The sequence below is a fragment of the Chrysemys picta genome, chromosome 11 (genome assembly GCF_011386835.1).
Source record: "Chrysemys picta bellii isolate R12L10 chromosome 11, ASM1138683v2, whole genome shotgun sequence".
Taxonomy (NCBI): domain Eukaryota; kingdom Metazoa; phylum Chordata; order Testudines; family Emydidae; genus Chrysemys; species Chrysemys picta.
The window spans coordinates 70,595,372-71,172,087 of record NC_088801.1 but is presented as its reverse complement, the minus strand read 5'-3'; the positions used below and the strand labels follow the sequence as shown (position 1 = coordinate 71,172,087).

General features: G+C 42.9%; 1 protein-coding gene, 1 non-coding gene and 1 pseudogene across 13 annotated transcripts; 2 read left to right on the top strand and 1 right to left on the bottom strand.

The window, feature by feature from the left end:
* Positions 1–14,548: 14,548 nt before the first annotated feature.
* Positions 14,549–14,653, bottom strand: LOC135974431 (U6 spliceosomal RNA). The gene has a single exon (XR_010591683.1). It is a non-coding gene; the product is annotated as a U6 spliceosomal RNA (small nuclear RNA).
* A 104,765-nt stretch (positions 14,654–119,418) lies between these two features.
* On the top strand, positions 119,419–558,189 carry HDAC4 (histone deacetylase 4). 12 transcript variants are annotated; one of them, XM_065562157.1, is made up of 28 exons: positions 119,441–119,577; positions 150,275–150,321; positions 169,914–170,164; positions 283,945–284,016; positions 350,674–350,918; positions 381,454–381,604; positions 390,166–390,286; positions 402,693–402,814; positions 439,336–439,476; positions 446,392–446,504; positions 452,428–452,544; positions 452,631–452,829; positions 458,273–458,511; positions 464,834–465,091; positions 472,547–472,733; positions 480,814–480,947; positions 485,717–485,837; positions 497,070–497,116; positions 518,476–518,583; positions 519,148–519,203; positions 520,380–520,467; positions 522,815–522,934; positions 525,904–526,001; positions 535,941–536,059; positions 537,808–537,941; positions 548,462–548,546; positions 552,285–552,426; positions 553,064–558,189. In XM_065562157.1, exons 3-28 carry the CDS (start codon positions 170,143–170,145, stop codon positions 553,101–553,103), a joined length of 3,279 nt encoding a protein of 1,092 aa, XP_065418229.1. In that variant the 5' UTR covers positions 119,441–119,577; positions 150,275–150,321; positions 169,914–170,142; the 3' UTR covers positions 553,104–558,189. The 12 variants fall into 12 exon arrangements, with proteins under 12 accessions (XP_005299962.1, XP_005299960.1, XP_008161630.1 ...); XM_005299905.3 differs by lacking the exon at positions 150,275–150,321 and having other exon boundaries at positions 119,419–119,577; positions 439,336–439,467; positions 458,288–458,511; XM_005299903.3 differs by lacking the exon at positions 150,275–150,321 and having other exon boundaries at positions 119,419–119,577; positions 439,336–439,467.
* LOC101952598 (uncharacterized) lies at positions 556,832–558,189 on the top strand (annotated as a pseudogene).
* Positions 558,190–576,716: the final 18,527 nt, after the last annotated feature.

Genomic DNA, 576,716 nt, shown 5'->3' with positions numbered 1-576,716 from the left:
TCATGCCTTATGTGGAGAAAGTAAATAAGGAAGTATTATTTACTGCTTTTCATAACACAAGATCTAGGGGTCACCAAATGAAATTAATAGGCAGCAAGTTTAAAACAAACAAAAGGAAGTATTTTTCCACACAACTCACAGTCAGCCTGTGGAACTCCTTGCCAGAGGATGTTGTGAAGGCCAAGAATATAACAAGGTTCAAAAAAGAGCTAGATAAATTCATGGAGGATAGGTCCATTGATGGCTGTTAGCCAGGATGGGGTCCCTAGCCTCTGTTTGCCAGAAGCTGGGAATGGGCAACAGGATCACTTAGAATATCAGGGTTGAAAGGGACCTCAGGAGGTCATCTAGTCCAACCTCCTGCTCAAATCAGGACCAATCCCCAGACAGATTTTTGCCCCTGATTCCTAAATGCCCCCCCAAGGATTGAACTCACAACCCTGGGTTTAGCAGGCCAATGCTCAAACCACTGAGCTATCCCTCTTCCCCCTTGCTGATGACCTGTTCTGTTCATTCCCTCTGGGACACCTGGCATTGCCCACTGTTGGAAGACAGGATACTGGGCTAGATGGACCTTTGGTCAGACCCGGTATGGCTGTTCTTATGTTCTTATGTCCATGTCTTCTCTTCTCATAAAACAGCTAACCCTTCCCCATTTGCTGGATTAGAAGGAGAATCTTAACAAGTCACTGGCCATTTCGACAAGTCCAGACAGTTTCACAATAGGAGTTCAAAGTAGCTCCAAGAGCAGCATCTGCTCTCCATTCCCAGTGACAATTTTCATCATTTTACAATTCCATTTTCCCATTTTTTTAAAAAGTTTTTTCTCTCCTCTATGGCTGAGAGAGACCTACCTACACACACAAACTGCACAGGGGAAATAGTGAACCTGACAAAAATACTGTCACAGGTGAACACAGTAAAGAGCAATAACGTTATCTCTAGTCCCAGTTATGGTCATGCTGCAAATTACCCGAAACAACAATAAATAAACCAATTTCAGTCAAATGTGGGTGGAGCTATAGCTGATGTAAGTCAGCAGAGCTCTGTTTACTTCATTGAAGCTACACTGATTTACACCAGCTGAGGATCTGAACCTCTGTTTTTCCTGGTAATGGAACCTTGTTGTGGTAAATGCTGTATTTGGCACCCGTTCTGCTAACACTGATGAACGTGCTTCTCATTATGCACTGAAGTAATTCCACTGACTTCAGTAGGCTACACCAGCTGGGGATCTGGCTCACCGTTTGTATGTATTTGCTAGAGCTGTATTTGTAACTCACACACCTTCTGGGTGTGGTGTTCTGTCCCAAGTAGTGGCCCCAAGACCACTTAGAGAGAGAGCTAAAATGAGTCTGCTCTACAGCCTGAGCTAACAGCCAGTTGTCTTTTAGTTTATGCTATGCTTTAAGCTCCAGAGGTCCCAGGTTCGATCCCGCCTGCTGACGACCGGGGTCTGTTGGTGTTATATTTTCATTTACCAAGATAGCCAACGATGGCCAGTGGGGTTTGTAGACCTTGCTTATTTACTTTTTTTGTTATTACCTTGTAACTTAAAACCCCAGCTTTAAATAACTTGAACCTCTGTGTATTTCAAAAGGTGAGGGAGATGTGTAGAGTTTGCATGTGTACCATCCCCAAAAGTCTACAGTATCAGAGCTGCTCTATGGGATTTAAAGATACTTGTCCAAAGAAACATGGGCCTTTCTTGAATTAAGACTTTCCACTGAGCCATGATTCAGAGCTTTCTAGTGGTTCCTCTGGTGAATTGATCCCTAGATTACAAAATAGGATTTTGTGATCTAATGTAGCGCCATGTCTCTTGCAGTGGCCAGAGTCTGATGCTTCCAAAGAAGGTGAAAATGTCCATAATGCAACCAATTAACTGTCTTACCATGGGGGAGGCATTTTTTCCTGAATAGGCCTCAAAAATGAGATGGAATTATCCATGGTATTATCTGAGCATCCATACCTAGGAGTGCTATAAATGGTCTTGAAGTCATTTCACTCTTTTTAAAACTCAGCAATAGTATTTGATTCTCTTTCCTGTGATTCCCACGGGTTGACTCTCTGCTGCATAAATAATTGTTGCCCTGTGCAGGCTTGACATTATTTCTCTTGAATTTCATCTAATGTTCTCCTGGAGGGGGCAGGCCAAACAAGAAGAAGTAGTCGGTGTTTACTACACCTTTCATTCAGAATTGTGAATATCAGTCAAATCTGAGCCAAGTCGTTCTGATTTGTGCGACTGTAACTTACAATAGGAGAGTGTGTAGCTTTGTCCCTCTTTAGTGGCCAGCAGGGGAATTTGGTTCATTAGCTGAAGGGGTAGAGGCTGTGCTTTTAACTCAGTAGACTCCACCCTCACCCATCTGGGGTTGTTTATTCAGCTTCATATCACAGTGTGTGTAAACTCTGCCAAGGCCCAAACTGTTCTTTAGCTCTTCTTTCAAGATCTACAAATGGCACCTTAAGTCCCTGCCATAAGTAGACTATCTAATATTCTCTTCCTCTGATGGCCATTTCCATGATCATTAGAACAAAATGCAACCTGATCTAGCCAACATGATGTGACATAAGCAAAGGCACCTTCCTGCAGTGTAAGGAGGTAGAAAGATTTTTAACTTATCTGTCGTTTCATTGGGTTAATCAATTGGGAAGAACAAGGCATCCGTGGATCTCCTGAGTCTGTGACATATTTCTGGACAGCCCAAAAGAGCTCTGAGAAAACTAAAATGGGAGGGCTTTAATTGGGCTTATGTTGGCCCTGGTAAAATCTCTTTTGCCTGCACTATGATGAAGCAAATAAAACAGCAGACAGAAATAGACAAGGCTTCCAGGAAGTAATATCTTCAGTGCTATCGTGTGTTCTCTCTCCCCTCTCCTGATGATGATCGCTGCTTTCATATCCTAGTGGGTTTTTATTTTGGCATGGAATGTGTGGGTTTTGGCAGGAAAAAGAGACAGTACATCAATGAAGAGGGGAAACCATTTCTTAAATGCTAAAAGCTATCAGTCGAGGGTTTACAAAAAGCTATGGAGTGGAGACCTCTTGGATGCTAAAAGGATAGGAATTGGCTCGTGTCCTGAATGGCTTCCGTTATTTCTTGAAGAAGCAACTGGTTTTTGTATTTGTATAGGACATTGTGTTGGAGGCAGGATTATTTTAGCCAGATACTGTACATAATATCAAGAAACACTGACATGAATACACCTCATTAGAGAAGAGGCAAGCACACTGAGGCTAGAAATTTACAAGGGATTGTCTGAACCCTATACTGAGGGCAAGGCGCTTTTATGGGATTAATAGCCTAAATGAGTTAGTATAATTGTTGCAGCTGTCTGTTGATCCTGGCCCGTATCTTTCCCCCAAGCCCTGCATCATGGCATATCGGCAAAAGTGTATGGGAGCCTCCTGGATAGCAGAGATGACAAAGGGTGATGTGCTCCTCCTCCACATACCGCCTTCAGTCCTTTCTGCAAAATAGCCACATGCCAATGAGCTATGCAAAAAAGGGTGGCAGGGTAGGGAGGGAGAGGGAAGGGCAGCACTAAGCAGCAGTGTTCCCCAACAAAACTGCATAAGCTGCTTAATAAAAATGTGGACAGTGGCAGCTCTGAGACACACTGTCCTTTTTCGGATGGGTCCCAGCACATGGCCAGAACTCAGCAGCCACTAGCAACACAGTTAGCAGCCACACTGGGCTACCATGGCTAGTAGAGGTTATGGGGAGGAAAATAGAAGCTCCATCTGCCTATCTGGCTAGGATCCACACTGATGGTGTGGGGCTGGACCCCAGCTGTCTGTCAGGTTCTGTAGCCCAGTCCCTTGGACACATTGTATCCTTGCTAGGTCCTGTATCAGCAGCAGAGTTTCATGCCTAATTTGTTCCTCTCCCTGCATATTTTGTGCAGGAGAGGAATATCTGGCCATGTCTAAACCAGCAAAATTAGCATCTGCCTGTTAGTGACTGCCAGTAGCGATGCAGCAACATTGGTTCAAATGGCTTGTAGACATGGCCACTGTGTCACAAAACCTGCTCAGTGTGTCAATGTGATAAAAAACAGCTGCTGAGGCTAGCGCTTCTGCTGCCACTGTGAGCAGCACAGCAGCTGACATCAGACTCAGTAATATGGGGATCACGGGGCCTGTCTGTACTGTCCAGCAGATGAAGTTCACTGAGGAATATTGCCTCCAACAAAGGGAGCATGTGGAGGCCAGATGTGTGATGGAGAGAGAAACACGTTTAGGAGCAGTCAACTCCTACTTCACTCCACTGGCTCCAGGAAGAGGTCTAGCTCTCCGCTCCAAAGGAGGCAGGTTCGGTTGGAAGTGGATCTGTGAGAAAAAGCCGATAAATTGCAGTTCAGTGAGTAAGGGATAATACGGAGGAGGCAACTGGCCTCCCTAAACTATTATACCTTTTGGCTCACTTCCAGTATCTATTCCTGTGTCAGGTCACAGGAGCTAGAGGTAAATAGATCCCCGTGTGGATACAAAATTTGTATCTGCATCCGATCTGCAAAAATGGTCTGCAGATATAAAGTGAATATCTATGTATTTGCAGAGCTCTATAGGTAAATATAAGACCAAGAACCCAGGATGATGTAATCTGTCTTCAGGTTTTCCAGAGCCTCGTGAATACTAGCAAATAAATAAGCATTCTCCTAGCCAGGACTGTCCCTAAATGAAAAACAGAAGAGTTGGCTTTGTGTAGCCAAATGAGAGTATTGGAAGCAGAGCCGGCTTTAGGAAGTGCGGGGCCCAATTCGAACATTTTCGGCGGGGCCCCGGCAGGGATGACTAACAAAAAAAAAAAAACCTGTAAAAAAAACCCTTTCATTTCTTCCATGTATTATTTACTTTCCATAGTTAAATAAATAATAAAATTATATATTATGTACATTGTGTCATATATGCTGTTGATCGGTTATTAATGAGCTCCGTTTCACATGTGTGGGTCCCCGCCACTCCCTGGGGGGTGTGCACATGTGTGGGTCCCAGCTGCTCCCTGTCCCCCTTATTGAAGCAGGTGTGCAGGGTTACTGCCCTGGGAACTGCAGGGCACCAGTGGACATGGGGCTGGCTGGAGGCAGGGCAGGGGCTGACTGGAGGTAGGGTCTGGATACAGGCAGGGCAAGGGGTGTGGGGCTGGCTGGAGACAGGGGTGTGTGGGGCGGGCTTCAGGCAGGGCTTCAGGGGAGTGCGGCAGGGGTTGGCAGGGCTGGAGACAGAGGAGTGCAGGACTGGCTGGCTTCAGGCAGGGGAGTGTGGCAGGGGTTGGCTGGAGACAGGGCAGGGGGTGCGGGACTGGCTGCAGGCAGGGCAGGGGGTGCAGGGCTGGTGCGGGCAGGGCAGGGGGTGTGGGGCTGGCTGCGGGCAGGGGGTGCAGGGCTGGTTGGAGACAGGGGCTGGCTGCGGGCAGGGCAGGGCAGGGGGTGCAGCAGAGGCAGCTGGAGCCCCAGCCTTTAAATAGCCCCCAAGCCCCCCGCTATCCCAGGGCTCTCAGGGGTTATTTAAAGGGCCTGGGGCTCCCCTGCTTCTACCGCCCTGTCCCTTTAAATAGCTGCAGGAGCCCTGGGGAAGCGGCAGGGCTCCGGCGGCTATTTAAAGGGCTGGGGCAGTAGAGGCAGCGGGAGCCCCGGACTTTTTAAATAGCCCCCAGAGCCCCGCAGCCCTGCCCCAGGGCTCCAGCAGTGGGGCTCTGGTGGCAAATTAAAGGGCCTGGGAATTGCCCCCTGGGGAAGCCGGGCCACCCTGGTATGGCGCACCAGCTCTTGCCGGTATGCTGTACCAGAGCTTGGGCACGGGACCCTCTTAGGCGGGGGGCCCAATTCAGGAGAATTGGTTGAATTGGCCTAAAGCCGTCCCTGATTGGAAGGAGGACTTTTTCTATCATTGGCTAGCTAGCCTGGGCTTCCTAGAACATCTGCCCAATTCACTACAGTTGACCTAGGCATTCTTCCCTGACAGTCTCTCCCCTTAGGCCATGTGGCAGAGGTGTTTCCCTGACAGAGAGATATTACACCCTTTGTGACCTGTAAAAGAGGTCAAAACACCCCCATCGCAATCCCTCACTGTCCCCATAAAGGTTAGGGGTCTATTACAGCAGTGAGTGGGTGAGGTTCTGTGGCCTCAGATGTGCAGGAGATCAGACTAGATGATCACAATGGTCCCTTCTGGCCTTAAAGTCTATGAATCTTATTAGTACTCTGAGTCTTCAACATCGAGCCACGTTAGCAAAAATAAATATTCAGGTGACTGAGACTTGCAAAGTATGATAGGATGCTGATATGGTCTCTCAGCAAATCATTGCAGCTAATCTACCCTTGCAGCACAAGTATTATCAGTAATACTTACTTAAAGTAAGAAGACACCAAGAAGACACTAGCCACCTTGGGGCCACCACTAGCAGCTACTGGAGAATAGAAACATCAGGACTCAGAATTCCTCCTCCGTCGCAGGCAGACTTCAGGAAAAGGAGAGAAATCTCTCTGGAGTAGAGACTCTAGCCTGCTCTGTTGAAGCTGATGGGGTTTGTCATTGATGTAAGTAGGTGGGCTTGATCCTGCCCCCAAGTCACATACTGATATTGAAACATCTCACTTTTAGACACTTCAGAAAGAATAGCCAGGCCATCATCAGTGGTAGGGTCTAAGGAATCTCTCCATTAGTTGAGTGGACATTTTTTCGATGATTTCCATTTGGCTGGGATACTATCACTATCCAAAAGAAGAGCAAATTTGCAATACAAACTATAGATCTAAGTGATTGCTCGGGGGGAAAAAACTATCTCAAATGGCAAAAAGTCTACCTATGTCACTGATATCAACATCCATATGAAAAAACTACCCCTCACCTTGAGAGAGCACCTGGCCCAGTTACCTCTGCTGATGGTAGAATAACGGGATGTCAGGAGTAAGAGGGCTTGTGAGTAGCTCCTAACAAGAGAGTCATGTAGCAAAGTGTCAGCTGTAGAAACAGTGGAGACCCAGTTGGAAGCCTACAGAAAGTTGCATTGGAGGATCAGTGGGTCTAAACCGCAGTGCAGCCATAGCAGTGACGAGAAGGATCAGCTTGTGGCATTACTGCTACTTGAGATATGTCAGGGAAGCCCTGGCACGATCTGAAAGGAGGAACCCTTGTGAAAGCCGACTGTACTTGCCTGTACAGGTAGAAATGGGAAGTTAATCATGTTACTTGTATTCTGGCAATGCCTAGAGAGGCCCCAACCAAAATTAGGGCCCCATTGGACTGGGCACTGTTCCGGCACCTAGTAAGAGCCAGTCCCTGCCTGAAAGAGCTTACAGTCTAAATAGCCAGGATGGACAAAGGAAGGATTGTCAAGAGATGGGGGACTAAGGCACAGAAATATGAAGTGACTTACCAACAGGGCGCTTGTAGTAAAGCCTAATATTAACCCAGACATCCTGTGTTCTCAGTCCAGGGAATGAACCTAACCCCAACTTTTTTCTCAACACCTATAAAACCTTCCACTGTCAACCTGTCAGACATCTTGAGCTGAGTGGTAAATCCTATGGATACATGTAAACAACACTTCAATTACCAAAGATACTGAAATGCAAATCTCTTTAACTGAGAACCTGAACTCCATGCACCCAGAAACCATTGTTATTTGAGCTAGACACAGATTTTTGGGAGGGTTTAATGCCTTTTTTGATAATGAGCATTTTCAGCAAAGATTTTCATTTTTCCCACCAAAAAGGTCTATTTTTCAATGAAACTCGCAAATATCCAATTTTCAGTTTTCCTTTTATTCATTTCTCCAGTTTTCAGTATTTCCCATTTTTCCCTTTCCCTGCACTTTTTTCTTCCCCATCCCCCTTTTCAGTAGCAAAATGGAAAAAGGAAAAAAAACCTGCAAATTTTCTAAACTATTAATTTTAATTTTTTTGAAAAAAAAATTTTTTTGAACACATAAATTGTTCTTTTTCCAGCCCTTATGATTTTGATTTTTTCCCCACAAAAGATCTTTACCATTTCTGACCATTTCTAGTTTGGTATAATTATCTGCATGAAAAAGAGAGCAACTATCCCTGATCAAATATTCAGAGGCCCTTTATTAGCAGTGGGATAATAATACTTCTTCTTGGTAAGTGAGTTTTGAGAGCTTTCTATCAAAAGTAATATGTGAGTGAAAAGGATTATTATTCCAAACTCTTATTTTTTTTATTTTTTTTTGCCACAAAACCTGGAAATTATCCAGCTGAAAAAATGTCCTCTTGTTTTTTTCCCCAAAGAGATCTGGAGATTGAGGTCCAGATACCACAATGATGAATGTAACTGCCTGGCCAGACAGATAAGACAAAGACAGGATACACAGACAGTGTAGAGTTTAAATTTTTAAAGAACATGGATGACATGCCAGTCTTTGTAACACAATACAGCATTTATGAGCACTGATTCTGTGCACTGCTTGGGTAAGGTACTGTTAAAATCGTTAGAAAAGAAAAAAGCCAAATTTCTCAAACCCCAGCAGGTTGAATGTGTCACTGTAGGGGGTAGATACAGACACACTCAGAGCCCCAGCTGTCTTCTTTTAGTATGTGCCAACCAGCATTTTTAATCTTTAGCTAGTTCAGTTCATCTTTAATAAATAAGCCACTGGAGGGGGATTAGATATGCTGGTATTCCCCACCTCCCTATTCCCATTTAGCTAGCACTAGGGTTGCCAACTTTCTAATCACACAAAACCGAACACCCTTGCCTCTTCTCCAAGGCCCCGCCCCTTCCCTGAGGCCCCGCCCCTGCTCACTCCATCCCCCCTCCCTCTGATGCTCACTTTCCTTCACCCTCCCTTGCTCATTTTCACCAGGCTGGGGCAGGGGGTTGGGGTATGGGAGGGGGGTGAGGGCTCCGGCTGGGGGTGCAGGATCCAGGGTGCGGCCAGAAATGAGAGTGTGGGAGGGGGCACCAGGCTGGGACAGGTGGTTGAGGTGCAGGGGAGTGAGGGCTCTGGCTGGGGGAGCGAGCTCTGGAGTGGGGCCAAGGATGAGAAGTTTGGGGTACAGGAGGGGGCTCCAGGCTGGGGCCAAGAGGTTTAGAGTGCAGGAGAGGGTTCTGAGCTGGGGCAGTGGGTTGGGGTGCGGGGAGGGGTTCGGAGTGTGGACTCTTGGCGGCACTTATCTCAGGCAGCTCCCCAGATGCAGCAGCGTCCCTCGTCTCTGGCTCCTAGGCAAAGACGTGGCCAAAGGGAGCTGCTAAGCCAGTACTCAGGGTGGGGGCAGCGCGCAGAACCCCCCTGGCCTCTCCTGTGCCTAGTGGCCACAGGGACATGCCAGCCGCTTCCAGGGAGCCACACGGAGCCAGGTAGGGAGCCTGCCGCCCCACCAAATGGACTTTTAGCGGCCCGGTCAGTGGTGCTGACCAGAGCCGCCTGGGTCCCTTTTCGACTGGATGTTTCAATTAAAAACTGGACACCTGCCAACCCTAGCTAGCACTTGCACCCATTCTTTTTGGATAGGAATGAATCTTGGTGATGACCCAAATTTCAAAGGCCAGACAAGCCACCTCGATATCAGCTCACTTAACAGACTATCTTGGAATATTTTGTCTGTGTATCAAGTCGTGCTGTATGGGCTGAACTCAGTACCTTTGAAGTCAATGGTAAATCTCCTGTTGACATTAAAGGGAACTGGGTTGCACTATAATTCGTTACCATTTTACCTGTTTCATGTCAATTTACATTAAATAAATTGACAACTGGTATTTAGCAAATTAGGGGCCTGCCTTATTCGCATTGAAATCAATAGCAAAACTCCCAAGGAGCAGGCTTGATGTGATTTTTTGGTGTACAGCATTTGAAAATCAGTGATGCCCTTCAATGCATGTCAGTTAGTTTACACACTACTCAGGGCCAGGTGGTGCAAATGTTGTTTTAATTTTTAATCACTAACATTCTATAATTACATTTTTAGTCTAATTGCATGGTTGGCTGGTGAAACAATGCGATTTGGAGGCTGGAAGGAATATTTCACATTATATGATTAAAGAACTGGGAGGAGGCACTCCTCCTCTTTGATGGATTCACTGTCAGCTGCCCGAGCAGCTGAAGCTCACCTGTCTGTCTTGGAACAGCTCTGCCGAACTGTCCACCTGACTTTCTGAAATGCCAGGTATAAAGGATCTTCCAAAACCTTTAAACATTGCTCTAGATGTTGTCAGCCAATCGCTGGTCATCTCTCTACATCCAGGAATAATATCCTTCTGATGGGAGGAGTCTAACAAGCATATTAAAAAGACAAGTATTTTGCCAATGCACACAGATATTCTGTTGCTCCCTCATTCAGTGGACTAGGCTGTAGATATTGGGCCCAGTGTAGAGGTGATGTAAATTAAACTCCGTTAGACCAGCTTAACTACATGTAAGGGAGTCCAAGTTAGGGCAAGGAGCTCAGATTTATGCCTATTTATGCAGCATATTGAATGTAGCTCATTGTGTTTGACCGTAGTAGCAAACAGCAGGAAGGGGTATTATGTGTGAGGTAGTGAGGCAAATTTAGATTTGGGTCTAAGGGGGGGGGGGTCTAAGATGGTGTAACTTACACCTTTTCCGAGACCCCTCTGCATGTGAGTGTCGTCAATGAACGTATACACTCATAGTCTCACTTAGACTCCCCTTGATTCACACCCACTTCCTAAGATGGAACTTCCATCCCCACCCCCCATGTGACCTCTGCATTTTCCCAGTTGTCAGGTCTGCCATGAATCCTTTGCACCATTTTATCAGCTACCTAGACATTCCCCCAACAGAAGGAGATCCTCGTGTGGCACAGAGCCAGGGTTGTGGTTCTATGCCACCCACCCACTCCCTGATGCAGGAGGCACAATCGGAGATATTGCCTCCTTGGAGCCATGGGCAACTGGGCATAAGTCAGAAAAGCCTTTGGGTGGCTCTAATTTATTCCAGTGGCCAAACTTGCCCTGTGCTGGGTCCAAGCTCATGGAGACACAAACCAGTAGGTGCCATAATACTACCTTTGCCTCACCCCTCAGCTGCTGCACCTAGTACTGCTTGACCAGAGGCGGGAATGAGGCCAGTGAGTCTAAACTGGGAGAGGGGCTTGTGCCAAATAACAGCTGGTTGAAAAGAGACCTTTCTACACAGAAGTCCTTGGTGTAAGAGGAAAGGAGCTAGTGAGGAGAGGTGAGGCAATGCACCGCCGGGCATTCACATTTTTGGATCAAACCCAGGATCGTGGTCACTGTGCAGTGCAAAGATACTTTGGGAGATACCTGGCCTTAGTAATATCTACAGTACCTCTGCTTCTTTCTCTTCTCTTTTCTTTACATCCACATGAAGAATCCCTTCACAAGAAGAAGAATTTGGTATTTTTCAGGAACAATATGCAGCTCTCTATCCAGATTTTCTGTCATTTGGAGAGAATTTGAGAGTCCATTGTGACAGCAGCTGTACTGATGCACTCCATGAAACCAACAACGGCATGTCAGAGGGAAAGAAAGAGAGGGAGACTGTCAAGTGTGCATCCTCATTTTTCAGCTATGGGGATTATGCTTTGGATCTTCAAAATCCCATCATTCACAATGAAGCAGCAAGGCATCTGTGCAGGGCACGAAGATTCATATTTGTATCTATGGATGAAGTTGTGTGACCATGTAATACTTATGAGCATTCGCTTCCTGAAGCTATGGACAGTAATTGCCATTAAGTGCCAGGAGCGCTGTTCAATTGCCATTAAACAGGAAAACTTTCAATGCCAATTTGTATCCAAGAGACACAACTTTACTGAATTCCATTTATTTGCCTTTCCAAAGCATCTACTATTGTAGAATCTAAGCACTGGTAATATTCAATGGGCAAGAATTGGTGCATGGAAAAAGACTCCACTCTGTATGCTTTTGAAATGGGGGGCAAAGGATCGAAACACAGAACTGGGATTCAGCAATTCTTGAATTCTAATCTCAGTGCTGATGTTAACTCCCTTAGTGGCCTTGGCTTTATTTGACTTTACCTTGCTGTCTTGTTTCAGAGTAGCAGCCGTGTTAGTCTGTATCCGCAAAAAGAAGAACAGGAGTACTTGTTGCAACTTAGAGACTAACAAATTTATTAGAGCATAAGCTTTCGTGGACTACAGCCCACTTCTTCGGATGCATATAGAATGGAACATATATTGAACATATATTGCTGAACACAACGCCATCTACAGCCTCAGAAACAACCCTGACATCATAATCAAAAAGGCTGACAAAGGAGGTGCTGTCGTCATCATGAATAAATTGGAATATGACCAAGAGGCTGCTAGACAGCTCTCTAACACCACATTCTACAGGCCATTATCCTCTGATCCCACTGAGAATTACCTAAAGAAACTACACCATCTGCTAAAAAAACTCCCTGACAAAGCACAGGAACAAATCTGTACAGACACATGCCTAGAACCCCGACCAGGGGTATTCTATTTGCTACCCAAGATCCATAAACCTGGATATCCTGGACTCTCCATCATCTCAGGCATTGGCACCCTAACATCAGGCTTGTCTGGTTATGTAGACTCTCTCCTCAGACCCTACGCTACCAGCACTCCCAGCTATCTTCGAGACACCACTGACTTCCTGAGGAAACTACAATCCATCGGTGATCTTCCAGAAAACACCATCCTGGCCACTATGGACGTAGAAGCCCTCGACACCAATATTCCACACAAAGATGGACTACAAGCTATCAGGAACAGTATCCCTGATAATGTCACAGCTAACCTGGTGGCTGAACTTTGTGATTTTGTCCTCACCCACAACTATTTCACATTTGGGGACAATATATACCTTCAAGTCAGCGGCACTGCTATGGGTACCCGCATGGCCCCACAATATGCCAACATTTTTATGGCTGACTTAGAACAACACTTCCTTAGCTCTCGTCCCCTAATGCCCCTACTCTACTTGCGCTACATTGATGACATCTTCATCATCTGGACCCATGGAAAAGAAGCCCTTGAGGAATTTCACCATGATTTCAATAATTTCCATCCCACCATCAACCTCAGCCTAGATCAATCCACACAAGCGGTCCATTTCCTGGACACTACTGTGCTAATAAGCGATGGTCACATAAATACCACCCTATACCGGAAACCTACTGACCGCTACACTTACCTACATGCCTCCAGCTTCAATCTTGGACACACCACACGATCCATTGTCTACAGCCAAGATCTAAGATATAACCGCATTTGCTCCAATCCCTCGGATAGAGACAAGCACCTACAAGATCTCTATCAAGCATTCTTAAAACTACAATACCCACCTGCTGAAGTGAAAAAACAGATTGACAGAGCCAGACGAGTACCCAGAAGTCACCTCCTACAAGACAGGCCCAACAAAGAAAATAACAGAACACCACTAGCTGTCACCTTCAGCCCCCAACTAAAACCTCTCCAGCGCATCATCAGAGATCTACAACCTATCCTCAAAGATGATCCTTTACTCTCACAGATCTTGGGAGACAGACCTGTCCTTGCTTACAGACAACCCCTCAACCTAAAGCAAATACTCACCAGCAACCACACATCACTGAACAAAAACACTGACCCAGGAACCTATCCTTGTAACAAAGCCCGATGCCAACTCTGTCCACATATCTATTCAAGTGACATCATCATAGGACCTAATCACATCAGCCATACCATCAAGGGCTCGTTCACCTGCACATCTACCAATGTGATATATGCCATCATGTGCCTGCAATGCCCCTCTGCCATGTACATTGGCCAAACCGGACAGTCTCTACGCAAAAGAATTAATGGACACAAATCTGACATCAGGAATCAAAATACTCAAAAACCAGTGGGAGAACACTTTAACCTGTCTGGTCATTCAGTGACAGACCTGCGGGTGGCTATATTACAACAGAAAAACTTCAAAAACAGACTCCAACGAGAGACTGCTGAGCTAGAATTGATATGCAAACTAGACACAATCAACTCCAGTTTGAATAAGGACTGGGAATGGCTGAGCCATTACAAACATTGATTCTATCTCCCCTTGTAAGTATGCTCACACTTCTTATCAAACTGTCTGTACTGGGCTATCTTGATTATCACTTCAAAAGTTTTTTTTCTCTTACTTAATTGGCCTCTCAGAGTTGGTAAGACAACTCCCACCTGTTTATGCTCTCTGTATGTGTGTATATATATCTCCTCAATATATGTTCCATCCTATATGCATCCGAAGAATTGGGCTGTAGTCCACGAAAGCTTATGCTCTAATAAATTTGTTAGTCTCTAAGGTGCCACAAGTACTCCTGTTCTTCTTCTTGCTGTCTTGGTTCCCCCAGGTATAGAATGGAAATAATTCCACTCCTCCTATCTCATAAGGGTGTTATGAGGAATAATTAAATGATTCATAGATTATAAAGCCAGAAGGCACCGCTGGGATCATCTAGTCTGACCTCGTGAATAACACAGACGGTAGCGTTTCCCTGAAATAATTCCTGGTTGAGATACTTCATATCTTTTAGAAAAAAGCCAATCTTGATTTTAAAATGCCCAGTGGTGGAGAATCCACACACAAAATATGGAATGCTTCACAAATTTGCATGTCATCTTTGCATAGGGGGCACATTAATCATTTCTGTGTCTTTCCAGATTTAGCACATTATGTTGGCCTAAGATTTCCACATTTATGTCCAACCTAAGCCCTTGAAATAGGGCTTCAGTAGTGTACAAGTCTGGCCAGGGGTACATTTTATCTGCTCTTTCTATGAGACTGCCAGTTGTGCTACATGGTGTGGCGGCTTCACTCTTCATTAAATAGGAAACTATCACATTTATTTGCATTATGACAGGATTTGAACCTACTGTAGATTCCCTTTGTAGAAGTTAAAACTAGTGAAGTAACCTACTGCATTACTACGCCTCTTGCAATGAATATTTTTATTCTCAAGCTTGTTTTATTTTTATGAGTCCTCCTAATTACAGCAAATTAAAAGAAAAAACAGCACGCAGCAATTAGTAGGAACATAAGTTAGTAATATTCGTGACGTAAGCTATAGTGACAGCATGTGAGGAGCTGTTCCAAAAATTGAGACTAAAATTTTAATAGAGATAAACTTACAGCAAGGCAGGGGAAGGTCATTCCGTTTCACAGAGGCTTTAGATATTTTGAAATTTGATTCCATTCTGATTAAGAATGAAACCCAACTATTTCAAAATTCTCCACCGAAAGTTATGCCGTGCCAGCTCCCAGACAGTCCGCCTGTCAGGCTGCCCCAGAGCCACAGATACTGGAAGATTTGGGGTCCCTGGCCCTGGAGCAGTCCACATGGCCGGCTGATCCAGAGCTGCAAACCCTGGAACCTGGGCTCTCCAACAGCTCTCCAGGCAGGCTGCCAAGGAGCCGGGCAGGTGAGCTGGCAGGAAACCAAGCAGGTTTCAGATGGAGACCTGCCTGGATCCTGTTAGAACGCCAGCAAAATCAAGCCCTCTCCACGATGTTGCAATTTTGCCAAATAGGCAAATTCCAACAAAATGTTTCATCAGAAGTTTCTCATCAGCTCTAGACTCACACAAGGGCTGAAAAACCAAGTAAGAGCATGTGATTTGGAAGATAGGGCTTGTTCTGTGCTGCAGCGCTGGCAACTTCATGTGTTGGCTTAATATTCAGGGTGCATATTCTGAAAATGTCAGCGCACAGCTTTCCTCTGTACATGTTTAAAGCCCTGCTCTGGTATAAACTGACCATGTGCAAACACGTAGCTGGGATTTTGCATTTGATAAACCAGAAGCAGTTTACCCATAACATATTTGGTTCTCACAGTCCTTCACTTTGCATTGAAGGTAAGCTTGTATGCTACAAAACCGAGGCTAAATTGTGCCTTTGGGACACAGCTCAAAGGAGAGGCAGGTGTGGAGGCACGCCGTCCCAAGTAGGAACTTGTGGAAGCATTCATCTACAGACAGTCCCAGCTCCCTCTGGAGAGCAATGGGGGCACAGTTATTGCACCTCCCTTTGGCAAAGGTCAGGGTGCCCTTTCCAGTCTTATTTGGGACCAGCCCAGCTATCAAGTGCAAAGGAAGGACTAGGACATGGCACTTCCCCTCTTGACCTCTCTCCATGTGGTGGCACTAGACTCAGAGTCCTGGCATTCATGACCATGCCTGACCCTCTCTCTGTCTCCCACGTTTGCAAAGGTACCCTTCATCTTCACTCCCACACATCAGTAGAGAGATACTGTATCATTCTTTTCCAGAGAGAAGATTGCATTTTCTAGACTGACAGTATCTAATGGTGACAAGAGTCATTCTCCCCATGTTTCATCAGTGATAGCAGAAATGTTACCTTGGAGCTGCCACACAGCTGGCTGGAAATACCGCGTAGTGTAACTCAGTAAATCACCTACGTCACACGATCTTTGTCAGTTGGAGAAGGTCTCTACAGCATCCACCCGCCAGAACAACTGGGCTATTGCTCTCTGGAGGCTTGGAAGGTTTAGATTTTTATCAGTAAATATCGATAAACATTGATTTCACCGAGCGCGCACAAACCAATGAAAAAATAGTTCCATAGATAATTATTGATATTTACAGCCTGGCAAAGTAAGAAAAATGCTGCTTGAGAACTTACTCAAGTTTGATTTAAGGCTAAAATTTTGACATATGATGTTAATAGTTTGTGTTTCAATGGTTATAAAGCTTTTTTAATCTCAACATCTACTGTAATTAAATAATTGTTGCCTGTCCCCCCTCCACACACACGCATATTGTCTGTCCCTCCTGCAACTGTGAACATTTAAATCAATAAAAGTAAAAAAAAAAAAAAAGTTTAAACCCCCTAATTTTGCACAACTGTGAAAATTTAAATTGATGAAAATTGAAAAACAGGCTTAAACCTAAAAATCAATATTATCCATCAAAATGATAAAAAAAAACGATCAAATTCTGCCCAGTCTAGCTGTATGCAATTCTGCCCAATTCCTGGCATAAGCAATTGAACCTGGTGCAGTGACTGCTCTGTCACTGAGCTTTCCTTTGAGATACTGTAACTGGTCTGTGGAAACCAGACCCTATCCCAAATATATCGGTTTGTTGTTGTTGTACTATGATTAATAATCGTATTACATGCCTGGCTCCTTCCAGTGCTTTACAGTAGAGAGAGGCTATGTAATTATTCCCATCTGGCACATGGGAAAAGTGAGATAGGGAGGCTCATGTCAATGACAGTGTCGAAGGCAGGAAGAGAACCTAGGGGTACTGATTTCTAGTCCCCTGCTGTAATCTCACTAGACTTTAAGAATCCAAGAAAGGAGACACCTCCATCCTGATGACTGGAGAGGAAAGAAAGAGAAGCAGGAATCAGAAAGGAAAGAAAAACCCTAGCAAGGAGCAAGAGATGGGCCTGTAAGTGGAGGAGAAACCTGCCTTGCGAAGTAGAAACTCTGGAGAGGCCGCTGTCAGACTCTTTGGACCACAGAGACAGAGGTGCTATTTCACAGGCACAACTCACAGTATGCCAACAGTATTTCTGTGGTGCTGCCAGGCATCCTTTGATACTTTAGCTCAGAGTGCTCCCTGGAGTCTAATTGGGGCCTTTCAAGTACCGTACTTCCCCTTCCTCCTCAGCTGTAAATACATGTAGCGGTTCACTACCGATGGGAGGCTGTCTAGATAAACAAGACAGAGCACAGGGCTTGGGTGCTTTTAGGAGACAAATATATGTTCTGACTGACCACAATTACAGTAAGCTCCAGTTTTAGGAAGAGGATTTGAATCTATCTACATCTTCCCTTCCCCTCCCTGAATATATTATATACCAGATATTGTTCTACGGTCAAAGGGGCCTTTATCATGAAAACAATGAACTGCTTACTCCAGATCAAGAATTATTAACGGAAATGATTAAGTCAGCAAGAACTACATAGGAGAAAATTGTAAAGTGTTCTTGGACAATTTGCAAACAGAAAGAGGCACAACCTGCAAGAGGGAGCACAAAATCCCATGCCAGGGCAAGCAGGGAAATGGGTGATACTTTCTCCCTCAAAAGGGCCACTGCACAGACACTCAGGAGGGGATAGAAATATCTGGGGAGAAGGCCCTCCTTCTTCTCTCTCTCATACTTCATGCAAGAAGCCAGAAACGAACATCTGAGGAGCACCATGTACAGAGGAAGGTTTACAAACAAGTTTCATTGGTCCTTCATCAAATGTGCCTGGGGTGAGGGGTCACCCTGATGGAGACTGCAGGGTTCTGTTGAGTTCTTTTGGTACTGCCCTTGTAGTGATAAGAATATTGTTAAGCGTCCTGTATACCACCAATTCTTCTTTAAACAGTTGAGCTGAGACAGCTACAAAACAGTGGGTGGTGCAGAGTTGAGATGTCTTTGAGATGGCAGACGGTGCACGGGCAGCACTGGTGCGGGTGATGGCTCTGAGGTAGCTTGGGCTGAAGCTACAGAGAACAGCAGCCTACTTGGGGGACTCTGGTGTGGGCCTCTCTATCTAGCAATCAAAGCTGAAATCACCTGAGCTGGGTCTTGTGGTAGAGGCCCCAGAGCAGCCCAGACACCACTGACCTGCCAGAATCCTTGGCCTCCACCAACCAAAGACAACAGACTGCGGGCAGGGAGCTGGAGTGCAGGGAAGTGGCTAGAACGCATTCAGCGAGTCACAAGTGCCAGAGGAGGACTGAGGTTGAGATGACTGCTAAGACGCCCTGGAAGTGTGTGTCTTACCTCATAGGATTTGTTTATTTATTGATTGCTGGCTTTCCCTGGTTTAGTCTCTTCCCCCTCCCTGCTCCTCCAAAGCTCTCTTTGTTTTAAACTCCTGTACTCAGTGCTTGTGAGTGGGGAAGTATTGCCTATCGAGGCACACGAGGTAGTATATACACTTTCCCAGGTTTCTGGGTGGGGCTTGAGCCAGTGTTGTTTAAATTGTCAGAAGGAACCTCTAGAAAATTGAACCTAGCCCTTTCTGTTGCCAGTCACACCTGGCAGAAGGATTACATTTGTATAGTGTGACCTGCTTACAATAAAACCAACTGTCCTTCTCAAGGTGTATTGACTGCCATTTGCTATTGCCACATGGACCCACGGGCCACCCACCCCTTAATGGATGCAGAAAAGTTTCATCTCTGTAGCTAGTCAACTCAGTTAGCTGGCGCGGCTAGAGTGGCTAACCCAGAGCAGTTGCACTCAGAGAAACACAAGGCCTACATCTGTGACCAGCCCATGCACAGGACACAATGTGGCTGTTAGGTTGGGACACCATTGATCTAGGCCATCTGTGAAGGTTCTTTCCCTATTCTAAACTCTAGGGTACAGTTGTGGGGACCTGCATGAGAACCTCTACGCTTAGACCAGCTTAGATCTGCTTTTGCTGCCACCACGCAAATTAATTATGAGTTATTTGGGAAACTCTGTCTACCTCCCCCCCAGAATATCTCCCTCCCAAGTACTATAGCCCTTCCCTGGGTAGCCTTGAGAGACTTCTCCACCAATTCCCTGATGAACACCGATCCAAACCTTTGGATCTTAAAACAAGGAGAAATTAACCATTCCCCCTCCTTTCCCCCCATCAATTCCTGGTGAGTCCAGATCCAACTCCCTTGGATCTTAAATCAAGGAAAAATCAATCAGGTTCTTACAAAGAAGGCTTTTAATTAAAGAAAGAAAGGTAAAAATCATCTTTGTAAAATCAGGATGGAAAATAACTTTACAGGGTAATCAGATTCAAAGAGCCAGAGGAACCCCCTCTAGCCTTAGGTTCAAAGTTACAGCAAACAGAGGTAAACCCTCTAGCAAAAGGAACATTTACAAGTTAAGGAAACAAAGATAAAATTAGCATGCCTTGCCTGGCTGTTACTTACAAGTTTGAAATATGAGAGACTTGTTCAGAAAGATTTGGAGAACATGGATTGATGTCTGGTCCCTCTTAGTCCCAAGAGCAAACAACCCCCAAAACAAAGAGCACAAACAAAAGCCTACCCCCCACCAAGATTTGAAAGTATCTTGTCCCCTTATTGGTCCTTTGGGTCAAGTGTCAGCCAGGTTACCTGAGCTTCTTAACCCTTTACAGGTAAAAGGATTTTGGTGTCTCTGGCCAGGAGGGATTTTATAGTATTGTACACAGGAGGGCTTTTACCCTTCCCTTTATAGTTATGACACCATCCTTTGCTAAGATATTTGTAATTCATGCTTATGCAGTCTGGTTCTTTGTCTCCTTCTAGTTTTTAGTCCATGTAGAGAGGTTTAGAATCCACTACTGCCCCTTAAGCTAAGAAAGCTGCGTTCTTTAGCTGGGGCCATAGAAGCTTGTTTTGTTAGGCCCAGAGACTATGGGTTCAGTCCCTGCTAGTGGCAGCCCATCTATGTGTGTCATGTTATGTGTTAATTAGATATACTTTGCTGTCAATGCCACTGACTTCACTATAGAAAATCCCACTTATAGGGTATTAAGAGTAATCATTAGGGCTGGCTGCAAGTTTTCCCTCTAAACTGGGTTCCAGCAGAAAATTGGGGTTCTGATTAAACCCAATTGTTTGTGAACCCTGTCCTCTTTCTGCAGAAAAATTCAAGTTTTTATCAAAAAAAAATTTTTTTTAATTGCTTTTTCTTGTTGAAATGTAGAAATTTTCCATGGGGAGAAAAACCTCTTAACTCTGAGGACTGCCTGTTACTGGACCTTTCTGCATGCATCTTCACACTGTATGACAGACTGTGTTTCTATACTGCCTCCTGCTTTCTGGCCCATTATTAGTGTTCACTTTACAGCAACTCGTGTGTGTGTGTGTGTGTGTGCGCGTGAAATTTAAAAGTACCAATTTTTGTCTAAGTTGCATTTAATGATATCCTCTCCTTTCACATCTCTTCTCTGTCTTCAGAGGACTGTTCAGTAACCATGTCCTTACAGGCCTTCAGGTGTAGGATAAATCAATCCATATTGGAGAGCCCATTGTTTTAGTAAAGCTGACACATGCTAAATTGCTTTTCTGAGGAATTAAGCTGCAAGGCAGAGCACAGTGTTTTCTAGCTAGAGGCTGCCTCCTTCCACAAGCAGCTCTTCGGTGGTAAAACATTGTCAAATTTAATATTAGGATGTTGATACTTTTCCAGCATCAGTCCCTTTTCTCTTTAACATCCTGGACAGATTTATCGCCCACTTCTTACAAAGTATCCATTTGTGCCACACCAGAATAGTAATATTTTACAGTCACTTGGCACAGATGTAAAGGTCTACATGAAGTATAACCCATTCTTCCCATGCAGCTTATTCCCTAGGATTTCAGGCCTGCTATTCATTTGCTTGTCCATTAGGCCATAGGTCTAATTCTATGAGCAGCTTCTCTCAAGAATATTGTTCTTTCATATTTGTTTCTTCCCATTTGGTAAGTTCCAGCATCTGTTCTTTAATACCCATGTTGCCTGCACAGATTGCTATAGGGCAATGTACACGTCTTATTCAGGATCATATGCTTTGGCATTATTCATTTTTATTACTGTAGCAGCTCGAGGCCTCAGCCAAGGTCAGAGCCCTGTTGTGCTAGGTGCTGTACGTAGTAAGAGAGAGTCCCTGCCCCAAGGAGCTCACAGTATAATCAAACAAGACAGGCAAAAGGTGGGGAGAAAGGAAGACTTATTGTCTCCCTTTCACCAATGGTAACTGAGCCACAAAGAAACTAAGAGAAGATCTACACTTTTGGCATTGTGTACTGTGCAGATGCTGCATGCCCAACTACCACAGGTGTAAACAGTGAGGCACTGCTTAGGTGAGTAGAGTGTCCTACATGACTGAACCCCCAGAGTATATACCCCTCATGGGCCCTCTACACACCCAAGCTTGGCTTCCCACACCTACGCTGCAGTTTAGTGTCCGGCTGCCTCCCTGGTGCTGGAGCCTGACCCCACCATAGTGAAAGGCTCCCGCAGCTCCCCACTGCCAGAGTCCTTCCCCGCTGCCTCCACCCTGCCAAAGCCTCTCCTCACGGCATGTGGCACCTGTTCTCTACATGCCGCCATAAGTATAGACATAGCTTGGGTGACTTGCCCAAGGTCACACATGGAGTCTGTGGCAGAGCTGGGAACTGATCACAGATTTACTGAGCCCTAGTACAATGTGTTAGCCACAAGACCATCCTTTCTCGCTCTGCCTCACTTCCTGATGAGAATCCCAGTTATAGATGCAGATCCTCTTTTATGGATGATGAATTTTACCTTTGATTTGGTCACTGGAATGTGTTGACGGGTGCCCCAGTTCCATAAACTTTCCTATGCCACAGCCCCCAGTTTTTGCGGGGGGTCAGGGTTTCTCCATTGCTGGGATTAAATGAGACTGTTTGGCAAAAGCAAGGCAACACATGTCTGCTCCTTAGATCCATTACCTGTGCCACATCCCTTAAATAAATAGATAGCAAAACAGGGGACAGGCTGTAGACGAGATTGAGACAGACATATGCCCTCACTCAGGCTGTTTCCACTTCTGCCCCTTTCCCCCCAAGAACATGTTAGCTACAAGGAGGAGAGGTGCTCACTCTCTTCTCCCTCATAAGAACAGCCATCCTGGGTCAGACCAAAGGACCATCTAGCCCAGTATCCTGTCTTCCGATAGTGGCCAGTGCCAGGTGCTCCAGAGGGAATAAACAGAACAGGGAATCATCAAGTGATCCATCCCGTCGCCCATTCCCAGCTTCTGGCAAACAGCACCTCTAGATCATTTCAAATGGTCTGTAAAAAAGAGCCAGTGGCTCTGATAGCTTTGTGGGGACAAGATGTTTCCAAATCAATATCAGAAACAATGCCAATGTGACAGCTCCCACCACCTATTTAAACACTCAGGCTAGCCCTTTGCAGGCACTGATATCATTCCTATGGGAGTTCATAAGTGTGTTTAAAACCTTGGCACTAAAATTAGGGATGAGTTGGTTATGTGCAAGAAGCAGCAGTTGCCTCTCAGCATAGGTGTCCCAATTGGCCCACTGTTGCCCAATCTTTAGATTGTGTATTAATTATATTGATTACTGGAGAATCCCCAAATATTACTTTGAGGGCTGCCAGGTTTTTGCCTCAAGAGCAGGCCCAGTATTATTCTAATTATTATATAGTTGGGAACCCTGATGTGCACAGTTGCAACACTCACACTATAGGAACTCTTTTATATTTACAAATATAATTTACATTTACAATTTACAAATACATTTAGCACAGTCACAAATACCCCAACTTAGTAAGATAGATAGATATACTACAGAATGTACATCTGCAGATCCATATACTCACACCATCTCCTGTAAAACAACCTGAAATGTTAGCCGTCATCTTCCCCGTCATCTTCCCCATCATCACCAGTGGCCATGATTCTGGCATCTCCAAGGCCTCTCTCTCTCCTACCGCCCCTAGGCTGGGATGCCACTTTTATAATACATTACGCTATGTTTGATGCATATTCAGAAGGGGATTTCCCCCCTTTTTCTTATTTATATTTCCTCACCTTACTAATGTTGGAGTGTCTTTTTCCTATAGGTTAGTATATCAGTGATATTAACTTACTATCATATATGGGCATTCGTTACCAGGGCCCTTTTATGGTTAGGTATCACGTTTGTTATTTCTGTCCTAACCAGTTATTTCAGTTCTTTCAAAGTTGTGGTGTACCTGATAAGTTTAAAAGGGTATGAACTTAGGGAAGCCCCTATGCCAACTTGCTTTAATGCATCCTCCATGTTAAAGGTCACAGCCATATATGGACCTTATGCTTTAGCTCATCACCATCTATCTAGGTGAAAGGTCCCAAACATATGTATGCGAACTTTGCCTTAGCTCAACATACAGGATGTGACCTGTAGGTCCCTTGTGTTACACCCAAAATATACTCTAATATAAACCTATAAACCTATTGGATCATGTAGATAACCTGTTGACAGTGTGGCTCTCTGTCTCCCTCTAGTGGCATAAAAGATTATGTGTCAAGTGACTTCTAGCTAACAAGTAGGTCTTTCAATAGTAGCTCATGCTTTTAGATCCAGAAGTCCCAGGTTTGATTCCTACTCTTGATAATCAGTATGGATGTCACATTACATATACATTAGTAGCTGAAACCCCATGCTGTAAGAACAATGGCAGATGGGCCAAATAAACCACAATCTGTGCAGTCTCATGCAACCAATGAAATTGTTGCATGCAAATTAGCCGTAGAGTAAGAGTGGTGATTGATTGCATTACCTCTGATATCACAAAGGTCTAGGACTCTTGGCATGGCATAGATGCATGCCACTGTAGCTGAAAGCCTGTGCACTACATTGGTGTCATTCATAAATGGCTGAGAACTTAAAAATTGGATGGGAGCAGAATGTGAATCCCACTGATGACTGATGAATTGAGCAGCACATATTTTCTCTCACACAATACCTCCTCATTGTACTTCAGCCCTGAGCTGGGAGGGAAGATAGGAAATTACCTTTAGTTGGGCATTAATAATATCCTGCAGTTCTGTAAAAACAACAAGGAGTCTGGTGGCACCTTAAAGACTAACAGATTTATTTGGGCATAAGCTTTCGTGAGTAAAAACCTCACTTCTTCGGATGCATAGAGTGAAAGTTACAGATGCAGGCATTATATACTGACACATGGAGAGAAGGGAGTTACTTCGCAAGTGGAGAACCAGTGTTGACAGGGCCAATTCAATCAGGGTGGATGTAGTCCACTCCCAATAATAGATGAGGAGGTGTCAATTCCAGGAGAGGAAAAGCTGCTTCTGTAATGATTCAGCCACTCCCAGTCCCTATTCAAGCCCAGATTAATGGTGTTGAATTTGCAAATGAATTTTAGTTCTGCTGTTTCTCTTTGAAGTCTGTTTCTGAAGTTTTTTTGTTCAATGATAGTGACTTTTAAATCTGTAATAGAATGACCAGGGAGATTGAAGTGTTCACTTACTGGCTTATGTATGTTACCATTCCTGATGTCCGATTTGTGTCCATTTATTCTTTTGCGGAGGGACTGTCCGGTTTGGCCAATGTACATGGCAGAGGGGCATTGCTGGCACATGATGGCATATATGACATTATTGGATGTGCAGGTGAATGAGCCCTTGATGGTGTGGCTGATGTGGTTGGGTCCTCTGATGCTGTTGCCAGAGTAGATATGGGGACAGAGTAGGCAACGAGATTTGCTACAGGGATAGGTTCCTGGGTTGGTGTTTCTGTGGTGTGGTATGTAGTTGCTGGTGAGTATTTGCTTCAGGTTGGGGGGTTGGCTGGCTCATTACAGAAGCAGCTTTTCCTCTCCTGGAATTGACACCTCCTCATCTATTATTGGGAGTGGACTACATCCACCCTGATTGAATTGGCCCTGTCAACACTGGTTCTCCACTTGTGAAGTAACTCCCTGCTCTCCATGTGTCAGTATATAATGCCTGCATCTGTAACTTTCACTCTATGCATCCGAAGAAGTGAGGTTTTTACTCACGAAAGCTTATGCCCAAATAAATCTGTTAGTCTTTAAGGTGCCACCAGACTCCTTGTTGTTTTTGTAGATACAGACTAACACGGCTACCCCCTGATACTTGACTGCAGTTCTGTAGTGCTGTTAAAATATGTTACAAACCTATCTATGCAAAGCATCATTTATCCCCACTTTACAGAAACTCAGGTGCAGAGAGATTAGATAAATTCAGCTGACCTGGGCTCTGAGACTCAGGGCTGTAGATCTTTTTATTCCACTGTGGACATACACTTGGCGGTTGTGGTGTGAACATGGATATAGTAGGATGGCAGGAAGGATGGCGTGTTATATCTGTGCTAGCCTGAGGCTCAGAAGACCTATGTTTGAACCTGGCCAGGAATGTTCCCTCAGAATGATTTTCCAGTGGAAAATGCAGCAAGATCAACATTTTCTGTGGGGAAAGTTCAATTTTGCCAAAAAACTAAAACAAAATATTTCAATTCAGGTCAGTTCAACCTAAATCAAAATATTTTGGATTGCTGATCTGGTATGAAATGTTTCATTCTGAGTCAGTTCAACATTATACTGCATTTCCCAATTATGGCGCATTGCCTTATGGAAGTATTGGTTCAGATTGCCAGGGGCCCTCATTCTCCTCTATGTTCCAGGTAGCTGGCCAATAGGGGAGAATGTGGGCAACACACACTCTGAACTACAACTCCCATAAGGCAATGCACTATCATTGAAAAACACCATTTAATGTTGATCTGACCTGAAAGAAAGTGGAACTTTCAAAGGAGAGTCAGTGCTCAAATGAGGTGGAAAATGGATGTCTAGCTCCCTTAGGCTCTTTTGAAAATCCTAGTGCTGACCATTGTTGTTGCTGAGGTCACAACAATTAGTGTAGAAATGTGTGAAAGAATATTGTAAGTAAACAAACAACTTAATGAAATGCACTAAGGAAGATATAGTGAACAATTGCTTTTAGAAAGGCTGTATGTGTATCTATCTCTCAGTTTCACTAACAAATGCACACACATTGGCTCTCAGCAGCATAATTTCAGGAAAATGAATGACAGCTATTAGCATTCACATATGGGGGACTGGCTGTAGTTCCCCTGTGATCATCACACAGAATTAGAGAGCATATTGTGCCCCCCCCAAAAAAAAAGTATATTCAATTTGACTTTCAAACGAGCACAGTGAAATGCAGGGTAAATAAATGGGAAGAATGGAGCAATTGCCAATTAAATGCTGTTTAAAATTTAATCTAAACAGTAAATGCAACAGAGAATGGTGCTTATTAAATCTGCATGTTCATGCTAGAGAAGCATGCTCCTTGTTCACTACCAGTCTGTAAGGGACGGGTTTGATTTGGGGTTTTAATCATATCATGTAACATTTTCAACAGCTCCCAAGTGATTTAACCATGTAGCAGTCTATGTCCATTGAGCCATAGTGTGCTAAGTGCCTAAGTCCCTTTTAAAAATGGGACTAAGGCTCCTAAGACACTCAGGCACTTTAGAAAATTGTATCCATGATCTCTGAGGGCATGTCCACGCTGCATTTGAGAATCCATGGCAGCAAGTCTCAGAGCCTGGGGCTATAGACTTGGGCTTGCGGGGCTCACACCAAGGCACTAACAACAGCTGGGCTGAATCTGACGCTCCGGTTCTGGAGCAAGGAAAAGTGGTGGGTTTCAGAGCCTGAGCTCCATTCCAAGCTGCAACATCTACATGGTTGTTTTTAGTGCCGTAGCGTGAGCCGGACTCTGAGGCGCAGTGCTGCACATTTTAAAACACAATATGAACATACCCAAAGAGACTCCAGCTTGGTTCTTGTCTTCGGAGTCCCCAGGCTAGCAGGCAGTGGGAGTGCTGTGAAGGCAGGGCACTTAGCCATCAGGAGAGGGAGTGCTGTAGATCACTCAATAACAATGCAGCCAGCAGATAAGACTGATAAGCTGAGCAACATTTTGGGGCCAAAATTATTTTTGATGAAAAAATGCAGATTCAGGCCAACCAAAACATTTCTCAAATTTTGTGTCGATTTTGCTGAATTATTTCAGTTGGGAAAAAAAATCCCCCCAAAATTGAAATATTTTGACATTTTTTAAATGAAATGTTTCTATTTTTCAATTTGAAATGACTTTTCAATTTGAAATTTCCTTCAGTTTTATTTAAAAGAAATAAAAAATGTTAGAAATGCTTAAAAATCAAACTGAATGAAAAAAAACATTTTTTTTTTTACTTTTCAGTTGCCAGAAATTTTAAAAAGTTTTCATTTTGGGTCAACCCAAAACAATTTTTTTCACATTTTTTTTTTAACTGCCACTGAACTGAAACATCAGTTATTCACACAGCTCTAGAAGGCATGGCCTTGCGAGGGAGATCTGGGCAGTCCTTAAATGGAGGATGCCTGCAACAAGGAACCATGGAATGAGGTGGCTTTTTAAAGTGCAAGAAAACAGATTGTTCCCAGGGCTTGCTAACATGGTAATGTTAACGTCTATCTTCTACCTGGCCTATTGAGTGCCCACTAAGCTACACCCATAGTATTCCATGATGATGCAGTTAGGTTACAGGGGCACCGAAGAGTGTGTACTGTAATACAGAGATAAGAGCCAATGGAAACAAAAACAACAGAGGGGTCAGAACTCCTGGCTCTTACTTTCTACTTAGTCTTGTGCATCATCGTTATGCATATTTTTAATTAAAACTGATTTGTAATATATGTAATGTGCTGGAACAGCAGTTTGAAGACTGAAGACTGTGGGAAGCAGCTGTGGGTGTGTAAGAATGTGAGGTGCGGCTGCAGAGACCAAAGGTCATCCTCCATTTTGGAAGATGGGGCTCTGGCCTGAAGAGGTTGAACTGCAGGCCATAGTGAACAGAAGACTCTGGCTTCTCTTGTGGTTGTGTGACTCTTAAATAAGAATAATTTAGCTGTTAAATACAAGCTCTTATTGCTGTGATATAAAAAACACAAAGTCCACTGTGTATCCATCGACCAAGTATAGCATGAACAACTGCACCACCCCTGAGCATGGGCCTGAGAGGGATTTAGCTAAGGGAGGAAGGATGGCCTGGTGATTAGTATGAACTTGGAAGAACCTACATTCAATTAGCTTGACCTCGGGCAAATAGTGTCCTTGAGCCTCATGGCAATAATGGCACTTCCATCCCTCATGGAGTGCTTTGAGAGTAAATACACTGAAGGTTGTAAAGCCAGGATTTCTTAGAACTTATTTATTTAACAGGAGCGGGGAGGGGCAGAAGAGAGGTTGGAATATCTTACTCTATGTATTTGTAACTCATATGCTTTATACTGCAGCATCTGACTTTGGCCCAGAGAAAAGGAGAGAAGCGGTGAGGAGGGGACATGGATTTCAGCTGGAATACTCTGTGTCTCTGCACACATGGAGGGCAGGGCAACTCAGCTTGAAGGGCCCAGAAACATCTAGAACCAGGGTGCAGCAGTTACTAGGCACGCTGAGTAGCTGTTTCTGAAGCTGTGTGGAAAGTTTACATGGTGGGCAATCCTCCTGCCAGATCACGCCTGGGTCACTCTCTAGGAGTGGAGCCAATCAGAGTGTTGTGGGGAGGTTATAAATGTGGGTGTTGAAGACAGGTTGTAGATACACAGGACTAAGAGATATATTTGCAAGGAGGCCTGGGTCCCAATCCCTGTGCTACCATGGATACAGGTGAGTGTTATTCCAACTTTACTTACAAAGGAAAACTTCCATTAGGACAATGTTTGGTCTACTGAAGTGTGCCCTATGGACCTATAGGGAGACAGGCATTTGTTACCCCTAGAGACTACAGAGCCTTTAAAATTTACAGACGCCTGTTTTAAACTGGGATTCTATCTCTCTTAGAGAGAGCAGGGCAGTTCTCAGCAAGGTCAGGGTTTGTACATTCTTGCCTGACTTACCCAGGCTTATAGGGAGAAGGTATTGCCCTAGCATGGGACCTTTACTGAGATCCATTACGTGGACAGTTATGCTGATCCCAAAGCCTGTACCACTTGGGATGCAGGCTGCAGATTTCTGTTTCACCAGCCACTAAGAGGACGAATCAGCTATTAACCTAAAGGCTGGGGTGCTGCTTGCTGATGAGACCCCCAGATCGTTTGCTGACAGGTTTCTGAAGTGATTGAAAAGAGAGATGGGGGACATTTTTCAGACTAATAGTGTATTTTCAGAAAACTGCAGCTTTGGATGATCTGATGCTATTTGTGAATTTTGATCCAATTAGTTTCAGCTGGGAAAAACTTTCAGGTTAGCAAACCAGGTGTGTCTATCTGTCCCCCTTTATAACCCACTAGCTATGGCCCTTACCTGGGGTGTGGAAATCTATGTTTGAATCCCCACTCTAAAGCAGGGCAGTGAACTCAGCTCTTCCCTCTCCTATGTGAGCAGCCTAACCACCAGCTGTTCTGGAGCAGTATCAGCTGTTCTGGAGCAGTGTGGGTAGCTCTCAATCTCTCCTACTGAAGCTGTTCCACTTTGTATAGCTACTTAAATATTCCTTGGGCCAAAAAGAAAGAGAAGGACTCTGTGGCCTGGTGATTACTTGCCTGGGTGGGAGGGGATGGGGTTTAAATTTCTCCTTTGAATCGGGTAGAGAGAAGATTTGAATCCAAATCTCCTACCTCCCAGGTGAATGGTGTAATCGCTGGGCTACAGAGTCATTCTCTCTTGCTCTCTCTGGCCCAGTGAATATTTAAGTATTTATGCAAAGTGGAACAGTTTCAGTGGGAGAGATTGGGAGCCTGGCAATTAGGCTGCTCAGCTTGCGGGGACTGAATTCAAATCTCTATTCCATTGAAATTTACCCCTCCCACATTGCTGGCAGGTGCCCTAACATCTGAGCTAAAGGCTATAAAGTGGGACAGACAGATGGAAGGGGACGCACTGTTTGCTGGCATTTAGGAACCAAAGTGAATATTTTTTCTAACTTTTTCAGTTTGCTGGCTGACCTGAAAAATCAACTATTCTCCCAGCTCTGTTGGAAAGGACTCAAATGCTACCATTCTTCTCAAACTCTGAACATCCACGTGACACACACCACATATTGTGGCCACACTGTAAAGACTGGGAAATCCTCTCTGAGAAACTACCCACGTGGAATGTATTTATGTGTGTGCTAAAGTATAGAAGTCTAAATGTTATATGTGAATAGCTGTAACAGCAACAAACTCAGGAGAAGCCTGTATAGGGAACACTACTAGATTTTCTGTCTGACAGCTTTTGTTCAAAAGATATTCATAACTTTCTAATTACTATTTATAATGTTTTCTGTCTCCATTATATCTTTATTTTACTAAGAAAGCATAGGCTTTGAATGGTTTCAGAGTAGCAGCCGTGTTAGTCTATATCCGCAAAAAGAACAGGAGTACTTGTGGCACCTTAGGCTTGGTCTACACTACCCCCCTAATTCGAACTAAGGTAGGCAACTTCAGCTATGTGAATAACGTAGCTGAAGTTCGAAGTACCTTAGTTCGAATTAGTTCGAACTTACCTTGGTCCACACTGGGCAGGCAGGCTCCCCCGTCGACTCCGCGGTACTCCTCTCGCCGAGCTGGAGTACCGCAGTCGACGGCAAGCACTTCCGGGTTCGACTTATCGCGTCCAGACTAGACGCGATAAGTCGAACCCAGAAGTTCGATTTCCAGCCGTCGAACTAGCGGGTAAGTGTAGCCAAGGCCTTAGAGACTAACAAATTTATTAGAGCATAAGCTTTCGTGGACTACAGCCCACTTCTTCGGATGCATATAGAGTGGAATAAATATTGAGGAGATATATATACACACATACAGAGAGCATAAACAGGTGGGAGTTGTCTTACCAACTCTGAGAGGCCAATTAAGTAAGAGAAAAAAAACTTTTGAAGTGATAATCAAGATAGCCCAGTACAGACAGTTTGATAAGAAGTGTGAGAATACTTACAAGGGGAGATAGATTCAATGTTTGTAATGGCTCAGCCATTCCCAGTCCTTATTCAATCCTAAGTTGATTGTGTCTAGTTTGCATATCAATTCCAGCTCAGCAGTCTCTCGTTGGAGTCTGCTTTTGAAGTTTTTCTGTTGTAATATAGCCACCCGCAGGTCTGTCATTGAATGACCAGACAGGTTAAAGTGTTCTCCCATTGGTTTTTGAGTATTATGATTCCTGATGTCAGATTTGTGTCCATTAATTCTTTTGCGTAGAGACTGTCCGGTTTGGCCAATGTACATGGCAGAGGGGCATTGCTGGCACATGATGGCATATATCACATTGGTAGATGTGCAGGTGAACGAGACCCTGATGGTATGGCTGATGTGATTAGGTCCTATGATGATGTCACTTGAATAGATATGTGGACAGAGTAGGCATCGGGCTTTGTTACAAGGATAGGTTCCTGGGTCAGTGGTTTTGTTCAGTGATGTGTGGTTATTGGTGAGTATTTGCTTTAGGTTGGGGGGTTGTCTGTAAGCGAGGACAGGGCTGTCTCCCAAGATCTGTGAGAGTAAAGGATCATCTTTCAGGATAGGTTGTAGATCTCTGATGATGCGCTGGAGAGGTTTTAGTTGGGGGCTGAAGGTGACAGCTAGTGGTGTTCTGTTATTTTCTTTGTTGGGCCTGTCTTGTAGGAGGTGACTTCTGGGTACTCGTCTGGCTCTGTCAATCTGTTTTTTCACTTCAGCAGGTGGGTATTGTAGTTTTAAGAATGCTTGATAGAGATCTTTTAGGTGCTTGTCTCTATCTGAGGGATTGGAGCAAATGCGGTTATATCTTAGAGCTTGGCTGTAGACAATGGATCGTGTGGTGTGTCCTGGATGGAAGCTGGAGGCATGTAGGTAAGTGTAGCGGTCAGTAGGTTTCCGGTATTGGGTGGTATTTATGTGACCATCGCTTATTAGCACAGTAGTGTCCAGGAAATGGACCGCTTGTGTGGATTGATAGGCTTTGAAGTTGACTGGGAACTATTAACATCTATGGATTTTTACATACAACAGCCCTGAGGTTTAACTCTGTTTAATGCTTTCTGAAAAGTCCTGAACAGACAGACCTCTGGCCTCTGCTTCAGTGAAATCTAGCCCCCTCAAATGTTCACAGAAACTGAATGCAAACAGGGCACAAGCAAGACCAAAACAAATACATTTAATAATTCAGAGGAATATTTCTGTGAAACTGTTAACAAAAGTCTCTAATGGTATGTTGATTGCAGTGTGTTGTTCAACCACTAGGTGTCTCCATGTGTTGTATAGAGTTCTAGACAGGATGTGGTCCGTAGTAAACAAAGATGACCAAGCTGGAACTGGAGCTGCAGGGAAGCTTGTTTGTGTCTATAGCTTCTAGCTGATTTCTTTAATCAATATAGCCAGTGTGTATATATAGTGCCTGTGACTCTATATTTTATGACTGGCTGGTACACTAATGAAAAAAGGTGCTAACTGTTGTGTAAGAGTGTGGTTGTAGATCAAAAGGTCACCCTTTATATTGAAAGGTGGGACAGTAGGGTAGAACAGGCAGCTAAAGGCTGCAGCTATCAGAAGGCTCTCATATTTGTGGTGTTATGTAAAGTGTGAATAAAGAATTTAATAGCTAAAGCCCTCCTTGCTTTAATGTGAAAAGCCACACATCCATTTCCATCTTATTTCTAGTACGTTCTGCTTCATATCCTAGCTAGAATCAAGCCCTCAGATCTTTAACCCTTTGGTCACAAACTAAACTGTATTCATTCCAAACATACTCTGATCCATAGCAGCAAGTCTGATGCATATTATTAACTACACATACTGCCAAGGCTCAGAAAAAAGGCTGTACTTTTACAGCTCTCCAGGGGATGCTGGAAACAGCATACGCCTGTCTAGCTGTGGCATGATTTTTTCCACATTTGTAATTGCAGCTTTTTTCCCCTTTTGGTGGTTATTAATGTTGTTCGTTTCCTCAAAAATTACAGCTGTTTAGATGTTAATTGAGTTAATTGTTACCATTCAGCAGCTGGAGCAGCAATTTAGCACCTGCTAATAAAGATGCTCAGTTTGAAGTTGTGAGAAAATGACCATATTATGCTGGTGCTGTTATATCACTTTGTTGAAAGTGAAAATTACAAAGTTAGAGCAAGCATTGTTTTGAACATAGAGATGTGCTGGAGGGTACTTTCTTTGTGCACTATGACAACTTCAAGATCAGTAAATAAGCTGAGAAATCAAGATATGGAGTCATACCCAGAAAAAAGACATAGAAAACACAGATGACAAGAACGATGTCAACAAGAAATAGTATATGCTTTATCAGAGTAAATGTAAATATGGTTAAAATCATAAAGAGGAATGAAATGTGAGCAGAAGGCATTAATAGCAGATGCAAAAAAGGCCTTTTACTTTTCATGCCCAATTGCATTAAGAATTTTCTGTAAATAAAATGCAAGTGACTCACAGGGAACAAAGAGGAGAACGTTGGAGCACAGTAGCTCTGTGACTAGTTTAATGACAAGCATGGTGAATAGGGTTGCTGTTTCACTTTTTATTATGCTTTGGCATTTTCCATATGCTTGTATTATTTTCCTTTTTATGAATTTGCTTCCTGACTTCACATACAAACCTAACTTTTTTTTTTCAATTTATACCTTTGCAATCACTGTCCACATAGAAATTAAGGCTATGGCAAAACTGACTTTAGCAAATGTGTTTGCCATGCATATGTTGAAATACATCTCTGTTTCACACTGAAGAATGTCGTCCATTGCTTTATGAATTATTGTCATGCCCCTTAAAATGCTCCACGCTCATAATTCTCTTGGTCTGGACTAATGGTTACTATTGAAAACATACCTGAAATCTTCCCCCATAATCTACCTGGCTACAATGCTGGAAAACAAGTTATTTATTAGTTAATCTTTGAAATACAGAGTACAGCTTCACAGGAATGAAATGAAAATAATGAAGTTTTGTGTGCGGAGGGAGGAGCAGGGGCAGGAAGGGGTGGAGTGAGGGCAGGGTGCGCTCGGGGGAGGGAGGAGCAGGGGCAGGAAGAGGTGGAGTGAGGGCGGGATGCGCTCGGGGGAGGGAGGAGCAGGGGCAGGAAGGGGTGGAGTGAGGGCGGGGTGAGCTCGGGGAGGGGAGCGGAGCAGGGTTGGGAAGAGGTGGAGTGAGGGCGGGGTGCGATTGGGGGAGGGAGGAGCAGGGGCAGGAAGGGGTGGAGTGAGGGCGGGGTGAGCTCGGGGAGGGGAGCGGAGCAGGGGCAGGAAGAGGTGGAGTGAGGGTGGGGCGCGCTCGGGGAAGGGAGGAGCAGGGGCAGGAAGAGGTGGAGTGAGGGCGGGGTGCGCTCGGGGGAGGGGAGCGGAGCGGAGCAGGGTTGGGAAGAGGTGGAGTGAGGGCGGGGTGCGATTGGGGGAGGGGAGCGGAGCAGGGTTGGGAAGAGGTGGAGTGAGGGCGGGGTGCGATCGGGGGAGGGGAGCAGAGTAGGGTTGGGAAGAGGTGGAGTGAGGGCGGGGTGCGCTCGGGGGAGGGGAGCGGAGCAGGGTTGGGAAGAGGTGGAGTGAGGGTGGGGTGCGCTCGGGGGAGGAGAGCGGAGCAGGGTTGGGAAGAGGTGGAGTGAGGGCGGGGTGCGCTCGGGGGAGGGGAGCGGAGCAGGGTTGGGAAGGGGCGGAGTTGAGGTGGGGCCTTGGGGGAATGGGTGGAACACCCCTGGGGAAAACAGAAAGTCAGTGCCTCTGGCTGTGGGGATATACATGTTAAAGACTGTCTAGGTGCTCAGATGTTGTGGTGGTGGGACCATATAAATACCTTAGATTTCAAAGTCACCTATAAGATTGGCCAGTGCCCATTATTTTCTAATGAAAATTAGGCATCCAGCTCTCTTAGGTGGGTTTGAAAGCTCACTCTCTGAATCCTTCTCTTTCACCTCTCAGATATTGAGGCAGATATAGCAGTATATCCTGGAAAAATCAGATATTACACTTTCACATGGCTTCACACAAGTAGCTGTCTTTTCAACCTGGCAATATTCTATAAATCCCTTATTCTGCAACCGATTCCTGGATCCAAGTGGAACATGCTTCTGCCCCCCACATCCAAGGGAATTCAGGTTTGATGCTTGTACACTAGTCTGTAGTCAGTGTGTCCATGTTACAAAACCACCATGTGGTTTGGCAGTCCTCGCTTGGCAGAGACCTGGAATAGCAGAGAATGTTGAGTGCGGAGAAGAAGCTTACACAACCACTGACTGCAGCACTATACTTATCCCAAAGCAATGGTGCTGGTCCTTCACTTTCATAAACACTCAGTTCACTCAAAAATATTAAGTAATCCCTCCATATAAATTTCACTGCTGGCTGTTTGCTCCATTTCACTCCAGCCACGTTGATGAGAACAGAGTGGAATTCCCATATCATTATTCATCAACATCTACCTAAAAAAGAATAAGCCCACCATAACCTAATTGTTTTGGACCCTAAAGACATTTCCAAATAATCGAGAGGGTCTCTGGCAGTGAGGAAATGAGCTTATCCTGACTCTCAAGGCAATAAGTCTGGAAATAATTTAGCTTGTCAGGGTGATACCTAGAGGGGACGTGTTTTAACTTATAAATAGCACATACCCCTCCCCTCTTTCTGTAAAGTTGTGTCACATCACATTAGGTGGTGACTCTGGACTATTACCCACATGTGATACAACCAACAAGAATGTGGGTTTGTTTTTTTTAAAAGCCATCTTTAAGACCGGGAATAGAAAAATAAGTATATTCCTCATAAGAAAATGGTATTTGAGAGCAGCGGGTGACTCACAAACACAGGCGTGCGCCACCCACACATCTTTAATGTGCGCGCACCCAAAATAAATGGTTTATGCCTAGAAAACAAGAGGTGCAGGTGAACTGTGCATTTCAAGAAGCTGTAAACAGCCTGCTGTCCTGCTGCCTTACACCCTGTGGCATTTTGGAGGCTGTCAGTTACTTTGCAGCATGAAGTGCAGTTTCTGGCTGTGATCGCTGGAAAGTAGGACTCTCTCGGCAGCCTGAGACAAGATGGGGGTCTTTCATTTTTGTGGGGCAGAGAGATCGCTATTGTTCACTTTTTCCAGTTAAACGGTAGAGTTTATTTTATTCTGTTCAGTTTCTCGTACTGTCCTCATCACCAGAGTATCTGAGCCCCTTCCAATCGTGCATTAAGCGATATGATTAACATTTGTCCTGTGTGGTTCGTTCTCTCTCTCTCTCTCCTTCTTGACAGGTGGAGAAATATGTGGGAATTTTTTTATTTTTACTTAATATTAGAGGAAGAGCTGGTGGCAACCCCTATATTTAGGTTGCCTAACACTTGCCTTCATAAACAAAGGATTATTAAGAATGTATTTTAAGTTAGTGTCCAAGGGCTAACCAAGAATGTGGCCCCATTGTGCCAGGCACTGTATAAACATACAGTAGCAGAGATTCCCTGGTCCCAAAAGCTGATAATCTAAATAGACCAGACAGACCCAGGGTGGGGGAAGGGACAAAACACCCCAGCGGAGTGAACAGTGGGATGGTGGGCTTACTTAGGAGGGAACCAGTTCAGTGGAAGGAAAAGGGACAGAAGAGGGGGCACTGAAGGGCAGTGGGTGAAGGAGACAGGGCAAGGGAAGAAGAGGGGTGAAGGGTCAGGTGTGGAGTGAAGCTGAGGTGAAGAGACGGTGAGGTAGAAGGAGGGTTGGTGCCAACAGCAAGTCAGCACAGGGCAGAGAAAGTCCAGTCAAACTGTAGAAAGGTGTGAATGTCCAAAGGTCCCTGCTTTGTCTGCTTCTGCAGCTGCTTCTACCCACTGAAGTCTGGGGCTGGCTCCTCCCTGCCGTACTTCCCCAAGGCCGTGTGCCAGGGGTCAGCGGGGAAGGCATCACCTGGGTCTTTGTGTCCCCAGAGCTGGGGGGAATCTCCCCTGCACAGTTCTGGGTGTGTGGAGTTCTGTGGGCGGAGTGGTCCTGATTTGGCCCCATTTCCCCCCAGCTCCCATTCTTGTGCCCTTTTTTTGAGAAGCATCATCATCTCCATTGTTTGCAGCAAACCTTTGGTATTCAGCAGGGAGAAACCCCTCAGGCTACAGAAGTGCCTTTTCTTGGTCTTGTGAAATTCTGTTCAATTTCAGCTGAGCTGCAAAGTGTTAAAAATCACCATTTCTTTCTCCTCGTGGGTGTATTGGCAGCCTGCCAGAATCACCAAACATTCTAAAGAGCCAGTGGGAAAAAAATAGCATGTGATCACATAATTAAAGACTGTATCATAATGCATGCGCACAAAGGATTCCAATTAAGGTTGCACAGGCAACCTTAATTCTGGCATTTCTGAACTCTTGGGTGCTTGACATTGCAACCTTTGAATAATGTTCTTTTAACAGAGGCAATTACATACACAAATACTAAGTCTCTTTTCAAAAGCAAACTGGAAAAATCTAAATTTCATCATGTGGCATCACAGTGACACCCACGTGGGTCAGCAGCAGAGCTGAAACCTTTAGGTCCACCACACTGCCACCTGAGCTAATGAAGTAAATGATCTCAGAGGTAGGTTGTCGTCTTCGGTGGACCTGTACTAAAGGGAGATGAGATGCTTCGCCAGCAGGTTTCACAGATATTTGCTGACACCAGAGGAATGGTGAGACTCGGGAATCTTGGGTTCCATTCCAGGCTCTAGAGGGGAGTGTGCTCTAGTGCGCACAGACTTTTCAGCCAGTTCCTTCCAAGCTTGACCCCATCTACCCCATTCCCCCTCCCAGTCCCAGTCTTCTTGCCCAGCCAATCCCAGCTCCCACCCCCACCCCCAGCTCTGCTGTTCCTCTCCCCACCCCACCCTCTATTTGCTTCCCCCCCCCACACCTACATTCCCTGCTGTCAGGGGGATCAGTCTCCCTTCCTAAGTGCCTTGTCCAATCCCTACCCTCTAGCTCTTTTTCCCCAGTCTCTTTGTCCAGACAGTCCCAGTTCTCTCCCTGTACCCCGGCTTCTTATCAGAGCTATCTCCCCTCCCCCACACCACTGCTTCCCAGTCCCAGTCTCCTCTCCCCACCCTAACTCAGTCCAAGTTTCCCTCTTCTTCCCATGAGCCTCCTGTCCCATTTGTATGTCCCCATACCCACACAGTCCTTGTCCCAATCTACTATCCCCCACCCCTCCCCACCCTCAATTCAACTTTTGTCCCTTCTGCGTTTAAATCAGACAGTTTCCTACTCCACACTGCCTGGGCACCAGTAGGGGAGTCAGTGAGAGCACAGAAAAAACAAGCTCCCTGCTTTCCTTTCCAGTGCCCCACTCCCAGCTTGGTCCACAGCAAGCAACCGAGAACTGAAACTGCAGGGAAAGTCCTGCTCAGCCCCAGGCTGGAATCTTTGGCATGCTTCACTGCAAAGCTCTAGCAAGTCTCCACTGAGCACATGCAAAATGCATTTTTCAAAGGTTTATAGCTTAGCCAAATTTCAACAGATTTTCACAGTGACAGCCTAGACTCAAAGGCCCCTGCCTAATTTCAAGTCCCTGATCCAAAGCATAGGGACATTAGAGCTTCTCAAAGGAAAGGTCACCAGGATTTTTAACATGGGCAAAGCAATGTATTTTCCTTAACCTTATTTTCAGAAACAGCCAAACCGTTTTGGCTGAAATTTTCCAAAAATATTCAACCAGTGGCGGACACCCAACATGAAAATTTTCAGCCATAATGATGAAAGTTTGACAACATTATAAGCAGCTTAAAACAAGACTTATAGTAGGAACTTTTGGACAACCTTAATAACAGACTGTGCTATCAGTCCCAAAATATTCCTAACTTTAAGTTTGTGCTTAAGTCCATCCCATTGGGCAAAACACCTGAAATCCCAATGGAGTTTGAAGTTAAGCACTGCTTAAGTACTTTGCTGAATTGGAGGAGGAGTTAGGAGTTCTGCGCTCTATTCCTGTTTCTTCAGGATAATAATATTTATCTATCGCAGAGAGGTGTTGTGAGGCTTAATACGTTCAGTCATGAGAGACGTTGGTTGGAGATCCTCAAAAGGATGGTACAATAGAAATATCTAGTATTACTAGTAGCTGAAAGACCATGCTATTGCATGCGTGTGGCAGTCGGACCACCATTGATGCTGTGTCCCTCGTATAACCAATGAAATTGTTGCATGCAAATTAGCTTAGAGTAAGGGTCATGATAGGTTGAATTACCCTGATATCATAATAGTTGAGGACTCTTAGCATGGCATAGATAAACACCTTACTATAGCTGTATGCTACACGGATGTTAGTTTTAAAATCTAAATGGCTGAGAACTTAAAAATTGGACTGTAACAGACCATGAATCCCATTGATGATTGAACCTGGTGATGTTCTGAACAAAAAGCTATGCTTATAGCTGTTTCCTTCACTTCATACTGACTCAACAGACTTTCTAGACTTCAGAGTGACACTCCATGTCTAGTTGGCAGCCGGTTTCAAGCGGAGTGCCCTAAGGTCGGTCTTGGGGCCGGTTTTGTTTAATATCTTTATTAATTATCTCAAAGATGGTGTGGACTGCACTCTCAGCAAGTTTGCAGATGACACTAAACTAGGAGGCGTGGTAGATACACTAGAGGGTAGGGATCGGATACAGAGGGACCTAGACAAATTAGAGGATTGGGCCAAAAAAAACCTGATGAGGTTCAACAAGGACAAGTGCAGAGTCCTGCACTTAGGACGGAAGAATCCCATGCACTGCTACAGACTAGGGACCGAATGGCTAGGTAGCAGTTCTGCAGAAAAGGACCTAGGGGTCACAGTGGACAAAAAGCTGGATATGAGTCAACAGTGAGCTCTTGTTACCAAGAAGGCTAACGGCATTTTGGGCTATATAAGTAGGGGCATTGCCAGTAGATCGAGGAACATGATCGTTCCCCTTTATTCGACATTGGTGAGGCCTCATCTGGAGTACTGTGTCCAGTTTTGGGCCCCACACTACAAGAAGGATGTGGAAAAATTGGAAAGAGTCCAGCGGAGGGCAACAAAAATGATTAGGGGTCTGGAGCACATGACTTATGAGGAGAGGCTGAGGGAACTGGGATTGTTTAGTCTCCAGAAGAGAAGAATGAGGGGGGATTTGATAGCAGCCTTCAACTACCTGAAGGGGGGGGTTCCAAAGAGGATGGAGTTCGGCTGTTCAGTGGTGGCAGATGACAGAACAAGGAGCAATGGTCTCAAGTTGCAGTGCGGGAGGTCTAGGTTGGATATTAGGAAACACTATTTCACTAGGAGGGTGGTGAAGCACTGGAATGGGTTACCTAGGGAGGTGGTGGAGTCTCCTTCCTTGGAGGTTTTTAAGGCCCGGCTTGACAAAGCCCTGGCTGGGATGATTTAGTTGGGAATTGGTCCTGCTTTGAGCAGGGGGTTGGACTAGATGACCTCCTTAGGTCCCTTCCAACCCTGATATTCTATGATTCTATGACAGGTTGCATGTACAGTTGGAGCTGGGGGTGTGATTCCCAAGGCAGACATACTCACACTAGCACTCATAAAGCTAGTGCTCTAAAAATAATAGTGTGGTTGCCGGTACAAGAACAGTGGCGAACAGTGGCACAGGCTTGCCACCCTGAGTGTGTACCCAGATGTAACCACTGTGACAATCCTAGAATCCTAGAGCTCGACTCTGCTCTGAAAACTGACTGTATAAGAAATACATCATCTTACTTATTGATCCCTGTTGTAGCTGCTTCATCAAAGGTGTATCTGGCTACTATAGTGGCAAAAATAAGCATTTTGTTGCAGACAGACTGACGGGGGAGCACAAGGAAAGACAGCATTGGTCAGTGTGACAGGCTGTGTGTGGGGTCAGTACAACAGCAGCCTAACCATTGTAAAGTTTTCTGTAAGCCTCACAGCAAAGGAGAATTTTAAGGGTTTTGAAGGAGGACAATGAGGTGGCTTTACAGATGCTTACAGGGAGCTCCTCCCAAGTGTGAGAGGTGGCATAAGAGAAAGCAGAGGTGGTGGTTTGAAAATTTAACAAGTGGGCAATGGGTGCTGACATCATGAGCCAACTGGAGGTAGGAGTCTACCTTTCAGTAGTGAATGAGAGATGATAGGCAGGCATTGGTTGTGAAGACCCTTGAACGTGAAGACAAGTGACTTACATGATAGAAGAGGTAGCCAGTGGAGGGATGCAAAGAGAGGAGTGACATGGTCAAAGCAACAGGCTAGAAAAAAATAATCTTTGCCGCACCATTCTGAATGGATATGACTGTGGCAAAATCTCTTTGCTAATGCCAGAAAGAAGGATGTTGAAGTAATCAAGACACAAGATGATGAGAGGCTGGATGTCATTTTTCTGTATGGATGGATAGGAAAGGCCGTATCTTAGAAATGTTTTGCAGAAAGAATCTGCAAAATTCAAACATAGCCTGGATTTGAGGAATTAGAAACAGGTCCAAGTCAAAGATGGTGCTCTAGTTATGAGCCTGAGAGACAGGAGAGATTAAAAAGACTGGGACTGTTCAGCCTGGAAAAGAGACTACTAAGGGAGTGATATGATAGAGGTCTATAAAATCATGAATGGTGTGGAAAAGGAAGTGTTATTTATCCCTTCATGGCAAGATGGTTGGGGATGCAACCCCATGCTCTGGGTGTCCCTGAATCTTTGACTGCCAGATGCTGGGACTGGATGACAGGGGATGGATCACATGATAATTGCCCTGTTGTGTTCATTCCCTCTGAAGCAGCTGGCATTGGTCACTGTCGGAAGACAGGATACTGAGCTAGGTAGACCATTGGTCTGACCCAGTAGGACTGTTCTTATGTGGAATGGTGGTGTTGTCCACTGACTGAGAAAGGAAGTAGCCTGGAGAGCTGGGGGGGTAAGAACTCTGTTTTAGCTATGGCGAGCTTGATCTGAAGGCTAAACATCCACAAGGAGATGTCCGAGGAAGAGACTGAGACTAGTCTTGGCAGAAGGAGACAGGTGTGGAGTAGATGAAGGTCTGTGGATCATGTGCATAGCAGATACAGTGGAGCTAAAGCAGTATATAGGAGATATGCTGGCATCCCCTCCAGATGGTGTAAATCAGCTGGTGTAAATCAGCATAGCTTTGTTGTTTTCAACAGAGTAAAATTACTGTGCAAAAACACCCAGTCACAATTTTCCACTGGTATTCTCCCCAGCAGGAGAAACTTGTACAGGTCATCTTTTTACTTGAACTGAGTGGATTTGAACTGGAAATCACTGACAGAAATAGCATGGAAACGCTGTGTTTCCATTGTTTCCAATTACTCTTTAGAACAGAATGCATTTTATATTAGCAATGAGTCAATTCCTTTAGTCTTTACCCAGACAAAATTCCCATTGATGTGAATGTGTGTTTGGCTTATGTGAGCACTGCAAGATTTGGCTTAGTATACTCATGTGGACTGTAAATATACAGTTGAGTTTTAAAATTCAGCAGTGAAATGAAACTTTGAGACACTGAATAATATAGTTAGGAAAGGTTAACATTCTTGTAAAAGCTGTCACTAACAGTGTCATAAATGGGAGACGAGAAAGGGAAATGCATACAATAAATTGAATCCCACCAGGAGTAAAGTGGTGCTAGATTAGATTTTATATGAGATATTACATTTTGCTGGAGATGCTGTGTGTGAACCTGGGGAAAAGCTACCTTTGGAATAGGCTTAAGTTTGTGATTCAAAGGAAATCTTTTCCAATTTTGCCAAGCTAACAAATCTAAGGTAGTTTTAACTAAAGCCAACAGAGGAGGGGGAAGCTCATAAGATGTGCTATTTGGAATTTCATGAAGTTTGATCAAGGCAAACTAAGGACAGTTAGGTTAGTAAATGGTTTAATGCACTAAACATGAACCTCTGGTATTCAAATCCTTCTTGGAGAAGGATACAAGTCTGATGTGTAAAATTTTCAAAAGCATCTAAGTCCCATTTTCAAAAGTGACTTAGGAGCTTAAGGATAAAGTTTTTAGAAAGTGGCTAAGTGACTTGGGTGCTAAGTCACTTTTGAAAATGAAACTTGGGCTTTTAAATCACTTCGGAGGTTTTGAACATTTTGCCCAGAATCAGCAAACTCATTTTCACATGGGATCTACCTCCAAGAAAAACAAGCATGTCTCCCACCACCATATCTCCTTCCCCACCCTCTCCCATAAAAAATTGGACCATGAATTTACTTTCATAATTTGACATTTTAGTAAATCTAATGCTCATGAATTTGAGACATAAATAACAGTAGCTAAGCAGAGCCAGGCAAGAGGCAAGATTTTAGTGTGGCTCTGCCTGTGCACCTCTGTCTAGAACTATTTACCCCTCTTCTCCTAATCAAGGACTTGTCTAGAGTGACAATTGCCAGCCAATTGCAAAACCCTGGGGCCCTCACAGACAAAGCCCAGCCACCAGGGCCCTCTCATTCATACTAACAGGGCATATCAGCTTATTATACAATCCCAAATAGAGGAACTCACAGATTTGTGGTGCCCTATTCAGGTAACCATTAAACCAAATCCACCTCTCTGTGTTCATTAATGAAAATACCTTTTGAATGCCTGTTATTGGAGGATTTCATAGGACTTCACAGCATTAAATAATTCAGCCTCCTAACATCTTGTGTTAACTCTCCTAGATGAGTGGCTCTCAATCTTTCCAGACTACTGTACCCCTTTCAGGAGTCTGATTTGTCTTGTGTACCCCAAATTTCACCTCATTTAAACTACTTGCTTACCAAATCGGACATAAAAATACAAAAGTGTCATAGCACACTATTACTGACAAATTGCTTTTTTTTATTTTTACCATATTTATAAAATCAATTGGAATATAAGTATTGTACTTATTTCAGTGTATATAAACAAGTAATTGTCTGCATGAAATTTTAGTTTGTACTGACTTCACTAGTGCTTTTATGTAGCCTGTTGTAAAACTAAGCAAATATCTAGATGAACTGACCTACCCTGGGGAAGACCTCTGCGTACCCTGGTTGAGAACCACTGTCCTAGATGAAGAAACAGAGGCAAAGAAAGCTGGAGTGATTTGTCTGGGCAATTCCTAGTTCCAAACTCTAACCTCTCAATCTCATACTCTCTCCTCTAGACCGTGCATACTGACCACCTACATATATTTTATGTATCTTTACTAAACATGTATATTAGATAGCACATGTGCATGAATGTAGACTTTTTCCATTTTTGACTTTTACTAAATAGTTTCATTTGGAAATGCTGCTGCAGTTCCTCGTGGGAGTTATAGTTAGGGTGTCTCGTGCTCCTATTCTCCTCTGTAGGCCAGGTTCCTTGATAAGATGATGTCAAGGCTGATTCCCCACTCTGGCACTTTGAGCGCAGAAGGTGGGGGCCTGCAAGGACTCTAAAAATTAATACTGGCCACTCCAGGCTTGTATTAAACTCCCAAGGCTACAGCTTTTCTCTGACCTTGGATTGGTAGATGCTGCCACCACCCAAGTGCAGAACCCCTTTGAGAGCCCAGGAAGGCGCACTTGGGAATTCCTTCCTGTGGAGTACCCTCAGGCACTTTCCCCCTGCGGGGAAGAGCTGAGGGGGGAAAAAGGAAATAGGCTGTTTTCACCAGCTAACTAAAAAACATGTGCACAACCTCTTAAGACACAGAACTCCAATCCTGTCCTTAAAAAAGGTAAATTTTAAAAGAGTAACTACAAGGATTAAGTATCAAGAATAGCTTTCTTGAGGTCCAGCTTAAAGGTTATAAGCAAAACAAAAGCACCTGGGGTTAGCACAGAGGAGTCCACAAGCCATAAAGAAATAAAAAGAGATACACCTAATTGCATCTTCCTAGACATTTCCTGATCTACTTACACATCTCGGGTTTCAAATGAGTAGTTTCTAGGTATGATACCAAGGATTTTTCATAACTGGCCCCAAACTTCTTACAGCATAGCTGTTGCCCTGTTCCCTCTCTGATCGAATCACAAAGACAGACAAAAGGAGAGTCTTTGTTTCAATTTTAAAAACTTCTAGCCTTCCCATTGGCTCTTTTGGCCAGGTGCCCACTCACTTCCTTTTACCTATGCATAGCAGTGAGACTTTTTAACCCTTTACAGGTAGAGCAATTAGAGAAGAGCTACTAAGAGGGATTTCATAGCTACTGGCTGGCTGGGTGTCCATAAAAGGGAGCTCTCCCCCCCCCCCCTTCATTTATCACAGATGACATTTCCCGTGATGCACCACAGTCTCTCCTCTTGGTGTTGCCTCAATGTTTTGTTTCCTGACCATGGTGTACCATGGGATATGTAGTCTGACTGGGGATCCCAGCCCATAGATGGGAATGAGGACATGAGGGAACCAAACAACCACTCCCTAGGGTTGCCAATTTTCTAATTGCACAAAACCGAACACTCCTACCCCACCCCTTCACCAAGGCCCCACCCCCACTCACTCCTTCCCCCCTCTCTCTGTCGCTCGTTCTCCCCCCCCACACACACACACTCTCACTCACTTTCACCAGGCTGGGACAGGGGGTTGGGATGCGGGGGGAAGGGGGAAGTGGGCTCCAGGAGGGAGTTTGGGTGCAGGAGGGAGCTCAGGGCTGGGGCAGGGGGTTGGGATGCGGGCTCTGGGAGGGAGTTAGGTTGTGGGCTAGGGTTGTGACCTGGGGCAGGGGATTGGGGTGCGGAAGGGGGTGCAGGCTGGGGAGGGGGCTCTGGGCTGGGGCAGGAGGTTGGAGTGTGGGAGAGGGTGTTGGGTGCGGGCTCAGGGCTGGGTCAGAGGATTGGGGCATGGGAGGGGTGAGGGGTACGGGCTCCAGGAGGGGGCTCCGGGCTGGGGCAGGGGGTTGGAGTGCAGACTCTGGGAGGGAGTTAGCTTGTGGGACAGGGTTCTGACCTGGGACAGGGGGTCAGGGTGTGGGAGGGGTGTGGGCTTGGGGAGGGGGCTCAGGGCTGGGGTAGGGGGTTGGGATGTGGAAGGAGGCACAGGCCAGGGAGGGGGCTCAGGGCTGGGGCAGGAGGTTGGGGTGTGGGAGATGGTGTTAGGTGCAGGCTCTGGGAGGTGGCACAGGGCTGGGTCAAGGGATTGGGGCGTGGGAGGGAGTGAGGGGTGCGGGCTCCAGGAGGGGGCTCCGGGCTGGGGCAGGGGGTTGAAGTGCGGACTCTGGGAGGGAGTTAGTTTGTGGGACAGGGTTCTGACCTGGGGCAGGGGGGCAGGGTGTGGGAGGGGTGTGGGCTTGGGGAGGGGGCTCAGGGCTGGGGTAGGGGGTTGGGGTGTGGGAGGAGGTACGGGGTATGGGCTCCAGGCGGTGCATACCTCAGGCAGCTCCCAGAAGCGGCCAGCAGGAGGCAGAGAGGCAAGGGGGCTCTGTGTGCTGCCTGTGCCTGCAGGCGCTGCCCTCACAGCTCCCATTGGCTGCAGTTCCCGACCAATGGGAGCTGCAGAGCCAGCACTCGGGGCAGGAGCAGTGCATGGAGCCCCCCGGCTGCTTCTGCACCTAGGAGCCAGACATGCCGGCCACTTCCGGGAGCCACATGGAGCCAGGGCAGGCTGCACTGCCGACCAGACTTTTAGCGGTCTGGTCAGCAGTGCTGACTGGAGCCACTAGGGTCCCTTTTCAACCGAGTGTTCTGGTCAAAACTGGATGCCTGGCAACCCTCCCCCACCTATGAGGCATCATGGTGGCATTTCCCAGTAGAAATAATTTGGTTTTTAGGCATTTTGATTTTTGATGACAAATGGAAATTTTCTGTGGAAAGCAGACACTTTTTCTGAGGGGAAAAATGTTGTGTTAAAAACCCAATTTTCCATTGAAAAATAGTTTCAACCGAAAAATTTTGACCAGCCCTAATTACCAGCTCACTTATGCCTCAAAGCCCTTTTAGTCAGCTTCAGAGCCAATCCTCCAGACATGTGAACCATGCAGTTACCCTATGCCCTCGGGTTGGGAGCAATGAAAATAAAGTGAGGATTGGCCCTGTTTTAAAAGGTCCTAAAAGTGAGGGTGGTGGGAAGTGAAGGGGGCAAAAGTCTCGTGGGTAGGCCAGAGCGATAGAGTGTCAAGGGGACTGAAGCCATCCCCAGATAATCCCAAATCATTCTCTCTCTCCCTTCCTCTAAAAATATATGCCTGACACTTTCAACCATCTTTTGTGGTGTTAGTACACTCCAGTATGGATTTGTTTCCTATGTCAGAGAGATCCAGCAAGGAACAGCAGCCTCAGACAGTGTTAGAGAGGAAATGCTGAGATCTTCAGACATCTGTGGGCTTTTGGATAGCCAGTGGCCCACTGAGGTGAATGAGAAATGAATATCCAAATCCCTTAGGAAGCCTTGAAAATCTCATCCAAAAAACTTTCAGAACTTCCTCTCTGGGGCTCAGTGGAGAAAAATGCCATGGCTGTCAAACAGAGACGATGCCCTCAGATCTTTTGAGGCTCCACAGTTTGTTGCAACCTTTACGTGTTTTAAAATGTTTCTTCGTCTGAACTCAAAAGTTGTTCTGGCCTCTGTCCAATGCTTACAGTTCTAAAAGTAAAAAAAAAAAAAAAATCAGTGGATGTCCTCCAATGTCAAGGTTTAAGGTTTCACCCAACTCCCACTAAAGTCCTGGTCCTGCTTTGAGCAGGGGGCTGGACTAGATGACCTCCTGAGGTCTCTTCCAACCCTAATCTTCTATGATGCTATGTCAATGGCAAAATTCATATGGACTTTAATAGGCGCAGAATCAAGCCTTTGCATAACATATGTGCTCCAAAACGTATCAACAGGATTCCTTCAGATGGTGAGAAAGTGAAGATTAAAGACAGAACGCTCAGATGGGTCTGTGTCATGTGCTGAATAAATGACTCACCACAAATGGAGAACCTTCACTTCAGACAGATGGGGAAATGGTCTGAAATATGCTTCTCTGCTTAATTTAGATAATCGTGATTGCCCAGATGGGTCACTTGGTTTTCAGCATGAGTGGAGCCTTTCAAGGAGAAGGGCAGTGGTGGTGGTGGTGGTGGTGGTGTTTTTGGCAAAATAAATGAGTCAGAAAGGTCACTCCTTTGGATGACTTTCAGAATCTTTTCTGCTGCTTCCCATCTGGTAATGCCTGCCTGCAGACACCAACACGAAGCTGCTCACAAGGTAGATTCAAACAGATGTGGTGCTAAATTGACACAACCACACTGGGGAGACCCAGAGTACAATGAAGAATTGGCCAGAGGAGGAAGAGGGACAATATAGCCAACAACATTATTAGGTTTTGGACTATCTTAGCTGTTCTTTGGAGCCCAAAAAACCTCTAGCCATCTTCCCACCAAGTCTGGGGTCCTCTAAACATCAAGGCTCAAGTCACCTTTAATTTGGTTTGAGTGGGACTATTTGTTTAACAAGGTATTATTCAACAGGAGTAGAGGTATCAATCTGGCCCTTTAAAAATAAGTCTTTAACTTTTCTTATTGCACCAAGCACCTTGAAAATGTAAATTGATTGCAAGGGTTAAAACTTTGTCCTTCTGATTCTTTCTGAAGCTCTCATATTCTTCATGGCTCCCTAGCAAAGCTGATCTGATCTTTCTGCCCATGTAAACTTAGAGTTGTGCTTCCTTGATTTTGGAAGAAAACAGTTTGCATTTGTAGTGGGAGACCTCCAGACTGCCATTAACAGTGTCACAATGGCCACAAGCTTCCTCCCAGCTGCTAGCTAACTGCCTGTAGCTGGGTTGGTACCTCCACTGTCAGAACAGACTCTGGATAAAAAGGTCTCAATAACTGTGCTCTACTTAGTGAGACAGAATACCTGACAGCGGGAAAGTGATGATAAACTTTCTCTTCCCCTGGGCTGGGGATTCACAGCCAGGCTCACCCATGGCAGAGGGACCTGTGTCCATTTCCATATATTACAGCAATGATTTCTTCCATGAAAGAAGTGTGCTGGGCTGAAAGGCAGCACTGCTACCATTCTATGATATTGGGGAGGGTTTCCCAGAGTTCTGAGAATGCCTCCCCCTCTTCCCTCACTGTCTCTGAAATCACAGCCACTAATCTTCTGATAGGAGAGGTCAGGAGTCCTCCTTTGCTTTGATCAGCCAGAACAGATGCTGTTTTGGAATGCACACCCCAAACTGGAGGGAGAGTGGGCTGCTCTGGCAGCAAAAGATCAGGAATTAACCCAGACTTCCATCTAGCAGCATAAAGCACTAGCCATCAGGCAAACAAACTGTTTTAGCTTTTTTTATGTTGGTAGAATCAGTCTTGTTAGTACCGTTTGCAGAACAATATGACAGGCTGCTGGTTGTCACCAGTATAGTATAAACATGCACAATGCTGTTTTTGTGTAACACATAAAGTCAATGAGTGTGTTTTTTTACATTACTAAGGCTGATCACACTGTCCATGTAACATGGAATGGTGTTTCTTGGCTCTCTACATGTCACTAGTTCTGTTGAGGGCTTGTGTTTACCCTGCCTATTCAAAAATCATGTGGGCTGGTACTGTTTCCTTAAAATACCCAATTCTGTTAAGGTGAGAAAGGGTTAAGTGGGTTCTGCTGACTCCCTGAGGCAGATGATGTATTACCCAACTGGGATATAAGGGGAAAGGGCACGATTCTCTAGAAAGAGAGGACCTAGTGTGTGGGCTGAGTAATCCTGAGGTAGGAGCATTGCAACAGCCAAACCTGAGCATTAAGTTCTCATTTTTGTCCTCTTTATGAATTAAACCAAACCCCAGGAAGGGGGCGAGTTTGGGCTTTGCAAATCACATGGACTGTGTTTGTAGAGCAGGATGGGAAATGGATCTACTCAAATGCCTTTTAGGAGCTGAAACGTCAATGTACTGAGCCCAACAGTGGGGTTGCAGTTACACCTACGTTGAACAAGGGAGGTGTCACTTGACCTGTGTGAGTGGTGCAGTTCACCAGTGTGACGATCCAACTCACCCTTTACACAGATCCAGCAGCCCATGTAATGCCATACAGTGAACTATGATGCCCAAGGCCTACTCAAGCTCAGGCTGCAGCGGTGCACCTCTGCAGCACCCCTTTACAGCAGGACAGGACCTATATTATGGGGAAACCAAGACAAAGGATCTGATTCTGATTTCACTTACCCAGGCATACATCCAAAGCCATTTCATTTAAGACAGTGGAGTTACACCAGGGTAGAAGTGATGTAAGAGCAGAATCAGGCCCAGAGAGTGGTTAAGTGACGAGCCAGAGACTGGTGGAGCCACATTAGACCTAAGGCCTTTGAGTCTTGAAGCTGCACTCATGTCTGCAGGCCACACTGCTCACTACTCAGGCTGCTTTTGAGCTGCTGAACGTGACAAGTATGAGATGCAAGTGGCCCAGATACACGGGGTATGGAAGGGTGGGTTTTATTGTGAAATTGTACACACATTTTTACCTTTTGTAACAATGTTTATTAAAAATAAGTGGGAGAAAAACTGCCCTAAAGTACTGACCTGGATGATGGAAAAGACTGAGAGACTTAAGGCAAACCTTGTCCAGACAGGAATCAGGCCATATCCAGTAAAAGGATGTTGGATGGAAGCATGTATGGAGAACCACATCTGAGAAAATAGCAGAAGGCAGAGAAAATCTACCCGTTAGTTCTTGGCAGGTGAAAATGTAAATGAGATAGAGTGTGAGAATGTGTGAATTCCTTTGGACAAAGCTGTAGGGTTACATGTGGGATGGAGGGAGACACATCTAGGCCTCCCCACAGGGCTGCCCAGAGGATTCAGGGGGCCCGGGGCAAAGCAATTTCGGGGGCCCCTTCCATAAAAAAAGTTGCAATACTATAGAATACTATATTCTCGTGGGGGTCTCTGTGAGGCCCAGGACCTGGGGCAAATTGCCCCACTTGCCCCCCCCCTGGATGGCCCTGCCTCCCCATCCTAATCCAGGGACCACTCTGCTTACTCCCAGGCAACCTGGGGTCCCCACTGTCCTTCTGTACTCCCTCGCCCCTGCTCCTGGCCAACCTGGAGCCACCTGCTGTCCTGCACTCTCACCCCATCACAACACTGCTGGTCCCTTTAAGGAGAGGTGCAGACTCAGGTTACCCATGACAAGCTAATTTAAAGAGCCCATCAAGCTGGTTAATTGGATAACAAGCACCTGGGCCTGATAAAAAGTCTTCAGGAGGCAGTTACAGGATGGTAGAGACTCTGCCAAGAGAGAGGAGCTCCCAGGCTTGAGAAGCCAGGCACCAAGGAGGAAGGCTGGGCAACCCCTGGGCCAAGCAGAGAGACAACATCAGCTTTATTTGTGTTTAATAAAGTAAAGCCCCAGCATGGGAATTTTGTCTTGCTCGTCACAGTCCAAATGGATGTTCTTAAAGGACTTGAGAGAAGGGAAACTGAGGCAGGGACTGCCCCTTCATGTCCTCACTGCAGCTATTCACATCTCCTGTAGCAGAATTGCCTTGGTATGGCTGATTTGGGGTCATTCTACAGTCCCTCTGCCATGGGAGGATTACACCTGTCGAGAAGGTGTGAGGAAATGTCTTTATTGCCCTCAAACAAACAATTGAGTACTTAAAAAAAAAATCAAAGGGGCTATGTTTTAATGAGCCAAGGAATAAATTCAAATTTTTCACACTTGGCAAGGAATGCCTTCTAGTATTTGGCAGCTGGAATTCTTGACTTTTGCTTGTCTACAAATATGTTGGAAGGTTTCCAGCAATGTATGATGGTCTGTCTCCTGATCACTGGGCTGCAGACAGGGTTGTGGCCATGTCACATCCATTGCTAGCTGGCTGCAGCGACTGTTTGTTCAAACCTCACATCAGACTTGTAGGTGTAGACGTTTCTCAGTACAGCATGGTACCTACTCTGTCAGACAGTGACCTGACCATAGTATATCTCAATAGTTTGTTGGGAACAGCAGATATAAAGGATATCTATAGCCATCCTGGTAGTTCTAGATCTTCCGATATATTCCTAGGACATCAGGGGACACACCCACCCGAGTCTTGGTCATCTGAGGTAGCAGGAGTGTGCTGGCTTGCTTTCATGTACAGCTGGCACCCAGCGCCTTCGCTGAAGAGGGACCTCCCCTGCAAAGGAGTAGCCCAGCCATTCTAGACATATGGTGGATGAGTTTGCACAAGTGTCAGGGAGCTTTGTAGTGTAGGCCATGCCTCTGTTGGGGAATAGTGCTATCCACTGGTCCCTGAGACACTGAATGTCTGGGATTTGCTGTTGACAGGTTCAGCTGAGACTGCCTGAACCCTTCAAGATAGACCTTGCCTTTATCTTCTGGCTCAGATACCCAGTTTCTGACTCAGCCTTGCTTCCTGCTTCTGACTCCTGGTTCCTGATCCAGGACTCCAATTCCTGATGTCTGCCCCTGGCTCTAGCCAATAGGCTGGCAGCCCACAACCCAGCCCTGACACTGTTGAAGTTCCTCAAGAGCAGAGGATTTCATACCAAGCCAGAAAGTCCTCCTGTAAACAAAGCTTGATAATGTGTCGGCCTCTGCCCCAGGCAAGTTAACCTCCTACCACATTCCTGAGTTGGATCCGGCAGCCATGAGTCAGATTGAGCAGAGAGATGGCTGAATGAGGGGAATAGTTCAGCTTCCAAAGCTGCTGTCACATCTTCTGTTCGCCGACTTAACATCAGAGAAACAGCTCAGGGCAGGTTCTGGGTCAACCCTGAGCAGCCCACCAGTGTCAAACTCTGCCAGTCCTCCTGAAGGAGCAGGCACAACAGGTGGAACCAGCAGAGTACAGGAGGCTGGAGGCTGTTTCAGAAGAAGAGCCAAACCATTCATGCAACTCTTGAAATGTTCCTCTGGGAAAAACAACCCTAATTACAGTGCAATTGTCACAAGGCTTTTTGTATGAGGGTATGAGATACCTGCCACCTTAACATTAAAGGGGAAAGGACTATACAAAAGGGGACAATAACAAGACTTCATTCCCTGATGTATCAAGATGGTGAGTCAACTGGACCCACATGTGAAAAACAGTGTCTGAAGGCAAAACCTGCTCTCAAATGGAAACCTGCATTTAATTTAAAGAAAGCGAAATATTGACCACACACTTAATAAAGTTCAGTGACGTGAGATGTCATCTTTAAAAGATATTCAGTCAAATATAAGAATCTAACTGGAAGAACTCTGACAAAAGCTTAATTTTTGATGATATAGTTAAATCATACGCTAAGTATAGACAGGGATCTTTTTGTGCTTGCATCTCTTGAGTTAAACATCGTATTAAAAACAATGTATTGGGTATTTAAAATTAGACTGAGGACAAAGGACAGATTTGTGCTAAGATGTTTATTGTACTGAGATATTCTGATCGGGGCTGGGATAAAACTTCGTTATCTGGTGGGACAGAAAGCGGTAAATTGCAATCGGATGTGGTGCTCAAACTAAAAGGCAAACTGATTTAGCAGAGATATCTGTCCATCTGAGCCATTACAGTGTGAACAGTGATAGAGTGTTTGCAATGTATGGTCTATCTGGAAATTCTCCACACTACCAAAGTCTGTCTTTGAAAGTTAATTCAGTAAAGATTTTGCATGAAAACCCATTGACCAAAGTACTTCAAAGCAGACTTGAATCATACCTGGAGCTGAGTGAATAATTGATTTTTTTGGTTCAGTGGTCAAAGAAAAAAGGAGAAAAATTTCATTTCATGTCTACCCAAAATAGTTTTTTTTTCATATTTTCTCACTGAAATGAAAAACTGGGGGGAAAAAATTGTTTCGGGTCAAATGAAATATTTTGTTTGACCCAAACCAAATTTTTATTCATTTTTTTTTCATTTAGTTTGTGGGTACTTTTTACCCTTTTTTTTTAAAGTAAATCTAGTTATATTTCTAAATGAAACATCATTTCAAAATGAAAAGTCAAAATGTTTTATTTCAAAAATGTCAAAGCGAAAGAGTTCAACTTAGAGGTTTTTGTCCAAAACTATTAGCCAAATTTCACCCATGTTCTCAAACAGTTTTTGGTTGCCCCAAAATGGCATTTTTGGTGAATAAACTATTTGCCTGAAAACTTCCACTCAACTCTCATCATGCCTTACTTGAGAACACGTATTTAACATGGTAGCAATTTTTTTGGAGATATACAGGCTCTTCTGCATCTGAGACTGATCTTGGCTGCGAGTTAGGAACACGAATATGCCATAAACACAAAATAAATCTGCTTGCAGTGCATTCCAAGAACTGTCTGGTTCATAACACGTGCCTGGGACCAAACCAGCCTTTGCTCCCGCATAGGTTAAGGAAATGCCAAGCCACTTAGTGATGGCAACAGGAGGCAAACAGAATTTTGCTTAAGACGTTACTTATTCTTGCTGTTTGCCCATGTGAAGAGACAGCCCTCTGTTTGTCACAGTTAGTTGCTGTAGTGATGATTACAATATCACAAAGAAAGGGTGAGGATTTCAAATGTGGATAAGACGTATAAGCCAATGAAGCAAAGGAAAATTTGTATAGCAGGGTGGCTAAACCACAGCTCTTTTACAATTAAAGCGCAGTTCGTGGAGTCAGCCCACACCCGCATTCTCTGCCTACCAGACTGGGAGTGGGGAGCTTGGCAGTGGTGCTGGAACACTTTTACTAGTGGGGGTGCTGAAAGCCAGCCCCTTACCCCTGTCTGCGCACCGCCCCCCCCACCCCTCCCCCCGAGCTTGGGCCAGGAGCAGTGCCGTGTCTATAAGGGGGAGACCTGGACAGGGGTAAGGGGGCTGGGGTGGGCGTGGGGCCAGCAGCTGGGACCCCACAAGTGGGGCCGGGAATGGAGCCCTGGGAGCAGAGCCCTGGGCACACGGCCGGGACCCCACGTGCAGGGCCAAGAGCAGAACCCCAGGTGTGGGGCGGAAGCCGGGAGCTTGCGTGTGGGGCCAGGAGGGTAGACAGGGGTGCAGGGCTGGCAGCTGTGATCCTGTGTGCAGGGCCGGGAGCAGAGGCGTAGCGAGCGCCCTCCGTACCCTCCGACCGGAGGGGGCTCCACAAGGAAGGGGACCCCTAAAAGTGGCAAAAAAAATGTAAGGTATAACTAGGTAAGTGACATTTATTGACGCTATTGCACAATCCATGTCGGTTTTACTGACAAAACCGTGAAGTCATTATGATACATCATAATGCTATTGGCTACATCAGTTGTCTGTCGGTCAGTTTCGAATTTTAGTTGGACCCATTCAAAGAATGTATATTTGCGTTCATAATGGCGGTCGGCGAATAAATGTTATTAATTTAGTTGTTTAATTTTTTATCGTTTGAAACTATTTGTTTCCAACGCAGAAGTGTGCTTTGTGATGTCTAAGAAAACGTATAAGAGCGGAGCTAGTAAACGAAAGGCAGAAAAAGATGCCGAAAAGTAACTTGAGAAAATTCCAAAGTTGTCAACGTATTTTGCACTGCAATCCAACGTACAGGTATAGGCACATGAAACAGACAGCGCTAGCAGCGACGAATCGTATCCAGAAGTGCTTCAAGTGAGGTCGAAGGTGAAGCCAGTTGTTATACCAAACAAACTGTGACAGATATTCCAGCTGCTGCCGGGAAAGAAGTATCTGAATCTGAACCACTGACTGATGATCCAGGAGATTGGCCGTCTATAATATCGGACAGGCAAGTGTGTGACATTGTTGCACGTGGCGCACTGCAGCAGAATGAAAGTTACGAATTTCCATTTAACGAGGAAAGACGGAGGTTCACAAGTACTCATTTCTATCGAACCATGGCAAATGGTGAGAAAATAAGACGTTCATGGTTAATGTACTCAGTTCAGAAAGATGCCATTTTTTGTTTTTGTTGTAAATTATTTGGCACTGGCGACATACCGCTACGTCGTGGAACATCTGCTTGGAAAGCACTGTCAAAAAGACTTCAGCAGCATGAAACAGGCAAAGGTCATCAAGACTGTATGGTGAAATGGTTTGACCTTCGGTCAGGCATAGTAAACCGTACATCTATTGACCAACTCGAATTGCAGGCTTTTCTGAAAGAAAGAGATTTCTGGAGAAATGTTGTCAAACGCATGGTTGATGTCGTTATTTTCTTGTCCGAAAGAAACTTGGCATTTCGAGGAAGTAATGAAAAGCTCAGCGATCCTTCGAATGGCAACTTTTTGGGACTGTTTGAATTGCTGGCAAAGTATGATACTGTCCTCAGTGAACTTTTACAGAGGATTAAGAAGGCAGAGACACGTGTTCAGTACCTCAGACCACAGATCCAAAACGAGCTGATTCAACTTGTTGCCAGTAACATTCAAGAGGCCAACATAGCGCAGCTTAAAAAAGCAAAATATTATTCAGTTATTTTGGACTGTACTCGTGTCACATGAAGAACAGATGTCTGTGGTGTTACGCTTTGTTGAATGCAACGGTGAAGATGGTGTCAATATTCGTGAAGCGTTTGTTGGTTTTCTTAATGTTCATGATACAACTGGCAAGGGCTTATTGGAAGCGTTTCTTGAAAAGGCAAACAACTTAGGAATAGACATTGCTGACATGAGAGGCCACGCTTATGATAACGGCGCAAATATGAGAGGAAAGAATAAAGGAGTTCAAGCCCACCTGCTAGAAATAAATGACCGTGCCTTGTATGTACCATGTGGAGCTCACACTTGGAATCTTGTGATCTCAGATGCGGCAAAGTCATCGAAATATGCCATTGACTTTTTCGGTCTGATTAACAGAATATACGTTATCTTTTCTTCTTCACCTTCACGTTGGGATATACTTCAAGAACATATGCCGATATCTGTTAAAGGGTTATCGGACACTCATTGGGAGTCGAGAATTGATGCTGTGAAGCCATTGCATTAACACCTTGAAGAATTGTGCAATGCTTTGTCATCTTTGCGAGAATATGCGCTCGAAAAGAAAGATGGCAATACAGCAACAGAAGCCGGTGCGCTTTTAGACCATGTTACTACGTGGCCTTTTGTTCTGACTGTGTACATGTGGTATGATATAGTATTTCACATCAATAAAACCAGCAAATTAATTCAGTCACCAGATGTGTCAATTGACGTACTGCAGGCAGAAGTCGGTGCTACAAAAAAGTTTTTGGAAGACTATCGAAATACAGGATATATCTCTGTGGTCACAAATGCACGTGAAATAGCAGAGCATATGAGTATTGAGCAGGTGTTTCCAGAAACCAGGGTGCGACGTAAGAAGAGAATGTTTGATTATGAATGTGCTGATGATTTGAGTCGTCTTTCTGCCGAAGAAAAATTCAAATCGCAGTTCTTTCTTGTTCTCACTGATCAGGCCGTATCTTCTGTTTCGTCGTGATTTGACCAACTAGTGGAGTGGTATAAGTTGTTTGGATTTCTGTACAACGCTAACAGCCTGAAGCAGTGTCACAGAGAAAATGAACTGGAGAATCACAGCAAAAATTTTGAAAGAAAAATGGGAGACATTGATGCCAACGAACTCATAATGGAATTGAATCATTTTATTTATGTCATCGAGAAAGAGAGAGGACTTGTCACGGCAAACAATTTTTTAACGTACATATACAAGAACAGCCTTCAGGAGATATATCCAAATCTTTGCATTTGCATCAGAATTCTTCTGACCACACCAGTTACTGTCGCTGGTGCTGAAAGGAGCTTCAGCAGAATGAAACTGATCAAGAATATCCTGCGCTCAACCATGACAGATGACAGGCTTTCTGCGCTTGCAGTTATCTCAATCAAAAAAAGATTGCCAGATCTCTGGACTATGACGCATTGATTAACCAATTTGTGGAGAACAAGGCTCGAAAAAAGTGCTTTGCGTAAATACAGAATACATGTACACTGTAGGCCTATGTATATATAATATGAACAGGGCCGGCTCTAGGCACCAGGCACCCAAGCACATGCTTGGGGTGGCACCTGGTAAGGAGCGGCGGGGGGGGAGCGCGGCGCGGCATTCCACGGGGGGGAGGGTGCCCCGGAGGCACAGCACTAGGGGGGCGGGCTCCGGTTGCGTGGGGCTCGGCGAGGGGGCGGCGCGGGCACGGCGCTGGAAGGGGGTTCCGGCAGCGCTCGGCGGGGGGCGGGGGCGGGTTCCGGCAGCGCGGGGCTCGGTGCTGGGGGGCAGCGCGGGGCTCAGCACTCGGGGGGGGTGGCGCGGGCGCAGCGCTGGAGGGGGTTTCTGGCGGCGCTTGGCAGGGGGCGGGGGCGGGCTCCGGCGGCGGGGGGCGTTGCGGGGCTCGGCGCTCGGAGGGGGGGCGGCTCGGGGAGGCGGCGCTCTGGGGGGGGTTCCGGTGGTGGTCGGCGGGGGGGCGGCGCGGCGCTTGGCTGGGGGGGGGGGGCGGCGCGGCGCTTGGCGGGGGGCCTGGGGGGCGGCGCTTTTTTTGCTGCTTGGGGCAGCAAAAAAGCTAGAGCCGGCCCTGAATATGAACCCTGTATATTGTATAAAATAAATACCGCATTCCAGTTTCTGCATTGTAAGGGGCCCCGCCCGGATATATGTTCGGAGGGGGCCACGTTCTTTGTTGCTACGGCCCTGGCTGGGAGCAGAGCCCCGGGTGCGGGGCAGCAGGCAGGCCCCCGCATGGGGGGCCAGAAGCAGATCCCCAGGTGTGGGGCTGGGACCCCACATGTGGGGCCAGGAGCAGAGCCCCATGTAAAATCTGTGGGTACTGCAGCACCCCCCGCACCCCTAGTTCCTACGCCTATGGAGCTTGGAGCTTCTGCCCAGTGGTGAGGCTAGGGGCTTCTGCCAGAGATGATTAAAGCCTGCTGAAAGCGGGGGGACACAATTTAAAGGTCACCCCCCCAACATCTTGTGTCACACCCCCAACAGTTTAAGTCACACACACCCCTCTGATCCTCAGCAGCCCTTCTCTGCAGCTCTCAGGTGTTTGCTCTACGTGGAGAGGCAGCAGCAAACAGCTGGGAGCCGCAGGGAGGGGCCAGCAGCTTGGAGGGTCAGTAAGTTCGGCCACCCCTGCTGTATAGCGTCCCTCACACCTCCTGGTGCAAGATGCAGTCTGTACTCTCCCAAGTGCTGTGGTGCGAGCGGCAGAGAGTACTGTTCTGCCATACCCCAACATGGTTGACCAACCTCCCCTGGAAAACTGGATCACACAACCCTCAGTGTTTGACCCCAGTACTTGGAAAGCACTGGCTATCGGCATTTTGTCTTGATGCATTGGGGTCCCAATAAGAAGAGGCTACCTCTGCCAGTGCACCTATTCAAAACAAGCCAGAATTTAGTACTATTCATAATATAGTCAACATAATCCTGTGCATTTAGGTGTAGTTCCACTGCTGCAATTCAACAGATTCTCCTTTTAGAGATTATTGTTCTTACTGATAGAGGACCCAGTACAGCCCACCTGTCTTTCCATTGACTTCGATGTAAGCAGAATCAGACTCGTAGCTAGAGATCCTCTTGTGTATGAGCTGTTACTGAGCCTATAATGAACCAAACTGTCTTCTCAGTTATATCAGTGAAATTTAAACCTGCTGAGGATCAGGCTCAAATACCTGAACCATGGTATTTGTAGGGAAACCTGAAGACATTTTAAGTGTATTTATACCGGTCCTGGGGCCAGTTTTGTTCAATATCTTTATTGATGATCTGAATGATGGGTTTAATTGCACCCTCAGCAAGTTCGCAGATGATACTAAACTGGGGGGAGAGGTAGATACGATGGAGGGTAGGGATAGGGTCCAGAGTGACCTAGACAAATTGAACAAGGAACAATGATTTACGAGACGAGGCTGAGGGAACTGGGGTTATTTAGTCGGCAGAAGAGAAGAATGAGGGGGGACTTGATAGCAGCCTTCAATTACCTGAAGGGGGGTTCCAAAGAGGATGGAGCTCGGCTGTTCTCAGTGGTGGCAGATGACAGAACAAGAAGCAATGGTCTCAAGTTGCAGTGTGGGAGGTCTAGGTTAGATATTAGGAAACACTATTTCACTAGGAGGGTGGTGAAGCACTGGAATGGGTTACCTAGGGAGGTGGTGGAATCTCCATCCTTAGAGGTTTTTAAGACCGGCTTGACAAAGCCTTGGCTGGGATGATTTAGTTGGTGTTGGTCCTGCTTTGAGCGAGGGACTGGACTAGATGACCTCCTGAGGTCTCTTCCAACCCTAATATTCTATAATGGCTTTTACAGGCCTCCTTTGTAAAACACTTTGAGAGCTACTGATGAAAAGAACTATATAAGAGTTTGGTATTATTTATGAAAGGTAGAATCTGCATGGCTGGTGAAAGTTTAACCTGTGTGACTGTCTAGTATAATCACAAGGTTGAGGGGACTCAGCTAACTGACAATAACTAAGAAAACTTTGTATGGAAATAATAACATACTTCATGCCGGGCATGCATAAACACAAGGGGCCAAATTCCACTCCCAGTTACAACAGTGTAAATCCACAGTAAGTCCATTCACTTCAGCCAAATCTATTGATTTATACCAGTGTGACCAGGAGCAGTTTTTAAGTCTATATATGTTACCTGTATTTACATAATATAACCTCACTGGTGTATGCTTACCGAAGCAGGAGTCTCACTGAATTTTGGGGATTGGGTATTAAATTTCAGCTTACTGATAGGGTTGTCAGGTGTCCAGTTTTCTACCGGAACGCCCAGTCAAAAAGGGACTCTGGTGGCTTTTAACGGCGGTGCTGACCAGGCCGTTAAAAGTCTGGTCAGTGGTGTTGCAGGGCTAAGGCAGGCTAGTCCCTGCCTGTCCTGGCACTGTGCTGTGCCCTGGAAGCAGCCAGCAGGTCCAGCTCCTAAGCGTGGGTGGGCCACAGGGCTCCGCGTGCTGCCCCCGCCCCGAGCACCAGCTCCATACTCCCACTGACCAGGAGCTGTGGTCAATGGGAGCTGGGGAGCGGCGCCTGTGGGCGAGAGCAGTGCACGGAGCCTCCTGCCCCCCCCCCCCCCCCCCCCCGCCTTGGACCCGGACCTGCTGGCTGCATCTGGGGCACACCACGGTGCCAGGACAGGCAGGGAGCCTGCCTTAGCCCCACTGTGCCACTGACCGGGAGCAACCCAAGGTAAACCTGTGCCCCAAACCCCAACCCCTGGCCCCAGCCCTGAGTCTCCCCAAACCCGGATCCTTCTCCTACATCCCAAACCCCTCGTCCCCAGCCCCATCCCAGAGCCTGCACCCCCAGCCCAGAGCCTGTACTCCCTTCCACACCCCAACCTCCTGCATCAACCCACAGCCCCCTTCCATATTCCAAATCCCTTGGCCCCACCCCCTAGCCTCATACCCCAAACTCCTCATCCCCAGCCCCACCCCAGAGCCCACACCCCCAATTAGAGCCCTCACCCCTTCCCACATCCCAATCCCCTGCCCCAGCCCAGTGAAAGTGAGTGAGAGAGAGCAAGCCACCGAGGGAGGGGGAATGTAGTGGGGGGCAGGATGACCAGACAGCAAATGTGAAAAATCGGGACAGGGGGTAGGGGGTAATAGAAGCCTATATGAGAAAAAGACCCAAAAATCGGGACTGTCCCTATAAAATGGGGACATCTGGTCACCCGGGGTGGGGGGTTTGTGGAAGGGGTGGGGCAGGTGGCGGGTCTCGGGTGAAGGGCGGGACTAAGGAGTTCGGTTTTGTGCGATTAGAAAGTTGGCAACCCTACTTACTGAATTAATGCTAGTTCAAAGGAACATACAGATCAGTTGCTACCTTTTTCTATCCTCCACTTTAGCACTACCCTACTGCTTCAGGGGTTGGTGCCATTTTCTCATAGTTAGTGGGACAATAGCAACTAGACTGACAAAGAACAAACTCTGATAAGTCAGCCTAGTTAGTAAGGTTTGTGGCTAACAGGCACTTGCTTGTTCTTCACATTTGATCTTGACAAGCATGGTGAAGTTCCAGTCAAATGCTTCATTGTGAGTGCAGGAAAAGAGCAGCAAAAGCTTTTGCTTTTAGTGAGATGAGATGGCTGGCAGGAAATCTTCCCCATGAAACGCCAGTAAGTGGCTATTGCTGTGGAATAACATCAAATGCGCATATTTTCTCTGCATAGATCATTTGATTGCATCCTTGATTTCCCTCCTCTACAAAGCTTTCTTCTATAGCAGCTCAAAAGAAAAAGCTGCTGACACCTGAGAAGAAATCTTTTGTCTTTTCAGGCTGTTTGGTTGATCCTACTGGAAGACACGAGAAGTGCTGTACACTTCACAGTTACACTGATGGAGTTCAAAGTGTGTACAGTTTGGATACAAAATGACTACCGCATGCTCACCCTATATTGATTTCATGCATGAGAAATGCCTTGAGGTCTGTGTGGATAAGAGCCTAAAGGACACGGAAATGTTGAGCCTTCCATTTCAAGTTAAGCTTCATAAAGTTAAGGCCAGCAGGAAACATCAGGCTACATAGTCTGACCTCCTGTATACCACAGGCCATTACATTTCACCCAGTAACCCGGTACTGAGACCAATAACTTAAGGACTATTTTCAAAAGACACAACTCGAAGTTAGCCTAACTGCCTTTGAAAGTTAATAGGAGTTAGGCACCCAACTGCCTTTTGTGCCTATGAAAATCTCTTCCTAGAGTAGGTCAAAAAATGGGCATAATTTTCATGAAAATTACCATAAGAATTCTTCCCATCTTTTGTCAAAATTCCTTTGAAAACTGTTCATTTCTCAATCAGCTCTGTTAGCTTAGTGACACTTCTGCTCAGGAAACACAGGGGGTTGGACTAAATGACCTCTTGAGGTCCCTTCCAACCCTGATATTCTATGAACCCCAAAGGTACCACTAGTACTGAACTAGTCCATTCTGAGTAACAATCCTTCCCATTTGGATTCTTATCTTCATGCTACCAGAAGGCAGTCTAAATACACCATATACTCCCATCTCCTGTTGTTTTCTTTTAAGAAGATAAAGGAGTAGCAGATACTAATGAATCACTATCAGGTCACCTGCCTAGCCATTCTCACTAGGCAGTTTTTCCATGAATATCATAGAAAAGATTGGTCTTAAGAGATAGTTACAGGACTTCCGCTGGAGATGCTCTACTGCATAGGAAAACAGGATGGTGAGGCAATCTAGGGTTGCTGGTTGGCAGGGTGGACCACCACAGTGGGGCAGAGGTGGGGAAAGAGGCAATGGAACTGAGAAAAATTGAGATCATGGAATGGAGGGAGTCACCAATTGAGTCAGTGGAGGAGGGGGAAGGACAGAGGAGGCTGTGTGTGGACGAGAAGTGGTTGACATTGATGGGCTGGAAGTCATGGAAAGGGCAGATAATGGGAAGAGGGGGTGGATGGGAACTATTGAAGAACACAAGGCAGTGACTGGAGAAGAGGAAAATCAGAGAGGTGAAGACCAGACCAGGTAAGCAGCCATTTGAATGAGTCATGCTTTTCACTGCTCTAGTGAGTCTTGTGTCACTTCACTGTTCTCTACCGGCTGCTCATTTCCTTTCCCAGCCATGCTCTCAGCTACCTTTAGCAAACGTATACTATTTAAGATTTTTATTACCTTGTTTATTTCATTGATGTTGTTGGCATTCTCTAGCAAGCCTTTTAATTTGAGATCAAGTTGACATTTTGGAAGATGGATAAAGAAATTCAGCGTTATAATTATGATCTTCGCCTGGGGCTGTGATGTAGAAATTTTTGTACCATTCATAGAAGGTGTCAACAATATCTTTCTATATAATGACAACAGAACCTTAAGGTAGTCTGCAGTGAGGTGACCTGATTTGCTGCTTTCTAAATGATATTTTGCAATGCACAGAGAAAAAAGCAAACATACTCTCTGCATCTGAGGATTGTGCTGAAATCTGTTTTTGAGTGGGAAGAGTTTTAGGAACAGCTCTTAGTTTCTAATTTGAACGTGCAATTGTTCAAAAGCTTTAATTGATTTTTCCAAACCAATTATTTCTTTGCGGGGCCATGGTGTCAGAGATACTGAATGACTTCTCATGATTCCTAGCAGTGCTGTTGTTAAGGCTTCCTCGTTACAGCCAAATGAGAGCTCTCCTGCATTCCTTTCCTTGAGCGGCTACATTTGTGGCATTAACCCTGCAACAGCCTTCTACGAATGTCCCTACCTCTATTCCTACAGAATAACAGCATCAGCTTTGCAACGTCCAGACTTTCCCACATAACACAAGGTTCCAAGTTTCCAGAGCTGGCACACTGCCACATTCATATGTTGCTCCACTAGTCAAACTAAGCTGCTCTTTCTCTGCTCTATTTCTGTACGACAGTGTTAGGACTTAGCATTCTGAAGATAAAGTAGAGGAATTTGATGTCATGGAGTTGCTTTTGCATTCCAAAACCCAGTATGATTGCTGAAATCCCTCTTATGTTTGAATAATCTGCATGCTCAAGTGAAGGATTTTGAACAGGCAAAGGAGACAATAAATTTCTCATTTTCTAGAAAGAAGAAACCGAAGAGTCCTTGCTAAAGTCGATTAGCTGAATATCAAAATGGGCAACATGGCAATGGATGTACATTGGCACTTGAATCAAAATGAATATAAGAAATATAAAAATATATATAAGAAATACAAGAAAAATGGATACATGGGTATCAATAAATAAAATTAGTAGAGCTAATATTCAAAGGAATTACCTCTTATTAGTCTGTATGGGGAAATAAACTCAGACATTAGCAGATTGCTATTCTGTGTGTACAATGCCTAGCACAATGGAGCCCCAATTTTGGTTGAGGCCTTTAAGCTGTGCTGGAATATTAAGTAATAGGTTTGTTGCCCACCTGAGCCAATAGTTTGTCACACCTCTGCAGTGATGGCTGGTACACTGCTGCTGCTGCTAATATACATAGAGGACAAGAGAGCACAAGGAAGGAACTTAAAAGACAAAAGAATCAAGGAACAGAAGAAGCCCTGTAAATTCATCCCTCTCCTTATCCACACTGGTGAACTATTGCACTGGGCCATCCAAACTTCGGCCAGTGGAGTACCATACTGGCACATTTCTGGGACTCTGGCAGTCTCTTCTGTATCTGACTGGTGTTCTACAACATGGAAGTTTGCACACCAGCCATCAAGTGCTAACCTGTGTTAAGCAGAACCAGCTTCATATGTCACGTTGATCTGCATTATAGGTACTGCAGCCACTGAAGGAGGCTGCTGTGATAAAGATGGAGCCATATATGTTGGGACACATGATCTCCATTGGCTATACCACTATATTAAAGAAGAAAGACAGCCATGGGCCATATTTAGGATTCCGTGGATGGCATTTTGGGCACCCTGGCTACACTATTATGTTGTGTCCAGCTCTGCTCACTGCTGCAACATCCAGGTTCTCCATAAGCTTGCATCACCTTCAGATTGGCTCCAAGCCTACTTCACTGCTCATGGGAAGCAGCTGCATGAGATACAATAAAGCTGATGACTTTGGCTGTTAGTCATTAGAAACACCAAAGGCTAATAGAAGCTTTTAAAAATTATTTGCTTTAATCAAACATCACATGACCGTAACTGCACTGAGTCAATCCCAGCAGTGGCCCACAAACTCTTATGGATCCTGGTGTTTTCACTGCTAGTTAACGTTACATGTTAAATAAAAAAAAAAAAATAGGGGGGAGGGATAGCTCAGTGGTTTGAGCATTGGTCTGCTAAACCCAGCATTGTGAGTTCAATCCTTGAGCAGGCTACTTAGAGGGAACTGGGGCAAAATCAGTACTTGGTCCTGCTAGTGAAGGCAGGGGGCTGGACTCAATGACCTTTCAGGGTCCCTTCCAGTTCTATGAGATAGGTATATCTCCATATTATTATATTATATTATGCATTTTAAGTCTAATATGGTCCTTGCTATTTTTCCCCAGGGGCATCTGGCTCCGAGGGAGACCAGTGTGGCTATTAGATGCTGGCCTGTGTGGCTCTGGCCCTATGATTGCATGGCTTGAAACCATCAGCCATTTTAGTGGCTTCCTCTGTCTTGTCTTTGTATGAATGGTAATTTCTAGGGTGTACTTGGTAAATACCATACAACTATTCAATAATTGCAGGCTGCTGTAAATTATTGTGCACTTACACTTAGTAGATTCAAAAGTAATTACACCATCCAACCTGCACCTCGGTTAGAAAGAGTGAAGTACTTGTGTGTAATGATATGATCCTTACCATGTAATTACCCTGTCACTACCTGGTAATGGCTATGTAATTAAATGGTCAACCAACACCATCTAAACAAAGAGGACTTATTTGATATTTATGCCCTGAAGCTTAATATATAACAGGAAAAAATTGTAATTATAAAGTGTTGACTAAAATCTGATGAACGGTATGAGCAGAGCATGTTATATGTAAGGAAAAACCAACAGCCAACAGGATAGAAGAAGGAGGAAGTTCCCTACTCAGTTGATGCCAACAGGGGAGTTTGTGAGGCTATGTGGCCTAGTGAATAGAACACTGGACTGTAAAGAGACCTGGGTTCTATTCCCAGCTCTGCCACTGACTTGCTGGGTGACCATTTCCTTTTCTCTGTGCCTCAGTTTTCCAATCTGTAATATGGGGATAATAATATTGACCTTTTTGGTGAAGTGCTTTGAAATGTACTGAAAAAAAAAGTGCCAGATAAGAGCTAGGTCAGTCAAGCACAACCAAGACATGCAAAGATTTACACACATGCTTGACTTCATGGATGTGGCATTCCCATTGACGTCCATGGGGCTAAGTATGCATAAATTTAAGCACATACGTACATCATTACAGAATCATGGCCCAAAAGGCCAAATTCTGGAAACTCAGTCCTTGCACAGCCTGAGTTAGATAGGCTTTATCACACAGCTCCTTTCAGAGGGCTAGGGGAAGGAATCCTTCCTCCATCAAGGCAGCTTGTCACAGAGTCTCTGCTGTGTTGGGGACCATGCACAGAGTTCAGGCTTGTGCTTTTACCTCATGGCAGATCCACTAGCCACAACCACGCTGGGCTGCTTCAGAGAGACACAGTGGAGCAGAGCTCTATTATTCTCCAAGGGCATGGAGAACTGCCTCACCGCCTCCAACCCCATACAGCAAAACCACACTAGCTATGGGGTGTCAAGGGCCTGTAATGGAGGAATATCCAGTATTTAGCCCTAAGGTATAATAAGCCCTATCTCTATGCTTGAAATCTTGTTATCAGCATGACATATACAAAAGATCTAAGATATTGCTATAACTAATACCCCTTCACTCAGAAACTGTGAGCAGACTATTTAAAGGACACCCAGTGCTCTTTGTGCAACGCTGTATTTCTACTGAATTTAATCTTCTCTCTTAAGTGCCTTGATATGTCCTCAGCTGACTCCTGTTTCAACTAATTAGCACCTTGACATTTACAGAATACCGGAGGCAGCTTTGATGTTTGCAAAAGAACAGGAGGCACGTCTGTCTATATGATCCGCTTTAAGAGGAGGGATAACATTTGTGGAGAGTTTATAGACATCAGTTGGGGGGAAAAAACCCTTTTTCATTTTGAATGAAAATACAATCTAAGTAGAATTTCCAAATCACAAACTTCTGTCCAAAAGCCCCCCTCCAGCTGCTTACAAACTATTAGGAATTGCAAGGGTTAAATCTGTCACTGCATGCAGACAATTGGGTTCTATGAATACACCAGGAACAGAGAAATTGAACAGGATCATGAAAAATTAATTTAAAAAAGACTACACAGTTCAAACAAATTGTATTCCATTATCTTATACCAACCTTTACGTACTTATAAAAATTTCATTAAAGCCAGACTTAATTTACTCTGTTTGGCTTTATTTAACAAGGATAAAAAGAACACGATTGTTCCCCAGTGTTAGCTGGGTATTTCTCCACACTCAGCACACCCATTGAAGTGTTTTTTTTATGAGAGTGACTAGGGCTGCACAGCCACACAGGAAGAATAAAGTTGGAACAATTAGAATTGCCATGGCAATATACCCTGGATTTCTCTCCGTTCCCCAGTGTGCTCAGCCCTGTTAGACCAGGGCCCTGTTAAGCAATCATGCTCATTTCCTAACAGGGCTGTCCCTCGCAATGTGTCACACTTAGAAGACTTTAGGCAGCTTTGAAAGTGCTTATCCTGTTCAGTCCAGCAGGGAAAAAACCCTGAAGCCCACGATTCTGCAATTTTCACTTCCTTTATTGAACACCCATCAGCAAAGTCTGATGCATCATAGATGGATAATTTATAGCATTTGCATTACTATGGGAATAGCTCCATTTAAAGAATAAATAAAACACAAAAAAGAAAGCAATAGAACTTGGCAGGTGAATAAAGTGTCTTTTTTGTTGCAGATAACAGCTATGTGGTCAGGCTTTTAAATATAGAGTCTACCATAAAAGAGCAATTTTTTCAGGCTTGCTTTTTTTGCTTAGTTTCCAGTGATGTATTTTGAGTTCCCAGTTGTAAAAGCGGGTGCTAACTGAAGAGAAAGGGGTGCAATTCCAACTTATTCCTGTGATGTTTAACATTTTAAGAAACCTTAGTTAATTTGCAGGTTACACAATGCTATCGCAAAAGACACTTCTTGGAACACATTAGAAATGAAGCAAATTCTCCATTTGGGTTTGTAGCGCTCTGTTGTAACCCAATGAGATGGGTAGATGGTGAAGCCATTGACTCTCACCTTTTTTTAATGAGGTGAGAAGCAAAGTATTATCGTGGATCAAAAACTGGCCAAAAGACGGAAAGCAAAGAGTAGGGTTGCCACAGTTTCAAGGGTAATTGTACCTGTATTCCTCCTCTAGAGTCCCTCAAGGGCACCCATTTAAGGGCTCCCAGATGTCACATCTTGGGCGCAGACCCATGGTCTCTCCCTCCTGACCAGGGCTGCACAGCTCCCTGCTTTACACTGTGATATCCCCAGCAAGCCAGTCCGCCTAGAGACCAGCATCTATGGGTTGCTTCTCTCAAAGGGCAATGAGCAATGTATTGCCAGCAGTTGCAAGTTACCATACAGCTCCTTCTAAGCAAGCACATTTTTGTTAAGGTAAAAGCATTACAGAGAAAACATAAAAACAGTACAAGTTCCTATTCGTGTGCTAAAAGCTCATCCGAGGTCACCCATCGGTCTTACAGGGCCCTAGTAGGCCAAAGTCCTTCAGTGCTTCTGCAAGGGCGCCCCCCCCTCCTTTGGACAGAAGGTCCTGTCTCTTCGCTGGGTCAGAAGGAAGTCCTGGACTCAGTTGTCAAAGGCCCTTTCTTTGTCTGTTGGTCTCTGAAAAGGGGGAGATGTGATGTGAACACCGGGGTGTGTGATGAACTTCAAAGGACTGTCTTGAACAATGTGCCAGACTATGATGCACTTTGGGGACAAACAGTATCAAGTGATTTGCCTGGGGAGTCTCTAGGGGGAGGTGAATGACTGACTCCTAACAGAGCCTTTGTTGGAGTGTGGGGGGGGGTTACCTGTGGTAAGCTTCTTAGCATGCCTCTGGGTTCTTTTATTGTTTTTAATATATGTTTTCTGTAATGCTTTTACCTTAAGAATAAATTTGCTTGCTTAGAAAGAGCTATGTGGTAGCTTGTGCCTGCTGGCAATTACAGCTGTTCATAACTTCTGGAGAGAAAGCAAAGTGCAGTTGCTGGCCTGTTTAGACAGTCTGGCTTGCTGTGGATATCACAGTGTAGGCAGAGAACTGTGCAGCCTGGAAAAACTTATCAGGAGGGAGAGACAAATGTCTCCACCCAAGAGAGGTGACAGCTGAGGAGCTGGGAGCCTAGAGTGGGTGCCCATCGAGGAACCATTAAGGGGAATGCATGTGCAATTGCCCTGAACTGTGACACTGGAAAGGGGAAGTAATAAAATGTGCAGATGAAACAAATTATTTAGGTTAGTCAGGCCCAGAGAAGACTTTGAATAACTTCATAGAGACCTAACTAAGCCAGGTGAATGGGCAACACAATGGCAAATGAAATTCGGTGTAGATGAATGCAAACAAATGCACATTGCAGGGATAAATGTCAAATTACAGGATTGTTAACTGTATCAACTTCAGAAGGGACAGGTGTGCCCTACATGCAGCTACAGACAAGCAAACAAGATGTTAGGATGCATACGGTATGGAATGGAGAGAACATTTTAATGCCTTTATATAAATGGCTTCAACTGGAATACTGTGTGCAGCACTGGGTACCCATCTCAGAAAGGATATTGCAGAACCAGAGTGGGTTCAAGGATGATCAAGAGCATGAAAAAAAACCTCTCAAATGAAAAGAGATGGAAAAGATTGGGATTGTTACGTTTGAAAGGAGATGAATACGTGGGGACATAATAGACGTATATAAAACAAGACTGGTCTAGATAAAGTAGATTGGGAGCTTTTGTTCTCCATGTCTCATAGCTAAGGCTACGATTTAGTCACGGGTATTTTTAATAAAAGTCATAGACAGGTCACAGGTAATAAACATTCATGGCCCGTGACCTGTCCATGACTTGAACTATAAATACTCCCTGACTAAATTTTAGGTGCTCTGGGGGGCTCCAGACAGGGGCGGCTCCAGGCACCAACACAGCAAGCGCGTGCCTGGGGCGGCAAGCCACGTGGGGCAGCCTGCCAGTCCCTGTGAGGGCGGCAGTCAGGCTTCGGTCCTGCGGCTTCGGTGGCAATTTGGCGGCGGGTACACCAAAGCTGTGGGACCGCAGATCACCTGCAGAAACGCTGCCAAATCCCGCGGACCGCCCACAGGCATGCCACCGAAGGCCGCCTGACTGCCGTGCTTGGGGCGGCAAAAAACATAGAGCAATGTATTGCCAGCAGTTGGGGCGGCAAAAAACATAGAGCCGCCCCTGGCTCCAGGACACCACTGCTGCTGCTCTCGGGGGTGGGGGCGGCCCAGGGTCCTGTCGCTGCTGCTCGGGGGTGGCCTGGGGCTCGGCCGCTACTGCTCTGGGACCACTGCTTGGGCAGCCCTGGGGTCAGCCACTGCAGAAGTCATGGAGGTCCCAGAAAATCACAGAATCTGTGACTTCCATGACCTCTGTGAAAGACTCACAGCCTTACTCAGAGACAACAACGGGGATATTCAATTAAATTGAAAAGTGGGAAATTCAATACCAATTAAAGGAAATACTTTGTCACGCAACATGTAATTAGACACTGCAACTGTCTGCCACATGAAGTCATTGAGGCCAAGAACTTAGTAAGATTTAAAAAGCATTGAACATTTACGTGGATAACAAGAATTGCAGAGTTAGAATTAATTAATGTTAACAAATTCTGGAAGGGATATTAGCCCTCATGCTGCAGGGCATAAGCCACTCTCTAATTATTAGTGAGCAGGTTGACACCTAATGTGAGGATCAGGTTCTCCCACATTTGCCTATTGCAGGGTTCTTACACCTTCCTCTGAAGCATCTGGATTGGTTACTGTCAGACACAGGATACTGGAGTAGATTGACCTCAGGTCTGTCTCCAGTCTGGGAATTCCCATGTCCCTGTGTATCATCTACAGCAGGCTGGGTCCTGATTGTTCCAGGGACCATGTCTCTGTGATCTACTGCCATTACCTGTGTTCATCAGGCAGGTTGGAGTTGACTGAGCCAACGATAAAACTCCCAGGAAAAGGAGCAGGGCTTTCTCAGTGGCAGGACAATGGCTGCAGAATAGCCTTCCACCCCAGAATTAGAGTGACCACAGGGCATACCAATTTCAGAGCAAAACACAAGGCCCATGTGTTATGGCTGAGACACTGGACTGGAACTCAGAACAGCTAGGCTCTGTTTTCTCATTGCCCTGCACCTTCACTTGTTCAGTCATGTACACCCGTGCAAAGTGGGTGTAAGCAACACCATTCTGAGCTGGTAACGTTTTCTGCCTACTTTCCACTGATGTGTGGTATTGCACAGGGCGCAAAGCAGCTTAGAATAAGGCCCCTTTGAGCTATTCTTGGCCCTGCCACAGGCTCTCGTTGTGACCTCGTGCAAGTTACTTAGGTCCTGATCCAAACCCCACTAAAGTCAATGGAAAGACTCTTAATTAACATCAGTGGGCTTTAGCTTAAGCCTTTAATGTCAGTGTACCTGAGCTGTAAAATGCAGATAGCAATCTTAGAGAATGGCCTGACTAGGGTGACCAGATGTCCCGATTTTATAGGGACAGTTCCGATTTTGGGGGCTTTTTCTTATATAGGCACCTATTACCCCCCACCCACCCCCGTCCCGATTTTTCACACTTGCCCTCTCGTCACCCTAGGCCTGACATCACTTCTCTGAAAATAGCCACTCATGGAATAATGCAAAACCCATGCACTTGTATCACATGGCATGTGGGAAGGGTGAAGAATAGTAGCGGGGGTTCTGGGTGAAAGTGTAAAGTTACCTCCTTTGCTATAGTCAATTCTTCACATTTCCCAGACTGAGAGCAGAGCATAACCTTGTTAAAGTAGAGGACATGTTCTAGTGGTCCCAGTAGAGTCTGGGGAGGCCCAGTTAGTTTCCTGCATTCTCTCCGGTATTGTGTGGCTTATTCCTGAGAGCACTCTAAAGCAACTTACTTTTATTCTTGCACATTTTGCTTTATTATTTCAGGATTTGTATATCCTAAGTTACCCCTGGGAAACCCAAAAACAACAAAAAGCAAAGAAACATGCCCCAAATGCTGCATTAAGAACCAAATCTTGGTCCCATTGCAATAATGATAATAATAAATCAGGGTGTTATCATTGACTTGGCTGGGATCAGGATTTGGCCTGAAGTCAGTGGAGCTAAGCTGATTGAGCAGTTCCTCAGCTGGTGTAAATTAAATCTCCACTCCTATCCTGAAGAGACATTGAGCAGAACTGGAGAATGATCCGCTAACAAGGACATTAGCAGCCATCAGAGATTCTAATTGTAACTGAAATTTGAGTTTTAAATCTCTCTCTCTCAAATTCCCTGTAAAATTTTATTTTTGATGATAACACTGAGGTGACCCTCCTCAGGTCCCTGCGGGTGTTTTAAAGCACTTCACTTTTACCTTTGCACCACTTTGTTCCCTTATTTCAGAATTTTTGTATCTTATCCTCTTTGAGAAAGATAAAAAGCAGCCTAGTCACTCAGAGATTCCTGGAAACCAATTAAATCCATCAAATTCCTATCTGCTGAACCTTGACCAATTGTAATGGCTATTCTAACACCCCTGCGTGGTAAGCCCACCATTTGATTGTAAGCCCAGCCAGGCTTTCTATGCAAAGCCAAGGGCAGCTGGTGTAAATACAGCCCTGTTTGTAACAGTGACACTAGGACAGAAGGTGCCCCCAAACCCGTGGCAGTGAGCTAAGTGATCAGATCCAAATATGCCTCTCCCTCAGCATCTGCAGACTCATCTATGGGAGCTGCTGAGCATGGTGGGCAGCCGGATGAATCCGGCAGCCTGATGAATCCAGCTTCCTTTCACACAGTCCAGGTTTGCCGTGCTGCAAGGAGTCTCCCACTTGCTTTGCTGATGAGATAGGTAGGATTCAGGGCTACCTGGCCAGCACAAGGGAATGGAGCAAGGCTACACCAGAAGATTAACAACCCCCCACCTTCTCTCACTGAGCTTCCCCTATTATGCTAAGTGAGGTCCTGGACACATTGCAGCATTTGTGTCCTGCCACTACCATGAGCCTTGGGTTCTCACAGCCAGGGAGGGCCAATGCGGGAGGCTTAGAGACCATTATAGATGAGGGCTAGTGAGCAGCCAGTCACTCTTAAACAGGAAGGAGTTAGGTCCCACCGAGGAAACCTTGGCTGGTCTTTAACATCATAACATGTGTTCTGCATATGGGCAGGCTACCTGTTTGCTTTCAGGTGCAGTTCAGGGTGTTGGTCGTGAGCTACAAAGCCATAAGACCTTGTTCCACAAGAGGCTGCCTCTCTCCCTTCATCTTATTGCAAAGGCTGAGATCTGATGGCTTGCTCTTGCTGTCAGCTCCTGGGGTCATTGTGAGGTGGCTGGGGCCGGAAGGCCTACAGGGGTTAGACTCTCCAGGCCGGGCACTGGGACATTTATAGTGGAGGAACCTGCTTACTGTGGTGACCACTGAGGCCCTGAGCTTAGCAGGATTCAGAAAAGGATTGGACATTTAAATGGACAACACAAATATCCACCATTGTAACAGTTTCTACTGAACAATATCCGATAACTTCAGAGGGGATATAAACCCTCGTGCTTCAGGGGATAGACTGACCTCTAACTATTGGGGGATAGGAAGAAAATTCTCTGGTAACAAATTATCCCACACCCACCTATTGCATTGATTCTTGTGCTGCCTTGTGAAGCATCAAGTACTGGCCATGGTTGCTGAAAGGACATTGGTCTGGATGGACCATTGCTCTGCCATGGCAATTTCTGTTGGTGTGCATCCATCAGATTCTTCCCCTGTGCTTCTCTGTAGTTGTTAGTACAATGCCATCACAGAAATATCCCAAGGGAGAAGATGGAGCAGATGCAGAAGATGTATCCTTTTGGATGTGGCAAAGTCTCAGAGTGATGGAAAGAGATAAAGGTTGGGTCCTTCTTACTCTTTCATCCCCATCACAGTCTCCTGTGGCCACAGCAGGTTCAGATGCTGCAATGAAGTTTGAGGGCCTGCAGGAAAAGTGAGATCCTAAAGGGATGAGAGAAAGCAAAAGAACCATGCCTGTCTGCGCAGGACATTATGGAGACTCTGTGATCCCCAAGATCTAAAACCAGCTTTCTCTAAATCTGCTTCCCTTCCTAAAGTGTTTGTTGAACTCATATCCAGTAGGAGCTCCAGATGTAAGAAGACCCTACACTGCAGAGCTGCATAACAAATGAGGAACATGCTCCTTGACTCAGGAGTTCCAATATCAGTCTTGCTTCCCCATCCTACCCACATTAGTCTGCTTTGGGCTGAGCTACAACCAGGTAATCCTTATCCACCCTCCAATCTCATATGGACATTGGGCTGCTCGTTCCAAGGCACCAGCTGGATTGAAAACACAGTTTGGGTGGAACACTTTTGGCTGCAAAAATCTCATCCCAATTGATGAGAGGAGAGAGCTGCTTTCTTCCAGCTACTTCCTGACTTACTCATCCAACTTGACCATTTGTTGCCTGTGATTTGGTCAATCAGCACAGCCGCCCTGTGGTCCTGGAATACATCCTGGGGATCTGATTCATACAAGGAGTGGAAACAGAGGCAGTTCTCCAGGAAGCTAATGTACTCCTACCACAAATAAATTTGTTCAGCTCAAACTAGGGAGCAGAGGACAAGAAGGAATCCTTGGGTCATGTGTGTAAATCCTTCAGTTTGATTAGTTGTTCTCCAGCCTTTTGCTGCCAGCAAGCGCGGGTGGCGGGGGGCGGGGAGAAAATCTGTGGCACGCATGACCGACTCACAGGAAAATGAAAAGTTAAATGTGTAACACACATGGGTACACACACACATGCACCTCAGTAAGATGCTCAGGTTGGAAGCCTTTACAAAACCACTCTGGCTAATCCAAATTGATAATAGGTGTAGAAAATGACATTTTAATAAAGCATAAGAATGAGTCTGATGTTAAATAGCCTGTTTAGAATAATGATTTATATTTAGATGCTGCTTCTGCGTGGTTATTAAACATCTATTTAAATACACGAATTAACACATCTGTCAACAATGCTTAGAATAAGAATAAAACTGTATTCTGTGGTGAAAGGTAATTTGAAACAAAAAACATGCAGCATAATAAGTAGCTTAGTTTTGAAGGTTCTGGGACAGCCTCTCTTATTCCCTGTCTTATTCTCTGCTCCTAGGCAGCAGTGCCCATAGCAACACTGACTGGTACTAGTAAGATTGCAACAATACTGCAGATATCCCTACCATGAGAGAGAGAGGGAACTGAATCAACAGTATAAGCTGGCTCAGCAGTGCAGTCTGTTGTCACTTCTCACCAAACAAGGCTAAACAGTGCCACTGCCAAGCATCCAATCAGGATGAGGTGAGAGATCCTGTATCCATCAGGGTAACTGAATGAAAACTACACCTTGCCTGGCTGAATACAGAGCTACAAGCCTTTCACTTTATTAGCAACTTTTCTGTGCAGTCTAATTCCCGTGGGCTGGGGTTGAATGAAGAGAGGCTCATGTTTTAATTTTTACTGTCAGGAGTAATGGTAAGTGTAGGAGGAGGAATATTAATTACACCCAGCAGGCATTCTTCAAACTTAGAAACAACATAAGGAAGGAGCCCAAGCGGTTTAAATATTGCAGGGACTATTTGCAAGGGAGTCTCATGCTAGAAAACGTGTGGAAGGTTTTAAATTTTAAAGGGGACCAATGCACCCGACTGTACTCCCTCCCACCGCAGTGACCAGTGGCACCTTCCAGGATGTGCAGACAGCTGGCCAAGCCCTATACGCCTGGTGCTCGAGATTTTCCAAGGCCATTTTTTAAAAAGCACTCATTTGTTTCAACTATTAATTGTTTTGGTGCAAAACACTAAGGGCCTGCCATTGCTACCCCTGTAGGCATCTACGCCAGTGCACAGTGAGTGTGAAATTATATGAGTCTCTTTTCACATCCACTTCTGGCACTGCTGCAAATGACTATGCAAGGTACAGAGTAAGAGAGGATCAGGCCTGAAATGGCTGACATTACTGAGGGAAGGATTCTTTTAAATCTATCATTCCTTATTTCAGAACAAAGAGGTGGGGCTTCCAAACCCTTCAGAACCCCTCTCTCACCTAGTTGCAGCACTAAAACTCTCTGCAGACAAGTTGCTTTCAGTACTACGTCCTGAGCTTTGCATTTGCCCCTTTCTTGCTGTTATCATCATCTTCCTGCGCCTCTCTGATGGGTCACAATTTACATTTTCCACTCCTGAGAAAAGTATCAATGAAATGCATCTGCAAGTCATATCTCCTCTCCATGCCTCCTTTTGTCTGTCTTGTCTACGCGGATACTAAGCTGTTTGGGCCAATGAGTGCCTCTTATTCTGTGTTTTTACAGCACCTAGCACAAGGTCCTGATCTTAGTTGGGGCCTCTAGGTACCAATGTACTACTCATCATCAAACAACATCTCACGTTATTGATATAGCCTTCAAGGTTCTATTTCAAATACTAGCTGGTAACCTGAATAGCTCTATCCTCGTCTCAAATGCTCAGGAACTAGATAGACCTTTGAGTGGATTTTTCACAGATCATGTTCTAGAGAGTCTCTGCATTTTCAGCTTGCGTCTATTCCCACCAGAGGCTGAGCTAGCCTACTTTTTCAGTCTAATAATTGACTCCTGTATTCAGCTTTGATTTTTCCCAAGTATCAACCCAACAGCTTTATTCTGTGTTAACCAGGCTACACAGCAGTTTTCCCTCTGCCAAAGTACCGGACAAAGATTCCCCCTTCCACATTTTAGATTGACTTTAGTAATGGAATGCCCTGGCACTGCTCTGAGAGTAGACTGATACATGTCTCACTGTCACTGTACAAACTTGCCTTCTACCCATCCCCCCCCCGACCTTCCCCCCCAGCCCACTCCCCATCTCTTACCCATTTTCAGTAGTAGTAAGCTGTTTAAAACGTTACATTGGAGGAAGGCTGCAGTAGAGCTGGTCAGGAATTTTTTGCCAAAAAAAATTTTGTTGGAAAATACCAATTTGTCAAAACTGAAACATTCATCAAAATTGTTTTTCTTGGGCAGAATGGATTTTCTGGTCAAAGAGCGCCCCACCCCAGAATAGCCAATAGCCCCATAGTTAGCACCTTCACCTGAGATGTAGGAAATCCAGGTCCAAGTCCATATTCTGAATCAGAACTGCATCTGTCTCCCACATCCTATCTGGGGCGGGGCTGTGTCTCATTTTTCCACCCGAAAATAAATAAACAATAATCTGTTTTGTCCTCGTGTGAAATGAGAAAAATTCTTGAAATCCTGACAATTTTCATGGGACAAAAAAACTTTTTCCACCCCAGGTGCAGCATGTCTTGGGCACCAAAAGTTCTTAGGCCCAAGTCTCTGTGTGTGAAATAAAATCAATCTTTAAACCAATATATTTTTGATTTCGCAGCAATGCTGGATTTTTGTGTTCAGGAAATAATGCAGGTCAAATGTTATTGAACAATGACAGCAGAGTCTGAGAGAGGGGAGACAATCACTTTTCAGTCAAGAAGACCCATCTCTTTTGAGCCATGAGAAAGGGTGCAAGATTTGGGGTCGTGTTAATAAAAGCACCAGTTAGGAACCTCCCTCCTCACGTGAAAACCTCTATAGACAAAACAGCTTTTTACAAGTGCCACTCTGTCATTTTCCAAATAAATCTTAGACTGAGTCATCTCAGACGTCATGTCAATCTGCAAAAACAACTTTACAGCTGGAAATGGATCAGTTGTGTGATGGTACCCTACAGCTGACAGCCCAAAACTCCTAAGAAGGAAGAGCCTTTGAAAGTAAGGTCAGAAAGAGAAAAAGTCTTCCATCAAAACAAAAGTGGTTGTAGTATTCTTTGGATTTCACAAAATGCTGGAAAAAATCCATGGTTGGCTTTAAATCTATCCCTAAGTGGCTATTGATTCTGTGCACTTGAAGTTTCAAACACCTCCATAACAAAAGCATTCAACATATCAGTACAAAGAGTGGCAGGTTATAATTTGCAAAGAGGACTAAGTCCCTCAATGAAAACTTCCTACGTGTCTATTGGAAGATTATCCTATCAAATCCAATGCTGTTTTGAAAGGTAAGCATTTGAAATATGACTAATATCAATAGAATATATTACTCACAAGCTGAAGCATAAAATAGATTAACGTCTCTATTGTAAATGAAGCACTGACTGCAGCACATTCAGAAAAACATCACTTGGAACGTGGGCTTTCCAAATTTAAAGCTAACAGAAGGAAACAGTCACACCGCAGTGGGATGTGATTTTAGGTTATATCAACTTCCAAAGGGCTGTCTCAGAAAGGGTAGACTGCAGAGTCCCCATTGTTCTCAAGTGATTTTGCAATGACTTGACTGGAACTCTGCTGTTTCCATGTAGATTTTATTCTATCTGTCTGAGTACTCACATTGCCCTGGTCACCAGAGTACCTGAGTCTATCACAGACCTGAATGGATTTTATCCTTGCAACACCCCAGAAAGGCAGGGGAATATCATCTCCATTTTACAGTTGGGGATTGGAGACAGAAGGTAGATTAACTGATTTACCCAGGGTCACACAGGCCTTCCGGGGCAGAGCTAAACCAAGTGCCCTAAAACATCCTTCCTCCTGACTCACTGTATAACATAGCCAGAGCAAACCCTATAGATTGCATTCTCCATCTCATAAAGCAACCGTATTTCTCAGAGCTGAAGACGGACCCTATGAGAGACACTCACCCTTTGAGCTTTAGAGTGACATGGAAACCCGATGGAGCAAAAGGCTCCATTCCAGTAATCCCTTTCCTTCCGCTTTCCTACCTCCACACCTGGGATTTGGCCTGTAAATTAGCTCTAAGGCTGTGCACAGCAACCACCCATGACAGGTTTTGGACAGAGAACTGCAGAGGAGCACCTTTTCAAAGCAATGTGCATGGATTTAACGATGTCATTCCAATGAATGCCAATGGGAGTTGCAAAGCTACCCCCCCACACACACCAAACATCTGGAAATATACTCCATAACATCCAAGGAAGAGACATAAAATGCCTTCTTTCAGCTGAGAAAGGGTCTGATGCACAAGGGTGCTGAGTACCTGCATCTCCCAGGACTTCAGTGGATGATGAAAGTGCTCAGACGACCTAGAAAAGGCAAAAGGATGGGTTTCTCCATTTCCAAGGTAATGGACCCCCTATTGGCCTCAGTAACAGTGACTCCTAACAACCATGACAGTCTGCCAGGCCTATGGCCTATGAATAGGGCCCCACTTGAATCATGAGATGATTGTCAAATAATTGCAGACAAGACATGGAGACTCATGGAAAATTATAATGGACCTTTATTAATTGTAGCTGACAGCAGGTGCCCCACACATGGATGCGGCAGAGAGCCGGAGCTCATTAAAATCAAAATGGTGGTGGAAGCCTAGTAGTGCAGGATCTGCAATTTCTACAATATCATCAATTAAGCAGGGCCTTAGCTATGAGGGATTTACACATTGGCCTGTAACAGATCTGCAAGGGCCATTTTGATTTACCGAGTAAATAAAATGCCTTTTTCTTAAATAAAAGCTTAAATATGTTTTCATTGCCAGATCAGCAGCCACAGTCTATTGTGCCAGCTCCTTGGGGGACAAAAATACCATTAATGAAAATGCACAAGGCAGCTTACACACCCGCTAGCAGAAGGCCTGTCTTTCAGAACAGGAGTTTGAATGAAGTGCCTGGCAACTAGAGAAGATGCCTATATGTAATCATATTTAGCCTCCCCCGGCTAATCAGAAGAAAGGGAGAGTTTGGTAATGGAGCTGCTCGAAAACTGCGAAATAAAAAATAAATGGCAAATTTGGTCATTTTCCCCCCTCGCTGAAAAATTAAATTTTGGACCATTTGTATTAGCTCTGTGAACTAACCTGTGAAATGCTCCCTTTTGCCATAATACTCATAACCCAGTGCTCCATGGCAGTCTCTATGTACATCCAACCTTATGAAGGAATTGAGAGAAACTCACAGCCAGATTCGTCCCTGAATCAGTGTAGACCCAAACAGAGAAACCAAGCAACAGTGGCCAGCGCTGGCTCCTCCTTTGGTGCTGTCCCTAAGGGCTGCCATAGCTTGAAGCTAGGGCTTTGTGGTCGCTTGGGGACAGCCAGGGTGTGGATGACCTGGCCACACCTCCTCCCCACTTCATCATGCACCCTCCCTCCCCAGCACATATCCCTGCAGCAGGGGCTCCTGCAGGAGGGCGTTGAAAACCATGATCATAGAATATCAGGGTTGGAAGGGACCTCAGGAGGTCATCTAGTCCAACCCCCTGCTCCAAGCAGGACCAATCCCCAACTAAATCATCCCAGCCAGGGCTTTGTCAAGCATGACCTTAAAAACCTCTAAGAAAGGAGATTTCACCACCTACCTAGGTAAGGCATTCCAGTGCTTCACCACCCTCCTAGTGAAAAAGTTTTTCCTAATATCCAACCTAAACCTCCCCCACTGCAACTTGAGACCATTACTCCTTGTTCTGTCATCTGCTACCACTGAGAACAGTCTAGATTCATCCTCTTTGGAACCCCCTTTCACGTAGTTGAAAGTAGCTATCAAATCCTCCCTCATTCTTCTCTTCTGCAGACTAAACAATCCCAGTTCCCTCAGCCTCTCCTCATAAGTCATGTGCCCCATCCCCCTAATCATTTTTGTTGCCCTCCGCTGGACTCTTTCCAATTTTTCCACATCCTTCTTGTAATGTGGGGCCCAAAACTGGACACAGTACTCCAGATGAGGTAAGTGGGGAAATGGGATCCTGGGAGGAAGCACGAACAGGAGAGCGTAAGAGGGGAGGACTCCTGTCTCATACTGAGAAAGCGGGACGATTGATGAGTTATCTTAAGTGCCTATACACAAATGCAAGAAGCCTGGGAAACAAGCCGGGAGAACTGGACGTCCTTGCACAGTCAGAGAACTATGATGCGATTGGAATAACAGAGACTTGGTGGGATAACTCACATGACTGGAGTACTGTCATGGACAGATATAAACTGTTCAGGAAGGACAGGCAGGGCAGAAAAGGTGGGGGAGTTGCGTTGTATATGTAAGAGAGGAGTATGACTGCTCAGAGCTCCAGTATGAAACTGCAGAAAAACCTGAGAGTCTCTGGATAAAGTTGAGAAGTGTGAGCAACAAGGGTGATGTCGTGGCCGGAGTCTGCTATAGACCACCAGACCAGGGGGATGAGGTGGACGAGGCTTTCTTCTGGCAACTAGCAGAAGTTGCTAGATCGCAGGCCCTGGTTCTCATGGGAGACTTTAATCACCCTGATATCTGCTGGGAGAGCAATACAGTGGTGCACAGACAATCTAGGAAGTTTTTGGAAAGTGTAGGGGACAATTTCCTGGTGCAAGTGCTGGAGGAACCAACTAGGGGCAGAGCTTTTCTTGACCTGCTGCTCACAAACAGGGAAGAATTAGTACGGGAAGCAAAACTGATGGGAACCTGGGAGGCAGTGACCATGAGATGGTCGAGTTCAGGATCCTGACACAAGGAAGAAAGGAGAGCAGCAGAATATGGACCCTGGACTTCAGAAAAGCAGACTTTGACTCTCTCAGGGAACAGATGGGCAGGATCCCCTGAGAGAATAACATGAAGGGCAAAGGGGTCCAGGAGAGCTGGCTGTATTTTAAAGAATCCTTATTGCGGTTGCAGGAACAAACCATCCCGACGTGTAGAAAGAATAGTAAATATAGCAGGCGACCAGCTTGAAATCCGTGCTGACCTTAAACGCAAAAAAGAAGCTTACAAGAAGTGGAAGATTGGACAAACGACCAGGGAGGAGTATAAAAATATCGCTCAGGCATGCAAGAGTGAAATCAGGAAGGCCAAATTGCTCTTGGAGTTGCAGCTAGCAAGAGATGTTAAGAGTAACAAGAAGGGTTTCTTCAGGTAAGTTAGCAACAAGAAGAAAGTCAAGGAAAGTGTGGGCCCCTTACTGAATGAGGGAGGCAACCTAGTGACAGAGGATGTGGAAAAAGCTAATGTACTCAATGCTTTTTTTGCCTCTGTCTTCACAAACAAGGTCAGCTCCCAGACTGCTGGACTGGGCAGCACAGTATGGGGAGGAGGTGACCAGCCCTCCGTGGAGAAAGAAGTGGTTCGGGACTATTTAGAAAAACTGGATGAGCACAAATCCATGGGGCCGGATGCGCTGCATCCGAGGGTGCTAAAGGAGTTGGCGGATGTGATTGCGGAGCCATTGGCCATCATCTTTGAAAACTCATGACGATCAGGGGAGGTCCCGGATGACTGGAAAAAGGCTAATGTAGTGCCCATCTTTAAAAAAGGAAAGAAGGAGGATCCGGGGAACTACAGGCCAGTCAGCCTCACCTCAGTCCCTGGAAAAATCATGGAGCAGGTCCTCAAGGAATCAATTATGAAACACTTAGAGGAGAGGAAAGTGATCAGGAACAGTCAGCATGGATTCACCAAGGGGAAGTCATGCCTGACTAACCTAATTGCCTTCTATGACGAGACAACTGGCTCTGTGGATGAGGGGAAAGCAGTGGATGTGTTATTCCTTGACCTTAGCAAAGCTTTTGATACGGTCTCCCACAGTATTCTTGCCGCCAAGTTAAAGAAGTATGGGCTGGATGAATGGACTGTAAGGTGGATAGAAAGCTGGCTAGATCGTTGGGCTCAACGGGTAGTGATCAATGGCTCCATGTCTAGTTGGCAGCCGGTTTCAAACGGAGTGTCCCAAGGGTCAGTCCTGGGGCCAGTTTTGTTTAATATCTTTATTAATGATCTGGAGGATGGTGTGGACCGCACTCTCAGCAAGTTTGCAGATGACACTAAACTGGGAGGTGTGGTAGATACGCTGGAGCGTAGGGATCAGATACAGAGGGACCTAGACAAATTAGAGGATTGGGCCAAAAAAAACCTGATGAGGTTCAACAAGGACAAGTGCAGAGTCCTGCACTTAGGACGGAAGAATCCCATGCACTGCTACAGACTAGGGACCGAATGGCTAGGTAGCAGTTCTGCAGAAAAGGACCTAGGGGTCACAGTGGACGAGAAGCTGGATATGAGTCAACAGTGTGCTCTTGTTGCCAAGAAGGCTAACGGCATTTTGGGCTGTATAAGTAAGGGCATTGCCAGCAGATTGAGGAACGTGATCATTCCCCTTTATTCGACATTGGTGAGGCCTCATCTGGAGTACTGTGTCCAGTTTTGGGCCCCACACTACAAGAAGGATGTGGAAAAATTGGAAAGAGTCCAGCAGAGGGCAACAAAAATGATTAGGGATCTGGAGCACATGACTTATGAGGAGAGGCTGAGGGAACTGGGATTGTTTAGTCTGCAGAAGAGAAGAGTGAGGGGGGATTTGATAGCTGCTACTGAAATACCTGAAGGGGGGTTCCAAAGAGGATGGAGCTCGGCTGTTCTCAGTGGTGGCAGACGACAGAACAAGGAGCAATGGTCTCAAGTTGCAGTGGGGGAGGTCTAGGTTGGATATTAGGAAACACTATTTCACGAGGAGGGTTGTGAAGCACTGGAATGCATTACCTAGGGAGGTGGTGGAGTCTCCTTCCTTGGAGGTTTTTAAGGCCCGGCTTGACAAAGCCCTGGCTGGGATGATTTAGTTGGGAATTGGTCCTGCTTTGAGCAGGGGGTTGGACTAGATGACCTCCTGAGGTCCCTTCCAACCCACATATTCTATGATTCTATGAATGATCACGTTCCTCAATCTGCTGGTAATGCTCCTACTTATACAGCCCAAAATGCCATTAGCATTCTTGGCAACAAGAGCACACTGTTGACTCATATCCAGCTTCTCGTCCACTGTGACCCCTAGAACTGCTGCCTAGCTACTTGGTCTCCAGTCTGTAGCAGTGCATGGGATTCTTCCGTCCTAAGTGCAGGACTCTGCACTTGTCCTTGTTGAACCGCATCAGATTTCTTTTGGCCCAATCCTCTAATTTGTCTAGGTCCCTCTGTATCCTATCCCTACCCTCCAGTGTATCTACCACTCCTCCCAGTTTAGTGTCATCTGCAAACTTGCTGAGGGTGCAGTCCATGCTATCCTCCAGATCGTTAATGAAGATATTGAAGAAAACCGGCCCCAGGACTTATCCTTGGGGCACTCCACTTGATACCAGTTGCCAACTAGACATGATTCTATGATCTCTAAAAAGAACTTGGCATCCACTCAAATGGCAGCCTAGACAATGGTCTATGCACAGGAGGGTCTTCATTTCCTTACATTTTATACATCATGGGCTTTATCCTACATGTCTTAATGTCAGTGGCAACATGTCCATTAAGTTCAATGGTGCAAGGGCAGGCCTCATGTGAAGGGGAAAGTCAGAGGGGCTGATGAAAACGGGGAGATGACAATACAAGGCAATACTTTGGGAATATTGTACTGAGGGGCCAGCAGGAAAAGTGAAAGCTGGGTATTATGAATAGTTGGGAGCCCTCTAGTGAATCTCCCTGTCTTCTCTCCAAATGGGTCTAGTTTTTGGAAGAAAAGGTCAGGTTTTTGGTTTGAGTCTCTGTCGGGAAGTCACTGGGGAGTCCACCCTGGACCTCAGAATCCTTCCTGTTAAAATTTTTGTGAGAATCAATATGTCTCAGGAACGTTTTGGCTTTGATGAAACAACATATTTGGATGGAAAAACATTTACTGGAAACGTGTTCAGACCAGCTCTAGTGGTTACATTGGGCCTGATGCAACTATGACTGTGAGAGTTTCTGGGGCCTGTGCAAAGAAGAAGATCCGACTAAATGCTCACAGTGGTCCCATCTAGCCATGAAATCTATGAATTTCCTCTCTACTGTCACTTCCAGGCCTCTAGAGGGCCCCATTACCTTTAACTACCACTAAACCAAATCATTTTTTTAAAGGTGTTATGCAAAAAAAAAAAAAAAAAAAAAATGTTTTTCCTCCCCCCAGGTTGTTTTGAGTTGTATTGTTGGGAGCATTTGTTTTCTTTCCTGGTTTGTATTTTTTAATTTTATTTTGAAAAGGAAAAGAAAGAAAGCATCCCCCAGGAGGTGTTGTTAGAATCCTGAAAGGCTGGTGATTTGATTGATTGTAAGGCGCGCTTGCACCTCCCACACTTCTGCACTCAGTGACGCACACTGCAATCAATAGAGAAGGGATGATTACACCTGCGTGTTTGCTTTTCTCCTGCCAGCACCACAAAGCAATTAAAACACACACACACACACACACACACACACACACTCCTTAAGAGCAGGGTTTTAAGAATTGTTTTCCAGGTATCCTAAATTACTCACTCAAATTTCAGATTGATCCTTTCAGTCGTCCAGCCTCTCTGTCCCATTGGATTCAAGTTCATCGGTGCCCCAGAAGCCTGTGGAAAGTCACAGATCTGGCTTTCATGCCCTCCTGATCCATTTGGTTCTAGGGAAGACGGTGCAATTTAAGGGGTAGGGAACGGGAGTGGGAGCTCTAAGATCTGAGTTCTATTCCCTGCTCTGCCACTGACCTGCTCAGTGAGCATGGGCAAGTCACACCCCACCTGTGTCTGCTTTGTCTGTTTAAATTGTAAGTACTTTGTCGCATGTTCTGTCTCACTGTGCTTACAGCTCTTGGCACAATGCTGCCTTGTCCGCCTCTAGGGGCTACTGTAATATCCATCATCAATATTAAATTCTAAGGGTAAAATTCACCTTTCAACCTCAATATTCTACATGGACAGATCCATCTACAGTATGTGGCTCTTTCGTGTTTCTCTATAGCACCTAACCCCTGTGCACCTACCTGCTGAACAGGGCGTTTAGACCTACCAAGCAGCACTCCTAGCTCCTTCCCCCTCCTCAATTTCAGGAGCTCTTCTAGGTTTCTTTTTCTGTTGTAGTTTCTACAAGTCAGAGCTCTACTATGGGAATCTGAGAGGAAAATATGGTCCTAAAATATGACAGGCTCTTAAAACATACGTTCTCTTTCCCTCCCCTCACATGATGGTGCAGTTTGGATGTAGGGAGCCAAGCAGTAGCTAAAACTTTGGTCAAATTAGTGCATCTTTCCATGCCCGGTTCCATGGAGGCATTTCTGTAGCCAGCACAACCCCTGTTATGATTGTCGCTCAGGCTTGTAAGCCCCTACATGTAGTCTGGCCATCAGGGTGACAAACAGCCACACTGACCTAGCATGGATTACATTACCAGAGAGAATGGGGAGTTGGAGGAGATAGAGAAAGGGGTGGGTGTCTCTCTCTCTCTCATTTAATTTGCTCAATCAGTATTTTGCTATATTAATGCATTTTTAAAGGACAGTGTGAGTTAAGGTCCTTCTCAGCTGGAAAGCTCTACTGCTAGAGTGGGTATCAGCGGGCGCTGCCTGGGCGTTATCAGGATTAAACCATAGCTGTTGATGGTGGAGGAAGTGGGGAGGGTAAGGCTGCAGCATCCACAGTCATGAGGGAGGGAAAGCTAAGGTAGAAGAGCAAAGTGATAACTCTTCAGGATCTGTGCTGCAGAATTTGGGTGCTGTGCTGGGATCTTCAGGGAGGCACTGGGGACATTGAACTGTGCACATAATCCCACCCACCCGAGCTTGAATTGCTCACAGATAGAGCTCCTTCCTGTGGGCTAACGCCTATGTACTCGCCATGGAAAGAAAATTAAGTTCTAGGGGTTAGATTAGCGTGCACCTATGACTAGCACCAGCAGCCTTTCTAGCTGCTCCCATTAGAGTGGGGGTTCTCAAACTGGGGGGGTTGCAACCCCTTAGGGAGTCATAGAGTAATTACCTGGGGGGTGTATGAGCTGTCAGCCCCTGCACATGGTGGTGCTGACAGCCCAAGCCCCACCAGCCCAGCTCCACCCCCAACCCTGCTCCACTTCCAACATTTAAAATAGTGTTAAATATAAAAAAAGTGTTTTTAATTTATAAGGGGGGGGGTCGCACTCAGAGGCTTGCTGTGTGAAAGGAGTCACCAGTAAAAAAGAGTCTGAGAACCACTGCATTAGACTGGAGGATACATTTTGAATGTAGCGCACATCCACCTATTACAGATGCATGCACGGAAGAGGAATGAATACACCACAGCCAGTCAAGCGTTTTCGGCCCTAGATTTGACCTCTCTTAAAACTATTCTGTTTTAAATAATTAATATTAACATTTTACAATAAAGTAAATGGACAGCAGGCAGTCATTTATACCATTCATCCATAATATATGAACCATGTGCCATGACACATTAATAACAAACCGATATTGGTTCTCTTTTCATATTTACACCAATCCAAGGGCCGGAGACACAAAAGTCACTTGGTCATAAACAAAGCAGTCATTAAAAAGGGGAGGAACAAAAATGAGGGACAGGGCTGCTCATCCGCAGGATAAATGAAAAGCTGCCATCAAGGATGCGGATCTCTGCTCACAAAAGTTCCGATCGGGCCAAGTGCTTCAACACATGCACGGCCATAAGCATGCAAGTAGTCCCATTGTGCTCAAGTGGCCTTTGCACTTGCTTACAGTTATGCACGTCCTTTAGCGCTGGCTGATTCGGGGCCTTCATTCAGAAATGGTAACTGCCCAGTTTGTCATTGCCCAGCAAGGGAGCCTTTTCATACTTGGCCATAAAAAAAAAAAAAAATTGGAAAGAGTCCAGCGGAGGGCAACAAAAATGATTAGGGGTCTGGAGCACATGACTTATGAGGAGAGGCTGAGAGAACTGGGATTGTTTAGTCTCCAGAAGAGAAGAATGAGGGGGGATTTGATAGCAGTCTTCAACTACCTGAAGGGGGGTTCCAAAGAGGATGGAGCTCGGCTGTTCTCAGTGGTGGCAGATGACAGAACAAGGAGCAATGGTCTCAAGTTGCAGTGGGGGAGGTCCAGGTTGGATATCAGGAAAAACTATTTCACTAGGAGGGTGGTGAAACACTGGAATGCGTTACCTAGGGAGGTGGTGGAGTCTCCTTCCTTGGAGGTTTTTAAGGCCCGGCTTGACAAAGCCCTGGCTGGGATGATTTAGCTGGGAATTGGTCCTGCTTTGAGCAGGGGGTTGGACTAGATGACCTCTTGAGGTCCCTTCCAACTCTGATATTCTATGATTCTATGATTCTATGATAACTGCTAAAAGATCGTTGTTCTTTTTCTCATACCAGTGTCCTTTTCTGATATGTGTTGTCCCTCTGCCAAGCAGTAGGAGATGTTAAGGGTCTTGTAGGTTGGCTTCCCAGGAGAGGAGAAATCAGTGACATAAAGTATGATATATATTTAAGTATAACTGGTTTATTTATACATACATACCAGTCCTGGAAAAGAGGTGGTCAAACAGCATGCAGAACAATCCCCTCTTTCAGCAATCTCAGCCCAACACAAATGGCTGCTTCCCAGAGAGCAACTGTGCCCCAGAAATGACTCTAGTTACACATCAAGGCAGAGGGAAATCTCTCCTGCTGCTAGCACAGCTCCTTCTCACTATAAGCTGCCTGTACCCAAAACTAACAACACAAAACTAAAAACAACATAGCATGTCTTTCCAAGAGTCAAAACTTGCTTATGTGTTAAGAACTTGAAAGACTGTGTGTAACTGCGCCACTTGATGGTGCCTGCCATAATGCTAATACTCTACGAACCTCCACATTATTTTATTCAGCTTTTCTGATTCATAGCAATGCTGCTATATTAAAACTATTCTACTTTGAAGTCTTGTTGAATCCCTTCAGATTTTAATATGCAGCTAGTTGCATATTTTCAGAATCTACCAGGAGTGTTTTTTAAATAGTCATTATTTTTGTAGGACATATGAAAAGTCAAGGGTTTTGTTTTGTTGCCATTGCTGGCTGTGCAAATCCTATTCCTAAAGCAGTGCTGACATAGTTGATGGTGTTGGTGTACAGACAAAGGTATTTTGGCATGACTAGAAGGTAGAATTGTTTGAGTTGTTACTAACGCAGCTGTTTATTTCATCTCTGCTCCCAACAGGGGGGCTAGATGGAAAGAATTAATGTTTGTGAAATAGGAGAGAACAAAAGAAGGGGAAAAATTATACTCAAGCTTTTTGGAAAGTAGTATTATAAACTAAGAGTGAAAAAACCCTCTGGGAGAAATAACTGATTGACATTGTCCTTTAAATATATGGTTTAGTTTGCACTTCACTCTTTCTAAGAAGAACTTGAACCTGCCTACACTTTGAACCAATGCAAGCAGATTGCTATTCAAACCTCCGTCCCTTCCTTGCTGCTGAATACTGAGAAAATTCAAGTACATTATTAGGTTTGAAATTACATTGCAAGAGGCCCAGATATCAGGCAAAGACAGTTTAAAAACCTCAAGGCTAGATTCTGCCAGTCTGTAACACTGTAACAAACTTGGATTCTCAAGACAGCAGTAGATATCTTTTGCCATGTATAGGCAAAATACCAGGTTCTGTTACCTGTACTCATACTGAATACCTTTTTCAGCTAAAAAAAAGTCCCACTGACTCAAGGAGTCAGGAACTAGTCAGAAAGGAGTATCCAAACCTGAGCCATGATTATTTATCTTTGAGTTTGACACTTACAAGGGGTGGACATGCAGGAAGAGTATATATAGTTTAGAATTAGTTAATAAATGGTTAATGGATGCTATAAGCATGTTCTAGACCAGAGCAGTATGTAGTCTTGATGGTTGTAAGGGGGCAGATTATTCTAGCTGTTTATAGGCTTTGGTTTTAAGCAACCTTTTGACCTGTTGGACTCTATTATATTTATAATCTATAACAATTGATTAATCATGTATTAAACCATCACAATAGTAGTGTGGCCATGAAAGGAACTAATTCAAGTTTATACCCCCCAAAAGATCAGCATCGTGTTCATGACATTTCTTCCCCCCTCCCTTTTCTGGGTGTATTATTTTTCTTTGAATTGTTATGAAGTGGTACAAATTGCTATAAGAAAATAATTGGTCTGTAAAGTATTATGCTGCTATAGGTTATCAATCTAGTGGTTTCTGAGCAAGAATTGAATCCTGATAAAGGTTAGATACAAATATCAATAATCTAATATTATATGAATTAGGATTTGGTTTATCTAGACCAGCGTTTTTCAAAGTTTGAGTCGCGACTCAGTACTGGGTCGCAGCATGTCAGGCACTGGGTCGCTCTGGTCAGCACCGCCAACCGGGAAGTTGAGTGGGAGGGGGTCAGGGCTCGGGGTGCAGGCTCTGGGGTGAGGCATGGGATGAGGGGTTTGGAGTGCAGGAAGGGTTCCAGGTTGGGGGGGCTCAGGGCTGGGGCAGGGGATTGGGGTGCAGGGTTGGGGTGCAGACTTAGCTCTGGCGGCTGCTGGTCAGTGGTGCAGCTGGGGTGCAGAGGCAGGCTTCCCACCTGTCCTGGCACCACGGATCGCGCTGCACCCCAGAAGCAGCCAGCAGCATGTCCGGCTCCTAGGAGGAGGCACACAAGCGGCTTTGCACGCCTCTTGCCCACAGGCACCGCGCCCTCCCCCTAGTTCCCATTGGCCAATTCTGGGCCAATGGGAGTGCGGCACTGGTGCTCGGGGCGGGGACAGCGCGCGGAGCCTCATGCCCCCCCGACTAGAAGCCAGACCCGCTGTTGGCCACTTCTGGGGCGCAGCACAGTGTCGGAACAGGTAGGCACTAGCCTGCCTTAGCTGGGCAGCACCACCAATGGGACTTTTAATGTCCCCGTCGGTGATTCTGAGCAGAGCAACCCAGTGCCTGACATGTTGTGACCCAGGACTAGGTCGCGACCCAAACTTTGAAAAACACTGGCCTAAGTAACCCCAGATTGATGGAGGAGCCCAGCCAAGAAGGAACAGGTGGGGCTAGTATAAAGCCAGGAAGTTGGCAGCTGACAAGGGCTGCAGTGAGGGAGCCTCCACCACTCTCTGGATGTTAGGGAAGGAAGGAAACCCAGGAGGAGAGTAAAAACCCCAGGGGATCCAGGCCCTGAAGGAAGGATTTATCCAGAAGGGTGATGGAGCAAAAGCCTGGGAGAGGTGGAGTAGGAAAAGGCTCAGGGAAATGTCAGCAAGATGGGACATTGCAGACCTTGGCTGCTGATTAGAGGGTCCCTGGTCTGGAACCTGGAGTAGAGGGTGGGCCCAGATTCCCCTATCAGCCACTGGGAAAGTGGCACAGATTGGGCAGTAGAACAGAAGATTGCCTGGGAGTCATCCAATAGGACTTTGCAACCCTGGAAGGTAAGGACTATAGTGACCTGGCCAGAGGATCAAGCCAGAAAGAGAGAGCACCCTGAGTTGTGGAGAGAGGGGCTGCGGGGCACATAAATGAATAAGCATTGGACCTGGAAGGAGCTAATCCCCAGAGTAGCCAAGAGGAGGTGCCCCATCAGTGAGTGTACTAAGTGGCAGATGCCTATAGTAAATTGCCAGCTGATAATGTCTAGACCAGCTGGGAGCCCTGGTATTTATTTTATACCTTTTAAAAAATTAAATAACTCAAAACCATCTAGGTGCACGGATCAAGTGACAGGATCAGGTCATGTGTGTTAGTACAACACATCTGCTGCAATGGGGCCCCAATCTTGGTTGGGTCCCTGCACACAGCTGTAATACAAATATTGAGTGTGACTCAACAATTTTTAAACGAGATTTTAGCTGATAACGCTATTCTTCTGCTTTTGAATAAAGCCGGATTTTTTTCTAAGGAAAATTGGAAACAAACAAAAAAAAGGATTTATGACCCCAATTCTGCAAAGACCTCGCACCTGCTTAACTTAAAATATGTGAGTAGCCCCCATGATTCCAGAGGTATCACGTTCAATCCCAGCAGATGGCCTAGTCAGGATGTCAGGATAGGTGGTGGCCTGTATGAGGGTAAGGATAGAAATAACTGACAAACACAACTATAGTACAATGTCTCTCCAGCCTAAGAGGAAAAGGTGTAGAGACAGATCTTTAAGGAAGTATACACCTCCTGAGAGAATTAGAAAGTAGTATTAATGATCATGTAAGTGATCAGTTTACTAACCCAATTAAATTGGGAGGATAATATCATCACATGAACCCTTTGCATTTACTCTGTTTTTATTATGTACATTTTTAAAATGTGGTTTGGTTGCTTATGGCAGCTTGGTGAGGCTGCATGTCACTATTACAGGGGCTGAGGAGAAAGATGAGTCAAGAAAGATGTGTTCCTCATAGCAATAACAGTGAGAAAGCCTTGCAAAGAAGGGGCAGTTTTTAAATGCTGTGTAACTGAAAGTAGAGTGGACTCTATCAAGAAAGAATATGTGATCGGTCATTTTACGGAAGAAAAGGCTGATAGGTACTAACACAAGACACCCACCTGAAAGATCTGGAAATTAAATAGTTGGGGATTGATTGGAGCAGGTGCCCTGCAACTCTTACTGCTCCCACAACAGGGGTAGTTTTCTTTGCCAGTTTATAAAAACCCACCCTTTATGGCGAGCACAATCACTGCAGCTGAAGATGGCAGGTGGGTCATTTCCAGTGTGTTAGAAAGGAATAGAATTTGGCTCAATTCTGCAATGAGGGATCCCCCACACAGAGCTCAATGCAGGACCAAGCAATATGTCTAGGACATATAGATTACCAGACAGGCCCCTACATTCCTTATGTTTTTACTAGCACAGCTAGACACATGTTAAACATTTCAGAAATGCTTTAGGTCCTCAGGTTCACTGCCTCACATCTCCAAAATATGTATCTTCTCCTACAATCACAGTTCTCTTCCTTTACATCTGAATCACAGCTTCCAGACCCTGGGTGCTATTTAACCTCAGGGAATAAAGACTACATTCTATTCTTCTGGCCATGAATCTTATTCTAGGCTAGATTGACAGATGTGTAGCATTTCCTTCTGAAATGCTTTCCCAGTTTTAGATCATGTGCCTGTTTTGTCTCTTATCCATAATGTCAAAATCCATTCCCTAAAATTCAGATTCTTTACTTTTTAGATGATTTACTTATGATCCTCTAAAACAGACCTTTACCATGATGACTACAAATTATCCACTCTGGCACTGATTACCAGTGACTATAGAGGGTTCTCACAACAAATTTTTTAGTGGCCTCAGAGTGTGGCTACCAACTCTTGCTGGTGGCCACTCACACAATTTTTCCTAAAATACTTAATTAACTTTAGGAAAAACAAATAAATATGCACATGAAAATCACTGTAATTTATTTATTGCTAGCTAGTAAGTCTGCTGCTGTGAAAAGTGATATTTGTATGTTTAATATTTTTCACAGCCTCCCAGCTAGCTACTAAGTCAGCTGTGAAAAGTGATATTAACAAACATACAAGTAGCACTTTTCACAGCAGAGTTACTCAGCCCCGGCAAGCCTGGGGACAAATTAAGCCCTGGATGGGGAGGTGGATGGATAGGCAGCAGGGGCTAGGGGCAATGAGGGAGGCACCGGGGAGCCAGAGTCCGAGCTGGAAGCTCCTGGGCTGTAGCCCAAAGCCAGGGGATGGGGACGGGGCCAGAGCCGGGGCCCAGGGACAGAGCATGAAGCCTGAAGCCCCGTAGCCAGAGCCTGCCACCTCAGGGCTGAAGCCCGAACCCCACCACCCCCGGGAAGGTGGGGAACTCACTGTCTGCCTGCTCCTCCAGCATTGTAATGCCCCAAGTGTCTCCAGAGGGGGGCAGGGGCATGGCCCAACTCCTGCTGGCAGCCCCAGAAACCAACACCAAGGTGGCACATCCAGGAGCAACAGGGAGGGAGAGGGGCGGCTGCTTTGCCCCCCAATCACTGCCCAGGAGGCTGTGGCCGCAAGAAAAGCCCCTGGTGGCAGCATTTGAGAAACACTGCTATAGAGAATACTCTCAAAAATACCCCCGGCACATACTCCAGGCGGTGAAGGCAGCCTTACTGCCCGCCTCTTGGGCCTTCCTTGAGCAGGTCCTGCGGGAGGGTGCTTCCCACCCACCCCTCGCCCCTGCCCCTCCAGGCCTTGTAATTGAGCCCCCCCAGCTGATCCCCCCACATACCCAAGCTGGCTGCGTGACCTGCAACCAGTCTGTTTCTGAACCATGCCTAGGAAACAGCTGTACGCGCTCGTGCCCCACACTTTTCATTTCCTCACCCTTGCATCCTGTCCCAACCCCAAGTAGAGGGACCTTCTACCACCTGTGAAGAGTGAGGAGCCCTGGTGGGCCAGCCCTGTATTCCACCCTAGTCCCAGAGCCCGCTGGGGATATTATCCCCTTCATAGCTCCTTCATAGAGCCGTTAGCACAGGTGTGTACCTGGTGTGGTTCACCCCCTCTCCCCAACACTTGCCCCTTCTGTGGTGTGAGGAAGACCCTGACACACATCTACCTTGAGTGCGCCAGGTTGCAGCCCCTTTTCTGGCTCCTCCGAACCTTCTCCTTATATTCTGGCTGCATTTTCCCCCAACCCTCGTGATCTACACTTCCCATCCACGGCCCCATGATTTCGTGAGACCTCCTGGTCAACCTCCTCCTGGCGCTAGCGAAGGTGGCCGTCCACCCTACCAGGAGGAGGCTGCCGGACAGCGAGGTGCTCTGCGACTGTGGGGCCTATTTCCCCTCCTCCCTTGGCTCACATGGTCAGAGTTCCTTTGGGCCACGTCCGCTAGCTCCCTGAATGCCTTCGAGGAGCAGTGGGCACTGTCCAGGGTTCTCGGCTCTGTGTCCCCCGCTGACTCCCTGCTTTTGAACCAGTGACATTCGCCCCCATCCCTGTTTTTCATTGGTTGTCTCCTGATTCCAGTTGAGACCGGGGTTCAGTGGCTCCTCCCCTTAGACTGGGGTTGGGGCCTTTAGATGAGATGGGCCTTCCACACCTCCTCAATAGGTACCTCAGGTGCTGGAGACTCCTAGGTCTCACTTGGCTGGGGAGACACTGCTTACTCCCAGATAGCTGCCTTGGTTGGCATGTTCGTGATCCTTCCCCTCAGGTAGGGAGGCAGCTAGCTCCTGGCTCTTCGCCAGTTAGCCCCAAACTGAGCCAGCTCCCCACCTGTTCTCCCCTCTCCAGACCTGGCATTGGCTGCATGTATAATAGGACAGGACTAGCTGGGCCCAAGGTTCTCTTTAATCCCTTTTGTGCAACCCATGGTGGCTGTCATGCAAAATAGGTGCTTAGGATACACTAAAAACTGTGTCAGGTTATTTCCAGTAGTATACAACCTCTGGAAGGAAAGATTAAGGAACAACCTCACAGCCAATTGATGCTTTTGATACTGCAAAATCATTCTTGATTGTGGTGCGGTCACCAGAACTGCTCGCAGCATTTAAAGAGGGACCTTTAATATTAGTCTCCCTCCTTATTAGTAATGTAATTGATCTCTCTCCTCTGACCATTACTGCACCCAGGGCTGGCCTGAGAATTCTGGGGAAAGTTAGTGAGATGAGTCTTTGGGATCCCCCTCAAAGCTTTTTATGTAAAAGTGGGTGAGGTGGAAAGGGAGATGTTATCTCTGGGCTTGTCTATACTTACCGCGCTGGTTCGGCGGCAGGCAATCGAACTTCTGGGTTCGATTTATCGCGTCTTGTCTGGACGCGATAAATCGAACTCAGAAGTGCTCCCCGTCGACTCCGGTAATCCTGCTCACCGCGAGGAGTACGCGGAGTCGACGGGGGAGCCTGCCTGCTGGGTGTGGACCGCGGTAAGTTCGAAGTAAGGTACGTCGACTTCAGCTACGTTATTCACGTAGCTGAAGTTGCATACCTTACTTCGATTTGGGGGTTTAGTGTAGACCAAGCCTAAAACTCCTCTCTACGCCTGTTCTTTTTGTTGATTCGCTCACATCCATTTTTGTTTTCTAAGCTATCTTCACAAGGAAAGAGGCTAGAAACACACTGTTTTTTTGATCTGAAGAAACCAAAGATGGGAATACTGTTGAAATCAGCAAGTTCAGCCACCTCCAATTTCAGAGAACTTGAGTTCTCTTTGCATCTGTGGCCAAAAGGCAGGCAGGCACATTTTTAACAGTAGTTACATTATCCCTTTGAAGCCACATGTTTTGGGTTTACTTCTGATTTTTCCCCCTCCATTCATCTGTTATCCTCCCATGAAGTATGTCTCATGGTTTCGGGAGGGATACCACCCAGAGCTGGCCCAGCCTGGAATTCCTACAATCATGATCCACTCCGCTAGCATTCCCAGGATGGATTCAATTGATGAGAGGCTCTGTAGCCAACCCCCTTGGACTGCACATATGTTTCTTTAAATGTCACCGGCCCACACAAGCTGCATACCTATTAGTTAGAGCATGCATCAAATCCAAAGCACGGCTACAGCCCATATCTATTGTTCAAAGAGCAGCTCCTTTTACTGCCTTCATTTCAATACCCTCATATTTACTAAATTGTTCATTAAGAGTCAAGAAGTTAGATTAGTTTGAGGTTGTGCTTCCCAGTGTTTCTTTCCTGTGAGCTTATAATATCCATCTGTAATAAATGTGTGGCTAAGGTATAAAAACCCTAGTGCGTTGAAGTTTATTGAACAGTCAAGTATCAGGGGGTAGGCATGTTAGTCTGCATCCTAAAGTCAACTGATGAACCATCGACCACCTTACTGGCATTGATTAACTTTATTTCTCTGTCTATCCATATTCTCCATGACCAGGTTTTCAAAAGAGCTCAGTTCCCATTTAGGCATGAAAATAAACAGCAAGATTTACGAAAGAGCATGTGCTGAAAATCTGGCCTTAGGGGAGCTGCAGGGGCTGAGTGCATTTGAAACCCTAGCCCCAATGCGTTGAGCTCTTGAAAATCTGTCTTTATATGCCCAAATTAAACTATGCTCCAGAAAGAGGCCTTGGCTGCATGCGAAAAGGTTTGTCAGTGTGGCTGGCATACCTATACTGGCAAACTGGATACGCAGCTTATACATGTGGACGGGTCTTTTCCCAGTGTGGCTTATACTAGTTAACCAAATGAATAAGCTATATTGGCACCTTGACTTTTTCTGGTTTAACCGCATCCATACTGGGGGTTTTGCTGACATAGCGATGTCATTTAGGGTGTGGTTTTTTCACATTCCTAACCAATATAGCTATGCCAGCAAAACTTTTAAGCGTAGCTCAGGCCTGAGACAAATGCAGGAGTTGCATATCCTCTAAAGGGAGGATGAAGGTAACAGAAAGATCTCATGTGCAACTAATAGCATAAAAATCCACTGCCTTATTTCATTTCGAATGGTTGGTTTAGGGGAATAACGTTTATTGAAACAAGCTGCAGCAGTGCCTGTGGTGTTAAATTTCTGGGTGGGTTATCCTTTCTAACCTAAGTAAAATTATTTCAAAGGACTTTTTTATTCCACTGGCAGCATTCACTCATGCTTTGAAACTTGACATCCCAAATCTTAGTCTGGGGTGATGATGATGGTTTAATCTGAATTTATTTAAAAAAAAATTTAGCTACAAGTTGGTTGTGATGAGAGGGAGGAATTAAGGACCATGTGTTCTTCTGGTATAACTCCACTGACATACATGCAGTTACTCAACAGGGAATCTGGCCCTAAATATGTTCTACTTTCACATTCACTTAGACTGCTAGTCCAGAATATAGACTAGTGCTGCTGGCTCAATAAAAAAAGGGGATAGGTGATGGGATGTATCAAAAGATAGGTCTTGGGATAGGGATAATTTTTCCTTGAGGCTGCTGGCTTAAATCCAGCCTATGTGAGTAGTGACTGAAAGAAGTAAACATTTGGTGGTGGTTCATTGACCTCTGTGAAATGAGTTGTGGTCCCATTCCAGTTCCTAGCGGTTAGGTATGCATATCACAAAACCCACCACTTCACTTGGCATCTTTGCAGGATGTCTCAACAGACAGGCCAGTGACTGAATCAGCAAAGAAGGAAACTGAACTAGCCTGCATCTCTAGAATTAGTGCCTCCAGGACTGGGTTGTGGTACATTGCCAAGACAGTTTGAGGAAGTTTGTATTGCCCCTGTTCATGCTGGTTAGAAGATAAGAATGGCTATACTGGGACAGACTAAAGGTCCATCTAGCCTAGTATCCTGTCTTCCAACAATGGCCAATGCCAGGAGCTCCAGAGGGAATGAATAGAACAGGTAATCATCAAGTGATCCATCCCCTGTCACCCATGAGCTCCAGTTCATTTGCAAATTTGACACCATCAGATCAGGATTAAACAAAGACTGTGAATGGCTATCCAACTACAGAAGCAGTTTCTCCTCCCTTGGTGTTCACATCTCAACTGCTAGCAGAGCACCTCACCCTCCCTGATTGAACTAACCTCGTTATCTCCATTCTGATTTATACCTGCCTCTGGAGATTTCCATGACTTGCATCTGAAGAAGTGAGGTTCTTACCCACGAAAGCTTATGCTCCCAATACTTCTGTTAGTCTCAAAGGTGCCACAGGACCCTCTGTTGCTTTTTACAGATTCAGACTAACACGGCTACCACTCTGATAGTTGGGATTATGTTTTCCAATGTGCATTACTTTGCATTTATCAACATTGAATTTCATCTGCCATTTTGTTGCTCAGTCACCCAGTTTTGAGAGATCCCTTTGTAGCTCTTCGCAGTCTGCCTGGGACTTAACTATCTTGAGTAATTTTGTATCATCTGCAAATTTTGCCACCTCACTTTTTACCCTTTTTTCCAGATCATTTATGAATATGTTGAATAGGAACTGGTGCCAGTACAAACCCCTGGGGGACACCACGATTTATCTCTCTCCATTCTGAAAATGGACCATTTATTCCTACCCCGTGTTTCCTATCTTTTAACCAGTGACCGATCCATGAGAGGACCTTCCCTCTTATCCCATTCTCCATGCATACATAACAGAATTCAGAATCAAGTCTGATTGTTTGCACCTGTTATGATTCTTTGAAAAATTATTTTAAAATAAAAGTGGGTGCAGTGTTGACTAGTGGATGGAGCACTAGATGAGGACTCAGGAGATCTGGGTTCTATTCCTGCCTCTGCCATTGGGCTGCTGGGGTTCCTTGGGCAAGTCACTTCACCTCGTTCTATGCCTCAGTTTCCCCATGTGTGAAATGGGTCTAATGGTACTGACCTCCTTTGTAAAGTGCTGTGAGATCAACTGATGAAAGCTGCTAGACAAGAGTGAGGTATTAATTATTTATTTTAATGGATAAATTACCTTGGAATAATTACTGCACATAAGCTTTAAATACTTATTCTTCCCAAGGTTTGCAGTTGCTTATTGTCTGTACACTTACAAATCAAAGAGCTCATCGGACTGCATTGAGACCCAATTTTCAGACATGTCCTCTTGTTCTGATTGCCTCTGTTTTTGAGTGCTCAGCTCAAGAAATCTTGGGCCACGTTTTCCGAGGCAGTGACTTCAGGGGGAGTTGTGGGTGATCAGCACCCCTGAAAAATCAGACCCTAAGAGTATGTCTATACTGCAGTTAGATACCCGCAGCGGGTCTGTGCCAGCGCCGCGGGCTTGTGGGGCTGTTTAATTGTGGTGCAGACGTTCAGGCTTGGGCTGCAGCCTGAGTTCTGGGACCCTGTGAGGAGCTCAGCTCCAAATCTCTGCCCTACAATTAAACAGCACCTTAGAGCAAGCCTGAGTCAGCTGGCACGGGCCAGCCACAGGTTTTTAATTGCAGTATAGACATACCCTTAGTGCCTCAAGTTGACTACCCGACAGCTGAGGCATCCAGCACTCTTGAAAATTCAGCCATGAATGTGTAAGCAAGTTTCCATACTGTTAGCAAGAGGATGGTTCACCTTCCAAAATTCCCAGCCTTGCAACAAGATCCACACAGGCCATCCCTTATGCCCGCATGGGTGGATCCCATTTGAGGATCTGGGTTTGCAGTGGCTCAGTTAGTCCTGGAATTTATATTGATATTCACACAATGTTTAAGATCAGCATTGAGATTCATTGGCAGAGCTGTGGGGGCAGAACTGGACTAGCAGGCCTCAGAAAGAGCATTGAAGTGCATTGGCAGAGCAAGCCTCAATAACGCCACCTTACACTCTGTCTGACAGAGCTGTTAGTGCTTGACTTTTGCTTAAAATTCATCCCCCTACACCCTTTTTTTTTTTTTTTAAGAGAAAGGGATTGTTAAAAATATCATTCCTCTCTGTGCTTGTCATGTTGAAGGAAACAAGTTCATGTTCGGCACCAATAGTGAATCCAAAGTTTATTTTCGAGGGAAATTCATCATTAAATCTGTAACAATATGATATCAGGAAGAGGGAGATGACTATGCCCGTGAGCTTTATCAGCCACAGCTGTTACTCTGTTTGTTTACTTTACTGGGAAAATGGTCCCTTTAAATATATGACCGAAATAAACACACAAACAGCTGTAGCTATTATGAATAAGCAAACAAGTGACCTGTGCTAAAGCAGTGAAACCTTAGTTCAGATCCCCCTAAGTCAGGGCAACAAGAAGCTTTCCTTGTGCTTTGGTGTACAATAATTGCCCAGGGCTAGCAGAATTCAGAGGGGAATTTAAACAAAATCAAGCATAAAGGAGCCCAGAAAATGTATACCACCTTTCATAGACTTTCCATTCCTGTTATTGACCCAGCTCATACCCTCCTGAGGGAAAACCCCTGGGAAGGGACTCAGAGGGAGGAAATCTCCTCACAGAGATCCCCCATGGAATTCCCTCCCTCCTTGGAAAAGGCTGCAGGGCCCATCCCTAAACTTGGGAAACCCATAAGAGATCCTGAGAAAGTTGTGCGAGGCGGTGTTGCCATCGCTCATGATTTTGTCATGAGTCTCATGATAATTATTGTTGCCCTTAAAGCCCCAGCTTCTGGAGTCAAGCAGAGATGTGATGATTTCAGGTGTCATTCTTAAAGAAAAAGTAAGTTTCTAGCCCTCATGGCTGTGGAGAAAGCTTTAAAATGTGACCCCAGTGCACCCTAAAGGCTCAAAAAGCAGAAGGCAAATAAAAAGAACACCACATCTATTATTTTTACATAATCTCATGATTTTTGGTGAGCCTGACTCATGCTTTTTGAGCATTTGGGGTTGGCAATACTGCAGAAGGCCTGGGTTCCCATACTGCCTGTGGCCCTGGTGCCTCCCTACCCCCCAGCTCCATTGGAGTCTTGTTAGATGGCTGCCCCTGGCCACGGCTATCTGCCATGGTGGGGGATCAACAGAAAAGGTAATTATCTGTTTTGACTAATTTCTATGCAGTCCCCCCAACCCAGTCTCCACCCCCATCTTCAGGATCCCATGGAGAGGCTTCTGTAGGGTCTGGGAGTTGAAAGAACAGCACCTTATTGGCAAGCGAGCCGCTTCCATGCAGAAATGGGGGATGTATAGAGGGGATTCTCCATGCCTGGATCTAGGAGTCTTGCCCTTTTAACAGATTTTTAGATTAAAAGTTCACCCTCCTGAAATCTAATAGTACAGCCGCCTGCAATTTGCAAAGGAATTTGGAGCAAACTAGATGCTGGGTTCCTCTCTCAAATAAGCACAGAATACTGAACATCCTGCAATAGCTGTCTAATTGCTCCAGCATGCAAACTAGCCACTAAGGAGATGTATTTTAGCTGCCATAAAGAAATAAATGGGTTTAATTCACTGGAACAGGAATCTACAGAAAACAAGAGAATAATTTTACTCTGTAAAATTAATTTCCCCATTCTTCTTGGGGGGGGGGGGGGGAGGGAATGCCTAAGGTGAGATGTGTTGCAGCTTCCTTTGAAGCACCTGAACTAGGACACTGGATTGGATGTACTGCAGGTCTGGTCCAGTCTGGCAATTCCTGTGTTCTTAATGCTTTGTCAGGCAGCATAGCCTAGTTGATAGGGGCACTGAACCAGGAGTCTGGAGACTATTCACAGCTCTGCATCCTGCTAGTGTCCTTGGGTAAGTTTCTGTGTCTCTCTTCCCCATTTCTACCCTTTGTCTGTCTTGTCTACTTAAAATGTAAGCTCTTTGGGGCAGGGACTGTCTGTACAGCCCTTCGCACCATGGGGCCCAATCTGAGGCCTGCTCTATGCCTAAAACTTAAATTAACCTAGCAACGTCACTCAGGGCTGTGAAAAATGTCATGTCCTGTCCAGCGTAGTTAGGTCAACCTAACCCCCACTGTAGACACAGCTAGGTTGACAGAAGAATTCTTCCATCGACCCAGCTTCTTGAGGGGTGGATTTACAAAAGCAATAGAAAAACGCCTTCCATCGCTGTAGTAAGCGTCTGCGTACCTGAGCCACAGCAGCACTTGTAGTGTAGACATACCCTGAGTTGGGACCTCTAAATCCCACTGTAATATAAATAATTAAAGATGGAAACTGTGTGCAATGCAATATCATTAGAACGGCTGGGCCATTGCGGTCATTTAATGGCTTAGAAATTTTGGAAAGATTTCAGATTTGATTAAAGCCACACCCATCCTATATTCATAAGATAAAGAACAAAATATGAATATTCAGAGTTTATTATTTAAAAAGCCTAGCTTAGCCCATCTTGGATCCCCTCCTTCTTCTCATTCTGCACTTCACGCATTTCTGATTGATCACCTGGCACAGAAAAGAGCTCCAGAATCTTTTGAGAACAGCTTGAAGGTTTTCAGATTCATCAGAGGCCACTTCACCGGGCAGTCAGCACCTTTTGTAGGCAGCAGTGTGGCCCCAGGGGAAGAATGAGAGGACAAGAGGCCTGTGCACAGCACTGCTAAGAACAACACTCTGCAGGCCCTAGGAGAGAAGAGAGAATTTTGGGGGTTGGGGAGAGAGAATTGGAGGGCAGGGTCTCGAGAGACACAGGGAGAGAAGACAAAAGGGAGGCGAGTTCTTCCCCTGTGCTCCTGCACTGAGACCCAAACAGTCGGACAGAGCAAGAGTAGGATTTCTTGACCCCCTGCTCTGCTGAGCAGAACTCTTCATCTGGTGCTCTGATTTAACATACTGTTGGGGACTTCTGGGCAAGAGTCTGTGTAGGGAAGGGGAGACAGAGGATCAGAAGGAAGTGCCCACTGAAATCTTTGTGCAGGGGATTCAACAGCCCTCTGCTCTACACAAATGAGTATCTTCAAACTGCAACAGGGGGGCCTCTCCAGCACCAAGAGCCATAAATATCCAGCAGGGTGAGCACCAATCCACACAGCACTCAGATCTAGAAAAGCAACCAGTGGGTTCTTCAGACAGCACCTAGTATCGAATAGCAAACAGACCTTTTCTACGTAACACAAACTTTGTTACTTATCGCAGATGGGGCTCTTCTAGAGGAGACACATGGGGGGGACATGTGGGATCACATGCCCCCTACCCCCAATTTCTGCCAGGGTTTATACACATGTTTTGTGGGGAGATGATCCACCCCTCTCTGAGGACGTCAGGATGTGACCAGTGCCCACTACCTGCATGACTGATACAAACATTTATTTGTATTTGCATGCATGGGCTGTAACTGGCTGTAAAACATTGAGATTCTGTTTTAAGAAAAAGCCTATGCAACAATAAATGGCATCATATTATATTACATCCTCTGTCCCTAATTTTAGCAGTGAGCCCTCTTTCTCAAGCACTTTCTGGGGAGTTGTCTGACAGTTAGTTTGGTACAATCTAAATATTATCAAGAGGGCATGAGGGAGCATACACTGGGTGGCAGTTTCAAGGGCAGCAGATAAAAACCATATTGTCTTTCATTACAGAGCTAAGGGTCTATAAGCAAAATACAGCATTTCGGAGACGATTCAATGAAAGACATACAACCTGAACAAAAAGTAAGTATTTCATTCAGTCTATGAATGCTTGTGAAATTTATTTTGCTAGCTTTTACAGTCCACAGCCTTCTCATTCAATCTTGAATAATAGCTCTGAATTGAGCTGTAAAAGCTTCCGAAGTTCGAAGTCTTTTGACAAGTTAATTTAGCTGCACAGTAAAAAGTTTTTCCCCAAGATAGAATAAAGCCATTATATCATGAATGTAGTAGTCATCCCCAGGAAAGAAAACACCATTAGGATTAGAAATGATGGGCTTTATGGAGATAGTTTGTGGTTTAGTGTAATCTACTATCAATATTTCAGTGGAAAGATGTTCTACTCGTCATTCAGCTAGAAGTCAATATCTTCACTTAAAACCAACACTCAGGGACCAGCCTGCATATATTTTTTATTGAAAAAGAGAACCTGTTCTTTTATGTGGGTTTTTTTTCTCTCTACATTCATTTCAGTTCTAATTGGCTTTTTACCCTCCACACTACAGGATCTCTTTATTTTCTGGCCACAGGAAATATAATGGAAAAATGAATCAATATTTTCTTTGAGGCTACCACTGCGCACACACCCACTGCATACCCACAATTCTTCCCCAGTGCCTGATCACAATCCTGTATTTAGCTGATGGTTGAAAATGGAATGAGTTTCCAGACTCATTGTCTCACTCTCACGTTCTCTCTCTTTTCTTTTTTTTTTAAATGTTGGGGTATTTTTTTGTCTGCAAGTTAATAATCAGTAACCATATTGTCACTGATAAAATAGTAAAGTTGGAAGAATAAGCTGTTAGTAATTATTGTGGCGTTGACTCAGCAAACCTTCCCTATTCAATTTAAGCACATGCTTAAGACCTGCTGACTTTCATGGGACTTAAACATCTGCTTAAAGTTAAGCATGTGCTTTAGTGCTTTGCTGAATTTGGGACTTATTGTAGGAAAAGGAGGAGTAAAAAAGAAAAGACATCTCTGGGTCCTTCTTTGAGAAGTGTCCCGATGGGTTCTCCACTTCAAGTGTGCATGAGCCTTTGATGGGAGATTTTCAGTAGCAATGCCTGTTTGGCCCGCACATGCTTTCAAGAGCTCCTTGTGCCCCATACCAAGGTTCTATAGAGCTGTGTGGGTGAACTGCCTTCAGTTCCTTCTCAACTGCGCTTTGCCCTGAAACAGAGGGTATGCCTACCCTACAGTGAAACACTCGTGGCTGGCCCATGTCAGGGGCTTGGGCTAAGGAGCTGCTTAATGGCATTGTAGACATTCGGGCTCGTGCTGGAGGCCTTCAAGAGCAGATCTAGAAAAAACAGGGAGATTAGACAGAGGCTCCTCATGATGTAGCACACCCTTTGACCAACCTTGGATCCAGCCCAAATACTCCTGATATATCTGCCTCCATGTGAGCATGGTGCCCTTTCCATATCTATACCTGCTCACCTGGAACTTTGCAGGATAAGAACACAGAGGGTACTAGCAAGCCTTCCATGAACAGGAATTCCAGATCTCCACAGAAAGAACCTGCTTCAAAAAAGCCTCAGTCATTGCAGAAATCAACTATTTTGGAGATCTCATGTCCCAGAATGGGTACCACTAAGGCTTCAGGCTTTCCCAGTAGTGGGAGCTCTTCGTCAAAAATGACAACCTTTTAGAAGAATCACAGTAACAAGCATACATTGGTGCCAAAGCCATCTTCGGTACCGCCTAAGCATGATCACGCTAGCAGAAACTCTAAGCACTCTGTGTCAAGGAAGTCCACACCATCTACAGAGCTCTCCATGCTACCCCAAATACCTAAGCTGGTGTTTCAGACTATTCCACTGGTACCTCCAAAGCAGTCAATAATTCAGTACTGACACTATCTACTAGACCAGAACCACCAAAGCCAATGGCATCCTTGGTATCGCCCCTGACTATTGCAGAGCCTGGCTCAGTTTTGATGCAGATTCACCCAATACCTCAAGAATTTAGAGTCTCTAGAGACTTGTTTGTCTCAGATGAGCCAAAGTTTCCTTTGTTAATGGGTTCCTGAACAATTATCAGTACTAGAATCTGGTGGGTCAGTAAGACCTTACCTTTCCCTGGTACCTCCTAGTTCTCCAATATCTTCAAGACCAGACAGACAGGAATCATCGCCTCTGCTGTCTGCTCCTCCCTTGGACTATGCTGAAGTCACCTCCTCAGATTCCCAGATTTCTATGCATGGATCTCCTACTGACCAGCACAGAAACATCTCTCCTGACATCTTCACTGAGAGAGAGGCTCCTAAGGCGAGACAATCTTATGCCCTTTCTCATTGGTCTGAACAGCACTGGATGCCCTCTCCTCTACCTCATGGTCCCCCTCGGTGTCTCTACTGTGGCCCATGGGCTGCCTACTACCAACATTTTTCAAGAACTCTTAGCTATTCCTGTGGGACAATCATGGAAGACAGTCTCCTGCCCCATCCCTCTCTCTTCAGCAATCTAAAGAGAAGTCTTTTGAGGAGCAAGAGGCTAGAGCTGACAAGGAGGTGACATCACAAACCAATATCTCCTCATATTCATCAGAGGAGGCTGTGATGCCTCCCCCACTTTCCTCTGCAGATGACTTTAAATATTTTCAAGAGTTTATGAAACAGATTGCTGACTCATTCCATGTCCCCTTGGAGGAGATCCAAGAGTCTCGGCACAAGATTTTAGGCATTCTTCACATGACAACTTCTGGTTGAGTGGCTTTGCCAGTGAATGAGGCTCTCCTTGAACCCATCAAGACCATCTGGCAGACTCTGTCTACTGTACCGCCTACATGCAAATGTGTCAACAAAAAGTATGAAATCCCAGTAAAAAACCTGTAAGGATTTTTATTCTCATACCCTCCACCTAATTCTTTAGTTGTGGAGGGCATCAACCAGCACAGCAGGCACCAGTCATAGGCTACCCCTTAAAATAAAGACCAAAAAGACCTGGAGCTACTCCTTTTTGCCACTACAGTTTAGAACTGGGAATTGCCAAGCTCTAATGGCAAAGGATAATCACACCGATTACAGCACATTCAATTCTTTTATTGAAGCTCTCCCTCTGGAAAATCAGGAACCATTTCGGGCCATCATAGTGGAAGCTCAGCTCCTAGCAAGGACTCGTTGCAAACCATCCTATATGCAGCCAACACTGCAGCTTGCTCCATTTCCACTGCTGTCGTCATACCTCAAGTATCTTGGCAGCAGCTGTTGTGACTTCCTAAGAAGGTCCAAAATATCATAGAACACCTCCTTTTCGATGGGCTTAAACTCTTCAGTGCATCCATGGATGAATCCTTGCACACTCAAAGGACTCAAGGGATACTCTTAGTTTCCTTGGTGTATATATACACCTGCGAACAAAAGAAAATTTAGTAGATCACAAATGGCTCAGAGATTCTGCCTGGTCCAGTTTCCTGGCTTTCATAGTGTGATGGTGGCAGAGCAGGTGCAGCTCATGACATCGTCCTCAGGCCTCATCGCCAAATATATAGCTGGAATCATTCTGGTTCACATGTGTTACCCAGTTTAACAATATTATTAGAATTATAAAAATGTGCTTAGTGTTTAGACTTTATTGAATGCTTATAAGTTGCTGCATGCACTTATAACATGTGTCTCCCATATTGTAAGGTCATTTTTAAGCATTTGTATTACAAGCCTCTGTGACTTCGTAAATAACCAGACAGGAGAGAGACATCAACTAGCATAAAGTGCTGATCTCCAACAGAAGGTGTTATGTCCTGCCTGACAAGGAAGGCTTCTCGACACCAGATGGACTACAGTGGAACATTAAAGAGGACACAAAACTTTGTTGTTTACTCCCCCAACCCCAATGAAAATGAGCCTTGCAAGTGAATTCCTCCCATCAGCTGAGTTTGGAGTTCAAAGCAGAAGGTGGGGAGGGAATAAAAAAACCCTACCAAGGAGGAACTGTATATTTTTTGCCACTTGGACTTCTGCGCTGGGGGGCAAGGATTACTAGGTATAAGCAACAGAGGCTACCTGGGTTACCCCATGAAGGACATATACAGCTTGCTTATTATAGAAGTTTCTATTACTTTTTGAAACTTAAGACTGGAAATCACTTGTGTGTGTGTATATGTTGACCTGCTTTAGCCTTGTAAATAACTCTGGTTTCCTTTTCCTGTATAATAAATCTTTAGATGGTTTATTATAGGATTGGCTACAAAAACTGTCTTTGGTGTGAGATCTAAAGTGCAATTGACCTGGCGTAAATGACTGGTCCTTTGGGACTGAAGTAACATGAATATTGCTGTGATCGCTGGTGTAAGAGACTGTCTATTGCAAAGGTATGCTCATCTGGGTGGCAAGACAGATCGGAATGCCCAAAAGGGCTGTCTGTCACTCCATGTTAAAGCTGTTACAGTGCCTGAGAAGTTTACACTTGATAATTGGTCAATGAAGTCTAAGTATAGAACTCATAAGCAATTTGGGGGTTGTGCCCTAGTTCTTAACAGTCTACCCTGAGGTTGGTACTCACATTCATGAACCACTGCAGGACAGCTTGGCACATAGATTTGCTGAACCACCTAAAAAGAAACTGAAATTTCAAAAGAAGAAGCCTCCTAATACATCTACTACCATCCAGCCCTCCTCCTCATTGTAACAACAATTCTGATGTGTTGGCTGAGGGTCCAGAACAACCATGCTACCCACCTCTCAGCCTCCACTTTTGACTTGCATGGAAGCAGATTATAGCTGACAAATGGGTTTTGGAGGTTATAACATTGCATTACTCCATCCATTTTACTTCCACCCCTCTGTCCCACCCCCATCCCTCCTGGGGGATCCATCTCATGAACACTTGCTGAGAGTGGAAATCATCTCCCTCCTATGCATAGTAGCCATAGAACCAGTTCCAGTCCAGGACAGGGGGGATTCTATTCCTAGGATCTTCCTGTTCCCAAAAGGAAAGGGGGATGCAGACCAGTATTAGAACTGAGGTGCCTAAACATCTTTGTGACGTTGCAGAAATTTAACTCTTGCAGTCTTGATTCCATCTTTACATTCCAAGGATTGGTTTGTAGTTCATGACCATCAGGCTGTTTACTTTCATGTCAGAATTCACTGCTCTCAGAAGTTTCCAGATGTGTTCTTTCTTGTTATGAGGCTGCTAACATTCAGATCTTGTCTAAAATGATAGCTCATTCTACAAGATCCCAATCTACATCCATGGCCCTGTTGAAAAACCTACCAGTTCTTGACATTTGCAAAGCTGCAATTTGGGGGCATCAGATCATACTGTACTTTTTCCAGACACTATGCCCTGGTATGCTTCCAGCTCAGATGCTGCTGTTGGGACGGCAGTACTATCATCAGTATGAGACACATCTTGAAAGCTTCCTCCACCGTCTGGGAGTACTGTTTGGGAGTCACCTGAAGTGGAGCACCCACAGGGACACTACTTGAAGAAGGAGAGGTTGCTTATCTTGAACTCCATACTTGCCCCCCCCTTTCCCTCTGCTTCAGAGTCTCTGTGACGTTGCACTCCATATGTTTTATGGAAATATGCTTATGAATATGACATAACTGGAATATGCTTTACGCTAAATACCCCTTGTATGGAGTCATTAGAAAGCTTGTAATCTACTAAGTGTGTTCATCCTATTTGTTTGCATGTATTATTTCTATATCTGGAGTTAGGAGAAGAAGATATAAATTTGTATCACTGATGTAAACATATTAAGTGGAGGCCATTAAGGGTGCTCCAATCACAATCAGTTGTAAATGGCATTAGTTACTTGAAAGCCTTCCTGTGTACATGTGGGCCAGCCCATGGGGAATGGAGACTAGGGGTCTTACAGTGACATGTGACCATGTCACCTGATAATGAAATCCATCTGAAATCTGATACTTTTCCATTTAGAAGGAGGGGTGGGGACCCAGAGAGACAAAAGATTCCTGCCTTGTGCCACATCTATAAAAGGGGGCGGAGCAGGACAAAGGGGCGGCCATTCATGAGAAAACCCTGCTTACCACCTGAGATGTCTGCTGGATCTAACAAAGACTGTATCAGGGGAAAGGATTGGGCCTTTTGTTTATTGATAAAAAAATCACTTTTGTTTATTGATAAACCCAGAGTAAGTGATTAATACCTGGGGGAGCAAACAGCTGTGCATATCTCTCTATCAGTGTTATAGAGAGCGGACAATTTATGAATTTACCCCGTATACGCTTTATACAAAGTAAAACGGATTTATTTGGGGTTTAGATCCCATTGGGAGCTGGGTGTCTGGGTGCTGGAGACAGGTAACCTGCTGAGCTGTTTTCAGTTTAGTCTGCAGCTTTGGGGGCATGGACCAGACCTGGGTCTGTGTTTCAGCAGACTAACATGTCTGGCTCATCAAGACAGGGTTCTGGAGTCCCAAGCTGGCAGAGAAAACGGGCTCAGAGGTAATTTCAGCACATCAGGTGACAGTCCCAAGGGGCCCTCTGTCACCGAACCCATCACAGTCTCATCTCATGGGATTATGGGGTAGAGAAGAAACTGAGAGCGGTTCACCTGTATAGTTCTATATATCCTTGGTACGAGGCACAAGGAGGTCTGGAGTTAATGCGCAGGCCAAACAAGCACTACTACCACATGTGCACCTGATGCGGAGCACCCCTAGGGATCCATATCTTGAAGAACTCCACTTACTGTACAAGGTAAGCAACCTCTTCTTATTTAAGAAAACCACAGAAGTATAGTTCAGAAGGATGATAATAAATTATGGTCTCTGCCCCAAAGACATTACAGTGTTATGTTTGTAAAGCACTCCTGTCTAGTCTGAGTCTAAATGCTACCACTGTTTAAATGTTAAATGAATAAAATAATAATCATAACGTGTGGTGAGACCCAGTTACAAGAAAAATATTTTTTGAAAATGTATTCTTCTTAGGACCAGTGAAATTGTCATAATGATCCAATGCATCGTCATTGGCACTCTTTCTATAAGCGTTCTTTTCTCTAAGATATCTTATTAATAATTTTTTCAGTCCCCATGTACAGTACTAGACATTTTTCAAACAGCAGCATAACTTTACTTCATTGCAATTGAAAGGATAAGGCAGCTGATTATGAATCTAACTAAGCTGTGCAGGCATGCACAATACAACCATTTTTAGGTGCAAGTCAGGGATGGAGACATCTAACTGTGAAACTAACTTAGATGAGAGCTTAGGTGGCATACATGTGACCAGGCCCACTGACACCAATTCCGGGCCCCAGGGCAGAATAGTCAACGGGCCCCCCTACATGCATAAGCCATGCCCGCGGCCACCTGACATTTGGGTGGTGTTGCACCTGTGCTGGCTAGTGCCCAGCGAGTTGCCGGCTGCGCTGCTGGGCATGCTCTTCTGGAACGGCCACATGCCTGCCTGGTAGGGTTGCCAACTATCTAATTGCACAAACACAAAGACCCTCGCCCTGCTCCCTGCCCCATCCCAGGTCACACCCATGTCCCGCCCCTTCTCTGAGACCCTGCCCCCTGCTCACTCCATCCCTCCTCCGTCTGTGGCTCACTCTCCCACACCCTAACTTACTTTCACCAGGCTGGGGCAGGGTTGGGGTGTGGGAGGGGGTATGGGTTGCAGACTCTGAAAGGGAGTTTTGGTGCAGGAGGGGGTGAGGGGCCGGGCTCTGGGAGGGAGTTTGGGTGCGGGAGGGGGTGAGTTCATAAAGCCGGCCCTGGCTGCAGCTGATCCTGGAGACAGCCAAGATGCCTTACTCTACTTTCACCCAGTCCATGTGACTGGGGAGGGAGACTTGCTGGGGTCTGGTGATGTCTGTTTCCTTATTAAGAACATCAAAAATGTACCATTTTGTCAAACAAGAAGTAGCAATCAGCTAAAGATAAGGTGGAGGTGGGTGGGAAGTACTTTAATTGTATCTTATTTAAGCCTTTATGAATTAGCCATGCTGAATTTTTCTGGATTTCAATAGCTTTTAAGCAAAATTTTCAGAATAATTACAGTGTGAAAACAGACTACCCTGAATACACTTGAATTTAACATATAGTAGAAATGTTTTTTCATATTAGCTTTTGGTTTTTAATTTAAAGGGACAGTAACAAGGTTGAATTTTCAATCGCACATAAGCACTGGTTAGCTTAGACTGGATATTAATGGATGTACACGCTCCCCCCCCCCGCCCATAATACATCAATCAAATCTTGAAGATAATAGCTACACTATAAAGCAACTTCTAGGGTACAATTCTCTTTTCTGCTATCACCATTGTGTGCTCCTCCAGCAGTGCAAAAAGATTGTGAAGCCAGCAAATCTGGCCCTAGGAATTCCTCCAGTGGCAGAGCTAAAGGAATGGGTCCATGTCACAGCCTTCAGTTCCAAGCATAAGGGGAAATGATCAGGAAAAATGGGATGTGGGCAGAGTGTCTCAAAGCTCCAGTTATGTTCAGATGCTGGAATGACCCCTTAGGGCAGTGGGCCTGCTCTAATTTATGCTAGTGACCAAACCAGCTCCCAGCTGTACCCCAAAATGGAAAGCCACCAAAGTGGACATAAAGCCACCTTGTTTCCCCCCTCTTAGATCAGCATTGATCACAGTTCAGTCAGATCCATATAGGAACCTTTAGAGCCTCCAAATATTACTCTGTCAATTGTACTACCCACGATTAATAAACTTTAAGACCCAAAGGTAGTTAGGCACCTACATATCTTTGAGGATCTGGGCCTTGTACCCATGTCTCTTAGCACTTAAAAAAAAATGAAAGCGCACACACACACACAAAATTTGGCCCAAAAAGTAGATTGCAGAACCACCTCAGAAGCAAACCCAAAACCTCACCAACTAAAGAATAATGGGCAAACAAGCCCCCAAACCAATATAAACTAAAAAGGAAACAAAAAGGTGCTTCAGCCTTATGCAGAAGGATGCCAATGATGTACTTAGGCATATATTAAAGGGGAGAGCATTCCAAAGTTTCAAGTCTTCTTCTACATAGAAGGGTCTGTTTCCTATTTTCTCATGCTTAAGATGACCAGAAGTCCCATGTTCGGTGATCTTAAGTGTGGATTTGTGGGGGGGTGTAAGGTTACAGACCATGCTTTGGATAAACTGACCCTACTGTAGAAATATTTGAATAATAAAAGTAAGACTAGAAACCTGATCAAGAATCCTTTGAAGTCAATGGGAGTCATTCCATTGACTTCAAAAGGAGCAGTATTAAGCCATCGCTGAACTATGGAAGCCACAGCAGTTCCCAGAGCACAGGCATCACTGAAGCTTTCAGATGAAGGCTTTTGAGTAGTTGAATTGCCACATTCTGCAATAGTTCCAATCTGCAAGTGGTGTCCACAAATAGCCGCAAGTAAAATTCTAGGGATCTATCCTAAAGAAGTGGAGTGTTAGGGAGAAGCCTGAGCCTCAGGGAAAAAATGTTACATCTGGATGCTTTGGAGATGAAAAAAACAATTCTTACGATTGCCAAAATGTGAGAGTACATTGTTTGGAGCTTGGTAGAAAAAAAACAAAAAACAACAACAAGGGTGACAAGCCAATTCTGCAAGTATTTTATACCGGAAGCTCTTCCTGGCAGATAAGGAGCTACCCACCACCACAAAGACAGAGATTTAACATTACCAGTATGGAAATCTGTCTCATATCCTACAATGAGATATACATACATATTGTGATTTTTTAAAAATACAGTTGCTATTAGTTTCCTTCAGGTCTTAACCCCAGACAAGTGAATTGTGGGAACTACAGGGCAACAGAATTATTTTTCTTTGTGGAAGATCTGGAAGCTTAAAAAAGATTTAGCAAAAGGCAATTGATCAGTCCAAACAACTATCACAAGCACTATGCCGGGATGATCACACATAAATAGGAAATTATGTATCTATTTTATATCTTGTAGATGAGAATGGCAGGAGGTCATGCTCAGGAAGGCTAAGTGAACAGTACAAACGTATTCTATGGGCAATGAAGGAGGTATGTCTTTATACAAAACACAGTCAACCTATGGAATTTGTTGCCTGGGGATGTCATGAAAGCCAAAAGTATAACTGGCTTCAAAAAAGAATTGGATGAATTCATGGAAGATAGGTCCACCAATGGCCATAGCCAAGATGGTCAGTGATGCAACCAAAGCCCCGATTGTCCCTAAACCTCTGACTGCTAGAAGTTAGGCCTGGATGACAGGGGACGGATCACTTGATAAATTGCCCTGTTGTTTATTCCCTCTGAAGCACATGGCACGGCTGCTGTAGGAAGATGGAATATTGGTCTACATCAGGGGTTCCCAAACTTTAACAACCGGTGAACCCCTTTCACTAAAATGTCAAGTGTCGCAAACCCCCTCCTAAAAATTAATATTTCCAGGGATTTTCTCCTTTACCTGAATATAAATTATAAAAGCAGTGATCTTGGACATTTGTTTTTATGACATGCTTATTTACACACTATTTATTATTATAATTATTTATCATTACAGTATTTTTATTACATTATGAAAACAGCAATACTCTTCCAAGATCTCACTTTCGTAGCTTGTATCGCTTTGAATAAGCCTGTTATAAGGCTCCTATGTTTCATCAAGGAGCATCAGATGTGAAACAGCTTGAAGGTATTTAAGAAGCCAACTCAGAGTTCCTCCTACACAAGCATTCAGGTCTTGAGCAATCTAGGCAAACAATGCACATTACAACAAAGCTTAAACTTGTTCTTCATAATAATTTTAAAAACAATACTATTTAATTTTAAAAAATCCACCTCCCTTTCCATTTCTTATAAGAAGTCTTGAAGTTTAAATCTCCTCAATGTGATAGATAGGCTTGCTTTGATGTGCTTAGCTCTCGGAAGTCCAGGGGCTCCGGGCTGCTGTCCTCGTGCTGCCCGCGGTCTCTAGGGACAGCTCTGTCTGCCATTAGGGAATTTTTTTCCGAGAACCCCCTGTAACATTTCGTGAACCCCCAGGGGTTCACGAACCCCAGTTTGGGAACCACTGGTTTACATGGACCATTGGTCTGACCCCAGTATGGATATTCTTATGAATATTGCAGGATAAAATGTTTGAAGCATGTTTTATTAGTTTCAGATATGGTGCTGAATGACTCCAAGCAAAATGAGAGTGCTGCCAACCAAATCCTCAGGCCAAGCAAAAAACTACAGATGGTGAAGATCCTACAATATATTAGAATAACTGTTTAAAGTAAAAAATCTAATTAAACACTAAATGATTGCCAAGAAAGTATGGAGGTAAACAAAAGGGGCACCGAGGACTCCTGATTGCTACTTATGGCAATTCACATAAGGATTTCTCTTATACCCTCTAGTGGATGTTTGATACCATGAGGAGGTGTGCATGACAGCCCTTTTACAGACAATAGTAGCTGCAAAACAGAAGGGTGAGTGCATCTCAAGAGCAGGATCTTATATAGACAATTCCTCAGAACGAATTAACAGTCTGATTGTCTGCTAATAATTGAACAGGTAGTATATGTCCAACATATTTTGCATTTCCCCCCATTATTCCAACAACCAAAAATCAGTAATTTGCTGAAATTTACATTACCTGCACTGGCTAAATATACTATGACAATCTTCTATATCTTCTCTTATTCCTAACTGTTGTTAAAATTGGAACAGAAACAAGAAGTTCTATTTTTTAAAAGAAATTCAGGGTATAAAACACTTTAAAAATTAGCTATGGTAGTCTCTCCATTGGTGCTTGGTTCTTTTTTGGGGTTTGTATTTTAATATTCAAATTTGATCCAAATTTAAACTTTTCCACGCCTTATTTCCACTTCCTTGTAGGAAATGGGCTGGAGGTGGTACTTTGATGTTTGTATCAGAACAGAACCTGCAATGTTCCATGTCATTTCCCCAAATGGCTTGCCTGGGAGGATAAGAAAGAAACTTTCCCATAAAAACTCGGGAGTTTGAAGCAGGTGGAAACACTGGGAGAAAGTGCGTGGTGCATGCTGTGAGGAAGCCCAGATGAGAGCAGCAGGGTACCAAGCAGTTTCTACTAAAAGGACTACTATAGAACATGGACAATGCTTTGCCCTGGAATCTTATTTTCTCCTGGCTGCTGCAGCTCCTCTCCTTGGCTTCTCGCTCTTATTGTCATCTAGTGAGAGCAGTTTCAGCCAGTGCAAAAAAGGGGAAGTGAACAGACATGAGCTCCTGGTGCTGAGGAAGGATGCAACGTGTGGCAATGGATCAGAAGACATTCAAAGGGAAAGCACAATCACCACTCCCACACTCAGTCAGAATCAGCATGTGAATGTGTGGAGAGGAGGACAGACTGCTCCCTGTGCTTTGCAGGCCAAGGGCTAGTCTACACTGGCAACGGCGCTTTAACGTGGCTTGTGTAGTCATGGCAGAGCGCTGGGAGGGAGCTCTCCCAGCACTCTAAGGGTACGTCTATACTTATCTCTGGGTCCGGCGGTAAGCAATCTATCTTCTGGGATCGATTTATCGCATCTTGTCTAGACCGTCGATGCCGGTACTCCTGCTCGGTGAAAGGAGTACCGGAGTCGACGGGGGAGCCTGCCTGCCGCGTGTGGACCTGCGGTAAGTTCAAACTAAGATAGTTCAACTTCAGCTACGTGAATTCACATAGCTGAAGTTGCGTATCTTAGTTCAAAGTGGGGGGTTAGTGTGGACCAGCCCTAAATACACCCACCTCCATGAGAGGCGCGGCTCCCAGCGCTGGAGCACTGTTTACACTGGCGCTTTACAGCGCTGAAACTTGCTTCGCTCAGGGGGGTGTTTTTTCACTCCCCTGAGCGAGAAAGTTGCAGCGCTGTAAAGTGCCAGTGTAGAAAAGCCCAAAGGGTCTTCTGGCTCCCTTTACTGTCATTTACACCCCACTCCACACCCACTTACATTCCACATGTGCCTACTCTGCACTCCTTCATGTTCCATCATGCCCCAGTCTTCCCTCATCCCTGCCCCCTCTGCAACCTATGTGAAGTCATCCAAAGCCCTTGCTATGTTTATTCCACACACATGCATTTCCTCCCATCCACCAGTGAATGGAGGTGGAGGAGGGAAAGAGTCTGCCAGAAGATCTCCTGGATAAGCTTAGGACTCAGCCCGTTTTGAAGAGAGAGAACAAGTGTGGCCAAACTTACTGACCTCCGAGCTTCATACAATAATTTTCAGAAGTTCAAGAGCCACAAGACACGCCTAACCTGCCCCACCGGATGGTGCCTGCTGGGCCATGGGGTTAAAGCCCTTAGATTCCCCCCTCCCCAATGCAGGGCAGAAGCCCCTAGTCCCACCACCCCACCATAGGACAGAAGCCCTGAGCTCCCCCACCCAGTCTGGTAAGTGGAGAATGGGGGGAGGGAGTACAGGGGGGCTCTGTGAGCTGCACTTTAACTGTAAAAGAGCTGCAAGCGGCTCACAAGCCAGTTTGGCCATTCCTGAGGTTGAACATGGGGAAGCTCTATTCCAGATAGATACCTTTTCATTCCTATGGGGATACACAATCCTTAGTGGACAAGATTTCCCTATGCTTCAGGGGGAATCCCTAATACCATTAGGTGGTGTTTCCCTTGCCTAGAGAAAACCCCATTCCTAGTGGACAAAGTTTCTTTGGCCCTGATCCATAATGGTATTTAGGTTCCTAACTTTCATTGATTTCTGCCTAAATACATTTGTGGATCTGGCTCTGGCTCCTTGTGGAAGTCAAACCAAATTAGGCAGGTCTTCCTTTGCAGAGGGGAAATCCCACCCAAGTGGGTGGAGTTTATCTGTTTTTAGGGATTCCCTGCTTTTATGAGGAGAATCTTGTCAAAAAAGCCTTCCAAGATCTGCCTGAGCTTCAGCAGGGTGGGACAAAAGCAATGACTTTTCCACAGCATTGCCAATTCTTACAGTGTCATCAAGAGTCATGATATTTGGTGTTTTTCTTACAGCCTCAGCTCCTGGAGTCATGTGATGTGACAGTCTCAGCTTTCATTTAAAGAAAGAGTATGTTTCAAGCCCTTGTGGTTGTAGAGACAACCTTGAAAGTGTAAAATCTGAAGACATGAAATCAGAAGGTACATAAAATGACCAAACATTTTTTTAAAAAGTTGATTTTGGGGGGCTTGGCTCATGATCTATGAACCCTTAGAGTCAGCAATACTGGTACACATTCCTTGGAGGATTGAGGAGGAGCCGTGCCCACCTTTGAAAGCCTCCTGCAGATGGGAGAGGTTGTCTAGCTAGTCACATCCAGGAGACATGTGAGGGAAAGGGCCACTCTTGTTGACTCCTAAGATAATTTGGGTCCTGATAGTCTGGAACAGCCTGTATGGGGTTTGGGTCAGCAACTAGTTAAAGGGGCCATGGGTTTGAGAAAGGGCTGGGGGGGCCTATGACAAACAGTACTTCAGCTGGGGCCCTTGTGTTTGGGGTCAGGGGTGTAGTGCAGATCATGGGGTTTAGTCAGTTTAGCGCCCCCCCCATCGCCACCCAAACAAATGCATCACCCCTCCAGCCCCCGGCTCCCTACTTCCCCTTACCCCTTCGCCCCAAATTCCCTTCACAGTTCCCTGCCCCTGCTTACACTTTCCTGTTTATAGCACCCTCCACAGCTCCCTGCTTCTCCTCACCCCCACCCTCCACATTGACCCCCAGGGCTCCCTGCTTCCACTGCCCCATCCCTCCCTCACCCCCCACAGCTCCCTGCTCCCACCGCCCCATCCCTCCTGCACCCCCTTCCCCACAGCTCCCTGGCCCACACTGCACCCCATACCTACCACCCCCTCCCTACAGCTCCCTGCCCCACATTGCGCCCCATCCCTTCTGCACCCCCGTCCTCACAGCTCCCTGCCCCACATTGTGCCCCATTCCCCCACAGCTCCCTACCCTACATTGTGCCCCATCCCTCCTGCCCCCCCCCATGGCTCCCTGCTCCCGCCGCCCCATCCCACGGCTCGCAGGCCCACCCGCCGCATCACTCCCCCCCCACGCAACCAGCTCCCTGCCCACACTCCCCCCCATCGCGCCTCTTCGGGGGTGGGGGTTGGGGTTGTGCTAAAAATAGCTGCCGCTTCCTGATTGGCGGAGGGAAAAAATGGTCGCACCACGTGACTTTCCATCTAAAAATTCCAAAATGGCGGATCCCATCACGGGCTGATTCCGTTGGTGGCGCGCGCGCCGCTGTGTCCGCCCAGCGCCGGGCCCTCCCCGTGGCTTGCCACCACCCCGAGCGCCTGCTGCCGCCGCACAGGTCAGTACCTAGCTCCCCCGACCCGCGCGGGCCGTGCAACGTGTGCCCGCATCTATACGGAGGCAGCCGCTGCGCGGCCCCTTTAAAGCTGCGGATATTTTTGTCTTCCGGCTTTTAATTCTGCTGAGGCTGCTCCCGTCCGCTGGGTCCTTAAAGGGATGGGTCGCGCACGGCTATTTTTCTCTCTGGTCTGAGTGGCGAACGCGGAGGGTTCCGGGCAGGAGGTTGATGGGCAGGTCGGAGCACCAATGTGGGGCGTCTTCACTGCAGTGGCGGGTGCGTTTGAGCCCCCTTAAAGGTTCACGCTGCACTGTGATTAGGTAGCAGCGATGAGAGGGCGGGGCTCCGTCAGCTCACCAATAGGGGAGGACGAAGTGGAGTCGGGGGCGGGTCGTGAGGTGACTGACCCTTGGTGGGGCCATTCAACGCGGGGCATGCGGGCTCCGCTCTCTGGCGGTTCGGCGTGGCTTGGGTTTTTGTGAATGAGCCGGGTGGGGCCGGGGCTGTGGTACGTCCCGCCCCCTCCGGGTCTCTGCGACTCCACCCTCCCCCCACCCCCGCTCAGTGAGCAGCGCTGCCGCCGCCTCGCTGCTGAGCGGGGCTCGGTGGGGAGCGATGCAGCTGGGGTGAGTGGAGCGGGGAGCGGCTACGACGCCGCCGCCTCCTGCCACTAAGGGGTTGGGGACCGCGGCCCGAGAGTCTCCCGCAGAGCAGGGGGCGGGGCTGGGTGTCTCTGTCCGACAGCCTCCTCCCGTGTGTGTCCGTGTCCGGCCGTCACTTGTGTGTGTGTCTGTCCGGCCGTCACGTGTGTGTGTGTGTGTGTGTGTGGCGGGGGGGGGGGGGGTTGTGTCTGTCTGGCAGTCGCTGTATGTGTGTGGACTATGACAGTAACTCGGGATGTGTGCTTGTGTGTGTATATATATGTCTATGTCTGTCCGGCAGTCACTGTGTGTCGGGGGGAGGGAGGGGAAGGTTGTCTGTCCGGCAGTCACTGTGTGTGTGTGTGTGGGGGGGGGCGATTGTGTCTGTCCGGCAGTCACTCTGTGTATGGGTGTGGGTGTCCCTTTCCGACAGTCACTGTGTGTGCGCGGTGGGGAGGGGGGGGGAGGTTGTGTTTGTCTGGCAGTCACTTGGGTGGGTGTCCAGCAGTCACTGTGTGCACGTGTGTGTAAGTGGGGAGTTGTCTATCTGTGTGTCCAGCAGCCCCAGTGTGTGTGTGTGGTAGCGTGTGTGTATGTCTGTCTGTCTGGCAGTGGCTCTGTTGTGTATTGGGTGGGGGGGGGGGCTGTGTGTGTCTGTCTGGCAGTCGCTGTGTGTGTGTTGCCCAACAACTGTGCTGTGTGCCGGGGGAGGGGTGGGGGTATGTGTCTGGCTGTCTCTGTCCAGCAGTCAGCATGTCTGTGTATAGGGTTGCTGTGTGTGTCTGTGTCTCTGGCTGTCCGTCCAGCACTGTGTGTTGGGGGGCTGGCAGGCTGTCACAGGCACTGGTGTGTGTGTGTGTGTGTGTGAATCTGTCCCTGCAGCAGGGTGACCCTTGCAGATGGAGGCAGGGAGGATTTGTGTGTACTCACATCCTCCATCCATCCTACTGCCCAAATATCTCTCTCAATTCCCTGTGCAGAGCTGTGTGTCTATCTCACCCAGTTAATAGTGAAGACATGTTCTGTGAAGGGGTAGGGGTATGGGTGCGGGGTTCTGGCATTAAAAGGGCTGAGCTCACTTGCAAATTGATTAAGCTGTTTACAATTCTGCTTTTTAAACCAATTAAAACAAAAATCAAAATTTCCCTTTAAATTATGAGTGACAATTAATTTAAAAAAATCCTGACAGGATAGTACTATGTCTGTATTACATTTAGGAAATAAACTCTTAGATAAAATGGCAATTTTGGTAGTTGAATTATTCATAGCTGAGAAATAAAACCTAAAGGAGACTGCTGGGGTAAAGAGGTGCAGATGGCTCTTTAAACTGTAATCGATTACTGCTTTGAATGCTTAGTTATAATTCCAGTATTTGGGAGATGGCACAAAACAAAGCTATGCAGTGGCCTGTGTTCTTGTAAAAGTTTTTTAAAATATGATTATTGTCCCCTATTACACCTTCTGCATATGTGCCTGTGCTAATATGACGATAGTCCAGGCTATACATGTATGTATTGTATTATTCAAAAGTGACTTTATCTGATGCTGATACCCATTCAGAGTAGCTGTTTTGATCTTTATGGTAATTTAAATGTATTTTATGTAAAGACTTATGTGGGAGTCTTATGCATTTCATGCTTATGGTAGTTTTTGTATTTCATTACCTTGTTTGAGATACCAGTAAATCAGCATTACAAAATTCTGCTTGTCCACTTATGAGCCAAATAGATACTTATTAATTGGCAAACAAAAAAATAATTCTGTCTTATTATGGTAAGAGTGGACAGTAGATTGTTTTGTATGACAAATATTCATGAGTACTTTTAGGCTGTTAAACTGTTAATATACAACACAAAATGACAGTATCAAATCAAACTTATGGGTAACATTCTGGCCTACCCCTGCACTGTGCCTTGTTCCCTTCCCCCCTGAATTGCTGTGTGTTTAAAAGGGAGTTTTACTGTATGAAATGTTGGTTTGTGCAACAATTTTCATGTCATAGTTTAAAAAAAATAATTATAATGTATTTGGAGCAGTGGGAAGGGAGGTGATACTGAGCTGCTGTTTGGATTTATGCTGCAGGAATTCATCAGGAAAGATGCTGTATGCAATACTAGTTTCTTTAATCTTTTGATTTTGTGTGTGTGTGTGGCATTGTAAGCACAGCATGACCTCGTAAGCAAACTCACTTTTATTACATGATGATTATTTGACATTATACCAAGATACCTCATACCATTTGCAGGGAGGTAAAGCTGATGCATTCTGTTTCTTCAAAATACATGTAATGATATTAAGTGGCTTATGTACATATTTGCATGACACTGAAGGTTTTTTCAGTTTGTCATTAGATATGCTGTGACAGCTTTCGTATAAAGCTTTGCATAAATTAGACTTGTCACTTTTAAAATGTTGACGTTCTGGATTTAACAGAATGTCCATTACTGTAGATTTGCCTAATATTTTAGGGGGGAGTTTATGGAAGTTTATTTCACAAGTAACTGAGCTGTCTGTGAGAGAAGTGTGGGTGGATTGGGCAGGCAAAAGTCACCCACCAACCTGGAATCAAGACACTGAGAATGTAGTAGTTGTGTATTGGGGTCACTCAGTCACAGTATGGATCCTCTGGTCTCACCTCATCCACATCTGTCTATATGGGCTAGTGTAGAGATGCCTGTATTTTACTTTCTGCATAGCCTCAATGCGAGATTTAAGTCATGTAGAGAGCCTTGTATTTGCACTCTGTACCTAAGGTGAGTTTCACTCTTATTGAAGAAAGGCATCAGAGTACATCTGGATTTACTGCTGTTACATAGCATCAATAAAAGTGACTTGTGCGGTGTTCACTACTGTCAGTGCCTTCGATTGTGGCCAAAAGTTACCGGAAGTTATCTATCTAAATGAGAGCTCTTAAAAAGGGCAATATTTAAAAAAAGCTAAGGAACACAAAAGTTTATGTAGCCTGATTCTTGACAGGATTTCTTTTTTGTAATGTGGCCTGTCATTGCTTTGAATTCTAATAGTGGTTGAAAGATCAGAAGTTGTTTTAGAGTTTTCACATTAAAAGATGCTGTTGTAGCTCCAGAGTCTGCCTGAAAGATTTGAGGGGGCATTGAATTAAGAAAGCTCAGCTGCTTGTATACAAATATCCAGCAATTACAAGGCAACAAAATTATTGCACTGTTCCATTGTTACCATGGCAACATGTTCACTCAATTACCGTTGGAAATGTAAAATGCCACCCAGTTAGAAGAGGCCACATTTTTTTTATAAACGAAAATATGTAAGAGAGAAACTTCATGAATGTTGTGCTGTTTTTATATTTGCATGTCTTAGGCATGTGCATCTTATCAGATATCCTTCATTATTAATATCAATTGTGTTCACTTATTTTTGGACCTTTAGAATGCCATGTTTGAACTTCAGTATTTAATTTTGCTTCAGGGTTTAGATTTTAGAAAGGTAAAATGGATTAAACCAACACAAACATATTCTGGAAATAAAATGAGAATAGAGGGGAAGCTTGTCAATTATTTAATAAAGGTAATGTAAAAACAAATTTGAGTAAAAGCGGTTGTCTCATCTGATGGAACACACTTGGAGAATTGAGTGTTCATGGGCCAAGATTTTCAACATACTGGTAAGTTAATGTACAACAGATGTAATCAGACAAGTCTGAACAGGAGATAACTTTATAGGGTCAGTGGTAAGAAAGCAGTGAAAGTAAAATCCCAGAATGCCTTGTTATAAGTAGTAGCCAGGAACCAAAAATTAGGAAACAGCAGGATCTGTGCATAGAATTCCTGATATGGGATTGACAACATAAATTAGATCTCTTGTCTACTGAAGTTAATCAGCAATTTAAAAAAAGCTTTTAAACAAGGTGGTGATGGATATTACAAATTTTCAGTAATCTAGTTACTTGTTTAGATTATGGCTTATGTTTAAATTTATAAGAACAAAATACAAAATTATACAGTCAACATGCAAATTTTAAAGCGTCACACTCAAGCTGAAGTTTCAATAACGACTTCAGATTCAAATCTGAGGGTGGTACAAAAGGAAAAATGGAGGTCTCTTCCATACCAGTTTCTGAACCAGAAATTACTATTGGTATTCCAAAATTAATAGATACACTTGGAAAACCAGGTGACTGTGCGCCAGAGATAGATATGAAAGATGAGGGTGGGGACTTTACAAGTGATGTCCAGGAGCAATGAATGGTCACACACAGCTTTTGAGACTTGAGTCTGGTTGCTGTCCCTGAGCCTTGCTATCACAGCAGCTTTTGATAAAAGGTGGCTGAAACTTACTGCTCCCCTCTAGCTGCTGAAAGGGAAGAAGAGACTGTTTCTTCTTTCCACTTTTCCTTAGAGCTTCTTCAGTGTATGCGGGGGGAGGGTTTCTACTACTTTACCCATCCCTTGGAACCTTTTTTCTACTGTAGGGATTTGGGTCGGGAGCAAGTTCTCCATGCAATCTGCAAAATTCTTCACTACCATGAATTACTCTTTCATGTCTGCAGTTGCCACTGCTGGTAGCTTTCTGATGCAGCAGCTTGAATTGACCTGATTTGAGTTTCATTTCTGCTCACATGGTACACAGTGAAACTTCCAGTTTCTTCTTTATATACTCTGATGCTACTGTGAACATTAGCAGAGGTACAGGAGTTGCCTGTCTGCAGGCTCATGAAAACATGTAATCAGTTCTCATTCTCTTAGAATCTGGGCTATCTTTGCAATCATAAGAGTGAGAAATAAGAACTTATTAAAAAAACAAAAACTTAGTTTTTACAGAAATTGAGGACTTTAAGCTCACTACCCCCCACCAGACAGCTAGAGACAGCTTTCCACTTACCTCTGTGGGGTAGATTTTTAAAGCTGTGTCCAATTATGTCCTTGATTTGAAGATGTAGAATGTATGAAATCACCACTTTAGGGCCCTGATTGTGCAATTTGTAGTGCAAAGGTGGTACATTGTTCTACCTGGGCTCAGCAGTCTGCTTGTAGGCTTGGGGCCTAGGATTGTAGTTTAAGGAAGTTACAGGCAGTTTTTTTTGTTTCAAAATGCATAAAGCATGTATCAAAGAAACTAGTGGGTACAAATGTTGGACTTGATAGGTGTAACTCTTCTTCCTTAAGCATTTAGTTATATTGCTAGTGCCCTTCAGAACTTTGAGAAGTGGGGAGTAGTCAAGGATTTTTTTTTAAGGTAACTTCAAAGATAGGCAACAAGATTTGAGATACAGACTAAGAGAAAACTAATTTTTCAAAAAAAAAATATTTTTTTTCTTTAAGTTGAATATTTTCTTTATTGTAAGATGTAAACAATAATATGACCACTCTTCCCTCAAAGACAAGTGGCTGATTTGATGTTATATGCACTTAAATCCTGGGTGTGTTGAATGCTTGGGTACATGCAACCTAAGGCCAAAGATGAAAACTTGCCTTTCTTAGAGTCCTTGAAAATGCTACTGAAATTGCAGTTAGAGCCCATACTATGCTTTTGAAAGGTCTCGACTGTAACTAGTCCCCAGCACTCTTTCTGAAGTACAGTATGGTGTCCTGTTGGCTAAGTGGAGGAAATAATTATCAAGGTATTGGTCTGTGTAGAAGAAAAATCAGGGCTTCAAAAATTTGATAGTTTAGGCCTTGGGCTATAAGTAATACGCCTGGATGAAAATATTTGCTACCATGCCCCCTGCAATTTAAAAAAAGAAAAATAGCTCTAGGCCACTTGACAGTATATTTCAAATACTGTTAAATATGGTATTTAACAACTTTTAGTTTAATAGATATTTTTAAATGTGACTTACTACTACAGCTGAATGAATAGTAGAAGAAATATTCATTGAATATATTTGATAATACCCCCAGAAGTAGTGTATGTGCAGAGTAGTATTTGCCTAGCTACTGTGCTGGTTGAAAACCACAAACAAGTATTAGTGGAGTACAGTATTTGATGAACAATGATAACATTCATTAAATATTTGCCAAGTATTCTTCAGTCAATACTACTTACTAGATCCTCTGGTATTTTCTTTTCCTTCCTGTCTTCACTCAACATTTCTTTTTTCCTGAGCTACCTTTGGTTAATTCCCTCTTCTCTCTTGTTCCTTTCCTTGCCTTATGTTCTCTGCCGCCTCCTTTATAATGTCTCCGTTCTGCTTCACCCCAACCCCATAAAGCCAGGTATTGGAGTTAAAATTGTAACTAGACTTCTTGTGGCTGAAGCACTAAATCTATCATCTGAGGGCTTGTCTACACTGCCCACTGAATCGGCGTGTACTAATCGATCCGGCAGAAGTCAATTTATCATGTCTAGTATAGATGTGATAAATCGACCGCTGAGCACTCTCCCGTCGACTCCGGGACTCCACCAGAACGAGAAGCGCAAGCAGAGTTGACGGGAGAGCGTCAGCTGTCGACTTACTGCAGTGAAGACGCCAGGGTAAGTAGATCTAAGTATGTCGACTTTAGCTACGCTATTCTTGTAGCTGAAGTTCCGCATCTTAAATCGACCCCACGCAGTAGTGTAGACAAGCCCTCAGAGTGATATGAAAATGGTGGCAGGCACTAAACAGGGGTAGCTTTCCTGAATTCATCCCTCTGCTTTGTTGCTGCTGAGAGTCAGTTTCTAATACTTGACCCTTCTCCTAGTTGTCATTTTTTTAGACCATTTCCCCAAATAATAGCTTTGATGTCTGCCTTTGCTGTTGCTCTCAACTTTCTGAAGTCTTGGCATAATGAAATTGACCTGATTCTTTTCAGTTTCATTGCTGCCTAGAGGTCTGAAAAAAGCAGTGAAAACTGGTGAGACTTTGGGTCAGTTTTCACTTTGCTGCAGATTGTTGGTGCTGAGAAGCAGCAGGGGTATTGGAGCTGTCTGTAGAACCAGGAAGACAGCAGTAAATGATCACTTTATTCCATTCACATTTTGCAGGCCTTCTCAACCATAAGAGCTAGATAATTAAAAAAAAAAATGAAAACTTACCTTCTGCAGAAAGTGGTCGGAAAACTTCCTGCTTGCCATCCTCTGTTCAAGTTTTTGTATGCTTCCCGCTACTATGGTATTTGAGTGCCTTGGATGAGCAATTTCTCTTGCTATTTGGAAATTACTATAATCCTTTAACAGTATGTCTCCAGAAGAGAGACCGAAAGGAGGTAATGCCCTCTGGGGTCAGGGAGCCGTGTGTGTGTGCGTGTGTGTGTGATGCAGGCAGGTGATGAGATGGAGAATATGTATAGTGGGGTACTTGTCCTCTTCTCTCCGTATAGCCGAAACTGAATAACCAAGACAATGCCTCAGGTGAAATCTGGTTGTCATGTCTGTGGTTGCTGGTGTGTTGAACCTCTCATTTTGTAAAGTCTGACCTCCTATAGACCTGCCAGTATATATATATATCTGCTTAAGAGGGCTAGGATTTTATAACAAACCTATAAATTAGTGGGCTGGGACAGTAATGAAGCAGAATACTTCTTTAAAAATAAATTCCAGGATTAGAACATCAGTAATTTGGGGACCTGTACAGTGAACAGAACGATAGCAGCACCATATGGTGTTTTAGGTGACCTCTTAAAGACACACTTTCATTCTGAGGAAAGCACTTACATCTGATTTCATTTGTAATTCATACTCCTTACTTTTTGGAAAGATTTAATAGTGCTGTAGTGAGATCTCCTATTAAGATTTAATTACTTTTATAAAGTGTGTTAACATTTATTAGTATACTCTGATTTATTATAAATAAAACTAAATTACACTTGTCAAATGAGCAAAATAGCTTTGGTTTCCTTATTCAGTTTGCATTAACTGAATCTTGAGAAACAGCAAGTAATTCATTATAGGCCTATCATTAGTACAAGTTAGATTCCCCTGTATTCATTCATTTTCCTAACTTGCAAAGCTCTGTATTCCATCTTCTCTGCAATCCTGCAGGGAAAAATGCAGAATTTGTAGCACTGGGATTACATCCCTACTAATAACTTCCAATATCAAACTACCTCAAGAAGGAGTATCGAGGATACTAGAGAGAGCCCCTTTTAAACCATGAGCTTCTAATAGCAAAAGGGAAAAAACAGGAACACTAGCCAGGGAAACTTTTTCTAATGTTCTGTTTTTTCTGTTTTCTTCAGGGGGATAGTCATCGTGAATGGTGATATTTTACTTCATTTTAACATAGGATTAATCTTGTAGCTTTTACAAAACTCTGTACTCTGTTAACATAGTTTCAGTGTGATACATTTTCTAAATAGACTAATATGGTTTATAGAAACACTTTAAATCTACTCTGTATAAAAATGTGCATGTTGGGGGTTTCTGGTTTAGTGTTGTTTATAAAGCATTTAGTTTTATGCAGTTCAGATGCTTTTGTTGGATTGATGTTTAAGCCTGAAACAATAAATTAGTTCTATTGTATGACAGCCTAAACCAGCATTCAAAGTGGGAGTGTTGTTCAAACCATTATGGAATTACATTTTCCCTAGGGAACTGCGCAGTCATCTGGTTGTGTGTTGGTATTTGTTCTAGATTGTGTTGAACTTCGGATTATAGGTTCTTCTTATCAGTCAAGAAACTGGACTGACTCTTTTTGGCATAGTTTCCTATAAAATATGTAATTACCAGTCTGGTATTATGTCTAAATAGTACAGCATAGCCAAGTAAAAAGCAGATAATTATGTAGTATTGGCTTATTTAACAGTGTACATTTTTATTTAAACATTATTGAGCCTGTAACTTTAAAAAACAGTGAACTGTAAGATTGAGACAACTTAATTTAGGAGGGAAGGTGTGTGCAAAGGAGAGAGAGGGTGGGATTAATGCTAGAAATGAAGGCTGGTTCTGATCTGCTCATAGTGAATATTTGATAATTTGAAAGAGGAAGGGTTAGACATACTCCATCTTTCACTCACACCAATATCATCAGCCTTAACTTTGAGCTTCCTTACTTGGGTTTTCAGTTTAACAGTCTAAAGGTTATCTAACTCCCAAGAATGAGGGAGAAGGCTACACTTCACAGTTCAGATTCAGACATGGAAGGTCCCAGAAAGCTTCTTGACTGTAAATTCTCTAACTTTCCCATATGGTGTATTATGTTTAACTCTTGAGGTTTATTTAAAAAAAAAATTCTCATCTGTTATGTAGTGAACTAAGTATCTCTCATCCTCAAGACTGCAGGGAACTCTGTCGTCTTACATCGCATCTGACAGATAAATTGTAGCAGTGTTGGTCCCAGGATATTAGAGAGACAAGGTGGGTGAGGGGATATCTTTTATTGAGTCAGTTGTCAAATAGAAGAACAGCTCTGTGTGGCTCGAAAGTTTCTCTCGCTCACCAACAGAAGTTGTTCCAATAAAAGGTATTACCACACCCACCTTATCTGTCAGATATAGTTTTGTAAATATTCTACATCAAATGGGTTCTTAAAGCATTAGATGGTATAAAGACCAGGACTTGAAAAATGTTCCAGAATCCTACAAGCAGGCAACTCATATAAAAAATACAGGTGGGCCCCCAGCAGGTTTCAGAGATGAGCACCTAATTGGGAAGCCCAGCATGTGTACCTGTTAAGCTGCTGGGAAAGGAGAGGAACTGGACTCCCATCAGGGATCTGTCTCAGGACTGTTGGTTGGGTCATGTCTTTCATAGTGGCCTTGTTGGAAAAGGGTGTAGAATAGCACCCTCCTACTCTCTCATCTTGTGGGGATAGGGAGGGGCATTGAGCAGCACACAATCATTGTCCTTTTGTGTTACTCTGCTTACCTAGGCAGAGGATGTAATTTCTAAGAATGAAGTCAGTTGCTCAGTATTCTGAGGAACAGTGAAACCATTTCTTCTTTGAGTAGCATCCCTATGGGTGCTCCACTTTAGGTGCACGTGTGCCTTTGGCAATTTTTGGTAGCGGTGCCTGTCTGCCCACTCCTGCACCCTACCTTGTATCCAGCAGCAAGACTATATAGGGCTGTATGGGTGATTCACTTCGGCCTGAGATGGAGTATCCAGCATGCCTGCTTCAATCAGTCAAACTTGCCTTGGCTAGTTGTTAGTAGTTTGGTATGATTTAATTGGATGTGTCAGTTTTTTGTAAGAGGATTGCTCCTTGTCCTCTTTATTTCCACCCTCCTCTTCCTGGGAGGTTCTCTCTCCGTTGAAGGGGTATGCCAGCATTACCAGGGTTCAGACATTGCCTCACTTGTCAGGAAGTGATCCTGGTCCACGACAGGCCTTTCTGGTGTTTGTTGCCTTGGAGAAAGACTTTCCCTGCTCTTAAAGAAGTTGGACTTCTATGGAAAGGAAGAACTAGGGGATCAAGTTGAGACAGCTTATGATGGAGCACTCTTTGTCCCACTTTGGACCAAGGTTACTAGATCCTCCCTGTACACCACTTTTCAAGCACACACAATGCCTTGTTGACTTCAGCTCACTGTTCACTTAGATCTTCTAATGGAAAGACTTTAGAGACCTCTGAGAAGGTCTCTAAGAAAAGGAGTTCTGATTCTCCCAACAAAGAGCCCATATTGAAAAGACCTCAGTCTCCTCATAAGTTGACTGGGCAGGTTCCTGTCCTCATACTGTTGGGGCTCCAGGCTCCTCCAGTACCGATGGTGCTCCCAAGTCCCTGTGCTCTTCTGAAGGCCAAGGCTCCAACTATGTTTCAGTACCTAAACCACCTTTGGTACTAGTAGGATTCATCCAACTCAAAAGTGGGAGAGACTGGTTCTAGCAAGTCAGTACTGATGGATATTCCTTGGTAGCCTCCAATTTCCAAGAGCCCTGGTACCGCAGATGCCTAAGTGGCTGCATCAGTCTATACCTGCATCCAGGCAATCAACATTGTTGGTACCATCAACTTCCTCTGCAAGGGATCTACTTGAACAGACTGAATAGTTCATTGGTCCTGCTAGAGAAGGCAGGGGGCTGGACTCGATGACCTTTCAAGGTCCCTTCCGGCTCTAGGAGATAGGATATCTCCATTAATTTATTTATTTTATTTTATTTTATTTATTCATCTGGCATTGCAGGAATTTAAATATGCTGAAGACCCAGAGTCTCCCTTTTTGAGGGGTACTGAGCGCATTTTGGTACCGAGATCCATGTGGTCACAGGAACTACATCTTTCCCTGGAGTTACCTGATTTTCCCTGTTCTCTGGTTGAACTCCCCCACTAGATGGTGACATTTCTTCAGTCTCTCAAATCTCAGTGTGTGGCTCTCCTACTCCACTTACCATTACTGGAGTCCTCTTACTGATACCTACAGGAAGAGGGGTGATTCTTGGAGGATACACTTTGAAGCGCCTCCTCATTGGTATGAATAATAATGTTCTGTATGGTTCCCTTCAGTGGCCATATTGGGACTCTTGGGCAGCCTGCCATCAGCAATTTTCTAGAGCCTCTAGCCTTGCTTGCTGGAATCATCTAGACAGTCCTCCTCCATCTGTTTCCGCTTGGCTATCTGAGCAGCAGGAGAAAGAGGCTACGGTGGAAAAGGACACCACCTCACAGCTAATATCTCTTCCAGACGAGGCCATGATGTCTCCCTCACTCTCCCTGGTTGACAGTTTCAGGGCCTTGTGAAAGAAGGTGGCAGATTCTTTGCAGGCACCCCTTGAAGTCACAGCACAAACTGTTGGACATTTTACAAACATCATCGTCTGCTTGACTGGCCTTGCCCATTTATGAGACACTTCTGGATCCTGCCAAGACTATTTGGTAGACGCTGGCAACAGTACCACCTATTTGCAAGTGTGCTGATAAAGTATTCTCTCCCGCCAAGGGTTCTGAATTTTTATTTACCATCCTTCTCCTAATTCCTTGATCGCTGAGGCTGTAAACAAATGTGGAAGATGGCACCACACTAAATTGATGCCATACAACAAGATTCAAACATCTTAATCTTTTTGAACGTAAGAGCTATTGATTGGCAACCCTGCAGTTTAGGATTGCCAATTACCACGCTTTTATGGCAAAGCATAATCACACCAACTATTCCAAGCTTCACTCCTTTATTGAACACCTTCCAAGAGAACATTGAGAGCAGGTCCAAGCCATCATAGCTGTGGGTTGGCTGCTTGACAACACTTGTACAGGCCTCCCTGGATGTCACTGATACTGCTGCTCCTTCCATTTCCACAACAATTGTTACATGGCCGGCATCTTGGCTCCAGCTCTCTGGATTCCATATGAAGGTCCAAAATACAGTTGAGGATCTTCCCTTTGATGGTTTTAAACTTTTTACTGAGAAAACGGAGTAATTTCCAGGTGTTGACTCCAGAGCCACCTTGAGATCTCTTGGAATCTACACACCTGCAAGTAAATGGAGATCCCACCCCATTCAGTTGTCTGGATTCCAACCTGAGCTTCTGAGGAGGAAATCAAGATTTCAGAAGAATAGTCAATTCACTACACCTGGTTCAACTACAGAACCCTTCTCATTATTAAAACATCAGTTTTGACAGGCTGGTTGAGGGTCTGAATCATCCCTGTTTTTTTGCATCTCCAGTTGCAACAGTTTGCCCATCTCCCTCCCTTCGGGGGGACACTCTCCCATTTTCAACTGTCATGAGAATAGATTACATCCGACAAATGGATCTTAGAAGTCATAACATTGAGGTGCTCCATCCATTTTTACCTCCCTTCCCCGTCCCTCTTCTGGGACCCCTCTCATGAGTATTTATTGAGGCAGGAAATCGACTCTGACATGGCCAAGAGAGGCATGATCTTACCTGGATGTCTGCCAAACAATCAGCCTTCTGGCTACTCCTCATCTACTTCCTTAAGATGCTGGTTGGGTTCTTCAACTTAAGAGTACGTAACCTTCAAGGTATGATTCCTCAGTGGTTCCTGGGAGCACTGCTTGCTCTGTGGAAGTACAACAGGTATTGTTGAACAGCAGGACATAATCCACCCAAAATACTTACCTTCCAAAGTGGAGATGATTCAACAATTGGTGTGAACAGCAGCATCTTCCACTTACTCATTCTTCGCTCTCCACTGTTCAAGGCTTCCTCCTGAAATCAAAAGACAGGATTATCTTTCTGTCCGAATCCACTTGGTGGCTATAACGGCCTTTCATTCCTCAGTTGACGGATTCTCCGTGTGGTTAGCCCTGCAACAATTAAATTTATCAAAGGATTGGGGAACCTTTTTTCCCTCGGGTAAAAGAGCCACTCCTGTTTGGGATCTGAACTTCATATTCAGGTGTCTTTTATGAGACCTCCCTTTGAATCAATGGCTCTTAACCTATCCATGAAGACTGTTGAAAAGTCCGGGAAATAGGAGCTTTAATGGCAGATTCATTCTTTATAGTATTTTTCAAGGATGTTTTATTACGTCTGTGTGATCTAAATTCCTACCTAAGGTATTGCCCAAGTTTCAGATTAACCAGGTCATCCATCTGTTCTCTCTCTCTCTTCCCCCCCCCCCCCTAAAACCACACCAGACCAGGAAGGATGCTGTTGTACACAAACTGGATGTCAGGAGGGCATTACCCTTCTATCTGGACTCAACCAAGTCCTGTAGGAAGTCTCCTGGACCGTTCATGTCAATTGCTGACAGATCTAAAGGGACTACAGCAAGGGTAGGCAACCTATGGCACGCGTGCTGAAGGCGGCACATGAGCTGATTTTCAGTGGCACTCACACTGCCCGGGTCCTAGCCACCTGTCCGGGGGGCTCTGCATTTTAATTTAATTTTAAATGAAGCTTCTTAAACATTTTAAAAACCTTATTTACTTTACATACAATAATAGTTTAGTTTATATATTATAGACTTATAGAAAGAGACCTTCTAAAAATGTTAAAATGTATTACTGGCACGCGAAACCTTAAATTAGAGTGAATAAATGAAGACTCGGCACACCACTTCTGAAAGGTTGCCCAACCCTGGTCTGCAGTCTCCATACAGAAGCTCTCTAGGTGGATTTCTGGATGTCATTTCCTGTTCTGAATCTATTGATATACAGCCTCCTTCTAGGGTACTGGCCGAATCCACAAGGGCGCTCTCTAACTCAGTGTCACTGCTCAAGAAAGTTTTCATCGCTGAGGTCTGCAAGGCTGCAGCTTAGACTTCAATACACACCTTTCTCAAACAATGTGTGGTGGTCTATTTTTCCAGATAGGATACTGCCCTTGGGAATGCAGTCTTGGCTATAGTCCTGGATTCTAATCTGAAACTCCCCCTCCAGCTGGGGGTACTTCTTGGTAGTCACCTGAGGTACCAGTAGGGACATTTCAAAGAAGAAAACGTTACTCATCCTGTGCAGTAGCTGGAATTCTTTGAGATAGATGCCCTGTGAGTACTCCACTACCTGTCCTCTGTCCCCTCTGCTTTGGAGTTTCCTCTGAGACTGTGCAATGGGGAAGGTTTGCCCGCATACCCGGTCTAGCCTCTGCGTGGGGCACGAGGATGCATAGGGCACATGCATGAGCCAACCAGTAGTGCTACTGAAGAACTCCAGTCAAAGTGCATAGTGTGCGTGCACACCTGAAGTGGAGCAGCCATAGGGAGGCACATCTTGGAGAACTCCAGTTACTGTAAAGGCTGAATAACCTCTCCATTCTTGTTAATTTCACAGTTCAGCTTCTGAAGATTGTGGCTGTGATAAGAGAATGCAGGTCTTCCCTTCCCTGCATATGCACTGAGAGGAGCAAATGGTTTGAGTTCCTGTCTTAGCTGCTTATATTTCCTGAACAGCAACAGTGACTGGATTTTTGTGAACTTCAATTTCACTGCTGCTGTCAGCCTGTCAGCAGCAGCAGTAAAATGGACCTGACATCTTGCAAACTTCAATTTGTTGCTACTGGCACTGACCAGCAAGCCTCAGCCACTCAGGAATTTGCTTAGGATCTGTAGAAATGCATCCTGCAGAGTAGGCCCAATACTCAAACTTCTATTTAACTGTCTTTTAGTGCTTTGATCAGTGGTCTGTGGTGACTGTGAAAAGGGAAAGATTGGGTCTCTGCTTTTCAACTATAGTCAAGTGTTTGGAAGTCCTTTCTCCAGTATAGGATTTAGTACTCTGCCAGAAAAAAACCCATGAGTTAGACTTCTTTCCAAATCCAGTGGATTGGAAGCAGAGTTTTTTGATAATGAAAGTTCTTCCTGCAAGTTGTTTACTGAACAGACATTGTCTCAGGGCCTCTGCCTCTGTGTTTTCCTCTTTTTTGTTTGGAATAAGAGCTTTTTGAAATGGATTCCTTCCTCTAGGAATTTAGCTTCTGTTTTCCTCACCCGCCTTCCCTCAGAATCTTGTATTTGAAATGGAAAGCAAAGATTGGGGCAGATTCCTTTGGCACCAAAAGATTTGCTCCAACTCTTACCCACAGTCAGAGGTTCTCAGCAGCTTCTTATCTCTTCAGGATCGCTTAGACAATGACAGAGCAGTTTTGAACTAAGGGTACGTCTATACCCAGCAGCTAGTTTGGCGGCTGGCAATCGAACTTCTGGGTTCGACTTATCGCGTCTTGTCTGGACGCGATAAGTCGAACCCGGAAGTGCTCGCCGTCGACTGCGGTACTCCAACTAGACGAGAGGAGTACCGCGGAGTCGACGGGGGAGCCTGCCTGCCGCGTGTGGACCGAGGTAAGATCGAACTAAGGTACTTCGAACTTCAGCTACGTTATTCACGTAGCTGAAGTTGCATACCTTAGTTCGATTTGGGGGGTTAGTGTAGACCAAGCCTAATACTGCATCTCACCGGAGCCTGCATAATGTGTCTCAGCCTTCAAGCAAGTTCAGGAGAAGGGAGACAAGTTTTTAGATGCTGAAAATGGACAGTATAAGCTGAGATGGGCTGATGGCCTTGCTGAAGAAACTGCATGGCAGATTCAGTGGTAGAGATGTGATTTGGATCATTAAGTACTACCAAGGAGATGTGGATGAACTCATCAACGTTATTGAGAATTGGGCTGGCCTGTGCCAGGAGGAGCAAGACCCAGTCCAAGGCTTCACTGATCAATAAACTGATACTAAACCCCATTTTGAACTGATCATTGAGATACATTGCAAGAGTGAACAAATGGTGGCACTGGTTAAGAAAACCACAGCACTTCGGGGGTCCCCATCAAATCTTTCTGGCAGCAGAACCATCGGGCCAAGTTCTAAAGGTACCATGGCTGGCTATACTTCTGTACCAGATGACTAGAGGATAGCTAATATGATGCCAATTTTTAAAAAAGGCTCCAGAGGTGATCCTGGCCATTACAGGCTGGTAAGCCTAACTTTAGTACCAGTCAAATTTGTTGAAATTATAGTAAAGAACAGACTTATCAGACACATAGATGAACATGATTTGTTGGGGAAGAGTTAACACGCCTTTTGCAAAGGGAAATCATGCCTCACCAATCTCTTAGAATTCTTTGAGGGGGCCAACAAATGTAGGCAAGGGTGACCCAGTGGATACAGTGTACTCGGACTTTCAGAAGCTTTTGACAAGGTCCCTCACCAAAGGTTCTTAAACAAAGTAAGCATTCATGGGGTAAGTAGTGGAGAGTCTGAGACATAAGTCCTTGTATCAGAGGCCTGAGGCCTGAACTAAAGTAGTGGTCAAGCCTTGCTAATATAAAGCAAAGTTAACAAGAGACAGGCTGTGAGCAGGCTCACCGAATCAGGCAAGAATAGGGCTGATATTGCAAAAACACATACATTTCTGAGAAATGCTAGGTACAGGACACACGCATAAATATATTTGAGAAAGGTGGTACCAGAACACCCTGATACCAAATGAGTACAAACACATTCCCCAGAGATAACAGGAACACGTTGACCTCTCTTAAAGATAAGGTCAGGACCACAGTGTGATCGAACCAACATGTACAAGGTATATGATGGTAGCTAACCACAGGGCAGGGCAATATGTAACTTGTTTGTATTGGTGTATAAAATGGAGTCTCAAAGAGAGCATCTTTAGCTAGCCTATGACTGAGCTGGTCTACTGTGAAAGGCATACATGTGTTAGTGGTCCTGTAGAGTCTATGGGATACTAGGACCATGCTTCTTTAACAATAAACCTGACCGAGTTTCTTTGCTATTAACGAGCTTGTGGTTATTGGGCAGTTCGATCAAGGTCTGCTGTGCCAACTATCTGCACAGAGCTGGGACAGCAAACAGAGAGAACACACACTCAACCAACATCTGACAAGATGGAAGTTCCCCTCATGGATTAGTAATTGGTTAAAAGCCAGGAAACAAAGGGTAGGAATAAATAGTCATTTTTCACAATGGAGAGAGGTAAATAGTGGTGTCCCCCAGGGATCTGTACTGGATCCTGTGCTGTTCAACATATTCATAAATAATCTGGAAAAGGGGGTAAAGAGTGAGGTGGCAAAGTTTGCAGATGATACAAAATTACTCAAAATAGTTAAGTCCAAAGCAGATTGAAGAGTTGCCAAGGGGTCTCACAAAACTGAGTGACTGGGAAACCAAATGTCATATGAACTGCAATGTTGATCAGTGCAAAGTAATGCACATTGGAAAACATAATCCCAACTATCCATACAAAATTAGGAGATCTAAATTAGCTGTTACCACTCAAGAAAGAGAAATTGGAATCATTGTGGATTGTTCTCTGAAAACATCTGCTCCGCATCACATTGAGCACTCAAAGTGAACAAAATGTTAGGAACCATTAGGAAAGGGATAGATAAGAGAAAATGTCAATGCCACTATATAAATCTGTGGTACGCCCATGCCTTGAATACTGCATGCAGTTCTGGTCACTGTATCTCAAAAATAGATATATTAGGATTGGAAAAGGTACAGAGAAGAGCAATAAAAATGATTAAGGGTCCAGAACAACTTCCATCTGAGAGAGATTAAAAAGACTGGGACTTTTCAGTTTAGAAAAGAGATTAAAGGGGGATATGATAGAAGTCTTTAACATTGTGACTGGTATGGAAAAAGTGAATAAGGAAGTGAGGTTTACTCCTTCACATAGCACAAAAACTAGGGGAAACCCAGTGAAATTAATAGGCAACGGGTTTAAAACAAACAAAAAAAAGTGTGCGTTCTGTGAAGAAGTCAACCTGTGGAACTTGTTGCCAGGGGGCGTTGTGAATGCCAAAAGTGTAACTGGTTTAAAAAAAGAACTAGATAAGTGCATGGAGGCTAGGTCCATTGATGACTACTAGCATAAGATGGTCATGGATGCAACCCCATGCCCTGGGTGTCCCTAGTCTCTGATTGCCAGAAGCTGGGAGTGGACAACTGGGGATGGATCACTCAATAAATTGCCTTGTTCTGTTCATTCCCTCTGAAGCACCTGGTATGAGCCACTGTCGGATACTGGGCTAGATGGACCTTTGGGCTGACCCAGTATGGCCGTTCCTATGCTCTTATGGTTACAGTGGCTGACGGGATCTGAGAGTGGAGGGAAGGATTATCCAGATTCATCTGAGCAACTTGACCCCAAAGGCTCTGGATCAACTCTGTCATCCTCAATGATGGTCCTTCCAGGGGTCTCCATCTCAGTTGCTGGAGCCAGCCACATAAGTAGGCAGTCTGCTCAAGTAGTCAGAAAGTGAGAAGTGGATGTTGTTGAAGCAACAGTGGTCAGGCTGGGGACTGGAGCCAGGGATCAGAGAAGGAATCAAGAACCAAGAGCAGGAATGGGGCAGGCACTGGCTGGGGCTGGAGCAGGAGCAGCCTTTCAGAACCACTAAGCGGTAGGGGATACTTCTGGCGAGGTAGTAACATTGAACAACCTAGAATGGCTGTTCTCATGGGGATCCTATATCCCTGGCCTTGGAGACATCGGGTTAAATCTTCACCCGGAGATTGGCCTGGTTGATTATCTGAGGGCTCCATGTCAGTCAGGCTCAGGTATGGCTCAGTAGCACTTATCAGGCTCAGAGATGACGACTCATTACGTATGGCCTGGTGGTTGAAAGCTTTCTTAAACAAGCATGAGCAGTGTTGCTTGAGATGGGACAAGGTTTTTCTTTTTACGTATCGTTTTAGGGCAACACTTCGATGGTAGGGACGTTTTCCTCCACACTTAATACCTGTGTAAAGTCATTTATCAGTTTGTGTGTTTACCATAATGGCCAATCTCTTTTCATCATCAAACAGCTGTGTAGAGTCACAACCTTTAAATATGTAAATGGGGCTTGCTGTAGCTGGTGAATCTGCTGTTCAGTGGCAGATTCAAATATATGGATTTGGTTTTGTTTCACAAAACTTGAGGAAAACAAGCCCATACACTTCTGAAACCAAGCCAACTCCAACACTTGATGCAAATGTCAGTGAATGTCCCAAGTAGAGATGTTTCTAGCCACATCAGGCTATTCTGTATGGGCTTGAAGGTGGACTGGGGGGAAAAAAATCGGGGACAATAACAGTGACTATTCAAGAGCAGGCAGTAATAGTAGAGCACTAGGTTGGTGCTTTTCTGCATGACTGGATCTAGACTTCATCCTACATGGCCATTGTCCATAATATTATTGTAGTATTAAAAATGTTATTTAATTTGAAATTACTACATAGTCTCATTTCTGACTAAATCTCAGACTGGTGGGGGCAGTGGCATATTAGTTTATAATAAGGACAGAACTAAACACACAAGATAAGGCACATTGAGAACAAAGTGGAAAAACCCTGGCACAATAGACCAAAATGGAAAACTTAGAAGTTGCCTAAGAAATCATTATAGTTGAATTGCAGTAATACACCTCTACCTTGATATAACGTTGTCCTCGGGAGCCAAAAAATCTTACCGTGTTATAGGTGAAACCACATTATATCGAACTTGCTTTGATCCGCCGGAGTGCGCAGCCCCGCCCCCCTGGAGCACTGCTTTACCATGTTATATCCAAATTCGTATTATATCGGGTCGTGTTGTATCGGGGTGGAGGTGTAGTTGAATTCATAGGTTGGAAAAGTGCAAAAAATATGCAGGAGGATTATTTTTTAGGAGAAAATAAGTCAAAGGTAAGGAAACTAAAATCCTTACTTTAGTGATAGACTTTTTTTTTAAGTATGCCATTAAAAAACACAAGGCATACACACCCCTACATGAACAAGGAAGCAGGAAGGCAAGAAATTGAGTTGGTGGCAGTCAGATATAGAATACACGACTCCTGACACCAAATCCTCTGGTACAACCACTAGATCAGTGGTTCTCAATCAGGAGTACGTGTGCCCTTGGGGGTACACAGGGGTCTTCCAGGGGGTACATCAACTCATCTAGATATTTTCCTAGTTTTACAACAGGCTATGTAAAAAGCACTAGTGAAGTCAGTACAAACTAAAATTTCATACAGACAATGATCTGTTTATAGGGCTCTATATATTATACACTGAAATGTAAGTACAGTATTTCTATTCCAATTTTATTTTATAATTCTATGGTAAAATGATAAAATAAGCAATTTTTCAGTAATAGTGTGCTGTGACACTTTTGTATTTGTCTGATTTTTTGTAAGCAAGTAGTTTTTAAGTGAGGTGAAACTTGGGGTTACGCAACACAAATCAGACTCCTGAAAGGGGTATAGTAGTTGGAAAAGTTGAGAGCCACGGCACTAGATCATGCTCACTCCATGTATTCAGTATTTGAAATCAAGTTCCAGTCCACTCCATACATAGGTAAGCACAAAGACAATGCTATGTGTACATTAATGATGTATTTATCTAATTATAAAATGGCGGTAGAAGCAAAATTTGAGATTTATCTGCTGTACCGTATATACTCGTTCATTAGCCCATTTGTTTATAAGCCAACCCCCCAAAATAGATAGGTTAAAAATAGCAAAAACTGTATGACCCTTTCATAAGCCAACCCTATATTTCAGGGGTTGGAAAACTTTGGCTCCCGGCCCGTCAGGGTAAGCAGCTGGTGGGTCGAGACGTTTTGTTTACTTGGAGCGTCTGCAGGCATGGAGCCCCTTAGCTCCCTGTGGCTGCGGTTTGCCGTTCCCAGCCAATGGGAGCTGCAGCAAATGCAGACGCTCCAGGTAAACAAAATGACAATGTGTTAAATATTCAAGTCAATGATTCCCTAGAGAAGAGGTCGGCAACCTTTCAGAAGTGGTGTGCCAAGTCTTCGTTTATTTGCGGTAATTTAAGGTTTCGCGTGCCAGTAATACATTTTACGTTTACAAGGGCCGGCGGACTGGCAGTCGGCTGAGCGGACCGGTGGCTGGGACCCCAGATCGGCAGTGGGCTGAGCGGCTCAGCCCGCTGCTGGTCTGGGGTTCCGTCCATCCAGGCCGGCAGTGGGCTGAGCGGGGCCGGCGGTGGGGACACCAGGCTGGCAGCAGCGTGCCACAGTAAATCAGCTCGCGTGCCGCCTTTGGCATGCGTGCCATAGATTGCCGACCCCTGCCATAGAGTTTAAAATCATCAAATTTTGGTGTAGACCTGTTTATAAGCTGACCCCCGCTCTTTGATGCGTCACTTTTTTACCAAAAATATTCGGCTTATGAACGAGTATATACGGTGTGTGCCATAGAATCATAGGTTCCCAGGCCAGAAAGGACCACGTTAATCATTTAGTCTGACCTTCTGTATACAACAGGCCATAGGACCTTTTAGAAAAACATTCAATCTCTATTTTAAAATTCAGAGATGAAGAATCCACCACAACCCTTGGTAAATTGTTCCAATGGTTAATTATTCTCACCATTAAAAATGTACACCTTATTTCCATCTGGATTTGTCTAGCTTCTACTTCCTGGCATTGGATCAAGGATACTTTTTTGCTGCTAGATTGAAGAACCCACTATTAAATGTTTGTTCCCCATGTAGGTACTAACAGACTGGGATCAAGTCACCCCTTAACCTTTCTTTGTTAAGCTAGATAGATAGACTCAAGGAGCTCAATCACTATAAAACAAGTTCTATAATCCTTTAATCGTTCTTGTGGCTCTTTTCTGAACTGTTTCCAATTTATTCAACATCCTTCTTGAATTCTGGACCCAGGATTCCAGTAGTGGTTACACCAATGTCAAATACAGAGTTAATTTTAACTTCTAATCCTATTCAAGATTCCCCTGTTAATGCAACCAAAGATCACACTAACACTTTTGGCCACAACATTGCCCTGAGAGCTCATGTACAGCCAATTGTCCACAATGACCCCCAAATCTTTTTTATAGTCTCTGCTTCCCAGGATAGCCCCGCATCCTGCAACTATTGCTTTTTTCCTAGATGTATACATCTAGCCATATGAAAATGCATATTTTTTGCTTGCGCTTAGCTTACCAATAGATCCAGATTTCTCAGTATCACTGACCTGTCCTCATCATTATTTACCACTCCAATTTTTGTCCTCTGCAAACTTTATCAGTGACTTTTTGTTTTCTTCCAGGTAACTGATAAAAATGTTAAATAGCATAGGGCCAAGAAACAATCATTGCCAAGACCCCACTAGAAACACACCCATTGGAGGATGATTAGTTACATTTTGAGACCTATTAGTTAGCAAGCTTTTAATCCATTTAATGTGTGCCATCTTAATTTTATATATTTCTAGTTTTTTAATCAAAATGTTGTTGGGTACCAAGTTAGATGCCTTACAGAAGGCTTGATCTGTTTTCCATAAACTCATGTAGGTTGATTTATTAATAAAGAATGTAAGGAGGGTAATATAGATTATGAATGCAGAAAAGGAAGAAGTGTTAGAATTTATAGCATTTCCATCTAGCAATGGATCAGTACCATTAGTAGGATTCTTTTTGTTCCTAATATATATCTTATTGTCCTTAACTCTGCTGGCCATATGTCCCTCTGCTTCCCTTAATTTTCTACAGTTCCTAGCTTCTAGTTTATATTCACTACTATCAACTTTCCTTTTCTTCCATTTGTTATAAATATATTTTTATAGCTGCCTTCACTTTCCATCTAAAGCAGGATGTTTTTTTAAACTAATATGGCCTTCTTCCTCAACTGTGGGATTGTGGATTTTGGGGCATTTAGTATAGTGTTCTTGTATATCTCCAACAATCTGACATTTTTCTGATTTTAAATTCTTCCTCCCAGCTGATTTGGCTCATAATTGTTTTCAGCTTTGTGAAATTGGCCCTTTTATTCCACTAAGTAATATATATCACTGGTTTGGACTTCATTCTGTTTGCACGTAAATGTGATCAAGTCACAATCACTTTTTAGTTCTGGGATCAGTTCCTCTTTATCTGTGAAGACAAGATCTGATATATAATTCCCCCATGTTGGATGTAGTACTTTCTGAGAGCTTTTGTATAAGAGTTTGACTGCATGGGGACTGTCATACCATCTTAATGAGAGATAGTGTAGTACAGTTGGACGCTACTTTCAATTCTTGGATCATGTATAATGCTCTCCACATCCCTTTCTTCATTCTAGGGAAATGAACTGGCTTCGAGAGGCTGCTAAAAGGAACCCCAGGGAGCAGTGGGTGTGAGGAACCATAAATTGAGTTGCCAAAAAGGATGCAAAATCAAATGTGTTTGAAAGGGCTATTGGATTTGGGTGCACTGACTCTGGTCAGGAAGGACAACCTCAGAAGGGCTAATTCAGCATAGCTCTGGAACAGAAAAATCTAATGCCTGCACTCTTCAGAGCAGTGAGTGATTTTAAAATTCAGGGGGAATTCTAAAGAGGAATGAGTTGAGGCTATACACACACTTTTTCAAAAGTGATTTTTTTACATTCTTTGAGTGATGAGGTCTCCCCTCATGAAGATCAGTTCTAAGTTTTTAGTGCATATTAGATAAACTCCCTACATAGCTGTACTGTTTTTTTTCTTTTTGGTACTATAAGTACCAAAGTTGCTGAGTAATGGGTAATTTTTAATGTGTGCACTTCCAAGTACTCAAACTCTTTAAAGAGCCTGGGATTTTAAAATATATTAAAGACTGATGGGGCTTGCATTCCTAGTATTGCAACATAAGGTGTTATTTCTCTGTTCCAGACTGTAAATATTTATCTCTGCTCAAAGTAGAGCAGCTACTAGTGAGAACTCATCTGGCATACTTAGAGGTTTTCCTTAAGGAATTTGTTTCCTTTTATTTACAGTGTTATCGTATATTTAAATTCCAGTGCCCTCATGTACAGCACGGAGGCTTGTTCTTAATACTGGCAAAGAAAACCCAGATTCTGAAACACTCTCTAAATACAGATAACTGTAATTTTCTGAGCATATGCTGTGACCAGTGTGTGGGTGTGAAATTCCAGCAAATCAAGGAAATGATGCCAATGTTTTAATATGGATGCAAGAGAACCATTGATGGAGAAGCAGTGATTGCAGGCCATGTCAGCTGGGGAGCTCTCCAGCAGTTATTGCAGGGCAAACCCAAAGTGGGGGAGATTGTAAGAGATATACAGGAACAACTTAAATCCTCCTGAGTCAAGTATCACGTACCTATTTGCCTTTCCTCTTTTCTTTTTTTTGCCTGAGGTCAGGGCCGGCTTTAGGCCGATTCGGCTGAATTGGGCCCCGCGCCAAGAGGGCCCTGCGCCGCAGCTCTCCACCCCGCCCCCAGCTCACTTCTCCCTCCTCTCCTCCCCTCCCCTGCACGCTCTGTCCCCTGCTCCTCCCCCTCCCCTGCTTCCCACGAATCAGAGGTTCGCGGGAAGTCTGAAAAGAAGCAGGGGCGGGCAGGCAGGCTGGCAGCACCAGGTAAGCTGGGGTGGCGGGGGGTGCGAGAAGGGCTCCGGGGAGGCGCGGTGCGGCCCAGTCCAGCCCCGGCCAAGCAGCTCACTCTGGCCCCGGTTCTGGCCGAGTGAGCCGGCCCGGCCCCGGCCGAGCACCCCCCGGCCTCAGTGGCTCTGGCTCGGCTCGGGCCTGGCCCCCGCGGCTCGCCTCAGCTCGGGCCCAGCCCCCTTAGCTCAGCTCCGGGCCGGCCCGCCCCCGCAGCTCGGCTCCGGGCCGGACCCAAGCCCCGCGACCCTGGCCAGAGCTCTGGCCGGAACGCGGCCCGATTCCTGGGGGTGGGGCTTGCCGCAAGTCCCGCCCCCAGGAATCGGGCCCCGCTCTTTCTAAAGCTGGCCCTGCCTGAGGTCTCTCCTTCTTGCAGGGTGTGGGGCAGCATTTCAGAATAGCCCATTGTTATAGCAACCCTCTTTTCAGAGCTTATCAGTGCTGTTTAACTGAACCAATAATTGAAAAATCAATTATTAAAATTAGTTTTTGTCATGTTAGTTGAGTCTCTGTGGCGAGATCTGGAAACATATTTTTCTCTACACAGCACTTTTGGAATCCTCACTTCCACGTAAGGCTTATTTCTAAAGAAACACAAATTACCTTAAGAAGAACAGGAGTACTTGTGGCACCTTAGAGACTAACATATTTATTTGAGCATAAGCTTTCGTGGGCTACAGCCCACTTCATCGGAGGCATGTAATGGGAAATACAGTAGGAAGGGGTGTGAACATGAAACAAGGGGTGTTACCATACACACTATAAGGAGAGTGATCAGTTAAGGTGAGCTTTTATCAGCAGGAGAGAAAAAGAACGGTTTGTAGTGGTAATGAAAATGGCCCATTTCCAGCAATTGACAAGGAGATATGAGGAACTGTACAGGGAGAAATAAGCATGGGGAAATAATGGCCCATCCACTCCCAGTCTTTATTCAAGCCTAATTTAATGGTGTCCAATTTGCAAATTAATTCCAATTCAGCAGTCTCTCATTGGAGTCTGTTTTTCTGAACTTTTTTTGTTGTAATATTGTGACTTTTAGGTCTGTAATCGAGTGGCCAGGGAGATTGAAGGGTTCTCCAACTGGTTTTTGAATGTTATAATTCTTGACGTCTGATTTGTGTCCATTTGTTCTTTTGCGTAGAGACTGTCCGGTTTGGCCAATGTACATTGCTGGCACATGATGACATATATCACATTTATAGATGTGCAGGTGAATGAGCCTCTGATTGTGTGGCTGATGTGATTAGGTCCTATGATGGTATCCCCTTAATAGCTATGTGGACAGAGCTGGCAACGGGCTTTATTGCAAGGATAGGTTCCTGGGTTAGTGTTTTTGTTGTGTGGTTGCTGGTGAGTAATTGCTTCAGGTTTGGGGGCTGTCTGTAAGCAAGGACTGGCCTGTCTCCCAAGATCTGTGAGAGTGATGGATTGTCCTTCACGACAGGTTGTAGATCCTTGATGATGCCCTGGAGAGGTTTTAGTTGGGGGCTGAAGGTGATGGCTAGTGGAGTTCTGTTACTTTCTTTGTTGGGCCTGTCCTGTAGTAGGCACTCTTCTGGCTCTGTCAACCTGTTTTTTCACTTCAGCAGGTGGATATTGTAGTTGTAAGAACACTTGATAGAGATCTTGTAGGTGTTTGTGTCTGTCTGAGGGGTTAGAGCAAATGCATTGTATCGTAGAGCTTGGCTATAGACAGTGGTGTGGTCTGGATGAAAGCTGGAGGCATGTAGGTAAATATAGTGGTCAGTAGGTTTCCGGTATAGGGTGGTGTTTATGTGGCCATCGTTAATTAGTACTGTAGTGTCCAGGAAGTGGATCTCTTGTATGGACTGGTCCAGGCTGAGGTTGATGGTGGGATGGAAATTGCCTTAAATCTTTGTAGCAGTTTACCTTTTGCAGTAACATGAAGGGCATTTAAAAAAAAAAAACTTGTCTGGGAAATGGGAGACTTCAGCCTAGCTACAGTTCTTTTGTCTTCACAATTTTTATATGAATTTTATTGTTTATGAAGCATGCCAGGCTGAAGTCCCCTAGATGCAAAACAAGCGCGTAATAGTCAGCAGTGTTGCAAGCTTCGACACTTTCCACTGCTTAGGGCCTCAGCTCTTCTCTATTGAGATTACTCTTGGAGTGAGAGGATAGTTAATTTTCCATGCACATTCAATACTTGGCCTCTCTGCCCATCAAGTGTGCCAGTTGTGCTGGTGGTTTTCGTGATGTGCGTGCATGCATGCTTGTCCACTAGGCAGGGAATGGACTAATCCAGTTAGTTGAGTGAATAGAAATCAGGTAGCAAGTACTTCATGTCATATCTGATCTAGTTTCCATTCAAGCCATTATTTTCAGAGCCATCCTGTATGTGCCAGGACAAGATGGCTCAAATCTTGTATCCAAAAGGAATTCTAGAACTTGTCCTTCTGTTAAACCTATCAAGCCCTTTGGTTCAAAGGTGCTATATAGGTAAAATGAAGTACAATATCTTCAATTTCCTTGGGTCTTTAGTATCCTTATATACTATTTCTGTATTCTTCATTAGGTGTTTACACCCGCCCCCCTCCCCCCCCAAAAAAACAAAGAAAAACCCAAGGACAGAGATCCTTTTGAATGTGGTTTTTGTGTATATATTGCCTTCTCTGAAAGACTAACTTTAAGTAAATAATAAAATGAGCTATTTAAATTGTAATTCTAATCTTACAAACTTCTTCTATTTGTGGGACACAGAATTTGTTGCCATGGTATCAGTGTTCTTTAGCAAAAAAGCATTTTCCTCAGTCATTGTGGAAACATCTTTTTTTTTTTTTTTTTTAACACTGTATAGTTCATCTTTTGGCACTGTCATTGATGCCTTCAAGTCTGTATAGATCGCTTTATAATTTTTAATATCCGCAGAGCAATTAAGTTATTGCTCTTGCTATTCCTCTGTTTTGAAACCAGAGGATGGTCTCTGGGGAAAAACCTCTGTCTGACCTCGTCACTTCTTAATGGCTGAATAGTTGTTAAGGAAGAATAAGAAATTACCAGTACTGAACTTTCATTGGTCGCCACTCCTCTGCTTTATTTGTACATGACTGCAAGGAATTATTCAGCAGACTTTTTTCTGATCAACATTTCTTGGGAGCATTTGTGGTGGTGGTGAGCACACCGTAGCAGTGAAGTCCCCTTTAACTATAGAAAGGAAGGAAAAGTCTGTGACCACTTTTTAAAAATGCTTCAAACTCAAAAATGAGTGAATTTTCCTATTTCCCACCCCCCATCTTCTGCCCCCCTGCCCCTCCAAGTGGAATTTCCATTTGTTATGGTGGGAGTCACCAGATGGTGCTGTTACATATAATTTTACAATGCAAGCAGTGGACAGACTTGGGGGGGGGGAAAAGTGTCATATTGTTAGTTTTGTGGTATGGCAAACAGCTTCCCCCAAATAACCTATAACTTTTCTAACCAGGCATTGGTGTTTTGGACTGAGATTTTTGCAAAAGGGATTTGCCTGTGTGCTGTCTGACTGCATTTATTCAGGAACTGGTGTACATAGTGAAAATAAAGTTTCACTAAGAAAATACCCAGAGTCCAGATTGCTGACTTCTCATCCAGGGGGGAACCAACCTTAAGGCCCAAACATCTGCTACTGCTTTGCAGAGGGGTGATACTACTTCTCTGTATATATGGTTCTAGTGATACACTAATTTAAGCTCTTACTTGGACTTCTGGACTACTACGAAGTATTGCCATATTAAAAATATGTCACTGCTAATGTTACGGGAGATGCACTAATAAGATGGTGAAAAATGGAGAGGGTGCGAATATCTGCTAGTTCTTCCTCTGTAGCATCCTAGTAGTTCTGTTTTGGACATTGCTTACATCAAAATTGAAAACGTGTGCATGCACATTCCCTGTGCAGTTGAAAGTGCATTTTCATTTTAATGTTGAAAGCCTAATATTTAAGGGGATGTAATCTTAATAATTACCTGGGTGCATATTGTACCTTCTTGTGAACTCAAATACTGTTTATGCACTTGGGGACAATAGCCAATACTGAGATAGGTTAGCTCATGAGATATAAGAACTGAGCACTTAATAGTGCTTCAGTTCTGGCAGTTGTATTTTCATACTATCACATTGTGCTCTTATAATATTTGAATACAGATGGTTTTGTTACACTGTGCTCATCTGTTTTACTGATGTGGAATATTATGTAGTACTGGTAAATGGTAAATTTGGAGCAATAAAAACTTCATACCATTTTAAAGTGTGATTCATAAATACTTGACTGTACTTTGAATTGAGGCAATCTTTTGAGAGTAGAGAACTATTTGCTCAGGAGTGAGAAGTAAATATGATGCTTCACTTTGACCAAGATGGATTTAGTTCCACACTGCAGTTTGATAACTTGCTTACGTGCCATAATAATTTTTAAACCGCTAAAATATACTAGCTTCTTGTAGGGTTGAGAGAGATGACCTACGTTTTCACTCACTGTTATGCACACAAATACTAATTATACTACCTCTGCCCCTTTTCATTTCTGTCCCTCACCTCCATTTCATAACAGAGAAGTCTTCATTTTTTTTAGAATCTACATCTTTTTAGCCTGAGCATGCTTTGAATGCAGATGTGTATAGAGAGAAGGAAGCATATTTGTGTTGTGGTTACTGCATAATAAGGATATTGCTAAAATGTAAATTTCATTTTAAGAAAATACTGAGATGAAGTCCCAAGGAGTCATTTGTCTTCTGTGCTGTAGCATATCTAGCAATACGTTTTCATTGTGTCGTTATAGAAAGCCATCCTAGTGTAAGCAATGGTTGTTAATCTCAATTTCTAGGTTATGTTCCCTTCATCATAATGTTACATATTAATCATATTGTGTTCATGGTGACAGCAATAAGTCTCCAGATTATCATAAAAAACAAGATTTTTGAAAGTACTTTGTATCCCTATCCACCCCCTTTCTTCAGAGTAAAACAGAAATTGTTTCATAAAGCAAAGGGTTTTCTGTTTTGCAGCTTCCTGGAAACTCTAACATTAGATTTAGTAGCTAATGGCTGTGGAACATGAAATCCAAGCTGTTCCTTCTGGCTTATCACCCGAAAAGATTACCTCCTTTGGGTCTTCATGCTAATCTGGAACATACAAAGGTGTCTGCAAATAATGCACCAAAAGAATATACGAAGAGAACATGAATGTATGACTTTATAGATATTTTGGTATACTGCAACAGGCAGGAATGAAAAGGAACACAAGGCTTAAACTGCTGTGACACTCTACTTCTAGCCTCCAGGAAGGAAAGTTCAGTTTAAGAAGTGTCTGTATGTACACAGTTAACTAGTATGAAAAGCTATAAATGTAGCTGTGTACAACTTAATGTACAACCCCTTGATGGGGGCGGGGTGGATCAGGGAAATTTATTTAACTAGCCTGTCTAAGCTAGAGCTTTAATCCTCCTTGTAGGTGGTGATTGAAGTCTGTCAGATGTTGGGTGATAAGTGTATTAAAAGGTAAGCAATGTCTTAAAATCTAGTCAATTAAGAAAAGGTAAAAATAGCTTCAGGTAATATACCTTTCCTTGAATTTCGCTCCCAGTTTTTATGGTTTTACAATCCAATTTTCTATTTATTTGTTTATTTTTTTAAATTTCCTATCCCAGTTCCTGAGTGAAAGACCCTCACAAACAGGGTAAACTGACTATACAAAGTGCAGTCAAAAGCACAGAGTAAACAGAAATATTTTTCTATACTTCAAGTTAAATAGTAATCTTGGTGTTACTTGTAATACCTCCAATGTAAAACTGTTCAGAGTTTGATGGTATCCTTTTTAAAAGTGACCTGCAAAGGCCTCTTCAAAAAACAAAAGAAAACTTGTACACTTTTTTGTTTGATAGGTAAACAGGCAGATCCTAAATGGGTGTTTTGAGGTGTGCTGTTTTGTTAACAATTAGAAATACCAGCAGTGTGAATGCTGCTCTTCCCAGACTTTTTTGCTAGGCTATTTGGTGTGTACTGTGAGCTCTTGCACCTTAACTGAAGGAGTGACGGTGTGAATCTTTAAGTCATCCTTTTTCCAAAATGTTAATTAGGCATCGAAGTAAAATAAGTGGTGGTAACAGTTTAATATTCAGATCAAAATCCCTGGCCTTCCTATTGCTTGGCTTTAGCTCTCTATTGCTGAGATGTCATGAATAGGGTCCTTACCAAATTCATGGTCCATTTTGGTCAATTTCACGGTCATAGGATTTAAAAAAAAAAAGTAAATTTCATTATTTTAGATATTTAAATCTGAAATTTTACCATGTTGTAACTGTAGGGGTCCTGATCCAAAAGGGGATGGGAGTGGGGGAGGGTTGCAGTATTGCCACCCTTGCTTCTGTGCTGCCTTCAGAGCTGCGTGGCCGGAGAGAAGCAGCTGCTGGCCGGCCGACCAGCTCTTACGGCAGCGCTGCCACCAGCAGCAGTGCAGAAGTAAGAATGACATGGTATGGTATTGCCACCCTTACTTCTGCACTGCTGCTGGCGGGGTGCTGCCATCAGAGCTGGATGCTTGGCCAGCAGCTGCCACTCTCCAGCTACCTAGCTCTGAAGGCAGTGCAGGAGTAAGGGTGGCAATACCACAACCTCCCTACAAAAACATTACGACCCCCCCCCCATTACCCTCTTTTGGGTCAGGGCTCTCAATTTGAAAAACTCTAGTCTCCCTCATGAAATCTGTATAGTATAGGGTAAAAGTACACAAAAGACCAGATTTCATGGTCCGTGATGCATTTTTCACGGCCGTGAATTTGGTAGTCATGAATTCACTAATTCTTAGCCTGGAAGACTCTCTCATAGCTAGGTAGAATTTGAATTTTTTAAGTTGTTTTACATTAGAAATTCAAGCTTTCCCTCTTAAGGAAGCAAAGGACACAAGCCAACTTCCCTCACCCCTCCCCTTAGCAGGTTACCTTTTAATATTCTTGGTTCAGTTTCTAGTGGACACATGGATCTGTCCACTTGTCTACTTAATTTTTTTCTGTGATGATGGCTATGGTATATTACAATTAGCGGCCTCAGCAAGTAGGCCAGGAATTGAATTGTATAGGGACAGAACTGTCCTTCATCCCTAGAATTGGTCTCTGTAGGTCCTGCTTGAGGCACATTATTACTATGGTATGGGAATCTTACACTGTCTTGGTTCAGGTTCAGTAAAGCCATGGATTTGCAAAGACGATGATCCAGATAATCCCCATGAAAAATCAGCTAGAAAGGGAGTAGGGTTATGTAAGAATAAAGCTGAAATAACACTATACATATTGTAGAAAATCCCAGTCTAACCACTATTGAAACTTCAGGCTTAATCAGTGTGAACTGGCTTTTTAAATTCCCATTTCATTAGCTTTAACTTTGCCCATGTGACTTACAAACTTCAGCTTTCCCATTTTGATGTTGACATGCAACTGCATCAGACATTTTTCATGCACTGATGTTGAGCGGAGTTGTAGTACTATATTGATTTTTGCTGTGAAAGGAAAGCTGTAGTTTTGTTCAGTGCTGCATTCTGTAAATGGATGACATACTTCCTATTGACAATTTAAACAGACTTTAATCAAGATTTTTTTTTTGAGTTTTGTTAGTGACTCCCATATAGAAAAACCTGTCTTTACAAAAGGAAGTCCAAACATACCATAATTATAATTGTGTGTCAGCATTTCTCTGTTCTAGAGGCAGTCAGAGAATAAAAACAACATAAGCAAAATGGGGATAACTGTTATGGTGATACCCAAAAGCTACAATCATAACTGGAACTCCATTGCACTAGGCCCTGTGTAGACACTGTCCCTACCCCAAAGACCCTTGTCTAATTATCATTTATCATTGGTGTTTGTGTTAGCAAAGGTAAGAGGCAGTGCGAGAGTTACAAATGATAGCTAGGAGGGAGGATGAGTGTCCCATTAAGAAGATTATATGGGGAAGTGTGTACAACTTAACGTTTGCAATAGTTCCAACTTTTTTAAAATCGGAAAGATTCTCTACCAAACCAGTATCCCTTTATGCACCTTTAACATTTATCCTCTGCCCCTGCAGAGGGTGATCCTGGGCATGGTACCTGCTCTTAGATAGATATAGGTTTTCCACTTTCTATATAGATTGTCAATTACTCTTCTATTTAGCATTAAATTATATTTTGTAAAAATACACATTAGCCCCCAGCTCCTTCAAGGCAGTGGTGCCCCCGGGGGGATGCCTGCACATTGAGTGATTGGGCCATGGGGTACCAAGTGTGCTCTACGCCTCTCTGCTTCTGTCCATGGCAACAGGTGTGGGTGCCTGGAGATGCAAGAGGGCCAAAAAGGAATCAATCTATGGAGCATATTTTCCTTTGTTACACTGGTAAAGTGCTCTGAAGGTGTCAGAGGCCTTTCCCACACCCAAGTCAATTTTCCAATCCATGGAACAGCTTGCAGTCCAGGACTGTTGACAAGAGAGCATCTGGGGCTGTCATGGGTCTGCTCTCAGCTGCTGGAAGAATGGGAGTTTACAAGGGCTGTGTCCCAAAGTCCAGGCTCCTCTGAACAGTTGAGGTATGGCTAGTCCCAGACCTTGATGTTGCAGACAGCCGAACTACTTATGAGACATTCATTGTCAGGGAAACTTCATGTTGGGGGGAGGGATAGCTCAGTGGTTTGAGCATTGGCTTGCTAAACCCAGGGCTGTGAGTTCAATACTTGAGGGGGCCATTTAGGGATCTGGGGCAAAAATCTGTCTGGGGCTTGGTCCTGCTTTGAGCGGGGGTTGGACTAGATGACCTCCTGAGGTCTCTTCCAACCCAAATAGTCGGATTCTATGCTGGGGTCTTCTTAAAGGGCCATTCTGCTCCCTTGGGATTTTTTGTGGGGAGACTAGTCTGTGTAGTGCTCAGAGCTCTACTTGTAAGGAGATAAAAACCCAAACAGGCTAATATAAATGTGGGTGTTTTCTAACTCTTCCCAGATATTGGGAAATGTATTTGCAGTGCCTCCTGATTTGTTGCTTGGTGAAATCTATGATGTTTCTAAACTTGAGGCCTGATGCCTAGCTATCTTTGGTCTGGTCTACACTAGGAATTTACTATATAGCTACGTCTCTCAAGGGTGCGAAAAATCCTACCCCTTGTGAGATGCAGCTATACCACCAACCTAACCCCTGGTGTAGACCAGCTCTAGGTTGATGGAAGAAGTCTTCTGTTGACCTAGATACCTTCTTGGGGCGATGGATTATGTACTCTGATGAGAGAAGTCATCCCATTGGCATAGGTAGTGTCTACGCTGAAGCACTACAGCAGTGCAGCTGCAGTGGTCAGCTGCACCCCTTTAGTGTTTTAAGTGTAGACAAGCCCTCAGCCTGCCTTTTTAGCTCTGCACTTTTTCTGTGTTGGGCCTCTTTTCCTTCCCTTCCTCTGTCCCCTTCTGTCTCACCCCCTCCCCTGATTTCTGAGGCCAGTTCCAGGACATTCACAATAGAATTTGGAATTTGTTCTGTGAGGTCTGCCAGAGATCAGTGGCATCTAGGATATGTTTTAATTTGGTTTTTGATTCAGAGTCGCTAGCTGGGATTTCAGCTATTGTCAGGGTGTGGGGTAATAGGGAGTGGTCGGATTTGGCCACATGTTATCATTTTAGAGCTCTGTAATCACCCAGATATTATCACTGGGGTGGTGTAGTGGCCTAGAATGCTTGGGATTTCACAAAATTAGTTTTAGCTTTTCCTTCAGGCACCAGTCAGATTTTTAGTAACTGAGGCAGCTTCTGACACTTCCATGGCCATCAACAGGATAAAGGAGATTACCCCCTTCGTACCTTCTTATGGCTCTATTAGACTTCTGGATTCTGATCTATAGTTGTGGTTGTTGCCTTCATTTTGGTCAAAGGCTTCTGGATCATCACTTTACTGCAGGCAGTGTTTACGTTCTGGAAATCAACACATTAACTTTACAAAGCCAATTAAATACGCTTTTCTCATATATAGAAATAATAATAAAAAACTTTTGACCTTGGTGTCTTGGCTTCCTTGAATGAGAATGACTTTTGCTGTACTCTGACTTGATTCTCTTCATCCATATAAACATATATGCTGATCTTTCTATAAGGCTTTAGCAAGAATCTTGTAACGCTTGTACTGTAACAAAATATACAACTTTTGAATTGTTGAGAAATTGACTGAACTTTAACCCCGCAGTTAATGTTGCCCCACCATTTAACACATGGAATCAATGAATGCTGCCTGCTTCCCAAATATAAAAAATGATGTATGGGATGGATTCTCTGTCCCCCCAGCTCAGTGCACACTGGGGTTTACAGGAATCCTGCCTATTATGGGAAAGGAAAAGAGAGGGCAATGTGTTGAAGGGTATTTCTCATCAGGTAAGAGGAGCCTTGTCTGAGTTGAGGGGGAAATCTTGCACATTACCTAACAAATGTTGCCTGGTTTTAGCCACTGCTGTTAGTCTGTCACTTTCAGGAATAATAATTACCTAAATTGTAGTTTAGAACCTCAGAAAATGTACTCCCATGCTGCCTGTGTGACAGATGTAACTTCTCAGCACTATTTGACCACCAGCAGGTGGCTGAAATAGGCATTTAATTAAAATGGGCCACTTCTAAATGATTCCATAAAGCAAATGCAGCTGCTTTTGAGCCCCATAGTTTTTCTCTCTCTCTCTCTCTTTCAAGGTGAATGACAGAGGCCAAGAATGTAAAAACATAAGAAGGGTCATACTTGTTCAGACCAAAGGTCCATCTAGCCCAGTATCCTGTCTTCCAACAGTAGCCAATGCCAGGTGCCCCAGAGGGAATGAACAGGTAATCATCCCTGCTCATCCTGCCTAATAGCCATTGATGGGCCTATCCTCCAGGAACTTATCTAGTTTTTTTGAACCCTGTTATAGTCTTGGCCTTCACAACATCCTCTGGCAAAGCGTTCCACAGGTTGACTGTACATTGTGTAATGAAATATTTCCTTTTGTTTGTTTTAAACCTGCTGCCTATTAATTTCATTTGGTGCCCCCTAGTTCTTGTGGTATGAGTAGGAGTAAATAACACTTCCTTATTTACTTTCTTCACACAAAAGTACATGGATTGGAATAGATGTGCAATGAAAATTATTATATGCACAGAGTGCTTAGCAATATGCATATTGATGTTCCTGTGCTGCCTGAAGCCAGCAGTGCAACATAGTGACCTTAAAAAGAAAACTAGATCCTGCTGGATACCAGGATTATATCTACAGTAGAACCTCAAAGATATCAACACCAGAATTAGGGACTTACCGGTCAACCGGACACCATGTGGAACCGGAAGTAAGCAATCAGGCAGCAGGGAGATGACAAAAAACACAACTTCCCTCCCCCCCACCCCCCAGCAATTACTGTATTGTCTCAGGAATTTGCCTGGGGCTAAGGGCTTCAGCCAAGGGGGGAAGTTGGGGCTGCAGCCGCAGGATGGGGGTGGGTCAGGGCTCCGGGGTGGGGTGTGTATGGCTCAGGGTTTCTGACCCACTGGTCTCGGCGCGCCTCCCCCTTCATCCCCTACCTCTTGCCCACGGCAATCAGCTGGCTTGCAGCGTTCAGAAGAGGGGGGAGGAGCAAGGACACAGCGTGTGAAGTAAAGGGGGAGGAGAAGAGGTGGGTCAAGGGTGGGGGCTTGAGGGAAGGGGTGGAGTAGATGGGCCAAAGGTTGAGCCTCCTGCCCCCAGCAAAGTGCCTGTGCTTGCAAGAACAGTAAGAGGAGCAGCCGGACAATCCATCCACTTCCACTCTCTGACTCCACCACCTCAACCGACCTTCATACTCAGCAGTGATGACTGTAGTATTAAATTGTTTCTTTAAAATTGTTTAAAACTTATACCTGTATTAAACTGCTTGTTTAAAGTTGTTTAAAATGTATATAATGCCTTTTGTCTGGCAAAAAATTTTTCCCCTGGAACCTAACCACTCCCCTCCCCCCATTTACATTAATTTTTATGGGGAAATTGGATTCGCTTAACATTGTTTCACTTAGTCGCATTTTTCAGGAACATAACTACAACGTTGAATGAGGAGTTAGTGTAGTCAAAAGTGAAAAGCTGCCTGGAGACTTGAGTTCTAATGTGACTCATTTCTGGAAAGCATGTGAAATATGTTTCAACATAGTACCTAGTGAATATTCTCCATGATATGGACATGAGCAGCTGAGTAATGCTTTATGCAGATTGGAGGGTATGTGCACATATGCAAAAAAAACTTTTATGCTCCTGTGATCATGGGCCTTCTGGGTTCTGAACCAGGCCTATGGGGTGCTCCAAATTATGCTATCTTCCAAGGTCTGTTTTGTAACTGGTAATTGTTGTGGTGCTAGTATGCTTCAGCTACATCAAGCTTCCCCAGTTGCCTCTCCTGTGCTGGAAGAGGTGTAGGGAAAAGTGAAGTGGCAGGAGACTATCAACGACTATTTTACAGCCTTTCCCCCAAATGCCTAGTTTTTATCCCAACTGACAATCTTGTCAAATAGAGACCTGTCTCCTCAGCAGGTGCAGTTAACTTTCAGCACAGTTTCAGCCTAGTCTGAACTGACTGACTCTTGGGGATCCTGTTTTTTTCCCCCCACAACACAGCCATTGCAGCTTCCCTGAAGAGTGGATTGAGCACAGGTCTCCTCCTCCAGTCTGTTCCTCTCTGCTTGCAGGAGTTTTGCTGTAGTGTCCCCTCTCTCTGCTTTTTGACTAATCTGTAAGTAGTACTGATGCTGCTCAGCAGTCATCATCTCTCAGGGCTTGCTGCGGTAATTACCTTCAGCTCTTCAGGCCTGTGTCCATTCTTTCCCCAAGTTGTAAGTGAGCCTCTCCCAATCTTTCTCCTCTTGTCAAACAGGGAGTACAACCCCCCCACCCCCACTTTTTTTTTTTTTAGTTCAGTAGAGATGTCTATTAGTCTCTCCTCAGATTTGGGTTTTTCCTGTTTTGATTGCCTCATTTTTCACGCCATTCAGCAGAGAGCACTGTGCCCTCCGACTTGGCTACTGTCTGTAGTTCTCACTTCTGACCGCACTGTGGACTCCAGGGAGACCTGTCAAGGCTCCTTAATTTCTGGTGCCCTTTCAGTATCTCTGAGGCTGCCGTAGCAGGAAAGCAGGCTGCCCAGTCAGTCTTGCATACTTGCTCCCTCCCGCATAGTTTCTTCTGTGAGACTGCTTGTTTCTGCTCGTCTTGGTTCTGAATTTAATTCAGTTTCTTTAGTCCCCCTGCCTAGGTCTTGCTTGTAGGAGAATCCTCTGATCCTGTAGAAAGACAATTGCAGGCAGGGTGTGGACATTTTCCTAAACTGGAGTTTATCAATGAGTCACATGTATAGCATACCTGACTTCTCAAATTTCCACGCTGCTGGCCACCCTCAATTTGAAGGTGATGAACCGGTAGTCTGATTCCAAGGTGGGTATTTCTGAGAGAGACCTTAAATGCAGCAATGTGGCCTTTAGCATCTTGGGTTATGTATTGTAGGAATGACCTGTGATTGTCAGATGCTGTTTCCAAAACCCTTACCTGTGGCCTGTACGTGTTTGAGATTTCTAATGTTGTGGTTCATACTGATTCTATGGCCACACCTGTATTGTTACTAGGAAAGTGAACATTCCCTCATTTTGGGTTTTTGACCTCTCGTGGTCCTCTTATTGGTGTTTGCTATAGGGCTTGACCATTGGGGATCCCCCCTGGATTCTGTGCTTGTAGAACTAAGATCTATCTACTGTTTACCTCCACTGTTAAGTACATGTAAAAGAGCCACTAAGCTTTACATGCAACACATTCTGCACATCAGAAGGTGTAAGACTGTTTCTAAGGCTCAGAGAAAGGGTCTTCCGTTTTCAAAGCTGATGTAGTCATTGGTTTAAAGGCATGTGCTAATCTAACTTGCAAACAGATGAGCAAGTCTTTACCTTACTGTGTGCCTACTGAATGGAACTTGTGGTCCTCACTTCTACTTTGATCATCTAACACCAGATGGGTGTCCGTTTCTCTGAAGCGGCTGACTTTGGTTAGCTTTCCAAGCTATTCTTGGGTAAGCCCACCCCTTGTATTTTAAGGGTAGTGCTGCCACATCCACGAGGCCCTTTGTATTCTCTCTCAGGATGGTATAGAAAGAGGAGCTTACTGGTTTACCGATTATTGATTACTTACTGGTACTTGATTTTTTTCTTGAGAGATGTTTTGAATTATTTCGAATAAATCCCAAGGTACTATTTGTTATGTGATTACAAGGTCACTTGTCATGAATAGTGTAGGATTATGATTCAGACGTAAAGTAGCAAACTATTAGTTCATAATCTTTAGTCGCTCTTGGCACTTAGCACAATTGTTTAGGTTTCTTCAATCAAACTTCAGATGGTGGCTTCAGTGCATGTATAATATTGGTATTAGTATTCTGGTTTTGTTATTTGGCTAAGCACATTATTTCGTGATACACAAACTGCAGCAAAAGCACATACTGGGTAAGTGGTTTTTTTTTTTTTTTTTTTTTTCAATTATAATTATCCCTGGATCAATTGCAGTAATATATGGTAAATAGAAAGTAGATATTATTCATATCCTTACGGTGCACACGGCCTTGTTAAGATTGACAGACATCTATAGTTTTAACAGTTGGGACACCTTTGATATTGTAAAAAAGGTTTAAAGGGAAAAATTCAAAGTTAACATCATTTTGAGTGAGCAAATAGGAGCAAAGCTCTTCACAGCATATGTTTTGAAACAAAGGTTTCAGGATGGTGAGAAAATGGCATGTTTGCCCTTCTCTAGGCTGACATGAGGATAGTTCTAAAATGGTTGGCATTGGTTAGTAAAGTGTAGAAATGGCCTCGTTAGAGCAGATAGTATTCATATGGTGTGATACCTTAACCATTGTATCCTCAAACAAGTCTTAAGAGATTACTGATAACATTTGTCATGACATAGAACGTCATATTGTATTCTGCTGTTGTTGCAAATAGTATCTGCTTTGCTATTACTGGTCTTTCACTATCTCACTACAATTATTTAATAGATCCAGCTGTACCGTACTGGTATTTTGAAAACTCTCCAATTGCTTTTGCTTTGCTGCATTCTTTATGTAGATATTTAAGTTATATGATAAATTATTTCCTTTGTTTTATCTGACTAGTACCTCTGTAATTGCTATTAGTGGGTGCTGCAGTGTAACACTGAAGATTCTAATTACAAAGGAGAAAAGTCTAATTTGAATCATTTCAATACAGAAGATACAAGCTAAGAAGCTACCATGTTACAGTCTGAGGCAGAGTACGACTGAGCACGTGAAATGTGTTTGTGTGGGAAAGCATTGTATATGAAAAGGATTGTGTAGGATTAACACTTTACCTCAACTTTTGTTCCAGAGGGATTGCCTCTGGGAATGAAGTTTTTTCTTGTTTGCTTAGGGCCTTTTCCAAGGACTAGAGAAATCAAAGAACTACCATTGGCTTCTGTGAGCTTTGGATCAAGCCCTTAATCCTTGATACCTTTACTAAAAATTCCAGAAAGGCTGTTGCTTATGATGACATCTGTCATGGGAACACCTCTGTATTTAGAATTGGAGTAAAATAGTGGTGCCCAAACTTTTCCTTTCCCAACCCCCTCCCCCCCAACCAGTAATGGAATCTGTCTGTGGTGCGCCTCTCCCTCGCCCCCCCCATTACTGCATAGCCAAGGCTTCCCCTTCAGAGGAGGATGGACTGAAGGTGGAGCTGGGGATGGGGGAGGAGCTGGGGGTGGGGGAGGAGCTGGGGCTGGGGGCAGAAAGGGCATGAGGACAGAGCGGGGTTGGCGCTGTAGCTGGGGCTGAGGCTGGAGCTGTAACCAGGTGGTGCTCCCTCTCCGCCCACTGTGGGGACTGGCCCCAGCCTCTCCATGCACCCCATAACGTTTCTCCTCTGAAGTGCACACCCCATAGTTTGGGGACCACTTGAGTAAAAGTGTTACACCTTTTCACAAAGGCCACTGTACAGTGTCAGATGGAAATAACTTAGCCAAAAGTGGCCTAGCAGTGAAAGGTTCTATATCCTGTTATCAGTTGCTGGAGATGTCTAGTCTTTCTTTCTTCTTTAGTGACTGTCTTCCACAAAGCTTGGTGGTTATACAAGGCTGTGATACAAGTTTTCTTTAACTCTTATATGGTTTAAGGCTTGTGTAACAAAGGCCATACGTTGAGCACAGAAGTAAATTTGAAACCATTGCAGTCTGTAGCAGACAGGTGTAATATGCACCATGCATGCTACACTGAGTAGTCAGACTGTGCATTCTGTACTAACTGAAGTTTGTAAAATGATATTTTGTTTAACCCTGAGTGTAGAGCATATTGTAATCATCCCATCTTTTAGCGTCCAAGGCATGGACATCAGACAAGGTCCCAATCTGAAATGAAGTCACTACTGCTCTATGGGCATCCTGAAGCAACCCCCGTTTTCTTTGTTTTGGCACTTCACCCATAAAGTCATCTTGGCACTTCACCCATAAATTAGATTTTTTGTCTTGAGTGAAATTCTATTGCTATTTAAACTCCTAAAAAAAAAAGAGGTTTGTAAAGAGATGTGCTGTCATAACCTTAACTACTGGTTAGTTCAAATATGTAGCTATAACTAAGGCAGTGACACAGCTGTGGTGTGGGCAGAGGGAAGGAAGAGAGACTCCGATTGTCAAAACATACTCACATGTTAAAACAGCATAGGATTCTTGGATTCTAATGAATTAACTCAGTTCAGTATAGAAAGCTTTGTCTGCTTTCCTGGCCACAAAATATGTGTACAAATATATCTGGAAAACTGTCTTACTGCATACAACCATCTCCTGTCCATATATGAACCTGTACCCATTGTTGGCTAGTTGGCTGACCAGGGAGAAGAATGGTCTGGGGAAAGTGTGGGGGGGGGGGGAATTACTCTAGAACTGTAAAAAGTGCTCTGAAAATCTAGTTGTAGCAGGAGAACAGTGATGAGGAAAAACACTAGGCTTCTGAAATGAAATTTAGTTATTGGAGAACATCTGTTAAACAGTCCTATCATCATGCTCCTGGAAACAAGAACTTCCTTCCTTTTTCCCTTCGGGACCATAGGTCATGTGGTGATAGTCTGAGCGCAGTGAACTTGAGCCATTCTCCCTCCCTGCCTTTGGTACACCTTCAGAACCAGGGGCTATGGAAGCAGAGTAGATCATCTCTGTGCACTTCAGAGGTTCCCCATGTTGGAGCTGTTCACTTGTGGATTGCTTTCTGCTCTTTGTGGCACACAGTTGTTCAAAAGATCAGATACCACTGCCTTAGAATCTTTGGATACTACAACTTACTTTTTGACTAAAGAAGCCTTTCTTGCCAGCAGATCGAGGAACGTGATTATTCCCCTCTATTCGGCATTGGTGAGGCCTCATCTGGAGTACTGTGTCCAGTTTTGGGCCCCACACTACAAGAAGGATGTGGAAAAATTGGAAAGAGTCCAGCGGAGGGCAACAAAAATGATTAGGGGGCTGGGGCACATGACTTATGAGGAGAGGCTGAGGGCACTGGGATTATTTAGTCTGCAGAAGAGAAGAATGAGGGGGGATTTGATAGCTGCTTTCAACTACCTGAAAAGTGTTCCAAAGAGGATGGATCTAGACTGTTCAGTGGTACCTGATGACAGAACAAGGAGTAATGGTCTCAAGTTGCAGTGGGGGAGTTTTAGGTTGGATATTACAAAAACTTTTTCACTAGGAGGGTGGTGAAGCACTGGAATGGGTTACCTAGGGAGGTGGTGGAATCTCCTTCCTTAGAGGTTTTTAAGGTCATGCTTGACAAAGCCCTGGCTGGGATGATTTAGTTGGGAATTGGTCCTGCTTTGAGCAGGGGGTTGGACTAGATGACTTCCTGAGGTCCCTTCCAACCCTGATATTCTATGATTCTATGATTCTTGTGGCAGTTACTTTTTTTCTGATCAATCAGAGATCTCAATACTCTAAATCAATCAAAAAACCCTTCTTAAAATTCCACCCTGACAAATTGGCACTATGGAGAACTCTAGAGTTTCTTTTCAAAGGTGTTTCTCCTTATCATTGGAATCAGGATATGATTCATAGGATCGTTCTCTACTCATCCTGTGGAAATAAGATTGCATCACTTAGGGCAAGTCTACAAGGCAAACTATTGCATGGCATGTCAAGGTATGATTTTACAGCACTCTAGCTTGCCATGCACTAACTTATACTGTAGACCCTAGTACAGTGCACTAAAAATTCCCTAGTGTACTTTGACGTATTGCTCTTTGAAATGGTAGTATGCCACAGTGCACTACGGAATTTTTAAAGCACTGTAGCAGGGTCCACCAGTGAGTTAGTAAACTTGATTGCTGTATATTCGCACCCTGGCTTGCCGTGAGTTAATTCGACGTGTAGGCAAGTGCTTATGTCTATGGAACTATCAAATCTTACCCATACGTTACTGTTTTCTTCAAGAAGTCGGATGTCTTATTCATGTCTTAAGCTGTCAGGAGTAAAGGTTTAGAGACTTTAGATGCAACAATTGTTGGATTCTGTTGTTGAGTCCTATGGGAAGGCTGAGGATATTCTCCTCTCGAGTTTGAGAGCACATTCCATAAGATCTGTTTTTAGTGCTTGGACAAAAAGGAATATTGTACTACTATCTTGTACTACTGTTTGGACTGCTTTTTAATGCTTAAATTGCTCATTCTAGGCTAAAGGATTAACTATGGCCTGGTCTACACTGGGGGGTTCGACCTCAGATGCACAATTTCAGCTGCGAGAATAGCGTAGCTGAAGTCGATGTATCTTAGGTCAACTTACCTCGCGTCCTCACAGCGCAGGGTCGACTGTCACCTCTCCCCCGTCGACTCTGCTTCCGCTTCTCGCCGCGGTGGAGTACAGGAGTCGACAGCAGAGCGATTGGGAATCGATTTATCGCATCTACATTAGACACGATAGATCGATCACTACCCATCGATCCGGCAGGTAGTGTAGACGTACCCTATGAATGAGAGTAGTTAATACTTCCTTACCTATAAATGTCTTCCTATGGCAGGAAATCCGTTGTTTCTTGCCCTTGTAAATGTTAGAAAAATGTCAGCATTTAGTTTTTTATAAGGCAAAGTCTGTTGGAGCTTTGATGCATTTACCAGTTTTTAGATAGGGGGAGTTGTTTGGTGCCAAGACTTCCCATCAGTGAGCTGCCTCAGTGTAGATGACCATGGTCCACACAACAGTCCATACCAGCCTAAAGGATTTCCTCTTATATGAGAGAGTGTTGCATACTGTGCTATTATAAGGGCCTGCTTTCTAACCCACAAATGCTTCTCATAGACAACCCCCTAATAACACACTTTTTAATTTATGGCAAATAATGTTTCTGTACTTTAGTGGCTTGCTTTTTGGTTTCATATTGTGTTTTGAGAAAGTTGTGTTTCTTAAAGCAAATTGATCCTTTTTAAAAGGCAAATGATACTGAAGAGTGAAATAATTCAGTAAGAATCTTTTTCATGGACAAAATACCACTTGATAGGTCTGCCATCCCGGGCTAAGGCAAAGCCCAACCCAAGTTCCTGCTGTCTAAGGTGAAATTGGAAGAGTCATTGTAGCACAGCCTCCCTCCTTAATCTACACAGACACAGGAGAACTCCTCTACTCTTTAGCTCTGTTTGCTCTGCTACTGAAACGAGTCTCTGCTATGCTTCCTATTGCTTTAACAATGCTGGAAAACAAGAAACTGACCACATCATTAGGCAGGAGTGATTGTTTCCTTTTAAAACAAAAAAATTAACATTTAATAAGAATCTTAATTTAAACTTCTAGTGCCCTCCAAAAAACCCTACATTGTGTGTGTGTGTGTGTGTATACAACCTTGGAGAGAGAGAGAATATATATGTTTAAACTACTTTGTCAAATCTGGAACTAACACAGCTAAATACAAGGTGGAACAGATTGTTAACTACTTATCCTAAACAATCTGTTCCACCTTGTATTTTGCTGTGACACTCTGCGTATATTTCCCAGACCTGAAGAAGAGCTCTGTGTAAGCTAAAAATCTTCTCTCGCCAACAGAGATTGGTCCAATAAAAGAGAGTACCTCACCTACTTTTTCTCTATAATCCTGGGACCAACATGGCTACAGGAACACTGCATATTGGAAGTAACATGGCCTGTGTCTACCATCACCCTGCTCGCTCTGGTTGTAGCTTGTACTACTATTGTCTACACTCAACCTACAGGTTCACTCCTGGGGGGGAATGGAATTCTGATTGGGATCTTGAGTCGCTATCGCACTTCCAATAAATAGCCAGTCTGGCATAAATCGAACTATCTGAACTATCCAAAACACCCAAAGCAACTGTGTAGTATCTGGTTGGGAAAAATGAAAAAAGTAATGTTGTATGAGCTGCCTGTGTGTGACTGGTGCTCCACTCAATGATAGGATGGTACTTCCTCCTGGCCGTTCTGGGGAATAACTGTCCAGGTCAATGCCTCCTCCCACAGTTGCATGCTGTCTCTTTACCTTTCTGCATCTGCGACCCTTCTCTTGCTCCATGACCTGTTGCTGCCTTTTCATGACTGGGCCCTCCAGGCAGGTCACCAAAGATTTCCCTTTTGGGGGTTGGAAAGTCTCTTCCCATAAATAGACTCAGGTAGTCTTCCTATTTACTTCCTCATAGTGGCACTCCCTCAGTGGCTGGCAGAGAACCCGGACCTGCCCTCTACTCTGGGTTCTGGCTCAGGGACCCTCTAGCTAGCAGTCAAGGTCAGTTCCCTTCTAGATCTTACTGCCTTTCCTTAAGCCAGGGGTGGCTAACCTGAGCCTGAGAAGGAGCCAGAATTTACCAGTGTACATTGCTAAAGAGCCACAGTAATATGTCAGCAGCCCCCCATCAGCTCTCCCCCACCCCCTGCTCCCAGTGCCTCCTGCCCACGGGCAGCCCCACTGATCAGCGCCTCCCACTCCCTCCCGATCAGCTGTTTCGTGGCATGCAGGAGGCTCTGGGGGTGAGCAGGGAGAACGAGGGCACTGCAGGCTCAGGGGAGGTGGTGAGAAGGGGTGTAGGGGGGGCAGGGCCTGTAGCAGAGCCAGGGGTTGAACAGTGAGCCCCGCCCCCAGCACATTGGAAAGTTGGCGCCTGTAGCTCTAGCCCTGTACAAGGAGCCGCATGTTAACTTCTGAAGAGCCAAATGTGGCTCCGGAGCCAAAGGTTGGCCACCCCTGTCCTCCCTTCCTGGCTCCCCCCAGGTATGTCAGTCCAAATGCACCTCCCTTCTCCCAGGGACTGATGGCAGACTTTCCCAGCAGTTCCCGCTGTGCTCCCAATTTCCTGACTCTCTAGCCCTAACCCAGCTCCTTCCTTCTCAGCTGGGCCCCCTCACTCAGTCAGGGGCTTGGCCACCTGATTCCCCTCAACAGTGACCTGTTGGGTTAATTAGCCCCTTCTCAATCTGCATGAACCCTTTGAGTAAGTGTGGGGTGAATATCCCATTACAGTGTCCCAAGAGAAGTTTTTTTTTTTTTTTTTTTAAATCAGTAAAACTTCTGCTGAATGTGAAAATTTCCACAAGAATGTGTAACACTGTAGGGGCACTTATGAAGAAAACAAAACTATAATGGACCCAAAGCAAGATAAAGCTGGTCTTCGCCTGAGGTGAAAAAGTAACATCTCAAGATCACAACTAGATTTCATAAGGAGATGGTCACAGTAATGATGTAAAACAATTGTGACTGGGATGGTAATGTTCTATAATTGTATGGAAAACTAGGTGACTATATTTTGGTAGATGGAGCTATCAACGTCAGTGACTGCATGAGTTATTGATAATTTTCTTACCTAGAGCTTGTAATCTCAATTGACTGACTTCTCAATTTGCAAACCTGAAGTGACCATGTCACAGAAAAAATAAATATAGATAAAAAATGAATGAATTGATGAATATATCTTAAAGGTCAAATCTTATTTTTCCTGTACTCAGTTCCCCATAATTAGTGCACTAAACTTCAAGGTTCTAATTAGCAGGAACATGGAAATTGTCACCAGCATTTCTTGTGTTCAATGGATCCCATTCAGCTAATATCTTCAAAATAAAAGATACAAAGACTAGATTGGCAGGTAAAGATGTAATTTATCAAGTAAGGACGTTTGTTAGTGTGACCTGCTGTAGAACTGTGTTGGACTTACCCTCTTAGCCTGAAGCAGGTGTTCATCTAGTCCTCTGATATCTTCCTGTTTCAAAGATGTTTGAAAACAAGGGAGGTACCAGAGGAATGGGGGGCAGGGCAGGTGTGTGTGTTCTGACTCAAGTGTGTGATCCTAGAAATTGTGGGTCCACTAAATCAGACTGGGGGCGGGAGGGGGTATTCCGTTAGCACTTGAGCATGTGCTTGAGCAAAATTTGGTCTAGTCTTTTCTATATCTTTGTTACTCTGGAAGAGTGAGTGAACATCATTTTAAAAGAATCCTTACTAAGGTAAACCTTAGCTCATTTAAGATGAAGTAAAATAAATTTTTTACTCTTTATCGTTGTTTCTATTCTGCATTTCATTGTTATTTAGACAGTGGAAATAGACAAAACCTGCTAATTCCATTTTCTGGCTCTTCTGTATCATTAGGCTAGCCCAGTGTATAGGCTTCAAAACATACGGCATGTACAACTGTCGTCATTTGAGTTAAAACATTATGCAAATTTTTTTATTCTTTTTGTAAAATCTTGTGCTTATGAAACCTAAATGTTGGGTCTAAATTGACCTGACAGTGTTCTTTTAATTTGCAGATTTTGCTGAGCTGGAAGGTATTTTGAAATCTAACAATCACAGAAACCTGGAGAGATTAGAGCAGTGGTTCTCAAGCTATCCAGACTATGCCTTTGAGGAGACTGATTTGTCTTGCGTACCCCAAGTTTCACCTCACTTAAAAACTACTTGCTTACTAAATTAGACATAAAAATACTAAAGTGTCACAGCACACGATTACTGACAAATTGCTTACTTTCTCATTTTTACCATATAATTTATAAAATAAAATGATTGGAATATAAATATTGTACTTACATTTCAGTGCATCTGAAGCTCGTGCCACTCCGCCCAGGGTTGAAACATGTAACTTAGCTTTGCGTGAGCCCCTGTGGTATGGGGCCCTAGGCAGTTGCCCTGTTTGCCACACCCAAATGCTGACTCTGGACTTGTGACCCCCCCCCCCCACCACCTATCCTGTGACACCCTCTGGGGGTCGCAACCCCCAGGTTGAGAAACACTGAACTAGGCAAATGTCCAGATTTAAATAAAATAAATAAATAAATAGAGAGAGAGAGAGATACCTATACCTATCGCATAGAACTGGAAGGGACCCTGAAAGGTCATCGAGTCCAGCCCCTTGCCTTCACTAGCAGGACCAAGTACTGATTTTTGCCCCAGATCCCTAAGTGGCCCCCTCAAGGATTGCACTCACAACCCTGGGTTTAGCGGCCAATGCTCAAACCCACTGAGCTATCCCTCCCCTCCCCTAGATGAGTTGATGTACCTCCAGAAGACCTCTGTGTACCCTCAGTGGTATGTGTACCACTGGATTAGAGTGTGGGCCAGAAATTGCATTTTTCAAGGTATTTCATGTCCTCTAATTCATAAAAAGAAAAATAATCCAAAACACATTCAAAATAGGCATAGAAACTTTGCAAGAGCTGACATTGAGACATCTCCGGTGCAGATGAATAGCAAATTAGAGACTTTTAATGCAATGTAACAGTAAAGGTCAGCCTTTTAGGGCACACGTGTTGAGGCATTATATTGCAAAGCAGGAACGTTCATTAATAGAGCAGGAACTATTTGCAATAGCGTCTTCAGTTTTGGCCACCTCGTTATCAGAAAGAAGTAACAAAATGACAATGATTGCAGGGATTAAAGAGATTGATACATGTGCATAAAAATTAAAATAATGAAGGTTTAGTTGTCTTAAGGGTTTGTCTAAACATAATCTAAACCACTTTAACTATACAGGTATAGGTAAGGTGAGACAACCTCCTTAATGTAGATAGTTTTACCTATATAAAGATGTTTATATCTGAACATCTTATTCCTATATGGGAAGAGGAATAAGCTATACCAATATAAGGCACCTTTATACCAGTATAACTGCATCCATATTAGGTCTTGTACTTGTACAAAATAGGCCTGCTCTTTACATAGGTATGAGTATCTAATGACAGCTATCTAAAAATGCTTGAAGGGTATAATACGAAAGAGAATGTCTTTGGGTGATACAATGGGTTGTAACTAGGATAAATAGATACATAGGATAAACAGAAATAAAATATGAAAAGGAAAAACTCAGGCTAAATATGAGGACTCAATTCCTCGCAGCAAGATCTCCCTGTGGAAATCTTTCAAGCTGTATGATAGAAGCACCATCTGTGGAGCATTTTAAGATTATACTGGACATACTTGCTACACCATATATTCAGGGGGCAAAGTTGCATTTTGAGAGGGTATACCAGATCAGATACTAGGTCTTCATCAAATGTATGACTTGGCAGAAGATTGAAAACAGCTGATTATTTTTTCGCCAATTTTACTTTCCCCTTTATAGAAAACATTAGCTGTTATTGTGTTGTTCCTATTTTTCATGCCTGAAGATTTTTCCCCATAACTTGGCATAGGGAAATATGATGACCTGCCATTTAGAAATCTTTCTTTGGATTTCTGTTGAGGCAAATGAGAACAGATGGATGAAGAGCAGTTACTACTCATACATATGGCTGAGTGTGGCTGTTGAAATATGGAAACTATTGGAAATGAAGTGGTTTCCTGCAGTACTGTTGAAATATCAGAATAATTAAAAAATAAACAAACTTTTGTTTAAGATATGTGTATTGAGAGGCTTTCTAACTATGGTTCATATTTATTTGCATTTTTCCTGTACTGTAATTACAAAACTTCTAAATAAAGACCACCTCTACACATTTTGAAGTCTCTCTTTTCAGGAACATATGTATGTTTACCTTTAAATGGTACCTCAATTTAAAAATTATACCAAAGAAACAATGTGTTTATTGTTTAACTTCTGCAGTTGTAAGAAACCTACTTTTCTAATATAATCTTTTTCTTATAATTACAGGTTCACATTCTGAAAACCATTTGAAGATATTCTGCCATCCTACTGGATTACTTTTGTTTACAGAACAGAATGTTATTCTGCCCTGGATTTAATTTGGTGTTTATGATTTAATCCCCCTTCTCTGTATGTCTATGTATTGGTGAAGCATTGGAGCTCTGCAGGGCTGCTGTTGCTTGTGTGGAAACTGATCCATTTTAAATCCCTTCCAAAGGACTAGACATTGCTAGCAATGAGCTCCCAAAGCCATCCAGGTAAGGAGAAAATTTCCTTCAGTATAAGAACAAAATAATCAGAAGAGCTGGCAAAAGAAAAACAATATGAGTGTTATCTTGCTGATTTCAAGTGGATTTTTTTTATTGTTGTGTTGGAAGAACTTTCACTTTTTGTGCTGAATGAACAATTTTTTGGGGTTACAATAGGTTTTTATTTTCTAACTTCTCTGTGTGAGCATATTTAATCTGAAAATGAAATTTGCAATAAAACTGGAGATTTTGATTGCATCCATATTAAATCTCACTCAAGAAATGTGGGGAATTATTTTTCCCTCTTACGTTTCTATCTGTTAAATTATGTATCATTAAACCTTTTAGCTGTTTCTCTGAGGAACTCACTTTTGCTCACCTATTTAATTCCTTTTAGAATTAAATACATTATACTGTACTATATGTATGTAAATGGTTTGTAGTTTCCATGGGATTGTGGTTCTGTTGGTGCTTCTCTTATCAATGATTTAACAAGTAAACTAGGTGACTTAACACCCTGTTTCCCCTTTAATGAGCAAAAATGCTTCTGTTAGAAGTTGACTGCCAAAATATCTTTGACCTTTGTAACACTGGTGTATTTTTGTCAAGAGCACCATGGTTAAATAATATTTTTCATATAAAACTACATATTACCATTTTCTCCTGGAAAAACTTGTAGGTATCCTGAGCCTATCCAACAATTTATAGCTTAAATTTTACTGTTGACTTTCTGTATTCGGCAAATCCCAGTTAACTGTTGTGTTAGGGAGACAGGTGTTTTTAATACAGTTGTTTTTAATACAGTTTAAACTGGCTAGTGGCTCAAATAGCTCTCTGAAACTTTGTCCTCAGAAAGACATAGATGAAACATACCTACAGTTTTCCAACTCCATGCGTAGTCTGTAATAGGTTTAAAATCAATAGGGGAATCTTGACATTCTGAAGAGATATTGTTTAGCTAAGGAAAAAGGATGACTCTTTGCAGTCTATTGAATTTGGGTAGGGAAACTAGTCTGGTCAGTTCTGCTTTCAGCTTGTCCTGCACTAACACAATGTTTTGTTAATCTTCCATTCTCAAAAAAATGGAAAGAACCCCCAAAATATGGCATTTCAATTTACGTTGGATTTTATAACTTTCCTTTTTTTGTTTTTGTTTATTGAAAAACCTTTATTTTAGGCCTAAATTACTTGGCATAGTATTATTTTAAATGTTTCTGATGCTGGGCGTAGAGCCAAGGAAGTCAGGTGGGAGATACTATATGGTGGTTTCCTCAGTAATACTGAGAATTGCCTCCACTGATTTAGGAGCCTAAATCAGGATGGAAGGGCCTAAAATTAGGTTCCTGTTTTTGAAAATCTTGGCCAAGAACTGAATAAGAGGTTAGCAGGTAACTAGAAGAAGCAGTTTCTTTATTTTAGCTCTTGAAGTTTACACTTGGCATTATGCAGTGTGGAGACTAGATATAGGTCTTGCTTTTTTAAAAACAAAATTTGTGTTGGAATATTTGCATGGCAAAACGGAAATTGCACAAATGACTCCAGTTTGAGTAGTTGCTGTGTGATGAACTGTATTCCAAACTAATGGATAGTTACTCTCTCTCTTGAAGCAGGAATGAGTTCTGTGGCTATTGGGCTTTCCCACATCAGTGGGATGCTGTGAAACATTTCTCAGAGAACTTCAGGGAAAAAGAAGACCTTCTTAGTAAATGCCTTTCTTGTTCCCCAGGAGCAACTTCCCGGTGATGTAACGGGAGGGGATGAATCTCCTTTAGTCATGCTGCTACCAGAAGTCTTGGTGAGGGTGGGGTAGCAGCCCAAGTGCTTCTTCTCACTTCTCCATCCCTTGCCATAGCTCATCTGCATTCTGCTGCTGTTAGAGATATTAGCATCCAGGGCCTTGCCTTCATCAATTTTTATAGGTAGTTGCTACTCCTGGCTCCGCCCCTTACTGATGACACAGAAAAGAATTCTTTCCTAAGAGGAGGGACATTTGGAAACCTCTAAAAGCGAAGTAGTTAAGGCCAGTTTTGATTTGTATTTGTTTTATTATGACTTTCACTCTTTCACAGTCACCAAACAAATAATTCTAGCACAGTTTATCCTGAAATGCTTTTCTTGTATGCCTAATTGAGTCCCACTCACTGCTTGTATGTTACTTTAAACTGTTTTGGCACTTGCCATCTGAACGCTTTAGAGTTAAAAGATCTCTTAAAGACTGATTTATGTTTAAAAATCAGCACTTGAAAATTCTATGAATGTTTGGAGTAATGACCAAACTTGGTCATTCCAAACATGGACTATGTATTGCAAATTAAGTATTTGGTACATAAGTGGAGTTGTATATAGAGTGTCATTACTGATGTGAATGAGAGTGCCTTAGGAAACATGGGGCACACTGATACAATTGAAACACTCATCTCTGCTGGCATGATTCTAGTTTCATCTGGCTCCTTTTTCTTTTGGTGTAGGGTATTTAGGGAAATAAAGAAAATCTGCGGTGTGAGGGAGAATGACCTTGCCATTGTGTGTGTAGGGTGATGTTCAGTACATGCTTTATACAGCTCTTAGAAGGGACCATTTAATCTTGAGCCTTGATTCCTATCATGTTACCTTAATACCTGGCAAGATAATTGCATCTCTAGTCAAAATAAAAGGTCAGGATTAAAAATGAGGCAAACATGAAGTGACAGAAGGTTTTTCTCTTCTTCCTCCCTCTCCAAACTTACCACAACTGGGATGTGTAGAAACAGGGCTATAAGATTGTGGTATAGATGAATCAAAAACTTTGTTTGAAAAGGCGGTATATATTGGAGAATGGGAATACGTTGAAGAGCATTCATCAAACATGCATGGTCTACTAAGGACTGTAGCACCATCCAGAGTGACCACAGTGAATGGTGTCACACCAGGCATTTGTGTAGTGAAGTACCCAAATCTGGCTCAGTCCTGCAAATCCATGAATCTGTGGGGCAGTCCTGTGGGTGGTACCAGGTAGGGCCAGGGCTTGCTCCTCTTCACGTGTTGGAGAGTTTGGGAGCACAGTGTGCTGTGATTGTCCATCCTGGAGACATGACTGAAGAGTACGCAATGTCGCTTTTCAATATAATGGGCAGCTAAAAGAATGCCAGATCTGAGATTGACATTCACACAAAGTCAAACCACTACATTCTTAGGATTTGGCACTGGCAGCACATATGGAATGCCTCTTGCCACTCCAAGTAAGAGGGTCCAGGTTTCTGACCCATATAGCAGCACATGTAGTACACTAGTTTGATATATCCTGAACTTTGTCTGAGCGCAAAGATGTTTTTGCATCCATATGCAAGACCAGGACTTTATGCAGGAGGTTGCAAGGCCTCTTCATCAAAAAAATGTCTGGTTTGTGACCATTTGAACTCTACAGCCTAGGTAGAAGAACTACTCCATGTTCTCCACAGTACTTGGCTCCCCCTGCATTTGGAGTTCTAGTGGCCTAGCCCCCACGTTCTAGATCTTGGTCTTCTGCCATGAGATGTTCAACCCCATAGTGTGGGTGGTGTCTTGGAGACCTTGGAAAGTGGGACTGAAATTCTGACTTCTCTAAAGCAAGGTAGCGTCGTTGGCATAGTCTTGGCTAAGTCTTGGCTATAAACTTGCCTTGACCAACCTTGATTCTGATATTTGGAGTGGCAAGTCCTGAAATCCACACAGTAGCTTGACAGAGTAGTGCCAGGGTAAGACTGCATCCCTGATATACGCCTGAGGTTGTGTATAAATGTGGTGAAAACCATGAACCAACTCTCGCTCTTGTGCCGGTACTGATGTGAAGATAGAGCATCAAATTTAGTGCATTGGCTGGATGCAAAATAATTGGAATAACTACTCCTTCAATTGCTGGATTATACAACTTCCTTGCTAGAGTACAGTAATTAGCTTGTTTTTTGAGCGCTCATAGATATTGTGACCAATTCCTATACTATTCAGTTTTGTTGGAGGAAAATATGGTGCTGCTTATTCTCATGTTCTGGAAAAAAAATAGTTGGAGTAGGAAGAATTATATAATACTGGAATAGATCATATTGAGATTATTGCAAAATTTAACTAAGAAAATTAGGCTAATCAAGGTAGTATTTAGGGTCATAAAGATTAAAGTGAGCAAAGGCATATCTAATTTCACATCTAGTGACATGCCTTGTAGTTTAAGCTTGTCTTCATGTAATAAACAGCTTCTTTTAGAATCCAACATATTTAGTGATTATTTTGTAACATGTTGCTATGTTAGTGGAAAAGACTATATTTAAATCTTTCTTTCTTCCCTTTCTTTCTTTCCTGTGGGTATTTGACCAGCTGTTTAAGCAAACAGGTTAGACTGGACCTCATTATCGTGTATTTACCCCTCAGTGTTACTTCTAGTGTTATGAATTGGCTTGTAGCACTGTTGTCAATATGCTTCCCAAGACACTGAAACATAATTTCTAAGCTATGGCTAGTGAGTCTGAATTCCACTCTTGTAGCCAACTGGGCTTTATAACCTATGCTTGCTTAACTTTGATTTTTTTTTTTTATAATTTTTTTTCTTAATGGAAGTGGAATAGTGAGTATTTAGTCATCTTGTATCAAATGAAAAGTCTTAGAAAGGTGCTTTGACTTTATCCTTCCTTGGGGCTCCTTAGTTCCAGTAAGACTTGTTGTAGCATGTTGTTGAGAATAGGTTACAACAGGTTTGGTTGCAAATACTTGGTTGCAGGAGAATGTGTTGTTAGTGACAACTTTAGTGAACTTTGGTCCTGTGACAAAAAGATGACTTGCAGCTGCTTCTTTAAAAAATAAATAAATAAATCAATAAAGTTTAGATCCATATTAGTTGCTCATTATGTGCAAACTTAAATTAGAACTGAAAGAATATTTGGAAATTCCTTTCTTCTTTGCTCTCCAACAAATCCCTTTACTTGGGATGGTGACATTTCTTCCACACTTTTAGATGGCCATGAAATGCAGAATCTTCAAGTCTGGGCTTGGAAAGGAAAGTAAGTGAAAGAAACTGTTGTTCAGATATTTTACTTGAAAATAATACATCCATAATTCTACATATCTATCCTGCTACGAATCTATTGACTATTTATTTTACTAAAGGCTGTTAGCTGGCATAAGAATGATTGATTGGAACTCTACTTTTTAGGTAAACAAGAATATATAATGTAAGACTTTTCAGATTGCTTTTTTCCTTATGTGGGGGCTGTTTATCTTACTGTCCTCTGTAGTTTTCATCACTGTAGTGCAGTGGTTCTCAAACTTCATTGCACCACGACCCCCTTCTTACAACAAAATTACTACATGACCCCGGGTGGGAGGAGTGTCTTATCCTGAGGCCTGTCTTCCCGGGTAGAGTAGAGGGGGCCAGAGCCCGAGCCCCACCACTCTGGGTAGGGGTGGAGCTTGGGCTTCAGCCCTGGGTCCCAGCAAATCTAATGCTGGTCGTGGTGACCCCATTAAAATGGGGGTCATGACCTACTTTTGGGTCCCAACCGACCATTTGCGAGCTGCTGCTGTAGTGTCTAAGTACCACCTAGATAAATTAAATCTGCATGGCAGTATTCTCAGTGGACTTCAAGGAGACTTCTTGTATTTTTGGGTATGTTGGTCAAGGAACCAACTAGGGGAAGAGCTTTTCTTGACCTGCTGCTCACAAACAGGGAAGAATTAGTAGGGGAAGCAAAAGTGGATGGGAACCTGGGAGGCAGTGACCATGAGATGGTCGAGTTCAGGATCCTGACACAAGGAAGAAAGGAGAGCAGCAGAATACGGACCTTGGACTTCAGAAAAGCAGACTTTGACTCCCTCAGGGAACAGATGGGCAGGATCCCCTGGGAGAATAACATGAAGGGCAAAGGGATCCAGGAGAGCTGGCTGTATTTTAAAGAATCCTTATTGCGGTTGCAAGAACAAACCATCCCGACGTGTAGAAAGAATAGTAAATCTGGCAGGCGACCAGCTTGGCTAAACAGTGAAATCCTTGCTGATCTTAAACGCAAAAAAGAAGCTTACAAGAAGTGGAAGATTGGACAAATGACCAGGGAGGAGTATAAAAATATTGCTCAGGCATGCAGGAGTGAAATCAGGAAGGCCAAATAACACTTGGAGTTGCAGCTAGCAAGAGATGTTAAGAGTAACAAGAAGGGTTTCTTCAGGTAAGTTAGCAACAAGAAGAAAGTCAAGGAAAGCGTGGGCCCCTTAATGAATGAGGGAGGCAACCTAGTGACCGAGGATGTGGAAAAAGCTAATGTACTCAATACTTTTTTTGCCTCTGTCTTCACGAACAAGGTCAGCTCCCAGACTGCTGCATTGGGCAGTATGGGGAGAAGGTGACCAGCCCTCTGTGGAGAAAGAAGTGGTTCAGGACTATTTAGAAAAACTGGACGTGCACAAGTCCATGGGGCCGGATGTGCTGCATCCGAGGGTGCTAAAGGAGTTGGTGGATGAGATTGCAGAGCCATTAGCCATTATTTTTGAAAACTCATGGCGATCGGGGGAGGTCCCGGATGACTGGAAAAAGGCTAATGTAGTGCCCATCTTCAAAAAAGGGAAGGAGGAGGGTCCGGGGAACTACAGGTCAGTCAGCCTCACCTCAGTCCCTGGAAAAATCATGAAGCAGGTCCTCAAGGAATCAATTTTGAAGCACTTAGAGGAGAGGAAAGTGATCAGGAACAGTCAGCATGGATTCACCAAGGGCAAGTCATGCCTGACTAACCTAATTGCCTTCTATGAGGAGACAACTGGCTCTGTGGATGAGGGGAAAGCAGTGGATGTGTTATTCCTTGACTTTAGCAAAGCTTTTGATACGGTCTCCCACAGTATTCTTGCCGCCAAGTTAAAGAAGTATGGGCTGGATGAATGGACTGTAAGGTGGATAGAAAGCTGGCTAGATCGTCGGGCTCAACGGGTAGTGATCAATGGCTCCATGTCTAGTTGGCAGCCGGTTTCAAGCGGAGTGCCCCAAGGGTCGGTCCTGGGGCCGGTTTTGTTTAATATCTTTATTAATGATCTGGAGGATGGTGTGGACTGCACTCTCAGCAAGTTTGCAGATGACACTAAACTAGGAGGCGTGGTAGATACACTAGAGGGTAGGGATCGGATACAGAGGGACCTAGACAAATTAGAGGATTGGTCCAAAAAACCCTGATGAGGTTCAACAAGGACAAGTGCAGTGTCCTGCACTTAGGACGGAAGAATCCCATGCACTGCTACAGACTAGGGACCAAATGGCTAGGTAGCAGTTCTGCAGAAAAGGACCTAGGGGTCACAGTGGACGAGAAGCTGGATATGAGTCAACAGTGTGCTCTTGTTGCCAAGAAGGCTAACGGCATTTTGGGCTGCATAAGTAGGGGCATTGCCAGCAGATAGAGGAACGTGATTGTTCCCCTTTATTCGACATTGGTGAGGCCTCATCTAGAATACTGTGTCCACTTTTGGGCCCCACACTGCACGGAGGATGTGGAAAAATTGGAAAGAGTCCAGCGGAGGGCAACAAAAATGATTAGGGGTCTGGAGCACATGATTTATGAGGAGAGGCTGAGGGAACTGGGATTGTTTAGTCTCCAGAAGAGAAGAATGAGGGGGGGATTTGATAGCAGCCTTCAACTACCTGAAGGGGAGTTCCAAAGAGGATGGAGCTAGGCTGTTCTCAGTGGTGGCAGATGACAGAACAAGGAGCAATGGTCTCAAGTTGCAGTGGGGGAGGTCTAGGTTGGATATTAGGAAACACTATTTCACTAAGAGGGTGGTGAAGCACTGGAGTGCGTTACCTAGGGAGGTGGTGGAATCTCCTTCCTTGGCGGTTTGTAAGGCCCGGCTTGACAAAGCCCTGGCTGGGATGATTTAGCTGGGAATTGGTCCTGCTTTGAGCAGGGGGTTGGACTAGATGACCTCTTGAGGTCCCTTCCAACCCTGATATTCTATGATTCTATGTCTCCCCTATCATTCCTTAATCCCACTTCTGAAACATGTTTTAAAATACACATGTTTAGTATATCAGAGCCCATTGTTTAACTATCTGGCCCTCCAGTTGATTTCCCTTTCTCCCCTCTCCCTCCCCACCAAGAAAAAATCCTGGAACCTTAATTTTTAATGTTGTTTGGTACCTTAATCAGCATAGATTGTTCTAGGGGACATACTATCCATAAAGATTCTTTTAAAAAGAAACACTTCAAGTTAATCACTCAACTGATTTGTATGTGTCTTAAATTCACTTTATTGTAAAAGAAATGAATATTTTCATGTTCAATGAAGGGTTTTGTTTATGAAATGTTCTCTTGCTAATTTTTGAGAGTGTAACATTTGCATTCATGTTGCTTCTTAAAAGCTACTTTTGCAGAGATGCAAATTTTAAGTTCTGAAATACTAAATGCTTGATTAAGAATATTGAATTTTAAGAATGAGTTGCATATACGAAAGTTCTGCAGAAAGATCATTTAAAAACAAGTGAGAGCAGTTTCATATGCAAAGCTTCATAATTGCAGAGCACTGGCAAAACAAGTTAGTCACACGTTGTGATCCGCTAGATTAATAAAGTACTTTCTTATGACATGTTATCTGAGCAGGTGGAAGAAGCCACACTACTTTTTTATTCCATAGTTCAATCAGACATGGAACATTGTTTCATGCAGTATACATACGAACCTCTTTCCTATTTAATCAGTTATTCTCTCTAAAGCATTTTACGCCATAAATTAAATATTTTACATGCTGTTTTCTAAAGGCTAAGAAGTTTGTGTTAAAGATGCATCTCAAGATGGGTTTTAAATGAGTGACCTATTTTCTGGCAATAAAGAACTTTTGAAAAAGTTGTATTGAGGCAAAAATGTTCTTTTAATAAACAGAAAAAAAGTCTTTTAAACTCTAAGCACAGCATGTCCAAGTATCATCGTCCTTTTTGAACTGTACTTCAGAAGAGTATGTTTCTTTTCCTTCCTGGGCAACTGATATTCCATGATCCATTACAACTGGATTATTCTTTCTCGTTTTCCAACTATGGAAGCTCCTCCGTTTTTAAATTCTCTCTCAGTTTACAATGTAGTGCTAGCAAGTAGAGCTGTTCAGAGAATTTACTGCCTCTAACTCAGGTCTTGTCTTCACTACCGGGGTAAATTGACCTAAATTATTCTACTCCAGCTACGGGAATGACATATGCATTCCACTCTAGGTGTGTGCACGCGCTGAGCACAGTCGGCAGAAATTTTTCCCTCAGTGGTATCCATTGGCACGGCTCAAACGCTCTCTGCTGACGCACACTTATAGCACTGGTGTAAAGTGACCGGCTGTCCTCGCGGCCCCTCAATTCCTATTTACTGCCCATGATGGTCACTGGAACTGCTATCCTTGCTTTGCAAGCTCTTTAAGTGGTGGTGGTCTTAGTTGTAGTCAGTTTTAGCTAGGTTTAATGAAATTCTATAATTTTGTGTTGTAGTGGAGTTTTTTGTCTGTTCCCTGGTGCCAAGGCATGCATCTTTTGGCAGGCTTCAAGCCCTGTGCCTCATGCAACAAGACAGACTTGTCATCTTCCAAGCTGGAGGTTGGGTCTTACTCCTTCTGTCCGAGGAGTCGTTCTTGTTACTCCTCCAAGCATTTTTATCGTTCATGGACCCAGGAACAGGAGTACCATCAAGTTCATGCTGAGGAGGTCACAGTGGCCCTTTTGGAACCCAGAGTGGTTCCTCTCCAGTTTTCAGGGCTCTTAGATGTCCTGGGAAAGGTAGATGGCATTGTCCCGTCAGGCAGCACCCAGTCCAGACTCCTAATACCTTGCCCAGTACTGAACTTTGCCAGCTCAATGGGATCCTGCTGAGGTGGAAAGGGAGGAACAGCATTCGCCACTGGTGCTGGTCTCTGCCTTCCCAGACGAGGCAGTTTCAGAAGGGGGCATGTTGCCTCTCCTGGATGACTATACGGCCCACCAAGAGTTGTTGAAGAGGGTGGTCTTAAATCTGGACGTACACAGAGAGGTAGGGAAAGTGGCCTCCCATTGTCTAGTTGATATTTTAGCTGCTGTGGACCTGTCAAAAGAAGCCTTGTCTCTAAGTGAGGCTATTATGTACCCTGTTACTACCTTGTGGTAGACCCCTGCGTCCTCCCCCCCCCCCCCCCCGCGTCAAAAAGGACTGAACAAAAGTACTTTGTTCAGGACCAGGGTTATGAGTTCCTGTACATCCATCCCCCATTCTCTACCCCTGTCCTCGGGGATCCTTTGTGATATCTGCTGCCATTGAGAGAGAAAGGCAGGGTCATCAGGGTGCAACCCCAAAGTCAAAAGACTCCAAGAAATTAGACCTGTTCAGTAGGAAAGTTTATTCCACCGGGGGTGCATGGATGGGATTTACAACCTCATGCAGTAGGTGCTGCTGGGCAGGTATGATTTTAATATGTGGGACTCCATGCAGAAATGCAAGGACTTGCTGTCATAAGAAGCTAGGCAAGAGTTCTCTTTGCTGGTGGACAAGGGAAAATATGTGACTAGGGCCATGTTGCAAGCTGCTTTGGATGTGGCTGACTTGGCAGCCATGTGTATGGCTTCTGCAGTGGCTATGTGCAGAAGTTGGTTGCTATAGTCCTCTGGGCTCCCACTGGAGGTCCACTAAATCCTTCAGGACTACCTTTCAAAGGAGCTTTGCTCTTTTCAGAACAGACTGATGCAAAGCTTTATGGTTTAAAAGACTCCAGGGTGACCCTTAAGTCCTTTGGATTGTACATACCAGCTCCTTCAAGGAAGCACTGCAGGCTCAACAGCCCATCCGCTACTTGGCCCCGGCTGCCAATCAAGATCCGCAGCGAAAGAGAAGCAGGGGTTTTAGGTGTAGGCCACCACCTGCTTGTACTTCGATGTCGATGTCTGCCCCACCCTGACATCCATGGGTTTCTAAGCAGGCGTTTTGATGGGATGCTCAAGGATGCTGTATCAGTTCCTTTGATGCCAGACCCTGTTTCTCCTTCATTTTGCAAACTGCCTTTCCCATTTCCTCAGTGTGTGATCCCATGTCACCACAGACGATTGCCTGTTGAGCACAGGGGAAGTGGGATACACCCTCCAGTTTTTCTACCCCTCCATTCCACCCTCCCTCCCCTCTCCCTCATGAGAGACCCTGCTCACAAAGAACTTCTGGTCCAGGAAATTCAATCTTTCCTTTGGGTGGGAGCCATGAAAGAGGTTCTGCAAAATTTAAGATGGAAGTGGTTCTATGCCAGTTATTTCCTAATCTTGAAAGCCAACAGAGGTCTCAGACCAATTTTAGATATGTCAACTCAACAACTGTCTCAAAAAGATAAAGTTCCGCATGGTCACTCTGGCATCCATTATCTCTCTCCCTGGATCCCAGGGATTGGTATGCCACCCTTGATTTAAAAGACTCCTATTTTCATATACTGATATACCAAGGACACAGAAGATTTCTCAGTCACTCTCTTTCAATTCACAGTCCTCCCATTCGGCCTGTCTGCAGCTCTGCGGGTATTCATGAAATTTATGGTGGTATTGGCCGCTTTCTTGAAGAGGTTGGGGTGCATGTCTTCCCTTATCGAGACAACTGGCTTGTCAAGGGCCGGTCCAGGGCCCAGGTAGTGTCCAATGTTCAACTCATCCAGCCGATGTTCAAGGCCATAGGCCTCTTGATAAATGCAGAAAAGTCTGCCCTCACTCTTGTGCAGAAGATAGAGTTCAGTGGGGCAGTGTTACTTGACTCAGGCCTGGGCCTACCTTCCAGATTTACATTTCCAGTCAATCGTACCACTGATAATGCATCTTAAATATCATCCAATCACAACAGCTCGAAATTGTATGAGGCTTTTAGGGCACATGGCCTCATGTTCCTCTGCAACACGCAGTGCTGCTCCTCAGACCCCTCCAGATGTGGCTGGCCTCAGTATATTTGCTAAACCACAACCATTTGGACAGTGTACTCATGGTACCTCTTTGGTTCTCATCTCCCTTAATTGGAGGTTGAATCTGCTCACACTGTGGTTGTTCCCTTTATGTGCCCTCTTCTCAGGCACTTCAATACTAGGAGTGGGGAGCTCACCTGGGGCCCCTCCGAACTCAAGGCCTTTGATCTCTGATGGAACTTCCTTGACACTGATGTGGAATGAAACTGAGTGGTTTGCCTGGCCTGTCCAGCCTTCCCGTCCCACATTATGGACAAAAACTTGTCCATGAGAACAACATTGCTGCCATGTTTCATCTCAACAGGGAAGGAGGAGCTCGCTCTTTCCGTCTTTGTCAAGAAGTGATGCAGCTATGGGAGTTTTTGCATAGCCCACTTAATCTCAAGGCCTCTTACCTTCCAGGAACACAAAACAAGCTGGCAAATCACCTCAGCAGGTCTTTCTCCAGTCGCCATGAGTGGTCCCTTTGCCTGGATGTGGCAAGAGACATTTTCCAGCAGTGGGGGACTCCTTGGATAGACCTATTTCCAAACAAGTATAACAAAGTGTCACCAATTCTGCTTTGTGAGGCCACAGTCTGGGTTCTGTCAGGGAATCCTTTCTGCTACCTTGGACGGGATGTCTTTACTATGCTTTTTCCTCACATCCTGCTCATGCACAGGGTGCCACTAAAGATCTAGCGGGACCAGGCCTGGGTTATTCTGATAGCTGCAGCATAGCCCCATCAACACTGGTTCTCCACTCTGCTCCAATCCCACTTCCGTTGTACCCAGACGTGATCTCTCAGGACTATGGTCAGCTGCTCCACCCAAACCTGAGCTTAGTTCACCTAATGCCTAGAAGCTCCAGGGCTTAATCCCAGAGAGCAGGCTTGCTCGAAGCAAGTTTGTCAGGTCCTACTAGGTAGTAGAAAGCCCTCCACCAGGGCCACTTATCTCTTAAAGTGGAAATGATTCTCTGTTTGGCCATCCCAATGTGGAATCTCACCCACACGTTTATCCATACATGACATACTTGAATATCTGTTGGACCTGAAACAGCAAGGCACAGCGATCTCTTCTGTCAAGTTTCATCTTGCAGCAATATCAGCTTTCTATCCGTGGGTGGATAAGTGGTCCTTTTTTTTTTCTTCAAATGACATGTCTGTCTGATTCCTCAAAGACTTAGAAAGGCTATGTCCTCAAATAAGAGAGCCAGTTCCCACGGGACCTGAGCTTGGTATTATCAAAACTTATGGGACCACTGTTTGAACCTTTGGCAATTTGCTCCTTCTTATACCTCTCTTGGAAAGTGGTTTTCTTGGTGGCCATTACTTTGGCCAGAATGTGCCTTCACATCAGAGTCTCTGCGCACAGTTGTTTTTAAAGATAAGGTGTATTTACATTCTCACTCCAGTTTCCCTCCAAAATTGGTTTCACAGTTTCATAGCAACCAGGCAATCTAATTACCTGTCTTTTACCTGAAGTCGCATGCAACTAGGACTGAATGTTTCCACTCACTGGATGATAGATGAGCCCCAGCTTTCTACATAGAAAGAACTAGACCATTCTGAAAGTCCATTCATCTGTTTATAGCTGAAATGATGATGAAGGGTCTTCCAATCTCTTCAGACAACTTCCTCCTGGATCACTTAATCTATTCGTACTTGTTATGGTCAGGCAGGTGTTTTGCCACCCGCTAACCTTACTGCTCATTTCACAAGGTCACAAGCATCCTCAGCAGCATTTGTAGTGTTGATCCCTATTCAGGACACTCGTAAAGCAGCAACCTGGTTATCAGTGCATATGTTCTCTTCCCATTATGCCATCACTTAGCATTCCAGAGATGATGCCAAATTTGGTAAAGATATTCTGCAATCAGTGTATCTATGAACTCTGATCCCTCCACCTATTCAACTGCTTGGGGAGTCTGTGACATTCTGTATCCCAAAGCAACACCCTGGCAACCCCATATTTACCATGGTGATATGCTGGATATGTTTCATATGAAGTATGTCATGTAAGGTATCAATGGAAAAATTATGATGTGCTGAATAGGATTACCCTATTTGTATGCATGTATCATTTTATATCTAAAGTTATGAATATTGACTGTCTACTAGTAACACCCACAAGGTAGTTTACATCCGATCTAGCCAGCACATTGTGGGTGAACCATTCAAGGTAGTGGCCCATTAAGAAACACAATAAGCCTTAGAAGAAGCTGATTCCCATTTGATGGACTTTCCTATGAACATTCTAGCCAGAATATGGGTAATGGCCCCTGCTATGACTCATCAAAGTATGCAAGGGCATTTGACGCTGGACTCCATCTTGTGCTTGTGCTTTTCCACTAACTGTGCTGGGGGTTTTGTTTGGGACAGTGAAGTTCCCTCCACATGGAATAAGCTATAAAAGGGGGAAGTTACATCATCAGTTGGCCTCAGTCCCCCCACAACTCAACACCTGGAAAGACGTCTGGAAAACAGAGGACTTGGACTGGGGAGGTGGTCCCAGGCAGGAAAGAGGGAATCCTGGCCTGTGTATGGAACATTGATGAACTGTTTGTACCATCAGGGTGAGACGCTGCTTGATTCAAATCCTGTCTAGTCAATAGAACTCAGATTGTGATTTTGTTTTATTTCTTAGGTAATCTACTTGATCTGCACACTTATTACTTATAATCACTTAATCTATCTTTCTGTAGTTAATAAATCTGTTATATATATATTTTTTACCTAAAACAGCATGCTGCTTGGTGCAGGTCCTCTCCAAGCTGAGAGGGGGTAGACTGGGTAATAAACTTACACTGGTCAGGCTTCTGACCAGGCAAGAGGGTACAGCTCTGGGGTCTTGGGATGGGGAGCTGGGGGGAACTGGCTGGAGCCTCTCTACTGTTGGCTCATGGGTGGCTGTTGAAAGCAGTCATGTAACACAGCTGTGTGTGTCCTTGTCTGTGAATGTTTGTGTGGGTGCAGGATCTAGAGGGATCTGCAGCTTGTCACAGCATTATAGTGTGAGAGGGGGCGCAGGGTTGGCTGGGCACTTATAGCGGTGCTATAAGTGCACAGCAGTAGAGAGTGCCTGAGCTGCCCTGTCAGGGCAGCCACTGAGGGGGAAAAAATTCCAGCAACTGTGGTCATGGTGTGCACATACTTAGAGTGGAATGGACATGTGCAACAGATTTTGAAGAACAACAGTTACAGAAGGTCTGTAACTTTTTTTGGTGGAGAAAACACAGCAGCATAGCAGGCACAGATAAGGTGAGAGAGGCTCTTGCACATGGCCCAGCTTTGCAGTAGCACACCTTCTCCCTGTTGTTCGGCAGAGTGGCAGACATCCTTAAGCTGTTTGGCATAGAGATTTAGTAGTTGGAGCTTATATTCTGGAAGTAACAAGCCAATGATCCTTGGCTGTTTTTTCTCTTCTGAATGGGTTGAAATATGGTGTCCAGGAGTCTCTCCAAGAGGCTGCTATGTCGGGGGGCAGGAAAAACCCATTGCACAGGACCCCTCCCTCCAACCACCATTACCAACTCTGACTGCCACTGTAACCAAGTGGTGGTGTCTCCGTTCTTTCTGGAAGGGCCTTAGCTAGTCCTAGTTATGGTCAGTTTCTTGAACTGTCCTCTTCTCATTGATTCTGTGGGACCTCTTCTTAGTCACCGAGTTTAAGGCCAGAAGTGACAACCAGATCTAGCCTATGCTCCTGTATAGGACAGGCCACCAACACCACCCAGCACCTGCACACCCCTCCGCAGCATGTCATGAGAATGATACATTTGCCTGTTTTTGCACCCTGGGGGTGCAGTTGAATCGATGCTAAAGCTGTCCCTAGCGTCTGGCCCATCTGTCAGACTCCACCAGTTGCCCAGGGAAAAATTTCGAAATGTTCTTCTAGGAATGCCAAGTATTTGCCCTCCATAGACTCTAATTACATTGTGAGACAGAACTGGAAGTGATAGCTGTTCCAAGGTATTGATGTACTTCTGAAACTTAAAAACTGTTTGTCTATCAGTGGAATTTCCAGAGTACGGAACCAGATTATCTTCTGCACCATTGAGGGAGCTCAGATAGATGCCATTCAATTCAAGGTAGTTTTATCAGAACAACCAACAACCTAGAGTTGCAAGCAGTTATAAAGGTGGTTCGCATCTTATGCTTCCCTCTGATTTTGGTTGCCATTCATATGAAAAGCCACAACAGGACTTCTTTGACATACCGCACATCTAGTCTGGAATAAGAAAGTACAAGTTAAAAATCCTGAATGAAACTTGGGAAATTCTCCTGTTCTAGGAGCAAGGGCAATTTTGTTGATTACTTTTTTTTTTTATTATTTTTACAGTAGGTTCCACTGTGTGCTGAATGCTTACCAAGCCCTCATTAAGAACAGTCTCTGCTTTCAGAAACTCACAACATAAGCATCTAAAGATTAAAAGAGCCTACAGAACTAAAGCGCCGCCTGTAGGTTAGTTGATTAAGCAGATGCCAATTGGACACTTGATTCAATTTAGTTCTCATTCTCCTAAAGCAGAAACTAGTGATCCGGCATCCACAGTCTCTCAGGTACATGCGGTAAGTTCAGCATTCTTGAACTTCCTGTACTGGGGGAACTTCTACTTCAGGAGCCTCAGACCTACAGTACCTGAGGCTGTTCCCCTGCAACCTGAGTGGTTTTACTTTCTACAGCATGAATATTCAGGGGAGTTCATGGACTTCCCACCCAAATCTAGAAACTGTCCACAAATCTGAGCTCTTCAAGGGGTTCAAATAACTTGATCTTCACAGTGCTCTTGAAGGTAAAAGTATCCCCAACAATTGTTTTGAAGGAAAATAGGTTCCTTCTGTGCCAAGCTCTTCCACAACTAGGAGAATGAGTTGCACAATGTGTCCTCCCTCCCCCCCACAAGTAATTTTGTTGTATGACTACCAAGTCTTCAGTGTGTTTTCTTAACCCTCACTTTAAAATAGATATCCGAGGAGTAGCCGTGTTAGTCTGACGAAAGCTTATGCTCCAATACGTCTGTTAGTCTATAAGGTGCCACAGGACTCTTTGTCACTTTTTAAAATAGATGTTTCTTTATCTGATGAAGCTTTTGGACAAAAAGATTCAGTCTTTCTCTTGGCTTTCCTTCACTAAAACCCTTCGTATAGTGGGTATAACCGCTCTCAGTCACTGGTGCCACGCAAAAGAAACACAGGAAGACTGATGGCGTACTCCCCCGCTCGAGTGCGAGTTTGCCAAAGGGCCGTGACTTGTGCCAGGCCACTCCTCCTCACCCATACCACAGCCAGTACAGTCGACTCCAGGCCCACAGAGGGGTCTGAGTCCAGTGCCAGTGGAGCAGGGTCAAGTGGAGGATTTAGACCTTCCCTCCATGTCAGAGACCTTCGAGGAAGCCAGGGACCTCATAGCCTGCACTTTCCCAACCAGCATGAGAGATCTGCTCGAAGCCTCTAGCACTGAATCTTTTGTTCAAAGGCCTTTCTTGCTTAACAGCCTGAATAGATACGAAGTACATTTGCAAGACCATTGTTATTTGTCAAGTGGAATCTTCAAAAGTTCAAAGTGCAGAACATTCTTCTTGCCCAACTGTATAAATGTATTATAAATAATGAAAAGTATTTTTATTGGTGTGAGTATAGTGTGCATTTACATATTTAGATTAAACAGATATCCATTGGTAATGATGGAATGAGTTTTGGATAGCTTCACTCCACATGACATCTCTTCTGTAATCTTTTCTGGGAAGTTGAATGATTAATTGGCTGAATACGTGTTGCGGTGTTTTAAAATGGAGTTGATCAGTATTTTTTACCGGTTACAGGGATGATGATGATGAACAGAGAACATGTTAATATCTTCGAAATTTTACCTTTCTGTGCTGTCCTTATTGATTTGGCTCTTGCAGGCTTTAGCTGCTAAATTGTTGTCTGCAGCTATTTTTTGTTGCTGTTGCCTTGTTATGGATTGGCAGAATGGGTGCCCTGTTGTCCATTCATACTGCATTGGCACAGTTGCTGCTGTTTATCTTTCTACTACTCTTCCCCAACATCTTTTATTTTTTATGAGCTGTCTTCTGCTCACACTTTTTCTTTCCCTCTCTGCCCCCTGGCCCATTTCTCCATTTGACAGAAGGCTAGATGCCTCTGGGAGTGGCAGTAGCCACTGGTGCCACCTGCAGCTGAGCTGGTTGCCTTTTGAGCAGAGTAGAAAACTTTTAACTGGTGGGTTTACAGGGCTGCAGGCTCAGGATGTGAGCTGCTCTTGCAGTCAGCTACATTAAGGGCAACAAGCAGTAAGGATGGAAGGTAGTTGACTTAATTTGCAATGGCTCTCTAATCTTGACAGAGAAGTAGGGAAAGAGTAACTATCAGGCTTGACACTGTTCCTACTGCTCTATCTTGGATGTCCTTGTGTCACTTTGGCTACATCTACAGTAAGGAGCCTCTGCCAGCATAGCCCCCTTGTGTAGACGCAGCCGGCACTGACAGGAGTTTTTCTGTTGATGTAGGCACATGCCCTCCCCAAACAATATTAGCTAAGCTGACAAGCACTTTTTTCTTGGCATAGCTATGTCTACGTTGGGGCTTTTGTCAGCATAGCTAAGTTGGTCAAAGTGTGGGTTACTTCACACCCTGACATGCTGTTAAAAGTTTTAAATATAGCTCAGGCCTTTGTATTGAAATATAATTCTGATCTGAAAGTTTTGAAATTACAAGGAATCTACTGTGAATGAACTGCTCAGTTTATTAAACCCCACTTTGCCATCTTGTTGCGATGCTTGATTAAAAGGCAAATGTAGCTTTTCTAAAGAACTAAGTCAATCTTTAAATATGACGTGACTGTGTTTTGAAATAACTAACTTTAAATCCATACAGTACTGATTCTGTTTGAAATGAACCACTAGGAAATGGTATCAAATATCAGAGGGGTAGCAGTGTTAGTCTGAATCTGTAAAAAGCAACAGCGGATCCTGTGGCACCTTTTAAGACTAACAGAAATATTGGAGCATAAGCTTTTGTGGGTGAATGCCAGTCTTGCGTCTGAAGTGGGCATTCACCCACGAAAGCTTATGCTCCAATACTTCTGTTAGTCTTAAAGGTGCCACAGGACCCCCTGTTGTTTTTTAGGAAATGGTAATCTCTCAAGTTGACTGAACTAGTTCAAAGTTGCTTTATATAATTCTTAATTTAGTTTGAGAGAGGAAAGTGTGTGCTGTTCTCTTTGAGCATAAAATTAACAACCTGGGGCATCATCTTCAAAAAGATGTTCAGAATTAAACTGGGACTGATTCTCAACCTTTTCCATACATACAACACAGCCTCACAGCCCTCTTCCATCAAGCCATAAAAATGATGGTTCATGTGTAAGATGCAATTTGATTAGAATTTTACCATTTTCCTTTGTGCTTAATCACACTCTTAAAAAAAAACAAAACCCAAACCCTTCCACAGCTGTATGTGTCTCTTTCTGCTATCACCAGTTGCATTCTTTGTATCATTAATTGGTTTATTACTGAACTATAAGAAAAATCTTAATTTTAAAAAAGTGAAAAACCAATCAATTTTGGCAATTACTTTTAATTTCATTAATAGGTGATGGGAAGCTGATGCTTCAAGGGCCCCATTGAAGTCCCATCCTCTTCCTGCCTGTCACTTCACTTCCATCTATGCATCTTCAGTAGTGCTGCTGTAGCAGGGTGTGTTTGGCTCTGTCCCTCATCTCAGCAGCACCAGAATTTGGAGAAGGCAGCATCTCTAGCAGCAATGTTCTAGAGTGCTGTCAGGAGTGCATCACCACCCAACTAACGCAGCACAACCTTGTAACCCAGAAACCAGACCCATAGGATCTTGTCTACAGCTGGTGTCTTTGGCCACTGATGTAGCTGCAGCACTGTAATCTCCTAGGGCAGATGAGTATGAAGCCAGAGTAAACTGCACCAGAGCACTACAATCTGTATTAAGGGTTTGCACCAGTGATATCACATTAGTGGCAATCTCAATATAGATAAGACCTTAGTGTGCATTTTTATTCCTGCTATTCAGTAGACTGTGAACTAATAAGATTTTTTAATGCTATCACAAATAACTCCTGTTTAGTAGATACTCTTAAACATGGGTGGAATTCTCTTGTTTGAAGAGGAGAGGACTTGTGGAAGGCTGTCATCTGTATTTCTGCTGTACCTGTAACTCTGGTCATGAGGCTGGGGTTAGAGTGAGAGATGGGGAGGCGAGGAGGCAATGAAATCCAAAGTAATCACAAAACTAATAATCAGTCCAGAACCCCTTTCTCTATACAAGAATCTGCCTACTCATTTTGTTTTCAGCTATTACACTGCCAAACCACACAAGCAGTTTTCCATGGGAGTTGTAACAGGCATGAAGTTCAGTTTGTGAGCCTTGAACTGCCAGCCTTGGCTTTAGATAACCTTTATTTCTTCCTATCAGATAAAAATCTGAGGCTATTCCATGATAACTGCAGCAACCTTCAGAGCAGAGTGCACCACTTACTTTTTGGCCATGTACTTTGTTGCATTGTTTGTTTTGATTCTAGGTGATACCTTCACTTCAAATGAACTACTTTGTGAAGATTTTGATGCCACTTCCAACTTTTTAATCAATAAGGCAGGATAAATGCAACTGCTTTTTCTACACACAGTTGTTTTGGACAGGCTCTTCTTGAAACCCACAATTGCAGGCCCAGTTTGTATTTCCACGCTTCTTATTTTCACTTATAACTTGAGACAGGGTGATCAGAACTGAACACTGTATTTGTAATGGGGCATAGCATTGATTTATATTGACAGTACAATACTGAGTATTTTCTAATCATTATTAATACATCATAGCATTTTATTTCCTTTTATGAGAAAATATATACCTAATAGTCAATCGTAACAACATAATTTCCAGCTGCTGATTGGATACAACTTACCAATGAGTTCAGAGCCACTTTCTACTGGCCTCCTTCTTGACTCTCAACATTACTGTTCATTTGTATGCTTTGTACTTGCTTCTGTTGTTAGTTGTGTGTTCCTTCTTCCACATGGCTTTCATCATATAAGAACTCAGCTTACGTTCTCTAGCACTTAAACAATTCAAGAGCCTCCAAGTGGCTGCCTGAAGAGAATTCTTCCTCTTCTGATTAATTTCTGGCATGTAGCATGAAATAGCTTGCGTCAATAAATTGTCATAAACCTTTGCTTATTGGTATCAAACATAAACACAAAGCCAGACTCCACCATGCCTGAAAGTAGGCCAGAGGTTGCTAGCTCTACAGCTGTAGAATAGCTAAATCTGAACGAATACTGCTCTGTGTGGTGTGTTTTTAAAGTTGTCATTTTTCGGGTTACAAGTTACTTCTCAGTGTTAATTAAGTTTTGGAATTTGTGTATTATTTCTTTTATACAGGATACTGTTACAAATATCTCCAAAATGAGAGTGGGCATTTTTAAATAGAAATTTGTCTTAGTTAATAGGGTAAATTATGTAAATTTTTAGAATTTTATCACCATACCAAATGCCTTTTGTAACAATACTTCATCCTACTTGAATTAATTTTTTTTTGTTTTGTTTTTGTTTTCTTTGCTATGAAAGATGTACTGACTGTAATCTCCTTCTGGCTGGCTCTCTAGGTTTTGCTTATTTCTCTACAGAGTAATTTTCACTGCTCTTTAATTCTTACCTTCTGAACTCTTGCTATTCCAGTGCACGTGAGTAGCTCCATGTGTTAATGACCTAAGGGGGATTTTATCTTGCAGAAGTACATAGTGATTGACAAAATCATTTCACTTGTGAGTCAGCAGAGATCTGAGCTCCAGTTTGAAATGGTGCTTCGTTACTGCAGTTCATGTTTTACCCTCTTCTGCATCTTTGGTTAGATCACTGGACTGAGCCTCTGGAGACCTGAATTCATTTCCTAGCTCAAAAACACACCTTGCTGTGTGACCCTGGGCAAGTCACTTTGATATACCTTGTGCCTCAGGTTCACCATCTTTAACATGGGAATAATACTTCTTTGTCATGGATGCTGTGCTGTAAAATCCCATTAATTCCTGTGAGATGTTCAGATGGTCTTGTGCTGAGGACTATACAAATACCTAGATACATTCTTTATAATCTGTCTTCATAACAGCCATCTAAAATGAGTGAAATTATCTACTTGACCATTTCCTATAACAATCATAATCATACACTCTAGACACTGCATGTTGCAGGAAATGGAAGGCAGGAAATTTGTCAGGTAGCATAAACTAGTTACCAGCTTTCAAAGATATAATTGAGTTTTATGCCCACATGGAAAATAGTATCCATATCTACCACATAAATCAATTAAGAAAACTCTTAACTTGAAAAACTTAAGGAAAAAATAACAGCAATTTGGATTTGTTGGCAGGATAACAGCACACTGAGTTCATACCATTGCATTAATACATGGACATCTATTGAAAGACTGAGTTGCAAGTCTAAGTTCAGTCAAACAATAAAAATACAGCATTGATTCTAATTTCAGCTGTGCATATTCACTGAGGCCTATTTAGTTAGCGTGATGAACACCTGCTTATAACTGGGCAGTAAAGTGAAAATATAAGCAACACACAAACTTGAGCTTTAAACTTGAATTCAGGCTTGTTTTTGGAAAGCTGGTGTGCTTAAGTTGTCCAAAGACTTCTAAAGAGGTACTATGTAATATGTTGTTCTTGGTCACCCCCAATAGGTGTATGTATGCTGCTATGGATAACTCAGAAGTAATTTCCAAGGCAGGGTAAAATAGTCACAGTACATTCTATCTGAAGTGCAGTGGAGTCCTCCAAGGTGTTTAAGTACACATACATTTTTTATGTTAAACAGCTGTACTTCGTCCAAAGGGCATGCTTGTTAAAGTCCCCATATGTGCCTTCAGTTGTAGTTTCATAGAATGCCTTGAGACACTTATAGTAACTTTAATCCAGTTTTGTTCATTTTAATTTGCAACAGAAGAGAAAAGGAACCGCACAAGTCCAGAAAGTTAGTCAGGCTCTTACTGATTTACAGCATTGATCATTGCAGATATAGTGGTACAGTGAAATGTCAGTAGTGGTTAAATAGGACATACAAGCAGCAGTGAATTTTTGTTTACAGCCCATGACCTGTCCATGACTTTTACTAAAAATACCTCTGACTAAAATGTAGCCTTACTTATTAGCAACACTCTCTCCTTTGGAGTGATATTAAACAGATTGTGTGATCCTCAACTGCCTCAGTTCCTTCCATTTAATGCCCCAGGCCTTAAGAACTGAACTCTGAAGAAGGGAAAGTGGATAGGTAGTGTGACTACTTAGATGGGCAGCCAGACTGGCTGCTAGGGATCAGCATCACTGGCAAGACTCACTAGCAATGCTTGCAGGAGTAGGCTGGGTTGCCTGTTGGGGATTTTGTTCTTATCTGAGATCCGAATGAGTAGTTTTGAGGAACTGCTCTTCTATCCAGTGGGTGCTCTATGGTGAGCTTCTGTAAGATTCTTTGTCTCTATCTTCCCCTTCCCTGTTGCCCTCCCTAGTTCATGTACGCTAGGCAGCTAGGAAGGTTAGTGAGGAAGCCTGGGCTATACTGATAACCCCTTCTATTTGTCTCACTACTTTCAAACAATGCTGTCAAAATGACAACCAGCACTTGGTAGAGATTGGGATAAAGGCTAGCTGGTCAAAGCTCAATCTGGATAAGGCTGAAGTGCTAGTAAACTGGATAAGCAATTGAAAGATGTGGAAAAGGGCTACATCTGCTTCTAATGAATGGTGTTTGTCCACGATCTGTTACTAAAGTTAGTGGTCTGTGAGTATTGTACCTAGCCTTCTATTAGTCAGATAGCAGCAATATCACTGTCTATGAACATTTTCCCCAGGCAGGCAAAAGTTGGGGTACACTTCTTTTGGGTGTGGTCCCTATTGAATGTGCTGATATCATCTCAAGATTAGATTACTGCAGTATACTTTTTGTGAGGCTATTCTATAACACTGCTCTACAGCCAAAATGCTTCTGAAATAAATGTAGTCAAACTTTACTAATTCTAGGTCACTGAGAACGAAAATGATGCTTAAAATTGTTGAATGGCTCTAGTTTTCAAGATATGCTATTGGGTCAGTATATACGACCCTTGACTTGGGAATGGCGGAGGATAAGTGAGTTATAAAGGGAAGGGATCTCAATTTAAACCAGAAATGACTAAAATACATCTTTGACTGGATCTATGAATAAATCTGACTGGGTTTGGACAGTACTTGCTTTTTAGGCAAAACAATGAATGATGCAATCTGAAGCTGGTATTGCGTCATACATGATATGAATTGCATCATGTTATTCCTAGAAGTCATGGATGATGCAGTCATAGTGAAGCTTACATCACTCTGCTGAACAAATTGCCCTATATCAGCTTTAGAAATCATAAAGTGTCGTGCTCTCTTATTTGTCAGTGTTTGATTTTGCAAAGGGACACACTTCTGTTTAGCCAAAGTGAGCAGAGATGCCTCGTACTTGTGTGAACAGTGCAGATAACTTCTGCTATGTTTGTGGTGAAGTGACTTTTGCATCACAAAAGCGCAGTATAACTACTAAGGTTAAGAAAGTCTATCACCTTTATTTTGGCTGCAAAATTGGAGATCAGACAAGAGGTGGGCCCCACACATATGCTGCAACACTTGTGCAACAAATCTTCGCCAGTGGTTGAACAGGAAAAGGAAATCTATGTCTTTTGCAGTGCCAATGATTTGGAGAGAGCCAACAGATCATACCAGCAATTGTTACTTCTGCATGGTGCCTCCAGTTGGGAAAGGTGTGTCAAAGAAGAAAAAGTGGACTGTGCATTATCCAAACATTCCATCAGCTATACGCCCAGTACCCCACGGAGAAGGACTGCCGGTTCCTGATGCACCAGAATCATTCTCACTTGAGTCAGACGAGGAAGAGGATGAAACTTCTGGTCCTGAACCATCAATGTCACAGGGCCCACATTTTCTCCCATTCTCCTCCTCTGAACCACACCTCATAACACAAGGTGAACTGAATGACCTTGTCAGGGATTTGGACCTACCCAAGAGTAAGGCAGAGCTGTTGGGCTCCAGACTACAGCAGTGGAATCTCCTGGCAGGTGATGTTAGGGTTTCCATGTTCCGTGACCGTCAAAAGGATCTTGTCCCATTCTTCTTCATGGAAGGTGATCTTGTAGCTTGCAACAACATCGATGGTGTGATGGCAGCCCTCAACATCGTTCGCGATGCAGATGAGTGGAAACTGTTCATTGATTCATCGAAGATGAGTCTTAAAGCTGTTTTACTGCATAATGGCAATGTTTTGCCATCAATTCCAGTTGGTCATGCAGTCCATATGAAGGAAACCTATGACAACATGAAACAACTTTTGAGGTGCATAAACTATGACCAAAATCAGTGGCAGCTTTGTGGCGATTTGAAGGTTGTTGCTCTCTTGCTTGGTCTGCAGACTGGATAAACAAAGTATTGCTGTTTTCTCTGCGAATGGGATAGTCGTGCAAGAGATTCCCACTACATCAAGAAAGATTGGCCACTCCGACAGTCATTGGAGCTTGGGAGGAAAAGTGTTCAGCATCCACCACTTGTTGAATCAAGGAAGATTTTGTTACCACCCTTACACATCAAGCTGGGTCTGATGAAGAACTTTGTCAAGGCCATTGACAAAACACAAGCAGCTTTCAAGTACCTCCGTGGAAAATTTCCAAGGTTAAGTGAAGCTAAGATAAAGGAAAGTGTCTTTGTTGGTCCTCAGATTCGTGAACTTCTTCGAGATGATGCATTTGACCATGCACTGCGTGGCAAGGAAAAGACGGCATGGAAAGCCTTCCAGTTAGTGGCAATAAATTTTCTCGGAAACAACAAGGCAGACAACTACAGGTTGTTGGTGGAAAACCTCCTCAAGGCATACAAAAGCCTTGGTTGCAACATGTCACTAAAGATACATTTTTTGCACTCTCATCTAGATTTTTTTCCACCGAACTGCGGAGCAGTGAGCGATGAGCACGGCGAGCGATTTCACCAGGACATTGCAACAATGGAGAAACGCTATCAGGGCAAATGGAGCCCATCAATGCTTGCAGACTATTGCTGGACAGTGACAAGAGATGCTCCATTTAATGAGTACAAGAGACAAGCCAAGAAGCCCCGAGTAGACACTGAATAGGACTAAACTATGTACATAATGGTTTTTTGCCTTTTATTTCATAATACATTTTATTTATATAACCCTTTTGCTGATTTTTAAAGTGTTACATAAACCGGACAGGTGAAATATTATCATGTAAAGCAACCATAAACACATGAAAAGACTAGGTTTACAATTTATGATTAAAACTCTATCTACACAATATACATAGACCTAAAATGTAAAACCTTAAATGTCTTAGAAACAGTAGCCAATCAGTTGTTTTAATTGTCATATTTGAATTCAGCACATCAAAATACATAATAAATAGCACATTTTATCTCTGAAGCAGATGACTTCTCAAAAATTGTAGACCAGTGTAATCTAGAAACTGAATATAGTGCAGAATGCTGCAGTCCACTTCTTAAGTGGGGCTTCTCATTAAAAGCCTGTGGCATCAGAGTCCCGGGATTTGTGCTGGCTGCCTGTTGTCTTCTAGATGGAGTTTTTAAGGCATTGTTTAATTTGTACAGCCCAAAATCACTTGATTCTTGCTTATTTTATTGTTTCTCCCTACATGTTGTTCTGCCACATCTGCAGTCAGCACTTACGCTTGAGTCCTCTATCCTTAGAAGAAAGGGACCACCTGGCAGGGCATTCTTCATAGGGTTGCCTAACCTCCAGGATTTAAAGATTAATCTTTAATTAAAGATTGTCATGTGATAATCTCCAGGGATACATCCAACCAGAATTGGCACCCCTAATTCTTCTGGATGGGCTGTACACTTAAATTTGCTTTCCCCAATGGTCATAAATAGGCTAAATCTGTTGACCTTCAGTACATGGTGTAAGGCACATCTTTTAGGGAGGGAGGAGTGTAAATAGGGTTGATATTGCTGGATATGGTGGGATGTTTAATTTTGGGTTTGAAATTTGGGGCAAATTTATTTTTGTTTTTGCGGCAGTTGGTTGTTTCTACCGTCAGGTACATGTATGTTTGTTTAAATCAGACTCCTAAATCTAAATAGGTGGTTTTATATAAATTAAATACGAACAGGTTTATAATAAACATCTCCAAGTATTACTTAATGACTTTATATTTGTATGCATGTAGATTGAGTAATTCAGTCTTGTTTGATAGAGAAAATGAGTTTTTACTCCCTTGATTCAGTGACTGTTAATTTTGATTCATTTCTTGGACCTCAGATAAAATGATATTGAGAAAACATGAGAACTTACATAGACTTTAGTGCAATGAAAGTGTTAACTAATCTGTTGAACCTGATCTTTCTTTGCTTTAAAAAAAAAATCTTGGGTCACAATATAAAAGGCTGTCTTTTTTTTTCTTCCTGGTATTGAATGTTGGTGCACATGTTTGTTTAGGAAAAAAGCAATGATCTTAAACTGAAATCATAATCTCCTACAGTCAGGTGGATTTGATTTAAATCAAATTGATTGAAATAATTATTTAAATCACTAGTCAGGAAGACTCAATTTAATCCATGGATTTCTACATAAAAGTGCATTCTTGTTGGTTGTTATAACCTTAATACATATTCTTCATAACATAATAGATGTAGGTTTCATTTTTAGAAGGTACACACTATACATTTTTAAACAGTGATTTATTTTGAAAACTTTTCAGATTAGTTTTACAACTATATCAGAAAATGAATGATTGGTTATTTCATTTACCAAAGGTAATTGAAGCAGATATTTACAAAGTTACTGGGAGGTGAACTATCTCCAATTCATCAGGTTAATCATTAATATTTGCAGGATTTTCTTGCCATGCGGTATTAGGAGGAGAACGTCACCAGAAAGAAATTTAAATTGTTTTATTTAACTAAAACAACAACGTTATGTATTCTGGATTTTTTCTTCAACAGCACACAAATAGTATTTTAAAAAAACAAGCATATGAATTTTTGAACTTAGTTAAACATTCAAATTTTTTAAAATCACGTTTGTTTTTCTTTAAATTGTTTAACTAAAATAGTTAAATGAAATTTTTTTTAAAAAAACCCAAAATTAAATAGACTGTGTCAGCCAGGTCAACATGAGACACTTAAAATATTGGCTTCTTCAGCTAACTCAGTCATTTTCACCTTCATTTTCCTGTTTGTTCATAATCTGGAAAAGAAAATCAAGCTTTCCTGCTTTTTCAGGTCCCAGACGATTTTTCAATTTGGAATGAATTAGTCCAAAGGAAGAAAATATTCTTTCTACACTGGCAGAAGAAGCTACTGCTGTTAACAGAGAGATTATCACATCCACAATCTCTGAATCCAAGTGCTTAAGTGACTTCCACCAGTTCACTGGTGTGACTTTCTTTAAAACAACATCAGTAAACATATTTCTTGAATAGTTCACCCTTAGCTCTGAAGTTTATTATAGTTGGCATTATGGAGGGAAGATGGCTATAACATGGATATCCAGCAAACTCCTCTTCTTCAGCAGTTAAGGTTTGACCCTGGTACTGAGTAATGAGAATATTTTCAAGAAAATGAGCTGCAGATAGTGCTTGTCCCAATCGTGTTTTTTAATGCTTGCAATTTAACTGTCATTACATATTTCTCTTTTTAAGATCTCACTTCCAAATTTCCTTCCAAATTTCCACAGCGTCAGCAATAAAACAGCTATTTCCCTGCATTTAGTTCAAGCCTACAGAAGTAGGCTTCAGGGTACTCAGCATGTGTTCAACAATTCTCTTAAGCCCAGTGTTGAGAACTTTGGCTGTGACAGTGCCATCTGTTTTTCACAATTTTGTTCACAAACTGTCGTCAGATTAGGCCAGTTCTTGATACAGTGCTCAAAACAGTCCACTACTTTAGTTCCATCTCACGTCTTGTGGGAGAGTTAGCTCGGTTCCTCCCACTTTTTTCAGAGCAGCTGCTGCAAGGTGGCTGTTACAGAAGTATTTTGCAATGTCAACATTAGCCTTTATTTCTGGAACACTGAAGTCTTTAGCTAGGAGGTGTATCAAATGAGCACTGCAATCGTATGTTATTAGTTTGGGACTCTCTTCTAAATAATTTCTTCTCATCTTGGATACATTTGCAGAATTGTCTGTGACCAAGCTGTGTACTAGACATGCCTGTCTTATCCACAGGTAGAGGAACTTTATTAAAATATTCCCAAACTGGGTCTCTTTTATAGCCTGCTGCCTTAGAGGTTTTCCCTTCTAGTGAGAGAATGGTATGGATATCTCAAATCAATGAAGGCTCAGAAAGACCTCAAGACATCTGGAATATGCTGCTCAAACAGTTTCATTTTTGTTTCTACTGCCTGTCCCTCCCCTCTCACTTTTATCTTCAGATTTCTTCTCCTTGTCCAGATCTATTCCGCCCTCAACAATCTTCTATTCACTGAATTTTTTGAAACTTTGCACTTTTAGAGAGAGTTAAGGGATTGACTGTGTACACAAATTTGCAGAAGGACAATAGGGTTGAGGTTTGTTATTTCTCACCTGTATATATTATTTATTTATTTAAAAAACATTTTTGTTGTTAACAAGCATGTTATCTCTGGAGACACAAATCCACAGTTTGAGAACTGCAAAAGTAAGCATCTCTGATGGTATCTTCTAGACTGAGCACTGAGGCCCATTGGGTAGATAGAAGGATTAACCTAAATCTATACAGAAGCCCCTGGAATCCCATAAAATTGGGTGCCTAATCCATGAACTATTGGAACTCATTTACAAAACTTTTCTTAAATATTGCATGAATATATTGTTTTAGACTATAGAATTGGAATTTATAATCCCTATTCCATAATGAGGAATCTTTGAGCTACAATGTATCTTAATTAAAACTATCTTTAGATAACAACGAAGAATCCGGTGGCACCTTAAAGACTAACAGATTTATTTGGGCATAAGGTTTCGTGGGTAAAAAAACCCATGGATGGATCTGAAGAAATGGGTTTTTAACCCACGAAAGCTTATGCTCAAATAAATCAGTCTTTAAGATGCCACTGTACTCCTTGTTGTTTTTGTGGATACAGACTAACACGGCTACCCCTGATACTTGATATCTTTAGATAGGTTTTTCCTCAAAAAGCATTTGGTCAAAAAAAATCCGATTTTAAATTAATTTTTTTTTTAAATCATTGATTTTTATCCTCCCTGCCTACAGTGTAGTTGGATGAACACTAAGTGTTCAGAAAATATTGTCTACCTGGACAGGATATCAGTCTTGTTTTGAAATAGAGATATAGGATATGAAGGTTTCTAACTTTTGTTGCACATTTATTAGCTTCTTTATGTTTTTCTGTTTTACATGCGACTAAAATTATACTTACTGTCATGACTATCTTTTTACCACGTCAGTGAATAGTTTATAAATGACTTGAATATTTGCTTATATTCACAGTGTTAAACCGATTGCTAAATTTCAGGTCAGGAAATCATTTCTGTTATGAATTCTTCTTCTCTCCCTTCTTCACTTCTCTTCTCCTTCCCTGTTCACCTTGGTTATATTGGTTAACCTTTGTGGAGGGAATATTGCCTTTTTTCTGGATTATTGGAAGAGTGTGAGTAATCGGTTAGGGTGTTTCCCTGCCATTAAAATGAGATGGAGAGGGGAAAGGGGCACTGCTGGACTTCTTCCTCATTTTCTATCTTTCTATCAACATAATTTAAATCTGGAAGTATCTGGATCTCCAGAAATTCTACAGAGATTAGTACGCTTGTTAGATGTTTTCTAGGAGGTATCTAGGATTTAAAAAAGCAATAATATTGCAGTGTGAGGTGCACTGGCAGGACAGGCAGTACAGCACAAGCTCGGGCAATGTGTACTGCTGTCAGTCCCTCTCTTTTAAGTAACTCATTAGACCAATATTTTTTAGAAGTGAGGAAAATAAATTCTGCTTATTGTATTTGCTTGGGCTCATAAAATACCAAGCTGGTGCTCTTTCCAGGATAACAAATACTAAAACATCTAATGAGGGATCAGGTTTTCATTCCAGGCTTCACATAATAATAGGGCATTCTGATATGTTGAACAGATTTTTCAAACCACTGACCTTTCCAGAATGCTCTCAGCAATGCCAGTAGAGAGAGCATGTTGGCAGCTTAAAGATGTTTTGTCTGGCATTCAAGCAGAAGTGAAAAATTATTGCTGGTGGAAATAGACAAGGGGGGAATGGGCTGTCCAGCATAGTTTGACAGTGAATAATTGTGGCAGTTAATTCATTTGTGTTTAAAGGTGGCATTAAAGTTGAAAGCTCTGTGTATCAAACACAAACCGGATACCAATTTCAACAGCTGTGCAGTCAGCCATGGTTTGTAGTCCACATGTAGTTCTTTATTGGTTGAAATGTGGTCCTGAAGCTACACATTTCATAAATTCTGTTTGAAAAGTTGCTAGACCACAGCGTAGCAGCCAAATTTGATGACTTGCTACCAGGTGCACCTGTTAATGTGTGGCAAAAAGAGGCAGAAAGTGTAGTATTTCCTACCAAGAAGGAAAGTAGGATAGTTACAGTACAATGTGTGGGCAAGCCGAGGGAATCAAATGGTGATGTATATGTAAAAGACAGGAGATCTGGAATGCCTGTGGCTCAGAGGGAAAAAAAGATGTCTGGTTTTAAAATATTCAGATGAACAGTAGCTTCACTTAAACCTTCTCTGACCATCAATCCATAACTCATGGGGGTGCAGTTCTCTTGAAAATAACAAGCACAGGTGACTAAGAGCTCTTGGAATTTTGGAGCCTAGGAAACTGCTTTTTCGAAGTTTGACTTCTTCGAGAAAGCCAGAGCAATGCAGCTCCTTTTCCCTCACACTGTTCCTAAACTGGGTTTCTTCAGATAAAGGCAACAGAAGCATGAAATAAAAGAAATACCTCTGCACTCTCCTTGTACAGTGCAGTTCTTTTCTTCCTTGTGGTAATTGTTGCCCCATGAGTTAATATGACTGTTCCCTTCTTCCAAGCGGACTAGTCTTCCATGGCCCAGTTTATGGATCACATGCCAGTAGGGGGAGCTGTTCAAAGTAGTGCTTGACCAAAGGATACCTACCACTTTGAATGCATAAACAGGGGAATCTCAAGTAGGAGTAAAGGTGGTTTCATTTCTGTATTTGGTACTGGTGCAACTGCTGCTGGAATACTTTGTCCAATTCTGGTGTTTGTAATTCAAGAAGAATAAATTGGAGAGGGTTCAGAGAAGAGCCACAACAATGAATAAAGAATTAGAAAGTCTGCCTCGTGATAGACTGAAGGACTCATTTTTAGCTTAACAAGGAAGGTTAAGGGGTACGTGCCTAGTATAGTCTCTGTTTGGCTTGTTTATATGGATATGAACTTTTGGGAAGGAACTTCTTTCAAGGCCTTCGGATACTGAAGGCTTTTTTGGTAAAGGTGACTTCTGTACTTGCAAATAAAATGGTCAGTCCAAAATAAGTTCCTCCTCCTCAATTTTGTTGGTCTAATACTTGATTTGTTGGTGTTTTGTTCCATTAGCTAGATTAAAAATAAATCAGTCAAATGAAAGGGTGATTTCAGATGCATGTGAATTTGATCACTATGGATAAGAAATGCTTAAAGGAGTCAGTCATCTCACCATGATTTCCTTGAACTCGTTATCAGACATACAGGAGAACAAACTTGCCAACAACTTAGTTTTATTCAATCCATAAAGCTTCATAAATATCAAAAGAACATTTCATACTTCAAAGTTTGCTATGAGTGGCTATTTAAAAATATCCTTAAGAGATGTCTGCTTGATGTACTCATGATGTGTACATTTGGTTGTGTGTATCATATTCATCATTATGTATATAGGACATGCTTTTTATTATGCCTTGCCACTCACATTACAGGAAATAAGCTTAGCCATACATTTGTAGTTGAATTATAGTAATTGTTACTGTTCCTTCTGTAATTAAATTTTCATAGGAGTTTCCAGTCTTACCTCTTTGCAGTCACTCATAACTACAAAATCATCACCTGCATGGTTGAAACTTCAAAAATCTGGTCTGTGTCCAAAGGAGACTTGTGGGTAAAAAGTGAGCAAAAAAATTCAGCTGCTTTTAAGTACACCTCTACCCCAATATAACGCGACCTGATATAACACAAATTCTGATATAATGCGGTAAAGCAATGCTCCGGGGGGGCGGGGGGGGGGGGGCGGGGCTGCGCACTCCGGCAGATCAAAGCAAGTTCGATATAACGCGGTTTCACCTATAACGCAGTAAGATTTTTTGGCTGCCGAGGACAGTTTTATATCGAGATAGAGGTGTAGTGGAAAACTTTTTCCCACCATAAAACACTGCATGGTTGGTCTTTCTGTTTTTTAAAATTCTAACACTAAAATAAGGGTAGAGAGCGGAATTTTCTTTGTATGGAAGTAGCCTTTGAGTTATCCAGTGATAACTTAGTTAATTGGAAACTAATTTTGAGTCGGATAAATACTCTGTGCATGCACAACACATTTTGCACAACTTTTTTCTTTACATATGTAAAATGTGCAGCTAAAGTAGCACATGCTATTAACTTAAATATGTAATGAAAAAACTGAGTGTTGTGTGTCTTATGAAGCCATTCGCTGCACCTATTTCTGTGAAAAATCTGTGGGCATAGTTTTCCTCGAAGCAGAGGAAGCATTTATGTGCAAGGTGCCAAAACTCCTTCACACAAACTTCTGCTCATTCAATAAAGCGCAAAGAGCCATAAATCCGTAAGAACTCTTGCAAGGTAAATAACTTTTACATCTCCTGAGGAGCTGAGGAGGGAAGGGAGGCTGACTTGTGGGCTTCCTAAGGGTGTGTGTGTGTGTCTGTGGGGGGAGGGAGATATGATATTCCTTCTTGTGAGCAAAACACGAAGTCATTCTTCTGCTCTACTCTGCTCTGGTTAGGCCTCAGCTGGAGTATTGTGTCCAGTTCTGGGCACCGCATTTTAAAAAAAGATGTGGAGAAATTGGAGAATGTCCAGAGAAGAGCAACAAGAATGATTAAAGGTCTTGAGAACATGACCTATGAAGGAAGGCTGAAAGAATTGGGTTTGTTTAGTTTGGAAAAGAGAAGACTGAGAGGGGACATGATAGCAGTTTTCAGGTATTTAAAAGGATGTCATAAGGAGGAGGGAGAAAACTTGTTCACCTTAGCCTTTACGGATAGAACGAGAAGTAATGGGTTTAAACTGCAGCAAGGGAGGTCTAGGTTGGACATAAGGAAAAAGTTCCTAACTGTCAGGGTGGTTAAACACTGGAATAAATTGCCTAGGGAGGTTGTGGAATCTCCATCTCTGGAGATATTTAAGAGTAGGTTAGATAAATGTCTATCAGGGATGGTCTAGACAGTATTTGGTCCTGCCATGCGGGCAGGGGACTGGACTCGATGACCTCTCGAGGTCCCTTCCAGTCCTAGAATCTATGGTGTTTAGGAAATCCCATTTAAAAGTAATTATGATGTGTAGTTAATCACACAAGTGAGAATTCCAGAATTAAGGTTGCACATGTAACTTTAACTCTGCCCCTTGTAAATATGGATTATGCTAGTCATTAATTACTGATTCTATGCTATTTTAGACCTACAATATAATGTCTGTTTTTCTACATTTTTCAGTATTGTGTGTGTGCGCGTAAGTTCACTCTGAAAAATACACAGTAATCTGTTCCTACACTACATATACAGATTAAACATAGAAAAGTAATAATGAAAACTTATTTGTGTGTGTGTATATATATGTATGTGTATATATAAAAAGAAATACATACATGTATACACAGACCAACTTTTTCACCTGAGCTATATTTATAGTTAAGTGCCTCATCCTCTGAATTGCAACAAAGGAAAGCTGTGCTGTTACTTTTTTTTTAAACTTATCTAAATGTGATTAGGGACGATACCATTAAAATACTTGCCTTTGAGAGAAGAGGATTTATATTAGAGTCTGTTAAGGATATACTGGGCAATTATTACCATAAAATTGGTGTACGTATGCAATAATGAGAAGAATATTACAAAGAGGCTAAGCCATTGGAAGAAAACAGTGAAATGTTGGGGGAGAACCCACAGAGTTTTTGCCTTTTAGGCTTCTGGGAACTTTAAATTCCTCATCTGAAGAGGATCTTGATACATAACAAGGAAGAAAATATTGTAAATGAGGGATCATCTGTTGTGACCTGCACAGGATGTGCCATGTTTGTCTTTCTCCTGGACGATAGAAGCGAGTTCATCTGTGTGAAGTGCAAGCTGGGTCTCCAGTCCTTTAACTTTTTCTTCCAGTATGGAGACCCAAGTATTGACCCTGCATTGCATCACAGAAAATGAATTCTTCCTGGATAGAAGTCAGGATTTGGTACTGCGGGCACAGCATGCCAAAGACTCAGAAAGGGCAGTGCAGGTGGGAGTGAAGAACAGGGAAGAAAATTGGCAGCGTGTGATCTCCAGGAGGAGGAGAACCAATATACCCTCAACACAGATAGAGCGGATAAGCAACCGCTTCCAGGTTCTTCGCATAGGTAGTACTACTGAGAATGCCTTGGAAGAGTCATCTGAGGGAAGGGACCAGAAGGAGACCCTGTTGACCGGAAGGCATGGGATTCTTTGTCCTAGGGATGGGGGTTCCATGACCACCACTCCTAAGAGGAGAAGGGTGGTGATGGTTGGGGACTCCCTCCTAAGGGGGACAGTCATCCATCTGCTGTCCAGACCAGGAATCCTGAGAAGTGTGCTGCTTGCCTAGAGCTAGAATTCAGGATGTAATGGAGAGACTGTGGAGACTCAAGCCCTCAGGCCACTATTCTTCCTATTTATCCCCATGGGCATAAACAGTAGTGCCAAGAATGACCTTGAGCGGATCACTGCAGACTACATGGCTTTGGGAAGAAGGATAAGAGTTTAGGATGTAAGTGGGGTTCTCGTCCATCCACCTCTTGAAGGAAAAGGCTCGGGCAGGGACCGGCGAATCGTGGAACTAAATGTGTGGCTATGCAGGTGGTGTCGGTGAGAGGACTTTGGCTTGTTCAACAACAAGCTGATGTTTCAAGAAAGAGGATTTCTGTGCTGGCAGGGACTACATCTGTCAAATACTGGGAAGAGCATCTTTGCACATCACCTGGCTAACCTGATGAGCGCTTTAAACTAGGCCCTATGGGGTATGTTGACAAAAATCCAGCCAATGCGCATCTAGGCTTAAGTAATGAAGACAAGGGGAAGGGACTAAATTCTGGAGTGTAGACTAGGAACCACAATTGCATTAAAGAGGCAAGAAGAAAAGCAAGAGGGCAGTCTGCAAAATATCTTTGATGCCTGTATACAATGCAAGGAGTATGGGGAACAAGTAGGATGAATGGGAAGTCATGGTATATGAAGAAAATTATGACCTAATTGGCATTACAGAAACTTGGTGGGACAACTCCCATGATTGGAGTACCAGCATTGGGGGATATAGCTTGTTCCAGAAGGACAGGTATTGGGGGTGGGGGGGGGGGAGGAAAGGAGGCATTACGCTGTACATGAAGCATGTATACATTTGCTCTGAGGTCCAAGAAGAAGTGAGTGGCAGACTGAGTGTCTCTGGGTGAGGATGATAAAGGGAAAAGAATAGTAGTGATGTTATGATAAGGGTCTGTTATAGATAAAGTTAAGATTTTTCATTGATATTTTTAGTAAAAGTCATGGACAGGTCACGGGCAATAAAGAAAAATTCACGGAACCATGTGACCTGTTCCTTACTTTTACTAAAAATATCCACGATAAAATGGGAAGGGACTGGGGCAGCTGCGGGTGGCTGGGAGCTCTGGGGCCCCCACCACCCATGGGGGTTCAGAGCTCCAGGGTCCCCCTGCCCCCTCCCCCTGGAAAGCTGCGGAAATCACCCTGCTGCCGCCACTGTGGGGAGCTCTGGGGTCTTGCTGCCACAGTGTGGAGCTGCTGGGGTCCTCCTGCCCCCCCCCCCCGAGTGGCCGAAGGCTGTGAGGTTCCTTCTGCCCCCCTGCTGTGGTGGTGGTGGTGGGGGGGGGGCTGTGGGACTACCCCTGTTCCCCGCAGCAGCCAGGACCTGCGGGTTACTGTGGCTAGGAGCTTGGGGGCCCACTGCCTCAGGCCACCACTCGCTGCTGCAGGAGGCAGCAGTACCCTGCTGTTCCCAGCTGCACGGGCTGAAGTCACAGAGGTCTTTGGAACTCAGATTCCATGACTTCCACAACATCAGTGACAGAATCGTAGCCTTAATTATAGACCATCAAATCAAGAAGAGTAAGTGTATGAGTCATTCTACAAACAGCTAACAAGATTAGCTAACACATGTAGGGTACAGTAACTCCTCACTTAAAGTCGTCTCCGTTAACATTGTTTCGTTATGTTGCTGATCAACTAGAGAACATGCGCAACTTTAAATGAGCAGTGCTCCCTTATAATGTTGTTTGGCAGCTGCTTGCTTTGTCCACTGCTTGCAGGATTCTCTGGAAGATCAGCCCCCTCCTTGTGGGGATTAGAACCAGGGGAAGCTGGCAGCCCCCCCCCACCATCAGCTCCCCTAAATTCCTTATAAGGTATGTCTCTCTGCAGCTACCCAACAGCAGTTCAGGTGGCCCTCCCCCCACTGCCGTGCTGCTCCCGACCTGCCCTCTGCCTTGGAGCTGCTCCCAAGAGCTTCCTGCTGGCTGGGGGAGAGGGGTGCTGATATCAAGATGTCCCCCTGCTCCTGCCCCCCTGCTCTGTACCCCTTCTCCACAAAACTGAGGAGGGGGACAGATCTCAGGGACAGAATGGAGGGAACTTGCTGGAAGCTGTTGCTTCCTGTTTTAACTAGCTGATCTGCTTAAAAGGGCAACGTACTTGAAATGGGGTCAGCGTCCTTAAAGGGGCAATGCACGTCTCTCTCTCACTCATGCACGCATCCCCCAGCACTTTGGAAAGTCAGCACCTGTGCAGCCATGCATGTGTTGTCAGGAGGAGGGAGTGGTGCGCTCCAGCTGGATAGTGTGGGCTCATCATCATTTCAGTTTTTGCAGGCAAGCGTTTGCAGCTACTGCCCTGCATCTATTGTTTCCTCCCTCCTGCCTCAGTTCATGCTGCCTTGTAGAGTGTGAGGCTACATTAACAGTGTATTAGCCCTTGAGGGCTCAGCTGATTGCTAGTTCATCATTTAGCAGCAAGGCATTCCCAGGGAAATATTCCACCCTCTAACTTCACCACCTGAACCAAGCTTCACAATCATTCATTGCTGTGTACAATATTAAACTTTGTTTAAAATTGTTTAAAACTTATACTGTATATGTGTATGTCTTTTGTCTAGGCGAAAAAATTTCCCTGGAACCTAACTCTCCCCCCCCCCCCCACCCCCCCTCATTTACATTAATTCTTAGGGGGAAATTGGATTCGCTTAACATGGTTTCGCATAAGGTTGCATTTTTCAGGAAAATGACTACAACATTAAGTGAGGAATTACTGTAATATTAATGGGGTATTTTAACTTCCCTGATTATCTGTTGAAAGGCTATTACAGCAAAACATATGCCCTGCAAATTCTTAGCATGTATAGGGGACAGCTTTCTGATTCAGAAAGTTGAGGCATCAACTAGGGGGGTCATCCATTTTGGAGCTGGTCTTGACCAACAGCGATTAATTAGTTGCAAATGAGAAGGTGTTCAGAAATTTGGGATAAAGTGATCATGATATGATAGAATTCAAGATCCTAAGGAAAGGACATGAGAACAGGAAAACAAGGACAATGGACTTTAGAAAGGTGGATTTCAACCAACTCCGAGACATAGTATGCAGGGTCACATGGGAAGGAATCATCTGAAGAAATCTTGGAGTCACTGGCAATAACACTTGCAAGCTTATGGATGATAGGAGAGGTCTGAGAAGACTGGAGAAGGGCTAACGTAGTGCCAATCTTTAAAAGGCGGAAAAAGGAGGAGCCGGGGAACTAGTCAACCTGACCTTGATACCCGGGAAGCTACTGGAACAAGTACCTGGATAATGAAGGGGTAATCACTAGCAGCCAGCATGGATTTACTAAGAACAAATCATACCAAACCAGCATGATTTCCTTCCTTGACAGGGTAACTGGTTTGGTGGATAGGGGGAATGCAGTGGACATAATATACCTGGACTTTAGCAAGGCTTTTGACACAGTCCCACATGACATTCTGATATGTAAGCTGGAGAAATGCAGACTCGGCAGAGCTACCAGAAACAAGGACGAACTATGAATGGAATGATATCTGATTAGAGGGAGGTGTCAAGTGGGGTTCCACAGGGATCTGTTCTGGGTCTGGTGTTTAACATCTTTATTAATTACCTGTATGTAGGAGCAGGAAGCACACTGATCAAATTTGCAGATGAGACAAGGCTGGGGAGGGAGTGCCAACGCTTTGGAGGATAGAACTAAAATTCAGAGGGATCTTGATACATTGGATAACTGGGCTATACACAACAAAATGAAATTCAACAAAAGGCTATAAGGTGCTACAGTTAAGGAAGAAAAACCAGATGCACAAATTCAGAATGTGGGATAGCTGAGGATCTGGGAGCTGTGGTGGATCACAACCTCAACATGAGTCGTCAATGCAATGCTGTTGCAAAAAAGCAAATGCAATTTTAGGTTGCATTAACAGAGGCATAGTATGCAAATCACAGAAGGTGATAGCACCACTCTACTCAGCTGGAGTACTGTGTCCAAGTTTGGTCACTGATGTAGAGAAAGGATGTCAAGAAACTGGAAAGAATATAGAGGCAATCAACAAAGATGGTTGGAATGCAAGCTATATGAGTAAAGGCTGAAGGAACTGGGTATGTTTAGATTGGAAAAGAGGAGATTAAGGGGGGGACATAATGGTGTTCAAATACTTGAAAGGCTACCATAAAAAAGATGGAGAAAAGTTGTTCTCTCTTGCCACAAAGGGCACGCCAAGAGGCAATAGGTTCAAACTACAACATAGCAGATTTAGATTAAATCTCAGGGAAAAACTTCCTTCTTGTGAGAACAGTAGGACAATGTAACAGACTGTGTAGGGATAATGTAGAAGCTCCTTCACTGGAGGTTTTCAAAAGGAGGCTGGATAGCTATCTGTCTTGGATGGTTTAGATACAACAAATCCTGCATCTTGGGAGGACCCTTCTGGTTCCTTCTAACCCTATGGTTCTATGATTCTATAATTAATAACAGTTCATACGTATGAGGGAGTAGATAAGTTTATGCATGCATCATTTTGTCACTTCCTGACACAAGTGCTTAACTGTCCAAATTTAACATTCATATCTTTTGATGGAAGAGATTTATATACATGTACACCTCTACCTTGATATAACGCCGTCCTCGGGAGCCAAAAAATCTTACTGCGTTATAGGTGAAACCGTGTTGTATCACATTTGCTTTGATCCACTGGAGTGTGCAGCCCCGCCCTCCTGGAGCACTGCTTTACCGCGTTCTATTCGAATTCGTGTTATATAGAGTCGCATTATATCGGGGTACAGGTGTATGAATAGGCAGAAATAATAAAAGATGCATACATTCTGGATACATACACACTTCCTAGTAGAGTGAGGGATAAGGAAATACACAGCAAATACAGAAGTGATGAGGATTAAAACAAGTAGTTTACAAATACATGTAAAACAACGGTTATATTTTTCTCTGATGGAATTGGTGGTTTGGTCTCAGTGCTTTTGTTGGATTGAAACATGCCTGTGTGAAGAGCATAGCTTGAATTTTTTATGAGGAAGAATGTAAACATTAGAGCTGCACAAGACTTGCAGAGGAACTTTGTTGATCCTATGCATCGTCGTCTACTTATGTAATCTGATATAATAGAAGTGAAATAGAAACCAGATGGCAGGGTGGAGCAATTATAATTCTTCATCCAGGAGTATTAGAATAAATGGGCTTTTTTTGTCTTCTCTTTATATGAAGTTTTGTTTGTTTTGGGTTGGAAATGTACTGAGGGGATTTTCTGAGCTCTAAATTTGATTCTTTGATGAAGATGACGTCTTGTATTTAAAAGAATGTTCTCTTGATCTTCCAAATCTTCCTTTCTCTTAGCCTTTTTTTCATGTAATGAAGCTCTTCATGTTGCTCCAATTAGTCAATTTAACTGCAGTTTCAGATGAATTAGCTAGAATGGTTTTTAGTTTGGATAGTGTTACCTGTTCACTGTATTAACTACATAGTCAGGCTTTCAGGCTTTCAAGAAACTTACCCATCTGAAGTGAAGCTTTCTTGATTTTTCATTTTGATTTGGCAAGATGTTGTAAGAAAATATTGTGGAGAGATGTTTGAGATGAAATCCTACACCAGGTTCTTCTGCTGTAGAGATTTTTATGATCTACATCTGGCTTGTTTGCTCTGACTACAGGATTTGGGGTTTAAAAGGAAAATAGGCCACCGGTGACCCTCACCCTGATGGGGAAATGGATTTCCCCTTTGATGAACCTCTTAACCAGCTAGTTCTATTTTCTTCTGCAAGATCAGATGCTTTTTTAGAATTGAATGTATAGTAACTCTAGTACAGTATTTGATGCCATCTAATAAAGCTTTTGTTTCCTTATTTCAGATTTAAGGAATTTAATTGTGAATGCTCCATAGCAATTCCATAGTTAAAGCTGTGTTGAGATTCACACTTAAATCTAGGATTAAACCTCTAATAGGAATTCATATTTGTGCCACATATTTGTACGGATAACCAGGGAAGAACTTGTTATGAGCTCACAAAGTATCAGAGAACATAAAATGATGGGACACAGATTGAATTTTACCATTCTTTCCCTTCCCTGTTTGTCTCCTCCTTTCTTTTCCTTTTCTGCAGCAAATTCTAACTTCTCCCATTTGATGACATTCTTTATAGTTCCAGGCTCAGAAGATACAACTCTGCACTATTTACATTCAGACTGGTAATGGTGTTAGTCTGTATCAGCAGAAAGAATGAGGAGTACTTGTGGAACCTTAGAGATTAAAAATTTATTTGGGCATAATCTTTCGTGGGCTAAAACCCACTTCATTGGATGCATGCAGTGGAAAATACAGTGGGAAGATATATATACACAGAGAACATGAAAATAATGAGGGTTTCCATGCCAACTATAATGAGACTAATCAATTAAGGTGGGCTATTATCAGCAGGAGAAACAAAACTTTTGTAATGATGCTCACCCTTTCTTGTTAACTGTTGGAAATGGGCCATCCTGATTATCACTACAAAAGTTTTGTTTCTCCTGCTGATAATAGCCCACCTTAATTGATTAGTCTCATTATAGCTAGCGTGGCAACCCCCATTTTTTTCATGTTCTCTGTGTATACTGATATATATCTTCCTACTGTATTTTCCACTGCATGCATCCGATGAAGTGGGTTTTAGCCCACGAAAGCTTATGCCCAAATACATTTGTTAGTCTCTAAGGTGCCACAAGTACTCCTCATTCTATTTACATTCAGTTCACTTTTGGAAGGTTTGTTTTTTTTTCCTCCCCAACCATGAGGTCTAGAAACTTTTATGTTTTTTAATGAAAGCTAGAATTCTGTGGAATTAGACTGTTTCATGAGCCTCATAAATGTGTTAAGGAATCCAGATGCATTCTGTAGGCTGGGTGTTTGATGCAACTGATTTCTAGTTCCTCTTGTGCTCTGTTTCATTGACAGCTGTGGAGCATGTCATGGAGGAAGCTTGCATAATCTACTGAATAAAAATCTTTTTATTTTGCACTGACAGCTTGTTTTTGTGGGGCTGCTGCTTAGTTTTGCTCAGCTGCTAAATAGGTCTTGATTTCATACATTTCTCTTGAGTGATGAGACAGCAGCTTTATAAAAGAACCCTATCTTTATTTTGATAAACATATTGGTATTTTTAAGAAAGAAGACTTCTTTAAAGCATTTAGTTGTGGAACCTATTTACAGCTCTTGGCTTGGGCATTTGAACGAAGAGTCTGGCTTGGTTTTAGTGTTACCTTCCTAGTTCTCATATGCCCTCTGTTCCTTTAAAAACATGTACAAGAATTAGAACAATTGATCAACTTGCTGAGATTCCATCAGCCCCCACAAATAAAATCCAGTCTTCTTCTTGCACTCAGTCAGGGAAAACCTGGAAAATAGACCTTGCGTTATGCACTGAAGATCATATATATGGGCTTTGCTGGTCTACTGTTGAATAATACTTTGAAGAAAGTTCAGAACTTGTTAGTGATCAACCATACAGCAAAAGTTAATCTTAAATGATAGCAGGATGTTTAAACTCTCCCTTGACAGTTTGCATGTAATGGAATTTTAGTGTTCATGAAATGTGCCAGGCTAACAAAAGAGGACACTGAAATCTTACATTTCTGCACAGAACCAGGTACAGTATGGTCAGTGCAAGTTTCCTCTTAGTCTTGCAACATAAGCTAGAAAAGATGACTCTGAGGATAGTTCAGTTCTTGGCCTCATTTCTGACGGCGCTATAATAAAGATATCCGTTGTGGTGATGGTTTTGATGTGAACACTTCACTAGGAATGGTACTAAATTTGTTGCAGGCAGCCCATTGAACTAGCTTTTATATAATGACTACTTTCTATAACAAAATATATTACTCCTGAGAGAATTATGCGCCCCAAAATTAAAAATTATTCACACAATATTTTAAAATTCTGCACGTTTTATTTGTCAATAAATAAATGTGGCTCCAGCATGGCAGTGGGGAGCACCCTGAAGCCCCCACCTCCTCTAATACAGGGACTCAGCAGTGAGGCTGCACCTGACACAGAGTAAGGGCTGGGCCTGCCCCAGAAACACCCCGGGGCCCTGCCCCTCTGTGCTAGGCGCACCAGCTGTGGGTAGGCAGGTTCAGCTCAGCAGAGTCTTAGTGTGGGGGGATCCAAGTGTGGGGTGAGACATTTCAGTGTGGGGCAATCTGGGTGTGGGCAGCTCAATGGGAGAACTGGATGCACAGGGGCTCGGTGGGGGGTTCCGGGTGCAGGGGCAATGAGACTTGGCAGAGGATCCAGGTGATGGTGGTTGGGTTCAGTGGGGGGGTCCAGGTGCTGGGGGATTGGGGCTTGATGAGGTCAGGGTCCAGGTGCAGCTGGTTGGGGCTCAGTGGGGTTGGGGTCTGGGTGTGAGGGGCTTGTTGGAGGGGTCCAGGTGTAGGGGGGTAGGGCTTGTCAGGGTGAGGCTTTGATGGGCCTGCTTAAGGGGGGGAGCCCCAGCTGCTGCTGCTGCAGGGACGCTGCATGCTGGGATCCCGCTTTCCCCCATGATTCTCCTATCGCCTGTTCTTTTCCATTCCCCTCCCCCCACATTCCCCTCCCCCTGCCCTATTCTCCCCCCCTTACCTCATTTCCCCCACCTCTCCTTACCCAGAAAATAGGAAGGCTCCCAGAACACAGAAGGGGAGCACAACTGCCACTGGGACCTAGGAGGCTGCATTCAGCTGCAGAGTTAGCGGAGCCCAAGAGGCAGCCTCTGAGCTGGGCAGCTCTGCATTTGCAGAAATGAGGAGGGAGGGGGGGCAGTCGCATGTAACCCCATGTGCCCCCACATGCCTTGCCTCTGTTTCGGGGGCAATCCCCCCAAAGCTGCACACATGCTCGCCCCTGTGAGGCTTCCCTGCTGTTTTCTGTAGGGAAAAGCAGGAAATGTGTGTGGGGCTGTTTTCTGCAGGTACGCGGTCCCGCAGAATCCCCCCAGGACCAGGAGTACTGGCACACACATATGCTTAGCCCTTCCCCCTGATGGTGATCACGCCCGCCAAGCCCCTTTCCCCCATCTCTGAGGCTGCTCCAGGCATGCTTGAACAGATTCACTGCCAGGGAAGCGGTGCGTGTCCCCTGGCAGATTTTTGCATTTTTCTGCACAGGGGGCACAAAAAAATGCAGGCCATATGAATTCTGTGCCCCTGCGTCAGCACAGAATCCCCACAGGACTAATATTTTTTGAAGTACTTCACTCTGAGTCCATAATGAAAATATTTTAATTTGTGGTGGGGTGAAAATCAAGGGGAGAGGTGGAATCGCGTTTTGACCCCCATGCGGCTCTTGTTAGCCGATCAATCAAAAGGGAGTGGGAAGAAATCAATTCTTAGGCTAGCTGCTTTTCTCCCATGACTCCAATCTGTCCTGAATATTAAGGTGCTGTCTTAGAATACTAATCTGCCAGGTGTGCAGTAGCCTATACTTTCCAAGTCTAGATGAATGCAGTGTACACTAGCAGCTTTGCTTTTCTGTCCTCTTTTGGCCCATCGTCTGCTGCCATTGGCTGAAATAGGGAACCACCACTGTGACATGAAATAGAGGCTTCAACATGGAATAAATCTGCAGTACATTTGGGGCAAACTCGTTTGTATTTGAGACACTAAACCTTCTAACTCACTTATTGGATGTAGAGTCACACCACTGCAGAGGGCCAGAAGGAAGCCCGAAGCATCACTTATAAGTTCTGAAGATAGCAATTAAGTGGGACTGAAGTGTTGCATTAAACCTCATTCTGGCCCTCTGTATCTGTGTGAATTTCAGCCAAAGGCCTGGGCTACACCTAAAACTTAGGTCAACCGAACTGCGTCACTCAGCATGTGAAAAATTCACACCTGAGAGATGCAGTTAAGCCGATCTAAGTCCCAGTGTAGACATCGGTGGGTTGACAATAAAAATCCTTCTGTCAACCTACTCTTTGCTTCTTGGGGGTGAATTTACTACGGTGAAGGAAAAACCTCTTCCATCACTATAACACACTAGAGTAGCTGCAGCTGTGCCAATGTAGCACTTGTAGTGTAGACTACAAGCATTAGTAGCAGCATTTAGGATCTTCTTTTTATTCCTGTTTTAAATCTTGTTAATTGCACTGTAGGAAACAAATTGGAGGCAGAAGGAGTAAATGAAGGAGAGATAATTTTAATTGAACTCAGTGGCTCTGCCTAGAGTAGCCTTAAAAAAAAAAAAATTGCCACCATGTTGCCTAATCCTGCTTTGTGCATATCTCATTGATGTCATGGCAAAAACAGCAGCTGCTTCTAGTACCTTGTGTACATTAGCACTCAATCTCTTCTTTCTTTGCCCCCCACTATTACAACCTCTGGAGTTGAACCTGTGGTAGCAAGAGTGGAGAACTTGGGAGGTGGGGAAAGCCAATGTGTACAATGCCAAAGGTAACAGGGACAGTGGGAGAAAGCAACAAAACTGAGTAGTGCAATTTAAAAAAAACAAAAACCCAACAATTAAATGATGGTCATGAGGGACAAAGTTTTAAATGTCAGTTGAGTAGATATTTTACTTACTTCATGTCTTCCTGCTGGAGTACCGCTGTTGGTTATTAAAAGATTCTGTGACCTTAAGTGTCAGCCAAGGGACTGTGATAATTCAGCATGGTTTTTAAGGTATGTATGTGCGTGCCGGTGCTTGCTCGCTCTCAGTTCAGATATTGACTGGAGGCTTTTACTATTTAAAAAAAGAAAATTTAGTCCTGTTGAAAGTGACCTTCAGTATGGCGGTGAGCATTCTTAGTTTTGTTTTTAACCCATCTATGTAATTTTCCAGTATAAATGTCAGTGCCAGTCTATTGTGTACAGTGTACAGTTTCCTCCATCCTTACCTTCTGCTTTCTATTGGGCATGACACCTCAGCTGAAAGTGCATGTTTCAAGACTCGCTAGAGTACAGTGTGGCTTAATTTTTCTCTCTAAATATTGTGTAGAAATAAATGTCTTGGTTCCATTTGGTATTCTTGCTTAAGGAACTACTGCAAACATTTGTTTTTCTGTTTGTGTATTTAAAAACACAACAAAATTAAAAAAAACAAAAAACAAAAAAAAAAAACCCCTGAGCTGAGTACTTATACTCTAACCAGGTTTAAAAATAGATGAAGGCTGGAAAACCTGTACTTTGATTAGTTTGCTGTGACATTGGCGTCAGCATGTGACATTATCTATGTGCAGATTTGTCATGCTGTTGACTAAGGCTGTATTTACACAATAGGAAGATATTTCTGCCCATTGGGAAAGGGGTGAAGAACATCTTTCTCACATGCTAATCCAGCTCCTTGCTTTTGTGTTCTTGGAGAATGTTTGTTTGAAATGCTTTTTGGTCCTGGTGCTCTCGTCTAACATTCTGCTTCGTATTAGGCTGAATGGCAGAAATATTGGTTTTAAATTAAGGACATCTTTTTTTATATTACGTTTAGACGTCATTATCATGAAGGTCATGGAACTGGAACACTTCTGCGGTGAGGCATGGTGCTAGTACAGGGATATATTCTGGAGACCGATGAGTTTCTTGTCACTGGAATCTTTTTTTAACTGAGAGAGAAATTTAACATAACTTATATTGTAATATCAAGATCACTGTACAGTTTCCAGCACCAGTAAAATAACAGGTAATGGTAATATTCTTCCACTGAAAGCTTACATGAAATGTAAATAAACCAGCAATTGTAGGTTAGCATAACTAATTACATTCACTGTACTTTCCATATGTACTATCTCTACCCATTAAACCTTTTGATTGTAATTCATAACATTTGTTTGTCCAGAACTGGAGATAATTTTGATGGAACTGTGACTTGCTCTGAATACTATAAAGTTCAGTCTACAGCAGTTGATCTGGCAAATGTGCCATTTCCAGATGTTCAGTGGTTAAACTGTTGAGATCATCATCTTTTTCAGGACAAGAGAAACATTACTGATTTCCCCTACCCCACTTGCTCTTCTTGTGCTATGCTACTAGCTGAAATAATATGCACATAACCACTTTATCCACAATCTGGTTCTTGTAGTATTCAATTATATTAGAATTCAGATTTGGGTGCTCTTATTTTTGGGTTGGTTGACCTGGAGAAAAGTAGAAGAATAAGGGGAAAGCATCAGAACAATTGCTCTGGAATTTGTGCTATTGCAACAGACTCTGATGGCCTTGTAACTTTCATTGTCTGTTAAGGTATATTTAGAATCCTGCTTCTTCTTTTCTTTACTGCTACTTAGCTGTATTGTGTAAAGCAAAGCTTAATACAGTTTCTCAGAATGTCAAGTTTTCAGTGGAAAATCTGGCCATCTGTAATACTTTGATTTTGGTAAAGATTGTGTTGGAAAAGTGGTGCAGTAATATACTAATCTTCTATATGTGGAAGCTAAGCTCAAATGAATAAAAGTACTCAAATAAAAGCTCAAATGAATAAAATACTTCAAATGAAGTATTTTCTATATACCAATGTAGCAGGTAGAGACAAAGTTAAATGCATATGTCATTATGATGCAACTGTTCTGCGTATGTTTTCCTATTTTTTCCTCTCTACTTCCTTAATTCTTTCCCTCTTAGGAGGGTGGTTCTGTACTTTTGTGATCTTTTTGATATATTCAGTTTTTGAAATGAGGGTGGGGGGTGGGGGTAGGGAAGTGCAGAGTAATCTGGAAAGGAGGGAAACTTAAACCCAAATACACCTTTACCCTGATATAACGCTGTGCTCAGGAGCCAAAAAATCTGACTGTTATAGGTGAAACCACTTTATATCAAACTTGCTTTGATCCGCCAGAGCGCGCAGCCCGCCTCTTCCCTCCCCCCCCCCCCCCCAGCACTGCTTTACTGCGTTATATCCGAATTCATGTTATATTGGGTCGTGTTATATCTGGGTAGAGGTGTATATACTTAGACAAAGGAATACTTATCAGGACTCTCATTGTTAACTCACTAAATGGTTCACATTTTAGGTAACGTCAAAACACTTTTAATAGTTCTTTTCCCTTGATATACCAAGACTTACATGAACTTAGATTTCTAAACATTAGTAGGATATATTGTGTGAAATAGAAAATGAAGTCTCCACTTAGAAAAAACATGTTTTAAGTGCTCTTAAAATGACCGTGCAAAATCTTAGGCAAACAATTGAATTTAAACTGCAATGCAAGCTTTTCAAACAGTCTGATGTAAGCCCATCAAAACAGGAGAAAATTGATGATTCAAAATAGATCTTCATTTAAGCTATTATTCTATTTGTGTGCATGTACATACCCACTTGAGTAAGAGGTGGTTCAGTGAAAGGAAGAATGGAGGCTGCACAATCCCACTGTGATGGCAGATGCCACTCTTAGGTTTTGACAAATATTCAGGACTCCATCCTACACCCTAAAACATTATTAGAAGTTGAGTTACTATACTCTGCAAAATTTTACCAAACAATATTCAAAGCCAGTGTGAATTATTTACCTGAGTAGCAAAATACCAAAGCAGGAACACCTCAGTGTGTTCCCCAGGTATGATCTAAAAGAGGCTCAAAATGTTATGATTACAGGAAAGTCATAAAAGGGGAGAATAAAGCAGCTGGTTTTAAAAAGTCCACAATGCGACTTGAACACTTAGTGTGACTGGTACAGAGAGCTTGCTACCCTGGAAAGACATAACTCAAATCCGCAGTCATGTTGTATGCAAAAGCAAAAATAGTATCAGCATGAGTTAAAATAGTACACTAGAGCAGGGGTTCTTGCAACAAATTCCTTGGTGGCCTCAGAGTGTGGTCACCAACTCTTGGTGGTGGCCACTCTCACAAATCCATCTCTCTATGCCTGCCTCCCGCGGCCCTTCATTGAGATCCTGCCCTGGGGAAGGTGGGTTGGGAACTCTCCAGTCACCTGTGGTGTCCCAGGCTCCTTATGCTCTTGGCAGGTGAGAGCGGGGGAGCTGCCCAGGGGAGTTTCCCAGTGACTGAATGCTACGGCTGATCCCACAGACAAGAGCTGCCTCCAGCACCATGCACACCAGCCCCACATGTTTCCAGAGGTGCTGCCCAGAGCTCCCAAGGAGGCTGCGTGGTGGAGAACGCTGATCCCTGCTGGTGGTGCTAGCGCAAACACTAAGGCAGCACATCTCGCTGCTCTTGGTAACAGCTATTCAGGACCAACAGCTGAGTGCTGCAGGGAGGGGCTTCCTCTCCCCCCAAATCTCCGCCCATGCTTTGCAGGCTGTCATCGCCACACACAAAAATCTGCTGGTGGCCACGTTTGAGAAACACTGCACTAGACAGCTCTATCCAAAGAGATGTTGATCTGCAGGAAGAGCACAAAACCCATATGGAGACTAAGCAATACAGCAATGTCTCATTCTTTGGCAAAGAGCCATTGTAGAGACGTATAACTTCCCTGACCATCAGTTCTTATTTTCGAAACCAGCTGATGTTTCTATCCGGACACATAGTACAAATCTGTTTATATAGTTCTAAGTCTTATATTCTTGGATTTTAAGTGAATGCTAACATGACTCATATCTGGAGCTAACAATCAAAAACACTAATATTCAAGTGGTTGTGAATATCACATTGCTTATATGCCCCTCAGAACTTTTATTGAAGTTGGAGTATGTTGACTTAGGAATTGCCAATGCTACTGGTATTGGAACACCTGATATCTGTAAAAATACAGCTAAAACCAAAGAATGAAATTGCCAGTATGAAATCAGTTCTGCTTGAATGCAATCATAAAGTAACTAATAAGCAGGAAAGTTAAACTGGGGGAGATTTTTCAAAGAGACAGATGGCTGTTAAGTGCCTAACTCCCTGAAAGTCTATTGTAGTTAAGTGGCTCACTGCCATTTGCTTTTGAAAATCTCTCCTTGTTCTTGCAGTGTAGAACATATGACGGCCAGTGGAGGCACGTACCAAATTCTAATTTGTTCAAAAAATTTATTGTAAGGGGCAGATGGCAGAATAACTGAGCAAGTATCTATTCAATTTCCTGTCTTGTTATGCTTAACCAGCCATCTAGGCTTATATGAGCATATAAAATGTAAAATCTAGATAAAGATGTATACTGTACAGAGACGCAATGACACATACAAGCTGAAAGAAACTCAGCTGCAATATTTGAAGCTGGTGAACAAATACTGAAAAGGAATTTTTAAAATTAAAAACTTTTCCAGTTAATAAATGGTCATTGTTTTGCCTTGAAACAGTGACAAATAAACTTCAAAGGACGAGAAACTGATGTGGAAATCTGCTCAAGCAGTGAGGATTTAGCTCTGTGAAGAAGGGAGATGTGATTCTGCATCCCTTCAGTCAGGAATAAAAAGTAGCAATGTTTTTGGGGGGTGGGGGTGGGGGAGGGGATTTATTTTGTCTCTAAAGTAAGCAGGTAACTCTGGAATACCGAGTAGCTCTGAGTAAGAAAATATCCTTATTACATAGTCAGTTTTGAGTGGAACTGCACTTAGTTTGAGCTACAGGGGAACTTTCTTGGTGGCTCCTGCCAAGCTAGCCACAAAGGAGAGCTCTAATTTGTAGGAAGCTCTTGGTCTGGTGAGGGCTGGTGGCCTCCTGTGGATAACATCAGAAGGAAGACCTTGGTGAATGGACGGTTAAAAGTAATTGAGTGTGTAGGTAAGAGAGAATCTCCCTATGTGCATAATTTAAAGGTTATGAAATAGATTTTTTGTTTTTGTTTTTTCTGCTTGTTCCACAACTTTGCATCCTTTTTTGGAATATTTATAAGCTTACTTCTGAAACCCCATACCAATTTTGTTTTGCAGTTGTAATGAATGTCAGAACATTTTTTCTTGCTTGTCATGATGCATTTTTGTTTGCAGCCAATTTTGATTTGTCCTTGACTTTGAAACGGTAATAAACCTAAAAGCACTAGGAACTGTCTTGGTTAAAGATTGATACAAGTGAAATTGGATTGTAGACTTTGACAGTTTATCGTAATACTATTAAGGTGCCACTGTAGTCTGATTCTTATGAAATGTGGGTTTAACTCTATAAGCCTTTTAAACTCAGTAGGAAAGGATGCAGCTGATGTCTATTTGCTGTAGAAAAAGATGAAATCTGTTGCTATTTTATGAAGTTGGTAATGTTAACGTAATGTACTAAATATCTCATCATTTGAAGTGCTGACTTACTAATGGATTTCAAAGAGATTCCACATAGTGTCTGCCAGGGTGGCTTTTTCTTTGTCCTTTTGTGAAAGAGATACTAAACAGTGTCTTATCTGATAGTCTTCTATCAATGCGATAAAGGTTTTATTGACACTAGTTTTGAGATTACATGTAAACATGCTTGTGAGTAACTCCCTCAAGCTTTATACCAGACTAAGGGCATGGCTACACTTGCAGATATAGAACGCTTTGAGTTAAACCAGCCTTTGTAGAGCGCAGTAGGGAAAACGCTGTAGTCTGTCCACACTGACAGCTGCCAGCACACTGACGTGGCCACATTAGCAGCTCTTGCAACGGCCACAGAGAGCAGTGCATTGTGGTAGCTATCCCAGCCTGCAAGTGGCTGCAGTGTGCTTTTTAAATGGGGGAGTGTGACAGGAAGTGTGTTGTGTGTATGTGGGGGGAGAGAGTGGACTTTTGGGGGGGCAGAGAGCATGTCAGCATGCTGTCTTGTAAGTTCAGACAGCAGCAGATCTCCCCCTCTCCCCCTGCCTCTCTCTCACACACCATTCTACAGTAATGATTGCTTTGTCTCGGAGCAGATAAGCATGCTGGCTGTCAAATGGAGCTTTCAAAGGGCATATCCAAAACAATGACAAGAGTGGTCACTTGACTTAAGGGGATTATGGGACTTTTCCGGAGGCTGATCAGAGCGCAATAATGCAACACTTTGTTCACGCTGACACTGGGGCACTCCTGTGGGGGCACATCAAACGTTATTCTGCTCGCTGAGGTGGAGTACCAGGAGCATTCTAGCTGTGGAGTCAGAGTGCTCCACGTGCCTTGCCAGTGTGGACGGGTAGTGAGCTAGTGCGCCCGGGGCTCCTTTAATGCACTGTAACTCGCAAGTGTAGCCAAACCCTAAGTGTGCTGAACTGAGTTGAAAAATACCATGTACTAGCTCACCTGCAAAGCTATGCATGTATTTCCCATGGTAAATCTTCTTTCTCTCTCTCATCTGCCCCATTCTCATCCAGTCAGTTGCCACCAGTAAAGATCATAGTTCCTCTATGCAAACTTGGACGCATGCAACCAGTCAAAAGGCTCTATTTTCACATCTCTCATCCAGGTAGCTATGCTAGCTTCTCTAGTTCTCAACAGTTTTCCACCTGACTTTTGAGGAGAGGCAGATCAAGCAAGCTTCCATTCTGAGATTGTTTTTGCCTCATATTTTTACCACTTTCCCCAGTGTGTCTTACTCTAGTAATTTGGGCAGTATGCTTGGAAAAGAGGGACAGAGAAGGATAGGTTGATGGTGCACCATTTTTGGTAACACTAGGCAGACCACCATAGCAGGATAATTTTGTTCTAATTACAAAGAGTTCTAGGCTCACTTAAATCACAGGTGGCTTCCAGTGATAGTTTGAAGAGGTGGAATGGCATGGCTTCAGAGCACGTGTGCATCTTTCACACAGGGATCTCATTGCTCTGTGAATACTGAGCCTCACAACATTGCACGTGTAGGATATTGCAGATACAAAGTGGGTTTCAGCCTGTGTTTTGTTTGTGCATTTGTGTATGGGCTGCACCTGGTATATATTGATCTGTGGCCTGTGCTTCAGTGAATCATTCATTTGACAGGTATTAAGGGAGTGAATGGGGAAGAGTTTGGTCTACAACTTATAATGGGGTAGTAAATGGAGATGCTCTTATGTGTCTCTTTTGGAAGAGAAGATGTGTATTGTTCTCTGATAAGTCCTGGAAGGGTAGGGGAGGATTGGGTTTCTGGTGTTGGCTAATATGTAATGTCTTTCCTGAGAGATGATAGACTGCTTGTGCGCCCAATCTTTGTATTTGTAAATTTATTACACTGAGCATTCGTAGAGTGCAGATGTCCCCCCAGAAAAAGACATTCAGGGCTTTGAAAAACTACGAGTCAGTGGTGAATGGGATGCTGTCCCAGGTAAGCTTGAGAACGAGGATAGTCAGCTTCTGAATAAATTAAGCTTTTATCACTTAAAAAAAAAATCCGTCTAACTTCTGTGGATGTGAAGAGAACTTTCCAGATATGAACATAGTATATACTAATGCAGTGCTGTCTTCTCTGCTCTGCAGACAGAGTTCTAGTGCCTCTGCAACTGCTCATAGCTTTGTCGAGATGCAGCAGAATGAGAATTAAATAGATGTTTGTTAGTTTTCTCATCCATTGGCAGAGATCTAACTCCAGTTGCATATTTTCTGCTCCCTCAACTGATGAATGCAGAGAATCAGGGTGGTTTTTTTGGACAGGATCTTCTTGATTGAGTTCAGGGAATTGGATACTAGGAAGAGAGGGCACAGCATCCACCAGATGAAATGCAGTGATTCCTCTAGGTCTGAGTACTGCTCCTTACAGGGATAACAGGTGTATTTTGGATGTGACAGTCAACATGTGTGATAGGATTTTCATAATAACCAGGAACAACATGATCAACCCTATCCCAGAGAAAGATTCTCCTGTCCTGCATGGAACAGAGATTCCTACCTCTGTGTGCACTGCCAACCAAGGGGAGATGAACACCAAGACTTAATGTGGTAGAAGTTGGATTAACAGAGTGGATCCTACACCCAGAACTATTTTACTCCATTGTAAGACAACTTCTTGGGCTGGTGATGGAACTCTTTGCATCTAGAAACAATAAAGTGCCCTGTCCCCTCTCTGTGTCAGGACCCAGGTTGGATGTTAAGTGGCGAATGATCTCTTCTGAAGCTGGGCAAGGTCCCTGAAATGTCTGTCTTGTTACTTTCCTGGGAGCAGGTGGAAAGGATAGGAATAAGAGAGCAGTATTGATAATGTTTATGCTTTTCTGTCTGAAGAGGCTATGGCTCTCAGGCTTGATTAACCTAGTATTGGATCTTTGGATGTCTCTATCTCAGAGAATGCCTGCTAGTGCAAGACCAGTCCTCTATCCAGCACCATACCAATTTAAAACCCATAACTTGGGTGAAGTCATTATTTTTCTCATGTGCCTCAGACTAAAACTATGAACTTTGCACTACCCAGCACAATAAATTCTATTTATTATTACCATGTTAAACCAGTGAAACACAGCCTTGTGTTCCTCCAAGGAGGGCTTTATTGTGGGGGTATAAGAGTGTCCAAGCAAAAAGGACCAGTCTCTGTATTTTTAAGTTCTTGGCACGTTCAAAAAAGGGAGTGTTATATCAGTGCAAATGTTAAATACTTCCTTAGGGCAGCAACCGTATCCCAATCCTGGAAGGTCATAGATCATAACCTTTGGAACCTCATTCTGCTCTTTATAGCACTGCCCAGATTGAACCTCTGCAGGAGGCCTCGTTATACTTCCGATCCATTTATAGTAGGCCTCCCCATGCCTACTGTCTCCATCAGACAATTTTTTTATGTGATGTTATGGTCGTCTTAGAGAGAGCACCGATTATTTGTATTTTTAATTTAGACAGATAGTCCTCACAGTTGTCATAACATTCACTCTCATAGGAAATTCAATAAATACTTCTTCAAATAAGAATCATGGCCCAGTCCTTAGGATCATTGACAATCTCAGGACTGAGTAGATGTGTCTCCTGTATTGAGATCTTCTGGACAGCCATTATTTCACCAAATTCTGCGTGTTGGTCATTCAGTTTTAGCCAGTTCCATTTCTTTTCTTTTGGGAGAAGAAGATGGAAGAGATTTCTATATATAATCTAGCTCATTTTGAATGCCCATACTTAGTGATTCTGCTTCCCAGTGTGGCGGCACGCTGCTATGAACCGATTGGTGGATCTTAGCATTAAAAATAGGAAAATGTACCTGTGCTTACCTGAAAATGCCCTTTTTTCAAGTAATAAAGTCCACATATCTACTCAGGAGAGAGATTTGTGATCCAGAATAGAAATGGATATTGACATCGAAGGATTAAAGTTTTGTTTTTAGGTGAGATTCACCATGTTCTGCACTGGATGAAATTATTATGCTTTTTCCTCAAACTACATTTTAACAGTGTCTGTAACTTAGAAAAGTAGATTTTAATTTTCCTGGCTGTGGAAGTAATCTCAACTGGATGGAACTTCCAGGAGGTGGGTCATTTCCCTGCTGCCAGTGATGGGCAGGCTTGGTTCTGCCCCTTAGCTGCAAGCAGGTTGAAGTACCCATCTGTTAGGATGGGTAACAGAGCTGTGGATCTTATTGATTGATGAAAGGCAACTTTCAGGTAAGCGGGGATAGATTTTCCTATTCACACAGCAGGATGAAATCAAGATGTATTATGCAAATCATGGATTGGAAATTGATTTTCACCAGCTTGTAACTACAAAAATCTGAAAGGCATTTTATGCCCCTGGACTCCAGCACTTATCCCCCTGCCAATCTTCAGAATCCTGCTGCAAACTGCAGAAGAGTTCTCTTCAAAGAAATGAATGCAAGAATTTTTATGATGGAAAGTATTAAGCAACCTGTTGCTTCTCTCCTTGTACTGTAGGGATAAGTCCTGATGAGTCCTGATCCAACATAGCACTTAAAAACATGGTTAACTTTAAAACACATGGCGTCCCATTGAGGGACAACTCACATGCTTTAAACTCATGTTTTAATTGCTTTGCTGGATTGAGGGTTTGATTCTGTTTTGTCTTTAGTTATTGTAGGGGTTGTATATAATCTCTTTCCAGTGCATGCATACATATATAGATCACATTTAGTGCTGTACAATCAGTTGCATTTATCATACATCTTTGACTGCCTCACATCCTGCTCTCTGCCCAGTAATTCATCTATTTATTATTTCAAATCTCTGTGTAGCAACAACCACCATTTAAAAAACACAACAAAAACAATCCTGTCCCCCACATTTCTTATCCCAAATGTGAATTTTCCCCACAAAAAATACTCTTGAGATCCAGGATTTGATCTTATACTAGGGCTGGTTTAAGGTTTGATAGTTTGCAATCCTGCAAAGCTATCAACTGGAATCTTACAACATGGAAAAGAGGGAGATTTTCAGATTGGGAAACATGGCACTTGCTTCCAGAGATCAGTCTAGTTACATCTTCCATGCTGAAATATAGAAAGAGAGAGAGGCATTTTGCAAAGTAAATGAGATTTAAATTCGTAACTTTGATAATCTAAGTTAAGAGCAGAAGTAAAATGCTTCTGTAATATGACTTTTAATGTGACAACCTAACTTTTTAAATGCAAGCTGAACAGCAGGTTTACCCTAAACGTATTCAAAAAAATTTATAACAGTAATTTTAATCCTGACTCCAGCCCAATCAGTAAAGCCAAAACTCCTCATTTCACTACAAAAGAAATACGTGGAAACTGATTAGATACTATATTCTTCTTGTGTGGTGTACATCTGTATGCAAAATCTTCTAACAGCTGTATTTGCTGAACATCTTTACAAAACTTACCTACAGTTTCAAGTTAAAGGCTTTGCAGCTGCTAGCATTTTTCCTGTTCAATAGCAGCTGTTATATTGGCAAACCCATTTTTATCATGGGAGCTGCTAGCAGAGTGAAAATGAATCCGAAACAACTGTTTGTAATCCATGCTGTATAGATCAATTACCATGAAAACAAGTCACTCAATTGTTTGCAGCAGGCATGCACCTTGAACTGTTTCACTCTATAAATAGCACTAACGTTGTACATCGTGTCTTCCAAGAAGTGTAAGCTAAATGTCTTGTACCATGAGAACATAAGAAGAAAAATATTAAACCATTCTGTGAAGTTGAACCACTTCCCCTATATTCTGGGAGTAAATGGCATGAAAGGATAGCCACACAAATGTATCTACTTACGAGAACGCTCTGAGTGCGATTCCCAGACCTGAAGAGCTCTGTGTAGCTCAATGGCTTCTCTTTCACTAACAAAAGTTGGTCCAATAAAAGATATTACTTTCATCCACTTTCTCACTTACGAGAACTGTGTTTATCTTGCACACTAATAATCACTAATAGCAACGTCCTGTATAAAAGGCATGATCAGTACCTGCTGTTGTTCAGCAGTTTAAGTAAGCTTTCATCCAAAACTCCTATGACAGTCCTTTTCAAAATTTTATTGAAGAGCCCAGATACTTCAATCGGTAGATTTGTTTAAACATTTAGCATCAGTGACTTTTTTTGTCCCGTTGCTAACTCACTTAAAATAACACTTGAGAATTCACTCTAAACAATTATAGAAATTCCAATCAGTTACTGTACTCCAGTCAATTTATTTACTACTAGTTTAATAAAGATTAAAAAAAAGTTTAGTTATTTTATCAGCTATACAAGGTATAGTAGAGTTGAGGCAGTACAGACAACTGTATGTGTACTTGCTGTTATCAGTTTGTTTTTAATCACTTCATCCCATCTTTCATCAAATAGTTTAGTTACAGATGGTTAGACAGGTAGTAAGTCTTTCCATTTCTCAGATCGCTTATTCTCGTGACTCACACTTTCTTTAGAGTGATGTTTTTTGGAATCAGAGTAATAAAATGTAATGTAACGAAATATACATATTGGATACTGTCACAAGGACTCTGAGGAGATGTCTTTCCTGATTTATTGAAAATAAGCACATTTCCTTAACACTATATTAGGAGTTTCTTAACATTGTAATAGGGATTGGGGTTCCAGGTGTGGAGCAAAGTCCCAGAAAAGATCACATAAATCCAGTCTGAATCACCTACTTGCCATGTTGCAAGACATTTCTGATTGATTAAAGCTTTTCCACCATAACCAGACTGATGCTTACAACTGTCCATCCCTTTTTCTATCTCCCCCCCCTCTCCCCCGCCAAAAAAACACCTCCAAAACCCAAACCAAAGCTTAGCCCAGGCAGATCTTCCTCTCACCGAAGAGAAGATGAAGTCTATTACGGACTTTGCTTTGCCAATCTTCTTTGAAAGATGCCCAGATGTCATGTATTTGGCACTAGTACAAAACCCTAGGACGAATATGTAGTTGAAATAGCTTTAGCCTCAGTTTTCTAACATCAGTCCAAAGCTCTTAATTTGGAACAGCCCCAGCAAATATGAAGATGGTTTCCTATACCATGTCATTCATCCACCATTTTGTTAGTTGTTGTACTGTGATGTGCAACAAATTGGATAGATGCCATCACAATTTAACAAAGTTCCACTGAGTCTTATCGTTGAGGGAGAAAAAGCCATTGGTGCTTTGACTGCCACACTAATATTTGTGTTTGATAGACATGATTATGTGATAAAGATGTTTTATTGACTTTACTTTTAAATGTCTTCTGTGAAACCACAAGAGTTATCCAGGTAATTCCAAATGAGTGCCAATAAAACCTTCCAGTCACAATGTTTACTCTGTCCATACCATACTTTTCTGAAAAACAAATTTAATAATATTTCAGAGTTGGAAAAAAAATTCTTGGAAATTTTTCTTACAGATGCCTTGGTTACCACTGTGCAGGACTCAAAAAAGAGTCAATTAAAGATGTAAAAACCCCCTAGAAAAGCTTTTCTGGTTCACGTTTTCTGGTTCAGTGGGACAATACAGATTCCTTACGTTTTAAAAAAATATATAAATTAAAAACTTAACAATTTTAATGGATTTCTGTTAGGGTTTGTAAAACACTTTTTGTTTACATGACCCTAATATTGGTACTGAACTACTTGACAATCTCAAGATAAGCTGAAAAATTGACATATTCTGAAAATTTTCAGATATCACCATGCATGGTGAAGCGTTCATAGTGAATGTCTTTTCACACACAATTCACAATATGTCCAACTAGAATGCAGAAACTTTGCTGGGGAAACTGGGTAGGGTGGTTCAGATTTGCTGTATTTATGGAGAGAACTGTAGTAAGTGTTCCTGAACCATGTTATAGGCTTTCTCAGATTAAGAAAGGAAACCCAATCTCTGATGTTCTGGAAAGAGCAAGACTTTGAAAATAATAACTGCATGAACATCACCAGATTGTGGTTTATGAAAGAGAATTATACCACTAAGATGTTCTAAAGGCAAAGAAATGTGAGAAATGAAAAAAATAAAAAACTGTTTGAATCCCAGTCCCGAGGTAAATTTGAAGAATATTGGACTTTAGCTAATGCTGCAGTTCTAACATGCAAGAAACCACAACTAATAGCTACAGTGCTTATCCAGAATGGATTATAATTGTCCATGCACCTATCTGCTAAAATAACTTTTCCAATATTTGCGTACATACTTCTGTAGCACAATATACTGAATACCAGGACCTGTATTTACATATAGCTATGCCAGACCAAAAATATGTCTTCTCACCTGGATTATAGTAGGGCTGTGGTTAAGGATGAGACTAGTTTACTGCTTAACCAGTCTTGTCAAAGTCCTCTAACATTCACATGCTTGCAGGGTTTGTCTTGAAAACTTTTCCTTCATGAGGTCCAGAGTAGGATTAGTGGTCCACATGTTGAGGCTGTTTGAACAAAATCTTCCTGAGATAGTCTCTTCTTCCCTCAAATAAAACAAACAGTTTATATGATGTGACATCAAAATCTTATAAGAACTGTAACAGATTTTTGTATATGCCTGTGGCTTACACTGTGGTTCTGATTCTCTTCAAACTGATGTCACTTATTTGGGATTGATTTCTGCTAGTGTTCGGTGCCCATGGCCCTTAGGGAAGCTATATTTAAAAAGTTAGGGTAAAGGTGGGATCCGCGGTTTGGCGTCAGCAGAGATGATGAGCCAGAGACAGTTGCTTGCATATGTGTAAGCCAGAGTGTTTGCAGGCAGCCTGCCATCAGAGTAAGTGGGTGGCTCAAAGTGACATGTTGTGGCCATTGAACCCAAGGAAAACCCATTTACTGGAAGTTTGATTCCTTTTGTTTGCATATTTGAGAGTGTATGTTGTGCACGTTAGTTGCTCTCTAGCTGCATTCTTCTGCAGGGCCTCTCCTTGGAAATGTGCCCTGAAAGCAAAGCTTCTGGTTTTCAAAGTGCCTTAAAATCCACATGCATACTCAGATTTTTACTTTACGAGTATTGTCAAGGGGAAAAAAACATTATTTAAATAGAGGGATAATGAAATACTAGTAAGTAGCAGCATTAGGGTAAGGCCTTATACTCCTTCCTCATCTTCTGAACAATGAGACTGGTTGTTATTGAAGAAAAGCAAGTAGTTGTGACTCTCTTCAGTGTCAGCATGTTCAGAAAGGTTTCATAGCACCAGGAATCCCACCTGTAATAGAAGAGAAGATATGAGGCTGACGGTTGAGTAATGTGGTGCCATGATCATATTATGTTTATCGTGAAAAATGTACATAGAGAACAACTGTCAGCTTCCTACAGTAATCCATCCAATCTACACAAACCAAGGGCTCACATCTATCAGTTTCATCCTTCAGTACTGTAGTTATTGGAAAAAGGGGTCTGAAGGAAATGTCAGATGCTTGGAAAAATGCTAATCACACAGTCTCTTAAAAACAGTTAATAAATCTCAAATGATATCTCACCTACAATCGTATCAAAAGATCAAGCAGTGAACAAACAATTTTTAAATGATGCTGTAACCCAAAGGACAATTGCTGTAGACCCTTTCCACCCCTGTAAAAACGGAAATCCTGGTGCAACCTTACCTGTGGTTGTGCTACTGCCACACCATAATATTGCTATTCTGCGTTACAGCAAGGTAGAGTTACTGGTGCAAGTTGGAATCATTAGGTCAAGGGATTCCTCAGATACAGACCTCCTTCCCTTCTCTCCATATCAATAAGGAGCTGATTTGAATATCAAAGTGCTTTAAAAATCCATATCCATTCGGGGAATGGCTGGAAAATTGGTATTCCACAACATGGGTTGGGACAGATTTGGGGAGATGGCAGCAGAGACCAACCCATTCAGATGAATGGGTCAGTTCACACCTCTGAGTGATTGTGCATTTTGGTGCATCTCCAAAGGTGTTCTCATTCATCTGACCTCATCCCATGGAGCTACATGAGCCACTTCACAAGGCCTTCTAGACAGGAACATTGACAGGGTGTCAGAATTCTGTCATCTTCTGCTTAGCTAACTACCATTTAACATGGAATAGGTGTATTGTTATACCACGGGCTTGTCTACACTGGCAAGTTTCTGTGCAGTAAAGCAGCTTTTTGCGCTCAAACTGCAGACACGTACACATTGCCAAGCCACTTTCTGCGCAGAAACTCCTCAGTTGCAGTGCTGTAAAAAAACCACCTCGGCGAGAGTTGTAAGGCTATTTGCGCAGAGGCTCCAGCGCTCTATTAATTATATTAATATAAGTTAATTAATGGAGATATCCCATCTCCTAGAACAGGAAGGGACCTTGAAAGATCAAGTCCAGCCCCCTGCCTTCACTAGCAGGACCAAGTACTGATTTTTGCCCCAGATCCCTAAGTGGCCCCCTCAAGGATTGAACTCACAGCCCTGAGTTTAGCAGGCCAATGCTCAAACCACTGAGCTATCCCTCCCCCCCCATTGCCACTCTAGACACTTGATTGCTTTCTGTGCTGTAATTGGTCTCCGGAGCTGTCCCATAATGCATCAAGTGACCTCTCTGCTCATTGTTTTGAACTCCCTGGAGACATGTGCCCCTCCCCTTTCAAAATACCGTTTCTGACAGCCCTTGAGTGCTGTGCTGATCTGCTCCGGGACACACTGCAAACCATTAATGTGGAGTGTGTGTGTGTGAGATTGCTGTGCAGAGAGCCCAGGGAGGGAGGTGGAGGCTGATGCGGGGAGTAGGCGGGAACCCCGCCCTCAGGACTGGTTGTTTCCTGCTGCTGTCTGAACTTACAAGACAGCATGCTGACACACACGCTGTCCCCCAAAACAGTCTCTCCCCCCCATACACATACACACACACTCCTGTCGCGCACACTCTTCCCCCCCCCCATTTTATTTGTGACATTATTCCAAGATTCCTCTTGTGACAAAGTACTTCAATACTAGTCTATCTTGATGCCAGAACATTGCTGATTTTTCCTCAGCTGACATCATAGACATCGATGTACTCCATAAAGATTTTTTTTAATATAAAAAGTTCTGGATAAAGAAAGGAAACGGAAATACAGAAAACGAATAGCAGAATTGCCTTGAAATAATTTTTCAAACTCATTTCACAAGGTGCCAGTTGATGTTCAAGCATTGTTTACAGTGTGTTAAAAATGTGTTTTTGTTTTTAATTATAGCACTGCTAATAGTTTTGTCATCTGTTATCAGGGAGTTAAAAGGATAATGACCTTGGAGATAACTGAGGATTGTCATTAAAACTGTTTTCTGCATCAAGCCAAAATCAGCATAATTTGGTTTTTAGACTCCTTAACGCTATCAGTGGCGCATTGTTTCTTTTAAGGCCATAATTTGAGAGCTAGAAAAATGTATTATATTAACAACATTTTTGATACTTATTTGCTCTTGGAAATCATCTCAACCATGATCTTCAAATGCTAGCACTCTATTTCCCGCCCTCTTTTAATTTAAGAACATGTTTAGGCTTCCAGCTGTTGAAATATGCAGACAGTTGCCTGTGGTGTCCTATCTGAAAATCCCTTCCAGTCGTCACACGGCCAATAAATAAGAAGTGATCTGTTGTTTGGAGAGCACAGCTGAAGTTTCATCTTGCCAGATTTTTGGGCAGCAGTGTAACTGTTAGGAATGCATGCCTTCCCCTCTCTCCCCCCATACTAGATGGGACACTTCTCGACTTGCGCAAGCAAACCAGTAACTCAAAGCTATTCACAAAATATAGCTAAAGATTTAAACTTAAAAACAAAATATGGAGCTTCTTAAATCTAGAACAACCCACAGAACTTTCATTTCTGGTTATTGAAAAACCTTTTGTTTCTGTCTTTCACCAACAGAAGTTGATCCAATAAAAGATATTGCCTCGCCCAGCTTGTGTGTTTAAATGTTCTGGGGCCAACATGGCTACAACACTGCAAGCAACTTAAGTTTCTGGGACTGTTTTGTAAAAGACCTTGTTCTAATGTTCCAGTTCCTTTGTAGGCCCTAGCTGTCCAGTTGCTTTCATTTGTAGTTGCTCTCCTGATGTATGGACTGTAGAAAGAAGGCCTTTATGGACTTTGTGGATACTTTAATGGCTTGAAAATGTTAAACTATTTTTTGTACAGCCTGGTATTGTTTAGGTTGTTTGAATATTTCTTGCCATTTCCCAACATAAACATGTAGTCAGTCTGATATTGGCTTCTTGGTCTCCTTTCCAACAGGCTTCATCAGTTAATTTCATACAATTGTGTCCTGTATCTGAATGATGTTTTAAGGTGACTAGCCAAGAAAGGGAGGAGATGTGACTGCTCCAATTATGTAATTTAAAACTTGTTTTAATTTATTTTTTTTAATGCCCCTCTAACATATCTATCTCCTCTTTTGTTGTCTAGGGGCTGGTGTGAACTGGGAGATTACATGAGCATAGCTATGTCTCTCGGGAGTGTAAAAAATCCATGCCCTTAGAGACATAGCTATGCTGTTCTGTCTCCTGATGTAGACAGAAGAATTCTTCTGTCAGCCTAGCTACTGTCTCTTCAGAAGGTGGATTACCTATGCCAATGGGGAAATCCCTCCTGGACAAGGGTAATCTTTCATTTTTTGTCAAGGTCCAAATTTCTTGGTCAGGTGTAGTCAAGGTCCAGACTCTTGAGAAGAAAATAACAACACTCTTGAAATAAGTAAATAAAAAGATTTTGTGGTCCATTCAAAAGCATCTGGCGGTCTGGATTTGGCCTGTGATCTGCCTATTGTCTACCTCTGACGTAGGTAATGTCTACACTGAACGGCTACAGCGGTGCAGCTAAGGCCATGTCTATACTACTGCTTATGTCGGCAAAACTTATGTCGCCCAGCAGTGTGAAAAAAACACATTCCTGAGCAACATAGGTTCGCTGGCGAAAGTGGTAATGTGCACAGCGGTATGTTGGCAGGAGAGCTCTCTCCTGTCAGCATAGAGCAGTTGCATAAGTGATCTTAGAGCAGTGCAGCTGCAGTGGTACAGTTGTGCTGCTGGAAGCTCGCTAGTGTAGCCATATCCTAAAAGTTGAGTAATATAGTCTCATCCTACTGGCCTAAGGGTTTACGTCTGAAACCTCTCTGCTGGATGCGGTGTGTCACTTCTTTATACTAGCAGAGGTATCTTGAAACTTTTAATATCTTTATGCAGTTTTAATGATATACAAAGAAGGTTTGAACTGCTTATTTTAAAATGTAATGGCTTAAAAACAAATCGATCAATACCAAACCTGTTAACCAGAAGAATTTACTCCATTGGTTTAAAAAGTAATGTAGAGGTGTCCTAGATGAAGATGCTCTAAAATGTATCTTCTCAGCATATTTTAGCAAGTTTGTGATTGCTAAACCAGCTAGAAGGATTTAAAACATCGTAGCTGTGTATTGTCTTGATAGGCTTTTCATTGTCAGTTCCTAATTTGAAATTATTTATTAGCTGAGCAACATTGATATGCTGCCTCTTTATAGTGCACGTTTTCATTATACCCTTGTCAGCAATTTGTAATGTAAAAAAGTGACAGTATTAAAGGCACTGTAGCTTGGTTAATATGTGAGACTTTTCATAATGACTCTATCCTTTGAAGAGAGAGTGCATTTCTGTGTAGGGTATAATTTAAACAATGATGTCATTATCAGGATGAAACCTATCTTATGACATGTCATGGCCTTGTTTTCTCAACGTGACCTAGAGATGGTTTTTGCTTTTGGAACTGCAGGCCAGCAGTGTCTGAGGATTTTTTTTATTTTAATTTTTTAATGAATTCTGATACCTAAGTTCGCAAGACATTTTGGAGAGAGAACCTTTCCTAAACAGTTGGCAGGGCCAATACGGGTAAATTGGAGCCCCATTAATAATTATGTTGTGGCTGAGCATTGTTGGAATCTGCCTCTGTCTATATAATGAAAACCGTGCGCTGAGAGAGATTGGATGTTGAAATGGTTTTGCAGTTCCCGACTTCCCCTAGTGGAGTTGGATTAGTGCAATATTGCATCTACCTCATGGTATGAAATATCCAACAATGAAGCAAATGGATTACGATGTATTAGCCTTCACTGTATTGTCCTAGCTCAGAACCTGTGTTTCTAAAATATAATTCAAATGGATACTGTCACCTCTTAGGTCACATTTGTCTGAACTGTTTTACTTACCATTGCCAATTATATCTTAGACTGGATTGTTAAAATGGAGAGAGATTAGACAGAAAACAATATTTTCAGTGAATTGTGTTTATTTGGCAGCACTTTATGTATAGTCTGTTCCACTTCTAGTCTTTTGCCTAGCATAATGGCTTCACTCTCGTGCTCTGCTTTGGGTGGAGTTCATATACATGCTCTCCCTTGTGCATGGCAAGAGAGTAGTTAACAGTAATACAGCACCCTGTTGCTGCTTTTGAGATTGGGTCCTGGGAGGATGCCCCTCTTTCCCAGCCGACTGTAAAAGTTCGGAGGGGAGCTGGGATGTGGTCAGGAGGTTGTCCTCTCCCATGCTTCCTAGATGCTTGAAGGGGAGAAATTTGGGATATGGGGTTCCCCATAACTCCTTTCATGGATCCTAGGAAGGAAACAGTTGGGAAGATTCCACCTCCCCTCCCACTTCCCCTGCCATCTCACTTATAGGTAGAGGGAGGGGAGGAGCAGCAAGATCAAACTGGCTTTCTTCTCTCCCTAGTCTCCCAACACAGTAGGAATGAGGATTATGTAGGAGGCAAGTGATGTGTAAAAGGAACAATAGCTTCATCTTCCTCACTGGGCCCTATGTGGAGCCATGGTAGAGGAGCACTAAAAAGGGACAGGAGGAATATCTCCTCCTTGGAGCTGGTTAGGAGTGGAGGAGATCCATTCATCTAAGCATCTGTAGAGGCAGGCAGGAGCAGCTGCACCTTAGAGTTAGGTCTAATGGTTGCTTCCAATTTCTTTTCTGAGCCTCGTCCATGGCATGGGGCTCTTTGTTCCTGGGTACATTCGTTTACATGCCCAATCATGCTCTTGGTCCCCTGAAGTTTGTGTGAGATTGTTGTTTAGAAGTGAAGGGAAAAAGAAAGTGGTTTTGTTTTTGTTTTTTTTTAAAAGGGGCCAGAGTTGGAGGGAACGAGTTTAAATGGGTTGGGGTCAGAGATAGCTCAGTGGTTTGAGCATTGGCCTGCTAAACCAAGGGTTTTGAGTTCAATCCTTGAGGGGGCCACTTAGGGATCTGGGGCAAAAATCAGTACTTGGTCCTGCTAGTAAAGGCAGGGGTCTGGACTCAATGATCTTTCAAGGTCCCTTCCAGCTCTAGGAGATAGGATATCTCCATTAATTTTTTTTTTCAATTTAATTTAATTGGTAGCTGAGTCAGCCATCAGGTATGCTGTCAGATTTTGATAAAATTTGTAGAAATTAAACGGGCAGTGACACTTAACACCATTGGACACACTAATCTGGCCTGCCAAGTGATAGAGAAATACTTACATCAAAATTTTATTCTACATGTTTCTGTGGTAACAATCCTTCAGGTGTTGTGGTTCAATCTGACCTGTTGGTAGGAAAAGCAAAACTCCCGTCTTACAGAAAATGAAAGGAGCCTCCTCTGAAAGAGATTGTTCTATAGGTGAGCATTCAAATCTGATACCTATCCTGGTACATACTGAGTGTTGGAATGAATCAGTAAGTTTGGCCTCATGATGTTTTATACAAAGTGTTACGGTCCAACAACTATGAATCATTTGCTCAGCTCTTTATTTGCGTCAATCAGACCACATGTAAGAGAGGCTTTGCTCATAGTCTGGAATGCAGGACCCAGGGAAGTATGCTAATGAAAGTTTCAAACAGATTCTCTTGGAACTGGCTTCAACGCTCTGACTGATACTCTAGAGAAATGCACATGGTTAAATTATAAACATTTTTCATTTCTTCTTGTGTATTGGCTGAAATTATAATTACAGTTATGTTACTGATCACTGTGAACTTTCCCTGTGCAGAAGAATTAATAGTTTCCTTTTAGTGAATCCTCTTGGTAAACAGAATATTTACAAAGGTGGTCTTTTCAGTTAAAAAGGCTTACTGATTTTCCCCTATCTGCTACAGAAATCTAGGTTCTAGTTAAATATTGGAACCATTTTACATGTAATCAGAATTGGTTTTGTCAAATTAACCTCCCTGTCAGTCTTATTTTAGGAGTCCCTACACCCAGCGTTACTGAACCTTGAATGATTTAGTAAGAGGCTTTAGCCGTAAGAGGTAGCTTCATGGCATTGCATGTATACAGCTTTGTTTGGACACTCTCTTCATAAAAGAGGTTGCCTGCCCTTCTACCAGAACTCTTGTTTTTTGCCTGTCCATTATCTTGGAATTGCTGGTACCTGGCCAGATGTAATTTTTTTTCTTCTTTGAAGAAAATTCAAAAACTAGACATTGAACCTCTTCCAGGAAATAAAGGGCAAAATCCTACATTTTCCTTTTGAGAGTTCGGATTTAGTTAGCAATAGGACAAGTAGCGTTCTCTGCAGTATAACAATTGTCAGCACAATACAGAAGATCCAGTGACTTTCCTCTTCCCCTTGCCCCCTAGTTTGCCACTCCCCACTTGCGTTGACACAGAGCCTTTCCGCCTGCTCTCGTCCCCAACCGTTCTTCCTGCCCTCGTCCCCTAACTTCCCTGGCCCCTCCTCTCACTTTTAACAGGTTCCATTGCCTAATTTATCTTCTCTTCATCTTCATATTCTTCAAACGCATTGTCTACAACTGCTGGCTTGAGTTAAGTTTCTTCCAGATTTGATCTTGTCCCTCTCCAATCTGACTTTTGCCCTCTGTAGTACATTGAAACTTCTTTCACCAGTGTCTTTTCATAACTTTTTGATTGGGTGTACCCGGCCCTTTGAGGCCCCTACTGGAGGCCTGGTGATCCTCCCACACCCTATCCCAGAAAAAGGAATATGGGTCCTCCCTGCAGCCTTTCCAGGCAGGTCTGGAAGTGGCCAATCAGAATGCAGCAGGCTCAGTTAAAAGGAGCTGCAGGAGCTGAGCAGTTCAGTTGCTGGCTAGGACCCGAAGGGTGAGGAACACTGGAAGGCTGTGAAACTCTCCAGGCAAGGAGGCCTGGTCTGGGAGAGACCCTGCTCAAGCAGGGAATAGACAGAGGGAGGGAAGGGAGTCAGTTGATGTCAGGTCAGACTGTAGAACAGAGATCTCTTCTGAATGCTATGGGATGTCTGGAAATCCCCTGTTGCTTTATGTAGTCCATCTGTGGAGTATTACTGGTTTATTAGAATTTTTTTCTCTTAAATGTCTGTTTTTTGCAACATCCATGTCTTTAATTTAGTAAACCAAGAACAGAACTTTCTAATTTCTTTGGCACTAGCTTTGGAGAACTGTCTTATAGTAGACCCTCTTTAATCAGTAGCAGGTGATCTGAATGTTCAGTTAATCTCCAGAAGTATAGATTTGTATAGGCAGTGTAGTCTGATAACTCTAGTTACTGCTATGCAACCTAGCTTTTATATACTAACTAATATTGGCTCCAATTCCCATGAAGGGTATTCTGTAGTATGGCTAGACTGCTGCATTAGTGCCCCGTGCTGTCATTTGAAGGATAATCCTATAGCTACACGTGCAGATGTAGAGCGCTGGGAGTTAAACCAGCCCTCGGAGACCACAGCAGGGAAAGCGTTTCCATGTGTTTACACTGTCAGCTGCAAGCGCAGTGGCGTGGCCACATTAGCAGCTCTTGAAACGCCACAGAGAGCAGTGCATTGTGGTAGCTATCCCAGTGTGCAAGTGGCTGCAGTGTACTTTTCAAATGGGGTGTGTGTGGAGTGTGACAGGGACTGTGTTGTGTGTGTACATGGGGGGAGAGACTGTGTGTGTTGGGGGTCAGAGTGTGTGTCAGCATGCTGTCTTGTAAGTTCAGACAGCGAGACAGCGGCAGGGGGAAACCCCGACATCAGCTCCCTCTTCCCCCCCCCCCACCTCTCTCTCGCACTCACCCCGCCTCTGCAGCAGCAGCATTCCACAGTAATGGTTTGCTTTGTGTCCTGGAGCAGATAAGCATGCGGGCTGTCAGAAACAGAGCTTTGAAAGGGGATATTCACATGCCTGCAGCAGAGTTCAAAACAATGACCAGAGTGGCCACTTGACTTCAAGGGATTATGGGACGTTTACGGAGGCCAGTCACAGCGCAATAATGCAACACATCGTCCACACTGACACCCGGGCGTTTCAGCCAGGGCGCAGCAAGTTCTATGCTTCTTGTGGAGGTGGATTGCTGCGGAGTCTAGGCGCTCTAAGTGCCTTGCTAGTGTGGTCAACTCAGGAGTTAGGACACCCAGGGCTGATTTAATGCGCTCTAATTTGCAAGTGTATCCAAGCCCTAAGAAGCTAATAGGGTTTTAAATGTGTAGAGACCAACCATTAACAGCTGCTACATGCAAATTGTTTTCAGATACCATTTGAATGTTGACCTAAGAACAGCTGATTTTCAAATATAGCAAATGGCTAAAATTTAGACTAATGAGCAAGCAATATTTCTCTTTTACTGAAGATTTTAAAGCAAATGAGAATGACCTTTGCTGTAGAAAAAGAGGCTTGCAGTAGTGTTTCCTTTTGTTTTTCCTTCTTGTTTGTGAGTATGTACATAATAGTGTGCTTTTTCCTTTTAAAAGAGATGTGATACAGTAATTTCACATGGGCTTTAGTTTGATTGACTGCATCCTGAGAAAATACCGTTGTACTCTGAAAAGTGATTGGGGGGCAGAGGGGGGGGGGGAGTGACATTGTGGGGTTTTGGGATTCGTTATCCAATGTGCTTAGCATGCAAGCGTTGAGACAAATTGTTAGTGCTGCAGACTCAGCCTGGGATGTGCGTTAGGATGAGAATTTTCCCTCTTGCGCATGATCATCAGTAATAAAGGTTCTGCAGGCCAAATTAGGTCCTCAGTGACATCCTTGTGATCTCATTAGTGCCAGTAGGTTTGCTCAGGTGTAACTGATTGAAACTTTGTAAACAATTCTGTTTGATTCACAAGAAGGCATAGAGTCTCCACTCTATGGTGGCATTTTTACATAGTGACTGTGCGGAGTAGGACTGCACTTAGAGCTGTCCAGGAAAAACTATACGCAGGTGAAATGGGTTGTTGAATTTGGTATAGGGTTGTGCCCTGCTTAGCCCCCTTCTCTCACTTGTTGTACCCTTTTGAAATTCCTCTGCGGTTAATTCTTCAGGGGAAAGTCCCAAACTACAGTCTGCCCCACTAACACCTTCAGGATAAAACTGGAAAGGATTATGTCTGTTTCGTTCATTAATTGTTGGGTAAGTGGCAAAGGCCAGGTCAAAACTTGGTTGGGAAGATAACCAAAAATAAAGGTGGACGGAAAGAAGCAGAAGACAAGCTTCAAAGAAAGAGCTAAACTGAAATAATGCATGGGGAAAAAGTTTCCTACCCCACATTGACCTGGGACTGAAGTAGGTTCCTAACGGATTTGTGCGTTAATGAACAGCTTTTGTAATTTGAAGAGATTCCTAGCAGAGTATATAAACTCAAGCAAAGTGCACCAGGAATCTTCTAGGAAGAGCTGCAGGAAGGCTGGATTAACATGACCAATCAGATACTGCACATGTAAAGGTGGTGGAGGGCAGCCTGTGCTCTGAACTTCAAGTGAAAGTTGTGTGTTCTGAATTTGCATTCCCTTTTCCTTTTGAGAGCAGCCAGGGAGAGAGAGGACCAGCAGAGAGACCAGAAAGGAGCAGAAGGCAGACCTCTGTGGGGAAAGAGGGAGTAGCTTCTCAGGGCCCTTGGGAGAAGCCTAATGCAATGGAGAAAGCTGTTATATTTGGTTGGTCTGTTAGTAATCAATATAGTTAAACTTGGAGTTGTCGCCAAACTTCTCTTCCCCTTCCAATCTCTTGAAAACAAAAGCCCCTAACAGTAGATCTTCATCTGATATTAATAAATTTAATTTTTGTATCTGAGTATTTGATTTAAATGGAAAACATCAAGTATTCCAGGTTACAAAGTAGCAGCCGTGTTAGTGTGTATCCGCAAAAAGAACAGGAGTACTTATTTGTTAGTCTCTAAGGTGCCACAAGTACTCCTGTTCTTTTATCAAGTATTCCGTTATCTTAATTTCTCTGTAACACCTTGAAATCCTGAAACTGAAATCTTATAGTTTTCTCTCTTACTGTCACTTCCCTAGCGATTTTCTATGGGGCTATTCATGAGTGTTGGGCTGTGCAGGCAATTTTTTCAGAATACTTAAATGTTTTTACTTTGAACTTTTCTTTCTAAACTGATGTGAAGAAAGAAAAATGTTAGGCAAAATGTCTGGCCTACAAACCTAGATAATATTCACTCGTGTTTGTTCAAAATCTATGGACCTGGGCATTTTCAACACAAATGTTTAGTGAGTTAAGTTAGGCTATGTGTACTCAACGCTTTATGTCAGCATAATTTTTCACTCAGGGGTGTGAATAAATCACCCTCCTGAGCGACACATGTTACACTGACATAAGCGCTGGTTTGGACAGCACTATGGTAGTGGGAGAGCTTTTCCTACTAACATGGCTACTGCCTCTCGCAGAGCTGCAGTGCTCAGTGTGTTGACAAGCCCTTAATGAAACTAGTTTTGTTGCACAGATTCTGCTGCTCTCTAAAGTCTTTTCTTTATAACTCTGACAACTTATGGTATTACTGGAATACACTTGTTGCAAACTGATCTGCTGCCCTAAGTGTATTGTGGTGGTATGATTTCTCGAATACTGAAATGATTTCCTGAACCTGGTGAGTTTTAGACGCTTTTGCTTGGAGTTCCTACCCTGTAGTTTTCCTGTAACTGAAATGGTCCATGTTGCAGATATAAACCATAGTTGGTGATACACATACTTCATGCCATTTAGGGGCAAATATTGCATTAAGAGCCTGTTTACTCTGTATAGGGCCATGAGAAAAATGTCATATGATAAAGATGAACTGTGATTTTGCCAAATCAAAGTACTAAAATACAACTACTGTGCATTTGTTGTGTATTTCCTCTAAAAGTGCTCCTCTTTGAATGTCAAGGCAACTGTACTGATGTTTAAATTATGCAAAAGCCTTGTTGGCAGTCTAATTTGTAACAAGCTGTATCGCTCCCAAATTGGGCTTGTCAGCCATAAACGGATTCATCAAGCACCTGACTAGACCTTTTACGTTTACCCATGATCCAGTGGATAGATGGTTGCCTATCAGGCTTTCAGTTTCTTATCCAGTACTGGTTAAATTAATATCTTAAAGAAACTCAGAATGAGATCTTACTCACTAACGACTTGCAATTCTGTCCTCTCCTTTAAAAGCTTTTTTGGGGTAGGGAGGCAGAGAAGGGTCAGAAGATTTCCCCATGTGAAACACAAGCCCTATAACATTAATTGTTGCAATTTGGACAATTGCTTATTGTCTATTACTACTTTTTTAACCTATGGGTATGTTCTGTGGTCTTTTGTGGTCTTCTATGGAAGGCAGGCACATTTGTACTCAGTCAAACCTTTTTTTTTCTGTAAATACAAAAACACTTCTGAATTGAATTACATTTTGTTTAAATGCAAAAGCTATGCAGTGATTTTTTTTTTTCAGATGAAATGTACATGCTCAGAAGTCAGGAAATAGTTGGTTGTCCCATGAGAAGTACAACTCTTCTTTTTTATATAAACACATATACACATACAGTCTATTACCCTGTTTTGCTGAGTATTATGCAACTTGACTGTGTGTGTGTAACATAGTGGTAGTTATGGTTACTGTGTGGAAACAACTGTTTGAAAATCTCTAGCAGTGCTCATAAAATCTCAGCTATGCAGTTGCATTAATTTATTGCTGGCCTGTCTTTTAAAAGGGGAACCCACCCAGCTATACATAAACAAAAACCCCACTGATCAGTGTTTTTTGAACATGCAATCTAGGAAACCCTCCCTCTTCTTTAATAGTTTTTGTATATTCTATCTATTTTTTCAAGGAGTTGGTGATAGTTGTATATGTTTTTTCTAAATTTCCACATTATGATGGTGGCTTCTGCTAGTGTCCACCACATTAAAATTAGATTTTTTTTTTTTTTGTGTTTCATTCATTTGCTGTATGCTTAGGGAGTCCTGCAGGAGATTGTCAGTGTAGTAATGATAGATTTACTGCTCCTCCTTATAGCAGATGGTTGCCAATCTACCTAAACCGCTAACAGCAACTCATATCATACCAAGCTAAACTTACAGCAAATCAAGAGGAAAAAATCTAATTCCAATAACCAAGGCCGTCTGTCTTTGCATTGAGAAATCTTTATACTTAGTCATCTCTATTTAGTAAAAAAATCTGAAAATTAGCCAAAATCTGGTAAGCATGTCATAGGGTAGAGGAAAATTGCATTCCATTCCAAAGAAGAAGGGGATACAAATATGAATATATAGTAGGGGAGAGAAATTTAGTGTGTGTATGTATAGAACAAGAAATTGACCTTGACTGAATTACATTCAGAAAAGCATTTAAAATTCACAATTTAGTACTCCAGTGCACTATGCATCATTGTTCTGCTGAGACCCAGGTGATCCACTCCCTTTTTCTTCCAGTTTGCTGATTCCTTTGCTTCAGTTTTCATCTACTGTTTTATTTTAATGTTCCTCTAATAAACAGTATTACACAAAATAAAATGTGTATAACTTCATAGTATTATTCTCTGACAACTGGTCTGATTGGATTAAGCTGTAAATGTATTTTTCTCTGCTTGTAATGCTTAACATTGCTTAATTACTTGTGTACTCTTTAAAAAGGGAGTGACAGCAAATAACATCCATATTTAACTGAGGCACAGTTTCTAGTCTTACTGTGTACCTTCCAGCTAGATTAAATTTGTATGTTACCCAAGAAACTGACCACACCCATGTCCTATAATTCACTTTATTATTAAGAGATTAATAAAACATGTGGGGTAGTGTCACAGTTTAAGTAAATCTGCAGTATTTATTTGTGGAGATGTCATGCAATAGCTTTCAAGAATGAGGCCTAGTAGAAGAGAAAATTAAATAATATTGCACACTACATAATATATATCACACAACGACAGAGCTACAGATTTGAACAACAATTTCAGTTATTGTAGAAGCATTTGTAGTGGTGAGCATGTGTGATATGGCATTATAACTTTCAAAGGCTGACAGTAAATCAAGTGTTACATTTGCTGTTGGAAGTTTGATACCGTTATATTTCCAGTTTTTTTTCCTGCTTGCAAAACTGTTTGTGGTATTAATTCCTTGGATTTGAGTATGTCAAGGTGGCAACCTCTTAACTATTTTTAAATTTTAAGTATGCTACTGCTTATAAAAACTGCTATATTGATAGCCCTGAAAAAGGAAATTGTTCCCACAGGAGAGTATCAGTTCAATTTTTTTTCTGCACTAATCTGATGTTCCTCAACTCTTCTTCTGGAGAATCACCAACAAGGTTTTAAAACTGTAGAAGTTCAGTCCCTTGACTTTCTGTAGTAACCATTGCACTTGTCACCAGGACCAGATGGCATTCACCCAAGAGTTCTGAAAGAACTCAAATGTGAAGTTGCGGAACTGTTAACTAAGGTTTGTAACCTGTCCTTTAAATCGGCGTCTGTACCCAATGACTGGAAGTTAGCTAATGTAACGCCAATATTTAAAAAGGGCTCTAGAGGTGATCCCGGCAATTACAGACCGGTAAGTCTAACGTCTGTAGCGGGCAAATTAGTCGAAACAATAGTTAAAAATAAAATTGTCCGACACACAGAAAAACATAAACTGTTGAGCAATAGTCAACATGGTTTCTGTAAAGGGAAATCGTGTCTTACTAATCTATTAGAATTCTTTGAAGGGGTCAACAAACATGTGGACAAGGGGGATCCAGTGGACATAGCGTACTTAGATTTCCAGAAAGCCTTTGACAAGGTCCCTCACCAAAGGCTCTTATGTAAATTAAGCTGCCATGGGATAAAAGGGAAGGTCCTTTCATGGATTGAGAACTGGTTAAAAGACAGGGAACAAAGGGTAGGAATTAATGCAAAATTCTCACAATGGAGAGGGGTAGCTAGTGGTGTTCCCCAAGGGTCAGTCCTCGGACCGATCCTATTCAACTTATTCATAAATGATCTGGAGAAAGGGGTAAACAGTGTGATGGCAAAGTTTGCAGATGATACTAAACTGCTAAAGATAGTTAAGTCCAAAGCAGACTGTGAAGAACTTCAAAAAGATCTCCCAAAACTAAGTGATTGGGCAACAAAATGGCAAATGAAATTTAATGTGGATAAATGTAAAATAATGCACATTGGAAAAAAATAACCCCAACTATACATACAATATGATGGGGGCTAATTTAGCTGCAACAAGTCAGGAAAAAGATCTTGGAGTCATCGTGGATAGTTCTCTGAAAATGTCCACGCCGTGTGCAGAGGCGGTCAAAAAAGCAAACAGGATGTTAGGAATCCTTAAAAAGGGGATAGAGAATAAGACTGAGAATATATTATACGCCCTCATCTCGAATACTGCTTACAGATGTGGTCTCCTCATCTCAAAAAAGATATACTGGCACTAGAAAAGGTTCAGAAAAGGGCAACTAAAATGATTAAGGGTTTGGAACGGGTCCCATATGAGGAGAGATTAAAGAGGCTAGGACTCTTCATCTTGGAAAAGAGGAGACTAAGGGGGGATATGATAGAGGTATATAAAATCATGAGTGATGTGGAGAAAGTGGATAAGGAAAAGTTATTTACTTATTCCCATAATACAAGAACTAGGGGTCATCAAATGAAATTAATAGGCAGCAGGTTTAAAACAAATAAAAGGAAGTTCTTCTTCACGCAGCGCACAGTCAACTTGTGGAACTCCTTACCTGAGGAGGTTGTGAAGGCTAGGACTATAACAGAGTTTAAAAGAACTGGATAAATTCATGGTGGTTAAGTCCATTAATGGCTATTAGCCAGGACGGGTTAGGAATGGTGTCCCTAGCCTCTGTCTGTCAGAGGGTGGAGATGGATGGCAGGAGAGAGATCACTTGATCATTGCCTGTTAGGTGCCCCAGAGGGAGTGAACCTGGCATTGGCCACTGTCGGCAGACAGGATACTGGGCTAGATAGACTTTTGGTCTGACCCGGTACAGCCTTTCTTATGTTGTAATGGTGGTGATTTTGGTGCTGTGCACTTTTCGGATAGTAACTAAAGGGCTTTTCGACATGGGGATACTGTGGAATGGTGAGAGAATTAACTAAAAGTGTGAAGTTAAAGCGCATAAATTAAATCTCTTTAAACCTCTATCGGGATGCTCTCATTAAGAAGCAAAGTGGCCTTAGTTTGTTTATCTTAATCCAAGATTAAGAGAAATGAGACAATGAGTTCCTTACACAGAGTTCACTGCCATCAGTGACTCAAACCAGTGTTTTAAATTTGAAAGGCTTTTGTAGCCATTGCTGTTTAATTGTAAACTTTCACCTGCCAGCAGGATACAGGTACCAGTTCTTCTAATTCCTGTGCATATTTCTATTATTTATTCTGTCCTACTTGTTAGCTTTGCTTATGAATATTTGACTTGCACCTAGAAATGAAATTTCATGTGCTGTTACTACATAATGGGGTTAACATTTAAATGTTCTTGTTTTAAATTTATAACATTTTTTTATCCTAGCCTCTTCGTTTGCTAAGCTAAAGTAGCTCATGTTTGATAGCTAGTTTTACACATACTTAAACTCTGTACTTCTGATCATCCTTATATGCTTTCCCTTGCCTCACTATACAACACTAAATCATACTGTCTTGTTTATCTTTTCAAGAGCTGTTTCTCCTCCAAAAAAAAAAAAAAAAAAAAAAATCTAGCCATTTGAATGGCTTAATTCCATCTATGAAAACTGTTCACTTCTAGTCATAAGTCTTAAATGGTATTGAGGTATTTAAAAGCTTGTCCCTCTGTTGTAGTTTTGTATACTGTTTATTCTTCTACATTTCTGACAAAAACTACACATGATTAACTTTACAATTTATACTTTTGATTCCTTCCAGTTTCCTGTGTGTGTGTGTGTGTGTATATATATATATATATATATATATATATATATATATATATATATATATATATATATATATATATATATATATATATATTTTGGTACGCTGTTGATTTTCATCATAAGTTTTCAGGGAAGCACCGTGCACACTGGTACTCTTAAAATAAATGATTTACAATGTGTCAGTGTATAGATTGTTAATCCTGAAACCATGACTGTTGCAACTCTTTAAGCCCTGAAAAACTTCCTACTTCTTATTAAACTGCTTATTGGCTTTTTAATAAGCCCTTCGAGATCAATGGACAAAAAGCGCATATAATATCCTATATGATTATCATTTTATCCCCTTCCATTCTAGCCATACACGCTGATCATTACTATTCCATCTGAGGATGATAGGAGAGCACTATTTCTTCAGATACTCTTCACTCCTACTAGAAGGTCCAGAATGACATAGATTGAGTGCTTTTTCTAGGTTTGTGCATCCACCCATCCAGAATATTTTGGATTTCCCTTGCCTATTAAGAATGATGAGTTTTATTGATTCACCATCTCTTTGCTCAAAAGTTACTACATTTCAATGTAAGCTACTCCATCTCCCTTAAAAAGCTGAGCATGCTGCTTCTGCAGCATTTGCTAGCATGTTGAGACCCCAAACAGGGCACATGGTTATATATGTGACCTCCAGTAGGCTTCATCTACTTTGATCCTCTTTTGAATAGATTATTCATATATTAATACTTACGACTTCTGACAATAGTGGTACAAATAGAATATGAATTTTGTAGTCATTCTTCAGGAAACTTTGGACTTTGACTTTTATTTCAACTTCGTCCAAGATGTAAAATGGTGCTAGTCATCCCAGATTTTCATAAACCAAGTCCAGAAGGGACTCCTGTGACCATCTGGTCTGATCTCCTGTATAACACAGGTCATAGAATTTCTCCAAAATAATTCTTAGAGCAGATTTTTTTGGAAAAAGTCCAGTCTTGATTTTTTAAAAATGGTCAGTGATGGAGAATCTCCACCACAACCCTTGGTAAGGCATTTGATGTGACCGTGATAGGCGTGGAATAAGGACCTCAACAGAATAACCTTTAAATGATCAGACTGCCAGTCTATTCTCTTCTTGCTCCAATGAATACAAAACAAAAAAACCCAACCAAAATCGCACTCTTCCTTATGTTTTTGACTTTTAGCTACCAATCAAGGATGACCATGGCTGCTTTTTTCATTATCTATATTGGGTATTTCTCAGGTGCCTGTCATTTGGCAGATATGTAAGAGCTCTAGGAACCTAGTTGTCATTCACAACTGTCATGTTTCCATCCAAATTCAGCCATTACATTGAAATTGAAAAAGAGATCATAGTATCTAGTTGGTATTTAAACTTCTTAGTAGATGTCATTTGATCAGGTAAGACCACTATGTCTTCACTATTGTAAAACTAATTCATGCTGACTGAGAGTTCACCTCAGGGTTACCAATTTCAAGCAAGCAGATAAACACAATTTTAAAAATGTATTGAGGTAAATGAATCTCAGTATATTTCATTTTGGCAAATTGTGATTTAATTTATGCTTATTGGATACTAGTAATATACTGTAGTATAAATATCTATGTGGTATGTTGCCTATAATTAGGGCTGTCAAGCGAATAAAAAATTAATCGTGTGATTAATTGCACTGTTAAACAATAGAATACCATTTATTTAAGTACTCTTGGATGTTTTCTACATTTTCAAATATACCTATTTCAATTACAACACAGAATACAAAGTGTACAGTGCTCACTTAATATTTATTTTTGATTACAAGTATTGCACTGTAAAAAATCAATACAAGTACTGTGGTGCAATCTCTTTATCATGAAAGTTGAACTTACAAATGTAGAATTATGGACAAAAAAACTTGCATTCAAAAATAAAACAATGTAAAATTTTAGAGCCTGCAAGTCCACTCAGTCCTACTTCTTGTTCAGCCAATTGCTCAGACGAACAAGTTTGTTTACATTTGCAGGAGATCATGCTGTCCGCTTCTTGCTTACAATGTCACCTGAAAGCGAGAACAGGTGTTCTCATGGCACTGTTGTAGCCGGCATCGCAAGATATTTACGTGCCAGATGCGCTAAAGATTCATATGTCTCTTCATGCTTTAACCACCATTCCGGAAGACATGTCCATGCTGATGATGGGTTCTACTCGATAGCAATCCAAAGCAGTGCAGACCGACTCATATTCATTTTCATTATCTGAGTCAGATTCCACCAGCAGAAGGTTGATTCTTTTTTTTTTTTTTTTTTTGTGGTTTGATTCTGTAGTTTCTGCATTGGAGTGTTGCTCTTTTAAGACTTCTGAAAGCAGGCTCCACACCTTATCCCTCTCAGATTTTGGAAGGCACTTCAGATTCTTAAATCTTGGGTCAAGTGCTGTAGCTATCTTTAGAAATCTCACATTGGTACCTTCTTTGTGTTTTGTGAAATCTGCAGTAAAAGTGTTCTTAAAATGAATAACGTGCTGGGTCATCATTCGAGACTGCTATAACAGGAAAAATATGGCAGAATGCAGGTAAAACAGAGCAGGGGACATACAATTCTCCCCCAAGATGTTCAATCAGAAATTTAATTAACGCTTTTTTTTTTTAGTGAGCATCATCAGCATAGAAGCATGTCCTCTGGAATGGTGACCGAAGCATGAAGGGGTATATGAAAGTTTAGCATATCTGGCACGTAAATATTGTGCAATGCCAGCTACAAAAGTGCCATGCGAACGCCTGTTCTTACTTTCTGGTGACATAGTAAATGAGGAGAAGAGGGCAGCATTATCTCCCTTAAACGTAAACAGACTTGTTTTTCTTCACGATTGGCTGAACAAGAAGTAGGACTGAGTGGACTTGTAGGCTCTGAAGTTTTATATTGTTTTGTTTGAGTGCAGTCATGTAACAAAAAAGTCTACATTTGTAAGTTGCACTTTCACAACAGAGATTGCAAATATTTGTAAGCAAAAATAATATACACTTTGATTTCAATTACAACACAGAATACATATATATGAAAATGTAGAAAAACGTCCAAAATATTTAATAAATTTCAATTGGTATTCTATTATTTAACAGTGCAATTAAAACTGCTATTAATCACGATTAATTTTTTTGTTAATCATGTAAGTTAACTGTGATTAATTGACAACCCTACCTAAAATACAACTAGAATGTATTTATGATAAAATTTCTTATTAATTTGCTATTCACTGGCTATTAAATATCTGCTGAGAAATGTGTTTAGTGCACTGGCCATTACAATTAATGGGAGTTATGAGGTTTGCGGGTTAACAAAATGTGACGGGTAGTGAGGTTGTGCCTGGAAACCTTTCATCAGCTAGTGTCAAGCACATATTCCTGTCAATGTCCTTGAGAAAGCAGCCAGGCAAACAGAGTCTGTATTCACTTCAAAAATTGACTTCCTTTAATTTTCCCCCATGCTCCTTCTGTGCTGTCCAACATATTTGAAAGAAGCGACAGTTAATTGCTAAGAAAAATATCGTATGGCTCCTTAGGAGAGGTCACGGTAATTGGTTCCTTATATTTATTCTATGGTAAGGGAAATAAAGGCAACACAGCTTAAATCTTTTACATCTGGATGGATAAAGCTGTCAAATAATTGCTTGAAAGATTTGTCCTCACTCAAGTAGATCTATATTCTTCTCTTGGGCCAAGAAGAAACACACTTCATACCTCCAAAGTCGAAACTTGGGATCCACATATAAGTGCTCAGTTACAAGGCCCTAGTAAGTGGTGGTGGCAGGTTCTGACACCATGTGTGGGGACAAGTGCACAGCGGTGCTCTCCTTCCTTAAATTCTTTACTCTTCAGCACTACTTCCTTTAACATCTTGACTGTTAGAAATATCCATTCCTGTGAGTTGATAATTTCCTGTGTGTAAACTAACCAGCAATCCAGAGCTCCTTCCTGAAGAAAGAAATATATCCCTACCACATTTAGCATTAGTAATAATGCTGTGTTCTGTAGTGTACGCATGGAAGTACTTCTGCCTATGGGTGCTTTTAAAGAAGTGATTCACAGTTGGGTGTGTATCTAAGACACAGGCTTCCTCGGTCATCAGTGCTGAGTGAATTAACCCCCTCAAAAATGCTGTGGACTGGAGCATGTAGAAGCATAAAGAAAGGTTGATTTATTAAAGACATTGAATCAGGACGTGGGCTATATGGGTTCTGTACTTCCTGTGTGATCTGACACGTGTATGTAAAATCATGGGAAAACACTGTGACAGGGTTGTTGAGAGGATAAATCATTAATATATTTGAGATGCTTTATATACTATAGTAATGAACATTATAGAAAGCCTATACAATTATTTTTGGTAGAAAAAACAAACTTGCAGGTGGGAATGTACCTGTTCTGTGTAATTTGGAACTTGCAGTATATATTTTATTTCAGTATTGCATCTAGTTTTATGCTTCATAAACAACACATGATATATATTATCCATAACACAAAGTAGGGTAGTGCATTACAGAGAGTAAAATACCTGAGATTTGATGTAGCAAAACATTTTCCGTATGAAGCACTTAACTTCTTGTCGTGAAAATGCATTTGCCAGTCTGGATTTGTTGCATTCCTCCAAACTAAGAAACATACTATTTATATCTTCCTTGATGGTTAACTGTTGAAGTTTCACTTTATATCCACTACCACACAGGAAAGAAAGTCTATGCTGAATCTGTTTTTTCCAAGATTAAAAATGGATTGAATGCCAAAAGCAACCTATTTTCTCAGTCTCAATTTTGCTAGAGTATTACTAAGACTCTGATGCAACGAGTGTTTTCTTTGCTATATTGAATTTCAGTAGCCTGGTCATAATTCTAGAGATTCCTCTCAGTTCATCCTTATGTGTAACAACAGTACTTACAAGAGCACAGGGAGAGTGAGGGATCTTGGGAGACAGACCTGTCCTCGCTTACAGACAACCCCCCAACCTGAAGCAAATACTCACCAGCAACCACACACCACTGAACAAAAACACTGACCCAGGAACCTATCCTTGCAACAAAGCCCGATGCCAACTCTGTCCACATATCTATTCAAGTGACATCATCATAGGACCTAATCACATCAGCCATGCCGTCAGGGGCTCGTTCACCTGCACAGCTACCAGTGTGATATATGCCATCATGTGCCAGCAATGCCCCTCTGCCATGTACATTGGCCAAACCGGACAGTTTCTACGCAAAAGAATTAATGGACACAAATCTGACATCAGGAATCATAACATTCAAAAACCAGTAGGAGAACACTTTAACCTGTCTGGTCACTCAATAACAGACCTGTGGGTGGCAATTTTGCAACAGAAAAGCTTCAAAAACAGACTCCAACGAGAAACTGCTGAGCTTGAATTGATCTGCAAACTAGATACAATCAACTTAGGCTTGAATAGAGACTGGGAATGGCTGAGCCATTACAAACATTGAATCTATCTCCCCATGTAAGTATTCTCACACTTCTTATCAAACTGTACTGGGCTATCTTGATTATCACTTCAAAAGTTTTTTTCTCTTACATAATTGGCCTCTCAGAGTTGGTAAAACAACTCCCACCTTTCCATGCTCTCTGTATGTGTATATATATCTCCTCAATATATGTTCTGTTCTATGCATCCGAAGAAGTGGGCTGGAGCCCACGAAAGCTTATGCTCAAATAAATTTGTTAGTCTCTAAGGTGCCACGAGTACTCCTGTTCTTTTTGTATTTCAACTGAGAAGATGCAAATTAAATATGTTGTCTTGATATCAGTTAATATGCAGCCTGGAATTGAAATAACTGAGTTTCTCTACATAAGGAAAAACTGCTCCTACAGTTCAGGTGCAAGGATTATTATTTTTGTATTAATGTAGTATTCAGAGGCTTCAGTCCTGATCAGGGCCGCCTCCTGCTAGGGCTGCACAAAAAGAGACAGACAGACATGGCCTTTGACCCTTCAGTCAAGAAAGGGAGCGGCATACAAAAGATGGGGAACATATATAATGTTTATATGTGTATGAATATCTGTTAATTGTAATTTTATAACTTTCATGTATATTTTTTAGCTGTTCATATTTTAGCAGCTGCTTGTTGTATGCCTTGGAGATATGAATACATTATTGGTGTAAAGGGTATATCCAGGGTGGTAAAAGGAAGAGGGGGAGGGATAGCTCAGTGGTTTGAGCATTGGCCTGCTAAACCCAGGGTTGTGAGTTCAATCCTTGAGGGGGACACTTAGGGATCTGGGGCAAAATCAGTACTTGGTCCTGCTAGTGAAGGCAGGGGGCTGGACTTGATGACCTTTCAGGGTCCCTTCCAGTTCTCTGAGATAGGTATATCTCAATTTAAAAAAAAAAAAAAAAAAAAAAAAGACTGGATTCTCTGGGAATCCCAGATTTCAGTTGAGTTTTAGCTGACAGTTTGATAGGTATTTTAGACTGTTGTTGTGGCATTGCCTTTTAATATTGCTGTTTGTTCAAGCAAAAGGTAAGCACATTAATGCTTTAGAATCAGAACATGGTACTTGCTGTTTCCAGTGATGAATGAAATGAGCCTGTTGTTCCAGGGATGGGAAGATTTTAAAACTAGAATTTTTGATCATGAAAAGAGGAAAAAGAAGAATAGATATAATCACTGAGGATATGCAAAACTGGCTTTTGCTACACGTTCAATCAGGGCATTTATCCAGCCTATCCTATAACATAAGAGGATATTAAATAATGTATTAATTTCAATTATAGGTATGTGTTGAAGGCAACGATTTATGCAAAATTGCAAGTTCCTCTTGTATTCAGTAACAGTAGAAAATATTAGGGTATGCTGACTGCTGTTATTCTTGGCCCTGTGCCAGTGGCTATGCAACGTGCTTCCTTTTCCCTTGATCAGGTCACTTTAATGTATCCTTTTTGAAAGTATAGACATTTTCCATGCTGTTGTCCAATCATGTACAGGTGACAAGTTTGAGATTTTAGTTGGCTAGGATGCCTTGTTAGCGGTTACTAAAGATTCAGTGATGCTTCATACATGTCAATAAACAAATGGCCACCTCTACAGGGACACTGTAGGTGACGAAAGTAGTTCTGGTGGATGGAAAAGCCAAGGGCAAGGGGGAGCAGTTCTGTGTGGTTTTTTATTTGATGCTTTGGCTGTGTTGTAGGAGTAGCTGTCCAAAGCACTCGCTCAGTTTTTCTGTCTTACTAAGCCTGTTTGGGCTACTGCTAGGCATAGGGCACATTGCATTCTGGCTTGGTGTAGAAAGGGAGATTTTTGGTCTTAAGTGGTAAACTTCCTGTGGAGTACTCTACTAATGTTGAAGTGCCACTGGGGTTTTAATGTATATACCGTGTGGTTGGTTTATCCTGTGTCACTTTTATCAACATAAAATATCTGTCCCGGAATTATATACCCTGTGTTCAAAAATCAGTCACAACAGACAATCGGGAAGCCAGTGATTAAACAAAAGGTCAAGCAAACCCTCCATCATCTGCAACAAGACAGCAAGAGAAAGGTTGCAAAATAAAATGTCCCCTCCCTTTTACCCTCTCAACCATCTCCAACTATCTGCAAAATATGGGTTTGAAATGGATTGAAATGGATATGTTTTTGAGTTGGTCTTTCTCACGGAGGGCTGCTGTCATGGACGCTGCTAGGAGCCAAAAGACCAGCTGCTTGCAACAGAGTACCCTAAAGGATGCATTGCTCTTTATTGGAAACCAACAACCCGCCATCTAAGGAAATTGCTGGGGAGTTTACGCTCTATATTACCCATGGAAAAGGCAAAATACTGACTGAATTCTAGAGCAGTGGTGCCCAAACTTTTCCTATTGCACTCCCCCTACCAGTAATGGAAATCTGTCTGCACCCCCCTCCATTACTGCACAGTTGGCTCAGCAGAGGAGCTTGGGCTGAAGGCAGAGCTGGGGCTGGAGATGGAGCTGGCCTGGGGACGGAGAAAGGGGGTGCAGCAGGGCTGGAGCTGGGCTGGGAGCAGAGTAGGAGGCGGAGTGGAGCTGCAGCTGGAGTGGGAGCTTAACGGAGCTGCGGTGAGGGCCGGCCCTGGGTTGAGGATGGAGCAGGCCTGGATGGCATTCCCTTCCTGCCCACTATGGGCCCAGGCCCCTCTGTGCTCCCTTAGTGGGGAGCACCCCCTAGTTTGGGACCACTGGCTGAGAGAATAATTTGGCATTTATTTGGAGCATCTTTACTGATTTCATGAAAGATCGTACTTCTCTAACATTCCATAAACAACCTAACCAAGAAATATGACAACCTACTATAAAATATTTCTTATGCTGAAATCACAATTCCTTTTACTCCTTTTTCTTTGCTTGTAGGTATTTTGAGTTTACTTTGTGCTGTCGTTTACTACTTGTGCAGACTCGTGGGATACACTTTTATTTTATGAGGACAATACCATCCTATTTATATTTTGTATTTTTCAAGTTAGATGATAGCATTGTCTCATTTCTTGTTTTCTGAATTATACATTAAAACTTGATATTTAATGGGGGGATGGTCCATTTACAAAACAAATGTTAATTAATGGACAATAGCAGCCAGTTAATTTAGTTTTTGGCTGGCTCATTTTACTTAATGCCGAGCAAACACAGCATTGAATATTGAAAATGCATCATATGGATTGGTTTCTGTAGTCCAAAATGAGAACTTAAGTTAGACTAACACACCTGAATTTTATTTGGATTTACTTGCATTTTCTTTGGAAAAGAGCTGATTTCCCATGGAGGCCAACTTCATAATACACTGAAGCACTCCTGAAAAATCTTCAGGCAGCTAAAGTTTGTTCTTAATAAAGACTATCACTTAAAGCAAAGTAACCTATAACCTAGAAAAGCACAGCTAGCTTTATTAAAAAGCCTTTTTTATAAATGGATTTTATAAGTTCAAAGAACCCTTTCATCTGAATGGCCAGTTAGCAAAGACAATAGAGTGGGTAACCCAGAGATTGACACCTATTGTTGATTACAGAATTAGTCTGCAGAGGTAGATATGAAAGATGGGGTTCCATCAGCACAATACAGAAACAACTTTTAAGAAGCCCGCTTCCAATTCTATTCCATTGTGCTGGGATTTCTACCACTAGTATGTTTCTGATTTCATTTTCTCCCTGTCAGTACCTCCAGTGTTTCCCTTTCTTCCTATAGCATTGAGTATCTGTGTGCAATTGACGTGATTCATGGCATTTATACTGCTGCCTGCAGGGTTTTGATTACTATTAATTAAATTGATCAGTCGTGTAAAATTGACTGCTATATCTTAAGAGTTACAGTATGTTCAGCAGCAGGGGCACTGAAGCAGTCTGTCTGCAGACTCAGGAAGTTTAGTGCATCCATTTAATTTTTACATGTGAGATGAGTGTAGCTTTGCAATGATAGGGCTAGAAACATAAATCAGTTTTGAATTCTCAAGAAGTTGGTGTCTTACGCCCCATCATTTCCTCTGGAGTAAACTGTAGTTGGTTTATCTGCCTTCCACTGCCACTTGAGATTGGGTTGAGGGAGGAAAATGCTGCAAAGTCTTTATTAAAAAAAAAAAAAAAAGATAATAGGCCACCTAAAACTGCAAGGAAAGTTAAATCCATTAAAAAAATCTACAAGTGTCTTTCTTTGGAAAGTAGAGTAACGTGTTTAAGAAACAAAGGCAACATCTTAATCCACATTTTCCAGCTATTTGCATTGATTAAAAATAAATGATGCTTTGAAAAAGTGCTGTTTGTTTTTTCAGATAATCTTTTATTACTAAGAATGATGGTAATTTCTTAGTCTTACTGTTTTTAAAGTTGGTTTATTGCACTGGTTGTGATTCTCATTCTTTGTGGGCTTTTTTTGAAGCTGTGGTTTTTAATTTCCTGCTTGTGGTGGGTTACTTGTTCTTTAAAATACTGCATAGCTATGTTAGTGCGGATTGCCTTTCCGGTAGCAGTTATCCGCTTACTACTGTTTGACTTACCAAACACTTCACTACACAAATTTAAAGTATGTGGTTATTGTATTAAATATAGCCTGCAGAGGCTTTTGTGTGGACTTGTTGATTTTAAAACTTATATTTTCAGTGGCCATAAATCAGTGTCATATTTGGCAAAGCCCTTAAATGAAAAAAGCAGTAAAAAGAACAGGAGTACTTGTGGCACCTTAGAGACTAACAAATTTATTTGAGCATATGCTTTCGTGGGCTAAAAAAGCAGTGTCATTGATAATTCTCTTGGCTCATTCAATTTTTTGTTCACTTAATTTTTCATACTAGTTTTTGGCATAAGGATCTGTTATTTTAGTAATGGACTCAGGAGAAAATAAACTTGGTAATGTTTGCACATTCCTTTTATAATGTCAAGAAGATGCTGTATTGTGCCATCTAATATGTTTCTCTGGTGATTGCAGCTGTCTACCTCTAGCCCACCCTAGGAATAACTCTTTTCCAATGTAAAATTTATAGAATATTGTTGGCTGCTGATAGTATATTTGAAACTAATTCAGCAGAAGTTTTTATTTTTCTGAACTTCAATAGTAGATAACTGGCAACCATTGTTTTGAAAAGAAATTGTGCAGATGCATAAAGTTAATGGACTGTCTGCAGATAAAAGAATAAGCAGATACTACGAGACACGAAGCAGATATTTCCTTCATTCTGACTGTCAGATTTGGTGATAAGCACTAAATCTTGTAAACTGTTTTCTTTTTTGTAACACGTGAAAAATATTTCATCATGCAGTCATCTGATTCTAGTTTAAAAGTCAGACATAAACAGAAATCCTTAAGGACTTCAGACCTCACCTAGATGTTAAGTCTACTGAGATTTCCTGTTGCCATTATGATGACTAAGCTGCATCTCTGGATAGGCATCATGTAATGTGTATATCCAGGTGGCTAAAGTATTTATGCAAACATAGCCTCTGGGGTTGTTCTCACCTCTCATTTCCCATTCACTCTTTTAATCCTGCATGGGACAGAGCTTTACATTAAACACGAAATGCTAATCTTGTGCTTTCAAAGGAATGGACAGGTACACTTTCTTAATAGCGGTCAGACAACACTACTGTTCTCTATATTCAATATAGAGATTTTGGGGCAGAGTGATAACACTGGTTTACAATTTTTGAGAAGTCGTCTGCTTCAAAGATAAAATGTGCTATTGATTATGTATTTTGATGTGCTGAATTCAAATATGACAATTAAAACAACTGGCTACTGTGTCTAAGATATTTAAGTTTTTACATTTTAGGTCTATGTATATTGTGTAGATAGTAGAGTTTTAATCATAAATTGTAAACCTAGGTCTTTCCATGGGTTTATGGTTGCTTTACGTGATATTTCACCTGTCCTGTTTATGTAACATTTTAAAAATCAGCAAAAGGGTTATATAAATAAAATTTATTATGAAACAAAAGGCAAAAAACTATTATGTACATAGTTTAGTCCTATTCAGTGTCTACTCAGCGCTTCTTGGCATGTCTCTTGTATTCATTAAATGGAGCATCTCTTGTCACTGTCCAGCAGTAGTCTGCAAGCATTGATGGGCTCCATTTGCCCTGATAGCGTTTCTCCATTGTTGCAATGTCCTGGTGAAATCACTCGCCGTGCTCGTCGCTCACTGCTCCGCAGTTCGGTGGAAAAAAATCTAGATGAGAGTGCAAAAAATGTATCTTTAGTGATATGTTGCAACCAGGGCTTTTGTATGCCTTGAGGAGGTTTTCCACCAACAACCTGTAGTTGTCTACCTTGTTGTTTCCGAGAAAATTTATTGCCACTAACTGGAAGGCTTTCCATGCCGTCTTTTCCTTGCCACACAGTGCATCGTCAGGTGCATCATCTCGAAGAAGTTCACGAATCTGAGGACCAACAAAGACACCTTCCTTTATCTTAGCTTCACTTAACCTTGGAAATTTTCCACGGAGGTACTTGAAAGCTGCTTGTGTTTTGTCAATGGCCTTGACAAAGTTCTTCATCAGACCCAGCTTGATGTGTAAGGGTGATAACAAAATCTTCCTTGAGTCAACAAGTGGTGGATGCTGAACACTTTTCCTCCCAGGCTCCGATGACTGTTGGAGTGGCCAATCTTTCTTGATGTAGTGGGAATCTCTTGCACGACTATCCCATTCGCAGAGAAAACAGCAGTACTTTGTGTATCCAGTCTGCAGACCAAGCAAGAGAGCAACAACCTTCAAATCGCCACAAAGCTGCCACTGATGTTGGTCATAGTTTATGCACCTCAAAAGTTGTTTCATGTTGTCATAGGTTTCCTTCATATGGACTGCATGACCAACTGGAATTGATGGCAAAACATTGCCATTATGCAGTAAAACAGCTTTAAGACTTGTCTTCGATGAATCAATGAACAGTCTCCACTCATCTGGATCGTGAACGATGTTGAGGGCTGCCATCACACCATCAATGTTGTTGCAGGCTACAAAATCACCTTCCATGAAGAAAAATGGGACACACGATCCTTCTGACGGTCACGGAACATGGAAACCCTAACATCACTTGCCAGGAGATTCCACTGCTGTAGTCCGGAACCCAACAGCTCTGCCTTACTCTTGGGTAGTTCCAAATCCCTAACAAGGTCATTCAGTTCACCTTGTGTTATGAGGTGTGGTTCAGAGGAGGAGGATGGGAGAAAATGTGGGTCCTGTGACATTGATGGTTCAGGACCAGAAGTTTCATCCTCTTCCTCGTCTGACTCAAGTGAGAAGGATTCTGGTACATCAGGAACCGGCAGTCCTTCTCCGTGGGGTACTGAGCGTATAGCTGATGGAATGTTTGGATAATACACAGTCCACTTTTTCTTCTTTGACACACCTTTCCCAACTGGAGGCACCATGCAGAAGTAACACTTGCTGGTGGGCTCTCTCCAAATCATTGGCACTGCAAAAGGCATAGATTTCCTTTTCCTGTTCAACCACTGGTGAAGATTTGTTGCACAAGTATTGCAGCATATGTGTGGGGCCCACCTCTTGTCCTGATCTCCAATTTTGCAGCCAAAATAAAAGTGATAGGCTTTCTTAACCATAGTGGTTATACTGCGCTTTTGTGATGCAAAAGTCATTTCACCACAAACCTAGCAGAAGTTATCCGCACTGTTCACACAAGTACGAGGCATCTCTGCTCACTTTGGCTAAACAGAAATGTGTCCCTTTGCAAAATCAAACACTGACAAATCAGGGAGCACGACACAGTATGATTTCTAGAGCTGATATAGGGCAATTTGTTCAGCAGAGCGATGTAAGCTTTGTTATGATTGCATCATCCATGACTTCTAGGAATAACATGATGCAATTCATATCATGCATGACACAATACCAACTTCAGATTGCATCATTCATTGTTTTGCTTAAAAAGCAAGTACTGTCCAAACCCAGTCATAGATTTATTCATAGATCCAGTCAAAGATGTATTTTAGTCATTTCTGGTTTAAATTGAGATCCCTTCCATTTATAACTCACCTATCCTCCGCCATTCCCAAGTCAAGGGTCGTATATACTGACCCAATAGCATATCTTGAAAACTAGAGCCAATCAACAATTTTAAGCATAGTTTTTGTTCTCAGTGACCCTGAATTAGTAAAGTTTGACTACATTTATTTCAGAAGCATTTTGGCTGTAGAGCAGTGTAATTTGCTAAATTTCTTTGTAGTCGAATTGATTCAAAGTTGTTGATGCCGATTTTAGACCTTTATGCTGAAGTGCTCCCTAGCCTAATCTAGATATTTCCTAGGCCAATATGTTTAGAACAGCACACTGCACATTTTGTTTGCTTGTTAATGGGGATATCCTATCTGCACCCAAAACCACAATCACTAGATTGTTTACAGGTTAATGTTAGTACATTTACAGAGTGCTCTACAAACACACACGTTCCCTGCCCCAAAGGTTTTTGGAGCTGAACTCAGTAATGTGTTAATCAGTCAATCTGCTTTGCATTAATTTCCTGTGTTCTTTCATCTAGGCTTCCTTACAAAAGCATTAAACAAGATTCATGTTTTCAGTTAGAAAAGAAAAACAATTTGTGTGAGGATTTGGGGGACAAAATGTGGGAGACACTGGACAGTCTTTGACATGAAATCAGGCTAGCTAGGAGGGAGATCCTACTGTGGAACTGCATCCTGGACTGTATCTAGTTTAATTGGAGAATATTTACAGATCTTCACTATCTATTGAAAAGAGTGACATCTACTGGAGAAAGGCTTGTTAAATGCAGCAACACTTGAAATATCTTGACAGTTTTCCTTACAAAACACAATGTTTAAAATGTTCATCTTGAGTCACTGAGTGATACACCTATTTGTAAAGATTACAATTCTGTTTAATAGAAGCATGCGGGGTAGCTCCTGGATTAGTTTTAAGAATCATTGGACAGGCTATGGATTGCACACATAGTAATTTTTAACTTTAAACTAAAGCAATTTTTTGAAATTATATGATTTACTTATTACTGATATAATAGACTTATGTCAATTTCTTATGATTGTCTGGGAGCCTGTTATCTGCCAGGGTGGGTTATTGGCAAGGTTATGGAGAAGGCAGTGGCATCTAATCTCCAAGATAGCACCTATCCTTTGCCAGACTTCTGTATCCTCAGAATTGGGCTTCAGATCAGAGCATGATACAAAAACAGCCTACTGGTCCTCTGGACAGAAAGCAAGCTCTCACTGCTAGATCTCTATAGCCTTTGACAAAGTTGCTTCTATGGTGTTGATGAAATTCTACATGAGTCAATGGAGGCAGCAGTCAGCTGGATCTGTTCATTCAGATCAGATCCTAGAGAATGGTGATAGCCGCATGCTCTTCAACACTGACCCTGTTTTGTGAAGTTCCCCAAGACTCAGTTTTTCTCCACCCTCCTCTTCGACATGTACAAGAGACTGCGCGGGATGGCTTGTTTCCATGGATCACGAGGCTTGTTTCCATGGATTCATTCTAGGAATATACAGATGAAACACAACTCTACATTGCTTCCACCATCATTAAGATGCTTTAACACCTGGGCAGCTCATGGATGGCAAGTGGCTGTTTAAAACCGCCCCAAAAAGACAAATATCTTAGTAGGAAGGAGAAAACACTTGACAGTACTCTTGCTTCACCAATTTTCAGCAGTGCTGACCTGAGCCGCCAGGGTCCCTTTTTGACTGGGCGTTCCAGTCGAAAAACCGGACACCTGGCAACCCTGTTGCCACTTCATGGGTGAAGAGAAATAGAGCTGCTTAGAGTAAAATCTGCAGATAGGCACTTTACTTACTTTGTCCACTAGACAGTACAAAATGGAACAGCTCTTGTGCTGCATTAGGCTATCTGGTTCTGCGGTGTGCTGTGAACTCATAACTGTGTCTTTCTCTTACTATTCAAGTTGCCCCTTGTTTGCTAATTCCCAGTATCTTTCTGGAGACCGATGGATTCTTGCGTACAAAAATAAGGCAACTTCTTTGTAAACAGTCTTCTCATAACAATAGAGTACTCCAGTCCAGAGAGACTATTCTTTTACTTTCTGGGCCTTGTCATCTAGCTATCAATATTTATTGTTCTTTAGAGAACCTTGGGTTTGATGCACAAATTGTGAGCACTCACAACTCCAACTGAATTCAGTGAGAGGCACAGGTGTTCAGCAGCTTTGTGTGTGTGTTTAAAAGTATAATCGGTAAGATTTTAAATAGCCGAAATTCAACCTCAGCTGGTAAATTCATATTTTGGTGATTAATGTAGTAAGAAACGTCAGGGGCTCCTGTGGGAACAGTTGCTCCATGGTGTTAAAGCCCACTTACATTATTAATTCAAAAAAATACTGACCACCTAGAAAGAGCTCTTGTGACCATGAGGTGATATTTTTTCTGAGTGTCAGGAAGATACATGTGAAGATGTCTGCTTTGTAAACTTGAGCTGGTACAGTGACACTTAATTCTCTTAAAACGCAAGTGCCCATGGTTGAATGAAAGGCCTTTGAGTGAATTTCTGCCACTCTGTAAATAAATGAGCGGCCTGTTCACGCTTGCAGTGTCATCAAGAAGCAGATGGCAGTAGTAAAAAGTCCCTTTGCAATCTTCCTCTTACTCCAGTAAGGACACATCAGACTGTGCAGTACATGTCTGACCAGTTTTCATAATATCAATCACTGCTCTTTTTACACATTGTGTGCCCTCTTAGCATTTCTAATTTAAATGCAGGATTCCTCACAAAAATAGCTTTATTGGAACAATTTTTTTGACTAATGGTTCCGGTTCTGATATGCTTGCCTTTCATTAAACAAAAACATTTTATTAAACTGGTGGGTCTAAAATATTATTGCAGCTTTTTTTGAGTGTGAAGAGTTAACTGCGTGGAAACTTCAGTGTTTGGTAGCAGCTGTTCTGCACTTACTACGTGTTTAAAAAAAAAACAGATCGCTATTTACTCTTGTTCTTTCTAGGATGTTTTCAGAGTTAAAATTGATTATCTTGTTTAAACAATTGTCCCTCCATGGCCACTGAGTCTGCTGTTTGTATTGTGAATTCCTCGAACCAGAGGCTTTAGAAAGAATTGAAACTCCATCTGTACACTTGTTAAAAAATCTCTCTTTAGTAGCTGTCTTAAATACAATGCCATTGTAAATTCAGTACTGATCTTGGCTTTTTTTGCAGGCTCTTCTTTACTTTCCAATGCTGGTATGTAATTACTGTGTAAGAGGAGTTCTGAGGTTTTCCTGCTACTCTATCCATTTCCAAACTCTGGGGGCAATGGAAAGTACAGGAATGTATCTCTTCATGTCCTGCCATCAGTTTTCATCTTTAACAGAGTTGGAGCTTATTCACTTCATCTTTGGGCCAAACCAAGCTGGACCGTTGTTCTGCTATATTTCACATTTTTGCATGACGGGGGTTATGGTGGTGTGTGACATATATGTATAATGTGCTTTCAGCTTGTTTTTTGGCTGCTTATACTTAGATGACCATAGTTATCTTTTTTAATATATTTTATTTGTGTACATGTTTCTAAACATTTGTGTAATGGGCACATTTTAAAAACAAACAAACCAGTATCCCGTATATACTCGTTCATAAGCCGGTTCGTTTATAAGCTGACCCCCCGCCCCCCCAAGATGGATAAGTTAAAAATGGAAAATTTTTATAACCCATTCATAAGCTGACCCTATAATTCAGGGGTCAGCAAACTTTGACTCCCGGGCCATCAGGATAAGCCGCTGGTGGGACGAGATGGTTTGTTTACCTCGAGCATCCGCAGGCACGGAGGTAAATCTAAGTAAACAGTGTCCCGGCACGCCAGCTGCTTACCCTGACGGGCCGGGACAGGAACTGGTGGGGAAATTTTTTGGGGGGGAGAAGCTGGGAGTCAGGGGAGTAACCCCTGTGACCACCTCCCACATGACCCCACCCCTAGCCCCCACCCCTAGCTCCCACACTCTCCGCATCCTATCCCTTCCCACCTTATCTGGGGAGGGCCAGGGGAGGATGTCTCTGACCTGGTTGGAGCTACTCCGGTAGGCTGGCGGGCTGGGCTAGGCGGCATGGCCGCAGCGTGCTCCGGTGGGCTGGGCGGTGTGGCCGTGGCCTGCTCAGGGGGGCGGGGCCGAGCGGCATGGCTGCAGCCTGCCAGCCCGGGAGCTGCAGCCATGCCGGAGGCTGGGGGAGAGCAGCGTGGTCAGAAGCGGAGAGACCCTGGCCCCGCCTCTTCCCTTCTGTCTCTGCTGGCTGTGCTGCCTCTCCTTGCTCCCTCTGTTGGGGGGAGGGGCTGTGTCCCACCTGTCCCTCTCTATACCCGTTCATAAGCCGACCCCCTTCTCTGGTGCTTCCCTTTTTTACTAAAAAAAAATTTGGCTTATGAACGGTAGGCGGTATATCACTAACTTGCTTCCCTTTTCCTCTGAATAGAGCACACTTTGAGTGTGGTAACTGTTGTTTCTTGCTTATTGCAGATCATCAGATTACCCAGCCTAAATGATGGATCTGGCCACTAAAAAGCATGGCCAATTTGTCATTCGTTCTTGAAATCCTGGCCAAAGGGATTTCCTGTAAGGAATGGCAGGTCTCATTCTGTATGAGCTCCCTCATATTAGACTTTGTGATTTATTAGTGTGGTGGCAGTGTTTTCACACTGTGTGCCAGAGATCACCCATAACACTCTAGGAATCCATGCAGATCTCTCATTGAATGTGCGTGCCCAGCCAACTATCTCATTGGTAGTAGTGGTTTACATCTTTTGATTTATGGTAGTATCTACAGGCACCAACTAAGATCAGGGAGCCATTATACTAGATGAAAAGAACGAGGAGTACTTGTGGCACCTTAGACTAACAAATTGATTTGAGCATAAGCTAAAGCCCACTTCATCAGATGCATGCAGTGGAAAATTGAGTAGAAAGCTATATATAATACACACACACACTTACTTTTTACTTTGTGTAATGACTCATCCACTCCCAGTCTTCATTCAAGCCTAATTTAATGGTGTCCAGTTTTGCAAATTAATTCTAGTTCTGCAGCTTCTCGTTGGAGTCTGCTTTTGAAGTTTTTGTTGTTGAATAATTGTGACTTTTAGGTCTGTAATTGAGTGACCAGGGAGATTGAAGTGTTCTCAGATTGGTTTTTGAGTGTTATAATTCTTGACGTCTAATTTGTGTCCATTTAGTCTTTTGCGTAGAGACTGTCCGGTTTGGCCAATGTACATGGCAGAGGGGCATTGCTGGCACATGATGGCAAATATCAATTGGTAGATGTGCAGGTGAACGAGCCTCTGATAGTGTGGCTGATGTGATTAGGTCCTATGATAGTGTCCCCTGAATAGATATGTGGACAGGGTTGGCAATGGGCTTTCCCCATGTTAATTTTCCCCCATTATTACTCACACCTTCTTGTCAACTGTTTGAAATGGGTCTTCTTGATTATCACTACAAGTTTTTTTTTCTCCTGCTGATAATAGCCCACTTTAATTAGTCTCATTAGAGTGGTATTGCAACACCCATTTTTTCTTGTTCTCTGTATCTGTCTATCTATCTAATCTTCCTACTGTATTTTCCACTGCATGCATCTGATGAAGTGGGCTTTAGCCCGCAAAAGCTTATGCTCAAATAAATGTGTTCGTCTCTATGGTGCCACAAGTACTCCTGTTCTTTTTGATGATACAGACTAACACGGCTACCAATCTGAAACCTGTCATTATACTAGGTGCTGTACAAACATATAATAAGATAGTCATCCTGAAGAATACGTAGTCTAAGGCTATGGCTGCACTATGCTACTTTTGCCGCTAAAAGGCGTGCAGTGTAGCTGCTGTTTGTCAGCAGAAGAGAGCTCTCCAAGTAAATCTCTTTTCTTCTTTGTGTAGATCTAAATCATCTGCTGGATGACTACTGCTCAGATAGCAATGTGTTCTCTAATTCTAAGTTTTGTATGAGGAACCTTGACAGAAATTGGGTTTCTTCCTTAGCCTCTGAAAACAGTAGACGCTTTAATGTAGAATGCCAGCATCCATTCAAAGGATTGTGTCCCTTCTTGGCTCTTTCTTGTCCTCTCATTCAATCACTACATCCTAGAAGCCTGGAGGAAAGTGAACATTTTCAGTTACCTATAGATATTTTTGCTATTCAGTCTGTAACACACACACACACTCTAAAGTAAATTCAGAATACATGTTTTTGCTGTTTTAAACAAACTTATGATTCTTAACTAGTTTTGGAACAGCCTCAGGTGGCTTCTCATTCTCCTTTTTTCTGGGCAATTCTGTCAAGCCCAGGAGATGTAGTGTCTGATTCTCAGAGGTGTTGAGAATATGCAGATTCTACTGAACTCAATTGGAGCTGTGCTCATCACTTCTGAAAATTAGACCCTTGTCAAATAAGTTTCTAAATAAAGATATATTGAGTATATACACTTCATAGAGACTTAACCTATCCAGTCCTTTGCAAGTATCTCCAAGATACCAAAGGAACGTTGGTGATTGATTGCTGTCTTTTACAAACTACAATTAAATAATACAAAACTTTCTGGTTTGCAGTGCTGTTGTAGCCATATTGGTTCCAGAATATTAGAGAGACAAGGTGGGTAAGGTAATATTTTTTTTTTATTGGACCAACTTCTGTTGGAGAAAGAAAAAAGTTTTTGCAAAGCTTGAAAGCTTGTCTCTTTCACCAGCTTGTAGGTTCTATCTTTGTAGACCCTGAGTATCTTGCTTTTATACTACTGATTTGCTGAAAATGTTTAGATGTGCATATAGAATGTTGGCTTTATCTCAAACATTAATCAATACTGTGTAGTACTTTAAAAATCAGCTTCCAATATAAATCACTATTAAAACATACAGTATCATGCAATTGTCGAGAGATAAGAAAATATTTTACAGTAGAAATCAAGATGACAGTCTTTACATTCCTGACTTAAGATATTTCATTAGGTTCATTTTACTTGATCACATAGGGGTAATGGGTAGTGCTGCCTTCTGGAAGACGTTTGTTTGTTTGTTTGTTTGTTTTGTTATTCCTATGGGGCCTTAGAGTGCTGTGGAGAGATTAATCCAATTTGAGTATCTTATTCCTCAGTTACCTGTACGAATGCTTAGTATGGATACTCAGTGTGCCCAAGCAGTACAGTTATGGGATGATTAAAATTAGACTGATTTTTGCCAATATAGAATGAGTGTTCTGTTCGTTACAGATCTCTGATTTTAACCATAGGTTCCAAATGCAATTTTAGATGACCTTGTTTTGGATTTCTTTCTCTAAAGAAAGCTAATTTGTCTTATGGCAAGTGCCTCTTGTACGAGAACTTGGTATTGGAAAAAGAAGATACAGTATAGTGCTTCACCGTTAAAGTTTGTATGTTGATATCTACTAATATCTATCTTTTCCAGACATAGTGGACTCTTCAGCCCTTTTTGGAGGTTGCCAGGACCTCTCCTTTTCCCAGTCAGGTGGGCTGGCAGAGTCAGAACAAAAGCTACAGAGATAATTATCTCTGAAGAGCAGTAGGACTTCCTCTCTTTATGATGGAAGCACTACATTGCATGGACCATGTCTAACTAGGTATTCGCGCAGTGACAAATCCAGTAGAGCCCCATTCCTGTTCTGACAGTATCAAGGGAAACAAGTCTTTTAGCTAGATTTGTGAAGGGACATAAGCATGTAGAATACTATTTAAATGTAGTCATTTTCTTTTTCACTTAGGTTTAGAAATATTTTAAAGCCCAAATTATGGAACTACATACAGTATGCCAAAAACTTCATATTTTATCAAATTTTAAAGTAGCCAAAATTGTGGTAGAGGAAACTAGTTCGAGTGAGTAAAAATAAAAAAGCCCTTAATAGTCTGAGGCTAAACAATCTTATCTGATTTGCATGGAGTTGCGGATTTTCAGTCTCCTGAATGCTAGCTAAACCTCAAAATAAGATTCAGATTTTGTGATTCGACTTAATATATTTACTCAAACATTGGCATAGTCCCTAGTTTATAATTCCACAGTTGAACAGCATATATGTTGCAGTTTGTGAAATCTGTTGAATGATATAGGTCAAGCACATCCTCTTTGTTTGTTTAGTCATACTATCCTCTTTGTTTGTTTAGTCATACTGAGATTTGACCACAGTTTGGCCGGTCCTGAAATCCAACCTATGAAATAAGAAAAATCTTTTTTATGTAGTTAGCTGTGTGAAGAATTTTTATGCCTTTTTTCTAATTTGAGGTCTACACTGTCTACAGGACTGCTATTGACATCGTTATCTAGATTATGCAAATATTACTTGAATAAAACAATGGAGTGGTTAGTGAGTCTCATTGCAAATTGTTTTATTATTTGAAGTGGTAACATGTCTTGCCACATACACCCTTAATGAATTAGGTAAGTTATCTGGCTAAGTGCAAATGGCACAAATTTATTACTAATACAATAAGTTTCCTTTGCAGATAACTAGCTAAAGAATTACTCTTGAAAATACTGTGTTGTAATGTTTTGATTATTGTCAAGGTAAAGGAAGAGAGCGTTAGAGGATGTCTTAAATTGTGGTGTGTAAAATACTGTAAACAATATGCAGCCTTTTTAACTCTTTGGGTTTTTTATTTAAAATGCATATTTAAATGGAAATTTATATTTCTGTGAATTGTTCATTAAATATAGCAACAACATAAGCCTTTGTTCTATCTTCCACTTCCCTGGACTCAACTATGGCCCAATGTTTTAACAATGTTTCAGTTGTATAATAGAATAGTTTGCACTGTTATAGCACCTTCCCTTCCCAGGGTTTTAGAGAATTAACAGTGAGTAAAGTCTTGCACATTGAGCTAGGGAAATACAATCCCTATTTTATGGTAGAGGAAACTGAAACAGAGGTTAAGTAGCTTGCTCCAGGTCACACAGGAAGTCTTCTGACACCATCCTGCCTTTGTCATAAGATCATACTTGCTCTAAATATGTTCTTTAAAGATCCCATATGTGCAGGAGTCTGTCTTGTCTTGTGCTCAGTGGCAGTACTGTCTTAGCTCAGATAAAAATGTGTTAATTGTGAATGAACACAGATTAAAATGCTCAGACTTAATCATTCACTCAGTGGTACATCCAGGGCATGACTGGTTCTGCAAGCAGCTATGGCCTGAGGGATGGAGCTGCTGATGGTACAGGATCTAGGCCTGCCAAGGAAATGAGAAAGGGAAGATAGTCACACACAAAAAACCCTCTGCTCCATAGGTTCAGAAGAAAGGGAGAGGGCAGCAAGAATAGCTTACAGCTAGTTAAAATGATGTGGTAATTAAGGAAGTGGGTCCTAAATTCATCATTCCCTCTGGAGAGGCCTCTAGGAGCACCTCCACTTCAGCAAAAGCACATCTGGAATGAAACTCATGGCAAAATGAATATTGTGTGCCAGCAGAAAGATGCTAAGTAACTCAATAAAATGGAAGGATCTCAGAAATGGAGCAAAAATGAAGGCTCGGGAGCAGTTGACTGTCCTAAATGTTCCAGCCAGTCAGGGCCATGACACCGAGCTTTAATGGGCCTGGGGAGGGCCTTGTTGATGTGGATTCCCTTGAGGTCTCTGCTGGGGGTTGAGGTGGTTGGCAGCAAAGCCATGATCTGCAACGGAGCCAGTGAATGCCTAGGCTTCCTTTCTCTTGGCACTCTCGAGTATTGCAGTAGCTGGGGGAGGGCTTACATGGGTGCAGCACTATGGATGGTGCCTGGTGTTAATAAGTAAGGAGACTACACAAAAACACTAGGGTTATTAACAGATAAACACAAAATAGAATCTCTGGCATAGTGCATGAAGTCTACGCTAGTAACCCGCAATTTATTTCACATGAACAAGATCATTGCTTACTGGTGATCATCTCAATGTATAACTGAAGAATTAAAAGCAAAAATAGTATTCACATTGTTCCTTGGGAGCAGCCGTATGTCTGACTGTACATATGTTCCTGGACATAAGATATCAAAGCTATTGAGTGGATGCTAAGAGGTTTCACCTTTGTTCCTTGTAGAATTAAAATTCTATTTCCGAATCTGCTATATGAAGTGTAAGCATGAGAAAATCCAGCTTTTATAGCCTGTATGGTAGCCCACATATTCATTAGATATATTTTTATATTAGGCAGAACAGTAATTTGCCATATTTCTGGTAATGATATTGGTCCCCTGTCATGCCTCTCAAACTCCAGATCTGCCAGTTTGTATGTTGACACAAGCCATTGAAATGTGTGACAAATCACCAAGTTATAGGACACCCATGTTTTGGTGTGCATTTGTTATGTGCATAATGGTTTTAACTTTAATATCTGGTTTTAAAGCGTTTCCATCACTGTGAATCAAATAAATCAGATTTGCAGTCTCTAATTGATCAGGGGAATGACAAAAAGGAATGACAAAATAGTAGAGATGGACGTACTGTGCTAAAAGAAAACAAAAATAAGTGGCAGTATAAACCCAGAATGGTATTTTACAATAGGATTATGAAGAGTATTCCGTATCTCTTCAGTGTTTAATTGTATTTTCTTTTCCATTTCTCTCTCTTCACTTGCCTTCAGTTACCTAATTCACCTATTTGAAAGCTAGCTGATTTGTGTGATACAGTCCTAATATCCCTTGTTCCCCTAAGGAATGTACACATTACAATTGCTACATTTCCTTTTATCACATTTATCCTGGACTGTTTTTAACTGACTTTCAAAGCTTTTGACCTAATTAACAGCCTTGCAAAGTGCCATCTTGCTTTGCAAATACTTTTTAAAAAGTACATTGTTTTCCTCATTCATAGCAGAGTTTTGAAATTTATATTCAGTTGTGTGCACAGGTCAAATCAGTGGAATTGATTTATGATTGTGCTGTTTAAGATGAGTGGCTTTATTCTCCCACCACAAACAATTACAAAGTAATGGCCCAGGAAGCTGAAGACAACACATTTACATCTGGCATTTAAAAATATTACTTTAGTTTTTGCATATCTTGTGGTCTGTATCAGCAACTTGAGCTCTTACTCCTCTCCTGATTGGCTGACAAATGGAATATAATTTGAGGAAAGAGTGATAAAATTTCCTAGTAATATAGTGAAGGTGACATTAACTGTGGGTAGTCAGCATTACAATGTCTCAACTTCAACTGAAATGAGATCTGATTTCATGTCACTTGTTATGGTGCAGAAATGCATACTGCAGCCATTGTAAGTATTTTGCCCAAGCATCATCTGATCCTGTTTGCCAAACGTTCATGGTTTATATGGCAAAATAGAGCTACAGAAATTAACTTATGGTACTCAACTTGCAAGGTGCTGCTGAGCTATTACTGACTTCAGTGGGATACTTGTCACCTTCCATGTGACATTTAGACATAATAATGTCTCTTGGGTAATCAGTTGTGTCAGGGACATGAAGGAGATTTAAAACTCAAATCTGTGTAAACCTTTTGTATAGTAGAGAGAGAAGACATCATTGTGACTCAGTTGCTGTTGCTTATGCATGTCATAATCATAGACTTTAAGGTCAGAAGGGACCTTAGATTTAGCTGGGGATTGGACCTGCTTTGAGCAGGGAGTTGGACTAGATGACCTCCTGAGGTCCCTTCCAACCCTGATATTCTATGATTCTATGATCGTCTAGTCCAGGAGTAGGCAACCTATGGCACGTGTGCCAAAGGCGGCACGCGTGCTGTTTTTCAATGGCACTCACACTGCCCGGGTCCTGGCCAGCGGTCCAGGGGGCTCTGCATTTTATTTAATTTTAAATGAAGCTTCTTAAACATTTTAAAAACCTTATTTACTTTACATACAACAATAGTTTAGTTCTATATTATAGACTTATAGAAAGAGACCTTCTAAAAGCATTAAAATGTATGACTGGCACACACAACTTTAAATTAGAGTGAATAAATGAAGACTCAGCGCACCACTTTTGAAAGGTTGCCGACCCCTGGTCTAGTCTGACCTCCTGCACAACACAGGCCACAGAATCTCACCCACTCTCTCCTGTAATAAATCCCTAACCTTATGTCTGAGCTAGTGAAGTCCTCAAATCATGGTTTAAAGACTTCAAGGTGCAGAGAATCCTCCAGCAAGTGACCTGGGCCCCATGCTGCAGAGGAAGGCGAAAAACCCCCAGGGCCTCTGCCAATCTGCCCTGGTGGAAAATTCCTTCCTGACCCCAAATATGGCGATAAGCTAAACCCTGAGCATGTGGGCAAGTCTCACCAGCCAGACATCCAGGAAAGAATTCTCGCTAGTAACTGAGATCCCACCCCATCTAACATCCCATCACAGGCCATTGGGCATATTTACCGCTAATCAAAAGAGAAGATGTGTTACAGAAGAAAACGAGTATTTCTGAAAATACTCAGGGCTTTGCTAAGAGATAGCACTGCTAATTTATGCACCATGTCAGTCATAAGCAGTGAAAGGTCTCTAATGCTAGATACTATATGTAAAATTGAGAGCAATGTTGGATTAACTCTTTTTTCCTCTTATACCCTTCCCTTATTCCCATCCCCAGTTCTTATTGTAGATATCCCCAGTTATCTGTTACCCCACAGTTGCTGTAATAATAGTAAATAGAGCTTGTCCAGTAATAGCTGCTTACAGCAAATATTTGAATGATGGTTTCTGCTGAGTTCTGCACGCTGTTAGGTTACACTGGATTTTAATAATAGACTAAGCAGTCAACTCAATTGAATGTGCTATTGGTGTTTCTTCTTGGTAACTGCTATAAATCACATTGTGAGAAGCAAGTGAAGGATGCTTTCATTCTGTTAGACTTCTTCCCTTTTGGATGCACAGTGCATCTTCCAGCTCTCTGGGCTAATTAAAATGCCATTACAGTACATGTGCTACAGTCCAGTCCAGGGAGAGTTCCAAAAATAGATTCTTGAGTGCAGACAAATTAGAATGGAAACATGCATAGAGCATTTTTTCATAGGTTTAAGGAAAAATAATGCATTTGCTGCCTTTAATTGCTTCCTCACTCGTAAATGTACAGGTTTTTTCCATCTTGTAAACTTCAAGTGAATAGGCAGATAAATAATATATTCACAAAAGCTACTCTTCTCATTACTAATATCATTTTAACTTAGTGTTATATTTCTCAATTATCTTGTATGACAGCAATTTGTAATTCAGGAAATAATAGTGGACCACATTTAATTGGCAGGCACAAATTGAAGATATATGCTGGTCTTTATTACTCTCACATATTCCAGTTCAGCATTCTTTCATTCCAATAATACTACTGAAGGGCACTATTTCTCACAACATTTTAGGAAGACAAAAACCCAAATCAGCCATGAACAGAACTGTTTTCCTCAAATAAAAGGTGTGGATGAATATTGTGGGTATTTTTATTCAAGAACTACCCCTCCCCTTTATGCTCCTTTTATAAATTCATAAACAGAAGTTATGTGATCACAATGCATATATAGAAACAAATATCTAGTTGTTGTTTTTAGATTTGGAACATGTCCATCACATAGTCCCTGGGTGCATATACACAATTAAAACACACAATTCAATGATCAATGCATATGTTACAATGCATATCACACTATAAACCTCTGAAGAAATCCTGATAAAATTAGGTGAGCTTTGCCGTGTCCTGTAGGTCAGTAGATTTCACGCTATGTTGGACAGATGGGAGCAATGAATGCAACATTAGAGGACCCTCCTGAGCACACCCTGCTTTCAGTCCCCAAGATTTCAAATGTAAGCACTGAGCAAGACCACACCATACGATGTCATTTGGTGTGATGGCTTACACCAGAGTAGAAAAAGCTATGTTAGAGTTTGCCAATTACATATTGTATAGCTTGAGCTCTATGTAAACACCTTTAATTACACTTTGAAGCAGCTGGGATGACTGCGCAGTTTTTAAATCTGACCTACTGCCAGGTTATCTAGTCTGTCACATGAGACATCACTTATTGTATCCCCTTCCCTCCATGTTTTTCTGGGATGTGTAATTTTGCCATGAGATATTACTCCCCTGTGGTTCCCATTCCTGGAGGACACAAAGGGAAAGAGAGGGCAGAGAAACTGGTGCAGTACAGGTGTCTTGGTAAAACAGCCTGGAGAAATATCTACTCTTTTCCCTTCAATTAAATTTGCCTTGATTAATCTGATTGTATTTGTTTGTTTGGGTGGCCGAGGAGAAAAAAGAACAAATTAAAAATCACTTAGAAAAGTTAGATGCCTGCAAGTCACCAGGGCCTGATGCAATGCATCCTAGAATACTCAAGGAGCTAATAGAGGAGATATCTGAGCCTCTAGCTATTATCTTTGGAAAATCATGGGAGACGGGAGAGATTCCAGAAGACTGGAAAAGGGCAAATATAGTGCCCATCTATAAAAAGGGAAATAAAAACAACCCAGGAAACTACAGACCAGTTAGTTTAACTTCTGTGCCAGGGAAGATAATGGAGCAAGTAATTAAGGAAATCATCTGCAAACACTTGGAAGGTAGTAAGGTGATAAGGAATAGCCAGCATGGATTTGTAAAGAACAAATCATGTCAAACCAATCTGATAGCTTTCTTTGATAGGATAACAAGTCTTGTGGATAAGGGAGAAGCTGTGGATGTGGTATACCTAGACTTTAGTAAGGCATTTGATACGGTCTCGCATGATATTCTTATCGATAAACTAGGCAAATACAATTTAGATGGGGCTACTATAAGGTGGGTGCATAACTGGCTGGATAACCGTACTCAGAGTTATTAATGGTTCCCAATCCTGCTGGAAAGGCATAACAAGTGGGGTTCCGCAAGGGTCTGTTTTGGGACCTGCTCTGTTCAATATCTTCATTAACGACTTAGATAGTGGCATAGAAAGTACGCTTATTAAGTTTGCGGATGATACCAAACTGGGAGGGATTGCAACTGCTTTGGAGGACAGGGTCATAATTCAAAATGATCTGGACAAATTGGAGGAATGGTCTGAGTTAAACAGGATGAAGTTTAACAAAGACAGATGCAAAGTGCTCCACTTAGGAAGAAAAAATCAGTTTCACACATACAGAGTGGGAAGCGACTGTCTAGGAAGGAGTACGGCAGAAAGGGATCTAGGGGTTGTAGTGGACCACAAGCTAAATATGAGTCAACAGTGTGATGCTGTTGCAAAAAAAGCAAACGTGATTCTGGGATGTATTAACAGGTGTGTTGTAAGCAAGACACGAGAAGTCATTCTTCCGCTCTACTCTGCTCTGGTTAGGCCTCAGCTGGAGTATTGTGTCCAGTTCTGGGCACCGCATTTCAAGAAAGATGTGGAGAAATTGGAGCAGGTCCAGAGAAGAGCAACAAGAGTGATTAAACATCTTGAGAACATGACCTATGAAGGACGGCTGAAAGAATTGGGTTTGTTTAGTTTGGAAAAGAGAAGACACAGAGGGGGACATGATAGCAGTTTTCAGGTATCTAAAAGGGTGTCATAAGGATGAGGGAGAAAACTTGTTCACCTTAGCCTCTAAGGATAGAACAAGAAGCAATGGGCTTAAACTGCAGCAAGGGAGGTTTAGGTTGGACATTAGGAAAAAGTTCCTAACTGTCAGGGTGATTAAACACTGGAATAAATTGCTTAGGGATGTTGTGGAATCTCCATCTCTGGAGATATTTAAGAGTAGGTTAGATAAATGTCTATCGGGGATGGTCTAGACAGTATTTGGTCCTGCCATGAGGGCAGGGGACTGGACTCGATGACCTCTCGAGGTCCCTTCCAATCCTAGAATCTATGAATCTGTCTTTGATGGAATTTTGGTAACGGAAACTAATTTTATTCATTTTGTCATTTTTCAATCCAGAATGTCTCCTATCTCTTCCCTTATTCATGAATGTTGGCATAAAACACTGTGTAAAAGCATTTCTCTTATATTGTAAAGGTCAGTTACACGTCATCAGAATCATGAACTGAACGTCTCAAGTAACCATGGTAAGATGGGAACGCAGCTCAGCAGGAGCAAAGAAAGTGCTTTTTTTATTCAGGACCTGAAGTAAAAATCAATCAAGACTGCCAGCTTATTTTCAGTGTGGTAGCACAACATATGTTGTATTGGCTGTTGTTACACATTTTTTCTTTCAAAAAACATTTTACCGTTTTTTCTCTAATATACTTAGAGTTTGTAGTCACAGCTGTAAGGTTGCCTAATCAGTCCTCTTCCAACGGCCCTTTTTTCAGTTGCTCATAGCTTTCTCAAACTTTCACTAGATTTACTGTTGGCAGAATGAAGATTTCTTTTGCCGCCTTCCTTTTTTTAAAAAAAAAAAGGTTGAAAGTTTGCTCAGTTATGATTAAATCTTTTTTTGAGAGCGAAGACAATCCAGGCAAATTTTCTCATCTTCTCTGAATAGCTGTAGCACTCCAGAAGAAGGGGGAATAATGTTGACATTGTGCAGGGAAGAGCACTTTTAAACTGGATATGTGGTCTTTTATCTGGTGAAAATCTGACTTGATTTGGCAGTTACCATGGTTAAAAAAATCTCTTCTTTCAAGCATGGTAATTTTGTTTTTAAAAATATCTTTAAATAATGGTCTTCTAATATTCTAATAGCAATAGATGTGCATGCTTAATAACATTGTGTGGAATTTTAATCTTCACAGCAAAAATTGTGGAACCCCTAACCAATAGATCAGAGTAGCTTTTGTATTGCTTGTTAGATATTTTTTTTCCTGAGCTGCTTTTTGGAACCTCCTAAGTGTCTAAGTTAAGGGAATTTAGTTGCTTTTGGAAGGTGATGCCTGACTTTTCTATTTTTTATTCAGTTTTGTAACGGTGGTTAATATGCAGCAGCTAACTTGTAGACCAAGCTCTTTCATGTGTATTTTCGATATAACATTACAGATTTTACTGTGTGTTAATGTTAATTCCTACTGTAGCAAGTGCATTGACAGTATGTATGATTTTAATTTTGAAAGAAAATGTCCTCAGGCCCTGGATTGCTATTTGGTCCCAAAACTTAGTTTTCTATGGTATCTTTATCTTACTACTAAAACGGATTTCCCCAGGCAGACCAGATTTGTGCTTGTCTGCTGATTTAAAATAGTGATTTTTAGAGTGTTCTGGCAACAGCGGAATTGTGTTCAACTGATCTTTTCAATTGTCTGGTTACGGCAGATGTGTAAAGAAGGATTTCTGCTTTGCCTGGCCTGTTCAGATAATAACAGTGCTAGGCAAAACCAAAACTCCAGGTGAAAAAACTGATTTTGCTTTTTATGAGGAATTGATTGCCTGGAAGATTCCTTACTCCTATAAAGCAGTGAGCAGAAAATTAGTTAATATTTGGGATAACTTTTTGTTTTGGCTGTCATTGACGTTGTTTTGATTATCATCCCATTGCATATTATCTATACCCTTGCTTTGGTGGGAAAATGGAATTGTAATATTGAGTTAAAACTCAGATGATCCTGATCCATTATGACTGGGTTCTTCCTTTTCATCTTTCAAGCACAAGGGCTCGGCCTCCCTGAGATTCGCAATGTCATGCTGGCAGGGAGAATTGTTCAGAGTATTGCTAACTCATCAGTCTCCCTGCCACTGAGAGAAGCAGACACTTCTCTGGGGGTCTCCAGTCTGGAAGCTTGTAAAATTAACATGCTGTTGTCCTCTGGTATAACATTTGTGTGTAAGGTTCTGCAGTTTTCCCTTGGGTTTCCTTCATTAAAGCCCCGCAGATATATTTTAAAAAGTGTGAAATAAAGAGATGTATATAAGAGTAAAGGGAGAGAGCTCCGTGCTTAGAACCTGGGGAGGAAGTTCCTTGTTGTAGTTATGCTCTGTTACAGACAGGGCTGGCTCCAGGCACCAGCCCACCAAGCTTGTGCTTGGGGCGGCACCTGGAGGGGGCGGTGCGGTGTGGCGCTCTGGCCGCCGGGGAGAGCGGAGCCCCGGCTGGGCACTCCGCCCTCCCCCCGGCGCTCTGGCCGCCGGGGAGAGCGGAGCCCCAGCTGGGGAGAGCGGAGCCCCGGCCGGGGCTCGCCGCCCTCCCCCCCCGGCGCTCTGGCTGCCCTCTACCTCCGGCGCCCTTCCCCCGGCTGCCAGGGAGAGCGGAGCCCCGGCCGGGGCTCGCCGCCCTCCCCTGGGGCTCCGGCTGCCCTCCCCCCCGCCGTGCTGGGGGGCGGGGAGAGGGGCGGAGGCGGCGGTGGCCGGAGGCTTTTTTGCCTGGGGCGGGAAAAAAGCCAGAGCCGGCCCTGGTTACAGAACAGCCCATGTCATGGGTGGTGAAATTACAGAAAAGAAAGTAGACTCTACATTTTCTAAGCATGGTAATTACAAACTTTTCTCTATGCTAACCCTTTTAACAAGAGTATTAGATCAAATATAAGCATGTAAACTGAACATTTTATTGCTTAAGACCCATTCAGAAATAGCTATCTATCTGCTCTAGGTGCTGGTGTCATAACTTAATATACAGTTCATAATAATTAAATTGCATCACTTCCATCCCATGTACTCACCAAACAGCAAGCTAGCTAAACTAACCATTGAAACAACCCTTCCTGTTCAACAAATTTAATCTGTTACATTTCTCCCAGTTAAAAAAAAGGAATTCTAGAATGCTTTCCAGGTGATCACATGAGGGCTGATAGGAACAAAGAGGGAGAATGTTACTTCCAGGAACTAAAGTGGGGAGAATCTGGTGTGTTCCCCAAGAGTCTATTTCAAGAATTAATGTTAAAATGGAGGGAAATAGAGCATCAACAGAATAAGATTTTATATATATGTAGTATTTATTTCGTGTGTGTTATTGGTGGTCTGGTCTCTGGTGCTAGCATTTTTTACTTCTGTAGGAGCAGGGAGAAAAATAAAAGTGTAGTATAGGTTATTTGGTTTCAGCCAATTCAATTTAAAAAAAAAAATACTGTCCTGAGACTCCTATCTAGGTACTGTAGGACTAGTGAATTGAAATGCCTCTTTTCCCTCATCATAGCATCACTTCAGTTATTCTTCACATTTGTTAATATTTGCACTCTCCCCTGTCAAGGCCTTGTTGTCTTTGGTGCATTGGGAGCTATGGGTGGGATAGAGAGGGGGAAGCAGAAGGGAGTACACTACTAGAACGTCTGTGGGTTTTTTGTTTTTCATTTTTTTTAAGGGAGGAAATAGGATTTTTTGAAATTTCAAAAATGTCATATTTTTAATTTTTTTAATTGTTTTAAAACTGTTGGTGAACTTTAGAGTGGTTTCTGAAATTTTGAGTTGGATATCAATAAGGTATGTTTCAGAATCAAACATATGTACTTCTAAGTGCTAGCAAACCTACTGTACTCTCCATGAAAATTTCTCTTAGTAACTCACTTCCTTCCATGCTAAATAGTGTTTTCATAACTTTTATAAAAACAAAAACTCTGGCTTACTCAGTATACTCCTGTTTCTTAAGATTTCAATGTTTTAAGGAAGAGGTTTTTAAAACAAATTTTCTCTTGTACTGAACTGAGCATATTATTGAGGCTGAATAAAAAAAGAGCAACAAAAAGGTTTAATTGTTTTGATATGTGGTTTTTTGAAAACTCAATTATTTGGGCATCTTTCTTATTTAGATTTATAAAAAGATACTAGAAATATCCATCACAAGATCAGGCAGCCCTTCTAAAACTGAACATTCACAATAATAAAAAATCCTAAACTCTTTAAGTCAGTAGCCAGAATCCATACAATTACAAGCTGAGCTGGCCCCAGACTGTAACTATCTTATGCCAGTAAATAACTGTGGCTAATTGTAATTCCATCCATTCTCCAAATACCCTGCTAAAGATCAGCATGTCTCCAATGCTAAAACTCTAGACCAGGGATGGGGAACCTCCAGCCCGTGGGCCGGATCTGGCTCCCTGCTTAATTTCATACAGCCCGTGGCTAGTCTCCGCACCACGGGCCGGAAGCCCTGAGCCTCGGCACCCCCACATGGGGCTGGAGCCGCAAGCGCCAGTTTGTCCCGCTGTGGGGGGAAGCTAGGGGCCAGGCTGGTTGGTCGGTGGCCCCTAAGCACAGGGGCGATTAAGAAAGCTCCAAGTCTGCGTGTGCCTACCCCCGCCTGTAGGCCCCCAATGGGGAACCGTGGCCAATGGGAACTGCAGGGGCGGCGTCTGTGGGCATGGACAGCGCACACTGTGCAGAGCTGCCTGGCCATATCGTGGCCGCTTCCAGGAGTGGCACGGGGCCAGGGTGGGAGAGGGGGAGTCGTCTTAGCCCTGCCACCGACTGGGAGCCACCTGAGGTAAGTGGTGCCCGGCTGGAGCCCGCACCCCAAACCCCTGCCCCAGTCCTGAGTCTGCTCCCGCACTCAAAACCTCTTGGCCCCAGCCCCCTCCTGCACCCTGAACCTCTCATTTCTGGCTCCACCCCGGAGCCTAGGGGAAGCCCTGAGCCTCTGCGCTCTCCGGTGGGGCTATGTGTGACCAGTGACAGATATTTTCTATGGTTCAGTGGCCCCCGATAGGAAAAAAGATTCTCCACCCCCGCTCTAGACCCCTGCACAGTAAGGGGGTGGGGAGAAGTCCTTCCAGAGGCAGGAGGCTCTCACAGAGAACCCTCTGCCACCAGCACCCTCTTCTGTATTGAGAGAGCTTCACTTTAACATCTCTGATGATTAAAGCTATGGCAGTGTAATACAGGAAGGAGAGGCCTTCAGTCTGGTAACCCAGATCCAAATAATTAAGACCAGTTCCCTGAATGCCACCTGGAAACCTACAGAAAGCTTGCAGAATACATGTATTCCTAGTGCAAAGCTCTGCTTAATACACGAGTTACTGCATTCTGGAGGGTCTTCTGCTTCTGAATAATTTAGGTGTAGCCCTAAATAGTATTACAGTAGTCTAATGGTAAGGTGACAAATGCATAGATAAGCGTACCAAGTGCCACATCCCAAACAAAAAGTTGCACTCTCCTTATTAAGCACAGATGGGACAGTGGGCTCTTTGCTATGTAACCTTTGTTCTAATAAAGCCACAAAGTTGTGAGCCTGATTCATAAATGATTGTACACCACCTGTTAATAATGTTGATATAAGTTTAGCCAGTTCTTCTTTTCCCTCCTCCAGTTTAGTATTAGCTGTCCAGATTAACCCTCAGCAGAACCTAGTCCTCATCCAAACACCAATTTCTTATAGACAAATCTCTCATATTCATTCCACTGCAGCTGTGGGATCATTCCTTATTTTACTGGCTATTCTATTTCCTTTAATAAAAAATGAACATCCAAACTGTTTAACTGGCATGTGTTTGAGGGGCAATATTTGCTTCCATTTGAAAAGAAAAGCTCATGACACAGCTTATTTTATTGATATATTGTACTTGAGATTTTACCAAATCGAAAGTGATACTAAGAGACAACTGATGCACACAACAGATAGGACTTTTAATTACATTTTCTCTTCAGACTTTTTGGAGTAGAGAAAATATGCAGAAAAGATGAGCCAGTGTTTATGTCATGAAGAAACATTAACATGTAAATGATAAACTCAGTGCTGTCTTTTGATTTGACTGTGAGAGATAGGATACCTGCTTTAATGTTTCTAGAACTGTATATAGCTTGATTCACATGACTTTAGAAGGTGGTAGACAGCCGCATGTAGGAGAAGAATTAACAACAACAACAAAAAAGTGGGGGAAGTGGGTGTGGGCCATAGTTGCATGGTCAACAAATACTTTTAAGTGTTTGCTCTTTCATTTTTGGGCAAAAGTCAAGAAGTCTGGTGTGACATTGTGAAGTAGTTGCTTGTAAGAACTTCCGTTTCTGCCTCAACTTGTTTTGTATGGAAGATGTAATCTTTAAAATGGAAAAATGCTTTGACAAGATGGACTTCTGCATATCGTACAAAATAAATGTGGGGTTTTTTTGATGTGCCTTTTCTGAAATCCAAACTACTGCAAAACAAGGTGCATGATGCATGTCTGTGCATTTTAATCTCCTGCACCGCACTCTGTTTTCTTTACCATCTCTTCAGCATATTACAGCTGTTCTTAGAATGTGCCTCCCAGGACTGTGTTTCTGTTAGCAACTTCACCATACTGTTGCTAAAAAGAAAAATAAATAGCCATTTATTTATTCAATGATAGGACTTATTTTCTGTACCTTTTTAGTAGCAAGACTGACAAGTAAGGCTCCCTGAATTCTGACATTACAACTAAATACTAAATAAAAACCAAAGCAGAACAGATTAAAGTAGGTTTCATATTTTCTGGCTTGATATATGATATAGTGATTGTTATGGTGCTGACTTTAGAGAATCCTTGTTTAAAGTGATTTGTGATTATTGGTATTTTTTTCCTTTGCATTGATAGTTAGTTAGTGACCAGAGGTGGTGCTAGCCCATTGTGGGCCCTAAGCAGGAATATTTTTGCCCCCTTCCAAACACATGCTAATAATTAACAGCCCCCCCCCCCCCCACCAACCCTTGAGCTGCTTGGGGTCCTAAGCAATTGCTTAGTCTGCATACCCCTAGTGCTGGCTCTGTTAGTGACTTTGGTTAATTGAACTACTTTAGACATTCCGCAAACAGGTGGTGATGTCAAATCCTTTTTGTGTTTTCCAGATGGACTTTCTGGCCGAGATCAGCCAGTAGAGCTGCTAAATCCACCTAGAGTGAACCATATGCCCAGTTCTGGTAAGAAGAAAAATACATTTCTGTTGAGTGATATTCCAAGAAGAAAGGCATGCAGAGTATTGTCTTACTTTCTATTGTAAAAGGGTTAGCAGATTACAGCTGTAAATTTATTGAATGATGTCTACTAGGATTTATAAAAATTCACTTTTCCATGGTGAGTGAAAATGTTGATCGAGTGAGTGTGATTGGGGAGCTGCTGGCTCTTCTGAAGGAGAAGTAAGAGGAAAGGAGCAGGAACAGTCCAGGTGCTCTTGGGTTTTTTTATTAGGGGGGCAGGGAGAAGGCAGAGTGGCTGGAGCTGCGGGTTGTTCACAGAAAGTGAGGGGGGACCAAGAGCAGAGTAACTCCTGAATTACTGGTCTTCTCACAGGCTGGAGGGAATTTCAAAGTGAAGTGGCCTCTGATTTGCTGCTCCTTAGGAGCTGGGGAGAAAGAGAGTGAGGAGTAAAGTGCCTTCTTATGCCAAGATTTATCAGAGAGGACTGACAGAGAGATAGTGACTAGCATGATGTAAGGGGTGGCAGAACTAATTAAACAGAATTCTTTCTAAAGATACCACCTGGGAGAATTCTCACTCTTGGGTTTTGATTTTCTAATGTGCAGAATTCCCACAGTTCTTAGAATGTTGACCCCTGGGATCAATGACATCGGTGGGTACTGGGTAAAAATATCTGCAAATCACAGCTGCTATCTTTAAACTGGAGTACCAGGTCTTCATGGTCAAGGGTCATGTGGGGATATGGATAGAGATCTTAAACCTGGGGTTGATTTTTTCCCACTAGAAACATTAGGAATTTAAAAAGCTTGTCTATGAGGGACAAGACCTGATTTGGGCATCAAGCACAAGCAGTCTTCAGTGTGGATGGTATTGTTGCTTGTCTGCTGGGCCACAGGCATAGAAGTGCTGAGAGCTTGAAGATCAGCTGTGGAGTGGAGGGCTATAGAAAAAAGGCCATCCTGGATTCACTTTGGCCTATTCCTCCCTCCCTCAGGTCCTTTCTTCATGGGAGGGATGGCGAAGTCTCTCTGTAGAGAGCTTTCACAGGCTCTTAATCCGTTTTTCACCAGGCACCAAAATCGCAAGCGTTTTTAAAATATTCCATAGTATTAAGCCTGCTGCCTGCAATTACCAGTAATGTGCAGGCCCTCTCTGTTCGAGGCAGACTGGAGGTTTTATGTCTCTGATGACCCCCAGTCACCTGTGATACATGGATTCTGACCATTGTCTGAGGTTACAAGTTCATGTTTTCCTAAAACCTGGCCTGCTCTTAAGCACCCAACGATGCTCTTGGGCAGGGCCGGCTCTAACTTTTTTGCTGCCCCAAGCAGCAAAAAAAGCCCCGCCCCCACCGCCCTCCCCCGCCGCGCCGCCAGAGCGCCCCACCTCCCGCGGAATGCCGCGCCGCACCCCTCACCCCCCCCCCCCCCTTACCAGGTGCCGCCCCAAGCATGTGCTTGGGTGCCTGGTGCCTGGAGCCGGCCCTGCTCTTGGGTTTCTTAATATCAGGGAGGAGATTTTTTGCAGAAAAAACAGCCCCTCCTTTTAAAACATGTGACACTATATGAAAGACAGAAGGGAGCTTTGTTCCATACTTCCCAGGAATCAAAAGACCAGAGGGCTAGGTTGACATGTTTCAGCAAGGAGGGCATCAGAAATAGGTTAGCATGTTTTTATGGACAAGCACGCATGAAAGTTTATGCCCAAATAAATGTGTTAGTCTCTGAGGTGCCACAAGGACTCCTCGTTGTTATTGGTAATAGTAAGTTACAAGTTACCTTGTGCACTTAATGGAGTCGTCTTTGGTTCTTCCATTTTGGGTTATAAAAAGCTATGCTTAAAATAACTTCAAGAAGGGAAGACATAGTGGTAGATGCTGTCAGTGTCATTCTGGTAATGATGGAAAAGCTTTATTGAAGGGGAATGTTTTGTCATTCCCAAAGGTGACAGGACTCTGGATTTCTCTATTCTCCTTTGAAGATTCATTCCACAACCAGATCCCCTCAACTGAGAATGCCTTGTCCCTGTGTCTTGAATGCTTCATTCCGGCCTTTGTGATCTGCAGTGTCATAAAGGAGTGCAAATGACTTAGAGAGACAGGATGGGTGAGGACAATCTTTTATTGGACCATGTTCTGTTGGTGAGTGAGACAAGCTTTCAAGCCACACACAGCTCTTCTTCAGGTCTGGGAAAGGTACACTCCCAGCATCACAGCAAAATGCAAGGTGGAACAGATTGCTTAGGATAAATATTTAGTACATATTGTAAGGGACTATTCATGGTAGAGTGGCCTGTTAACATATCTGCAGTCATCGAACAAAAGAGGGGATTAGTGGTCCCCTTACAATATGTGCCAACTACTTATTGTGAACAATCTGTTCCACCTTGCATTTTGCTGTGATGCTGGGAGTGTACCTTTCCCAGACATGAAGGAGAGCTCTGTGTGGCTTGAAAGCTTGTCTCACTCACCAACAGAACTTGGTCCAGTAAAAGATTATCCTCACCCACCTTGTCTGTCTAATATCCAGGGGCTGACAGGGCTATAACTACGCTGCATGCAATTGTCAGAGATGCAGGGTGAAATATTCCAAAGTGCCTAAGTGATTTTGGAACTTCTCTCATTGATTCCCATTGATTTTTCAGTGGAACTTAAGTGCCTAAGTGATGTAGGAACTTTTGAAAATGTTGCCTGCAGTCTCTAATATAGGTGGAACCTGATCTGTTGGTGGCTTTTAAGAACAGTTTAGGAACATAATTTCATCTACCTTATGTTGTAGGTGATCACAATTACAATTTCTTGTTACGATGTGTTTTTTTTTTTTAAAGCTACAATTTTGCAGGACCAAAATAACATAGTATGTAAACTCTGTGTGTCAGCTGTGAAGTAGCAGTTTATTAAATAAACATAATTTCCAAAGTTGCTCATATCCTTGCTGATGTGATTCATGATGTTGCATTACAAGAAAGAATTATAAATGAAACAATGGTGACTTCTGCTTCATTAGGAACCGAGAAGAAAACATTTAGGAAGAGGCTAAAATCTGTCAGGCACAGGTGGTTTTCCAGTATCTAAGAGGGTGTTATAAATAATGGAGAAGAGATTATTTTTAACAACTATTTTCAAAGTTGCATGGAAGTGTCCTTCAAATATATAATTTAAATATATAAAACTAACATTTTCTTTGAGTTTTAGAGGTGGATCAGGCATACATTTTTCTGTAGTTCAGTCACTGGCATAGCAGAACTAAAATACTTTCATATGTATATGTTCAAATCTAATTTGTAGGATAATTATTTCTTAAAATATAACTGTTTTTTTCCTGGTTAATGGAAGACTTAATGTGTAATGATTGTGAAGAAAGGAAACATTTTCTCTTCGGAATTGCATTATTTGTAATTGAGCTTGCTGATTTTTTTAAAAAGTTACATAAATAAGTTTAGCTGGAAATTTCTTTTAGTCTTCAAACTAATGGAACTCATTAATGCTGCAATAGTATTCAGATGACATAAAAGATGTCTAAGTCAGCAGCAACTTTAGGGGAAGCAAAAAATGCTGTACTTTGTAATAGGGATTTTTTTTTTCATGTAATGGGCCTTTCCCTTTGTTTTTATTTGCTGAATTCAGAAAAGTTAATAGGTGGTTCTAAGGTCTTCTGACCAAACTGATTAGGTTTTCAAGCTGCATGAGCCAAACACACACAGCTTGAGAAATAGCTTTTCACATGTCTGTGTTTTAGCTCGCAGGTGCTCACTAGATGTCAGTCTGCTTATTCAATGAACTTCGATCAATGGTGAGGATGTGAGGTTCTGCACACAGGAGTTTAGCCTATATATTAAAATGTGAGCTTGTATTAATGATATTTGTCTATGCCACTTGAATGAAAGCTGCTTTGAGGTTTTCATTGTAAAACTAGAATCTCCAACATTTTAATCAGAATTGATGCATTATGTAAAATATATAGATTAGCCTCTTCAGGATTTAAATCAAATATTATAATGTTTTGTAGAATGCCCTCATTGAATGTTTGATCAAATACAATAATGTCTACATTAAGTGTACTTTCATTTTAGCACTAGAATGAGTATGATTTTTTTTTTTTTAAGTTTCATGCCGCTTAAGCTGGAAACACTTATGTGAAGTAGTTTTCTTGTCAGTGTAAACTTTATTGTTGCTCATTTGCTACAATTGAAATAATCTTAAGCAATTTCTCTACTATTGGAAGTATGAAAACAACTTGGTGTATATAATTTGTCAGGAAAATGCTGGAATGCACCATGGGAACATGTTCTTCTTAAACTCGAAAGTTCTTAGTGCAAATTGGCACTAGTTTTCCCACAGCTGATCTACTATGCACGTCATGACAGATCTGTCCGGTTTAAAGGTGACTGGCCTGTGTCCTTGTAGCATATTCCAATACATTGACTGAGTTTGTTCCAGGAAAGTATTAACACATTCCTTAACAATGTTTTGGCTGTGGTTTTTATAGATAGATGGCATTCAAGGAACAAAGCAATTACTTTGACATGTCATACCAACCACTGTAAAAGAACTGGTTAATGAGGGAGATAATATGCTGCTTATAAAGCAGGTATTTAGAGCAGTGTTTAAGCATAGCTAACAGATGCTATTTACTCTGTAATGTGGATGTCAGAGTGGAAAAGGTGTATCAAGATGATTACGTCAGCAATAGCAACCTTAACCACCACGCCTCACTGGTTTGATGGAAAATCTTGGTGGTTGTAATGACCGTAGCAGACCAGAGATGGGAGGTTTCAACATTTTAAGTAGGCTAAACAAAGCCTGTTGCTGCCCAAGATACAGAGTAATCCCCCATAAGTGCTAGGGATTGGTAGTAAGCAAAAGGAAAAAGTAAATAGATTCTACTACTGTCTTAATAGCCTACACAGTCAAAATTTGTCAACATATTACTGTGGAAGTTTTCCCAGACTCTGAGACTGCCGTGTAATGCCTTTAATAGAAGTTCAGCAAAAGAAAAGTGCTATAGCAGTGATTCTCAAACTTTTGTACTGGTGACCCCTTTCACAAAGCAAGCCGCTGAGTGTGACCCCTTTTATAAATTAAAAACACTTTTAAATATATTTAACACCATTATAAATGCTGGAGGCAAAGCAGGGTTTGGGGTGGAGCTGGCAGCTTGCGACCCCTCACATAATAACCTCACAACCCCCTGTTTGAGAACCCTTGTGCTATAGCAATAGGCTGCATGAAATTTCAGTTCCTTGCTTCATCCTCTTCTTGGACCTAATTAGCCAGTCTCACTTTCACAGATTCTTTTTTAAAAAGCTACAGTTGTTTAGAAATTGGCCATCACAAGGAGATGGACTCTGTAATAGAGCAGTTTGTCAAGACAGAAGTTTGTCTCTGTTTGTTGGTCTAGACATCCAAAAGGAATGGGGGTGCCTTTTCAGTGCATTGAGACTTTCCAGCTATCAGATCACTGCCTCTAGTTCCTCTAATCCAAAAGCTTTTGAAGAAAATGCAGAGGTTTGCTCAGTTCACTGTGGTTTTCTGAACCTGGTTCACATTACAGACAGGTCACTTAGAATTCTTGGATACTCAGAGCTATTTGGTCTTGTTCAAGAAAGGAGACCATTAAAACGGATAGCACACAGGATTATTAACACTCCAGAAGATTTCTCAAGCTGAGTGTTTTACTATACTTGGTATACTACATGGCAAAGCCTTCATGGAGACGGAACCTATAGTGATAACAAAGGTTAACTGCCAAGTTACTGTAAAATGACACATTTGTTGGCATCCGTGTGGTAACCCAATTAAACAAGTGTACTTGTTAACATTAACGACTATACTGTTATCTAATGATAACTGTATAATCGGCCTATGCCTTTCTGGTGGTATTTGCGTCTCTAGGTTTGGTATGTTTATTAAATCACATAGGGGTGGCATTTTTAGATGATCTTGCATAAGACAGAAAAATGGCAGGATAGGACTGCCAAAGTTTCATTACAATTTCCACCTAAAAGCAAATTAATTATGTCCGCCTGAAGATAACTCCTTCCTACACTAGAGGGTCTGAGGAGATTTGAATCCAGAAATTGTCCTATATATTTATTTTCTAGTACCTTTCTGGATTCAAATCTCGTCAAACCCCATTTTGATTTTCATAGTATCTAGTCTTCAGGCAGCCTAGTCTTGTGGAATAAAGACAGAGCTGAGAACTTGGGAGCTCCTAAGTTCTAAGGTTTTTTTTCCCCATTGGCTTGCTGTTTGTCCTTGGATGTGTCATGTAACTTTCTGTGTCCATTTCCTCATATATAAGAATGGAAATGACACTTACTGTATATACTTGTCCATTAGCCGAATTTTTTTAGTAAAAAAGGGAAGCACCAGAGAAGGGGGTCGGCTTATGAACGGCTGTAGAGAGGGAGAGGTGGGACACAGCCCCTCCCCCCAACAGAGGGAGCAAAGAGAGACAGCAGAGACAGAAGGGAAGAAGCAGGGCCAGAGTCTCTCCGCTTCTGGCCATGCTGCTCTCCCCCTTGCCTCCAAAGCAGCTGCAGCTCTGGGGTTGGCAGGCTGCAGCCGTGCCGCTCGGCCCCGCCCCCCAGAGCAGGCTGTGGCCGCGCTGCCCAGCCTGCCAGAGCTGCTCCAGCTAGGTCAGAGACATCCTCCCCTGGCCATCCCCAGATAAGGTGGGAAGGGATGGGATGGGGAGTGTGTGGGGGTCCCAGGCTAGGGGTGGGGTCATGTGGGGGGGGTGGTCACAGGTGTTACTCCCCTGACTCCCAGCCTTCCCCTTCTTCTCTGCCCTCCCTCCCCCCCCCCCCCCCAAAAAAAAATTCCCCACCAGTTGCTGTCCTGGCCCATCAGGGTAAGCAGCTGGCACACTGGGACATTTTGTTTATGTAGGTTTACCTCCGTGCCTGTGGACGCTCGAGGTAAACAAACCATCTCGACCCGCCAGCCGCTTATCCTGATGGCCAAAGTTTGCTGACCCCTGAATTATAGGGTCGGCTTATGAACGCATTATAAACATTTTCCATTTTTACCTATCCATCTTTGGGAGGGTCGGCTTATAAACTAACCGGCTTATGATCGAGTATATATGGTACCTATTTCACAGGGGTTGTAGGGTTAGTTCATGAATATTTGCTCACCTCTTTGAAAATGTCAAGCAGCATTGAAATGTGAAGTATTATTTTTAACCCTTAGCACAATTCACATCGGATGAATAATACACATCCTCAGCTACTTCTCCCTCTCTGCTCCCTTTACAACAAGGCTCCAGTTGCTTATTTACCCCTCCCTGACCCTATTCAGGTTATTAAAATTCCCCATGTTGATCCTCTGCAGATACTTTGGTTCACCACAGTCTTGTATGGGCACAGAAGTGTGACTTGCACACCTGCCTCTCTGTCCCAAAAATCTAAAACATGTGAATTTGCATTTATATATCCGCAAAGCAGTGTTAGAAGAGGACCTTTGAATGCAAGACAGTATTTACAGTGAGCTTTCAGATTTTGTAGGGGAAGAAGAAAAATTAAAGATATGAACAAAAATTTAAAGAATCATTTGCATCTTTAATCAGTAATTGGTTCTCATTGCCTCTAGGTTTTCTAAAAATGACATTAATGTGCCATGAGTGAAAAATAAGTGATTAATATTTCATGGGGAGTTGATCCTGAACTTAAGAATTTTTCAGTAGGAAATTCTTCAGGTTTCAGATGTGACCTATCAGTTACTTTGTTCATTTCCTCCAACTTTCTATATATATAATTGTAACCTCTTTATTTTGCCTGGATCTACAACCCTGCTGGAGAAAATGGCAGTCAGAGGAAGCGGGCTCTGATTTCTTTCATGCCAGGAAAGTACTCTTTGGATACATATGATTAACATATGTTCCATCAGTATTCTGCTTTTCACTGGAGATGATTCAGAATGCCGTATTTATAAGACCATTTGGATTTATCAGTGTCTTTGAGAGGCCCATTTCTGTGTCTGCTATATAGCAATGAAAATTAGTCCTCCATTTGTAACTTCAGTTTTGTCAACCAGGATTTACAGCTTTAGGATGGAGTGGGAGACCATGATCAAACTTTAAACTTTCCTAGGTTCTAACTGTCAGTTCCACCATTCAGGTAAGGAATTGCCTTAATCATTTCTAAAGAATGAATACAGCAAGAAAGTTCAGAAGTTGTATTCAACATGGGATTTTATGCTAGTAATACTGACCAAAACTCCTTAGCAAAAATTTTTCACAACACATGACAGGAAATTATCTGCTACTTTTGATAGTCCACAGAGTTAGCCTCAAGTTGGAAACAATTATTTTATTCACAGTATATTTTTCCACAAAAACATTTGGCTTGATCCAGAATAGATTTTTGTGATGGCACTTCATACTTCAGGAATCCCTGAAGTGCTTTTGGCATAATTAATTGGATCTGTGTAGTCCAGTGACCCAATAAGCAAATGCAACTGTTACATGCTCAGCAACAGCATACAGCTCTGGGCGTAGGAAACTGTTTTAATGAGAGAGGACATGTTGAACAGGACAACAGGGTGTATCATCTACATAGCTTTTCAGGGCAAGGCATTTGAATCCAAGATCAGATCAGTATGTCAGCCACCCCATCTGACACACTGAACTTGCCTCTCATTACTCCTTTCCCCTCTTCACAGTACTGAGAAATAGAGAAACAAAGCAAGGAAGAGAAGAAAAACCCCAGATCAGCAAGAGGGTAGATAGAAGGTTGAGAAGGGAGGAACAATATCCCCTTGTAATAGTTGGGGTGGGGGGATGGAGGAGTGAACCCCTCTTCACTCCCAGTACCTAGGCAATTAAACAGATGTTATTCTTCCGGTTGCAATATGACATGACATCTTGATGCAGTCTTTCATAGATTCCAAGGCTAGAAGGGACTACTGTGATCATCTGGTCTGAACTCCTTTATAACACAGACCATAGAACTTCCCCAGAATGATTTCTAGAGCAGATTTGTTAGAATATCCAAAATTCATTTTAAGCATCATCAGGGGTGGGGAATCTACCATGACCCTTTGTAAATAGTTCAAATGGCTAATTGCTCTCACTGACAAAAATTTTCACCTTCTTTCCAGTCTGAATTTGTTCATCTTCAGCTTCCAGCCATTGGATCCTGTTATACCTTTCTCTGCTAGACTGAAGAGGCTATTATTAAATATTTGTTCCCCACATAGAACTTAATAGACTAATCAGACTTCTCTTTATTAAACTAAGTAGATTGAGCTCTGAGTCTCACTATATAAGGCATGTTTTCTAATCCTGTACTAATTCTTGGGCTCTTCTCTGAACCCTCTCCACTTTGCGTATGTCCAGACTACCCACCGTGGTAGCGATCGATTTATCGGGGATCGATATATCGCGTCTCCCCAAATGCGCTCCCTGTCGACTCTGGAACTCCACTGGCGCGAGCGGTGGTAGCAGAGTTGACGGGGGAGCCGCGGCTGTCAATCCCGCGCCGTGAGGATGGGAGGCAAGTCGGAATAAGATATGTTAACTTCAGCTACGATATTGCTGTAGCTGAAGTTGCATATCTTACATCGACACCCCCTCTCCCCCCGGGCCCCCAGTGAAGACCAGGCCTTTATCAACATTCTTCTTGAATTGTGGACACCAGAACTGGACGCAGTATTCCAGTGGTAGTTGCACAAATACAAAATAGAGCAGTAAAATAACTGCTCAACTACTCAAGATTCCCTTGCTGATGAATTCCAAGATTGCACTAGCTCTTTTGGCCACAGCATCACACTGGGAGCACTGTGACCCTCCAAACTTTTTCAAAGTCACTACTTCCCAGGATAGTCTCCCATCCTATAAGTGTGGCCTACATTTTTTGTTCCTGGATGTGTACATTTACAGTTAGCCATATTCAAATGCATATTGTTCACTTACATCTGATATACAAAGTGATTCAGAGTGATCACAATGAATGATCTATCTGCTTCATTATTTACCATTCCCCCAATATTTGTGTCAGATGCAAACTTTCAGTGATTTTTGTTTTCTTCCAGGTCAGTGATAAAAATGTTATATAGCGTAGGGCCAAGAGTCGATCCCTTTGGGACCCCACTGGAAACAAAGCTACTTGATGATTCCCTGCTCACAATTACATTTTGAGATCTATTGTATAGTTAGATTTTAATCTATTAATATGTGCCATGTTAATTTGATATCTTTTGTAATTTTTTAATCAAAATGTTGTGGTGGTACCAAGTCAAACACCTTATAGAAGTCTAAGTATATTACATCAACACTATTACCTTTATCAAGCAAACGTGTAATATCATCAGAAAAAATATTAAGTTAGACAGATTTTATTATCTGTAAACACATGTTGATTTGCATTAATTATATTATCCTCCTTTATTAATCAAATCCTGTATTGGCTGTTCTATTATCTTGCCTGGGAGCGATGTCAGGCTGACAGGCCTGTAATTATCTGGGTCATCCTGTTTACCCTTTTTTTAAAATTGGCACATGAGCTTTCTTCCCATCTTCTGGAAGAAGTGTTCCAACATTTACTGAGAATTAGCATTAATGGTCCGGCGATCTCCTCAGATTTATCCTTGTGTCGTTGGTTTCTTTTATCAGTTTTCTGTAATTCTTAAATTCTGATTTATATTCATTACTATCAACTTCCCCTTTCTTCCATTTGTTAATATATATAATTATTTTCTAGCTGCCTTCCTTCCCTTCTAAACCATGTCGATTTTTCACCAGCTCAGCCTTCTTCCTTAACTGTGGATTGTCAGTTACATTTTTCTGATTAAATACTTCTTCCCATCTGATTTGACTTATAATTGTTTTCCCTTTGTGAAATTGGCTCTGTTAAAGCTGTGTGTGCGAGTGTGTGTATTTTTTCTTTACTGGTTTAGACTTTATTTTGCTTGCGCATTAGAAATCAAGTGAGGATCAGTTGTACCTAAGCTACCTTGTGTGATCAGTTCCTCGTTATCTGTTAGCACAAGGTCTAATGAAGAATTCCCCTCTGTTAGCTGCCACACTTTTTGAGTTAGGAAATTGTCATCTATAATGTTTAGAAATTCCAAGAATATTTTAGTACTGGTAACATGAAACCTCTAACATATGTCACTCAAATTTAAGTCCCCCATAGTCATTTATTTTCCCTGCCAATTATAGATAGGAGCAAAAGGAGGAAGTCGTCATGTTCCCTATTGTGATTTGGTGGTCTGTAGCAGACACGAGCTAATACCTCATCTTGTGCTTTATCTGTTAGCCCATTGATCCATAAATATTCAAGATAATTTTCTTCTGAATTATCAGTGACTCAGAAACAGGTAATTCCATTTTTGATATAGAGTGACACTCCCCCTTCCCTTTGCCCACTGGATCCTTCTTAAGTAGGTCATAACCATTGACTTTAACATTCTGTTTGTGTGAATTATCCCAGCAGGTTTTGGTAATAGCAATTAGATCAAATTTATTCCTAGACACCACAATACAAATAAGTGATGGTCACGTTAACACCACCCTATACCGAAAACCCACCGACCGCTATGCCTACCTTCATGCTTCCACCCCGAACACACCACACGATCCATCATCTACAGCCAAGTGCTGAGGTACAACCACATCTGCTCCAACTCCTCAGACCGAGACCAACATCTACAAAATCTTCACCAAGTATTCTCAAAACTACAATATCCACACAAGGAAATAAGGAAACAAAACAATAGAGCCAGACGTGTACCCAGAAGCCTCCTGCTACAAGACAAGCCCAAGAAAGAAACCAACAGAACTCCACTCGCCATCACCTACAGTCCTCTGCTTAGACCTCTCCAACGCATCATCAGTGATCTACAACCCATCCTGGACAATGATCCCTCGCTTTCACAGACCTTGGGAGGCAGGCCAGTCCTCGCCCACAGACAACCCGCCAACCTTAAGCATATTCTCACCAGCAACTACACACCGCACCATGACAACTCTAACTCTGGGTATGTCTACACTACGAGAGTAGTTCAATTTTACTTAAAGCAAATTTGTGGAACCGATATTACAAAGTCGAACATGTGTATCCACACTAAGGACAGTAATTCGACTTTGTGAGTCCACACTAACGGGGCAAGCGTCGACATTGGAAGCGATGTACTGTGGGCAGCTATCCCACAGTTCCCGCAGTCCCCGCTGCCCATTGGAATTCTGGGTGGAGCCCCCAGTGCCTGCTGGGGCCAAAAATGTGTCGAGGGTGGTTTTGGGTAATTGTCGTCATTCAGCTCTCACTCCTGCCCTCCCTCCATGAAAGCGCCGGCGGGCAATCAGTTCGCTCACTTTTCTGGTGATTGACAGCGTGGACGCCACAGCACTGCGAGCATGGAGCCTGCTGCAATCATCGCTGCAGTTATGGCCGTTGTCAGCACCTCGCACCTTATCATCCACCTTTTTCAGAGGCAGATGCTGAGAAATCAGGTGAGGAGGCTACGGCAGCGCAGTGAGGACATTAAGTCTGAGAATGGCATAGACCTCTCACAAAGCACGGGACCCCGCGCTGTGGACATCATGGTGGCAATGGGTCATGTTGATGCTGTGGAACGGCGATTCTGGGCACGGGAAACAAGCACGGACTGGTGGGACCGCATAGTGCTGCAGGTCTGGGATGAATCACAGTGGCTGCGAAACTTTCGGATGCATAAGGGAACTTTCCTGGAACTTTGTGAGTTGCTGTCCACTGCCCTGAAGCGCAAGGACACCCAGATGCGAGCAGCCCTGACTGTCCAGAAGCAAGTGGCCATAGCCCTCTGGAAGCTTGCAATGCCAGACAGCTACCGGTCAGTTGCGAATCACTTTGGAGTGGGCAAATCTACCGTAGGGGTTTCTGTGATGCAAGTAGCCAGCGCAATCGTTGAGCTACTGCTCTCAAAGGTAGTGACCCTGGGAAATGTGCAGGTGATCATAGATGGCTTCGCTGCGATGGGATTCCCAAACTGCGGTGGGGCAATAGATGGAACTCACTTCCCTATCCTGGGACCGGCCCAGCAGGCCAGCCAGTACGTTAACCAAAAGGGCTACTTGTCAATGGTGCTGCAAGCACTGGTGGACCATAGGGGACGTTTTACCAACATCAACGTCGGATGGCCGGGCAAGGTTCATGACGCTCGTGTTTTCAGGAACTCTGGTCTGTTTAGACGGCTGCAGGAAGGTATTTACTTCCCGGACCACAAAATAACTGTTGGGGATGTGGAGATGCCTATAGTGATCCTCGGGGACCCAGCCTACCCGCTAATGCCCTGGCTCATGAAGCCCTATACAGGCGCACTGGACACTGAAAAAGAACTCTTCAACTACTGTCTGAGCAAGTGCAGAATGGTGGTGGAGTGTGCTTTTGGACGTCTGAAGGGGAGATGGAGAAGCTTACTGACTCGCTCTGATCTCAGCAAAACCAATACCCCCATAGTAATTGCAGCTTGCTGTGTGCTCCACAATCTCTGTGAGAGCAAGGGGGAGACGTTTATGGCAGGGTGGGAGGTTGAGGCAAATCACCTGGCTACTGATTACGCCCAGCCAGACAGCCAGGCAATTAGAGGGGCCCGGCGGGACGCGCTGTGCATCCGGGAAGCTTTGAAAGCTAGGTTCCAGAGTGAGCAGGGTAATCTGTGACTATTAAATTTGTTTAAACAGAAGCTGAACCTGCCCCCATTTCTTTACCCAGTTAACGTTGACTATCCTCTCCAGTTACCAACCCCCTTCCCTCCCTTCCAACACACCTTTAACAATAAAATAAATGAAACTTTGTTCACTAACACAGTTTTCTTTATTAAGGATTTTGTGGTAAAGTGTTGAAACCGGGGCACAGACTGTGGTGTGGAGCGGGTGTAGTGATGGAAAGGACGCTTCTAAACTCAAGGAATGACAGGCTCTTGCTCCTAGAGCGGTCCACAGTGGTGGACTGGTTGTTTCAACGGAGCCTGCCACCCCTCCTTTTCGGGACTCTGTGTGTGGGGGCTATGTGACTTTGTGGTGGGGGGAGGGTGGTTACAGATCCCCTGCTGCGTGGCTCTGTCATCCAGGCTAAGGACCGCTGCATAAGATCTGTAACCGCCCTCCTCCGCCACAAACTGACATAGCCCCCCCACACAGAACAGGAAAACCACCTCCCAGACTGACCAGGGTGCCTAGTGACTGCAATGTGTGTGTGACCTTCTGCTGAACCTGCCCCCGTGTCTGTACCCTGGTATAGGTGACTGTCCTCTCCAATTACCAACCCCCTTCACCCCCTTCAAACACACTCTCCTTTAAAAGAACATGACAGAAACAGTAATTAACAGAAACATATTTTTTATTAACAACTACACAGGGGATGAAACTGGGACAGGGGCTTGGGTGAGGTGCTTTTGGAGTGAAGGAAAGGACTTCTCAAATCTTTGGGAATGAGAGCCTTCTGTTACTTGAGCAGTCTGCAGGGGTGGAGTGACTGTTTTCACGGCCCCTGCCGCCCCTCCTCCTTGGGACTTTGGGTGAGGGGAGGATGGGACTTTGTGGCGGGGGAGGGCGGTTAAAGATAGAATGCAGCGGGGCTCTGTCCTCCTGCCTCCGGTCCTGCAGAACATCTACAAGGTGCCGGAGCATGTCCATTTGCTCCCTCATTAGTCCAAGCAGCATTTGAGTCACCTGCTGGTCTTCCTGCCGCCACCTCTCCTCCCGTTCGCTGTGTGCTCGCTGGTATTGCGACATGTTCTCCCTCCACTGGGTCTGCTGTGCCGCCTTGGCTCTGGAGCAGCCCATAAGTTCTGAGAACATCTCGTCCCGTGTCCTTCTCTTTCGTCGCCTGATCTGCGCCAGCCTCTGGGAGGGGGATGCCGGGGTAGCTCGTGAGACACTCGCAGCTGTGGGATGGGAAAAAGGGAGTGAATTCCTCATAAAGATACTGTTTTGCGAACAATGAATATAGTCTTTCTCTGTGAACAAGACCATGCACAGCACCTATCACATGCGCACTCAGTACAAGGTTGAATTTTCAGCCTTCCCATTGAGTGCCTGGGGTCTTGCTGTACAGATCACACAAGTGGGGCCGGACAACGGAATTCGGCTAGCAGGCGGACATGGTAAGCCATAGACTTTTGGCTGCGTAAAGCTTAATTTATAGCAGTGCCCTCCTTTCACGTTTCAAGCAATGCTTCTGGCGTTGGCCAGTTCCTGCTGCCAGCAATCCAGCCAGCATGAATTCTGCCCCTGTCCCACCCCCGTCGCGGCTGTCCCCGGGAAAGATCCCTGCATGCTGCCCCTGTCACGCCTCCACCGCTTGGCTGTAAACGGCCGGTTACAGTTATGTAAAGGAACAGGCAATCAGTCCCAATACTAACATTCCCCTAATTCAAAGCAGGTCACCATGAGTGATATTGCTCTGATGAGGATTTCGGAGACAGAGAAAGACCGCATGCTGCGTGAATGCCAGCAAGCACCAGGGCTGTATGCCGCCATGCTTTGCGAGGCAATGATCCCGGAGTACTTGCTGCTAGCCTGGCACGGGAAAGTTTCCTACCATGGAGGACGCAATAAGGCCGCTCTCCCCAGGAACCTGATGCAAAGGCTTTCACAGTACCTCCAGGAGACCTTCGTGGAGATGTCCCAGGAGGATTTCTGCTCTATCCCCGGACATATTGACAGTATTTTCCAGTAGCTGCACTGGCAAGGACTAGAAACTAAAGCGCCTAGGGCAAACTAATCATGAAAAACCCATTGTTAAGATACCATTCCTATTCTGTTCAAAATAAATGTTTAAAACACTTACCTACTGATGTTTCCCCTGAATCACGGTCCGGGTTACCGCCTTGGGAGGGTTGGTAGGGGATCTCCGTGAGGGTGATGAAGAGATCCTGGCTGTCGGGGAAATCAGCGTTGAAAGCGCTGTTGACTGCCTCGTCCTCCTCATCTCTTTCCTCATCTTTCCCATCCGCGAACATCTCCGAGGAAGCGGCCGTCGACAATACCCCATCGTCAGAGTCCACGGACACTGGTGGGGTAGTGGTGGCGGCCGCACCTAGAATGGAATGCAGTGCCTCGTAGAAACGGCATGTCTGGGGCTGGGATCCGGAGCGTCCGTTTACCTCTTTGGTCTTCTGGTACCCTTGTCTCAGCTCCTTGATTTTCACGCGGCACTGCATTGCATCCTGTCTGTATCCTCTCTCCGTCATGGCTTTTGAGATCTTCTCGTAGATCTTCGCATTCTGTTTTTTCGATCGCAGTTCCGAAAGCACGGACTCATCGCCCCACACAGCGATCAGATCCAAGACTTCCCAATCAGTCCATGCTGGGGCCCTCTTTCTATTCTGCGATTCCATGGTCACCTCTGCTGGAGAGCTCTGCATCGTTGCCAGTGCTGCTGAGCTCGCCACGATGTCCAAACAGGAAATGAGATTCAAACTGGCCAGACAGGAAAAGGAATTCAAATTTTCCCGGGTTTTTCCTGTGTGGCTGGTCAGAGCATCCGAGCTCGGACTGCTGTCTAGAGCGTCAACAGAGTGGTGCATTGTGGGATACCTCCTGGAGCTATTAGCGTCGAATTCTGTCCACACCTACCCTAATTAGACATGGCCATGTTGAATTTAGCACTACTCTCCTAGTCGGGGAGGAGTACAGAAATCGATTTAAAGAGACCTCTATGTCGAAATAAATAGCTTCGTTGTGTGGATCGGTGCAGGGTTAATTCGAGTTAACCCTGCTAAATTTGACATAACCTCCTAGTGTAGACCAGGCCTCAGGAACCAATCCATGCAACAAACCTCGATGTCAACTCTGCCCACATCTACACCAGCAACACCATCACAGGACCTAACCAGATCAGCTACAACATCACCGGCTCATTCACCTGCACGTCCACCAATGTTATATATGCCATCATATGCCAGCAATGCCCCTCTGCTATGTACATTGGCCAACTGGACAGTCACTACGCAAGAAGATAAATGGACACAAGTCAGATATCAGGAATGGCAATATACAAAAACCTGTAGGAGAACACTTCAACCTCCCTGGCCACACAATAGCAGATGTAAAGGTAGCCATCTTCCAGCAAAAAAACTTCAGGACCAGACTCCAAAGAGAAACTGCTGAGCTCCAGTTCATTTGCAAATTTGACACCATCAGATCAGGATTAAACAAAGACTGTGAATGGCTATCCAACTACAGAAGCAGTTTCTCTTCCCTTGGTGTTCACACCTCAACTGCTAGCAGAGCACCTCACTCTCCCCGATTGAACTAACCTCGTTATCTCCAGACTGATTCTTGCCTGCATATTTATACCTACCTCTGGAAATTTCCATTGCATGTGTCTGACGAAGTGGGCATTCACCCACGAAAGCTTATGCTCCAATACATCTGTTAGTCTTAAAGGTGCCACTGGAGACTCTGTTGCTTTTATCAAATTTATGCTCATTAATGAGCAATTCTGCTTTCTCTTGGTTGTTACCCAGGTTCATAGCATTGGTGTTATAGGCAATTTAACAATTTCTTCTTGTCATATCCTTTGGTTCCTTGATGAATTTTGTTCTCAACATGTTGATTTTGTGCTAACTTTGCACATGGTGGGATGTTCCATTACAATTGTATTTTACAAGTTTTGAAGCTTGAGTACCACTGCTTTGTGTTTTTGATGTTAATGGGAAAGGGATCCCTAGTTTAATGGCTTACCTGAGAACACCTCTAAGGGTATGTCTACACTACGGGTTATAAAAACAGGTTGTATAAAGTCGAAATGAATGCGGCCACACTAAGCACATTAATTCGGTGGTGTGCGTCCAAGTACCGGGGCTGATTACGCGCAGCCAGACACCAGGGCGATTAGAAGAGCACACCATGAAGCGCTGTGCATCAGAGAAGCTTTAAAAACCAGTTTCATGGCTGGCCAGGCTACAGTGTGAAATATCTGTTTGTTTCTCCTTCATGAAAACCCGCCCCCTTTATTGACTGATTTTCTGTAAGGAACCCACCCTGCCCCTTCCCCCAGCTTTCTTTCAAACCAAATAAAGTCACTATCTTTTAAAAATCATTTATTTTTTATTAATAGATTAGAAAAAGAGGGAGGGAACCCGGGTGGTATTTGGGAGGAGGATTGCTGGGAAGGAAAAAGCCACAAAGAAAAGGTTAAAAAAATGACAGCCTTTTGCTTGGGCTGTCTACTGGGGTGGAATGTGAAGGTGTACGGAGCCTCCCCCCCCTCGTTCTTACACGTCTGGGTGAGGAGGATACGGAACATGGGGAGGGGGGAGGGTGGAACAGGGGCTGAAGCGGCAGTCTGTTTTCCAGCAGCCGTTCCTGAACCTCCACCAGACGCCGGAGCAGCCCCAGCGTTGCATCCTTCATCCTCTGGTCTTCCTGCCGCCACCTCTCATCTCGAGCGTCTCTCCTGTCCTCACGTTGGTCCCTCCTGTCCTCACGTTGGTCCCTCCTGTCCTCACGTTCACTGACTTCTTTCCTATACTTTGAAACTGTTTCCTTCCACTCATTCAGATGAGCTCTGTCACTGCGGCTGGATTCCATAATTTCCGAAAACATGTCGTCTCGCGTTCTCTTCTTACGACGCCTTATCTGTGATAACCTTCGGGATGGAGGAGGGAGGCTTGAGGAATTTGCAGCTGCTGTAAGGAGGGGAAAAAAGAGAGAATTGTTTTAAAAGCTACATTTTGCAGAACAATGCTTATACTCTTTCACGGTGACCAACACTGTTCACATTACGTAGCACATGTGATTTCTGTGCAAGGTCGCATTTTGCCTCTTAATGCTGAGTGCCTGTGGCTTTGCTGCTAGAGATCACAGGTCTGGGCAACAGAATTCGGCTTGCATGCGGCCATGGTAAGCTTCTTCGCCCTCCTTTCCCACATACCAAGCATAGCTTGTAGAGTGCTGCAGAAGCCTGGCCAATCTCAGCCAGTTGGGGGGGGGGCAGTGTGGGGGGGGCTTGTCTGGGCCCCTTCAGGCAAGTAGAGTGCTGCGGTTTTTCTGTTAACATTCAGCAGCACCAGAAAACAAACTAACCCCCCCCCCCCCTCTCGCCATGAATTCTCTGGGATGATCGCTGTACCCCTCCCCCCCACCGCGTGGCTGGTATCAGGGAAGATCCCTGCAGGCACCAAACTAACCCCCCCCCACCCCTCCCGCCGCCGCCCCCCTCCCGCCATGAATTCTCTGGGATGATCACGGTACCCCTCCCCCCACCGCGTGGCTGGTAACAGGGAAGATCCCTGCTAGCCAAACGCGAAAAACTCAGGGCCAATTTCCCATCTGCGCTTGGCTAACTGCAGGGAAGGATTTATTTTCCGCCACAGGCAAACAGCCCAGTAGGAACGGCCACCTCTGTCCCCTTAATTAAGTTCCCGTATTTCAACCAGGTTACCAGGAGTGATATCACTCTCCTGAGGATTACACAACAAGATAAAGAACGGATGTTGCTTGAATGCCAGCAAACACCGGGACCATACGCTGCCAGGCTTTGTCAGGCAATGATACCAGATTACTTGCTGCAAGCATGGCATGGTCAAGTGTCCTACCATGGAGGAGGGAATAAGGATGCACTGCCCAGAAACCTTCTGGCAAGGCTTTCGGAGTACCTCCAGGAGAGCTTCATGGAGATGTCCCTGGAGGATTTCCGCTCCATCCCCAGACACGTTAACAGACTTTTCCAGTAGCTACAGACTTTTCCAGTAGCTGAACTGACCGTGAATGCAAAGTCAGGCAAAGTAATCATTAAAAACCGTTTGCTTTTAAAACAAGTTTTATATTTTAAAAGGTAAACTCACCTGAGGTCCCTTCCATGGGGTCAGAGTCTTGGGTACTGGCTTGGGAGGCTTGGGGAGGGTACTTCAGTCAGGGTGATAAAAAGATCCTGGCTGTTGGGGAGAATGGAGTACTGTGTGCTCTCTGCAAGCTCATCCTCATCCTCATCCTCCTCCTCTCCCCCATCGGCAGAATCCTCAGGCATCGCTGATGAGACTATCCCCGACCCAGAATCCACGAACACAGGTGGGGTAGTGGTGGCAGCCCCCCCTAGAATTGCATGCAGCTCGGCGTAGAAGCGGCATGTCCGTGGCTCTGACCCGGAGCGACCGTTTGCCTCCTTTGTTTTTTGATAGGCTTGTCTGAGATCCTTGACTTTCACACGGCACTGCTCAGAGTCCCTATTGTGGCCTCTCTCCATCATGCCCTTGGAGATTTTTTCAAAAGTTTTGCATTTCGTCTTTTAGAACGAAGTTCTGCAAGCACTGAATCCTCTCCCCATACAGCGATCAGATCCAGTACCTCCCTCACGGTCCATGCTGGTGCTCTTTTTCGATTATCAGCCTGCATGGTTACCTGTGCTGATGAGCTATCTGTGGTCACCTGTGCTCTCCACGCTGGGCAAACAGGAAATGAAATTCAAATGTTCGCGGGGCTTTTCCTGTCTACCTGGCCAGTGCATCCGAGTTCAGATTGCTGTCCAGAGCGGTCACAATGATGCACTGTGGGATAGCTCCCGGAGGCCAATACCATCGAATTGCGGCCACACTAACCCTATTTCGAATTGCTAAAATCGATTTTGGCACTACTCCGCTCGTCGGGGTGGAGTACAGAAATCGATTTAAAGGGCACTTTACATCGAATTAAATAGCGTCGTTGTGTGGACGGTTGCAGGGTTAATTCGAATTAAAGCTGATAAATCCGAATTAAAGTCGTAGTGTAGACCAGGCCTAACACACTGCAGCAGTTCCCATGTATTGCTCTGAAGAGTTACTTGTTTTGAGCTGTGGCCTTGATGCAGGACTTGAACACTCTCCTCACCTCCCCTGACTCTTGGGCTGGAAGGTGCAAGGTCCAACCCAAATGCAGGGCTTTGGAGCTGTGCTCCAGCTCCAGGCAAAAACCTGCAGCTCCACTGTTCCGGAGCTGCTCTGTGCTCCAGCTCCGCTCCAAAGCCCTGCAAACAAGAATGGCAACATAGCTTTTCATTGGATAACCTGATTAAATGTAGGAACACTTTCAGTTTGAACCATCGAGTGTTTTGACTTTTACTGTGAAGAGCTTTGGAGATGAGAGATAGTATCTTCATCAGATCAGAGGGGCTGAGATCTGAGTGGAAACACTTCCACCTCCTCCTACAATTTTCTCCTTTTCCTATATTGCTTGCTCTACAGACTGTGGAAGGTCCCTGAGCGAATATCTACCCTCATTCTCCCTGCCTGTTGTAACAAACCAGCTGGCTCTTCATCATGGAGCAACTATGGGTTCCCTGCCCAACCCCAGCTTCTGTCTTCCCCTGTTGCTTTTTGTCCTGTTGGGAAGGGAGGAGGATGTGACAGCAGAAGTGGGTAGGAGGTTTGGCCCAGGAAGAGTAATGAAGTGGTAGAGTGAAATTTGCTGCAACCTACCTCCCAGTAGCCCCAGAAATTTGTCAACTCCACGCTAAATGCTGTTGGAAACTGGATAATTTTCTGTTTGTTTGAGTACACTGTACTTGAGCAGACTCATGCCACAGCCAACTCCTGAAAGAAGCTTGTGGCTGGTGCTGGTCCCCTGCTTGCCCCTGGGATGGTAATTTGAGGTCAGCCTTAAACCAAAGGCTCCTATATTCTTACTTGGAACACTCTGTAATTAAATATCCTTTCATTTTGCTTAACCTTAATACCTTTTGACCTAAACTACTCTTTCGCTACTTGTTTCTCCCTCTATTTGCCATTTGTCAACTATTTCATATTGGATGAATCATTCATGTTTGATTAGAAATACTTCATTATAGAATAGTCCTAAGTTTTTGTTATGATCTAATTTACATGTTTGGAATATCACACAGAATATGCTTACAATTTAATGTCACTTTGCTAGAGAGGTTTTTTAAAACTGGGAAGAAGCTCATGGCCACAGCAGTTCTATCCAGTATATTTCATAAGCCAATTTTACATAGAAACGTCTAACAAAATTCCGAGAGAAGGCTAAACTTTATCTGTACTCAGTGTGTTCAGCAGCAATTGTAGCAGCTACTCTACCACTGTTCTTCATGGCAACTGGGGGCCACATGTTTTAGGACAAACCTCATTTTTATCCTGGCTGCATCTTTGTCATGTTCACAAAGATCATCAAGTTATGATGATACCGTTAATGGATCTTTTCCAAAGTCCTGAGTTGCCAGCATACATCAAGGATGGACCAGAGGTGCCAGGAACTAGAGCAGCAGACTTCTTTGGGACTTTGGACCTTCAGTGATAATTTTGAGTCTCACCCGACACTGAGAATATGAAGTGTTTGGAACTCAATTATTTACAGATTGTATGTGTGTGCTGCAAACCTTTCTTTGAATAACTTTATTAGAAAAAGCTAATGAGAACAACTTCATTTTCTGTCCAAAATAGTTTTGACGTTTGACCTGTATGGGGAAATTATCATGACAAACTTTGTTCTGCAGTCCTGTTGTATGTATTCCAGGAGACTGTTACTTTCAGACTATTTGATAGCATATTTATTTTGATTTGGAAATTGCAACTAAGGCGGATCATAAGGGCTCAGGAAGGATTGCACAGAGATGGTGCCTATATATGTGATGGAAAAAAAATATAAAATGTGAATCAATCAGAACAAGACTTGGACTTCTTTTAGCAAAATACTAATTTAATGTTTCAAAAGGAAGCATATTTGCATCCTATTGCTGTGAGAAATAGAATGGTTTTTGTTAACTCTTTTGACCATGTGATAGATCAGTGGTTTGAGCATTGGCCTATTAAACCCAGGATGGTGAGTTCAATCCTTCAGGGGGCCAATTGGGGATCTGGGGCAAAATTAGTACTTGGTCCTGCTGGTAAAGGCAGGGGGCTGGACTCAATGACCCAAGGTCCCTTCCAGTTCTAGGAGATGGGATATCTCCATTAATCATAATCAATCAGGAAGCAAGAACCAATACCATACAACTTGTGTCACTATAAAACTTGGAAATATTATATGTGACCTTTCACTCAAGTTTCTGCAAAAGCATTTTGCAAAATTCCTGCAATTCCACAGAAGTTCAACAAATTCAGAACCAGCACATTTTAAAACGTTGAACATTTTTGGCCAGATGTAAAGTAAATGCGTATCTATATCTATACCAGGGTTTCACTTTCATTCACTCTAATTTAAGGTTTTGTGTGCCAGTAATACATTTTAATGTTTTTAGAAGGTCTCTTTTTATAAGTCTATAATATATAACTAAACTATTGTTGTATGTAAAGTAAATAAGGTTTTTAAACTGTTTAAGAAGCTTCATTTAAAATTAAATTAAAATGCAGAGACCCCCGGACCGGCGGCCAGGACCTGGGCAGCGTGAGTGCCACTGAAAATCAGCTCAGGTGCTGCCTTCGGCATGCGTGCCATAGGTTGTCTACCCCTCATCTATATAATACATGCCAAAGTGGTGTGGAATAGAGTTCTGGGGGCTTCTGTACATGGCAGGCTTAACCTGCAGCTTTTTGATGTCAGGTAGCATGCAATACACAAGATGCACTAATAGCATGCACAAAGGATGCCTGTGTCTGCCTTTAAAACACATTGTGTACATGTGGTGCCACCTTGCTATGTACTAAGTGTGTGGTATTATCTGAATATATCCCATGGTCCTTTTCTTTGCTGCTGAACAGTGTTCACCCTGGGATTTTTCTCTGTGCATAGTGGGATACACAGTGGGAACCAGGCATGTTAAAATTAAAAACAAAAATCACATGTTTCCACGGTCTCTACCACATCCTTCCTTTTTTGGGAGGGCCAGCACCATTTTTGAATGCTGTCGGCCAGCATAGGACCCAGCAAAGCTGTTGCCGCTATGCTGGTAACCACGAATACCCAGAGGCTGCTTGAACTGTATTTCATTGCTCAAAGCTGAATGAATTGTGCTTTGGACTCCACCCGCTGCATCATGGACCAGGTGATGTGACAGCAGCTTGAAGAGCTTCAGAGTCAGAGAAAGCAGGATGAGGAAGAAGAGGAGGACACCGAGCAACTGATAATACATGAGTGGTTTCTGGAGCAACCTCATACTGTGAAGTGCCATTTCTGGGCTTAGGAAACCAGCGTGGTTTGGTGGGAAAGGATTGTTTTGCAGCGCTTGAATGACCAGCAGTGGTGAGAGAATTTCAGGATGGGGAGAGCAGCCTCTTTTTGAAATGTGCTGAACTAGTTTGGAGCTGCAGTGGCAGCATACCAACATGTGATCACAGAATCATAGAATCATAGATTATAGGACTGGAAGGGACCTCGAGAGGTCATCGAGTCCAGTCCCCTGCCCGCATGGCAGGACCAAATACTATCTAGACCATCCCTGATAGACATTTATCTAACCTACTCTTAAATATCTCCAGAGACGGAGATTCCAGACGGTGATGCCCCTTGCCTGTTGAGAAGCGATTGCCATTGCTTATCTGGAAGCTAGTCAACCCTGAATACTACTAGTCTGTAGACAAGCTGTCAAGCTTCCTTCCCCACTCTGAACTTTAGAGTACAGATATGGGGACCTGCATGTGAACCCCTAAACTGAATTACCGGCTTGGGAGTGGTGGCAGCAAAACCAGATCTAAGTACTAACTCCCTTCCCTGGGTAGCCTTGAGAGACTTCTTCACTAATTTCCTGGTGAACACCGATCCAAACCCTTGAATCTTAACACAAGGAGAATTTAACCATCCCCCCTCCTTTCCCCCACCAATTCCTGGTGAGTCCAGATCCAATCCCCTTGGATCTTAAAACAAGGAAAAATTAAGCAGGTTCTTAAAAAGAAGGCTTTTAATTAAAGAAAAGGTAAAAATCATCTCTGTAAAATCAGGATGGAAAATAACTTTACAGGGTAATCAGATTCAAAGAGTTAGAGGAACCCCCGCTAGCCTTAAGTTCAAAGTTACAGCAAACCGAGGTAAACCCTCTAGCAAAAGGAACATTTACAAGTTGAGAAAACAAAGATAAACCTAACATGCCTTGCCTGGCTGTTGCTTACGAGTTTGAAATATGAGAGACTTGTTCAGAAAGATTTGGAGAGCATGGATTGATGTCTGGTCCCTCTTAGTCCCAAGAGCGAACAACCCCCAAAACAAAGAGCACAAAGAAAAGCCTCCCCCCCCCCCACCAAGATTTGAAAGTATGTTGTCCCCTTATTGGTCCTTTGGGTTAGGTGTCAGCCAAGTTACCTGAGCTTCTTAACCCTTTACAGGTAAAAGGATTTTGGAGTCTCTGGCCAGGAGGGATTTTATAGTATTGTACACAGGAGGGCTGTTACCCTTCCTTTTATAGTTATGACACAAGCAATTTGACATGGGGAAATAGATTGTTGAGGGCCATTGTCATGCAGGTGTGAGATGCCATGGAAGAAGTATTGTGCACTGAGTTATAAAGTTTGATAGTGCTGAGGAAATTACTGATGGTTTTACATGCATGGGGTTCCCAGACTATATTGGGTCAAGTGATGGGACCCATGTACCAATTACTTGGTACTCCTCTCCCTCTCTGCTCTTCCCACGTCAGGGCTCAGAATTCATAAACGGAAGGGTTATTTCTCCATGGTGCTCCACGGGCTGGGTGAAATCCAGGGCTGACTTATGGACAGAAACGCTGGATGGCCTGGAAGGGTCCACAGTGCTAGGGTCTTTCAGAACTCAGCTCTGTGTACCTCAGTGGAGAAAGGACTCTTTGTCCCCAGGAACACCCTGGACGTTAATGGTGTGGAGATTGCTCCAGCTATTCTGGGAGGACCCAGCTTCCTGGTTAATGAAGCCATTCACAGGCTGTTTGGATAGAGGGAAGGAACTGTTTTAACTACCTCCTCATAATTGCAAAATGGTACTGGAGTGTGCATTTGGCCATTTGAAAGGAAAGTGGCACTGTTTGTTGAATGGGTTGGAAGCAGCAGAAAAAAAAGGCGCCAAAAATTATAGAAGCATGTTGTATTTTGCACAGTATTTGTGAGTGTGAGGGAAGTTTTGCTGTGCCTTGGAGGTGCTATATGGGGGCAAGCTGTATAGTAATCCCCTCTGTCTCCTTTAGGCTGCCCTGACTCTAGATGATATTACAGTGGGGTGGGTGACTGAGAGGAAGAGAATGGCCTTTTTTCAAAAAAACAAAATGGCAGATAAGTGAGACACTGTAAACCTATTCACTAAGATTGTCCACCCCAGAAGTGCTGCAGGAGTGGAAGGCAGTTGCAAGCTATAACAGGGGAACAACTGTGCAGCTAACCCAAAATGTCCAGACAAAAATTGAGCAATTTCTCAATCTTAGATTCTGCTTTATCTCCCCTGCTCAAATGGTGAAAGTGCGGAGAAAAAGAGATGGAATTGTGCAAGAATTATGTGAAGCTCACTGTTCCCAGTTTTTCTCTATTTAAGCTTGTGAAAAGCTATGAAAAGCTTTGGTATGCCTATGGTAAAGCTCTTTGCCTGTAAAAATGCATGTTACAGGTCATCTATACCTGAGCAGGGAACTGTAGTCTTTGTAACTTTGTGGGCATGCAGTGTTCACATCTGTCTCATGTCAACTGAGAACACTAACCAAATTTCTTTTCCTGTAATCATGGTCTCAAACTTTTGCATTCAGCTCAAATGAATATTTTCATTATTGGAATCTGCCACAGAAGGGGGTGGAGTAGAGGCTGCAGCTGCCATTTTGAACTGGTGAATGGGTTGGTGGGGGGAATGCACTAGTGCGCAGGACAGATGAGGGGAGAGGAAAGGAAAATAGGTAAATGGGTATGTGCTTTCTGTGGCAAGGACCTAAAATGGTTGATAGTTGGGGCTTTAACATGAGCCAGAGGCTGACTGTCTGGCTGGAACATTTTGGGAGGGAGAGGGAAGGATACAGACAGTGTGGGCTGAGGGAGGGCAGGTGAGGACCTTGGACTAGGAAAGACTCCTAGCTCACTCCATCTAAAATGACTGCAGCCATGGTGCACCTGGAACAGAAGCTGACATGACACTGTAACATAATTTATTTAAAAAAATAGATATTTACATGCTGAGGTTCCCTCCATAGAATCTGGCTTCTCAGTGCCAGCCTAGGTTGCTGCCTGGAAGTTGGGCTTGGTTATTGTACAGCAAGAATCAAGCTCTTTTGCTGCAGGGCAGGAATTGGGCTTGTCCTCCACATGGCTGGCATCGTGGTCCTGCCTGAGTCCTGAAGAGATCCCGACTTCTGGGAAGTTCTCACTGGCTTGCTTGGGCTCCTCCTCCAATGAGCTTTCTCGTTCTCTTCAAGGGTAGAGGGGCATGCAGCAGGCTCCACAATTCTCCTGGGTTGAGTTGTAATGCAATCATGGAAAATCCTGTCCAGCTCTTCAAAAATACACAAGTTACTTGTCCCCTACTGGATTTTTTCCCCTGTCATCCATGGTTTTAATGTAGGTCCTCTTGAACCGTTTGCTCTTTATCCGGTGCTATTTGATCTCCTGGTCATGACTCCTCACAGACATCTGCAATGTCCACAAACAGATGTTTATTCAGGTAGCTAGCCACCAGAGCTTCCTGCACTGATGCTTCTCTGTAGATGGCGATGAGATCCAGGGTCTCAGCACAGGTCCAAGCAGCTGCTTGAGGCATGTTGTAGGACTTCTGGGGTGATATTGCAGGAGTTCTGATATATTTGAATCCAAGAGCAAATGGGCAAAATCTGGGGTTGTACCTGCTTCTAAACTGGGGAGGAGGTATCAGTCAGCTTGACACCAGAGCAAGGCCAGGAATGTAAACACATAGGTCAATAACGGTTGTCCACAAAGTAGTGTGGGACAGCCACTGGAGGACAGCCCTAGTAGCGTGCAGCAGCATTGCATATGCATGAATAGACCGAACTAACTTGATCTGTAGCAGTTAGTTCACTTTGAAAGAGGACTCCAGAGTTCATGATAAATGCAGACTTAGTGTGCTATAATGAATTTCATCCTTTGTACACAAACATTTTCAAACCTGGTTCACATGACTTAACTCAGTTTAACTCCCACTCCAAATGTAGATAAGTCCTAGAATTGTTCTGTCGCAAGTAATGAAGCAACAAGTGATTTATGCAGATCCCAAATGAATGTCAATACGATTCTTATACTTTATTAGCCTATCATATATTGCATTTAAACCATGTAGTTTTTCAGTAAAATTTTTTTTTGATGTTTGAGTGTTCAAAAGCTGTACTGGTACTACTTTTTGTATCACTTCTTGGGGTAGGTGCTTTATTCTCAGATCCTGCAAAGAGATGCACGTGGGCAGAGCTCGGGGAATGAACCATGGTTGTCTGTTGAATGAAGTTGCTATCTGTAGAACTCCTGAAGTAGAAGGTGTATAGCGAATGAGGCAGGGGGACTGCAGGAAGAGCAAGAACAGTCTGGGATTAAGACAACTGAATGTTGTCCAGGGGAAGTGAGTTCTATGTGTGGATCTGCTAAAGGCTTCCCGTGTGATGCTGGGCAAGTCACTTAAACCACAGTGTTCACAAGTGGCCACTAGTTGTGTTTCTAAAGTTCTGGGTACCCAATTTGAGATTAATCTGGCCTGATCTTCAGGCGTGCTGCAGCTGAAGTCAGTGGGAGTTGTGGATGTGCAGGACCTTTGGCAGTGGGACTGTGTGTCCTGCAGAAATAATTGAGTCACAGATTCATAGATTTGAAAGTCAGAAAGAGCCATTGTGATCATGTAGTCTGACCTCCTGCATAACACAGGCCAGAGGAGTTCACCTTGTAATCTCTGCATTGGGCCCGTAACTTCATCCTTTAGAAAGATATCCCCCATTATGACAGTTACTTAGAGCCTTTACATTTTCAAAGGGTTTGATTTGATTTTGCGATACATATACATGTAATCCTTACAGTCCTTATGTGAAGCATGTAGTATCTGCATCACTCAGCTCGCACGAGAAACCAGTTCTTAGTCGGTTTCCGAATTATCCATGAGACCACCATGCTTCCCAGTCTTTTTGTCCGTTCGTTAAAGTTCTGTTCCTCTTTGAAAAGTAACTAAAAGTAGTAACTACCTTGCTCAATAGATGTGCTTCTTTCATGTATTCAGTCAAAGCTGCTGAATTTAGTGACAAAAGTATGTTTTTTTCCCTCTTTTTCACTCCTCTTAGCCCTGCTGAGCCAACACAACTGAAATACTGTGAACTGGAATCTATTCCATATTGTACATTATCATTAACTTCATTTTATGAGCTCTAGTCAGTTTTCTGTGCAAACCCATTTTAATAATTGTGATGCTTTCCCCACACACATAGGGAAAGTCAGAAAAACAACCGAACATTTAAATTTGAAATTTGGTGTGCTTATAGGCAAATGGATTGCACAGGTGTAACTGATGGCTTGATTTAGCCTGCAGAATCTTTACTATTAGTGAGGAATGAGATGGAAAGAATCTAGCTTGCCTTCCAGAGCCCAGGCTGAATTTACAGGGCTGGCACTTAGGGAAAAAGACTTGGCACTCCACCATGCTATGTTTATCCCTTTTTAGAAAAGAAGTGCTCTTTTAAATGTGGGCAATGATAATATTTTATATTTATGTAGCACTCTTTCATTTGTGTATTTCAGTGTACCTTACAAAAATGAAGAAACACTTATCCCTGATTCACAGATGGAATAGATAAGTTGGAGTTGCAGCCATTTGTCCTAGTGAATAAAACATAGGTCTAGCAGACCAGCAAACTGAATTCTATTCCTGCATCACTCACCTTCTGGTGTTCAAAGCTTTCTTTTTCTTTGCCTTTGCACTTGTAAAATGGGAGCGATATTACTGACTGGGGTGACTCAGGGTTTCCCTCAATAGGGTTTGTGGAAGGCAAAGCAGTAAGGCCAGTTAGGAGGAGCAGGGGCAGCAGGAAAATAGAATTCTTACATATCCCAGTTCCTGTGCTTTTTGCAATCGGCCAAGGTAAGCATTATTAATGTGCCCTTTAATGTGGAGTTTCTGAAACATTTGTGAAGCTGTCTTGTCTGGATCAGCACAGTGCAGATGACTAGGCATTTCACTTAACGGTTAACCTAGCAGCATTGTCATGCTCACAATTCTGCGGGATGACAGCACACAGGTACTGTAGCTTAAAGTTTACTTTTTACTGCAGATGGAATGGACTGGATTGGAGTAGAGACTTTCAAATGTATTACCAAATATCCAATCTAAACCCAAAGTCTTCGAGATATCTTGAGACAACCTGAGGTAATGTACCTGAGCTATTCTGTTCTACTCTTTTTAAAGGCAACATGATTAAAAAAGAAAAGCCCAGTAGCTCTGAAAAAGAAGTAAGGCATCCCCTTTAAATTAATTGAGTTTTGATGTGTATCTATATACTGGCTGGACACACAGTCCAGCACTGAAGGTTCTCTTTATGAACGGGGAGCTCTTTGCTCCTAAATATCCTGACATTTGATGTAATATATCTATGCAAAAATAAAAAGCTGCTTCAGGAATCACTCTGTGACTTGTGCAGATTTACTTAAAATTTTGTGGCTTTTTTTCAAAACAGAGATTATTACTATATTCTTAGTTGAAAGGTATCATTATAAAAATTGAACAGAAGTCACCACACTGTTTGCTCAGTGGTAACCACAGCACATTCCCGAATGGGTAACGAAGGAGTGGAGCTCAACATGGAATGCTAGGCCCCTGGTCACTGAAATTTAAACAGATTGTGGAGGTAAGAGTCCCACTCCACTTGAAATGGGGGTGGGGGCTTAACCTCACTACTTAGTATCTGGATTCTAAAACCAGTTACAACATTCTGCAGAGACAGGTTTCAGAGTGGTAGCCGTGTTAGTCTGTATCAACAAAAAGAACAGGAGTACTTGTGGCACCTTAGAGACTACAAATAAATACATTTATTTGGGCATAAGCTTTTGTGGGCTAAAGCCCAATTCATCAGATGCATGCAGTGGAAAATACAGTAGGAAGATAGGAATATATATATATAGATAGAGAGAGAGAGAGAACACGAAAAAATGAGTGTTGCCATACCAACTCTAATGAGGGTAATCAATTAAGGTGGGCTATTATCAGCAGGAGAAAAAAAAAACGTTTGTAGTGATAATCAGGATGCCCATTTCAAACAGTTGACAAGAAGGTGTGAGTAACAGTAGGAGGAAAATTAATTTGCAAACTGGACACCATTAAATTAGGCTTGAATAAGGACTGGGAGTGGATGGGTCATTACACAAAGTAAAAACTATTTCCCCGTGTTCATTTCCCCCCTACTGTTACTGCCAAATGTGGAGATAGAAGATGACAGCTGTGGCCTGTAAGGTTGCTGGGAGGTGGAGACAACATCTGTGTGCGCTAACCTGTGAATCTCTGAGGAGGAGTAGGAAGAGAAGTGGATTCCAGAAAGGGGTGTGTGTGTGTGTGTGTGTGTTTGTGAGGAAATGTATCTGGGAAGGAAGAATAAGTAAACTCATCTTCTCCTAGTCCATGAGGCTCTTGAATCAGGCCGAGACAGAGAAATTGGAGAGTTAATGCTCTTGCTTATACAGTACAATATTCTAGACTGTTAATACAAAGGGAAACTTTACTATATTCAGACTTCAACTTGTCTGCATGATTGTTTTGTATCTTCTCTGGATGAGGTTTTAGAAAACGGACTAGAACTCTGCTTATTTTGGGACTTGAATTAAAAGGGTGATGACCGTAAATCCCAATGTTGGAGAGCAGGCGAGTTGCAATCCTCCAGTAAATGTAGGCAGTGTTGTTTTGTGGTAGCATAGGGCCAAATATTTCAATTTCAATGCAGTGATGAATGAAAAACAAACCGTTCTAAGCATGGTCTCCTGGCACAGAGCTGCTCTAAAGGCAGTGGATCAAGCTAGTGAAAGATTTTCTTCTGTGTATCTGAATCCTCACAAAATGAGTCATCGCCACTATAGCTGGAACACTTCATTAGTTCTCATTTTAAACACCTAAATATAATTTTATCTAAACGAAGAATGACTCAGTCTTGCTACTGATAATTAGGAGAAGGCTTAGAACCTATAATTTCTAATCAGTGTGCATTCACCTGGACCAGGAGAGGAAACCTCCAGTAGTGTGAAAGTAGCTTAGTTTCCATGACTATTCAATCATTGGGAAATAGGAAAGTAACTGAAATACTTCCTTGATGGATTGTATTTTCTAATGGACAGCCTTCCCTAAATTCTCAACTACTGAGGGACAATCTTATATTTTGCTTTCCACGACCAACTCTCTGTACGACTTTTCATGAGTGATATACCTGAATACTTGGATGCTAATATTTAACTGTATTATTAAATTTATTCACCTAAATTTGGGTTATTGCTGATTATGCACTATATGTATCTTATGACTTTTAAAACAAACTTTGTATTTGTGGATAATCTAATGACTATACCCAGATGTACAGAGACTCTTTTTCTAAACATGTGTACTATATAATTTTTTAACATTACCTTTAATAAAATATTTTGATGGATTTTGGAGAATGATAGTCTTGGTTTAGGTTTCAGAGGGGTAGCCGTGTTAGTCTGTATCAGCAAAAAGAATGAGGAGTCCTTGTGGCACCTTAGAGACGCACAAATTTATATATATATATATATCTTCCTACTGTATTTTCCACTGCATGCATCCAATGAAGTGGGTTTTAGCCCACGAAAGCTTATGCCCAAATAAATTTGAGTGTCTCTAAGGTGCCACATGTACTCCTCGTTCTTTTAGTCTTGGTTTAGTTCATCTGTTTACCTTTTTATTGCACTAATTTTTATGAATATCAACCAGCTCGGGAAATAGTTCTGTGCTCCCCCTAGGGGGCAACCCCCTTTCCCACCCATCTCACTCCTCCTTTCCTTCCACTCCAGTGTGAGAACCACCGGTAAAAGTCTCTGAGTGGGTGAATGGATACCACAATGTCCTTTTAGAACATTTTTCAGCATTCTCTTTTGCTTTTTAAAATAACACTTGCCCTTCAGAAGAGCAGAATTACTGTGGCTCTGGAGAGATATGGGGCATGTCTACACTGCAGCTGGGAGCGAACCTTCAAGCCCGGGTCAACAGACTCACGCTAGTGGGGATTGAGCTAGCACATTAAAAATAGAACTGTGGATGTCGCAGTTCGGGCTGCAGGTTGGGTTCTCAAGCCTACCCAGCTCCCTAGGCTTGAGATCCCAAACTGCACGGTCCACATGCCTGTTTTTAGTGCTAGCACAAGTCAGTCAGCCTGGGCTGGAGCCCAGCTGCATTGTAGACATACCCATGCCAGCTACAACTTGCTCATTGCTGGTGTGTTTACAAATTTAAATGACACCTTTACTATAAGAGCATTGAAAAATTAATTTCAGTTCTGTCTTTTGTGAAGGATTTTCCCAAAAATTAACTCTAAGTGTCTGGGTGAAGGACACACCGCATGAAAGGGTAGAGTACTGAAACTTCACTGTTCACTCACTCCATTATGTATAGATACTATTCTTGATTTAGCACTCTATCAGGCAGCCTCAGAACACAGGTAAATATTGTATATGCTTTATGCATTGTATTGCCTAAGCACAGTATGGAAAACTGAGAACTAAATTTCAACTCTAGATTTGAGTTTCAGGGCAACCCATGCTCTGTTAAAGGAACTGTTTTTCTAAATTAAATAATTTAACTGCAGTCATCACAACTCTATTTCGGGTAGTTAAACCATCTGTCTGTGTGTGTGATTTAAACATTAATTGGCGTGTTATTTTTCCTCTCTAAAATTGTTTTCAATTTGTTCTACACCCTAAAGACAAAAAATGTGATTATTTTTAATATGCTCCTTCTATGTTCATGGAACCTTAATGTTCTTTTTGTGCTGTAAGGTAAATTCCATTGCCTGACATTGAGTTCCTGTAAAAATTATATTCCTTTCCTGCAGGGCAGGTGGAATTTTAGGCCCCCAACACTGTATGTTTGATTTGAACAGGCTTGCTGCAGTGCTGAGCCAAGAATAAAAGCTGAGAATGCAGTTACTTGGCAACTTGGCTTTTAAGCAACACTAAAATGTACAGTATATCCTGAAAATTATAAATAGATTCAGGCATTATTCTCTGAAATTGTGCAAAAATATACTTTTTTTTTTAAATGGCACAATTCAAACTGCATAATAATAATTAGAGAAGTTTTAATTCTTACTAGTGGACAGTTCTGCTTACCTTTATAGAAATTAGACAATTAATACTCAAATCACTATCAAATGGGCGAGCTATGAAAACCATACATGCTGGCCAGTGCAGATTGCTTACAGAATGGTTATTCTATAATTTAACCATAACTGTCTTTTTATTACAGGAAAAAAATGAAATCAAAATGTATTTTGAATGAAACTTGGGGAGGTAGAGGAAAAGCCAGAAAAACAAGAATTATGTACATTCCAAAGCTACAATGTTGGAAAACTAGGTTAAAGCAACTCGAGAAATATTTCTAGTATTTTTAAGACACAAAACATTTATAAGTCTTAAATTGGTGTGCAGATTGAGAATGTATTTCTTCTCCAGCCTTGAAGCTAGGATTTCACATATGACCAGAAAAAATGGGTGGCTACTTAATTGAGGTTTAGATACAGCCTACAGTGTTATACAAAACCAGGAGAAGTTATTTTGCACCTCAGAACATTATGCTGTTAGTTGCTATTTAGTATGTAAAGTACATCAGTTTCCATTTTACAAAGAAATGCAAAAAAACGTTTAGGAGAAAAACAAGCATAACTGTATGCTGAGGTTGTGGAATTACACAGACATTCCTGGGCGCCTCAAAGAGGCAATACTTTCCCTCTTGCAAGCACAGAGTCTCGGTGTAGCAAAAGTCTTTAATAACATGAAGTAAATAACACAGCATTAAATAGGGACAACACCATAACTAGGGTTCATAAACACAAACCATGAACCCGAAGACCCACCCCCAAGCGGATTGGACTGTGTCCCTTCCCTTTGGTTCTTGAGTCTAGCAACCCAAAGTCACCCCTCTCAAAGTTTCTGCCCTTAGTCAGTGCAACCCTTCCCTCTCCCCCCCCCCCCAAAGTTCAGAAGTTCCTCCGCAGAGTCCACCTCCCAGCATAGGTGGAAGGGGGGAGGGGAGGTATGGGGGCACCTTACGTGCTTCGCTGCTCGTGTTGACGGCCGCTTGCCATGCCTCTCCGTGGGGTTCTGCTGCAGTCTTCACCGTGAGTCGCACCTCTCCGCCAGCTGTCCTGCTAGCCGCTCACCAATATATCTTCAGGCTCCCCCCCTACTTAACACAGCTCTCAGCAACTTTAGCTCTTTAGTGATTTCAGCTCTCAGTGATTTCAGTTGGAAGTAGGGGAGCCTCAGTGCTGGTGCACCACTAGCCCACAGTAGGTCTAATGCTTAGACCTGGGTATTATGATTTCAGCTCTGCAGCATGTAACAAGACTCCTAATGGAGTCAAAATCAGCTCTATTATTACGCAGTGGAGAGAAGAGAAGTCAAAGTGGTGTTTGGGGCCCACACTACCACGTACAAATACCTGTCCCCAGCCTCTTTCAATTCACTGGATTTTGGAATCCACGTCCCTTGCCTAGCGAGTGCTACTTAGTTGAGGGCAAGTCCCTCCATCATAAAATGCCAAGTACAGTTCTACTGTCCTTGAGTCACATAACCAGGTTAACACTTTACTACTCCTGCCCCAATAACAAAGAGACTGGGGAATCCCATAGCAGCCAAAGTGACTATTTGGGCCAGCAGTCCCATTGTGCTAGGCAGGGTGGGTGTGCCCATGCAAACGAGATCAGCCCCTTAAGTCCTTTTCCACAGCTCACCACCAGATATCAGGGTAGAGCCCATTCTGACTCTGCTTACATGTAAAACAGTGTGTTTTGGTTGAAGTGCTTGGGAAATCTCAGCTCAGTTTACAAAGACTAATGTGTATCCATTCCACACTGAGGGAGTGGTGAACTGCTTAATGAACTTACACTGGCCAGGCTTCTGACTAGTGCAAGATGGTACAGTTCTGGGATGCAAGGCTGGGTAACTGGGGGGATTTGACTGGAGCCACCCGATTGATGGTTCATGAGTGACTGGGAGATCATTCCTATAACATAGTTGGGTGTGTCCCTGCCTGTGGATGGCTGTGTAAGTGCACTATCTCCCACTATGAGTGGCAGCCCCGGTTGGTGGATTTGAAGGGTTCATTGGTCCCACAGTTCAGGTTATACCCCGGGGTCCCCGTCACACATCTCCATCTACACCATTGATAAAATCTAAGTCATTCTTGCACCTATAACATATTTAATAAAAGCAACTTATCTTTAAAGTTGTCACATAATTTTGAATCCACGGACTCCTCTAGTTGCTGCCACCACTCCTCTGACAAGGCAGAGCCGTATTGGAGGGATGTCAAGTTAGTCAATCATCTCATACAGAGGAACCTTTTGAGTAGTAGGTGTGTGTGTGTGTGTGTGGGGGGGGAAGTTATTTACATCCTACCACAAATATGAGATGAAATAAATCTCATTGTTAATACAAATTAAAAACAGCTGAGAATTTGAGCACTGGAAAACATGTCCAGATAGTTGTAAAGCAGTGCTAGACTTCAGTTATTACCCGAACCCTCAGATCAAAATGAATTTAGATTTTTGGTAACTCAGTTCGCAGGGGAAAGGGAATTAAATTAATTCAAGGCATATTATTTTACATTTTCTTTATTTTAATATAAATCAGATTTGTTGGTCCAAAGTACTAATTTTAAATGGCATCAGTTTTCACAAGCAGCAGGCCTTCAAGCAAAACAGTGTATGTCACTACATGATGCCTCAGGTTTGGATATATATTGAGCTGCTGTCAAGTAGTAGGTTCAAAATCCCAGAAACTTGGTTGAGAGAGATCTGAATTGTTTGTTTTTTGCCACCTGATCATCTAGTAGCATTGACATTGTCTCAATCACTGGTAGAGCAGGAGGTTTGAATGGTTTTCTCTCATTCCTTCTGAGACAGTGATGTCTCGTACAGGAAGGGAGAATGGTTCAGTGGTTTGGGCACTGACTGGGACACAGGTTCAATTCTCTGCTCTGCCACAGACTTCCTGTGGGATATTGGGTAAGCCCTCTAGGGGTTGTCTACACACTTTTTATACAGCTATAACTATATTGATTTAGAAACCAATCTAAAACTATGTCCTCCTAGTGTGGACACAGTTATTCCATCATAAAGGTGCTCATATCAGTATAGGTTATTCTCCTGGGGATGCAGGGGAATAAGCTATACTTTTAGGGGAATTTAGATGAAAACTCCAGTTTAAGGAACTTTCTTTAATACCAGTATAATTGCATGCAGGGGTTGTATGTTATGAACTAGGTCTGTCCCTAAATCAGTATAGTTAAAATGATACAAAAATTGTCTGACCAGGACTGAGGGCTTGTCTTCAGTACCAGCTAAATTGGCGCTGCTGTGATCGATGCAGCGGCGTCTATTTAGTGGGTGTAATGAAGACGCAATAAGTCGATGGGAGAGCACTCTCTTGTCAACTTCAGTACTTCACCTCCCCGAGAGGTGGAAGCTATGTCAATGGGAGAGTATCTCCCCTTGACATAGCATGGTGTAGACACCGCTGTAAGTCGATCTAAGCTATATGGACTTAAGTTATGTAATTTTAGTAACGTAACTAGCATAACTTAGATCGACTTACCTCATTAGTGTAGACCAGGCCTAAGTCTCTGCCTCAGTTTACCTTCTGCAAATTGGTGAGAGTTGCACTGACCGCCTCACAAGAGTGTTGAGAGGATAAATTTGGTAAAGCTCATATGGCACTTAAATAATATGGTATTTGCGGCCACGTAACTATCTGAAAGAGAGAGAGAGCGATTTAAGTTCAAGCTTGGTATGATAGTGTGTGGTTGCAGAGATTACCTGGGCTATGAAAAGCAGAATATGTTGTAGTGTATATCCTGAACCCATAGAAGTAAAAGTGAAGGCTTTGCTTCGCATTTCAAGCCCTTTCAGATATAGTATAGCTATAAAAAGTAGTACTGAAAGACTGTATTGGATTTGTCCTTTGGAAGATTAAGTAGATGCAAACTGTCCTGAAATAAAGAGTTAAAGTTGATCCTCCCCTCTGAGGATCATTACTGTGTTGTAGTGGGGGGCCTGGGTGTTTGGATGAGCCCCAGGGCTATGTCATCTGGAGCCTAGTGCTCCTGATAGGGTGACCCTAGGCGAATAGGTCTGGGGGCAGGTTCCAGACTAAAAATGATCCACCTCAAGATCCTCATGAAAGCCCAAAAATGACCACACGAGCCTCACCTGAACTAGAGATACCCACCCGTGTCAGAGCATCTGGTGTAATCCAGCCAGGCCTAGCCCCAAAAGGTGATGTGGACCCGTCTCCTGAGCTCACCACCTGTGAGGCCAAGGGTGAGAGTCAGGTGCAATGGCAGCTGGAGGGCTCTAGGGTTGTGGAACGTCACTTCGCTGGCAGGAAAGGAGCTAGAGTTGGTGGAAGAGGTGGAAAGGTACCGACTAGATATTGTTGGCTTCACCTCCACACATGGCACTGGCTCTGGAAACAAACTTGTCGATCGAGGGTGGTCTCTTTCCTACTCAGGAGTGGCCCCATGTGAGAGAGTCCCCAGACAGGTTTAGGGATACTCACAAGTCCCTGGCTGGGTGCTGTGCAGTTGTAGTTTGTCCCGGTTGGTGAGAGGGATGCCTCGATGAGACTTTACGTATCAGAGAGGAAAAACCTGACTGCCTATGCACCTAACAGCAATTGAGAGTACTTGGCCCTTTTGGAGACTATGGGATCGGTGCTCAATAGAGTGCCACTGACCAACCCTGTAGTTCTACTGGGGGACTTCAACGCTCATGTGCGGAATGATGGAGATACCTGGAGGGGAGTGATTGGGTGGAACTGCCTCCCTGGTCTGGAGATGTGCTAGTTATGGATTGTCCATAATGAATACCACGTTCGAACATAAGGTTGCTCATAAATGTACTTGGTACCAGAGCACCTTGGGCCAAAGATCAATGATCGACTTCATAGTTCTCTTGTCGGACCTAAGGCTATATGTTCTGGACACTCGGGTGAAGAGAGGGACAGAGCTGGCAACCAATCTCCGCTTGGTGGTGAGTTGGATCTGATGCCTCGGGTACCTGCTGGATAGACACGGGAGGCCCAAACGATCATTTTGAGTAGCCTGGGAATATCCCTCCAGCGGGGGAGGGATAGCTCAGTGGTTTGAGCATTGGCCTGCTAAACCCAGGGTTGTGAGTTCAGTCCTTGAGGGGCCACTTAGGGATCTGGGGCAAAATCAGTACTTGGTCCTGCTAGTGAAAGCAGGGGGCTGGACTCGATGACCTTTTGGGGGCCCTTCCAGTTCTATGACATAGGTATATCTCCATATCTGTTGGAGGACCCCGTGCAGAAAGACTTCAATTCCCACCTCCGGAAGAACAACTTCTGTATTCTGGGTGAGGTCTTGGACATTGAGTCTGAATGGACCTTGTTCAGGGCGTCAGTCAATGAGGCAGCCATGAAAAGCTGTAGCCTGAAGGTGGTTGGTGCCTATCATGGTGGCAACCCTAGAACCTACTGGTGGACTCCAGTGGTGAGGGCAGCTGTCAAGTCAAAGAAGGACGCCTTCCGAGCAATGCTTGTGAACCAGACTCCTGATATGACTGAGAGGTACCGTCTGGCTAAGAGGGTTGCGGCTGTGGTGGTCATTGAAGCGAAAGCCCAGGCTTGGGAGGAGTTTAGAGAGACTATGGAGAATGACTACCAGACGGACTCAAAGGTGTTCTGGCAAACCATTCGTCGCCCTAGGAGGGGTCAGAAGGACGTTGTCCAGGCTGAACTCAGTAAGGGTGGTGAAACACTGACCTTGACAGAGCAGATTATCAAGAGGTGGAAGGAGCACTTTGAGGAAATCCTCAACCTGATGGACACCCCCCCTTCCAGAAGGCAGCTCCAGAAACCTGTGGTGAGATTGGCTCTATTTCTGATGCTGGGGTCGATATGGTGTTAAAGTGCTTTCGTAATGGTAAGGCAGCAGGGGTAGATGAGGTTTGCCCAGAGATGTTGAAAGCACTGGACAATGTTGGGATGTTGTGGTTAACGCGCTTCTTCAATGTTGCATGGAAGGCAGGTGCAGTACCTCTGGACTGGAAAACTGGGGTGGTGGTACCAATCTTTAAGAAAGGAGACCAGAGGGTGTGATCCAACTATAGGGGGATCACACTCCTCAGCCTGCCTGGCAAAGCCCGTTAGTTGAACCTCAGATTCAGGAAGAACAATGCCAATTCTGTCCCGGCCGTGGAGCAATGGATCGGCTCTTTGCTTTCTCGCAGATACTCGAGGGGTCATGGGAGTTTGTTAATCTGGTCCACCTTTGTTTTGTAGACCTGGAGAAGACATATGCCTGCATTTCCTGAGATATCTTGTGGGAAGTGCTGCGGAAGTATGAGGTGCCGGTGCTGCTTTTGTGTGCTATCTGGTCCCTGTATTCTTGGAGTGAGAGTTGTGTTCAGATTCTTGGCATTAAGTCAGGTTCGTTCAAGGTGGGTGTTGGACTCCACCAAGGGTGCATCTTGTCCCCACTCCTGTTCGTGATTTTCATGGACAGGATATCAAGGAGCAGCCAAGCTGTGGAGTGCATCCGGTACAGAGTCTCGGAGGTGGCATCTCTGCTGTTTGCAGATGATGATGTCCTCCTTGCTTCTTCAGACTGCGATCTCCGACGTGCATTCGAATGTTTCGCTGTTGAATGCGAAGCGGCTGGTATGAGAATCAGCACCTCCAAATCAGAGGTCATGGTTCTCTCCAGGTTAGGGGGAGCAGCTGCCCTTAGTGGATGAATTCAAATATCTAGGGGTCTTGTTCACGAGTGATGGCAAGCAGGAGTGTGAGATCAACTGGTGGATTGGTGGCAGTGATCCGGGCACTATACCGATCCATGGTGGTGAAGTGGGTGCTGAGTTCTCGGGCGAAGCTCTCAGTTTACAGGTCACTCTATGTCCCCATTCTCATCTATGGTCATGAACTTTGGGTAATGACCAAAAGGAGGAGATCGCAGGTACATGCAGTGGAAGTGAGGTTTCTCTGCAGGGTGGCTGGGCTTACTCACTGAGACAGGGTGAGGAGCTTGGCTTTCCAGGAGGGCCTCAGAGTAGAGCCGCTAGTCCTCCGGATCGAGAGGAGCCAGATGCCACCTCGGTTTGGGCACCTGATAAGGATGCCCCCTGGGAGGCTTCCCTTGGAACTCTACTGGGTATGTCCCACCAGGCGTAGGCTCCAAGGCTGACCCAGAATAGGCTGGAGGGGTTATATCTCCCGGCTGGTGTAGGAGCGCTGGGGAATTCCACATGAGGAGGTGGAACCTGTTGCGGAGTAAAAGGAGGTCTGGTTCTCCCTACTCTCCATGCTGTCGCCGCAACACTCACCAGGAAAAGCGGCATAAAGGAAAAAAAGAAGTAAAAGTTGATCCTCAGAGAAGGAAAACAAGTTGCAAGTATGTGATTAGTTCAATTACCTGTTAGTCTCATATCATCTGGTGTCAGGCCCTGCCGCTGCCTCTGTTTGTCCACTCCTGGGGTTCTGAAGGACTGTCCCAGACACTTGCGCAGATCAAATAAACACGCTTTCTGGGTGTTAGTTGATTAAAATGCAGGTCTTTCCCTGCTAAGTCCAGGGGTGCCCTCGCAGGGCTCAGCAGTCTATTCCATTTGGTTGGTACTGGGCAATAAAAAGAGGACATAACCCCTAAAACAGTTCGTGTCAAGTCCCTTTAACACCCCTGCATACTGCCTCCTCCAGGCTGCTTCTTTCTCAAAATACTGTTCTTTGGGGCCTTCCAGTTCCCTCTTTAAAGGCTTTTTTCCTCCTGACTGTCACTACAGGTCACTCCAGTTAAGCCACTCCCTATGGCTGGTGTGGGGACCCCTGCAAGTGTCTCCCTGAAGGTCTTTGTCAACTGAGCAGGCTCCCTTTTATAGGAAGTACTGCCTCTTGGTTATCATAACTTGTTTTTGGGTCAGGTGCCCAGGAACCCCACACCATAACCTATCAGATAACTAGATACTGGTGAGGCTGAGCCAATTTCACCAATATTGGGATATCAGTCATGTAAAATTTTTTGCACAAACATATACTTAAACATAAAAATCAAGGCAGATGGTAAAACAAAGTGTCCTATAAAATGTACCAACCCTGCTAACCACATATGCTGTGATGCCACATAAAAATTCCTAGATAACATTTCTGACAACCAGTAATGATTGTGTAAGGGAGAGAGTTTGGAGATGGTCAGGATTTTTTGTTCTTTGTTTTTTGCCTCCAAAGAATCATATGCAGTAAAAATCCCAACAAAACACTAAATCTTAATCTTTTTCTCTGACCTTTATAATTTTTGTTTGCATATTGCACCTGATTTTTCTAGCTCTGTTGTAATTCTAAATACTGCAAGCTTTTTTAGAAGCCATATCGTGACAGATTAAAGCTGCCTGACAAGCTCTCTTTTGGGGAAATATTGTATTTGAGAACACTTTATTATGCAACGAACAAAGAGATTGCTCTGATCTCAAGATGGTAAAGACATAACAATTTATTTCCAAATAAACTAATAGTTCTTCATACTCTGATAACTCCTTTCTTTCTGTCTCTCTTGCCTGCCTTCCCTCTATCTCAGTTGGTCTATCAGAATTTTCAGTATCCTTGTCGCTGATGCACTTCTAAAAAAGATAGTTAGAATCATAGAATATCAGGGTTGGAAGGGACCTCAGGAGATCATCTAGTCCAACCCCCTGCTCAAAGCAGGACCAATCCCCAGACAGATTTTTGCCCCAGATCCCTAAATGGCCCCCCTCAAGGATTGAACTCTCAACCCTGGGTTTAGCAGGCCAATGCTCAAACCACTGAGCTAGTCCTCCTCCCCCAAATATATGGAAATATACCTATCTCATAGAACTGGAAGGGACCCTGAAAGGTCATTAGGTCCAGCCCCCTACCTTCACTAGCAGGACCAAGTACATGTTTTTGAGTTTTATAGTAGTTTAACCATTTTATCTTAGTTCTAATAGTCAATAGTTTTAGTACTTTCTTTTAGATAGACTTTGGGTTTTACACCCACACCCATGTTCAGGTACTGGACTATGTCCAGGACTCGCGGCTTCAAACTCTGCGCTTCTTGCTCTGCTGCCTACGGGAAGCTCACATCATGTCCAGGAGCAGTATTTGCCAGTCCTTTCCCAGCCACACCTGACAAGGCCATGCTCTTTGCTTCCGGAAGCATCTCATGGAGTTCGTCATGAGCCCTCACTTGGACCCAAGCTGGGGACATCTTCCCTCCCCCCACCACGTTCATCAGCCTGATTCAGCAAGGAGCATAATTCCTGCTACCATGTCCGACCCCAGTGCCAGCAGAACCATACCCAGAGATCATTGGGGGGCCTAGTTGAGAGGTAAGGAAGCACGCTCATAAGCACCAAGTCTTCCTCCAAATCAAAAGAGGTGGATGCTCTTTCCACTAGTTTGTCCCAAGGGGACTGAGCACGCACCAAGTACCATAGACACAAGAAAAAGACCTACAAGCAATGGAATCCAGCGGTTCTGGACACCGATATGTCGGTACCGCCATCACTGGTACCCCACAAGATGTGGGACCCTTCTGTACTGGGAAAGACTACAGCAACAGTACCGATATCTTGGAAAGAGAGAGTGCCTCTTGCAACGGGGAGATGCAGAGCTGTGGCTGCGCCTTAAGATGTATTTGCCTTGCCGGATCTGGATTCACCCTTCCATCAGGTCCCTCCTCTTCTAGAGAGAACAAATCCCTACCACGGGACATGCTTCTGAGGAGCTCTGTGATAAAAGTAGCTACCGATACATGGAATTGCTTGCATGGAGCACTCAGAGCTGGGAAATCAAAACCACCTATCTTGCTGAAGAGGAATGCTGGTCAGCTGCCAAACCCACATGGAACTCATGCAGCCAGCACCTACTCTATTTTGACTGATAGATTCTATAGGCCTGAGAGGGAAGAAAGAAGAAAGTCATAATACTTAGAGGACAGAAAAAAGGCAACACAAAGCTGCTGAATGGGTGTAGGTACCTGAAGAGAAAATTTGTAATATCTTGCCTCCATGAAGAAGGAAGCGTAACAGTCTCTGAATCAGTGATGGTCATTTAACAAGAACATATGTTTTAGCAACTGTTTCAACAGTCTAAATGAACTAGTTTCTTTAAAAGTCAAGAAACTGCAGCCTATAAATGCTAATTCTTTAAGAAGATCAAAGAAGCAGTAAGAAAACCAAGAAGATGTTAGAAGTCACTATGCTCGTACTAGGACATACAATATAATTATATCAAAAGGAGTACTCAAATATTTTAATAGTAAATGAACAGATTGATAATGCTGGTTAATGACCTGGTCAATCCATTGATATCATGTTTCAGCACAGCTGTACTGCAGAGCCACAGAATAGTTCAAGAGAAATTGTACAATTTACCTTAAAATACAAACTAATCCAGAGATTCCCCCAGTCAGAAGAAAAATAAAAGGCGTTCACATAATTGCAGAATAACACAGCATGCTATGATAAGAGGGACATCTGACCGTTCTCAAGGAATGCAAGTCTGCCTTCCCTTTCAAGACAATAATATTTTCAGTAGATCATGAGAAAACAAGACCCAGATCCAGCAAAGCACATGCATGACTTCAGGCGGGTCAGTAGTACAGTTGATTTCAGCATTCCTTGACTTCACTGGGACTTCTGCTTAAAAGTAGCACACATACTAAAATGCTTTGCTGGATCAGTGCTCAAGACACTATTTTTATTCATTCAAAAAATGGACCCGAGGGGGAACAAATTGTGCAGTTTTAACACGATGTTGAAATAAAATATAATTCTATAAACATTTCAGGTAATGCTAATGGGACCCTGATATATTCAAATTCTATAATACTGCAGACACATTCCAATAAATCCATTTCCTAATTTTGCTTAGTGAACAAATGTTGCCTTTCAATTCCCTCCAGTGCAAACTCTGTGAACCAGATTTGAGAGTTTAGATTTTAAAAGGAAATGAAAAGCTTCTTTATGAAAAATATCAGGTGAATTAATCTTCACTCAATACAATTAGATTAAGGAGATCCAAGAATACATTTTTAAAGTATTTTGTTGATAATGTCACACAGCATAGCTATTAGGGGACACTAACATTCAATTTTTTAGTAGTTAGTGTCAAAAGACAAAGTGATAATGTCCGTTTTCTGTACACCAACCATTGCTCGCCTCCCCCTACGCCCCCCCCCCCAAATTTGCCAGCCTTCACAGTGATAAATTTAAATTAGAGCAAGCTTTTCCTTGGCCCTTGTATGTGCTCCAAGAGCTACTGACATCAGATCACTTCTTTGCATGCACAGAACAGATACAAACTGCACTCAGCATTTTCTTGAAAATACTGCAAATCCTCTGAAGTCTAAAGCACTATTCTGTTTTATTCGCACCATATAAACATATGATACTGCTCCTAATCTACATGGAGCACAAATACCGTACCTAACCTTTATAACTTTATGGACACAATTTATGAACTGGTCATAGTCTGTGAAAACATGAAGGTTAAAGAGCAGAATTTAGCCATATAATAATTTCACAAAATCTCACAAGGAATAATAGATTCCTTAAACAAAGGCTCTTTTAAGAACCACCGTTCTTGTGTAAAAAAATTCTGTGACAAGAAACGTATGTAAAGCTGTGAATGAACATACTGCACATAAGAAAATTAAAGTGGGGATGCAGTTAAAAGCGACAATTTTACCAGAATGATTCAAACGGCTAAAGTTTTGAATGCTTTTAGTGTAGGCACAAAAATGTATCCAACTGAATTTAAAATTGGATCTATAATACATCACCTATTATGCTAAAAAAAACAAGGAAAAACAAAATGTACTCCTCAAAACACTAATGTGAACATTATACTTTACAGAAAAATACAAAAATACCTGTTCCTCCCCTCTGCATCTTATCCTGAGGAGACCAAACTCTCTCATATTGTTTCAATTCTATGGCAATGGCTGACAAATACACCTTCTCCTCTCATGTCTCCTTCTGTTCTGTCATAAATTTTAGCTTTTTTTAACATATATATATATATATATATATATATATATATATATATATATATATATATATATATATATATATATATATATCTTTGTAGATGTCTTGCTAACAACTTGATTAAAATGGCTAAAAAGGAGCTCCTTATATTTTCTTCTAAGACCTTTCTCCATCCTCTGGTTCTGTTAACATCACCTCTGTTCCTGGTAGTCATTTTGACTTCACCCTCTTCTTCCCACACAGGCTAAGTCTCTTATCTTACATATTGATGTAGAAATATCACCTCTATGCTGTCTCCCTAGAGACCCGTATGGGATGTTTTGAGGTGTCTGACTTTTATTTCCTTTATATGTCCCCCAGATCAAATGTTCATATGTATTTGAAGTTTTCCCTTCCAGGGCAAGCCCATATTCCTGTCCCATCCCACCTCCACCTCGAAAGATGAAGTTAATTACGGTTTTATTCTCTCCACCTGCCTTCTCGTCTTTCCCAAAATAGATAGCTAGAAACACACATTCCAAGAGATTCAGGAAGACCAAGAAACACAAATCTGAGAAATCGATAGTCTTTCTGTTCAGAGGTAGGCAAAATCTCCTTCTCCTCTGAATCCAACAGGAAAGGCTTTATTTTTTTTTTTTTTTTAACTGATGACTGGACTGTATTATAGAAAAGGTCCAGTCTATCCTGGATGTGTCAGATGAGGAAACAGACAAAGTTTTGCTTAAAAAAGGAATCCACTAAAAATGAAAATATCTAAAGAAGGAGCTTGATTTAGCCACACATTTTTTCCATTGAATCTAGAATGGATTTCAGAGGGCTATGCCCAGAGCACCATAAAACCAACAGCTGGACTTGACTTAAACTGTATAAAGTCTAGATGGACAAATATACCAAACCTAAGGATAGATGCCATTGTCTCCAGGCTGAGTAAGGTGACTGATACCACTCAAAGGCACTGCGTTTCTTGAAGACTTGATTGATAAAAGCATAGAGCCATGGCTTATAATGGGCCTGATGAAACTTTAGTATCTTCTTGGCTGTTATCTTGGGTCAATCAAGTCAGAAACCTCATCATTTTGAGAGCAATGACATCAAAACTTTTCAAACTCTCTTTAAGGGCTTTTTAGTTGTCATGCTTGATCTAAAATGTATTGTATTTAATTCCTGTTCCTCTGTGTTTTACAATGGAAAGATGATGATATCTAGCTCAATGAATGGGTTGAAGATTCTCTCTCTAAATCCAGTGTTCATCTTCCATTCAACAGCGCACTGTATTATGAAAAAAAGTGACTGACTTATGTAAGCTTCAGCTACCCAGCCAAGAAAGACTGAAGTAAAAACACTTCCAGCTTCTGATATTTTTGAAAAACGTGGGCAGAGGCATCCTTATGCAATTTTTTATTCTCTCAGCGAGAGGGATTCTTTAACTATTCCTCTGGTCAGAGGGCCAGGCTTGGGATGTTCTTCCTAAATCATCCTGCAACACCACCACCTCTAAGTAACAATGAGCATAGGGGCCAGCCCAGATTGCATAAGCCATGTAAGGTGAAGGCTAAATGAATTCTTCAGTGCCTAGACGAGTTCAGCTTGTGACCGATGGGCCCTGAAGATAATCTGATTGGGTAATGCAGTTGAGTGTACAGTGTATCACCCTTCGTACACATAATTTCTTTCTTCGTACTGCTATCATTTCTCCCAATAAAGAAACAAGCTCTTCTGGATACAATTCACGAATCTGGACTTTGGGGTCTGTGCTTACTCTATTCCATCTTGGCAACTTCCTCGCCAGAGGGAAGCAAAACCTTCGCAGAGGAGACTTTAAAGTCATCGTTACCTGGGTTTCCACTTGCTTCTTTATTATGCATTGCGAAGAAGATTTGGTGGCCTCCTCAGGTTTTAGTTAGAGGATCCTGCCCTTGCTGTCTTGCTTTTCCTTCAAAATAACCCAAACTAAAACCAATACTAATAATCTTGGACACAGTCTTTGTAGTTCATAGTACTGGTTATTCTCTAACTTGTCTCTCTTACTGCTTACTATTTCTAAGTAGTTCATCTCTAGATTGTAGCACTATTTTTGTCTTGACTGATAATTGGTCTTCCAATAGAAGTACACATCTGCCAATCTGGAACATCCCTCCCTTGGATTTGTCTATGTTGATGCCCTTGTTTTCCCACTTAGGGGTTTAAGGCACCAAACAGGCTGTTGGATCCCAAAAGAGAATATTCATAATTCTGCCTCCACACATAATTAGGTGGAATGGTGTTTAAGTGTCTAGGTTGGTGCATGCCCATTCCCTGAGACCATTTAATAGGTAAGACAGAATTGTCCTAAAAAACTATTCACTACTTTTCATTTTTTGGAGGAGACATGAAATCCATAGTATTTTGAGATTCCAATACAAAGGAAAGAGTTGGATAAACCATCTAGTCTTTGTTCTTTGATCTTCAATTTTAGTTTCCTGATTGAATAAAACTTAGGAATTTACTAGAGGGTCTATATTCAAGTGGAAGTCATTTTAATTTAAAGATTTTACAAAAAAGATGTGATTGTATATTCTGTAAACATTTTACACGAATGCCTTTAGATCAGGGGTGGGCAAACTTTTTGGCCCTAGGGCCACATCAGATACAGAAATTGTATGGAGGGCCAGGTAGGGATGGCTGGGGGAGGCTATGCCTCCCCAAACAGCGAGGTGTGACCTGACCCCCTATCCAGCCCCCCGGAACCTCCATCCCATCCAACCCCCCCCCCCCCCGCTTCCCACCCCTGACTGCCCCCTCGGACTCCCACATCCTATCCAAACACCCCTGCTCTCTGCTCCCCTAACCATCCCCCCAGGATGCCCGTCCCCTATCCAATCTCCCCTGCTCCCCACCCCCTGGGGCCCCCATCCAACCCTCCCTGCTCTCCTTGCCCCACGTTACCTGTGGGGTGGGGGGAAAGGAGGCTCAGTCCTTTCCCTGTGTGTTTCCCCTGCTCATTTGGCTGCTCTCCCTGGCAGTTGGGCAGGGCTCGCTCCCTGTCTGGGCTTGGCTGCTGGGGGAGGAGGGAGGCCCTGGCTTGCTCTTCCCCTGTCCCTGGCAGCAGGGCCCAGGCCCCTTGACCGCCCCCTGCAACCCTGGCTGCTCCTTGCCTCTGCCCCTCCCCCCCCCCCCGAACTCCCCCTGCTCCCCGTCCCCTGACTGCACCGCACTGGAGCACCAGGTCTGGCGGTGCTGTAGCCATGCCGCCTGGCCGGAGCTGCAGCCACGCTGCCCAGGCTCTGGAGGAACTGTGACTGCGAGGGAGGCAGTGAGGGAGGGGAGCAGAACTGGAGAGGCCAGAGGCTAGCCTCCGCCCCACTCACCGCACTGCCGGGGAGTTGGGCTGGCTCCTCCGCAAGCCTGTCCTGACCCCGCTCCCTGGCAGGAGCTCAGGGGCCAGAGGGAAGGGTCCTGCGGACCGGATGTGGCCCACGGGCCGTAATTTGCCCCACTGCTTTAGATTGTATTAAATATGAGAAAACAAGAGATGTTTCTTTGCAATGAGTAAGTAACGTTAAAACCCCATCTGTTGTCCAAAGTTCAGCTTCTCATTTGAAAACTTTCAGTGGGTGTGAGGATAATTAAGTTCGGTTCCAATTCAGGCTGAAATTTTCTCATATCCCAAAAATATTCCATTTCTTGTTCACATTGCAACCTGTGTGTTGGTTGTAGGGAATTCACCCCACACATATCCAAAGCATGCAAGTGTTGAGCTGTGTAGAACTAATAGCAACTGTGGTGAACTGAGATACCTGCTTTTTGAGGATGGACAAATCATCAGAAATGCTGTAGCCTGTGACAACCAGTATTAATGTGCTGTGGAAGGCAAGTCTTTTTAGCCCAGTGAGTTGTGGGTAACAGAATAGTTTGTTTGAATAAGTATTCACTCTTTTTCATTTAAACACATGCATTGGTTTGGTCACACTCAACATTGTCTCTACATTAAAAACCTTTGCTGTGATCATCTGTCTCATAGCAAACACTGACTTTGAAGGTGGCTAGTAAAACTGTAAATATTTGATTTTTATGTAACATACAGTCCCCAGGTAAGATCATTACCAAGACATCATTGCTGGTAGGAAATCTCTCATAATAAAGACTAATAGTCGGTTTCTCTGAGATAAAAAGCAATGCTCTGCAGTTGATATTTCATTTGTGTTTTAACTGTTAAATGTCCCAGTGCAAAACGCACTACATGAATAGGGTGATCAGATGTCCCCATTTTATAGGGACCGTCCTGATTTTTAGGTCTTTTTCTTATATAGGCTCCTCTTACTCCCCACCCCCCTGTCCCGATTTTTCACATTTGCTCTCTGGTCACCCTTCTACATGAAGCACTGGTTATGGGTTATGACATCATGATAACATAAATCTCAATTTATTTTCTTTCTTTTTGTTCTAATAAACATTTCTAGTCTTGTATTGAAATGGATAGCTGGTTTCTTGGCTCCCAGTTTAATGTGAGCTAATTTCATTAGCATATTTTAATAACAAACTTGATGATAAGCAGAAAACTAGCATATTGTGGACTAAATACACCTCATACGTGATAATCTTTCAAACATGATTATGATGCAATTCCATGGTTTTGTTTGTCCCATTACGGTTTACAGGAAAATATAATTCTTTTATCTTGGCACTGCAGTCAGATACTGCAGAAGCTTGTTTCTATAAATAGCCCTGATCTCACTGTCTCTTAGTGTTTCGGCGAATTTTGACATTTACTGAAGTGTAGACAGTAGAAAGAGTGCTTTGCATGCACAATGAACCCTTCACAACAGTACCAGGTGTTTTGGGTTTTTTTTGTTATTTTGTTTGATAGGCCTTGTTCTCTTTAGTGCTGACAAACACTGCATGAAAGCAGAAAAAGGGTATTTGAAAATGATGTGGTGTGGTGTGTTTAATTTTTTTGAGACACCAATAGAGTACATAAGGATAGGCAAATATAAATTTTCATCCAGAAGAAATTATCTTTATTTCATTTAAGAGATGATTTGTACCAAATTAATGCTGTGTTTTTTGGAAACTGCATTCATGCCTTTGAAGTCTCCCAGCTGTTCAGTATACTTGTTCTTTTATGTAACATGTTTCTGACGTGTGGAAATCGTTCTGACAATAGTACCCTGAATTTTTAGGCTTTGAATAGTGCAGCGGGTCAGCCTTTAGGAAATAAAACGTGAAATTAAACACCTCGACACATACAGTACTATTTCCAGTTCCATCTAGCAATGAAAACCGCTGAAAATAATTCTATGGGGAGATTTGTACACGTGCTTACTCATTCAGCTGCATCAGAAATAGCTGTCACCCTTTATTGTGTGCATCATACTATGCAAATATCTTGTTTTTTCAGAAAGGTAGTGTGTTATGTTTTGCTTTGTGTTTGATGGTAATAACTGAAAGACTGCGGGTGTGAACCAGGCTGCTTCATTTTATTTTTATTTTATACTAAAACACTTGACAAGCTGTACTGGCAGAATTTATCTGAGGGCAACACTAGCATGGTAGTAATTAGAGGGAAGGCAAACTCATTAGTCAGAAACAAAGTTAAAGAAAGTCATGAGAGGGTGGGGGGTGAAGGGAGGGAGGTTGAGCCAATAGTTTCTGGAAAGCGCTGGACTCCTAAGTTTAAATACATTGATCCAGAAGGAGTGTGTTCCTCCCTGATGTGTAGTGGTTTGAAATACACCAGGGACTACAGAGTTACTGTATGTGTTGAAATGCTCTTGTACTGGGTTTTTGCGCACTCTGTCTCCAAAGCTCGCTGTGTATCAGACACGTGGTGGTATGTCCGTCCTCTATTTAATCTTGTTTTTCTTCCCCCCAGCCTTGAGCAGAAACTCACCTTCGCTGTTTTTATAGGAGACTGTGGAGATTAATGTAGCTTCTCCCTTGGATTAGGAGAAAAGTGAGGAGTAAACCAGACTGGGTATCTAGGTAGTTAGTATTCTGTAGATTCTGTGGAATTTGAGGTGTGTGTGTGTGTCTGTGCATGTGCGCGTGAGAGTGTCACAAAGCAAAAGACTAGTTTAATACATCTGCATTTGAAGTTGACATTGCACCCAAATTGTAACAAAGGTATTGTCTTCTGTTTTACCTTACATAAACTACTTTGTGAGAAATATATTTATATATTTAAAATTAATAATGGGACATACATTTCCTTTGAGTAAAATGTATCTAAGTAAACATTACACTGAAAATGAGAAGATTTTAATTGAGCTCTTAAATTTTTAGATGTTTTGTTTAAAATAATTTTGTTAATGTATGTTTGTGTCTTTCTAGTATTTTATGCTTTAATGTTACGTTCAGTGTTTTAAAGACTGCCAGGAACACTATATAAGAAAAGAGAAAAATGCAAATTATTTTGAAGAAATGTAATCTAATTTTTTTTGTTTATAAAAGGAAAAAAATTCTACACACACACACACACACACACACACACACACACACACACACACACACACACACACACACACACACACACAATATTGGCAGAAAGCTATTTGCCAGTGTGCTGGGGCAAGAAGCCAAAAAAGCATACTAGTGCATGAAAATCTAGCAATGTGGTACTATATATATAGACTTAATATGAAATAATTTAATGTAAAAAGATTTCAGGAAAATATATGAGAAACATACTGTGTGAAAATATTCAATGTTTAGAGTGAACAGTTCATTATGGCAATTCTTAACCAACAAATGACTCCCATTAATCATATTTTGGGCAAAATATGAATTTCCAAATTTATCAGATGTAACATTTTAACTAAGTGCCAGACTCTTAATGACTTCAACCGGTAAGGAGTGGGATGCTTTAGATCTTAGCTAATTTACAACATACATTTTCTTGGAAACCTCTAAATGTCTTCATTATTTTGGGGGAGAAGAATAGCACAGTGTGTTTTAGCATGTTATGAAAGTAATAGTAAATGGAGAGACTGAACAGAATCCCTGCATATCTAGTGAAAAATAAATGCAGTGTCCTCCTTTTTACTGATTATTTTCCTACAGTGAAGGAAAAGATGTGGAGAACATAGGATAGTTTATTATTCATAATTGAGATCTTGTCTTTTAATTCATGGGTTTGGTATTTCTCATTAAAACTCTGAATATAGCCTTTGTGCTTTTGCTAACGTCATTAATCTGATTGTATTAATATGTTCTCAAGGCAGAACCTATAAAAGCAATTTTCTAGTCTACCATAAAATATTCATGAATACAGGCTTTTTTGTTTTGATGATGCGTTCATTAAGTAGAAAAGGTTTTATTGTTTTCAGGAGGGCTCTGCAGGTCAGAGCATTCAGTGCTTCTGTTGGGAACTCATGGCATTTCAAGTAGTTTTTGAGACGGAAATAGTACGAGTCATGTTTGACGCACCACTCATTGAATACAATGAATGAGAATTGTGGTTATGATCTCTGCAGCTGGCACACTGTGCTAGGACTTGAGACATTTTTTGTGGATTTGTTGCTCCATTGTATCTCTACTCAGTATTAAAAATGTGATATTTGTTGAGTTTTCTCAGGAATATTAAACTGTCTTTTTTTTTAAACGTGATGAAACTTAAGCTGTTTTTACAGGGCAAATTAATAGTAATTTAGAGCTGAAAAGCTCTCTGAATTGCTCACTATTCTCTTCTAAATACTCCAGTGGTTGAGTAATGCAAAGCTTTAGCTACTCCATTTGGTCTAATGCAGAACAGCTTAAGTAGTCATTTCTTTTCCCATTGAATAGCATTTTTTTTTTAATTTAGTAACTGACACTTGGCTCATGAATTAGTAGTGTGTGAGGAAATTTTAGGTGCATATTTAGAACTGAAATTTCACTTAATGTGAATAATTTTGATGTAACGGTTCCTAGCTCTGAAAATTAGCCAGACTGAGTAAACAACTTCCACCTGCATTTTAGAAATTCTAATCTTTATGTAGAGTTTTCATAAAGATGTATGCAGTACTGCCAACTCCAAATGTTCAGTTATCTTGTCAGCCTACAAAAGTCATACACTATACTTAAAAAGCATGAAATTAAAGCAAACAAACCTGGGAGTTCTTTAGATTTGCCCTCTGGTTTTGATCTTTTAGCATTCACAATTTCAAGTTCTTCTTTGCAACAATAAGGGCTAGAAACTTACTTAATGAGTTAAATTCATTACTTTAATGAATTAAAAAAAAGAATGGTGGGATTCTCTCATAAGAATTCTAAGCTGTGGCTTTAAGAAAAACACAGAACATTGAAAGACTCAATAAAATTGTGAGTGCAAGCAAAATTGTGCATAGTATTGTTTATATTCATTATTTCTCTCTCAGAAGCTTTCTGGGTAGGGAATCCATATACAGCTGACTATTCTAGTATTAACTATTTCTTTAAGGTTTGGATTGTGATCATACACTGTATTTGATAAAAAATTCCTATATATCATAATGGATTTAAGTTAGATTTGGTTGAACAGTCTAATTTGAGGCTAAATTCTAACTCTCACTGGTATGAAATCAATACAGATTCTCCAGATTTACCCCAATATAACAGAGATCAGACTTTAGCCCTAAATGAATTATCTTTTCAGTGGATTCAGAATTACATAACATGAAAAACCAAATTGTGAGAAATGTATTGCCACCTGTTTGAGATATAGTTATCATGCAGATTTCATACTGTTTACAGTGAATATGATGAAGCATACCTATAGTCCCCTTGGAGCAGAGGCTTTGTCTATTAAATCTAAGGCCTGGTCTACACTGGGAGGAAGGTGGGGGCGAGCTAAGTCAGTCTAAGTTATGCAACTTCAGCTATGAAAATAGCGTAGCTGAAGTCGACGTACTTAGAGCTACTTACTGCGATGTCTTCACTGCGGTAGGTCGACTGCTGATGCTCCCTCGTCGACTCCGCCTACGCTTCTCGCTCTGGTGGAGTACCGGAGTTGACAGGAGAGCACTCGGCGGTCGATTTATCGCGTCTTCACTAGATGCGATAAATCGATCCCTGCTGGATCGAGCGCTCCGGAGGCAAGTGTAGATATGCCCTTAAATGTTGTTTTGATGGAAATAGTAAATTGGCTCCTTCACAACCACAGTACATGTTGTTTCTGAAGATGAGTTGTGCATGATCTAGCTGTTACAATTTTTGTTTTCTACTGCTTACTTTTTTGTGTGGATATTTTCATTAGTCCATTGCATCCTGAGACTTCTGGCAGGCTCTCAAAGATATGTGCTCTAGGAATCTTACTGTGATTATAGCCTTGTTCTATCTTGGGAGAAAAAAATTTCAAGTAACTGTGATGGTGGTGGGGGAAATCCCATATTTAGAAAAATCTATTGTCTGCCTGCGCTTAACATATTTTATACATTTGTATGTGTTTTCCAGGTTAGTATTTATGTATAGAGATATTTGATAACATTGGAGGTCTGTCATTACTCCGCCGAATTCTAAAGTTCTAGTCTCCACTGTAGATGGCCATCAGAGAATTCTCATAGAGCTGTGAACAGAGTCTGTTGAACAGATTTCATATTTGGAAGAGATCATAAGGGAAACATTAGACCAAACTTCTTCTCAAATGATTTCCCCCCGTCTGCTATAATGCACATTTTATGGCTCAATGTGAACCAATAGTTTTTGGAAATTGAGTGAACTAGTTGAACATTAGTAAATGTATCTTCAGTCTTTAAAAAAAGAATCTGAATGCTTTTGTTCAGATTTTGGACTCTAGGAAACTGAATATTAGTTTCAAACTTTAAAATTTCTTTCCCTTGCTTTCAAACCATTAATGTTCATATAGCATTAGGTCTAACTTTAGTACCCGAAAATTCATACTTAAATGCTGACACAATTCTAAACTCCCCCTTTTACGTCTGGCCATAAAATACCTAAACTGATGCATTATATCACAAACTCAAATTAAGAGCATCCATGCTAAACAAAATCTATTATAAAACCGATTTAAAGTTAAACTAGTACAACTTTGACTACAGATCAGACCTTGGGGAGAGCTGTTGTATGGTGAGCTTGTTTGAAAATCTGCCCCATATTTTCTCTCTCTCTCTCTCTCTCTCTCTCTCTCTCTCCATTCTTGTATGGCCCATGTTGTAGAGTATCTGAGAACCTATCATGAGTAAAAACGATATTAGTGGTGTCTCTCTCTCTCTCTCTCTCCCCCTTTCTACTGACAAAGGCAGGGTTTTTGTGTTTTTTGTTTTGTGGTATATTTGTTTTTGGAATCTTTCTCTTTTTCATGTATGAAAGTGATGGTGCCATTGCAGGAACAACTGTGATTTTTGACTATTTTAAAGGGTAATACTTACAGACCTTAGCAGGTCTTGGAACCACAGCAGAGTGAATTGTAAATACAAATATAATATATAAAATAACCATTCAAACCTATCTAACAGAAGAGTTCTCAGACTTTTCCATAGGATGGTCCTTATTTTAATACAGAGACTGGCTCATGGCCATCTCTCCGGCCAGTAATGGGTGGAGAGATGGGCCACATTGCATCCCTATGCCAACTATTGCAATTGCTTACATATTTAATGTATTATAGCTGTCTTTTAATGGTTACAGTTAATAACCAAGAAGAGGAATGAGCACTGTGAACCATCACTTGTTTCCTAGGCCAACAGGTTGGGAGCCACTGATCTAACCGAATAAACTGTAAAGATAGCCGGTTGTTTAATTACATATTTCACTCCCACACTTGAAGATAGTGTTACAGTCAGCATGGATTTATCAGGAACAAATCGTGTCAAACCAACCTGATAGCTTTGTTTGACAGGGTGACAAGCCTTGTGGATAGCGGGTAAGCGGTAGATGTGGTATATCTTGACTTTAGTAAGGCTTTTGATACTGTCTTGCATGACCTTCTCATAAACAAACTAGGGAAATGCAAGCTAGAAGGAGCTACTATAAGGTCGGTGCATAACTGGTTGGAAAGCCGTTCCTAGAGAGTAGTTATCAGTGTTTCGCATAATGAGTGGGGTCCTGTAGAAATCAATTCTGGGTCCGGTTCTGTTGAATATCTTCATCAATGATTTAGAAAATGGCATAGAGAGTACACTTATAAAGTTTGTGGACGATACCAAGCTGGGAGGGGTTGCACGTGCTTTGGAGGATAGGATGAACATTCAAAATGATCTGGACAAACTGGAGAAATGGTCTGACGTAAATAGGATGAAATTCAATAAGGACAAATGCAAAGAACTCCACTTAGGAAGGAACAATCATTTGCACGCATACAAAATGGGAAATGACTGCTACGAAGGAGTACTGCGGAAAGGGATCTGGGAGGTTGTGGAATCGCCATCATTGGAGATTTTTAATAGCAGGTTAGACAAACACCTGTCAGGGATGGTCTAGACAATACTTAGTCCTGTCATGATGGCAGGGGACTGGACTAGATGACCTCTTGAGGTCCCTGACAGTCCTGTGATTCTATGACTACATGTTTACATGTTATACACCGTCTTTAAATTAGAATCAGCCATACAAACATCTCCTGTTGTAAGTGGTTCACAAATGGCCACTGAACTCCAACAAGAGATTCTTAGATTCATCTAGCTTTGTGATGATGCCTGCATTTGAAACAGGATGCTATCTCTATGCTGCAGGTAGTGGCAAACAACTGTGTGTGAAACTACAGAGTGTAATGGTCTGTCATTTTCACAAGCCTGATGTTCTATGGGAAATTTGCTAGAGTATGTTCCAGGGCACAGACAAGGTTCTAGTGGTGGCTATTTTCCTATTTTGTGCTTCTGGATCTGGAGAGGAATGTGGGGGAGTGGAAAAAAAAATGGAGCAGGGAAAAAAGACAGGAAGGAAAACAATAAGAAAATGGCGTGAGCAAGTTGTAGGATGAAAAATAGTATTTCCAGCAATCTGACCTTTTGCTGAAATAGCATCCACTTAAAAAAAAAAAAAGTTGTCTGCATAGTGTGAATATGTGGGCAGGTTTAAAACAAACAAAAGGAAGTATTTTTTCACACAACCTGTGGATCTCCTTGCCAGAGGCTGTTGTGAAGGCCAAGAATATAACAGGGTTCAAAAAAGAACTAGATAAATTTATGGAGGATAAGTACATCAATGGCCATTAGCCAGGATGGGCAGGGACGGTGTCCCTAGCCTCTGTTTGCCAGAAGCTGGGACTGGGCAACGGGATGGGTCACTTGATTACCTGTTCTGTTCATTTCCTCTGGGGCACCTGGCTTTGGCCACTGTGGGAAGATAGGATACCGGGCTAGATGGACCTTTGGTCTGACCCAGTACGGCCGTTCTTATGTTCCTATATGGGAAACCCCTAGGAACAGCTAGGTGCTGCAGAAAGTGGTTTTGGTGATTCATTAGCTAGAACGCTCTTCTGAGTCTGTAATGCTTGGTGCTAGATAATTACTTTTTGCTCATGTAAATTCCCACAATACCTTCATCTGGAGACTCTCTCTCTATATATAATACAAGTAACTTCATGTGCTAAACTACATTTTTGTGTGGTAAACAATTGCTACATTCCATCTTGGAAGTGGCTGCATTTCACTGACAGTGTCAATCATGTCATCTCTGTTCCTGTGTATAGTTTGGATATCAGCTTATGTGAAACACCTTTTTGACCTGCTCGAGTCACAGGTCAAATTTAGGCAAATTGAAAACTTTGCTTACAAAAAAAAAAAATCCAGCATATCTCTATTCCCAGATAGTCACTCACACTATGGCCTTGTGCAAAGTCTGTCTTCCCTGTCTTAATTTTCATACTGTAATTTACTTTCAGCTTCAATGGTTTCTCCTTCCAAACATTCCCCCAAAATAGTCTCTGCTCCCTTGCAGAGTGAGCTATTTTTGAAGGGATGGATAAGCGCTTGCTTTTCCCAGACAAAGCCTTGCTTTTGACAAATGTCTAAACAGTTCTGGCAGTGGAGCACCTCAGCCTAAGCCAAGCTTCCACCCCCTTCATATTCTTCTTTAGTTGTCATCTGTAGACCTTTTTCCATGCAGCTCACCTATACACAGGAATCTCTTCCTGAAATTGTCCACTATTCCTCCATGTCCCACTTTTAAATGCAAGACTAAAAATTCCTAGAAGAAGCAATCATCTTCCCTTCTTCCAAAAAAAAAAAAGGGGGGGGGGAAGAAAAATTGTGGTTCCATTCATTTCTTCAAGGGTGCCTCATTGACAGCAGCTCATCATGTCAAAGACAGCATTGTCTGCGTAGCTATCACAAATCAAGAAATGTCAAATTTAAGGCTATTCATGCAACATTAATGCTGTCAGCTTGTACATTTGCATTACAGTACAGTTTTTTAAATACACGGTCACATTTTTTTAAACTGGACAATGAGATGGAAACCTTCTCAGAGCATAAGCAGAACACTATTTTTCCTCCAGTTTACCTGATTATGTGCAAAGTCAGGGTCCACAAAATCATCATATAGGAGAAGGTCCAGATATCACCAGAACCAATCTTCAGGGCTAGCTGCAGTTTCCTTTCCCATATTTATGGGGGGCTGAGAAGTCAATAACTACCTGGGAACTCTGTCCTAGAGGTCTCACTTTTAGGTGGGGTGACACAGAACCGGGCTCCAGATGGTTTTTTGTTTTGTTTTTTGTTTAAGGGCTGAAGGGATCAGTAGTAGATCTACTCTCTGATGTCCTGTATTACACAGGCCATAGAATTTCAATCATTTATCCCTGTAATGACCTCAATCATTTGTGTTTAACTAAAGCATATATTCCAGAAAGGTACCCTGTTTTCAATCTGAAGACACACAAATTGAAGAGTCCACCACTGCCTTTGGTAGTTTATTCCAGTAGGTAATCACCCTCACTGTTAAACATTTGTGCCTTATTTCTAATTTGAATTTGTCTGGCTTTGGCTTCCAGCCATTGGTTCTCATGTCTGTCTCTGCTAGATTAAAAAGCCTTTACCTAGTATTTTATCTCTGTGAAGGTACCTATACACTGTAATTCACGTCAGCTCTTGATCATCTTTTTGAGAAACTGGACAAATTGAGCACTCAAAGGGCATTTCTACCCAGTGGGATAATGCACCCTACAGGCGTGTGGTATCTAAAGCGCACTAGCATGTTGTATATTAATTGGTCTGTGTAGAGCCTGCTGGTGTTCCCTGAAGGTTCCCTACTGTGTGTTGAGTACTGCTCTCTAGGCAACCTTCACTGTGTTATGAGCAGGGTCTACATGAGCCAATTAATGCACAACGTGTTAGTGCCCTTTTGATATTTCACTCACTCACTCACTCCGTAGAGCATATTACCCCACCTTGTAGACAAGTCCTAAGTTTCTCACTGTAAGACAGCCCTGAGATTCTTTTAGAGTAGCAGCCGTGTTAGTCTGTATCCGCAAAAAGAAGAACAGGAGGACTTGTGGCACCTTAGAGACTAACAAATTTATTAGAGCATAAGCTTTCGTGGACTACAGCCCACGAAATATGCATCCGAAGAAGTGGGCTGTAGTCCACGAAAGCTTATGCTCTAATAAATTTGTTAGTCTCTAAGGTGCCACAAGTCCTCCTGTTCTTCTTTTTCCCTGAGATTCTGTTTGTGGCTTTTTTCTGCACCTGCTCCAATTTTTCAACATCCTTTTTAAATGTGGACACCAGAAGTGAGCACAGTTACCAATGCCATATACAGAGTTAAAATCTCCTCTCTGTTTCTATTCACTGATCCCCTGTTTATACATCCAAGGATTGTGTTAACCCTTTTTGCCACAGCTTTGCATTGCTTGTCTACTTTGACCTCTACGTCCTTTTCTGAGTGACTGTTTGCCAGGATATAGTTCCCCATTCTGTAGATGTGGCCTGGATTCTTTTTTCCTAGCTGTCTGACCTTGCACTTGGCTGTATTCAAATGTATTTTGTGTGAATGGGCTTAGTAAGCTAAGCAATCCAGATCACTGGGAATGACTGTCTTATCCTCCTCGTTATTTGCCATTCCTTCAATATTTTCTTTCAGTAGTGGTTTATTTACTTCCAGATAATTGATAAAAATATTGAAGAAGATTAAGCCCATGGCAGCCCAATAGAAACACCCCATTTGATGATGAAGGGTATTTGTGAATGGTATTTCCAGGGTATTTGTTATGTTGATGGCCTAATACAGTTTTGGAGTGAGAGCTGGCAATCCATCATGTCAGATATGACAAGACCAGTGCAGAGAGATAAAGATAGGAAGAGTACCGGGGTGAAAGTAGGTTGGTATGGGCCAGTACGGTGTACCGGTGAGAAGTGGCTGCCGGTACCAGCATGTACACAGCCAACGTTAAAGCGCTGGCATGGCAGCGCTTTAACGTCGCTGCTCCTCTCCCTCCCCCCACAGTAAGTCTTCTATGTTACTTTCACCCCTGAGGAGTACATTTTTAAAAGATCATTTGTGTACAGAATACTCCTCTTAACATTGCTCAGTGGGGCATTCAGAACAAAATCCTAACTTAGTATTTATATTTTATAGATATTTGCAGGTGACATTTAAGGACACATCAATTTAAAGAACATCAAAGTCAACTTGTTCTGCAGCCATGTCTCACTTCCATAGGGAAGTGACTGATATAAAACCCATAGTTAAGCAACCAGTCTTAAAGCAGAATATCACTTGAATCTTGCATAAAATGAAAGCTTTCATTTGAGATATTAGTTGACATTTCCTTATATTGTATGACAATTAGTTACCGTTCTGGTAGCCAGCATCTCACTTAGAATGGTTAGCAAGCTGGCTGTTTTACCTACGATGGAACAATTTATATAGTTTCTTTTTCCTAGACCCACACCCCAATTTGTTTCTAAGAACAATTTGCCCTTCTATGTAAATCATGACATTGTCCATCTTTTAGTTTGTTCTAATACTTGTTGGTTGTGGGAGAGTCAACTTCATGCCTCAGTTCTCATCAGAGCCCGTCAAATAGTTTCTGACTCGAACTCTGTCATGTGGGCAAAAACAAAGCCCTGTTTATTTTCTATAGAGGACATGTAAGCAGTCAAATATTGCAGTCCAGGTGAGTAAAATTTGCTATCAAAGAATCTTTGAATCATTTCAGATGATTTCTCCTATCCCTTCTTGAGCTAGCTCAGTCAGAGCTGTGACTGCCTCTTAGGCGGGGGGGAAATCATGTAAAGAAATTTACAAGAAGGTGACCTACTATACACATCTGTTCCTTTATTGAACATTACTAAGGCTACAATTTAGTCATGGAGGGCATGGCAGTCATGGATTCTGTGACTTTACCGACCTCCGTGACTTCTTCAGCTTCAGCTGTCAGGGATTGGAGATGGGGCTGGAAGCGAGATTGTGTGCCCCTGCCCTGCAACTGGGGCTGGAACCAGGACCCTGCAGCCCCTGCCCTGTGGCTTATGGCAGGGGCTGCAACCAGGGCCATGTGCCCCTGCCCGGCAGCTTCTGCCCGGGGGCTTCAGCGGGGCCGCGCACCCCCATCATGGCTTCCCGGGGCCACGTGCCCCACCCTCTGGCTGCGGCTGGGCTGGGCGAGGGCTGCAGCCAGGGCCACACACCCCTGTCCTGCAGCCAGGTCCAGAGCGGGGGCTGTGTCCCCCCCCATGGCTGCACCTCCTCCCCTGGTGCCCCCGCAGGGGCTGTGCACCCCGGCACCACATTTTTATACTTGGATAATTTGACAAACATTTTGTTAGCACAAGTGTTTTCCAAGATGTTGCGTGTTCTAATTGTAGATAAATGTAGTAAATCATTCTGAAAAGGACTAAGGATTTTTTTGTAAAGTTAAATTTACATATATTTTTATCATTTTTAACAAATATGGGTTTTCATATAAATATAAACATATCAGGGGAGATACTGAGTTTTCTTATGGAGCAAAACATTAAAAATACAGCAAATATAAACAGCTGTAATATTTAGTACAGAATTAAAATTTTGGTTGCAATTTTGAATATTTAGATGATAGTGGATGGTTGTGGTTGTAAAGGGAAAAACAATGGAAGTATATTGAGATCAGTGTTGCTGCAGTGTTTTCACTAAACATCTGTCCTGTTTGCTTCTTTATGAAAAGTTCCCAGTTCTCAGAGAAATGCTCTTTGTGTAGCCAAATAACTGACTCCTTAATACGCCAAGTATTCAAGTACATTTTTATACCCTCTTTATCCCTGGATCCTGATTATTCGAAGGCTTATCTCCGAACAGATGCTACGCTGTACAAAGGGGCATGATGTGGCATTCCTAGGTATCCATCTGCTTTAGAACCCCTGCATTAGCTGCTAGTACACTGAGGCCTTGGCAGCGCTGTGAAGCGCGAGTGTAGTCGCGCCGCCAGCGCTGCGAGAGCTCTCTCGCAGCGCTGCAAGTACTCCACCTCTCCGAGGGGAATAGCTTGCAGCGCTGCAAGCGAGCGTGCAGTGCTGCAGGCGCTGATTACACTGGTGCTTTACAGCGCTGCACTCGGGGGGTGTTTTTTCACACCCCCTGAGCGCAACAAGTGCAGCGCTGTGAATTGCCAGTGTAGCCAAGGCCTAAGCTGTGTTTAGTGCTTCTTTGTTACACTACAGTTTGTCCTCCTTGGAAAGGGAGTTTTCTTGGGACCTCTCCTATCTTCACCTGACATTTGAATTTTTCCCGTTTCCTTGTAAATTTTTGGCCACAACTATGTCCCACAAAATAGATTTCATTTAGCAGTTTGCATTAAGTATGTAATAATATTAATACCCTACCTAGCTCTTATCTTGAGAGCTTTTCATCTTTAGATTTCAAAGCACTTTAAAAAGATCAGTATCATCTCCTTTTGTTGATGGGGAAACTGAGGCATCAGGAAGGAAGTTACTTAGGCAACATCACCCATCAGAAGAGTGAAAGTCAGGAATTGACCTCAGGTCTCCAGTCTAGTGCTCTGTGCACTAGGTTTCCCATTCCAGAAGCAGATTAATATGAGTTTCTCACCTAGTGTGCAGCTCCTATGATGTGAAACTGTGGGTCCTCTTTAGGGTTGCCAGGTGTCAGGTTTTCGACTGGAATGCCTGGTCGAAAAGGGACCCTGGTGGCTCCAGTCACCACCGTTAAAAGTCTGGTTGGAGGGGCCGGCAGGCTCCCTACCCAGCTCCGCACAGCTTCCTGGAAACAGCGACATGTCCCTTTGCTCCTAGGCGTAGGCATGGCCAGATAGGCTCCACAGGCTGCCCGAGCACCAGCTCCGCAGCACCCATTGGTTAGGAACTGCAGCCAATGGGAGCTGTGGGGGTCGATGCCAGTGGGTGGCGGCAGTGTGCACTGCACAGAGCCGCCTGGCCACTGTCCTTGCACCTAGGAGCCGGAGGGACATGTTGATGCCTCCGGGGAGACTCCAGAGGTAAACGCTTCCCAGAGCCCACACCCCTCATCTCCTCCTGTACCCCAACCACATACCCCAGCCCTGAGCCCCCTTCCGCACCCAAACTCCTTTCCCGAGCCTGTACTCTCTGCCCCACCCCAGAGCCCCCTTCCGCATTCTGAACCCCTTTTTTCTGGCCCCACCCTGGAACCCACATCCCCAGCCCAGAGCCAGTACCATCTCTCACACCCCAATCCCATGCCTCAGCCTGGAGACCCCTCCCACACTCCGAACCCCTTGGCTCCACCCTCCAGCCCTCTCCTACACCCCAAACCGTTCATCCCGGCCCCACCCCTGAGCCCGCACCCCAACTGTTTGCCCAGCCTGGACTTCCCCCACCCCCGCACCATGAACCTCTTATTTCTGGGCCCACCCCAGAGCCCTCACCCCCTCCTGTACCCCAAATCCCTGCCCCAGCCCAGTGAAAATGAGCAAGTAAGTGAGGGTTGGGGAAAGCAAGTGATGGAGGAGGGATGGAGTGAGAAGGGGCAGGGCAAGAGTGTTTGGTTTTGTGCAATTAGAAAGTTGGCAACCCTGTGGTATCCAGATCACTCCTCTGTACTGGTTGTGCTAAACAATTCAAATCCCATTTATACCCTGGAATGGCCAAGGCCATTAGTTGTCCGTAGCTACTTCAGCGTTCATGTTAATGACTCTTCCAGGTTAGCTGATGCCTTCATCACTGCCTTCACAATCATGGGACCCTCTTAACTGGCCTTTGGTTGAATTTAGAAGTTAAAAGATTCTGTTCCTGCTCCCCCCAACTGAAAGCTCTGCTGTTCACTCAAGAATCTATCTGTAAATCACCTTGTGTTCTTACCTTCTTATTTATCACTACCAGTAACTCTGACTTCTGTTATGTATAGCCAAGGTGTAGAGAGACAAGGTGGGTGAAGTAATATCTCTTTTTGGGACCAATTTCAGTTGGTGAGGATCAAACTTTCAAGCCACACAGAGCTCTTCTTCAGGTCTGGGAAAGGAGGTATTCCCAGCCTCGCAGCAAAATGCAAGGTGGAACAGATTGTTTAATGTAAGTAGTTAGCACATATTGTAACAGTCCATTCAAGGTAGAGTGGCCCGTTAACATCTCTGCAATCATAAGACAAAAAAGGGATTTGTGTGTTGGATTGCTGTAATAAGCCAAAAATCCAGTGTCTCTGTTCAGTCCATGATTTTTAGTGTCTAGCAGAGTAATGCATTTAAGTTCCCAGGCTCCTTTTTTTGAAAGTGTGCAGGTTTCCTTTGAGGATGAGGACTGATAGGTCAGCTCTGGGTGGTCCGTTACAACAGCGGTTCTCAACCAGCGGTCAGGGGCTCCCTCAGGGGGCCACAAGCAGGTTTCAGGGGGGACACAAGCAGGATCAGTGTTCGGCTTTCTGCCCTGGGCCCCAGCAAGTCTAAGTCCCACTGCGTGGCTGAGCCCGGGGCCCTGAGCCCTGCCACCTGGGGCTGAAGCAGAAGCCTGAGTAACTTAGCTTCACATGGACCTCTGGGCAAATGCCCTGCTTGCTACCCCCTAACGCCGGCCCTCGCTTTTATACGCAGAAAATAAGTTATTGTGGCACAGGTGGGCCGTGGAGTTTTTACAGCATGTTTGGGGGGCCTCCGAAAGAAAAAGGTTGAGAACCCCTGCCTTACAATATGTGCTAATTACTTACGCTAAACAATCTGTTCCACCTTGCAGTTTGCTGTGAGGCTGGGAGTACCTCCTTTCCCAGACCTGAAGAAGAGCTTTGTGTGGCTCAAAAGCTTGGCTCTCTCACCAACAGAAGTTGGTCCAATAAAAGATTGTCACCCACCTTGTCTCTCTAATATCCAGGGACTGACATGGCTCAAACTACACTGCATACAACAGTTGAGGTGTGCAATTCTATTTTAGCAAGTTTTCCTAGAGCCCAATGTACCACTTACTGGCTTGCTGTTGGCTAAAAACATTATTAACCCAGTTTATTTGGGAGACTTTCCCTGGTGCAGACTTGAAAAGAGATCAAGAGAGCTCATGTGCAGTTTGTTGATAATACCACGCATCATATTCCTTGCTATACGTGTTTTCGGATAACACAGGTCTTTTCAAAAAGAGAGAGGGCACATTTTGCTTTTAAAACAGGCTTCCATCTCAGTGAGTGAATAAATTGACATACCTAGGTTGTGTGTCCTTTTACAATATGAAATATAAAAGAGATGGTGGTTTTGATTCAGGTATTGTGGTTCCTAGAAAGTCTTCTAAAAGCCAAAGCTAAATTCACTATTGAACGGGGAATAGGCTGATCACCTTTTGTTTTGTTTGTTTGTTTTGCAGTTGATGTGAACACAGCACTGCCCTTGCAAGTTGCACCAACTTCAGTCCCCATGGATCTCCGCTTGGACCACCAGTTTTCCATGCCAGTGACGGAACCTACACTCCGAGAACAGCAGCTCCAGCAGGAACTCCTGGCTCTCAAACAAAAACAACAAATTCAGAGACAAATCCTTATAGCCGAGTTCCAGAGGCAACATGAGCAACTCTCCCGTCAGCATGAGGCCCAGCTACATGAACATATAAAAGTAAGTGATTGAAACAGCTGTGAGCGGTGGGTAGAAATACTAATTTAAAAAAAAAATGCTCTAAATGTAGGCAGACTTGTTTGAAAGGTGGAGAAGCAATGAGACTGGTAACCCCTGTTTAGAGAACCATATCTGTAGGTTTGATACAGAGAACCAAGTACCAAAATTTTAACAATGAGAGATTAAATTTAGATTCCAGTCTCCTAGGTCCTTATCTAGGCACCTAAATAAGTGGCCTGATTTTCAAAAGTGCTGAACTGCCCAACTACTCCCATCAACCCACTTATATAGAGGCCTAAGTGTGGATTTAGGAGCCTGCATTTAGGATTTCATTTTTGAAAAATCTTGGCCATAAGTGTTAGGTTGAGGGAAAATATTTTGTATGTGATATTATTCCAAATTCATTCTCACCTGATGGATGCTTTATATAGCCAATATTTGTAACATTCTGTAGGAAAGTTAAACGAAGGGTTGGGTTTGAATGTAAACATCTGAGGCCTTGGCTACACTTGCAGCTGTACAGCACTGTGAGGTAAACCTGTCTTCGTACAGCTGAGTAGGGAAAAGCGCTGCAGTCTGTCCACACTGACAGCTGCCAGCACAGTGGTGTGGCCACACTTGCAACATTTGCAGCTGTGTTGGGAGCAGTGCATTATGGGCAGCTATCCCAGCATTCATATGGCTGCAACATGCTTTTCAAAATGGGGCGGGGAGGGGGGGGGGGGTGGATTGTGACAGGAAGTGTAGGGGGAGAGAGAGTGCTTTTTGGAGCATGTCAGCTCTCTATTTTGCAAGTTCCGAATTCCCGGCCCCCTGCTCATTCATTTACTCACTCAAAGCAAGCTGCAAATTGCTTGCTTTTCTCTGTGGTAAGAGCTTTGAAACCGGCACTTCCACATTCCTGCAGCCAGTCACAACAATGGAGAGGATTTGCCACTTGACAAGGTGATTAGTACAGCACTGCAAGCGTTTACACTCACACCCGTGAGTCGTAGCCACTCCGCTGCAGCTGTTGTTCCTCTCGGAGATGTGGAGTACCTGCAGCGGTGTACCCAGGGAGATACAGCGCTGCAAGTGGCCTGCCAGTGTGGACGGGGAGTGAGTTACAGCGCTGGGGGAGGCTTTACAGCGCTGTAACTTGCAAGTGTAGCCAAGGCCTGAGATTGGGATATTAGAGTCTATAGGCCTTGGCTACACTGGCGCTGTACAGCGCTGCAACTTGCTGCGCTCAGGGGTGTGAAAACGTCCCCCCCTGAGCGCAGCAAGTGCAGTGCTGTAAAGTGCCAGTATAATCAAAGCCTGTAGCGCTGCAAGCTATTCCCCTCAGATAGGTGGAGTACTTACAGAGCTGCAAGCTATTCCCGTCAGAGAGCTCTCGCAGTGCTGGCGGCGCGACTACACTCGCGCTTCACAGCGCTGCCGCGGCAGCACTGGGAAGTCCTGAGTGTAGCCAAGGCCATAATCAGGGGTAGTCATTGCAGTTTATCTTCCTATGGCTTGTAAACTCTTTGAGGCAGGGACGGTGTGCACTTTGGTATTTGAGCAAAGCCTAGCACAAATATGGTGCTTTTATAATGGTGGATCATATTGCCTATTAACTGCAGAGGAAACTCAGCCTGAGTAAGGAGTGCTGAATAGAGGAGCATTAATTAATTTGATTAATGTTACAAATTTGGTGTTAGAATGGAGTGCACATGTTGTCCAGTGCACATCTGCAAGTTATAAAGCAGTCCTCTGGATATTATCTTCTCCAGAGCAGCACAAAAGCGCACGCAGGGTTGGGAAGAGGAAGGGGGAGAGGGTGTGTGTGTGTGTGGGGGGGGGGTTGACTTTCAATATTAAGTGCACATTAACCTCTGCCCTAATGTTTTCAACTGCTCTGTCAAACAGAATGAAAGCTAGCATAACAAATGGAAGTAGGAGGTACAGTTTGGAAGATTGCTGTTGCACAGTGAAAATGTTAAACATTATATAAATATTCAGAGTAACAGAGTATTGCTATGGTAACATCAGTTTTCAGAATTGCGAATGTGCTTTCCTCTCAAAGGGGGGTTAGAACTGCACAGGATACATAGTGCTGATGTAACATTAAAAAGTGATTGCACCCTGAATCTTATATAACTTTTTTATATGTAACCTTTCTTTTTAAAGGTTAAGTGCTATATTATATTTACAGACTTTCTAAACAGTAGAAAAGACCTATGTTAATTACTGTCCATTGTAACATAATTGACTTAAGTTGTCTTAATACTTAAGAAACTGAAGATTTAGTTCCAGCTATTGTGTGGATCATCAGCACTGTGCATGCGTTTGTGTGGTTTTAAGAACGTAATCTCTTTAGGGCAGGGACTGTCATTTACCATGTGTATGTACCATGTCTCGCACAGTAGGGCCTAATCTGGGTGTTTGTTGCCTTTGGGTGTTACCACAATGTAAATGTTAAATATTGGTACTGTCAGTACCACAGTACTGACCTTCAGCACAGACTTAAATTGTAGTCCGGGTTTCTGAGCATGAAAAATGCTGTTCATTCTGAACTGTACAAAAGGTATGGTGGTTGTCAGGTGAGGAGACATTCCTGCTAGTAACTTAATTATAAGGCCATTAATAATAATCTTAAAAACAACAACATATCACATGGAACCTCCAAAATTAATGTACATGTTGAGTGTATCTTGGAAAAGTGCATAGTCTGATTTGTATAAAAGTTGTGTTTATGACTTCAATAAAAGTCTACATGATAAAGAAAAATTGAGCACAGATTGAAAAAGCTAGTTCATTTAAACCAAACTATACTAATGAAATAATCATCATTTGCAGCTTTGGCACATTTTTATTGCATTTATTTATTGTTAATTATTTATTGTTAATAATTCAACCTACATTTAAAAATACTTGATATTTAATAAAATGACTGGGTGAATTAACCTTGGAAAACTGGCAGCTGTATTTATTCCAACCACCATTAAAGTTATGAGAGTTTTCATTCAAGAGCTTGAATGAAACACACAACCTCATGCTTGATCTCTGCCCAAAGATAGCGGTAGTGGTTGCAATTTATTTTTATTATTGTTGAGCTGTTTTGGAGCATAGGACATGGGGGGAATGCTCATCCCATTATTTTTTTTTAAATAAAGCAAACAAATAACCTCGCAGCCGAAACAGGGAAGCTAGCTGTGAGCTGAAAGGTAAAACTTGGCATAGAAATAGCCCTGATTGAAGGGCTAGTGCCCTTCCTTTTTTCAGAGGAAATAAGTTTTGATTTGAAAATCAGATGATCAGCATGTGCAAGAGAGTTCTGTTTAACTTGTAGTGTGTAAGGAAGGGTCTGCTGTCCGTGTGTGTGCGTGACTCTATCTTTAGCTGCATAATGAAAGTTCTAGTCAGGTATATTGCTGCTAATTATATGACATCTGTGGCTGGAGAAAGGATAAATGGAGACCTGATATTTCCACAAATATCAGCGGGGCTGGCGGTGCTGGGCCGGGGCCGGGCCGGGGGTGCTGAGCCGGGGGTGGAAATATCAGCGAGTGCTTTCTAAACAGATAGTTTCAAAGATGTATGGGAGAGGACTGTCTTCCCTGATCACTTTAGAAGTACTGCAAGAGTTACTCTGGAGAGAGCTGCCATGGGATTTGCATGTAGATTATTGCAAGCCAGCAGTCTCTCAAAGTCCTTCAAAATGAAGTGTTTTCTGAAAAATAAAGCCAAACTACCAACCAATACCAGATAGAGATTCCCTTTATGACCCTTCCTATTTGCTCTAGTGACTGAACCTTTTGCACTGTAGACATATCTGATTCATGGCATGACGGTTAGGAGTTCTTAGGGTTACCATATTTTGAGTGTCCAAAAAGAGGACACTCCACGGGCCCCCAGCCCCGCCCCCGCCCCCAGCCCCAACTCCGCCCCTTCCCCAAAGTCCCCGCCCCAACTCCGCCCCCTCCCCTGCTTCCCGCGAACATTTGATTCGCGGGAAGCCTGAAGCAGGTAAGGGGGCAGGGTGTGGGGAGGAGGCGCGGCCCAGTCTGGCCCCCCCGGCGTCTCCAGCCTGGGTCGGCTCGGGCCCTGGGGTGCCGGCCCCGGGCCAGCCCCCAGCCGAGCACCCCCGGCTCAGCACCCCCGGCCCGGCCCCGGCCCAGCACCGCCGGCCCCGCATGTCCTGATTTTCCCAGACGTGTCCGGCTTTTTGGGATTTCCCCCCGGACGGGGATTTGAAGCCCCAAAAGCCAGACATGTCCGAGAAAATCCGGACATATGGTAACCCTAGGAGTTCTGAGCATAAGTTAGCATTGTTTGCTATGAGTATGTCTGCACTGTGAGCTGGAAGTGTACGTTCCAGTTTGAGTGGACATACCCACAGTAGCTCTGATTGAGCTAGTACTCTAAAAAGAGAGTGGCTATGGGGGGCAGAGGCTAGCCATTCTGAATTCGTACCTGTCCGAGATACTAAGCATGTATTTGGGTGGCTAGCCCTTCCCACTGCTTGCAACACTGCGGCATCTCTCTGTGTTTAGCATGCTAGATCTATCAGTAGGTATGTCCATTTGAACTGGAATTTATACTTCCAGCTCAAAATGGAGATATATCCTATGTTGTATGGTATCATATTTAAGAGATTATGGAATTGTAGACGTCTCTGTTAGGGGGCTTATTCCTTCATCCTCTCACTTCTCGCATGGTCCTTCTCGCATGAACAGAGAGCAACAATACCCAAAGTCCAAAGGCGCAAACAGTTCGATGTTTATTGGGGTGAACTTCCAGCAAGCATGATTCCAGTTTCCTTCCTCAGTGTCCCCCTTCCCAGCTCTGACACCACAGAGCCATCCCTGTTCCCATTCCCCCCACCCCCCGACTTCCTGATTGACTGCAGACTATGGCCTTGGCTACACTGGCGCTGTACAGCGCGGCAACTTGCTGCGCTCAGGGGTGTGAAAACGCTCCTCCCCTCCCGGGCGCAGCAAGTGCAGCGCTGTAAAGCGCCAGTGTAATCAGCGCCTGCAGCACTGCAAGCTACTCCCCTCGGAGAGGTGGAGTACATACAGCGCTGCGAGAGAGCTCTCTCGCAGCGCTGGCGGCGCGACTACACTTGCGCTTCACAGCGCTGTGAATTCCCAAATGTAGCCAAGGCCTAAATAGTAAAACTTGAATTCTGTTTAGCTATACCTTAACCAATCATTTTACTAAAATTTACCTAACCAATCCTAACATATTGTAACATGATTAGCTAACCAATTATATTCCACCACCTTAATTAATTTACACCAAGCAAAATTAATTATACAGCAGACAGAAACAATTACAGATCCAGACAGAGACCATGCAAATAAACATACAAAACAATACAGAAGTGAGGATTTCACAACTACATCTATACAGACATAAGGGTTTTCGAGCTGTGCCTATTGATAATAGGGTTACCATACGTCCGGATTTTCCCGGACATGTCCGGCTTTTTGGGCCTCAAATCCCCGTCCGGGGGGAAATCCCAAAAAGCCGGACATGTCTGGGAAAATCGGGACATGCGGTGCTGGGCCGGGGGCCGGGCCGGTGGTGCTGGGCTGGGGGCTGCGGGCCGGGCCGGCGGTGCTGGGCCAGGGGCTGGCCCGAGGCCGGCACCCCAGGGCCCGAGCCGACCCAGGCTGGAGACGCCGGGGGGGCCAGACTGGGCTGCGCCTCCTCCCCCCACCCTGCCCCCTTACCTGCTTCAGGCTTCCCGCGAATCAAATGTTCGCGGGAAGCAGGGGAGGGGGCGGAGTTGGGGCGGGGACTTTGGGGAAGGGGCGGAGTTGGGGCTGGGGGCGTGGGCGGGGCTGGGGCCCCGTGGAGTGTCCTCTTTTTGGACACTCAAAATATGGTAACCCTAATTGATAAGTGAGTTCTTACCAGACAGAAAACTATCACACTAAATTTCCTTTTACATGTTGTAGGCTCTTCCCTTTATCTGGAGGTGAGAGATCGGATCACCTTCCTAACAGCCCCAGATTGCCATATTTCAATTTGACTAAACAGGGCCTCAGACTGTCACAGTGAGAGATACAGATAGACAATGATTTTGATTCTTTTATACCTCTATAACTAGCGAAGTGATAAGAATACACCTCAATTCTTAAAGTATAGGCCTGACAGGCTTGAATATTTATACCTTAACAGTCTCTATTTTCAACATGTTTAATGTTAGAGTAAAACCTCAACAAGCTAGTTCAGAGATCCTTAAATTGTTCCATAGCTCGGAGGTTAGAGCATTAGCCTCCTAAATTAGGGTCTTCAGTTCAAATCTCCATTGGACCTTGTGGAAACTTTTGTTTAAGTGTCTTGTTGGTATAGCAGAATGGTTCTTCACAGAGGGTGTGAAAGATCCCAGAATCAAACGCTGACAGGCTGCCTTGGTGCGGGTGATGTTTCAAGTAAAAATAAGGCAAAGGTTATTATCAGAAAGGATTATTAACCATTGGAACAGATTACTAAAGCATGTGTTGATTTCTCCATCACTTGTACTCATTAGACCAAGACGTCTTTCTAAAAGATAGACAAGTAGTTCAGCCACAAGTCATTGAACTGGATGTAGGATGTTATTGCAGGAGATCAGACAAGATGATCATAATAGTGACTTCTGGCCTTAAAATCTACGCCATTTCAATGGAGCAAGCAGAGCATGAGATACCTGCTCATTCACATCATCTGCCACATCATCCTACTTTTGGTGTCAATTTTATCACTTTCTTAATTCAGCTTAACAGACACATTTAGCAATTGTCTCTTTCCTGGATTTGCAAGATAATATGAATGCAAATAATGTTTTTGCAGAGGATCTTCTTTATCATTCAGACTCTTCCTATTCTTCTATCCATGAGACAAAAGAAATGTTTCAGTCAATGTAATACAGCATGGGCCTTAAAAATGAAAATTAAAAAGCTACATTAGTTTTTTTTAAAGAAGGAAGGCTGGCCATGCCCAAACTTATTAGGCTAATTTGCATAATTTTTAGAGAGACCAAGACAAACATTGGATCAATACAGAATGGGAAGATTTTGATATCACTCTGGATTGTGTTCTGCTGAGGTAAAAGGTCTCCTCAAATTGGACCACATGCATGTGTTAAGTTAATCCTTCTGTATGGGACAAAGTAAGAGTCAGCCCTGCCTATTTCCTGCTTATTCCCAGGAATACAACATTTTCTCACCTTCCACTTGGGAATTAAGAATTACCAAGTAGACTCTTGTAGAAGGTTGGACTTTGGACTGTGGGGTGTCTCTATTCAATGCTGGAAAAAGTGCTGGATCTGAATGATTTACAAAATATGTTGAAATTAGATGAAAGGTCTGTTTTTCCAACCTTCAGCTTGGGTGTTATGTTTCTAACTGCACAGAAGTGGAGGGTTTGAAGAGACCACAAACAGAAGCAGAAACAGTAAGAAAGGGTTCCTGTTCACACTTAACTTTTTTGTGACTTTTAGGTTCTATTAGTGCAGGGGTTCTGAGCCGCCCCCTCCCCCCCAACATGCTATAAAAACTCCAGGGCCCACCTGTGTCACAATAACGGGTTTTCTGCATATAAAAGCCAGGGCTGGAGTTAGGGGCTAGCAAGCAGGGCAATTGCCTGGGGCCTCATGCCACAGGAGCCCCTGCAAGGCTACATTGCTCAGGCTTTGGCTTCAGCCCTCGGGTAGCAGGGCTCAGGGCCTGGGCTTCAACCCCATGTGGCAGGGCTTTGACTTTCTGCCCTGGGCCCCATGAGTCTAATGCTGTCCCTGCTTGGCAGCTCCCCTGAAACCTGCTCGCAATCCCCCCAGGGTGCCTCGGACCCCTGGTTGAGAACCACTGTATTAGTGGAACTAAGAGCAGATACCTTTCCTAACCTGCCCCATAGACACACTGTGTGGATTCCAGATTTGCTTCTTCCTTGGGGTTTGGCTTTTGTTGACCCAGAACACAAGCACTGTCACGTATTGCAATCTTATCACCAGTCTTGTGATATTTAGTGATTTTTCTGAAAGACCCAGCTCCTGAAATCAGGATAGCTCAGTGGTTTGAGCATTGGCCTGCTAAACCCAGGGCTGTGAGTTCAATGCTTGGGGGGGGGCCATTTAGGGATCTGGGGGCAAAACTCTGTCTGGGGATTGGTCCTGCTTTGGGGTTGGACTAGATGATCTCCTGAGGTCCCTTCCAACACTGATATTCTATAAATTCTATATTATTACATGGGAGTCTCAGCTTTCAGTTAAATTGGCAACATGAACTGTAGTTTCAAAAACTAGGGGGCAAATAAAGACATCCTAGATCCTTTTCTCCAAAGAGCCACTCCCCTCCCCCCCCTTACATTGTAGTGGGGCAATAAGTTGCCTGTCTGGGTAAATCAGCAAAGCCCACTTAACCCTGTGCCAGCAGGATCAACGACTACTAATAGGATTCAGTATTTAAAGCAAACACTACCAGTCTATTGCAGGAAGTTTAGAAATATTACCAGAAAAACTGTGCATATTAAACATTATGGTGGCACATCCTATGGATTGACCGAAAAAGCACTTATTTGGCTGATTATGTAATTATGCAGATAGGAAGTTTTCAATAAAAATATAATTGGATAGACTGAAAATACCTTCTTCTGTTCTAGAAGACTGGGTAACTAATTAGTTTTGTTTTATTTTTGACTATTATGCCAGATGCAGGTACAAAATAAACTTTTTAAAAATAACTAAGCATGGATTTACTCAGGCAATGAAGCCTTTGAAATATCTTAGGGAAAAACACTGGACAAATGTTTAAATATTATAAAGCTTGTAATACAGACAGGCAGAAATCCATGAAATTATGTTGTATATCTTTCTGTGCAGGGAGAAGATAATCATGGCTTTGAATCTACTTTTGAGGTTTTCTTTCCAGTTTTCAAGTTAACTATATTCAGAAGTACATTTTAGTATTTCATGTAATTTTATTTTCTGTAAGTAATAACTACTGAGCTGTGGCCATCCTGAAAATAACGATGGGCTGGATTAAGTCCTCCTAGCTGGTCATGAATTCCCCCAAAATGATCAAGGTCTCCAGTATTATTCATTCTGTTGTACCCTGTGGATGTGTTAGGACACTATCTTTTGGAGTGGGGAAAGTGCTTCTGCTTTCCTGTATGGTATTTGTGACATAAGAATCTACAATTTATGAATTTAGCTCTCCTGTGCTTTTCATTCAATTAAATGACAGGCATATTAGTGAGTGAATGTATGTGTATACTTACTGCTTATATGTCTCTTTGGGTATAGGGGCAATAATATCCACATGCCTCTCTGCTGTATTTTATCTAGTTATGCCTTCAATCAGGGGTGGCCAACCTGTGGTTCTAGAGCCGCATGCGGCTCTTCAGAAGCTAAGATACGGCTTCTTGTATAGGCACCGACTCTGGGGCTGGAGCTACAGGCGCCAACTTTCCAATGTGCTGGGGGGTGCTCACTGCTCAACCCCTGGCTCTGCTACAGCCCCTGCCCCCATTCCACCCCTTCCCACCCCCTCCCCTGAGCCTGCTGTGACTTTGCTCATCCCCCCTCCCCCTCAGAGCCTCCTGTACACCACAAAACAGCTAATTGGGCGGTGTGGGAAGAGATGGGGAGGCACTGATCGGCAGCGCTGCTGGTGGTTGGGAGCGGGGGGCGGGGAGTTGATGGGGGGCTGCTGACGTATTACTGTGGCTCTTTGGCAATATACATTGGTAAATTCTGGCTCCTTCTCAGGCTCAGGTTGGCCGCCCCGGCCTTAGAGTATTACAAGCCTTTGCAGGCAAGAACTTTGCTTAGCATATTTTGGATACTGCAAAGCACAGTGTACAATTACAGTAGTACATAAATAATAGATATTTCATTACATGTTTGTATTGGCAAGTAATGTCACTTAAAATAGCTTTGCACTATTGCCCTTGTAGCTGGTGAGTAGTTTCAGTGCCAACAGATAGTGAATGGCTAAGCATTAACCATAGTAAATATTATATAGGTGTATACGGATATACCTAGAGAACTAAATACATGTTGGATAGATTTCTTAAGTAGCTTTTTATAAGTTGAAAATTGGAGGATACCATGTCTTTTAAAAGAAATATATACAGTACCATTACTATGAATTTACAGCAAATAGTTCTGTAAATATTTAAAAGGGACGTTAACTTGAGTTCTAGTCATTTCAAAAAGTAGTCCCTGAACCCCCTCCTGTCAATTTCTGTGGTTTAGCAATCACATTTTCCATTTTTCTGTCAAATGTGTTTCTCTCTGCTATTGCTGTGTGAAAGACCTGCACAAAACAGGGGGAAAAATGACTGACACTAAAAGCCAGAGAGACATGGACTATACACAAAATGCTGTTAAAAATACAGCCTGAACAAATGGGGAGGGCGGGGAGATAAGAGATCTTTTTGTCTCTAATAAATCACTTTATAGTAATTTTAGGTGTTCTTTTTAACAAGAATTGGTTTAAAAAAGTATTTATAGAAGTGATTTTTTTTCTTTTCATTTTAAAATTGACAGTGCCCCTTTAAGTCTCAACACTCAACCTTTTCCAGAACATGACTCCATGTTACAGCCTAAGAGTCTCAGGCCCATCCTCGGATCTAGCCATAAAGGAAAGGAGTGTGGTTGTGAAACCTCCTGGATATATTCATGACCCCTTCCTTCCTCCCCCCAGCTGACAATTTGTTGCTTTAATGCAAAACAGTGGCAGCAGCTGATTGCTTTTAAAGTATTTCATCTCAGCTCTCTGGAAGAATTGGTCTCTGCATAAGTCCAGCCAATACAAAGATCATGAAAACTAGAGGACTAGAATCTGAAAGAAATAATATTTGTGGTGGGAAAGTAGAATGGGTGCAGTTAAGGAGTTCTGCTTACCAGGGAAGCAAGATCACTGCATACACGAGTAATGAGAAAACCCAAACATGTTTAGAGAAAAGAAACTCAGTCTTATGAAGGCTTCACACCATATGGAAATATAGAAAACTGTCTTTCACAACTACCGTGAAGCTTCACAAATTGCTAAAACTTGACATCTGAAAGCAGTTCAAGAAAGCAAGTTAAAGGCTGTTCTCTACTGATGGCTCCTGAGGCTGCTGAGGACTTGCTGCAGAGAGAAATGTTTGTATCTGTAAAGTGATGGTAAATGGATACATTAAGGAGATGGCTTATCCACATAAACATGCTTTGCGAGCTGTGTAACAACATTTGTAGTCCTCACTAATCTACTTCACTAAACACAAACAACCAAACCATAAGAATAACAGGAATTGGAATGGGGACTTGGGGCCCAATCCAGCTCTCCATGAAATCAGTCTTTCCACTAACTCCAGTGGAAATTTTGTTGAGACTTTGTCTATGAAGGACGTGGTGCTGAACTTTTCACTTTTCAGTCTCCAGTTCCAATCCAAACTTGATTGGTAGTGACCCAAAGCTGTTGCCGTTTACATTTTAATCAGTGGCCTAAGTGACATGATTGAGGAGTCTGTCTAGTTTTAGGACACAGGTGTTTATCCTACAAAACCCACCACAGTTAGCACTAACTTATGTATGTATTGGTGGGCTTACCAGAGGACTGAATGGACATTGCTTCTCTTATACTTTCTCCCATACAGCTGGGCTCTCCAGGTCAGGATTCAGGCACTTTGGTAGCACAATATCAGGAAGCTGGCACAGTCACTGTCCATGCGGCACTGTATCTGGTTTTTGGATATGCTGAGGACTTTGCTTTCAGGCGCTATTAGACTGGCACTAAATGAAATGCACAAAACTGTTGTTTTAATGGTTGGACAGAAGATATTATGGGAGAGAGACAGGTAAACATCTACAAGTCAGGAAATTGCATGTGCAACTGTAACTTTGTCTTCTTGTGTGTACACATTGTGATGAAAGTTTCAGTTGTATAATCTCATATTATTTCTCAAATAAAGCTATGCTTTTTCCCTACAGTCTTTGACACACATGGGTACTTTTTCTACTCTGTGCATACAAGAGAGTCCATAGAATTAATTTATACTAAAAATTATTATATTCTGATGGCTTTTTAGTGGCCTCTGTGAAATGTGGTGGTGGCCTGTTACTTTTCTAATAGAAAAGTGTCCACATAATAAAACCAGCACCATAACTGACATTATTTGGTATCCTTGTGGACATCCAAATTATTCAGTGGCTAGTGAAACGGAGCTGTTCTCTTTCCAAGATGTGTTCATGATAGGTCACGTAGAACTGCTAGCACTGCCACTATTCTTATTTGTACCTATTTCATGAATGGAGAACTTTCATTTTTAGTGCTGTCAGGCTGATCACTTGTATTCTATATTTGTAAAAAGGAAAAGCCAAAAGAACTGATGAATAGTGTATTAGCCATGTAGAGCAGGTTATTTCCCCTTAATGTCATAAAGGCATACAGCTGTGAACTTAGTGAATATTTGTATATGACCACCTACATATATTTGAAAATGCAATAATGCTAATATCCACTAGTGTAACTGCAAACTTACGATAAGAAGAGATGTGAAGAGAGAGATCTAGAGACCTTTTTAGAAATCTCACAAAGCAGGTTTGTATATCTCCTACAGCGTTCAGAACTGTTAACTTGAGTTCATAACTGCTCACTAGCCATTCTCTTTACATTTTCATTCGGTCATTTGCACAGCAGTGTTTATAGTCTTAAGGTTAGACCTAACAAAATGTAATAATTTTACAGGTGTGCAATAGTGGGCAATGCATCCTGTGATGACAATATTATTGGTCTAGAACAGGGGTAGACAACCTATGGCACACGTGCCAAAGGTGGCGCACAAGCTGATTTTCAGTGGCATTCACACTGCCCGGGTCCTGGCCACCAGTCCGGGGGGCTCTGCATTTTAATTTAATTTTAAATGAAGCTTCTTAAACATTTTAAAAACCTTATTTACTTTACATACAACAATAGTTTAGTTATAGATTATAGACTTATAGAACGAGACCTTCTAAAAACGTTAAAATGTATTACTGGCATGTGAAACCTTAAATTAGAATGAATAAATGAAGACTCGGCACACCACTTCTGAAAGGTTGCCGACCCCTGGTCTAGAAAGTTGCATCTGAAGGTTTTGTGGTGGGCTATAGCAGACTCCATGTTTTGTGCCTTGTTAATATTTAAATGGGTTACCACATGCGGGGTGGTGGTGGTGGGGAGAATTACAGTAATTTTAGCCTCCTGCTTTTTCTGTTTCAGGGGTCTCCATTGGTTTTTCTTTTAAAAGCAACTGAGTCCAGTATTTTTAAACCATTTTAAAGACTTAAGCCCTGATCATGCAAAAACGTACTCAGGTCCCTTGCTTTATGCATGGTGAGTAACAATGGGACTATTCACAATAAGTGAAGTTAAACTTGTGTGTAAGCCTTTGCAGGCCGAGGGCGCTTTCTTTTTCAGGGAAAGGGTAATTTCCCATGTCCCCAAAGGCCAAAACCTTTTACTTACAGACATCCAACAAGACTAATACTGACAGAGCAGGCTCTATTTTTATCTCCCAATGATGTGTTGCTGCTTTCAGATAGGAAGGAGGTCAATAAGCTATGCATAGTAATAACATGAATTGATGTCTGAATAAAATCCAATATCATAAAACAACCTAATGGTACTCAGTGTAGTTACTGGTGATCATGCCATGATATCTTGACCAATTCTCAGATACCTGCTGCTACGTCTCATGTTACTACTGCACACTGTATAAATTAGAGGTCATTAATCTGTGAAGTTTTGGGTCCCAAATTGTTTCCAGAATATGAAATTTCAGATTTTGCAGACATGTCTGATTTATAATACAAAGAGGAAATCAGAACTTTCAGCTTGTACATGATATCTCTGATGCCACAAGTTTTTTCTTGTGAGCCCACCTTGCCCAAAATAAATGATTAGGGGGTTGGAGCACATGATTTATGAGGAGAGGCTGAGGGGACTGGGATTGTTTAGTCTGCAGAAGAGAAGAATGAGGGGGGATTTGATAGCTGCTTTCAACTACCTGAAAGGGGGTTCCAACGAGGATGGAGCTAGACTGTTCTCAGTGGTACCAGATGACAGAACAAGAAGTAATGGTCTCAAGTTGCAGTGGGGGAGGTTTAGGTTGGATATTAGGAAAAACTTTTTCACTAGGAGGGTAGTGAAGCATTGGAATGGGTTACCTAGGGAGGTGGTGGACTCTCCTTCCCTAGAGGTTTTTAAGGTCAGGCTTGACATGGCTGGGATGATTTAGTTGGGGATTGGTCCTGCTTTGAGCAGGGGGTTGGACTAGATAACCACCTGAGGTCCCTTCCAACCCTGATATTCTATGAAATTTCTGTTGAGCATTGTTTTTCGTTTGCTACCCAGTGCTGTTTGAGGTTAGAATGGTGTTTCTTTGCAAGCAGTCACAAGACTATCTAGAAAATATATAGAGAAAGGCAGTTCACTGGTCAGTTAATAGGAGATATAAAAGCTTCTTTACCTAAAACATATTTGCATTTTCCTTGTGTTTTGTCAGTTATAGTGTGAGTGTTTGGTCATTATAGCATCAACTTGTCTCCCATCCAAATCTGAGCATATGTTTATATTGTAACTGAAAGGAGATAAAAAATGCCACCACTGAAAAGTAAACAAAGAAAGCAAAACAAAAAATCCATTAATGAAATGCTATTGTTGAAATTTGACATGCACAAAATTCAATAAATTCAAAATTATGAGTCCCATAGAAATTTTGCAATCTGTTTACAAAATTTACGAAAAGGAACAGAGTTAGCATTTGAATGGAAACCATAATTTTGAATAACCTGACTTGTTAAAACATCAACAATAATGTTACGTGAGAATTTTCTACATTTATTTTTTTGTTTGAAATGTGATCAGTCTGTGTAAAACAAATGAATTTATTCAGTTTGTAATGGTGTAGTACATTACCTTTAAATTAATGAACCTGATATGTGCATGGGTGAACATTCAAATTATATTGAATATTCACATAAAACATTTACATTAATTTTTGATGCACAAAGTTCTCTTCAAATATGTTGCAAAAGTAGGTCAAATGTCTTCATCACAGACATCTGCAAAGAACAGCACTACTTAGTCCTCCTTCTGGCCACCACCTTGTACAGTGATGCTGCAACCAGGTCAAGAGGAAGCAGAAGTAGAGCTGAAATGGTTGCTTGCATCATGCTTCAGCAGTTAATTTGCCGACGCTGGGTATTGGAAGGATAAGGCACAGGAGGACTAATCTGAGATTTATGGACACAGGAGAGATCCAGTCTCTCCTTGGGCTCTTTTCTCATTGGATGAGATGTTCTACTCAGAGGCCATAGCTTATATCAACCAGACATTAACCTTTAGCATCTTCTCCCCTCTGGGAGACTCCTTTTCCTCTGTGTCCAAGAAACAGCCAAACAAAGGTATTTCTTGCTCTCTCACCATTGGGTCTCTCTGGCCACCTCCTCCATTGTCTTTGGGGACCTTTTCACTTCTCCCAGGGTAATAAATGACATATTTCCTCTCCTTCAACTCTTTCCTTCTCACTTTTTTGAAATTCCTAAAAGAATGCTTCTGAGGAGTCTCCCACCTCACAAAACTATCTGATCCTGCTATGAAGCCTACCTAACTTCTCATATGCTGTACTCGGTCACCATAGTGTTGCAGCACCCGGTAAACATTGCTGGACTCCCTTTTTCCCCCCTTCAGCGGGTCTCATCAAACCAGCAGCATGCTCCCAGTTGCATCTTTCCTTCCTCCACCGGGGTCAAGATCTGGTGTTTGGCCCCATCAGCTCTTCCCAAGCACCTCCACAGAATCGGCATCCTAGATCCTGCCTTCCATAATGTTTGGCTGGCCCACTCCACAGTGGATTGACCATTCCAAGCCTTCAGACCTGCCTCTGGATGCCAATGTCACTTTCTAGAGACCTGTATCAGAAGATGGATGGGCATGATGAGGAAAAAACTCATTTAGGTCTCAACATCTGTGCCTCCTGTACCTCTAGGTCTGCTATCCAATGGTGGTTTCATGTCTAAGCTGACAAGTGAGCAGCTCCACTTTGTTGGGCAGCCACTTGTCACTCAATTCACACTTCCTCTGGACACAATCAGTTAGATCTGCCAGTCAGTTGACACAGCTTTTGGTAAGGAGTTCTTAAGAGCCATCGTAACCCAGCAGCCCTAGAAGTCTCTCCTTGAAAAAGGGGTTCCGAGCAGTCTCCCCTCACTCACATCCTCTATATTCCCTAGTTTCTCTTATTTTACCTATGCAGAGCCTCTGAGCTTTTACCTCTAGTTCTCCTTTTCCTCCTGAGTATTATCACTGCTAGTCAGACCCATTCTATATACTGAGGATTGCCATATTGCAGAAGAAAACAATTTATCTTACTTGCTAATTGGTCTTGGTGATATGGTAACACCAACTTGTACTGTGACTGAAGGGTTCTCCCCTGGGTGAATGGACTCAGGAACAGTAACTAGCTAGACCAGGGGTCAGCAACCTTTCAGAAGTGGTGTGCCAAGTTCACTGTAATTTAAGGTTTCCCATGCCAGTAATACATTTTAACGTTTGTAGAAGGTCTCTCTCTATGTCTATATGATATAAATAAACTATTGTTGTATTTACAGTAAATAAGGTTTTTAAAATATTTAAGAAGCTTCATTTAAAATAAAATTAAAATGCAGATCTTATCAATTTAGTGTGATCCTTGCCTGGGATCCTTGTCTGGGGTTCCGGCCACCAGCCCTGCACAGCCCACTGCTGGTCTGGGGTTCTATTCACTCAGCCGGCAGCGGGCCGGAGGCAGGCTGAGCTGGGCTGGCGGGGGACTGAGTGGCTCAGTCTGCTGCCAGTCTGAGGTGCCAGCAGCACTCAGCCTGCTGCTGGTCTGGAGTTCCGGCTGCTGGCCCCACTCAGCCTCCTGCCGGCCTGGGTGAGCAGAAACCCAGGCTGGTAGTGGGCTGAGGGGGCTGGTGGCCAGGATCCCGGCCACCAGCCCCACTCAGCCCACTGCTGGTCTGGATGAATGGAACCCCAGACCGGCAGTAGGCTGAGCGGGGCTGGTGGCTGGAACCCCAGACAAGGATCCCAGCCCCTGCTCAGCCCGCTGCCAGTCTGGTCTGAGCGGTGCTGGTGGCCAGGACCTCAGTCCGGCAGCGGGCTGAGCGGCTCAGTCTGCTGCCGGTCTGAGGTCCCGGCCACTGGCACCACTCAGCCCACTGCCAGCCTGGGGTTCCATTCACCCAGACCGGCAGGGGTCTGAGCGGGGCCGGTGGCTGGGACCCCCGCTGCTGGTCTGAGGTTCCATCCGCCAGCTCCTACCAGCCGGGATCCCGGCTGCCGGCCCCACTCAGCCCGCTATTAGCCTGCTTTATAAAGCTGGCAGGAGGCTGAGCGGCTGGGACCCCGACTGGCAAGGGGTCGGCAGCCGGAACCCCAGACCGGCAGCTTACTGAGCCACTCAGCCCCCTGCTGGCTGAGTGAATGGAACCCCAGGCCGGCAGCGGGCTGAGTACAGCCGGCGGCTGGGACCCCAGGCCGGCAGCGGGCTGAGTGGCTCAGGCCGCCGCTGCTCTGGGGTTCTGGCCGGCTCCTGCCAGCCGGGGTCTCAGCCGCCGGCCTGCTCAGCCTGCTGCCAGCCTGGGGTTCCTTGGGGGTCCCCAGGCCAGCAGCGGGCGCTGACCCCGACTGGCAACGGGTCAGCAGCCGGAACCCCAGAGCGGCGGCAGGCTGAGCCGCTCTGACCACCGCCGCGTGCCATCAAAAATCGGCTCACGTGCCACCTTTGGCACGCATGCCGTAGGTTGCCGACCCCTGAGCTAGACAAATGTGGGGCCATCGAAGCAAATTTATTCTCTAGCTCTGGAAGCTCTCAACTGGGATAGAGTGGTTTCCTGCTGGAGAGAAGAAGGGCTGGGTGCAGAGAGTCCTGGTACCAGGTTGGCTGCCTACTGCCTGTCTGAGATGAGAAGCACAGTGAATGTACATTCTGATATTACTCCATCACAGAAGGTGAAAAAAAACTGTGTTCTTCTGCACTGTATTTTCAGTCTACTTTTTTGGGAACCTTTACTGCTTGTCTCTCTCTCTCTCTCTGAAAACCTCTCACATTCATAACACTTTCTCTTTCTGCCAGTTCAGCCAGTTACCTCAACCTAGCATGCTGTGCCCTTGAAGAAATCCACCGTAAAATTAAATTAAAACACGTGGTAGAAGAGTCATCAAAAAGGTTCCTGAAATCAGAGCTTATAGCTTGACAATTCAGTAAACAAGGAAGTGGAAACTTGAAATAAGAAGTCAAAGCAGCTAATAGGCAAAGTTGAAATCCTTAAAAAAACAAAACAAAATAAAATCTCCACTTGGAAATCAAATAGTTCCCCTTCAATCAATATAGTTTGTTGTTTGCGAAGTTTCATCTTTACAATTTTGTAAATTTTTTTAGATTCTGAGCTTAACGTTTTTGAATACATGTATTCAGCCAAAAATCTGTAGAATTTTCACAGAACATTTTGCATGCAGTTAACACAAGCAGATAAATATCCTGCTAAGGAGCGATTGCCAACAAAGTAAAAATAAACCTTCAGATGAGAGGACAAGTTATATAACTTCCAAAAGCAGCCATTTGCACATGTCTGCTGACTCTTAGCTTGTTTAGACTATAAGTTCCTGGGGGAAGGAACTCTTTATAAATATATTATTGTTTTTTAAAGCACCAGACACGTTGTTGGTGCTTAAACATAATGATTCTTTTTATTTTTTATAACTTCTTTTAAACTATGCACTTGGGTAGAGACCAAACTCTGATTCATCTAGGCTTGTAATGTGTTCCAGATATTTTGCTGACAGGTGGACTGGCTGAGCAGGTCACAGATCTTTCCAGGAAAAAGAACTGAAAAGGAAGAAAAGGGTTCTGGCTGATCATCTCAGGGCAGGGCATTCCATCCATGGGCTTCCTTTTTGATGCAAACAACACATTACTCTGTATTGTAGCAAGATCTCTAACCCATAAACAGAAGCTAAGGATGCCTTTTCACAAGAGTGTATTTTCTCCTTTGCCTTTCACTTCCCTCTCAGTACAGTGACTTGGAAGGCTGTAAAGAAAGTGGGCACTTCTCAGTAATCCGCTGATCTGTGTTGCTCCAAGTGTCCCTAGAGATGATCTCTAACTAAGACTATCTGGATGATTCTGAATCTTCCTCCCCCTGAGTTCTATGGCTTTCTGCACCAGGGTCCAGTGTTTCATTCCTCCTCAAGCACCTTAAGTTTTTTGTTCTGGTGTGTGACTGAGCTTTCCTAAAAGAATTAGAGAGATTGGATAAAGTGGTCCGGACTGCAGTTACGCTCTAGCACAGACATTACGTGGTGATGGTCATGGCATGATGCCGGGCCAGGGGGAGCTCAAGCATGGCCAAATTTCCAACACACTTTGATTTTTGTGAGAAGCATTTGATATACCTCCTAGCTTTTTAAGAGTACAAACCACAATTCTTAGCACCCTCTTGTGATCAGTGGGAGGGATACAGGGAGTTATTTCCATCTGGACTCCTACTTCCTTCCCTGTTTGGAGTCCCACAACTTGTTGAGGCCTGACCAATTTTCTTAAGATTAACAATCACCCTTCGCTCCACCACTCCAAAGACGCACTCGTTTTCCAGCAATTACAATTTCAAAGCGTTCATAAGTGCTCAGCACTGGCCTACCTCTCCTCCTATTCATGTCAATATTAAAACTCCCATTGACCGCATTGGGAGTAGTTAGAGCAACACTGTGGGCTTTTGAAAATTCCTCCCTAAGTATCATTTTTTAATATAGTCAGGTTTGGCAGAATTTGATTTTTATTGTTTTAGAATTTCGACTGATAATCTTGATTATTTTTGAGCATTTTTGTCTCTTTTTTTATCAATTTAAATATTCACAGTTGAGCAAAATTATGGAGGGGGTCAGACAGTAGTTATTTAATGATTCAAAATATTAAAGCTTTATAACTGTTAAAACACAAACTCCCTACATCACATGTTAAAATATAGTAAATAGCCTTAAATCAAAATCTAGTAAGTTTTCAAAAAAGCATTTTTCTTACTTTGCCTATCTTTAAATGGTGATTATGGATGGTAATATTTATTTTATTAGTTTGTGTGTGTACGGTGAAATGAACACTTACTGACATTTACTGATAAAATTCAAATCCTTCCAAGTCTAAATATAGTTCAGTAGTCCTGTTAGTGTCTTCAGCTAGGAAAGGAGGAGAGATTGTAGCGCTTTCCCAATTTCTATCCTATTCAGTATTCCAAAACAATATACTTATTCTTCATACTTACCCCAGTTACATGATTGCCAGGTAGATTAGGAATTGTATCTAGGATAGGTACAGAGCAGCACGGAGTGCCTTGTCTGGTCAGGATCAGAGTACATTCCACTCATGCTGCAGTCTTCACAGAAGTTAAATTTATTTCAGATTATAGTAACCAAGAATCTGAAACAAATGCATTGAGTGTAATTTACTGCAGATCTCTGCTAAAGTAAACCATGCACATGCTTCTCCTCAGATAAATAAGCAGTACTAAGTTCTCTGGCTACAGGTAGTTTTACACATTCTTCAACTAATTGCAGTGGGTAATTTTTCAAAAGTACCTAGGTGAAAATGAATTGGGAAGTAGGTTGCTAAATGTCTTAGGTGCTGTTGAAAATTTTACCCAGTTTGACCAAATTTTTGAAAACAAAAAATTAAAGCACCATTCAGAAAGCTGTCAAGGGGAAAGGTTGTAAATAGGAGGTTATAAATATCTTGGAAGGGAAGGAGGGAGGGAACTTGCCTGAAATTGTGGGTAGGAGAGAGCAATCTCTGGGTCGGTTTTTGTGGCTGGGGGAACGGTAGGTGGAGCAAGACAGTTATTACCAGAAGCTCCTGGTCACAGACCGGCATGTAGGTAGCGGCTGTCAGATGGTCATTTATGCATTTGGACAGAGGCAGGTATGCAACTTGGCAGCTACAACCACGACTGAGCATCCCCTTTTAAGATCCACTCTGCTCACCTCGCATGGGAGAGGGCTAGAAAAGGTGCCCTAAACACAGTCTGCCTTGTCTCCCTCCGACTGGATAACCATGTCCAGAGGGATCACCTTACTGTGGTCAAAACTGAACAATGAAATTTGGAACCTGGAATGTTTGAATCCTGATGGACAACCCAAAAAATAACTGGCCAGAGCAAAGAACAGCGATTGTGGCCAGAGAATTCAGGAGGCATGACATCGACATTGCTGCACTGAGTGAGACCTCACGTGCAGGAGAAGGAAAGCTCAAGGAACGAGGTAGTGATTACACTTTTTTTTCTGGAAAGTAGCAGGTGACGCTGAATGACAAATCTACAGTGTTGGTTTTGCTATCAAAAATGAAATAGTCAACCAGCTCTTGGAATTACAGTGTAAGCAGAGTCAGGATGAGCTCTACCCTGACATCTGGTGGTGAATTATGGCGAGGGTGGAAAAGAACTCCAGGGGCTGATCTTGTTTGCATAGGCACACCCACTCGCCTGGCATGAAACCACAGCAACTCAAAGTGGTTACTTTGGCTGGTGTGGGATCCCCAGTTTCTCTGTTATTGGGGCAGGAAGAATAAAGTTTTGTTACCCTGATTCTGTGAATCAAGGCCAGTGGAACTGTTGTATGACAGAAGGACTGAGTGAGTCATTCACCATTACCTAAGTAGCATTTGCTTGTCAAGGGGCATGGGTTACAAAACCCAGTGAATTGAGAGAGGATGGGGACAGGTATTTGTACCTGATGGTGTGGCCCCCTCCCCAAGGGGGTTGAAACACCAATTGCACTACCTCCTCTCTCCACTGTTGAATGTCAGAGCTAACTTTGATTCCCTTAGGAGTCTAGTTACAGACTGCTGATCTGAGTTCGCTTTGGGCCAATAGTGCACCAGCACTGGGGCTCCCCTACTACTAGCTGAAATCACAAAAGAGCTAAAGCTATTTAAGAGCTGAGATCACTGAGGCTGTGTTAACTAGTGGGGGAGCCTGAAGCTATAGCTAAGCTAACTTAGCTTAGCGGGGAGTGAGCGGAGCGGAGCGGCTCACAGGTCGGTGAGCGGAGCGGCTGGAGGAGCAGCTAGCAGAGCAGAGCAGAGCAGAGCCTTGTGGGAGCGGCCCAAGGGATGGCTGGAGCGGAGCGGAGCGGCTCACAGGTCGGTGAGCGGAGCGGAGCAGCGCGGCTCACAGGTCGGTGAGCGGAGCGGAGCAGCTGCCAGAGCAGTTTGTGGGGCTGCGGGTGGAGTGGAGCAGTTCGTGGTGAAGGCTGCAGTGGAACCCCACGGAGAAGCAGCCGGTTGGCCTCGGATCACGTAAGGTGCCCCCTTAACACCCTGCTCACCCCCCCCCCCTTGAACTCTGGGGCTGCACTGATCATGGACAGAGACTTTGGGGGGTTGTCGGACTTTTGGGACTTTTGTGATTCTTGGGTTGCTGGACCCAAGAGACTTTGGGATTGGTGGACTTTTGGGACTTTGGTGATTCTTGGGTCGCTGGTTTCAAGAAACCAACGGGAGAGGACACGGCCCAATTTGCTGGGGTGGGTCTTCGCTCATGGTTTGGTCTAAAAACTCTAGTTGTGGTGTTTTTTCCATTTAATACTGATGTCGTTTACCTCATGTTATTAAACATTTTCTGTTACACTCAGACTCCGTGCTTGCGAGAGGGGAAGTATTGCCTCTTAGAGGTGCCCAGGGGGTGGTATGTAATTGTCCCAGGTCACTGGGTGGGGGCTCGAGCCGGTTTTGCATTGCGTTATTGAAACGGAACCCCTAGATACAGAACCCGGCCCTTGTTGCTGCCAACTTAGATGGGCAGAAGGGTTACAACAGTGGCACACTCGGAAAGGAAGGAGTGGGCAAGATGAATTTCAACAGAATTCTCCTGACCAAATGCGCGAAATATGACCTAATTATCACACACCATGTTTCCACCAAAAGAATAAGTAGAAGACATTGTGGGAACACATGTGATATAAGCATTGGCATCTGATTGACTATGTCATTGTCCGTGATTGTGAAGACGTTTACATCACCAAAGCGATGACTGAGAAACATTGCCTTATCTGCTGTATCATTTACATCAAATTCACACCAACATGACAAATGCAGAAGAAATCAGCTAGATGGAAGATTAATGCCGAGAGTCTTAAGGACCAACTAAACTTGACCTTTTCCAACAGTGCCTCCCCAAGAAACTGATGAATATCAAAACTGAGATGGAGAGCTACAAAGATCATTGGAAAGCATTCAAATTTGCCGCCCATGCTGCATGTGAAGGAACACCGGGCTTCTCAACCAAGAAGCACCAAGACTGGTTTGATGAGAACTATGAGGAAATCCAAGACCTGATCTACCATAAGCACAAGCCCTTCTGTGGTTGGCAGAATGACATCAATTCCAAGCAGAAGCAATATGTCCACCATCAGCTCAAAGATGAAGTTCAAAGGAAAACCTGTGAAATGAAGAACAAGTAGTGGGAGAGCAAAGCGAAGGAGATCCAACACCCATAACATGCGTGGATTCTTGAACACCACCAAAGCCCTTTATGGTTCCCCAGGGCTAACCCCACTCTGATCCAGGGAGCCAACCTTCTCAGGGAGAATGAATCTACCAATGCATGTTGGAAGGAATACTTCAAAGACCTTCTGAATCATGACTTTAATGTTGGTCTTTGACTTAATCCCTCAACATCCTATCATAGATGACCTCAGAATCCCACCAACATTCGTTGAGGTAAAGAAAGCCATCAAACACATGAAGAACAATAAGGCATCTGGACCGGATGGAATCCCCACTGAAATCTTCAGAGGAGGCGGCGAACAGGCTCACCAGCTTCACGCCTTAATCCTCAAGATTTGGAATTCAGAAGAAATCCATACAGCTCTTGGAGATGCCATGATTGTGACCATCTTCAAGAAGGGAGACAAATTAGATTGTGGAAACTATTGAGGAATTATCCTGTTGTCCACCTCCGGAAAGATTCTTGCGAGAATTCTCCTCAACCGGCTGCTCCCCTTGGCCAAGAAAATGCTCCCAGAAATGTAGTGTGGATTCAGACCATCTCAGAGTACCACCGACATGATCTTCCAACCGCCAACTTTAAGAAAAGTGCCACAAGCAACATCAACCTCTGTATGTGGTTTTCATTGACTTCACGAAAGCATTTGACTCCATCAGTCGTGAGACACTGTGGAGAATTGTCATTACATTTATATGCCTGCCAAAATTTGTTGCCGTCCTCCGACTCCTTCTCGGCAACATGTCTGTGACAGTTATCAGCAATGGATCCGAAACGGACCCCTTCCTAGTCAAGACAGGAGTTAAGCAAGGGAGTCTCATCGCTCCAACACTTTTCTCCATCTTCCTTGCTGTCATCCTATTCCTCATCTCTGACAAGTTCCCCTCCGGACTTGACGTCCAATACAAAATGGATGGCAAGTTCTTCAACCTCAATCATCTCCGATCCAAGACAAAGACTAAATCAGCCATTGAACTCCAATATGCGGACAACTGTGCCCTGTGTGCCCACTCAGAAGAAGATCTTCAAAAAAGAATCAACGCTTTCTCTGAGTCCTACAACCAACTCAGCCTCACAGTCAACACCAAGAAAACTAAGGTACTCCACCAATAGGATCCAAATCACCAGAATCATACTCCTGTAATTCAGGTCAGTAAAGGGACCCTGGAGAACGTCAAGCACTTCTTTACCTCAGCAGCTTTCGGTCTTAGAAAGCTGACATTGATGAGGAAATTCAACACCACCTTCAATGCACCAGTGCTGCTTTCGGACACTTGAGAAAACATGTCTTTGAAGATCATGACATCAAGAATCACACCAAGCTTCCCACATACCAGGCTGTTTTATCCCTGCTCTCTTGTATGGTGTTGAAACCTGGGTCATGTGCAGTAGACACCTCAAGGTTCTTGAACAGTACCATCAACAGTGCTTCTGCAAAATCTTCCAAAACAAGTGGACGACCGACACACCAACATCAGTGTTCTGTCCCAAGCCAAAACCTCCAGCATTGAAGCTATGATCATCCACCACCAACTCCGTTGGGCTAATCATGTTCTTCGAATGCCGGATAATTGACACCCAAAGCAGATCATGTTCTCACAACTGAGTCATGGCCAATGGACAAGGGGAGGGCAAAAAAGGCGCTTCAAAGTCATCCTCAAAGCCAATATGAAGAAGTGCAATTAAACTCATGGGAAACCCAAGCCCTCGACTGACCTAAATGGAAAAGGACCTTGTGGCAAAGATCCCAATATTTTGAGATCCAACAGAGACAGTGTAAAGGAGGAAAGAACATGCTGGAGCCCAACTCAACAATCCAGATCCACCCTTTCCACTAGGAAATGTCTGCACCAATTGTAACAAGATCTGTGGATCCCGGATTTTATGGAAGGCAATCATCTTCAAACTCCGAGGGAGCACCGATGGACATGCCTAATCCCTACCATGATGATGGCCCATTTGTGTCTGTGGCTGGCCCCATCTTGTTAGGAAATGTAGTTGCATTTGTTGTGGTAAATTGTGTCTTTATTATCATATAAGTTTTCGTGACACTTGGTTTCCATGACTATATTGTATTTCTTTGGGAATAATATCAATGAGAGCTTTAATTAGCAGTATCTCTGTTTCCATTTTTATTGTAATGACTGAGGGATTCTATTTTAACTGCTTTACTTGGTACAGTTGAAAAGCAAATAAGTTTAGAATGTATTTATTTAAAAAGCTGTGGTTTGCTCCCCTCTGTTTTCTAAATAAACCTGAATTAATTGAAGAGAATGGAAATTTTAGTAAGTGTGATTGATATTTGTTGTACTGTTGTCTTCACATTTAGCTGTAAAATGATAAATGCCATTAAATCCACTACATTTTTCTGAATACATTTATTAGCATTAATATATGCCAGTGGAGTCTCAGAAGCTTTAGCTACAGGTACAGTTAAGCATTTGTGTGTTTTTCGTGAATAGTAGAAGCAGTGACATTAAGCATATGAAGGAATCCCTATAGTTATAAATATTTACAAATATTTATTTTGGCAAGAGCCCCTTATTCAGATGTTCCCTGCTGCACTCCTACTAATACAGTATCCATATTTTTCACAGTACACTCTTCAAATTACGATATGTTCTGGAATTATTCCTAAGGTAGGGGCTTGCCCTTGCCGTATAATTTTATTTTTTTGCAAATATTTAATTTTTCTTACTTTGCAAGAAAAACATACTTTTAAGCGAACTGTGCAATTAACATATAAGCATTGCAGAATTGCAGTTGGTAGACTTGCCTGCAACAGAGTTTGGCGATAGTGTCTCCTACTGTTTTATAAAGGTATGAGAGAGAGTTCTTACTAGGATAACTAACAAGCCTTAACAAATCCACCTAAATATTTATTCGCATATGTAGAATTATATTTCAAAAGTAGTTACTCTGGGCAATATATGCCTGCTTTCTGTGCTATCACACTGCCAGTAGGAAAAGAAGGAAGTCTCTATTTGCAATGTAGGAAAAATCCCAATATAGATACAGCAGAAAAGTGGGTTCTGCATTTGTCATTATTGCCAGAGTCTACAGGAGACCTCATTTCACTTTGTCCTAACAACATGATCTAGAATGCTGTCTCTTCTCTTCAATAAGACAGGCTTTTTTTCATTTCTTTTCTCTGAAAAGATTCATAATCTATAGCGAGTATACTCGTGGGTTGGAACTCCAGCAGAAACAATACATCTTTAATGAAATTTTTAGAAGAAATCCGGTACAAATCTGTCTTCACTTCTTTTCTTCTTCATTTACATTTCACTACAAATGTTAATGAAAAAACAATTCCTTCTAAAACATCAGTGTATTTAAGCCATTCCAGGAAGCATAACATAAGCCCAGCAGACTGCAGGTGGGGGGGGGGGGGGGGGGGGGAAAGGCTCCTGATTTCATTAAAAAAAAAAAAAAAAAACCCAAACCTTTTTAAACAAATTGTGCAAAAATTATTTTTCATTTGCATACTTTCTGGGGCTAGGTTATAGCCACCGTGTGGTGGACTTGTTGTAAGTCTGTAATGATATTTTTTTTCTCCCAACAGAAAAGTGTTAGTGGATGCTGCTACTTAATTAAAAAACAAAAAACAGGCATCTGGAGGTTTTATTTTTGTATGTGGTTAAATCCTGAATTGCTCTCAGTTGTTCAAGTGGGTTGAACTAGAACATTTTGAATAGACCACGGTATTTGCGATGAATGTAATTGTAAGCAGTTCTGCATTATTTAGTACTTAATGTGCTTAAAATTTTAGCAAAAAATGATAGAGGAATGTTTAAAACTCTGAGTAGTTAGCCAGTTAGATTGCAGCATATGCAGGCATTACTCCTTTCTTTCCACATGCTTGTATAGAATTTTATAATAACTTTATTTATAATGTGCCCCTTACAGAAGTGCATTTGCTGAAAATCTTAATGGCACCACTTAAAAAAACCAAAAGATAGCTATCAAAAACTTTAACAAATAAAAACAGATGGCAAAAAAAGGGGGGGGGGGAGCAATAAATGCAGGGCCACAGTAGCAAAAACATATTTTATAAATAAGCAAAACATCTTTGGATTTTAAGAAGGTATAAGATACTTTCCAAAACTGGAGAGAGATGGAGTGAGTTTTTTTTCTTGAGGGGGAGGCAAGTTAGAAATCCATACCTTAGCAGCTACCACAGCTCTGGCCCAATCCCCTCCCAGTTAAGACAGGGTGGTGGGAAGTTTTGACAGTGGGTGGTATCTGAGCACAGATACCCATTAAGTCAAGGCTGAAGGAAGAAATCTCAACTATCGCCAGGGTCTACTAAGAGTTTTAAAAGTCAACAGTGCCAATTTAAAATCAATCTGCTAGTTTATAAGCTGCCAAGGTAAAGAATGCAAGGCGGGCGTAATGTGATTATGGTAACTCAAGCCAGTGAGCGAACGTGTTCCTGTACTCTGTGTAATCTGCGGCATAATAATATGCGTAACTGAACTACGCAGAACATTTCATCTTGACACACAGGATGCAAATGAAATCTGGAAGCATTGTAGGAGTGATGATAACCCATATATTTAGGTGGAGCTTCTTTTTTAAAGAGCTCCAATATCTCCAGGATTTACGGTGGGAACTTGAAATTTGGCAGGAGACTAGTACTGTTATGAGGAAGGTGCCTTTTTGTGGCCCCATGGAAAACCATTCTCATGTGGCCAAGTTATTTGCTACTAAAAATTGTCATTTCTCATCTGTTTTTTTGCTCAGTGCAGTTGGCTCCTGGCTTGCCATTACAACACTGAACATTATGTTAGCACTGTGCATTCACCCACCCGGGTGTGCTAGCAGACAAAATGGATTCTCATCCTACTGCTGACCCACTCATGTCCCATGAAAATACCATTTGGCCTAGGAGATGGTGCACTGGGGTGGGACTTTGTATGTGATGGTGGGCAAATCACTTAAATCAAAACTTTCACAAATGGTCACTAATTGTGTGTTCCTCATCTTCTAGCTGTCCAAATTTAAACACCTGATTTTCAGAAGTGTTAAGCACTCACAGTGAGAAATGAAATCAGTGGGAGCTGTGGATGTCAGACCCTCTGGGAGTAAGGTTGTGTGGTATGGAATGCAGGGATTCAGGAGGCCCTCTGTGCTAATGCTGGCTTTGCTATCGGATATGTCTACACTGCTAAAACAACCTCTGTAGCTGGTCAGTGCCAGCCAGCTCTGGCTCTCGCTGCAGGGCTTTCAATGCGGTATAGACTTCCAGGCTCAGGTTGCTGCCCAACTCACTGGGCTGCATGGCAAAACCTGGACAGGGCTAAACCGTGTGCTCTGAACATTTCTCTGGAACTGGTTGCAAATGCAGGGACTAGGGGATTGTTTGGCAAGTTGTGTATGTGTTAAAGGAGTCCATCAGCAGAAGGCATGAGAAGCAGTTGTGAGCAGAGAGACAGAGCTCCTTGGGCATAGACCTGACTGGAAGGGCAGACTTGGAAACAGAGAGTAAGAAGCTGCCTGCTCTTGTTTGTTTCTACTGTGCAGGGAAAACAGTGTACAGTCTTTGTAACTAAACAGGAGTGCACCAAACAATACACCTGACTCATCTCATCTCTCTCCTCATTGAAACAGCCTGGCAAGGCCCTGGATATTGGCTAACCACTTGAGTCAAAGGGTGGGGTAACAGGATTTAACGTCCTCCCTCACAGGGGAGTTGTGAGGATTAATTACGTAATATCTGTACAGTATTTTGAACATGTGAAGGGCTATTTAAAAACACTAAAAAAAAAAATCAGGTCTTAGTGTCTCAAGATGGGCACCCAAAATTAGTGGAGATTTTTGCAGATTTTGGCCTTCATCTCCCTGAATCTCAGTTCTTCTTTTGTCAAAACTCTATCTACCTCTGAGGGGTGTTGCCAGGATGAGTTTGAATTCATTGGGCTCAGACAACTTTTATTCTGGCACTTTACTAATTTGTGAGGGTCTCATTTTGTAACCTCAAAAATATTTTCTTAATATAGTCGTGGGTTTTTGGTTGTAATAATTTTCTTATAAAGCATTTCAATTGATCAAGAATATTTACAAATGCACATGTTAGTTTAAAATACACAATAGCTATACAGTACTCAGGCCCAGCCTAAACTAGGCAATTTTTTTCACCAGTGAAATTACATTGATTTTGGTTACCCTTGTGCAAGCCTGTAATGTAGATGTGCACACCCATAATGCAGATGTGCTGCACCAGCACAAAACTGGGGTTTCATCAGTGCATGTTACTTCAGTATGCACTGATGTAAGCTAAACTTTGTACCAGTAGTGGTTTGTTGGTTTGATTTACCTAAACATACATAGGGCCTCAGTTAAGAAATGTTTATTCATGTATCCTTAGGGCATGATTCCAAAGGGAATTCTTTAAAAATGATTGTGACAACCTGACACAAGTGAGAATCTGCTGCAATGCCTGAAATTGACCAGTCTGTGAGCAGTTGTTTTAGCCTCGTGTGGATGGTGGTGCAGATGCATGCCACACCATTGGGAGATCCCAGCAGCTTTTGAGATTGGCTTAGACAAAAAATACCTTTCTGGAGCTCTGGTGGCTCTGATCGTTGTCTGTCCTTCCATGTAGAACAAACTGTGGATTGAGGAGCATAGCCCCACACCTTTTGGAGAAGTTAGTGCTATTTAAACAATAGGTCCATGTGCTCACTAAGTACAGGAGCTCTGATTGTAACCAGCTCCTGCACAGGGCCACAAAGGATAAGCCAGAGTCGTCTTGTACCACATCCCCGAAGAGGTTAGCCATAACATAGCATGTGCTCTCTCTTAAATTTGGAATGAGGATGAGTGGAGTGACATGCCCATCCTAATGCAGGAATCATTTGCACAAGGAGAAATGCTCTTTCATTGTTTTGTTAAATGTATTCAAACACATCAGCATCCAGTTATAATAGTTCCTGTTTGGCGCCTTGTGGTATGAAGGCTTTGGGTGGTCAGACTATGTGCATTCACTTCTTTTTTCCTTTCATGTCTCAACAGCAGCAACAGGAAATGCTAGCAATGAAACATCAGCAGGAGCTCTTGGAGCACCAGAGAAAGTTGGAGCAACATCGACAGGAACAAGAGCTGGAGAAGCAGCATAGAGAACAGAAACTACAACAGCTAAAAAACAAAGAGAAAGGAAAAGAAAGTAAGTAACAGCAAGATAGTTTATTTCAGTGATGGAGTTTACAGTAGGTGAATAGAAGCCATGGGCACTGGTAACTCTGTTTTACGCTGTGGTTGTACAACGGTAGTTTACAATGCTTATGAAACATCCGTGGTTCTCTGCATACGGAGACTTGTTGCATGAAATTCTCATGTTAACTGTGAGAAGGGATTGAGGATAAAGAAAAGATGAAACTGTATCTGAACTCTCAATTTTGTTTTTTATATACGTAAAATAAAGTATCTTAATTCTGAAAGTATTTCTTTATACCTTACAAAGTATGGTTTGCTCTTGTGTATGTGATAGTACCCAAGGAAAAGTGTGCAACAAGATGCAGTAAAATTATCATCACATAAGAATGGCCATAGTGGGTCAGATCTACGATCCATCTAGCCCAGTATCCTGTCTTCTGACAGAGGGAATGAAGAGAACAGGGAAATTAAGTGATCCATCCCCTGTTGTCCAGTCCCAGCTTCTGGCAGTCAGATGTTTAGGGACATACATAGCATGGGGTTGCATCTCTGTCCAGGTTGGCTAATAGCCATTGATGGACCTATTTTCCATCTGATTCTCTCCTGATTCTTTTTTGAACCCAATTACACTTTTGGCCTTCACGTCTCCTGGTAATGATTTCCACAGGTTAACTGAGTGTTGTGTGAAGTACTTCCTTTTGTTTGTTTTAAATCTGTTACCTATTAATTTCATTGGGTGGCTCCTGCTTCTTGTCTTATGTAAAGGAGAAAATACTCACTTTCTCCACATTTTTCATGATTTTATAGACCTCTATCACATCTCTTCTTAGTTAATGTCTTTTCCAAGCTGAACAGTCCCAGTTTTTTTAATTCTCTCCTCATATGTAAGCTGTTCCATACCACTAATAATTTTTGTTGCCCTTCTCTGTACTTTTTCCAATTCTGATATATCTTTTTTGAGACAGGGGGACCAAAACTGCATAAGGTATTCAAGGTATGGATGTACCATGGCTTTATATAGTGGCATTATGATATTTTCTGTCTTATCTACCCTTTACTAATGGTTCCTACATTCTGTTAGCTTTTTTGACTGCCACTGCAGACTGAGTGGATGGTTTCAGAGAAATATCCACAATGACTCCATGGTCTTTCTTGAGTGGTAACAGCTCATTTAGCCCCATCCTTTTGTAGGTGTAGTTGGGATTGTTTTCAAGTGTGCATTACTTTGTATTTGGCATTAGGACCACACAAATCCCACATCAGACATTTCAGTTGCTCATTCTGTTCCTTATTGCACATGAATTTGAAGCATGTGAGAGGTGTTCAGTAAGCAGCATTGAAGGTTGAACTCCACTAACCCCAGAACATAGATCTCACAAGCAACAGCACCGCAAGCTCCCCTCCCAATGTTTCTCAGTCCTGCCCTGGAAAGACCACCTCTAGTGCTTAAAGCAGGGGCGGGCACATTTTTTAGCCTGAGAGACGCATCGGGTTTCGTAAATTGTATGGAGGGCCTGTTAGGGGAGGGGGTTGTGGCCCAGCCCGCACCTCTTATCTCCCCCACTCCCCCCTCCCCCCCCCCGGACCCCTGCCCCATCCACACACCCCTGTCTCCTGACCACCCCCAGACCCCTGCTGCCCCATCCAACCCCTCCTCTCATTCCTGATGCCCCCCCCCAGGACCCCTGCCCCATCCAACCATCCCTTCTCCCTGTCCCCTGACTGCCCCCGAAACCCCTGCCCCTGACTGCCCCCTGCTGCCCCATCCAACCCCCCCTTCCTGACTGCCCCCGGGACCCCTGCCCCATTCAACCCCCTGTTCCCCCCCGACCACCATCCACCCCCCCCCCCCGTCCCCTGACCACCACCCCGAACTCCCCTGCCCTCTATCCAACCCCCACTGCTCCCTGCCCCCTTACCGCACTGCCTGGAGCACCGGTGGCTGGCGGCGCTACAGCTGCACCGCCCGGCTGGAGCTGGGCCACGCTGTCGCCACCACCAGGCAGCTCAGAGCACCGGGTCAGGCCGGGCTCTGCAGCTGCACTGCCCCAGGAGCTCAAAGCCCCACCGCCTCAGAGCATTGCGCCGATGGCGGAGCGAGCAAGCTGAGGCTATGGGGTGGGAGGGACAGCAGGGGAGGGGCCGGGGACTAATCTCCCGGGCCAAGAGCTCGGGGGCTGGGCAGGGTGGTCCCACGGGCCGGATGTGGCCCGCGGGCCATAGTTTGCCCACTCCTGGCTTAAAGGGTACTTGAGGTACTCCATTCAGTCAGTGGCTTCTCTGAGACAGCCAACAGAGGTGCTGTTTGTAGATGACGTTTTCACAGTGTGAACGTTTGTCCACTAGAAGCTTCACTCACTCACCAACTCATTCCTTATAGGCTACTGACGAGCTTGCAAGTAACTGTCAGGACAGCCTGTTACAGATTTGAACTAGTGACTATGCAAGGGGTCCAATTACCAACCCTCCTGAGGCTGCCATTTCCCACCTCCTTACCTGATTGGAAAAACATTGAACAAAGTAGTATGCTTTCTTGGTGGCTGGAGCTGGACAATAATTTGGAGAGTCTTGCAGTTGCTGTGAAGTGCTGTTTTCTGCATGATGGAATTACAAAGGACATAACAAAAAAGTGAACCCTTATAGAGATACCAATATACTCTTTAAAAAATTAAAAAAAAAAAAAGAGAAAAATAAGTTGCATGTGATAGTTCAGAAAACCCTTTAGGAAAGTTTCCCATTCTCTTCTAAATTCTCTAGGGATTTTCCATCAGGAAAGTGAGACAAGGAAAGGAAGTGAGATGGAAGAGGCAGAGTGAGTAGATAGGGGATACTAATGGGGGACCAGATAAGATATGTGAGATTGACATTAAAGGGCTTTTCCAGAAACAAAATGCCTTTCAGGATCTACCAGGACTGGGAGATTAGGAAAAAAGCAGACAAAACTGATTTCCCCCACCCCAAACCCCCTCATTACAAGGGTAGGCAGTAAATCTAATCCCCATTCAAAGTAAAGGAGGCTGTAGATTTGGTAAATGCCTCAATAAAACACTTTTGTGTAAGGTCAGAGCTATTTTAGATGAGCTGGTGTGACTGAAGCAAGAGAGTCAGAATTTAACAGTAAATAATTGGGTAGTTTGGTGCTGCTGATGAGTGGGTGAAGATGATTTTCCATGTAGGATCAATCCTGTGGCTTAACCACAAGGATGTGTGCAGTTGGCTGCCATGTGAGATGATACTTTCCCTTTTCTTATTTAGTTGTTTTTTAGTATAAATCCTAAATAATGACAATAATCTTTTACCATGTGGAAACTAAATATTTCATCTTCGCTCCCCATTGTTATTAGCTCAGGTCAATTGATGATATATATGCTTTGTTCTGTCCTTCCTGTAAAATGTGTATTGTTTTATTTTTATTTAAAATATTTTTTTTTAAAATCAATAAAACAGACTGGCTACAAAACATTCAAAGGATCTTAAGACTATTTTTAAACGAAATTCAGATAAGTGCAGAAGAAAGACTAGAACCGTGGGATGTTATGTTGTAATCATGGAAACAGTCTTCCTCTTTATTTTTAAATACTTTTATTTAGAAGGCGGTATAGTGTTTGTATAATCAGTGGAGCTAAACATTTTAGAACGCTTAAAATATTTTTCTTACATCCTAACATTTTGCTAAACTTAATTCAGCTACAGTGGTCCTGAGCTAGAAAATAAGGAGGAAATACTAGATAAAAGAAAAGTCTACCCTCTCCCGCCCCTGAATATAAGACCAAATACATTGTGTAGTATTTTGTAAAAGACAACGCAAACCAATTTCACTTAACGTAATAATGGCATCTCCCTACTTTCTCATCTTGGGATCCAAAACTGCTGTATGTGTCTTGAAATATGCTGTCATGATGCATTTGGACCAAAAGTATAACTTCCACAACAACAATACAAAAGGAAAATGTTTAGGAAACAGAGTAGAGCAAGTTAAATTTTCTTGACTTGTAAGTTCTTACCATACAACAAGCAGTAGCATCAGCAGCAGAGAGCTGGACCTTGCCTGTCGTCGTCCTACCTTCCCACCATTATCAATAGGACCTAGAACCAGTTCTAAGCACTGCGCCCAGCCAGATACACCTGGCCCCATAATCTGCTGCTAACCCAGGCCTTCCAGGCATGGAATTTCAAAGTCCATTGCTGCTGCAGAGGCCTTCACAGTCCTCCTCAGCACAAGTTGCCTTTGACACACTGCCTTTTCTTAGCCCTTCTGCTGTCACAGCTTGCAATCCTTCCATCTCTAAACTGTGGCACTGTAGTTGTGAAGTATCAGGGGGTAGCCGTGTTAGTCTGTATCCACAAAAACAAGGAGTCCAGTGGCACCTTAAAGACTAACAGATTTATTTGGGCATAAGCTTTTTTGCGTAAAAAACCTCATGTCTGAATAAGTGAGAAGAGTGAAGAAAGCTTATGCCCAAATAAATCTGTTAGTCTTTAAGGTGCCACCGGACTCCTTGTTGTTACTGTAGTTGTGGCAACCTAGTTAGTCTAAGCTATAATTAAGTGAGCTATAATCATTATATAAATATAATGAGCTGATTTGTCCTGTTAATTCCCTTTTAGCCTGCCCCTCTATCTGCTTGTCTGCCTTATTTGCACCATATCCGTATGATCTCTCCCATGATGCTGACTGCATTCACTCCTGCTTCAGGACCTCTGCACTTTTCCTGTCCTTATTTCCTATCTTTTCAGAGCTCTCGCCTCTCCTCTTCACCATTCTATCTCCACTCCCCCACACCTCTGGTCAGTTTCCCATGTGCAGTTTGTAATAAAACCATATTCCACCTCTGGATTCTCTTTCTGCCTCCGTGCCTATGCCAACCTTGCTCCAACTCAGGCTCTAGTCCAATTTTTACCCTCTGCAGAACCTTTTCTTACCATAACTTCTATTCCCCAGTCTTTATAAACCAGTCTAATTCTTACATCCCCACTCCCTTCTTCCTGTCTCCCATTCCCTCTACAACAGGGGTTCTCAGACTGGGGGTTGCGAGATAATTACATGGGGGAGGGAGGGTCATGAGCTGTCAACCTCCACCCCAAACCCCGCTTGCTTCCAGCATTTATAATGGTGTTAAATATATTAAAAAGAGTGTTTAATTTATTAGGGGGGTTGCACTCAGAGGCTTGCGATGTGAAAGGGGTCATCAGTAAAAAAAAGTTTGAGACCCACTGCTCTACATTACCCTGTCCATCTCAAATGAAAACACCACCACTCATGGTCTCTTATCTTTTTTCCCTTTATTTCCTTGCATTCATTGAAACCTAGTTCCCCCCTTCTCACACTACTACTACATGTACAATGACTGCTCCTCCTCCTTCTACCTAAGAGGCCATGGTGATATTTTGGCTTCTACTCTCCAGCTCCTGCTGTCACCTGGTCTTCCCTTGTTTTGTTGGAGGACCTCTAGGAGGCCTCAGCTGTAGATTGTGAAGCTGTCTCTGCCTTTAATTGAAGGGTTAGAGGCTTTTAGTCTAACCAAGATGGAGTTTCTCCTAAGCATTTCTCAGGCGTTTGAGTCAAATAGCTGGTAACAAAAACAGTTTTAGATGCTGTGTGGAAGGGCAAGTGATGGTTATATAGCATCTTTTAGGAAAAATGTGGGTAAATAAGACCTGAAATTTTAACATAACAGAGATCCATTTAAGTGGAGAGAGAGGAGGGGAAGAGGACTAAAAAATGTTCAGGCCTTTTTATATCATAGAAGAACAAAAAAAGGGGGCACCTTTAATTTAAACTAATCATACAATAGAACCTTGCCAATCCATACATGGCTAATTTTCGCACACAATAAGAACCCTTTCTCCCAGCTTCTTAGTACAGATTAATAACAGAGTTAATGTGTTATATTCCCAAGGCTACTGCTTTTTTACAAAATACACTACACTTCACCGTTTATTGGAACATTCTGAAGTACTGTAGTACAAAGCACCTTTTTGGAAGTATTAGCCTTGCTTTTGTGTTTTTCACTAACCTGCTAATTTGCAAAGTTCTGCCGACACAATGTTCCCACCATCCCCCATATGCACACTAGTAAGATTTTGCTGTAACTAGCTTATACTTTTAGTTTCTTGTAGGCATTCTTGGATCTAGTACAATTACATAACCCCCTATAAAAAGCAACAGAGGGTCCTGTGGCACCTTTAAGACTAACAGAAGTATTGGGAGCATAAGCTTTCATGGGTAAGAACCTCACTTCTTCAGATGCAAGGTTCATAACCCCCTATGATTATTTATTACTATTAGGGTAGCATTCAATGGCCTCAGTAAAGGATTGAGGCCTCATTTTGCTAGGCATTGGACAAACACAGAAAGACAGTCCCTGTCCCAAAAAGTTTACATAGTGATCCCCTAGTGAGGACTTCTGCACCAGTGTGGCATTTCATTGACTTCAGTGGAACCACAGTGGGTTCTGCCCTAGTCACCTCGATACAGCGTTGGGACTAATGAAGATAAGTTCTATGAGTCAGGGACTGTCTTTTTGTTCCGTTTGTATAGCACCTAGCACGATGGTATCCTGAGCCATGGCTGGGGTCCTACGTGCTGTGATAATACCAGGAATAAATATAATAGACAATAAATAAGGGAATGTTGAGGTGATATTAATGGACATGTCCTGTTAGCTATTTGCCTTTTTACTAATTTTAGTTTTAAAACTTGTCTATGTACTATGTTTTAGTTTGCCCCTTATCTTTGATATGCCATTATCTGCTATAAGTAGAGAACAGAAAATGTTTCACTTCACGTGAAAGTGACACTTGGACGTGTTAAATTGAATCAGGGAGGATAATTAATCAGTTTTCACATCTGTGTATTCACCCATTTTCTGAAGTGTGGGATAGAAATCTGAATGGAACTGATGGATGTGCAGACTAATTTTGGATGCTTTCCTAGAGTAACAGAATGGTGGGAGTTCCAGTTCAAACCCTCTGGAGTCAGGCTCCAATTCTGCCAGAGGTAACTGGAAATGGTGGAGGGTGAAGTCAATTGCTAAAGCTGATGAAGCCAGGCTCATTTTTTGTCTCCCCAGAACTGGACAGAAAATGGAAGGCCTTTAGTTTTTGTTTCTCCTTTGATATGTATGTAGTGCCTTTCAGCTCACACAAAAATAATAATAATAATAATAATTTCCAGTGGAGGTTTTGTAAACACTGAGCTACAAATATTTGGCTTGATGCTCCTAAATACTGTCAGTTTTAACCAAAGCCACTGGAACCTAGCCATATTTGATTATTTTGAAGATGTTAGTGATTAAACATGAGAATTGTTTAAAGATGTGTGGTCTTATTAGTCACTCTCTGGTCCTTCTCACCTTCTCCATCATTGTACTATATTACTTCCCACAAACCTTCCTCATTTTAACTACCTTTTTGGATCCCTGCCCAATCTACTTTATCTAGAAGTAACAAGAAATACTGTTTTTCCCCCAAAAATTGAATTTCTAAGATTCATGACTCCCTGTAAAATGTTGAGCAATGCTGCACCTTCAAATAGTGCTGAGCAAATAATTTTGAGGACTTTTTCTTCACGGACGAATGAAAAGTTTTCTTCAACCTATCTGGTGGCATCAAAATGCTAAGTATAATAAGCAAAAGCTGGTGCTCATATTGGCTGACTTTTCTACCCATGACTTGGCAGTATATTTCTGTCCAGTTGACTCTCTTACATTCCAGATGTTATCCCTTTGAAAAATTGGCTTACACTGTGGTTTAGATGAGCCCCCATATAATACTTGCTATGATTACCAAAATGTCTGTGTTACTCCTTCAGAAACGCTCTCTGAGAATCGGTTCTGCCAACTGTAGGATAATTTTAATCCATCATCATAGTAAAATAGACTGGTCTCTATTATGGATAGATAATTATTAGAAATTACACAGTTGACATTTTAACTCTACGCTTTGAAATTTCAGATATTTTTTAAAATGCTAGATTTTCTATTTGAAGAAATGGATTGCAGACTTTTAACTGAATTGGAATATTGTGTAGGTCTTATTGTACACAGATACATTGAACAAAGAGATCCTTATTTGCAAGATTTCTCAAGACAAAGTCTACATATGAGATATTCATCTCATTCCCCTTGTGCTCGCAGATGTGACATTTTAAAAACTTGATTATGCACAAGACCCCTTATCCTAAATACCTTTGATGTAAAAGAAAGCTGGAATACCTAGTACAAGTATTATTCTTGTATTCTACATGTATTTTTATGCAAGTACAAAAATCCTCTTCAGAAACCTTTTTTTAGGAAAATGAGAAATCTCTGATTATGTCTCCCTTTTCAGACATAGATTGCAATTATGTACAAATCCAGATAGTAAAGAAGAGTTCTTCATTGGAGCCTCCTTGTCTTTTTTATTTTGAAATAAGCCTTTACATTGATTGGAGAGCCAATGATTTAGCTCTCAATCTTTTAAAATATTTTTTTTGTTGCTTTGTGAATGAAAGTTTAAAGTTTTAATTCACTGCTGCTTTCATCAAGTGAAGTTGGTTAAATAACCTCTCTTTATTTTTGGATGTTTCAGGTGCAGTGGCAAGCACAGAAGTAAAAATGAAATTACAAGAGTTTGTCTTAAATAAAAAGAAAGCTTTGGCGCACCGGAATCTCAACCATTGCATTTCCAATGATCCCCGCTTCTGGTATGGGTAAGTGGTACTGGGCTTATCATGATTCAGCCGGTGCCACCTTTGTTCACAATTGTTGGAGGGCTGAGGGAAAGGGGCTAATGCATTTAATGGGTGAACAGTATGTTACAAATAAAGGTGTTGCAAAATTAATTAGTTAAATTGTAACATAACTAGATTGAAATTTGTAGTGGGTGTGAAAGGAATGATCTGATAGTCCATTAATTATATTCTTAATTTGCATGTGGATGAAGATCCTTTCCCTATAACAGTTCAATTCAAGCACTGCTATGTGTAATGATATAAGGATGAGGTCTCTAATGTAAGGGTCTATAATGATGTTTCCACTAGCAGAGGACTTTGATGTTCTTTTCTTTAATCTATGATCACTCAAAGATTGTGTAGTTCTACTTACAGATCAATCTCTACTAGGCATCTAAAATTCCTTAATTCAGCATATGATACTAGAAAATCAGGACTCTAGTATAATGGGAAGATTACTGTTGCATTTCACTGGATTGTCACTCAAGTTATTTTAAATGTATTTTAAAATGTTTAAAGTTTACTCCTCACATTACACTCTGACCCTACAGGTATGTATCCAATCAAAAATTAAAGGATTTGGCCCTTAAAATTAACCGATTCAAAATACCAAATGCACCTTATTTACAACCCCAATCAGGCAAAAGCCTGAAGAAACTATGGCCTGAAAGTCAACTGAGTCTGGTGGTGGTGGACCAAATGTGGAAAAGAATTCTGGAGCTGAAGGCCATGTACTGAAAATGCCTAACTGTTGGCCTCTGGGCATTCAAAACAGGCACTGTGAGCGAGGTTGTGCCGGCAGACCTCAACTGCCACGGTGGTACACACACAAGAAAGAGGTTTCTCAAGGAGATACAACCCAGCCTGTATCGAGCAGTGATTGATATTTATTATTTTTATTTTTTATAAGGAAACAGACAATGAAAAATACAAAATGGTAAATGACTTACAGCTTGTATTGGGGGGGGGGGGGGGTGGAGGCATAGCTATTTTCTTCCCAATATCCCATTCTTTGTATATGAAAGTATTTTCAGGACACTACTACTGAGAGAAGATGAAAATAAATGTGCTTTATTGTGGGGGTGTGGGCTGCTTGGATACACTCTTAAATAATATTTCCCATATGCTAGTGACCTGAACATTGTGCTCCCAACAGTTACTCAGCACCGCTTCTCTGAAAGGAGGAGGGGAAACCACTGCCGTGTGCTTTCCAGCCATCTGACCAGAGTTCACAGTAGAATGTAAAGAATAAATCACACAAGTACCTTTCAGTCACCAGAGGCTGCTGGCATATCTGAAAGAATTAACTTGAACATCTGAATATTAGCCATTGCTGGGAGAAAATCCTTGATGGAGAAATTTAGAGGGGAAAAGAGGGATTAGTGATACCATAAATGTCAGGAAAAGGTTTCTTAAGCAATGGCCTAATCACCAGTTTTTCAAAAGATGCTTGCATTCTACCTTCATTTCAGGAGGGATGTCAGTGAGTGAAACTAGTTAAAACTCTGAGATAGCTTTGTCCCTCCAGACACAGATGTATTTGGCTATTCCAGTCTGTTCATTCGTATCCAAAATGAAGATAATAAACTCCCCATAGTGAGCAATATTAGACCTTGTTTCCGGGTGATGATAGCCAAACTTCAGTGTTCCCGCACCTGGAACATTTCCGCTGACTGAGACTTCCTAGACAATACTGCGAAGGAGGAGAAAATGCTAAAGATACCATTATCATTCATCCTCCCAGTTTGCAACAGAATGGAATTCACCTAGCTCAAAGCTTTTTCACCCTGAGGTAGTAATAACTCAGCAAGAAACATCACCTGATCCTATTTACTGGTTGCACACCAGTCTCTCAGAATAAATTTGTGTGCGCGCGTATACAGGGGAATGTCAGGAGTCAGGGCTGAAGGGGAAGCCTATGTGTGTGTGGAGGGGGACAAGTATGGGTGCAGGTGAGTGTAAACATCAGGAGTTGGAAAAAACTGCCCAATATGCTCTGGCTGCTTTTTGCTGCTCCAGAGTGGCATACAGCAGCTAGAGTGTACTGCTTAATCTGGCCTCAGAATGTGATATTTCTAAGGATTTTAATATATGTAATACCAATCTTAGTTTTAATAAATACACTTTTATCACAAAATTATATTCTTTTCTGTGTCTCTTAATGATCGGAAATTTTAAAAACCCAGACATTTCCCAATAAAAACTACATTAAACTTGAGTTAAAGTTGAGTTCATATCAGAAATGTATCAGTAAAAACATTACAGGGATGTTGTAAGTATACCAGAAACAATTGTTATAAACTCAAGAATCTGACCGTTTAACCCTTAACTTAAAAGAAATCCAAACATATTGAAGAATGGAAATGCACAATTAAGGCACTTAAAAAAAATCTTAACTCTACTCCATAGTGACATGATGGGGTGAGGGGAGAAAAAAATCGAATGTGTCTTTAAAAATTAGTTATGAGCTAATCATGATTGTATGGTTATTGCATGGTATCGATATGGGCTTATCTGTATGCTAAAGTCATGTGTGGGTGATTTATGTGGAGATTGCTAAATGAATAATCAGGGAAACTTTTTTTAATGAATCTGAATTTGAAACTGGAGGCAGTAATGGCCTGGTGTGCGCGTGTCTTCAGTCCTGACCGGAAATATGCCTACCTATATACATTTGTCTGTGCCCACGCTATTACTTTCTCCTTTTCTCTCACAGAATTGATTTTTCCAGTGTTCTCTTCAATTACATGAATCACTGAGACATTTTGGAATTATGCTAAGAACACTTGAGCACCGTGAACACCAATATTCTCAGTTTCCTATTGGCTTAAAATGCCTTTATTTTATTATGGAAAAGTTGCATTAGGGCAGTTACAGAATCAAGAATAAAAAGTGAACATTTTAATTCCAAGAGCTTAGCTCACTTTGATCCTGTGACCTGAGGAAAGTTTGATGTATAACTTTGATATCCATCCCTCCCATCCCATCTGTTACAAAAGTAAATTCTGTTATAAAATGTCTGAGAGGGAAGTCACTCCCTTTGTGTCTGTATATGTGTATATACGTGTGTGTGTGTGTGTATATATATTTGCAATTTCAGAAATTTAAAACATCACAATGTATTTAACCAGACTATCTATGTTCTGTACTTCAGAATGATTTGAAGAATTCAATTAATTATATATATAAAATCAGCACCCTTAATTGATTTAAAGATAAGCGTCTTAAATCTAGTCTAAAGTGTTACATCAAAGGGCCATGGTATTGCAGCATGTTAGTTAACAAGTGGTTTTGTCCTTTGATACAGCAAATGCTGACAACTCATTGAATTCTTCAAATCATTCTGAAGTACAGAACACAGATAGTCTGGTTAAATACATTGTGATGTTTTAAATTTCTGAAATTGCAAATAGTCTCTTTGATCCTCTTTGCCAGTCCAGATGTTGCCATCAGATACAGTACACACAACCATTGTGGTGATGTCTTCCCATTACCTATGTATTTAGGGGCCTTGCCAACTCACAGAGTTCAGTTGCTGCTGTCTGCAACAAGTGGAGAGATCATACTTTATCCTGCTGACACAGGGTACTAAAGAGGGGGGTAGGGGAAGGGCTGGAGGCCCCTGAAATCCTTCTAGGATTGAGATCCCAAATTTTGTGGCTATCCCCATTTGTATCCTCCACAGAGTTACCAACAGTCTTCAGACTACCAGTTACTCCATCCAGCAGGCTGCCAGCTCAAGGGACTTGGCCTGTCTGAGTCCCACAGGCCCCCAGGGTGGCACCCCTGAGGTTGACACTGGGACACCCACACCAGACTACTCAGGCCATTGCCAGGTATCCTGCCCCTCGTGGGATCATGAAGAGGAAATGGGGGGCAAGGAGACGTCAGCCTGAGAGATCTCAACACCTAGGGCATCTGGGCAAGACAAGGCTGATGCCCCCTCCCATTGGGATCAGAATCTGTTTAATTTAGGACAGTTAAAGACAGTGAGTTATAACATGTCAGATTGTAAATATATAGTATATGATTCAGTACATTCACAAGAGCAAGTAGGGGGGAGGGATAGCTCAGTGGTTTGAGCATTGGCTTGCTAAACCCAGGATTGTGAGTTCAATCCTTGAGGGGGCCATTTAAGTATCTGGGGCAAAATCAGTACTTGGTCCTCCTGCTAGTGAAGGCAGGGGGCTGGACTCAAAGACCTTTTTTGGGGGGGAGGGATAGCTCAGTGGTTTGAGCATTGGCCTGCTAAACCCAGGGTTGTGAGTTCAATCCTTGAGAGGGCCATTTAGGGATCTGGGACAAAAATCTGTCTGGGTATTGGTCCTGCTTTGAGTAGGGGGTTGGACTAGATGACCTCCTGAGGTCCCTTCCAACCCTGGTATTCTATGATTCTACGAGGGAAATAGTTTCCTTTGCTCTAGTTTCAAACTCCACCTCGGATATGAAAAACAAACTGGCTCCTCTTGCTTTTTTGCAATGTGTAATAAAAGTTGAATTCTGCTCCTAGTTGCATGCATACCACCACTTGTTTTCAGATTGTCATGAGTGAACCCTGTGGAACCCTGTTGCCTTCAAAGGGATTTCAAATATGTTAGAATTTTGTTGATGCACATGAAGAAATTGACTCCAGCTCTCCCTGTCAGCTTTGTTGCTCTGCAGGGCTAATGGGAATAAAAAGCTGTCACTATTTGTTATTTTGGTCACTAAAGTAAATGGATATGATTCTGAATACACACAGGCAAAACATCTGCTGATTGAGAAGGGGCCAATTTTATACAGTGGCTTTTCAGAGTACAGCTGTCCACTAAAGCAGGGTTAGGCAACCTATGGCACGCATGCCGAAGGCGGCATACGAGCTGATTTTCAGTGGCACTCACACTGCCCGGGTCCTGGCCACTGGTCCGGGGGGCTCTGCATTTTAATTTAATTTTAAATGAAGCATCTTAAACATTTTAAAAACCTTACTTTACATACAACAATAGTTTAGTTATATATTATAGACTTATAGAAAGAGACCTTCTAAAAACGTTAACATGTATTACTGGCACACGAAACCTTAAATTAGTGACTAAATGAAGACTCGGCACTCCACTTCTGAAAGGTTGCCAACCCCTGTAAAGGATCTATTAAATGAAGGAGAGAAGCTATCAGTTCTTCAAAGATGTAACTCTCAATAATATTACTTATTCAAGAGGTTCTTATGGAATACATATTTAGACTGAATTTACATGCAACAAATGCTTTCGTTCCATTTTGTAAACTGTTTTACATTCATATTTCACATTCATTCTTAACTATTTAAAAGTCCTTTCCATACTATAATTGTCAGCTTGTGGTAATGAAGCGTAACATAGCTACTTTCAAAATTTATCATGATATTGTTGTCCACTGTATAAAACTAATTTGACCGTCATAATTCTGTAGGGCTGTAAACATGCTATAATGTTGGTTCAACTGGTTTCATTGTAACAGGGACAGGGCACTGTAGGGTTAGTGGCAGAACTGTTAAGTTTTCTGAGGGAGTTCTCAATTACCTATCTTGTTGGAATTGAGTTGTGAGAGTGGCTGCTTCCCAAAAAAGGAAGAAAACATGGAAGTTTACTATGAATGCATCTGTGTGTAAGTTAATAAGTGAGTCTCTGGGTAGATGTACTTAATGGCATTGATTGAGATTAATCAGATGTACACAGGTGCATACATTCTGTATATGCATGAGATTCCATCACAGATACATGAACTGAATATACAGTCAAACATAAGTGCCATAAAGCTACTGTGCAAACCTGTGGGAAGGATCACAACAGTTCAAATAATGCGTGTATGTATTTGGAGACATGCATGATCAGAAATGCTCATGAATTTACTTCACTGTGCAATTTTAGATGTTTCAAGGTGTGATCAGTTACCAGACTTCTGAAATTCTTTTAAAAGTGTGGATGTATATATTCCGTAGTGCCATACAACTGGCATAGGGCTGTCACATCTTAGATCCCAGTCCTATGAACAGTTATGGTATATCAATGTTTGGAGTATTCAGGACTTCCTTTGTTCTGTGATTGAGAAATCGAAAGCACATCTAAACTCATTTTTGGAGTTAGTGTACATTCTCTAACAAAGTGGTGAAAACAGTTTAACCTGACATAGAATATCAGGGTTGGAAGGGACCTCAGGAGGTCATGTAGTCCAACCCCCTGCTCAAAGCAAGACCAATCCCCAACTAAATCCTCAGATGGCACCCTCAAGGATTGAACTGACAACTCTGGGTTTAGCAGGCCCATACTCAAACCACTGAGCTATCCCTCCCCCATGTGTATGTATGACTGTTTATTTTAAGCCACAGTAAGATAAACTGTTTCTTGTATGGACAAGAGCAAAGAGTGGTTTTCTACATAGTGTTCCCTGGTGGCTTGAGGCTTCTTGGTAGTAAACTTCACTTTGGGGCATCTGGACTTCTTGTTTGTGAAATATATTTCTGTGCAAATTGTTTGACAACTGCATTGCTTAACCTATGAATTGCTAAAAGGATTATTTTGTTAAATTCTCCAGACTATTAATACTGAAAATCTGGAGATTTCCAAAATTGTATCCTGGTCAGGCTGCAAAATCCACCTATAAATTTCACACAAATCAATTGGCAAACATGATACACATCAGATTCATCCAGTATACATGCAGAAGGCTTTTAATTAATTGAATATCTTTAGTGAATTTGGCATAATTTATATCCAGCAGCCTTCTAAAACAAAAAACGAAACCAACAAAATAAAACAACAAAAAACAAAACTGTAAATTACCAGTTTTCATGATTGATTCTGAAAGATATTGGAGCAATTTGGCTCCAACCTTGCAAATATACTTAAGTACTTTTCTCAATCGGGGCCAAAGTATATGCTTAAAGCAATCTCGAGGACACCACCTATCCAGCACTGCTGCTGTTAGTAAAGTCTACAGATGGTGGCTAATGTTTTTCTTCTAATTTTACTGTCATATTTATTCTCCAGTTTGGGTTCCAGTTCAACAACAAAACATCAGTGGGAGAAGTGATCAGAGTGCTTAAGCATGTTCTTAACTTTAAGAATCTGAGTAGTCCCACGAAGTAAGACCCCAATTCAGCACAGTACTTAAGCAAATGCTTAAAGTTGCATACCTGATTAAAAATCTTGCTGAACTTAGGCTTTATTTTCTGGGACTATTCCCGTGCTTAACGTTTTGCATGTGCTTAGTTGCCTTGCAATATCAGTGCCTGAGTTCTTAAATTTTCTCTTCAGTGTAGTTTCAGATGAGTGTCTAGGAAAAAGGAAACTGGAACGAAGCAAAAAGACATTAGAATATAAATAAGAAAAAGGACCGAGATTCTTCTTCAACTAGTGTCCATGTGGGTGCCTCACTTCAGGTATGCATGCACCCTGTGCCTTTGATCAGAAATTTTTGATAGCAGTGCCCGTTTGGCCCACGGATGCGCCCTACACATCCTTGTGCCCAATACCGAGGCTATATAGGGCTGCAAGTGTGAACCACCCTCAGTTCCTTCTCAACTGCCATCGGCCAGTTTAGTGTATGCCTGTTCTCTCTCTAGAGTTAGAATAGCGGATAGTGTTAATTCTTCAGTGGTTTGTAGGATACTTAATACTTTATAGTTATTGGAACTGTTCCCATTTTCTTTTTTCCCCAAAAATATTTTTGTTGTTGTTTTTCCCCTAATGAGGGGGGGCAATTTTTTTTCTTGTATCTGGGATGCTGACTTTAAAGGATGCCTCTCCTGTAGAGAAGCAGTGCCCATCAGCGATGGGCATTCTCACTGTATTTGTTGCTCGGAAGACTCGCATATCCCCAACAAGTGCACGATTTCCACTTCTTTTAAGGGAAGATCCTGTAAAAACAGGGAAATTAAGTATAGACTACTAATGATGAGCATGCCTTAAAACCAGCTTTGGACCTAGGTACAGAGAATCTTCCTGTTACAGGGACTCTATACCTCTGTAAGTGCTCTGTCTATGTAAAGGTCACTGTCACCAAGAGCTTCCACGATGAAGACTGTGGAAACCCCAGCCTCCCAACCTTCTCCATGAGCGAGGTACCTATAACCACTACTGCGGTACTGAGGGCTTCCCACTCAGACTAAGGAAGGAGATTAGAGGAGCACAATGGAGACTTCCTCCTCAGAGGGTTCGGTCACCAGAGACCTCAGGCCCCAAAAGGATTGCTAATGAGACTTTGAGCACTTCAGATACAGTGAAGCACTTCAAGACTTCAGTGAAGTCCTGAATTTCGGTGGTAAAGGGCATGGTACTGAAGACTGCTATCAACAGAGCCCATGATAGTAAGAGTCTGGCCTCAGAGGAATCTGCGGTACCCTCTGTGCCATAATCCATGTCTCAGACGACAACATCGAGAACAACTTTGGTGCCCATACCAAAATCTGTTGTGCTCCCGATAGCACATGGTACCCTAAAAGATCTCCTGTTACCGAATGAGCCAGAGTGTCCCCTCTTTGCAACATCTGGACATCTATCAGTATTGAGATCTGCTGGGTCACTGACCACACATGTTGTAGTGAGACCTACCACTTCCCCAACTTCTACTATTCAGGAAGTAGGGTTGTCACCTCCTGTACGGAAGAGTGTTCATACTCAGAACTTTTGGCTCAAAGTGCTCCAGTTTACTCAAGGAGATGATATTCTCCTCTGCAGATGCCAGGAAGGCAGGATACATGACCTCTGCCTGTTGATACTTGAGACAACCACCGATGGCTACCTTCCCCCATGCCATCTAGTCCGCCTCATTGGCCTTATTGGGACCCATGGGCAATGTACCACCAGCAGTTTTGAGGGGCCCTGATTCAGTTTCATAAGTAACATAAAAGAGCTCTTTCTCCAGCACGGTCCACCTCTCTCCTCCACTCTGAATCAGCAGAGGAGACCTGTGAGCAGCAAGAGGTGAGGGCGGAAAAGGTCACTCCCTCACAAATATCTCTTCATCATCATCCGATGAGGCAGTAATACCACCACCACCATCATTAGCTGATGATTTTTGTCAGTTCCAGGACCTGTTGAAGTGGGTGGTGGACATTCTTCAGATTCTCCTGGAAGAGGTCCAGGATTCACATCACAAGCTCGTGGACATATTGTATACTTCTACTTCAGCATGAGTGGCACTGCTGATTAAGTACTTTTTAGAGTCAGCCAAGACCATCTGGCAAACTCCAGAAATGGCACCCCTACAGGCAAATGTGCCAATAAAACATACTACATCCTGGTGATGAAATCCAAGGTTTTTTTTCATACCAGGCACCAAATTCTCTGGTTGTAGATGCAGTTAATAAAAGGGGGAGACAGCATGCTCAAATATCTACTCCAAATAACAAGGACCAGAAGCGTCTGGACCTTCTTGGTCATAAAAGCTACTCTTTGACAATGTTACAGTTCAGGATAGCAAATCGCCAGGCCTTGAGTCTGAAATATGGCTACCTGAACTATGAGAAGTTTAATGCTTTTATTGACCATTTACAATAGGAATTCAGGTCAGTTTAGCTCCAAAGTAAAGGTGGGTCCGCTCTTGGTGAAGATGTCTTTTAGGCTTCACTTGATGCAGACAACACTGCAGTCTGGTCTGTTCCCACCACAGCAGTGATGAGACAAGCTTTCTGGCTTCAGTTATCTAGTTTCCTATGGGAAGTACAATTGGCTGTTGAGGACATTTAAGGTCTTTGCAGGCTCCACAGATGACTCACATCATACCCAAAAGGACTCAGAGTACACTTAGATCTTTGGAAGGAAATTTAGCAGGTCTCAGTTGGCTCAAAGATCTTGTCCTGCTCAGTTTTTCCACCTTCCGTAGACCATCTGAACCCTACTAGCTAAGATTGTTCTAAAAAGAAACCAATGACTACCTCAGCTGCTTCATCCCAGCTATCAGCATCTTCCAAACACCAGTTCTGATAGTTTTGTGCAGTCTAAATCACCTGATAGTGAGGGTTCTTAGCTGTACCATTCCACCCATTTTCCTCAATTTGAACACTGCCTCTCTATATTCACATGCCTGGGAGACTATAACATTAGACAGGTGAGTATGGGAGGCCATTAAATCTGGTTATATGATTGTTTGCCTCCATCCTGCCATCCTATCCCATTTCCCCATCTCTCTTCAGGGATGCCTCTCACGATCAAAAGCAAGGACATGTCCACTGCTTCTGGGCCATGTAGCATCTTGCATTTTTGGTAACACAGAACACCGGATTACATTTTTGATGTCTTCAGGGCTGGCTCAACACAAACAGTCTGAACAAACAGGTGTCTATAACCAGTCGGGTGCTGCAGTCACTCACCTGGTGGAAGGATCCTTTCAAGGTTTGTGCAGGAATCCCAATAATCCAGAATCCCCGTATGGTCATGATAATATCAGACACTTCCCTCTTGGGAGGATGAGCACACATGAGTCCTCACACAGCCCAAGACAAATGATCAAAGCAAAAGTAAGACTTGCATGTCAATCTGCTGGAGTTAAGGGCTGTCAGAAATGCTTGCCTCCACTTTCTTCCCCTAATCAAAAACAAGTCATTCAAGATCAGCACAGACAACATAGGTTGTGTATATATCAGTAGTCAGGATGGAGCGCATTCCCCCTTACTCTGCAAAGTGAGAAAGCTTTGGAATTGGCGCATAGCTAGTCAGATGGCCATTTCAGTTTTTTATGTCCCACATAGACAAAACACTATGGCATACTACCTCAGCAGACTGTTTTCCTTAAATTACAAATGCGAATTGGACTCTTGAGTCTTTAACAAAATATTCCTAGCTGGGGGGTTTCCAGAGGTTGACTTTTTCATCACTGTAGCCAACACAAACTGCAGAATATTCTGTTCCAGAGGAGAACTCAATCCAGAACCTCTAGGAGACACCTTTCCCATTACATGGACAAGGAATCTTTCTTTTCTTTTTTTTTTTTTTTTTTTTTTTGTATGCATATCTACCAACTCCATTGCTTTTAAAGGTTCTCAGCAAGATCAAGTCAGACCAAGTCGGGGTCACTTCGATTGTACCAGCCTGGCCAAGACAAGTTTGATTTCCTTACCTCATCAGGCTCTCCTCTCGTCCTCTGTGGAGGCTCCTGATCAATTATTGACTGTTGAATCAGAATGCAGGTAGAAAACATCTCCTCAGTTTGAACATTCTGCAACTCCAAGCATGGTTCCTCAAGGGTTCTTGGGACTAGAAGTATCCTGTTCATCAGAAGTAAAGCATTTGCTGTTAAATAGCAGCAAGGACTCTACAAGACACACTTACCTTCAGAAATGGAGAAGGTATCATCTTTGGTGTAACTGCCGTCATTTTTCACCTATTCAGTTGTCTTTCCACAATCTTGGATTACCTGTTGGAATTGAAGACATCAGGTCTATACGAGTTCCATCAAGGTTCACTTAGCATCTATTCACCTTCCAGTTTTCTTTCCTAAGCCACATCAGACTACACAGGAAGCCATCTTCCATATACTAGTTGTTAAAAGGACATTAGCCCTTTACTTGGACAGACCCAGAGCGTTCAGGAAGTTCCCTAGTCTTTGCTTCTATTGCAGATAGGTCTAGGGGATCCACTGTCTTCATGCAGAGACTAAGTAGATCTCTGGATGTATTATTACCTGGTATGGCTTGGCTGATGCTCAGTCTCCCCTATGAGTGACTGCACGTTCTACTAGATTACAGTCAAGATCTGTAGCCCTGCTCAAGAATGTTACAGTTGCTGAAAGCTGCAACGTAGACCATAGTGCATGCAGTTTGGTAACATAATTGGATGCTGCAGTTTGGTAACATGGTTCTCTCCTTAGTGCTGGACTCTGTTCTGAACCTCCCATCTTCTTAAAGCGGTTACTACTCAGAAGTCACCTGAAATGGAGCACCTACAGGGACACTACTCAAAGAAGGAGAGGTTACTCACCTTGTGCAGTAACTGGAGTTCTTCCAGCTGTGTCCCCCTATAGGTGTTCCACTAGCTGCCCTCCTTCCCCTCTGATTCGGAGTTTTTCTGTGGGAAGAAACTCAGAGTGGTTCACCCATGCAGCCCTATATAGCCTCATTGCAGGGCATGAGGATGTGTAGGGCACTGCTACCAAAAATCTTTGAGCAAAGGCAGAGGTGCACACCTGAAGTTGAGCACCTACAGGGGGACACATCTCAAAGAACTCTAGTTACTTCACAAGTTGAGTAACCTTCTTTTTCTCTTACCACATTGTCCAGGGTTAACTCTCATTGTCAGGAATGGGCATTCTCTGCTTTGAATGTCAGTACAGGATCCTTTAATATAAACAGAAAAGATTAATCTATACTATCTCCTCTTACACTTAACTTTTGTAAAGTTTCCACTTTCTCTTTCTACTCCTTCCTATATAGGAAAACTCAGCACAGTTCTCTTGACCAGAGTTCTCCCCCACAAAGTGGAATATCAGGCACCTACAATCACCCTGTCCTGGGGATGTACGATTCCAAAGATGACTTTCCACTCCGAAAAACAGGTAAATTCAATATTAATGTTCTGTCTGGCACCCTAAATATCTTTACTGTGGCAGTCTGTCCTTTTGTAAAAGGAGTAAATGTTAACTAAATCATGGGTGATGTTTTTAACATGTAATCCTTTTTTTTTTTAAACACCTCTACCTCTATAGCACTGTAGAATGAATGAAAAGTGTTAGAATTTGAGTAATGTTTAGTTTGGCCAGGCAGAAATTTATTAAGAATTATAAAAACTTCACATGGAAGCCTAATTTACATGAAATTTGTGAGTTTGTCATCCTCACAAGTGCAAAATTAAAACAGATTTGTCTTCTTCTATCAAGAAGTGTTTCATTGAACGAGAAAAATGCATATTTCTTAATACTATTTTAAGGGCTGTTTTGTTGTGTGTATGATATTATGCAAAAAATAATCATCTCTGTCAGGCAAAGCATGAGGATTTACAGTAAAGTTATTGGCTCAGACCTGTGTATGGTTGTTTCTCAGCTGTGCTCTTCCCTGTGTTTTGATTGAGGGGGCAGTTATTTCTCAGCTATATATTATGCAAATATCTGTTTTGATTGGCTACTTTCATCAACTCCACATCGTATGCCTATAGCCAACATGTAATGTTGGCTTCTAACCTCAATAGCATAAAATTCTCTGAATAAATACACCCTGATGGGCTCCCCTCGATTTCACTAACAGCCATGCTGGGAAGGACTGAGCACACAGTGCTGTGTCTTTAAAGTACCTTTTAAATAGGGAACTTTAAAATTACCTATTTAATTTTAAACTTCCCTATTTAAAAGCTCTCTTTTTGATTTTTTGAGGGGAGAGGAAATGGGGGGAAAGCTCATGCTTCAGGATTTCAGCAGGCTACCTGCAGAGTCAGGAAGGGATTTTTCTTCCTTTATGCCATATATCTTCTTCCAGTGAAGTGTCAGAGTTGGCCACAGCTGGAGATGGGGCATTGGACAGGGAGGGCCAGGGCTCTCAGGCGGGCATTCTCTCTCTGAGGTGCTTGACTGGCTGGTTATTGTTCACATGCTAAAGGTCTTAACTGATCTCCTGGTGTGGTATCAGGAAGGAATTCTCCCCGACGTCAAATTGGCAGTGATCTTGAGGGTGTTTTGCCTTCCTCTGCAGCATATGGGCTCAGATCACTTGCCAAAATTAACTGGGTATGTTTCACTTAATCATCTCAAGCACTGTTGCACCTTGATCCCTCCTGTTCTCTGCCTGTGGTGCATAATAGTCTAGTTTCCTGTGGGCTGTAAAACTTTGGTCTCAGTTCGGTGGTGATGGCCTGTGATACAGTGGTGGTCAGACTAAATGATCTGGTGGCCCCTTCTGGCTGTAAACGCCGACTCTAAAAGGTGCGTTGAACAAAGGAGTTGTGTACAGAACTCACTTCAACTTCTTTTGAAAACTGCCAGCCTACATGGCTATTTCTCTAACTGTATACCATGCAAATCCTTGCACTCTGATTGGCTAACAGCCACCAGCCAAAAATGTGCAGTGATTTCCATAATCCTGTTCTGATTGTTTTACAGTAACCATGTTGCAAATATGTTAATCTCTGTGCTCTGATTAGCTGCCATACTTCAATTGCTGTTCACCTGCAATGGACTGCCCTAGGATGACCAGATAGCAAGTGTGAAAAATTGGGTTGGAGTGGGAAGTAATAGACACCTATATAAAGAAAAAACGGCGAATATCGGGACTGTTCCTATAAAATCAGGACATCTGGTCACCCTGGACTACCCCCTCCACTAGTGAATTGTAGTGCCCTTACTGGCATGCATTTATTTATATGGTCTGATCATGACAAGTGAGGTTTATTTGTTTTAAGTATAGTGCCTGTCATAAACATACAGTTAAGGGTTAATTCCTCTTTTACCTGTAAAGGGTTAAGAAGCTCACATAACCTACCTGACCAGAAGGACCAATAAGGGAACAAGATACTTTCAAATCTGGGAGGGGGAAAAATCTTTTGTTGTTGTTTTTGGTGTGTGTGTGTGTGTGTGTGTGTGTGTGTGTGTGTGTGTGTGCGCGCTTTTGCCGGAGAAGATCCAGGAGGCAGCCATCTAACGTCCTTGAATTAGTAAGTAATAACAGAAGAAATGTGTTAGGTTGCTTTTATTTTTGTTTGTGATTTCCTTTGCAAGAAGAGGGAGGCTGTTCCTGAGTTGTAACTTTAAAGTTTACCTAGAGAAGAAATCTTCTATGTTCTAAATTCTTTCACCTTTTTTTCTTTAATTAAAATTCTTCTTTTAAGAACCTGATTGATTTTTCATTGTTTTAAGATCCAAGGGTTTGAGTCTGTTTCACCAGGACTAATTGGTGAGGATATATTCTCAAGCCTTCCCAGGAAGAGGGGTGTAGGAGTTTGGGGGATTATTTGGGGAAGGTAGAGCTCTAAGTGGCTCTCCCTAAATGTTTGTTTAAATTACTTGGTGGTGGCAGTGTTACTTAATCTAAGATATAAAAGGGAAATTGTGCCTTGGGGAGTTTTTAACCTAAACTGGAAAAAAATAAGCTTAGGGTGTCTTCATGCAGGTCCCCACATCTGTACCCTAAATTCAGAGTGGGGAAGGAACCCTGACAGTGCCATTACAGTATTCCAGTACTATTAACTCCTCTATATAGTAAGGTGTATATATGTTAATTGTGCTTCAGTTAGCTTCCCCATTTGGAGCCAAAATAGTCTGAAGTGTCAAGATGGGGAATGTTGTCTTAATAGTGTTGAACTACAGTTCTCTTAGGATGAAATGGTCCTAAGGTTGCACACATGATTGGTATTTGATTAGCATAAGTCCAGTTTGGTCCTCCTGGACATCACACTCATATCCACAGCGCTTCTGGATTCATTTTTCTGGCACAATTAAGGCAAGAGCAGACAGAAAAGAAGACCTAATTTTACCTGATTTGTTTTGCATTATTTATTCTTGCTCCTGTTAGTACTGCATGAGCCAGCATAGAGAAGAATGTGAGAGTGGGTTGTATTCCTTGTACTCAGCAATAGAACTATTTACTAAGTTCCAAACAGTTAAACCCATGCAAACCCACTGAAGGTTAGCTTCATATAGCCTGTTGAACTTTTATTACAGATGATACTACATGAGAAGGAAAATTTTAGCTTGACTTGGAGTCTGGGGTTGAGTTTGCAAGTCTGGCAGAAATTAAAAAGAAAATCTTTATTATGTAAATCAATGAGAGAGAATAAATATTAAACAACCTATGCTGTTTTTTCAGTCATTTCTCAGAGAAGAACTGCACTTCAAGGAATGTGGTTTCTTTTAGTATTGGCCCATATGATGAAACTTTAAATAGGAGCAGACCAATCTACTTTGAAATTTAAACGTTATAGGAAGACAGTAGCCAAGGCAATCGTACAATAAATCTGTATTTGTTCTGCCACTGTGGAAGACTTTGACTTAGATGCTATTTGTGTTTCCAAATACATCCTGTTCCTCCAGCATTTATAACGAGCTTTGGGAAATCCTCTGTGTGTGTCCGGTTTTCTTTTTAGTTAGGCTCTATTTAAAGATTGTGTCTGAAAATATGAGTATAGGTCCTTCGTATTTTCAATGCACCATTTTCGTGACATATGGAAGATTTAAAAAAAGTGTGGGACTAACATCCACATGTTTTTTCTTGCAAAAGTTTTGCCTAAAAAGCTAGTTTATAGATGGAGTGTCCAATTATATTCTAACACCTTACTGTATCTAATATAGTCTCTGCCCGCAGTGTTCTTAGTCACTTTTTTCAATCATTTAAATTGATGTTTTTGTAAAGCCCTACAGCATCGGAATTTTAATGCAAATCATGTATAATAAATCAGTATGACAGCTGTCACTCTCTTTGGCACTTATTGTTCTGTACACCATAGAACTTTATTTTTTCGGCTAGTTCCATTATATTTTTTGCACATTACTCTGACGTAAGTAAACTGCTGTCATCTTGTGTATCTGGAATAAAGTTTCTCACTTTGTAGTTACAAACAAGTTTTAACACAAAAGAAGCAGAAAGAGGGAAAGGCCAAAGAAAATAAATGTTAGTATAAGGAATACCAGTTTTAACATTACTAGTTCTGTGATTATAAAAATGATGCAACACTGACAAACATACAAATTTACAGAGATAAGTATTCACAATCAACAGGAGGAGTCAGGAGAAACAACCTAATACCCAACTACAAGTGAAAGAATCAAACCCCAAATGGGAGGAAAGAACTCTACTTGCTTTCATAGATGGAAGGGGGCGGGGAGGGAATGGGACTACTCAGATTTCTACCTAAGTGTGGAAGAATGTTGGTGATCCACGTGGTCTTTGAAGACTCATGGAATGGAGTCAATACTGTGATATTTTTGTCCGTGCTTATTCAGCTTTTCCACTTCCATTGTGTTCTTTGTGCCCTGATATGCCCAGAATAAAGAGAAAAGCTGTACATTTTCATTTATTTCTAGAAGCCATGATTAGAGGCCCACAGAGGGGCTGTTATCAAACACAAAGAGGGTGTAGAGAAGCTGGATATTAGGCATAGGTGTGACAAATATATGAACTACTGACCAAAATAACGGAACCTCTCTTTGGGTGTAGCCTGTACATGAGCATCAAGAACCTTTACTAACTGGAGCCTTTCCAGGAAAGAGGAGACAAGCCTAGGTTAATTGCTTAGACCCAACCAAGGAGGATGTAGATCTAGATAGGGTTTAATCTGGATTTCTCTAATGGAATTAGAAATAGAGTATATCTTAAGGGCTGTGAATCTTTTAATAGCAATTTTAGTCTGCCTCCTCAAATTCAGTTGTATGACTTTTTTTCTTATGCAGGCAAATAATTAAATATTAGTGTGTTTTTTTCCTATGCTATGTGAGCAGGCAGTTCTATGTTTGCAAGAATAAGCGGGTGGTCATACCATACACAAGTGTCAGAGGGTTAGCTGTGTTAGTCTGTATCCACAAAAACAACGAGGAGTCCGGTGGCACATTAAAGACTAACAGATTTATTTGGGCATAAGCTTTCAGGGTAAAAACCCACTTCTTCAGATACATGGAGTGAAAATTACAGATGCAGGCATAAATATATTGACACATGAAGGAGGAGTACCACTGAGGAGTACCAAAAGAAACTACACCATCTGCTCAAGAAACTCCCTGCTATAGCACAGGAACAAATCTACACAGACATACCCCTAGAGCCCTGACCAGGGGTATTCTATCTGCTACCCTAGATCCATAAACCTAGAAACCCTGGACACCCCATTATCTCAGGCACTGGCACTCTTACAGCAGGATTATCTGGCTATTTGGACTCTCTCCTCAAACCCTACACTATCAGCACTCCTAGCTATCTTTGTGACACCACCGACTTCCTGAGGAAACTACAATGCAGTGGTGATCTTCCTTGTAATGGGGCGGACTGCCCCACTCCCTGAGAGAGTGGGCTACAGCAGGCCAGTCCGCCTGCGTAGACGGGCAGCCAATTAGAGAAGGACTTATTGGGAGCCAATCAGGGCCCAGATTGGAGGCAGCCAATCAGGGCCAGGCTCAGCCCTATAAAAAGGCTGCTCAGGAAGGGAGCAGTCAATCTGTCCCAGGCCTTCAACAGGGGAAGGTCTGTCTCCAGAGCAGGGAGACTAGCACTGTGGACAGTGCAGTGCTGGCCAGGCTCGGGGAGCAGAAAGGCGCTCTAGCCTGCCAGGCTGCAGGCCCTGAAGGGAAGGGCCTAGTGGGTGCAAGGGGCCGTAGGGGAAGCGGCCAAGGAAAGCAGACAGACGAGGGGAGAGAAGGACGACAGCGAGGCTGCCGCCAGAGGGTCCCTGGGCCGGGATCTCCCCCCTTCGTCTCCCCCCTTGCAGTACACCCAGCCATCGGCCGTAGGGAGCGGCCATTATAGACCACGCCAGATTCCTGACGAGGGATTAGACTTTGGGGAGTGTGGTTGGACATGGTGGCTGGGGCGCAGAGAGACTGCTGATCAACCCCCCCCCCGCCTCCCCGGAAGGGGGTGTGGCTGGACTAAGGGGCACTGCTGGAGGGCAGTGGTCCTGAAGAGGATGCCGCGAGCTGGAGAGCGACGTGGGCTCAGACGCCAAACAAGGGCGAGACAACGGGCAGGACACCACTGAGAGAGGGCGCTCCACTGGACTGAGCTAATTCCCAGAGGTAACTAGCAGGAGGCGCTGGGTGGTGAGTCCCAACACCGTTACATTCCTGAAAACACCATCCTGGCCACCATTAATGTAGAAGCTCTTTACATCAATATTTCACACAAGGATGGACTACAAGCCGTCAGGAGCAGTATCCCTGATGAGGCCACAGCACACCTGATGGCTGAACTTTATGACTTTGTCCTAACCCACAACCATTTCAGATTTGGGGACAACTTATACCTTCAAGTCAGCGGCACTGCTATGGGTACCTGCATGGCCCCACAGTATGCCAACACTTTTGGCTGACTTAGCAAAATGCTTCCTCAGCTCTGGTCCCTCTACTTGCACTACAGTGATGACATCTTCATCATATGGACCCACCGGAAGGAGGCCCTTGAAGAACTCCACCTGGATTTCAACCATTTCCACCCCACCATCAACCTCAGCCTGGACCAGTCCACACAAGAGATCCACTTTCTGGACACTACAGTGCAAATAAGTGATGGTCATATAAACACCACCATATACTGGAAACCTATTGACCGTTATACTTACCTTCATGCCTCCAGCTTCCATCCAAGACACATCACACGATCCATAGTCTACAGCCAAGCCCTAAGATACAACCGGATTTGCTTCAGTCCCTCAGACAGAGACAAACATCTACAAGATCTTTATCAAGCATTCTTAAAACTTCAATACCCACCTGGGGAAGTGAGGAAACACATTGACAGAGCAAGACAGGTACCCAGAAGTCACCTACTACAGGACAGGCCCGACATGGAAAATAACAAAACACCACTGGCCATCATGTACAGCTCCCAGCTAAAACCTCTCCAGCACATCATCAATGATCTACAACCTATGCTGGAAAACAATCCCTCACTCTCACAGAACTTGGGAGGCAGGCTAGTCCTTGCTTACAGACAATCCCTTAACCCGAAGCAAATATTCACCAGCAACTACACATCACAGAAACACTAACCCAGGAACCAATCCCTGTAACAAACCCTGTTGCCTACTCTGTCCCCATATCTACTCTAGCAACACCATCAGAGGACCCAACCACGTGAGCCATACCATTGGGGGCTGTCATAAATATAAAGGGAAGGGTAACAACCTTCCTGTATACAGTACTATAAAATCCCTCCTGGCCAGAGGCACAAAATCCTTTTACCTGTAAAGGGTTAAGAAGCTCAGGTAACCTAGCTGGCACCTGACCAAAAGGACCAATAAAGGGACAAGATACTTTCAAATCGGGGGTGGGGAGAGGGCTTTGTTTTGTATGTTCTTTATCTGTCTGTTCAGGGTGCTTGCCAGAGACAGATCAAGAAAGCAAGCAATCCAACTCCATTAGAATTAGTAAGTAATAGGAAGGGAATGCGTTAGCTTACTTTTATTTTGGCTTGTGATTTTATCTGTGCTGAGAGGGAGGTGTATTCCTGGTTTTCTTTTTGTAACTTTAAAGTTTTGCCCAGAGGGAAATCCTCTGTGTTTTGAATCTGATTGCCCTGTGAGATTATCTTCCATTCTAATTTTACAGAGGTGGTGCTTTTACCTTTTTTCTTTCTAATAAAGTTGTGTTTTTTTAAGAATCTGGTTTTTTTTAGTGTCCTAAAAAAGCCCAAGGTTGGTCTGTGCTCATCTTGTTTATTCTCAAGCCTCCCCAGGAAATGGGGTGTATGGCTTGCCGGGGGGGATAGTAGGAGGGAGTAGGAACTCCAAGTGGCCCTTTCCCTGAGTTTTGTCTAATCACTTGGTTGTGGCAGCATTACCTAATCCAAGGTACAAGGGAGAATTTGTGCCTTGGGGAGTTTTTAACCTAAGCTCGGTCCCCAGAGTGGGGAAGGAACCCCGACAGGGGCTCATTCACCTGCACATCTACTAATGTGATATGCCATCATGTGCCAGCATGACCCTCTTTCATGTGCATTGGCCAAACTGGACAGTCTCTATGTAAAGGAATAAATGGACACAAATCAGACATCAGAAATGGTAACATAAAAAAGCCAGTAGGGGAACATTTCAATCTCCTTGGACATTCTATAACAGATTTAAAAGTAGCCATCCTGCAACAAAAAAACTTCAAAAACAGACTTCAAAGAGAAACGGCAGAGTTACAATTAATTTGCAAATTTAACACCATTAATTTGGGTTTGAATAGGGACTGGGAGCGGCTGGCTCACTACAAAAGCAATTTTCCTTCTCTTGGTATTGACACCTCCTCATCAGTTATTGGGAGTGGACTACATCCACCCTGATTGAATTGGCCGTCAACACTGGTTCTTCACTTGAAGGTAACTCCTTTATCTTCATGTGTCAGTATATTTATGCCTGCATCTGCAATTTTCACTCCATGCATCTGAAGAAGTGGGTTTTTTACCCACGAAAGCTTATGCCCAAATAAATCTGTTAGTCTTTAAAATGCCACCAGACTCTTTGTTGTTTTTGTATCATACACAGTAGGCATAATGGCATATGTGAGGAAAGCGGTGAGAGAAACGGGTTTTGTGCATCTTCTCCATGTTCCTGTACTTTTCCTTGTATAAAACTGGGTTAATTTTGTTGTATTACATTTGGTTCAATCTACTATGAGCGCTTTTGTATGGCTAGATCTTTTGAGATCAGGATTGTTAAGGAGTAGGAGCAGAGAGAGGCATTGAGGAGATATTTCAGTTTTTGTCTCATTTTCCATTGAAGATGCCAGTTAACCAAAATCATGATGGGATCCAAGTAGCTCTGGAGTCCATGTAATTGTATCAACAAGTATTAAATTTAATTTGCTGGTTCCTATTAGAACCTTTTCCATTGGTACCCACAGGACAGGTAGTTGTGAAGCATGTCAAGGGTCATTTTTCTAACGTAACATCCCAAAAATGAGGTTTAAAATTTGGCAAGGTAATTTTGCCTTCTTCCCTAAAGCTACAAAGAACATTCCATTTGATTTTGAGTTAGATTGTCAGCTGATGTGGACTGGCCCAGCTACATTTAACTCATATTTCCAGTTTTACCATAGGAAAGTACTGATCTTTTTTAGAAGGTCTAAGAGGAATTTCAGGGCAGATAGTGGAAGCAATCTGACTGAATGGCAAGGGGTTATCAGTTTTGCTAAAAATATGACTTAGCCAGCTGCTTGTAATGTCATTCCGTTCAGTGAGGTCACTATGACATCAGTGGCAAGAAATGCTCAAAATTAGTTTTACACAGTTGGGAAGGATCGAGTTTATCTGGAGGCTGAGGTACTTAAATCCCTTTGGGACATTAGGGAAGAGGATTTAGCTACTTCTTATGAAGCCTTCATGTCAGTAGTGGGAATCATGCCTCAAAACTTGGACACCTTCATCTTGAAACCATAATGAAAATCAATCCTCTGAGATGTAAAAGAATTGAAATAGCCACTGTAGGACTAGTATGGAAGAAGAGCATTCAAAGCTAACTTGTTCTTTTCTATCAGTCTTATTCTTATGGCTAAAAGACGCACTCAGATGAAGCAGGCCAGAAGTTCTGATGTGGAGATGATTTTCATTCTATTCAACACTGGGAAACTATGCCTACCACCCTATTTGAGCTGAAAAACGGCAAAGCAGGAGCCATTTGTTAGCAAACAAATACTAGTGTCTTTGAATAATGCCAAAATCCATGTTTGAAAAGCTACCCTCCATTCCATGACTGCACACAGAACATAGTTAAAAACAGACATGACCATACCACCCAGTCAAATGCCTTTTCTGCATTAATAGGCTTGAGATACAGTTGCGGGGTACTTTAAAATGTTTCTTCCATTATGAGAGATTCTACTATTTCTAGTAGTAGTCGTCATCTCTCTAATGACAGGTTTCAGAGTAGCAGCCGTGTTAGTCTGTATCCGCAAAAAGAACAGGAGTACTTGTGGCACCTTAGAGACTAACAAATTTATTAGAGCATAAGCTTTCGTGGACTACAGCCCGACTTTCAGCTAGGACTGGTAGAATATTTCACAATGGTATGCAGTTTAAAGGTGCCCACTGTAGGATCCACCTTCAACCAGGTCTGGTGGGAAATAGTTAACCATTGACTTGTATTGTCAGCTCTGTGACAACCTCATTATTGATCATTTTTGGCATCAGTCCCACCTGTCAACCTGAGAGTAATTTAGAATAAGATTAATAGATTCATAGGTCCCAAGGGCAGAACGACCACTGTGATCATCTAGTCTGACCTTCTGTATAACACAAGCCATAGAACTTCCCCAAAATAATTCCTATATCAGATCTTTTAGAAAACCATCCAATCTTGATTTTAAAATGGTCAGTGATGGAGAATCCACCATGATTATTATCTGTTACTGGAGAGTAGGTGGTCAGGTCTAGCAGTTGGGCAGGAGTCAATCTTAGTGGTCAGCGCAGGGGTCAGAGCCTCAGACAGTGTTGGGGGTAAGGCATAGGAGCAGGGACCTGGAGAAAGGCAGGAAAGCAGGAACTGGCAGTAGATCAGAGTTTGAGATAGAGCAGGGACCCCGAACAGGCAGGAATGCAGGGCTCAGGAGTCAGGTAAGCAAGAGGGGTCTGTAGTAACAGCCAGCCAGGAATTCCTCTAGTTGCTTGAACAACTTCCTGTGTTACTTCCTGGTTCATATCGAGCTCCTCAGTCTATTGGGGGTGCTGTATGTTTCCCCCAATAGGGAGCTTCAGGGGCAGGACCCTCTATGAGCTATCATTTCGCTGGTTCCTTTCTCTGGTTACTCAGGTGAGCTGCTGGTTCCCGGTCGTGGCTTGAGCACTGCCTGGGGACCCATGGGCCCGGGTTCAAGGCCCACAATCCTTCACACCCTTGGTAAATTGTTCCAATGATGATTACTCTCTCAATTAAAAAAATTACACTTTTTTTCCATTTTGAATTTATCTAGTTTCAACTTCCAACCATTGGATCATGTAATACCATTCTCTGCCAGGCTGAAGAGCCCATTATTAAATATTTGTTCCCCATGTAGCTATTTATAGACTGTGATCGACTCACCCCTTAACCTTCTCTTTGTTACGCTAAATAGATTGAGCTCCTTGAGTCTCTCACTGTAAGGCAGGTTTTCTAATCCTTTAGTTGATCTCACAACTGTTATCTGAACTCTTTCCAGTTCATCAGCATCCTTCTTGAATTGTGTGCACCACAACTGGACACAGTATTCCAGCAGCAGTTACATCAGTGCCAAATAGAGAAGTAAAATAACCTCTCTGCTCCTATTTGAGATTCCCCTATTTATACATCCCAGAATCACATTAGCTCTTTTGGCCACAACATCACACTGGGAGCGCACGTTCAGGTGATTATCTACCACAATGCCCAAATCTTTTTTAGACTCACTGCTTCCCAGTCCCCCATCCTGTAAGTATGGACTACATTCTTTGTTCCTAGATTTATACTGTGACAAAGCTCTGTCCTTGTCTCCATGGGTCCCGTGTTTCCTGGCAGATTTCACTAGCCTCAGAGGCTCACTGTGACCCTCCACATAGCCCTTCTCTCTCTAGGGGCAAGGGTCACAGCTTACTGAGCCATTTTCATCATAAGCCAGCAAGGGAGGTGAAGAGAAGCAACTCTCCCTCACACAGTCTTTGTTGTCTCCCAGTCTCAATGATTAATCGGGGAGAGGAGGAGAGGGGGGAGCCCGGGCCTGCCCTCTACTCCGGGCTCCAGCCCAGGGACCCTAATCATGGCAGCTATGGTAGCTGACGTTTTTGAAATAGGACGTGTACAATTCCCTGGGACACTTCCCCACAGCAGCCCCCACTCAATATCTCCTTCACTGTTACCTCAGGGCCTCATTTCTTGCGCCTGATATGGATTTGTACTGCTTAGTTCCTCCAACAGCACAGCTTCCTCCTACAGCTCCTGACACGCACGCCTCACTGACTAACAGGGAGGCGTTTAACTAGTTCCAGCCAGCCCTTGATTGGCTTCAGGTGTCCCAATCAACCTAGCTATCTCCACTGCTTTCTAGAAGGATCTTAATTGGCCCCAGATTAACCTGGAGCAACTGCCATTTGGTTACCATGGTACCAGGGATTTGTTTAGCCTGGGGCTAACATACCTGTTCCTCACTGCTTTACTATAGCCATCTGGCCTTGCCCCATCACTATACATTTATGTTTAGCCATATTAAAATGCATATTAAAATTGTTTCCTTGCACCCAGTTTACCAAGTAACCCAGATCACTTTGAATAAATGACCGGAAGGCACCTGTTTTGAGTAGTATAATGGAACAGTAGGTAGCAAGGAGGAGTCTACAAAACCCTATTCAGCTTCTGTTGGAGTAAAAGGAGTCAGTCCTTGTAGTGATAAACATCAATCAGGTCTGCTCTTTTGTGAGAGACTGGATCTGTTCATTGTAGGACTGTTGGTTCTATCCATGGAGAATGTTAAGATCATCCTATAAAATAATTTTACGTTAGGAGAAAGCTATAATCATGAGAAAAATACAGTTGAAAAAACAGATTAGTGGACATATTAGATGCATACATTGTCCTAAAACCCACAAGATCATGCACAGGTAACAGAATTTGTCTGTGTTGCCGATTTCAGCTACAAGTTGGACATTTTCCTTACTGATAGGAAAATGCTCTTTTTCTTTGTATATTAATAGCAATATACTTCTCCCATCCATCCACTATTTAGTTTGGAGTGTTGCAAGAAGTTTCTAGTTCTTCATTCGGAAAAAATATTCTGGAATCTCAATTTATCTTAAACCAAGGCATCTAATTTTCACTGCTTCTGAAACCCCCAAATACAGTTCTTAGGGTGAGAACCAGCTCCTTCCTGTTCTTTCTAGCTACTTCCCATGTCTCCCACATCTTTTATTTTAAAACTCTCCCCTTTTTCCGCCTCCCCCCGGCCTTCCTCAACTTCTCACTCTGACTTGATGCTTGAATTTATTTTTCTCTATTCTATCCTAGCCATCATCTTGGCTTTAACCCATTAAAATCTAGGATTTTTACGGTGAAAATAAATACTTTGTCCTGTTTGGTTTGAGAAAATTCTAAAAAACCTGTAGGACATGTGACATCCCATCAAATGTTAGAGCCCCACACCTCACAAAGGTTACTTTAAATATTAAAATTAAATTTCAAAATTGAGTAAATTATGACCCCGTTTTCACCAAACACTGCTGCTTCCTCCATCTCTCCATTTCTTAATTCCCTGTCAATACTGAAAATTCTCCCTTTCTCCTTCCTGTCATGCACCTTGAGTCTCAGTCTTTCCATGATGTGAATCTCTGAGTCTCTTCGACTTGGCTGCCTCTGTCAGACCTCTACTTCCCTCCCTTACCTCCTCCCCCTCCATCAACTCTCTATAGTTCTGTTCTCTGTCCTGCATGTGACACCCTTGCTCTCCCCATAACAAATTCTGGCTGTTGTCACTGGGTGTCTTGCCCCTTTAAATGAAGCAGGTCCAGCTCCCCTGTACCATTAGAAGTGCTCCCAGCTTGGGCAGTTAAGAGGGCAGTGCATTACCTGGGACTGTAAAGGATCAGAGAGTACCGAAGAGGGAGGCGGTCCCTGAAGGAAGTTGTGGGAGAAGGCTGAAGGCAGCAGATGGGGTTGTCTGCTAACTTACAAGCCAGAGAGCCAAGCCTGAGAGCTGGAGAGGGATGAAAGCAAGGGAGCAATGGAAGGGCTAACCCACTGATGTCTCCATGCTTGTAGGAGGTTGCTGAAGGAAGGCTTACGACAGGAGAGCAACAAGTTTGCCAGCTGACATTCCCAAGCCAGAGTGAGGGTCAGAAAGGGCTGAAGGCAGAACAGCAGAGTGGCTATGATCTGCTGATATGTCCATCTGGGAGAGCTGGAGGGCTGAGGGCCATGGAAGCAGTGGAAAGGCATGCCTGCTGGCCTGTCTTGAGAGGAGAGGTGAACAGAACAGGGAGAGTGATGAGTGCTCCCCTGGGGAGGAGGAACTCACAGCAGAAAGGCTGCGGGGGTTCCCACTGGGGAAAGCAGAGTTGCACTCCATGTGGTAGGGCTGGGGTGACCATCTTGGCAGAAGAACAGAAGAGGACCAAAGAAGAGCCCAGGTACGATGAAGATGTTGGAGTGTGACACGTTATGTCGGTGAACTACATGGGATTTTAAGGACTAAATGTGCTGGGTGTGACAAATGGACTATGTTTGGGGACTTTTTTTTTTTAAACACAGATTATTTGATCTTTTTTATGTAATAAACTATCCCCAAGCAGGAGCATTATAAAGGCAAGAGAACCTGTCATGGACTCCTTGGGTCCCCAAGAGGTGAAGTGGGACAGTGACCTCTGGAAGGCCCATGACTGTGCTGATGTCCAGTTAACTCTGATACTGATTCTTAGTGTCCTCTGCTGCCTAGGATTTTACCAATTATTCTAAAGCCCGAACTGGCACCATTTGTTGTGCCAATTTCCCTTCACTTGGCAATTCTTCCAACTCTAGTCCCATACGCCTCAGCCTTCGAGAGAATAAGGGACCCTGAGTGTGTCTACCCCCTCTAACTGATGATTCCTTGAATTAATCCTTCTCCACTGCTCCCTCCTGTCCTCAGTTTTCCTGTGGCTTCTTGTTCCTTTCCACAGCCTTCAAGTAATCTTATCTCTGGTCCTAAAGAAGTCCTCTACTTTATCACCCTGTGCCTTGAGAATGCTGTCCCATCCCACTATCTTGTTTTTCTGCCAACTCTTTGCTTGGTGACTTTCATCTGCCACCTGACCTTTCTGCTCTGACACTGTCCTCATGTATGAAGAACTCCTGTAGTGGCTCTTTCCGTGCTCATCTCTACCACATCACTGTCTTCATCAAGATGATTCACCTCCTTTTTCTCCCTGCATTTCTGTGTCTCCAAACCACATTTTAAGGTGTTCTGGATAAGACTGCTGTTGGATAGGTAAGAACCTTGAAGAGCACAGAATAAACTGCAAATGATTCATTTGTTTCACTCAGTTATGGGAGTAGTCCTTAAACAGGGAATAGCAGTTGCCAGGATTGGGAATTCTAATATATGGAGATACCCCTATCTCATAGAACTGGAAGGGACCCCAAAAGGTCATCAAGTCCAGCCCCCTGCCTTCACTAGTAGGACTAAGTACTGATTTTGCCCCAGATCCCTAAGTGGCCCCCTCAAGGATTGAACTCTCAATCCTGGGTTTAGCAGGCCAATGCTCAAACCACTGAGCTATCCCTCCCCTCTCCTCTGTAGCACCACAAAGCCAATTTTTTTTTTTAAACTAACAAAATAAATCTGCAAAAGCATGGTTTCTGAGTGCAAGATCGTACTGTAAAATGTAACTCAAATACTGTCTCTCATTTTTTTAACTGAAAAGTTAGTAGTTTAGTGCTCTCGTGACTTTTTTCTTCCATTGTGTAATATACCTTGTCTAAGAATTTAATAGCAACTCCTTTTTTCCATTCATTGAGATTCTTTTATGAGGGTCTGAGTGTACAAGTCCTTTTTGCAGCTGTTGAGAAAATAGTGATGATGTTTTGCTAAAATGAGGCTGACCCTCTTTCAAATTTAATATAGCTGCTGAGGTGCAATGCACTGAGCTAAAACCTAGGCCTGAGGTTTGGTGGTCTTTTGTATCCTCTCCAACACCTGTTGCAGTTTGTCAGAAACTCTTGTATTTGTTGAAGTTTTGTTTAATATGGTTCTGGATATGAGTCAACAGTATGCCCTTATTGCTAAGAAGGCTAACGTCATTTTGGGCTGTATAAGTAGGGGCATTGCCAGCAGATCGAGGGACGTGATCATTCCCCTCTATTCGACATTGGTGAGGCCTCATCTGGAATACTGTGTCCAGTTTTGGGCCCCACAGTACCAGAAGGATGTGGAAAAATTGGAAAGAGTCCAGCGGAGGGCAACAAAAATGATTAGTTGGCTGGAGCACATGACTTATGAGGAGAGGCTGAGGGAACTGGGATTGTTTAGTCTGCAGAAGAGAAGAATGAGGGGGGGTTTGGTAGCGGCTTTCAACTACCTGAAAGGGGGTCCCAAAGAGGATGGATCTAGACTGTTCTCAGTGGTAGCAGATGACAGAACAAGAAGTAATGGTCTCAAGTTGCACTGGGGGAGGTTTAGGTTGGATATTAGGAAAAACTTTCACTAGGAGGGTAGTGAAGCACTGGAATGGGTTACCTAGGGAGGTGGTGGAATCTCCTTCCTTAGAGGTTTTTAAGGTCAGGCTTGCCAAAGCCCTGGCTGGGATGATTTAGTTAGGGATTGGTCCTGCTTTGAGCAGGGGGTTGGACTAGATGACCTCCTGAGGTCCCTTCCAACCCTGATATTCTATGATTCAGGTTTACATGATTAGGGATATAGGTTCCCACTTACTATTATTCCTGTATCCTGATTCTTTTGCTTTTGCTTTTCATGTTACCCCTTGACTTTTGAGAAGTTTGAATACTATGTAATGTCCTGCTTTGTCCTGAAATGCACACACCGAAACTTGAGAGACTGAGGAAGAGAAATGATGTTACTGTTCTGTATATCTGAAAAGACCCTATTTTTTTTCTTGTGGATTGTCCATCCTGCAAGGTGCCGACCACCCTTTGTCAGGCACTGTGTATCCTGAACTTCCATTGACTTCTATGGGAACTGAGAATGGTTAGCATCTCGCCAGACTGAGGTCCTACAGTAACTACAGTATCATGGGCCAAATGCTGCAAGATGCTAAATGCATTTAATTTTTGCTGAAATTCAGCAGTTCTGGAGGGACTCAGCACCTCATTAGGAGCAAGCCAGCTGATAAAAAATAAGGCCTTGAAATCTGTTAACTATAAAAATTGTTTTTGTCTTGCTATCTGTATTTGAGCCTTTCCCAAAAGTGAGCAAATCAATATAGTCTCAGGGTTTGTTCCAGTTATTCATCAGAGGTGTCCCCTCCAACATCATTAGTATAAAAATGGTTATAAGAACAAAATAAAGAAATGGGCACTTGCCCACTCTTTTCAGTAAAGACTGACTGGAAAACCTGACTCCTAACGGGAAAGGTATACCTAGACCAACTTCCCATCAGTCCAAAGCTAGGACTATGAAAATGGCTGCCATTACAAACTATAATTTATAGCCTGTACAAGTTGACAGGGTTGCCAGGTGTCAGGTTTTTGAATATCCAGTCTAAAGGGGACCTGTGCAGTGTCTGGTCAGCCCCGCTGACTGGACACCAAAAGTCCAGTAACCATGATCAGCTTCTGCCACCGGGAGGGCAGGAAGAGCAGCTGCTGCTGGAGGAGGAGGGATCCTGACAGTGCATGGCCTTTAAGGAGTGGGGTCGGCAGCACATCCTCCCACTCCGGCTCTGCAGGTGGCAGGTGAGTCCCGGGGGAGGGAAGATTAAGCGACAGAAGGGCCTGTGGTGTTCGGTTTTGAAAAACTGGAAAGTTGGCAACTCTATGTACAACTCTTTTGGATCTCAGAGAGAGGCTGGCTAGGAACTACTAAGAACCATCCTTACCCTTGACCACTGAGGGGGCGAGAGAGAAGTGCCAGCCCAGTCCGGCTCATGGAACTCCAACTTCAGATGCTAAAGTCAGAGTACACAGAATGGGCTTTCTTGTGTAAACCCTATACCAATTCCCTTCCTTCCCCTCAACCTCAGTTGCCTCTTCTCTGTCATACATCACAGCCAAACTGAGAACGGTACTGGCCCAGCAGAGTTATTTTCACAAGCCTCACAGGTCTGCGTAGAGTGTTACAGGACTCTACATATATCAGTTTGTAATTTGGTCTACTGGCTAACCAGGGAGACTTGGAGTCTGTAGACCTGGGATCTTTTCCAACAATGCTCATAAATTACTTGCCCATGTTTACAAACCTCAGATTACCAATGTTTTCCCATCCGTCCATAAAGCAAATGAAGAAAGATAAGCAGATTTTTAATGTGCTGGTTACTTAAATGCGTAAAAGGTAGAACTTCGGTACTAAATTTCCTACGTCTCTTTAACATAGGCGCACTTTTATAGAACACGGTGAAAATTAACCTGAATGGTTTCTTTTCTAAGGTGCTGAGCTCCCATTTACGTCAGCGGGAGGTATAGGTGCTCACCGCCTCTGAAAACAAGGCCTCATTCTCTAAAAGATACCATCTGCCAAGAGTCTCACTCCTGATTCTCTGCTCCATGGTGTGAGACAACTGAAATCTCCAAACTGATTATTGACATGATTATTCCCTAAGGAGAGGTAGCAGACTAGAGTATGAGCCCAGCCCACTGAGATTAACTTCTACCCTTGGGATCCTCCTTAATGTCAGAGGGGGAGGGGCGTTGGGAGGAGTGCAGTTTTCCTATTTTTACTCAGGCTCTTTACTCTGAACTGTTTCACTCATCTTTGGGGATTCCTTTCCATAACCCAGTCTTCCAGTAAGGTTCAGATTATTGAAGAATTACTTGCCAGTTTGCCTGAGTGCTTCAATGCCGGTGCTTGACACCAGCACTTTGGCACTTAATCTTCATGGTTTTGCTATTTGCCCTGGTGCCTTAGCATCTATTTTTCAGTGCTCTATGTCTTGCTTTGGTTTTTCAGCAGTTCTGTGCTTACCTTGGCTTTTCAGCTAGTGCTGGGTCACTACCAGTTGGTGGTTTGTGCTCCATCCTGCTACTGCTGCTGCCTTTAGCGATTTAAAAAAAAAAAAAAAAAAAACACCAAATCCCACAGCTTCAGGAGTTTGTGTAGATCCTCCTATGTTGCTTTAGGTAGCTGAGGCCTGAGAATGAAAATCCTGGCAGATGGCAGCTTCAGAGGAACAAAATGACAGGTCAGTAATTTTCCTGAAGTCTGTCACAGGAAAGGACTGGCCCATGCACTCCACATGCTGACAATCGTATGGAATGTTTAAACTACTGAGTTGGCCAATTTCTAAATAGCAATGTAAAAAATATGTCTCCTTTATTGATGCTGTTTTCTAAAGGGGGGAAGAATACAGTCTTACAGATGCGTAGATCCTGTGGTGATGGATGCAGGATAAGAAAATGCATAATTGTAATAGAACAACGATCTCCTATTGATTAGCACTCATTCCCATGTGTCTCCATGCATCAGGCAAGAGTCTGTGAGTGAGAGCAGGAGGGGAACATGCCCAATAGCTACAGGGTGAAAAAAAAATTGTTTGTTTCTTTGATGTTGCAAGAACATGGGTAGGGTGGTATTATATTGCTAAACTGGTAGAATTGTACTGAGTTGTGTTAAAAAGAAATTACATTTTGTCATTAAAACACTGCATTCATCAAGAAACACTTCATACCTCTCTGAGCTGATTCTGATCCTTTGGATGTGTGAAGTGGCTTGTTTTATGACAAAGATTGTTTAGAGGAAAATAGAGTAGGCTGAAATCCCAATGTCGTGTGGGAGTATAATTTAGAGAAAGTCTTTGAGTTTTGTACTACATAGAGTGTCACTCAAGTTTAAGAGAATCTTTGTTTTCCCACCCATCTTGTATTTCCTGATGCTGACGTGATCCAAGTTCTGGTTCTCCTGCATTACATGCTTTGTACCATATATCCACACGTTACTTCAGGGCATACTCTTCTAATGAGAAGTAGTCATCAATCTATTAAGACATCTGTATTTCCTGTACTAAGTGGGGAGGGGAATAGCCTTTGGGTGTATATATGTTACTAAAAGTAACATGCATAAAAATTGCCTAGTATTTTAGTTCTGTAGAACATCTATTCAGGTCAAGCTGTAGACATTCTAGAAAATAGTAAAAGAAACCAAACAGCAAGTTGGGGGAGAGGCTTGCTTTTAATATCTTCCCCCATGTCCTTTCAGAAAATCAACTCTAAAATGCATGTTAGGGATTTTCTTTAAAAAACAAAACAAAAAAAAACAAAAAAAAAAAACAACCCACCACGTTTACAGGCTTTAGCTGCAAATGCAGTCAAAGCTTGCAAATCACCTGCCATGGAGCCCTTCTCTCCTACCACCTGCTGACTTCTGTCCTAGCCCACCTACACTAGATTAAGAACCTGAATGGGGAGGCTTTAGTGCAGTTACTAGTTCAGCTTCCTCAGTCGGGAGCCACACTAAAGCAGTCCAGCCAGCTCTCTTGCACTGCTAAGTGCTATGGGAGGGGGGAAGGAGCCATGGCTTCCCTTTGATGTCCTGATGGAAAAGGAGCATGAATAGTGACGCATCAAAGGAAAGCTACTATTTCCCCTCCCAACCTACCACAGTGCTCCAAGGTGCACATGAGGCAGCTGAGCTGTTTTGAAATAGCCCCTAACTAAAGGAAGAACTAAGAACTGCCCTCAGTTTCTTGACCTTATTGGATTAACTTTTGTTGGGGGATAAAGGTAGCAGATGGGGAGAGGAGCAGTAGCTCTGAACTGTCTCTTCTGGCCCCCATAATGAACCCAGCTGCCCTTTCTGCCTCTGGTGAGCTCCCACTTTGTATTCCAGAAATTAAATTGGGAGTACTGCTTATGTTAACTTAGATTTAGTATTCCCCATGTTGTTCTTATAATAGGTGGGAGTTGAAAAAGGGTCTTTTGGCCACCTATTGCAGCAGAAAGAGAGTCAGGTTTTGTCTAAAAAGCACAACTGAAGATGTGGATGTATTCTGGGGAAGGGGAAATGTTAGAAAATGTCATGACATGTAGAGTTAGTTGTAGAGGGAATGTTTCTATCCCTTCCATACGTCCGTTCTCATTCTTCACTATGAACGTGTTTTATAAATACCATCAAACTTGTTTTCAACAAATAAAATTTCAACTTCATCAGTCTTATTCTAGTACCAATAAACCTCGTTCTAATTGAGACATGCTCCAGTAACGTACTAACACACCCCCTGTTTTGGCTTATCACTGTAGTTTGACCTCTTTCTGATATTTCTGAGGCACTGTTGCCATCCTCCTGCTATGCCAGCTTGAAATGGATGCCCAGCATCATGCTCTCTGTAGCCATTACAGTAACTCAAGCACTTTTGGCCTTTGCTATTGTAGAGGAGTGGACTCACCCCTGCGGCGCTTCCTGCTGGTCTCTTCTGGGAATTAGCTCTTCCAGCATCCTGGAGCACCCCCTGCAGGCCGGTGATCTGCCTGTCCTCTGGCCCGTGTCCCTCCCGGACCCCGGTGCCCTTGTATCTGGGGTGCAGCCCCCTGGCAGTACACCCCTCAGTACTAGGGTCTCCCCTCCCTGGGGAACCCCTACCCACTATCCCTACCTCGCCTCAGAATAAGGCCACTGCCAGTCACCAACTAGCCCCCGCTCCCTGGGGCAGACTGCAGTATAGGCCCCTCATCACAGGGAAGGTTGGGTTTGGACCTGCTGCCTTGGCCTACCCATGGGCTGCCCTCTGCAACCCCCAGTACCCCTTGGCCTAATACTAGGCCGCAGCCTGGGGCTTTCCAGGCTGGAGCTCCCCAGCCTTTCCCCAGCCCTGCTCCATTCAGGTACCTTGTCTCTGCTCCCTGCAGCCAGACCCTTCTCTCTCTGAGTGCAGAGAGAGACTGCTGAGGTCCTGGCTCCCAGCCTTTTTATACAGGCCAGCTGGGGCCTAATGGGGCATGGCCCAGCTGTGGCTACTTCCCCAATCAGCCCAGTAGCTTTTCCCTTTGCCCCAGCCCTCTGCCAGGGGTGTTTTAAACCCCTCAAGCAGGAGCGGGGTAACCACCCTGCTACAGCTATCTAAAGACTAGATGCTCTCCCTATGCATTTCAAGAGAGCTCGGCTCCCCATTAAGCACCTAAATGAAGTGGTCTGATTTTTCAGAAGTGCTCTGCACCCGGCAGCAACTTTTCTTCTTCTGTTGAACACTTGGCCCTTATGCTCCTTTCCTCCCATTCATTGTCACCTGCCATATATCTTCCCTCTTCATTAGCTGATATAAATTTGCTTTCTGTTATGCAAGAGTGACCATGGGACCTCTTGATGCCAGCCAGCAGAGGGCTCAGGGGGTGTACCGGGAATTGCAGGGATCCCCTGCATTCAATATATGCACAACAGTTCCCCAAAGGGTGGCATGTGAGGTCTCTACCAAGAGCTGGTAGCCCATTGGTCATCATAATCATGGCAAAATGTACATACAGATAATATTTAAGGAGCTGGGTCCATACGGAAAGTTATGTTCTTAAGGCAGGTAACCAGCAGGTGACATACCTCAGGAATGTTCCTTTGAGGCAGGAGGTAACAGATATTTATCTCCCAGTCTGGTCATTGTCTAGTGGGTATTGTCCACCTCACGATGCGTGTCTATTTGTATACTGAGCCCGAGAACAATCAGGAGATTTCGATATTGATGAGAGGGAAAAGCCACAATCCGGGGGATCCCAGTTATGAGTAAGGATAATGGATAGTTCTGGAGTATCTGGGAGTGCGGTGACATACCCTGGATCTTTCACCAAGGAGGCACACATGAATGGAAGATCACAGCCAAATCTGGCTGTACAATGCAGTAAGGGCTTTGGTATGAGCATTACTCTATAAGACAGAAATGTATCTAGTTAAGTAAGGCTAAGTTCTAGAATGCATGTTACGTATAAAGTAAAATCATAACCATTTGTTTCCAGTACTTCTACTTGCTATCGCTCGAATCCCGATACGTGTATCATGAAAACAAGTAAAAGTGTATTTAACAAAGTATCTAAGAACTGTGTGTTAAGCGGAGATGTGATGTAAGCCTTCGGCAGTGGAACTGGTAAGCTCAGGTATACTGTTCCTTTGGAATCAGCCGATCTCTGGGCAGGTGGTAGCCTGGTATCCCTGGAAAGTGTCACAGCAAGACACTGGTGTTTTTCTGTAACTGTAGGGGTGATGTCAGCACAAGAGCAGCAGCATCCCTAGTTTAGGGCCTTTCCACACATGAAGCTGTATGTTCTAGGCATTCTCATGAAATGTCTGGACAGTTACAAAGGAACTCTCCACAGTATACTCCACTCTACTGCTATTTTGATTTCTTCTACAGTCAGGCAAGCAAACTATAGCAAAGCTATAAAAGAAGTGTGAATAGCCTTTGTTTATCCTAAAATCAAAGCTTCTTTTGACCACTAATAAACATTTCATCCTAACAAACCCCCAGCACAAGTCATTTTAATTTTATTTAGGTTTTAATGTTCCCCATGTTGTTTTAATATAAACATAGATTTTAATTAGGATGAAGAGCCATACATAAAAATACAGAAGAAGCCCTTCCCCACAGCTCTACCAAGCTGTCCATGCAAGCACAGAAAACAAGAGTTCTTCAAGTGCTTGCTCATGTCCATTCTATTGTAGGCGTGTGCACTCGCCACATGCACCGGTGCCGTAAGTTTATACCCTCAGTGGTATCCATAGGGGACCGGCTCTGGCGCTGTCTGGAGTGGCGTGCATATGCACCGGTATAAGTGTGGCTGCCGGCCCCCCCTCTCCCTCTCAGTTCCTTCTTAGTGTTGGTACTGGAATGTTCCTCTTGCTGTAGCAAGTAGTTCTCATTCAGTGGTTCTTTAAACTTTTTCTTTTGTAAATAGTTGTAATTAGCGATAGTTAACAGTTCTAATAGTTTTAGTATACTCTAGAGCAGTGGTTCTTAACCTTTACTGCAGCCTGCACCCCTTTGGTTCTCAAAATATATTCTCGCACCCCTGATCAAAAATCGTTGAAGTAGGTCAGTTCTTTAAACCTAGATTTTTATATTACAGTAATCATTAAAAAATGTATAATGTTAATAAATACATAGGTTTGATGAACAGAGTAGTTGTGTTGTAGTTACGTGCCTGTACTTAATTTGTGTTTTCGATGATTTACCTTCTAAAAAAAATCTGGCATGTCTCGCACCCCCAGAAAGGGCGTCTCGCACCCGCTGGGGGTGCATGCACCCAGGTTAAGAACCACTGCTCTAGAGATATTGTCCCCTGACAGACTTAGCCCAGGGATGGGGCATGCCCTGCTGCATCCCCAGTGCGATCGCCGTAAGAAGCCCATGCCAATCTGCGATCCACATCTTAGTTGTTTGAAGTCTCTGGGTGAGTCTCACGTTAGCAAGAAGTGTCGCATTTGCAAGGGATTCAAGCCCTGGACCAACAAGGAGAGAGACATAAGACTCTGCGTGCTCCTCATGAAGTCCGCACTCGCAACTGCCTCGGAGCCAGTACATTTGGACTCAGTACTGAGTACTTCGGCATCGACAAGAAGCGCCCCCCATCACCAGTACCAGCCAAAAGGCACAGAAAGCACACAGCAAGGGGGTGCTCCCTGGGGACCCATGAGGGCAAGGATATGGGAGAAGTTGAGCCTAGACCAACTTGGACCATCACAAGAGGGTAACCAGGCAGCAGCATCACCTGTTGGGCCGAGTCCGCCCCACGATCTGCCTCCTACTCCAGGGAGTGATAGAGGCACGCAGTACCTCATGGTGCCGTCCATCCCGGAAGCCTTTCAAGCCTTTCTCCCTCCCAGTTCCTCCTACTCCTCAGGAAGAGAGGGCCAATGAGCCCTCCCTCCCAACCGTTTGTAGGGGAAAGCATTCCATGGCACCCCTACAAAAGTCAGCCCCACAGCATCGTACTTCCCCATCTCACTCACCAGGGCTGTGCCAACAACCTCCTGAGCCATGCCTCAGACCACAGACCTGTGGCCACTCGGCGAGTTCCCGGCACAGAACGCTGGACTCCAGGCACCGATCCCTTGGATCCCTGGAACCCCGGCAGCAGTCACCCAATAGATGCTGCTCCCTGGTTCTCAGGCGCCGCTCGCCAGAGCCTCCTTGGTGCTCTCTGGAGCCAGTCACTGGAGCATCGCAAATGATCCCCACGCTCCTAGTCCCGGTCACAGGAGCCTGCACACCCTCCTCGAAGCAGGTGGCATCGCTCCCCTGATTATTACCGGGCCTATGGGCAGGCCCACCAGGCGCTGGATATGTTCAATAGATTGAGCTCTTGGAATCTATCACTAGATTCTGTGCGTCTTCTCTGAACCCTCTCCAATTTTTTAACATCCTTCTTGAGTTCTAGAACTGGATCTGGTATTGCGCTGGTGCCAAATACAGAGGTAAAACAGCCTTTTTACTCCTACTTGAGATTCTTCTGTTTATACATCCCGGATAGCATTTGCCCTTTGCAAAACTTATTGTGAAAGTCAGTATTTCTTAGAAATACTAAAGAACTACCCTTAATAACTGTAAAGATAGGTTTACTCCTGGCACATCTGTCTGATTATTTCTCCCATAAATGTGTTGTATTGGTAATATGAAAAATGCTACATCTCTTATGCTGCTAGCCTTAATAGCAAATGAGGCAGAATGTAAGGTCACTTCAGAAGACCACTTTAAAATGAATAGTTTCAGGGAGGAAAACAGTGTGGCTGAAAGAAGCCAGATAGAATGGCTCAAGTCATATTGTATCCTGTGGAAAAGCACATGATGGGTATCTTGTTTAGGAAACCCTGTGGACCGGGGAAGCAGTTGTTCTACATGTCTTAATTTCTTAAGTTATTAATTTACTCACAACATGTTTTCTCCCTCTCCTTGCCCATGGACTTTGCTTTGACATGGCAGGAAGGCTTGTGTGCCCCCATAAAGGCAGTGGTGAACGCCCTATGTTCTGCGTGCAATAGAGAAGCCTGAGAGAGAAGAGAGAACATATTACTCTTGGGGGAATTCTGCGTGAAAAATTTTTAAATTCTGCATATTTTATTTGTCAAAATAACGCAATATAATCAAGCCAGTTTAAATTATTTTAGTAATTTATTTAAACTACAGTACAGAAAAAAGTCACTAACTATTCACCACTTCCTAAACACATGAGAGTTAAGTTACAAATACTTGATAACCAATACCCTGCATTCCACTTATAATCCTGGCTATCTACTTTTGAAAGTGCCTGGTTAGGACAGTCCTGACGTTTTATTGACCGCTTGATAAACATTTTATTTTTCCTCAAAGTCTTTTTTTAAATGGGTAGTAAGTAAAATAGATCCTGAATTGTAATCTACCCCATTGTGCCACTCTGGCACAGGAAAAAAGTGAGAGAGCACATAGATCTTCCTAGCTGAGGATTCCCTTACTGTCATTGCCAGAGTGGTGTAAAGGAGCCTTATTGTAATGTAAAGGGTCCTTAAAAGTTTTACACCTGTTTTATGCTCCTGGGGGAATTCACTACAAATGGGACCAATTAACTAACAACAATAGGAACAACTAGGCAGGCAGGCTGCTACATTTTCTGCTCTGCCTGAGGGGACAGAGCCTGCCTCATACCTACCTCCAAACAACCCAAAGCCCTATCCCTCCACACCAGACTGAGCAAGAGTGTCTCTTGCTTGCACACATGCCTACCCAGCCCCGCCCTCCCTTGCAGTGACTGACACACATGCATGCCCAACCCCCGTTCCCCACGCACTCATTTACGTCTCTGTCAGCTGCTATGGGCGCTCGAACCAACATGCCTGGACTTTCGGGGAAGGGGCGTTTGTTCCTTATAGATTTCTTTACTTCCCCATTTTTCTGTGGGGAAGCAAAGAAATCTGCAGGAGACACGAATTCTGCATGTGCGCAGTGGTGCAGACTCGTCCCAGGAGTAATATATTTTCTCTAAATAAACTGAGGCACTAAGGCCACAATTCAGTAAGGTAATTGAATATATGAATGGTCCCATTGACTTCAGTAAGACTAACAATATGCTTAAAGTTAGGCATGTCCTTAATTATCTGGCTGAATAAGTACCTAACTGAATTTTTGAATTAATAAGTGTATACCGTTAGATAAGAAGACATTACGTGACCTGAAGAGTACAAATCTTTTGAGATTGACTTCCAAGCACTATAGATTGCATTAAGATTCTGAGCAACACTTCATTTGGAGACATTGTATAGTGGGATGAATTTCAGTTGATTTTCAGTAGAACTGATGTTTCTTAAAGAAAATTGAACTCAAACTACACAATATTGTGTGAGTTATGTGCTGGCTGATTCATGTTATTTTCTTATTTATACTTTTGAAGTATAGGTCTCTTAAATTTAGGCAGCATTTTTTTTTAAGATGATAGTAAAAGAAACAAAGCTTATTGGTCCTGACTGAGCTTTCAATATGCCTTGTCGAAAATTGAAACTCTTCATAACTCTGAGACATTCAGAAATGACATATGTAAATACCTAGAATTTCAGATCATTCTGTGCTGCTGGCAGGGTGTTTTTAATTCAATTCACTTAACTCCGAGTTACATAACACCTAGTGAAATGTATACAGATATTTTCATGTACCACACATATGAATGACAGGTGAAATGGGATACCAATGTTTAAAAAGTCCTTGGAGTTTTGATAAAGATTTCTGTATAGGATTAGTATAAAAAATAAAAAGGAATATTGTAGAACAAAGTCTAAACTTTTAGTTGTAGAATGGTAAGGGTTTAAAAAACTTTTCACTATTTTGAAATTTATCTCAATATGAGGAGGGGATGAAGAACACCATGTAATACATTTGTCTGGGAAGTTCCAGTGTGTTTTCTTTGGATGGTCATATCTTCCTTTGGAGATGTTTTGTTTAAGCATGTGGTTCCTTATTTTCATTCACATTGAAATTCTTGTTGCAGGGAAGGATTCTTATTAGTATATTCAGACCTGTAGCATCATTTGTAAAATTAGCTAATCTGATCCCCTGATTTTTTTTCTCCATTTTTAAGGTGTTTCATACTTAGACACTTTGTTCATTATATACCTTTAAAATACAGTGATGTGTCTATTCCCGACACAAAACATAATTCACACAAATACCATACAGGAATAAATAATATGAATGAAATCCTCATTTGTAATATATATTGTCATATTTTTCTTTGTCAGAAGACAGATGCTTTAACCAACTGTAGAATATGCCTACATTGCATGCATATGTAGATACTCCATATATATGCACAATATACATAACCACATCTATATGAAACATTGCTTTGCTTCATTTTTAAATTATAGACTAATCAATTAGTATATTTAAAATGTAAATTTGCTGCAAGTGTAAATTATCTACCATGAGGCTCTGAGTGTTCTCATGTCTATTGTCTTCTTTTAAACTAAGATTAGGTCCTTCCCTTTAAAGCAGAGCTTTTTTTTTTAAATGAACTAACATTGAAGAAAGTGCAATTGTTATTTAAATAGCCTCTTCTTTAATTTTGTCCTTCTGGCAAACAGATTTATATTCATTCCACTTGCTTTCTTTATGTAAATGGCAAATAACATGATTTTGCCCTTCACTGATGGATTTCAAATTGAATTTTAAACATCATCTTCATGAGTCTGACACTTTTTAAAAGTACCTCTGTCAAGGCTGGATCCCCACTTTGAACTTTAGGGTACAAATGTAGGGGCCTGCATGAAAACTTCTAAGCTTAACTACCAGCTTAGCTCTGGTTCGGCTGCCACCATTTCAATGGATTCCATTCTTGGGAAACCTTGAAAAACCTTCACCAAATCCCTGGTGAAAACAAATCCAAACCCCTTGGATCTTAAAACAAGGAGAAATTAACCTTTCCCCCTCCTTCCTCCCACCAACTCCTGGTGAATCAAGATCCAAACCCCTTGGATCTTGAACAAGGAAAAATCAATCAGGTTCTTAAAAAGAAGGTTTTTAATTAAAGAAAAAGGTAAAAATCATCTCTGTAAAATCAGTATGGAAATAACCTTACAGGGTAATCAAACTTAAAGAGCTCAGAGGACTCCCCTCTAGTCTTAGGTTCAAAGTACAGCAAACAAAGATAAACACTCTGGTAAAAGGTACATTTACAAGTTGAGAAAAACAAAGGAAAACTAACACGCCTTGCCTGGCTATTTACTTACAAGTCTGAAATAGGAGAGACTTGCTTAGAAAGATGTGGAGAACCTGGATTGATGTCTGGTCCCTCTCAGTCCCGAGAACGAACACACTCCCAAACAAAGAACACAAACAACAGCCTTCCCCCCCCCAAGATTTGAAAGTATCTTGTCCCCTTATTGGTCCTTTAGGTCAGATGCCAGCCAGGTTACCTGAGCTTCTTAACCCTTTACAGGGAAAAGGATTTTGGAGTCTCTGGCCAGGAGGGGTTTTATAGTACTGTACACAGGACAGCTATTACCCTTCCCTTTATAGTTATGACACGCCCCCCAAATCACAGATAGTGTTGGATGTTCGGTTCCACACTGGCTGTGATTTCTTCCTGGAGTTCTAGGAGAAAACAGAGTTAATAAGACACATGTACCTTTAGACATACCACTGATTATATAAAAACTAACAATATGTTTCATTCCAAGAACAATTGTTAATCAGTTAACTCTGGGAAACTTTCCCGGGAGAGTGCATCAGCCACTTTGTTAGAAGCTCCCGAAATGTGTTGTATTTCAAAATCAAAATCTTGGAGAGCTAAACCCCACCGAAGAAGTTTTTTGTTATTTCCTTTGGCGGTATGAAGCCACTGTAGCGCAGCATGGTCTGTTTGTAGTTGGAAACGCCGTCCCCAAACATATGGGCGTAGCTTTTCCAGCGCGTACACAATGGCATAGCATTCCTTTTCGCTGATTGACCAATGGCTTTCCCTCTCAGACAGTTTCTTACTGAGAAACACAACAGGATGGAATTCTTGATCCGGTCCTTCCTGCATTAAAACTGCTCCCACGCCTCGCTCGGACGCATCTGTGGTTACTAGGAACGGTTTGTCAAAGTCTGGGGCCCTTAGCACAGGGTCAGACATGAGTGTTGCCTTAAGCTGGTTAAAGGCCTTTTGACACTCATCAGTCCACTGAACTGCATTTGGCTGTTTCTTTCTGGTTAGGTCTGTCAGCGGGGCGGCGATTTGGCTGTAGTGGGGTACAAATCGCCTATAATATCCAGCCAAGCCTAAGAAGGATTGGACCTGTTTCTTAGACTTTGGAACCGGCCACTTTTGGATAGCATCCACTTTGGCCTGTAGGGGATTTATAGTTCCTTGACCCACCTGGTGCCCCAGGTAAATCACTCTGTTTTGGCCTATTTGACACTTTTTAGCCTTAACAGTTAGTCCTGCCTGCTGGATGCGCTCGAAAACTTTTTCCAGGTGCTCCAGGTGCTCTGCCCATGAATTAGAAAAAATGGCCACATCATCGAGGTAGGCAACTGCAGATTCTCCCAATCCTGCTAGGAGACCATCTACAAGTCTTTGGAAGGTGGCGGGTGCATTTCGCAACCCGAAAGGGAGTACATTGAATTCATACACCCCTGCCTGGGTGACGAAGGCTGACCTTTCCTTAGCGGGTTCATCTAGTGGTACTTGCCAGTACCCCTTGGTTAAGTCTAAAGTAGAGATGAATTGGGCATGTCCCAATTTCTCCAATAGCTCATCTGTGCGTGGCATTGGATAGTTGTCAGGACGAGTTACAGCATTTAGCTTACGGTAGTCCACGCAAAAGCGTATTTCCCCATCTGGTTTGGGAACTAGAACCACTGGAGATGCCCATGCACTCTTAGAGGGGCGGATTATACCCATCTGTAGCATGTCCTGGATCTCCCTTTGTATAGCAGTTTTGGCATGAGGTGACTCCCGGTAGGGTGGGGTTCTAATAGGGTGAGCATTACCTGTGTCAATGGAGTGGTATGCCCGTTCGGCCCATCCTGGAGTGGCTGAGAAAATTGGTGCAAAGCTTGTGCACAGCTCCTTGATCTGCTGTCGCTGCAGACGTCCAAGGGTCGTGGAGAGGTTCACCTCTTCCACGCCACCATCCTTTTTTCCTTCGCAGTAGACACCTTCAGGCCACTTCGCGTCATCTGTTTCCTGGGCTGTAAACTGGCAAACGTTTAATTCTCTGGAATAAAAGGGTTTAAGAGAATTAACATGGTATACCTTAGGCTTTATGTTGGAGGTGGGGGAGGCTATGAGATAGTTAACAGCTCCTAGGCGCTCCTGGACCGTGAATGGTCCTTCCCACGACGCTTCCATTTTATGGGCCTGGAGCGCCTTTAAGACCATGACTTGGTCTCCTACTTTGAAGGACCGTTCTCTGGAATGTTTATCATACCAGGCCTTTTGCTCTTCCTGAGCATCCTTTAGGTTTTCTTTAGCAAGGGCTAAAGAATGTTGGAGGGTGTTTTGTAGGTTGCTTACAAAGTCTAGAATGTTAGTTCCTGGAGAAGGCGTAAACCCCTCCCATTGCTGCTTCACCAACTGTAATGGCCCCTTAACCTCACGGCCATACACAAGTTCAAATGGTGAAAACTCTAAACTGGGATGTGGTACAGCCCTGTAGGCAAAAAGCAACTGCTGCAACACGAGGTCCCAATCATTGGAGTGTTCATTTACAAATTTACGTATCATGGCCCCCAAAGTTCCATTAAACCTCTCCACCAGGCCATTGGTTTCATGGTGGTAAGGGGTGGCAACCAAGTGATTCACCCCATGAGCTTCCCACAGGTTTTCCATGGTCCCTGCCAGGAAATTAGTTCCCGAATCTGTAAGGATGTCGGAGGGCCAACCTACCCTGGCAAAAATGTCTGTTAATGCCTGGCACACACTTTTAGCCCTGGTGTTGCTTAAGGGTACTGCTTCCGGCCATCGGGTAGCAAAATCCATGAAAGTCAGTACGTACTGCTTTCCTCTGGGTGTCTTCTTTGGGAAAGGACCCAGAATATCCACAGCTACGCGCTGAAATGGGACCTCAATTATGGGTAGTGGCTGGAGAGGGGCTTTAACCTGGTCTTGGGGCTTTCCCACTCGTTGGCACACCTCACAAGACCGGACATATTTAGCAACGTCCTTGCCCATTCCCTCCCAGTGGAAGGACTTCCCCAACCGGTCCTTGGTTCTGTTCACCCCAGAATGGCCACTGGGATGATCATGGGCTAAACCCAAGAGCTTTACCCGATACTTAGTGGGAACTACCAACTGTCTTTGAGGATGCCAGTCTTCCTGGTGCCCACCAGAAAGAGTCTCCTTGTATAAAAGTCCTTGTTCTACAACAAACCGGGATCGGTTCGAAGAGCTGAGAGGCGGTGGGGTGCTCCGCGCCGCCGCCCAAGCTTTCTGAAGGCTGTCATCTGCTTCCTGCTCGGCCTGGAACTGTTCCCTTGATGCTGGAGACATCAGTTCCTCCTTGGACTGTGGACTGGGGCTTGGTCCCTGTGGAAGCGATGCAGGTGTTGGGGCTGTTTCCATTGACTGTGAACCGCTGTCCGCTGGTGCACTATGTGGTATTTCAGGCTCTGGCTGAGCCTCTTGGGTAGGGTTATCTGCTGCTTCTGCCAGTTCAGGCTCGCTGGTGCCCTCTGGCGTTGGAGTTGTAGACGGGTTTGCAAGCGCTGGACTCAGGGCTGGCAATGGTTCTGGTGCTGGTTGCGTTGCCAGTTCTGGTTCTGGGACTGGCTTTGGCTGGGTCTCTGGGATTGGATCCACTACGGCTGTTGCAGTCGTTGGCAGGGAATCCAGTTCCACCACCTTTGTCTGGGTCTCCGGTAACACAGACGGGGCCCTGGTGGACGGCTCAGGAACAGGGATGGGGGTGAAAGCTTGCTTAGCCTGGCTGCGGGTGACTATTCCCACCCTCTTGGCTAGCTTCACATGGTTGGCCAAATCTTCCCCCAGCAGCATGGGAATGGGATAATTGTCATAGATTGCAAAAGTCCACATTCCTGACCAGCCCTTGTACTGGACATGCAACGTGGCTGTAGGCAAGGTTACAGACTGTGACACGAAGGGTTGAATTGTCACTGTAGCCTCCGGGCTGATGAGTTTGGGGTCCACTAGGGATTGGTGGATAGTTGACACTTGAGCCCCAGTGTCCCTCCAAGCGGTAACCTTCTTTCCGCCCACTCTCAAGGTTTCCCTTCGCTCCGAGGGTATGAGAGAGGCATCTGGGTTTGGGGATCTTTGGTGTGATTGGGGTGTAATGAACTGTAATCGGTTGGGGTTCTTGGGGCAGTGAGCCTTTATATGTCCCAGTTCATTACATTTAAAACATCGCCCTGCTAAGGTATCACCGGGACGATGTTGGTTGGTGGAGACTGGTGTGGTGGGGTGAGAAGGCGTCTGGGGTTTCCCTTGGGATGTGGGTGGGGCCTTGGGTTGTCCCCGGTGGTAAGGTTTTGTTTCGGCTTGCCCCCTCTGATATTCGCTCCAACTGCTACTAGTTTTTTTCTTTTCTGCCACCTCCACCCATTGGGCTCCAATCTCCCCCGCCTCAGTTACAGTTTTGGGCTTCCTATCTAGGATGTACCTTTCTATTTCCTCAGGAACACCCTCTAAAAACTGCTCCATTTTTACTAGGGAAAGCAGATCTTCCAGAGATTTAACATTTGCTCCTGATACCCAGGCATCACAATTTTTGTCAATGTGGTAGGCATGACGGGTAAATGACACATCCGGTTTCCACTTTAGGGCTCTGAACCGCCAACGGGCATGCTCGGGTGTTAGCCCCATTCTGAGTCTGGCCTTGTTTTCAAAAAGTTCATAACTGTTCATGTGTTCCTTAGGCATTTCAGCCGCCACCTCTGCTAAGGGTCCACTGAGCTGCGGCCTCAGCTCTACCATGTACTGGTCTGCAGCGATGCTGTATCCAAGGCAGGCCCTTTCAAAATTTTCTAAGAAGGCCTCAGTATCATCGCCTGCCTTGTAGGTGGGGAATTTTCTGGGATGGGAAGTGGTACCTGGAGGGGGGTTGTTAGCATTGGCTGGTGCATCCTGCTTAGCCTTTGCTACTTCCAGTTCATGCTTCCTTTCTTTTTCTCTCTCCTCCATCTCTTTTTCTTTCAGCTCCATAGTTCTCTTGTGAGCCTCCTCTTTGGCTTTTTCAAACTCCATCTCTCTTTCATGGGCCTCCTTTTTGGCTTTTTCCTCTCTTGCTCTCTGCTCTGTCTCGAGTTTTGTTAATTGAAGCAGTCTCTGATGTTTTCTTTCATTTTCTTCTGCTTCTAGTTTGGCCAGTTCTATTTTTTTAGCTACTTCTTTGGTAGTCATTTTCCTGTTTTCTTGTGCTGGGTCACCCCCTCTGCAGTTGACTGAAACTGGAAGCTCTCAGCTCTGGCTGCTGCTGAGTTAACAGAGACTTTCTAACTAGCTACTCCCGAGGATGTAAAAAGAAAAAAACCAATTCAGCTTGTAAATTCCTTTTACCAGTCAAGTTTGCTCATTACTTGAACACTTCTCTTAACAAAGGACCTGTTAAAAAAACTTAACACCTCTGCCTTCAGGCAAGGAGAGATAAGATATGCATCTATCTACTTCCAGCTCGGCTTTCCAAGCAGCTAGAAGGAAAAAAAAATCTCACTGGCTTTTGGGTTTAAAATGATCCCACCGCTCTACCACCATGTCAAGGCTGGATCCCCACTTTGAACTTTAGGGTACAAATGTAGGGGCCTGCATGAAAACTTCTAAGCTTAACTACCAGCTTAGCTCTGGTTCGGCTGCCACCATTTCAATGGATTCCATTCCTGGGAAACCTTGAAAAACCTTCACCAAATCCCTGGTGAAAACAAATCCAAACCCCTTGGATCTTAAAACAAGGAGAAATTAACCATCCCCCTCCTTCCTCCCACCAACTCCTGGTGAATCAAGATCCAAACCCCTTGGATCTTGAACAAGGAAAAATCAATCAGGTTCTTAAAAAGAAGGTTTTTAATTAAAGAAAAAGGTAAAAATCATCTCTGTAAAATCAGTATGGAAATAACCTTACAGGGTAATCAAACTTAAAGAGCTCAGAGGACTCCCCTCTAGTCTTAGGTTCAAAGTACAGCAAACAAAGATAAACACTCTGGTAAAAGGTACATTTACAAGTTGAGAAAAACAAAGGAAAACTAACACACCTTGCCTGGCTATTTACTTACAAGTTTGAAATAGGAGAGACTTGCTTAGAAAGATGTGGAGAACCTGGATTGATGTCTGGTCCCTCTCAGTCCCGAGAACGAACACACTCCCAAACAAAGAACACAAACAACAGCCTTCCCCCCCCAAGATTTGAAAGTATCTTGTCCCCTTATTGGTCCTTTAGGTCAGATGCCAGCCAGGTTACCTGATCTTCTTAACCCTTTACAGGGAAAAGGATTTTGGAGTCTCTGGCCAGGAGGGGTTTTATAGTACTGTACACAGGACAGCTATTACCCTTCCCTTTATAGTTATGACAACCTCCTTTATCTTTTTTAAAGCAAATTTAGGTAGACTTTTTTTCTGTCCGTGGTATATTCATGAAACGCTCCTTTTCTAAAGTTTCATCAGAGAACAGTTTTAAGCAACTTAGTATTTAAGCAAAATATTTGAGAACTTTTAAGCAAATATTTGATCATGAAGTCGTCAACTTCCAGTTTGTGTGCTCTCCACAATTAAAATATTCTGTATTGGCATTCTACACACTCTAGCGGGAAATAAAGCTGTAGCCAGACTTTGTTAAACAAAATCAGTTTGTAAATCCGACTTCAAGTCTGCTAAAGAAGTTTTACATTGTCTATCCTTGGGCACAAAGAATCAAGTGTATCAGTATTTAGTGGTGAGAGCATAGAACTTGCTGGAGAGCGGAGGAAGGGAAAGATTGTGTAAGTTCACAAATCCAGTAAATGTCAGGAGCCTTGAAGCACTCAAGGAAATATTTCAAATATACTCAAGAGAGCACCAAGTTTACAAAGAAAGATGTCTTCCTGTGGGAATCTTTTCCCTTTCTCATGGCTTCCTTACCTATTGAAAAATATTTATTTGAGACACGGAGTGCTGGCAGTTCACTGTTTCTTTTATGATTCCTACTTAGGAGGCTGTGGTGAAGGTTCTGTGCACATCTCCTGATTCTTGCATTTGATGAATATAGCATCTTGGAACATTCCCATGCCTGAAACTTTCATTTAAGGGGATAGTTGAAATGTGTATCACATGATGTAAAGGGGTTCAAATTTTACAAATTTCCTGAGGCCACAAACCTCCTCTTGGCAGTCCTGATGACCTTAAGGTAGTCATACATTTTAAGATAAACTTTCAAAGTATTGGGTGTGTGTTAGTCAGACAACAATCCTTGAACTATGCTTGGAAAATTAAGATAATTATTCTTTTGTTATCCGCTATAGAGGCCCATTAATGCTTTTATTAATTTACAGAATATCCATTGCAAGGCTCTACCTTTGTGATAAGCTTAGTAGTCAGCAGTGGAGTGTGGTTATAAATATATTACTGGTGAATATCTTACTTTGTATTAGATCTCATGAACTTTACAACAAATCATACTGCAAACCACTATCTCCAGTCCATAGGTAAAACATTGTAACATTAATTTTTATAAAAAGCACTATTAATCCTGATCATCAGTGTTTTAACAGAACTAGTGCAGAAGGCATCTGTTGGTATTTTTTCATTATACTGATAATTCTTTATTCCAATTATTATGTCATATGACTAATTTCCCTTACATTTCTGTGGTATCCTTCATTGAAGATTAGCCAATATAGTTGGCAGAAAACAATGAATAAGATGATATTAAATGGAACTCTGCATGCCGTGCTGAATTTTCCTTTCTTTGTACAGCATCTGAACCCAACCTGAAGTTACGATCCAGATTAAAGCAGAAAGTTGCTGAAAGACGGAGCAGTCCCCTGTTACGCAGGAAAGATGGCCCAGTGGTTACTGCTCTTAAGAAGCGTCCCCTGGATGTCACAGGTATGTTGGGTAAGCAACTGAAAGCCATGCCTCTTGTCGCATTCTATATAAGGCTCCCATCTTAAAACCTGTTTATATATCGGATTAACTCTTTAGTCAGGATTTCTGTACTCCCTTTAGCACCCTTAACTCTTTAGTCCTTGGACATTCATCAGTGAAGGTATTGTTTCCAAGTCCACAGCCTCTGTTTCACAGCTCTAGTTTTTAAGCTTGTGTTAATCAGATATAGGTGCCAGTGTAGTATTTCAAAATGGTAGAAATTACAGGTTGTTGGAAAATACCTTTGAAATGTTTCATGCTGTATCTCTACTAATTTCATAGATCCAGTTGCTAAGCATAATTCATAACTGTACCACTCCAACAATAAATGCTTTTGATGCCATGTTCTTTATGGGCCTCATGCGGACCTCCATTGTTCTTCATCAAACACTTTAAAATTAGACTGTCAAGCAATTAAAAAAACACTAGAATACCATTTATTTTTAATATTTTTGGATGTTTACTACATTTCAAATATATTAATTTCAGTTACAACACAGAATACAAAGTATAAAGTGCTCGCTTTATATTTATTTTTGATAACAAATATTTGCACAGTAAACAAAAAAAAATATTTTTCAATTCACCTCATACAAGTACTGTAGTGCAATCTCTTTATCATAAAAGTTGAACTTACAAATGTAGAATTATGTACAAAAAACTGCATTCAAAAATAAAACAATGTAAAACTTTAGAGCCTACAAGTCCACTCAGTCCTACTCCTTGGTCAGCCAGTCACTCAGACAAACAAGGTAGGTTACAATTTGTAGGAGATAATGCTTCCTGCTTCTTATTTACAATGTCACCTGAAAGTGAGAACAGGCGTTTGCATGGCACTGTTGTAACCGGCGTCACAAGATATTTACGTGCCAGATGTACTAAAGATTCATATGTCCCTTCATGCTTCAACCACCATTCCAGAGGACGTGCTTCCACGCGGATGATGGGTTCTGCTTGATAACGATCCAGAGCAGTGCGGACCGACGCATTTTCATTTTCATCATCTGAGTCAGATGCCACCAGCAGAAGGTTGATTTTTCTTTTTTGGTGGTTTGGGTTCTGTAGTTTCCGCATCAGAGTGTTGCTCTTTTATGACTTCTAAAAGCATGCTCCACACCTCGTCCCTTTCAGATTTTGGAAGGCACTTCAGATTCTTAAAGCTTGGCTCGAGTGCTGTACCTATTTTTAGAAATCCCACATCAGTACCTTCTTTGCATTTTGTCAGATCTGCTATGAAAGTGTTCTTAAAACCAATATGTGCTGGGTCATCATCCGAGACTGCTATAACATGAAATATATGGCAGAACGCAGGTAAAACAGAGCAGGAGACATACATTTCTCCCTTCAAGGAGTACAGCCACAAATTTAATTGACGCATTTTTTTTTAACGGGCATCATCAGCATGGAAGCATGTCTTCTGGCATGGTGACCGAAACATGAAGGGGCATATGAATGTTTACCATATCTGGCATGTAAATACCTTGCAACGCCGGCTACAAAAGTGCCATGTGAATGCCTGTTCTCACTTTCAGGTGACATTGTAAATAAGAAGCAGGCAGCAGTATCTCCCATCAAAGTAAACAAACGTGTTTGTCTTAGCGATTAGCAGAATAAGAAATAGGACTGAGTGGACTTGTAGGCTCTAAAGTTTTATGCTGTTTTATTTTTGAGTGCAGTTATATAACAAAAAAAATCTGCATTTGTAAGTTACACTTTCATGATAAAGAAATCGCACTTCAGTACTTTTATGAGGTGAATTGAAAAATACTGTTTGTTTAGCTTATCATTTTTACAGTGCATATATTTATAATAAAAAATAATATAAAGTGAGCGCTGTACATTTTGTATTCTGTGTTGTAATTTAAATCAATATTGAAAATGTAGAAAAACATCTAAAATATTTAATACATTTCCATTGGTATTCTATTGCTATAAGTGTGATTAATCATGATTAATTATTTTGAGTTAATCACATGAGTTAACTGCGATTAATTGACAGCCCTACTTTAACTGTAAAAACACGTTATGTGTTGTTTTACCATAGATGATATATACTTATTTCACAACTTCTTGCAAAAAGTAATCCATATTTCTTTTTTGGATAAATTTCATATTAGGAGGTAAACTAGGTAAGACTCGAGATATCATGAAGTTTAATATTTAGCACCATCTAGAGAGAGCTGTCTGTAAGTACATTTAGACAACCGCTGTTTTTGCTTTTCTCAGCCCTCCCTGGCACTTCAGAGTACAATGTCATAATTTATGCAACTTAAAATTCAGCTCTGCTCTGAAAAGTGACTCTGTAGAAATGGCATCATGGGTTCCATGAGTGTATGTGTGGGTGTGTGATCGCCTTACCAAATGTTCTTGGTTTACAAGGCAGGAGATGCTTTTTCTAGCCAGCAGCCCTGCAAACTCCACAACAGAGCTGAGAGGCAAGCTTATTTCTTTCCTTCTCATGTTACTGCCTGTTACAAAGGTTCTGCAGGCTAAGTTAGGGCCTTTGTAACACTTGTGCAACCTCATTGTTTTCACATGGTGACCTCTGTGACACCTGTGCACACCCATCTTTGCTGGGTGTCTACAGATGTAACTGACTGGAACTAAGTTTAAAGCTTATGCTCTTAGCTGCGTGGGCTCTTGCTGCAGTAATAGGAATGAAAAGCATGAACATTTTATTTTGGTCATTACAGTCAGCGGGTCAGACTCTAGGTAAATACAGAGTACGTGTGTTGAGTTGAAAATGCCATTTTTACAGCCACTTTTCAGAGGAAAATTGTACTTTTAATCCATCGAGAATACTCCTGGATGAAATTAAGGCTTGAATGTATCACAAAGATAAATTGAATGCCACATTTTTCTTTTGTTTAGGTAATACACAGGGAATCCAATAAATCATAGCTCATGACCTGTTAGTTACAGAAGTGCATGTATTTTCTGTCCAACCAAAATGTTCTTTTTACAGTGTCTAGGTTTTCATTAAGCGCCACAGGTGCCCATTGTGGAGAAAGTTGAAGGGTAGTAGTGAAACTTCAGGTTAATTGGGTTTTCTTCACTCAAAATACTGCTGCTTAGTGCTCACTTAATTGGACAGAGGAAGACCAACCCTGGCAGCAGGAGGCAAGGCATAAGAAAGAGTAATGAGGCTGTTTTTACAGAGTCGCCTTTTTCCCCAAAAAATTACGTTCTAAAGGTATGAAGGCCTGCTTAACATACTGCTTTATTCATTAATGTAATGGGGTGCTACAGAGGTCTCACAACCTCAGAAAGTAATTTTATTTCGAAGCACAAAGTGATGTTGGGGGGGGAAAAAAGGATTTTCTGCCTCAGTGCTCATATTGCTGAGTGTCTGCACTTCTGTAAGCTGGGGTGATGGTCACATGTCTAATTAAGGAGGAACCACATCCTTGATCAGCATTTTAAAAAGAAGTATTTGGTTAATTTCTTCTCAAGCTCTTCTACAGTACTTTGGAAGAGCTTTTCTCCACGTCCAGTGTCATCAGTGAACTAAATGAGCATGCATCTTGGTAATATCATCGTTCTCATAACTTTGCAGTAGAATAGAAAATGCATTGCTATTTTGGGCAAGTCCATGGGTGAAAAGAATTTCCTTTTGCTTGTAGGTTAACTTCATATAGGAAGGAATAGTGCTGAGTACTAACTTTTGCTTACAATGTCAGGAATAAGGATTTGGGCAGGGGAAAAAGGTTCTCCCATTTGTTCAGTAAGCATGCTCATACATGTATGCATGCTCAAATAAGTCCTGTTGTTGGCTTCTCACTCTTTACAAGTGTATTGGGAAGCATGACTTGAGAATTCATAGTATTGTTTGGAAGGTATGGAGAAGGTAGGTGCTGAAGCTCAGAGACGGTTCCATAGTTTCATGGCTGGGACATGTGGTAGCAATGGATGTCGATTCACTAGAGCCTATAGAGTCACATAGGTAAAATGAATAGTGCTTGGAATCAGATTAGTAGCAGATTTATAGAAAGAAGCTACCTTTGAATATGCGACGTGTAATCATTACTAGGTGGACAGTCAATTTTAGATTGTTACTTAATCCTTAAATTTCTCTTGATTATAGAGGACCGTAAAATCTACTTCTACCATAATATGTGCTGAATTACTCCACTAACCAGGTTAAGGGGGTTTCAGCAATTAAATAACTAAAACAAAAATTGTATCGTGTCCCCAAAGTCATACCAGTTGGCTCCATGTCCACTGAGACATCCCAGTGAAATGTCCCAGATTGCATCAGGCTGTTATATCACAACTACCAGAAAATTATATTGGGGTCAGCCAAATCCTGTTTTCTCATATTTGGAATGTCTGTCAAAAGATTGCAGTGATTTCTGCTTTCTAAGTAGTCTTGGAAGACTTATATTGCTATTGGTAAATGTTGGTAAACATTGATTTCACTGTGCAACCACAAACTGACAAAAATATTTCCGGGGCTGACAGTCAAAATTTACAGATAGGCAAAGTAAGAAAAATGCTGCCGGAGAACTTATTAGAGTTTGATTTTAAGGATATTTAATTTGTATAGTTTGACAATTTTAACAGTTATAAAGCTTTAACTTTTTGAATCTCAATGGCTGCTCTCATTTAATTATAGTCTACTTCCTTTCCCCCTGCCCAGATAATTACCTGTGAAAATTTACATGGATAAAAACGCTTAAAAATGACATCTATATTATGTGTCAAAATTATTTTTAAAAAATGGAATTCTGCCAAGCATACTTCTGAGATAATAAAAAGAGAAACACTGAAAACTGTGCTATATGCAAAATAAGAGAGGCTCCTATGGGCCAACTCCATGCTCCAGAAGAATTTCTGGTAGCCGTGAAATCAGTTAATCTGCAATGCTGCACAGGAGCTGGGAAATGCAGCTTTCTAGTCTGTTAAAAACGTTTTGGGTTCAGTCGGATGTCTCACTTGCCCTGGTTAGTGGGGTGTTAAGAACATAGCGGTAACATACGTGAAGTTGTGGCATTTTGTTGTTCATATAATAAGGGTGTATAGCAATAGAATTATAAAGTGAAGTTTTACTTTAAGTACAAAATACTCGTGGTTGTGTTTTGATAAGTTGTACACGCTCCACACTGGACCAGTGCAGGGAGGGGTCAATGGACTGCCCTGGAGACAGTGACTTGTATCTGTCCTATCCTGCCATGCCTGTCAGAAGTAACAAGTTGTGGGTAATTAGGAAGGAGTAATCATATAAAGTGGGTGAGGAAGGTGTCAAAGGCAGTTGCCCTGACCAAGGGAACACCCATCCCTAGAGGCTTATAGTGCTAGACGTGTAGGCCTGACACAAGCTCTGCAAGTGAGACAGTGGAAAGGGAAAGCTCAATCAGTACTTAGTGAGTGGCCAAAACAGACTAGGATTCCCTAGGGACAAACTCTGTGTGGGTTTTTGTTACCTCTGAGAGACTTTGACCACTATCTACATGGAGGACTTTCAGTGTAATATCTGGGAACTTTGCACGTTTTCATGAATATAGAGCAGGGGTCAGCAACCTTTCAGAAGTGCTGGGCCGAGTCTTCATTTATTCACTCTGATTTAAGGTTTTGTGTGCCAGTGATACATTTTAATGTTTTTAGAAGGTCTCTTTCTAGAAGTCTATAATATATATCTAAACTATTGTTGTATGTGAAGTAAATAACATTTTTAAAATGTTTAAGAAGCTTCATTTAAAATTAAATTAAAATGCAGAGCCCCCCCAGACCTGTGGCCAGGACCCCGGCAATCTGAGTGCCACTGAAAATCAGCTCGCTTGCCGCCTTCAGCACGTGTGCCATAGGTTGCCTACCCCTGAGATGGAGAGTTGGCCAGCTAGTGCTGCAAGACAATAAGTGTAAAGAGACTGATGTCTGGAGATACTCAAAACAACTCTTATGAGATTGCCTTTTATTTTCTCAATTATCCTCCCATTTTTCTGTCCTGATATGAAGGCAGCACATGGAGACATCTACCAGTAATTCAGGGGCAAATAAATGTATACTTGAAAGTCAGACTTCATCCTCTGTGTTCATTGCTTCCTCACTTGGAAGCCTGGAGACCTGCTCACACTCTTCTGATTTCAGTCCTTTCCTAGTGCTTCCATGTTGGGAATCGAAAGAAACTAGTACTTGGATTGGAGACTTCCAAGTAAAACACAGGTGCTGTGGGAAGTGGTATTAATTATCTAATTAGTACTGTTTCCTCTAATTCAATATTGGACCAGGGCTCCAGATTGGTGTTAGGGTCCTGTGTGCTACTGAAGCTACAATTCTGTAGATGACAACACCTCAGAGAAATAACTGTTTCTCATAGAATGCTGAGGACACTGTCAGCTCTTAACAAATAACCCCTTACTTTCAATGGGGCACTTTTTGTAAAAGTAAATGTTGGTGCTGGTGTGAAATACCTTCATTACTGACCCTTGACAGCTATCTTTCCATTTAAAACGTGAATAAATTCAGATATACAAGAAGGGTGCATGGGAAAATGTCAAAGCTCAGAAAGTTACTTAATTGTGCAAGACCGAGAGCATGATTAAGATAAAAGGCTAAAGTGGATTGGAGGAGGCACTTCATAAAACTGTAGTAGAACAGTTTGACATAGACTGACTTGGCTTGCTCATGCTTTCTAAATTGTTTATTGTGTGTTTAATCATATTTAAAGTTCCTGACACAATATACAAAAAAAGGTTGCAGAGAAAAGATGTAAGTAAGTAAATATTTGGACCCGCTGTTTGAAAGTACATCTTTGTTGATATATTCTCAATCTAGAAATGTTTTATTACATCTTCAGGGTTTTTGTTTTCCCTGATCGATCTCTCCCAATAGCATTGCAGAGATCGTTTATACTGTTTCTAATAGTTGTTTTTGAATGTGTTTTAGACTCTGCATGCAACAGTGCTCCTGGATCTGGTCCCAGTTCTCCAAACAACAGCTCTAATAACATAAGTGCTGAGAATGGAATTACAGGATCAGTCACAAGTATTCAAGCAGAGGTACAGAACTGCTCTTTACCTTGGGCTTAACACTTGTGCTTCCAATGAACTTGTGGAAGCTTTTAAATATGCAGGGAAAGCTGAACCTTGATTAGGATGGCTACTCTCCTAACCAGTGAAGATTTGAATGTGTTGTGTACGTAACATGCTTAGTCTGAGTTTGCTCCTAAATATCTGTGCTTGGGGTAACTGGCAGTAGCCATAATAAGGATTGATAAATTTAAAAAAAGGAAAGGAATGTTGGGGTCAAATCTTGAAGAGGGTTCCGTTCTCAAGTATAGGTTACCAACTCTCTTGAGTATTTTAAGATGTTGGATATTTATTTTCATGCTTTATAATGTGGGATAACTTCACTTTATACAGGGGATTAATACAAGCATTGTTCAATTACAGGGATGGAGGAGTATAATATTACCTGGTTTAAGTTCCTTCTCCCCTGCTCAGTACTCAAAGGCTTCCTGTAGTGTGTTGACGTTTGCCACCAAATTTTAGCATCCTCCCACCTTTATGCACTTTAAATCTTAGCTTTTGTTAATCAGTTATGGAAACAAAAACAAAGGTTATTATTAATAAATACTCCCATAAACTGCAGGGTGTTTGCACCATCCTCTTAAACATCTGGTGTTGGCCACTGCCAGGGACAGGATGCTAGACTAGAGTTGGGTCTGATCTAGTCTGGCAATTCCTGTGTTCCTGTTACTGAATCTGAAAATACGTGACCCACTCTGTCATTTTGTAACCTTCACATTTGGAAAGATGGTGTGTAATTATCCAGACCCTGCTGCTGTATTTCGCATTGCAGGCTTTGCATTTGCTGTTTCCTTTGAATATTATACATGCATTTACATCTATAAACTTTCCTGACAAAGCAGAATTTTGGTTTAATCACGCTGTCCTCCAACTTGTAATTTTGGAGAGTGGAAAGGTGCTTTTTGAAGCAAAAGTCCAGGCTATTTGAGCTTTCTAGGTTTGTACAGATTTTGGCTCAATTAGAGTTTCTAATACTGCATAACACATAATTTTAAAAACCTTCAATCAAAATATATTATGGACCTCATAACACAAAGTCACTATGCAATGCAGCATTGGTCACTTCGCCTGACACAATACACCATGGCTGTTCTAAAGAGAGTGGCTGAGACTCTGGTTTGGGCTTTATAAAGGAACAATAGTTCTATTTCATGTATTTAGTAGGACTCAGGCAGTATGGGGGAGGGTAATTCTAGCATCCACCGTAACAACAGCTTTACTTAGGGTTACATACTGTATGCATTTCCATGACAAAACCCTCGTTTCAGTTGCTCCCGACTTTGTTCAGTGAGATTGCTCTAGTATAACTGACGGAGGATTTGGTCTCCTCCCAATTCTACCAATTCTGTTGATACGTGAACCAGAATAGAATCCAGCTGCCCTTCTCTGTCAGGTTTCACCTCTGATAGCAAAAGTCAGACTCACAAGTATCAGTGGTTGAATCACTGCTGGATTCTGGGCTCATGTGTCCTTGTAGCCCTTTGGCTAGTAGAGGCATACTCTTCACTTGTTCACTCTACACTGCTCCCAGGAGTGAAAGTAATAACAATGACTTGTCACTACAGCCAGTCCTCCTTCCCCTCAGCGTTCTGCTCTCATCGCATCTGGGGTTTAGCAGATTTAATTGGGGACTGTTGAGAGACTCATAACTTCAGCTACAAATATTCAGTGCTGCACAGGAAAGTTTGTACCGTTCCAAAGGGCACAGCTTCCCCAAAATCAGTGTTGTGGGAGGGCTCATCCCATGAGTGTGGATATGCACTCTCTCCAAATAACTTTGCTTTTTACAAATGAATGTATTATTTCACCAAGGCTTTAATTCCAGTCCTTAGTAACTTCTGCACAAAAAATATTTTAGATACACATGCTGTTGTTGCAAGCATTTGATAGCCACTTTCAGTGACTACCTATTGCCTCTTGTAAAGCAGTGAAATCATACTTTTAAGACTGAGTCATGAGTGATGCCGGACATGTAAAGTGTGTCCATTGCCAAAACAGTTCTCCAGACATATGAAAGATACTTGTCTCTTTCCCCACCCCTTTCACAGTTTTACTACAGTGTCTGTTTCATAAAAACATAAGAGCTCCCATACTGGGTCAGGCCATGATCTTTCTTGCCCAGTATCCTGTCTCTGACAGTGGCCTGTACCAGAGCCTCAGGAGGAGTGTAAAGAACAGGGTAATTATGGAGTGATCCACCCTGTCTTACACTCCTGCCTTCTGGCAATCACAAGCTTAGGGTCGTGCTGAGCATAGGGTTGCATCCCTAACCATTTTGGCTAATAGCCATTGATGGATCTATCCTCCATGAATGTACCTAGTTCTTTTTTAACCCCATTATGCTTTTGTCCTTCACAACATCCCATGGCAATGACTTCCACAGGTTAATTCTATTTTGTGTGAAAAAGTACTTTCTCTTGTTTGCATTAAACCTTCTGACTATTTAATTTCATCAAATGATCCCTGGTTTTTGTATTGTGTAAAAGGTAAATAACACTTTTCTATTCATTTTTTCTACATCTTAGTCCAGGTGCATGTGAGAAGAAGTCCACTGTGATCTATGAATTAATTTAAATTGAAATGCTTTAATGTAGCCTCCCAAAACAACCTATGTGAAAAGTAAAACATTTTCTTCTGCTGTTTTTCTGAAAATTGCACCCAGAATTTTTTCACCTGTTCTATGATTTTATAGAAGAGAGCAAGAATATAGTCTGTAAACTATGGTGTTGTAGGTTTCAGAGTAGCAGCCGTGTTAGTCTGTATCCGCAAAAAGAAGAACAGGAGTACTTGTGGCACCTTAGAGACTAACAAATTTATTAGAGCATAAGCTTTCGTGGACTATGTTCCATTCTATATGCATCCGAAGAAGTGGGCTGTAGTCCACGAAAGCTTATTCTCTAATAAATTTGTTAGTCTCTAAGGTGCCACAAGTACTCCTGTTCTTCTTTTTATGGTGTTGTAGTGATTTTGAAAGTAGGTATGATATGAAGATTCAGTCCACTAGATCTTTGAGGTCACAGTCCACAGGAAACCTCACAACCCACTAATGGATGGCAAATAATTTTTGATAACCTATTGCACTAACTCTCCTGCTGTCAACAGATTTTAGAGTTTATTCTGTTAAATCTTCCTTATCCTCAACACTCCCATCTGCCAAAAACTGGTCATGCCCTTCATTACCAATTCTTTTCTGTAAGCATTGGATATTTCATGATGCCATTTCAGAGCCATTCCTCCAAACTTTTCTGCATGCATTTGTCAGCAGCTATCCAAATACAGTTAATTAAGACAGCATTTTAAATGCAGATATTTCCTTTCAAATGAAGGCTGTTGTATACATCAGGAAATATTATTACCTGATTAGTGCTTGCTTCCACATGTCTTGTAAAAGGTCAATGTAATGCCCACACTGGACTCCAATTTCTGTAATATCCCAAATGATAGACTGTCTCTGGTAAATCAGACCCATTTCCACTTTGTATATTGTAAATAATCAACAATTTCTGAGCAGTTAGTCTTCTCCATTGTGATAGTTTCACATTAACCTGAGTGTTTGATTTTAAATGAGAAATGTGTATATTTGCCCATCAGTTGATCAGAGATTCACCTCTCGACCCATACCAAATGGGAAAACTGATCATTTTTATATTATTTAAATTAAAATACTTGCCTCAAGTGTAGAAAGCATACAGCTCCATTCTGTTCACAGTGGATAAATAGCATTTATTTTTTAAATATTGTGTTAAATTTAACAATGTTTTTCCACCTATGCAAGGCTATTTGACATTCACTGACATTTTATTTCATATACAGCTATAAAAGGTGCTGCCTGATTAGACAAAAACTGTAGATGCTGGGTTTGTGCTCTTCTCTGCATTTCCACAGCATTTATGTACAATTCATAGACAGATTCAGTATATTTAAGATGATGATAATGGAACTGAAATTTTGTGTGCGCAATTAGTTTCAAGCTGTTGTGTTTTTTCATTCAGTTGTGCTTAATACAAATAAACCCCCTGAGACTATTTGAGGCACAACTAAATGGGGATTTGACTGTTTAAAGTGGAAATTGATGTAATTTTGTTACTTTTATAAGATCAGTACCCCGTAAAAGTCAGGAAAAGATTTCAGTACCTCACCTACAGTACATACCTTATTTTCAGCATGTGGTGCAGTAACATACATTATGTTTACGCTTTAAAGCAACATTGCTAAAGAAGTGTTCAAAATCACCCTGGCAAATAAGTGAATGGAAACACAAACAAGTTCTTTACCATTTTACCTTGGTGTTAGTGTGTGTGCCAGTGGAAATATTTAACAACTACAGAGAAATCAGCGATGACAAGACCTTTGTGATAGAACAGGTTTTTAATAATTATGGTTGACAAGATTGCAAATACACAGGAGGAGACTTTAGAAATGGAAAGAACCTCACTGGCAAATTGAACTTAGCTTGAGCATATATGAGAACTAGATGACTTTACTACTCTATCATGTGAATAAATGGTAGGACAGTAAAGGGAATGAATAACTGACTAATGTCAAATTAAACCATTTATTTGGAAATGCAGAGTCTTTGGTTGTAAAGATGGCAAATGCAATCTTGTAAAGGTATCATTGCTACACTTGTCTATGATCCTCTCTCACAGGAATAGCTTTAATGTTACTGTATTCAGCAATTCCAGTTTCGCTCTTCATTTTTCTTTAGTGAATATTTGTATATAGAAGACTTGCTTTTCAATAGTAAATGTTAAGCACGTGCTCTTCCCTTTGTGGATTGCAACAGCATTGCTTTATCTTGCAAAATTCAGTGTGAGTTTCTTCAATGGAGTTCAAAGATAACTAGCTTTCTTTTCATCATCCAAAATTGGCCTAATCCTGCACCCTTTGAAGTCAACTGCAAGTTCCAATTGACTTTGGTGCTATAGAATCAGGCATAATATGAGGTAACAACCTCTAACACTCCATAAGATTAAAATCCCTTCATGGCCATGCTGACATGTATCGATCTATAGAATGATGAAATACTATTGTACCCATTATATACCCATTTTTCTAAGCATCAGAGTTAAAAACTGTCACTGCATGAGAAATGTTATAGAAAATGTCTTTTTTTATTTTTGTTTAAACTCCCAGGATTGAAAACAATGTCCACTCCATAATTCAGTACCATCAAAATAAACTATTTTCTAATCAGGGCTTCAGACACTTTTCAATAACTACAGTTAATATTTGCAATAAATATTTGAGTCCATATTTGTAAGCAATCACTGCTGTGAAATTAAAAATGACTTTTACACTTCCGTGGTGCCACATTAGCTGGCTATAACGTAATCCTCCCAGTTAATTTCACATACCTTCCCTGAAAATCAAGAAATATCCAGCTAAGAGGAACATCCAGGCTCTTTAATGGAGCTTTACCTTGTTTTTAAGCAACAACTTGATGGTGACTAATGCATTTCATACTGTCTTTGGCCTGGTGACGAGAACATCCATCCTGTGTAATGTAAAATTTGTTTGTTAAAACCACCTTTTTTAGCCATGTACTTTAAGGGACGAATGAACCATGGAGGCTTTCTTCATAGACCAACCATTACCGTTACTCTCTTCATAGCTCTGTTACCTTTGTGGGAGGATTACACATCCACAAGTGAATCCACCCAGTGCCTATCCCATCTACTTGGACTGGGTACTGGGCACAGATTAGCCCCTACATTCGGAATCTTTTGGTATCAGAAGTGAAGTTATTTGCCTTTTATTTTTCTTTCTCATTCCTTTTTCTGGTGTGCTTTATACTCAAGATGATTCATGAATTAGGCAGACTATAAATTTAGCTCCTGTCTATTCTCTTTACATTATCTGATTGTCACAGTTTTCTTAATTCAATTTTCAGACCAGCCTGGCTCACAGACTAGCAAATCGTGAAGGCTCAGTAACACAGCTTCCTCTCTACACATCTCCTTCCTTGCCCAACATAACGTTAGGACTGCCTGCAACTGGACCCGCCAGTGTAAGTGATGTTTAATGTTGTCTTTGGGATTGTGGTTGCATTGACTCATTCATAAGCTGAATACTTTACCAGTTGTATATTTGCAGGGGGGATCAGGACAGCAGGATGCCGAGAGACTTGCTATTCCAACCCTACAACAGCGGCTTTCCTTATTTCCTGGCACCCATCTCACTCCTTACTTGAGCTCTACGACTTTGGAAAGGGATGGGGGAACTTCACACAACTCTCTTCTGCAGCACATGGTCTTACTGGAACAACCAACTGCACAAACTCCCTTAGTCACAGGTGAGCATACCAAAGCTTGTGTGCAAAGGCTAAGATATGCAGCTCCTAACTGGGAGAGTGGTACAATCCATTTCAATTTCATGAAAGGAATAAGGGAATACCAGTTATCTCTGAAATCATATATGTTTATGACATGGAGCATGTATTGTTGATGTCATGGGCACCTACAACGTTGGAAAAGGCTGTGATTGACCACATTACACATCTGTAAAAGGTGGGAGGAGGCTAACACCATTTATCATTTTGGCAGGATTAAGATAAACTAGTTTATAAATATCATTGTAAATATAAATCTATTAGTATTTTAATAGTAGAACCTTACCCAGTTTGATCAAAGGAACAGTGAGAAGGTATTTTCTTAGGGAATTTTTTTTTTTTTAATTTACTGTGTTTAGTATTTACAATTACTGCATAGCTGCAGTCCTTTTTACAAAACCAAAAGCAGGTGTTTTCATTTTAAAATGTAATATGAAAAGCACAGTCTGTCTAATAATAATTCTTCTTCGAGAGGTGTTGTTCATGTCCATTCCAATCAGGTGTGTGCATGTGCACAGTGGCCAGAAGATTTTCCCCCTAGCAGCATCCGTCGGGTCGGCCTGGGCGCCCCCTAGGTCGTCCCTTCATGGCGCTCAATATAGAGCCCTGCCGATCCGCCACCCCCTCAGTTCCTTCTTACCGCCAGTGATGGTTGGCTGGAACTTCCCATAGCCCTTGCTTAGCAAGCACGTTCTATAGTTACCTGTATATAATCACCTTAGTATCCGTTACTAGTATTAGAGTTCTTAGTATAGAGTTGTTGGGGGTTTCCCCCCATTCCGCCTCCCTGGGTTTTAAAAACTGTGTGGCCTGCGCGAAGCGCAAACCAAGCAGCGATCCACACTCCTCGTGTTTACGGTGCCTAGGGGAGGATCACCAAAATGATGGCTGTAAGATCTGCCATGAGTTCCGCCCTAGAACTCTTAAAGAAAGGGAAGAGCGTCTTAAGGCGATCCTCATGGAGACAGCTCTATGCCCCAACTCCGACCTGGGCTCAGTAGACCCAGCTCCTAATGCGTCGTCTTCGATGCAGAGTGCCTCGGCACCGTTGTCAAGCTCAGCACCGAGAAAGGACTCGTCCCGGGATGCTCGGCACCGACATGACACCTCACAAGGCCTGGTTGAGAGCAGGCACCGATCCCACTCACTGGTGCCTCAGAAGAAAAAGAAGCCAGACAGTCACTCACCTCCAGCTAAATCCAGAGAAGTGAGACTCCAGGCAGGCCACAGCTCCGGATCCCCTACTGGGGCCGCGTCCACCCCTGCCCAGGCGAGGCAGTTGAGTCCGGGGCCCCCACGGTCGCCGGTCCCTACACAGCAGCTCCAGCTCCCGTCGACGTTGAAGGCTTATCTAGCCGCCCGGGACCTCCTGCAGCTTACAGCACCGTTTTCGCCCCCAAGGAGGGAAGAACCTCCGGTGCCAGTGGACCCACCTCACTCCCCGGAGCAGTCAAGAGGGAAGCCAGCTATGATGTCCAAGCTCTCCCCCTCTCCATGTCCCTCAGCACTGGCCCACTCAGACACAGAGCCTACCTGCTCCTCGAGCTCTCGACTCTTGAGGTACCGAGGCTTGGCACCTCTGTGGTCTTCAGTCTCGGAGTCAGAGTCCGACTCCTATCGCTCCAGGAGAAGTAGGAGCTGTAGATCGAGGTCTGGGAGAGACAGGAGGGAGCCCCAGGCATGGCCTCCGCAGTGGCAGAATCCACCACAGTGGCCCTTCTGGGCCCCCTGGGCCTTTCACCAAGGCCAGGGAGGGACCCAATGTCACCGTTCCACGGTGTCTTCTGTAGCCTCAGCCACCTTCATCCCACCATTAGCTACGCAGCTTCCCTCGGCGCCTGCCCACACATCAACGCCTCTGACAGCGGTACCAGATTCGGCACCAACCTCAGCACTGCTGACGCACCAGATTTCCATGCCAGCACCATTGTCAAAGTTAACTATGGCGCAGGCACCGATGATGGCGACGGGCCCACCGTCTTTGTCAGCGCAGACAAGGGGATCGGCACCGACTCCATCGACGGTTCCTCCCATCATACTGTTGGCGGCGCCAACACTGGGTTCGGCGTCTGCAGCCCCGGCACCATCGAGTGCACCATTGGCACCGATGCGATATATTGATCCCTGAACGCGCGCCCGTCGACTCCAGAACTCCACCAGGGCGAGCAGCGGTAGCGGAGTCGACGGGGGAGCCGCGGCCGTCGATCCCGCGCTGTGAGGACGGGAGGTAAGTCGAAATAAGATACGTCGACTTCAGCTATGCTATTCCCGTAACTGAAGTTGCGTATCTTACCTCGACACCCCGCCCCCACCCCGCAGTGTAGACCAGCCGAGTGATTTGCCTAGTGCTTCGGAGGGAATCAATTTAATGAGATTTAGTAATGTATACATGTTTTATGAAGCTTAATGTACTTTTTTATGATTATCAACATCGGAACACAGAATTCTAAATTAGAATGTACTGTTGCTATATTGGTATGTCCTTGATATTCTACCCGTGTAGAACAAACAGGTGATTTCCTATTTTGGCGTTAATGTTTTCTCCTTTTCCGCATATCCTTTCCCCAGCCCCTTCTCTGTCTTGAGCAGCTCAGCAGGAGGTTTTGGTTCTAAGTGCTTGGCAATTCTTTTTCCCAGGCAGGTGTGTCGATTGTAACAATGGGCCTTCAATAGACCTTGCTGCTCTTGGGGCAGGCTGAGCTGTTTCCACTGATCAGCTGTCCAATCTGTTCAGTTCCCAGAATTCTGCAGGAGATAGGACACCATCTGCTACAGAGTAGGAGGAAAGGGAACCCTCTCATTTCTCCCTCCAGAGTTCCTTAACTTTGCTGCAGTTTGGACTCAAGGCATTTTTAATCAATTGGCTCCAATTTTTGCTGGATTTTAGTTTTGTTCAGTTTTTCTGAAGTGCTGCTATGACTCTCTTCTTTGCTGGTGGCCTGACCACCATTCAAAAATGACCCATCATCTTGGCTAGAAGAAAAGTCTGTCCTGTGCTCTACCAGAGTATAACAAAATAAATTGTTCCCCTTTGGAACTGGGGAAAGTCTCCAATGTGGTGGACAGGGTTTTCTTTGAAGCTGTTAGATCTCCCCCCTTCTCCCAGCCACTCCCTTCCTCTCCCCTCCACAGCAACAAAGAGGTCACCAAAGATCACAGCATTCCTTCTCAGCCATTGTTCAGGAGCAGCACCGCAATACCCAGCAAGCCAAAACTGAGTTTGCAAAAGCTTCCAAAGCCCCTTTCAGACTGGCTGCCAGGCCTGCTGTGTCTGCACGTGACTCTAAGACTATGCTCCCTGCAATCCCTTCCAGGTAGCAGAAGGAGCAGAATCCCTCTGAGTCATTAGGGGGATCACGTTCTTCTCTCCGCACAGGCAAGCGGACCCAGAAGCATCAGTTGGTGCCAGAGGCAGCAACCTGCTCTGTGTTGGTCACTGGCAGTGCAGGACACCAGTGCCTGTTAGATTTCGAGCGGGATTTACAGTGTAGTGTTTTCCTTATAAAGTCCTACATAGCCTGTGACTTACCCAACTTAAGCGCCTCTGTCCCCGTTGCATACTGCTGCAGCTCTCATCGGCATGACTTTTTAAGCCTGGATCGTCCTTGATTTAAAACAGTGGTTTTCAACCTTTTTCCATTTGCGGACCCCTAAAAACTTCCGAATGGAGGTTTGAATCCTCCTGAAAATCTTAGAGGGGGGACCACTCGTTGAAACCACTGATCTAAAAGACAAAGGGAGTTAGCAGTAGAGTGTTCTCCAGTGAGGCCCTCTGCTGAGTCTGGGAGTGAAAGATCGGTGAGGGAGAGGAGTGAAGAAGAGGCCAGAGCAAGCAGTAAGCACAGGGGAGTGAAGGATGGGTTGATGGAGTCCAGGCACTGTGATGGTGTACTATGTTAAGGGCATTCTTTGTGCCCCTAGGAGCTGTGTCTACATTTTTCTACTGCCCATGCTCAGTATTCAGTTTTCAAATGGTTATGTTGGTATTGCATCAAAAGCAGCAGCATTTAAAATAAAACAAAACAAAGGCATTGGTCCTCTGTTCAGACTGTTTATTTCAAGTTTTATACTTAGGCTGTTTTTGATGTAGTTTTTTAACAAGTGTCCTTAGATATTTTACAGTATAAATGTGTGTATATTCTTCCCTTCTCATAAGAAAATAACTGAAAGAATTTTGCTAATATCTTCCAAAAACATTCCCTGTTGGGCAAAAACCAAGTGTGAACGTTTCCACACAAAAAGGTGACTATTTCATGAAGGTGTGTATGAATACATGGCATGACAATGGAAATCCCTGTACATGTTTAACCATGCCAGCCTGCCCCATAGTAGTTCACTTTTTTGTCCTAACTGCAGTAATGGTACTAGGTTTTTATAGTTCTCATATTCTTGAAATGCTTCGGGGGAATGATTTAGCAACTGTAAGTCCATAAGTAATGCAGAATAGCATGAAGCTGTTCAAAATGCTGATGAATTCCAAGATTTTTATATAACCTTAAATAATATTTACCAGGAAATCCTGGCATTAATTTCAACAGCACTATTACCGCTAAATATTAGTTTAAACTAAAAACTATAAATATGTATTTTAAACATCTTCCCCACCTCCTAAAATATACAGTGGTCAATCTTAAAATTTTTGCCTTAGTTAACTATATAATGTTAATTCAATATTCACTGCATTCCATGTTCCAAGTATACAAAATACTGAGGTGACCATATTTATTTATCAGAGGTAGAATTGGCTAGATTGACAGGGCAACCATTGTATTTAATGCTCCTGGAAAGTGCTGGGTTTACCATACCGGAAGTTGTCATCTCCAGTTTATTCTATAGAGTAGGTACAGCACAGCAGTGGCAATGCAAGCTTCCCCAGTGTGTGTAACCCTGATCTGGGGTGAGAAGGTAGTTCCATCTCTATGCCTCTTCTATCCCTAGTGTTTCTACTGAGAGGGCCCAAAAGAGTGAGGATACCAGTTGTGATGTATTGTGATGACACTTTTTCACTTGGAACTAAGCTTAAAACTGTCGTTTCACATAGTTCAGCTATCAGATTTTAACTCCTTGTAGATTCCAGCAACATGATCTTAACCCAAACAGCGATCTAGAGATAAAAGACTTCAGATCTCACTGTTAATTCCCAGACCTGCTATAAATTCCCTGGAAGCGCTAAAATGTATACATATATCACAGGAGTATTTCAAACATTCTTTTTTCTAATGGTAACTGTTTACTTTCTCTTCTTGTTTACTTTTTAAGGGATGATACTTCAGCTGCAAATATGACAAGGTGGTTGGTTTTAACAATATGTCTATTATTGTCACCATTGGAGTACTCAATAGCCATTTTCTCCCTTCCTTTCTTCCTTTTTTCTTCTCTGCTGTTTTTTCCTCCATATTATCTTCAGACTGGTATCTTTCAGGCTTGGGGCCACTGCCCCTCCATGCACAGTCTCTGGTTGGTGCAGATCGGGTCTCCCCCTCAATACACAAACTCCGGCAACACCGCCCCCTGGGGCGCACGCAGTCTGCTCCCCTTCCCCAGAATGCCCAGGCCCTCCAGCAGTTAGTGATCCAGCAACAGCATCAACAGTTCCTGGAGAAACACAAACAGCAATTCCAGCAACAGCAACTTCACATTAACAAGGTAGGCACACTGATTGTAAATGCTTTCTTGCTCATGCAATTTTAATGCAGCCTTTAGCTAACGTTCCTAGTTAATGGTTTCTCTCACTGTAATATGTATGGCCTCTAACAATATAATTAATTGCTTTTCATCCTTAGATCTCTTTTTCATAGTTTTGTGAAATATATTGGGTTACATACGGTGGTTTATTCATATCATCATCTAGGTAAGAAATGATACCTCTGATGCAGATGCTGGGAAAGGAAGTACAATTTAAGCTACTGGTTTTCCAATCATATTTTCAAAACTCTTTATGGTGCCTTCCACATCAGCATCTTATCCAGTTTTAGAGAAGAGAGCATACAATGCTCTCAAGGAATGTAGGGGGAAATGGATATATTGTACATATATTTTGCTTGAAGGAGGAGAAAGAGTGTAGTGTAAAGCGGTGTAATAAAATAAAAGTAAAGTAAAAGAGTCCATTGATGATAAACTAAAAATTAATTGGGGAAGGGGTGTTTCTACTCAAGAGGATGTTCAGATTTATTTAAAGTTTGCTCACCAGGATAATCTTCTGAGAGAGAGTAATGGGACAGAGCACTTGAATGGGAGCCAGGAATTCCTGACTTCCATTCCCAGCTCCAATGCCAGCACCCCCCACCTCCCGCCTATGCCGTTGGACACATCATTTTATCTTCTCTGCCTCCATTTCCCCATCTGAAAATGGGGACTTCTCCTAGCCCAAAGAGGCTTTGTGAGTATTAATTAGTTAATAGTTATAAAGTGCTTTGAAGCTGGAAAGTGCAATCTGTGTTTTAAGTATTATCGCACTTTCCATGAAGCACCTGGAGAACAGCAGATAAGTATACGTGTGTTGCACAAAGCTGTTCATCAGTACACAAATATTGCATTCGCTTTGCAGGTCAAATAGATTATGGTGTAGAGATAGATTATCTGTAGCAAAGAAGAGGTTATTTCAACTTGTTGTGCAGGTATGTTTCTTCAAAGACAAAATGGTTCGCGTAAGTGAGGATAGAATCTGAATTTAAAACTTGTCCTTTAAACACATGGGGGAAGATCGCAGCTGGTGTAACTGGAGCTATGGCAGTTTACCCCAGCTGCTAATCTGCCCCACTTCTTTGGAAGGTAAAGTCAGCTGTTAGTCATTACAATAAAAAGAAAGCTGCTCCGACTGGGGGATAGATCAGAAATGTTTAATTCTTTTTAGTTCTGTTCTAATCAGCATACTTGTACTAGTATTAAAAAAAAAAAAAAAAAAAATTCTCAAGGAGCTCCAGTTGTGGTTTCTTAAAAAATCCCCCCACACTGACAGATTCTGAAAGAAAACTCAGACTGCCAGTTTGCTTTTCAGAGTGCTGTGGTTCCATTTCGGGTGGACATTTCTCCAAATATTTTCACTGTTCCAGTTATATGAGAAAATATAACTACTAGAAGCTGGATTAGCCTGCTTGAGTGGTGGCCCATATAAAATCTTTCCAGTAAAAGAGAGAGTCACAATTTAGAAAAAGAAAAGCCCCCAAACACTTTGTTTATAGAATAAAGCTAAGTTGGGATGATTACACAAGCTACTGACGTCAATCTTGTACTTCTGGATATTTGCCACTACGCTATGCATGTGCCAGCCCTGGACTTCATTCAGGCTAGCATACTGATGTGGTGTGGAGCTGCTGTTGCTATGGAGATTTCCCTTACCTCACTCTAAACATGCTTTGTGTAGTGAAGTTCAAAATCAGGATTGCTGGAAGCAGGCAGTAGGTTCAGTTTCTTTGTTAGTAAGTAAATTGCACTTCAGTGGCTTGTTTGTTTAGTTTTTTAAGACTTCCCTTGCCAAAACTTGTAAGTGTCCAAAGACTTCACTGTGACGTACTACTGAACTCATTGAGGCTTTCATTTAGACCTCCCAGGAGTTTGAAGTGTGTGTGTGATATTGTGCAGACTGATGCCTCTTTCAGTAGCCTGAACTCAGACCTAGTTTAAATTGTGATGTGTCATGTCCATGGAAAAAGGGGGAGGGGAAAAAAATAGCTGAATGAGGACAATTTCCATTTGTTTTACTTGTTAAAGTAATGAGTTAAAATGCTTTAACATATTGTGCGTGTGGCAGTTTTATCCCATGGGATAACATCCAAATGCGTACATGGAAAAATTATTCTCAGTACGTTCAGATATTTTAGGGTCCTGTGTAGCGTAGCAGCATAACTAAAAATCACGTAATGGATTATTGTCTTTTAATCATAGGCAGGGCTCATGGCACTCTGTTTTCAGTTGCTTGTGGTTTTGCCAAACTTTTACCATTTGCTTTTAAATTTTCCATGTCAGATGTCTGCCTCAGGCTGAATTTTTTGGAAAATTTCTGCCAAAATAGTTCAAACTTTTCTGAGAACAAGGCTGGGGGGAAAAACATGTGTTGCCGATGTTAAAAGAAAATGTTGCCAGAATTTTTTAAAATTTCTAGTCCTCCCCATTCTTTGGAGCAGGGACTTGAAATTTGAATGCAAGGTGGCTTCTGTGTCACGGACGTGCCTTTTGCCATCCCTAGAGTTTAGTTGCTCAAATCTCCAAAGTTTCAGTCCTCACAGAATGAGTTCTCACAGCTCCTAGTGATGACCGGCCTATGCATGTGCCATCCCAGCTGAGGACATGCCATCCCTCACAGCTCCTAGCGCTGACTGAACATGTGCTATCCCCACAGAGCAGCTGAGCATGCACCATCTCCTCACAGCTCCTACATATGGTGAAGCAATGCTTCCGTCTGCCCCACAGAATGACTGTGAATGCTCCATTCTAGAGATACAGGGGCAAAACCATGCTCTCCCTGTAATGACTGCTCAGAACCAGGGTGGTGCTGAGCGCTGGAACTGAGAGCCTGTCTCTGCTGTGATCTCAGTGAACCCCTGGGGTGCCCAAGCAGAGAGGAGCAGGAAATGCAGAGGAGACAAAAGCTGGGCTGGGGAAAGGGAAAAGAATAGCTTAAGGCAAGAAGTCTGGTGAGACTGGGCCTGAAGGGGTGTCAGGGAGAAAGTAGACTTGCTGGATAAGGAGTTGGAGACTGATTGGGCGAGAAATCTGGAAACAGCTGATGAGACACACAAGGGCAGAGGATGGACTAGGAGCTGTTGGGACAGGAAAACACTGAGCTCGAATGAGGAGCTGTGAGAAGACTGTGACTGGCTAGACAAAGAGACTAGGACTAGAAACCAGTGTGCAGGGGAAGGCAAACATATCTGACAAGGAGCTCGTGGTGTGTGGGAGAACTGGAATGGTCTCATCAAAGAGACTAGGACAAGGAGCCAGGGAAGGGGTTGACTGGGATAAGGAGTGGGTAGGCTTGGTGCATGGAGCTGATATGGGATGGGTGGGGGAGACAGTTCAGACAAGAAGCCCGGAGGAAGGATCTAGGACTGGCCAGGCATGGAGACTGGAACTAGGTTGAGAAGCAGGGGGGGTGGAAACTTGGTCTGGGTGGGCAAGGAAAGTGGGACTGGGAGAAAGAGCCAGGGGTGGGAAAGAGACAGAATTGGGATAAGGGCTAGCTGGGAGGGAGATGGGCAGAAGAATCTGTACCCACTAGAGCTCACTCCCTTCCAGAGCCTAGAATGGAACCCAGGATTCCTTAATCTTACTATTCCTTCACCATCAGCAAATATCTGAAGCCCACTGGCAAATTGCCTGTCTGATCCCCCTCTTGTGCTGATCCACATATTGGATGAGAGCCTAGCGCTGCTATCAGTTACCCCATTAGCTCAAGTGGCAAGGTCTTTGTGGTGGATCTAAAGGTTCCAACCCTGCTGGTGACACCTGGAGGTGTCAATATGATGGAATTTGTTTTTTCAGGGTTTTTTTTAAACTTAGGAAATTACACATACAAACGTACATTAAAAGAACATTAAGATTGCAAAGTCAAGCATTCAGAAGGTAGGAAATGCCAGAAATAAAGTTCACTGTGCAATTTTAATTCACCCACCTTATGCATATGCTACCCTTGAAAGAATTCTGTACCAAAAAATTAAAAATTCTGCGCACAGTATTTAAAAATTCTGCATATTTTATTTGTCAAAATAAGACAATATAATCACACCATTTTAAATTATTTGCTGATGAGTATTTTGAAATAAATTACCAAAATAATTGAAAATGGTATGATTATATTTTTATGGTGTTACTGTGCTATTTTGAACAAATAAAATATGCAGAATTTAAATTTTTTTAATTTTTTGGTGCAGAATTCCCTCGAGTACCAGGGTTCTGTGTGGCGCAATCTGGGTGCGGGCAGCTTGGTGGGGAGTCTTGGTATGGGGAGGGGGGAAATTGGATGCACAGGGACTCGGTGGGGGAGTTCAGGTGAAGGTGATTAGGGCTCGGTGGGGGTGGATGGGAGCTGGGGGAGTGGGGCTTGGTGGGTCAGGGTGCAGATGGTTGGGGCTCAGTGGGGTTCTGAGTGTGGGGGGCTCCCAATGCAGGGGGTGAGGGTCGGTGGGGTGAAGGTTCAGAGGGCTTGGTAGAGGGGTTCTGGATGCAGGGGGCTCCTGATGCGGGGTGTTTGGTTGGAGGGTTCCAGGTGTGGGGAGGGGTCACTGTACAGGGAGCTGCTCCCCCTGTTCACCCAACCCCTGTGCATCTGGGCCTCCCCCACTGAGCCTCACCCCCCCCCCCACTCGGAACCCCCATCCCATCGAGCCTCACCTCCTGCACCCAGACCCCCCCAGTTCCCATCTGCATAATAGGGATAATACCCCACCCCCCCATCACCTCAAGGGGGAGGAGCTCTCCTGCTGACATACCGTAGCTCTGTGTACATGAATGCTTATGACGGTGTAACTCATGTTGCTTAGGGGGGTGGAATATTCACGCCACTGGGTGACCTACGTTTTGCCAACATAGGCTGTAGTGTAGACATAGCCTTAGATTGGCTTAACTACACCGCTAGAGGTGTGGATTTTTTACATTCCTGAGAAAAGTAGCTCTGTCAGTGTAAATTTCCAGTGTAGACCAGCACTAAGACTTGACCTAATAGGCTACAACCCTTGTCTAAAGCAGACTTCAAGGGTGAGAAACTTTCTGCAGAGTTTGTTGGTTTTCAGTCAATCCAGGATCCATTCCTTCATGAATCACCGCTCTCTGCCAATAGCATCCTCAGCGAAATGGTTTTCTCCTTGCACCCCTTGATATATCCAGTAGACCTTTGAAATGCATTCCTGTTGGTTGTGCCTGGTGTACTGCCACCATACTGTGCTCACTTTTCTCACCCACCCCCATCAACTTGTTTTCCCTATTGACTTTGCATGCCAATATAGCTCCCATTGTTTTTGTCTCACAATGCTTAATCTGCCTACCATAGAGCTAACTACTTTACCTATGGACTGGAAGAAACCTGTTTCTCCCTTTGTTTGGTTACAGACTTTAAAGCCTTATCATTATTATTATTATTTATTTATTAATATGTATATATAATTCCTCATGTAGTGTTAGTACATAAACATCACACTGATATTAGTGACTCGTGTATCACCAGCTTCCATTTGATACCTCAGATGATATACTTTATAGATAGATTCTGTGACAGCAATGTGTTGGGTGTAGTGAGTTTGTCAGGAGCAGTAGGAGTTGCTGACAGAACAGGAAACCCTTTGCCAGTTGGTACAGAGGGGCTCTTGGGGTCACAGTCACATGGACTCCCAAACACTTGGGATTTGAGGTTGCAAAGTGAGTGTGACCGCTGGAGGAAACAAGGTTACTAGTAGCACTTGACTAAGTGCAGGGCAGCACGAATCTTGGTGTTTATTTTTGTAGTTGTGGTACAAATCACCAAGCGCAACTTTTCTGTCCTATAGCAACTAAAATACTCGACTTCAGCTTCATTGGGAACCAGGAGGAAGGCATCTGATTTTGTAAGATGCAATTTATGGGTATGTCAGAAAGAGGCTTGGCAAACAGGAAACCCAGACGAGAACAAATCTGTCACTCGTTTGCTTCTGGGTTTTTACTGCCAAATGGTTGTTTCCATGCAGACGTTGAATGAAGTGGAGCAGGCCTGCAAAGCATACAGGCTTTAGGGGATTCCAATTTCATGAGAGAAAAATCAAACAACAAAATAAGAGGATCATTGTTACTTAGGACATGTTTCCCTGATAAGAGATTAATAGGCTAACCCAGTCTCTTTCTCTTTACTATAATTATCCTTTTGTTTTGGAGCTAGTTTGTAAGAAATGCTGTCACTTTTTATTTTGCTTTCATTAAGTTGATTCTTTAGTTGAGAGCACAGTCAGCTTTAACTCTGATGTGTTACACTTTATTTATCAGTTAACCTCTGGGATGTTTTCAGATGATACCAAAACCGAATGAGCCAGCCCGCCAGCATGAAAGCCACCCTGAGGAGACGGAAGAGGAGTTACGAGAACACCAAGCACTTTTGGAGGAGCCATACAGTGACCGAGTCTCAAGCCAAAAGGAGGTGCAAGGGTTGGCCAATATGGTGCAGGTGAAGCAAGAGCCCATTGAGAGTGATGAAGAGGAAACAGAACCACCACCGGAACTAGAGCCAGGGCAGAGGCAAGCTGAACAGGAGCTGCTATTCCGTCAGGTAAGGTACAACAGAGTGACAATGTGCATACAAAGTGGTCTCTTGAAGTATGATGGAAGCAGACTGGCATTATACTGTTGGTAAGCTTCTGCTGCCACCGTCTGCTCTGTACCTGTTTTGTGGCTATGTAAAGGTGAGGTATTTGAGATAAGTTCGCAGAGATAGTAATACAGATTAATATCAGTAATAATGAAATAGCTAGAAGGGCAGTGTATGCTAGCATAGCTACGCAGGGCATTTCAATGAGAGACATATAGACTATCTTCCTTTTGGTGGAGGCAGAAGTAGTGCTGAGCTGCTGCTTTTTTAAATATTTGCCATCATGCCAAAATGTCCCCAGTAATGTGAAGGGCACAACTGCCTGGGAAAACCCCACAGCACAGAGAGCTGCATGCTGGACGCAGCAGAGAGGCTGCCAGATCCCCTTCGAAGTGAGACAGAGCAGCAGTGGGCAGAGGACTGAAGCCCTGGCGGTACCATACGATGGTCTGAGTCACTTTGAGGACTGAGCCAACTGCTTGCTGGGTAGCAGTGTTACCATCATTTTGCTGTAAACGCTGTAACTTGGTACTGTGTTCAGTGATATGCTTCAAATTATAACAGTAAAAGCTGTGTTATCCGGCACTTTATCAACCAGAAAGCTCTATTAACCAGCATTTCTGATATCTCCCAATACAAATCTTCAATGTAGTAACCGGGACTAGTATACTGCCCCGCACATTCTGCAATTGCACATTCTGCACTCTACTTTTATGCAAAAGAGGCAGAAGACAAGTAAGCAAGCTGGTATCAGGGATTTATTCAAAAAAGCAGCTTCCAGGGTGTGTCATAGGGTCATTACAGACAGATTCAGCCCAATCTCCTACCCAGTCTACATCTACAGTGATAACTGATGTTGATAATGACGACCCTGAGCACTGCAAGATCCTGAAGTGCCTTCTGAATCACCAAAAAAAGATTCAATTATGTTCAGTATAGTTTTAGTGTTAGGTGTATTTTTAGTGATCTGGGTGTATGTCATGCGCCACACATAGTGATATGTAGTGTCATAAGATAACCTACTGTATAGAAAACTTTACATGTATACACCTAAGTGCTTCAAGAAACCAACCACTCTGCAATGCAGTACAACTACTGGATTGGTGAGTACCTGTATACTATTTTATACTTTATTCATTTTAATTCTTTGAAAATTGGTATTCCATTGGTAAACATAACACTTAGTTACCTGGAATTTTTAATTGACTGGCACCCCCATTCTCCCAACATGCCGGATAACAAAGCTTTTACTGTACAATTATTATTGACTTTAAAGGGGCAAATATGCGTGAAGCATAGAGTATTTATAATTAGTATACATTTGAAGTCCAGGTCGATTAACTACATGAAAACACTTCTAAAATTAACTCAATCATCTACTAAGTTTAATAAGCAAAGAATAATGAAGTACTTATCCTTAGAATTATAGAAATTAAATAATATATCAATAAGCATCATCATATTGCCATCTCTAAATATGGTTAGAAGATAGAAGGGCTAGGGATATCATTACACAGCTGTATATTGAACCCCATTAGAAGAGGAATAATGACAGCAGTGCGCCAATGTATGGTCCACAGAGATGACAGCACTTGAATTTTATGACTATAGTATTACGTGCTTTGGCACAAGCAGAGGGTGAGGGGAGGCACTGCCGCAAGACAATGCAATTAGGACCTGATCCAAAGTCCATTTAAGTCAATAAGAGTTTTTTCATTGACTTCCATGGGCTTTACCTAAAGCAACTGAGAGGTATGTTACAAACTGGTGAATCCCCATTGCCTGTGGAAAATAACGTTAGCTGTAATTGCAGCATAATGCAACCTTTGGAAACATTTCCATGTCCTTTGGGATTCAGCTGGAACACATCAATTTTCACCAAGAGACGTTTGTTGGCCAGCATACCAAGTCATCTGCAGACGTTGCATAGAGGAAGTGTGGCTGGATTGCCGGGGGAAAACGAAGCATCAGGGCAAAACTGTATATTTCTTGTAATGACTTATACACAGGGACACAGTACACATCGTTCCAGGTTTATTAGCTTGGTTGAAAGTATGCAAATTGGACCTGCATTTAGGAAGAAAGAAAATAGTGATTATTTCTAATGTTCATGCCCCTGCTTTTGCCAGTTTCAGACACTGTAGGGCAGCCTTCTACACCCCCGCCGTGCTATCAACACATGACTTGTCCACTAAAGGACAGTTTGCCAACCCTAGGAAACAAATGTCATTTCTTTAGAAAATAAAGTGGAATTCCTGCCTTATCACAGTGGATACTTGCCTCTTGAGTCTCCAGTGTAATGTGACTGGTTTGCACCATTCTGACAGCACAGAACAATCTTAAAGCTCAGGCATCTGGCTGCTGGAGGATTTCTTCTAATTGAAGGAATCTTCAGGTGATATTTGTGCTAAAACTGCTCCTATGCTACCTCCCCTCCATGCAGCCAGCACAGGCGGCAGCACAGACGTATTCCTTTGGATCCTGATCCCCAGCTGCAGGAGCAGCCCTGAGTGTTAAGGAGAGCAGCCTTCACTCCACAGGATGCTCATTGCATGCAATACAATTAGGATACATAAATTAATATAGAGTCGTTTGCACTGGGATCTGTATACCCTTGGTAGGACAGGTCTGTGGATTAAAGATGAAGGAAACAAGTGCCTGACTGTATCTAATCTGTACCTAGAAAGTCAAGAAAACAGAAAAATACTTAATACTGTTAGGAAAAGATCCTGAGATGCCTTCATTAAATAGATCAGCCTTGTAAACAGTGAATAATACAGGCAAATAAACTGACTTCTGCACAGGAATACCTAGAATTCCAAAGGTGACTGTTAAACAGCGTTCATTTACTTGTTTGGAATCATGTTAGGCCTTGAACGTATACAGAGTAGGTATTTCATAAGCCCATGCTCGAGACCTTGGACATCTCTGCCAGGGGTCACTTGTCATAATTCTGCTTCTCTGTGTCCTTTGCTAATATAACTGGTCAGATTCTCAGTTGGTGAGAATTGGTGTAGCTCCATTGAAGTCAGTGATTCTATGCCGCTTTATTCCAGTTGAGGCTCTGGTCCTGTCTTTTCTGCTGCAATATGGTAACCTTTGTTGTAAATCACTGATTTTTATCAGGAGGCTGTGTGTATTTCTGGCATTGTTTAGTTCTAGTTTGGTTTTTAAAGATAGAATATATGCTCTTTTGCCTCCTAACTCCAGAAATGTGTCTTATGGTCCAGCCCACAGAAAAAGCCATGATCGGTGAAAATAGCAGTAACTTCTCAGTGTGTCACCATACTAGGGCAGAAAAAAACCCCATATTCATATATTAATAAACATTGCATAAAGTGGATAGGAGTGGAAAACTTGTGCAAGGTGCATGCAGGATGGTCCTCCTGACCTGCATTGCTGTTTAAGTATGTTTGTGTATGTAGATAGATGGCCACACTCCAGGTTTTATGGTTCTAAAAGCATCCAGTAATAGAATACCCACTAACAGTAGGTGTGGTGTGGAGAAGCAGTCACTTAGTGCTCTCTAAAATGGAGCTAAATGCTGTGAAAGCTCAGTTGAAAGTGTTGTTAAAGTTCACCTCACCTTGGTTTTGAATCTGTATTAGCTATTCAAAATATAGTGCACGTTTGTAGTTGTGGGCCTCTTTTATTCCTCCTACATAAGAGAAAAAGTGAGACTCTTAAAATAAACAAATACATCTTTGATTAGTAAATATTAGCAGGCTGAGGATTTTGTTTAAGTCAAGCTGTCAGACCCAGATTGAAGGGGGAAGGGGCAGGGTATTTTTGGCACAGAGCCCTTGACCCTGGAATCAGCCTCCTCTGTATGACTAGCACAGCAGAAGTTTGTTGACCTTGTGGAAATGTTGCGAGACCTGTGCATTACGAATAGCAGGGAGCCAAATGAGGATCAAGTGGCTGCAACATCATTACCTTCAAATATCTCCCAAAGGCATCATGTCCTTGCAGCAGTAAAAAGGGGGAAGGTGTAGATAGATGGCCACACTCCAGGTTTTATGGTTCTAAAAGCATCCAGTTTGCAGCCATGCTTCTGTTGCCCATTCTTTATTTGATTTACACAAACATGAGCCTATTGCCTGAGCATTTGGACATATTTGCATTAATAAAACTTAAGCAGCATTTAACATCATGCTGCTAACAACTGGCTGCAGCAAGAATCCTTCCCAAATTTACAGCTTCCCCCTGCCATAATAAAAATATAGACATAAGGTATTAATCTCAGACAATTACCTGAGCAACCCTAAAAAGAAAACTGTCGTCCCCTAACGCCCCTACTCTACTTGAGCTACATTGATGACATCTTCATCATCTGGACCCATGGAAAAGAAGCCCTTGAGGAATTCCACCATGATTTCAACAATTTCCATCCCACCATCAATCTCCTCCTGGACCAGTCTACACAAGAGATCCACTTCCTGGACACTACAGTGCTAATAAGCGATAGTCGTATAAACACCACCCTATACCGGAAACCTACTGACCACTATACTCACCTGCATGCCTCCAGCTTTCATCTAGACCACACCACACGATCCATTGTCTACAGCCAAGCTCTAAGATACATTTGCTCCAACCTCTCAGACAGAGGCAAACACAATCAAGATCTCTATCAAGCATTCTTACAACTACAATACCCACCTGCTGAAGTGAAGAAACAGATTGACAGAGCCAGAAGAGTACCCAGAAGTCACCTACTACAGGACCGGCCCAACAAAGAAAGTAACAGAACGCCACTAGCCGTCACCTTCAGCCCCCAACTAAAACTTCTCCAGCGCATCATCAAGGATCTACAACCTATCCTGAAGGACGATCCCCCACTCTCACAGATCTTGAGAGACAGGCCAGTCCTTGCTTACAGACAGCCCCCCCAATCTGAAGCAAATACTCACCAGCAACCACACAACAAAAACACTAACCTAGGAACCCATCCTTGCAACAAACCCCATTGCAACTCTGTCCACATATCTCTTCTGTCCACATATCACAGGACCTAATCACATCAGCCACACTATCAGAGGCTCGTTCATCTGCGCATCTACCAATGTGATATATGTCGTCATGTGCCAGCAATGCCCCTCTGCCATGTACATTGGCCAAATCGGACAGTCTCTACGCAAAAGAATAAATGGACACAAATCAGACGTCAAGAATTATAACATTCAAAAACCAGTCGGAGAACACTTCAACCTCTCTGGTCACTCGATTACAGACCTCAAAGTCGCAATACCCCAACAAAAAAACTTCAAAAACAGACTCCAACAAGAAACTGCAGAATTGGAATTATTTGCAAACTTGACACCATTAAATTAGGCTTGAATAAAGACTGGTAGTGACTGGGTCATTATACAAAGTAAAACCTATTTCCCCATGCTAATTTTTTTCCCCTACTGTTACTCACAATTTCTTCAAAAAGAACAGGAGTACTTGTGGCACCTTAGAGACTAACAAATTTATTAGAGCATAATGCATCCGAAGAAGTGGGCTGTAGTCCACGAAAGCTTATGCTCTAATAAATTTGTTAGTCTCTAAGGTGCCACAAGTACTCCTGTTCTTTTTGCGGATACAGACTAACACGGCTGCTACTCTGAAACCTGTCACACTTTCTTGTCAACTGTTGGAAATGGGCAATCCTGATTATCACTACAAGTGTTTTTTTTTTCTCCTGCTGCTAATAGCCCACCTTAACTGATTACTCTCATTATAGTTAGTATGGCAACACCCATTTTTTCATGTCCTCTGTGTATATATATCTTCCTACTGTATTTTCCACTGCATGAATCTGATGAAGTGGGTTTTAGCCCACGAAAGCTTATGCTCAAATTTGTTAGTCTCTAAAATGCCACAAGTACTCCTCGTTCTTTTTCCTAAAAAGAAAACGTCCTTCACAGTTCAGACAGAAGATGGAGCGTTTTTCTATATAGGGACACTCCAAAAAGCTAAGTGGAATTAACTAAAGATGTGAAGTTAAAATCCATTAGTTTAAAGCTTATTAACCTCCCATGTGGACACACTCATTCAGAAGTAAAATGGTCTTAATTCACTTCATTTAATCCCCTTTGGGAACAAAGGCCAGTGTTCTGAGGTTGCACCGAGCATTCTCTCCCTCAGGTGCTTGCTGGCTGGTTCTTGCTCACATGCACAGGGTCTAAGTAACAGTAGTCTCATTGGCAGCCAGTGGGCCAGATCTGGCCCTCAAAAGCATCCACACACACCCCACGTCCCACCCCCGAGCAAACCTGCTCTGCAAAGAGGCATCCTCTGCACAGCATAATCTCATATGCTGTACGTGAACGATTACACTGCATGGAGGACACCATGTTCTACAGCATGTATTTCTGTATGTGGACTGCAGAGGTGCCCCACAACTGGCATCCAACCCACAGGACTGAAAGAGTTGTCCCACCCAATGCTCTGTATGGTTGGGAAGGAATTTTTCCCCTAGGTCAGCTTGGCAGGGGTCCTGGGGTAAATTTTGTCTTCCTCTGCAGGTTTCTTGCTGGGAACATCTGAGTGTATCTTGTGTAATTGCCTGCCATTGCAAGGGCCTCAGGCACTGGTACACCTCAGTACCCCCTATTCTCCGCATGTGACACATAATAGTTTAGTCTTTTGATGTCTGTAATACTTTGGTTTAATTTCAGTTATTGGGTTTAGCATGTGGGTGCAGGGTAGTCCGGGTGGCCTGTGATATACAGAAGGTCACGCTCACCTTAAATTCTCTATTTCTAAAGTAGACAGTCTATGCAGGGTTTTAATGTGATTTAACTTAACATCTTCAGTTAATTTGTCTTAATTGTTTCTGGTGTCCGCACGAGTATATGAGCTTGGCACGGTCTTGGTCCTGACCCTTGGATCAATATGGGAAAGACGTTTAGTGAAGGGTCCTCCATTGGGAACATTCTGCCATCAGCCCTGATCCAGTCACATGTAGGGCCTCTGGGTGATGACTCTTGTGCACATTTTGACTATTACACACATTCAGAAGGGGCGTGGTGGTCTTGAGTTGCAAAAACATAAATCATGGAAGGCTGCAAAGTCAGCATGTGGGTTTGTATCCAAAAGCAAATTTGAGCTTTTTAAAAGCTGCACTTGAATAGCTGTGTAAGGGTGCGTAGACTCTGTAGTGTGAGTGAGTGTGTTCTAAGTCCCTGATTCAGAGCTCATGGAATTTAATGGGACCTTTTCCACTGTTTCCTTGGGCTTTGGATCAGGCCTTCATTTTAGCACGCCTCCCTCCGTATGTATGTTTAATGTATGTGTGTGTGTTCACTGTGTCTAGGAAATAAACCAAAACTCCAAACAAAATTGTTTTTAAAATTCCATGCCAACCTTTTTTTATTGTGATATTTGCATGAACCATCCCCTTATATTCCTTTCCATCCTCCCCAACAGCAAGCCCTTCTACTGGAGCAGCAACGCATTCACCAGCTGAGAAACTACCAGGCATCAATGGAGGCAGCTGGCATTCCAGTGTCTTTTGGAGGACATCGGCCTCTGTCTCGTGCACAGTCCTCACCTGCATCTGCCACCTTCCCCATGTCCGTACAGGAGCCACCAACTAAGCCGAGGTTCACAACAGGTAATATTTCAGGGCCTGGGAGGGTGATTGGATGTGGCTGAGAGTTCTGTTTGGGTACATTATCATTTATTCCTTAAAAAGCACTTGACCACGTAGAAGTGGAATGGGTGACACTAACGCATCGTTGGAGGAGGCAAGGATTGCCCTCCCGTGAAAAAGCCACCCCCAAACCTGGTGTATTCCCAACTATCAGGTGGTGGCCAGGATGTTATTCTGGCTTTGGCTAACCCCATGCTCTGTGGCTAAGTGGGGGATGGAACAATCTGGGTCAGTCATTATACACCATATTCTGCCCTACCCCCCCACAACCTCCATCACCAAAGGGAGAGATCCTATAGAGGGAGAATACTATATGTGTATTTTAATTAAGCTAAAAAAAAGTGAAAGCGATGCAGTGTTATGACTGTACATTCCCAGAAACAAGGCCAATTCAGACTAAACCATGCGGTTGATGTGAACATGAGGAAGGAAGAGACACAGCATGATTGATAAAGGACAATGTACCAAGCAACGCTTCTAGCCTGAACTCTTAATTTACTTCCAAGCAGATTTTGGACCATGTTCTCTGCCCCAGTTCAAGCCCTTTTGCGCCTTCTGAGTGACACACAGGGGGTGTGGTCTGGCTGCAGCAGCCTTGTTGTGAATTCCTCCCAGGGATAGGGGAAACTCTCAGCTGTGGTATCATTGGCATAGGAGCTAGCTCTGCCAATCAGCTCCTGCTCTTCCCTGGTGTAAGGAGCAGGAAGGGGCTATGCTATGTCAGAGGCAGATCACTTCACAGATGGCATATGGTAGCCACTTGTTAAGTTAGGGTAGCCGTCAGGTTACCTGATGGCCTGACCCTCCTGCACTGAATGGATTTTTGCATAGGAGATACGCATTGGTTTTAAATAGATTTTTTACAATTTAATTTTCACTGTTGTATTGTGAGTCCATTAATGGCTATTAGCCAGGACGGGTAAGGAATGGTGTCCCTAGCCTCTGTCCGTCAGAGGATGGAGATGGATGGCAGGAGAGAGATCACTTGATCATTGCCTGTTAGGTTCACTCCCTCTGGGGCACCTGGCATTGGCCACTGTCGGTAGACAGGATCCTGGGCTAGATGGACCTTTGGTCTGACCCGGTACGGCCATTCTTATGTTCTTATGGGGGGGGGGTGAGAAAGGAAAATATTCAGTCCATAGTGTAAATGGTCTGGCAGCTGAGCTTAAATGGTAAGTATGCAATAATGGGCTTTTTAATAACATGGATATTGTTTTCTTGTTATAGTCCATACTAGCCCCATCCTGGAAGGTAGGTAGGCACAATTCCTCATTCTTGGATCAGCTACCAAAGTGTGTAAATGTGTGTAGGATACTGTTCTCCCCCAGAGACCAAAAGAGAGAAAAGTTTCTCCTTCCTAAGCCATTAAGGACCATCATCAAAATCCTTTCATATGCATTCTATTTTCTTTGGTAAATTCTGTTTTGGATAATCACTCAATATATGGAGTTTTTCAATGCCTACGTTAGGTAGTTAAGAAGAGTTTTGTAACATGCACCGATTTCTTCCCAATATACCAAAGGCCATTTTGTGAATGAATGTCTTACCAAATAATGAAAGTGTCTGTGTGCAAAAAAGTCTCAAGGCCAAATCACAATTCCTGTTTTTATTTTCTTTGCACTAAATAACTGAAGTACCCAAACCAATATTTTTCCATACCCTGAAAGACAATCCGCTTGGTCTGTAAGTTTGTTGGCCTACATTAATAACAGCAGTTAGATGTAAAGTACAAGCCTTTGGTACCTGTGCATGCTAGCTGTGAATTTGAGCATGCATGTCTAGCAGTGTACATGTCCAAGCAGTTGCCTGCTTATTGAAAATCAGGCCTTATAATGTCAAGTTTTTATAACAACTGAATACCTTGATTTCTAATGGAAACAACAATGCAGTCAGTAGTGGCACCAGAAAGGGCAAGGATACAATAGTGTGTGCTGGCATTTTCAAAGGATCCTGAGGGAATTAGGCACCCAAACACCATTGAAGGTCAGTGGACATTGAGCACCTAGTTCTCTTAGCCCACTTTGAAAATCCCAGTCTTAAAGATTACGGATCCTATGTACATTTTAGAAGTTGAGTCATGACTTGCCCTTATCTGTTTCCAGCTTCACCATTTAAGTTGCGGCATCAGTCCTATGAGTCTTTACGAAATTTGACTGTACAGTAACATTTACTATCATGGGATTTACATTTTACCTAAATATGTGCCTTGTAATTTCAGTTATAATTATATACTAGAGTGGAACAATAAGGCTTGGTCTACACTAAACCCCCAAATCGAACTAAGGTACGCAACTTCAGCTACGTGAATTAAGTAGCTGAAGTTCGAAGTACCTTAGTTCGAACTTACCTCGGTCCACATGCGGCAGGCAGGCTCCCCCGTCGACTCCGCGGTACTCCTCTCGCCGAGCTGGAGTACCGCAGTCGACGGCGAGCACTTCCGGGTTCGACTTATCGCGTCCAGACAAGACACGGTAAGTCGAACCCAGAAGTTTGATTGCCAGCCGCCGAACTAGCGGCTGGGTATAGACGTACCCTAAGAGTAGTGATTTTGAAAACTGTAAATAAATCTGCTCAAAGTTCTACAATTGTAGACGTCAAATTAAAGAAAATAAGTGTTCAGGTAGGATTAAAAAATTGCTTAAAATGAGAAGAAACCCACATTACCTTTACATTGTACGAGACACGTAATACTGTGACAAGACAGTAATGTGCAGAGTACTTAGTGTATTTTATCTGGTTAATATCCTTTTCACAACATTTAATTTGTGAAACGTTTTCAACTCTAGGGGCCCGATTCTCCACTACCTTGAACATTGTGCAATTATTTATACTCATGCAATGAGTGGAAAGTGGGGTGTAAAACCTTTTAAAATTGGAATGGCAGCATTTTGCACTTGCACAAGTACAGATGATAGCCAACATAAGGTGCAAGGCATTGGAGAGTCACAACCCAGCTGTCTGTATCATTGAAATTGGGTAATAGAAAATGTCGAGGAAAAGAATATTTTGATGTTCTTTCCTTATACCATTATAAATGGTGCATTTAAATCCTCCTCTGCCCTTATTCGAGTCGTGACTCTTTTTCTTTCTTGGGGGGGTGCGGGGAACCTTTTAGACAAGTGTTTTTGGTACATATCTTATTACCTTAGATGGAAAAGAATTTTCCATTTTATTACTGCAGCTCAGAGTAACAGAAGAGTTTTCAGATTTTAAAACTTTAATATTTTGGTGAGCTAGGCACAGAAAGGAAAAGCAAAATGTTTCAGGCATACTCCATTCATATTCTAGAAGAGACTTACCCAGTTAGATTTGGTACAGAGAGTTACTTTTTTGAATTGAAGTTCTGTCCACTTGATACAGAAAATACTGATCTGGAGGGTGGGGAATGACATTTTTTTGAAATATTTGTAAAGGCAAACAGAAGTGCTCTAGGGGATCCTGTCACGACGCGGTCACACACACACAGCCATAGTTATACTGGAAAAGATTCAGTTGTAATGGTGACTGTTTTTAAAGTCTAATATTATAATTAAGTGCCTTGAATTTTACAGTAAATAAGGATTTGAAATTAATTTTTAAATCATCTTTTTAATAAGTGGCTTGAAAAGAGAATCTTGGTTTGAGGTCCTAATCAAACTGACCAAAGAGGTCAACAGATTCCAATAGTGCATCTTAAAAGATCAGCCTAGTGTAAAATAGGCAAATGAATTAAAAATTGCCTCTAATTTTTTATCATGGGAGACGGGAGAGATTCCAGAAGACTGGAAAAGGGCAAATATAGTGCCCATCTATAAAAAGGGAAATAAAAACAACCCAGGAAACTACAGACCAGTTATTTTAACTTCTGTGCCAGGGAAGATAATGGAGCAAGTAATTAAGGAAATCATCTGCAAACACTTGGAAGGTGGTAAGGTGATAGGGAACAGCCAGCATGGATTTGTAAAGAGCAAATCATATCAAACCAATCTAATAGCTTTCTTTGATAGGATAACGAGCCTTGTGGATAAGGGAGAAGCTGTGGATGTGGTATACCTAGACTTTAAGAAGGCATTTGATACGGTCTCGCATGATATTCTTATCGATAAACTAGGCAAATACAATTTAGATGGGGCTACTATAAGGTGGGTGCATAACTGGCTAGATAACCGTACTCAGAGGGTTGTTATTAATGGTTCCCCATCCTGCTGGAAAGGCATAATAATAATAATTAATGGAGATATCCCATCTCCTAGAACTGGAAGGGACCTTGAAAGGTTGAGTCCAGCCCCCTGCCTTCACTAGCAGGACCAAGTACTGACTTTGCCCCAGATCCCCAAGTGGCCCCCTCAAGGATTGAGCTCACAACCCTGGGTTTAGCAGGCCAATGCTCAAACCACTGAGCTATCCCTCCCCCCCATAATGAGTGGGGTTCCGCAGGGGTCTGTTTTGGGACCTGCTCTGTTCCATATCTTCATTAACGACTTAGATATTGGCATAGAAAGTACGCTTATTAAGTTTGCGGATGATACCAAACTGGGAGGGATTACAACTGCTTTGGAGGGCAGGGTCATAATTCAAAATGATCTGGACAAATTGGAGAAATGGTCTGAGTTAAACAGGATGAAGTTTAACAAAGACAAATGCAAAGTGCTCCACTTAGGAAGAAAAAATCAGTTTCACACATACAGAATGGGAAGAGACTGTCTAGGAAGGAGTACAGCAGAAAGGGATCTAGGGGTGATAGTGGACCACAAGCTAAATATGAGTCAACAGTGTGATGCTGTTGCAAAAAAAAGCAAACATGATTCTGGGATGTATTAACAGGTGTGTTGTGAGCAAGACACGAGAAGTCATTCTTCCGCTCTACTCTGCTCTGGTTAGGCCTCAGCTGGAGTATTGTGTCCAGTTCTGGGCACCGCATTTGAAGAAAGATGTGGAGAAATTGGAAAGGGTCCAGAGAAGAGCAACAAGAATGATTAAAGGTCTTGAGAACATGACCTATGAAGGAAGGCTGAAAGAATTGGGTTTGTTTAGTTTGGAAAAGAGAAGACTGAGAGGGGACATGATAGCAGTTTTCAGGTATCATAAGGACGAGGGAGAAAACTTGTTCACCTTAGCCTCTAAGGATAGAACAAGAAGCAATAGGCTTAAACTGCAGCAAGGGAGGTTTAGGTTGGACATTAGGAAAAAGTTCCTAACTGTCAGGGTGGTTAAACACTGGAATAAATTGCGTAGGGAGGTTGTGGAATCTCCATCTCTGGAGATATTTAAGAGTAGGTTAGATAAATGTCTATCAGGGATGGTCTAGACAGTATTTGGTCCTGCCATGCGGGCAGGGGACTGGACTCGATGACCTCTCGAGGTCCCTTCCAGTCCTAGAATCTGTGAATCTATGAATCACTTTTATTTTTAAAGTGTTGTATAGTAAATCCTTCTAATGCATTTTCTTGGGAGAGTTAGAAACATCGATATGCCATATAGAATCAAATCACTGGGTCTTTCTATTTCATTATCCTGTCTCTAGCAGTAACCAGTTCCTAATGCTTAAAGGGTATATTGCAGGGGAGATACGTGGTGTGTGTCTGTGTGCGGGGGGGAGGGTGCATATTTGCATATCTGAGGAGTGCGTTAGTACATATGAAATTGAAAAAAACCCTGCCTGCTTATTGCAGGCAATCAGTTTTATGCCTGAAGCATGACATTGTACTTGTGCTATGTGAGAGGAAAGTAGATGTAAACCCTGCAAAATCAGAATGGCAGCATTTTGCTCTTGCGCAAGGGTAGATGACAACCAACATAAGGTTGGTTACATTAGGGGTCTAACCCTTTGTTCTTGCTAACACGAGTAAATCCATTGATGTTAATTGGAATACTGGTGCATGTACAATTTTACTCACTTGAACAAGGATTCCCAAGTTGGTCCATTGGTTTGCAGTTATCCAGCTTCTGATCTCCTGTGAAAACGAATTCCATAAATTATTCTGATATTCTGTGTTAAAGCATTATTTTATTTCTGATGAAGGGCATTTATTCTCTCCTTCTCTGCAGAATCAGTATAATTATCTGAACCTCAAATCATATGTTTATCCTGCCAAGAAAAGCCAGTTGGCTTTAGTACTGACCTTTAAAAATGATTGTTCCCACATCTTGGGGAATATTTTTCCAGCAATGAACCTGTAATGGCCAAAGTAGTTTTGTATTTTAAATGTAAATGGTCAAGCATTTACTTTTTCTGTGTGCAACACACTGTCCTCAATTAGAGAAAGTACAGTCCTACTCTTTCCAGTAGCCGTAGATGTTAAAAATGGGGAATAATGCATAAATATACAAGATAAACTTCAGTGAAATACTGCTTTGTCACTGTTTAACCAGGGGTGGGAAGAGTTTTAGGATTTAATTAGATTGGACTTTTTCTGAGTCCTGGTTCCTCTCCGAACTTACCAAAGGAGAATATATAGTCCATCCCACCACCATCTCTTCTTTCAATGTATGAATGTATCTATATAAAATACTGTACCATGTGTGTTTTATCTATATGCACACATCCCTGTGATATGTGCATGCATGCCCTCTATATATAATAGGTATATATTTGAGATAGAGACAGAGCAAAATCCAGTGTTCTTTCCCAGTGCCAAGGTGAAAAACAAAATAGCTATCCATTCTACTAGCCCACATCCTCTCTCCAACTTCAGTTTGCATTGCTTGAGCTGAATAATGTCAGAAAGAAGCAGACAGGTGGGCACTTTTATAAATTTTTATTGTAAAGCCCTGATTAATTGAACTTTGGTTAACTTAATCATTTCGTTAATGAGAGCTCCATTCTGTCCTCTGGAGCTATAGGGTGTGTTTTCCTGCACTCAGAGGTCCCAAAACCTGGAGCAGAGTGAGGAATTCCCAGACAACTTCCCCTAATGGCTAAAAGTGTCAGCACCAGCACCAGTGCACAGTGGAAGGACAGCTTTGGCAAACTGGTTGGCTTTCAAAGGAGCAACACTAATTGCAAATCTGTCCTGCATCCTCTGAACCCCCTGATATTTCAAAGATTTTTGGGTGCTCCCCAACACAAACCTATCTCTGACTTAAGGGAAGGCTAGAACTAAACTTTTCACTATGTCCGTTGTGTTTAAACAAAAAATGTCATCCTTTATTCCCCAGAATACACAATTGTGGAAAAACTGGTAGTTTTGTTCAGTGGTGTATTTGACCTGAATTCACAAATCCTGGTCCAGAAGTGTAAGTGGGTGGAAGAGTAACACATATCAGAGTCACCTACATTGTTGAGATTGAGTAAATATTGTTGCACAGGGCTTCAGCCTCTTGACTCCCATGTTTAAAGGAAATAACACTGCTAAATTCCCATGTAACGCATTGAATAGTTATCCCTAAGTGTGTGCTAATAAACTGCTTTCCATGTACCTTGAGTCTTGTGTTGTCAAGTAACCTTGATGTGAAGACTTTAAAGTAAACTATTTTATGGAACAAAGACCTTTCCATGGACGTATCCGCTTCTTCCAGGTTTTTGGATTAAGGAACCATTTTATCAGCAGTTGTAATAGTTCTTAATGTGAGAGTCAAAGAAATATAGTGTCCTTTTATAACATTTCCTTGTATTCACATCTGCCTAAATCTGTGCTTTCACCTGCTTTCATTTGTACATCTGCTGTTCTAAACCGTACAGATTCATCCTCTAGTAGTATTAATGATTCATTTCTTTTCCAAATACACTGAGAATTTCCAACAGGGAGAAGTCATTGCATGGTTGATAATACAATGCCACCTTATAAGAACACAGGACTAGAAGGAACCTCCTGGATCACAGACTCCAGTCCCCACGATTGCACACAACCCGGTCATATAACCAAGTTGTCCACCTCATTTACTGCAGTCTACAATTTTCTTTTCCTAATGCTCTTCATCTGCCTGTGGAATGCATATTGCCATTGTGTTTAGAATTCCAGTTCAGTACAGTAAGCTCTAGTCCACAGCAGAGGATTTTTTTTCCATGTCTCACAAGACAGTTTTTTATTGCAAGCAATTTTTGTAACTTCTGCTGCAGGCCTTGTATACGACACCTTGATGCTGAAACACCAGTGTACCTGTGGAAACACAAACAGCCACCCAGAGCATGCAGGGAGAATCCAGAGCATCTGGTCCAGGCTTCAAGAGACAGGCCTCCGTGGCAAGTGTGAGGTAATAAGTACTGCCACAGGAACGGCAGACATGTAGTTTCAGTCATGTGTTTGGGAGAGCGAAGAGACTTGGTATTTTGATTCTGCTGTAGGATTTCATGTGTGTGCATTTTAAGGGACTCTAATGTTCTGCTTTTAAAGACCAGCATATTGAATTTGCAACTTGGATCTCTGATTGCCACATGGGCACACAAACTTGTACCAGATTCTGTTCTTAGATTTTCATGGATCTGACTGTAGGCTGGGTTCTGCCAAATGTGTCTTATGTTTAACCCATTCATACATGACTGTTTCTATTTGTTTGTTTGTATCTGCTGTGAATACTTTTCGGGCTGTCCAATTTCATTGCATTACAGTGACTGTTACAATCACAGAATTCATAGAACTTCATAGTGTATGTCTGGCCAATAGTTATTGCAATATTTGCAGTAGGAGTTAGTCATATAATTTTCTGGTATTACTCTCACTATAGTGAAATACCTATCTAGCATTGACTCTTGCAGTTCAATATCCATTGCTATTGTAAATTAAGATTTGTATTTTAACCCCAAGCTGTAATAACAGGAGTTATTGGTTAAACTCTATCCTTAATTTGATATTTCCAGGGCTTCTGTGGCATTTTTTTCCCTTTTAATATTGTGGTGAATTTGATGGTCTAGCTAAGATTGAGGTCCTGCAAAAGAAGGGGTTTTAATGGGGTTTTAATGGGGTTTATGGTCCCGCAGATCAGAGAATCAGTATGGTTAGTATCAATTTAGTTGCCCAGCTCTGCTGTGGAGACCCAGAGGAGACTAACGAAGGCACACAGATGTAACTAAATTCCTATAACATTGGTTTATCCTGAGGAAACTGCATATTACATAGCTAGTCTGGTTAGAAATAATTTCTGAGCAGTAAGGAAGGTTAACCACTTGGGGGCAGCATTGTCATTAGCTAAACTTCTAGTGCTTGCATCTTTATATAGAGAACAAGAAAGAGTTGAGACTGTTTTGTGTCTGCAAAGTCAAATTGAATTGAACTTTGGGATTATTCTCTTTTTTGAAAAATATACACAAGACAAACAACCTATTGTCATTTAGGTCCGTTTTTTACAAGCAATGCTTAAACCATGCAATATTAATTGCCTCATCTCCTACCTCTGTATCGCAGACATTCTCCACGTGGCAATAAAGTGCTTTGATCTGTAAAGCTTAAACAACTGTTACCCGCTTTAATTTGGCCCTTCATACTGCTCCCAAGGGCGGAAATATGGGAGTTATGTTTGACACTCAACATTTTTCCTCCCACATTTCCCTGGTCTGTAATTATCTTCTGAACATTGGTAGCCTTCAACCTCATCTTGACCCTGCCTCTACTGAAAGCCTTAACCGTGTGTTAATCACATCCTGTCTTTCCTTTTACAATGTCCTTTCTTATGATCTTCCTCAATCTCTAGTCAGTAAACTTCAGGGTGCCCAGAATGCCGTGGCTCCACTGGCTTCCAGATTCTAATTGTCTTCCTGCTCCTCCTTCTCCACTGCTTTCCTAGTTATTTCCAAACCCGTCTCACAGCCGCCTTCCTTATCTTCAAAATGGTGCCCGGACTTGCTGCTCCACTCCCCCCTTTCCCTCCTCTGGCTCATCTGTCTCCTTGCCACCCACTCACTTCATTCCTAATCTTGGCAGTTCCTCTTTTCCTCCCCTCTGAGCCACTCTAATTGGGGTCACTCATTAACTCGTACTGACCCACTGAGTCATCTCTCTGAAACTTCCAAGCCCCTGAGTCGCATCCTCCCTCTTCATCTCTTCTTAAAACTCTCCTGTGGGTTCTAGCTCTGTAAAGGGTTATACATTGGTATGCAGTTAAGACTATGGATACAATATATTGTTTTGTATTTAGGCAATATTGGAATGCAGGATGCAAAGTATCTATAAAAGGTGACTGGGGAGGAAGAATTGTCAGGTTTGACTGACTTGTACTGGCATGTTGGAGTCTACCTGTCCCTTGTTTGCACTGACTCTAAATAACCCTTTTCTCTTCCCCACAAGGCTGGGGTACACGGCAAACTATTGCAGATATCAAGCTTCATCTGTAGGTCTTATGTCAGGGAACTTGAATGGTCCAGAAGGAATTGGCAGGAGTATCCTAGAATTTGGCTTAATTTTTCATCCCTGACATTGGAAGGAGAAAGCTCCGCCTAGGCACGTTATATTCTTATTAAAAACAAAAACTGTACATTAAAAGGATGTTTTGGTTGTAAAGTGAAGCTCTGAGGTGTGTTTGTCTCCCAAAGTCTATGTAGAACTGCGTGTTTCCTGAGAAGAATAAAATATGTCTTACTAGAAATACAGAAAAAAGGTTTGAACAATATGAAATTTACAGTACCTAAAAAGACTAGGATATTATTTAGAGTGGAGAGTGGTGTTTCTAGCCTCCCACTGGGCACAGACTTTGGGGAGACAAGCACACCTCAGAGCTTCACTTTACTTTGTATTACACATGTAGGGTCAAGGCCTCCACTGGTGTTAATGGTAGTTCTCCTTTGAAATCAGCAGAGATGTAGCTGTTTACCTGATGATGATTTGGAGAACTGCTACCATTCTCCTCTGTTTGTGCATAGCCAGATAATACAAGTAACAATGTATTATTCCAGAAAATCTAAAAAAAGCAGCAGTTGAGCACAAGTCAGTTCATCTGTCTAGAGAACAAGAATGGCATCTGGGCAGAGGGAAAACATGAAAGAGAGAAAGGATAAAGGAATAATTGAAACAGATTTATCATGAGCGGGACGGGAAGGCACAAAAGAGGGTAAAGAATTTTTTCTTGGAGGTTATTTTCAAACTCATTGGGGCTAGTGTTTTTGCAGCTACTTTGTAACATGACTGTGTATTTTGCATCAGCATTTACCCTCAGAAAATCTTACCTGTAGAGTTTAAAGAAAATACAAATAAAAGAGGAACTTAACTGGACAGGTGACCCAAATCACGAGAGTGAGAGAAGCTTCCTGCCATGCTTTGTTTTCTTGGTTTAAGGCTTAAGGACTTTATAAAACTACTTCCTGTGCAAATACATCTTTAAACACGTGAATACAGGTTGCACCAAAGTTTGGAGGCAAAATCCCCTCTGATTAGCTTGGTTTGTGTACCTAGCATTATGCCCTACAATGTTGTCTGAAAGATGCTGCTGCCTGTGTATGGTTTAACAGGTGTCATTGTGGCTCTCTAGATAGTGCACTCCTCTCTGGAATATCAGACATTGTAGTTGCCCAAGATATTGAGCCCATAGCCAGTGGTGAGACTTCTGCACTAGAACAGGTGCTGAATTGTTGGAAGTATTGCTGTGCTCTGAATGAGATGTGAACCACATCCTTCCAGTTTCGGTAGTCCTGATGACTGCCCTCATGCAAAATTAAAGATATTCCATGGCAGTTTCTGGTGCTCCTGGGACCTCCACATGCTGTGGACAGAGCACACCGATACAGGAATTTTAGAGACACTGTGACCAAAAATTCCCCAAGCACATTAGGATAAATTCTGAACTACCTAAAACACCTATGTTTTTACACTCATATGTTTCATAAACAAAGCAACTTTTGCAGCACACTTAGCCCCCAAAAATTCTCGTTTCCACATCACCAAACAGAACGTCTTGTTGTCCAAGCTGTGTATTTCCTTTGACATTTTAGAAAAAGTTACAAACCCCCACTTAAAATGGAAAGTCTGTCACTTCCTGAACTCCAGAAAGTTACTGCCTTTTCCCTAGCATGGGAGAGAATCCAAATGCCATTTCATGTTGGGTGAAGTTCACTCTTATGTCGGGGATCAGGCCAAAGTCTCCTCACTGCTTAAGTCCCACTCAACACCTCAAAATAGCACTTCATTGTTGCACAGGCCTTCTGCTGGCCCACAGCACAGAGGTGAATTTCAGCCGTAGCAATTAGACCCGAGCGAAGATGAGTTAAATGTTAAGGCTTGCCCGGAATGCAGACTGAGCTTGTTTTGAGATTTGGGAAAAGGTCCAAGTTGTAAAACCTTCTGGGTGAAATCCTGGCCCCATTGAAGTCAATGGGAGTTTTGCCATTGATTACACTGAAGCCAGGATTTCATCCTCTGTGTTCATCTACACTTGCTGTTTCCAGCTGTAAATCAGAGCAGGGAGGAGAAACATTGTTCTGTTTTTTTCTGGCATACCCTAAATCAGGTTGGAATCTCAAGTTTGACCTTGCATGATCTTCAGCCCAGTTTTTAGAGCAAAAAGATTTTGATTAACCCTTAGTTGTTTCTCCGAAGAGAAGCCCCAAAGTCTTTGCCGTTCAGCTATTATTAGTTGTGGTGGGGTTTCTTTGTGCATGTTTGGAATACTGTTCTTCCATCAGTGAACAGCTTCTGTGGCTGACTCTTATTCATGGAAATGATTTATGCCACTAAATCCTGACACATCAGTATGAGAATAGCTGCTGTGCAAGTCAGCAAAGGTTTTGGAGCATGTATCTTTTAAAAAGTCCAAAAGGATATTTTACATATAAAATCTTTTGGTTAATGGGATTAAGCTGAAATCCTTCTCATGACTAAAAATATACCTTTGTGAGTGAACAAAATAAGAATTTTTGCATAATAGTTTAATAAAAATTTGTCAGCAAAAAAATTTATTTAACCTGTAATTTAAATAAAACAAACCCTTAGTGCAGTATAACTTCCAACAGTATTTCCTTTTTGCCAAAGGGAAATAAAAAGACAAACTAGGAATTGTAGTAAATATAATTTTACCACTTCTTTCCTTTCCCCCTGCAGTGTATTCGTGGAAGAAAAGCAACTCTAGAAGAGCTACAGACAGTTCACTCGGAGGCACACACGCTGCTGTATGGCACAAACCCTTTGAACAGACAGAAACTGGACAGCAAGAAACTTCTAGGTACAGAAGGGGGTCATGGGCATGCTTCACTACCTCTTTGGTCCTACATTCATAAAGTAACTTAGCCGTGTATCAGAGGGGTAGCCATGTTAGTCTGGATCTGTAAAAAGCAACAGAGGCACCTTTAAGACTAACAGATATATTGGAGCATAAGCTTTCATGGGTGAATGCCCACTTCATCGGATGCATCCGACGAAAGCTTATGCTCCAATACATGTGTTAGTCTTAAAGGTGCCACAGGACTCTCTGTTGCTTAGTTAGCCATAACACTGACCCTGGCAGTTACTGAGTGTACACCATTCTGAATGCCACAAGTCATCTCTGCTGCGCTTCAATGGGACAGGTGATAGAACGTTTGGTTTCCTCTTTCTTCTAGGGTACATCAACGCTGGGGAAAAAAACATGGCAGTGAGTCTCTGAGCCTGGGTCAGCTGACTTTGGCCACCGCTTCAGGGCTACAAGTAGCAGTGTGGATGTTCCTACTTGGGTGGGAGTCCAAGACCCTTCTCCCTCACTGAGTTTGAGTCCAGACTCTAGACTGAGCGGGGATGTCTACTCTGCTACTTTTAGCCCCATAGCTCGAGCCCTAGTCAGTTGACCCAGGCTCCTGAGACTCACTGCTGTGGTTGGTTTTTGTTTTTGTTTTTTTGCAATGTAGAAATACCTTTTATTTCCTCTATTTAAAGTGTCAAAGACCTAGAGGGACTGCCACCGAGGAGGAGAAGGTAGTTCAGTTTCCATACCCATTTTACCCTTGGACACTCTGCTGTGCTTGTCACAGGATACCAGCTGGTGTGTAGGATTTGTGATGCTGGTCCTGTCCCCCAAGAACTGGATTTAAACCGTCAAACAGCTGTCAGATAGTGACCACTTTATGCCATTACCTACCTACCACAGGCAGATTTGAAATGGTGATCTAAAACAGTGGCTTTCAACCGTTCCAGACTACTGTCCCCCTTTCAGGAGTCTGATTTGTCTTGTGTACCCCCAAGTTTCACCTCACTTAGAAACTACTTGCTTACAAAATCAGACATAAAAATGCAAAAGTGTCACAGCACACTATTACTGAAAAACGGCTTGCTTTCTCATTTTTACCATATAATTATAAAATAAATCAATTGGAATATAAATATGGTGCTTACATTTCAGTGTATAGTATATAAAGCAGTATAAACAAGTCATTGTCTGTATGAAATTTTAGTTTGTACTGACTTCACTAGTGCTTTTTCCGTAGCCTGTTGTAAAACTAGGCAAATATCTAGATGAGTTGATGTACCCCCAGAAGACCTCTGAGTACCCCTGGTTGAGAACCACTGATCTAAAAGAGAAAGATTATGTATCCTCTTACCAGTCCCCTAACCCATCCAGTCCCATGTTCATCTTTTTCTGATGGTCCCATGCTTCATTGTTGTCAAGTGGATGAATTTCGTGTGTGTTATATGTGATATGTATCATACTAAAACTACGCAACCCTGTTAGAGTGCTCATTTCACCAAGCTAGTTCCTTGGAGCTGGGTGGGAAAAGGAAGATCTGCAGAGTAACTGCTTGTTGCTAGGCTGTTTTCCAGGTATTATCGGCTGAGTGGCAAAGCATTCATTGTAGTTATATAGTGGATCCTCTGAGGTTATTTTTTCCCTTTGAAGATTGGAGTCTTCTTGAGTAGGGAAGTATCTGTTAGTCATGGATTGTAGACTTTCCTTTTTTCCTACTGTACAAACTAGGGATTGCTGCTCAGAAAAAAACTGTACCACTATCACCCAAGTCACAGGGTATGTCTTCACTACCCGCCGTATCGGCGGGTAGCAATCGATTTATCCGGGATCAATATATTGTTAAGACGCGATATATCAATCCCTGAACGTGCTCACCATCGACTCCGGAACTCCACCAGAGTGAGCGGCGGTAGTGCAGTCAACGGGGGAGCCGCGGCCGTCGATCCCGCGCCGTGTGGACCCCAGGTAATTCGATCCAAGATACTTCAACTTCAGCTATGCTATTCGCGTAGCTGAAGTTGCGTATCTTGGATCGATTTCCCCCCCCCCAGTGTAGACCAGCCCACATTTAGATGAATGTCTTACCAGAGTATACTCATGCAGACACCTTCTCTTCTTTTGTAATTTTCAAGTGCCTGTTACCAGCATCAGGTGATAGGTTTAAATAATAGTGTTGAAAGTTCTCATCTGGGAGTCAAGAGTAAGAGACATGGCCCTGGAATCTGCAGTTTGAGAAAACCGTAGCAGGGACTGATTTCAGTTTCAATGGCGTGAAAAGGGGATTAACCTGATTGCCTTCAGTGGAGCTAATACTCACAGTAAGAGAACTGGAAAGGCTACAAGTTCAGTAGATATGTAAAAACCCCAAAGAGGAAAACTATACAGCAGGTGTTTAAAAATCTAATCAGCACTGTTGTTATTGCTGAGTTTGAGACCGTTACCACCTCTTCAAAATCCAGAGAAATCTGAGCAGTGTTAGTGGCATCACCATTAACATGCACTCTGTAAAGAAAGTCAAACATCATGTCTTTGACAATATAAAACTCTTGCTCTGTGTTAGACACAATATTTACCAGTCCAAATAAACATGTACATCTTCTCCCCCACCAGATCATGACTGCCACATTTTTTAAATGAAACCAAAAACCTGTGTGTAGCTGTGGGTGGTGCAAATTACTTGGAATAGTGATATTCCAAAGGTGTATCTGATACGTGGAGTAGTACAAAAGCTAAGGACTGCTGCCTATGCCTCACCCATATGCCTTGAGGTCTGGATTCCTTGTGATGTAATCCAAGCATTTATGAGTCATAGGAATATAAGAATTACCAGAACAGATCAGAGTCATGGTCCATCTAGTCCAGTATCCTGTCTCTCACAGTGGCCAGCACCAGCGGCTTCAGAGGAAGATGGAAAAAACTGCACAGTAGGTAGATGTGGGTTAATCTACTCCCATAAAGGTCTCATTCTAATCCTTAATAATTAGAGATTGTCTTAAACATTGGGGCATGAGGTTTAATATCCTTTCCAATCTACTTTTTTCATACAGGTTATAATAACTGGATATTCTTGTTATGCATGTAAATACCAAATCCTCTTTAGGTATTATATTATAAACATCACATTTATACATTGTCAATTCATTATTATAAATATTATAAAATTCTCTCTTTAAATCTTGCTACATTCTTGGCCTCGATGATCTCCTGTAGCAATGAGCTCCATGGTCAAATTATGCAAAAAAAAAAGTGTCTCCTTTGAAGTTTCGTATTTGGCACCTTTCGGTTTCATTAAATATCGTCTTGTTCTTCTGGTACAAGCCAGGGAGAACAAAAACTCCCAATCTACTTTTCACTATTTTCTGTACTTTCATCATGTCCCCGCATTTATCATTTCCCTGTTGGAAAATTGTCTTGCGAGTCACTCAGTGTAAAATCCCTCTAGGGACACTGTTTGCTTTTTCTTTAAGTTTGATGTTGTGAAAATAAATAGTTTTAAATGTTTTACTTAAATGTCTGTTTTCACGATGGGCACACTTACAGATTTTGACTGTTCAGAAACATGATGCCATCTTAAGATTCCTGATAGATATCAAGTATTTTATCAACACAAATCAGGGTACATAAAAATCAGTCCTTTTTTTAAAAAAAATCAAAAAATTATTTTTTTTATTTCAACCAGATAATCATTATCTAGTAATTAAGAAATGTCATTCACCTTTCTCTAACAAAAAGTGTAAAAAAAAAAAATCAAGACCCCAAATAAATGTATATTAAGTTATATAATTGTTTAAATAAATGTGTATAGATATACTATATCTTTCTGGTTAGCAAATTAGTACCAAATTATACCGACCAGTGAGAATCTATCTTTCTTTAGGAAAGTAACTAAAAAAGTACAAATGTAGAACAAGAATTAAAATTGATGATTTAAATCAGAGTTTCCTGCTTGCTGATTTTAAATATTGATTATATTTGATGTAAATAGTTTTGATTTGAATCAATTATCTTTGACACTGATATTAGAGGGCCCCCAAAGTAGGCCACTATAAATGTTTTATTAATATTCAGCAATCTTTGAGTTATCTTCCAGAAATCTATCCTTTCTATTCTTCATTGTGTACTTGATACTTGCATATATCCCTTTACCTGCACTTAGGTTTATAGCTGCCCCCGCCAGCTGCAATCCATAGAAAATTGCAATCTATAGAAAAATAGTGGTCAGGAATATTAAACCTTTCGATTTTGCCACAGTACCAAGGAGAGACTAATCTACCACCCCACAATGACCTGCAGCAGTAGTACTTCTTATTACTGAAAATCCTAACACCTGAAGTTCACACAGGGACACATACTACCCTTTATCTTTATATAGAAATCCTGGTTGTGGCTACAGGATTTCCACATAATGAAAAAGAGGAAACAGTGGCCCTGGTTTAGCAAAGCTAGTGATATATCCTGCAATCATACCATAAAAATAATTAGACATATAAAACCAAACATATAATACTGTGTGTTGTACTTAGCATTCAGAAGAAAGTTTCTGAATCAAAATTTCCAAACACCAGAGTAATTTTAAGGCAAAGAAAAAAATAAATACACAAATATAAGTTAAAAGCAAACACCAATTAGACAGGACTTTGAAACAGTCTCTCTTTGCCCACATGTATAAACTAATCAGAATAAAGGAAAACTTGTTTTAAAAAAATTCCTTGCTTTTTCAGTTCAAAAACACATAATCCTAAACACAGAACATGTCACATCTCTAAAATTGTACCCTGTTTAGAGGATAGCTTGACAATTACTGACTTCCATTCTGTTCTGTCGGTCCCTTCTGGCCTGAAACTCTCCTACTCTGACAATTTGGACAATTTTGCCAACTTGTACATGTTACTTGATTGAAAATTTAAAACTACCAGGGAGATTTTAGATTCCACCATTTACAATGACCGTTTTTAAATATAAACCGTGAAAACATCCCTCCTCAATATTCACAATTTAGAAGTGTATGATCAGTCACATTCACAGCATTTAACTGAAAAGACACATAAGTAGCTGCTGGAAAAGAACAGAGATTCTACAGACATATATGCTTGGGAGGAGGTCGTGGTAGGGGTGGGGAGGACATCCATGAGACAATAGTGTCTCTCTCGTGGAGACAGGGAAAAGCAGAGCAATAGAGGAGATGGGATTAAAATATTGGGAATACTTATAAGAAAATTAGAGGAAGGCCAAAGGTCACAGGTAAAGTAGGAGAGAGAGAAAAGAGATGGGGAAAGGAAGGCTAGAGTGAAAAGAAGTAATAGGGGAGGAGATGGAGTGAAAGTAAATGAATAATAGAAGGAATGGCTGAAGAGACTATCCCCCAGCAATATGTTATGGAAGTGGTATGTTTTATAGTCCAAACCAACCAACCAAAATATGTTTAGATATTCTCTAGCAGGATACTGCTTTCCTTTAACAAAGCTAGTTCTCCTTCGAGTGCTTGCTCATGTCGATTCCATTCTAGGTGTGTGTGCGCCCATGTGCACAGTCATTGGAGACTTTTGCCTTAGTGGTATCCGTAGGGTTGGCTCCGGTGCCCCCTTGAGTGCCGCACTCATGAGTTGGTATATCAGGCGCTGCCGACCCTACGCCCTCTCAGTTCCTTCTTACCGCCCCTGGTCAGAAAGAGCATTAGCAGTTCCCTCAATTCATTGTTCTGTCTCCTTTGTAGTTAGTTAGGTGCTTAGTTTGACCATTAAGTTAAGTGTTAGATAATAGTTTTAGTAGTTAGAGTCCCAGCTGGGACTTCGGAGTGGTGCATGCCCCGTTCCCCAGGCTTTAAGCCGTGTTCATCGTGTACCTGGCCGCTGCCCATTAGTGACCCCACGATAGCTGTTTGAAGTGCCTGGGGGAATCACACAGAAAAGACAAGCGCAGGATCTGCAAAAACTTTTGCCCTCGAGCTCAAAAGGAACGGGACCTCCGCATGAGGGCCCTCCTCACGGAGGCTGCGCTTTGTCCTGCCTCGGAGCCCACCCGTTCAGACTTCAACCTAGTACTTGGGCGTCGGCACCGGAACCCGCCTGGCACCGTTCCCCCTCGCCAGTGCCCAAGAAGCAGCTGAAGCCCAAATGCCCATCGGCGCTGCAGGACAAGGAGACTTCAGGCAAAGGTCCTGTGTTAGGCCACATGCCCGCCCTGGAGCTACACGCGGGTACCGCTGTGGTCAGACCCCCTAGCCCAGCCAGGGATCCGACTCTCAGGAGCGGCAGGGGGCCCCAGCCCCTTGTAGGGCCACCTGTGCCTGAGGTGGCCCTGGCAGCCAAGGACCAAGTAGGCCGACTGGCACCGAAGACACCAGGCCAGGCAATGGATCCATTTAAGGCCCAGACCTCTAAGGGTAAGCCTGTTATGGGACCTCCCTCTAAAGCAACGGAGAGTCCGCGGTCCCCGGACTGCAGGCGTCAATCCCTCTCACTACGGCCTAGGATCCCGGCGCCGCAGCTTTGGTCTCTGGTTAGAAGACCCAGGACCCGGGTCACCCAAGTCACGATGCCATTCCCTGTACCCACAGTACTGCCATGCCTCCTGCCAGAGATCACCGTGGTGCAGACCCCCATCACCTAGGCAGTCCCCCCAGTGTCAATCCCCCTTGGTGCAGGATCACTCCCGGTCGCAGCACCAGTCTCCGACTCCCCAGTACTGCTCTTCGGGCTGGCACCATTCCTCATCCCTTCCTTACGAGTCGCCGACAAGGGTCAGCCAACAGACTCAGGCATCTACGGCTCCACCGTGGTCGCCGGAAGGGCACTGGTCTGAGTCAGAGGGAGTGTTCAGCCCTTCACCTAGGAGAGGCGAATCGCTGATGGCCCGCGAGATCGGCACGGCCCCAGCAGTGCTGGCAGCAGGGGCAGTGGCCCACCTAGTGGCAGTACTGAAGCCCCTGGGATGTACCCATCATGCCAGTCCGGTATTCCCACCATTCCTCTCAGGCTGCATCGGACAAACTGCCTCCGGCGCAGCCAACTCCGGCATCGAAGCACAGTGCTGAGTCCGATGCAGGTACGGTGCAGCGGGTCCCGATGCCCAAGGAGCCATCCCCAGACAGGCAAGGGAAAGCCTCCCCCGCGGTACAGCCATCTTCATCATCTCCGGACGAGGCAGTGGCAGACCCCTCGCAAGCGAGCAGCCCTCCCCAGCTACTTCAAAGAGCACCAGGCACTGCTCAAAAGGGTACTGATAACCTTAACTTGGAGGTCAAGGAGCTAGTGGAGGAGTCTGATGACCTCTTCAATGTCATGCCTCCAGTCAGACCTGGATCACATTGCCTGTCCAACCAGGGGTCCTGAAAAGTGCCAAGTCTGTGTGGCAGACCCCCTCTTCCATTCTGCCTGCCTCCAAGAAAGCTGAAAAGAAATATTATGGTCTGGCAAAGGGATTTGACTATCAGTACACCTACCCTCCAGCAGGGTCTCTGGTAGTGTCTGCTGTCAACAAAAGGGACAGGCAGGGACAGGCCAATGGCACATCCAAAAATAAAGATGCCCAGAGACTGGACTTATTTGGCAGAAAAATTTATTCAACGGACAGCCTGCAATTTTGGGTGTCTCACGATCAGACCCTGCTAGGCAGGTACAACTTCAACTTGTGGGACTCCGTCAGCAAGTTCAAGGAGGGCCTTCCACAGAACTGAGCCCAGGAATTTGCCACCTTGGTGGAAGAGGGTAAAGAGGTGGCGAGAGACGCCCTCCAGATGGTCTGGGATGGTACAGACTCGGCGGCCGGAGTGCTTGCCTCTGCGGTGGCCGTGACGCGCAGCTCCTGGTTACGGTCCTCTGGGCTATCCCAGAAGATGTAGACTACCCTCCACAATCTCCCATTCGAGGGAGCAGGGCTCTTCTTGGAGCTGACCACGGCCTTAAAGACTCCCATGCCACCCTCCAGTCCTTGGGCATGCATACTTCGGCCCGTAGGGTCTCTGAGATTCGGGTACTTACCTCAGAACTGCCCTATATGGTCTTTTACAAGGACAACGTCCAACTGCGTCCACACCCGGCCTTTTTGCCCAAAGTGGTCTCCCAGTTTCGTATGGGCCAGGACATTTATCTGCCCATCTTTTTTCCAAAGCCACATAAGTCAGAGGAGCCCCCATAAAACAAAGAACCCCAAGCTGAAGAGTGCAGCGACATGGGATTTCTACCCATGGAACCATCTTAGGCTCCAATGACACTAGGCGTCTCTTGGCTAACAACAAGAAAAATACAACTCTTAAACCTTTCATTAAAGCAAATCCGTAATCTCCTGTTGAGCAAACGGAGAAAGAGTGAATGAGAGATGAGCTGGATAGGGAGAAATGTTTCTGATGGAAAGAGAATTGATTGTAAGAATAATATTCATGGATAACATGTTGGAGCCCATGTGGTGCTGCACTGTGTACTCTAGCTATGTACCACAACTCGCTAGGGAGCCATTTTAAATGCCCTGCTGGAATATGCAGCACCCATGGGAGGGCCCCTGGGACCTCCATTGGAAGGGGCTCACCAGTAGTTTAGAGGCTTAACTGAGCTTACAAGAGAATTCCCACCTTGCCAGATAGCTTATTTTCCCTGTTCACTTAGCCCAGAGTTATGCAGTGCCATGAATGTGCGGCTCAGTCCCAAGCCATGTGGCTATCTTTGACCTTAACTGCATATGTTATCACCATCTGCCCACACTGCCTGGTTGGCCTCTCCTAGTGTGCAGCTCCTGCTGTTGTCATGGTTTTGTCATGCATTGTACATGTAGCTGCCAGCATTTATTATTCTGTGTAGCAATAACACAGACACAAAGGAAAAGGGCACATCATCACAGCACAATGTGGCTGCCAGTCATCCTGCAGAGAGAAATTAAATTGAGGACCTGGCAGCCAGGGATGCGTGGGGTTGGGTTGTAGCGGGGAGATAACTGCAGGTTTCATAAGCATAACTGGGACATGACTTTGGAATGGGGACATTTCCAGAAGACCCATGTAGATAGCCACCTTTTTGGAGCAGGGATGGGGAGGGTGAGACTGTCTTTAACAACCCAGCATTGGTTTAGAGTTTACTTTTGCGCTAGATCTAGTCCACAATGAGAACAGCTGTCTTTGATGTGTTTGAAAAAAACAGTTTGAGAAGTTATAAGTAGATGAATATTCCTGAAAGCAAGCCCATTTCTGCTTATTGTGCTTTCTTAATTTATGACCCAAGTTTTTTAAAATGTATCAAAGGACTAAACCCACAGCAAGTTTGAAGCTTAAAAACAAACCTGTGTTTGAATTACTGGCATGCAGAGAATCTTTACTTTTGTTAATAGAGATAGAGATGTGTATACAACCATTCGCACTATTAACATGGATCAACTGATTTTGTTTGAACTTTCCTCCTGAAATTGGTCTGAGAGTTGGGAATTTCAGCCCAAAGGGAGCCATTTAGAAAGCTGAGAGAGAGAGAAAACAAGGGTCTTACATGGAATGAATTTTCATTTATGTTCTTGATGGCTGTGATGTCATTTATTCTAGCAGCATTTATTCAAAGAAACCAGGAAGTCTGCATCTCAAATTTCTCAGCATTATAAGCAGGTTCTTTCAAATGTTGTAGAAATCCAGTACTAATTCACTGTACTTTTAAACTGCTTTATACTTGTATCATCTTTGAATCTTTCAAACAAATTTTAAAAGACTTTGCAATCCTCTGTTAACATGGGAGAAACCAATTGAACCTATTTAAATCCATCACTGACATTTGAATAAAATTTGAGTATTTTTATTATGTTAGAAATATAATTTATCCGATGGTGTCTGAAGTTCATGGTTAGCTGTGACAAGTTGGTGGCTTTCCTGGCAGGATATGTAAACTTGCTTAGGTGTTTCTACCACCCTTGAAAGTTTTGGATGAAATATATAGGCACCTCTGTTATCTGATAGCTTACTGCTATAGAACCTGCAGAACAGCGTTTAAATGTAAGTGAATAAGGCTACTTTAAATCTATGCACTGAAAACATAAAATGTTGTCAGAACGATTAATATTAAATAATAGGTGGATTACCAGTTGAAGATGTGGCCGGAGGTCTCAGGCAGGGCTCTGTGAGTACTTCCATATGGATCTCCTCAAACAATGAATCTTGTGGATGTATTAACCTCACTTTCAGCTGAAGGGGAAAACTTACGTAGCTGTGTCTGAGATACATTTCACTCCAGCATGGTTCTCAGTCTCTCAAGTGTGCTTTCCATCACTGTTATTTCATGATCTACAAAGGAGTTTGTTTGCATTTTAAGGAAACTTCCTCCATTTTATTATTTCAATATAGACCAACTAGAATCACAAGAACCCAATCTGGTGAAAACATTTCCATTTATATACATGTTTTCTTCCTGACATGTTTGTATATGCGTGTGTATATAGATATAACCATACACACTGTATATATAATAGTCATGAATTGTAATACAGATGTTCTCTGTTCAGAATTTTTTGTCCAAGAATTGTGCATATGACAGCTATCGAGATTACATTCCACCACGATGTGCTATTCTGAGGCACAAAGAATATTATCGCTGATGTATGGGCAGAGAAAATAACATTGCCATTCTCATAAGTTCACAATGTCTTCCCAGCATCTTTTTTCTATTTTTCTGGAACCTCTTAAAGTGGTTTCCCTCTTTCAGTCTTAAGCAATTCATGTTCTCTGCTGGCTAATTATTTATTTTATGGTATTTGTCTCTTTTCATAGCACTGTATGAAAGTGTCTAATACAGTCCAAAAATCTCTAGTACTATATTGACTAATTTTCGTATTATGGAGTCCTGAATGGACAAGTGCAGTCAGCTAATAATTAGGTTTTTCATGCTTTAATTTCCCCCTTTAGTTTAAATTAGTAGGACCCCATTACACTTTAGTCTCAGCAGACATGTTCAGGAGTTACTATTAGCAGTCACTACTATTGCTATCAATTTTATTTCTATGAACAAGACTTCAGCAGACTCATTATTTATATTCACTGTGATTGGTTGAAATCTAGGAACTGTACATACAGGTGTGTATAGTTTATACGATTGTATATTCTGTATATATGCACATGTTGAAATATTATCTTTTTTTGTGTCCCTTTCAACACAGAGTAATAAAACCAAAGCATGTTACTGTGTTAGAAAAGGTTTCAGTATTACCATAAAAATCATCTGCCAAACCTGTGAACTCTGCCTTTTTGATAACTTACTGCTCTCATTTTTTCCACAGGTTCTATAACATCAATGTTTGTCAGGCTCCCATGTGGTGGTGTTGGAGTAAGTATTTTCTTTAATGAGTAAATAATGCCCTGCTTGTTCTCTGAGTCCCAATGGTAACAAAAATTGTTGCCTTTGTTTTCTACTGAGCGGATAATTACTACCAGATGTTACCCATAAACAGGGTCCTTCTGGGGTGTGGGATTGCAGTGACAGCCTCACATGTGTTGCTTCAAAAGCAGTGTGAGAGTATTAACTATTTTGAGCACTGAAATCTATTATGCATGCTTTGTCTCTGGCTGTTTAGCAGAGAAACCTCATTTCCCAATCAATGATGTTTAATGGCTTAGATTATGACATTTTAAAATAACTATCAACAATGTGCTGCAGATATAGAGAAAGAAAGATGTACGTTCTATGTCACTCAGACTGTGTAGGTGGCTTCATGTGTCTTGTTTGTGCTTCAGAGCTGCCTACATAATGCTACAGGTGGAAAATATTTTATTAAAACAATGGTGGTTGAAGGATAATATCTGGGATGTTGCTATAAGCAGTAGTTTTTTGTATTTCTTTTTGGGCTACATGACTGTTCTGGAGTGAAATGTTTTGCAAGTTGCACTGCAGAAGAGAATTGTAGTTTTCAGCATCTGGCATCCTTCAGTATGGAGTCTAGGACAATCATGTCTGAATTATGAAAGAGGTGACTAAAATTTCCATCTATCATGAACAGCTAAACATCAGTTTTCAGCAATCAAAACTGCATATGAATAAAGGGATTTTTTTCCTGCTCCCATAATGTTAACAGATAGATACAGTGAGATGAAACTCTAAAGCCTGGAGTTCTTTCAAGTCAATATTTTTGCTATAAAGATTTTGCATAGAGTGACAATACAGAAAATAATCTGGAAGAAAAGAAAAGAAAAGGCATTGTGTTTGAAACCTCACATTGGTAGTTCTTATACATAATTATAGCTCGTGAGGTTGAATCTGGAGGTCTGGATTCTGTTATGGAAATGAAACAAAATTGTTTTCTTCCTGAGTCTTTGCAAAATTGCTCCTTTGAAAATTATCCTGTCAAAAAAAATAATCTGCATTTATTCATACCATCATCACCACCATCAAGCACTCCTAGAGATACTTTATTTTGTATTGTAAATATACTGCAGTCTCCTAATTCATGGCAAATTTTTGGCTACACTTGAAAAGGTTTGGATTTACTCTGCCCTGCAGCCAGGCATGCCATTCAAAGCAAAAATTATCATTTGCAAATGGAAAATGAATGGTAACTAGCAGAGACAGCAACTGGGCTGAACACAGAAGGAATTAAGTTCTGAAACAAAAAAACAAAAACAAAAAAATTGTTCTGTGGATAATGTGTGCAGTATTTGTACTCATATAGTTAACATCCTGATGCCAGTTTTCTCAGTGTATCTTTACATACCTGTTTACTATTCCAGACATACTGATAGTACTATAGCGTGTAGAGATTGCCCAAGATACATATATTTGCTTTAATAGTTATCTATCAACATCAAGCTGACATCTAAGATTTTTCCTAAAAATGTGCCTTAAACAAATCCCTTTCTGAGATAATTAGCCTATTGTTTGGGTAGTTTTGCCACTTCCTTTCTTAATACAGAAAAATATGTTCACCTTTTCTCCAGTTTGAATTCACTTTAGATCAGTGGTTCTCAAACTTTTATATTGGTGACCCCTTTCACACATCAAACCTTTGAGTGCAACTCCCCTTATAAGTTAAAATATTTTAAAATATTTAACACTATTATAAATGCTGGAGGCAAAGTGGGGTTTGGGGGTGGAGGCTGACTGCTTATGACCCCTCACATAATAACCTTGTGACCCCCCCCAGAGGGGCCACGACCCACAGTTTGAGAACCCCTGATTACATAGAAGTGTGGGATTTGCCCTCCACCCAGCATTGTCATGTAAGTTTTTTTGGTTTTGATTTTTTAAAAAAATAAAATAGCTTGGATCCAGACTTTATTGTCTGCCACTACAGTTGTAGAACAGTCTCACCGCAACAATGCTAAAGCTTCTATGCTTCAGTATTGGCTAGTATGGCTCAGTGAGGCAGCACTCATAAGGCCTCTGTTCAGAAATCATCTGTTGACATGGACAGACATGAAGAATCTAGTGAAATATCAACCGATGTCATTTCTGCTGTTTGTGAGAAAAGATAATTGAGGAGGCTGTAGTAAGGCAAGTGTGGTATAGGCCTCAGGTTCTCTGTACCCGAGTCAGTCTGGTTTCAGGCTTGGGTCTGAAACTGCTCTGGTTAGTGTCTTTCTGGTGATAGATGAAGATCAAGTGGACAATATCGGACAATTGCTTGACTGCCCCGAGGCCTCTGTCATTCTTCCTTTCCTGAGGCTGTTAGGAAGGTGTGTATGGAGGAATGCATTACACAGCCTTTAGTGTGGTGATGACACCAAGCTCTGTCTCTCTCTTTTCTGACCTCGCCGGGACAATTGAGTAACTGGCTCAGATCAGGGTTTGAATGAGAACTAGTTGTCTGAGATTCAGCCCACGCAAGACTGTGATAATGGTGGCAGAAACTTCGGGAGAAGAAATGGCAGTAGCCTTGTTTAAGGAAGTGCGCCCAGTATTTGTAATGTAGGTTCACAATTTGGGGGTTGTGTTATATTCCTCGTTGCTCCAGAATGCCCAGGTAATGGCCAAGAGTGCTTGGATAAATCTTCCCTTTGGGTGTGGTTTTGTGCCTTTGTCATCTTGAGGTTAGGCTACTGCAGTGACCATACATGAGGCTACACAATGAGCCCACCAAGGAACTTACCCTAGTGCAGAAAAATGTGTCCAACTTCTTAAAAGGTGTTTTCCACGCAGAGAGCACATTACACTGGTGGTCCGTACTGGACAGGGGCTGTTGATTTGTTTCCAAGTGGGGTTTAAGGAGTTAGTTTAGAGCCATGCAACCCCAAATGATGTGGGCCTTGACTTGACTGCCTCTTTCATTATGTGTTGCTACTGCAGTTGTGATCTGCAGAGATGCATGAGATAATAGCCCCCTCGTTCAAAAAGAAAGATGTGGTGGCATAGAGTTTTCATTGAAGATGCAGTTCTGGAATCTTCTTCCTCCATTGGTCCATTAGTCTGAGGATGAAAGGTTTAATTCTTCAGTGTCCTCATCTCTGATGTCATTCTAAATAAACAGTTGTAAATAATTTTATTACTTCTTAAATAACCTATAGATTAGTAATTTTACTAGTTTTAATAGGTTTTAATAGTTTAGAGTAAATTCAGATTACGGGGTTACCCCCCTTTCCTGTATCCCGCTCAGGTACTGGACTATGCTCAGAACTCTGGGCTTCAAAAATCTTACATCTGGGAGATCGGAATCCATGGCTGCACCACAGCACATTTTCACTCTTCTAGATCCAGAATCTGCCCCCATCCATCAGGACCCTCCGTCTCCAGGGAACACATCTTCTCTGAGAGACTCACCTATGGTACAGAGCCTATGCTACACAGCTGCCCCTTTCCCCATATACAATGTGCACGTCTCCGACGGTACTGCCACTAGAGCCTAAATCAGCCTTTTTGTCCTTGGGGGATTCGGAACCACCGGAAGAACCACCTCTCCCTTACGCTCTTATCTTTTTCCCAGGAGACCTGCACAACCCTGGGAGCAACCACCTCGTCACCTGGCCCAGAGCCATTGGTATCCCATACCATAGGGATCTCCATTACCACCCATTGATCCCTCCTACTGGCCATATTAGGTGCCCTGGGATCAGTACTCCCCCTTCATAGTCTGTCCGCTCCACTAGGGAGTCGCCACCTGGTTCCCCTCTGAGGCAACCATTGAACTTGCCCCCAGACCCGATGTCCGAGGAGGAGTACTATGCTCCAGTTGCAGCGATTCCACCGGAACCAGCTATATTACCATCTTCATTGCAGGACGAAGCGGTGATCCCACTAGAGGAAATCCAGGACTCCCAACACAAGCTCTTGGACATCCTCCACACCTCAGGTGTACAAGAGTAACCCTGCCTCTCAACAAGGCCATACTGGAGCCAGCTAAGACAGTGTGGCACCCCTCCACACACACATCTATGCTTCCACACCCAAAGGGGTGGAGAGACGCTATTATGTGCCAGCTAAGGGCTCTGAATTTTTATTCTCGCAGCCAGCTCCCAATTCAGTGGTGGTTCAGGCTGCTTCAGAAAGGTTCAAGCAGCAACATCCTAGATCTACACCTGCAGATAAACAAAGGACGCTTAGATCTACAGGAGAGGAAATTTTCTCATCCTCCACAGTACAGGTGAGGATAGCCAGTTATTGCTATGGGCTAAATATGATTTCCAGAACTATGCTAAATTCAAGAAATTTGCCAACAGCCTCTCACAAAAGAATCATACTCATTTCCAAAACTCTCATTGAGGAAGGTAAATTAATAGCCAGAACTGCCCTCCAGTCTGCAGTCAATGCAGCCTATACTTCCTTTAGAGCCATGGCTATGGCCATTGTTGTGTAAAGTGACTGTCTTGGCTTTATGCCTTAGGGTTACCCAGGGAGGTCCAGAACACCGAGGACCTCCCCTTCAATGAATCTCACCTCTTCAAACAAAAGACGGATGTGTCACTTCACACCCTAAAGGCTAGGGCTACCCTTTGATTGTGGGGCATCTACACACTTGCACCTAAGATGAAGTTTCATTGCCTGTCAACAACACTGCTCTACAGGTCTCAACACTTATACTGTCAGAGACCCTACAAACTACCAGGCAAAAATCAGAAGATTCAAAGGTTCCACTTCCTCGTGCCCCCATCAGCCTCTATCTCAATCCCAACCACCCATCAGAAGATATTTTTGACACGAGCCCAACAGCCACGAACCACTGAGCCTAGCACCTCGCAATCCCACTACTCCATTCAGGGGTCAGCTACCTTTTTTTGGACACTTGGAGTGCGCTGCTAATGGATAAACAGGTGCTGAAAGTCATCCACTATGCTATTCAATTGAGTTTGTAATGCTACCTCCTCCAAAAAAAAGTCCCACTTCAGGGACCACTCTAACAATAATATCCTCACCCAAGAGTTGAACTCCTTACTGCAGGGAACAGGTTTTTACTCAACCTACATCCTAATACACAAGAAGAAGGGTGGGCGGAGACCAGTCATCAACCACCATCACCCCAACCACTTCATTTGAAACTCAAATTTCTCATGGTCACGTTGGCAGCAATAATTCCATCGTTAGAAAAAGGCATGTGGTTCACGGCTCTCGATATGAAAGATGCTTACTTCCATGTCGATATTCATCTGCCCACAGATATTGTCTCAGATTTATGGTGGAATTCGACCACTTCTAATATAGAATATTATCCTTTGGGATAGCTACCACCCCCAGAGTCTTTAACAAGGTGTTTTCAGGGGTGGCAGTTCATGTCAGACACTGTGGCCTCCTTGTTTTTCAATATCTCGATGACTGGCTCCTCGCTGCCAGGTTCCCACCAAGAGGCCTCTATATTGACCTTTGTAATAGTCCGTCTCCCCTCCTCACAGTGTAAACATCGAAAAGTCCATCCTCACCCCCATGCAGTCTTTGGATTTCATCTGGGCAGCCTTCCGCTCGCAGTTCCCACCTCCTTTGGTGCACAAATCCTCTGGTGGGAGTCCTTTGTCCCCTCTTCTCCAGACAAAACCTTTATTGCCAACACATCCCTAATAGGCTGGTGAGCCCATATAGACAACCATATGACAAGGGACTTGGGCATCTCGAGAGTTCAGAATGCACATCAATGTCTTTGAGCAGTAAGACGGCATGCGGGTTTTTTCTTCCATTCATCCACTCTTGCTATGTCCAGATAATGTCAGGCAGCACTACCACCATATTCTACATCAACAAGCAAGGGGGAGCGAAGTCTGCCTCCCTGTGCACAGAAGCAGTCAATCTCTGGAACTAGTGCCTCACCAATCAGATCACTCTATCTGCAGCCTACCTTCCAGGGAAGCAGAATGTGCTCGCAGACTCCCATCGCAGACACTTTGTGATCAACCACGAGTGGGAACTCCACAACAGGGTGCTACACAACATTTCCGTGCAATGAGGAACCCGACCAGAGATCTATTTGCTTCTCAGACCAACAGCACGTGCGCCTTGTATTGCTCCAGAGGAGCCCTAAATTATCACCCCCAGTGCAATGCTCTCCTTTGCTCCTGGTCAGACCAGCTCAAATATGCTTTCCCTCCACTACCACTCCTATCACGGGTGTGCTGCACAAGATCCAACAAGACAGGGCAACGGTCATCCTGATCAGCCCCTTCTGGCCCATACAGTTCTGGTTCCCCAACCTCCTGTTCATGTTGTCTCGTCCACCGATTACCATCCTGACATTTCCCGATCTCCTGATCCAGTGCAATGGCAAAATCAGACACCCTAATCCACAACCCCTCCACCTCAGGGCATGATATTTGGATTTAGAATGGGCATCGTCTTTAAAATAATTATGCTCTTCGGCCATGTGGGACATCCTTTCTAATAGCAGAAGAGACTCTACCAGAGAATGTTACCTGGGTAAATGGACATTCTTCTCCTCCTGGACACACTAAGAGGCATTATACCAGAAGCCACAGACATTTCCCTCATTTTAGACTATATCCTGTCTTTAAAGACATCTGGTCTCTCCCTCAGCTCTCTGAGAGTCCATCTAGTGGTGATTAGCACATCCCATCCTCCTACTGAGGGCTACTCCATTTTAGCAAGCCCACTAACCAACCGAGTCTGGAAAGGCTTCATAAGTACCTTCCGACCTCCTCAAAAGATCATGCCCCAGTGTTCTTGCAGCACTAAAAAGGCGCCCCTTTGAGCCTTTAGCTTCTTGCTCCATGTCCCTTCTCTCCATGAAGGACACCTTCCTTGTAACCATCACTTCAGCAAGGTAGGTCAGTGAACTTGGAGCAAGGATGCAGACCCTGCATTCATTGTGTTCCTCAAAGATAGTTTCCTTACACATACACCCCAGATTTATCCCTAAAACAATTTTGGAGTTTCACCTTAATCCATTCCCTTACCTGTATGCTTCCGAAACCACATAGATCTGTGGAAGAACATAGACTCCATTCCTTCGATATGCAGTCCCTTGACCCTTTACCTGCAGAGAACAAGACCAATCAGGAAGTCCCAGAGACTATTTATTATGATAGCAGAGTGAGTCAGGGGTCATGTCATCTCCACCCACAGAATTTCTAACTGGATATCCGGCTGCATTAAACTCTGTCAGCTCTCGAACTTCCATCCCCATACAGGGGTATGAGCTCACTCTACTAGAGCTCAAGTAACAGCCATGGCATCTCTTTGGGATGTACCCCTCCTAGACATCTGTAAAGCTTCTATATGGAATTCCATCCACATGTTTTCAGGCTTGGCTGCTGATGCCTCCTTTGGAATGGCGGTCCTCCACTTAGTCCTACTGTCCTCATCTTCACACCCTCCTCCTACTCAGGTACTGCTTGGCAATCACCCACAGTGGAATACAGTAGGGATCTTCATGTGAAGAAGAGCAGGTTACTTACCTGTAACTGGAGGCTCTTTGAGATGTGTCGTGCCTATCTGTATTCCACTACCGCCCTCCTTCCCCTCTGCTTCAGATCTTTCTGATCCGTGGTGAAGGGTTGGTCCACCGTGCCCTTTATTGCCTCAGTCAGAAGCACAAGGCAAGCATGGACCAACACACATTACTTTCAAAATTCTCCAACTCTGGGCGCACAGTAGAATACAGATAGGTAGCACCCATATTAAAGAACCTCCAGTTACAGGTAAGTAGCTCCTCTTTTTCTCCAGTGATAAATTGTGAGGTACTTGGGAGGGGGCGTTAGCTTGGTTGTGTGTTTTAATAAATAGTGGTTCTCTATATGATTCTTCAGTTCTAGCTAGTGAATAGATACTTTGGACCTGGACTAATTTAACATTTGTATTCAGTGCTACTTATACCTAAGTGTCTGATTTGATGCACCCACATTCCTGTCTGCACACTCATCTTCAATAAACTGCACTGAGGAACAGAAGCAGAGTACACTACTTCTTACATCCTGTCCCATCCCATTTCCAATTACTGGATTGTAATTTCTCCCATTTCTCCCATGTCAATCAAGCGCAAGCTTCCAGGCCCCTGAAAGCTTTTGACTTTGGTTCACCTTCCCCGCTTCATGACCTACCTTCCAATTGTTGCCCAACATGGTGGGCAGTAGCACTAGGGTTTTGGCAGCAGAACACGGTAAGCATGTTTCTGAAAATAAAGCAGAGCGCTGTTGGAACTTATTTATTGTAATGGGGTGAGAATGTTTTTATAGCATTCAAAGAGATGTTAGTTCCAGCAAAGATTTTGTTTTTATTTCTTTTTTCCTGTAATTTTTACATAAAATCAGAGACATGACGACTGTCTCTTGCTGTCAGATCATTCCCTTTTTCTTCAACAGAAGCCTGCTCTTTCCTTGTCCTATTGGGTTTGTGGTTAATGCTCATATTCTTGTGTCCCAGCCATGTGCTAAGGATCACAAGCCCGCCAGGTGAGAGCAGTGGCTTCACAGTTGCTATAGTGTACAAACCAGATTTACATCGATATTATTTCTTCATTTTATTGTTACAACATTTGTATAATGTTTATATTTCAATCAGCATCTTATTAATGGAAGTGACAAAAGGGAAAAATGGGAATGAAGATGGAGAGCAAAAAGTACAATTACAATCTGTCATCTTAAAATCTTTGGATCACTTCCAGAAAAGCAAGAACCCAGTATTCCAAAGCCAGCCAACTAGTGTAAAGTTGTCTCCCAATCCATCGAAACCCTCATCAACTTTTCTCATTATTCGATTGTGTTGTAAGAAAAAGCTGTCACAATGTCATAATTGACAAAAACAAACCTCTTCTCATCTGCAAACAATCTGATCTTAGTAGGGAAAAAAAGCACAGAAGCAGTTATAGGAACAGATGTGAGCAGTGATTTAAATGGTAATAATTTATTCCTCCTGATCTGAGTTTCTGTAGCAACATCCGTGGGTGTAGTATGGAACACTTTTACTTAGAGAGGACCTGTTACCTTTACGTCTCCATACTCCACATTCATAAGTCTTTTCTTAATACTTTACTTAAGTGTAAGTAACCATCAGAATGTTACTTAGTATAGAGTTAGACTTTGATTTTAGATAAGATAATTTAAAAAGTCCACTCACTGCTAAGGTGCCACCTCCTGATTGCTCTGGGGATTAGCTCTTCGCAGGTCTGACTCCCCCTTCTATCAGTTCCTCTCCCCATGGTGTATCTCTTCCTTTTGTGGCTCAGTTCTCCAACCAGGTCACTGTGTTTCCCCCCTTCTGGGGTATCAAAGTCTTTCCATACCAACGGTCTCAGGCAGTCTTCTCATGCACTGCCATGATGGTTCCACTTTACCAGTGGCTGGTAGGGGAAGCCTGGACAGCCCACTACACCAGGTTCTAGTCCAGGAACCCTATCTCTAGCAGTGGTGGCCTGCTCACTCCCAGACCATGTTGCTCTTCCCCTGGACTTCTTCCTACTTCTCAGCTCTACCTTCTGGCTCCCCCTTCTCCTCCCCTCCCCCCAAGCGTTTACCAGCTCAATTTCCTCCTTCCAGGGAATAACTGCAGGCTCTGAGTCCTGGCACTGTAGTCCCAAATACACCTTCCTTCTCCCAGGGAGTGACTGCAGGCTACTTCCCTGCAGCCTTTTTCTGCTGCCAACTTCCTGGCTTTATACCAATCCCTCCTTTTCCTCCCCAACTGGACTCCATCTTCAGTCATTCAGTCCTTCCCCAGGTGCAGCCTATCAGGTTAATAATCCTAATTTACTGGCGCTCTGCCATGTATGGGGTAAATACCCCATCACAGGTATACTATTTTAAATGGTTCCAGTGCTTCATATGTATCAACTCTGTTTCAATAAGTCTAATGAACTGTCATTACAAGATTTAATATTACTTTCTAAGATGTTTTGTTTTGTATCAAGTACAGCTTTATCTCTTATCAGTGCACATGTAAGGGATTAGAGTTTATTCAGTTGTATTTATAATGCACTCATTTTTTTTTCTTTGAAAGAAAATTGTTTTAGTTCGATTGTAAGATCTCAGACTGTGTAATTTCTTCAAAGCAGGAAGCGTATTTACCTGTGGGTTTATTCAGCACCTATCACAAGTCTGGATCCTGACTGGTGCTATACACAGAACCACAAAACAGAGTAGATAAAAAGAACACAAGTTAGAAACAAATTACCTATCTCTTGAAAGGATGGTCTTGCAGGAAAGGTACCAGATGGGGAGACAGGAGGCCTGGATTCAATTCCCAGCTCTGCTACAGACTTAATCTGTGCCTCAGTTTCCCATATGTAAATGCAAATGCTAATATGTCCTTTCTTGGTTGGCTTGTCTGTGTGAGGTTTAATCCCATGTATTCCCACCACCCCTTTTCACCATGCCCCTGGGTGGAGTTGTCTGCAGGAAATGAGCCTGGCAGCTCTGGTTGCAAAAACTTGATCCTCTCCTATTTGAGATAAAGACCTTGGTCCATTCATGAGGGTGTAAAGTCAAGGGTCGTATATACTGACCCAATAGCATATCTTGAAAACTAGAGCCAATCAACAATTTTAAGCATCATGTTCGTTCTCAGTGATCCAGAATTAGTAAAGTTTGACTACATTTATTTCAGAAGCATTTTGGCTGTAGAGCAGTGTAATTGACAATGTGATTTGAAGTCCTGACTAGCTGACACAATTGATTTCTGATGCATTATGGGATTAAGGAATACAGTGAAGTGAAGACAATTTACCAGCAGCATGAATGGTGTCTACAGCTGCTATGGCCAGATATCTCTGTGGTGATAAGAGAAAATATAAAAATTATATAGAAAATAATTATAAAATCCTGAGTGGTGTGGAGACAGTGAATAAGGAAGTTATTTACTTGTTCCCATATTATAAGAACTAGGGGCCAACTAATAAAATTAATGGGCAGCAGGTTTAAAATAAATAAAAGGAAGTTCTTCTTCACACACCGCACAGTCAACCTGTGGAACTCCTTGCCTGAGGAGGTTGTGAAGGCTAGGACTATAACAGGGTTTAAAAGAGAACTAGATAAATTCATGGAGGTTAAGTCCATTAATGGCTATTAGCCAGGATGGGTAAGGAATGGTTTTCCTAGCCTCTGTTTGTCAGAGGGTGGAGATGGATGGCAGGAGAGAGATCACTTGATCATTACCTGTTAGGTTCACTCACTCTGGGGCACCTGGCATTGGCCACTGTCAGCAGACAGGATACTGGGCTGGATGGACCTTTGGTCTGACCCAGTATGGCTGTTCTTAAGGAAAAACTGAGGGAGTCTCATTATGACTTTCGCAGAGCCAGGAACGATAAATGTCTCTCCGTGTGTCCTTTCATTTAAGTGCCTCTCTGAAGACATTTCAATTTCTGATTAACAAAAGAAGCCTAGAAAAATGAAAACTTAAAAAAATGCCCTTAAATAAGAAACAGAATGAAATTATGTAGGAATATTTGTTAATATCAAGCATCGGTTGCCCTAGTGAGAGTGTCTCTTGATTCGCCTGGGCCACTAGTAACCCTGTGATATATCCTAATATTTAAAAAACAGATTACATAAGGGATAAACAACCCTACATTCGGAGTCCCGCAAGTATCAGACTTCTGACCCTCACACTGTCCATACTCCTCTGCAAACAAAAAGATTCATAAGAGCTACAAAAGTTCAAACGTGATTGAGGGTCAAGGGACATTGAGTTTCTCTACTCTTATAAAGTCCTTCAGATCTTCCAAGAGTTCGTGGAACAGCAGTGACAGCAACTTTATGGGAGAGGGGGGACCAAATCCCAATAGAGCAAATATTGTTCTCAAGAAGACGAGTGTGATGAAGAGAGCAACTGCTCCTAAGCCAACAACAGCAGATTCAAGGAAGCAAGGCTCTCTTCAACTGCTCTTAGTACAATACATCATCCAACCCAAGAAAAAGAGGGAAACCCAACAATGTATCACCAAAGAGCAAGAAATATACTTCTCGTGTCCTTAAAGTCCTTCCAGAGGATAGGGCTGATGTGCAGTCCCAGCAACAACTCCTCTCATGGCCACCACACCAGAGAATTCATGGGGAGGAGAGGTAGGGAGACCAAATATTATCTGCTCAATAATGAACTTCATAAATCCAGAATGATGAATGGGTCAACAGCCGCCCATACACCAACAGCAGCAACTTCAGAATAGGAGAGGAGTCCAGACCATGGGCACCCTAATAACATTTGCCATCCCAGTAAAGTATAAGCCCTTGATACAGCAAAGTAATCCGGATCACATCAATGGAATTGTTCATGCACTTATAGTTAAGTGCTTAAGCACTTTGCTGCATCAGGGCCTAATAGTCTGCAGCCGGCCACCTTGCAAGCAGGTGGCTGTCTGTGTGAAATCCTTATTTCAGAGATGCAGAAGGTGGTAGACATCAGCAGACTCCCTGTGGTTAAATCCTTCTCTTGATTGGAGAATGGGGCAACATCCTGGAAATTGGCTTCGAAATTGCACACAGATTTTTTTTTTTAAGTATTTAATTTCTCTCTGAAGGAATAAAAACTTATAAAACCTCTCTGTCCTCCCCACCTAATTCTTCCTGAAACACTGCCACCGTGAGCCTAGCTTATGGTGGCATCAAACCACCTGCAATTAGCAGCATTCGGCTTAGGCATTTTGTGAGAATTTTTAGGCATTTGGGGAAAGAGAGCCAAAACTGGCAACTTAGGGAGACCGACTGGGTTGCACAGGATCTACTTGATCTACGGTAGAGAAAGAAGTGGGCTCGCATCAAATATCCCATGATGACCTCTGATGATCCAGTGTCTTTTTTGTACAACTTTCAATAATATCTGTCACAACTAGGTTCCTCAGTCACAGATATTAAAACACAAATTAGCTAAAAAGCCATCCGATATTAAAACTAATGAGCCTTAATTTGTGTCCTGAGAGTTACTTGACTCTGGTTGTGATGGGCTTCCTTTGGGAACAGACTGTGAGAACTGCACCAGCCATGAAGTCAGATCAACAGTAAAAGCCATGTAATTTCAGCGATGGGGCATAGAGGGGAAGATGGCAGTCACTCATAAACTGGGGTCCCAGTGCTTTCAGGTCCTTAAGGATCACTACAAATACCGGAAATTATATTGTACTTAAAAGCAAATAGGGGGCCGTTGACAAGGATTGAGCACAGCTGCATCCTGTGTTGATGAAGTCTGGAGGTAACAAAAACATGAGTGACCATTGTGTGGTGCACACTCGAGAGGAATGGCAGTAGCCTCATGGCCTGAAGTAGATGGTTGTCAGTAACATGGACTCCATCAGTTATCTGAGAATCCAGGGTAATGCTGGATCATGGCAGATGCTGAGGCGGCTAAACATTTGAGCAGAAGGACTGGTAGACATTCTCCATAGGTGGGGAGCCACCCCCGCCCCCCGATTGTTATAAATACTTACTTCATATCACCACCCCTCTCAGACACTGGGAGAGTGAGGCCGTAAAGACTCTGGGTTCAATGAAAAAGTCCAGTAGCACTGAGCATCAGCATAGTGACAACACTGCAGCCACAGAACAACTTGGTTATCTCTAATGGCTTCACATAAACACTGAGAAGGAAAAGCAAAAAGATGGAACCTTGCAGAGCCCAATATGGATAGATTGACAGGGAGGACAGCCAGTTTGTTCGTTACTCTCTGGGATCCCTTGGAGACAAAGGGGCAAGTCCACTGAAGGGCCACATCCCCATGGTGAGTCCACCTTATCTTGTGGTGAGTGATATATTAATAGCTGGTGATAGGCCCAATGCAAGCAACATAAACAACTTCTGATTCCACTGCGTATGACTAAAAGGAGCTCTATTTTCAATATACTGTCAATCCCAGGAGCTGACTGATACTGTTCTTATTGGTACCATTATCTAAAAGGGACTTCTTCAGGTAGGATCTCACTTACTCACTGCTTGTTTCAATGTGGTGGGCAACTCACCCTTATGACAGAAGCCATTAACAATCCTTGTTGCTTGTGAGCCCACTGGCTTTAGTCAGCTGTAAAAGAAATGGATCCATCATTACAGGTTTTAAATAATATGTTAGACAAGCACCTGTCAAGGACTGTCTAGGGATAGCCCTATCTTAGTGTAGGGGTGTTGGCTAGATAACCTCTTGAGTTCCATTACAGCCCGACAGTTCTATGATTCTGTGATCTCACATTGGCTTATATCTATCAAAAACTCTGCAAGTGAAATTTGATTAAAACCAAGCAATACAGATGTTCCTTTTCTTCAGTCCCCTTCTGTTATTGTTCCCACAAAAGCGGTCAGTTCATATCCAACAGAGGGTCCTGTGGCACCTTTAAGACTAACAGAAGTATTGGGAGCATAAACTTTTGTGGGTAAGAACCTCACTTCTTGCATCTGAAGAAGTGAGGTTCTTACCCACGAAAGCTTATGCTCCCAATACTTCTGTTAGTCTTAAAGGTGCCACAGGACCCTGTGTTGCTTTTTACAGATTCAGACTAACACGGCTACCCCTCTGATACTTGAGTTCATATCCAGTCAGTCTTATCTTAGAAATAAAATCTGACAGTTCTTCACATCAACAAACACTCTATGCTTACTCTGAGCCTGTCCCGGATAGCTAGACTACCCCCAGCTTGGATCAGTTCCATTAAGTCTGGATTTTGCAGAAGCTATAGGTGAAAAGAAGAAAGCACACACTGCTGTCACCACTCTATGTAAACAGTCTGGCCCACTATCAATGGGATTCAGAGCAGGTCATTCCCCACTGGCTAAGCCTATGAACAATCCCATGGGAATCCAAAAGCTCCTTTTGTCCACTTCTGTCCAGTGCTCACAACCAAATCATAGTAAATATCAAACAGGGTATTTCATCACCTATGTGTGAACCTATTTTGCCTCTGTGCAGTTGTTAAGCTTGTTGTGGTAAAAGCCAACATTGCACACTTCCTGTTTAAATGAGAACGTGATCTTGTACAATAATGAGCAACCAGAAAATTTCAAAAGAATGTCTTTCCTTTTCTCCCCTAGTCTAGTCTACGTTTTTGTCAAAGGCCTGGTCTACACTACGGGTTTAGGTCGACTTTAGCGGCGTTAAACCGAATTAAGCCTGGACACGTCCACACAACGAAGCCCTTTCTTTCGACTTAAAGGGTCCTTTAAACCGGTTTCTTTACACCACCTCTGACGAGGGGATTAGCGATAAAACCGGTCTTTGCGGGTCGGAATTGGGGTAGTGTGGACGGAATTCGACGTTATTGGCCTCCGGGAGCTATCCCACAGTGCTTCATTGTGACCGCTCTGGACAGCACTCTCAACTCAGATGCACTGACCAGGTAGACAGGAAAAGACCCGCGAAGGTTTGAATTTCATTTCCTGTTTGCCCAGCGTGGAGAGCACAGGTGACCCCGCAGAGCTCATCAGCACAGGTAACCGTGATGGAGTCCTCCCAGGATCGCAAAAGAGCTCCAGCATGGACCGAACGGGAGGTACGAGATCTGCTCGCCATATGGGGAGATGAAGCAGTGATAGCTGAACTCCGTAGCAGTAAAAGAAATGGAAAAGTATTAGAAAAGATCTCCAAGGCCATGAAGGACCGAGGCCATAACAGGGACACACAGCAGTGCCGCGTGAAAATTAAGGAGCTACGGCAAGCTTACCACAAAGCCAGAGAAGCAAACGGAAGGTCCGGGGCAGAGCCGCAAACTTGCCGCTACTACGCGGAGCTGCATGCGATCCTAGGGGGTGCAGCCACCACTACCCCAACCGTGTGCTATGACTCTCTCACTGGAGAAACACACAGGGAAGACGGTTCGGGGAACGAGGAGGATGATGACGATGGAGGTACTGTAGGTAGCTCACAGCAGCAAGGAAGCGGAGAAACCGGTTTCCCCAACAGCCAGGATATGTTTGTGACCCTGGACCTGGAACCAGTAACCCCCGAACTCACCCAAGACCCTCAGGGCACACAGGAGACCTCTGGTGAGTGTAACTTTGTAACTATTTGTAAACATTACAAAAAAAAAGCAAGCGTGTTTAATGATTACTTTGCCCTGGCAATCGCGGCCAGTACATCTACTGGAAAAGTCTGTTAACGTGTATGGGGATGGAGCGGAAATCCTCCAGGGACATCTCCAGAAAGCTCTCCTGGTTGAAATGGGGTGATTTTATTAAGGGGACATTCAGAGGCGCCCGTTCCTGCTCTTCTGACCAGAAATGTTCCCCGCTGTTAACCACGCGGTGGGGGGAGGGGTGAAGTGATCATCCCAGAGAATCGTGTGTGTGTGTGGGGCGGGGGGGTTTACTTGTGTTTGTGCCGCATGTTAACCGGGAAACCGCAGCCACTCCTTTTACATTGAAACCCCATTTTAAATGGACAACCCAATTCATCCTTGATATGGGAAATGCGCTGCTGTTTGCAACCTTTCCCGCATGTTAAGAAGGTTAAAAAAGCCAAAACACTGTGGCCTACGATGGCTGCCTGCAAGCCGAAATATGCGACCTTGTAATGAAAGAGTGTACCCATTGTTCTCTAAAATGTGTCTTTTTTAACCACCTCTCCCTTCTCCTCCGCCAGCTGCAAATGTTTCTCCTTCGCAGAGGCTCGTGAACATTAGAAAGAGAAAACGTAGGACGAGGGACGAGATGTTCACGGAGCTGCAGATGTCCGCCCAGGCTGATAGAGCACAGCAGAATGCGTGGAGGCAGTCAATGACGGAGATGAGAAAAGCCCAATATGAACGAGAGGAGAGGTGGCGGGCTGAATCGCGGGAAGAACAGAGCAAGTGGCGGGCTGAAGACGATAGGTGGCGTCAGCTTGCAGACAGACGGCAAGAGGCAATGCTCCGTCTGCTGGAGCATCAAACTGATATGCTCGAGCGTATGGTTGAGTTGCAGGAAAGGCAGCAGGAGCAGAGACCGCCGCTACAGCCCCTGTGTAACCAACAGCCCTCCTCCCCAAGTTCCATAGCCTCCTCACCCAGACGCCCAAGAACACGGTGGGGGGGCCTCCGTCCACCCAGTCACTCCACCCCAGATGATCGCCCAAGCATCAGAAGGCTGGCCTTCAATAAGAGTTAAAGTTTTAAAATGCAGTGTGTCCTTTTCCATCCCTCCTCCCCCACCCATCCCAGGCTACCTTGGCAATTATCCCCCTACCTCTGTAAGGAACTAATAAAGAATGCATGAATGTTAAAAAAAAATGACTTTATTGCCTCTGCAAGCGGGAGGGGAGGGTGGGGTGGGGTGGTTGGTTTACAGGGAAGTAGAGTGAACCGGGTCGGTGGGGGGGGTTTGGAGGGTTCATCAAGGAGAAACAAACAGAAGTTTCACACAGTAGCCTGGCCAGTCACAAAACTCGTTTTCAAAGCTTCTCTGATGCGCACCGCGCCCTGCTGTGCTCCTCTAACCGCCCTGGTGTCTGGCTGCGCGTAATCAGCGGCCAGGCGAGTTGCCTCAACCTCCCACCCCGCCATAAAGGTCTCCCCCTTACTCTCACAGATATTGTGGAGCGCACAGCAAGTAGCAATAACAATGGGGATATTCTTTTCGCTGAGGTCTGAGCGAGTCAGTAAGCTGCGCCAGCGCGCTTTTAAACGTCCAAATGCACATTCCACCACCATTCGGCACTTGCTCAGCCTGTAGTTGAACAGGTCCTGACTCCTGTCCAGGCTGCCTGTGTACGGCTTCATGAGCCATGGCATTAAGGGGTAGGCTGGGTCCCCAAGGATCACGATAGGCATTTCAACATCCCCAATGGTCACTTTCTGGTCCGGGAAGAAAGTCCCTTCCTCCAGCTTTCGAAACAGAGCAGAGTTCCTGAAGACGCGAGCATCATGTACCTTTCCCGGCCATCCCACGTTGATGTTGGTGAAACGTCCCTTGTGATCCACCAGGGCTTGCAGCAGCATTGAAAAGTACCCCTTGCGGTTTATGTAGTCGGTGGCTTGGTGCTCCGGTGACAAGATAGGGATATGGGTTCCGTCTATGGCCCCGCCACAGTTTGGGAATCCCATTTCAGCAAAACCATCCACTATTGACTGCACGTTGCCCAGAGTCACTACCCTTGCTATCACCAGGTCTTTCATTGCCCTGGCAAATTGGATCACAGCAGCCCCCACTGTAGATTTGCCCACTCCAAATTGATTCCCGACTGACCGGTAGCTGTCTGGCGTTGCAAGCTTCCACAGGGCTATCGCCACTCGCTTCTCAACTGTGAGGGCTGCTCTCATCTTGGTATCCTGGCGTTTCAGGGCAGGGGACAGCAAGTCACAAAGTTCCATGAAAGTGCCCTTACGCATGCGAAAGTTTCGCAGCCACTGGGAATCGTCCCATACCTGCAGCACGATGCGGTCCCACCAGTCTGTGCTTGTTTCCCGGGCCCAGAATCGGCGTTCCACGGCATCAACCTGCCCCAGTGACACCATGATTTCCACATTGCTGGTGCCTGTGCCTTGTGAGAGGTCTATGTCCATGTCAATTTCCTCATCACTCTCGTCGCCGCGCTGCAATCGCCTCCTCGCCTGGTCCGGGTTTCGCCTTGGCATGTCCTGGCTCTGCATATACTCCAGGACAATGCGCGTGGTGTTCATAGTGCTCATAATTGCCGCGGTGATCTGAGCGGGCTCCATGATCCCAGTGCTAGCTATGGCGCCTGGTCAGAAAAAAGGCGCGAAAGTAGTATCTGATGGACCAGGAGAAGGAGGGAGGGCGGGAGGGAGGGAGGGCCGAGTGACGACATGGCGTACAGGTACAGCAACAGGGAGAAACACAAACAACTGTCACACAGAATGGTCCCCCCAAAGATTAAAATGAAAACCCTGGGCTTAGCAGGCCATTGATTTCACGGAGGAAGGGGAAGCATATGAATACAGAACAAATCTATTTTTTACATCTTAAGGTGGCAGCCGACGGTGCAGCATGAGTGACAGCCATACCAGTACGACGATGACGGATACCAATCATAAAATACCATCATCTGCCAAAAGGCAAGGGGCTGCTGCTGTGTAGCAATGCAGCCCCACGTCTGCCAGCCCCACGTCCGCCAGCACCCAGCATCGCCCTCGGCCTCTTCTGGGTGCTTAGCAGACAATACTGGGCAATTGGCAGAAAATAGTATATTACGACTGGTAGCCATCATCATCGAAACAGTAGCATGTCTGCCCAGGTGGCCATGATTGACAGCCACACCAATACGATGACGACGGATACCAGTCATAATATACCATCGCCTGGCAAGGGGCTGGTGCAATGCAGCCCTACGGCTGCCAGCCCCATGGCTATCAATCATGCTACACCGTCTACCGCCAAAAGGCAGTTAGCAGCTGCTGCTGTGTAGCAATGCAGTCCCACGTCTGCCAGCACCCAGAGGACATATGGTGACGGTGAGCTCAGCTGAGCTGAGCGGGCTCCATGCTTGCCGTGATATGTTGTCTGCACAGGTAACCCAGGTAAAAAGGCGCGAATCTATTGTCTGCGTTGCTGTGACGAGGGGGGAGGGGCCTGACGACATGTACCCAGAACCGCCCGCGACACTGTTTTGCATCATCCGGGCATTGGGATCTCAACCCAGAATTCAAAGAAAAGGCGCGAACCGCTTCTCGGCTCTCTGAGCTGTGGCGCAAACGTAGTATCTGACGGACTAGGGGAAGGAGGGAGGGGGGCCGAGTGACGACATGGCGTACAGGCACAGGGAATTAAAATCAAGAACGGTGGCTGTGCATCAGGGAGAAACACAAACAACTGTCACACAGAATGTTCCCCCCAAAGATTAAACTGAAAACCCTGGGCTTAGCAGGCCGTTGATTTGACGGAGGGAGGGGGAAGCAAATGAATACAGAGCAAATCTATTTTTTACATCTTAAGACGACGGTGCAGCGTGACTGATAGCCCTCGGCATCTTTCTGGGTGCTTGGCAGCAAATACGGGGCGGCGTATGACGATGGTCTTCAGGCCTATTGCACAATCGGCTGCTCGGGGAAGACTCTGCTAATGTGCGATGACCCGACTTGTAATAGGACGGCTAATAGTCGTAATACACCATTTACTGCCAAAAGGCAAGCCCCACGGCTGCCAGCACCCAGATCGCCGATGAAGGCTACCAGTCTACTGCACCGTCTACCGCCAAAAGGCAGTTAGCAGCTGCTGCTGTGCAGCAATGCAGTCCCACGTCTGCCGACACCCAGAGGACATATGGTGACGGTGAGCTCAGCTGAGCGGGCTCCATGTTGTCTGCACAGGTAACTCAGGTAACCCAGGTAAAGAGGCGCGAATCTATTGTCTGCCGTTGCTGTGACGGGGGAGGGAGGGGCCTGACGACATGTACCCAGAACCGCCCGCGACACTGTTTTGCATCATCCGGGCATTGGGATCTCAACCCAGAATTCAAAGGGGCGGCGGAGACTGCGGGAACTGTGGGATAGCTGTGGGATAGCTACCCATAGTGCAATGCTCTGGAAGTCGACGCTAGCCTTGTACTGTGGACGCGGTCCGCCGACTAGAGCACCTAGAGCATTTTATTGTGTGGACACACACAATCGGCTGTATACAACCGATTTCAATAAAACCGGCTTCTATAAATTCGAACTAATTTCGTAGTGTAGACGTACCCAAAGGGATTTGTTCCTCATCCTGTCAAATATTTGGCATTTAAACTAAATGTCCACAGTTAGCACCTAGATGTTGAAGGGCCATTCTGAACCTAAGCTAGCTAAAATTTATTTTCTGATTCTCTAGTAGAGCAATTTCTGTGTAAATCTAGCCAAAATAGATTTGACAAGGATTTAGATAATTGTCTATTCTTAAACATCATTCTTCATTGATTTATTCCCTCTTTAATAGTTTTTTTGTTGTACATTTTCTTAACGCTTTTTGTTTGAGCGTGGGTCAGTTTTTATCCCGATGGTAAAAAGAAATACTGAGACAACACTCAAATAAGAATCTTAGAAGGAAGCCCATGATTGTTTACACTGCATGTGATCAAACTCCTCTCCTTCCTATTGCTAATCCCTCAGCACCATAGAGCAACTGGAAATCTGGTCTCTTCAGTGGTGTTAATATGGATAGATCTGAACTTACTGTGACATTAGCTCCAACGCCGGTGTCATAGTTTTTCTCTCTTCACATGGGAAGACAGGTGTGCCACCACCTGAGCATTGTGATACTAGCAGCTAGCACTAGTACGTATGTGTATGTAAGGCCCCAATGGTTCCAGCTCTTTGCATTGTCACTGGGATGATCACTATGAATACAAGAATTTTATGTTTCAGTAGTATGTAAATCTAGGTAGTCCAACTGCAGGCTCTTCTCATTGTTTCTGAAAACGGAATTTATTCATATGTTTTCATTAGGTTGACAGTGACACAATTTGGAATGAAGTTCATTCATCTGGTGCGGCTCGCCTGGCTGTGGGCTGTGTCATTGAACTTGTTTTTAAAGTGGCCACAGGAGAATTGAAGGTTGGTATAGCAGTAACACTTGGCTCTGATATAGGGCTCTGTGCAGAAATGACAGGGTAAAATTTATGCCCCGTGATACACAGGAGGCCAGATTTGAAGATTGTAATGGTCCCTTCTTGCCTTAGTTGACAAGACCCTTATGGACATTAGCAAGTGAACAAAACATTTACTAACCTTTAAGGATAAGTTTAAAAAAAAAAATCACAACCTCAGATAAGATCCTGACGCCACTCAAGTCAGTGGGAGTTTTGCTATTGACTTCAACAGGGCCAGAGTTCACTGCAGTTGTTCAAAGTATGCTCTACAAGAAACTCGGTTAAAAAAAGTAGTCAGTTTCCAAAAAATGCAGGCTGCCTGTGTCCCTTAAAAAGGAAAGGAAAGTTGACACATTGCTAAGGGCTTGAGTGGAAGCCATGAATGCTCATCTGAGTGATCAAGAACTAATGAATAATTACAAAACTGAATTAGCAACTCTGACCACAGCTTCTGAGCTCACTCTGTGAGATACCAATGTTCTTTTGTGTCTGATCGCCCCTCTGTATTCTTGTTGGTTTTTATGTGTAGAATGGATTTGCTGTTGTTCGACCTCCAGGTCATCATGCTGAAGAGAGTACACCCATGTAAGTATGTGTGTGCTTTAATTGCTTTGCTTCAGTGTTTAGAGCCATTAATAAAGAGAACTCTCTACATGATATGGAGCTGAAAGCTAAAAAATTAATTATTTGATTTATTATAGACTTTCTTGCTGAGTGATGCACAATAGAGCATCAGATTCAAAGCTGTTTGTAATACTTTAGAAGCAGGAAAGTTTCCAGTCCTCTTTTTGTTCAATGCAGTCTGTTTTAGAATCATGCTTAGAGATTGCATCCATTTCTAAAACTACATTTGAGTCTATTAATTCCATCATCCCCATCTATTGTTTATCTGGATAAAGAGCTGTTTGTAAGTTAGGTACACCGTGGGTTTTTTAATATGGAGAATCAGTGATATGCCACTTATAAAAGTTATGCCTGATACAGTATTGTGTCTTGGGAATATAACACCAATTTTATAAAAAAACATTTTTTTTTCATAAAACAGAAACTGAAGTCAAATCTTCCACTCATGTAGCTTTGTTGGGATTTTATTCCCCTAGAGTTGAAAGTGTTTTGGCCACATTGGGTTGGGCTGATTTCAACTCTGGTTCCCAAAAGGTAAGAGGGTAATAAACCATATTTAATGAGTGCATCTCCCTCAACCCTGAATAGAATTTGTTTCTTGAACTAGTACGTGCCTGGCTTCATGACCAATGCGCAAATCCTTTGGTCCCTTGATACTTGGTTGGTGTGAGATCAGAGAATATTTACCACCAGATTTGAATGAGCAGAGTTCTTTGAAGCTTCTCTGAACTGGTCCCCTGTGCTTCAGATGTTTTCATGTATCACTAAAATCCCCTCCTTTCTCTCTGACTGCACCCCCCTCCCCTAATCTGAGTGAGAGCCCTGACACTTTAAAAGTCACTGTCAGGCAGATTGTATACTTCAGCTGCACCTCACAGTAAAGAGTGTTAGAACGTGTAATAGTGTTCACCATTTCCTGTGAGATCACTGAGTCACCTGTGGGCATGTGGTTATTTTTTGTGTGTAATCGAGCACACATATCTGTTAGGGAGGAAGACTTAGTGAAATAGAAATTTCTTCCTACTTACTGTATTATGTTTCACATTTTTTTTATATATATTAGGACCGAGGCGAACATATAATTAACACCCCTTTTTTCCTCTCTCTCTCTCTGTCTCTCTTGCTCATTACCTCCAGGGGGTTCTGCTATTTTAATTCTGTGGCAATTGCAGCCAAGCTTCTCCAACAGAGACTCAACGTTAGCAAAATCCTTATAGTGGACTGGGTGAGTAAACATTTATTCTCACCAAAGTAACAATGGAAACTCCGTCAGTTCCTCACAGAGGAGAGCCATTATTTATAACTCAGTGAACACAATCTGACTATAGAAGCTCAGAACTGAAGTTCACTTTAAAATGGTTTATATATAATAAAAAATTCTTTAAGGGTAACATCAAGATTTAAAGTAACAGCACTAAACTTCTTACCATATCTTTTCCATTTCCCCCCATTCTCCCCTCCCTCCGATCCTGAAGAAGCTATCAGCCCTCCAAAACAAAGCCTGTAACACAGAGGGCTTTGGATACAGAGGGACCTAGATAGGCTACAGAGGGACCTAGACAAATTAGAGGATTGGGCCAAAAGAAATCTGATGAGGTTCAACAAGGACAAGTGCAGAGTACTGCACTTAGGATGGAAGAATTCCATGCACAGCTACAGACTAGGGACCGAATGGCTAGGCAGCAGTTCTGCAGTAAAGGACCTAGGGGTTACAGTGGACAAGAAGCTGGATATGAGTCAACAGTGTGCCCTTGTTGCCAAGAAGACTAACAGCATTTTGGGCTGTATAAGTAGGGGCATTGCCAGCAGATCGAGGGACGTGATCATTCCCCTCTATTTGACGTTGGTGAGGCCTCATCTGGAGTTCTGTGTCCAGTTTTGGGCCCCACACTACAAGAAGGATGTGGAAAAATTGGAAAGAGTCCAGTGGAGGGCAACAAAAATGATTAGGGGGCTGGAGCACGTGACTTATGAGGAGAGGCTGAGGGAACTGGGATTGTTTAATCTGCAGAAGAGAAGAATGATAGCTGCTTTCAACTACCTGAAAGGGGGTTCTAAAGAGGATGGATCTAGACTGTTCTCAGTGGTGGCAGATGACAGAACAAGGAGCAATGGTCTCAAGTTGCAGTGGGGGAGGTCTAGGTTGGATATTAGGAAACACTATTTCACTAAGAGGGTGGTGAAGCACTGGAATGGGTTACCTAGGGAGGTGGTGGAATCTCCATCCTTAGAGGTTTTTAAGGCCCAGCTTGATAAAGTCCTGGCTGGGATGATTTAGTTGGGGATTGGTCCTGCTTTGAGCAGGGGGTTGGACTAGATGACCTCCTGAGGTCACTTCCAACCCTGATATTCAATGATTCTATGAACACACATCAGATCCAAACTTAAAGATGGGTGGCTGTGCCGGATGCTGGATGAGATTACTGGGCATGAGCATTATGTCCATCCCAACTCTGTTCTCATGAGCTGACAGAGTATTGAAACTGACACGGTCCCTGACTGGCTTTGCTTGAGTAGCGATCTGGACAATTTCAGTAACCTGCTTGAGGGATTGTGCAACACTATGCATATTTGGGCAACCCAGCAACACTGGTGGGTCACTCAACAAGAGAAGCTAGGATTTTAACAAACTTGCAACACTCCTTTTGGAAGCCTGATTGCTTTCTCAGGATCAGGATGTGACTCATTCATCTATTTAAGTTAAAAATAAATGTTCAGGATAGTTTTCCACTTTGGTCCATCACTTTTCTCAGAGTTCCTTTTACTCTTCTTCCTTTCTCAATGACTTGATTTTTGTAGCAGAAATTAAAGGACAATTTGGAGAAATGTCCCCTTTTGTAAGCTGTATTAGTCTATTAATACCTTGATAATAGGGGAATTGGCCTGTTTGGTTGAGATCATTTTTTTTGTTTTCTTTGCACTGCTGTTAAATTGCACGCATAGGGCTCATTCCTGCACAGAGCTTAAATGGGTGTTTAGCCTGCAGATAGACGGCCTGGTCAGACTTTTGGTGATTAACATGCTTCTTCTAGTTCTGTCTAAGAGAACATCTTGTTTTCATTCAGGTGTATAATTGAGGTTAATTAATTACCCAGTTATGTTGTATTGAAAGGACAGTAGAGCCTCAGTTTTACAAACAACCAGTTGTATTCAAACCCTATTTCATGATTTTGGGGGGCGGAATCACGTAACAGTGGTGAGGATGTAAAACAAGTTGACATCCCTTCATATTCCGATACTGTCAGTACGTTGGAGGTTACTCTGCAGTGGTTTGAAGGACAAGAAAAAAGCAATGCAGTGCACCACTGTGCTGCCACTTATGCACCATACCAACTGTGGTTTTGTGATGTTTATATGAACTCTTCAGTTTCATTAACTCCTCAATCCCCAGCTAGCTAGTAAAATAAGGGTTCTGCTGTATAACAAAAAGCTAATTTTAGTATTGTGTGGATCCATTCTAGTTTTCAATAAACTGCTTCACTTGGATTAAAAAGAATCAGCCTGGTGTTTTTCATCTGCATTGTTACTAGTGTACTAATCCTCCTCATCTAATACAATCTCTGTCCCTGAAGGATGTGCACCATGGGAATGGTACTCAGCAGGCTTTCTACAGTGATCCTAACGTTCTTTATATTTCACTACATCGCTATGATGATGGAAACTTCTTCCCAGGCAGTGGAGCTCCTGATGAGGTAAGAACATAAATAAACAGGATACCTGCCCACCATATAATTACTGGGATTGGCACCCCAGGATTTCATTGGTAGAATCTGCTGCTGGTCAGGAGTGAGATGCATTGACAAGACTGGGGGGACTTCCATAGGTCAAGAAGTGAAATGACAGAGCACCGTAGGAAAGCTTGTACTGCTCTTGCTCACATGAATGCCTGTTAGTGCTTCTCTTAGAACCTATTTTTGTGTGTTTCTGAAGTCCTAGCAATGCCATAAAATTTACATTTTGTACTGGCAAGGAAAAGAGATACCTTGGTAGACCATCTTAGTCAAAGAATCAGGATGATTCTATGATTGATCAACAAGATTAGTCTCTAATAAGTCATTATTGGACAGTTGTTCAAACAGGTGCCTTTGCTTAACAGACTAAAGTTTTCTCTTCATTGGAGAACACAACTTCATGTGCATTTCCTTCCTTCTAACAATGCAAGCTTTTTGTGAGGCAAAACAAGAAGAGGGTGCCCATGGTTTTACAGTTACTGCATGGGCTCACCAGTGCTCTGATCTCCAGGCACAGACTTGGGATCCATCTCTTTTACTCCTGGCCATGCCCTGTCATTGCTCAGAGGAGTGAGTACTGCATTTAGACCTGCTTTTCCTGCATTAAGAAGCTTGGATATTGGATTTTTAGCTACAGATTAATTAGAATTGTTGGACAATGTCCAAAACATACTCTCCGAATCCCATAAGCCTTCCACAGACAAGGCATATGAATTAGAGTGGAAGCATTTTTCTATTTGGACTTCCACCAGATGGTCACACACATTCGTCAAGTACTATTTTTTTCATTCTACCGTCAGCCTTATCCTTCAAGAAGCTGAGCTTAGGCCTCTCCTTTGAAAGCGTACCTGTCAGCTATTTCTCCTTTCCATTGTTTATTCCATAACAAAGGGCCTACTTTGGCTTGTGGACCCTTTACTGGTTTTCACAAGAAAACATAGCTGTCAGGAAAAAGTCAATTTTGTTTTAAAATAGCCATTACATTAGTTTGCCCGTCTTATCTTAAGCAAGCCAGAAGTCATTCTTTGTACAGAATCCCAACCTCACTGTCAGCGGACCTCATTACACAAGACCGGATGTTTGATTTATCAGAGTGGGCTAACAGAAAATGATTGCTGTTCACACAGACAATTATTTCAATTTGCTTGTAGGTTATTTATCCCTATTGCTTAATAAATTCTACACAGAACTGCAAATGGAGAGAGAGAGAGAGTCATGAATGAACCAGACTTTGCTGTGTTTAATTTAGATAATTAGTAAAGTCCACAAAGACTCCATAGTTTTGACTAGTATTTATTTAAACAAAGTTGTTCCTTTCTAATGGAGATGCAGTTATAAAAATCTGTATACATGATTCAAAGGGCAATTAAAATATTTTAACTAATTAACTATATTTATTTTTAAATGTTGATAATTTTGAAAATCCATGGAATTTCTTGCCTTGTCAGTTTTATCCTTTCTATTCTGCAAATTTTGATATTCCTTCCAGGCATCTAAAGAATATAAAGCACAGCCTTGTTTTATTACCTTGTTTGTGCATTATAATTGTAGCCAATGACGAACATTTATGCAGCGTTTAACTGATGCTGCAGGAGGGACAAGAAGTGCAAACTTACAGACTTCGGCTGCACTTATATTCATGCTGAGTCTTTAAAATCATTTAACAATGTAATGATTGTTTTGTCTAAAAAATAAATATATTGGATTGGAGGGACACTCGTTAGTAGACTATAAATTGTAAAATATGGAGCATAAAGTGGTGGGGTTTCCTAATGTTCTCGCAGGAATATTTACAAAATACAGTTCTACCAAACAGAAATTTTAATACACCTCTACCCCGATATAACACTGTCCTCGGGAGCCAAAAAATCTTACCGCATTATAGGTGAAACCGCGTTATATCGAACTTGCTTTGATCCACTGGAGTGTGTAGACCCGCCCCGCGGGAGCGCTGCTTTACCGGGTTGTATCCAAATTAGTGTTATATCGGGTCGCGTTATATCAGGGTAGAGGTGTATAGGAAATATTAGTAGATTATGTATTAAAATTGGGTGGATGGATGGACAGACTGTTTTCTAGTAGCTAGTATTTACAGTAAGGCAGCCAAAGAAAAGTTTGAATCCCAAATTCTGTAATTTATCTAAACTGATATAGCCATTTATGTAGTTGTATAGTACATCTAAATTGAATCTCCAGATTAATTGTATTTAGGTAGCAACAGTATACCAGCACTTCACTTTAGATAGGATATAGAAAGGAGGTTCACCTTTTTCTTCAAATTAATTACTGTAAATGTTGTGTTTATTTTTCACCTGTCACCTCTAATAAAGTTACATACACACCGATAATGTTCACAAATATGCACACAATGATTCATAGACTACCAATACCCAATTAGCTCAGTGTAACTATTTGTTGCAAGTCATATTTTCCACAAGCAGAGGGAGCCCTCACTCTGACTAAACTGCACTTGTAGCTGAGTGAAGAAAATTCACATAATAAAGCAGGACTATAAAGTACTCTTCTGAATTTGGTGATAAAGCTGAAGATGAATTATGGAAAACAATTCCTTCAATAGGGCAGTCTGTCCATTTGAAAATGGAAAAGGCGCTGGTATATTAATGATGGGACTCCATGCTTAGATAACACACAGTTGTTTGGCCACCAGTGGTCAAATATTTGTGTGTGCACCACTTTCACGTAGAATTGAGACTTGTGAGAATGTGAAAGCTGCCTCCCTTTGGGGAGCCAAAAAGCTCTAGAAAAAAAGAAAGCACCCCAACAATGCATTCTAAATCAATCAGTCAGGAGCAGAGCAAATCAATGGGATTTAAAGAAATGGCAGGCTGCAAAGATATATTGCCAGCATCAACAGAATTTCCATGAATTTAACACATTATATTTGTCCACTCCTTCATTCCATTTCTCAGGTTGGCACTGGACCAGGTGTTGGTTTCAATGTTAATATGGCGTTTACTGGTGGCCTGGAACCACCGATGGGAGACACCGAATATTTGACTGCTTTCAGGTAACATTCAAGCCTTCCTTTCACAAAACCCATCTTAGCTGAAATCAGAGCTTTCTGCAGTGAAATCACTCTTCTTTCTGCAACTTTCTTTTTCTTTTTAATAAACTAAAAATAGGATTGTAATTGCTTGAGCGTTCTGTGACTGAAAGCCAATGCAAAGAAAGGAGAGGGGTGTGCCCGGTCATAGCAATGGATCTGTGTGAGCAAGGTGCCGAATGACTGGCACTTATTCACTGCTCAGCAAAAGCTCTGCTGGTCTGGTGTATAAAATTACAGTAAGAACATAAGAATGGCCGTACTGGGTCAGACCAAAGATCCATCCAGCCCAGTATCCTGTCTACTGACAGTGGCCAATGCCAGGTGCCCCAGAGGGAGTGGACCTAACAGGTAATGATCAAGTGATCTCTCTCCTGCCGTCCATCTCCACCCTCTGACAAATAGAGGCTAGGGTCACCATTCCTTACCCATGCTGGCTAATAGCCATTACTGGACTTAACCTCCATGAATTTATCTAGTTCTCTTCCCCTAGTTGCATCTTTTTCTACAATTATTAGTTGAAGTGGTTTTCTGACTTCAAGTCAGGTTTAATGGACTTCTGGCAAATGTCTGCATAATTTAGGGCCATGTGAACATGCAAAGTATCAGATGCAAATATCTTGACATTTTTGAAAATACACAGATGGAATATCAACTTCATGAGGTTCCATTGCATCTTTTCAATCTAGTGGAACCAATAGCATTATTTCCTTTATTCAGTGTGCACACATTTTTATCTCCTAAAAATATTAATGTATTTTACTAACAAATAGAGATTTAACTCAACAGATTTTTAAAAGATTACATATCATTTATAATAATTTAAGTAACTATAATTTATCTTCCCATTTCCCTCCACTTACAGGAGAACAATAGTGTTATACTATTGTGCAAAGTGGAGGTCTTTTTATCCTAGCACTCAGCAATATTGATCTTTTCCTTCTAGGAAAAACCTGTAGCCCAGAGCTGAATGGCAAATTGCTATTACATTTTAATTGAATTTCAATGCTGTTGGAAAATTGTTCAGAACAGTCTTTAAAAAAAGAATGTACCCAACCATTGCCTAATTGATGCTGACACTTATTGACCAGAGAATACGGCTATTCAGCGTACATACACCAAACATGGTCGTGGCCATCATTTTGCAAGTACTGTTGCGAGGAAAGTTACTTGCCCAACCGATCTTATACATAGTAACGCCAGCCATATACACACATGCACACACCTTCAGTGTACAAGTTAAGTTGGAAACCTTTTTAATCTTATGCCAAGTTTGTTCATGATAATACATTATCAAGTGGCCTTTTTAAATCTTAACCAGCTTCTTTGAAAAACATTTTCCTGAACTTTTTTTTTAATTTTAATGTAAAATAATGCTTTGAAGTTTAAAATTTATAGTCCCCTGAAAGTTAGACAAGAGAAGGGAATGGGTCATATATCCTTTGTGTGTGTGTGTGTGTGTGTGTGTGCGCACGCGTGCCCCATGAGACAATACATGCCTTGAAGGCAGCACCTTGTTATTCCGGCCCATCAAATGCCACGTTGCATTTGCAGGGGATCAAACCTAAGATGAAAAAAAGATAAGAAAATTGGCCCTAATGAAATCCAGAAGCAGCAGGCACTTTCACCATGAACTTGGAAACTCACGGCAGAGAACTGAACTTTAATTCAAACCAGTCCAAATGCCAAACTGTGAGGCTTTGAAGTCTGTAGAGGAATCAGTGAAAAGCCTTTGAGCTAGGCAGAGATACTGATATACTATTTTTTTACATTAACTCTTAATATTCTTGACTACATAGTATTTAGAATAGAAAGATACCTTTCTATGTAACAAGATGAGGAAGAAAAATGTGCAACAATGGTTGGGATTTTAAAGGTTGTGACTGCTGCATGGGTTTGATAAAAGCGTGCATTCAAATGAAGAAGTAATTTGGATAGTTGGCATCATAAAGTAATCTTCTTATGATAAAACAAATGACTGCAAATTAAATTCCTAGTTTTCTTCAGGTTCAAAAACCATTTCAAATAGTACCATTTTCCTAGTTCCAAAGGGAAATTCATAATTTAGGGTTAGGATTTTCCATTTGATCATTATACCAATAACCTTAAAATAAACAAACATGTTTGAGCTAAAAGAACGCGGAGTACTTGTGGCACCTTAGAGACTAACAAATTTGGGCATAAGCTTTTGTGGGCTAAAACCCACTTCATCGGATGCATGCAGTGCAAAATACAGTAGGGAGATATATATACAGAGAACATGAAAAAATGGGTGTTACCATACCAACTCTAACGAGACTAGTCAATTAAGGTGGGCTATTATTAGCCAGAGAAAAAAAAAACTTTTGGAGTGATAATCAGGATGGCGCATTTCAAACAGTTGACAAGAAGGTGTGAGTAACAGTAGGGGGAAAATTAATTTGCATACTGGACATCATTAAATTAGGCTTGAATAAGGACTGGGAATGGATGGGTCATTACACAAAGTAAAAACTATTTCCCCATGCTAATTTTTCTCTAAGATGCCGCAAGTACTCCTCGTTCTTTTTGCTGATACAGACTAACATGGCTACCACTCTGAAACATGTTTGAGCTAGAAGTTTGTGTTAGACAGAAGAGCCAAGACATCTTAATACCTTGGGAAGTGGAAATACACCTCTACCCCCTAAAATGTTGTCCTCGGGGGCCAAAAAATCTTACCGCGTTATAGGTGAAACTGAGTTATATCGAACTTGCTTTGATCCGCCAGAGTGCGCAGCCCCGCCTCCCCCGGAGCACTGCTTTACCGCATTATATCTGAATTCGTGTTATATTGGGTCGCGTTATATCAGGGTAGAGGTGTAATTAGTAATTGTGTTGTTTCAAAAGCAAGAGTTAAAAATTGCACAACTGTTTTATCCTGAGCTGTGCCATTTGTACTATCCATAACTGAAGGCTGAAATCACAGACTGCTTAGAACATGAGTAGATTTCACTTTGTTCTGAAGTTGAGGTGACATCATTATTGATAAATTTTGAAAGAGATCAATTCAACCACCAATGGACGTTCCATATGACAAAACTGATTTGGTATTTCTCTGAGTGTTTGGCACTGTTCCATGGTATTGTAACAATGGATATGCTGGCTTAAAACAGTATAACATTATAATTTAGCTAACCATTTACTGCACTAACATTCCACAGCTGAATTCATCACTAAAGTATTTGTCCAATACAGATTTCATAGATTATGAGGAAGTGTATTAAACTCTAATGTATAAAATGTATGGCATATAATTAAAATAATTCCTTAAATTATCAAAATGTTATTGGAATCCATTGTTGTTGTTACATAGTTATAGAAACAAACTTTTGTAAAGTTCAGTTTGTAGTTTTACCAGTGTCTGTTGTTTCCTAACTTGTTTTATAGGAGGAAATAATGTTCCTGTTCCTTAAATTCTCATAACATTTTAAAAGGTTATGTTTAATTACAGGACACAAACCTGGCAAGGAAAATCTTAGTAAAAATGTGAAGATTGTGTTCAGGTCCTTATTACAAGGGTAGAACAATTATCATTAACACATGAAATAAGGTTTCAGAGTAACAGCCGTGTTAGTCTGTATCCGCAAAAAGAAGAACAGGAGTACTTGTGGCACCTTAGAGACTAACAAATTTATTAGAGCTGTAGTCCACGAAAGCTTATGCTCTAATAAATTTGTTAGTCTCTAAGGTGCCACAAGTACATGAAATAAGGTTTTTCTAGCACGTTGTTGTAATTCACTGTAAGAACATATCCACAATGGAGCGCTAGCAGTTGTGTTGTCTTGTCTTTGGTTTACCGTGGCTACATGACAGTGATCTCCTGAAGCATTAATATTCTATGTATAATTTTGTTTTAATGTTATTCACCTTTTAATTTAAATTATAAGTCAAATGATGAGTCAAATGAGTATTGTTTGATGGAAGATTCTTCTTGTACTAGATTTCTTAAAGACCCATGTACATATCATAGAAAACTAGGTTTTTGTAAATAATCTATTTATGCAAAAAATGTATATGAGAGGTATGCAGAACTGTATTTTGGGGGTTTGGTTTGGCTTTGCTTCTAAGCCTTTTTCCATAGAAATGTCATCTTTATATTTTAGATTTTATGTGCTCTGCCTACTTATTTCTTAGCTAAATTCCTGAACCTATTTGGCATAATAAATTATTGTAGAGATGATTACTGCTACAAATGGAGGGCATGATTTCGAGGGAGAGATTAGCAGCAGGTGTAGATGATGTTTTGTTATAGGATGACAACAGTAGGGGAAATATTTCTAAATAAAATAAAATGATATGCATCATTTTACAGCAGCCATCAATAGCCCTAAAGATTTTAGAATTGTTCATCAGTTAGAAAATTTAAGTATTCTTTTCAATGAATTGTACAATATTATACATTGTGCTTTAATTTCTGAGGTGAGTGCTAATAAATTTTAAAAGTTGCAGAAGTAGACAGATTAAATCAAAATGAAAGAAATTATCAAAATTTCAAATTAAACAATAGTGAAATCATTAATTGAAGATTTACTACAGTGAATTTTAGCTGCTGCATAACTGTTCAGCTTATTTGTGATTGTTTTAAGATTAACTGAAAAGGTTTAAGAAAGAGGAATGTTGCTTTAAAAGTGTAATTAGTGCTTGTAATTTATATAATCCACAACATTTGGGGAAAAAAATTAAGGTTCGAAGCATTCCATGTTGCATCCTCTTGGTTCTTCTGACAATCCCAGCAACCACCCCACACACAGGCTGAAAGAGACCATTCCATATAAAACTGCTGGTTTTATTCCCCTACCTTTCTGTCTATGGCCTTTGCAAAATGCACCTGTCATTGCAGTATCAAGGAATCACTTCTAATTTCTCCAGCATTTTCTTGTGGGGTTCATGCTCAATCTTAGTCAAAAGAGTATTTTCCCCCATGTACTTAATCTTCCCAAAAAAGCAAGTATGTTAGGTGCATCTGACAAAATGTTGTCAACAAGAAAAACACTAGAAATGCAGCTCAGTTGCTCTGTGGCTTTTGTTCAAACCTTAAAAAAGATTCACATATAAAACTTTAGCCTAAAGGAATTTTTTTTGAGAGCGGTATTAGCGAGTAAAAATAGAAGGTTAGAATGCAATGGGTGTTTAAACATAGGGTAGCTGGGAGCGAGGCTCACAGGAAGGGTAGACGGACTCACGATTTCTAAAAACTGCAGTGTGAACACTGCGACTCGGGCAGTGGCTCAGGTTCTCATGCCCACCGACACCCTGGGTCCGAGCTCACGTGACTAGCCAAGTCCCACCAGAGCTGCAGCATCCACACTGCTATTCTTTAGCACTCCAGCTCGAGTCCCATTAGCATGAGTTTGTCTACCTGGGCTGAGAGGCTCTCTCCCAGCTGCAGTGTAGACATAACCATAGATCACAGTTAGTACAGTCCAAAATCGTGTGGCTGGTGCCACAGGCCCCAATCCTGCAGTCAGATCAATGTGGATGGAGCCCTGTGCCCTTGCTGGGACAGTGGGACTCTGCCAGCGTATGCTTGATTAGATCCAGTTGTAGCACCAGGGCAATATTTTAGACCTCTTGTTTGTCACACCAGCCGTGTCTTATTTGTGAGCTTTTGGAGCAGAGATTGTGTCTTCCTAATGTGTTTATCCAGCAGGTAGCACAATGGGGCCCAATCTTGTTTGCAGCCTTCAGGCACTATTATAATGAAGGAAGTAATACATTTAAAAACAACAGCTGACCTAAGGCTTGGGCCAGAGTTTTGGACCTGAGGCATGAATCAAGGAAAGGATTCAGGTCTGGATTCCAGTGCACTAAAATCTCAGGCGCTGCGTTTCATGGAATTTTGATCACAGGTTTGAGCAAGCATTGTTAGCTTAGGGTTCTTGTTTATTTAAATCATCCTGGGCTTTTTGCATGAGATTTCAGCTGCATCTGAATGGGAAATCTACCCACTCTAAATTTTGGATCAGCCTAGAACCAAAATTGGAGGAGGAGGAGGGAGGCTTAGATCCCAGGATTTGCATCCAAACCCTGCCCTCAGATTTGACAGGTAGTTCAGACTCATAGTTGTGTTTCTGGCCCAATTCTAATTACAGTGATTGTCCTGGTGAGGTCGTCTGCAGCTCAAATTTCTCAGGCTTTTGAGAGCCTAATCATCACCTGCAATGTTATTTCAAATATTGAGCAACACTAATTACATTTTAAAACAATTACATATATGCAGTAGTAGCCATTAAAAATCTTACATTTGCCAACCATTACAATACTGTTACCAAAGATATCTCCTTTTTTAAATAAAGGGAGAAACTGGGGATCTCAGATACCTGTGTGTGATAACTATTGGCAAATACTGGCTTTTAAGGGTAACCACGGTGCTTCTGCTTTTCGATGTGTTCGAATAAGTTTCACGTTCTTAATTTTCAGCAAACTCTTACCAGTTCATATGGGTGTATGTATTCTTCATGCCACTAGAGGGTATCTTTTAACTTCTGTCAGGTCTGCATGTAATTGCTGAATGCCACTGCTGATGTGAGTAAGATGTGCGTATTGCTCACCTGAAATTTGCTGCTACTTCCTATTACTCCAGTATGCTAATATTTGGAAATCAACAGGATGGAGTATTCCTTGATGCATAAAAAAGAAAAAACAAACAGTTGATATGACCGGTGATGGACAAGTATTGGCATGTTCAAAACTATAATATTACACAATTCAAAGTTGATTTTGGTTTTCACTTTGATTGGAGTTGGGGTGATACCACACAGCAGGAACAAATACTAGCAACTCTCAAAATATCATAACCTAGTTCAGAAAAAATCTGATGAGTTTAGCAGTTTTCCTTTGGCTAGAAACTAAATAGATCAGCAGTACTTCAAAGCACAGGAAAAAAAACTTTGCCACATGCACTTGCTTCAAAACTGCTGCTTAAGTTCTTTGTGAATGAGGTGGTTTTTACTTAGAATGTCTGTGGGTTTCAGTAAAAAGATTTTCTTGGCTTTAAAATCATAAGCAAAAAGTCCCACTAAGGCTTGATTAAATAATAATGTGTGTGGAGGAAAAGTTTACATGGCAATAAATTCATTGGGGGGAAAAATAAAATCTGGTCTTTCTGGAGTTATGACAGCAATTAAAAGCCCTCTGCAGTACAGCAAACAGCAACATCACTCAAATTAGAACTGTGACCCACAACCACTGCAAAATTTTTATTTTTTCTGACAGAGTAAGGAAAATGAAGTAGTTTCTTCTATATGTCTTTATAACAGTGCTGATGGACCACCAGTAATAAATGCAGGAGCTCCTTGGATTACCGTGACAATCTTATGTGAGGAAATGAAACCAAAAGACTTTTGTCAGACCACACACTACTCAGTTTTTTTCTTTCGCCGTTCTGAAACTTTTTATCTTGCCCTGTACAAGAATGCCACATGTTGTTCACCTTTAGTGACCTAACCCCAGTTTTAGCTGGTGTACATTGGGATTCTCTTTGACATGGCAGACATTATTTAAAGACTTGTGAAAATCGTACACCACTTGACATCCGTTCATAGTGCCAGCTTGCAGTATATACTGTTAATACAGTAATACCTTAAAAAGCTTTAAGGAAACTAATATAAGTGCATATATATGATCACCAGTCCCACTGTGTGCATATTTTGAAGCGAGGGTTAACATTTATTTTACACAAAATGCAAAATCACATGCTTGGCTATTAAGGGTTTTCCTAATTAGGAGAGTGAGTTAGAAACTGGAAATAGAGAGTACTGCCATCTCCAGTTTAATTGACATAAGACTTCAGAAAGGTGGAATGTCATTACCCAGTCATTCCTGGAGTGTCCTGGATTCTTTAATAATCATAGTAATCGTTACATCTCATCAGAAAAAAGGAGCAGGCGCTGGAAAATCCTGTTTTATAGGGAATGTGAGTTTTGTGTATCCTTCCTCTTCTACCATTCATGTCACTTACCGTGACAGTGTGGATGATTGCAATGACTCAAGACAGTTTTGTGAGTCTGTGCGTGTCTGCTTATTTGCTGTACACCGAATACAAAGTGAGTGTACCATCAAACTGAACCATTTACAAAGGCATTCATCCAAGAATACTTTCTGGAAGCTTTCCTAGTCACAGGATTTTGTGGGTCTGTAACATTTTTATTGAGGCAGCTTTGGTTCTCTGTTTTAAAACTTAAATGGCATATTTTCAGTTCTGCAATGCCTTTAATAGCTAGATTGGCATAAACTGCAATTTTTTATTCCCTATTCAGCAGCTCATTTTGCCTAGTTTGCATCATGACATCTGAATTTTTTTTTTCAATCTAGAGTGTATTTTGAGTAGGAACTAAGGTTGGGTAGATTTTTAGGGGGCAGGAAAAATGATAAACCAATATGATAGTACCTTTGTACGGAATACAACACTGAGATTAGTGTCTGTTGACACTTGCAGATAAATATTTTCCGTATTCCGTTTTAGTTTTATTTCTTGTTCCCCTCTGACATTGTACCACCTTAAAATGGATTGAGTTGCTTTGTGTCTGTATATAAAAGTAGGTAAATGACTTTTTTTTTTAAATTTCAGCATATTAAAGCTTCCTTTTGGTCTATCCATGTATTTGTAGACCACTTGTTTATGGTAACAGACGTTATTGCCAGCTTTCGATCACTTGCTCTATTACTAGTTGAGTGGCGGGTTCTATAAAGGAAAAGACAGACATTGTGGTTTTCCTCCATCCCAGCCACACACAGCTCTGCACTGGATAGTTCTTGTGGCATGCTAGCCTTTAATTATGGTTAATGAAAAGTGTGGGATGGAAAAAATAAGTGCCTTTGCAAATGCTGGAAAAGCATCGTTGCTGCATCTAAGGAGACAAATGCCATGCAGTGAGGTTATTAAATTATGGCTTTTCCAGTTAGTCTCTGCCAGTTTACCCTATCCTTCCCCCTTTCGTCCCTCTCCACATCTCTAACTTGACCTCCAGTACACAAAGAACAAAAGATCTGAGATGACCAAACGAAGAGTCAGTCAAGCCTGGAAATCTAAAGTTTATTGAATGGTGGCAGGGCGGGTGCAAGGATGTTTCGCGCCCTAGGCGAAACTTCCACCTTGCGCCCCCCCTCCCTGAGCCCTGTGGCAGCTCTCCGCCCCGCCCTAAGGCCCCCCACCCCCACGGCAGCTCCCCCAGCCCGGGGAGCCGAGCGGCAGCTCCCCGCCCCAGCTCACCTCTGCTCCGCCTCCTCCCCGAGCACGCTGTCGTCGCTCCACTTCTCCCGCCTCCCAGGCTTGCGGCGCTAATTAGCTGTTTGGCGCCTGGGAGGGAGAGAAGCAAAGTGGGGCGGCGTGCTCAGGGGAGGAGGCGGAGCAAAGGTGAGCTGGGGCAGGGAGTTCCCCTGCGTGCCGCCCCCCGCCCCCTCTTACTTGCTGCAGGCAACCCTCCCCACACACCCCTGCCCCAGCTCCCTCCGCCTAAATGCCGATGACGACCGGGGCGGACGAAGATCCCATCGCCACCGAAGGACCCAAAATGCCGCCCCCCAAATGCTAGAGCCCTAAGCTACCGCCTAGGTCGCCTAATGGGTTGCACCGGCCCTGCATGGTGGGCTATTTCCCTATTCGGATTGTTATACTATTAGTGGTTGAAATAATCAACCCCACTGAATAAATAACATTACAAACTGGCATTGACGTCAGAACAGAACTGCATGATATGACATACCAGTGTGCTCTGTTAACCAGTTCCTAGTGTTCTCATCGTGTGAGAAGAGAAAAGGGGAAGTGACCTTTGCCAACTTCAAAAATTTATAATCGTTTGCGCAAGGTGATCTCAATGTTCCTCGGTTCATTCAAGAGCCAGACAAAATAATCAGTCTGCCATTGTTACGTTTTTGTTGCAGAACGGTAGTAATGCCAATTGCCAATGAATTTGCCCCAGATGTTGTGCTGGTGTCATCTGGTTTTGATGCAGTGGAAGGCCATCCTACGCCTCTTGGAGGATATAATCTATCAGCAAAATGTAAGTTGCAGCTTTACAACAGGGCAGATCCTAAATTGGTGTAAACTGTCATTGCCCCATTAACTTCAGTGGAGCTGTGACAGTTTACACCAGGGTTCTGTCTCTTCGTCTTTAAATGTAAACATTTTCAGAAATCTGTTTGTACCTTTTTTATTTCATTGTGTAATATTTATTTCAGGCCACCTAAAAAAATAACATGAAAAATTCTTCTTCTGTTGGTCTATTGGTGCATCTTATTCTTATAAAACACGATTCATACTGGATTCTAAATAAAATATAGAAAAAGATACTTGCCAAATAACAATAAGTGTGGCGTTTCGCTCATGCAGAAATAAAGAAAAACAAAATGTCAGAAGTAAGCAGTGTGTGTTTAGCTGTCCATTCTTTCCTCCCAGACTCATTGTAAACAATTCAGGTTGATGATTTTACTCTCTGTCTTGTCAAAAGGTTATATAATTCAGTTCTCATTCTTTTTCCTTTGGATCCACAACGTGCACTGCACAAACGCAGAGCCAGATGCTTTCCCCTGTTAGGCTGGTGTAAATCTGGACTCTTTCCATGTAATTCAGCAGAAAACAGGATTGGACCCACAGAGTCTAAAAATCAGAAGGAATTTTTAGGGTTTTGTTGTCTGTCGATTAGAAAGGTGATTATCTAAGATACATCCTTAAAAGTCCTTTTAAAAGTTTTTAAAAGGAAGTAGAACTCATGACTTTAATAAAAAGATTTAAGTGAAATAGGAGAGCTGTAAGAGACAAGTTATTTAAAGGTATCCACAAACACTTCGTAAATGGTGATATCTTGTTTGCCTTTTTGTTGAATTTCTCTAATTGTATATTGCTCTCGTAATATGTAAAATTGAGCTAAGGGGGATTATTATATAGTTGGTTCAGTCAGTGGGTTTTGTCCCAAAGCTATTAATTAATACATTACAATACAAATACAATATTGTTCCTGCAAAGGTGCTTGTGAGCCTTAGTAAAATAGAAAATAGAGAAGTCTGAAGGAGGAGGTAATGCATTGGGTTTTTTCAGATTCTGAATCTGTCATTTAATCCTTGTGGGTTTTTTTTTTTAAAGTAGAATTAAATATACTGTGTGTCAAATGATCAAAGCCCAGGTGTCCCAGAGATTTTTATAGCATGTTGTATATGTGAAGAAGCTGATATTGAGCATTAGATGTCAGATACCTGTGGAACATTATAATCCATTTTTTTTTCACAAATAGAAGCACAAGCCACAGGTGATTGTTTTTTTTTCCCCTCTGTCTCCTGGACTGCATTGATTCTGGAGAGCATATCGTATATAATATAACATAAAGATCAGATAAGGTATAAGTGACCTCCTCCTAATCTCCTTCCTTCCCTCCCAAAGAGATTATTTGCTACTATAATAATTCAAAGCATTAAAACACAGTGGGGCAAATTCTGACCTCAGTTACACAGGTGTAAATCTGAAGTAACTCCAGTGATGTTTATGGAGGTACTCCAGATTTGCACCCGTGTGAGATCAGAATCTGTCCCATAATGCATACATGTAATCGGATCCAAAGGGGAGCCATAGCTGAAATTCTGAAACGAATGTATTAAAATAAAACCTGGCTTATATTATGTGTTTAGTCCTCCCAGATCCCTTGTGGGTTTTTTAATATGATGTAATTCCTTTTATAATTCTTTGATCCTTTGCCAGGAGTCTGATTCCACTGTCAACCTTTGCCCTTTTGTTGCATTTCCTGTTTCCCTGTTACAGGCTTTGGGTACCTGACGAAGCAGCTGATGGGATTGGCCGGAGGTCGAATTGTTCTGGCCCTCGAAGGAGGTCATGACCTGACAGCCATTTGTGATGCGTCTGAGGCATGTGTTTCTGCTTTGCTGGGAAACGAGGTATAAAGAAAACTAAAGGCACTGTGAATGGCTGTATGTTGACAAATTTAAGATGCTACAAGTTCAACAACTGTATTGCAAAGCTAAAAATTATCAAAGTGCATTTTGCCAGCATTGATTAGTAGGTTCCTAAACTTCTGAAACTTTGATTGATCTTTGTTTTTAGTCCTTCCTTTAAAGGAACAGTATCAGCGTAGAGAACAGATACGTTTTTTAAAAAGCATACCTTGCCACTCTTATCAACAAATTAAACAATAAGAATTAAGTGAATTTTAAAAGCAAAACTTGTTTTTGCCACTTGTTTGTATTTTGCCTTTTCCTCATCCTGGACAAGGACAACAAATTAGTCATCCAAATAAATGTGTCTATGGCCATCCTCCGACTCTTTTTCTCCTCATTGTTGTCCTTACCCAGTGTAGTCAGTATCGTGTTCTTTGTGCTGTTTGTTTCAATATTTCATTCAGTTTTATGTTTTGCTGCCCCCAGTTTTTCAGTGTGCTGCAGATTTCTGTATTGAAAGTGCCTAGCAGTATTGTGGAAGTTGTCAGTGGAAGGCTGGAGGGTTTGATAGCTGGACTGGGGACTATTTAAGCTGTCGGGCCCCATGGAAGTGTGAAAAGCAGGTCTAGTTCTTGACATCCAGGAAACAGTTGAACCTTTTGGTATGGGGAAGCCACTTTCCTTTCTGTTTTGGTTAGAGGTGGTAAGTGTATGGAAGGACGGAATTGAATTCTTCATTCCCCACCCCAGCAACTTTTGATGGCAACCTTATTGCTCCCTGCCACTGCATCCAGCAATAAGAAATAAGTACATTATAGTTGGATGTTTCTACCAAAATTATCAGCAATGAACTAGTTAACATTAGAATTGTCATTAAGCTTCATAGTCAACACCTGATAAAGCTTAGATTCAAACACACAATTATGCAGCAAATCTAAACATTAACTAATTGTGCAGCCATATAATCCCATACTGCACCGGTAAGTGATCTACTCTGTTACCTGCCAGGTTTGTACCTGTGGCATATACTAAAGCTGTCCAAGGTTTTAGTTGGAATCAGTTATAGGCTTTATGAACAATTTGATGTCACCCAACTTTTCTGGTGTATTCATCCCCTTTTGAACGCCCACATGCCTCATGGTATACTAAATACCTTTCCAATGCGTGACCAGACTCCAAATGGCACAGTGGTAGCCGACATTCATGGATGGGACTACACCACTTTTCCATTTAGGAAAATTGGGCTTAGTGCTGCGAAGCACAAGTCAGGTCAGACTGGAGCCCTAGGAAGTATCCACTGTTAGCTCAGAAGATGTCATTGTAGCAAAAGCTCTCAAGAGCCTTTCAGAAAATCAGTGTTGAAGATGAGTGAAGAAAAGCAATATCACTTCTATTCATTGCCTGGATCATACGCAGCTGAGACTTGCAGCAGCATGTGAAAGTGATTAGATATATTTTCAAACTGGAGCTATGCTATTAAAGTGGGATATCATCACAGATTGAATCAGTGTGCTGTGTGAATTATTTTGGGCTGTCTTTTCGATTAAAGGATCACCATGCATACTTTGCAGTGTATTTAAATACAAAGGTTTATTTGTCATTCTGCATGGGATATGCATGGATAACTCCAATGCAGGGCTTGGTAGATCTACGTGGCAGATCTACTCACCCATGCTCAATACAACTGCAAACTGATGACATGAAGGCCCCTCGTTCAGTGAGTCCTGAGACATCCAGACCAATATGTCATGAATTCAAGAAAATCTTGAAAGGCCCGGACATCCCTTAGAGGAGAGAAGGAAGCAATCAAGACAGCCTCATGTGGGATAAATCTGAAGGCCACTTCCTCGCCTTCCCCAGAGAGCAAGTCTGACTGCCCATCAGGTGAAGGAGGATGAGGAGCCTTCGCCTTCCTTGGAGGAAGAGAGTTTGTTCTCTTGTCACCCCTCCTTGCTGAAGAGTCTACAGAGGCAACAGGTGGAGGACTGTAGGGCCAAAAGCCTCCAGGTGCAGAGCCATATGGAGGAAAACCTGAGTAAGCTTTCAGTTCTGGAGTTGTCTAAGTTGAGAATCATGACTGCAAAGCTGACATTGAACCATTAACAAGTCATAAACCTCTTTGATGTGGAGCTGCAATATAATGACAAGGAACCTGCTTTTCACTGCTCCAAGAAGTCCACAGTACTGGGTTTGATTCTGCGTAGAAGCGTGAGTGACCTATATCTGATAAATGACGGCTCCAGCCAGCTCCATAACTGTGGATTCCAAAACACTAAGGACATTTCTGCAAGGAGAAAGAGATTCTGGAGAAGATCTCTCTAATAAATCCAGCAGACCCTGGTGAGAATAGTCAGGACATCATAATGCCTATTCTGAATTCTCTGACTTGCCCTCTACCAGAGCCTTCAAAGGCTGTTGATTCCTTGAGCTTTGGCTTGGCAGATTTGTCACATGCCCCAATGGGGATGATTGAGCCAGCCAGTCTCTACCCAAGCAGCTCTATCCTTCTTTTGGCCCCTAGTAACTTGGGAACCAGCTACACTGGCATCCCACCCGATTCAGTGGTATGATGCTTGTCAGAGCCCCTCATTCTCTTGTACTACAGATTCTCAGACCCCTCAACATCAGAGGCGAATCCCTTGGCTTCATCCAAACCTTGGATCAAAACTGCTCTTCTGCAGCCTCCCACCTTTGCAGAACACACAGTTTAAAGCTCTGAACAAGCATTATTCCCCAGTGATAAACTTCGTTGGAATCATCTTTCATAACACACATCTTTTTGAGTTTAAGTGCTCCAAAGATTTTATTTACCTATATTATGTCTTGCCAATAATCACTTTGCTAAGTTGAAATGTTTCATATACACCTCTACCTCGATATAACACTGTCCTCGGGAGCCAAAAAATCTTACCATGTTATAGGTGAAACCGTGTTATATCGAACTTGCTTTGATCCATGGAGTGTGCAGCCCTCCCCCTCCCCCGAGCACTGCTTTACTGCGTTATATCCAAATTCATGTTATATCGGGTGGCGTTATATCGAGGTAGCGGTGTATTTAGACAATTTAAAGAAGAATGTTTGATTTGTTGTTTTTTTTGGTGTGTTTTTTGTTTTGTTTTGTTTTTTTTATAATTACATCAGAATATCAGTAAAGAACTTAAAAGCTTTTAAGGATGGACCTGTTCTTGGTTTTGATAAGCTGGTTATCAGACTGTGCAGATACCAAGACAATGTTCTTTTACTTACACACATCAAAAAGCAGGAAGCACTGGTTTTATCAAGGTCTTTTATAAACTCTTTTTAATGCAAGGAAGTTGGAGTGAGCCACCGTTGCTGTATCCTGCGGGCCCTTTGATGAAGTTTGATATACAGCGTGTTAGACAATTTTGCATGCACGCACATGGACAGCCAGCTGTGGATAGCAACAGGCTGCAGGGGAAATTTGCTAACTTAAGATATGACTAAAGTATATAGCGAAACAGAAGGAAATGAGGGGGGAAATGCAGGCCTCACAAGCTGAAATTAAATTCATCAGCTGAAATTAAAATTTTAATTTTAAGAAAATGTCTGTGTGTGGTTGCAAAGCCTAGAGCCAAGGATAATTCCCAAGTGTCAGGGAAATTAAAATATAGCTGTAATTGCAAGCTTTATGCACCTCAGAATATTTTAATGTAAAATGATTTAGCAGCATCAGAAGTTTTTAAATATTTTTTTAGTTACCATTTTTTTATTTGTTCAAAGCCACTACAAATAATTTGACTTTTGTTGGAAAAAATAAAGGTTGTGGAGGGCAGGATCCACTGAGGACTTTTTCAATTTATGTAACTTATGGCCAACAAGCTGCAACTTTTATTAAATAGAATAATGGGATGACGCCTAAAGGCAACATTTGCTAACAGTTCTGAAAAGCAGGGGAGGCAACAGCAGCACAGAACAGACATCTGGCCTCCCTCTACCTTCAGTATTCAGGTACCAAACATGCTAACTATCAAAGCTCTACCAGGCCACCTTTATTTCAAAGCCCATGTCTACCTGTGTTTTTACATGATTTAGATACTAGGCAAGTTACTGCATCTGGAAAACATCAAATGTTGTAATGAAATCTGAGAGTTTGCTGAAGTACCAGCCTTTCCCAACCACGCCAAGGAAACCAAACCACCATTATCCCCGCTGAATATAACTTCAACCTGGGAAGCAACCTTTGATGCACTGGACTCTAGTGTAGCTTGTATATGCCACCTGCAAATCACCCAGCCAATTTTCAGTACACTACCTATTTCAGCGTTACAGGTCACATCTGAGGCTGGATTGTCGTAAGTAATGCATTCATGCCTCAGCATCTTTCCATAAAAGAAAGCACAAAAACACTCCATTCCCAGTTGATGTCTTTCCTGGCATGGTCTACCAATCCATTGGCACATCTTCAGGAGAAACTCAAGGCTGTGTTTCAGTACAGTCCAATATCACTTAACCCAAATGAGTAATTTGAGGTTTACCCACAATCAAATGGGGTGGGATGGGGTCATTAGCCAGAGCTTGCACATGATGGTAATCTGACGATTCCATTGCATGCACCGCCAGATGCTCCGCTTTGGATTCTGTCCAAAAGGGAAGCCAAGCTGTGATTGCCGGTGCTGAATAGCTGCTTGTACCCGGTGAATGATGCTGTTGCTTAAAATCCAAACTGTATCTGAAGACCACTGAAACAGTCTTTCCAAGGTTAGGAGAAAATGCAAGCACAGGGTCCCAGCCAGAATGCAGAATCATAGTGCCAGGACAGATCATTATGAAGGGTTGATTGACCCATCTGGAGGAGGGGACGCTGTGTCCTGTCAGATGTAATCTTGAACCTAGCGGAACACTTCCCATCCAGTTCCTGAACATCTTGATTAGGGAGCCTGGCCCCAGCAATATGGGCAGCAATACCTATCAGGAATGAAAGAGACCTCAGTGCTTCGTGGTCTGAGTTCACCAAGGCCAGTTGTACCCTAAGAGTAGCAAAGTGTTAGTACTGCATGGGGGAGGGGAGTAGAGTTACCAAGCAGAGACAAGATGTCTGCGGGGTGCTATGGCCTGAGATGGCCGTAATAGGTCAAGCCAGCTCACTAAGCACCTGCCACAGGGGAACTAACAATCCAACATCTGCTTGGTTCATTTTGAAATAACATTGTTGCAGGCCAAAACTTCAGGGATAAGAGAGATCATCCATGAGGAGACTGCCAGGCTAATGCCTGCTTCAAGCTCTAGTCACCAGCTCACCATCCCCAGTGCACCACGAAAAACTGCAGAAAAGATTGCCTGAGAGAGGATTGCCCCAAGACAGTTGTCTGGACAGAGCTATATAATATTTTGTAACAAGGGGTTTGGCAGCCAACCTACCCCCCTCCATCCTCCACACCATGAATCCGCAGCAGGTATCTTAACAGCCAGCCAACCACACAACATGGCTGTCCGTAACCAGCCACTGCAACACATCCGGGTATGGCATGAGGTAGTGAACTGCTCTACTTGGTGAGGGAGGCTGGCTGAAAACTCCAAGAACCTTGGTCACCCTACACTGAATGAAATGCTCAGATCTGGCCTGATATGGCCACGAACACCTTTGGTCATTCCTCAGTGCCACTCCTGTCAAACACCTCCAGGCCATGGTTGTCCTGGCTTCGCTGTGGGCTCTGGCCACCCCTCAGAAGCAGCTGCTAAAACCGTCTCCTGAAAATAACAGTCAGCAATGCTATTAATACGTACAGCCGTGCCAGGCTCTGAAAAGACAGTGTAAATGTTACACTCTAGATCATGAAGGGGGAAGGTCCTGACCAGCTTTGGAACCTTGGATGGGGTCCTGCACATAGTATAATAAACCGTGTGAATTTCAGCCTTTTTTTGTCCCACAGCTCATTATCTGACATGGTAACAGTCACTGGTATTGGGGAAGCAAACTCCAGTGAAGATGGAGTAATGTCAGTCCTCCTAGAAAACAGGGCTGCCAGTAACAGAGTGAAACTGCTGGGATCAGTCCTCAGACCCCACACACACAGTCTAGTGCCAGCTTTGGTAGTCATGCCCCTTAAAATAAAAGGTTTTAAACATAACAAACAAGCTATCAATAAGCAATTGTCTTAAACTTCTTCCTAGCACACACAGATGATTTCCTACAGCTCAGCTTCAAATGTGGATAATTCCACTGCTCACAGCAGTTACATCATAAAGAATAACACACAGACAGAGCAGCTGCTAGTCTACTGCTCAGAGTCAAGCACTGCCTTTTATAATGCTAAGTGCACTGCTACATCAAGAGACGTTGAAGGATATTCATAAAGAGCTCAGTACAGTTTTGTACAAATGAGATGAAGAGGAATAGTTTCTCCCGGAGTCAAATACAAGCACTTGGCATAAAACAGGAATCAAATATAAATTGTTTCAGCCTGTATCATTTCTAGGAGGCAGATTTTTAAACGATAGTAATTTTTTGACCGGAAGAAGAGTTCTGAGAAACTCAAAAGCTTGTCTCTCTCTCCAACAGAAATTGGTCCAATAAAAGATATTATCTCACCCACCTTGTCTCATTAATATTTTTTAAAATTTGGGACAAAATTGATTCCAACACTCATTGAACTACCATACAAATGGCAACCAAATAGTCACAAGCCAGGGCTTTGGGTGGAGGGGGGGGGGGGGGGAAGGGAAATCTGTGGCTAAGCTGTGGTACTATGAATGATTGGCTGATAAATTGTTGTTTTTACATTGCTGGGCGGTGGCCAAGGTCTTCAAACACGGCTAGTGAGTGTGGGTGCTTCCAGTTGTGGGCGCCCAGCCTCAGACATGTTAAAGGAACCTACTTCTCAGTGGTTGGACTTTCTGAAAATCCAGCCCCGAATGAGTGTTCCAAGTTGGGCACCTTGAAACAGCAGTCATTGTTTGAAAACCTTGGCCTGGGAGTTTAATTAGTTGTTAGAGCATATGTGAATGAAAGCCAATAATATATAGAGCGCACTGCAAGCTACCCAGGTGCAGTTCTGCCTGCACAGCCTAATCCTAGCAAGTAGCCCCCTGCTGTTCCAGTTCTCGTTTGAGTAGTGTTGTGAATTGAGCTAGATTGCATTGTAGTCTTGTGCTACCACAAAATTAATATTAAATAATAATAAAGGGAACTAATACCCACAAAGGAGGATACACCTCAAGGTGCACACTGATAGCAGGGGATCAGCCAATTCTGGGAGTGTCACCCCTAGCCTCTTTTGCCCACAGGTAGGAACGTTACAAATATTTTAATATGGCATATCCATGATTCTGAAAGGGGTAGGTTAGGTGTTCATGCTACATCATGCTAGCAGAACAGTATGTCCCCTCTGGAATAGAGATAAGATCTGGAGTATATTACAGGGGAAAATAAGAGTTTGGTTTGTTGAGGGGTTTTGACATTTTGTTGCTCAAATCGCCACAGCCTCGTTCTCTGCGTCTTCCAACGCCCAAACTGATAATAGGAAAACATCAGGAAAAAGAGTATCGCTTTGAACAGTTTAATGTGTGTTTTTTAATTTCTTTTATTGGTTGAAGGCTGCAGGATCAGAATGGGATATGGGCAGAGTTTTTGATCATGCTAGTTCTCATGCCACACTTGGATTATAGGGCCCTTTGCTACAGAATGCAGTGTATTGTGGTGCTATCTGGGTTCTCCCCCCACCACCATGTAATTACTTGAAATGCAGCTTCTAAGTCCTGCTAAAGGCATATTGCTTTCTTTGGTCAGCTGGCTCCCCTTCCCCACACAGCTACTCCTGTCTGACATTGGAGTGAAACAGTGTGGCTTTCCCAGTGTCAGCATATTCATGGCATGCTTCTCATTTGAAAGTTTGGAATTCCTTTATAGTGAACAGTTTTGGCCTTCTTTTTGTCTGACATGAGGAAAATCTATTCCAGAAAAACAGAAGGAAATGTAATCAAGGGAGAGTTTAGAGGGGGGGTTTTCCATGCTCCCTTTCCAATCTTTCCTTCCCCTACCCCTAAGCGCCAAAAGGTTCTGTGCATGCCGAGTGAAATAGTCTATGCACTGCATGCCATTTAATTCTAAAGGGCGTGCTCAAGAATTTTTTCACAGCAAATGCATTGTTAATGGAAATTCACTATTCACTAATGCACCAAATTAAATCTGACCCCTTGTAACATCTGCAATGTACTTACCCACGGTGTGGGAGATGGCTACAGGTCCTATGAGGTAGGACAGCCTGCATATGTTTAAATGTGAATTATGTTATGTTTGAGATTGTTAGCACTATATTGTGTTAGATCCTTAACATTGCTGTTCTCTGTGAGGCCTGACCTAAGAATTATTGCCCAGTTAGGGGGTGATTGTTTCTTTTAATCAACACAGCTATGCCGCTAAAATCCCTAGCGTAGATGCAATTGTACCAGTGTAACTGTGCTTATACTGGCCAGGTCTACACTATAGATTTTTGCCAGCCAGATTGATTTTGGTCACAGGTGTGAAGAAGTGCGATTTGTGACTGGTATAGCTGTGCCACCGAAAGCCTCTAGTATAGACGGAGTTATAATGGCAGAACTGAGCTTTTGCTGGTATTGCTTATTTTGCTCAGGTCAGCGAGGGAAGGAGACTGAAATAAGCTAAGCCAGCAAAAGCTCACCTTTGCCAATATGAGCCGTGCCTATGGTAGGAACACTTTGCCAGTATAGTATACGGGTGTAGCTATATCAAAAAGCACTCATAGTATAGACCTAGCCAAAAGTATAGCTTATGCTGTTTGGGGGACCTGTCATCAGCATATTTACGCTGATACAGTTGCATCCACCCCAGATGGTTTTGCCAGTATAACTATATCCTCGTCAGAAAAGCTTCTTTGAGTTACTCTAGTTGCTAAACATTCACACATCTCTTTTTAGGGAAACAAAGATGTTCCCTTGCCTCAGGTACTTATTAACGAACATTTTTTTTTATCACCAGGGTTGAGAGGTGTGAGTTTGGATAACAGAGACAAGCAGTTCATGTCCTGTCTGCATTTAGAATGCAAATGCTCTTGAGCCCCAAAAGACATTCTTATGTGCACATAGTATAAATTCAAATGTAGGAACTTTTTAAAAGCTCTGTATCACCTTTCAACTTGCAATTTCAATTCTGTCACTTTATTCTCATTGTTTCTCACTATTTAAGGAGGACAGGAAAGAAACCAACATCACAGAGAATAAGGTTCATAACACAATTCTCTACACACAATAACTTTAGCACATAGGCATTAAATCCATATGTTAATCTTTATCTGCCCTGGTAAGATTGACCCAGCAGATAGTAAGAGCTACAAAGAACTCCTTATTATGGAGGCGCTACTGGTGGCTTTGTACTTAAGGTTTTGTGGAGTTTAGAGTTAAAGCAGGGTTTCAATTCCTTTGTAATGGACGAAAAGTCATGTTTGTCATAACCAAAATTATGACATTTACTCGGAGGGCACAAATTTTATTTTTGGGAAGGTTACAAGTAAATACATTCATTGGATTAGGAGTTCAAAGGAGTTTAAAAGTTACTCTTTCGGCTGGTATCTAACTTTTTTTCCAGGCCCCTTTAACCTGTATATGGGTTTGTTTTTACACTTCAAACTTTACGTAGAAATAGATCTTCATAGTATCTTATATAAAGGCTTTAAAAAAAAAACCCAGCAAACTTATTAGCATTCTCCCGCATTAATATTTCTCTCTGTGCTCCGGTGACTGACAAATGAAATATGTTTGTTTAACAAATGAAAGGTGGGGAAGACTGTGGAATAGGGCTCTGCGTAGCTCACTAAAGCAGAGTAGCTATTCTAAGAGTACTTATGACTGTCAAAGCTCAGGCATCCTTTCCAGTTACACATGTTCGAAGATCATGCACTTTTTCTGAGCTGGACAGTAGTGGAGCTGTTGCCCTGTGGACCTTAAGAGGCATGTAAATATTCACATTCTGTGGCTGGCAGCATCCTTGGGCCACGCAATGGCTCATGGCAATGGGGGAGTAGTGGGGAAGTATCCTAGAAGAAATAGAAGGAGATGTGGTATAAGAGGTCACGTGAGCTGGAAGGTAGGAGTCACTCAAATTTAAACTGGATTGGCGCTCGTAACTTTTTTTTAATATTCTGTGCATATAGTTTTCTGTGGGAGCTGATAGACGGCTCATGCCTTTGAAAACTCTCATCCAGAGCCTAAACTTTTCTAAAGTACTACTACATGTTCATGGCAGTGAACAATTTAATTCCCTAAGTTTTCTATTCAATTTCCATTCATTAAATGTACATCTGTAAGGCTCTGTGCGTGTATGTGCATGCGCATGCAAAACTGAAGTATACAATAATGAGAAGACCGTTTAGAAAGTTTTCATATCCAGAATTTTACGTAGGATCAGATAATGGGAATCAAAGGAGGGGACTGGGCACTCAGTACAGATTACAGTATATACAGTGTCTTGAAGAACACTTGGATACAGAGTATATACAGTAATGTGAATTTAAAATTCTCTGCTATTTCTATTCCATTTTTTTCAGCTTGATCCTCTTCCAGAAAAAGTCTTGCAGCAGAGAGCAAATGCCAATGCAGTGCATTCCATGGAAAAAGTAATTGAGATACACAGTAAGTATCTATAAGCTTGGCTCAGATAATTCTCCTCTGAGCTGTCTCAGGCAACACTATTTTGACACCTTCATCATCTTATCAATTATAGTAAATAAATTCTCCTGAGGTCTGCTAGATTTACTTCAGCTGGTTTGCTGATGGTCAATGTACAGTAAACACACCCTGTGCAACCACGAGCTGAACATGCAAGATGCAGAAGCCTAATTGTGTAAGAGTATGTCTACACAGCTCACAGCAGCAAGCCTCCCAGTACAGGTTGATAGATGTGGGCTCACACTAGTGCTCTAAGGGGGAAAAAAAAAAAAAGGGCAGCAAATTGTCCTACTGTTGCTGAAGAAATTGAGGTTGGGGTCATTTGTTAAAGGAACTAAACACAGGTTAAAGGTCAAGTTTCCTCCTTGTGCTGTGTGTGGTGGGATGTATGGGTAGTGCTTACGTGCAGCCTCTCATGGCTATTAAAGAAGTTGAATTGGGAATTGTTACAGCTTCTAATTAAGAATGAACATTAATAGAAGTTAAACCCAGCATTGGGTAGAAGTGCTGGAATCGTAGGCTTGCCTATGCTTTTAAAAATAAAATGCTGCTGTGTCAGCATGGAGCACTTTGAACTCTTCTGCTAATGTTGTTTATTTGTAGCACCAAGAGACCCCAAGCTAGATTGGGGCCCCAACATGCCAAACACATACACACCGGAGAACCTGTCCCTAGGTTAGGTTATAATCTAAATAGATAAGACAAATTGGAGAAGGAAAGTGTTGTCCCCATTTTACAGGCAGGGAACCAAGGACCCGAGAAATTAAGGGCAAAATTTTCAAAAGTGAATAAGTTACTTAGGAGCTTTAAGTCACATTGGAAGTTAATTGGATTTTCACTCCTAAGTACCTAAGTCACTTTTGAAAATGGCTCCTAAATCATTTGAGTGTTTTTGAAGTTTGCCAAAGTGTCTTGCCCAAGGTCCCACAGGCAGTCTGTGGCAGAGTCAGCACTTGAACCCATTTCTCCAGTTCAGTGCCTTAACCACAAACAGTCCTTCGTTTTTCTGTATATTCTTCCGTAGCTCTAAATTTCTGAGGATTTTTAAGAGTCCAACTGTCCCTGCTGCTGCTTCCTCACCTAAACCTAGCTCAGGTGTTGGTGATGTTATAAACTTTTTCACAACCAGGAATTATAAGGTTTCCAAACCGCCATGGGGCTTCAGGTGAGGAATAAGCAGCAAAAGCAGGTGAACTCTCCATTTAATATCTTCCACCTGTCTTTAGCCGTTCAAAGCAGAAGAGCAGTTTCATTCATAACCAGTGATTCAGCTCTGGTTTTGGATCCAAAGTTTGATTGGAAGGATGCTGGCGAAGCATATTCAACAAAGTCTTCAGCAATGCTGGGCAGAAGTTTGTTTTCACGTGTTTCTTCCAGCACTGAATGGCCATAGAATCCAGGGTTCTTGGCAGACAGTAATTCTGACTTCGGACTGTGTTGACCTGTCAGCCTCCTCATTCCACTTTCATTTTAAATGCACCTTATTGTCTGAAGGAGACAAACTGGGGTGAAATCCTGACCCTCCCCCACCCCCAAGCCAATGGCAAAATTCCCACTGATTTCAATAGCACCAAGATTTTACCCCTGATTTCCAAGAAACTGCTCCGTTAAAAGGACGTTCCATTGTGCTGTGGACATACTGAAAAATCGTTGCCTCTAAATACTTAAAATGTCTTAGGAAACAAACTGTTTGGGCTAATTATATGCTGGTTTACATAGCTACAGTAAACACTTACTTAAAAGCAGATCTTTATTATGACAGCACCACTGTGATAACATATGTTAACAAAGCAGCATGGCACTAAAGCCAGATATCAGCTAATAACTGTACTGTTGCTGTAGAATTAGCCAGACTGTTTATCATTGTGAATCATCATAGTTACAATGTAGAAGTAAACTGGCTTTTCCATATGGAGAACTACTCAGCTTCTCGCTTCAGGAGGCCATCATTACCTCAGGTTGGCCAGCATATTTATCAGATAACCAGATCTTCAGACTGAGCACTCATGTACCAGATTCCTTTCCGCAGCTCTTGATACTAAATTGGTCACGGTGATGATTTTAAAACCATGTCTGTATTCCAGTCTTCATGTAGCCAGGGCTGCAAAATTACTATGGTATTTTTCCCCTCACTGTGTTGTGAGCCATAAAAGCAAATGAAGAAATACACTAAAAAGGCTGATGATCTATTCCGTTTTTTGAACCATAATCTCTCCCTCTGTCTGAGACATTTGGGCTGCACCTCTCTGCTGGTAAATACTGGAGGCAGCTCAGACTTATCCATGGGTCTCTGGATGCTTTGCCACCTTGACAAAGGTTTTTCTGGCCATGCAGACAGAGCAGTGGTGCAGCACTCCTGCCTTTATCTGTTGCTAACTTGGATTTGGAAGCCAAACTTCGGGGCAGCAGGGGGTAGTATCCTCCACTTCATCCCATCCCCAGTCTGTGGGGAAGGTACTTTTTCATGGATAATACTCTGAACTGAACCACACTAAGCTCTTCCTTCTGTGTCCCTTTTCCCCACTCCTCTCCCCTCCCCCTCCCCCCCAGGCCCAAACTCAGCATGATCAACTCTGCTAAATGGAGCAGGCAAAGGCCAAGAGATGTTCCATGTGTGAGGGGAGCTGTGGAAGGGGAGCTCTGTTCCAGTTGCTCCCAGCCCACAGCTAGGGGAAGGAGCACAGAGTCTGGATGGCTTGCTGGGGTCTCTGCATCCTCCCACATTAGCCAAGACTAGGGTTACTATATTTCAGGTTCTCAAAAAGAGAGTGGGGGGTACATTGGGGGAGCTGGAGGGAGTGCCTGCAGCAGGGGTACTCACTGGAGGTGGGGGGGGAGGGGCAGTGTCGCTCCCTGTCTACCAGCTGGCGCAAGCCCAGGATGCAGTGACAACTGTCAGTCAGTGCCTCCCTGCGGGAACCTCACCCCAGGTCTATGAGCTGGGGGCCTGGGTGGGCGGGATCTGGCAACTGTGGCTACAGGGGAATGGACCAATCAGCTGTCGATGCAGGGGAGGGACTGATCGGGAAGCGAACCAATCGAAGCTCTTTCTAAACTGCAGTGTCTGCTCAGAAAACCCCCTGGACATTGCCTGTTGCTTGAAAAATCTGCCCGGACAGAGGACGGAGGCTCAAAAAAGAGGCAATGTCCAGGAAAACCTGGCCAAGACTGCTCCAGTGCCACCTCCTCAAGAACCTCACCACCAGGCTGCAGCTCCCTGCTGCAACCCTAAGAGTGGGGGAGCTTGTGATAAATTAATACAGATTCAGGCTGTATTTACTTTTCCTTGTAAGCTGCATAGGGCTTAAGGAGGAAGGGTGGATGTGTCTCCCCACACAAACCCCAGCACTCCATAGGGTCTTGAGGGATGAGACAGGCTCAGATGTGGTTGCATTTAATTGGTAGGTGATGATTCCTATATGTGTAGAGAGAGCTTTTCAAAAGTGCCCAGTGTTGGCTTTGAAAAACCGGTGGGAGTTTTAGTAAAGGCTCAATGAGAGTCAGATAGGCCAATGCTGAGTGCTTTGAAAATTTCGCCCATAATGTTTCAAGTGTCAGGCTCTATCTGAATGCAAGATCATGGTGACACTGAAAGCACCAAGCCCTGAGCCTGCTCACTTTTTCATAATAACTAATAACATCATCACTTTGTGGTACAGCAGCTGGCCTAACAGCCTGTTTTTAATCCTATGTCTCGCTTAGGCAAGTATTGGCATTCACTCCAGCGTTACTCCTCCACGGTGGGGTACTCCTTGATCGAGGCACAGAAATGTGAGACTGAAGAAGCAGAAACAGTAACAGCCATGGCCTCGCTGTCAGTGGGTGTGAAGCCAGCTGACAAGAGGTGAGTTCCCTCCACGTCCATCAATCTAACTGATCTCAGAGATGGAAGCCATTAGTAGTGTGGACAGTAATGTGTGTAACCATCTGGTGATGCAGTGCAGAGTCTGACTTCATCTTTTTGTCATTTCCTTTTAACTGGACACGTTCCCAGTATCGTCAGGGTAATTATTTCAACAGTAAGTGGCTCCTGCCCCTCTGTTTTATTACACCCTCTCAGACTAGCCAGGAGAATGGTGACAGTGCCAACCATGTCTTAATATGCTATACACACTGGCTCCTCTGGTCCAAAGCAGCCGAGCACACGCATTCATCAAGACTGGAGGGGAGTCAGCTCTTCAGTGCGATGATTTTGAACTTCAGAAAACCTGGAGAAATGCTGCTCTTTCCACTTGTAGCAGACTCTCCAAAAAGTTTAAAAGACAGTTTAATTCTTAACAGCCTGGGTGAGTAAAACTTACATGGGTTTGCAAACTGGGTATTAGTGAGAGTTTTGGGGAAAACACACATTAGTGCACTAGAGAAAGTGTAGCACTTTTGTACACAGCACACTGTGAATTTCTCATCCTTATCATGCCCCTGCCCTTTTTTCTTTTTCTCCCTCCCCCCATTCTGCCTCCTTTGGATGAAATTGTTTACAGACCAGATGATGAGCCCATGGAAGAGGAGCCTCCCATGTAGCGTTCACCTTTGAGCTGGAGTTCTCCTGTTTGTTCGTCTTTGTCTTGAAGCTCTGCCAAGAAGCTTTCTCTTGTTACTCCTGCGTCCTGTCATGGTTTTCTTACAGAATACAGAAGGGACAACCAGGTGTAAAACACAGCAACAGAAAAATCTCTCCATATATATATATACACATGTATACAGCATATACAGAAAAGGAAAAATGCTGGTGAAGAGCAGCAGTGTTGAAGACAAGCACGTATGCTGGGCATTCTTCTTCTGGTCCTCAATGGAAGCCGTAAGGGGAACAAAGCCCATGAAAGTCTTTGGCAAAGTTGTCAATTTTTTTTCTAAAAAAAATAATTAAATCAAAGATTCAACAACACAAAAACAAACAAACTTCATTTAAAACTGGTGCTTAAAGTTTGATTACCCACAATTCAGCAATCTCCGTTTGAACCACTCAACCCATCTTGTAGTTTTGTTTCTTGGATTTTTTTTTTTAAATGGCTCTCGTCTACCTGTGAGTCAGACATTCTCTTCAAAACCAGAACAATGCGAGATGGTGTATTTTTAATGGGGAGGGTGGGGGAAAGAGGACTAATCTATCTATCTATCTATCTATATATATATATATATAAAATACAAAAAAAAAGAGGAAATGGAGCTCAGAAGGAGTCGGCTTTAGTAACTCCAAAGCCATCTGAAGATGAGTTTGTGCCTTTTTTTTTAATTGAGCTGATGGATTTGGTGCAGCTGGATTTTCTGAAGTTTGAGGAACAATGCCTTAAGAAAAAGAACAGCAGCAGTTTGTCAACATATTTCCTCTGGGAAAGCCAAGAACTGCCATCAGGAAGGAAGACTGGTTTGTGCTGGCATGATTACTGGAAGCAGGCATCAGCTGCAGAGAGCATCTCCAAAACGGTCTAAAGTTTGGATTTTTTGTTTTGTTTTATTGCTGTGGGAAAAAAATTAAGGTAGTTGCCAAGGAAGTGGCAAATACTGTTGGATCTTTGAAATTCAACCAATTTTGAAAACAAATTTTCAAACATTTTCTCTCTCTGACATTATGTAGAAATTGAATTTACCAATCTGGTTGTTGAAGCATGCAATAGAGACAACTGCAGTTTTAAGATTGGAATGCTTTTCATTAAAAGCAACTAGCATGAGATATTGCTTAAATTGTTAGGTGTGTGTGTGTGTATGTATATATGTGTGTATATATATATATATATATATATATATACGTATATATGTATATATATATATACGTATATATGTATATGTATATATATATATATATATATTACAAATGTATTCCAAGCTTAGAAATCTGATTCTTATGAATTATTGATAAATATTTATAATGCATTTATATAAAATAAATATATATAATAAATGCAGACTATAAAAGTAGCCATTGAAAGGTCCCTAGTGAAAGATTTATTTGTTAATTGGAATTGGTGCTTTTGGAGAGGGATCTAGTTTGAAACTTGAGCATTTTCAAACTACAATTTGGAAAGTTTTCAGAACACCAACACATTAGCCACTGGGCAACTACCCTAAACATTTGTATTTTAATTTAAGGTTTTCTAACAAAAATGAGTTTTTAAGCAAAGATTATGAATTTGCTGTTAATTTTTATATTGATATTTCACAAAAACCCTAAAGAAGCCTTGTTTGTGTGAATCTTACATTTATTTTACATTTGGCAGTTGTTTTTCTGAATGGTAACAATGTCAACATTTTTCTTCCCTAATCTCATCCGTGTACATTACTTTCTGTGGGGTTTTTTTGTTTTGTTTTGTTTTTTAAGTCTTTTGTACAGTGAGCAGCTTTCCACAGGTGTACGGAACTGTTGCAGGTTGTCAGAGTTTATTTTCAGAACGCGTGCATTTAACTAAAAGAGGGGAATCCAATGGTCTCTTTTGTATGATACCAATGATTGTATATTTCCTCAGTTCTGTGATAGAAGCTGTGTAAAGAAAATAAGAGTTTTACCTTAAGCATAGTAGTATTACAATGGGTGATGTATCATATCCTCCATGTGGATTGTGGCGAGGATTATATATGGCATTAGTAGCTACCATGTTGAAGGCTTGCCAGACACTATTGAGGCAACTAGCATTCACTCACACACACTAAGCATCTTTCTGAACCACCATTGTTAGAATTGTAATTTTAGTCCTCCAAAGAACTTTTTTTTTCAAATATATTTTTAAGATGAAGTCATTGTTGGGTGAGAGAGTTTTAATCTTCAGCTCCATTGATTTTTCCCTATTGCCTTTCGGAGCTGGCCTGCAGTATAAGCAGCTAATCCTTGAGTTGTGGAGTTAGTGACTAAAGGAGACCAAATTGACACGTGTACCTTTTCAAAGCAGAGTAGGATAGCACAGATCTCTTATCTGAACAACCAAGGGTATTTTTTTTTATTATTATTATGATAACTGACGGTCATTTTATATTACTTATTTTCCAGTTCTTGAAGTAGCTGTTTTTCATTCCATTCAGAACATACTAAGTTCAGGCTTGTGGAAAGAATTTGAAACATACCATGCAAGTGCAAGAGGGTTCTTTGCTTTGTTTTATAATGCAATTGAATAAACAGACACTACTGTATTTGAGTTTTTGCTAACCCAAGTACATTTAAAATTATGAAATGTTTTGGTTATTAGAACTGTCTTCAGCATATTCTAACGGTAAGGTTCAAATATAAAAATGCAAAAAATGTGTATGCATTGGTTTTTTAAATGACCACTTTGCTGCTGTGATCTAAAACATAATTTGGCTGTGGAATCCTGTGATTTCATACTTTACATCATTTACCCATTCATAAATGTTGGCAATATCAACATATACATGATGCCTTTTGTATCCAGACCTTCCTAACTGTTTTTTTTTAATTAACAATTTTAGTATCACTTGTGGAAAATATTTGTGTTCCTCTTTCCTTGTGAACAATTGCTGACAGATTGAGTTGATTTCTTTTAAATTAGATGATTGGCAATAGCCTGAAATATTCAGTACCGTTCCATCTTGTCACTTTCAAGATGCATTGTTCATTTATTTTAAATCATTTCACTAAGTTATTGCCATCAATGGAAAGACTTACCAAGACTTTACAAGTCGTCAGTCTACTCCAAAGTCTAGATCACTTGGATTGGCTACAACCTTACTTGCCTAAACCCACTCAACAGGCCACATCTGAGTGCTCCGTGGCCTGTCTGACCTTGACTGGTGCAGATAGAAGGGAAAGGAGGTGCTCGTTTTGGAGACCACCATTTTTTCATGCCTTGAGCTTTTGGCCTCTTCATTTCAGTAGCCTTCTAAGAAAATGTGGGTCAGTGAGCATCCAGTCCTGAGGGGAATGCTAGCAAACTCTCTGGAGTAGCCACCAAAGAGGTGCATTGCAGGTAGATTCAATGAGCACTCATTCCCTTTCCTTTCTACTTCCCCTCCTGAAAGCCAGGCATGATGCACTTCAGTTCCACCAGCAAGAGACCAGAAGTTGTGCATCACTTTGTAGCCAAGTCTTTGGGGTGGCCCAGTAAAATAATACTTTTTTTCTTTTGCCTGTTTGGAAACGAAGCAACATCTTCAAATTGTCTTACAGAGAAGCAAGTCCCAGTTTGCAGTATACAATTGATCATTTTGTTTTTTTACTTTCAATACGAAACATTCCTTTATTAGTCGCAGTCATGTATTCATTCCATTCTTCCTTTTTGTAACTTTTTGGGCCCACGTGTTTTATGGGCATTGATATATATAAATATATATATATAAATATATATGAATATATTTTTTTAAGTTTCCTACACCTTGAGGTTGCATGGTCTGTAAGGTTGGCATGTCTTTATATTGTATACAGATTTTGCACGCCAAACTTGGCAGCTTTGAAAAAAAAATTTCCCCTCGTGGGATTTGCAGAGACAAAGGTTGAGGCAATTTTCTGTCAAACACACACAAAAAGGAAGGAGAGTGGGGGTCGGGGGAATTGCATCTTACTGAACTTAAGAAATTGTGCTTTTTATTGTAAAAAGATAAATAAAAAGGACTACTTAAACATTTCTCATTTTAAGAAGAAAGAGTTTATCTAGCACTTGTGACTTACCAATAATAGAGTTTATTGTATTTATGTGGAAAACAGTGTTTTTGGGAAACTACACAGAACACGCGAAGTAAACTGCCTATGTCATTTTAAAACAAAAATTTGGTTGGGTTTTTTCTTTTTGTTGATTTTTGTTTTGTTTTCTCTTCGCTGGGAGGGCGGGGAGTTGGGCACATCCCAACACATCTAGGCATTCATTCTGAGAAAAAAAGGATTTAAGGAGTTAAGTCTTCAGCACAGCTGTGTTAACTTTTTTAATGACTTTGAAATGTCTCACTAGATTTCACTTTAAACAGTCGTGTACTGTGCAAGCACTGTGGTTTAAAATAAGACTTTACATCAAAAGGAATAAAAAACGTTTCTTCATTGTGACGAAGCTGGGCCTGGTCTCAGCTCTGCTTCATGTACTTTGATATTGATGAAAAAGTATCCTATTGAAAGAAAATAAATTAACACTTTTCTGTGCTCCATAGTGGAGGCGCTATTTTCCAATTTATGAGGATGACAAACTTATATATATATAATATATATATATATATATATATATAAAAAGGGGGGGATGGGTTTGAACATTATTCACCCAAGAGCTTATTACAGATATGTAGTATCAAAGTTGTAACTATATTATATTCTACTTTATACCTATACATGCTCAGTATGATGTCACCATTGGTAGCAGCTACCGGTTTACTCTGTAATTTAGACACAATTTCACTCTTATTGTATGGACCCTACTTTAAGTGATGGTAGCATTCTTTGTGCTAAAATTTTCTGATGATCCTTTCTTTTACTTGGTGGAGTTGGAATTTTTTTTTCTCATTCTTGTTTTTGTTTTATTTGTTTTTTTTGTTTTTGTTTTTGTTTTTTACTGGCCAATGGTGTCTTTCTCTGACAGTACCAACTTCAATTTCAACTTTATTAGGAGTCCAGTATTTTGTACCACATTATGACAACTTGTTATTCTTGTGGTGTAAATAAAAAGAAAAGTTAATTATAGTACCATCTTTGTTTCTGCTAGTGATCTTCTTCATAGCTGATGTCTCCTGTTTAATTGCTTGGATCAATCTTGTTGCCCGACCATCAGAGGCATAGTAACTGTTCGCCTGGTTAAAAGTTTTCAAAATATTTCTTGGTCTCACAAAAGAAGTTCTGATATTCTGCTAGCAGTAATAGGTTGATCATTTCAGTCTGTAGACATTTAAGCATATTTCTTATTACTAGTGAACTGAATGTAATATTTTTCTGAGGTTAAACCCACAATTATGTCTGCTGTATATCTGAAGAGGTATATTCCCCGAAAAGGTGTTAATGAAACTATCTGTATGTGCATCAGTAAGAGAATATACCACTGAGGCAATAAATTAAGACTTTATAATATGTAAGGAAGGACTTCAGAACAGTGGATGCCACAGAACAGCACTTGCTGAGTTAGTCTCAAAATGTAGGCCCTGATCCTGCAAACACTCATATACGTGCTTAACTATCCACACATGAGTAGCTCCATTGAGTTCACAGTGCGTGAAGTAAATATGTATGGGTGTTTGCAGGATCGGGACCTTAATTTTCTCCCAAAACATTTTCAGCTAGAAAGTCTGTCTTTCCAGATCTCTTGTGCAATTCTAAAAGAAGAAGAAAATGAATACAACCAGCATACATGCTACTCAGAAAACTAACTGCCCCCTGTTTTAACAAATCATGTGTGTACTGTATGCAAACATGCAAACAAGTTGTATATACAACTTATGTAGACTTATAATAACTTTAAAATTGTTCTTAAAGAAGCCTGCTGCAGCGTTAAAACATTCAAAGAACATTAACTGCCAATAAGGAATGGATGTGCTCTCAAAACCCAAAAATGTCTTGCTGAAATTAATGGACAAAGAGGCACAAGTGTTTGCCTTTTCTTGAGTATAATGGGGTCATACACTGTAGTTCTGGGGTTACAGAAGAGATCTGAAAAGAGCAGAAACACAACAAATGGTGTTAACAGTGGCATTTCTGTAAGACAAAGTTCCTCTAGGAGATAGAGGGCTTCGTTGAAGATAGTGGCGGGGTGAGTAGATATAGTCTGTCTGCGGTTTTCAAAGCTTATGACCCAAAGGTTTATTTTCATACACGAGTGGGTGCTTAACATGTGAGACTTCATTCTGCGTCTTTACCACAAACCCAGTGAAGTTGCTGGTCTGTTCAGAGATCAGTTAGCTTATCAATTCACTGGATACGTTGTTTCCATTGAAGTCAATTTCTTGGGAGCATAGTAGGCCAACATTGGGTGCTTTTGAAAATCCCACCCATAATCTGTAACCTTATATCCTAAAGGTCATGCTCCAATGTTAACCTCCTACCCACATATTTTCCCAAACAGGAAGATAGTTAACCCAATTAGGTCATCTTCTGTTCATGATCACATATAGAAACCTAGGAGGAGGAGGATTCTCCTATCAGTGTTCAAAAAAACTATCATGAGATACCGTCATCATGCAGCCTTCTGAAGTTATTCTGCATCAGCTGCAATAAAACAGTCAGAACACACAATTTCACCACATAAGTGTGAAACACATGCCAGAATGAGGCATGAAGCAGGCGATAATGGTGATTATAGATAATGAAAATCTTCAAAGAGAGCATAATCTATCTCAGAGTTCTCTAGAGTGCCCATCACTGGAGTACATAAGTGCTTCCCAGGTAAATTAGGTCTGCATGGCAAAGTCCCTAGCAGGCCTCTTGTGGCTTCTGCTCTTCCATGGTAGATGAGGTTCTGTTTGGGGTATTCCCTGCGCCAGTTCCCTCTCCCAATAAATTTGGCTCTGGTGGGAGGGTCTTGCAGCATGGCCCAAAAGTGGTCAGGCTCTAGATTAATCTAATCTTGAGAAAATTGTTCCATAGCCCAATCCCATCAACCAAGAATGTCCTCTCTGGTTCTCACATGTTTCGCCTTGAGTGCTGCGAGATGCATTATCCCAGTGGAGCTGGCTGCCATGGTGAGTTGTGCATGTAAATGTAGTCATTGATGGAGCAGGGGGGTAACCTGTTGATGGCCTGGAAGATCAAGACTAAGAGCTAGCCATGGGAGCCAGTGAAGGGATGAGAGCACAGGACTGTTGCATTCACAGTGGCCAATCCCACTGAGGACAGGGGCTGCTGCTGGGGCCTCTGCATTGCAATCACCTTCACACCCAGATACAGAGAGTTACAGCAGTCCAGTCTGGAGGTCTCTAATGCATGGATCACCGGGCCCAGGTCTCTACTGAACAGTAGGGGTGAAAATTCCTGGGGAATTGGAGCCAGAAGGTACTCGTCACCACTGAAGCTACTTGTAATCTTGGTAGGAAGTCAAACAGGACCTTGAAGTTTCACAGATCCCCCCCAGTGGAAGGTGGAGTGTGGGCATGGGGATTGTAAAATGGCCATTTCTCTGGATAATTTCACCTTCCCCTTCTCACCAGCTTCACTTTGGACTTGTCTGTGTTGTTTTTCTGTCAGCTATTCTTCAGCCAGATGCTGATCTCATCTAGGCATTGTGGTGGCGCAAATGGAACAGGTTTCATCAAGGTGGGGTTGACAGCAAAGTCCATGGGCTCTCACCATCTTTCTACGCAGTTTAATGTAGACGTTGAAGGGATGGAAAACCTGTCGTAGAGGAATGGAAAACCTGTCGTATGAAAGGAGACTCGAGGAGCTCGGTTTGTTTACCTTAACCAAAAGAAGACTGAGGGGGGATATGATTGCTCTCTTTAAATATATCAGAGGGATAAATACAAGAGAGGGAGAGGAATTATTTCAGCTCAGTATTAATGTGGACACTAGAACAAATGGATATAAACTGGCCGTCGGGAAGTTTAGGCTTGAAATTAGACAAAGGTTTCTAACCATCAAAGCGGTGAAGTTCTGGAACAGCCTTCCGAGGGAAACAGTGGGGGCGAAAGACCTCTCTGGCTTTAAGATTAAGCTTGATAAGTTTATGGAGGGAATGGTTTGATGGGATAACGTGATTTTAGTCAATAGGTCAATAACGTGCCATCGCTGGTAATTAGTAACAATGGTCAATGATGGGATATTAAAAGTTACTACAGAGAACTTTTTCTGGAGGGTCTGGCTGGAGAATCTTGCCCGCATGCCTGGGGTTCAGCTGATCGCCATATTTGGGGTCGGGAAGGAATTTTCCTCCAGGGTAGATTGGCAGAGGCCCTGGAGGTTTTCCGCCTTCCTCCGCAGCATGGGGCAGGGGTCGCTTGCTGGGCAGAGGTTGCTTGCTGGAGGATTCTCTGTGACTTGAAGTCTTTAAGTCATGATTTGGGGACTTCAACAGCTGAGTCAAGGGAGAGAATTATTCCAGGAGCGGGTGGGTCAGCTTTTGTGGCCTGCATCATGCGGGAGGTCAGACTAGATGATCATAATGGTCCCTTCTGACCTTAAAGTCTATGAGTCTATGAGTCTAAGGGGGAGACTCTAGATCCTTGTGGGATTCAGCAGGTGCAGCTTTGGGAAAGGAAGAAGAGCAGTTGCCCATTGCTCTACTGACGCATGCTGCAGAGAATGGCTGGCGGTGTTGTAGTGCTGCCCTGTGAAAGCAACTTTAAGATTGCTACCCAAGTCACCAACTTTCCTGATTTTGTCAAAAGGCTTGCAATATTATTTGGTGTCTTTTCTTAAAGCCCCAGCTCCTGGAATCCTGAGAATTGCATTTTTTAAAAAATAAAAATAAGTTTTTAGCCCTCATGATAGCAGGGAAGAGCTTGAAAATGCAACTTCTAAAGGGCTAAACCTAGAAGGCAAATAAAAAAAACCCTCAAGTTTATTTAAATCTCATGATTTCTTTTAAAAAGAATCTCACAATTTCTTGGGGCCTAACTCGTTATTTTTGAGGACTTAGGGACAGGCTAGACTTCCATCCCTTGCTGAATTGGAATTTAATGACTTTGAAATATCTCACTAGAATTCACTTTAAACATTCGTGTACTGTGCAAGCACTGTGGTTTAAAATAAGACTTTACATCAAAAGGAATAAAAAACGTTTCTTCATTGTGACAAAGCTGGGCTTGTTCTCAGCTCTGCTTCATGTACTTTGATATTGATGGAAAAAGTATCCTATTGAAAGAAAATAAATTAACACTTTTCTGTGCTCCATAGTGGAGGCGCTATTTTCCAATTTGAGTATGACAAATATATATAAAGGGGGGGGGGGGGATGGGTTTGATCAGAGAAATGCTCAGCTAAGGTAAGGCCTTTGTATATCCAGTTCCCCGCCTGGAACCTCAAATGTCAGAACATCACACAAGACAACCACACAACCTTAACTCTGTTTGAGGATGCCAGTAGGACTGGAAACATTGCCCTACTGTCTGTCCACTTAGAGACCCTGATTTCCATACTGTATGAGCAACATACTCTTTAATACAGGTATCCTTACATCACCCATAAGTGTAAAAGGAAACACCATTCTGAGATGTTCAGACCCTATGGAAATAAGGGCCCTCTAAATACCTGGATAAATCCTTGTTCTTTGTGAATAACAGGCACCTGGTTTTACTTACTCTTCTGCTGGCTCATTTGTCTCTGTCTGTCTGTAACATGTTGGCGAAGGAATGAAGTCTCCTTCACTCTCTTCAGCCTCTGTCTCCCCTTGCTGACTGAACCCACACCCAATAGCTGTTAGGCAGCTCTCAGCAAGGAGAGCAAGGGACAGATCTTTTAAACGTGAATGGCTTTTCTGTTTTTTTCAATTTTCACCTATATCCAGTAGGATTCTGCCCACTGATGCCTAGAACATTCCCTGACATTTTGGAATTGATTGGATGCAGCATTTGGAGTCATAGAATCAGAGAACTGAAAGGAATCTTGAGAGGTCATCTAGTCCAACCCCCTGCACTCAAGGCAGGACTAAGTATTATCTAGACCATCCCTGACAGGTGTTTGTCCAACCTGCTCTTAAAAATCCCAAATGATGGAGATTCCACAACTTCCCTAGGCAATTTATTCCAGTGCTTAACCACCCTGACAGGAAGTTTTTCCTAATGTCCAACCTAAACCACCCTTGCTGCAATTGCTTCTTGTCTTCTCCTCAGAGGTTATCATGTTGCATCCAAACAGACAGAGAAATGAAAACATAAGAACAGCCATACTGGGTCAGATCAATGGTCCTTCTAGCCCAGTATCCTGACTTCCCACAGTGGCCAGGGCTAGTTGTTTCAGAGGGAATGAACAGAATAGGTAATCATCAAGTGATCCATCCCCTGTCACCCATTCCCTGGCAAATGGGGGCGAGGAATACTTCAGAGCATGGTTTTGCATCCTTGCCCATCCTGCCTAATGTTGATGGGTCTATCCTCCATGAATTTATCTAGGTTTTTTTTTTTTTAACCCTGTTATAGTCTTGGCCTTCACAACATCCTCTGGCAAAGAGTTCCACAGGTTGACTGTGTGTTGTGTGAAGAAATACTTCCTTTTGTTTGTTTTAAACCTGCTGCCTATTGATTTCATTTGGTGACCCCTAGTTCTTGTGTTATGAGGAGTAAATAACATTTCCTTATTTACTTTCTTCACACCCGTCATGATTTTATAGACATATCCTCCCTTAGTCGTCTCTTTTCCAAGCTGAGAAGTCCCAGTCTTATTAACCTCTCATCATAATACCATTGAGTTGCTTATAGGGCCTTGGCCTTGTTTACATTTAAATACATTATTGACCAAAGTGTTATAGGAGTATGCTTTATCTGCATAGAAGTCAAAATAGTTAATATGAGTTGCCAGTAGATGGCGCTCAAGAAGAGGCAGCATCATCCTTCGGCATCAAAGAAGCGATACTACTTGTTCTGCACATGTGGCTTCCTTTGGGCAGCTGTTTACATCAGCTCTTAACAGAAAGCAGCCCTCCAAAGAAGTGAAAACACATGTTTATTTAGTTTTATTTTAGCAAGTGCATGCAGGCAAAAATAGCATCAGATCCGGGATTCACTATGAGACATACAATAGGTGAAAAGGCAGGAGTCAGCAGTGACTTGGTCTGCTCCTAGAAAGGAGCATGAAAAGCCAGCAAGCTCTCAAAATCCAACAGCAAGTAAACCAAACCCAGGTCTTAAAGTCACTAAAAAGCATTTTTCAAATATAATTTTACTTTCCCAGGGTTGGTAAACATTCATCCTTGAAAAAAGTCACCTGTCTTGCTCTAATTGCGAAGCGGGGTGTAAAGATTAATAGTCATACAAAATGGATTAGAAACCCTGTTTATATGAGCCAGGTGAAACCTTGTTATGGGTTCTGATAAAACCCCATTGAGACTGATGGATGTAAACTCACTTTTCAGTTAACATAATGGTAAACATAAGCCCTAGCTAAGACAAAAGACTTATATGAACCTGCACAATGGCATTTGTTGAGTATTGTTTGGATAGATGGGGGGAAAGGAAGGCAGAACAGACCAAAAAGACTGGGGGAGAGAGAGAGGCTGAAGGAACAGCTGAAAGTAGGTGGCTGACGCTGGAAGAAACCTGGGGAGAAGGTTTTTGTGTTGGGCTGCAGGCTGAAAAGCGTGTTCTTGGTGCAGTGAGCAAAAGAAGCCTGATGTTTCCTGATATTTGTACATTTTTTGTAAGCAAAACTGTACCAAAAAATACCTATCACCAATTTCTCCTCCCAACAGGAACAACTTACTAGATCCTGAATTTTTGGCTAGTCGCTTGGGTCAAAAGAGTTAACACCTGCCAAGTACAGCAAAGAGATGCTGTTAAAAATGTGCAGGCGCAGATGCTATTTAGAGTGGCATGGTGTGACAAATTGTGCCCTTGCTTGGGATCCCTAATGAGAATTCCCTTTTTTGGGTCTACATATTTGCAGCAACATGTTTGCAACTACAAAACTGTGTATTAAAAAGGGGAGTTCCCTTGTGTTTGTAAACTCCAGTGCATACACTTTGCTGGGGAATGCACTAATTTCATTGTATATGTACTGTTGAGTGTCTAGAAACACAAATACATCTCCAATCCATATCTCCCAAACCTTGACTAAAAGACCTTGTACCTGATGCTCCTCTGTTCCAGTTTGACTGCATGGATGTGAAACTGGTCTATCTGTCCTTTTGACTCCTGATTACAGGAGGAATGAACTAAACAGCACTGGCACCAGAGCTGGGATTTCAGCATGAAATAAAATATTTCAATAATTGCTTGTTTAGCCATGGAATTTTTATAGCCAGAAATCTTAGTCCCAAAGACAATACAATAGTGTTGTGCCATAATTAATGTACCACAAAATATTTACAGTAGTTCCCAGCATGCCTGTTATCTCCACTGGCTTGTGTTTCAACAATACTGAGTTAAGGGAGACTATTTAGATTGAAGAAAAGTCCTAGCTATTTTAGCTTGATGCTACTTGAAAAGGAATAGGTGCTCTGAAAAAGATTTGGGGGCAGTGGTGGATAATCAGCTAAACATGAGTTCCCAGTGCAACATTGTGGTCAAAAGAGCTAATGCGATGCTTCAATGCATAGACTCTCAAGTAGAAGTAGAGACATTATTTTCTGTCTCTATCTGGCACTGGTGCAACAGTTGCTGGACAACTGTGTCCAGTTCTGGTGTCTGCAATTCAAGAAAGATGTTGATAAATTGGAGAGGGTTCTGAGAAGAGCCACAAGAATGATTAAAGGATTAGAAACTGTGCCTTATAGTGTTAGACTCAATGAGCCGAATCTATTTAGCTTAAGAAAGAGAAGTTTAAGAGATGATTGATTATAGGCTAAAAGTACCCCCATGGGAACAAATATTTAATAATGGGCTTGTCAAGCTAATAGAGAAAGGTATAATGTGATCCAGTGGTGGGAAGCTGAAGCTAGACAAATCCAGACTGGAAATTAGGTGTACATTTTTAACAGTGAGAGTAATTAGTCATTGGAACAATTTACAAAGGGTTGTGGTGGATTCTCAATCCCTGACAATTTTTAAATCAAAATTGGATGTTTCTATAAAAGATCTGCTCTAGTTTGGGGCAGGGCTCTGGCCTGTGCTGTGCAGGAGGTGAGACGAGATGTTCACAACGGTCCCTTCTGGCCTTGCAATCTATGAATCTAGTCTTTCAGGGAGGAGGTTTACTTCCTTGTTGGCTTTATGTAGCAGTTTTTATGGGGGGGGGGGGTTGATCTGGTTAACAAATCAAGACTTTGCTTTAAATGAGTGTTTTTGTAGCAACATTACAAGGAGAGAACAATAGCCAGGTTGAACACTAAGTGTACAGAATATGCACGAAGTAGGGCCCTTGTTAAGGCGGTGCCAACGATATGTTCTGTTTTCAGACTGGGATGTGGGCCTCTTTGACTGGAAGCTTTCTGTTAGCAACAGTCAGGGCCGGCTCCAGCGTTTTTGCCGCCCCAAGCGGCAAAAAGAAAAAAGAAAAGCCGCGCCACCGCTTCATTCTTCGGTGGCAGGTCCTTCCCTCCGAGAGGGACTGAGGGACTCACCGCCGAAGAGCCGGACGTGCCGCCCCTTTCCGTTGGCCGCCCCAAGCACCTACTTGCTGCGCTGTTGCCTGGAGCTGGCCCTGGCAACAGTGCCGGTCTGACCTCCTTGTTGTCTGCTCTAAAGCCCGCTCAGACAGACAGCTAGGGAACTGTGGTGGGGTGTTCACCCCACACAAGCCTTGAAAGGGTTCATGAGGCTGCAAAGGGGGCCAATTAGCTCAATAGGCCACCCCTGAGGGTAATTAAGATGGATTAAAAACAACAAGGAGTCCGGTGGCACCTTAAAGACTAACAGATTTATTTGGGCATAAGTTTTCATGGGTAAAAAAACCTCTCTTCTTCAGATGGATAAGCAACCAGTGAGTGGGACTAGAACCAAGTGGAGAGGGCCCAGGAGGGGCTATGATAAAGCCTGGATGTTGGCAGCAGAAGGGGAAGGGGCTGCTGTGAGGAAGCCTGCAGTCACTCTTGGGGCATTAGGGAGAAAGGTAAAGAGCTGAGATCCTGGCCCTGAGGAACGGGCATACCTAGAGGAGAAAAGCAGGAAGGCACATAGGGAAATAGCAATGGGGTCTGGGAGTAAGCAGACCATGACTGCTGGACTGAGGCCTTTCTGCTGAAAGCTGGAGTAGTGGGCAGACCAGGCTTCCCCTACCAGCCCCTGGAGAAGTGGCACAGTGGAATTGGAGACTGCCTGAGATAGTTCGTCTTGTGGGACTTTGATACCCCAGGACTATAGTGACCTGGTTGGAGGGCCAAGTTACAAAGAGAGAGCACCCCAAGTTGCAAGAGGGGGTGTGGCCAGCTGCATGAATGAGCAGCAGAAGGGAGTGTCAGACATGAGTGGACCTAAGCCCCAGGGCAGCCAGGAGGAGATGCCATAGTAGTGAGTGGACCCCTGACAGGAATGTATGCATTCCCCATGCCTGGCTGCTATGGTTAAAATGTAACCAAGAGCTGCAAGAGTTGCAGCTTTCTTTCCAACCTAGGATCAGGGAATGTTTGCTGACTGGCTGCAGGCAGACAGCGAAGGAGGGGATCGTCTATTGTGCCAAGCAGAAGGCTGTCCAGAGGTCCTGTGGGTGTGTTAATACAAGAGGAGCCCTTTAAATGCTGCTAAGAAGCCCAGGCCCCCAAGTCTGTGCTGTAGTCCAAACTCTTTAACAGTGGGTGGGGGTGCTAGTTCTGGGAGGGAGTTAGGATGGGGGAGGTGGTTCCAACCTGGGGCAGGGGGTTCGGGTTGTGGGCTCTCACTGAGCAGCTCTTACCTCAAGCAGCTCCCAGTCGGTGGTACAGTGGGACTAAGACAGGCTCCCTGCCTGCCCTGGCTCCATGCTGCTCCCAGAAGTGGCTGGCATGTCCAGCCCCTAGGTGGAGGCATGGCCAGGCAGCTGCACACTGCCTGCAGGCGATGCCTCCGCAGCTCCCATTGGCCATGGTTCCTAGCCAATGGGAGCTGGGCCGGGAACAGCACGTGAAGCTTCCTGATTGCCCCTGCGCCTAGGGGCCGGACATGCCAGCCACTTCTGCAGAGCTGCGCAGAGCCAGGGCAGGCAGGGAGCCGTCAATATTACTTTAATGGCCTGGTGAGCAGTGCTGACCAAAGCCGCCAGGGTCCCTTTTTGTCAAAACCGGACACCTGGCAACCCTAGAAGAGAGACCAATACCAGCCTATATGCACAAGCTGTGTGTCATAACTAAAAGGGAAGGGTAACAGCTCTCCTGTGTACAATACTATAATCCCTCCTGGCCAGACACCCCAAAATCCTTTTACCTGGAAAGGGTTAAGAAGCTCAGGTAACCTGGGGGACACCTGACCCAAAGGACCAATAAGGGGACAAGATACTTTCAAATCTTGGTGGGGGGAAGGCTTTTCTTTGTGCTCTTTGTTTTGGGGGTTGGTCACTCTTGAGACTAAGAGGGACCAGACATCAATCCATGCTCTCCAAATCTTCTGAACAAGTCTCTCATATTTCAAACTTGTAAGTAACAGCCAGGCAAGGCGTGTTAGGTTTATCTTTGTTTTCTCAACTTGTAAATGTTCCTTTTGCTAGAGTGTTTATCTCTGTTTGCTGTAGCTTTGAACTTAAGGCTAGAGGGGGTTCCTCTGGGCTCTTTGAATCAGATTACCCTGTAAAGTTATTTTCCATCCTGATTTTACAGAGATGATTTTTACCTTTTCTTTAATTAAAAGCCTTCTTTTTAAGAACGTGATTGATTTTTCCTTGTTTTAAGATCCAAGGGGTTGGATCTGGACTCACCAGGAACTGGTGGGGGAAAGGAGGGGGGATGGTTAAATTCTCCTTGTGTTAAGATCCAAGGGTTTGGATCGGTGTTCACCAGGAAATTGGTGAAGAAGTCTCTCCAGGCTACCCAGGAAAGGGAATTAGCACTTGGGAGTGGTGGCAGCAAAAGCAGATCTAAGTTAGTAGAGAAGCTTAGAGGTTTTCATGCAGGTCCCTACATCTGTACCCTAAAGTTCAGAGTGGGGAAGGAACCTTGACAGTCTGGAAAAAATCATATCCAGTTGGCTGATTACGCATGTCCAGCCAGAGGTGCACAGTGTAATAAATGCCCCAAATATGGACATTTTGCAGCTGTTTGCCACATGAAAGCAGTCAGTGAGTTGACTCATATGATAATCAACAGCCATTGTTTCTAGGATGGATCATTTGTGATGCCTGCCTGGAGAGTGAAACTGAATATTCAAGGAAAGACCATTACTTTAAAATTGATTCAGGAGCTGATGTCTCAGTCATCTCAGAAGGGACATATGGTAACCTTCAACCCCCTCCTGCAGCTGAAGTCACCTGAGACAGTTCTGACTTGCCCTGGAGATATTCTGAATTGCATGGGCCAGTTCACCAGAGAAACAACTTAAAAAGATGAAAGCTATGTATTCAGACTGCATGGGGTCAAAGGACCACAGACCAACAACCTTCTTAACCGCGGTGAGGCAGCCATGATGGGCCTAGCTAAAAAGGTGGAAGAACTCAATTGAATATTTGGTGATATTGGACTTTTGAAAGGAGATCCAGTACAAATAACTTTACCATGCTGAACCAGGCAGTGTACATACACATTGCAGGATTCTTATCCCATTTCTTCATAAAGTGGGAACTGTGTTAAAGTGAATGGAATGGATTGGCATGATTAAGAAAATCTGAGCCAACAGCATGGTGTGCCCAGTGGTACCAGTTATAAAGAAAAACATGAAAATATGTTATCTGTGTGGATCTTAATGAACACACTGTGAGAGAAATAAATGTATCTTCCCAACACTGGATGAAAGCCTCCCCAAAGTGAAAGGAGCGACAGTATTCTCCAAGCTGGATGCATGAGTAGATTCTGGCAAATTTCTATAGCTAGGGTCCTACCAAATTCACAGTCCATTTTGGTCAATTTCATGGTGATAGGATTTTAAAAATCATAAATTTCATGATTTCAGCTATTTTAATCTGAAATGTCATGGTTTTGTAATTGTAGGGGTCCTGACCCAAAAAGGAGTTGGGGGAATTTGCAAAGTTATTGTGTGGTGGGTGCATTACTGCTACCCTTACTTCTGTGTTGCTGCCGGCGATGGTGCTGCCTTCAGAGCTGGGCATCTGGAGAGTGGCAGCTGCTGGCCGGGAGCCCAGCTCTAAAGGCAGAGTCATCACCAGCAGCAGCACAGAAGTAAGGATGGCATGGTATGGTATTGCCACCGTTACTTCTGCAGTGCTGCTGGTGGGGTGCTGCCTTCAGAGCTGGGTGCCTGGCCAACAGATGCCACTCTTTGGACACCCAACTTTGAAGGCAGCAATGCAGAAGTAAGGGTAGCAATACGGCAACCTCCTTAAAATAACCTCATGACCTGCTTGCAACTCTTTTGGGTCAGGACCCCCAATTTGAGAAACTCTAGTCTCCCCAGTTAAATCGGTATAGTATGGGGTAAATGCACACAAAAACCCAGATTTCACGGGGGGAGACCAGATTTCAGGATCCAGAATGTGTTTTTCATGGCTGTGAATTTGGTAGGGCCCTACCTCTAGCCAAAGACAGTGCTAAACTGACTACATTTAGGATACCCTTTGGGAGATCTTGCTTTTGAAGGTCACCTTTTGGACCTTCCAGGGAAAGATGGTAGAACTGTTAATAAACACAAATGGAATTGTAATTTGCATGGATGATATTCTGATATATGTATTTTCAATAGATGAACACAACAAAACCCTCAACAAAGTCCTAAGCCTAATCAGTCAGTCTGGACTGACGCTAAACAAGGAAAAATGTGTTTTCTGCCTAACCCAAATCAAGTTGGAATAAAGATGGAATCAGTCCTTGCCCTGAGAAAGTCATAGCAATTCAAGAATTGAATGCACCAAGTAATGTACTAGAACTGAGATGTGTACTGGGGATGCTAAATTACCTTGGTGGATACCTACAAGTAACAAACCCACTGAATGAACTATTAAAGTCCAACATATCTTGGCTATGGGGGCCAAATCAAGAAATTGCCTTCAGAAAGGTAAAAGAAATTATCTCAACAACTCCAGTTCTCAAGTCCTATGATGTGCACAAAGCCACAATGGTCCATGTGGATGCCAGCAGCTCTGGCGTAGGTGGTGTATTGTAACAATGTGGCTCTGAGTGGAAGCCAGTGGCATTTTGCTCTTGCACACTCCCAGAAGCAGAAAAATATGTACAGTGTGTTATTCTGTACTTTGGGGGAGCACCATGTAACCCCTATGTTCCTTAGTTATATGTAATAGTGCTATTGCATATAAAGCAGGCCATTTAAGGTATCAGGAGAAAGATTATAGAATCCTAGAACTGAAAGGGACCTAGAGAGGTCATCTAGTCCAGTCCCCTGCATGCAAGACAGGACTAAGTATTGTCTAGACCATCCCTGACAGGTGTTTGTCTAACCTGTTCTTAAAAATCTCCAATGATGGAGATTCCACAACCTCTCTAGCTAATTTATTCCAGTGCTTAACCACTCTGACAGTTAGGAAGTTTTTCCTAATATCCAACCTAAACCGCCCTTGCTGCAATTTAAGCCCATTGCTTCTTGTCCTGTACTCAGAGGTTAAGAACAACATTTTTTCTCCCTCCTCCTTGTAACAACCTTTTATGTACTTAAACTGTTATGTCCCCTCTGTTTTCTCTTCTCCAGACTAAACAAACACATTTTTTTCAATCTTCCCTCATAGGTCATGTTTTCTAGACCTTTAATCATTTTTGTTGCTCTTCTCTGGACTTTCTCCAATTTGTCCTGAAATATGGCTCCCAGAACTGGACACAATACTCCAGTTGAGGCCTAATCAGCACAGAGTAGAGCAGAAGAATTACTTCTCATGTCTTGCTTACAACACTCCTGCTAATATATCCCAGAATGATGTTCACTTTTTTTGCAACAGTGTTAAACTGTTGACTCATATTTAGCTTGTGATCCACTATGACCCCCAGATCCCTTTCCGCAGTACTCCTTCCTAGACACTCATTTCTCATTTTGTATGTGTGCAACTGATTGTTCCTTCCTAAGGGGAGTACTTTGCATTTGTCCTTATTGAATTTCATCCTATTTACTTCAGACTATTTCTCCAGTTTGTCCAGATCATTTTGAATTTTAATCCTGTCTTCCAAAGCACTTGCAACCCCTCCCAGCTTGGTATAGTCTGCAAACTTTATAAGTGTTCTCTCTATGCCATGATCTAAATCATAGATGAAGATATTGAACAGAACCCGACCCATCCCTGCAGGACCTCACTCATTATGCCTTTCAGCATGACTGTGAACCACTGATAACTACTCTCTGGGAACAATTTTCCAACCAGTTATGCACCCAACTTATAGTAGCTCCATCTAGGTTGTATTTCCCTAGTTTGTTTATGAGAAGGTCATGTGAGACAGTATCAAAGGCCTCTCTCATTGGCCACAAGTATCGTGTCCTTTTTCTGGCAGCTAGTCCAGAAATAGAGGACAAGAGCTGACTACTGCTACCACCTAAGGGATTTGTTGGGTTGAGATCAGCTGGTAGAAGCATACAATAGTGACAGAATTTGAGACTTCAAGCTCCTAGCATCACCTCTTATCTTTATAGATCCGCCCTTTCATCATACACAGCTATTTAAAGGTTAGTGTGATAGTAAAGAGACCCATTTTAAACCCTTCACCACACAACTCCTGCAGTATTCATCATTAACTATTTATTTCTACTTTCCTGGCTCCCAAACTGCTTTTCCTCCCTAGAGCTGCCAGCCACCTTCGAGTTCTCCCTCTTCTCTCCCTGGCTGTGCTCACTTGATTGCAGCAGCTCAGCAGATGGTCCAGCTTTGTTCTTTCCCTTCCATTCGTCACTTTTGGATGGCTGTATTTGCCATGGAGCTGCCCGATGGAAACACCCGAGTCCTCTGTCTGGGCAGGCAGGCCCCGCAAGTAAAGCCAAAGCCCCACTGAGAGCAATGGGAGGTTAGCCTGGAGTGTCAGGAGTGGAAGCTTGGCCCATGGGGACCCCAGGCACTGCAGCTGCTGCCACCTACACGGTGAATCCTCCAACCCATCGCCAAAGGGCTCTTCCACAGTCTGCAAGCTGGCCTCACTGGCTGACTGTCCAGGAGACCAGAAATCCTTTGTTAGAGCAGGAGAGTCTCTTCAATGCTGCACTCTTTGCACGGCGCCCAAAGGGTCACAGTGACACACGACTTGGCAGCCTCTAGGAGTCTCTCCAGGAGCTCCCTGCTCAGTCACTTGGCACCCACTAGCAATGGTCTTAGACAGTAGCACTGCAGAGGGGGGCTTAGCAGATGGTCCCTTCTATGGCTTTCTGAATGGGAGAGAATTTGCTCTTGTCATTTAAGGCCTGGCTGTCAGAATCAGGGCTCCTGGGTTTTCTGGCTTTGGAAGTTGGTGTTGTCTCATGGTTGGAGCTGGACTGGTTTCAGTACCATGCTTCAGTCCTGCCTCTGTCAGTGACGTTGTGGGTGACCTTGCAGCCCGTCACTTTCCATCCCTGTGCCCCAGCTAACTGGAGGGGCTGGCAAAGGTCACCACTGTCATGACTCAAGTTGGAATGAGTTGTGCTCTTGCAGGCGGCCAGATTCAGTCCCCCTGGATGGCCAGGGTGTCTGTATGTGGCCAGGGTTTTACTCACCTGGCATTACTGGGGGTTTAGCCCGTTCCTGGCCATGCGTGGTGCATCTGCTCCTGGCCCTCTCTGGCACACAGCTCCAAGGACATGAGCCACCAAGGACAATCTATCAGCTCCCATCAGGTGTTCAGCTCCCGGATGCATGGTGAGCCCTAGTCAGACCATAGAAAGACAGGGTGGTGTCCTCCAGTGGAAACTACTGGAGCTTCAGCCTCTGCCCTCACCAACACCCACACACCAAGGGCTTCACAAGTGGTCCCTGATCCCAGGTAAAGAAAGTAGCTCAGCTGAGACCAGGGTGGGCGGAATTACTGCCGGGACTGATTCTAAGAGAAGAGGAGATTTCTCCTCTGCTCTAGGGAGATTCCCATAGGAAAAGCAGCTGGGGTGGGGGCAGTACAAGCACTACCCCTCAGCCCTTGAAGAGCAGGCAGCCAGGACTCTGGGAGCCAAGGGATTGGTGTGTCTTGCTGGAGGGAGCAGAGCTAGAGAGCAGAAAAGGGCATTGGAGAAATTGTACAAAAGTCAGTGTCACGGCCAGGCCATGGGCAGCCAGACCTAGTGGTCGGAGCCAGAGTCCACACTCACAACACAGGAGTCGAGAGTCAGCTGGGTCAGGACACTGGAAGATCAGAAGCACAAATCGGATGTCATGAGTCACACCGAGTCTGGATGCCAGGAAATCAAGCCGGGGGAGTGGGAGCAGGAACTGGTAGCACAAGGTCCAGAAGAGGGAGGAGCTCAGGTGTTCAGGCAGCTTCCTGTTCCTGCTGCTGGTTTAAGGAGGGCCCGGGGGCCAATTAGCTGCTCTGTGACTCCGCCAATAGGCCTCAGGGGTGGAGCCTCAAACTGGGGCTGGACTTCATGGGTCCTAGGTAAGCAGTTGTCAGCAGGCTTCCAGGTGAAGGGCTGGAGTGTGGCTGCTCCCGTGAACCATGCAGACCCAGGTTGAAGACCCATGGGTCATGACCGTGAGTGATCTCTCCCCACTCAAACCTCCTGCAGGAAACAGTCTCCAGGATCCCAGACACTTCATCTGCAAATAAAATAAGGATCTCACGATGTGAAATAGGTCTCTGTCCAAGGCTGGGACTGAAGGATAGGGAAAGCTCCCAAGCAGCCTATGTAGCAGGAGCCCCCTCTTTGTTGCAAAAGCCCCAAGTTCCCAGAAGAGTGAATGGTTCTTACCTCCAGGATACCTCTGGGATCTTCCATCTAAGCCTCAATGAGACCCACATTGCTTGGTTTGACAGGATGAGATCACCTGTCCCCACTGCTCCCTGAGGTGGGCTGGCTGCAGGGTAGCAGTCAGGGGTATCTGTGTGAGAGGCTGGGATGGAGCCTGGAAGACAGATGTGACAATCACGGTCCAGGCACCCCAGGGGGAGAACAGAGGGTTTGAACCGCAAAGACTAAGCAATTAAATCAGCTGATTCGATAGCGAATACAGGGACATCAAGTAAGGTCTGTTAGGAATGCTGAGAACACGCTGGTCAATAATATCTTTGTGTGATGAAGGCCCAGGTGGGGTATAATGAGTTGTGTATGGGTACTGTTTTGGGATCAGACTTGATAAACAAGTTTGGCTTAGAGACAGGAATGTGGATTCATCTGTCGGGGTCAAGCTTTGTAAGCCATAGGCCGGGGTTGTCAAACTGGGGGTCGTGAGCTGTCAGCCTCCACCTCCAAACCCTGCTTCGCCTCCAGCATTTATAATAGTGTTAAATATATATAAAAGTGTTTTAAATTTATAAGGGGGATTGCACTTGTAGTTTTGGTTTGGTGTGTGAAAGGGGTCGCCAATATTAAAGTTTGAGAACCACTGCCATAGGCAATGAAAGTACATTGACATCGAAGGTAAACAAAGCAACCAAGATAACAAGCGGCAGCTTGGGGAGTGCACCAGGGGACAGAGGCTGCACCCCAGGAAGCTTTCCTGGCTCTGGCAGCACAGACAATGGACTTTGGGTAATAGAAGGGGAGCAAAAGACATTTGAGTTCTCCATCGCATAGGGAACAGAGGGAACAGCATCCTTTGATTGTGGGAACATTGGGTCCCCTGGCCCAGAGGGCTGGAGATACTGGTAACTTGATGTTAGTCAGGAAACTGCTGAGGGAAAGATTGTGACTTGCTAAGATTCAGTTTTAGTCACTACAAAGCATGATTTGTTTTGTTTGTAACCAAACTTGTCTCTTCCTCTTGCTTAGTATCACTTAAATCTCTGTTCTTTGTTATTGTGCTTCCCAAGCCATCTCAGTGCTGTGTGTTCAAGTGAGGTGTGTGTGGCCAGCCTACCTAACAGGCTGAGGTGTTCCCTGTCTCTTCAGAGACAGCAAACCTACTCATTTCTGTGAGTGTCCAGTAAGGGGACTGGACACAGCAGGGGGATGTCTCTGGGGAACTGGGGTTCACTGATTGTTACCTGCAAGGCAAGTTTTAGTTTGGCATAGTCTTGAAGAGTTTGCTGGCAAGGCAGAGGCTGCCTGGTAGCTGACACCGCTTGGCAGCAGCATAGCTCTCACTTGCTGAGGCAGTGGGGTAATGGGCTGACGGTTCTGGGTGACCTCAAAGATGGAGAAGTTCCTGTTTGTTTCATGCTCGTAAACCCAGAGCAAAATAGCTGAGGGGGGAGAAGAGAGTGTACCAGGGGAAGTGCTGGGGTGGGACCCAATCAAGTTCCCAGCTCTCTCCCAGGGTTGTGGGTGAGACCTAGGACAGTCCCCTACTCCTCACAGTCCTCTGTGCTCATGGGAGAGAAGGGCTGATTCCCTCCATGTGAATCTCAGCAGCTCCCTAGGAAGGATCCAGTGCTTTCCTCTGAGGACCTTCTCACAGGGTCTGATGCTCTCACTTCCCAAGCTGGCCTGGGGCCTTGGAGTTAGTGCTCAACAGAACCAGGCAGAGCATCAGCACCTTCCCTGTGTCTCTGAAGGAGGCAGGGCCTAAAC

Excerpts from the sequence above, each read along its gene's own strand:
- HDAC4 (XM_008163404.3), top strand. The coding sequence starts at position 170,143 with ATGAGCTCCCAAAGCCATCCAG. Across the intron at positions 402,815-439,335 it reads CTTTCCACTCCGAAAAACAG|CATCTGAACCCAACCTGAAG; the intron begins GTAAATTCAATA and ends TTCTTTGTACAG. Across the intron at positions 519,204-520,379 it reads GCTGAAGAGAGTACACCCAT|GGGGTTCTGCTATTTTAATT; the intron begins GTAAGTATGTGT and ends CATTACCTCCAG.